The 552181-nt window shown below is 39.9% G+C and overlaps 4 protein-coding genes, 3 long non-coding RNA genes and 1 pseudogene across 17 annotated transcripts; 4 read left to right on the forward strand and 4 right to left on the reverse strand.

The window, feature by feature from the left end:
• The first annotated feature begins 408 nt into the window (after positions 1-408).
• Positions 409-76896, forward strand: SMAD1 (SMAD family member 1). 3 transcript variants are annotated; one of them, XM_024246199.3, is made up of 7 exons: positions 409-503; positions 33150-33725; positions 58171-58428; positions 60345-60461; positions 64462-64683; positions 71506-71762; positions 75508-76896. In XM_024246199.3, exons 2-7 carry the CDS (start codon positions 33326-33328, stop codon positions 75649-75651), a joined length of 1398 nt encoding a protein of 465 aa, XP_024101967.1. In that variant the 5' UTR covers positions 409-503; positions 33150-33325; the 3' UTR covers positions 75652-76896. The 3 variants fall into 3 exon arrangements, with proteins under 3 accessions (XP_024101967.1, XP_024101965.1, XP_054410508.1); XM_024246197.3 differs by lacking the exon at positions 409-503 and adding an exon at positions 521-805; XM_054554533.2 differs by lacking the exon at positions 409-503 and adding an exon at positions 1924-1943.
• On the reverse strand, positions 6140-21678 carry LOC103890515 (uncharacterized). Its single transcript, XR_654839.3, has 4 exons — positions 21589-21678; positions 15935-16781; positions 11694-11761; positions 6140-6414 (listed from the first exon to the last, which is right to left on the reverse strand). It is a non-coding gene; the product is annotated as an uncharacterized LOC103890515 (long non-coding RNA).
• Positions 42753-64505, reverse strand: LOC129059095 (uncharacterized). Its single transcript, XR_008524793.2, has 3 exons — positions 64431-64505; positions 49195-49275; positions 42753-43439 (listed from the first exon to the last, which is right to left on the reverse strand). It is a non-coding gene; the product is annotated as an uncharacterized LOC129059095 (long non-coding RNA).
• Positions 76897-101799: 24903 nt separating the features above from the next.
• On the forward strand, positions 101800-138807 carry LOC129059096 (uncharacterized). The gene is made up of 5 exons (XR_008524794.2): positions 101800-101888; positions 108531-108657; positions 129420-129490; positions 131122-131179; positions 138405-138807. It is a non-coding gene; the product is annotated as an uncharacterized LOC129059096 (long non-coding RNA).
• An 8525-nt stretch (positions 138808-147332) lies between these two features.
• MMAA (metabolism of cobalamin associated A) lies at positions 147333-189111 on the forward strand. Of its 2 annotated transcripts, XM_054554535.2 has the most exons (8): positions 147333-148454; positions 166602-166747; positions 168156-168660; positions 171477-171599; positions 175098-175268; positions 180189-180274; positions 183110-183259; positions 184264-189111. In XM_054554535.2, the coding sequence occupies exons 3-8, from the start codon at positions 168222-168224 to the stop codon at positions 184549-184551; spliced, it is 1257 nt and encodes a 418-aa protein (XP_054410510.1). In that variant the 5' UTR covers positions 147333-148454; positions 166602-166747; positions 168156-168221; the 3' UTR covers positions 184552-189111. The 2 variants fall into 2 exon arrangements, with proteins under 2 accessions (XP_054410510.1, XP_002815228.1); XM_002815182.6 differs by lacking the exon at positions 166602-166747.
• Positions 153165-155067, reverse strand: LOC100432857 (nuclear receptor coactivator 4-like; annotated as a pseudogene).
• A 19665-nt stretch (positions 189112-208776) lies between the features above and the next one.
• On the forward strand, positions 208777-300091 carry C3H4orf51 (chromosome 3 C4orf51 homolog). 3 transcript variants are annotated; one of them, XM_054554542.1, is made up of 9 exons: positions 208800-209149; positions 223509-223582; positions 249517-249575; positions 251664-251724; positions 252395-252468; positions 254940-255106; positions 293606-293664; positions 295486-295556; positions 300040-300091. In XM_054554542.1, exons 1-6 carry the CDS (start codon positions 208917-208919, stop codon positions 255045-255047), a joined length of 609 nt encoding a protein of 202 aa, XP_054410517.1. In that variant the 5' UTR covers positions 208800-208916; the 3' UTR covers positions 255048-255106; positions 293606-293664; positions 295486-295556; positions 300040-300091. The 3 variants fall into 3 exon arrangements, with proteins under 3 accessions (XP_002815229.1, XP_054410517.1, XP_054410516.1); XM_054554541.1 differs by lacking the exons at positions 293606-293664; positions 295486-295556; positions 300040-300091 and adding exons at positions 273895-273956; positions 276700-276850; XM_002815183.5 differs by lacking the exons at positions 293606-293664; positions 295486-295556; positions 300040-300091 and adding an exon at positions 276700-276852 and having other exon boundaries at positions 208777-209149.
• Positions 280130-455182, reverse strand: ZNF827 (zinc finger protein 827). 6 transcript variants are annotated; one of them, XM_054554539.2, is made up of 15 exons: positions 425296-452132; positions 424437-424534; positions 418285-419334; positions 408375-408547; positions 401796-402276; positions 386466-386699; positions 365736-365975; positions 362706-362763; positions 346049-346152; positions 302024-302161; positions 298448-298619; positions 297164-297330; positions 288041-288232; positions 287482-287659; positions 280130-284083 (listed from the first exon to the last, which is right to left on the reverse strand). In XM_054554539.2, exons 2-15 carry the CDS (start codon positions 424441-424443, stop codon positions 283264-283266), a joined length of 4014 nt encoding a protein of 1337 aa, XP_054410514.1. In that variant the 5' UTR covers positions 424444-424534; positions 425296-452132; the 3' UTR covers positions 280130-283263. The 6 variants fall into 6 exon arrangements, with proteins under 6 accessions (XP_054410514.1, XP_024101951.2, XP_054410513.1 ...); XM_024246184.3 differs by lacking the exons at positions 424437-424534; positions 425296-452132 and adding exons at positions 285889-285955; positions 454499-455179 and having other exon boundaries at positions 283956-284083; XM_024246183.3 differs by lacking the exons at positions 424437-424534; positions 425296-452132 and adding an exon at positions 454499-455182.
• Positions 455183-552181: the final 96999 nt, after the last annotated feature.

The following is a 552181-nucleotide window of genomic DNA, read 5'->3' on the forward strand; positions in this document are numbered from 1 at the left end:
ACGCATCTGTTGACTCAGGGTTTGTATAAGCACGTGCAGTATTTTACTAGGCTATCCAATTCTGGGTATGTACAACTTCTGGGGCCTGCAAATTATTGGAGAGTGAGTGAGGGGCAACGAAAACTAGACATAAAAGTGCGCGTCTCGAAAGATAACTGTCAACATGCACTCCACGTTTATAGAACGATTCGGTGGGTGCGGTGGAAGCGTTAATGAACATTTCAGAAAATAAACATATGGAACATCGAAATTCACTTGCAGATAATGGACTAAGTCCACTCCACCGGGACTAAAAAGGCAGGGTTAGGAAAGCCTGAACGCCGCCACACTGTTTTTTCTCCAGGAAGAAACGGGGCGTGGGGCTGCGGGTAGAAGGGGGTGGCTCCGGCCGCTCCCCCGCGCCGTCCTCCGGCCCTGGCCGCGCTGCGCTCACGCCCGCCGGGCCGGGAATTTGGAGAGGATCCCTGGTCGCGCGGCAGCGGCGGCGGCGCGCGGGTGAGCGGGTGAGCGTGTGAGCGGGCGGGCGGGCAGGCGAGTGCGCCGGGTATTGGCAGCCGAGGAGTGGAGGCTGGGCGGCTGCGACTCCCTGACGCCAGCGCGACCAGATCAATCCAGGCTCCAGGAGAAAGCAGGCGGGCGGGCGGAGAAAGGAGAGGCCGAGCGGCTCAACCCGGGCTGAGGCTCGGGGAGGGATCCTGGGAGCGGAGCGTGGCGCAGCGCCCGCCCGGCCGGCCGGACCCGGGCCGCGGGACCCCGCTCGCCCGGCCACTCGTGCGCCCGCGCGGACGGGCGCGCCGCCAACCCGGTAAAACGAAACAGACCCGAACCCAACTTTCCCTTCATGCCGCGTCCCAGCCCTCCCCTCGGCGCCCCGGGCTTTCCAGCGCCGCCGCCGCCGCCTCTGCACGCGTGGGGCCGCCGCGGTCGTGCTGGGCTGGGGGCGCGGGCGGCGGCGGGAAGGGGGCTCTTTCTGCGCGGGGCGGGCCGCGAGCCCCCCACCCCCCATGATGGCGCCTCCCGGCCGCTCGGAGGAGCGAACCTGCCACCGCGTCTTCTCGCGCCCAGCCCGCCGGGCTCCCCTGGTGTCTTTGTTGGGTCTTCTGCTGTGGGAAGCCCAGTTCCCGGGCCCCCGAGCCTCGGCTCCCGGGCCTGACCGCGCTGGGACCTCCCCGGCCGCGCTCCCCTTCCGCGCGCTCCTCACATCTCTCCACTGCTGCCGCCGGGCCGAGGCCCGTTCGCGCGGCCCGCGGACCCATTGTGTCCCGCGCCCCGGCGGGGCGACCCCTGCGGGAGCTGGAGGACGACCGCCGGCGCTGCTCTCCAAGGCGCCTGGTGGAGCGGGTCTCGCGGGCGGGGGACCCCGGCGCCCCGGGCCCCTCCACATCCCTCACGGGTTTTCTTCTCGGCCCCAGCGAGCCTCTTTGGGGTCGAGGTCAAGGAAAGTTCGCACCGAGATCCCTCTAATTTATTCAAAGGTTTGGCGGCGGCGCGTAATTTTTTCCCCCTCTTCCGCCTACACCCGCTGCGTCTCCTGGTGTCTCATTCCTTTCCCTTTACCGGAGTCGATTGCCTCACTGCATGTGTAATCGTGAGTTCGCGGTTGAACAACTGTTCCTTTACTCTGCTCCCTGTCTTTGTTATTGTTTATCGGGGTTGTTTCTGTAGGAAGGTGGGGGTGGTGGGCGTGAGAGACAGACGTGGGCTTGTTTTTCTAGTTGCTGAATCTGTATGAAGGCTTTAAAGGGAGAACGTTTTCTTGATGTGCTTTAGGAGGGAAGGAGGAACAAATGCCTGCCAGATCTCACAACTACAGTAGCTGAGCTTTTGTTTATTTTGAAGCGCATGCAATTTTTAAATACACGGTGCAAGATAACCAGTAAAGGCGCGTTCCTTCTGAAAATTGAGGCCGGTCTCAGAACCATCTCCTGAGAAAGCATCCTTTCGTGAGTGCTGAGACAACTGTCCTTTTTCTCTGCCCTCCCCCCCTCTTTTCTTTCCATTGTATCTGAAGTTTCAAAGTACGTGGAATGATACAGAAGTTGCATGATTTCTGTTACGTCTTCCTGTTGCTGAAACTCTCAGCCGCTAAATCTCAGAATGCCTCTATTTCAGAACATCTCTGGGTCTAATTGCCTGTTGCGGATAACTTGCCCACACCTCAGTAACACAATGAGAAAGCTTCCCTGCCCATGTTGATTTTTCAAATTGTTTGTAATTACTTTAAATTGTATTGAAGGTGGGTGAACTGTATTAAAAAAGAATCGGAGCAGAAGTGTTCACTGCCCCAGCATTTTCAATTGGTATAAATATTGTTGCATCAGTGTTATTCTGATGTAGGTGCCAGATCTAAATATGCTGTACTGATTAAAGTGTTTGTTCTGCCCTCTCCCACTCTCTTTCCCATTTGCAGTTATTTGCTATTTCTGTGCAGGTGGTGTATCATTGGTGTAATACTGCAGTTCTTAGGAAAGTGTAACTAGGGTCGTGAGAGATGATTTTTCTGGAGGTGGGTGATGCCAGAGCCTCTGGAGGATCCAGGCAGGATCGGGTTTCTTCTGAGGGTAGGGATTTGTCCTTGATTTAGTTGTGACCCCTACAACCGTAGGTATGTAACCAAATACATTTTACCTCTTGCGGTATCCTTTGGTTTTGTATCCTTGAAGAGCTGATGACCTTTGTGTTTTAGAGAAATTAAAATTTTTAGGCAATTAAAGACATTGACCTCTTACACTTCTTGGAATTTAATTTTATTTCTACTAAGTTCATTAAGGCATTAAGAGGAAGTTGTCACATTTTCTCAACTACGTTTATTACATTTATTAGTTAAAAACTAAATTTCACTTTAATTTTGATTTCTAGCAATTCTGGGTTAAATATAAAATCTAATAACCTAGTAGATTGGAAAAAGAAGTAACTTGGGTGTAATTAGACTAGCATGTTTAAGCTGCAGTAGCCTACATAATCAAGGCCAAGTGTGTGTGTATAAAAGATCTCATTTGTGTAGTCTTACAAGGCTAATGGAGGCATCACTGAGGCTTTATAAATAATGTAAGTTGGGTATAATGTAGAGTCTCCAGAGACGGCAGAGAAAGCGTCATTACCAGCCTTTTCAACCTGCTTGAGATCTTAAATTGATTTACAGCACTGAACTGGTGCAAAATGATACATCAGGATGACATGGGGTCAGCCTGTAAAAGTCTATGATGTCAGCCTATTAGTTCAGTCATCATAATTAAACCATATTACAGGAGTAGCTAAGCAGGAGTCTGGCGTTATACTTCAGATATGGGTGGTACATGGGTTTTGTTTATAGTGGAAAGGCTGAGATGGCCAGGGACACCAGTGTGCGTGAAAGAGGGAAAAGGCTTACAGAACTATGAATTTCTGTAGAAAAATTTAAGATAAATGCAGAGATATTCAGTCTGAATTGTATAAATAGCTTTTCATTTGGTAGAGGAAAAACAGATGCTTTAGGGATGCTGATAAGGACCTTTGCAGCTCTGATATGTGTACTGAATGCTTCATGTGAGTTTGAATTTAACTTGGCCTTAGGGACCTTCTAAAATATCAGTGGACCACATACTTAACTCTGATCCTTTTATTACCCCTGAATTTTCACTGTATTGATGTATCAACTGACATGTTATTTCTTTAACTAGTCAAACTTACCAGGCCTATACCAGAAACAAAGATATTTGAATTGAACATATAAACAGTTCAGGAAAAGAAGATCCTTGTTTTGCTTAAATTTCTGACAATCCTTATTTAGCTTATGGATTATCTAGGGCTCTGCTATCCTAGCCATAGTCACATGTAGCTTTTTTGAAATTTTATTTTATTCTATTTTTTTGAGACAGGGTCTCACTCTGTTACCCAGGCTGGAGTAGAGTGGCACGATCATGGCTCACTGCAGCCTCGACCTCCCAGGCCCAGGCAATCCTCCCACTTCAGCCTCCCAAGTTGCTGGGACTACAGGCACTGCCACCATGTCTGCCTGACTAATTTGTTTTTGTATTTCTTGTAGAGACAGGGTTTCATCATATTGCCCAGGCTGGTCTCGAACTCCTGGGCTCAAGCTGTTCTCCCGCCTCAGCCTCCCAAAGTGTTGGAGTTACAGGTGTGAGCCACTGCACTCGGTTACGTATAGCTATTTAAGTTTAAATTAAAATTAAATAAAAATTCATTTTCTCAGCACTAGCCACATTTCAAGTGCTTAGTAGCTGCTTGTGGTTAGTGGCTGCCATACTGGAAAGCGTGTATATAGAATAGTTCCATCATCACAGAAGGTTCTGCCAGCCAGTGCTGCCCCAGGACCTTTACCTCTTCTCACTTGTTACTTCTACTAGTGAGTTTGTGGAGTCAAAGATGGAAAGATATATATAAACTAATTTTCTCACTAACTAGCTGTTCTTTTTAAAATAAAACACAGTTTGGAAGGGACAGTTGAAGCTACTGGATAAAAGGAGTTTGACTTTTCTGTAGATCTTATTTATTATTAGTGTCATCGATTCTCATTTGGTTTAGAGCCTTAGGAGAAATAATTGTAGCTAACCTTTTTTTCTGAATTTTTACTGTATGTATGCCAGGCATTGTTTGTAATACCCATATCTCATTTAAGCCTCAAAACTTCCATAAGTACTGTTGTTGTCACATTTTACAGGTAAACTGAGGCCAGAATGATTCAGTATCTTGCTTCAGGCGGTACAGTGAATGATTATGATTTCTAATCTTACCTGGGATATGATCGAGGCAGTCCAACTCTAGAAACTCCATCTTAACTATGTTTTTTGGTCTTTCGTTCAGAAGACCCAAATCGTCATTGTTCTGCTGTGCTTTACTATGCCAGTATAGACATGACTTGGCTTGTGTTTTTTGTAGGTGTTTAAATAAATTTACCTTCTATTGTGGGTAAATTTATTCTGGGCTATCTTCTGTCGTCCTTTTGTAAGTGTTTAAGAAAGGAAAAATAATGCTCATCTAAGCAGCACATAATTTGAAGAATAAATCTGGCATGAAAATAATGCATTTCAAAGCCAAATTAGTTTTATCTCTACTTTTCTGCGTAATTGTCACTTTCCTCTTGCATTTTCTTACATAATCACAAACTGATATTAAGTTAGGAGGAAAGTTGTAGTAATTCAGTTTGTCTGTCTTACCAAAATTAGTCTGTCTTCCCTGAGCTGTTAAACACTGTAAGAATAGTAATTGCAGATTCATTGGGGATTTTTAAAAAAACATTTCATATCTATTTTTATAAACGTTTACAAGGTCAGGGCTGTTGAAGAATCTGATGAAACTATGGATCTTGTATCTTCTTATTCCCACCTTCCTATCCCAAAATGCTTATATGCCATGGTGAATTAATGTGTACACTTAACTATCCAAATCTCATGGTCTTTCGGGTGAAATATGTCCATGGGACTGCCCTGCCAAGTGCTTTCATAAACATTAAGATTTGTAATTTCCTTTACAGAGAATAGAGATATTTAGTATTAAAAATTGCTTTAAAGATTTTCTGATCTGGTTGGTTCATATCAAGGTGAACAATCTGAAGTCCAGAGAAGGTAACTGACATCCAAAGTTACCTGTCTAGTGATTGGAAAAGGGAAAGCCAAGATCTGGACTCCTCTTAGCATTAAGTGCCCTTTTGTTTTTGGGTTTTTTTTTTCCCCCCTACCACACTCACTCTACTTCTGAGGCTTTGGTGTGAGTATATCCAGCGTAATTTAGGGAAGGGAGGAAAGAATTTTTTGGCCTGTTAGCGACTTTTTATACCTAACATTGTTTGAGCTAAGTAGAAATCAAATCTGACAACCAGAGAGAAATGCTTATTTTCTACATATTAAAATTGATTCTTTTTCATTCTGAAGATGGAAAAGAAAAGCCCTATATCTAATTTAATCAATGGGACCTTATTAGAAAATGGGAGATCCAAGATTTTACAAAGTTCAAATTAAAGCAGGCAACTCTGACATCTAGCAAAATATACGAATCTCCTCTTGACTCTCAAAAACAAATCACATTCCTAACCAAAAGCTAAAGTTTGGGGTATTTAGGGAATACTAGGGAGCTAGGGAGTCCTAGGGAGAGAGTTGGACAGGTCTGAGGAGAAAAAGGATAATTTAAATATAAAAAAGTGGAGAAAATCAGTTTTAAGTCATAGCATGTCTTTGAGGTTGATGAAATGTTCTGCTACTTCTATATGTGGTTTTACTCTTTGGTACCAAGATTTTAGGACATACTTTGATAATAAATAGGGGCATCTCCTCTTTGCCCCAATCTGAAACCTCTTGACCCTTTATTTTCCTTTCCTGCTGTTACCTGGTAGTACAAATATTCAGTCTAATCTGTTGATCTGTCATCTGATTTGCAGCAAAAATACCTGAAGTATTTTCATCACTCTGCTGTAGCCACCTTTAAAAAGAAAAGGAAAGAGAAGAAAAAGGCAGAGCCAAATAGTATTAATGTAATTGCTTAAAATCTAAATTAAAATACTCATCTTGCTGTGCGTTATTAAGATGGTGTCAGTTTTAGAGGTGCAGGGCTAGTCCTATATGCAAAACAGTAATGTCTATGGCTATTGTGGGCTGACTTGCAGAAATGAGCGGCTTCTCTAGAACATTCATTTGCATAAAGGAAACTATCTTTCATAAAAGAAAAGCCAAATGTTTCATAAGCAGTTTCACTCCAGTGACTATTTCAGAGTTTTAGTAATGTACTGGGAACTACAGTATTTGAACAGTTCAGCATCTTTATAATTTTTGTTATAAGCTAAAATCTGAACTTTAGAGAAGACTCTCTCTTGAAAATAAAGCATTAAATCCTCTAAGGTGTGAGGAAGTCCTTACCTGGTGATTCTCCCAGATCTCTTCTCTGTTCTTAGTGTTTGAAAAAGGAGCTTTTTTTTTTTTTTTTTATAAGAACCTAGGTTTGCAGTATAGATTGGTTTCTTAACAAAATTTTTTTTTTGAGACAGTAAGCCTGGATCTGAAGAAAGAACATACAGTTGTTAATTATGCATCTATATGCTTTTGAGTTCAGGATGTAAATGAATATTCACTAGGTCCTGTTTGAGAAGAGGAGGAGAGAGGGGTCTCTCTGTTGATTCAGAATATATTTTTATACGTAAGTTTTAATGCTTTATTTGTAGTTTCCCCTTAATTGCAGGGCTGCTGTACTGTGGATATTTTGCTCTACAATCTGAGATTGTTAGGATATAGTTACTCAAACTATTCATTTATTATCCTCTCCCTGTCTTTTTTTTTTTTTGTGGTTTCTTTGTGGTGTGCTTATGCAAAGTCGAAGTATTCCAGACCTTTATAGCTTTTTTTATTTTAGTTTCAAACACTGCAAGAAAAAAGGTGGGGGGGAGACTCTCTCAACTGTTACAATTAGGCATTAATTAAGCCATTATTCAGTTAACTAAATGCAAGATCTTTTGTTTGTTTAGATTGAAAAGAAACGTATCTTTTTAATGAAGGAGGGATATTAAATGGGCCCTTATTTGATCATTTTGCTGCAGTATTGTAATAAGTATATGCTTCATTTATTCCCTGAATATTTATTAGTTCTGAGGCTCGATAATTAGAGGGTACACAAACATGAAAAATTAAATGCAGCAACATTATAAGAGCCATTACAAGGTAGTATAGGAGTAAATTGTACAGACAGCTCACATCAGGACCACTGTGGCCTGGAAGGACATGTGAGTTTGCATAGGCAGAAGGAAGAGGGACATTATAGGCAGAGTAATGACATGAAAAACTAGGAGATAAGCATGAGTGTTGAGTATCTGTAGAGCAGCACTGTCCAATAGAATTTCTGCAGTGATGGAAATGTTCCACATCTGTGCTAATACAGTAGCTGTAGCCACACATGGAACAGCATTTTTTAAAAAATTAATTTATGTTTCAGTAGCCATATGTGGTTATCATATCAAATAGCACGGATCCAGAGGCAGTGAGCAGCCCTGCCTGACCTCAGTGGGTGTTCCTCATGGAGCCTAGTATGGTGGTGTGGAGGAGATGCTCAGAAACTTGAGTTCCAGTGAGAATTTTAGGGCCTTTCAGAGTGCCAGAATAAGGAAACACTGGGAAGTCACTGAAAGTGTTTGAACATGCAGTTTGCACTGGAGGGATAGAGCCCAGTGCCAGGAGATTAATAAGAAAGCTGTTGAGTTATGTATGAGATGATAAATCTCTGGTAAAGGTAGACATGGAAAGAAAAGGATTTAAAAAAAAAAAAAATGAAGGCTTGGTGATTATGTGGCTATAAAGTAATGAGAAAGAGATGTTGGAGCTATATCCTTAAGTTTCTAACCTTGGTGGCTGGAAAACTAATAAAGATGTTACTTAAGAATAGGGAAGAGCTGGTTGTAGAAGGAATAAAAATTGTGCAAATGATAAATTAGACTTGATGTGTTAAATTTAAGGTGCGATATCTAAGTCAAAGTATGCTACAGGCAGGTAGGAGATAAGGTTTGGGAGGACTTGAAAGCTTTACGTTAGACTCTCTGCAGTCATCTACTGGGTATTCTGAGAGAACCACAAAGAGAGAAAGAACTGGTGGATTGAATCTTCCATTGGAGCCCACAGTTAGGAATTAATAGAAGGAAGAGGCTAATTTGAAGTAGACTATCTGAGAGGCTGTTTGACATAGACCAAAGAAGAAACTGGAAGAAAGGCATGGGGTCAGAGGAGTGGGAAAACCAGGAAGCCACTGGAAGAGAGATTCTAGAAGTAGGTTTGGAGGGAAAAATGTACAGTGTACAGTTCAGGGTGAAGGAGAAGAAGTCAGATCATCACGTGAATGCAATTTCAGAGAAGACTGAATACATTAAGAAGTGAGAAATAGAGTCTTATATTGCCTTAAGTGACTTGAATTTTAAGATGGATGAGACCTCTTCATATTTGAAGGTTGAGGGGAAGAAGTCAGTGGACAGAGAGCAATTGGAGGTGATGGAGTTAGCCATCTGGAGCACAAGTGACAAAATGTTGACCATGGTAAGGAGGGAGAGTTGTCTGAGAAAGAAACAGAATGGGGTCCGAGTGAGAGGAAAGCATGTGGCAGAGCTCCTGTGCAGTTTTGCTGATTTTCCTGTATTTAGTTGGAGGTAAGTCCTTTCACTGGGATGATGAGGAGGAAGATCAGCACATGGTAAGGGAAGAAGAACCACCGTAGGTAGTGTGCCAGGCAATCTATAGAGAAGTCAAATTCTAAACAATTGGGGGGAAACCTGGGGTGAAGTGTGGTGAGGCTGCTGTATAGGAGACTAGGTTAATTGTTACTTTTTGTTATCACTTTGTGGCCTGGTAGGCTTAGGGATAGCAAATGGGTTCAGAGATAAGGCTCCAGAGGCAGATTGCCTGGGTGTAAGACCCAGCCCCAACACTTACTTGTTTTATAAGAAACCTGATGAACTAAATGAATTGAGAAGAGGTAGGCAATGAGAATCTTGGTAATGAAGTAGTGAAATATCAAGTTTGGGAATTTGTAGATAGAGCATTTCCCTAACAATTCTAGATAAAGGTGTCTAAGAAAAGTATAGAAATTAAACTAACAGAAGAATCCCTTTAATGATTTTAAAGGTTATTTAAGTTAATTAAAACTTAAAAAAATAAGTATTGTATTCTGAAGTTTTCTATGGCTTTTATTGCAGCATTCATTACGGTTAAAAACATTTCTTTTTTATTAAACCAATACATGCTTAATGCAGAAAGATTCTGCAGTGGATTCTTGTCATAGTGTTAGAAGGAAAGGGGAGATTGATTTATGCCATTGGGGGGAGGGTTATTAATAGCCAGCCACAGAGCCCTTCAAAATGTGGCTCCAAAGGCAGAAACAATAAAGGAAACTTTTTATAGTTTGATAGCATTTATTATGTGACCAAACATACTCAAAAACAAAACCTGAAAGACAGATAAAGAGATTTGCAACAAGATATTGTTCTTTGCAAGAAAGACTTATATCAATAGGAAGCACCACCCCAATAGAAAAATTGGTAATGGATGGGAACAAGCATTTCACAAACAAATGAAATGCCAACTGCTGACGGGAAGGTTCTGCGCCTGTAATCCCAGCTACTCTGGAGGCTGGGGCAAAAGGATCACTTAAACCCAGCAGTTCAAGGCTGCAGTGAGCTATGATTGTGTCACTGCACTCCAGTCTGGGCAACAGAGCGAGACTGTCTCAAGAAAAAGGAAAAAAGAAGTACAAACTACTAATGAACACACAATGTTTTGGTTATGTCCTGGATCAGACTCTTGATTGAAATGGGGATGATGTCTTCCTTTTTCCTGTATTTTGTTATTCTTTGTATACTAGGAAGTATCAGTCTGGGAAGACTGGGCTTTTCTCATTTAAGGAAAGGAAGCCCGAATTTCCCAGCCTCCTAGGAGAATCTGGAGTGTCAAGGAGGTACAAGATATATATAAAGTAGAGTTTTAAGAGGCAGGCACCCTGCTTCCCTCCATAACATGGTTTTTGTCCAGAAGTTTCCTTATTACAGTGTGAGGGGCTATCAGTTATACACAGTTTCTCAGTCACCTCGCGTAGATGGTGAATCTTGAAGACACCAGTGCTTCCTAGAGCATATTGAAATAGGCCCCTTTCTCTCCTACCTTAATTGCAGTATTAGATTTTATAGTGGCATTTACTCATTGATGTGAGATGCAATGATGGTCTTGAAGTATAATTTTGATTATTGAGATGGACGAGTTTATGAGGTATTAAATAAAGTGAGAAAAGTTCCCCTTGTAGTAAAACCTTATAATGTTTAAAAAAAACATAAAAGTTAGGCATCAGTGTTTAATTTTACAAATTTTTTTTAAAGGGTAATAGAGGTCATGGGTTTTCTGTCAGTAGAAAACTCAAACTGTTTTTCCCTCTGCTCTCACACTACAACAGTCAACATAAAATACTTTTGTGACTGAATGTGTGTGGGTTTTTCCCTACACACCAAACACTGGCTGGGCTGAGTGTCTTCCAATTCGATTTTGACACTACCTGGAGATACCTCAGATCCCACAGATTGAGGGTTCAGTCCCACCCACCTCCAGCATAAGTCCAGGCTTCTGGAACTTCTGGCTGACCAGCTTCAAGTTGGGGCTCCTATGACTCCGCTCTTTGGATTCAATTAATTTGCTAGAATGGCTTACAGAGTTCGGGGAAACTTATATTTACTGATTTATTATAAAGGATATTAAAAAGGATACAGATGAAGAGATGCATAGGGCAAGGTGTGGAGGAAGGGGCATGGAGCTTCCATGCCTAACCTGGGTGTGCCATGCTTCAGGAACCTCTGCGTGTTCAGCTGTCCAGAAGCTCTCTGAACCTTGTCCTCTTGGTTTTTTATGGGGCTTCATTTTATAGGCATGATTGATTATACCATTGGCCACTGGTGATCAGCTTAACCTTCAGCCCCTTGCCCCCTCCCTTGAGGTTGGAGGGTGGGGCTGAAAGTCTCAATCCTCTAATCCTGCCACCATCCTAAAGCTAGTTAGGGGCTGCCAGCCAACAGTCAATCATTAGCATACAAAAAGACATCACTTTGGAGTCTCCAAGGATTTTAGGAGCTGTATGCCAGAAACAAGGTTGAAGCCCAAATATATATTTTACAGTACCGCAGGTTTAAAAGGCTATTCATATGCTGCCCGTAAAGGAATGAGTCTGCTGGTTATTGGTAGGATCCTTACCTTGCCACTAGACAGAGTCAGAATTTGTCTGCGTCTTCTGTCTTACCGTCTCCTTTCTTTTAAGTGACCTGCAAACATTTTAAAGTTGGATAAAAAAGGCTTTTAAATCTCACCTTCAGGCTCACAACTTGGCCCACTAGCATCCCCTGCCCATCGTTGAGTCCTTTCTGAGTGAGTTGTGACTGGGAGTACGGGCCCTTAAGTGATATGCATTGGTGAGACTTGTCACTCAAGCTCTTTGAGCTAAGTGGTAGAGGGAGGAGAAATGCCAGGAAAATCGGTCTTAATTTTATCAGAGACAGTAGTTTTTCATGAAAGAGAATAATGATACAGTGGATATTGCTGTAGAAGTTATACAGCTGGTTGTGTATAGCTTGCCATCTCATCTGTTGCAGCTTCCTGTTTTGCTTTTTGCCCATTGCTGGCTTTGCAGTCCAACATATTTAATAACAACCTCTTTATTTTTCATGTGTTTATGTTTGTGTGCTCAGGACTTCTATTTAGTTTATTCAGGCTTGAGGGAATATTTGATTAGTTTTAAGTGTTTTTCTGTTAACTGAACAAAATTAACTTGATTATCATTTAAATGTTGGCACAAAAACTGTATTTATAGCATTTATTCGCATTTATTTATAGCATATATTTGTTGAAGAGTTTTGTCAATTTGTGTGGGCTGAGATGTTCTGTATTCTAGAAAAGGCTCCTTTAAAAGGGGTGTGTCCTCACTGTGGAGTTCTCCTTTTTCGTTAAGCTGATATTAATCAATTCAGCAAGTATTACATGCATTCCTGCTGTGTGCATCCAGCACTGGACTATGTTTTGGGTGGGATAGAGAAAACTGTAAGTCATTTTCTGCCCTGAAGAAGCAATCTAATTGGTAAGAGGAGATTATGCATTTGAAGCTGTTTCACTTCAAAATCAAGGGATTGGGGAAAAAAGTCTGATGCATTTGGTAGAGCTTTTTGCCTCTGGCCCACTTCTACCTTAGTTTATTCTTTATTTAATAATTTTTTTTGAGATGGAGTCTCACCCTCTCGCCCAGGCTGGAGTGCAGTGGCGTGATCTCGGCTCACTACAACCTCCACCTCCCAGGCTCTAGTGATTCTCCTGCCTCAGCCTCCTGAGTAGCTGGGATTACAGGTGCCCGCCACCATGCCCAGCTAGTTTTTGTATTTTCAGTAGAGATGGGGTTTCACCATGTTGGCCAGGCTGGTCTTGAACTCCTGACCTTGTGACCCACCTGCCTCTCCCTCCCAAAGTGCTGGGATTACAGGCGTGAGCCACCACGCCTGGCCCTGGTTCATTCTTTCAGCAAGCTTTTGAGTGTCTGTATTTCTATTTATGCTTATGTTCATAGTATATCTCTTAGACAGCTTGATAAAGTTGGGGATAAGGAATTGTAAGTATAGGACCTGCACTGAGGATCTTCTAACTTTAAGGAACAATACAAACCTGCTTGTCTAGTCTAGCATCTGTTGTAATGCCTTTTATTACAATTACCTTATTAACTCTTTAGACTGAGTTCCTTGAGGGTATGGCCAGTGTCTTTATGATCTTTGTGTTAGCACAGTGCCTAGTGCAGTGGTTCTCCCTTGTCTACTCATCAAAATCATATGAACAGCTACCACCACAAAAATGCCTGGGCCCATCCTATTGAAGGGTTATGGTAAGGAAGCTTTTAAAAATATTGTTAATATCCAGCAATATTAAGAACGGTTGGGCTGGCACACAGTAGGTACTTGATGAATGAATTTTTTCATTTTGTTGTTTTTAGAATTACATCAGGAAATATGGTATGTTGTGAGTTCATTGTAGTTATGAACCATGTCTTTTATACTCTGTAGCACCCAGCACTGTGTGATGCCAGTTGTGGGTGCTCAGACACACCAGTTAAGTTCTGAGGATTGACTGCTTTGCTTCCCCTTTTTTTCATTGAGGAGAACAGAGACAGAAAGGGTATGTGTGTTTGACATCTCTCCCTTTTCCCTCTGTGGAAGAATCAGCAGTTCTGTGAATCCCGGAGTCTGCAAATGAGTTATAGAAAGCTGTTGAGGCCTGAGGTGCTTAGATTGCAAAGAGAAAAGGAGAGGAAAAGTGGCAGAATAGAGCTGTGGCTTATCTGGCTATGTCAGAAAAATTTTTGGTTGTCACAAATTGGAGGGAGAGGCTGGAGGGTTGCAAATAGCTTCTAGTGGGTAGAGGCCAGGGATGCAGCCAAACATCCTGTAATGCTAAAGTTGAGGAACCCTGAAATAGAGGATAAAAAAAGGGGATCAGGAGACAGATGGGATAACTGAAGTGGTAGTGTCATGACCGTTTCTGCCACACCAGCACACGGTTTGTGTGCTTTATCTTCCCACTTTCCTTACCCCCTTACCACAAATCCTTCAGAGTACAGAGTACTATTTTTGCCATTATCTATAAGTAGCATTGTGACTTACAACTGTGTACTAGGTGTTGAAATTAATATCTTAGCATCTTATCTATGTTAAAATATACCTGAAAGATTCCTTTAAATTTTCTTTATCTCTACATCTACTTGATTGGAAAACTATTAACCTCAAGATAAAAAGAGCTAGCAGTTTTTGTTTTGTTTATGTTTTCAATAAAGGATCTTAAAATAATCAGTGGGAATGTAAAGAAAATTAATTTCTTTGTTTTTTTTTTTTTTTTTTTTTTTTTACTAGACAGGGTCTTGCTGTGTTGCCTAGGCTGAAGGCTGGTGATCACAGCTAATTGTAACTTCGAACTCTTGGGCCCAAGTGATCCTCCTGCCTCAGCCTCCCAAGCAGCTGGGACTACAGGCGTGCACCAGAGTGCTTGGCTTTTTTTTTTTTTTTAAATAAAGGCTATGTTGCCCAGGCTGATCTCAAACTCCCAGCCTCAAGCAATCTTTCCACCTTGGCCTTCCAAAGTGCTGGGATTACAGGTGTGAGCCACTGCACCTGGGTCAAGAAGATGAATTTCTTAAAAGGAGTTTAATTTTAGTGTTCTACAGATTCATCATGAGAAAAGGATTATTAAGATTTGAACACATACAAGAGCTAATGGTGCCAATTTTCTGATGTCTTGTTGAATGATAGCTTATAACGTCTTATTCTAAGCTCTTTAGATTAAAGTGAATTTAATTTTGTCACTGCTGCCCTGATAAAACTCTTGTTTTTTTCATGTTCTGGGTAAGTGGGAAGATATCAAGAAGGAAAGCAATAGCAAAAACAAGAATAAATTAGAAAGGGACAGAAGGAGATGGAGGGAATTTTTTAAAACTATAAGCAAATCCTTGCCTGTTACTCTGCCTTATGCATCAAACCAAGGAGGGGACTACTGTGGAGAAGCAGTAGAGAGGTTACCTTGGCAGTTTCCTTAACTTTTTTTGTGCCTCAGTTTTTTCATCTATAAAATAGTACTTATTCTATAGGACTTGTGTAAGGATTAAGAGAGCTATTTAATTAAATTTAAAGTTCATTATGGTTGTGGTTGTGGTGATGAGGTTGATATAAGGATGATTTTTGATTGTTTTTGAATAAAGTTGACCCTTGACCAATAGGGGCTCGAACCGCATGAGTCCGCTTATACTCAGATTTTTTTCTCAACCAAAAGTGGATAGAAAATACAGTATTTGCAGAAGGTGAAAGCTGAATATGCAGAGGGCAAGCTTTTTCTTTATGCACGTGTTCCATAGGGCCCACTGAGACCTGTATGCAAGGATTTTGGTATTGGGTAGTGGGGTCTGGGAACAAGTGCCCCAGGTATACTGAGGGATGACTGTACTTCTGTTGAAATTTGATGGAGACCATGGATGCACTTTTATACAGTGTTTCCCATAAAACCACCTACCACTTTCTCCCTTTGAAGTTGATGGTGATAGTGATAAAAGTTTCTTGAGTTTTCAAACTAGTATGTTTCAGGTGTTCTGTAAAAGTCTGTTTTTTTTTGCCTATACTCTGAATTCCAAGAGAAAGAGTGATTTATGTGACATAAAATGTTTGCCTTTATGTTTTTATAATATACTAAAACACTATAGTTAACCATCATCCATTTACAGATTTTCCACAGCAATTTTTGAATCTTAAATAGGCATTTCTCTAGAATTTACTATGTTCTCAGGGCATATTGTAGCTTTATTAATAGTGTAAGCAAAATATAAATGATTAAAAGCTTTGATGAATCATAATACATTGTAGAAGCAATAGTTAATTACTAGTAAGACTGCTTTGGATTATCCGTTCCACTTTTCATACCCACTGAAACAGCTGGTTGATATTTGGACCATTTGGATTTCCACTGTAGGGTAAGTAACACAGAGCTCAGGATGCGTGGAAGATGTCATTGTAGCACAGACTGTAGGTCACTCTGTCTGCATGTATGTTTCTCCTTAGATGAAAAGCCTCAACAGGCGGCGGTCCTGTGACTCTTATCATAGTCTACCATATAATATGGTTCTCCCATCTCTCCCACACACACTTCATAACGATAAGCTTGATGGTGATGGGAACTGTGTTATACTCATTTTCTTTCTACTGCATCTTTATGTTGGTGATAAGGGCTTAAAAATTTGTTTAGTTAAATACTGGATTAATAGAAATGAAAGCCGTCTTAGTAGCTGAGCATGTAAAGGAGGAGAACTTGGGTTCTGAAGTCTTCTGAGAATATTGTCTTGGGTTTTTCCATTGTAATTGGTAAATAAATTACTTTAGGGAAGTCAGCAGATAAGACTGTACTGAACGAGTGATCAGAGGTAGAAAGGACTAGATTCATGGGCACAGGTCTCACCTAATTCTGTAGGTGATGCTTGCTTATATCTAAAGCATTATTTCTCTAAAACCAGTGAAAAAGTTTGCATTTGCTTCTTTTAGCTCTTAGGTGGACGGAGCTCTCACATTCTGGAAGAGGGGGTTGCTGCTATTTGTTCAGTTTCTCCTCCGAGGTGGCCAAGTGAATGTTTGCAATTCCAGTCCAGTTTTTGGCAGATTGAAAAAGTCTGTCATTGATTGTCATACGAGAGTGAAATCTGGCCGATGTCAATGTTTGTTTCAGTGGTTAGATAAACTTTGATTTTTAGAAGTTATTCTTTCAAATAACAGATTTCTGTAATGGAAAAAGGACAGGACCAAATTGCTTGTGAAGATATTTGAATAATATAGAACATTTTTATTTTAGTAACAAATTCATGCATTGAAAAATTTGATGGATATTTGAATAGTTAATAGAAAGGGGAGTAAGGGTCTAAAATGGGAGGGAAACTTACTTTTTTGCTGTAATATGCCATTTTGTGAAGTGGAATTTTTTGATTATGTGCCTGAATCCTTAATAAAAGAGTACATTTCATTCGTATCCATATCATATTAACCCAGAATAGGGTCATGTATTTTACCAAAATACATTTCTCTGAAAATCCTATGCAGATACACTTTCAATTTTTTTTTTCCTTTATGAGAAGATATATCTTGCCACCTGTTGGTCATAATGCTGTCTTCTAGAGCCATGTAGAAATAACTCTCTTAGCTACTGTCAGTTTTTATTTATTTTTGTTATTGTGGTTTTAACTTTGAAAACAGCAGTTGGTTAAAAGTAAAAGTAGTTGGCTCTCCTGCACTCCCTTGTACCCAGCTCACTCCTAAAGGTAACTACTTGTTCAGTTTCGTTTATTTTTTTCTAGGCCTTTAAAAATGCACATGTATATACATAGACAGTTTTTGTTTCTATTTGTGTTTTTAAAAAGAGACCATCCTATAGATACTTTTTACCACTTCTTACTGAACAGTTGTGGTATGGTTTTCTTTTCATGGTAGTGTTGTACACGAAAGTCCATCTGCTTTTTCTTATTTTGTTAACAGTTACATCATAGTCAAATGTATCATAATTTATTTAATCATTCCATTATTGTTAGGCACCTGGGTTATTTAGAACACGAATATACTTGAACATAGATCTTTGTGTGTGTTTATCTGAGGGAGCTATTTCCCCTGTGGCTCTCAAGCCGTGGCTGGTTTCTCCCATAAACCTTTTACCTCTTATTGCCACCTTCAGACCATTCTTCTACCATCCTCTATAAAAAACACCCAACTTCGACTATCATGTAAAATTATACCACTCATTACCCTTCCTTGTTAGTCATTTTCTGCCCCACTGCCCATATCATTCACTCTAATTCCTACAAGATTTAACTCCTAGTTGTTATTCCCTTTATACTATGGGTTGAGTCACCCTAATCTGAAAATTCAAAATGCTCCAAGATCCAAAACTTTTTGAGGACTGATATGGCACCACAAGTGGAAAATTGTGCACCTGACTTCATCTGACAGGTCACAGTCAAAACTTTTTTGTGCACAAAATTATTAAAATTATTTTATAAAATTGGCCAGGCATGGTGGTTCATGCCAGTAATCCCAACCCTTTGGGAGGCTGAAGCAGTGGATCACTTAGCCCAGAAGTTCGAGACCAGCTTGGGCAATGTGGCAAAACCCTGTCACTAATAAAAATCCAAAAATTAGCCAGGCAAGATGGCACTTGCCGGTAGTCCCAGCTATTCAGGAGGCTGAGGTGGGAGGATCACTTGAACCTGGGAGGTCTAGGCTGCAGTGAGCCATGCCACTGCACTCCAGCCTGGGCAACAGAGCAAGACCATGTCTCAAGAAAAAAAGAAAAATTTCAGCCTGTGTGCATAAGGTGTAGATGAAACATACATAAATTTTATGTTTAGGCTTGGGTCCCATCCCCAAGATATCTCATTGTGTATATTCAGAATATTCCAACATCCAAAAATATCTGGAATCTGAAACACCATCTGGTCCCAAGCATTTCAGATAAGGGATACTCAACCTGTATTCCTGTACAGGAATTATGGACATTTAGTCCATAATTCTTGGACTACTTCTCCTCCAGTGGCCTTGTCGTTGGTCCTACCTCAGATATTCAATCTCTGGGTAGAAAGATTCCATAAAAAAAGAAAAAAAAAATCTCGCTCAGTCTTACAGTCCCCGTAATATGGGATTTCATACTTCTAAAAATTAAACAATTCTCCAACCTTACAGTTAATTATTTTCTTTATATAAGTAGTAAAGTATTATTTGTTCATGTCTGTACTTTGAGAATATATCCAGAATCTGACAACTTCTGCCACGCTGGTTGAAATCCTTATCATCTTGTACCTTAACAATTGCCGTAGCTTCCTAACTGGTCTCCCTACCCACCACTCCCTACTTCCATTCCTGTGTCTTTCAGTATGTTCTCAACCCAGCAAGCCACAGTAATTCTATTAAACTCTAAGTTGGATGATGGCTCTCCTCTGCTCAGATCTCCCAGTGTTTCCATCTCAATTTGGGTCAAAAGCTCTGAAGTCTCTGTGGGTCCTGCACATACCCTCCCCTGTGACCTCTCTGGCCTCATCTCTCATTTCTCTCCCCTCATTTAATCAATTCCAGCCTCAGTGAGGACTCCTTGCCATTCCTTGAACATCTCAGGATCATTCTTGCCAAATGGCTCAAATGGCTTTTGCAATTGCCCTTCTCTCTGCTTGGAATGCCCTTCCCCAGATAATTCCTTTTCAGGGGGCTGTTCAGATATCACATTCACAACAAGGCTTTCCTTGACCACCAGAATGTAGGCCCCACCAAGGCACAGGAACAGACTTTGAAAAACTTTTTGCGTCTCTTTCAGTGCTGCGTTTCTAGTGCTTAGAATAGTGCCTGGCATGTGATAGCTGTTTGTTGAGTGAATTGAATAACTGTAGTGGTTACTAGTTTTTCTCTTTTTGTATGAAGTTAGAACTTCATTAAACAGACAAAACTAGACTGTAAACCTCATTTTTTTGGATATGCAAAGTATTAAAATTAGCCTTATTTGTGAACCTGCTTTGTTAATCACTTTGTTTTTCAGCATGTTATAATTTTGAAGTAAGCCTTTCATATTTATGTTTAATCTGCATAACCCAGTGGATTGGGTGATGGTATCACAATTTTGTGGAAAAGCAAATTGAGGCTCAGAGTTGTTTTTTTCAAAGTACAGCTACTAAGTGGACAGCTGCAGTTCAAACCTATTCAAGTTAAGGACACTTGTTTTCTAATTTAGAAACCATCTTAAAATGACAAAAAAATAGGTAGAGGTTTTATTTGAAAGCATGGAGAATGTGCCCCAATTTCTCATTCTGGGTTTTGTCTGTCTTTTGTTTCCATTTTGAAAATATGTAAAATAAATGGTTAACTTTAAAATTCCTGACAATGACAGATCAACAAGTTTTATTTCTCTCACCTGTGGAGGAAGTGGCCTCCACCCAGTTTTACTGAATTAGGAGGGAAGTGATTTTTTCAAGTGATAAAAAGAAATAAAATTCCATGCTCTTCCCAGAGGAGGAGTTCAACAATTGGGAAAGTGGCGTGAGACCATATGTTGGTTTGTAAAAGGATATAACTTGTAAAGATGTTTCCTTTGATGCCTGTGATGAATATGGATGTGTTTCCCTTATAGAGGGTCCTGATTAAATTATGCAATTAAGAGCTGAGCTGAAGGATCTAAATATAGGAAGAGAGTTCAGGCCGTCCTGCTTTGTGTCTGTCAGTTCACCCCTACAGATGTGCATGTTTGTTGTCATAAACAGCACCTGTGAGATCAGTGGAGAGAGAGAAATATGTTCCAAAACATGAAATACAGCAGGTTTTTTGTTTCTTTTTTTTTTTTTAAAGGGATAGTTTTTTCCTCCTGTAGTTGATTCCATTTTCATCTGTGAATTTGATATTTGGATTACTTTTTTGTTTTTAAACTTGACTGAGGGACTTTAGTATTAGTCAGTACTGGTTTAAAATATAGATCTACTACTTACCAGAATATGGTCTGGAGAAAGTTACTTTAACCTCTGAGTCTCAAGTTTATTAGTAAAATTGAGATAATGATTTCTACCTTGAAGGATTGGTGTGAGGAGTCAATGTAATAATGTTTGTAAAAAACAACCAGTATAATGCTTGTATAAGTTGGTAACTCAATTAAACAATTTCATTTATTAGCTACTGATGAATCATTCATAACTAGCCACTTACGGAAATCTACCACATTTAGCATTTTTTGTAGTCTAAAATTGCTATTTTAGGATAACTGACTCAAAGAGAATAGTTTTTTCTGAGAGACAACTACCGCAGACTTTTTCCTGGGGTAGTCAATAAAATTAAATCTTAAAATGTCTGTGGTCTTCATTCTTTCCTATGTTTGAGGAGTGAGCATTTGTAGGCCAGGAGTCTTTACAGTGTTTGAGTTGACATGAATGTGAATGGACTTTATCAGGGTGAGCTTATGGGGAGCTGGGTATCTTGAAAGGCTACCATGTCCTGAAGGACAGTATGCTATTACAAGCATGAATTTGGGAATGGGGGTTCAATGGGATTAAGGAATGTTGTACAACTTTTAGAGGAAATGGCAAGAAGATATAGAAAAGCCAACTTTGTTGAAGTTGGGGACAATAAGAAAACTTTCAGTTGCCTTAACTATGCAAGTAATCATCTAATCAGACAAAACAGATGTGACAGCTGCTATTTTATAGGGAATCTCTATGATTAAGAAAAATTAACCAGGTACTCTATTAGCAGCCTAGATTTGTCAGGATGGAAGGATTTGTGTATGCAGAACAGAACCAGAAATAACTCTTTTTAAAGAATTTTCTGATATAATGAAGATACGTTAATAGCATACTTGGCACACCTAAAATACATAAACTACAGTTATATCCTTAGAGACTCTTGTCATTGTGACATCCATAAGTTCCTTGCTTTCTTTTCATCAAGGAGATTTTACTTTTGAAATTGTTTGGCTGAAATTTCACAGCTTCAGTGAAATTACAAGTGGTAAGTAGTAAGCTGAAATTCAGTCTACATGGTATTCCTTTTCGATTCCTAAGATTTCTACTCACTTAACACTGTTGAGGGACCACATTGCATCTCTTGCTAGCATGTCACTTAAGTTGTACTGGAGAGACTGGAAGACTTGCTGTCAGTGTCTGCGCTTTAAAGGCAATAGTACCTGCATTATTGCATCACTATAAATAGGTTTTCATGAGCTGAACCTCTCTCCTACCTCCAACCCCCAATTTCTCCAGATTTAGAAAATCAATCTCCAGCAAAAATAAATTTTCAATGGGAAAAATGTCAAACTAGCTATTCTGCATCATCAGTCCCATGTTTGGAAGTAACCAGATCAAGGCTGAATAGTAAGAGGCTCAGTAAGATGGAACTTTACTTGTGGTGTTTGTGACGGTAGGACTCTCCTGCTGCTGTGAACTGAGAGCAGCAGAGTTCTGTGTTCTCTGTGGGTCTCCATATGGCTTTCTTGTGTAGGGATTTTGTTTAAATACATTTTTCCCCTAAGGACTAAAGCGAAATAGAGTTCATTATAGCCTTTTTAGCAATGAAGTTAAGCACTGTACTTTATGAAGTACGTTAGCATCAGTAAAGAGCAAGGCTTTATCCATTTTCATTTTTCTTTCTGTTCTAGGGGTTTTTTTCTCCCTTATTTTGCTTAGTGGTGAGTTTTATTTAGCTAAATTTGACTCATTTGAGATTGAGACAAATGTTGAAAGTTGAGGGCTAACTGCTGTTTTAAAACAGGAAAAAGGAATGCAGGCACTTCACCTGTTTCCTCCTCCAATACAAATACAGCAGGTCCTCAAACAACCTCATTTCATTCAATGCCATTTCCTTACAAAGTTGATGAGAAAAAACATTACCAGCCTAGGCCACTGTCTGTGTGGAGTTTGCACATTCTCCCCATGTCTGCTTGGGTTTTCTCTGGCTACTGTAGTTTCCTGCCATATCCCAAAGGTGTGCACGTTAGTTGAATTAGTATGTCTACATTGTCCCCATTGCAGTGAATGTAGGTGTGTGTGTGAGTGCCCCTGCCATGAAATGGTGTCCTGTCCAGGGATGGTTCCCACCTTGTACCCTAAGCTGCTGGGATCGGCTCGGGCCACTGCGACCCTGAATTGGACTAATTGGGTAAATAATTATCTTGTTTCTGTTCATCTTTCTTAAATGTATATATGGCTCACATTTATTTCAGTGTTAATTTTAGAAGTGTTTTGGGTCTTAGAAGTTTGATGATGTTTTTGTGACCAGAAATGTCCTGAAGGAACTTAACTCTTGTTTATATAAATTAGCCGATGCTAAAATTAATTTTGTTTTACATCATTTCACTTAAAGCCACAGTTTGCAAGAACCAGTAAGGACTTTACTGTATCTGAAAACCTGGTTAGCTCCTAATTGGAGTAACTGGGTTAAAGAAGCATTTGAACATATTATTTGTTGAACTAGATCAAAGAACATTGCTACTTTAGGGTATTTTCTGGAACTGAAATAACTAGATCCATTTCTGTTTTTATATTCATTGTAATGGCATTGGACTTGTATAGCAAATTTTAACTTGTGTTTTGCCTGTCTGCCTTAACCTTAAGGGTAGATATTTATCATTTTCCTTAAGGAGCCGTGCAATAATCTTTCATGCTTTTTGTTAGGAACCATTTGCAGTTCCTACTGTCTACTACTTATCATTGTGTTCTACTTGTTCTAGAGTTCTGTCTCCACCTGTCTTCATTTTTAGGGGTACTATTTCTCTGTTTGGAAGTGTGAGCGGATGGCAGTTTCTGCCTCAGCCCTCTTGCTGGGCCATTGTCTCATGTGGGTTGTCTGCTGTTCCGCATTTAAGTAATAGTTATTTCAGCTTTATCAAAAGTTTGTAAGTTCCCAGTTCTTCTGGACTTCTGATTAATTCGGCCCGATTTTATTTAGGGCAAATGATTATGATCCCCTTTCCATTTTGTGAATTTTTCATCTTTTACCAATAAACCTCATTGCAATTCTTTGCTTACAAGATGGCTTGAAAGATGCAAGCAATGATGGATTGCTCTTTATTGTTTTAAAATATTTATTGGCCTTAAATTGCTGAAATAATATGGTTTTTGCAACCTTTGTGTTTTTATGCATTTTTAACCCTACATCTTTAGTATATAATCTTCTGTGAGTCTGTGGTTTCTCTAAGTGTCAGGAATTTTTCAGGTGTCTTTATTATCCTTTGGAATCATGATCTATTTGAACAATTCCATCTTTGTTCAGACTATACAGTTGACTTGAGTACCTAAGTGAAATGGAGCAGGTTAGAAAAAAGTAGTTTGTTTTAGAGTAATGAGAATTACATTACAGGTCCCCTGGCATGATCCCCTTTGACCTTTTTTGATGTTTTAATTTAAGCATCTCAAACAAGGCAAGAGTTGATCTCACCAGGCCTTGAATCCTATCCAAAATTGGATGTTAGGATAGATGGCACATACATTTCTGTAATACTAATGAATATTGCCAGTTAATATTGATCACTTTCTACAACATGTCTCTGAGATATCTTGCATCTCCATGGCATCTAATGAGGTGTATTGTGAAATAGTTTCATATATTAAAAATACTGGAAAATAATATAAAAAATTAGCCGGGTGTGGTGGTGGGCACCTGTGGTCCTAGCTGCTCTGGAGGCTGAGGCAGGAGAATGGTGTGAACCCAGGAAGCGGAGGTTGCAGTGAGCCGAGATTGTGCCACTGCACTCCAGCCTGGGCGACAGAGCAAGACTCCATCTCAAAAAAACAAAACGCTGAACTACAAAATTCGTGCAGTTTGCTTATGATCACTCTGAAGCCCACCATAGGTCTACTCTGGGAGCTCAAGTCTTACTTTTTCTGTGTATTCACAAGACCAGTCTATCTGTTTAAGGAGATATCTGGCGATGTAAGTCTGGAAATACGCACATAGGTGGTTTTGTTACTTGGAAATACTTGTTTCCAAAAAGAAAAAAAAAGGTCAAACAATTTTTGTTTTTTGATGCGGAGTCTCGATCTGTCACTCAGGCGGGAGTGCAATGGCACAATCTTGGCTTACTGCAACCTCCACCTCCCTGTTCGAGTGATTCTCTTGCCTTAGCCTCCCAAGTAGCTGGTTCTAAAGGTGTACACCACCATGCCCGGCTTATTTTTGTATTTTTAGTAGATACAGGGTTTCACCATGTTGGCCAGGCTGATCTTGAACTCTTGACAGGTGATCCCCCCTCCTCGGTCTCCCAAAGTGCTGGGATTATGGGTGTGAGCCACCACGCCTGGCCAATCAAACAGAATTTTTATAAAGTTGTCTTTAAAAAAGAGAAAAAAAAGTATCCAGCTGTTAAACATTTTCAAAGTGAAGTTAATCAATACCCTGTACTTTTAGTTCCTTAATTCTTTTGTTCTTTGTGCCATGATTTTTTACTGTTAGTTAAGAAAGAGTAATGAACCAAAGAACAAGAAGTAGGGGGAGAAAAGAGTTGCCTGCTTCATTTGACAATAGACCATTTATCTTCTGTTATTTGCCTTTCTAAAAGTACTGAGAGTTTTTGGATTTTTTTCTCCCAGTCACTTTTTGTAGCCTGTATTTTTTGTTTATTTTATTGAATAATACAATTATTCCCTCAGTATTTAATGGGAGCATTTATTTAGTCTGTTGAATTCCATACTGGTGCAAGAATTATAAAACAGCCTCTAGTCTGAAGCTGATACAGAGAGTGGTTGGACATTATTTGTCTCCTCATCTTTTTATTAAAGGTACTTGGGTTGTAACATTTGGTGGTTACTCCATCCTTTAAAAAACAATTATATCTTCATATACAAATTAGAGTAATTAAAAAAACTTTCTGTGGGAATTTGGGATCTGTAACATATTAAATGGAAGAGAGTGTATTTTGTTGATATTCACAGGAGTTGGATAATTTACTTGTTGCTTTACTAGATGAGGCCAAGGTGAAGAAAATGCCCATTTGTTCTGCAATTGGCTGATTAGGCTTCCTTTAAATGTAAAGAAAGTTACATAGCAGTTAAGAGTATTTTAACATTTTTTTCTTTTAATATTAAGGAATAACACATAAGCTGGAAAATTAAATAGCCATGTCGAGTAGTATAAGAGTATTTTTCTAATTTCACTTCTGGCATTTCTGATAGAAATCCTTCCCATGGGTGAGACTCGTTAGGAAAACTTTCTGAATTTAGAACACTGCTTTAAACTACATTATATATTTTTTTTTTACTTCTCAAACCAGATCACACTATAAATCCAACTTGATTTCTAAGTAGAGTATAGATGTGGCTTGAGATAATGAATTGATTTTTGTGGGTTTTTTTTTTTTTTTTTTTTTGTAATTAACAAATATTTGCATCGAAAGCCTTTTTAAAAAAAAATCGAAAGTTACATTTTTTCATTAAAGAATGTTTGAAAAGTTTAGAAAAGGAGGAGAGAGACACATTACTAATCTTCCAAACCCAGTCGTGGTTAATATTTTCATTTATTTACATAGTTGTTCATGGTACATATAACCAATAATTTCATGTTCTGCTTACAGTTTTCCCCAAATTATTACGTAGTCTTTCTGAACATAATTTTTAAGGTCTGTATAATATTCCATTGAGTGGATGTATGCAGTTTACTTAGCTATTTTTCAATTATTAGATGTTTCTCTTTTTTTCCCTATTATAAATAATGCTCTGATGAAAATCTTTGTGCAACAACTATTTTCCCTTTCCGGTTCAGAATATTTCCTTAGAGTAAATTTCTGAAGATAAAGTTGCTGGAATAAAGATCTCAATATTTTTAAGGCTGCTGGGGTTTTTTTTTTTACTAGATGAATACTTTTTTGTCAGTGTGAAATGTTTATATTTGGACAAGAGGGAAGGAAATCTGTTTGCTGACTCATGTTTTTATTTTGCACTTTAAACTGATAAGGCCACTTAGCTTTGGACATAAACTAAGGCAGGAAGTACAAAAAGGGGCAGAAAAAAAAGTAGTTGTCTTGCCAAGGCCATAGTACCATGGACTCATTTGAGTTCCTTATATGAGGTAGGTTACCTGTTTGACTTGTATATTAAAAAATGCTTAACTCAGGTAAAAATTAGTCATCAGCCTGCATTTTGTTTTGTCTGTGCATGTTTATATGCAAAGTGCTGTGATCCTTTCACTTTAATTTTTGTGAGTGGCCTCAAGACATTTACCACGTAACTGGCTTCTATAATGTTTGGATGCCCTTGGTTTAGAATTGTTTTTTTTTTTTTTTTTTTTTTTGCTCCCAGTATGAAGAAATCTTTCTGTATTGAAGATATTACCTTAGTTGTCTTTCTAAAATGTAGATCTAATCATGCTAATTCTCAGATTTAAAACCTTCCACTTGTCCATATAAGATTCTTCAGTCTTGCCCCTTCCTTCTTACCAGCCTTGTATCATCTCCAGCTGGATTAAACCCTAGCATTTCTATCATGTGTCTGTTGGAACAAGCCATTTGGAAAAGTGGTTTAAAAATTCTGGCTCTAGAGCCAGGCAAAACAGGTTCAGATCCAGGTTCTGCCACTTATAGCTGTCTACATAACTTTGGACAAGATACTTAACTATTCTATATTTTATTTTCCTTATATGTAAAATAAAGAAAATGATAGTATTTACTGTGAAGTAAATACTAAGGTATTGTTGCTAAGATTAAACTGGTTAATGGATAAACAGCAATGAACGGTGTTTGTCAAGTAATGAACACACAAAATGTTTGCTCTATTGTTTTGCAAAATTCTACTTATCCTTTAAGTCTGATGTTTTCTCTTGGAAAAAAATGTTCTGAAATCTCTGAAATTGTTCTTTCCTTTTCCGTTTTTATGTATTATTGTCTTAGTTTGTAGGCCGCTATAACAAAATACCATAAGACTGAGTGGCTTATAAACAACAGAAATTTATTTCTCAAAGTTATAGTAACTGGGAAATCCAAGATCAAGGTACCTGGATGGCCTCTTCTCACTGTAACCTCATGTGGTGGAAGGGAGGAGAGATCTCTCTGGGATCTCTTTTATGAGGGCACTAATTCCATTTATGGGAGCTCCGTCCTCATGACCTAATCACCTCCCAAAGGGCTCACCTTCTAATTCTATCACCTTTGGGGTTAGGATTTCAACATGTGAGTTCAGGGAGGGGATACAAATATTCAGACCAGGGTGTTGTTGATACTTGTTTTATAGCCTTTATCACATGATATTAGAGTTAGTTAATAGTAGGTAAATGCACAGCACATGGGCCTCCTCTTCGGTTATTCTTGTGCCCATGGGCAGTGGTATAATCATAGTATTTCTTCTGACTGAGTCCCTGGAAGGTCACCTAATAAAACATCTGAGCAAAGTCCTTTAGAATTAGCGTGCAGGTTAGCAATTTGCTTTATGGGAGTTAGTTGTTTACACACTGGCTTTCCCAATGGATTGTGAGCTCCTCCAGTATGTTAGACATGTTTGGCTCTGTCTCCCCTGTGTCTAGCACTGTGCTAGGCATACTTAGCAGGTGCTTAATACAGCTTTGTTGAATGAATGTCGATTTGAATAGTTAAAACAAAAATCTGAAATGGTGGTTCTTACATACTACATTGCCCAACACCCTTGCCTTAAATAAATACCCCCAAGTGATTTTAGGGGTATTTGTTTAAATGTATTTGTTATTTATTTTAAAATAGCCCCAAGTTATTTTGATACAAACTTAGCCATTCTGTTTAAAAATTATTGCTTAAAATGTTAAAAAGCTGTTTTTGAAGAAGAGATGGACATATAGAATATGAAGAAATACACTCCCTCTATAAATTGTTCCTAGAAGCCTAGAAAAAAGTTATTGTTCTTTTGCAAAACTAACCTTTTAGTAAAAGGAAATTATCATATCAATAGGTACACTCTGACCAAGTGTGACTTTTGATAATAGCATAGTTTTGTTTTCTCTTTCCTTTAATGTTAAATGAAAATAATACCAACTTCAAAAAAACTAGTAAATTTGGGTGAACTCTTTAAAAAGGAAAACAGCGGACGCCCTGTAGCCTCCCAAATAGAGTTGACGCTCCATATTTGGCTTTCTAAGTTCTTCAGGGAGCTAAATTATTCATCAGGCATTTAGTGAGAATCAGCTATGTGCCAGGTACTATGCCAAGTTCCAAAGGTAAGAAAATAATAAGTTGGAGTCCTACATCATTTCCTGTAGTGAAGATGACAGATGTGTAGATTATCACAATGTAGCTATAGACATGCAGTTTGCCGTGACAGCTATTTATAATAATTATATTTTTTAATTTCTGAGGCTCACTAATGATTTCCCCGGTAATTTGTGCCTTCAGTTTTGCTAGGGATTTATCCAATTTTATTAGTATTTTCAAAGAATCAACTTTGATTTTATAGGTTTTCTTTAGTGTGCTTTAAATTTCTGCTTTCATTTTCTTCTACTTTCTTTGGATTTATTTTTCCTTTTAAAAAATATTTGGTGGGTATTAGAGTGTTAGTTTTCAGCTTTTTTCCTTTTCTAATGTATGCATTTAAGACTGTAAATTTCCCTCTGTGCCTTGTGCCACATCCTGCATTTTTGATGTGATATTTTTACAATCATTCAGTTAAAAATATTTTCTATTTCCGCTATAATTTCTTCTTGGACCCTTGTGTTATTTTAAAGTTTGGTTCTTTTCAATAACAATGTTTTTATTGATTTCTTAGTTATACTAAAATCAAAGAATATATTCTATATGATTTTAGTATTTTGATACAGATTCAGATTTGCTTTGTTGTTCATTATATGGTCAATTTCAGTAAGTATTCTTTGCGTATTTGAAAGTGTTATGAATTGTACAGTTGTTGAGTGCTGTGATAATATGTATATGAATTGGATCAAGTTTTTAAACACTTTTTTTTCTGTAACTATTGATTTTTGTTTGCTTGTTTTATTATTTACTATGTTAATCTCCCACTAGGATTGTGGGTTTGCCTGTCATTGTAATTGTTAGTCTTTTGCTTTATGAATTTGAGGCTGTTATTATTTACATGAAATTTGGAATTTAAAAACTACATGGTGGCTCAACTTGTCACTATAAAATGTCCTTTTTTTCTTTTTTGTCTTTAAAAATCTCTGGTGATACCTCTTACTTTTAAAGTCTATTTTATCTGAATGGGTAGCTATGCCAGCTTTTTGGGTAGAATATGCATAGTATATATTTGTCCACTCTTTTGCTTTCAATATTGTGTTCTTATATTTAATCTGTGTCTCTTTTAAGTACAATATAGTTAAATAGTGTTCCCCACAACTCTCTCTTAGTTGTCATATTTTAGTCATTTATATTTAAGTAATTGCTTATACTTTGGGATTATATCTAAATCTTAACTATTTTCTATTTGTCTCATCTGTTGTCTCCTTTTCATATGTTTTGCATTAATCATTTTTAAAATTTTTATTTGATTTTTAGAGACAGCTCTCACTCTGTCACTCAGGTTAGAGTGCAGTGGCACGATCATAACACCTATCATAACTCCTAGGCTCAAGCAGCCCTCCTGCCTCTGCCCCCTGAGTGGCTGAGACTACAGGCACATGCCACCTTGCTGGACTACTTTGTTACTTTTTGTAGAGATAGGGTCTTCCTGTGCTGCCCAGGCTACTCTGGAACTCCTAAAGCTATCCTCCTACCTTGGCTTCCCAGAGTGCTGGGATTACAGGCATGATCCACCACACTGGGCCAATCATATATATTTTTTTAATTCCATAATTTTAACCCATCTATTAGCTTGTTATAATTTTTAACTTATTCTCTCAGTTGTTGCTTTATTATGTATGACATGAATTCATAACTTATTGTACTAATAGTAAATTATACTTTACCATGGCCTGGATAACACAAGGACCTTAGAATGCTAACTTCATATATCTCTTTTTGCTGTTGCCATGCATTTTAATTGTACATATATTTTAAACATCACAAGACATTCCTATTGTTGTTTTGTGAAGTCAGTATTCATTTAAACTTACCCTTATTTCCCCTTCAGGAGCTCTTCCTCATTTCCTGCAGTTCTTTGCTTATTTCCAGTCTTTTTCCTTCTGCCTGAAGAATTCCTGTTAGTATTTCTTTTAGTGACAATCTGCTGTAAACGAGTTCTCTCAGATTTTGATTGTTGGAAAGCATCTTTATTTCACAATCATTTTTTGAATATGTTTTTCCTCTAAATGTAGAATTTTAAGTTACCAGCTATTTACATTTGGCACTAACGACATCATTTCATTGTCTTCTGGTTTCCATTGTTTATGCTGAAATGTCAGCTGTCAACCTGATTGTACTTACTTGAAGGTAATGTGCCTTTTTAAAGAGTTTTGTCTTAGGTTTTCAGGAATTTTACTGTAATATGACACATTGAAATTTGTGGATTTCTCTGTATGTATCCTTGGAAGGTGTAGGGCTTTGTGAATGTATGGTTAGATGTCTTGACAGTTTTGGAAAAATCCTTGGCTAGTATCTAAAAATATTGCTCTGTTACAGTCTTTCTTCTTTTCCTTTAAGACTACTTACGCAGTGCTAGACCTTTCTCTAGAGGCATTATGTCTCCTCAGTTCTTTATTTTTCATTTTTTCCCCTCTCTTTGCATTAGTATGAGCATTTTTTACCAGTTTTCCTACTCACTAATCTTTTATTCTACTGTATCTAAACTGTTGTTAAGTTCATCCTATTTAAAGTCTCATTAGTTATATTTTTCAGTTCTAGAATTTTTATTTCATTCTTCTTTATGGATTCCAGTTCTCTGTTAAAATCTTCAATCTTGTTTTCTCTTTCCTTGACATATTAAGTAGTAATCATTAATACTTTAAAGTCTGTTTCTGGTAACTCCATTACCTGGGTCACCCGTTAGGTCTGTTTCTATTCTGTTTTGTTTTGGTCATTTGGTCCTGTTTCTTGGTATGCTTGATAACTTTTGGTTCATTGCTATACACTGTGAACTTAAAATTGTAGTGGCGAAGGTTGATGTTGTCTTCCTCTATAGAGAATTTGTTTTTCTTCTGGCAAGCTGTTAGAGAGCAATACCCATCGCCTAGACCAAGGCTAGGATTAAGATGATTCTAGGTTGGTTGTAAAGACTGTTCCATTTCATTTTTGCCCTTAGATTGGGGCATATTCCTCCAGGAGCTTCCATTGAAAGCTTAGACTATTTACCAGGGTTTCTCCTCAGCAGGCCCTCAACTCCATTTGTTGTTGTGTTGTTATTTTGGGGTTCCTCAGCACTATGAGGCTACTAGAAGCTCGTTTTTAGCCTCTTAGTTACCTCTTTCTGCCTGGCTCCTAGACCTTTTGCTGCTTATAGCATAGCTATTGGCAAATCCCTGGAAAGAGTGGTGACGAATATTCAGCTCACTTCATTGCATTTCCCCTTTCTCCAGGATCTTGGCCCCCTCAAGTCCTGAGTGCCTTGGTTCCTCTTTGATGCCTTTAAAAAGCTGGGCTTTTGTTTGTTTGTTTTCTGGCTTGTTTGTTTGGAAGGAGGTTGGTCTGATACATGCTACTCCAGTTTAGCCAGGGTTTGTACAAAGTTAACCTCCTTAAGCTTTTTCACATTTTATGTTTTCATGTGCTAAAGAGTAAATAGAAAGTTTAAATGAGGCAACTTGGCTAAAGAATTTGGTACAGTATGTGTCCATGTGCTTTATTCCTTTTATGTCAATAAATAACAAAATTTTTAAAGCAGGAGATGTATTTCCTATCCTATTTGCCCTGTAGCCCATAGACACATAGGCTTGTTCACTGACCCATAGGCTTGTTCACTGAAGAAATACCCTAAAATATTACTACATTTATATAATAGGAATTTTCTTTTAGCCTAAGAAATATTTGTAGAACAAACCAAGAAACAGAGATATTAGACTAATATTATTTTTTTCTCCCTGTTGCTTTCAGTTTTTGTTGATTGAGGTGTTTTGAAATAAATTTTTAGAGGTTATAAATGAATCTAAATCTAAAATATTACAATATCTTTTGAGAGCTTGGACTTTTTGACTTTGTTGCTTTTATCCCAGAGCTTTTGCTAACAGTGGCTTACTTTTTAAACTGCTTCTCAGTTTACTCATCTGTAAGGTGGCAGCAATTGTATTACCTAACTCAAAGGATTGTGAAAAGCATTAAATGCTATATATTAGTCTGCTTTGGTTGCCGTAATAAAATATCATAGACTGGGTGGCTTAAATAACAGAAATATATTTTCTCTTTGTTCTGGAGTCTAGAAAGTCCAAGATCAAGGTTCTTGACAATACAGGCTCTGGTGAGGGCTCTCTTCCTGGCTTGCAGATGATCACCTTCTTGCAGTACCCTCAGTGTGTGTGCATAGAGGCTGGAGGAGGGAGATAGCAATCTTAAGATCACCAGTCCTGTCAGATTAGGGCCCCACCCTGATGACCTTATTTAACTTTAATTACTTTCTTAGAGGCTCCATCTCCAAATACAGTCATACTGAGAGTTAGGGCTTCCGCATGTGAATTTTAGGGGTCACAATGCAGTCCACAGCATACTGTATTACATAAAAGCACTTAAAATAGTACCTAGCACATGATTACTTAATAAATTTGGTTGTATGGTAAAGATGATTCTAACCATTCTTTTTTTCTTTTGTAGGTGCTGACTGGGTTACTTTTTTAAACACTAGGAATGGTAGTTTCTACTTTTCTGTACTTCAAACTAAGAAGTTAAAGAGACTTCTCTGTAAATAAACAAATTTCTTCTGCTGTCCTTTTGCATTTGGAGACGGCTTTATTTCACCATATCCAAGGAGTATAACTAGTGCTGTCATTATGAATGTGACAAGTTTATTTTCCTTTACGAGTCCAGCTGTGAAGAGACTTCTTGGGTGGAAACAGGGCGATGAAGAAGAAAAATGGGCAGAGAAAGCTGTTGATGCTTTGGTGAAAAAACTGAAGAAAAAGAAAGGTGCCATGGAGGAACTGGAAAAGGCCTTGAGCTGTCCAGGGCAACCGAGTAACTGTGTCACCATTCCCCGCTCTCTGGATGGCAGGCTGCAAGTCTCCCACCGGAAGGGACTGCCTCATGTCATTTACTGCCGTGTGTGGCGCTGGCCCGATCTTCAGAGCCACCATGAACTAAAACCACTGGAATGCTGTGAGTTTCCTTTTGGTTCCAAGCAGAAGGAGGTCTGCATCAATCCCTACCACTATAAGCGAGTAGAAAGCCCTGGTAAGTGAGTTATTTTATGTCGATGTGCTTTGTGTGCCCAGTACCGGATTTGTGTTGTTTAGAACATCAAAATAATCCCTTTCCTTGTTTTTAGTTGTAATTTAAAAATATTTGGGGAAACTTTGTGTGTGTGTCTGTGTGAATGCAAGAGAGAAGGCCTTTGAGTGTTTCATACATTTTAACAGCTTAGTCATCTCTAGTTAACATTATGTCTTGGGAGCAGGCTATGACAATTGTCATTGCAGTACTAATACCTCTAATTTTTAATAAGTTGTTTTCTTTCTAAATTTATTTTTTATGTCTCACATGGTTCTCTGCATTTCTCTAGATAAAATTAGCTATGAATTGTAATCTCAGGGAAGAAAATTAGGAAAGAAATGCATTATTGCTGTCTATATGCTTGAGGGAAGTACATCATGAGGGTAGTTGCCAGTGACTTAAACCATTTTGAACTTAAGAACAGCACTTTTTATCATCTCTGGCGGAATTTTGCTGTGGCATATTTCCTGTGGTGAATATGAAGGAATTATATCCTTCTATGGAATCATTTGATACTATTACTTTATAAAATATACCAAGTTTTTACATGTATAGTCTTTTGGGAGGGTACGGTAAAGGATATATTTTAAAATTTGTACGGTTTTGCCCTCAAGTTAGAATCTACGTTCTAGACAGTTGGATCATTGGAAAGTGATTAGATATTCAAGCACTTAAATGTCTCATTGTCGATTGGGACCAATTTTGTTGATGGATTGGCTGTTACTAGTTCCTGGGTTACTAAGGCTGTATATTAGAATCACATGGCTCTCCTCCCAGAAATCCTGATCCTGGGATAGCCTGGTAATCTTTGTTTCTAACAAGTACTTTAGGTGTTACTGATGTAGCTATTGGATTGGTGTTTGGGAATTACTAAACTAGATCATGTAATAACATGGTTTTCAAATAAAAGGCATTCTGTATTTTTGTGGAATATTTAAGACATATTTTTAAAAAAAGATTTTAAAGACCAATAGTATAACAAACATATTTGTATCCACTACTCATTTTAAGAAATAAAAGATTATGTGTAAACTGGAACCCCTGTTTTTGCTCCTCTGATTCTGCTCCCTTTGGTAACCACTGTTCTGAATCTGACGCTTATTATTCTCATGCATGTTTTTATACTGTTATTACATATGTATGAGTCCATGACAAAACGTAATATTTTATATATTTAAAAATGTTACATAATATTGGAGTTTCTTTGTACAACTTGTTTATGTTCATCCAACATTATGTTTTTGTGATTTCTAGGTTATATACTTTAGGATTACCTTGTTAAGTCCTGTGAAAAGCACTTTGGGAATTTATTGGAATTTCGTTGATTTCATTTGGGGAAGATTGGCATAGTATGCTCTTGAGCATAATATTATTTAGTGCACTTTTAAGTTTCTCCATACAGCTCCTGCACATACTAGATGTATTTCTAGATAACTGGTTTTTATTGTATCCTTTTAAAAGTTACATTTTGTTACAGTTGCTCTTGGCTAAGAGAGCATTGCCTTTTTTCTAACAACTGTGCTGAATTCTCCTTACCAGTTCCAATATAGACATTCTTTACTGCTTGTTATATCAGCTGTGATGCAGTGTTCTTTTTTCTAAACTCAGCACAGAGGTACATGTCCCTCTTCTAGCCAGAAATGGAAATGGAGCTAAGAGTTTTGGAGAGTAAAATGTAGTAGATAAGTAATATGTACCAGCAATATTATTTAGGCACATGATTTTTTTGATCCTCATAGTAACCTTAAAAAGTATTAATACATAGGGAAGATTTTAATTCTACTCCATATGCGATGAAACTGAGGCCCCTACAAATTAAGTGCCCTGTGTTAGAACTAGAAAATAGAGGCATTTGACATGAAAGCCAAAATTCACTATTTAAAAAACACTATGAATATGTCTTCTCCATCCATATTCCCCCTCACCCTGCGCTAACCTTCCAGCATTTCATCTTGCAATGCAGCAACTGCCTCCTGACTGGTCACCCCTTTCAGTCTATTGTCTACAGAAAGGTATCTTTTAAGATGCAGACATGATCCTTTTGTTGTCCTGCTTTTCCCTACTCTTGAGAAGTCCTGTAGAGAGGTCTGCACATTCTGGTCCTTGCCTCCCTTTCCAACTTCCTTTGTACTCTTGCATGCTTTGTGTGCTTGAGTTCTCTGGAAACATTCCATGCACGTTTCCTCTATCTGTACCTGTTTCTCCTCCCTCTTTGCCTAGCCCACTCTTATTTATCGTTCGTGTCTAGCACATGGTCATTACTTAATAAACTAAGTAATTGTGTGATGAGGTCAGTTTCATTGGGAAACCTTTCTTGATACCTCCTTCTTCACACATATCTCCCTACTCCGCTTGGGGAGGTTAGGTCTCATTTCCCATAGCAACCTGAATTTCTTTAGAATGTTCTTCACACTTGTAATGATTGTTCTGTTGGTCTTCTCTGCAAGATAGCAAATAAAGCTCCATGAGGGCAGGGACTATGTGTATTATTAACATCTCTATTTTTAGCAACAAGCATAATTTGATAAATTTTTGCTGTTAAATGATAATGCTGACTTTTAATTTAATATCGTCATTTGGCCATTTTTTTAGAGCTGAATTTTCAGTTTGTCTATACCTTTTGACCATCTTCTTCCCTTCTTTGGTCATATTATGGCTATTACACCTCTGATACAAGGTGAAAAGTTAAAACCAATACTGAGATGAATTTGTTACTCTTAACATATGTGCTAATAAAATAATGGGGAAGAGGTGGAAAACTGGCTTACATAGGCATTTTGAGACTCCACAAATGCCATTTCAGCCTCTCCTTTACCCAGGAATCTTGTAAGTCATGGATAGAATAGAACAATTCTGGAAAACATGGAGGCTGAGGCTAAGATCTATTTAATTTGAACATATCAAGATTTTATGTATATTTTTCACATTATGAAGTGACTGATGTGGGAATTGGAACAAAGGACTTTTTCCAGAGACCACTATGAAGCAGTCCCTGTACCTTCTGAAGAGAAACTCTACTAAATCAAAGTGCAAGAGGCAGCCAGATGTGGTGGTACATGCCTGTAGTCTCAGCTACTCAGGAGGCTGAGGTGGGAGGATCACTTGAGCCCCAGAGTTGAAGGCTGCAGCACATTATGATCGTGCCTGTAAATAGCCATTACGTTCTAGCCTGGGCAGTGTAGTGAGACTGTCTCAGAAAAATAAAGTTTAAAAAAAATGCAGCATAGTAAAACCCCATCTCTACTAAAAATACAAAAATAAGCCTGGCAAGGTGGGGGGCACTTGTAATCCCAGCTACTCGGGAGGCTAAGGCAGGAAAATCACTTGAACCTGAGAGGCGCAGGTTGTAGTGAGCCGAGATCATGCCATTGCACTCCAGCCTGGGGGACAAGAGTGAAACTCCATCTCAAAAAAAAAAAAAAAAAGTGCAAGGGGACTTAGCCCCTCACACTGCCAGAATTGAAGCCCTTTATAAAGCCGTATGGAGTACACCTGGGTATTTTTTCTGTGAAATCAGAAAAAGGGGGTCTGGTATTCTAAGGTGCACATATACACAGCTCAACACTGAATTATTTTGAACTTTGTCACTGTTTTACCTCTGATGAAGTATCTCAAAGGACAGTTTAGCAGTTTAACATATTTAAGTCTCCCAAACTTGGTGTTTTCTGCTGAGGTCTCAATGACTCTTGAAAAAAACTCAACAATTGAGAATATTTAGGTTTAGGGTAGTGGTTTTCAAAGTGTCGTCCACAGATTAGTAGCATCAGCACCACCTTGGAACTTGTTAGAAAAGCTAATTATTATTTTTAAATTGACAAATAATTGTATGTATTTGTGGAGTACAGTGTTATGTTTTGGTACATGTATACATTGTGGAATGATCAAATGAGGCTAATTAACATACCTGTCACCTCCCATGCGTATTTGCTTATTTCTTTCTTTTTCTTTTTTTCTCTTTTTTTTACTGCCTATTCTCTGAACCCTTTTTTTTGTTTGGTTGTTGTTTTTTTTTTTTTTTTTTGAGGTAGAGTCTGGCTCTGTTGCCCAGGCTGGAGTGCAGAGGCACGATCTCGGCTCACTGCAACCTCCGCCTCCCAGGATCAAGAGATTCTCCTGCCTCAGCCTCCCAAGTAGCTGGGATTACAGACGTGCATCACCATGCCCAGCTAATTTTTGTATTTTTAGTAAAGATGGGGTTTTACCATGTTGGCCACGCTGGTCTCGAATTCCTGACCTCAGGTGATCCACCTGCCTTGGCCTCCCAAAGTGCTGGGATTACAGGCGTGAGCCACTGAGCCCAGCTGAACCTTTTTTTTTTTTCACCATACTAATTTCTTTTTGGTGAGTACGTTTAAAATCCACCCCTAGCCTAAGCAACATAGCAAGACCCTGTCTTAATTTTTTTTTTTTTTTTTTTTTTTTTTTTAATTAACGAGGCATGGTGGCATGTGCCTATAGTCCTACCTATTCAGAAGCTAAGTCAGGAGGATCACTTGAGCCTAGGAGGTCAAACCTGTAGTGAGCTATCATCATGTCGCTGCACTCCAGCCTGGGTAAGAGAGAGACCCCGTATCAAAAAAAAAAAAAAATAAATAAATAAATAAAGAACACTTTTTTAGCAATTTTGAAATATACAATGTATTATTAACTATAGTCACCATGCTGTGCAATAGATCACCAAAACTTACTACTCCTAGCTTAAGGTTTGTACCCTTTAACCAGCATTTCCTCTTTCCATGTTCACCCCGCCCTGCAGCCCCTGGTAAACACCATTCTAATTCTACACTCTACTTTTATGAGTCTATTTTAGATTCCACATGTAGTAAGATTGTGCAGTATTTGTCTTTCTGTGCCTGGCTTATTTCACTTAACAATAATGTCCGCCAGGTGTCACAGTGACAATTTCCTTTTTAAGGCTGAATAGTATTTAATTTGAAAAAAAGTTCAACATAAGTAATCATCAGGGAAATGCAAAAACTGCAGTAAGATATACCTTTCACCTGTTAGAATGGCTCTTATCAAAAAGATGAAAGATATCAAGTGTTGGCAAGGATGTAGAGAAAGGGGACAGCCATTTTGGAAGACAGTATGGAAGTTCCTCAAAAAATTAAAAATAGAACTACCATATGATCCAGCAGTCTCACAACTGGGTATATGTCCAAAGGAGGTCAAATCAATGTGTCAAAGAGATGTCTGCACTACTAAGTTCACTGTGGCATTATTACAATAGCCAAGGTATGAAATTAACCTAAGTGCTCTTCAGTGGATGAATGTGTAGAAATGCAAATTCTTAAACCCTTCCACAGACCTACAATACTGAATCAGACTCTGGAGATGGGGACAGACATCTGTGTTGTAACAAGTTCTCCAAGTGAAAATGATACTGCAAAAGTTTGAGAACCACTGGTTTAAAGTATCCAGGCAAGTCATCAAGTCTGATTGTCTGGATGAAGTTGTCTTGAATTCAGAAGAGATGCTAATGAGCTAGTCTTTTAAATCTTCCAGCATTTTTAACTTTGCATGTTTGGATACAGATAGCAAATTGCTCTTTCCAGAGTTTTCCTTCTGATATTCATTAAGATTAGCCCTCTGACAAGATGGGATAAGTTGTCTTTAAGTGGGTGGGGAAGTTGGGGAGAAGTCTATGCTTTTGTTATTCGGCTCAGTGCAAGTTTTGGAATTGTTCTTCAGAGTGTACTATCTCTATCTCTTTGACAAAAGTAATATTACAGACTGGAGTAATTTTTGTTTTTCCTTAACCTATGCCATTTATTTTCTTATAAATAAAACAGTGTAAAACAGTGTAAAAAAATGGTAGTGGGGAAAAACAAATTTATGAAAACACTTTGCTACAACTTGTATTTATTATAGTTAACAATGACAAGTGTGCAAGGAGAAAAACCTTCCTTTTGTTGAAATTTGCTACTTTGGCCATTGCTGAAAAATAGATCTTTGGGAAAGTAGAAAATGTTAGGAATTTCTTTTTCTGCAAATGTGTGAATACTTACAGGAAAGAGAAAGTTCGTGGAGCTTCTGAAGACTATGTCCCTGCTGATGATTTAACAGGTGGACTGTTTACTTGGACTTTTACTAGCCTTCAGAATCAGGGCTACTTAAATGTAGGGTTTATTTTTTCTTACCAGAGTAAATGCTGACAGTGGTTAAGCAAGCAATCTAACTGTGGTATTGAGAAGACCATTCAGTTGCTATCTTCTGCTATTAAAAATGTCTTAATGGAGACTACCTGCCATTGGCCTTTTTTTTTTTTTTAATGTTTTTCACATGGTTCTTGAAAATTATCTTCTGCACTTTGAACTTAATCAGCTTGAAAGGGCATATTAAATCTGAGCTTGAAATTCTGAGATTTCAGTTTTGATCTTTAAGGCATTAGCTTCCAGGTGCTTTCATTTTCAGCATGATGGCCGCCAGCTGTTTAAAATTCACGTAAAATCCTCTTCACCTGTTGACTGAATGCATGGTTTCACTCTTTGGCTGCCTCAGTCAGTGTGTAATTTGTGTCTTGGTAAATTTTACCTTGAAGAGAAAGTCTTAAAATTATAGAAATGGAGGACAGATTAGTTCTCACCAGGGACCAAGAAGAGGAAAGAGGGGAAGGGGAGTGGGTGTAGCCATAAAAGGGCAAAGTGAGGGATCCTTGGGGTGACAGAAATTTTCTGTATCTTGACTGTATCAATGTCAATATTTTGATTGTGATAATTTTGTAATATTCTGTGACAGTCTAATATTCTGATTCTGTAAGTAGGATTTCTCTGTTATCCTTAAAACTGCATGTGAATCTACAATTACCTTGATTTAACAAATGGTTTTCTGTAAAAAAAAAAAAAAAAAAAAAAAACAGCTAGTTCAGCTCACAGCTCACACTGGTGCTCTTTGTGCACTTTTCATTTTGTCACACAGAATATTAAAAAGACGAGAGGAAATGTAATAAAATTAATATTTTTAAAAAACAGGCTGGGCGTGGTGGCTCACGCCTGTAATCCCAACACTTTGGGAGGCCGAGGCGGGCGGATCACGAGGTCAGGAGATTGAGACCATCCTGGCTAACACGGTGAAACCCCATCTCTACTAAAAACACACAAAAAAAATTAGCCGGGCGAGGTAGCGGGCGTCTGTAGTCCCAGCTACTCGGGAGGCTGAGGCAGGAGAATGGCGTGAACCCGGGAGGCGGAGCTTGCAGTGAGCCGAGATCGCGCCACTGCACTCCAGCCAGGGTGACAGAGCAAGACTCTGTCTCAAAAAAAAAAATGGTCTGGGTGCAGTGGCTCACGCCTGTAATCCCAGCACTTTGGGAGGCCGAGGTGGGCGGATCACCTTAGTTTGGGAGTTCGAGACTAGCCTGACCAACATGGAGAAACCCCATCTTTACTAAAAATACAAAATTAGCCCATGTGGTGGTACATGGCCTGTAATCCCAGCTCTCAGAGGCTGAGGCAGGAGAATCGCTTGAACCTGGGAGGTGGAGGTTGTGGTGAGCGAAGATCATGTCATTGCACTTCAGCCTGGGCATCAGAAGCGAAACTGTCTCCAAAAAAACAAATAGAAATCTTTAAAAAATGTCTCGCTTCACCACATTGTGAATGTGTTTTGTTTTGTTTTGTTTTGTTTAATTTGAAATGGAGTCTCGCCCTGTCACCCAGGCTGGAGTGCAATGGCATGATCTCAGCTCACTGCAACCTCTGCCTCCCGGGTTCAAACGATTCTCCTGCCTCAGCCTCCTGAGTAGCTGGGATTACAGACGCCCGCCACCAAGCCCAGCTAATTTTTGTATTTTTAGTAGAGACAGGGTTTCTCCATTTGGCCAGGCTGGTCTCGAACTCCTGACCTTGTGATCTGCCCGCCTCAGCCTCCCAAAGTGCTGGGATTACAGGCGTGAGCCACCGTGCCTGGCTGTGAATGTGTTTTTATATGACATGTCTGTGATAACAAAAAACTTCAGTCTAGTTGAAATTTTTTTTAAGTTTTTAAATATTTGGGATTAATTAGCAATAATATTAACTATAAAAATTAAAATAAGGCATTATGCCTTGTATTTCTGCATGTCTAAATTTCTTTTTATTCAGACATTTAAAGCACATGATAAACTAACTCCTCAGGAACTGTGCCTGCCCCAGAAGGTTAGCATGTAATTACAGCACTGTATTCTAAATTGAATAGAGGTGTGGACAGAGACTGCAACTAACTCTTACACACCCAGGAGTCACCACAGAAAAGCTTGCTCACTCTGACACATATAACACATGGTGTTGCAATCTCTGTGTTGATGGGATATATGTGTATGTTTCAGTGCAGAAAGGACTTAAATCAGTTTACAGGTGGACATACAATAAAATAGAAAAGAATTACTAATAAAATAGACCAGGGAAAACACAATGAAAGATCAAGACTGAGAAAAACTAGCATAAAGGTGTTCCATAGGAATTACTATCATACAAATATACTATGTGTATTTGTATAACTATAAACAAAAATATGTATAGTTATTATATGTTTGTAATCCTAGTTTGCATGTTTCTCATAATAGTTTTGGTGTGGGGGAGAGGTGTATGTATTAATAGCTTGGAAGTGAAGGAAGAAAGTTTTAAGAGTTAGGAGATAAAATCAGCTTTTGCGCTTGAAGTTTGGGTTCCGGGCAGAGCCACTGAGGCAGTTGCAGAGGCTTCTGGCAGGAGGGGTGCCTTAGGGTGGGGTGGGTGCCCCCTGGCTTTTGCAGTTGCTCTTCCACAGTCCTCTCAGGGCTTCATTCTTCAGTCTACATGGAAGTTCTTTTTTGGCTTTTTGTTTTGGTTTGGTTTTTTGAGACAAGATCTGGCCCTGTTGCCCAGGCTGGAGTGCAGTGGCGCAGTCATAGCTCACTGCAGCCTCAAACTCCTGACTTCAAGGGATCCTCCCACCTCAGCTTCTCAAAGTTCTGGGATTACAGGCATCAGCTACCATGCTCAGTCTGGAAGTTCTTTTTTGAAAAAGCACAAGGTCACTACTTAGATTTCTATCCACACAGCCTAGTGGACATGGAGATAAGACAGTGAACGCTTTCCAGGATTTTGTCATTGGCATTGGCTTATGGTTGATAATTTTATCATTTTCATCTATAATATTACTAGAAACAGATGAAATCATATAGTCATGAGTAGGATTTTATACCCAGATCTTTTAGTGGATTCCAGTGTTAAATCCTAGGCAAAATGTGAAGCTTGTTATTTTAATTTTTTTTTGTTCTGAGTAACTGTTCTTAAATGCATTGTTTGTGGCATTTGTTTTGGGTTATTAATTGATGAATAGATACTGTTTCAGCCATTACTATATGTTACTTTTACATAAACTGTAAAAGTACATAAGTTGTTATACATCGATGGAAGCAGACGTTTAGACAACTACAATGTGATTTGTTTCTGGGCAGAATTTTTCTATCGCCAAATCTACTTTAATTTGAAATTTTAAGACAGTAGTCTATAGATCATACAAAGTACCTTTCTCATACTTTTGCTTTCCTGACGTTTATCTTCTGCTTTATTATTTTTCTTCTTATTCTATTTCTGCAATATTAGGTGGGCAAGAGAAGATATTTTCAGATCTTTCAGATTCATTTAAAGTGCAGCTGTCTTCCACCCTCCATTGCTAGTTCATAGAGCAGAAAGAACACCAGCCAGCCAGCAGCTGTTAAAGAGAAAACGAAAAAAAAAAGTAGCTGAAGAAAAACAGCAATTTTGAAAACCATAGAAAAATATTTGTCATATTTTAAATTAAAAGAAAAAAACCAGGCTAATATTTCCAAGACTAGCTTTGGGTGAAATAATAATTAAGACCTTCTGAATTGTGCTTTTTGGCTTATTATTCCCACATGTGGATCATCCTGAAACAATGATTTCTTGGAGGTTTGAGTAAGTTTTATATGTGGTTGAGTTTAGGAGGAGTCACAGGTGATTTGCCTCATGTGGGAGTGCTCTGTGGCCTTTCTGGATACTTGGAAAAAGGAGAGAAATAGAAGAGGGTGGTCAGCTTATGTAATGATCTCAGGCTGATTAATTTGGTTTTACTTTCAGCCTCTTTGGTGCTAGATATCAAAAGGCCAGAGAACAGACCAGAGATTGCTTTCTCTCAAATATATGTTCTATCCCCTTGCCATTTTCCCCTTAAAATGAAAATATTCTCCGTAAAGACTAAGCATCATGACTAATAAGCATGAATTAGCCAGATCATCAAACCTCTGCCCTGATATTTGGAAAAATGAGATTTGTTTGGGGAGGAGATGGGGAAACAACAAGGGTTTATTTGTTTTGAAGAAGCAGAGCTGGAGGATTTGGAGCAGCTGTAGGGTGGATACCATGAGCACTGTGGTAAAAATCTAAGAGGGCTTGCAGAATAGTAGAGCTAAAACCCCCACATTTTGTTAATTTGCCAGTTTGGCTGGGGATTGGTGTAGTTGTTTGATACTGGTGCTGAATCTAGTTTGAATGTCTGCATGCAGACTCGTTTCCCCTGGGTTTGGGCTGGGCTGGGTTGGGCTGAGCTGGGCTGAGCTGGGCCAGGCCTCCCCGTGTATGGGAGATGGAGAGATAATCGCTTGCTGCTTACCCACTCCACTTTTCTAATTATCATTGCCCTCAGTCCTCAACAGGATTTCTCTAGCACTGAAGCCTGACCATAATACTCAATTGCAGGTCTGCTCCACATAAAACTATGTAACTAGAGGTAAATGTAATTTCCTTGATAAAAGATCTAGGGTGTTGGAAACACGTTCTGTGGCTTAAATCAAGATTTAGGTCAACAAAGGAGTGTTTGGCAATTTTCCTCCAGTTCTCTAAATTGTAATGTTCATGCTCTGGAATCTTAGCAGGTTTTAAAAATGGAAGATCAGGTTTATATTCTGCTATATCACTACCCTGGTTCTAAAACAGCTCTCCAAGAGATACTGCTCTTCTTAGTTCTTTATTCTTTCGCATGAGAAAAGCCATTTTTTATCTAAATTGTGGCCTGGCGTGGTCTGGCTTATGTGGTCGCACATCACCTTCACTTGACTAATTGCCCAGTGGCCTGTCTGGGATGTTCAGTGAGAATAAAATAAAAGAAGAGTGATTTTATAAGGAGTATTTGGACAGCTTATTGTAAACTAAAAATAAACGTATAAGTAACAGAGTGAAATTGCCTTATATGTTTTTGCCTTTGTTTCCCTGTAGTTTCCCTATTAGTTCTAGCTAGCTAGCTTTGTGGCAGATTTTGCAGTATTTTTTGTGTGTGACAATACCTTTCTTTGAGCACCTGAGAAGTTTACCCAGGGTATGGTGGTGTGCTTGACAGATATTTAAGTAAGATGATCAACGTGGGAGAAAAGTTGTAGATAAATGTCTATTCACATATAACTTACAGCTTTTAAATAGGAAAAATAATAGCTAATCTTAAAATGTTATTTAAGAGAAAAATGATGGGAGCATGTCACAAGGACCCAGAGGCCAGCTTGTGACAGATCTGAGACAATTTGATCAACAGAATAATTAAGGACAGAAGTGAATTACAAACCACTGGGAGAAAAACAGGAATCCATGCTGATGATGAATGGGGGAGAAGGAAAAGGCTCTTGCTCACTGTAGAATGCCATTGCCAACCAGTAAATGTGGAGTTCTTTAGGATATTCTGGACAATAAGGCCATTTAAAGGAGATATTTATTTCTCTTTAGTAGTTAAAATATGGTGGGAAGAATCTAGGGCTAGAAGGCCTGGACTGAATTTTGGCACTTGATAACTTTGACCTTGGGTTAGTCATTTGTCCTCTTTGAGCTTGTGTTTGCTAACCCATAAAATGGGGGAGTGGTTACATCTACTTTTCAGGTTGAGGATAAAGTTAATGCATGTGAAAAGGCTTTATGTACTAATGCATTCTTGAAACAATATGACTGAAATAGTGATACAAGGAACATCACTTCTGTGTATCTTTCTTAGAATAGAAACAAAATTTGTAATGTAAACAACTTTCCATTAAACAGATATTCAGAAAAGGAATGATATTATTAGAATAAAATATTAACAAAGTTAAAATAGTGACTTTTTATGCTTCCTGTGTGCTGGACACTGTGCTTATCACTTACCATCTATTCTCATTTAATCCTAACCACGACTGCCAGAAGATGGTACCAACGTGGCTACTGAAATGTAGAATTTGAGTAAATTTTTCATACAACTTGTATCTGCAAAGCCAGGATTCAAATTAAAGCCTAACTGCAAAATCCATGCTGCTAACCACTGTACTATACTGCTTCCCAAAAGAAGTCTTTTCTTTAATCAGTTTTCTCTCAACAAAAAGGAGGGGCATCCAGAGTTTTTGGTAGTAGAGAATGTGATCATATGTATACCAGCTGCATGAGTTTTGAGTTGCGAGTCTGCATCTGCCCTTGAAGTGTTTATGGAGGCTTCTGTTTATTTCCCGTTGATCAGTAATTTTTTTTTTTTTTCAAGACAGAATCCCACCCTGTCACCCTGGCTGTAGTGCAGTGGCGCAATCTCAGCTCACTGCACCTTCCACCCCTCCCCGCCCCGGCCCCGGCCCTGGGTTCAAGTGATTCTCCTGCCTTAGCCTACCGAGTGTCTGGGACTACAGGCATGCACCACCACTCCCAGCTAATTTTTCTGTGTGTGTACACACACACACACACACACACACGCGTATATATTTTATTTTATTTTTTTTGAAATGGAGTCTCAATCTGTCACCAGGGCTGGAGTGCAGTGGCACGATCTTGGCCCACTGCAACCTCCACCTCCTGGGTTTAAGTGATTCTCCTGCCTCAGCCTCCTGAGTAGCTGGGATTACAGGCGCCCGCCACTATGCCCAGCTAATTTTTTGTATTTTTAGTAGAGTCAGGATTCACTGTGTTGGCCAGGCTGGTCTCGAACTCCTAATCTCGTGATTTGCCCGCCTCAGCCTCCCAAAGTGCTGGGATTACAGGCGTAAGCCACTGCGCCCGGCCTAACTTTTGTATTTTTTAGTAGAGACGGGGGGGTTTCACTGTGTTGCCCAGGCTGGTCTCAAACTCCTGACCTCAAGTGATTCACCCACCTTGGCCTCCCAGAGTGGTAGGATTACAGGCGTGAGCTACCCCGCCTGACCATAATGTTCTTTATTAGATACCAAGTATGTCATTTTTGTGTAATATATTTAATTGTATCAAATATAAACTCAGAATGAGCTGAATATAATTAATTCAGCTGCAGTTACAAATCAAACAAAGATGTCTGGGTGACACCTAGGTTAATCATTTACATATCAGTCGTGCAATAGATGATTAGACACCATAGGCTAACTGCTCTTTGTGTAATGACTGCCTCTCACTGAGTGCTTATGGAACTTTGTTAAAACTAACTTGTGCAACATTGAGAGACACCATAGCACAGTGGCTAAGAACTTGGATTGCAGTGCCAGGCTCCCTAGGTTTGTATCCTGTCTCCCCTGGTTATTGGTGATACATTCTCTATCTCATTCTCTGTATCTCATTTTCCACTTTTATAAAGTAGGGGTAATGTAGTACCTAGGATCAGAGTTATTAAGAGGATTAAATGAGTTAATATCTGGTACAGCTTGGTATGTGTCACTTGGTACACACATATATAAGCACCATATTAAAAGAAAATCTGAGAAGTACTATTATTCCTATTTTACTATTAAAAGTGAGGTTTAAATAGTAAATTGCCCTAGTTAATCGGCTAGTAAATAAGCAGAATTTCCAATTTTGGAACTGAGAAACTAAAACCTGCTTCTGACTGTTACTATACTTCATGTGTGGCTTTTGAAGGTATTTTTTTTTCTCCTGATGTTTTTAGGTTATACCCTGAAGTTTTTTTCTACCTCTAACAACTTTCGAAGTCTCTAATAACATAGCACCTTCCTTCTGTTGGAAGTAAAGCAAATAAATACTTGGCAAAAGAAAGGAAACTACTAGGGTGAAAGTAGGAAGAAAAAAGACAGAGAGGGAACTAGGTTTGACAAACTGCTGTGTGCCACCATTCTTGATTCTCAGAGTGCTGTTAAGGGCTTGCTATCCCTTTGGGGAAACTGAGGTGAGAATTTATGCCACCTAAATTCATACAGCTAAGACCCTGGGCTATCTTGATCCCAAGCCAGTGCTTTTTCATGACAACGTACCTCTTGACCAAAAAAACTGGGCCCTATAAATTTTCTGTAAGCTTACTATAAAGCCATGCCAGCCTTTTCCATGTCATTTGGATTTATATCTGTATACTGTCAAAGAATCAGGACCAACACTGTAGAGTTTTTTGTAAGTGAAAGAGATGATCTCTAGAAATTTGACTTAAGATGAGAAAAATTGAAGTTCAAGTTCCACAGCTACTTAGAGACATAGATAGAGCCAGACACCTAGCTCTCTTGCCAGTGCATGTAGTAACCATTTGTCTTCCTGTACCTAGGCTGTATTCACCCATAATTGCTGAAGGTTTTGACTTCTTATATCTGGGATGAGGTATAAGAATCTGCCTTTTTGAATAAGTATCTAATTCAGGTGCAAAGAGTCTGAGGGCCGAACTTTGAGAAAGACTGGTTTATATAAACCCACTTATACTAGACAGGTCAGGAATAGCAATACAATTTACAAACATACAATAATTGAAAAAACATTCATTCAGGACCTGTTAGGTGCCAGACACTGGCACCTATTTCCTTTCAAAAGAAAGAAAATCAGTTCTACCCACAAAGGCATTACAGTCCAGGTGAAGTAAAGTCAACTTAGCAATAAAATGTTGCAGATGCTACAATGAAAGTCTGTGTAGGGCACACTGAGGCACAGGGAGGAATTCTTTTCTACCAGGGGTGGGTAGAAAGACCAGGAAAGGCACCATGGGAGTGCTGTTAGAACTGAGACTTGGAAATATGGCCAAGTGAGCAAAGGTGCAGAAGTATGAAACTAGCAGATGAAAACTGCAAAAAGCCACAAAGGTAGGTTGGAGCAGGAATCTGAACTAGGTCATGGAGTCATAGCAGATGTTCTGTGGGTGCCCAGAGAAGGTATTTTTCAAGAAAATAATCTGTGGTATACAAAAAGAATTCATTGGCCTGGCATTATCTAGGAAATTGGATTCTCAGAAGTTGAGTTAGATTTAGGTGATTTTTAGGTAAATTTAGTGGCTTTTGTTTAATGCTTGATGATATTGTTGAATGAAATTCATTTCTCTATGTCAAATTATGTTCACATATTTGTCTTTTAATATATTTGTAGTTGAGTAACTATACTCCCAGAAAGTAAATACTACAGTGTTGCTACCTTTAGGCAAAGCTATCATACCTTTTAAAAAGATCTTGCCCCCCAAAAAACAAACAGAAGGATGGAAAAAGAATTTAAAAAACAACTTCCACAATCTCTTTCCAGTTTTATAGTACTGAGTGATTGTCTAGTGGTTATGAGCAGACCTTGATTCACATCCTGGCCCTCAGTTAGCAGCTGTGCGACCTTGCATGGGTTACTTAGCTAGGCTGAGCCTGATCCTTCACCTGTAAAACAGAGATAACTGCTGTGAGGATTTAGTGATAGACACTTTTCCCAATGGGCAAGGACAGTGTCTGTCCTCTTGACTCATACCTGCAGTGCCCTGCATGATGGAGGCATATATGGTACCCGGTGAACCTTATATTATAGACCCTCCATACTATCACCTCATCACCAATAAGCAGACAAAAAAAGTGCCACCACTCAGGGATTTAGGCTGTTATATATTTTCATTAAAATTTAACCTCTATTGAGGTTCCAAGAATCATTTCTTCAGCATAAAATTTCCCTGACATGTGCTGAGGTAAGGAATTTTATTTCATAAATGTGTATACTATTAATTTTAAGTGTTCTTACTCTTACCCTTTCTGGCACTTCCTATTTGAAGTGTCTCTGTTTAGAAGGTCACTGAACACATTCTACTGGGGACATCTGTCTCGTGTAGGCATCATATTGGGCACAGCTGCTCTGGCAGCTTGCCCTCCCTTTCTCACGAGAATTGCTGCAGCTGACTGGCTCTGGGGCCATTTTTCCCCTAGCCCTGGGCCTCCTTTCTGCTTGTAGGTGGCCTCACTGAAATGTCCTGAGATTCAACTTAGATGCCATCTGGAGCTGAGCTTTGGACATTACGAAGGTCCAGGTGTACATGAGCAGCATTCTCATCAATCAGAAGACTTGCAGAATTTAGAGCAGGAAGACCCTGTGGAAAGCAAGTTTCTTGCTCTTTTGTGTGAGGAAACTGAGTCCCTGAGACATAAAGTGATTGGCTCAAAGTCACAAAGGTAGTTACGGGAGTCAGAACTAGAACTAAGGTGTCTTGACTCTAACCTAAATGCCTTTTCCACCTTGTCAGAACTAGAAAGCATTTCTGTACTGCCAGGTAACAGGTAGCTTGTGTCTGTTACTTCTTCTTTTTTTTTTTTTTCCGTTACTTCTGTATGGGCAAACATACATCAGAACTCTCTTGTGTGTTTAAAAAAGAAAAAAGCTGCTTTCTCACGAACATTTGGTGGGTCACAGCCCACGTGGGGATTTGTCAGACTTTGTCTCATTACTAGACTACTTTACCACTGACAACTTGGTGATAGAATTTCAAGCAGTACTTCAAAATCTTAAAAAAGCTCTCACATCTAGAGTTTACAGGAATCCTTTCCAGAGCTCAGCCCCTCTCTACAATTTTAACTGTTCTTTTTCATTCTTTTCCTTGTACCTTAGCAACACCGAAAAGCTGAGTGTGATAGCAGAATCACAAATATCTCTGAAACTTTTGCTTCCTGAAACATTCTTAGTTGGGTTTCCCTGTTGACTGGAAAAGGGATTTTATTTTTAACAGAGATGCACAGTTTGAAAAGCAGAGTTAACGTCACTGAGAAAAGGCAGAAATCTGAAGATTTTTTTCTCCTGAGAGAAAAGGAAAAGAGATCAGGAAAAGAAGATAGCTTCAGCCTTTTAAAGACATAACACAATTAGACATTTTCAAATGAGTGGAGAGGATTGGTGAAATCACGTAGGGGCCTTTTTTCAGAATATATTTGAGAGGTTAGGGTGGGAGAAAAGATTTGGGTTTTTACCAGAGTTAGAGCTCCTAGGATACAAGAAGGGCATACATGGTCTGATTTTTAAATAACTCAGAAGAAATTCATGTGTACAAAGAAAGATGTTTTAACATTGGGCTTCTCTTTGAAAGCAGATTCTTATTCAAATTAACCAATAGGAGCAACCCTTAAAAGAGGGAAGTCCCACACTTTAGCCATATTTTGAAGTTACCAAGCAAGGGTCACCTTAGTGCACTAAGAAAATGGTTCCCCAGAAAAGTCTTATGTTCCCATATTTGTTTTCCATAAAATAGGAACAGCCTGAGACATAGAACGAGTCAGAGGGAAACACTGCTGACCCTCTCTCCCTTCCTATTGGTGACCTGAGTTGGGCCTGCAGTTTGCAAATCCTCATTCTTTAGGCTGGTAAATCTCTCATCCAAGAAATGAGAATTGCACAAAGAAAGTGTGCTTAAACATGAATAATTATCTGAATGTTTCTTTCCTTTTCACCTAATAGAAAACATATTTTAATTATTCTTTACTGAAATCTTGCTGAAATGAAAGGAGCATGAAGTGGGGGTAGAGTGAGAGACATCTGGGAGAGAACCACAGCATTGTCGTTCAGGATTCCACACAGGGAGAGAGGCCTGGGCCTTGTTATTTTACAGCAGCACATGTGTGTAGGCTTAACCCAGCCTGACTAACTTCTATGTGTCTCCTCTCTGCAACATTAATACTTCTTTCTAGGGCTGGCAGCTGTTCCAGACCTGTCTCTTTACTTTCCTGAATTTAATTAGTCATTGCTTATAGTTAATGTGAACATTTACTGTCCAAGCCAGAAGGCTTGAAATTGACAAGAGTCACCTATTACTAATTACATCGGGCAACAGGTACAAATTGGGACTATCCCAGGCAAGCTAGAACTTACAGACACCCTACTTATACAGTCTCCAGGGTGGGTGTGGTGGCTCATGCCTGTAATCCCAGTGCTTTGAGAGGCTGAGGCAGGAGGATAGCTTGAGACTAGGAGTTTGAGACCAGCCTGGGCAACACAGTGAGACCCTGTCTCTACAAAAAATAAAAATTAACTGTGCATGGTGGCAGGCACCTGTAGTCCTAGCTGCTCAGGAGGCTGAGGCAGGAGGATCGCTTAAGCCCAGGAGTTTGAGGCTGAATTGCTCTATGATCATGCCTGTGAATAGCCACAGCACTCCAGCCTGGGCAACATAGCAAGACCCCAGCTCTAAAAATAATAATAAAATTTGTTTTTAAAAAAGCAAATAAGAGAAGGAAATTTTTGTAAGTGCTGCTGTGGACCATGTGGTAGTAATTACCAGTTAGGAGATACATTGGAGAAGAAGCCTCATTTAATCTCATTGAAAATAGCAACAACTTGATAAATTTAACAAGAAATATACAAATCCTATATGTGGTGTTAGGAACTGAGTTGCGTGCCCCAGAATTGATATATTGAAGCCCTAACCCCAAGCACCATAGAATATGACTGTTTTTGGAGATAGGGCCTTTAAAAGAGGTAATTAAATTAAAATGAGACCATGAGCATGGGCCCTAATGCAGTCTGACTGGGGTCTTTATAAGAAGAGGGATGAAACATTCAGAGACCTCAGGAGAAAAGGCCATGTGAGTACACCTGAGGAGGCAGCTGTCTGCAAGCCAAGAAGAGAAGCCTCAGGCAAACCAACCTGCCACCACTTTGACTTTGGATTTCCAGCCTTCACAGCAACAGTGAGAAAATAATTTTCTGTTGTTTAAGCCGCCAGTCTGTGGTATTGTGTTACAGCAGTGTTAGCAACTAATACAGACAATACTTGTAGAACACAAAGTAGGCTTGAATAGACCTTCCTACATCTTCAGAAGGGCATTTCAGCATCATCAAGATATTAATCTTTACTTAATTTATGAATATAATGTGACCTCAATGAAAGTATTAATAACTTTTTTTACTGGAGGTAAACAAGGTGATAACTAAGTCATATGGAAAGCTTAAGCATGCAAACAAAACACTTCTGAAAAGGAAGAACTGTGAGAGGGGCTGGCCCTATCAGATATTAAAATCTCTATAAAGCCTTTATAATTAAAACAGAGTGGTACTAGGGCACAGACTAGAACAGGATGAAGTGTAGTGGAATTAAATGTCTAAAAGTAGACTCGAACATTTATGGAACTTTTTTAAAGTGGCAACTCCAATCACTTGGTCAAAGATGGGCTTTTAATGAATGGTGTTGGGGTTAACTGGCTAACCATTTAGAGAAAGATAAAATTAGATCCATTCCTCATACCACAAATAAAACTAAACTCCAAAGGGATCACAGAGCTAAATAAATTATGAAGCTTTATATGCACTAGAAGTATGCATGGATGAATTCCTCCTTATAATCTGGGTATAGGAGAAGGCTTTCTAGGACTCAAAAATAAATATACGATAAAATAATATGTTGATAAATGTGCCTACCAAAAAATACACATAAACAAAGTGAAAAGACAAATGATAGTCATGGTAAAATATCCACAACATATATCACAGGCTAGTATCTCTAGTATGTTGTTTTTTTTAATGAAGGATGAAAATACCAAAAATGGGCAAAAGGCATAAGCCAACAGTTCAAAGAAGAAGATAGAAAGGCACTCTCTGAAATACATGAAAAGATGAGATCAACTTTCACTATAAGAGAAATGTAAATTAAAATTGCACCAAAATGTCATTTCTCACCCATCAGGTTGTCAGGATTCAAAAGCTTGACAGACTCTATTCTGGAAGGTATGGGAAAAAGGCACTCCTATGTGACAGTGCAAAATGGTGCAACCATTGGAAAGGGGTACTTGGCAATAACAAAGTTATATATACATTTACCCATTCACCCAGCATTTCCACATTTAGGAATTTGCCCTGAAGATACACCTTTGACAATGCTACCATATATATGCACAGTCATTGCAGTATTACATTTTATGGTAAAATATTGTGAAGTACCTAAATGGCCAGATATGGGAGATTGTTAAATCAACTTTGGTGTTATTATCTGTCAAACCACATGAGGAAGACCTCTGTGCACTAATATGAAGTTGTTTCTCATATATAGGTGAAAAAAGCAGAGTGCAAAAGAGCATATATAGTAGGCTACCTTTCTTTTTAGCAGTTAAGACGAAATAAGAAAGCATCCATTTATCTGCTTGCTTTTTTTCAAGAAGAAACACAAGATAAGCCAGAAAAAAATGAAATTGATGACCCTAGGAGGATGTTAAAATTGGAGGACTAAGTTAGAAGGGATGTGGTAGGGAGTATATTGTTTTGACTTTAAAATCATGTTAATATTGTCTGTATTTAAAAAGTAAAATTAAATCAACAAGAATGAGAGAGGGGAACTCCTAAAACTAAGCGCAAACAGCAACAGATGTATTCAAATAAACTAACTGTGAAAGGGAGAAATTGAATAAAATTTCAAAGTAATAAAATAACACTGAAGAGAAGAGAGGGATGAATCCAAGTAGATTTTGAATGAATTTGAATGAATCCAAGTACTTAGTATACCAAAAAAAAAAAAAAATTAAAGAGAATAAACCCAAAACTTGTCTTAGTAGGTTTATTTTATAATTTCTGAAATTTTTTCCGTGTATCGTAGAATTAAGCACATTCATAAATACTTTGATGTTGGTAGCCAAGGTTCTCACTGTTGAAATAAGGAGATACAGATAGGAAACAGAGAAAGGCAAATGAAAACCCTGTGGAGTTGGCTTACACTTGGATGTAACAGCATAACCCAGTTTCCAGTACACACACGCACACACACAGGGCTTAGAATCAATGTGGCTCCAGTAGACATACAGAACACAGCCAAATCCCAGATTTTGGTTTCTAAATACTATTCCTCACTAAAGGGAACCAGAGATTGCTGGAGTGGCGGAAAGGGAAGGTAAGAGATAAGCCTGGAATGTCTTGTTCCAGAAATTAAGAAATACTCAAATAATTGGAACATGTTACAGAGGCACAGGGACTAGCTTGAACAGGCACCCAATGGCCAAATCTAAGACAATATGACCATCAAAATAGATATTTATAGATTATAGCTCATTGATTAAGAATCCATGAAGCCATACTGATAACTGTTATATATAGGCATATAGACACAAGAGATGGAAAAGCATGTCCTCATCTTAGAATTCTGACTAATAATGAAGGAATAATGGAGTTAAAGAAAATTCAGTTCACAACCATTATAGCAAAAATTTATTCAAGCAAAATGGATGCTAAATATAGGGGATAACGCTTGATAAGGAACGGGATATTTACACAGTCTCATGGTATCTCTTACTACTTATTAATTACAAAAGGAAAGATAGAAACTGTCTACGGTGGAAGAAATGCACAATACCTTAACCAAGTGATCAGGATTAAACCTCAAACAGGCAGACACATCGTGTGCTTCTGTGCGTATGAACTGAGAAGGGAATAATACCACTTATCTAGTAGTCCAACCAAAAATCTCAGAGTTTAATCATGGGCAAGCATTAGAGGGACCCAAATTGAGAAACAGTCTGTAAAATAACTGCCTGTATTGAAAAATGTCAGTAGCATGAAAGCAGGAAGGAAAAAAGACGCTGAAGAACTATTCCAGATTACAGGAGACTAAAGAAATATGACAACAAAGTACAATATGTGATTCTACCTTAGGTCCTGTATCAGGAAATTGCTACATAGGACATGGTTGAGACAGTTGACAGAGTTGGAATATGATTTTATATTAGATAAAATCATCAGTGTTAAATTTCCCAAGTTTGATAACAAATGTGTGTATGTAAGTTAATGTTCCTTTTGGGAGTTACTCTGAAATGCTATAGGGTAAAGGGACATGTATGTTACCTGCTCTCAGATAATTCAGAAGAAGTGTATTTGTGTTCTAGGGCTGGAGAATGGAGGAGAGAGAATGAGTAAGTTAATGCGGCAAGATGTTAAAAATTGGTGAATCTGGGTAAAGGGTATTTGAGTGTTCTTCGTACTGTTGCAGTTTTTCTGTAAGTTTGAAATTATTTCAAAATAAGTTAAATTTTTTAAAGTTCATAGAAGTTTTTATAACTGCCTCAAACTGGAAATAACCCAAGCGTTGAGTTGGTTTTTTTTTCCGCCAACCCAAGTATTTATCAGCAGAAGATAAAATTGTATCATCAGATAAATTGTAGTTTATATATATAACAAGATGCTACACACACAACATTGGATGAGTCTCACATTTTGAGGAATACATATGCAGATTATAAACTTGGGAAGCAGAAATACATTGCCCTTTGCTGTGGCTATCGCAAAGGCTAGTTCTTCCTCCCTGACTGCCCCCATCTGCAAGTAGTAGGAACAAGTAAGTCCCCAGTTCTAAAACTGTTAGGAAACAAGAGCTGCTAAAACAGATGCTCCACTAAGTGTTAGGTTGGTGCAAAGTTGCTGCAGTTTTTGCCATTAAATGCAAAAACTGCAATTATTTTTGCACCAACCTTAATGGACTCTGTTCGTGTGTGTTGTGGGAGGGAGGGGTCCTCTGAAGGATAGAGGACATGAAGGATTGCTGTCTGGTGCTGCGTTTGTGGGGAGGGGTTTAGGGGCCAATGTTTCCCCTTTTTAAGCGTAAAAATCATAATTAAGACCATAGCTAGATGCCTGTAAAAGGCAAGTTGGGAAATCGTAACTCAAGTCACAGCAGCTAAAAGAAAAGGGAATGTTTGTCATTGCAAAGGTAATTGAAAGGTATTGGATTGTTTTGGAATATAAATTTTTATTGGCATTGGGGATCCCTTATCAGGAATGTTTTTTCAACAAAACAAAAGCATTTTATAGTTCAGATGACTATTGAAAAGTAGAAGAAGAATTTATGCTTTTAATGGTTTGGTTTGGGAAGATTCCATCACTGTACTAAAAAGAAAATACATTCATTATATACTCAAAAGATTTGTCCCTGAAGGATCAAATAGGGAAATAACAAATCTGATGCTATGGGATTATGTAGGAGTATAAAATATAGCACATGAGAAATTTTAATACTTTTTAAAAAACCTATTTTTATCTAAAAAGCAATTTTCAGCTCATAAAAAAGTGATAATCCAAGTGTTAAGAGCATTTTTACTGTAGAAATGATATAAATTATGCACAGATTCCCTGGAAAGCCCTCAAAAGTCTGCTAAATTCCTATTGCCACCAAATTTTGTTTCTTTGGGGAAATATATTCTGATTCCTAACAACCAACAATAATCATAAGTTTTAAATCTCTCCTCTCTCCTCTCGTGCAGTTTATGAAATGGGTTGCTTTTCTCTTTGTAGCTGAGGCCACAGGAGCTGGAAGGATTGCAAAGGCCTTTATTAGAGCATCCATCTGGTGACCCTGGCAGGGAAACTTAGGATCTAACCCTAGGATCTGGCTAGGGCTCTGTAACTGACTGTTAGCCAGCCCTGCCTTTCTAGGATAATTATATTTATAGTGGCTTTGCCTCAGGAGGTTTCTGGAGGTTGATGACCATGCCAATTATTAACTCCTTAGGTTCCTAATATAGAACATTTAGGAGTGACAGGAGTCGTTTTCTTTGCTTCTCAACAGGTGCCTACCTATTGGGCTGCCTTTGTACCTTGAGTTTTCAGTTAGCAGAATGTGAATTGTATGACCTATTTCTTCCTTGACCTCACAGGTGGTGTTAAGGATTCTTGAAAAGTGGGTAAGATCCTTAGAAAAAAGATGTTCATAAAGTGTGACTCCTAGGACAGGATACAAGATAAATTCTGTCCCACAAAACACCTCATATTTTGTATAATTAACTGTATCTTCATGGCATTTGCGTTTTCTACGGTTCACTCATTTTACCTCTTCAGCTTTATTCACTATGCTGCTTTTTTGTGTTAAAGTGAACTAGTATGTCAGCTTGAAACACTTGTGGTGAATAATTCATATTGTTCAATAAGCATTAACTCTTAAATGTGAAGTCTTATCAGCCAGGGCTATGAAATATAATTGTCAGTGGTGATAAACAATTATGCTTTGGTTTTTAGTGAATGAAAAAATTAAGAATGAGGGAACCTTAACATTTTTAACCTAAAAGATTGTATTTTGCCAACTTTCCTTGGGCAATTTGTGAATGCTGCAAATCTCAGGCATATGTCATCAGTGATTCTAAAGGGATTGTATTTGTTCCTGCATTTGTTCTTGAGGGTAAAATAGCGTTTCATTTGAATGATGCTTTTGAGTTGGCAGCAGGACAGGGATCAGATAATTTGTTGTTGCTTACAGATTATGTTTTACTTTATTGTGATGTAATTATAGATCGTAATTCTCATTTTTGTCCTTCTCTTTTTTCCCTTCCTTTTTCTAGTACTTCCTCCTGTGCTGGTTCCAAGACACAGCGAATATAATCCTCAGCACAGCCTCTTAGCTCAGTTCCGTAACTTAGGACAAAATGAGCCTCACATGCCACTCAACGCCACTTTTCCAGATTCTTTCCAGCAACCCAACAGCCACCCGTTTCCTCACTCTCCCAATAGCAGTTACCCAAACTCTCCTGGGAGCAGCAGCAGCACCTACCCTCACTCTCCCACCAGCTCAGACCCAGGAAGCCCTTTCCAGATGCCAGGTAGGTTGGAATGTTCAGTGATGTTCTGTGGTCATATCAGACAGTGTTATCACAGTGTCACGGAAAAGCTGGGTCAACCTGCAGTGGAGGGAGGTTTTCAGCCCTGGTATATGACATAGTGCTCTCGCACTTTTAGGATACAACTTTTGGAGAAAGGAGACCTCATAATCAAGTAAGCAAATGTCTTATTTTACTTGTCAGGCACAGATGCTTGAATAAGCTATATTTTTCCCTTGTTTTTAAAAGGTTTTGAAACAGCTGCATCCTTCTGAGAGTGGCGTAATTGTTACAGTCTTTACTCTTGATAAAAAGAAAAATAGTGTGTTACACACATTTGCTGTTATGAGAACACAACCTCAATCAGCATCGTTCTCATACATGGAAAAAACTCCTGTTGTAAGTGCAACCTCAGAAAAAATATTTCCTGAGGGATCCCACCCCCTACTTAATTAAATTCATTTAAATGATGATGTAATCCCAAGAAACGTATACTTTAACAACAAAGGAATTACAACAGAAGTACTGGAAACCATCTGCTTGTTCAACTTAGCAAAGACAAAAAACAATTATCCTTTTTTTAGACATAACTAATGGTGTAATGGTTATCAAAATAAATGATTAATAAGGACATTATATATTTTTAAGTTACAGGTTAATGAACAAGCATCTCCAAAAAAAAAAAAAAAAAAAAAAGAGTGCCAAATTTCTTGCCAGTAGACCTTAAGAAAGATACCCTAAACAAAAATATACAAATATACTTAACATCTATTAATGTTTTCGGAAGGGAAAATGACTGGGCAAGTGTGTTTATTGGGCTGCTTGAAATGTTTTTAAGTAAATTTGAATTCAACATCAGTGCTAGGCCTTCAAAAATTGAAAAGTGGTCCACATTTATATTGCTTCCTTTTATTTATGTATTTATTACCTTCTTTTATTTAAATCTTGTTTATTTCACATTGTTTTGTCTGTTTTTCACTCCAAAGCTGTTTGGGATGAGGGTTGGGAGATAGACTAGTTTAAAAATCAAAGTAACTGGTGACTTCCTGTCTACCTCTCTCCCTTCCTCCTCACCACTAACCTGTATGATGGGCAGCTTATGCTAGATGTATGATGACACATATGCTAGATGGACTCATGATAGCTAGTGAGGAGCTTGCTTTTGAATGGAAAAGGATTATTTGTGAAAAACCTATACCCTTTGTTTTATATTAAGAAAATGCAAGACTTGTGTTAGTGTTCTTTGTTTAAAAAATCATGTTTGCCTCTTATTTGCCAGAAGAAACATATATGTAAATTCTGAAATAGAAGATAGCTGTGATAAACTGATTCATTTTCTATTATTCTGTTACTAGAGATTTTAAAGCTAGTGATTATTTAAATGGGTAGGGAGAATGTGGTCCTAACAGATTCCCTAAAGTCATGGAAAATTAACAGTTCTAATCAGTAGGCTATAATGAAACTGGATAAATTTTCTAAAAGCCCATAGATTTAATGCAAAAGACCCTGAAGCTCCTTTTCTTAAGAAGTCCAGTGAAGCTTTCAGAGGTTTTCCATCTACCAGTGAAACTGAAATGCAGAGGTCCTCTCAAAGCAGATTATATTAAAGTGTGCTTAAAATACTCTTCTGATTGCTTTTAAACAGCGTGATCCTGGATAGGCAAACAGCTTCTGGAACTGGCATATAGTATAATACTTTTCCTCCCACTGAATTTTCACAAAAATGTATATGATTGTGGCATGGTTAATACTTTTCAGAAATTGTACGTCAGGACCAGTGCCTGTAGCCTTTAGTCTTTTAATGGGGAGATTGAAATGGCAACTTGATCTCTTGAGAATTTCAGTACAGAAGAGGATATGTGTTTTGAGTGTGTATGTTTACTAAGGGTTAAGAAATAACTTCTTTAAAACCTTTGTAGCTGATACGCCCCCACCTGCTTACCTGCCTCCTGAAGACCCCATGACCCAGGATGGCTCTCAGCCAATGGACACAAACATGATGGCGCCTCCCGTGCCCTCAGAAATCAACAGAGGAGGTAAAACTAATTGCTCCCTGTTCCCTTTCTTAGAGTCTAAAGTTTGTCCAGATGTTACTTTCTCTCACGAATTTTTATTAGTCTTTAAAAAGAGCTATTTGAGAAAAATAGAGCCCAATGTTAAGAGAAGCTCAGTAGAATTCCTGGATAACAAGTCTTTAATTTAAAGAACAAATACACTGACTTAACTAATGAAGACCTGAGAATAATTTTGCAGTTATCTGTTTAGATCTTTAATACTTAATAATTTTTAACTGATGATGAAAATTTTTTTTTGTTTGTTTTTTTTTGAGACGGAGTTTTGCTCTGGTCACCCAGGCTGGAGTGCAATGGTGCGATCTTGGCTCACTGCAACCTCCACCTCCCAGGTTCAAGTGATTCTCCTGCCTCAGCCTCCTAAGTAGCTGGGATTACAGGCGCACACCATCACGCCCGACTAATTTTTGTATTTTTAGTAGAGACAGGGTTTCACCATGTTGGCCAGGCTGGTCACGAATTCCTGACCTCAGGTGATCCGCCCACCTTGGCCTCCCAAAGTGCTAGGATTACAGGCGTGAGCCACCACACCCAGCCAAAAAGAGTATTTTTAAATGAACAAAATGGTATTTAGAAACAATAACAGTACTGAAGTAGAGTTTTCACTGGTGATTTCCAAAGTTGGAAGTTGGTATAACTGGGCTGTCCAAAGGCTTTCTTCTGTAATTAGGATAGATACTCATAAACCCCATCTATTTTTCAGCTCTTATGTATGTGTAACTACAACTGGAACAAACTAATAGAATTTCTTGCTATTTGTTTCTAACTTTGTTTAAAAGAAATTGAGGCACAAGTTTTTCCCCTTCTCAGCCTGAAGAACTTGCAAGCAGAAATGAAAATTTCTTTCCCCCTTTAGTTAAGGATGGGTCTTTGATTCCAGCGCTGTATATATCCTTAGCAGTGACCGAGTGGGGGATGCCATCATTCTTCCAGCTCTACATAGGCAAGTAGAATAGACTTAAGTGAGCAGAGAACTCAGGTAAATAAGTTTGGTAGACTCTCTGAGAATCTGTTAGAATCCACAGCCACCCTGGCAAATAAAACTGTTCCTAAATAACCTCTCATGAAGGAAAGTGCTTCGCTGCTGCAGTCAACACATGGCATGGGTCATGCAATTTATATAATGTTTATGCAAATTGAAGTTAAAGTGCAATTTGGTTACTAGGTATGTCTTGTTTCATTTTAGTGCTTTTTTATTAAAATAGGAGATACTTATTAAAATAGGAGTTGTTTATATTTTTAAGTACTTAAAATTGATTTTGTCTCTATGACACATTATACCGTGGTAACTGCATGTCATTATACATTTATCCAAACCCATAGGATGTACACCATGAGTGAACCCTGATGTAAACTGTAGACTTTGGTTGTAGGCCTGTTCGGTTCATCATTTACAACAAATGTGCCACTCTGGTGGGGGATATTAATAATGGGAGAGGCTAGGAAGGTGTGGGGGTAGGGGGCATATGGAAAATCACTCTATCTTACACTCAGTTTTGCTGTGAACCTAAAACTGCTTTAAACGTCGGTTTAAAAATTGGTGATGAAGGCTGGGCGCAGTGGCTCATGCCTATAATCCCTAGCACTTTGGGAGGCCGAGGCTGGTGGATCACCTGAGGTCAAGAGTTCAAGGCCAGCCTGGCCAACATGGTGAAACCCTGTCTCTACTACAGATAAAAAAATTAGCTGGGTGTGGTCGTGGGCCCCTGTTGTCCGAGCTACTTGGGAGGCTGAGGCAGGAGAATCACTTGAACCCAGGAGGCAGAGGTTGCAGTGAACAGAGATCACACCATTGCACTCCAGCCTGGGCAACAAGAGCAAAACTCAGTCTCAAAAAAAAAAAGAAAAAAAAAATGGGTGATAAACTCAAAGGACCTTTCTTGGATGTGCAGTGTCATAAATTGGAATGTACACCATTTTAATCATTATGATTTTTTACATCTTTTTTATTGCCTCTGTATTTTATGGTTGCTGATTATCTCTTGAACATCTTATCAAACATAATTCTGAGTCAATGAACACTCTGGTTGGGGGAAATAACCCCTATCTCACACATCTGTGGAATTTATATTTGGGGACCAGGATACCAGGAGAGAATAGGCACAGTACCACACTATTAGGAGCATGTGGACCCAGTAACTGTTATTACTAAACCCAAAATGTCTGATTTCAGGAAACAGATCTTTAAATTGCTTTAAGATTTTTTTCATTTAAATAGCTTTAATTTTTTTTCCTTTATAGTTTATAGTCAGTTAATATTTTCATGAGAAAGGAATGTTGGCCATTTTTTTCCTTCCCCCCCCCCTTTTTTTTCAACTTCTTTTTAACCTTTGGTGATTTTACTAGAGCAGGGGTCAACAAACTACAGCCCACAGGCCAATTCAGCCTGCTGTCTGTTTTTGTAAATAAAGCATTATTGGACCACAGCTGTATTCATTCATTACATATTGTCTATGACTGCTTCTGTGTTACAAGGGCAGAATTGGATAGTTGTGATAAAGATTATACAGCCCATAAAATCTTTCTGGCCTTTCACAGAAAAAATTTATCAACCTCTGACCTAGATGAATAGTATTTTGAAGTATCCTGATGGCTGATAAAAACCTTCTGTTAATAATGTTGCAGTCTGCTTTGAGATTTGGCACTTGTAAATCACTAAAGTTTTGCTCTTTGAATTATAGCAAATTGATGTGGTAGAGTTGCTTAGCAAGCAGGGAAGATAGTATATGTTTTTAGCTAACTACTTACATATGTAAAGCAACTAACTTATGTGTGGGTTTTTTCATGAGTATTTTCCTTGTGTGTGTGTGTGTGTGTGTGTGTGTGTGTGTGTGTGTTGTTGTTTCGTTTTGTTTTTTACCAAATTCTAAAGTAAAGTGCATTTAGTATTTGTGGAATTTGATGTTAAGAACACAGAGGTGCTTCTCCCTTAGCGGTTATAGTCTGGGCTTCTGATGTGGACTTTCTTTTTTTTCTTTCTTTTATTATTGTACACCCAAGACGTCATAAACCTCAGATCATTATATATTGGTATGCTGGAAATATATGGTTTGTATTCCTGGAATCTCTAAAGCAGTGGTACAAGAGGTTTTACTACAGAAGGAATTCATCTTTAAAACCTTTTAGTTGCAAATGTTTAGAACCATGTTCTGTTTGGAGATTTGTTAGTCTTAAGAGATTTGACTTAACAAGCTGCATCCTGTCAGTAAAGTTGGGTAATTTCCATTGTTGGCCCATTCTGGGAATGGAGAGACAAAACACACCTGCTCTGCATGACTTAAAGCAAATATAAGGAAGTTAGCATGAAATCTGGATGAGAAAGATATGATTCATTCTGTAAGAATGGCCAGCTGGCAAGATTTCTTCCTGAGTTTGAGAACTGGAGCAACACTGTAGCTGTGATAGTTATTGGCAACTTAATATGAGGTAAAGTAACTTCTTATCAATAATTAGAAACTGATTTTCATTGCTTTGAATAAGCATAGGCATACTTAGTCTTTGCCAAAAGTAATTCATTTTTATGCCAGTACCTTTGGCATATTTCCTATCTTCTATTGTTCTCTTCCCACTTATTTTTTCACTTGTCACTTGTTGTGTTTCTTTAGATGGTGAGCCAAAGTCTGTGGTAGGGGTGATTTCCATTTCTGCATATTACAGAGCAATTAGCATATTGTTAATATTCAGCAAAAGTTTTTGCTGTGCTTCCTTAGCTGGTGTTTTGGTTATTTGATAGTAATTGGAGAAAATTGTTTTCCGATTTTCTCCAATTAGGAGAATAAGGAGAATGTCATATTTAGTAAGAAGTACCTGCTTTAAACATCATAGAAAAACCGTATACATTATAATAGCAATTGCTTTTCCAATGTCTTCATTCCATGATCCTGAGCCAATTCAACAACACGGTTTCAGTTTTTGAGAGCCTGAGGCACTAACCTTGGTTGATATAACATTTTCTTTCCTCTAGATGTTCAAGCAGTTGCTTATGAGGAACCAAAACACTGGTGCTCTATTGTCTACTATGAGCTCAACAATCGTGTGGGTGAAGCGTTCCATGCCTCCTCCACAAGTGTGTTGGTGGATGGTTTCACTGATCCTTCCAACAATAAGAACCGTTTCTGCCTTGGGCTGCTCTCCAATGTTAACCGGAATTCCACTATTGAAAACACCAGGCGGCATATTGGAAAAGGTGAGTTTTTGCTTTAACCTCTTTCAGATGTTTATCTGTTGTATCCGTGTTCCTCCAGAGCTGACTTAAAATCATTCCTGCAACAAACTATTGTAGCAAAAACCAGGTAATGTTCACTTGCTGCAGTTTGTAAATATTTTTCCAGTTTCTGCTATCTGGAAGCTCTTGCAGTCAGTGATTTTTGTGGTCGATCAACTCTCATAGTATTGAAATTAATTAGTTGAAATTATGATTTGCCATTTTAAGACACTATTCTGTATGATATTTTGCTACAGAATAAATTGGCTGTTATAAAATGAATCACAACCTAAAATTAAAAGCAAATTAAAGTTAATTGCTTAATTGTATTTCAAATGAATACCATAACTTAGTAAATAGAAAAGAAAGAACTAGATTCTAGCACAAACATCGTGCAAGGTGGCACGATAGAACCCTGCAGTGATTATACCCCCACAGGGACACCAAATTGAACAACTGTCCATATAAGATAGCACCTTCAAAAGAACAAAAAATCAGACATGGATATATTTATAATAAGAAAAAATAAAGACCAAAAAACAAGCCTAGTAAGTTATGAATATAGTAAGTGACTATATATCCTCAGCCTAGGCTGAGTGGAGTAGATAGAGTAGGGCTAGGATTTCAAATAAATCCCGAACTCTTTTTAGTAAACTTGATTATTTCATAGCAGTATGAGTGAAACCATTCTGAAACTTTCATATGTAAAGATGAAGCAAATGACTAAATGTGTGGATATTGTTGGGAGCCTGGGTTTCCACTGTGGAAAACAGGCATATAAATGCGGAGGGGAGCAAAAAATAAACCCTGTGAAGGAGAATAGAGGTATCAGTGCAAAATTCTGATTTTAGTAATACATATGTGTATGTATGTATACATGTTTATGTTCTCATGTATTACCTATGTGCGTATGCATGGGTATGTATATTTGTTTTTACTTGTGTATAGTTTCTGATCTGCCTGCTGAAAGGGCCCAGAAGCATACATACCCAGTAGCAATAAGCACATCTAGTGTTCAGATCATCATTGCTAATACCATGTCCCACTAAAAGGAACTAGGGCTCCTTGAAGAAATGGCTGACCCCTAGGCTGGGATAGGTAGGCACAGGAGGACCCTGGAGCATCTTGTTGTGGCAGGAAGTAAAGAAATGCTTACGGAAATCATGGGGCATGCCTCAGGAGCCAACTTAGAGGGCCTTCCACTGGCCAACTCTCAGACAATTTGAGCTCCAAAATAATTACAGTGATGAATTTTACTTCATTTTATTTATTTATTTATATATTTATTTATGTTTTATTTTTTTTGAGACGGAGTCTCCCTCTATCACCCAGGCTGGAGTCCAGTGGTGTGATCTTGGCTCACTGCAACCTCCACCTCCCAGATTCAAGTGATTCTTGTGCCTCAGCCTCCTCAGTAGCTGGGAGGTTACAGGTGTGCACCACCACGCTCAGCTAATTTTTGTACGTTTAGTAGAGTCTGAGTTTTACCTTGTTGGCTAGGCTGGTCTCAAACTCCTAACCTCAAATGATCAGCCTGCCTTGGCCTCCTAAAATTCTGGAATTACAGGTGTGTGAGACACTGTGCCTGGCCTCAGTACGGTATTGAATTTTACACCATTGAAAAACAATACAAATTTATAAGTCCATACTCATAATAAATAGATAAATAAGTGAATGGGGAAGGCTGGTTGATAAATGTAGAGTCAGTGGTAAAGTTTGAATATCATTTTGCAACCATCATAGTAAGGATCAGCAAGAATCATCAATGGATGCTAAATATAAAGAAAATGTTTATGAGAATCAGTATATTTGCATGGTCTTAAGAGTGTTTATCCTCAGACTGCCTGTTAGTACAAAGGAGAATAAAAAGCATTAACTAAACAGTGGAGAAACTGTATCATTTGTATTTTAATTGTAATTGTATAATTGATGCCCTGTTTTGACTGGGAGATCAAAATTATCATCACCAGTGAGAGACAGATGGGTATCATATACCTCCAGATGTCATACCCTGAGAAGGCCATAACATCACCTATGCAGGATTCCAGCTGAGAATGCAAATCCAAATCTAATCCTGAGGAAATATCAGACAGACTCAAAGCAAGAAACATTCTATTAAAAAGGGTAAAGAAGGGGGACTAATTTTTTGAAAATATCAGTGTGAAAAGACAAAGGTATGGAAAAGTTCCAGATTAAAAGCAGTTAAAGAGATATGACACCTGCATGCAATATCTGACCCTGGAACATGATCCTGTACCGAACAGGAGAAAAAATGTTAATACTGTAAGGGACATTATTGAGGTCAGCAGGTAAAACTGGAATATGAATGGTAGATTAGACCAATGTTAAATGTATTAGCATTGCCAACTATACTATGGCTATATAAGAGACTATCCCTATTCTTAGGAAATACTTAAGTATTTAAGGAAGTGGTTCAGGAAGAAATTAGTATATAAAGATACCTGTCTACTCGCCATCTGTCTGTCCAAAACCTGTGTTACAATACATACATACATACAGACACACACATGCACGGTGAGTGTGCAGCAGCAGTGGGGAGGGAGGGCCCAAGTAATCAAGCAAATGGAGTAAATTGTCACAATAGATGCATCTGGATAATGGTTATATGGGTGTTCTTCTGTTTTTCTTTGTTCCCTTTCAAACTTTTCTACAAATTTGAAATTATTTCCAGAGTAAAAGTATGAAACAGTGACCTACTATGAAATTTAGAACAGTGGACCAGATTAAAAGGTTATTTATTAGATGCTTTAAAAGCACTCAAGATAAAGTGTAACATTTAATCCTGAGGGGAAGAAAACTCCAACTCTTAAATTAGGAATTGATAGATATTCTTATATAATTAAAGGAAAAAACGCTGACTGTAAATTTAATAATGAAATGCTAGAACCTAGGTTCATAACATACATAGATATCTTTCTGTGGTCTGTAAACCTCTGAAATTGTATGTAAACACAATTTTGCATACATTTGGGAGGGAAAGACATACTTTTCGTTAAACTCTAAAGATGACTCTTATCCCAAAGTAGCAAAGAAAAATTGTACTATGGGACATTTCCTCCTAAAACATTATTAAGAAAATAAAGAATCTTGGAATGCTGTTATTTAAAATTGTTCCAGATGCCCTTAGTAGTGTACTCAAATATACAATTATAGATAATGGAAATAAAGCAAAATTATCATTATGTGTAAATGATATGTTTGATTGACAGTATTCTCGGGATAGATTCTTGAAGTGAAATTAGTAGATCAAAATCTATTGATATATTTCACCAAATTACTTTCCAAAAAGTAATTCCAGTGCTTTGGGGGGCTAAGGCAGGTGGATCAGTTGAGGTCAGGAGTTCGAGACCAGCCTGGGCAACATGGTGGAACCGGGTCTCTACTAAAAATTAGAAATTAGCCAGGTGTGGTGGCACACGCCTGTAATCCCAGCTACTCGGGAGGCAGAGGCAAAGTTATCACTTGAATTTGGGAGGCGGAGGTTGCAATGAGCTGAGATCAAGCCACTGCTCTCCAGCCTGGGTGACAGAGAGAGACTCTGTCTCAAAATAAATAAATTAATTAAAATAAAATAGATAAATAAATAAATACAGACATACATAAAATGAATTTGCACTCCCACCAGAAATATATGAGGGCCTTTCTCCCTTCATCCATGCCAGTATTATGGTTGGGCATTGTGCCTATTCCAATGATACGATTATTTATCTAGAAACCTCCAAAGAATCTATCTTTTAAAAATTATGTAAGTCAGTTTCCTTTAATCTGGTAATAACCAGTTAGAAATATAATGAAAGGAGAAATCCCCTTCCCAATAGCCACAGAAAACATCAATTTCTTGGAAATAATCTGAACCTGTAATATGTGAGAATTACATGAAGAAACCAAATTTTACTGAGAGAAAATTTGAATAAATAGGCAGTCTGTATTCCTTAAAGGGAAGACTTAATATTGTGAGAACATTTTAAGCATATTAATTCCATCTAATTTAATTTATAGTTTAAAACAACTCTTTTCAGACTCACAATGTGATTTTTTTGAAAACTGGAAAATGTTTTCTGAATATTACCTGGAAGGATAAACAAGTGAGGCTAGCTAACTTTGTAAATGGAAAAGTAAAGAAAAAATTATTGGCATTAGGGTTAATAAAACATTGTAAAACTACAAGTAAACCAGTGTGTAGACAAAACAGTAGAATGAGTTCAAAACTCAGACTATACTGTATATAAAAATATAATGTATGTTAAATGAAGCATAGCAAATCAGTAGAGTCTTCTAATGGTTCTACAATAACCAAGTTAGCTTTTGGGTGAGGCTGGGAAAGAGAAACCCTGACCTGATACCATATATGCAAACAGATTAATGAGTTGAATGTTTTTCAAGAGGCAAACAATTAAAAAGCTAGAAGAAAATATGCTTGATCAGAGAGGTAGAAATTTTCTAAGCATAAAAAGCAACAAAAGACCATAAGAGGTTTGACTAAGAGATTGCAAACTTCTGTAGGTTAAAAATATGTCACGAATAAAATTAAAAGACAAAGGACTAACAGGAAAACAAATAAAGTATTTATATCCTTCTTACATGAACAGTTCATTAAAAAATAATAAAAATAGGACCCCAGTGAGATAAATACGTAAGAAATGTGAACAGTGAATTCACAAGAGAAACACAGATGGCTAATAAACTACGAGAGCATAGCCTCACAGGCAAATTAAACAATTATTTGTCAACTATAAATTAGGGACATTTGGTTTTTGCTCTACCCTCAAATTCAGTACCGGCACGGGTTAAATGAGAAAAGCATTCCTACACTGCTGGTGACAGTGTAAATTGATGCATTCTGGAAAGTCATTTGGTAGAGTTAATCAGCAGCCTTCGATCCAATAATTTAACTTCCAGGAATCTCTCCTAAGGATATTATCAAAAATTGTCCAGAGACATTTATCATGGCATTACTATAAAAGCAGAACATTGCTATCAACCCAGTGGTCCACTAATGGGAAAATCATTTTAAAAACATTCATACAATCATGCAGATATTTTAAATGTTTGCAAAGACATTTTATTGATACCCAAAACCGAATACAGTGTATCAAACTATTAATAATTATTGCCTCTGAGTCACTAAAAGAGTGATAATATTTTCTGCTTCTTTATATTTTGATTTACTTTCTGATTTTCCAGGATGAAAATTTGTCATTTTTATCATCAGGAAAAATTAGTAGCACACACACTCTTAAATTGTTTTCTCTACATCAAGCCAAAAAAATGGGCTTCTGCTCTAGCAGCTATTTAATTATTACAGAAATCCTAACCGCTGTGTATACGTATAAACACAACTTGTAATGTTTTCTATGAGACACAATATAGCCTTGACTAAGCCATACCAGAGTTACCTACAAGGTGGATCATTTAAACCCACCTGGGATCTAACGCTGCTGGGTGACCTGTATAAAGTCATCTCCCATAATGGTGTGGGGCTTTGTGAGAATGAGTTTTTTTACCCCTACTTTCCTTTTTTTAAAGGCAGGGTAGGCCCAATTTCCTACACTTTAAGCACTCTGGGTCTCACAGGAAGAAATTCGGAGCAGGTGATAGTTTAGTGAGATCTAATTTTACACACACAGTATGACTTTTCTAGTTTCATTTTCATGTTTTTTTTACTGGATCGTATATCTTACAGCTCTCGGCAATACTTCTTCTACCTGTGGCTTTCCAGTTCCTCTCTTCTCTTTTTCCTCTCTTCTCTTTCTAAAATTTTCCAAACATCTTAGCTGTACAATAAATGCAAGAGCACTTTATAGTGAATACATGGTATCCAGGTTTTATTATGCTATATTTTTAGAGTGAAAATATACTTTCAATGTGTGGCCAAATAGGACATTAATCACTTACCAAAATGAAATTGCTACATGTTGTTGTTATTTGAGATGGTCTCACTCTGTCACCCAGTCTGGAGTGCAGTGGCTCAATCACAGCTCACTGCAGCCTCAACCTCCTTGCCTCAAGCAATCCTGCCACCTCAGCCTCTGTGTAACTGGGACTACAGGCGTGCACCACTATGCCTGGCTAATTTTTCGTATTTTTGTGTGTGTGTGTGGAGATGGGGTTTTGCTGTGCTGCCCAGGCTGGTCTTGAAATGAGCTCAAGCAATCTGTCCACCTTGGCTTCCCAAAGTGCTGAGATTACAGGCGTGAACAACTGTGCCGGGCCTATTACTATTTTAAAAACATTTTGTTATGTTATTTTCTAGAAACCTCCTAGATACTGTATTAACTAATACAGTTAACTAATTGTATCAGTCATACATCAGCCATCCCCAATCTTTTTGGCACCAGGGACCAGTTTCATGGAAGACAATTTTTCCACAGGGGATGGGAAAGGGATAGTTTCAGGATGAAACTGTTCCACTTCAGATCATCAGGCATTAGATTCTCATAAGGAGCACGCAACCTAGATCCCTCACATGCACAGTTCACAATAGGGTTCATGCTTCTATGATAATTTAATGCTGCCGCTGATCTAACAGGAGGTGGAGCTCAGGCTGTAATGCTTGCTCACTCACCTCCTGCTATGTGGCCTGGTTTCCAACAGGCCACGGACCGATACTGGTCCATGGCCCCGGGGCTTGGGGACCCCTGTTGTACAGGACCTAGAGAATAGCTATCTGACTAGCCAAAGTTTAAAGCCAGGTAAATGTAAGTTTCTGTGTTGAAGCTGCACAGGTGCCTTTGAGCTATAAAAATTAATAATAACTAAATGATATGCTTTGTCTCCCTATAGGAGTTCATCTTTATTATGTTGGAGGGGAGGTGTATGCCGAATGCCTTAGTGACAGTAGCATCTTTGTGCAAAGTCGGAACTGCAACTACCATCATGGATTTCATCCTACTACTGTTTGCAAGATCCCTAGTGGGTGTAGTCTGAAAATTTTTAACAACCAAGAATTTGCTCAGTTATTGGCACAGTCTGTGAACCATGGATTTGAGACAGTCTATGAGCTTACAAAAATGTGTACTATACGTATGAGCTTTGTGAAGGTAAGTGAGCTCTGACTCCTCCATTTAGGGCCTAACATACTTTTGCTGTGCTTTTTTTTTTTTTTTTTTTTTTTGGCAATATATGAATCTATATCCTCTTGATAACATATTAGCTGACTTATCTAGGCATTTTTAAACTTTAACAAAAATGTCAATTATTAGGAAAATATCATTGGGACATAGGAGTACTTGTATTAAATATCAATAGCAGTAGGTTTTAATAGCCTTGTCCTTATTCAGATAGCACCGCTTTAGCTATTGTATTACCAATAGAATATGTTATGTTATGTATTTAACATATAATTTAAATACATGGTTGTTTTACGAGATCAGTTGAGTAAGCCTATCTTCCTTCCTTTTCATTCTTTGTTTTTAGTACTTTTATGATGGTAATGCTTGTTTTTGTTTCAACAGTAAGCAAGTGATCTTTCTGTAAAAATTAAAGTTCATCACATTGGAAATTGTGTTTGGTCAGGTTTTTTTAGTGGTTTCAGTAAGCCTCATGATTTTCTTACAATTCAAAAGTTAATAAGGCCCTTGCCCAAGATAAATAGATGCCTTAGCTCAAAGATTGCATTGGAAGGTTTGATGAGGGAAAAGGTTAAAGACATTGCTCATAATAATTGATCTTTTTGCTGTCTCATCTTCTGCCTCTGAGAAATAAAAATTTTTAAGATGCAATTGAAATCTAAAAAACCTTAAATGTCTGATTAGATTTCATGAGTCAGTGACTTATTCTAGTAACTGACCTGTCTCTGAATTCTCAAAAATAAATTTCATCCTCTCGTACTTTGAGAAACAGAAGTAATTATATATTTGAGTGAGGCAATTACCTTTTATGTCTTCTCTTCAGAAGCTCACCAGACTTGTTGTTAAACCTGTTTTGTAATGTATTTATTACTGAGGATAATTTTGGAGCCTTGTTAATCATCCCTTAGATCAAAGATATCTTTTCCTGAATATAATTACTTTTCCTACTTATTTAAAGCATCTTAGATTTTCAGTGTGTTCCCTTAGTGTTTGTTTTTGTGTGTTTTGTTTGTTTGCTTGCTTGCTTTTTGCAGTGTACTTCAACAGTTATTTGTAGCTGAGTCTGGTACCTTGTTAGTATTAAGAAAATTTTTTTACCCTTTAAAGAGGTTGACCCATATGCTATGTACATATGGGACTACAAAGACCTATCTTATTCATTGTTAACATGTGCTGTTTAATTTTTGACTTAGCATTTGGCTCAAATGATTTTTAAAATAAGAACAGTGACCTGCCAGAAGTGTTTTTGTTTATTGTTTTAATTGGTATGGAGGAAAGAACAGCTCTTGAGAGTCAAGATGCAGTTTCCAGTTTTTTCTGCCGTTTTAACTGTGTGATTAAGGCACAGATTTCTTCTCTGGTTCTCATGTTTATCATCTTTGAAATGGGGGTGGATGGAGTTGAGAACTGTGGTAATTATTATTAAGGTCCCTCAGTGAGTCTGTTATTGAAGGACCACTCTAAGAGAATTTATGACTTTAATGTTCCAATTAGCTTTCTGCTCAAACTCATTTCTTATTGTTTACCCAATCAATTTTAATTATTTTACTTTTGTAGAGTTTTAATAATTTACTTTTACACAAGTAAAAACAACCTTTACACTAATAAAAGGTATTTATAATGCAAAGTTATGCATTCAAAATTTATTAGATTTCATTCATTCAGCAGATATTTTAGCACTATTTCAGAGAAGTAATACAAAGATGAAAAAGCACTTAAAGTCTCTATCATCAAGATCCTTATGCCCTAGTATATCTTTAATTATAATCCGATAAGCACTAGAATGGAGAGTTATACAAGATATAATGAACTTAGCCTGGAAGTTGGATTTGGAGAGCTGAAGGTAAATATTATTTAAAAATCCTGCTGAATGTTAAAGAGAAGTTGTTTATCATATATTAGCAACAAAAAATTTGCACACTGTTTTTACAAAACTGTTATTATAAGGACTGCATACTTTATCCTCTCCCATTCAACATTTTAAAGAAATTATAACATAACATTTTACTAACAATAGCCAATCTTATGCTGTTTTTAAAATGATCATTTTTGGATGTTAACATAAAACACATTTTATAAATTATTTGTACTTTAAACTCTATGTCTGAAAATTCTGAGTCAGCTCAGCTGAACACATATTTATAGAGCTTCTGCTTTCTGTCATTATGCTATATATTGGAGGTAAAGATAAATTCCTGCCTTCAAAGATCTTGCTGTCTGATGGAGGAAACCTGCACATAAGCCTGTAAATTAATTTTAGGAGTTTGTTTATATTTACAAATGCATGAGTGTACATACATCTATGTAGATATATATATCTATATAGATGGAATTCATACAAGTTCTGATGTTCAGATATATTTTCTTTTTTTTTCTTTTTTCTTAAGACGGAGTCTTGCTCTGTCACCCAGGCTGGAGTGCAATGGTGCGATCTCGGCTCACTGCAACCTCTGCCTCCCAGGTTCAAGCAATTCTTCTGCCTCAGCCTCCCAAGTATGCTGGGATTACAGGCATGTGGCCACCGCACCCAGCTAATTTCTGTATTTTTAGCAGAGACAGAGTTTCACCATGTTGGCCAGGCTGGTCTCAAACTCCTGACCCCAAGTGATCACCTGCCTGAGACAGTCTCTCTCTGTCACCGACGCTGGAGTGCAGTGGTGTGATCTTGACTCACGGCAACCTCCGCCTCCTGGGTTCAAGTGATTCTCATGTCTAAGCCTCCCAAGTAGCAGGGATTACAGGGATACACCACCACCCCTGGCTAATTTTTATATTTTTAGTAGAGACAGGGTTTCGCCATGTTGGCCAGGCTGGTTTCGAACTCCCGACCTCAGGTGATCTGTCCATCTCGGCCTCCCAAAGTGCTGGGATTACAGGTGTGAGCCACCGTGCCTGGCCCCAGATATATTTCTCAAAACTACTGGAGTAGATAGATAGCAGAAATAAATAGAACCCAATCTTCTCTGATATTCCTCATGAAACAGTGGTTAAAGGATTAATCAGAACTTCACATTCATTGTCCACCCTCACCAATGAGTTTTTGATCTTTGCAGTAGCAGTTACTTTTCTCTTTTTCATAGTGACTTTATTCTATGGAACTGTACTGTCTTAATGCACTAATTCTGCCAGGCTACCTTCTTGTACAAATGAATGTGATAGAATGTATTTATTCATGGCAATGGCTAGGTGTCAATTATTATAGCTTTTTGGATACTTGAGTGTACTCCTGCCCGTTTTGCTTAGAGATTGAAAGATCAAGAGCTGTGTGTTGATAGGAGGACCTTCAGTGGCTGAATAGGGAAGAAATTGAATGTCAGTCTGTCTAGCGTAGCTTTTTTGTTTTATTTTCTTGATGATAAAATGAGAATTTAATAATAGCTATTACATTACTATCAGTAATGGGCAATTAAAAGTTTTAAAGTGTCTTTATTAAGACAACTTTATAATGTATTTTAAAACCTTCATTCCTCAAGACCAGTAATTCTTATTGGAATCCATGGATGGACCCTGGGGAGCTAACATCCATCCCTTGAAATTGCCTGCCAAATTATGTGTGCGTTTGTGCATGTGTGTTTTTTTCTCCCCAGGGGTGGAGGGTCAGGGAGGAAAGATGCATAGCTTTAATCAGAGTCTCTGGTTATGTGAACTCTTCTTACTTAATAAGTTTAACCACTGAGTTAAACAAGTTAAATGACCTCCAATATGTTTTTCCTAGGGCTGGGGAGCAGAATACCACCGCCAGGATGTTACTAGCACCCCCTGCTGGATTGAGATACATCTGCACGGCCCCCTCCAGTGGCTGGATAAAGTTCTTACTCAAATGGGTTCACCTCATAATCCTATTTCATCTGTGTCTTAAATGGCCCCAGGCATCTGCCTCTGGAAAACTATTGAGCCTTGCATGTACTTGAAGGATGGATGAGTCAGACACGATTGAGAACTGACAAAAGAGCCTTGATAATACTTGACCTCTGTGACCAACTGTTGGATTCAGAAATTTAAACAAAACAAAACAAAAAAACACACCTTGGTAACATACTGTTGATATCAAGAACCTGTTTAGTTTACATTGTAACATTCTATTGTAAAATCAACTAAAATGCAGACTTTTAGCAGGACTTTGTGTACAGTTAAAGGAGAGATGGCCAAGCCAGGGACAAATTGCCTATTAGAAAACGGTCCTAAGAGATTCTTTGGTGTTTGGCACTTTAAGGTCATCGTTGGGCAGAAGTTTAGCATTAATAGTTGTTCTGAAACGTGTTTTATCAGGTTTAGAGCCCATGTTGAGTCTTCTTTTCATGGGTTTTCATAATATTTTAAAACTATTTGTTTAGCGATGGTTTTGTTTGTTTGTTTTAAGTAAAGGTTAATCTTGATGAAATACATAATAATCTTTCTAAAATTGTATGCTGACCATACTTGCTGTCAGAATAATGCTAGGCATATGCTCTTTGCTAAATATGTATGTACAGAGTATTTGGAAGTTAAGAATTGATTAGACTAGTGAATTTAGGAGTATTTGAGGTGGGTGGGGGGAAGAGGGAAATGACAACTGCAAATGTAGACTATACTGTAAAAATTCAATTTGTTGCTTTAAAGAAACAAACTGATATATGAATTTTGCTGTGTTTCCATTTTTTAGAGATTTTTATCATTTTTTTCTCTCTTGGCATTCTTTTATCTCATACTCTTCAAAAAGCAGTTCTGCAGCTGGTTAATTCATGTAACTGTGAGAGCAAATGAATAATTCCTGCTATTCTGAAATTGCCTACATGTTTCAATACCAGTTATATGGAGTGCTTGAATTTAATAAACAGTTTTTATGGAGTTTACAGTACAGAAATAGGCTTTAATTTTCAAGTGAATTTTTTGCCAAACTTAGTAAGTCTGTTAAATATTTGGAGGATTTAAAGAACATCCCAGTTTGAATTCATTTCAAACTTTTTAAATTTTTTTGTACTATGTTTGGTTTTATTTTCCTTCTGTTAATCTTTTGTATTCACTTATGCTCTCGTACATTGAGTACTTTTATTCCAAAACTAGTGGGTTTTCTCTACTGGAAATTTTCAATAAACCTGTCATTATTGCTTACTTTGACTAAAAATTTGTCATTTCCTTTATTCACCTATTAGATTTTAGGATCAGTAAAGTTTGCTACTCTTCTGAGAGTTTTTTTCTCAAATATCCTCCACCAAACATGAATGAAATTACTAATACAGAGACTGGAACACAGCAGCATGAAGAGACTGGAGCCAATTTAAATCACAAAACAAAGGACATGTACACCTTGAAAAATTGAGAAAAACTACCAAAATCTAAGTGTATAAACTTTTTAATTTTAGAAATTACAGCAGCAGCACTTTTTGGTTAGTACCATGCAGTCAACCAAAGCAACAATTTCTAAACTTCAGATGAAGATACAAGCGTGACTGTGGGAGGAGGTAATAAAGCAGGAGGGATGAGAACTCACACTGCAGCAGGAGAAGATGACTGCCTTTGCAGTCTACTTAAGGCTGGGATGATCCCAACACTACCCATTCCCCCACAAAAAAGTTTACCAATGAGGGACACAGATTGAAGGACACTTAGATTGTTTCCTGGCCCAATAGATGCTATTGTTTCTCCTTTACATTTTTATGTATCTTTCCTGGAGTGTGTTTATGAGACCTGAAATTTAAGGACCCTCCCTTTTTAAACCTAGTTTTAAAGAAAAGAATGCCTTGCTTTTTCACCCCCAAAATACATTTATTCCCTGAACTATGACCAAGGAAAAATTTCTACTGCTGCTTTTTGTGTCCAAAAAACATCATGATATAAGTAGAAAAAGCCCCAGACAGAAGTCCCACATTACAACACAAATTCACGCACATCTTTGCTGGGTCACTTAACTTCTATGAATCTGTTTCTTCATTTGTCAAGTGGAAATAATATAGTTGTGCCTTGTCACAAAATTGAGGTGAAGATGCCTTAAAAACGCATCTGCCATGCAAGTCTGGGGGTCACTTGAACTCTCCCATACACTCTATTTTCCACTTACCTAAGTCATTTCAAGCTCAGGCGATCTAGATAATAGTGATTGGTGAGATATAATCAAAGTTCATATTAAAACTATTAGGCTTAACAATGAAGTAAAGAGATAAAGAGTGCAGGCTAGGATTCCTCATCCTTTTCCTAGTGAAAAGCCAATTTTGAGTTCCCATGGTTGCCTGGTGCGACAGTTAGGCAAGTTGTTAGTTGGGTGTAGCAATGCTGGTAGCCAGCTTGAAGTTCTATCAGGTAAAACACCAGGATCATCCAGTAAATTGAAATCTCCTGGTTGGGGACCTGTGGCGTTTGCAACATGGGGCATAAGTAGGTCCCTCATGGTTAAGTGCAACTCTGTATTTTTGGTGAAATCTTAGGAAGACCATTGTCATCAGCCATAGGAGGCTATTAAGTCTCTTGGAAAGGTTTAATTAAAGGAATGGAAAAAATCAACTGTTAGAAGTGGAGGGCCCTAGAACTCTTGCTTCATTCTTCATTTAATAGTATTTGACTTCCATCAAGTTTTTTAGTTTTTCTGCACCTGTTTCCTTATCTGTAAAATGGAGACAATAAAGCCTCCTCCTGGGGTTATCATGAAGATTAAGCCGATACATGCAAAGCAGTTAGAACCTCTCAATAAGTGTTAATACAGCCAGCTAAATCTGGCTGGGAAGACACCTGAAAGGAGTTTTGTTCAAGAGACATTTGATGAAAACCTACTTACCTTTGAAGTATTTAATAAACACAGTGGCAGATTTTATCTTTGAGGAACTCAGAGTCTAGAGAGAGAAACCTGGAGAAAGAAAACTAGCAATGCTTGAGTGCCTAGCCTATTGTGTTCCAGGACTCTGCAAACATTGTCTGTCATCCTCCCAAGGACATATGAGATACTACTCTGTCCCCAACTCCTTATGCCATTTTTCTTGCTTTTTTTTTTTGAGACAGAGTTTCGCTCTTGTTGCCCTGGCTGGAGTACAATGGCACGACCTCGGCTCACCACAACCACCACCTCCCAGATTCAAGTGATTCTCCTGTCTCAGCCTCCTGAGTAGCTGGGATTACAGGCGTGCGCCACCATGCCTGCCTAATTTTGTATTTTTAGTAGAGACGGGATTTCTCCATGTTGGTCAGGCTGGTCTTGAACTCCCGACCTCAGGTGATCTGCCCGCCTCGGCCTCCCAAAGTGCTGGGATTTCAGGCATGAGCCAGTGCACCCGGCCATCATTTTTCTTATAAATGAGGAAATTTAACTCAGAAGCTAAATAAGTTGCCCAAAGTCACCTAGCTAGTTAGTGTGGAAATCAGAGTTTCAATTCAGATCCGACTTTAAAATCTAGAGTTAATTCTATTAAATACTATATTCTTCTTTCTCTTGTGAGTTTACAGTCGTGTGTGCTTACTATAAAATAAAGTAGAATGAAGAGCACAGTGGGAAGAAGAAGTAGTTCAGGCTTGGTTGGATGGAGATCAGTGGAGTTTTTACAGAGGAAGTGGCATTTAAGATTGAGCTTGAATGATGGGAAGCATTTTGATAATTGGAGGAACTTGTGGGCAGGAGAAGACTCCTAGACAGATACCTGTTGTTTGCCATGCCCCAGCATCTACCCCCCCCCCCAATTTTTAAAGATGTGCCACCTGGCCTCAGGGTGACTGGGATTTATCATACTGCATAACATATCCCCTCTGGCCACTGTTGGGTGGAATCTGCTCTTTGGGAATTCTGGAGCTAGAAGTAAAGTCTCTGTGTGGCTGAAGATACAGTAAACCTTGGGAATTGTCCCCTGTCATCTCACCTGCTATATGGGCTGGAGACAAGAAAGAAGAGACAGAAATCTCAGGGCATCCAGTGTCCTGGGTCTAGGGTTTACCAAGACCTGCCACATTTCTGTTCTTTGCTGTCCTTGGATACACCAGAATCTGTACAGATGCCCCCCTCCCCTCGCGTTTTGCTTAATGTAGTTTCATTTGGGTTTTTGTTCCTTAGAAGCAAATGAAGATTGAGTAATACAGTTTGACGTTTTTTAAAAAGATAGATCCTTTTTTAAATAGATCATCTTCTTTTAACAAAAATAATACTTGTTCACGAAAGATTTTTAAAGTATGGAATAAACAAGCAGAGTCGCGCAGCAGAAGCGTGCCAGGCCCATAAAGTACGGGATGAACAAAAAGAAGAAACCTAAAATCACCTGTATTAATCCATGATAATTGAATTAGTTTATCCTTGAACTAGGTGATGATAACCTGGCATAGAGATAGCATGCTATAGGAAATGCAAGTCTAGAGGTTAGTTGGATTACCTGCTTAGTAAAGAGATGATGATTGACTCCATTTTTAAAGCGGTTACTGAGTACCAATCCTGTGTCAGCCACTGTGTTAGGTGATAAAAGTGAACAAATCTCAGCCCAACCTTCAAGGGGCCTGAACTCTAATGGGAAAGACAGACAAGTAAATAGACTGATGGCACAGCGCCATGATAGCAAGGGGCACAGAACAGTATATAACCCAGACAGGAGTAAGGGGAGACTTCTCAGAGGAGATAGTGCCTCAGAACTGAGTCTTGCTGTGCTAATAGGTATTACACAGCAAGGGATAGGGAGGGGGAAATGTGTACCAGGCAGAAAATAAGGCAAGACTGTTGGGAACAACCAGTAATTCTGCATAGCTGGAGTGTAGGACAATTATATGCAATGGGAAGTAAGAGAATGGAGAGGTAGGAAGGGGCCAAGCCATTAAGAATCTTGTGTATGTTCTGCTAAGAAATGGGGTGTTTCCCAAGGATTTTAGCTCCTAGGGATCTCAACCAAAGGATCAAACAGAACAGGGGCCAGAAGAAAACCAACAGCCAAGCATACACATAAGGAGGAGAAAGGAGCTAACAAAGAGTGGGAAATAATCATAGAAGCCAAGGGAGGCATTTCAACAAGCAGGGCTTGATTTACAAGATAGAGAAGGATGGAACTTAGAAGAAGTTTACACTTAGTAACTAGGAAGTCTTTGATAACCTTAAAGTTTTGTAGGAGTGCGGCATAAAGCCAAATTACAAGGGACTAAAAAAAGGTGGAGGAAAGAGTTTCTTTCTTTTGTAAAGATGAGGTCTCACTATGTTGCCCAGGCTGGTCTCAAATTCCTAGGCTCAAGTGAGCCTCCCACCTTGGCCTCCCAAAGTGGTGAGATTACAGGCGTGATCCACGGTGCCCAGCTCAAAAGCATTTTGATTCTAGAAAAGTTTATTGGTGAGAAAGACACAAAGAGAATAGAATGAGGTGGCTGGAGAGATGAGTAGCTGTGGAGAGAGGCTCTGTTAGAACAAGGAGCTATGGACATGCCTGTTCAATGATGTCTGCCTCCTTGGTGAGGTCATCCACTCAAAGGGGACTAAGATCGGGCTGAAGAACAGAAAGGTCAGAGCAGCCAACTGTGAAAAGAGGAGTCCACTAGTAATAAAGCAAAGCACTGTCAAGAAGTATCAGTGTGCACGGCAGAGGTTGGGTGATATGAACTTGAGGTGGATTCAGTTCACATAATCATACAAAGTCTCTGGAATTTGGGGACCAAATCAGAGAAAAAGAATGGTGAAGTGCTTAGAGTTGAGGATGGGCAAAGCAGTCCTGGGGAAATTCCGTCTGACTAATGACCATCATTGGAATGATGGCCTATGTGGAGCAGGCTAAGAATCAAACTAGGAACAAGAAGCCAAAGGGAGTTGCTGGGAAGCTGAGATGAGAGCAAAGAGTGCATTCAGTGTGAGTGTCCACAGTACTTCAATCATTACTTCCCCCAGAGAAATTTGAGAAGACCAGCATCTTGAAATTCTCAGAGGTAATAAATCCTGAACGAAGGCCATTTCACGAGGGTTGCTAATATGAAACAGAGTTGCGAAAGTCATTGGAAGAGGGGAAAATCAAGGAACCAAGAAGTAGGCTGAGTGGAGCGAAGTGTTTTTGCTCCTCCTTGCATCACCAGATAGTGCCTAACTCACAGTAGGCTTTCAGTAAAGAATGAATGAATGATATTGTCTAGCCTCATAGACGTTTGAGTTATCTATGGTGATACAGGAGACACTGTGAAGGTTACAGTGGAATTAGGGAAAGGGAGGGGCAGAGCCACTATAGTGAAGAAACAAAAGTTAAACCATCAACAATCCAGAACAAGGGTCTGAAAAGGAAGATAAATGAGAAAGAAAACCAGGGCAAATCAGTAACATCTGTCATCCTGGGATCAGAATGATCTTCTCTATGTTTGGCAGAGGCAGGTATTATACCAGAGCACAGTAGACATTCATCTTCTGTCTTGTGTATCTTTTAAAGATTCCCTATACCTGAGGTTTTAGAAGGATTTCTGAAGAATTTCTAGCTTGAGTTCACAGAGGTTGTGGTACTGTTAAATAAAGTAGGAACTCAAGAAAAAGGAAACAAGTGTGGGGTGAAGAAAATTAGGTTGGTGAAGCACACTGGCTAAGAATTCCCAGGCTCCTGAGAGTCTCCTTCTTTCTCATATTTCAGTTATGAACTAGTTGCTTCCCCATATGTTACTATGTCAGTAATATGCAGAATAAGAGCACACCCAGCAAGTGGAATGAATGGAATGTAGTGAGAAGGTCATAGAGAGAATAGCAGGAAAGGAATATGGTGATGGGGATACAAGATCTTTTCATCTCAGCCAGACCTCTCTTCTTCCCAAAGCACACTGTATTTCTAGCCACAAGTGAAATAATAGTGAATCTCTGAAAACTCATTGTCTATTGCCAACTCTAGGGACCATAAGCATAGGACATTTGGTATTTCTTGGGCTGATATAATCATTTAGAACAGTAGGTATTTCTTAAAAGAATGTTTCATTTTATGCCTGCGTTTTTGTATACTACCAGGACTTATTAAAAAGAAATAATTTTCTGAGTGTCTTAAAAGTGTGCCAAATTTAGCCGGGCATAGTGGCTCATGCCTGTAATCCCAGTACTTGTAACCCAAGGCAGGTGGATCATTTGAGGCCAGGAGTTCAAGACGAGCTTGGCCAACATGGTGAGACCCTGTCCCTACTAAAAAAAATTAGCTGAGTGTGGTGGCGCATGCCTGCAATCCCAGCTACTTAGGAGGCTGAAGCAGGAGAATTGCTTGAACCCAGGAGGCAGAGGTTGCAGTGAGCCAAGATTGCACCACTGCATTCCAGCCTGGATGACAGAGCAAGATGCAGTCCAAAAAAAAGAAAAGAAAAGAGCCAGATTCAGGTTTCACCCAATATAAAAGATGAGCTGTAGGCCACAATATTAATTTTTACATATACATGTGTTTGTTTTTACTTTTTCTGGGATAATTGGGATTGCACAAATTGTAGGCAATTTACTGAAAATCTACTTTTTATTGAGTCTGGTAACTGTGTACCATGTGTAGTTTCATAATTCTTAAGTGGTTTCAAAAGCAACGGCTCCCCAAAGAGAGTGCTGTAGGGAAAACTCAGGCCTGCAGTTTTCAAGCACTGGAACTGTAAAACCACCTCAACAGATCTGGAAGCTCAGTGTTTGCAACTGAAAGGCCATGATCTATTCAGACTAAATGTTGGCTGATAATTAAAAGGCAGAGAATTTCCATATTTAAAGCTTGAGGAGAGATGGCAAGATGGCTGACTAGACACAGCCAGGAGGAATATCTGCCACTGAGAAACCAGGACATTGGGAAGACTGGCATATTTCTAACAGATCTTCAGAAGGAAGGCATTGAGAGTGGATGATGAGAAGACACAGATGCTGGGCTAAAGGGGGAGGAAGCTGGGAACCCTGCATGGGGCCACCACACACTGGGACTTGGTCCTAGCCCCCAGTGACTCCTGGGGAAAGGGTGAGATGAACAAGCAAGGAGCAACCCACTCTCACCATAGACCTCCAGAATCCTGATAGCAGGAGGCTCCATGACCACCATGGACACTTGAATTGACAAGGAGAGCTGCTCAGAGAAGTGTTAGGGGCAGAACTCCAGCTGGTGCGGAGCCCAGAGGGTTTTGTGCAGGAGCACATGTAGTGGAGCATAGCCAGGGATGCCCATGACCATAGGCTCCACTCACTCCCACATGGGACTTTAGCCGCAGTAGAACCATCAGGCCTGAACTCTGCAGGGTGATCCTGCCCATAAAATGGGGCCAGTCTGACCTGAGCACCCCTTGGTCTGGTAGCCTCTCCTGGTACCCCAGCCTGGCCATGCTCACTTGCAGTGCAGCCTCGGGTGCCCAGGGAGGATACCTCCTGGGGGCCCACATCATGGTTCCTGTGCTGGCAGACCATGCCTGACTGGAAGAGAGCTCCAGCAGAGCAGCTCCCACAGACACGCACCAGCCCATTCACACCCTTTCCTCACTGCAGCCTCTCCTGCACTGCTTTGCCCACATGCATTCATATACAGCCACCCCCAACATCACTATGCCAGTGCATGTGTGCATCAGCAGACCTTCCTTCCTTTTCCCCACCAGCAGGCATGTGCATGTGCACCCTGTCATGCCACTGCTGCTGGCATGAGTGCACCCTGCCCCTTTCCCCCACCACACTGCCACTGCTGTCAGAGTGTTGGCAGACATGGAGCCTGCCAGCCATGCCCCCACCAGTGCCTCATCCCTGCACTGTCACTGCCACTGGTGCAAAACTAGGCACAGAAAACAGTGGACGTGCCCCCACCCTAAGTAGCCACCACTGCTGGTGTGAACGTGCACAGAGGGTACATAGTCCTATGCCCAACAGTGCCCTGCCCCATGCTAACACCACCACTGGCAGGAATGTATGCACAGGCACCAGCAGAATCCCTCATGTCCCCCACACCAGCACCTCTCAGCTATGCTGCCACCACTGCTGTTGCAAATGCCCACACAGAGACAGGCACCTTGGTATCCACTAGCAACCTTCTGCAGCCAATGAGTGTGCACCCTGCCACGCTGCTGCTGCTGCTGCTGGCTTGTGCAAACGAGGATAGATCCCACTGCTACTGCCCTACAAAGCACTTTTGCTGGCACTACGCATTGGAGTGTTGTGACTAGCTTATGACTAGCAGCCGGAGAATACATCAGCCCCTCCAGTGCAGCAGGTTTCTAACCTCAAGGAGCCAGAGAACAAAGCCAGGATCCAATATCAGTCCCCCAGAGTTACAGCATGCAGCCTAGGAGTCCTGAGCTGAGGCCTGGCTCCCTAAAATCTTCCAGAAATGAAGCCAGTCAAATGAATCCACCTTATACCACAATCAAACCCCCAAGGTCATTACATAGGATAAATAAAATAAAATAAAAACCACAAAATAAATAATAAAATAACAAATAAATAAAATAAAATAAAGACCATCCAAAGGACAGCAACTTTAAATACTGAAGGAACATCAGCCCACAAAGATGAGAAAGAAACAGCACAGGAACTCTGACAATTCAAAAAGCCAGAGTGCCCTCTTTCCTCAAATGACTGAACTAGTTCTCTAGCAAGGGTTCTTAACTTGGCTGAGATGGCTGAAATGACAGAAATAGATTTCAGACTATGGATAGGAACAAAGATGACTGAGATTCAGGAAAACATTGAAACCCAATTGAAGGAAGCCAAGAATCACAACAAAACGATACAAGAGCTGACAGACAAACTGGCCTATATAGAAAAGAATGTAACCAACCCAAGAGAGCTGGAAAAACACACTATAAGAATTTCATAATGTGATTTCAAGTATTCACAGCAGAATAGATGAAGATGAAAGAATCTCAGAGCCTTAAGACTGGCTTTCTGAAATAAGACAGTCAGACAAGAATAAAGAAAAAAGAATGAAAATAAACAAAACCTCCAAGAAACATGGAATTAAGTAAAGAGACAAAATCTATGATTCATTAGCATCACTGAAAGAGATGCGGAGAATGGAAGCAACTTAGAAAACATATTTCAGGATATTATCGATGAGAATTTCCTCAACCTAGCTAGAGAGGCCAACATTCAAATACAAGAAATGCAGAGAACCCCCTCATGATACTTCACAAGGAGATTATCCCCAAGACACATAATCATCAGATTCCCCAAGGTCAAAATGAAAGAAAAATGTTAAAGGCAGTTTGAGGGAAAGGTCAGGTCACCTACAAAGGGAAGCCCATCAGACTAACAGTGGACCTCTCAGCAGAAACCCTACAAGCCAGAAGAGATTGGGGGTCAATATTCAACGTTATTAAAGACAAGAAATTCCAACCAAGAATTTCATTTCTGGCCAAAATAAGCTTCATAAGTGAAGGAGAAATAAGAGCCTTTTCAGACAAGCAAATGCTGAGGGAATTCATTGCCACCAGACCTGCCTTACAAGAGCTCCTGAAAGAAGCACTAAATAAGGAAAGGAAAGACTATTACCAACCACTACAAAGACATACTGGAAGTACACAGACCAATGACACTATAAAGCAACCAGAGAAACAAGTCTGCATAATCACCAGCTGACAACACAATGACAGGATCAAATCCAGATGTATCAATGCTAACCTTGAATATAAATGGATTAAATATCCCAATTAAAAGGCACAGAGTGACAAGCTGGATAAAGAAACAAGATCCAGTGATATGCTGTCTTCAGGAGAAGATATGCAATGACATCCATAGGTTCAAAATAAAGGGATGGAGAAAAATCCACCAAGTAAACAGAAAAAAGTGGGGGTTGTGATCCTAATTTCAAACAAAACATTTAAAACCAACAATGATTTAAAAAGACAAAGAATGGCATTACATAATGGTAAAGGGTTCAATACAACAAGACCTAACTATGCTGAATGTATATACGTCCAACACAGGAGCACCCAGATTCATAAAGCAAGTTCTTAGAGACCTTCAAAGAAACTTAGACTCCCACACAAAAACAGTGGGAGACTTCAACACCTCACTAACAGTATTAGACAGATAATCAAGACAGAAATTTAACAAAGATATTCAGGACATGAACTCAACACTGGAACAAATGGACCTGATAGACACCTACAGAACTCTTTACCCCAAAACAACAGAGTATACATTCTTCTCATTGCCACATGGTACATACTCTAAAATCAATCACATAATCGGACGTAAAACACTCCTCAGCAAATGCAAAAGCACTGAGATTATACCAACCACTCTTCTGGACCACAGCGCAATAAAAATAGAATCAAGACTAAGAAAATCATTAAAAACTATACTATTACCTAGAAATTAACAACCTGTTCCTGAATGACTTTTGGGTAAACAATGAAATTAAGGCAGAAATCAAGAAGTTCTTTCAAACTAATGAGAAAAAACATACAACATATCAGACTCTGGGACATAGCTAAGGCAGTGTTAAGAGGAAAATCTGTAGCACTAGATGCCCACATAAAAAAGTTAGAAATATATCAAATTAACAACCTAACATTACAATTAAAAGAATTAGAGAAGCAAGAGCAAACCAACCCCAAAGCTAGCAGAAGACAAGAAACAACCAAAATCAGAGCTGAACAGAAGGAGATTGAGACAAGAAAAATCATTCAAAAGATCAATGAATCCAGGAGTTGGTTTTTTGGAAAAAAAAAAAAAAAAAAAAAAGACTGCTAGCTAGACTAATAAAAAAGAAAAAAGAGACAATTCAAATAAACAGAATAAGAAATGGCAAAGGGGATGTTACCACTGACCCCACAAAAATACAAATAACCATGCACACAAACTAGAAAATCTAGAAGAAATTGATAAATTCCTGGACACATACATCCTCCCAAGACTGAAATAGGAAGAAACTGAATCCTTGAACAGACCATAATGGGCTCCAAAATTGAATCGGTAATGAATAGCCTTCCCACCAAAAAAAGCCCAAGACCAGATGGATTCACAGACAAATTCTACCAGCTGTATAAAGAAGAGCTGGTACTATTTCTACTGAAACTACTCCAAAAATTGAGGAGGAGGGACTCTTCCCCAACTCATTCTATGAGTTGGTATCATCTTGATACCAAAACCTGACAGAAACACAAGAAAAGAAAATTTCAGGCCAATATTCTTGAAAATAGATGCAAAATTCCTCAACAAACTACTGGCAAACCGAATCCAATGGCACATCAAAAAAGCTTAACCACCACAATAAAGTAGGCTTTATCCCTAAGATGCAAAGTTGGTTTGACATATGCAAATCAATAAATATGATTGATCACATAAGCAGAACTAAAGACAAAAACCACACAATTATCTCAATAAACTAGGTATTGAAAGAACATACCTCAATATAATAAAAACCATCTATGACAAACCCACAGCCAACATCATACTGAATTGGGCAAAAACTGGGAAAAATTCACCTTGAAAATTGGCACATGACAATGATGCCCATAGCCACTCTCACCACTCCTATTCATCATAGTATTGGAAGTCCTGGCCAGAGCAGTCAAGCAAGAAAAGAAATAAAGTGCATCTAAATAGGAAGAGGGAAAGTCAAACTACCCCTGTTTGCAGGCAACATGATTCTATCTAGAACACCACACAGTCTTGACCCAAAAGCTCCTTAAGCTGATAAACAATTTCAGCAAAGTTTCCATAGACAAAATCAATGTAGCAAAAATCATTAGCATTCCTATACACCAACAATAGCCAAGCTAAGAGCCAAATCAAGAACCCATCCCATTTACAATTACAGCAAAAAGAATAAAATACCTAGGAATATAGCCAGCCAGGGAGGTGAAAGATCTCTACAGTGAGGATTACAAAACACTGCTCAAGGAAATCAGAGAAGACACAAACAAATGGAAAAACATTCTATGCACATGGGTAAGAAGAATCAATATTGTTAAAATGGCCATACTGCCCAAAGCAATTTACAGATTCAATATTCCTATCAAACTACCAATGACATTCTTCACAGAACTAGAAAAACCTATTTTAAAATTCATATGGAACCAAAAAAGAGCCTGAATAACCAAGGCAATCCTAAGCAAAGGACAAAGCTGGAGGCATCACATTACGCAACTTCAAACTATACTACAGGACCACAGTAACCAGAACAGCATGGTAGTGGTCCTAAAGCAGATACATAGACCAATGGAACAGAATGAAGAGCCCAGAAATAAGGCCACACACCTACAACCATCTGATCTTTAACAAAGCTGATGAAAACATGCAATGGGAAAAGGATTTCTTATTCAATAAATGGTGCTGGGATAGCCATATGCAGAAGATTGAGACTGGACCTCTTTCTTATACCATACAAAAATAAACTCAAGATGGATTGAAAACTTAAATGTAAAACCCAAAACTATAAAAACCCTGGAAGACAACCTAGGCAATACCAACCTGGACATAGGAACTGGCAAAGATTTCATGACGAAGATGCCATAAGCAATTGCAGCAACAGCAAAAAATTGACAAATGGGATCTAATTAAACTAAAATGCTTCTGCATAGCAAAAGAAACTATCAACAGAGTAAATAGACACCTACAGAATGGGAGAAAATATCTGCAAACTATGCACCTGACAAAGGTCTAACATCCAGCATCTATGTGGAACTTCACAAGCAAATTTACAAGGGAAAATACCAAACAACCCCATTAAAAAATGGGGCAAAGGACATGAACAGACACTTCTCAAAAAGAAGACATACATGCAGCCAACAAGCATATTTTAAAAAGCTAAATATCACTGATTATTAGAGAAATGCAAATCAAAACCATAATGAGATACCATCTCACACCAGTCACAATGGCTATTATTAGAAACTCAAAAAAATAACAGATATTGGTGAGGTTGCAGAGAAGAGGAAATGCTTATATACTATTGGTGGGAGTATAAATTAGTTTCAACCATTGTGGAAAGTAGTGTGGCAATTCCTCAACGAGCTAAAAACAGAACTCTCATTTAACCCAGCAATTCTATACACCTATATACCTATAAGCAGGGTATATACCCAAAAGAATATAAACTATTCTATCACAAAGACACACGCATGCATATGTTCACTGCAGCAATATTCACAATAGCAAAGACACAGAATCAACCTAAATGTACATCAATGATAGACTGGATGTATTAGTCTGTTTTCATGCTGCTGATAAAGACATACCCAATACTGGGTAATTTAGAAAGAAAAAGAGGTTAATGGACTCATGGTTCCATGTGGCTGGGGAAGCCTCACAATCAGGGCAGAAGACAAAAGGAACGTCTTACATGGTGGCAGGCAGGACAGAATGAAAGCCAAGAAAAAGGGGTTTCCCCTTATAAAACCATCAGATCTTGTGAAACTTATTCACTACCATGAGAACAGTATGGGGGAAACCACCCTCATGATTCAATTATCTCCCACCAGGTCACTCCCACAACATGTGGGAATTATGGGAGCTACAAGTCAAGACAAGATTTGGGTGAGGACACAGCCAAACCATATCACTGGATAAAGAAAATGTGGTACATAACCCATGGAATACTATGCAGCCATAAAAAAGAACAAGATCACATCCTCTTCAGGAACATGGATGAAGCTGGAGGCCATTATTCTTAGCAAAATAACTCAGGAACAGAAAACCAAAGACCACATGTCCTCACTTATAAGGGGAAGCTAAATGATGAGAACACACGGACACAAAGAGGGGAACAACAGACACTGGGGCCTACCTGAGGGTGGAGGCGGGATGACAAAGAGGATCAGAAAAAATAATTATTGGATATTAGGCTTAGTACATGGGTGATGAAATAATCTGTACAACAAACCCCTATGACATGAGTTTACCTATATAACAAACCTGGACATGTACCCTGAACCTAAAATAAAAGTTTTTAAAAAACAGTAAGAGAGGCTGGGCATGGTGGCTCATGCCTGTAATCCCAGCGCTTTGGGAGGCCGAGGCAGGCAGATCACGAGGTGAGGAGATTGAGACCATCCTGGCTAACACGGTGAAACCCTGTCTTTACTAAAAATACAAAAACAAAATTAGGTGGGCGTGATGGCAGGCGCCTGTAGTCCCAGCTACTCGGGAGGCTGAGGTGGCAGAATGGTGTGAACCCAGGAGGTGGAGCTTGCAGTGAGCTGAGATTGTGCCACTGCACTCCAGCCTGGGTGACAGAGCGAGACTCCATCTCAAACAAACAAACAAACGAACAAAAACGGTAAGAGAAAAAAATAAAACTAAAAAAAAAAATTAAAGCTTGGGAGCATGGTCTCTAAGAAATATTTTGTGAAAAGTTGACAATTTGTAAATTTCCCCTTGATCCAAAAAACAAATATATCAAAGTAACAAGACTCTCTTTATCTCTAAACATAGACAATTTTTTAAATGGAGTGGAAAGAAAGAAAAGAAATTGCAACAGTGCTCCTTGTTACTCTAGGATTACAAACCCTGTGAGAATATGAGAGAGAATATTTTCTTTTTAAAAACAAACAAAAAACATCTCTCATTTATTTATTTATTTACTTATTTTTGAGATGGAATCTCATTGTCACCCAGGCTGCAGTGCAGTGGCATGATAGCTCACTATAACCTCCACCTTCTGGGTTAAGATGATTCTCCTGCCTCAGCCTCCCGAGTAGCTGGGATTACAGGCATGCAACACCATGCTCGGCTAATGTTTGTATTATTATTATTATTATTATTTCATTTTATTTTATTTTAGTAGAGATGGGGTTCGCCATGTTGGCCAGGCTGGTCTCAAACTCCTGACCTCAAGTGACCTGCCCACCTTGGCCTCCAAAAGTGCTGGGATTACAGGGGTGAGCTACCACACCTAGCTGGAGAGAGAATATTTTCATCTTTGCTTTGGTCTTGTGTCTGACAGAGACTAGAGAAGAGTCACCTACACATAATTTCCATCCCATGGATTTTTAGTTATACTGCATATGTAATGGCTAAGAGTAGATCCTGAGTTATATAGACTTGCCAGCTCTACCATGTTCTAGCTGGATCATCTCAGGCAACTGAATTAATGACTGAGCTTTAGTTTCATTATCTGTAAAATGGAAAAATAACAGTCACACTCTCACAGGTGAGGTTGTAATGGTGTGATGCACATTAAATACTTGCACAGAGCCACACAGTAAGTGCTTAATAGTAGCTTGGCTGCAATGGTCATGGTGACCTAGAGGGGTTCATTAATACAGGTCTAGTGTATACAAAATAAGTGGAAGTGGTAGGGGTTTCAGTATCCCTGGGATATGAGAGATGACTTGAAACCCAGTAAGAATTTTTTAAATCCCCATAACAATAATAAGCATTATGGTAAAGAAAAGAAGAAAAAAAGAGGTCCATTCTAAGGTGGCCAAATAGGAACTGCTCTGGTCTGCAGCTCCCAACATGGTCGATGCAGAAGATGGGTGAGTTCTGCATTTCCAACTGAGGTCCCTGGTTCAGCTCGTTGGGACTGGTTGGACAGTGGGTGCAGCCCACGGAGGGTGAGCCAAAGCAGGGCAGGGTGTTGCCTCACCCAGGAAGTGCAAGGGGTAGGGGGATTTCCCTTTCCTAGCCAAGGGAAGCCGTGACAGACTGTATGTACCTGGAAAAATGGGACACTTTCACCCAAATAACTGCACATTTCCCAAGGTCTTACAACCGGCAGACAAGGAGAGTCTCTCCCATGCCTGGCTTGGCAAGTCCCATGCCCATGGAGCCTTTCTCACTGCTAGTGCAGCAATCTGAGATTGAACTGCAAGGCAGTAGCCCAGCTGGGGGAGGTGTGTCTGCCATTGCTGAGGCTTGAATAGGTAAACAAAGTGGCCAGGAAACTCTAACTGGGTGGAGCCCACCGCAGCTCAGCCAGGCCTACTGCCACTAAAGACTCCATCTCTGTGGGCAGGGCATAGCTGAACAAAAGGCAGCAGGCAACTTCTGCAGACTTAAACATCCCTGTCTGACAGCTCTGAAGAGAGCAGTGGTTCTCCCAGCATGGTGTTTGAGCTCTGAGAATGGACAGACTGCCTCTTCAAGTGGGTCCCTGACCCTCATGTAGCCTAACTGGGAGATACTTCACAGTACGGGCTGACAGACTCCTCATATAGGTGGGCCCCCTCTGGGACAGAACTTCCAGAGGAAGGATCAGGCAGCAATACTTGCTGTTCTGCAATATTTGCTCTTCTGCAGCCTATGCTGGTGATACCCAAGAAAACAGGGTCCGGAGTGGACCTCCAACAAATTCCAATGGAACTGCAGTTGAGGGACCTGACTGTTAGAAGGAAAACAAACAGAAAGAAATAGCATCAACATCAACAAAAAGGACATCTACACCAAAACCCCATCTGTAGGTCACCAACATCAAAGACCAAATGTGGATAAAACCAAAAGATGGGGAGAAACCAGAGCAGAAAAGCTGAAAATTCTAAAAACCAGAGAGCCTCTTCTCCTCCAAAGGATTGCAGCTCCTTGCCGGCAATGGAACAAAGCTGAATGGAGAATGACTTTGACGAGTTGACAGAAGGAGGCTTCAGAAGGTTGGTAATAACAAACTTCTCCGAGCTAAAGGAGCATGTTCTAATCCATCACAAGGAAGCTAAAAACCTTGAAAAAAGATTAGATGAATGGCTAACTAGAATAAACAGTGTAGAGAAGACCTTAAATGACCTGATGGAGCTGAAAACCAGGCCACGAGAACTTCAAGACGCATGCACAAGCTTCAATAGCTGATTCAATTGGGTGGAAGAAAGGGTATCAGTGATTGAAGATCAAATGAATGAAATAAAGCAAGAAGACAAGTTTAGAGAAAAAAGAGTAAAAAGAAATGAACAAAGCCTCCAGGAAATATGGGACTATGTGAAAAGACCAAATCTACGTCTGACTGGTGTACCTGAAAGTGATGGGGAGAATGGAACCAAGTTGGAAAACACTCTTCAGGATATTATCCAGGAGAACTTCCCCAACATAGCAAGGCAGGCCAACATTCAAATTCAGGAAATACAGAGGAACATCACAAAGATACTCCTTGAGAAGAACAACCCCAAGACACATAATTGTCAGATTCACCAAAGATGAAATGAAGGAAAAAATGTTAAGGGCAGCCAGAGAGAAAGGCCGGGTTACCCACAAAGGGAAGCCCATCAGACTAACAGCTGATCTCTCAGCAGAAACTCTACAAGCCAGAAGAGAGTGGGGGCCAATATTCAACATTCTTAAAGAAAAGAATTTTCAACCCAGAATTTCATATCCAGCCAAACCAAGCTTCATAAGTGAAGGAGAAATAAAATCCTTTACAGACAAGCAAATGCTGAGAGATTTTGTCACCACCAGGCCTGCCTTACAAGAGCTCCTGAAGGAAGCACTAAACATGGAAAGGAACAACCAGTACCAACCACTGCAAAACCATGCCAAATTGTAAAGACCATCGATGCTAGGAAGAAACTGCATCAACTAATGGGCAAAATAATCAGCTAACATCATAATGACAGGATCAAATTCACACATAACAATATTAACCTTAAATGTAAATGGGCTAAACGCTCCAATTAAAAGACACAGACTGGCAAATTGGATCGAGTCAAGAACCATCAGTGTGCTGTATTCAGGAGACACATCTCAAGTGCGGAGACAAAATAGGCTCAAAATAAAGGGTTGGAGGAAGATCTACCAAGCAAATGGAAAGCAAAAAAAAAAAAAAAAAAAAAAAAAAGCAGGGGTTGCAATCCTAGTCTCTGATAAAACAGACTTTAAACCAACAAAGATCCAAAGAGACAAAGAAGGCCATTACATAATGGTAAAGGGATCAATTCAACAAGAAGAGCTAACTATCCTAAATATACATGCACCCAATACAGGAGCACCCAGATTCATAAAACAAGTCCTTAGAGACCTACAAAAAGATTTAGACTCCCACACAATAATAATGGGAGACTTTAACACCTCACTGTCAACATTAGACAGATTAATAAGACAGAAGGTTAACAAGGATATCCAGGACTTGAATTCAGCTCTGCACGAAGCAGACCTAGTAAACATCTACAGAACTCTCCACCCCAAATCAACAGAATATACATTCCTCTCAGCACCACATCGCACTTATTCTAAAATTGACCACATATTTGGAAGTAAAGCACTTCTCAGCAAAAGTAAAAGAACGGAAATCACAACAAACCATCTGTCAGACCACAGTGCAATCAAATTAGAACTCAGGATTAAGAAACTCACTCAAACCTGCTCAACTACATGGAAATTGAACAACTTGCTCCTGAATGACTACTGGGTAAATAATGAAATGAAGGCAGAAATAAAGATGCTCTTTGAAACCGGTGAGAACAAAGACACAACGTACCAGAATCTCTGGGACACATTTAACAGTGTGTAGAGGGAAATTTATAGCACTAAATGCCCACAAGAGAAAGCAGGAAAGATCTAAAATTGACACCCTAACATGGCAATTAAAAGAACTAGAGAAGCAAGAGCAAACAAATTCAGAAGCTAGCAGAAGGCAAAAAATAACTAAGATCAGAGCAGAATTGAAAGAGATAGAGACACAAAAACCCTTCAAAAAATCAATGAATCCAGGAGCTGGTTTTTTGAAAAGATCAACAAAACTGATAGACTGCTAGCAAGACTAACAAAGAAGAAAAGAGAGAAAAATCAAATGGACACAATAAAAAATGATAAAGGAGGTATCACCACCAATCCCACAGAAATACAAACTACCACCAGAGAATACTATAAACACCTCTATGCAAATAAAATAGAAAATCTGGCAGAAATGGATAAACTCTTGGACACACACACCCTCCCAAGACTAGACTAGGAAGAAGTTGAATCCCTGAGTAGACCAATAACAGGTTCTGAAATTCAGGCAATAATTAATAGCCAACCAACCAAAAAAAGTCCAGGACCAGACGGATTCACAGCTCAATTCTACCAGAGGTACAAACAGGAGTTGGTACCATTCCTTCTGAAATTATTCCAATCAATAGAATAAAAGGGAATCCTCCCTAACTCATTTTATGAGGCCAGCATCATCCTGATACCAAAGCCTGGCAGAGGCACAACAAAAAAGAGAATTTTAGACCAATATTCCTGATGATTATTGATGTGAAAATCCTCAATAACATACTGGCAAACCGAATCCAGCAGCACATCAAAAAGCTTATCCATCATGATCAAGTCGGCTTCATCCCTGGGATGCAAGGCTGGTTCAACATATGCAAATCAATAAACATAATCCATCAAATAAACAGAAGCAATGACAAAAACCACATGATTATCTCAATAGATGCAGAAAAGGCCTTTGACAAAATTCAACAGCCCTTCATGCTAAAAATTCTCAATAAACTAGGTATTGATGGAATGTATCTCAAAGTAATAAGAGCTATTTATAACAAACCCATTCAGTATGATATTGGCTGTAGGTTTGTCATAGATAGCTCTTATTATTTTGAGATACATCCCATCAGTACCTAATTTATTGAGAGTTTTTACCATGAAGGGTTGTTGAATTTTGTCAAAGGCCTTTTCTGCATCTATGGAGATAATCATGTGGTTTTTGTCTTTGGTTCTGTTTATATCCTGGATTACATTTATAAATTATGTGCTGGATTTGCATATACTGAACCAGCCTTGCATCCCAGGGATGAAGCCCACTTGATCATGGTGGATAAGATTTTTGATGTGCTGCTGGATTCGGTTTGCCAGTATTTTATTGAAGATTTTTGCATCAATGTTCATCAAGGATATTGGTCTAAAATTCTCTTTTTTGGTTGTGTCTCTGCCCGGTTTTGGTATCAGGATGATGCTGGCCTCATAAAATGAGTTACAGAGGATTCCCTCTTTTTCTATTGATTGGAATAGTTTCAGAAGGAATGGTACCAGTTCCTCCTTGTACCTCTGGTAGAATTCGGCTGTGAATCCATCTGGTCCTGGACTCTTTTTGGTTGGTAAGCTATTGATCATTGCCACAATTTCAGAGCCTGTTATTGGTCTACTCAGAGATTCAACTTCTTCCTGGTTTAGTCTTGGGAGAGTGTATGTGTCGAGGAATTTATCCATTTCTTCTAGATTTTCTAGTTTATTTGTGTAGAGGCATTTGTAGTATTCTCTGATGGTAGTTTGTATTTCTGTGGGGTCAGTGGTGATGTCTCCTTTATCATTTTTTATTGTGTCTATTTGATTCTTCTCTCTTTTCTTCTTTATTAGTCTTGCTAGCGGTCTATCAATTTTGTTGATCCTTTAAAAAACCAGCTCCTGGATTCATTAATTTTTTGAAGAGTTTCTTGTGTCTTTATTTCCTTCAGTTCTGCTCTGATTTTAGTTATTTCTTGCCTTCTGCTAGCTTTTGAATGTGTTTGCTCTTGCTTTTCTAGTTCTTTAATTGTGATGTTAGGGTGTCCATTTTGGATCTTTCCTGCTTTCTCTTGTGGGCATTTAGTGCTATAAATTTCCCTCTACACACTGCTTTGAATGTGTCCCAGAGATAAAACTGGCACAAGACAGGGATGCCCTCTCTCACCACTCCTATTCAACATAGTGTTGGAAGTTCTGGCCAGGGCAATTAGGCAGAAGGAAATAAAGGGTATTCAATTAGGAAAAGAGGAAGTCAAATTGTCCCTGTTTGCAGATGACATGATTGTATATCTAGAAAACCCCATTGTCTCAGCCCAAAATCTCCTTAAGCTGATAGGCAACTTCAGCAAAGTCTCAAGATACAAAATCAATGTACAAAAATCACAAGCATTCTTATACAGCAATAACAGACAAACAGAGAGCCAAATCATGAGTGAACTCCCATTCACAATCGCTTCAAAGAGAACAAAATTCCTAGGAATCCAACTTACAAGGGATGTGAAGGACCTCTTCAAGGAGAACTACAAACCAATGCTCAAGGAAATAAAAGAGGATACAAACAAATGGAAGAACATTCCATGCTCATGGGTAGGAAGAATCAATATCGTGAAAATGGCCATACTGCCTAAGGTGATTTATAGATTCAATGCCATCCCCATCAAGCTACCAATGACTTTCTAAACAGAACTGGAAAAAACTACTTTAAAGTTCATATGGAACCAAAAAAGAGCCCACATTGCCAAGTCAATCCTAAGCCAAAAGAACAAAGCTGGAGGCATCATGCTACCTGACTTCAAACTATACTACAAGTCTACAGTAACCAAAACAGCATGGTACTGGTACCAAAACAGAGATATAGATCAATGGAACAGAACAGAGCCCTCAGAAATAATGCGACATATCGACAACTATCTGATCTTTGACAAACCTGAGAAAAACAAGCAATGGGGAAAGGATTCCCTATTTAATAAATGGTGCTGGACAAACTGGCTAGCCATATGTAGGAAGCTGAAACTGGATCCCTTCCTTACACCGTATACAAAACTTAATTCAAGATGGATTAAAGACTTAAATGTTAGACCTAAAACCATAAAAACCCTAGAAGAAAACCTAGGCATTACCATTCAGGACATAGGCATGGGCAAGGACTTCATGTCTAAAACACCAAAAGCAATGGCAACAAAAGCCAAAATTGACAAACGGGATCTAATTAAACTAAAGAGCTTCTGCACAGCAAAAGAAACTACCATCAGAGTGAACAAGCAACCTACAAAATGGGGAAAATTTTTGCAACCTACTCATCTGACAAAGGGCTAATATCCAGAATCTACAGTGAACTCAAACAAATTTACAAGAAAAAAACAAACAACTCCATCAAAAAGTGGGCAAAGGATGTGAACAGACACTTCTCAAAAGAAGACATTTATGCAGCCAAAAAACACATGAAAAAATGCTCATCATCACTGGCCATCAGAGAAATGCAAATCAATCCACAATGAGATATCATCTCATGCCAGTTAGAAAGGCAATCATTAAAAAGTTGGGAAACAACAGATGCTGGAGAGGATGTGGAGAAATAGGAACACTTTTACACTGTTGGTGGGACTGTAAACTAGTTCAACCCTTGTGGAAGTCAGTGTGACGATTCCTGAGGGACTAGAACTAGAAATACCATTTGACCCAGCCATCCCATAACTGGATGTATACACAAAGGACTTTAAATCATGCTCCTATAAAGACACATGCACAGATATGTTTATTGAGGCACCACTCACAATAGCAAAGACTTGGAACCAACCCAAATGTCCAACAATGATAGACTGGATTAAGAAAATGTGGCACATATACACCATGGAATACTATGCAGCCATAAAAAATGATGAGTTCATGTCCTTTGTAGGGACATGGATGAAATTGGAAATCATTCTCAGTAAACTTTCCCAAGAACAAAAAACCAAACATTGCATGTTCTCACTCATAGGTGGGAATTGAACAATGAGAACACATGGACACAGGAAGGGGAACATCACACTCTGGGGACTGTTGTGGGGTAGGGGGGTGGGGGAGGGATAGCATTAGGAGATACACCTAATGCTAAATGACAAGTTAATGGGTGCAGCACACTAGCATGGCACATGTATACATATGTAACTAACCTGCACATTGTGCACATGTAGCCTAAAACTTAAAGTATAATAATAATAAAAATAACAACAACAACAACAACAACAAAAAACCCACAGCCAATATCATACTGAATGGGCAAAAACTGGAAGCATTCCCTTTGAAAACCGGCACAAGGCAAGGATGCCCTCTCTCACCACTCCTATTCAACACAGCCTTGGAAGGTCTGGCCAGGGCAATCAGATAGGAGAAAGAAATAAAGGATATTCAATTAGGAAAAGAGGAAGTCAAATTGTCCCTGTTTGCAGATGACATGATTGTATATTTAGAAAACTCCATCGTGTCAGCCCAAAATGTCCTTAAGCTGATAAGCAACTTCAGCAAAGTGTCAGGATACAAAATCAATGTGCAAAAATCACAAGCATTCCTATACACCAAAAAAAGACAAACAGAGAGCCAAATCATGAGTGAACACACATTCACAATTGCTACAAACAGAATAAAATACCTAGGAATCTAACTTACAAGGGATGTGAAGGACCTCTTCAAGGAGAACTACAAACCACTGCTCAACGAAATAAAAGAGGACACAAAGAAATAGAAGAACATTCCATGCTCATGGATAGGAAGAATCAATATTGTGAAAATGGCCATACTGCCTAAGGTAATTTATAGATTCACTACCATCCCCATCAAGCTACCAATGACTTTCTAAACAGAATTGGAAAAAACTACTTTAAAGTTCATATGGAACCAAAAAGAGCCTGCATTGCCAAGACAATCCTAAGCCAAAAGAACAAAGCTGGAGGCATCACGCTACCTGACTTCAAACTATGCTACAAGGCTACAGTAACCAAAACAGCATGGTACTCATACCGAAACAGAGATATAGATCAATGGAACAGAACAGAGCCCTCAGAAATAACACCACACATCTACAACCATCTGATCTATGACAAACCTGACAAAAACAAGAAATGGGGAAAGGATTCCCTATTTAATAAATGGTGCTGGACAAACTGGCTAGCCATATGTAGAAAGCTGAAACTGGATCCCTTCTTTATACCTTATAAAAAATTAATTCAAGATGGATTAAAGACTTAAATGTTAGACCTAAAACCATAAAAATGCTGGAAGAAAACCTAGGCAATACCACTCAGGCCATAGGCATGGGCAAGGACTTCTTGACTAAGACACCAAAAGCAATGGCAACAAAAGCCAAAATAGACAAATGGGATCTAATTAAACTAAAGAGCTTCTGCACGGCAAAAGAAACTACCATCAGAGTGAATAGGCAACCTGCAGAATGGGAAAAAATTTTTACAATCTACCCATCTGACAAAAGGCTAATATCCACAATCTACATAGAACTTAAACAAATTTACAAGAAAAAAAACAAACAACCCCATCAAAAAGTGGGCAAAGGATATGAACTGACACTTCTCAAAAGAAGACATTTATGCAGCCAACAGACACATGAAAAAATGCTCATCATCACTGGTCATCAGAGAAATGCAAATCAAAACCACAATGAGATATCATCTCATGCCAGTTAGAATGGCAATCATTAAAAAGTTGGGAATCAACAGATGCTGGAGAGGATGTGGAGAAATAGGAATGCTTTTACATTGTTGGTGGGAGTGTAAATTAGTTCAACCCTTGTGGAAGACAGTGTGGTGATTCCTCAAGGATCTTGAGCTAGAAATACCATTTGACCCAGCCATCCCATTACTGGGTATATACCCAAAGGATTATAAATCATGCTGCTATAAAGACACATGCACACGTATGTTTATTGTGGCACTATTCACAAAAACAAAGACTTGGAACCAACCTAAATGCCCATCAGTGATAGACTGGATTAAGAAAATGTAGCACATGCACACCATGGAATAGTATGCAACCATGAAAAAGGATGAGTTCATGTCCTTTGCAGGGACATGGATGAAGGTGGAAACCATCATTCTCAGCAAACTATCACAAGGACAGAAAATCAAACACCGCATGTTCTCACTCATAGGTGGGAATTGAACAATGAGAACACCTGGACACAGGGCGGGGAACATCACACACCGGGGCCTGTCAGCGGGTGGAGGGCTGGGGGAGAGAGAGCATTAGGAGAAATACCTAATGTATTTCTAATAACCAGTTGATGGGTGCAGCAAACCAACATGGCACATGTAAACTATGTAACAAACCTGCACATTGTGCACATGTACCCTAGAACTTAAAGTATAAAAAAAACTTCAGATTAAATAAAGAAAAAAAAGCAGTGCTCAGTATGTGTATAGCTGATGTTAATAAAATAGACCCTGCGAATCTTCCCCTAATGCTTCCAACAGGAATCTCATCCGTAGATTCCTGACTTGAAGATAATGATGTGACTATTTTGCAAGTTTTATCCTATTTGCTAATAATATTACTCTCAGGGTACTTACAAATGTAAATTTTCATTTACATCATTCCCTACCCCACCTTTAATTTACAGACTAGTCAGCTGCTGTCATTCCCAATATTAAAATAATTTGTTTATTCTTGGTTCCATCCACAGTTATACTACCTTGAATTATTTCTACATCTGATCTCAGACCCGTGACTCCCATCCTCAGCCTCAGAGCACTGCTGACCTCAAAAGATTCTAGCTGGGGAGGAGCCAAGATGGCCGAATAGGAACAGCTCCGGTCTACAGCTCCCAGCGCGAGCGACGCAGAAGACGGGTGATTTCTGCATTTCCATCTGAGGTACCGTGTTCATCTCACTAGGGAGTGCCAGACAGTGGGTGCAGGTCAGTGGGTGAGTGCATCGTGCGCCAGCCGAAGCAGGGGCGAGGCATTGCCTCACTCGGGAAGCGCAAGGGGTCAGGGAGTTCCCTTTCCAGGGGTGACAGATGGCACCTGGAAAATCGGGCCACTCCCACCCGAATACTGTGCTTTTCCGACGGGCTTAGGAAACGGTGCCCAAGGAGAGTATAGCCCGCACCTGGCTCAGAGGGTCCTACGCCCACGGAGTCTCGCTGATTGCTAGCACAGCAGTCTGAGATCAAACAGCAAGTCGGCAGCGAGGCTGGGGGAGGGGCGCCCGCCATTGCCCAGGCTCGCTTAGGTAAACAAAGCAGCCTGGAAGCTTGAACTGGGTGGAGCCCACCACAACTCAAGGAGGCCTGCCTGCCTCTGTAGGCTCCACCTCTGGGGGCAGGGCACAGACAAACAAAAAGACAGCAGTAACCTCTGCAGACTTAAATGTCCCTGTCTGACAGCTTTGAGGAGAGCAGTGGTTCTCCCAGCACGCAGCTGGAGATCTGAGAACGGGCTGACTGCTTCCTCAAGTGGGTCCCTGACCCCGACCCCCGAGCAGCCTAACTGGGAGGCACCCCCCAGCAGGGGCAGACTGACACCTCACACGGCCAGCCAGGTACTCCAACAGACCTGCAGCTGAGGGTCCTGTCTGTTAGAAGGAAAACTAACAGAAAGGACATCCACACCCGAAACCCATCTGTACATCACCATCATCAAAGACCAAAAGTAGATAAAACCACAAAGATGGGGAAAAAACAGAGCAGAAAAACTGGAAACTCTAAAAAGCAGAGTACCTCTCCTCCTCCAAAGGAAGGCAGTTCCTCACCAGCAACGGAACAAAGCTGGACGGAGAATGACTTTGACGAGCTGAGAGAAGAAGGCTTCAGACGATCAAATTACTCCGAGCTACGGGAGGATATTCAAACCAAAGGCAAAGAAGTTGAAAACTTTGAAAAAAATTTAGAAGAATGTATAACTAGAATAACTAATACAGAGAAGTGCTTAAAGGAGCTGATGGAGCTGAAAACCAAGGCTCGAGAATTACGTGAAGAATGCAGAAGCCTCAGGAGCCAATGCGATCAAATGGAAGAAAGGGTATCAGCCCTGGAAGATGAAATGAATGAAATGAAGCGAGAAGGGAAGTTTAGAGAAAAAAGAATAAAAAGAAACGAGCAAAGCCTCCAAGAAATGTGGGACTATGTGAAAAGACCAAATCTACGTCTGATTGGTGTACCTGAAAGTGACGGGGAGAATGGAAACAAGTTGGAAAACACTCTGCAGGATATTATCCAGGAGAACTTCCCCAACCTAGCAAGGCAGGCCAACATTCAGATTCAGGAAATACAGAGAACGCCACAAAGATACTCCTCGAGAAGAGCAACTCCAAGACACATAATTGTCAGATTCACCAAAGTTGAAATGAAGGAAAAAATGTTAAGGGCAGCCAGAGAGAAAGGTCGGGTTACCATCAAAGGGAAGCCCATCAGACTAACAGCAGATCTCTCGGCAGAAACCCTACAAGCCAGAAGAGAGTGGGGGCCAATATTCAACCTTCTTAAAGAAAAGAATTTTCAACCCAGAATTTCATATCCTGCCAAACTAAGCTTCATAAGTGGAGGAGAAATAAAATACTTTACAGACAAGCAAATGCTGAGAGATTTTGTCACCACCAGGCCTGCCCTAAAAGAGCTCCTGAAGGAAGTGCTAAACATGGAAAGGCACAACTGGTACCAGCCACTGCAACATCATACCGAAATGTAAAGACCATCGAGACTAGGAAGAGACTGCATCAACTAACGAGCAAAATAACCAGCTAACATCATAATGACAGGATCAGATTCACACATAACAATATTAACTTTAAATGTAAATGGACTAAATGCTCCAATTAAAAGACACAGACTGGCAAATTGGATAAAGACTCAAGACCCATCAGTGTCCTGTATTCAGGAAACCCATCTCACATGCAGAGACACACATAGGCTCAGAATAAAAGGATGGAGGAAGATCTACCAAGCAAATGGAAAACAAAAAAAGGCAGGGGTTGCAATCCTAGTCTCTGATAAAACAGACTTTAAACCCACAAAGATCAAAAGAGACAAAGAAGGCCATTACATAATGGTAAAGGGATTAATTCAACAAGAAGAGCTAACTATCCTAAATATATATGCACCCAATACAGGAGCACCCAGATTCATAAAGCAAGTCCTGAGTGACCTACAAAGAGACTTAGACTCCCACACATTAATAATGGGAGACTTTAACACCCCACTGTCAACATTAGACAGATCAACGAGACAGAAAGTCAACAAGGATACCCAGGAATTGAACTCAGCTCTGCACCAAGCAGACCTAATAGACATCTACAGAACTCTCCACCCCAAATCAACAGAATATACATTTTTTTCAGCACCACACCACACCTATTCCAAAATTGACCATATACTTGGAAGTAAAGCTCTCCTCAATAAATGTAAAAGAACAGAAATTATAACAAACTATCTCTCAGATCACAGTGCAATCAAGCTAGAACTCAGGATTAAGAATCTCACTCAAAACCGCTCAACTACATGGAAACTGAACAACCTGCTCCTGAATGACTACTGGGTACATAACGAAATGAAGGCAGAAATAAAGATGTTCTTTGAAACCAACGAGAACCAAGACACAACATACCAGAATCTCTGAGATGCATTCAAAGCAGTGTGTAGAGGGAAATTTATGGCACTAAATGCCCACAAGAGAAAGCAGGAAAGATCCAAAATTGACACCCTAACATCACAATTAAAAGAACTAGAAAAGCAAGAGCAAACACATTCAAAAGCTAGCAGAAGGCAAGAAATAACTAAAATCAGAGCAGAACTGAAGGAAACAGAGACACAAAAAACCCTTCAAAAAATAAATGAATCCAGGAGCTGGTTTTTTGAAAGGATCAACAAAATTGATAGACCGCTAGCAAGATTAATGAAGAAAAAAAGAGAGAAGAATCAAATAGATGCAATAAAAAATGATAAAGGGGATATCACCACCAATCCCACAGAAATACAAACTACCATCAGAGAATATTACAAACACCTCTACGCAAATAAACTAGAAAATCTAGAAGAAATGGATAAATTCCTCAACACATACACCCTTCCAAGACTAAACCAGGAAGAAGTTGAATCTCTGAATAGACCAATAACAGGAGCTGAAATTGTGGCAATAATCAATAGCTTACCAACCAAAAAAAGTCCAGGACCAGATGGGTTCACAGCCGAATTCTACCAGAGGTACAAGGAGGAGCTGGTACCATTCCTTCTGAAATTATTCCAATCAATAGAAAAAGAGGGAATCCTCCCTAACTCATTTTATGAGGCCAGCATCATCCTGATACCAAAGCCTGGCAGAGACACAACAAAAACAGAGAATTTTAGACCAATATCCTTGATGAACATTGATGCAAAAATCCTCAATAAAATACTGGCAAACAGAATCCAGCAGCACATCAAAAAGCTTATCCACCATGATCAAGTGGGCTTCATCCCTGGGATGCAAGGCTGGTTCAATATACGCAAATCAATAAATGTAATCCAGCATATAAACAGAACCAAAGACAAAAACCACATGATTATCTCAATAGATGCAGAAAAGGCCTTTGACAAAATTCAACAACCCTTCATGCTAAAAACTCTCAATAAATTAGGTATTGATGGGACGTATCTCAAAATAATAAGAGCTATTTATGACAAACCCACAGCCAATATCATACTGAATGGGCAAAAACTGGAAGCATTCCCTTTGAAAACTGGCACAAGACAGGGATGCCCTCTCTCACCACTTCTATTCAACATAGTGTTGGAAGTTCTGGCCAGGGCAATTAGGCAGGAGAAGGAAATCAAGGGTATTCAATTAGGAAAAGAGGAAGTCAAATTGTCCCTGTTTGCAGATGACATGATAGTATATCTAGAAAACCCCATCATCTCAGCCCAAAATCTCCTTAAGCTGATAAGCAACTTCAGCAAAGTCTCAGGATACAAAATCAATGTACAAAAATCACAAGCATTCTTATACATCAATAACAGACAAACAGAGAGCCAAATCATGAGTGAACTCCCATTCACAATTGCTTCAAAGAGAATAAAATACCTAGGAATCCAACTTACAAGGGATGTGAAGGACTTCTTCAAGGAGAACTACAAACCACTGCTCAAGGAAATAAAAGAGGATACAAACAAATGGAAGAACATTCCATGCTCATGGGTAAGAAGAATCAATATCATGAAAATGGCCATCTTTCCCAAGGTAATTTACAGATTCAATGCCATCCCCATCAAGTTACCAATGACTTTCTTCACAGAATTGGAAAAAACTACTTTAAAGTTCATATGGAACCAAAAAAGAGCCCACATCGCCAAGTCAATCCTAAGCCAAAAGAACAAAGCTGGAGGCATCACACTACCTGACTTCAAACTATACTACAAGGCTACAGTAACCAAAACAGCATGGTACTGGTACCAAAACAGAGATACAGATCAATGGAACAGAACAGAGCCGTCAGAAATAATGCCACATATCTATAACTATCTGATCTTTGACAAACCTGAGAAAAACAAGCAATGGGGAAAGGATTCCCTATTTAATAAATGGTGCTGGGAAAACTGGCTAGCCAAATGTAGAAAGCTGAAACTGGATCCCTTCCTTACACCTTATACAAAAATCAATTCAAGATGGATTAAAGACTTAAATGTTAGACCTAAAACCATAAAAACCCTAGAAGAAAACCTAGGCATTACCATTCAGGACATAGGCATGGGCAAGGACTTCATGTCTAAAACACCAAAAGCAATGGCAACAAAAGCCAACATTGACAAATGGGATCTAATTAACTAAAGAGCTTCTGCACAGCAAAAGAAACTACCATCAGAGTGAACAGGCAACCTACAAAATGGGAGAAAATTTTCACAACCTACTCATCTGACAAAGGGCTAATATCCAGAATCTACAATGAACTCCAACAAATTTACAAGAAAAAAACAAACAACCCCATCAAAAAGTGGGCGAAGGACATGAACAGACACTTCTCAAAAGAAGACATTTATGCAGCCAAAAAACACATGAAAAAATGCTCACCATCACTGGCCATCAGAGAAATGCAAATCAAAACCACAATGAGATACCGTCTCACACCAGTTAGAATGGCAATCATTAAAAAGTCAGGAAACAACAGGTGCTGGAGAGGATGTGGAGAAATAGGAACACTTTTACACTGTTAGTGGGACTGTAAACTAGTTCAACCATTGTGGAAGTCAGTGTGGCGATTCCTCAGGGATCTAGAACTAGAAATTCCATTTGACCCAGCCATCCCATTACTGGGTATATACCCAAAGGACTATAAATAATGCTGCTATAAAGACACATGCACACGTATGTTTATTGCAGCATTATTCACAATAGCAAAGACTTGGAACCAACCCAAATGTTCAACAATGATAGACTGGATTAAGAAAATGTGGCACATATACACCATGGAATACTATGCAGCCATAAAAAATGTTGAGTTCATGTCCTTTGTAGGGACACGGATGAAATTGGAAATCATCATTCTCAGTAAACTATCGCAAGAACAAAAAACCAAACACCGCATATTCGCACTCATAGGTGGGAATTGAACAATGAGAACACATGGACACAGGAAGGGGAACATCACACTTCGGGGACTGTTGTGGGGTGGGGGGAGAGGGGAGGGATAGCATTGGGAGATATACCTAATGCTAGATGACGAGTTAGTGGGTGCAGCGCACCAGCATGGCACATGTATACATATGTAACTTACCTGCACGTTGCGCACATGTACCATAGAGCCTAAAGTATAATAATAATAATAATAATAATAATAATAAAGAAAAAAAAAGATTCTAGCCATTCTTCAGTTCTTACTGTCACCCACATCCCACTGTTGCTGCTGAAATCACATGCTAGTCATCCTTTCACCCCACCAGGAATTTACAGTCAGTATGTGGCTTCACCATGACTTTGGACATTCTCTTTCTGTAGAGTTCCACATCCCATATACTTCTTTAGTCCTTTGTAGGCAAGGATTTATTTTGGTAGTGTAATTTTGTCTCCTTTGGTCAGGACATCAAAGTCTCCTCTTCTACTTCTGGAAGTGTATGATTCATAACTAGGTGAACTGGCAGCCACTTTGCCCTGGGTGTCTGCCTAAGTACACAGCAGATTCTACCCTTACCAGTCAGCATATATTAACTTACTTGTACCTAGTAAAATCCATTAACTCATGTCCCTACTAATTTTCCTACCCACAACTAAATATATTTAGAAGCTTAAACTGGCATAGGTCCTTTTGAGAGGGAGGAGACAAGATAAGCCAACGTAACATTTATAGGATATGTAATTCTACATAAACACAAAGCATTAAACGTAACACCACTAAAACATTTCTTTGAAGCCAGTCCCCAAATGGCAGTAAAATGTTTTAAAGTTCAAACTAGTAAGATTACAGTATCAATGAGTTTTGATCTTGATGTATCCTTAAAATGGGTGGAGGGTTTTCTGTGTGTATTCCAGACTCCAGCTTCTATTTTTCAGGAGACGACGGGGAGGATGAAGTAAGAGAAAGAGAAAAGGATTTGAGTCAGAGAGACCTGCGTCCAAATCCTGGCTCCTGTACTCTCTTCTGGGGTGATCTCTGGCCAGTTCTCCGGATCCTTTTGAGGTGGGATTTTCTCTCTGTAAAATGGAAGATATACTCTTCAGGGATGCTGGGAGGATTGGGATCGATTAAATGCTGCTTATAATACCTGTCACCTAAGTTGATGCCCAATAAACAGTAATTGCTGTTTTATGTTTTGTTAAGCTGGCAGGGTAATTTAGTTTCTAACTTACATATGTCTATTTGAAAATACACTGTAACCACTTCAAATTAAAGATTAAAATTGTATGGTATGAGGGTTATACCTCAATAAGGCTGTTAAATTTTTTTTTAATTTAGAAAATTGAACTATCAAATTCCCTTAGAAAATGTGAAAGTAATTTTTAAACTGAAAAATTTCACGGCCTATTCTGTGGGTGACCAATGAATACTGATTAATGGACTTTATCTGTAATTTTTCATGAGAACATAAGTCCAAGACCTCCCTTATGTAGCCTGCTCTTAATCCAAACATTAATTACTACTTTGGTATCATAAGATTATTATGATATCCATACTCTATGATTGGGAAATAATTTGAAATTCATGAAGAAGTCCATCCCATGCTTTGATAAATGAGTATAATTAGTTCCAAAATTTCTGTTCATAAGCCAAAACTGGTGTCATCAGTCATTGAGTATTCCCATTAAAATTAATGTTAAAAACCTCAGTCTTTCTCTTAATGGAGTAATTAATAGAAGAGAGTGCCTCATTTAATAGTGTTGAAGGTCCCCGAGGCTCTGTCCTGGCCGCCTTTCTCTCCTCCATCCACCCAATCTCCCAAGGTGACCTCACATCTCCAATCCCACGGTTTTGGATGCCTTCTGTGTACCATTGACTCCCAGATGCGTCTCCAGCCAGAGCATCTCACAGGAACTCATATATCTAACTTGACATCTCCATATGGCTGTCTCTCAAACTTGGGAGTGGCATGGGGATCATGAGTTCAGTGTGGGCCGTGTTACATTTAAAAACATTAAGAAGACAAAAGCCATGGATTTCTCATGGGTTCCATAAAGGTATGTATCATTCACTCAGTTGCTAAAGCCAAAAATCTTTTCTCATCTCACATCAATACCATCAGTAAAACCTGTTGCCTCCACCCTGAAAACATCCTTAATCTATGAATTTCTTTCCATCTCTGCTCCTTCCCTGCTGCCTTGCCTGAGGCTAGTTATCTGTTGCCAAAGTCTCCCTGCCACCACTCTTGCCCCGCTACCATCACTTCTTCACATGGCATCCAGAGCACTCTGAAAAATGCAAATCAGTTTATGTTACTTCCCAGAATAAAATCTTCCAGTGGATTCCCATAGTACTTTGAAGAAATCTAAACTCCTTCCAGTGGCTCAGTGGTTCTCATTCCTGAGGAGTGCTTGGACTTTCATGGGAGCAATTTTTATTGTTGAAATGATTGGAAAGAGGGGCTGCAACTGGCATTTAGCAGGCAGGGTCGGGAATGCTAGATATCCCACTATAGTGAGAAGGTCCTTCATTTTGCCTGTCAATCATTATCTGAGCCTGGATCATTACACAATATTATATATTAAATACAAAGTACTTACATGGAATTTTCCAGGAATGCAATGACTGTGTCAATGTAGAAAAGGATGTACTTTGTTTTGTTTCAAAATTTGTCTAGAAAGGTTTACTATTTCAGAAAATCACCTCACCCTTAGAGGAGCTACTGGCTGTATCTGAGCCACTATTGCAACATTCCTGCACGTGCACAGCGATTCCACCTAAACGGGCAATCATTTGATGGCTTCTCATTCTTTCTAGTGGAGACATGCCTGAGCATTGACATGTGGCAATACAAAGCACTTTATTATAAATTTCTTTATGAAATTACTCCTTTAACAATAATTAATGGTTGATTGACAATACCAGTCCAGGCTTATGAGCAAAAATTTTGGACTAGTTATACTAAACCATTGAGGGATGAATGCATTTCTCTATGAAGCCACAGATTATTTCCCAATGCATAGAGTATGGTTGTCATAACAGTCTTAAGGCAAAATAAACAGAAATGAATGCAAGCCACAAGGGAGCAGCCTAAATCTTTGCACCAGCTATTTATTCCCTCTTCCTACAGTGCTCCTCCCAACAGTTTGCATGGATGGCTCTTTCATGAGTATCACCCTGAGGCACTCGCCATTCCATCACCTACTTGAATTCTCTTTGGCACTTGTCACCTGATAAAGGACCTTTTTTGTCTTACATAACAGTGTGTCCACTGTGCCTGGAACATTGCCTGGAATATAGTAGGGGCCCAGTGCATATTTGTGGAATGAAAGAACTAATAAGGTGAGGCAATGTAGTGAGCATCCTCTTGGTAATATATAAATAGCATTCCTAATTCTATAAGATAGAAAACTGTCAAGTTTTGCCCAGTGAAATAAAGTGTTTAAAGTGTTAAAACATTTGAGCCAACCCATAGCATCTGTGGTACCCAGGCCACCATTTCAGAGGTGGCAAATTAAGGCTAACTGAAGCTGACATTCACAATATATTTGCAAGCTCTTTTATACCAATTAGTTAAAACATATTTGTGGGCACAAATGTGAGGTATAAAAGCTTATGTGATATCTTATCAAGACCAGGGATAAAAACCAACCAATCATAGTGGATGGATATGAGGTCAGATGCCTCCTAGCAAACCCTGGTTACCAATTAGCACAAAAAGGCTTGTCAGCATCAAAAATTGAAGTATAAGCATAGTGCTCAGGCAAGTGGATATTTTCCTCAAGGGGATCTACAAAGAAATGTGTGTAAAGTGTGTTAACCTGCTCCAGCCTCCCCATCTCCAGTCCATTCTTCACACCATCTTTCCAAAATACCAGTTATATCACTCTACTCTGGTGAAAATCCTTCAGTAAGTTCTTGTCCCCCTATATGTCATGTGTAATGAGATTTTAAAAATGCCATTTACTTGCAAAATGTGTAGGGACCCTTTATAGTCCTCCCATCCTCCTAGCACGACCTCACACATGGCTAAGCTCTAGCCACACCTCACCCAGGCTGTACTAACAACCGCTTGCTCTTACACAGCCATCTGTCTGAGAGGTTCTTCTCCTGCTGCCTGGAAAATTCTAACTCATCCTTTAAAAAATATTTGAGGCCTCCCTGATGCCTGTCTCAGGCAGTGGTGGGTGCTCTCCATTGCACATGCACGATTCCAAGCAATAAACAGTCCTTGTGTAATTTTCTAATCATATTCTCGCACTCCGCTAGCTGCTGTTTGAATCCAGGACCGTATCTCATTTATCTTAGGATTCCCAGTGCTACTCCAGGGCTCAGAATATGACAAGCACTCAATAAATGCTACTCTGAATGAAAAAGTGGACTCACCTAAAGCTATATAAACTCTTTGTGCAGGAGTAGACAGACCTCTCAGAAATGGCTATTATAAATATGATTTTTGGCTGGGCACAGTGACTCATTCCTGTAATCCCAGCACTTTGGGAGGCTGATGCAGGTGGATCACTTGAGGTCAGGAGTTTGATACCAGCCTGGCCAACATGGTGAAATCCCATCTCTACTAAAAATACAAAAATTAGCCAGGAATGTTGGCATTCACCTGTAATCCCAGCTACTCGGGAGGCTGAGGCACGAGAATTGCTTGAACCCAGGAGGCGGTGGATACAGTGAGCCGAAATCGCACCACTGCACTCCAGCCTGGGAGACAGAGTGAGACTCTGCCTCAAAAAATATATATATGATTTTTATTTTTTTAGGGTTGAACATAACTCAATTTGTCTGCAAGGAAGGCTCACTCAGTCTGAATGTGAGATCTGAACTTTCCTTCCTTGGGATTCTTAGATTCTATCTTTTTAGAATACAGTTCAGCAAAAACAGGAGATACATGAAGGCAGGTGAATATTTATGTGCATTAAATTCAACAAGATTTTTGTTTGATTTTTGGAGACAGGGTCTTGCTCTGTTGCCCAGGCTGGTCTCAAACTTCTGCCTCAAGTGATCCTCCCGCCTTGGCCTTCCAAAAGTGTGAGCCACCACTCCTGGTCCTTAAACTTGATAAGATTTTACCAAGGATATTTTCAACCTTAACACTATCATGGAGTTCTCAAAAGAGTGAAAGATGTGGCCCAGCCTGGGTCACAGTTAAACTGAGGAAGCCCAGTACACAGGCATAGGAGAGAGAATGAGGGACCAGACAGATGATGTAGCTCTACAAGCCCTTGATGGTCCCTGTGGGGCATTAATGGCCAGAAAATGAGACCCTGAAATTGCATGTAAAATATTCTGTGTATGTATCAAGGTGTGTTTTCCCTAAAAGGGTGGGGGTGGATAGGCCCATAGCTTTCATTAAATTCCCAAAGCCATCTGTGACGATAAAACGTTAAGATCTGGCCCAATATCCACTCCTCCCACCTCTATGGAGGAAACTGAGGCCTGAGCAATTAGGTGATTTCTCCCAGGCCTCACAGCACTTTAGTGCCACATCTGTGTCTAGACCCCGATGTACAGGGATCTTTCCACTTCTTGGCCACATCGTTGTCCCATCAAAGAAGCCTGAAAGCTCTGGCAGTTCTGTTGGAAAGGCTTCCGAAATTGATGGTAGTGTTTCCATTTGTCCTAAGTTAAATATAGTATCAAAGGGTAGCACTTTAAAATTAGGGGTAGATACTAGGCTTATTATATTTGATCTCCATTTGACACCAGATTATATAACTATACTATGATACTTACATCTCCCTGGCTCTCTACAATTTGAAGATGCTTTTAAATTCCTTTTACATTTGTACCAGGTCAGAATGCAAATTTTATAATAAAATTACTGAGTTGTGTTTGAGCTTTTAAAATTGTAGTTTCATAGGCTCTTAGTTTCTAAAATAGTGATGATTTGCTTTATTTATACACGAGCTAAGCTATTTAACTCTTTAAAAGGAACTACGCATTTCAATATTTGGTTTTCTCTGTAGGAAATGACAATCAGAAGTTCCCCAGGGAAATTCTTGTTTCAACTCCATTTTTATGCTTTTGGAAAGAAAAACATCATTGCTTTTTGATTTAGAATAGCAAAAAGAGGTTATGTGTTTCTGTTTATCATGGAATATGCCCCCCTTTTAGAGTTACTGCCTTGATGCAATTGCTGATGTATCAATGAAAACAGCCTATCGTCCTGTAACCATTTTCTTTCCTGTAACCATTTTCTTGGCTTTTAAATACAGTGTTTCTCCATATCTGTGGCATATAGCAGAAGGATTGGTTTCAGGACACCCTCAGATATCAAAATCCCTAGATGCTCAAGTCCCTTATAGAAAATGGATAGTATTTGTGTATAACCTATGCACATCCTCCTATGTACTTTAAATCATCTCTAGATTAATTATATACCTACTACAATGTAAATGCTACGTAAATAGTTGTTATGCTGTATTTTTTAATTTATAAAATAAATATGCTACATTGTTTTCTTATTTGTAAGATTTTAAAGAAGAGGTTCAACTATATATAGTTCAGAGGTTCAACTACAATACTAAAGGAGAACAGGAAGTTCTTCCCAGGTTGCACACTGCCTACAGTGATTCTGCTTAAAGCATGGCATTATTGCAGAACTAATCTCACTCAGAGTGCTCAAATGGGGTAAGGGAGGGTGAAAAAGCTTCCAGTGGCAGAAGAGCTTGGTGACATATGCTACTATCACTATGAAACATCTAACCTTGGGGAGTGGTGGGGAGGAGCTAGCAGGGAGAAGGGAGGATGGAACCAGTCCTCCCTCTATGGGAATTCCTAAAAGAAAAGGAGAAAAAAAAAAAAAAAGATAGTCTGGAGGGGAAACGAGCAGAAGGAAAGTCTAGGAGCATTATGCAAATATAGTAAAGCATTAGCATTATGTACACGGGAGGGGCAAATGCATGTAAATTGCAAACACAGAGGAAAACTAGTGAGCAGGAGGGGTGATCTTCAAGGAGGCTTCACAGCCCAGGCCAGGGGCAAAGGAAGACAAGAAAGGAAGGAAAAATGAAGAGGGTTAAGGAATGACAACAAGAACAAAAAAAAAGGAGAAGAAGGAGAAGGGGATAGGGAGAAGGGGAAGTAGGGAAGCAGGAGTAGGGAGTGGAGGAGGAGGAGAAGGAAGGAAAAGACTGGGAGAATGCAGTTGTTATCTGTACCTCCCTATTTCCCCAAGGTACCCACCTCAAGTTCCCAGCCTTCCCCCAACCTCCAATTGCTGACCTGCTTATTCCTAAGCTCCTCTTGAAAGCTGATTTTTCTGGCTTCTGATCATTCATTCAGGTAGCAAGCATTTCTTCAGCAAATGTTTATTGAGAATGGCTCTGGCAAGAGTGAAGATTTCATCTAGCCTTGGAGCAGGGCTGCCAGGAAATTGCAATGAAGTAGTAAAACCTGGGACAGTTCCAGCAACAGCCTCAATCCCCAGCAGTGGGTGGTTACACTCAAACAGAATTGGGGTCACTGGCAAAATGGTCCTTTTTCCTGGGTTCCCTTACACAGCAGTCAAGTTGATGCTCCATTTGCACTGACTGTGGGTGAAGTGGGCAAGAGGTAGGTGCCTGAGATGTCAGGCAGTGGGAGATATGCCCTCTGACATTAATTAGGGATTGGTTGTTATGTTACTATCTCATTATACTGGACCTGTTCGCTAGTATTCTGCCCCAGTCTCCTGGCCAGCCTAAAGAACGAGGGATAGAAAGGCCGATTAGAAGCTCTGAATATGGGCAAAGGGACTTTCTGACCATCAAGTTTCCCTTCACAGCCATTGTTAGGGGATCCCTAAGGCCAAAATAAGCAGGGTTTTGCTCTAGGGTTCTAAGCTCTGTGGTGGCTGCCCTAGTTCTTCCCAGAGAGTTTGTGTGCTCTGTGTGTTTCCATGCTGAACTGCCGCATGGCCCTCAATCAAGAATCTTGGGGGGCTTCACTGTGGCCATAATTAAGCAGTCGAACAGTGGGTGGTGATCCCAGATTCCCTTGTAATTAATATGATTACTATAGTCTTCTTTTGTCTCACTTTCATCCTTTACATGTCCCACATAGCTCTTCGTTTTTGAGATTTATTTTTTACAAATACAATTGTTCAAATTTTTATAAATGTAAAATGCCTGTGGTTAAATTAGTACAGAAAAACTTAGAACTGCAAAGCAACAATCTTGGACTCTACCCTTTCCTATCTTAATTTTGCTGTCTTGAGGCAAGGTTTTTTGTTTTTGTTTTTGTTTTTGTTTCTAGACGGAGTTTTGCTCTTGTCACTCAGGCTGGAGTGCAATGGCGCAATCTCGGCTCACTGAAACCTCTGCCTCCTGGGTTCAAGCGATTCTCCTGCCTCAGCCTCCAGAGTAGCTGGGATTACAGGCGCCCACCACCACGCCCAGCTAATTTTTGCATTTTTAGTAGAGATGGGGTTTCACCATGTTGGCCAGGCTGATCTCGACCTCCTGACCTCAGGTGATCCACCAACCTCGGCCTCCCAAAGTGCTGGGATTAGAGGCATGAACCGCCATGCCCAGCCGAGGCAATGATTCTTAATATGTTACTGTTTTTCTTTCGGTTGGCATCTCCACAGCACTAAATAATAAACTTCTACTTTTATATCTTGATTTACTGATTTTAGGCCTTATTTATTGATTTCCTTGAGTGATAGAGAATTTAGCTAACTTATATGACTCCCACGTCCCTTTCCCGCCTCCTCCCAGTATAGCAATTTCATGATTCTCATTTCCTTCACTGGCCTTCTTCATGTCTTCACACCTTAAATCTCCATTTCTTGTTCCATCAATTGTAGACAGTTTCCCATGTCTGCCCGCTCACTGAGATGAAGACATAAGTGTTCATACCTTGGCTGCAACTTCACCTCCCAACCTCATCACCTGAACCTCTATCTATATGACGTCAAGGTTGATGACATTTATACTGCATTCCTCAAACACAGCCAAGTCTCCTGTGATTTGTTCACAGGTTGATTCTAAATGTTCCAAACCAATAACCATTTACATTATCCTAACTGTGTCTATCTAGAACCAGGTGGTGAGGTCTGATTACCCTTTATTCTCTAAGGTTCCAATGTCACAACAACTGAGCCCCTCAGTAGAAAAACATTTCCAGAGTCAAATTCTCGAGTAGCTGAGGATACAGGTGCATGCCACACCCAGCTAATTTTTTAACTCTTTGTGGAGACAGGGTCTTGTTATGTTGCCCAGCTAGTCTAGAGCTCCTGGCCTCAAGGAATCTTCCCGCCTTGGTCTCCCAAAGTGCTGGGATTAGACGCTCGTGCCACTGAGCCAGGCTAATTTAGCCATCTTTATTATCAACCTTTCAATATTACAGGTATTATGTTTTCAATTTCCAAGAACTATTTTCCTTGACTCTTTTTTATAGCATCCTATTACTATTTTATGGATAGACTAGCTTCTTGAATCATCATTCTGAGTAGTTTTTCAGTAATATGTTTTATTTAAAAATTTTTCTTCCTCCATTATAAATTTTTCTGAGTTTTTGTTGTTGTTGTTTTTGAGACAGGGTCTTGCTCTGTGACCCAGGCTGGTCTCGAACTCCTGGGCTCAAGCAATCTGTCTGCTGCGGCCTCCCAAAGTGCTGCGACTACAGGTGTAAGCCACTGTGCCCAACCTGTTGTTTATTTTTAATTTGAACTTTCTATATCATTGTGTTCGCTTTTCCCAAATATGTGTTGAGTTTTAATTTTTCATTCATCCTGAAGAATGAGGAATAGAAGGGCTGATTAGAAGCTCTGAATATGGGCAAAGGGACTTTTTGACCATCAGGTTTCCCTGCACAGCCATGATGTTAGGGAATCCCTAAGGCCAAAATGAGCAGGGTTTTACTCTAGGGTTCTAAGCTCCGTGGTGGCTGCCCTAGTTCTTCCCACAGAGTTTGTTGGGGAAGAATCTTTGTCTTGGAGTAATTGCTGGGTTGTCACAGTTCTGCAAGCAATTCTGCTGGAATTGGGAGGGAGGTGGGAGAACTGTACTCTATATTAATCCTTCTGTTCTCTGCCTCACTTCTCATTTCTGTACTGTGTTATCTGTCATTTCCAGTCTCCTTCCCACAGCTGCAGCCCTCACTGCCTATGTTCTAGGTGGCTCCTGCCTCCCGTCTGCTTCATGGCCAACACTCGCCATTTTCTTCACACATTTCAAAAATGTGTTGAGCTCTCTTATCAGTGGAAGGGTCCCTTGCCATTTTATTATTATTATTATTATTATTATAGCTGGGAAAATTATTTTTTTTACATTTTAAATTACTATAATATTAATAGACTCTCAAGGGGAGCTGTAGATCAGCGTGTGTGCTTTGGTCTGCCATCTTGAGTATAGTCTTCTGTGGAAATTTGATACACCAGAAATTGGTTCAGGATATGGGCAAAGGAAAATCATTAGAAAAACAACTTGAGGCAAATGGGGCTTGACTGTGCCCTGAAGGACAGGAAACACAGCCACAGACAAAAATAACATAAGATTCCTATTGGCGGATATAGAAAAATTATTAATAATCTTTAGCAGACCAGTTGGAAGCACCCCAGTGCTGCCATGCATCATCACAGCCACAAGCCATAGGACAGTTTGCCCATGTCCTCAACATGGAAAAAAATGTTAACCTAGTATGAATGGTTTTTTCAGTCACCAACACAAATGATCAACATCCATTCAATAAATAGTTCATTAAGCATTTATTTCATGCCAGATACTGTGCCAAGTGCTTGAGATATAACAGTGAACAAAATCACACATATTTCTTGGCTTCATAGAGTTTACAATCTTATGGTTATATAATTAATATGGTTTCACTGTGTCCTCACTCAGATCTCATCTTGAATTCCCACGTGTTGTGGGAGGGACATGGTGGGAGGTAATTGAATCGTGGGGGAGGGTCTTCCTCATGCTGTTCTTGTGATGGTGAGTAAATCTCACAAAATCTGATGGTTTGATTAGCACAAGCTCCCTCTTTGCCTGCTGCCATCCATGTAAGATGTGACTTGCTCCTCCTTGCCTTCTGCTATAATCATGAGGCTTCCCCAGCCATGTGGAACTGTAAGTCCAATAAACCTCTTTCTTTTGTAAATTGCCCAGTCTCAGGTATGTCTTTATCAGCAGCATGAAAACAGACTAATACAATAATTAAATGTAAAATTACATCTGGGGTTACTGCTTTGCTGAAACAATACATACGTCTGTAAGAGTGAATAAGGGGGTGCTGCAGAGTAGGTCTGAAGAGTAGGTGCTGAAGAGTAGTCTGAAGAGTAGGTGAAGGTTTTTGGGAGGATTTGACTTATGAGGAGCACAATTTTCAATAAGGGCCATTGTACATTTTATAAATATGTATGTATACTGTTATTACACAGACAGGTTTAATCATGAAAGATAGTTAAATCCAGCCTAGGCATCAGGAGACCTGGGAGACATTTTAGTTTCAGAATTGCCAACAGATGACTATATAACCCTGGGCAACTCAACTCAGCTTCCTTGGGAAGGATTTTTTCATCTGTAAAATGAAGACATCAGATGAAATAATCTGTTAAGTGATGAGTAAGACACAGAAATATATTTGTGTTTTCACATAAAATGAATTCATATCTTTGTGTACTTCTGTTTGCACTTAAAATGACATCATATTGACAAATATACATTGGTCTTGTTTCTGGGAGATGTGTTGGCTAAAGAACAAGGTTTCAAGCAACAATTATTTTTGAGCATTAATTAAGTATTCTTTTGGGATTTTTGCTCCTGGACTTATTTTAAATTGTGAAAGTTTCTAAAATGTTAATTTGCAATAGTGTTAACTGTTGCTTTTAAAATATCCTTCATGAAATTGGGTGGAAGTTTGTGTGTAGGGGTGTGTGTGTGTGTGTGTGTGTGTGTGTGTTTTGTATTTATTGGCAATAAAAGCCCCCTTGAGGAAACACAAGATGATTTTCTTGTCTATAAAAATGTCCCTAGAAATGATAACGTATCTTAGGTTGCCTGAGTGATTTGGCAGATTGAAAGAGGAACTTATATGTGGTCAGTACCCCAAAACGGTTTTTAGAATTAGGCTAGCTCTGCTTCTTGAAGCATGTTATCTTTAATCCCTTGTTTATCAGTTTGTGCTTATTCTTGTGCTTGATTGAAAATGTTTATAGTTTGGAAACAATATCTCTAAGTGAATTAAATGCTCGTGTATTTTAAAAATAAAATTACACTTCCATCTTTTAATTTATTTTTGAATTATCCTTGATTATGCTCATAGTTTTAATTCCTAATTAAGAGTAAACTCTCTACCTTCAGGAACTTCAAGTCATTGATCCACTAGGTCCTCAAGTCTAGGTGAGTTCATTATTTCATCAGAGGGGCTGTCCCTCTCCCCTGGACAAAATGTTGGTACTCAGGTGTGGTTTAGCTAAATTCACAGAAAACCTGACTCCACTATGATTTCTTTGGGTGGTATTGAGGCAGAAAATAAAGGTAAGATATGACTAACAGTTGAGAGAGAAATCTCATCTGGGTCACTGAAAAAGGCTAAAGAAGAAATGTCTGTCTTTCACCAATATTCTTTCCTCCCTGAGAAACAGTGGTTCCACCAGCAGAGTGTAATTGTCCATCTCTGTTGATCTCCAAGAGCTTTTGAAATATGAACATAATTACAAATAGAGCTTTGGGTGGCACAAGGAAATACTTAGCATCATCTTTGGGAAAGTGGTGGTGCTCTCTACAAATTTCTTTTTTTTTTAATGTTCATTGCAGCTTTATTTCTTTTTATATATATACTTTAAGTTCTAGGGTACATGTGCACAACATGCAGATTTGCTACATATGTATACATGTGCCATGTTGGTGTGCTGCACCCGTTAACTCGTCATTTACATTAGGTATATCCCCTAATGCTATCCCTCCCCCCTTGCCCCACACCACGACAGGCCCCAGTGTGTGATGTTCCCCACCCTGTGTCCAAGTGTTCTCATTGTTCAATTCCCACCTATGAGTGAGAACATGCTGTTTGGCCTTCTGTCCTTGCAATAGTTTGCTCAGAATGATGGTTTCTAGCTTCACCCATGTCCCTGCAAAGGACATGAACTCATCCTTTTTTATGGCTGCATAGTATTCCATGGTGTATATGTGCCACATTTTCTTAATCCAGTCTATCATTGATGGACATTTGGGTTGGTTCCAAGTCTTTGCTATTGTGAATAGCGCCACAATAAACATACGTGTGCATGTGTGTCTTTATAGCAGCATGATTTATAATCCTTTGGGTATATGCCCAGTAACGGGATGGCTGGGTCAAATGGTATTTCTAGTTTCAGATCCTTGAGGAATCACCACACTGTCTTCCACAATGGTTGAACTAGTTTACAGTCCCACCAACAGTGTAAAAGCGTTCCTATTTCTCAACATCCTCTCCAGCATCTGTTGTTTCCTGACTTTTTAATGATTGCCATTCTAACTGGTGTGAGATGGTATCTCATTGAGGTTTTGATTTGCATTTCTCTGATGGCCAGTGATGATGAGCATTTTTTCATGTGTTTTTTGGCTGCATAAATGTCTTCTTTTGAGAAGTGTCTGTTCATGTCCTTAGCCCACTTTTTGATGGGGTTGTTTGATTTTTTCTTGTAAACTTGTTTAAGTTCTTTGTAGATTCTGAATATTAGCCCTTTGTCAGATGGGTAGATTGTAAAAATTTTCTCCCATTCTGTAGGTTGCCTGCCCACTCTGATGGTAGTTTCTTTTGCTGTGCAGAAACTCTTTAGTTTAATTAGATCCCATTTGTCTATTTTGGCTTTTTTGCCATTGCTTTTGGTGTTTTAGTCATGAAGTCCTTGCCCATGCCTATGGCCTGAATGGTATTGTCTAGGTTTTCTTCTAGTGTTTTCATGGTTTTAGGTCTATCATTTAAGTCTTTAATCCATCTTGTATTAATTTTTGTATAAGGTGTAAGGAAGGGATCCAGTTTCAACTTTCTCCATGTGACTAGCCAGTTTTCCCAGCACCATTTATTAAATAGGGAATCCTTTCCCCATTTCTTGTTTTTCTCAGGTTTGTCATAGATCAGATGTTTGTAGATGTGTGGTGTTATTTATGAGGGCTCGATTCTGTTCCACTGGTCTATATCTCTGTTTTGGTACCAGTACCATGCTGTTTTTGTTACTGTCACCTTATAGTATAGTTTGAAGTCAGGTAGCCTAATGCCTCCAGCTTTGTTTTTTTTGCTTAGGATTGTCTTGGCAATGTAGGCTCTTTTTTGGTTCCATATGAACTTTAAAGCAGTCTTTTCCAATTCTGTAAAGAAAGTCATTGGTAACTTGATGGGGATGGCATTGAATCTATAAATTACCTTGGGCAGTATGGCAATTTTCAAAATATTGATTCTTCCTATCCATGAGCATGGAATGTTCTTCCATTTGTTTGTGTCCTCTTTTATTTTGTTGAACAGTGGTTGGTAGTTCTCCTTGAAGAGGTCCTTCACATCCCTTGTAAGTTGGATTCCTAAGTATTTTATTCTGTTTGTAGCAATTGTGAATGGGAGTTCACTCATGACTTGGCTATCTGTTTGTCTGTTATTGGTGTAGAGGAATGTTTGTGATTTTTGCACATTGATTTTGTATCCTGAGACTTTGTTGAAGTTGCTTATCAGCTTAAAGAGATTTAGGGCTGAGACGATGGGGTTTTGTAAATATACAATCATGTCATCTGTAAACAGGAACAATGTGACTTCCTCTTTTCCTAATTGAATACCCTTTATTTCTTTCTCTTGCCTGATTGCCCTGGCCAGAACTTCCAACACTATGTTGAACAGGAGTGGTGAGAGAGGGCATCCTTGTCTTGTGCCAGTTTTCAAAGGGAATGCTTCCAGTTTTTTGCCCATTCAGTATGATATTGGCTGTGGGTTTGTCATAAACAGCTCTTATTATTTTGAGATACATTCCATCAATACCTAGTTTATTGAGAGTTTTTAGCATGAAGGGCTGTTGAATTTTGTCAAAGGCGTTTTCTGCGTCTATTGAGATAATCATGTGGTTTTTGTCTTTGGTTCTGTTTATATGATGGATTACGTTTATTGATTTGTGTATGTTGAACCAGCCTTGCATCCCAGGGATGAAGCCAACTTGATCATGGTGGATAAGCTTTTTGATGTGCTGCCAGATTCGGTTTGCCAGTATTTTATTGAGGATTTTTGCATTGATGTTCATTAGGGATATTGGTCTAAAATTCTCTTTTTTTTGTTGTGTCTCTCTCAGACTTTGGTCAGGATGATATTGTCCTCATAAAATGAGTTAGGGAGGATTCACTCTTTTTCTATTGATTGGAATAGTTTCAGAAGGAATGGTACCAGCTCCTGTTTGTACCTCTGGTAGAACTCAGCTGTGAATCCATCTGGTCCTGGACTTTTTTTGGTTGGTAGGCTATTAATTATTGCCTCAATTTCGGAACCTGTTATTGGTCTGTTCAGGGATTCAACGTCTTCCTGGTTTAGTCTTGGGAGGGTGTATATTTTGAGAATTTTATCTATTTCTTCTAGATTTTCTAGTTTATTTTCATAGAGGTGTTTATAGTATTCTGTGATGGTAGTTTGTATTTCTGTGGGATTGGTGGTGATATTCCCCTTATCATTTTTATTTTGTCTATTTGATTCTTCTCTCTTTTCTTCTTTATTAGTCTTGCTAGTGCTCTATCAATTTTGTAGATCTTTTCAAAAAACCAGCTCCTGGATTCATTGATTTTTTAAAGGGTTTTTGTGTGTCTTTATCTCCTTCAGTTCTGCTCTGATCTTAGTTATTTCTTGCCTTCTGCTAGCTTTTGGATGTATTTGCTCTTGCTTCTCTAGTTCTTTTAATTGTGATGTTAGGGTGTCAATTTTAGATCTTTCCTGCTTTCTCTTGTGGGCATTTAGTGCTATGAGTTTCCCTGTACACACTGCTTTAAATGTGTCCCAGAGATTCTGGTATGTTGTGTCTTTGTTCTCATTGGTTTCAAAGAACATCTTTATTTCTGCCTTCATTTCGTTATGTACCCAGTAGTCATTCAGGAGCAGGTTGTTCAGTTTCCATGTAGTTGAGCGGTTTTAAGTGAGTTTCTTAATCCTGAGTTCTAGTTTGATTGCACTGTGGTCTGAGAGACAGTTTGTTATAATTTCTTTTATATTTGCTGAGGAGTGCTTTACTTCCAACTATGTGGTCAATTTTGGAATAAGTGCAATGTGGTGCTGAGAAGAATGTATAGTCCGTTGATTTGGGGTGGAGAGTTCTGTAGATGTCTATTAGGTCTGCTTGGTGCAGAGCTGAGTTCAATTCCAGGATATCCTTATTAACTTTCTGTCTCGTTGATCTGTCTAATGTTGACAGTGGGGTGTTAAATTCTCCCATTATTATTGTGTGTGATTCTAAGTCTCTTTGTAGGTCTCTAAGGACTTGCTTTATGAATCTGGGTGCTCCTGTAGTGGGTGCATGTATATTTAGGATAGTTAGCTCTTCTTGTTGAATTGATCCCTTTACCATTATGTAATGGCCTTCTTTGTCTCTTTTGATCTTTGTGGGTTTAAAGTCTGTTTTATCAGAGACTAGGATTACAACCCCTGCTTTTTTTTGTTTTCCATTTTCTTGGTAAATCTTCAATCCCTTTATTTTGAGCCTATGTGTGTCTCTGCACGTGAGATGGGTCTCCTGAATATAGCACACTGATGGGTCTTGACTCTTTATTCAGTTTGCCAGTCTGTGTCTTTTAATTGGAGCATTTAGCCCATTTACATTTAAGGTTAATATTGTTATGTGTGAATTTGATCCTGTCATTATGATGTTAGCTGGTTATTTTGCTCGTTAGTTGATGCAGTTTCTTCCTAGCATTGATGGTCTTTACAATTTGGCATGTTTTTGCAGTGGCTGGTACTGGTTGATCCTTTCCATGTTTAGTGCTTGCTTCCTTCAGGAGCTCTTGTAAGGCAGGCTGGTGACAAAATCTCTCAGCATTTGTTTTTCTGTAAAGGATTTTATTTCTCCTTCACTTATGAAGCTTTGTTTGGCTGGATATGAATTTCTAGGTTGAAAATTCTTTTCTTTAAGAATGTTGAATATTGGCCCCCACTCTCTTCTGGCTTGTAGTGTTTCTGCTGAGAGATCTGTTGTTAGTCTGATGGGCTTCCCTTTGTGGGTAACCCGATCTTTCTCTCTGGCTGCCCTTAACATTTTTTCCTTCATTTCAGGTTTGGTGAATCTGACAATTGTGTATCTTGGAGTTGCTCTTCTCGAGGAGTATCTTTTTGGTGTTCTCTGTATTTCCTGAATTTGAATGTTGGCCTGCCTTGCTAGGTTGGGGAAGTTCTCCTGGATAATATCCTGAAGAGTGTTTTCCAACTTGGTTCCATTCTACCCATCACTTTCAGGTACATCAATCAGATGTAGATTTGGTCTTTTCACATAGTCACATATTTCTTGGAGGCTTTGTTCATTTCCTTTTACTCTTTTTTCTCTAAACTTCTCTTCTCACTTCATTTCATTCATTTGATCTTCAATCACTGATACCCTTTCTTCTACTGAAGCTTGTGCATGCATCACATAGTTCTCATGCCATGGTTTTCACTCCATCAGGTCCTGTAAGGACTTCTCTACACTGTTTATTCTAGGTAGCCATTCGTCTATCCTTTTTTCAAGGTTTTTAGCTTCTTTGCAATGGGTTCAAACATCCTCCTTTAGCTCAGAGAAGTTTATTATTACTGATTGTCTGAAGCCTTCTTCTCTCAACTTGTCAAAGTCATTCTCCGTCCAGCTTTGTTCCGTTGCTGGTGAGGAGGTGCATTCCTTTGGAGAAGAAGAGACGCTCTGATTTTTAGAATTTTCAGCTTTTCTGCTCTGGTTTCTCCCTATCTTTGTGGTTTTATCTACCTTTGGTCTTTGATGATGGTGACGTACAGATGGGGTTTTGGTGTGGATGTCCTTTCTGTTTGTTAGTTTTCCTTCTAACAGTCAGGACCCTCAGCTGCAGGTCTGTTGGAGTTTGCTGGAGGTCCACTCCAGACCCTGTTTGCCTGGGTATCACCAGTGGAGGCTGCAGAACAGCAAATATTGCAGAACGGCAGATGTTGCTGCCTGATCCTTCCTCTGGAAGCTTCATCTCAGAGGTGCACCCGGCTGTATGAGGTGTCAGTCGGCCCCTACTGGGTGGTGTCTCCCAGTTAGGCTACTTGGGGGTCAGGGACCCACTTGAGGAGGCAGTCTGTCCATTTTCAGATCTCAAACTGCACGCTGGGAGAACCACTACTCTCTTCAATGCTGTCAGACAGGGACGTTTAAGTCTGCAGAAGTTTCTGCTGCCTTTTGTTCAGCTATGCCCTGCCCCCAGAGGTGGAGTCTACAGAGGCAGGCAGGCCTGGTTGAGCTGCAGTGGGCTCCACCCAGTTGGAGCTTCCTGGCCACTTTGTTTACCTACTCAAGCCTCAGCAATGGTGGACGCCCCTCCCGTAACCTTGCTGCTGCCTTGCACTTCAATATCAGACTGCTGTGCTAGCAGTGAGAAAGGCTCTGTGGGCATGGGACCTACCAAGCCAGGTGCAGGATATAATCTCCTGGTGTGCTGTTTGCTAAGGCCATTGGAAAAGCTCAGTATTAGGGTGGGAGGGTCCCGATTTTCCAGGTACCATCTGTCACGGCTTCCCTTTGCTAGGAAAGGGAATTCCCCAACCCCTTGCACTTCCTGGGTGAGGTGATGTCCCACCTTGCTCAGTGGGCTGCACCCACTGTCTGACAAGCCCCTGTGAGATGAACCCGGTACCTCAGTTGGAAATGCAGAAATCACCCGTCTTCTGCATCACTCACGCTGGGAGCTGCAGACTAGAGCTGTTCCTGTTCGGCCATCTTGGAACCTCTCCTACAAATTTCAATTCAAAGGCCAAATTCCTTTCAAAAGGAGTTTTGTGTCTTTCCCGTTTTCTGTATTGAACTTTGTGTTCTAGTTGCTAACCACCATTTACAGTCCAGAATGTGCAATGAGATGGCAGTCAATGCATAAATAAATACTTGTGAACTGCTAATAAGAGTCTCAGAAAAGGACAGTCATTTTCAAGTATTCATGTCAACATTACCTTATAGGCAAATGTGTTAACAATACACATAGCCTTGATCAGCTGTGGCTATGTTAGTCAAAATGCAGCTGTGAAGGGATTAAGGAAGGGCTGATTAAATCCTTTCTTAAAAATTGCATTAAAATGTAACACAGAAGAAAAAAAATGAATGAAAGCATGTATGAATTTCCTAAACCTACAACATTTGTGCTGATGGTTCAGATCTGCATTTTAACATTCTACATATATAGTTACACATATAAAATATTTTTATCATTGAAAACTGTATTGAAGATGAATATTTACTGACATGGGAAGAACTTTGTAGTAGACTGATAATTTAAAAATCAGGTGAAAAACCAATTTGTAGTGAATGGTGCCACTGTAGTGGATAAGTGTATACATATTTATTAAAAAGAAGAGAGCTAAGTTGATACACAGAAGCTGTTAACAGTGATTACCCCTAGACAGTTGGGTCATGGGCATCTTACGTTACTCTTCTTGCTGACCTTTTTCCTAGTTTTTCTTCAATAAGGTTGCATTGTCTTTTTAATAAGAAAAATAAATATTAAACATACTGTATAACAAAAAGTGTTATGATCACTTGTCAGCAACTGAGCCACTGATATTTGCAGTGATCACAGAAGCATGCATGAGAAGCAAATAAATAACAATAAATTCCTTGGGGCCACCCTTTCTCAAAGTGTGTTTCTGAGAACACACGTTCACAAAATTATCTGTGAAAAGCATAAACAGGGTTGATTTTTAAGACCTATAGCCATGTCGGCAACATTTTAAAAAGGACTCTAAATCTTTCGTAAATTCAAAAGGCACTCTGGAATGTTCTGCAGTAGAGAAACCTCTACAGCAATTTCAGTTGTTGACCCTCCAACAATATGGGTATTCGTTGTGAAGTTTTGGGGGAGTCAAAAGTTGCATGAAGACTTTTGCCTGTATAGAGTTGGTGCCCCTGACTCTTAGGTTGTTCAAGGGTCAACTGTACTTATTTGACCACAGATCCATTTTTTTCATGGAACACCTATTAATATTTCATGGTCCCCACTTTAGGAAATGCCATCTTAGTTCATTTTGTGTTGTTATAACAGATCACCACACACGACCTAATTTATAAAGAAAAATAATTCCTTCTTACAGTCTTGGAGGTTTAAAAGTCCAATATCAAAGTGCTAGCATCTGGGGAGAGCCTTCCTGCTGCATCATTTCATAGTGGAAGGTGGAAGGTCAAGAAAGGATGCTCCAGAGAAAGCAAGATCAAAAGGGGCCTGAACTCACTTTTATAACAAGCCTACTCTAATGGTAACTGAACCACTCCCACAATAGCAACATCAATCCATTCATGAAGGCAGAGTCCTTGTGACCTAACCACCTCTTATTAAAACCCACCTTCCAACACTGTCATATTGCGGATTTAGTTTACAGCACATGAACTTTGGGGGACACACTTAAACCACAGTGCCGTCTTCAGTCTGAGAAGAATTTCTGTCTTTCATAGAAGTTTGAAAGGCTTCTTATTTTGATGACTTTGCCTAAAGAAGGGATTCTACAGCCCAATGCTTTCTTTTTAATATACCTAATGAGTAAAAGTGCAAAATAAGCACAGAACTATCAAACAGCAACAAATGTGCCTCTGCTGCCTACCACAGGATTTTCCTTGGTGAGAAGAAAATCCTACATTACATTTCTCCTTGGCTTCTGTCTCTGCAGATAAGAGGAAAGTGGACACCCCACAACAAACTACAAGGAGTTTCAATTTTCACCTCCTAGCCCTAATTTCTCAGGGTTAGCCCTCTTCCTGGTCTTTTCCAATCCACTCTTACTTCCTCCAGTTGGTAGAAATGATGCTTCAAAAGTCCTAATGAGAATTTCCAGAGCTGGATTCCAGCATTAACAGACCAGTAACTGGGTGTTTGGTACCCACAAGGCTAACAATTTGGGGTACTTTTTTTTAAGAGATAGGGTCTCACTATGTTGCCCAGGCTGGACTTTAACTCCTGGGCTCAAGCGACCTTCTCACCTCAGTCTCTCGAGTAGCTGGGACTACAGGTGCAAACAACCATGCCTGGCTTTAAGTACATTTTAATCACAATTTAAAAATCATAATTAAACAATTACTTTAATGTGGCAAACTGTAACAAAATTTGCCATTCTGACCATTTTAAAGTATACAATTCAGTGGCACTATATACATTCATATTATGCAGCCATCACCACCATCCGTTTCCATAATCTTTTCATTACTCCAAATAGAAATTATGCACCCATTAAACATTAACTCTCCATTCTGATCTCCCCCTAGCCCTTAGTAGCCTTTATATTAGTTTCTATCTGTGTGAATTTGACTATTCTAAGTATCTCATATAAGTTGAATCATACAATATTTGTCACTTTATGTCTGGCTCTTTTCACTTAGCATAATTATCCTCAAGGTTCATCCAAAACATATTATTTTTCACTTAATAATGACTATTTCATATCAGTGAAAGGGATGATGTTTTCTGTAATTTTTTTTCCAAGATAAAGAGCCTACATGCAGTCCATTTCTTTCCTGACTGTATTTCTGCTGAAATAGCCCTCATCATAATTATTGGTCATCGGGATTGGTAGAATTGTTCAGGACCTCTGTCTGATCATTCTAAATATATCATTTAAACATGTACCCAGAAAGCATAGTATTTCTTTCTCTGCAGTAAGTCAGGTACTAGAGGGGAAAACATCACACTTAATAACTGGAATGTCCTCTGTTATAGCCTCAGAGTTGATGATGAATGCAGTCCTGCTCCACTTTGATTCCATCTGGCTCTGGAAGATGTTTCTGAAGGTTTGTGAACAGCATTTGGATTTGTTTGTTTTTATTTATATTGTCTTTTTACTGTGATGTATAAGTATGTCCTGTAATGTCATTGATCTATATCATGAGTGAGACAATCAAGTGTTAAAATGGAACTTGTTGATTAGGATATTTATATCATAGTTTGGTTTTCTTAAGAAACCCTGACAGACATGATATTTAAAATGATTAAGTTTACACTTTGACATGAGGCTACTAAAAGGTAGAATATACCATCGAGATATGCCACTTGAAAAAACCACTTTTAAAAAAATGGCATTACTGGTGTCATGAAGAAAAGAAATGCTTTTGTCTCAACCCTGGTTTCAAAAATTTGTGTAAAAACTTTTCACCTCAATAAATAGTTTACTTCTGTGTAGAAAAGGAGACTTATGCTTGCTGCCAATTTCTTCACAAAGGATGCTTAAAAGGTAAACACTTGGGGCCACAGTTTGAATGTATTAACTACTTCACCAACTATTTTCTGGGGACAAAGCAATGCACAAACGACATTCATTTTTATCCATGTAAATATTTTCTTGTCGAGCACATATTGCTGTTCATGTCTTTCTAGCCTAAATCATAGTTCACAGAATAATTGTTAACCACATGGAAAACCTCCCCTAGCATGGAGTTGGAGCCATAAACTAGCCAATAAGTCATTGAGCACTTTTGTTTCACATATTTCTGTCAAGCGCTGATTGATACTTTGTACACCTGATTCTTTCCAAATGTAAGCCAAGTATCTGCTAGCATGTACTCCTGATAAAACATTGTTCTTCTGTGCTGTATGCCATTAATATTATATGATGTACAGCAGTTCACTTGGATTATGAAACTGCCAGTAGCTAATTAAAGTTTCTTCCTGAGCATGGTAATGATTATTAACCTTAGAGCTGGTTTTAGAAATTTCTTAGTGATAAGGTGACTTCTATATTTCTTTTTTTGATGTGTAAATTTGAATAATGTTTACTTAGTTTTAGTCTCTTTTCCATCTTTAAATGACAAAATTTATCAATTTCATATTAGAAAGCATTATTTTGTGCTTGTTCAGGAAAAATTCAATTGGTTTATCAGAAAGGTCACGGAACTCTGAAAGCAATGCAAAAGCTCCTGTGGCTTCTTGCCATTCTTTAACAAAGTTTTGTAACAGACAATGCAATAGAAACTAGAGGCAAATTGATTGCTGGTCTGATAAAATCCTATTTTCACATATTCATCAAGATTCACTTGTTTTAGCAAATACAGCTTCATATTTTATATTTGCATTGAATTCCTGTTCCCTGTTTACATTTACAGTGTTGTTCTATTTATATTACAATTTTCATCACTACTTTTATACTTTACTTTTAAATAACTGATTTATTTCTGTGAATTGGCTATCATGACACAATAAAAAGTCTTAAGCTGGCAGATGTAAATGACATTTAAATGTGCAAAATTCAATAGTCAAGGCAAAGTGCACCATTAACTATTAGCTAAAATGAACAACTTTTAGGAAGAAGCACAGTGATTATTAAGCATGTGACTAGCTTTCTATAAAATATAGTAAGTTAACCTTAACTCTCAAGTTTACAGAATAAACATGAACTAAATTGTTTCCTTGCTCTTTCCTCCTATAGCTAGCCTGGGAAACACCAATGACCCATAGTCTACCTGGGATCAGCATTTCCCCATACGGTATGATTTTGGGGTATTGGGATGGCTGCCTGTCCTCCAAAATAGCTCATTATTTAAAGCCACCAAGTTATTTTTTTCTTCCTGTGACTGCAAGATAGATCTGGCTCATAAAACTCAAGGCATGTAAGTACTGTGTGAACCAATTGCATAACTTGTCCCAGCTACTCTGGAGATTGAAGCAGGAGGATCACTTGAGCCCAGGAGTTCAAGGCTGCAGTGAGCTGTGATTGTGACTATGAATAGCCACTGCCCTCCAGACTGACTGACACAGCAAAACTCTGTCTTAAAAAAAATACTCAAGGCAATTTTTATGAATATCATGGAGCCTATACCATTAAAGGCAGGCTATAGACATGAGCTACATATAAAATAGACATAGTCCCTGCCTTCCCAGAGCATGATTCAGATCTTAAATAAATAAGCATGAATAAACTGCAAACTACCAATTGTCGTAAGTGCTGAAGGAAAAGAAAGTTAAGAGAGAATAATAAAGTGAAGAAGGGTGTCTAATTTAAATTGTTGGTTCAAAGGCAAGCACTGTGTGAGCTCTTTCCTTTGAGCTCCTCCGCCGGAGGAATAATCCACAAGTACTAAATACAGGTACTTAGTATATGTCATTTTTCTAATAACATTTGTGTAGTATAGGAATCCCTGCAAATAAAAGATGCTTTTTCTAGCATTCATTTACTTTTTTTTAGTGCTTACTATATTAAGACATTGTTCTAGACTTGGGGGCAGGGCAGTGCAGACAAGGCACAGGGTGAGTAAGACAGACAAGTTTTCTGTGCTTATGTAGTTTTTGTTCTAGAAGTGAGATGTTCCTCCTCAGAATATGGAAAGAGAAAAATATAACTAACCTCTGGAGTAAACGACTTAAAAAGTTTATGAAGTTCACCACGGGGATAAGAAATACACTCGTGCCCAACAACCCTTGACTGTAGCCAGATTGAATATTTAATAATCTGTTTTTTAAAAAGGCATATATCAATCAGAAGTAGTGATCAGCAATGTAGAATATAAATGCTCACATGGAGCTGGTGTAGTAGGCATTACAGATTGTTGACACTAGCAATTACTATCACCTTATTCCTCTTCTGATTGAAATTTGGCCTCAAATAGAAATTTGCCTGTGGAGAGAATTATTAATAAGAACTGGATATGCTGCTGGCATTTTGGTCACATATATTAGTGTTTGGGAAAGTATTTACCATGAATCTTTACCTGAGGAGACTATAAATTAAGCTGTGAGCCTGCTAGGCCAGGGACTGGCTCTGGATTGAGCGCGGTGCCATCATCCCCAAGTAGTGCCCCAGGGCCTGCGTTGGGCTGGCCAGGCAGCTTTCCCGTTGAGACTACTGGCTTTAGGGTTAGTTTTTTTTGTTTGTTTGTTTGTTTTGGTTTTTTTTTTTTCCAATCAGCAATTTGAATTAATCAATTTTCAGGAGATATTTTTGAGATATTTCATCAACTATCCCTAGAAAGACAATAATGATTTAGAATGTCAGACAGGAATGGTTATTTCAAGACTTCATAAAAAAACCATCTTTAAAAGATTGGCTGATATTCCCAAGTGCTATCAAAATAGGCTAGAAAATGTCGGAGCAATTGAACCCACAACTTTTTAATCCTTTTATAAATGCAGTTGCTGTTCTCTAAAGAAGAAGATGGGCTAACACAGCCAACAGGGTTTTTTTAAATAAATTAATAAATTAAGTAAACAGACATTTCTTTTATTCTGTCATCTGAAATAGTGCACAAGATCAAAAAGAAACATTCAGCAGTTCAGTCTTGTCTCCCTTTCTTATGAAACTGAAAAGAAACAAAATAAGCACATTTGAATTTGGTGTAAAGAAAACTAAGAATATTTATCATAGACAGTTGAATATTACTCATCTGAGACCAAATCTACTCATTTCCAGTTCAGCAAAAATACACAAAGAATTTGATAAATATTGAATTATGTATGCTTCAGGGCAACTGCTCATGCTTTTAATATAATCTTTTTTTAAAAAAAATTCTTTCCTTCTACTTTGAAATTAAAGTCCATTACCAAATATCATTTTAAAAATACATGTATTTCTTTTTGTCTCATCCTAGGGAAGAGCTGTTGCTTGCTTTTACACCACTACCTTTAGTTATTTTTCTCCTGAATGAGAGGAAAGAAAGCTTGAACATTTGTAGAAAAAATCCAGCAAAAAGAAGAAAAATAGGCTGACTGCAAAATGATGTGGTCACGTTAGCTATATTGCATATACTATTGTTAAAATGGTGTGTTTAGAGACATTAACTTAGATTTGGTAATTATTTTGGAAATTTATAGTATTCAGTTTATGGAGCTTTGTGTAAAATGGAGAATACTTAAGCAAATGAAAACAATGATTAGCTTTTCTAAACTTTGCACATTAAGATCATGGGGCATTTTTAAATGTTAGTTATTTTCATAACAATTAAAAAGTCCTCTTTGCATATTTAACTAAAATATGAAAGTGGGAGACAGACACTGCTAACATGTTGTGCATTTCCTCCAGCATCTAAATAAATAAAGATAGATGTAGATCTAGGAATCACACATTACTAGGAGATTTGATAATGCATGCAGAAAACCCTCAAATTTTCTGTCTTTCCTATTCTCTACCAAGGCACCTGAGAAGAGATGCCTCTGTCACAATCCCAGCTTCATGTCATGCCTTTGCTGTCATTTCCTCACCTCATCAACCAATTTTCCCTAGACTATTTATGAAATAATGCTTCCTTTCTCCATTTATTTAGGACACCATCTTTCTCATAATTTTTTGTGGTTGGTATTCTGAGTCAAGCATTCTTTTTTTTTTTTTTTTTTTGAGATGGAGTTTCACTCTTGTCACTCAGGCTGGAGTACAATGGCGCAATCTTGGCTCACTGCAACCTCCGCCTCCCAGGTTCAAGCGATTCTCCTGCCTCAGTCTCCCAAGTAGCTGGGATTACAGGCATGTGCCACCACGCCTGGCTAAGTTTGTTTTTTTGTGTTTTTTTTTGTTTTTTGTTTTGAGATGGAATCTGGCTCTGTTGCCCAGGCTGGAGTGCAGTGGTGCAATCTCAGCTCACTGCAAGCTCCACCTCCCAGGTTCATGCCATTCTTCTGCCTCAGCCTCCTGAGTAGGTGGGACTACAGGTGCCCACCACCGTGCCTGGCTAATTTTTTGTATTTTTAGTAGAAATGGGGTTTCACTGTGGTCTCGATCTCCTGACCTCGTGATCCGCCCACCTCGGCCTCCCAAAGTGCTGGGATTACAGGTGTGAGCCACCGCACCAGGCCGTAAGTTTCGTATTATTAGTACAGACAAGGTTTCACTATCTTGGCCAGGCTGGTCTTGAACTCCTGACATCAAGTGATCCTGCCTGCCTCAGCCTTTGCCCTTTATTTCCTATTACATATCAGACCCTCCCTTTCAAATCACTTTTCTTCAGTTCAAATTACATCTTTTATCATTTCTTCTTTGAGTTTTGCACTGCTGGTAAACTCTCTCTCTCTCTTTTTTTTTTTTTCGTTTGTTTGTTTTTGGTCTGAAAATGTCTCTACCCTCATTCTTAAAAAACAATTTTATTGAATATAAGATTTTAAATGGCAGTTATTTTCTTTCAACATATTAAAGATATTTCACCAGCTCCTGGCTTCCAGTGTTTATTGTTGGTCTAAGTGAGGTTCCTTTGAAAATAATCAGTCTTCTCTTTTCCTACGGCTTCTTTTTAAGTGTTAAGTCCTTGCTTTTCTGCAATTCAGTATGTGTCAAGATGTATACTTATTTTTGATTTCTTTCATTAGTCCTGGAAAATTCTCAGCTATAATCTCTGTTCCATATCTTTCTTTCTCTTCAACTGGAACTCTTATCAGTTGTATAATAGATCTTCTTAACCTAAGAAACTCTTAAATGAAGAAGCTCTAAGCTCTGTGTTACATAAACTCTGGTTTATACTTCCTACTTCTTTTTGTCTCTGTATTCTGAATAGGTCTTACCAATCTTCAAATTCACTAATTCTCTTTTCAACTTCTTCTTGTGTGTTGTTAATTCTATCCATTGAGTTTTATATTTCAATTGTTATGTTTTTTATTTCTAGAAGTTTGCTTAGTTCTCTTTTAAATATGCTAGGTTTTTAAAAAAATAGTTTCCTACTCCCTGAAAATACTTGGTTTTTCATTTTCAAAGCATAGTCATTTTATTTCCTGTAACTGGAATATTACAATATCTAAATTAATTGTATATTTGTTTCTGCTCTTTGTTGTTTTTTGCTGGGTCTTGTGCATAGTGACTTATTTCCTTGTGGTGCTTGGTTACTTTTGTCTGTGAGTTGCTTTTTGTTTTTCCTTGGAAAATTATTTTTGAGTTGTCTTAGAGGCCTAAAGTCAAGATGCCTTTGCCCCTGACTAGTGCATAGAAACACCATCAGTTTGGAAACAACTTAAAATTACAGTTTAAAGTTTTTTGGACTACCTTGGTGTTGTAAATATTGTGTGAAAAAGCCTGATGCATTCATATGGTCACAACTTTTCAGGGGTGGTTATTTCCCAGCCCTGCTCTGCTTAGAGCCAAGTTAACCTTCCTGGCAGAAGTGGAGCAGGTTCATTTCTGGTTTATCTTTTTTCCTGAGGGAATATCCTTTTGGTATCTTGGCTTTATGGCAGAAGGGCCTCCTTTTAGATCTTCACATTGTTCATCTCAAGTACACACTAGGCTTTGAGTTCTGTTTTCCATGCTCTACAAGGCCACTGAAACCAAATTCGCTTGGTTTAGCAAATGCTTTTAGGGCAAAAGCAGTTTCAATGCTGTGCTCCTACCTTGGGTCTTTCCTCTTTTTAGGTTTTGCCCTGGAAATGTCTTACTACCTTATCATATCTTTATTGCTTAAAAGGATTCATTTTTTATGTGCTATACAGCATTTTAAGTTATTCTTTCCTTCAGCCGGGAATGTTGATCTGAATAACCTAGCCTGCCATACAGCTGGAAGTGGAAGTCTTCTTTAGTAATTATAAAAGCATATCCAAGTGTTTCTATCCCCCTTTTCATTCCTAATGTATTAGGTATTTGTGGTGTGTGTGTGTGTGTGTATTTGTGGTGTGTGTGTGTTTGTGTGTCTGTGTCTCTGTGTGTGTGTGTTTTTTAATTAGAAATCTCCAGGGCAATTATCTTTTTTTGAGACAGGGTCTCACTCTGTCATCCAGGCTGGAGTGCAGTGGCACAATCATGGCTCACTGCAGCCTCATCCTCCCAGGCCCAAGCAATCCTCCCACCTCAGCCTCCCAAGTAGCTGGGGGACCACAGGTGCATGCCATCATACCTGGCTAATTTATTTTTATTCCTTTTGTAGAAACAGGGTCTCACTATTTTGCCTAGGCTGGTCTCTAACTCCTCGGCTCAAGCACCTTCCCACTTCAGCCTCCCAAAGTGCTGGGATTACAGGCATGAGTCACCGCCCTCAGTCTTCAGGGCATTTTTGTATTATTTTTTCCTTCAAAGACACAACTTTTGGTCTACTTATAACTGTAATGGCTTTTATTTAATAATTCTTTAATTTTTGTCTTTATTTTTCTTATTTCCTTTTCCTTAAATAATGTATTTTGTTTGAGTTCGTCTTCACATGCATCCCATTTGTTTTGTAATTTTATCTACTTCTTTTCTAAAGGAGCAATAATTACCGTTTTTATTTCCTTTTTGTCATATAACTTATTTGGGATAATTTCCTCCCAAATTTCTAAATGATTGCTTTTTTCCCCTTGTTTAATCATTTGTTATTCATTTTTATTGTATTTTATTACTTTTAGAGAATGTGATCTAAGTTTTAAATTATTTTCTAAATACTGAGTTTTTAATGGCCTAATGTTATCAATTTTAGCATATATTCTACAGATCTTTGTTAAAAAGAAATAATCATATTTAGGGTCTAACATTCAATATATACATAAACATAAATAGGTAGGTAGATATTAATCTTTTAAATTATAATCTTAGAATTTTTTTGACTACTTGATGTGTCAGGTCATTAATTCAAATGACACAGTTATAAAATGAAAATCTTTCTTAGGGGTAACATGTCTAAGCATGTTGTTATCTACACATAAAGATATTTTCCCTTATATTACTTCAGAATATTTAATATTTTCATTAACTAATAATACTTGGCAAAGCATGTGATTAGTGACTATAACAAGATTGTTTTCTCTCACTGTCAGATTTTAATCCCCTACATCCCTTTCAACATTGAATACATATAAACTACGCCAGAATGGTCTTTCTATGTCTTCTTTCTCCAGTAAGCAACATGATGACCGTGGGTTTTTTGGTGTATGTGGAAGGGGAAAGGCGGGTTATGTTGTGGACTGGCATCTGTGTCATATTTTGTTCTTACCAACCATACATTTAGAACAAAATGGGCAAGAATGTAACCTCAGAATAGGACTTTGGAAAGCACCCCCCCCAACATCCTTAATCATTATAAGACTTATTTATAGGAGTAAAATAGTTTCTCATATAAAATTTGAAAACAGCATCTGCAATATAAACAGGCAGGAGGAAAATGGTGCATTTAATCACATCACTCCAAGGCAACCATTAATAACTAGTTTTGCTTCTTTCCTTCTAATATTTCTTCTACAATTGTTTTACATAATTGAGACTCTTCCGCTATTATATAATAGGCATTTTCCATTATTAAAAATTATTTAACAGAATCATGTTTAAATTCCTTGACAATATACTATTATTTACTTAATATTTCTTTAATATTAAACTGGCATTTCCAATATCTTTGTATTATTAATGATGCTTTGGTGAATTTGTTTTCTTTCTTTCTTTTTTTTTTTTTTTGAGATAGAGTCTTGCTCAGGCTGGAGTGCAGTGGCGCAGTCTCAGCTCACTGCAAACTCCACCTCCCAGGTTAATGTGATTCTTCTGCCTCAGCCTCCCAAGTAGCTGGGATTACAGGTGCCCACCACCATGCCTGGCTAATTTTTGTATTTTTAGTAGAGACAGCACTTCACCATGTTGGCCAGGTTGGTCTCGAACTCCTGACTTCACGTGATCCACCTGCCTCAGCCTCCCAAAGTGCTGGGATTACAGGCGTGGGCCATAAGTAACACAGTGGATCCCTAACTTTTGGGTGCATCCAAAACCCCTGAAAAGCCTATTCCCCAAGTTTCTGATTCAGTAAAAGTCTGAGTGTGGTCAAATAATTTGTATTTCTAACATTTCAGGTGATGTCAATGCTGCTGGTCCAGGGAACAAACTTAAGAGAATCACTGTAATTATGACATGTAAGGATTTGTTTCAATAATTTCTGAAAAGCAATGCTTCTTCCTTCTATTGTTGGCTCCATCTTTGATAACGCAGGGAAAAATAATACTTATTTTAGATTAGAAAAGGAAGTAGTAATGTCTATTAAAGGTTTTTAAAAATCTTTTAGTCGTTGGCTTTTGCTAACTCCTTTGCACTGATTGTGGAATCTTACTGGAACCATTTGACCCTGGAGCCACATCACTATACAGCTGGTCTCATTTTTTTTAAGTCACCTGCTCTCATTTAATTCATTTTCTTTGGTGTTTTCCTTCCTGTGGAAAGTCTCTGACATCTGTCCTACATACTTCCTTATGAATACAAAAGCTCATCTTTTTTATTTTTAACTTTTATGAGTCAATTACTCTTACCCTTTTTGTATTTGTGATGTTTTCATTCCTTATGTTTTCAAAAGACACTCTAGTCTATAATTATTTATGATTGCTCTTTAAAAAAATTTTTAAACATCTTTTACTACATTCTGTTGACATATTTAGGTCTCAGCCTAATGTCAAATACTAGCAGCAGATGACTTCTCACTTCACTGGCACCATCATGTGGTGAAATTGTGCGCTACATCGAAGCATTTGCCAACATGGTGCCATTTCATCACATCTTATATATAGATAACACTGAAATTGGAGCTATCATAATAAGTTAGGGAATCTGAAATAATCCTGTTACTTTAGTAAATGCACAGAAAAGTAAGCACCAATGATTAAGTATGTGGACACTGAAGTCAATTACATGAGCTCAAAGCCAGGCTTTTATACTATCATGTAACATTGGGCACATTGGTTAATCTCCCTGAGTCTCAGTTTCCCCGTATGTAAAATGGGATAACAGTAGCATCTATCTCACAGGGATGTTGACAATGGCCATAAAATAGTTTAATAATATCAGCTGCGATTAGTTGTTACCATGCCATCACATTTGATTTTCCCTTTATGTTCAAACCAAGAAAAGAAAGAGTATCAGAAGACTTCCCCTGCGAGTTTAGAAAATTATACCAAAATGGAATAATTGTTTTCAGAATGATTAGAAGTAACATGAAGTTAAAAACTGTAAAAGATAAAGGTTGAAAAAACATTTAAATAAAAGTTATTTTTTTAAAAAGGCAACTTCTGGAAAGAAAGGTCTGTGAACTCTATTTACCAAGTGAAATTTGAAAATTAATCTCATTATAGTAAGCATAATTGACAGTCAAAATAAATAATTGTGAAGATGAGTAACTTAAAACCTTTTTAAGGGTCAAAAATACTTTTTAAAATTAAAAGTGATTTATAGTCCCCAGTCCTCTCAATGATCTATTGAAAGAGAAATGTTTAATTTTATAAATCCTTGAAATAGATACATGTGGGACAGATCTGTATGTTGGAAATCTTTCTATTAAAAAATAAGTTATTTTATCACGATAATAGTGAGAGTAGAAGAAAGCATGCAGGGTTGCTGTGATTTGAATGTGTTCCCCAAAGTTAATGTGTTGGAGGCTTCATTTCCAATGCAATGGTGTTGAGAAGTGAAACTTTTGAGAGGTGACTGGGTCCTGAGGGCTCTACTCTCATTAAGGGATGAATGGAGCCATTATTGCAGGAGTGCATAATTGTCATGGGAGTGAGTTCCTGATGAAAGGATAAGTTCAGCCCCCTGCCCTACTCTTTTCCCTTGCCTACTCTTTCCCTCTCTTGCCCTCCAAGCCTTCCACCATGGAATGATGAGCAAGAAGGCCTCACCAGGTGTGGGACGCTTGATTTTGGACTTCCCAGCTTCCAGAACTGTAATAATTTCTCTTCTTTATAAATTACCTAGTCTGTGGCATTCTGTTATAGAAGCACAAAACAGACTAAGACATAAAATTGGTGTTGAGGAGTGGGGCTGTTGCTACAACAAATACCTGAAAATGTAGATGTGGCTTTGGAATTGGGTAACAAATAGAGGCTGGAAGAATTTGGAGGAGCAAATAGAAAAGCCTCGACTTCTGTGAATGGAGCATTGGGCAATTCTGGTGAGAAGACAAGAGCTGTGAGGAGAGCCTAATCTTCTTAAGGATTACTTAAGTGGTCATGACCAGAAGGCTGGTAGAAATATGGACAGTAAAGGCCATTCTGATGAAGTCTCAGATGGAAATAAGAAACAATGCATTGGAAACCGGACTAAAAGCTATTCGTGTTTTGCAGAAAATTGTGGTGGAACTGTGTCCATTTCCTAGGACTTTGTGGAAGGCAGAACTTAAAAGAGATGAACTAAAATATCTGGTGGAAGAAGTTTCTAAGCAGCAAATTATTGAAGGAGTTGCATGGATATGTTTAACTGTATACAGCAAAATAAAATGTAAGATATGAAAGCTACACACACACACACACACACACACACACACAGAGAGAGAGAGAGAGAGGGAGAGAGAGAGAGGTGATTTAGAATTTATACTGAAAGGGAAGCAGAGCAGAAAGATTAGGAAAATTTGCAGCCTGGGCATGGAGACTGTGTTGTCCAAAACACCACCAGAATGCCTAAATGGTAGAAAGGAGAGCTTTATTGGCAATATCAGTTTGAAAACTGAGAAGAGTCTATGGCATGTGCTGAAGGTGCTCTTCTTTGAAGATGAAAAGGGAAGGTTGGCCCTTATGCCTCAAAGGGCCTGTACAGTCATACATATTCAGCAGGTTTGGGGAAAAGCTGTACACATTTATGTGGAGAGTTGAGTGCATGTGCAATGGGCAGGCATATACAACATATAACCCATGTTCACTTTGGGTGGGGTTTTAGCATTAAAATGAGGTGAAATTTGGCTCCATGTTAAAAGGTGAACTGTAGGATACGAAGACTGTGCACAGTCTTTATAAACTTGCTGAAACTTGCTTAAGGTCTATACTTACTTATTAGGAAAGTGTGTTTATAAGGTAGGTCTTCTGTCCAATCAGAGTTGAAGTGGTCTGAGTTGTAAATCAGAGTTTATGAGGGCTCTTGATAATTTACCTGATAGCTCCTATTGTTAGGGAGTTTAGTAAGAGTGTGTTTATTCTTATAGCCATAGGAATTTAGAAGTTATCATGTCAGCTGAGCACTGAACCCTCAAAGAAAAGTATCTGTTTCTTTAAACTTGGGGTCTGTCTTAGTTGATGAAGGGGCATCTCTTTTGGCTTCTCAGGTCACAAGTAAAATGGTATCTTTAGGACAGAAAACCGAGGATATGGCCAAGCCACTATTTGCTAAAGAGGTTAGTATGGCTAGAAGGAAACCAGGTGATATTCATCAAGACCATGGAGAACGACCTGAAAGGAATTTCAGACATCTTTGAGGCTCCCCTTCCATCACAGGCCCAGAGCTCTAGAACAGAATGGTTTGGGGGGACAACCCATGGTACCCTCCATGGGCTTGCTGCCCAGGGCCACTTCCAGACTCTGCTCCCTGTATGCCAGTGTAGTAATCCTGTCACCCCAGCAGTGGTTCAAGCAGGCCTGGCTGTGGCTCAGGTTGTCATTCCAGAGGACACAAGCGGTAAGCCTTGGTGGCATCATGTGGTGCTGATTCTGCAGATGTGCAGAATCCAAGAGCTGTGGGGCCATGGTAACTTCCTCCTAGATTTCAAAGAATGTGGACAGCCCAGTAGGTCAATGCCTAGTGGTCTTGAGAGTGGGGCAGCTCCCAAGACCACAAAACTGTAGGGCTGCCAGCATGCAACTCCAACCTGGGAAAGCTGGAGGCATGAAATTTCGATCTGAGCACTGCTGGGTAGACAGTCCACCAAAGCGGTAGGAATGGAGGTGCCCGAGGCCTTAGGGACCCTGCCCCATCCTGGTGTGCCCAGGATGTGGGATATGGAGTCAAAAGAGATTATTCTCCAGCTGTAAAACTCGTTTTTCTTATTGGATTTTAGACTTGCTTGGGTCCTGTTCCTTTTTTCTTGCCTATTTTTCCCTTTTGGAATGGGAATGTCTATCCTATGCTGTCACAACATACATAAATATATATATATATATATATATATATATTTGGAAGTAGATAACTTGTTAAAATTTCACAGGCTCACAACTGGAAAGGAATTTGCCTCAGGGTGAATTGTGCCTTGAATCTCACCCATATATGATTTACATGAGACGTTGGTCTTTGGACTTTTGAACTGATGTAGAACAAGACTTTTAGGACAATTGGGATAGAATGAATGTATTTTGCATGGGGAGGAGTCATAAAGTTTGAAGGCTAGGGGTGGAATGCTATGGTTTGAATGTGTCCTCTGAAATTCACGTTACAGGCTTGATCCCCAATGCAACAGTGTTGAGAGGTGATTAGGTAATGAGGCCTCTGCCCACATAAACTGATTAATGCCACTTCACAGGAATGAGTTGGTTGTCACAGGAGTGAGTTCCGCATAAAAGGATGAAGCCAGTCCCCTCCCCACCCACCCCTCTTCCCCTCTCTTGCCCTTCCGTTTTCTGCCCTGGAACGACACAGCATTAAGTCCCTCACCAGAAGTGAGCCCCTCAACCTTGCACTTCTCAGCCCCCAGAACTCTAAGAAGTAAATGTTTATTTTAATCTTTATAAATTACCCCGTCTCAGGTATTCTGTTACAGCAGCACAAAATGGACTATTTCCCCCATCCCCTTCAACACCATGTATAATCATTAAATAGAATGAGTAATCTTGCCAGAACCACAATCTTACATTCAGTTTCCAAACTGTAGTTTCCCCCAGATAGTTAGCATTGTTCAATGAATTTTTATTATGCCATTATGCAAATGTAGCCTATGTTCATTATCTCTGTACTTATTAAATTCATCAAAAGCTGTCCAGGAACAGATTTTCTGTTTTGTCAACTACACCCATAATCTTGTTCCCAGATTTTCCATCAGTATTTTCAGACTGTGAGGGAAGGAAAGGAAGAAATGGGAACAATTTCATGAATTTTAAATATGCTGTAACTCTGTTTTAGTACAATAAAATATATAACAGCCGTCTGCATTTGCTTCCAGCATACCCCAATCTCAGGGCAGTGCCAGGTTAGTGCAGTTGGTTAGAATGTGGCAATATGTCCATAATTATTTCCCATGTGAATCAATTGGCTTGGCTGTGCAGAGAAGAATGTCTTCAGTTTCAATCTGAACTTTTGAGGCCAGCAGTCTGGAAAATCTGTGCCTTCGATTATTGAGATTTGGAGATTTCCAAAGACCTATTATTGACTTCTAATTCCATTGTTGGAGAACAATACTTTGTATGATTTTCATCCTTATAAATTGAGACTTATAACCCAGAATATGGTCTTCCTTGGCACATGTTCAGTATGCATAAATATGGCACATCTCTCCACTTATTTAGCTCTTTCATTTAAGCAATGCTTTGTCACTTTAGAGTACAGCTCTTGCATGTCTTTCATTAGACGTATTCCTAGGTATTTATAATACAGATGCTCCTCAACTTATGATGAGGTTATGTCTGAATAAACCCATCCTAAATGGAAAATACTGTAAATTGTAGGGGAGTTTTCAACTTAATATTTTCAACTTATGATGGGTTTATCTTAATGTAACCCCATTGTAACCTGAGGAGCATTCTGAATGTCTATCACTTTCACATCATTATAAAGTAAAAAAAAATTGTAAGTCAAACCCTCATAAGTCAGGGATCATCTGTACTATTATAAATGGCATATTTTAACATGTCATTTTCCAATTGCTGCTTACTAGTATATAAAGTATTTTTTTTATATATACTGAGCTTTTACCCCATGACTTCAACATCCAGTAGATGTTGAAGATTTTCCACGTGGACAGTCTACAAAAACAATTTATTTAGTAGCATTGAAAAACAGATTTTCTACATAGACCCCTGTGAATAGACAGTTTTGCACTTTTGTAATGTTTATCTTTTATTCTTTTAACTATTTATTGTACTGTCTATCTGATACAAAGCTGAATAGAAGTGATGAGAGCCAACAGCTTTACCTTGTTCCCAATCTTAGGATTGGATATTTCACCATTAAGCATAATAGCTATTGATCTTTCATAGATGTCCTTTATAAAGTTCTCTTTTATTTCTAGTTTTGTGATTGTTGTCATCATGAGTTAGCAATAAAATATGTCAAATGCTTTTTCCGCCATTATTAAGATTTTCTCCTTTATTAATGTTGTAAATTATTGTTTATTAATGTTGGGCAAATCTTGCATTCTGGATAAACCGCAATTGGTGATTTTATTTTATTTTTTTCTGGGTTCAATTTGCCAGTATTTTCTATAGGAATTTTGCATCTGTATTAGTGAGTAATATTAGTTTGTTTTTTTTCCTCTAATGTCTGTGAGATTTTTCCGAAGGTTCTGCTGTTATTCCTTCCTCCTCTATTCTCTGAGTTTACATAAAATTGACATTGTGTGTTCTTCAAATGCTGGATAGAATTCACTAACGTGGATGGTTTTCTTTGTATTTTTAAATTATGAATTCGAATTCTGTAACAGATGTACAAATACTCAGATTTTCTATTTATTCTTCAGTGTTTTGATAAGTTTTTTTTTTTTTTTTTTTTTTTTTCAAAAAACTTTGTTTCTTGAGACAGAGTCTCGCTGTCATCCAGGCTGGAGTGCAGTGGTGCAATCTCAACTCACTACAACTTCTGCCTCCTAGGTTCAAGTGATTCTCCTGCCTCAGCCTACCAAGTAGCTGGGATTACAGGTGCGTGCCACCATGCCCAGCTAATTTTTGTATTTTTGGAGAGATGGGGTTTCTCCAAGTTGGCATGGCTGGTCTCAAACTCCTGACCTCAAGTGATCCACCCGCCTCGGCTTCCCAAAGTGCTGGGATTACAGGCGTGAGCCACCATGCCCGGCCCCCAAAACTTTTTATTCTAAGTTATCAGATTTTATTGGTATAAATTTGTTTATAATATTATTTTTTTATGGTTTTAATTAGAATTTTTCAATCTCAGCACTATCGACATTGGAGGCCAGCAAATAGCTGTGGGGGACTGTCCTGCACATTGCAGAATATTCAGCTGTTTCCCTGACCTTTGCCTTCTGACAGCAGACTCTCCAACTGTGACAACCAAAAATGTCTCTGGACATTGCCAAATGTTCCCTGGGGGCAAAAAACCCTCTGGTTGAGACCCATGTTTTAATGTCTGTAGAATCTTTAGTGTTCTTTCATTCCAGATACTAGTAATTTGTCTATTTTTAAAACGAGTTTTTCTAGAGTTTTGCAGGCTGTACAAAAGAAGACTATGCACTGGACTTGGCCTGTAGACCACAGTTTGCTGATCCTGACTTAGATCACTGATTTTTTTTCTTCTTGTCTAATAAAGGCATGAAAAAACTACAAATTTCCCTCTGAGAATACTTCGGTTGTATTTCATAAACTTTGAAATGTTGTATTGATAGTTATTAGCCAGTTAATGGTTATGGAGAGTGTTTATGAAGGTAACATGAGCTTGACTGTTATTCCAACAAAAGAGCTTACAAATAGACTTTTGGTTCTGTGAGAGATGAGTAATGAAGAATAAGTACTTTCCCAACTAGTTGATAAATTAACATAAACATCCATAATCTGGCAACAATATTCTTTCGGCTCCTATCCCTAAAAAAAGCCAGTCTGCAACATCCAAAACATTTACCAAGACGAAGAAATTGCAATGATTTTCTTGTACGTTATGGAGTATTAATTTGCTGCCACCTGCTGGGAGGCAGAAATGGGTTTCCAGCATTGCTAGCTACAATTTGTCCTCAACTATTTATTTTGAAAATTTTCAAATCTATAGACGAATTAAAAGAACATTCATATACTATTCACCTGAAACTACAAACTGTTTTTTTTGTTGTTGTTGTTTTGTTGAGACTGGAGTCTCTGTCGCCAGGCTGGAGTGCAGTGGTGCAATCTCAGCTCACTGCAACCTCTGCCTCCCGGGTTCAAGCGATTCTCCTGCCTCAGCCTCCGGAGTAGCTAGGACTTACAGGCACGGGCCACCACACCCAGCTCATTTTTGTATTTTTAGTAGACATAGGGTTTCACCACGTTGGCCAGGATGGTTTCAATCTCTTGACCTCGTGATCCACCCGCCTCGGCGTCCCAAAGTGCTGGGATTACAGGCGTGAACCACTGTGCCCGGCCCAGGTTCACATTTTTTAAATCCTTAAGGCTATCTAGTGACAGCTGTCTTTAATGTAGATCAGTCCTCCTGCCTTTTTTTTCTTGTCTTCCTTATTAACCTTATTGAAAAGTCCAAACAAATCACATTCAGAATTTATCTGAGTGTTTCCTCACAATCAGATTCAGGTTAAACATTTTTGGCAAGAGCGCTACAAAGGTGTACTTCCCATAGCCTCATAATGACAGGTTCATATTTTCGCCAGTATTGGTGATGCTAGCAATTTTTTTCCCATGAAGCATCTATTAACATTTTGCAAGAGACTAATGTTCCATGGAAATGTGTTTCCTAAGCTGTACTGTTTAGAAAACTTCTGAATAAAAAAGTGACATGCATGAAAGTGTTTTAGAGTTTATAGAATGAAATTAACTCAATTTTAAAACTAACAAACTTCTTCACTTCTAAGGTAGCACAAACTGAGCTTTCATGAAACGTAACCCTTACCAAAACAATTGTTCAGATGAGCAACGCCAAGTTTAAAGAAACGAAGTAAACCGTCTCAAGAACTCTCATTCTGTTTGTGTTCAATAGGCTGAGATTTGAAAGGTCTGATTCTACGTTCTTTCCACTAGATCCTGGGCTTCATTTAGACTTGTGCTTAATTTTCTGTCATTGGCTATTGAGTCTACAATCACTCTTTGGAGTAAAAGTGGTAGTCTTTTGGTCCAAATAGTAATAATGAAAATGGTGAGACCAGTAATTCATTTTTTATTATTCTGTATTCAGTAAGAATCAACCTGTATCAAATAGCTGAAAAGGCCTGAAGCCTCCCAAATGCATATCATTACACAAATTCTGTGTGAGGACTGACATTTTGGTTTCATATACTAATTATACTCCATGGCCCCCATTTATAACCATATCTACTCGTCATAATTTGATCCTGGCTACTGCCGATGGATGCTATCTTTATCACATTATAGCAAACATTTGGGTGATTAAGTTTTTCTCAAAAATTCTAGATCAGCATACAACGGCTTTACTACTTACACGTCATCTAAGACGTTTTTAAAAAATTAGTTACCACTCCGCCCACGCAGTGAGGTAGCAAACATTATGCCTGTTTATTTTCATCTCCATTTCAGGCTTGCGCGCCTTTCCCCCCTCGGGACTTCCCAAAGACATCCCTGCAGCAGTGAGCCCGAGTCCTGGCTTTGGGTGCATGTTAAGAAACATTAATCAAAATGAATGGGTGCCTTTTAAGAGAAAAAAATTGTGGGTCCTTCAGCCTTTAAAAACCATGCCATGGTTTAAAAACTTAAAACTATATTTCGGCCGAACGCTGAGCATTTCTTCAAATCACTTTGAGAAGCTTGAGTGTCTTTAATTTCACCGGTCTGTCAAACGTAACGCGTCTCTCCCTCACCCCACATTTTAAGTTTCCAAGGAGCGGAAGAAGGGCCTCCGTGGGTCCCGGCCGCCGCAGGCTGCCGGGGGTGAGGGCAGGACTCGGCCTCCGTCCGACTCGAGGGTGTCGCGAAGGCCAGGAGGAAACGAAAGTTACCCTCGAACTTCGGAGGCGAAAGATTCCATGTGGACCTTAAAAAGGGCAAAACCTAGCCCAAAGGCCGTACACCGCCCTCCGCTCCCCTCCCCCGCCAGAGAACTTCCCGGCGCAGAGCTTCCGCAGCCTGCCGCAGGCCGGGAGACCTTCACGCTCACTCCCTCTCCGCCACACGCCGGAACTGCGCGGCCACGTCCACAGGGACCTTCGCCATGCACTGCGCCGCCACCCGGCCCCAGGCGAGCCCCGGGCACCACACGCCCACAGTCGGCGCTGCGCCTGCGTGGGAGGATCCGGCGGAAGGGGCGGGGTCAGGTGGCACTTCCGTGACTTCGGGCGGGTGAGTATGGGGAGTGCGCGCGGCGTCCGGGAGTCGGGACTGGGCTCCCGCCTAGGGCTGCCCTCCCGCCTGGGGGCCAGCGCGGTCCTCCGGGGCGCCCCCTGGAGGATTTGGGGTAGGGGAAGGAAAAGGAGAGTATTACCGAATATTCTCCTAATATTGATGTTAGAGGTGCGGATATGTGTGGACAGGCAGGAGTTGGCAAGTGGGTTCAAATGGAAGGTTTAACAAAGAAAGGTCCTGTACGTAAACAGTGTTTTAAAATTCTCATCTTGGTTAGGTTTCTCAGGTTATCTTTGAGCCACAGCAAGGCAGCTTTGTTAAGGTGGCTCATCCCTTGTCGGTGCCGAACCCGGTAAATGGTTAACCTGAGGCCGCGTCAGAGAAAGCCACTGTGACTCCTACCAAAGAGTGAAATTGAAACTCTTTTCCGGGAAATAAAATCCAGGATATAAAAGTTGGATTCAAACTAAAAGTTACAAACGGTATCTAGGTTCTGTCACATGCTGTGCCGGGCAGGGGCTAAATCTCTTTCAGCAGAGGGCATGCTGTCTTCATATGTATTTCTCATTAGAAAATGAAAGACGACCTAAACCAAAATACTATAAAATTTTTTTATTATCTGTCTTAAGAGTTGTACCTTAATCCATATGTTTGGAAAACGTGAACTAATAAAACTTTATCAACTTGGTAGAAAGCCAAAAATTTCCAGAAAAACTGTGTGGATTATTCAGCATTTTGCGGTTGTCTACAATGTTCAGAATATTCTTTTAGAATAATTTTGCACTAAATACCGGTTTGTGTTCAGGGTAACAAGAGGTTTTTAAAAAGTCAAAGACAAGGACGGGTATTTTAAGGGCTGTATTCTATTAGGAGAGACAAAACAAGCATGAAAAGTTACGTAACCATAAGAAATGTAAATCACCTTTTGAGAATTTGAAGATGTCAAAAGAAAACCTTTATTTAGAATGAAACGTTTACCATTTAGCTGATTGTTGCCATGTGGGAATGGGGGTCTCTCAAACGCAGATCCGATTTTCTCCAACACAGGCCAAAGATCTGTATTTTTACGTAATTTTTCTTGATTTTTAATGTTACTTGCAACCAATTTAGTTAACACACACCTTCTGTGGGTGGGCCAGGTGCAACTAGTTTGTGACCTCTGCAGATTTTCACCTTAGTACAGTCCTACACTTACACAATGGTTCAGTTAAAGATTTTTTGACTTTACAGTGGGTTTATCCAGACACAGACCCGATTGTGAGATGAAGACTCTTTGTATTCAGAAATAATTGGAATTAGAGGTCAGAAAAAGTCCTAGAGACTGGAATGGTCAGGAAAGATTTTAAACTGGGGTAGTATAGGAGAGATATCATAGAGGGGGAAGGACGTAAAAGATGAGTTAAATCTTGGGGTTGGGAAAGTGGCAGGTTTGGAAGATAGTAAACTCTTCTTAGAGGAATTTTGGAAAGGCAAGCGCAAGAGGTGCTGCTGGCCTGGGGACTACACTTTGAGAACCACTGTCCTAGGGTACAGTGAACTTTTGGAGGAATTTGAATAGGAGGGTAAGGAGATCACATTCACCTTTCAGAATGAGTCTTGCTGTGAAGTCTGAAAGGAGGACTGAGGAGGGAGAGAGAAAAGAGGAACGTTTCTTAGAGGTGATTAACACCTGCTTGATGCCAGCCAGGCTCTCTCATGCATACTCATTCATACTCACCATGACCTTAATACGTAGATCTTAATGTTTTCATTTTGTAAGTGAAGGAACTTTGAGAATATGAGAAATTACCCAGGTTCCATAGTTGGTCTCAGAGCTTCCTAGTTCAAGTCTAGATTTGAAATAGGGTGGTAGCAGTGGGAATCAAAACATTTAATGGTGATGGAATTTAGAAAAATAGAGACTTCTCAAGCACATTTAAGCCTAAAAGTAGAAACTGGGAAATCTGAATCTTACTGGAAAAGTGATAAAAAGTAAAGTGGACAGAGAACTTTAGAGAATCCCTTCATGAATTCGGTATTCATTCTTTATTACTTTTAACTCATGATGACCTATTTAAAACCTATTTAAAAGTTGCTTATTTAAGAAGTCATCCTGCTCTACAAAAATTTCCTGAAATTATTTGAAAAAGAGAAAATAAAGCCTTCTGTGGTGAGGGGGTGGAATATGGTAAACAGATTAATGGCATTTGACAGCTTATCTTCAAATCAAAAGCGATTAGCATTGAGAAATGGAAACACTTGGTACAACACTGCGTTGCCTGTACGAATTGTGCTGTGCTGCAGACGCTGATCTACTGTATTGATTTTGGAAATTCTGTATGCTTTTTCTTGCCAGAGTAGTTATTGAAATTGAGAATATTCATTGGATCAATTTCAAGATAAATATCCCAAGTCAGACTGGCTGCTGCTGAGCAAATTTTTAATGAAGGAAAATATCCATATATGGAAATCAGTTTAAAAAGAAAGTCCTTAAAATATATTACTGTAAAATCTAGAAAAAAAATGTACATTTTAAAAACATCAATTAACTGAGTAATCAGTGTAGTGGAGTTATTGACCCATGCAGAATTATGGCATACATTCATTAATTCTGTGAGCAAATAATTGTGCTATAAATACAAAGATAACTGATATGGTTTGGCTGTGTCTCTACCCAAATCTCATCTTGAATTGTAACTCCCACAATCCCCATGTGTCATGGGAGGAGCCTGATGGGAGGTGATTGAATTATGGGGACAGGTCTTTCCTGTGCTGTTCTCATGATAGTGAATGAGTCTTATGAAATCTGTTGGTTTTAAAAATGGGAGTTTCCCTGCACAAGCTCTCTCTTTGCTTGCTGCCATCCATGTAAGACATGACTTGCTCCTCCTTGCCTTCCGCCATGATTGTGAGGCTTCCTCAGCCACATAGAACTGTAAGTCCATTAAACCCTTTTTCCTGTATAAATTACCCAGTCTCGGGTATGTCTTTATCAGCAGCCTGAAATCAGACTAATACACTAGATATGGCCTACTTTTGAGATATCTTACTGAATCTTGTAAAGCTGGGGAATTTCTCTTGTATTTTGGTAGTGCTTAGCTTACAAATTGTAGGATGAAGCCATATTCTCAGGAATCATGAAAATTAATTGAAACATTTTGATTTGATTATTATTATTTTATGGCTGTTATGCTTTTAATGGAGGCAGGTACAAAATTCATCAATGCAAAATAATGTTTTACATACTCATTAACATAGTGATTAACGTAAATTATATTTTGACAATGTAAAATACAGTGTGTTTGGCCTCAAAAAAGAAGCTACAGAGTTAGCTGCAACTTAAGTTAATGGAAAGGCTTCTTACATTGTTTTTTGCCCACCACCATTATTATAATAGTTCTATATGATGTCTGGGGAGGGAATTAAAAAATAATACAAAGCTCTTTCAGCTGTGGTTCAGAGAACTCTAGTGAAGCTGTATGGCAATGACACTGTGGGACCATGAAGTTTCCCCAGAAGTTTTCAATAAAAGGCAGTTAAGAAGCTTAATAGTTTCAAAGTCTGGAAAGCAGCAAATATATCTTAGAGAATTTAAAAACAGTATAAACCCCACTTCTCTCCTACAGAGACATTTTAAAGCATGGACATAACTTTAAGGAGATTGAGAAAACATCAGTAGTTTTCATAAAGCTTCAATGAACACCCCAAGGCACAAGTGTTGAAAATGGCGTGTTCACTAAAATGTCACTTTTGGAGGTACAGGTATACTATACTTACAGTGAGAGGATGACTTTATCCCTAGTTAAAAGCACCAGGTGTCAAGCTCCGCTTCCATTACCCAGGATGCACCAATAATCCCTATGATAGTGAATGGTTCAAGTACTATACTACATTTCCAACATGTCTTTTGCCTATTTGCTTAGTCGGTACTAGGGTTCTTTTGAACCCCGCAGGTGTGTAGAATATTTTAAAAGGCTAGAACTATCTCAAAAATAGTCTTGAAATAATACTGAGCCCTTCTAAAAGAGCTCACTGGATATTTTAATAACATTTACAGAAAGAAAGAAAGACAAAATTTGCAGTAGCTGAGTTTCTTTCAAGTGAAGAATAATTTAGAAGATGTAGTCTAAAATGTTTGGTAATTAATGTCAAAAGTTGCCAAGATTATTAATATATATTTTGGTAATCACTATTGGCCAGGTTAATTTTTTGTGCAAAATACACTGTATATTAATAGAATAGGAAAATCATTATTTCAGACCACTAACAGAAGAAAACCCACAGCTAGAGAAGCATCTATAGGGCAATTAAATGTTAGGGCAGTTTACTAGCTTTAGAATACATTAATACACTTTGATTACAGAAATATTTCATTTTTAAAACTTGAGTGTTTTAATGTACTTTTAGTAATGACCCGATCTAAGGAGCCTTGGAGGCTTGTGAAAAAGACATATCCATAAAGATGCTGCATTTCTGGTGTGGGGGTGAATTAACACTTCTATAAGAAGGAAGGAACTGAATCAGCTCAGCATCAATAAACAACATTTTTCTTTTAAACAGTAACTCATAATCTGATGACTCACTTCGCTTTACTAGTTCAAAATTAGGCAGGACAAGAACTAAGCAAACTGGTCAGACCCAGAAACACAATGATTTGGCAAGCCACAGTCACTCAGCTCATGATGTGTGATAATCAGCAGAAAGGCTGCTCAACTCTTGTCCATTCCTTCACATCTGTAGAGGAGTTCGATATAACCACTTCTTTTTATCAACTTTAAGCTGCGTACAGGCAAAGAGATCACAAACTGCAGGGAGGCCATAATGGTCTGGGGGGAAGTTATATTCCTCCTGTAGAGGTGAATTAAGTAATACTTCCTAGGCCTTCTTTCGAAGCAGCCACTTGTCTTCTCCAGAGGATAGCTGACTGAGGTTGCCTATCTTCTTTCCGAGCAGGACCCAGTCAGCTGTGTTAAAGGAACACCAGGAAGTGCTCATGGGGCTTTTTAGCTTTTGTTTGCCAGCTTTGTCTTCAGTATTAGGCACTTTCTTAGGACTTACTTCTTGTATGGGGGCCTGATAAGCCACTCTGACAAGGTGCTGTTCTTTATGACTTGGAAGGAATCAACAATTCTAGAAGGAACCAGCAATTCTAGAAGAAACCATTGACTTTGGTGCTTTAGTTCTATTACTTCTTTACTAGAAGGACAGAGCCACATATTCAGGGAATCTTTATGTTTCTCAGGCTCAGGTTTGGGTTCCATGGGCATCCTATTTTTATCCTTTCCTTCTTTGTTCAGAAGCCACTTATACAGAGCCTTCTCCTCACAATTCTCATCATACATGCACTCTGCAAAGCTTGTGCAGGGCTCATTAGCTCTGCACACCTCCTCTACCTTTCATGGGTCCTGATGGTTCTGGACAAGCCAATCCTCTGTAACCATGCTGGGGGTGTACAATGGTTTCTTGGCCCCCAAGTGGTCATGCAGGCACTTCAGATTGCCCACGTTTTCCAACTCCATACCTTTGGACTGGTTTCCCTGACAGTTGGTACAGGAGTCAGTCTTGACAAACCAATCATTCACATTATAGGACTGGAACAAGAGCTTAAACTTCTCACTGGTTTCATGACTACCATTCTCGGGCTTCCTCAGCTTATGGGATTCCTGGGGAGTCACTAGCCAATCTGATAGGTTCATCTCATCTTGATCAGGAAGCTCTAGATCTTCAACCTTTTCCATTTCAATGGAGAAAGAACTAGCAGTGGAATGGCTGTTACACTTTTGATAACTTGGTTTTTCAGGAACTTCCTGTTGCTGACTCTTGAGGAGCAAGTTCTCTAAGCCCTTTAGGTTTCCCCAGACATTACTAAAGAAATTGCAGGCTCTGGAAGAAGTCTGACTATTCTCCAAGGTCTGCTTTTTGGTGAGCCAGTCCTGGGGGTTGGTGCTGGGTATGTAAGGAGCCTAATGACCACTGGCAGGTTTGCTTCCAAGGAGCCATTTGCTGAGAGGGATAGCTGCAATACTGGATGCTGACTCCTGCTCTGGCATTGGGATATAGCCTCTCCTCCAGGAAGGGCCCGATATTTGATGAACTAGCATAAGCCATCAAATGCTCAGGAATTTGAATTGTTTTGAGACACCTAAATGTGGTGATGGTCTGGCACAGAGCAGTTGTGTCAGCTTCAAAGAGTAGGACATTTGAATCTTCATACTTAAGGGTCAAACTGCCCAGTCTCTCCAGGCACACAGATTCTTGATTGGCTAGATCTTTGTTTTGGGTACACTCCAGTTGATGAATAAGGCAATTGAACTGGCCTGATAACCAGTAGGGCTGCTGAGCCTGCTGTTGAAGTGTCTCCTCTTTAAGCTGATAGATGAGGTCCACCTGTTCATTTAGTCACACCTCATGGCTTCTAAGACGTTCCAGGTGATGGGTTATGCAACTGTGAATCTGAGCTTTGACCTCTCGCAAGTTATCTTTAATTTGCTGTTCAGCCTGGAGAACTCCACCAATAGCAAACTCCAAGTCCCTCCATGCATCACTACCCCTCAAAAGGGATTGTCTATTACTGGAGCTGCCACTCTGGTCTTGGAAGGTATTCATTCTGCTCACAGCTCCAGGTCCGAGTGCCTCTCTGGGCAATCCGAGGGGACCTTGGGTGGACTGAGACATGGCCCCACAAAAACCTAGGGCCCAAAGCTGATTCGATTATTGATCTAGTTCTTTGATTTCTTCCTATGAGAAAGCAGGAAAAGATGCTGAGTTACATGAGCAGGTAGGAAATAATCCTTCTCTCTACTTACATAATTTTGCCATTTTAGTGGAATTAGTCTGTTCTGCCTGTGACAGTATATAAAGGTAGAAAGCTGCTCATACAAGGCTGAGTTATATTGGCTCTTAAAAAATTTATGGGCTGCTTTAAAATCTGGTTGATTGGATAAATTCATGGGGTTAAATATATTATGAACTTAGTTATCAGGAGTGAATTATTGTCTGTGGAGCAGAAAACATTTTAAAATGTGGTCTGTTCTGTCACCTAACACATCGAGATCTCCTACTGATAAAAACTTAGCACAGGAAATAGAAACTAATTTTTCATTTTGGCCTAAGCAAAAAATAAATAAATAAAAAGATAAATAGCCAGCCATAATCAGGCGTATTCAGATATACAGGATTATTTTATTTTCTCTAGAGTTGACACCATATAAATCTGGATTTGTGAAATCCATAGTTTTTTCCAGGTTCTGCCACTAGTTCTGAGGCCTTGGTGAATCAGCCTTATGCTGTTGAGCCTCACCTTTAAAATAGGATGTCATCCACTGTAAGATTGTTGTGAGGATTAGCTGAAAAAATGCGTGCACGATGCCTCACACATGATAAACACTCAGTAGAAGGTAGCAGCTGCTGCTTGCCATTCAGATGCTCCAAAGAGTTGGGGGGAAGCAAGAAAATTAGTCCCCTGGGAAGAAGTTTGAGGCTGTCAAATCCAGAATTACATACATCTGGATAGCTTTTTGGTTTTGGCAAAAGAACTGGAGTAAGATGGTATCATCCTTTTTCTCGTTCTTTCTTTTCACTTAAAGTCCTTTTAAGATTTGTATTGGCATCAGAAGGCAGAGTACTGTAATCCTAATTATGATAAAACCTGCAGTATAAATCATAAGCTTATCAGACAGTTGGTGTGGATTTTCTGAGAAAGATTGCAATTAAATTGTTATAAGAAACCACTGTTTTAAATGTTAAAGCAATCTAGAATATTTAGAGAATATTTGCTTACATTATTATAAATGGACATAATTTCATGTAGTAAAGCTTTTGTTACTGAGTTTTGATTCCTTGCAAGCTTATCTTACCGTTTTTCTGTTTGGAAGGTTGGTTGCTTGTCAAAGATGCCTTGATTCAAAACAGGAAACTTAGAAGCCAAAATGTTTTAGTAAAGGTCCTTCAGTCACACAGGTTAAGATTGTTACCCAAACTTTTCTTTATAGTTTAGTAGATTAACATAGAGTAGATGGACTATATACTCATGAACCTAAAAAAAAAATTGGAAGGTTACTGTGTGCCAGGCACTGTGATAGTTTCTGAGGAAATATGCCCTTTTTCTGGGAGAATCAGTTGAGTTGAGCAGTGAGAATTGGTAAGGAGCGGTCTATAAATAGATAAATTAGAAAACAAGAAGACAAATACTATTTTTGAGATGGGAACAAAAGACTGTGGAGCATTGAATAGAACATTTAACTGCCTGGAGACGGTGGGGGAAGATGTATCTCTGAGGAGGTGCTATTTGAACTGAGTAGGCATTTGTCAGCAAAAATGTGAAGGACATGCACTGCAGACACCTAATTTTTATTATAGCATATATATAGTTTAAAAAAATCTACCATGCTCAAAAATGGTTACTATCTCATATATATCATATTATTTCAGACTACTTTTGAACTTCAAATTTAACATGATTCTGATAAAATATCTGTGCATGGAAGAAACGGTAAAATGTGATTATTGCTTATTTCACCTTGCACATAATTCTTTTTACTAAATTTTTTTAGTATATATGCTGGCTTTATGTCTAATTTAGAAACTGACATATAAATGCATTGAATGTAACACTGATAGTCACAATAACTGGTAAAATTAAGGATTCATCAAATTTGACTCTGATGTTAGAAAGAAATCTAAATGCAAAAGGAAGCAAGTTACAGGTTATGGCAAAGGTAATAATTAAATCATGAGTAGTTATTAGGCATTTCTTATTAAATTTTAAAAATTCTGAATTTTATCTTTTAAAAAAGATTTTTTTGGTTACTTTTTCTTACCATAGAACTGTATTAGTTTCCTATGGCTCCAGTAACAGATTACCACAAACTTAGTGTCTTAACACAAATTTATTATCTTACAGTTCTATTGGTCAGAAGTCTGACACTGGTCTCACGAGGGTAAAATCAAGGTGTCAGTAGATCTTTGTTCCATCCTGGAGGATCTAGAAGAGAATCAGTTTCCTTGCCTTTACCATCTTCTATACATTGTCCTCATTCCTTGGTTCATGGCCCTTTTACTTCAACTTCAAAGACCTGAAGAGTGGATTGAATCCTCACATGATGTCACTCTGCTATTCATTTCTACCTCCCACTTTCATATTAGAGGACATTGGTGATTACATTGGGTCCACCTGGATAATCTAAGATAATCTTTTTACCTTGTCAGCTGATTAGCAACTTTAGTTCCATCTGCAACTTTAATTCCCTATTTGCCATATAACATAACATATGCATAGGTTCCAGGGACTCGGACATGGACATGTTTGGGAGGCCATTATTCTGCCTATCATAGTAACATATGCTGTTTTTAAAAAAACAGAAATATATGGTCAGCCAAAAAACAACATAAAAGCACCATAATACCACTCCTCTGTAGATGAAGTTATATACACATCGATATATATAGTTATTCTGTGTGTGTGTGTATGTGTATGGGGAGGGTGTCAATGTGTGTTTAACATTTTTGAAAAAGGTGTCACACTTCCTCTTAATCTTGAATCCTTTTTTAGTAATCTGGTCTCGTGGATTTAAATGACATATAAACATTGAAGGAATGTTGAATTTTATCAGATGCTTTTTCAGCGTCAATTGAAATGCGCATATGGTTTTTGCCTTCCATTCCGTTGATATGATGTATCACATTGATTGATTTGTATATATATATTTTTTGTTTGTTTGTTTGTTTTTTGAGACAGAGTCTCGCTGTCGCCCAGGCTGGAGTGCAGTGGCACGATCTCAGCTCACTGCAAGCTCCCCCTCCTGGGTTCACGCCTTTCTCCTGCCTCAGCCTCCCGAGTAGCTGGGACTACAGGCGCCCACCACCACGCCTGGCTAATTTTTTGTATTTTTAGTAGAGACAGGGTTTCACCGTGTTAGCCAGGATGGGATTTGTATATGTTGAACCACCCTTGTACCCCAGGGTACATGGTCATGATTAATGATCTTTTTAATGTATTGTTGAATTCAGTTTGCTAGTATTTTATTGAGGACTTTTGCCTCAATAGTTATCAAAATTCATTGTATAAGGCCAGTATTATTCTGATACCAAAACTAATGACATACCAAAAAAAAAAAGAATACTAGAGGTATTCTTTTTTATTTAGTATTCAAAAGAATACTAGCCTTGTATTAGTTCGTTTTCATGTTGCTGACAAAGACATACCTGAGACTGAGCAATTTTAAAAAGAAAGAGGTTTAATTGGACTTACAGTTCCACATGGCTGGGGAGGCTTCACAGTCATGGCAGAAGGCAAGAAGGAGCAAGTCCCATCTTACGTGGATGGTGGCAGGCAGAAAGAGAACTTGTGCAGGGAGACTCCTGTTTTTAAAACCATCAGATCTTGTGAGACTCATTCACTATCAGGAGAACGGCACAGGAAAGACCCACCCCCATAATTCAGTCATTTCCCACTGGGTGCCTCCCGTAATATGTGGGAATTATGGGAGCTACAAGGTGAGATTTGGGTGGGGGCACAGAGCCACACCATATCAAGCCTCTAGGTACTTTTTTTTTGGAATGTCTTTGGTTTGGGTATCAGAGTAATACTGGCCTCATATAATGAATTTGGAAATACTCCCTTTTCCTCTGTTTTTCAGAATAGTTTCAGTAAGATTGGTATTAGTTCTTTAAATGTTTGATAGAATTCAGCAGTGAAGCCATCAGGTCCTAGGCTTTTCTCTATTAGACTTTTTATTACAGCTTCAATTTCATTACTTGTTATTGGTATGTTCAGGTTTTTGATTTCTTCATTGTTCAATGTTGGTAGGTTATATATGTCTAGGAATTTATCCATTTCTTCTAGATGTTTTCAATTTATTGGCATATACTTGCTCATAATAAGCACTAAGGAGACTTTGGATTTCTGCAGTGTCAGTTGTAATGTCTCCTTTTTCATCTCTGCTTTTATTTATTTGGATCATCTGTCTTTTTTCCTTAGTTTAGCTTGCTCTTGATTTTCTAGTTCTTTAAGATGCATTGTTTAGGCCGGGTGCGGTGGCTAACACCTGTAATTCCAGCACTTTGGGAGGCTGAGGTGGGTGGATCACGTGAGGTCGGGAGTTTGACACCAGACTGACCAACATGGAGAAATCCTATCTCTACTAAAAAAAACAAAATTAGCCAGGCGTGGCAGCACATGTCTGTAATCCCAGCTACTTGGGAGGCTGAGGCAGCAGAATCGCTTGAACCCGGGAGGCGGAGGTTGTGGTGAGCCGAGATTGCACCATTGCACTCCAGCCTGGGCAACAAGAGCAAAACTCCGTCTCCAAAAAAAAAAAGATGCATTGTTTATTTGAAGTTTTTCTTCTTTTTTAATGTAGGCACGTATAGCTATAAACTTGCCTCTTAGTACTGCTTTTGCTGTATCCCATAGGTTTTGGTATGATGTGTTTCCATTATTATTTGTTTCAAGACAGTTTTCAATGTCCTTAATTTCTTCATTGACCCAGTGTTCATTCAGGAACATATTGTTTAATTTCCATATATTTGTATAGTTTCCACTATTCCTCTTGTTATTGATTTCTAGTTTTATTCCAATGTGGTTAGAGAAGATGTTTGATCTTATTTCAGTTTTTTGAATGTTTCAGGACTTGTTTTGTGAGCTAACATGTAGTCTATTCTTGAGAATGATCCATGTACCAAAGAGAAGAATGTGTTTTCCGCAGCCATTGGATGAAATGTTCTGTAAATACCTATTAGGTCCATTTGGTCTGTAGTGCAGATTAAGTCCAATGTTTTGTTATTAATTTTTTGTCTGCAAGATATGTCCAATACTGAAAGTGGGGTGTTGAAGTCTCTAGCTATTATTGTATTGGGTTCTATCTCTCTATCTCTAATAATATTTGCTTTGTATATCTGGGTGCTCCAAGGTTGGGTGCATGTAGATTTAAAATTGTTGTATACTCTTGCTGAATTGACTGCTTTATCACTATCTGGTGACCCTCCTTGTCTCTTCTTACAGTTTTTGTCTTGAAATCTATTTGTCTGATACAATTTTAACTACTCCTGTTCTTTTTTGGTTTCCATTGGCATGGAATAACTTTTTCCATGCCTTTATTTTCAGTCTGTGTTTGTCTTTATAAGTGAAGTGGGCTTCCTATAGGCAACAGATCATTGGGTCTTTTATTTTTTTTATCCATTCCACCACTCTATGTTTTTTGACTGGGGGGTTTAATCAATTTACATTGAATGTTATTATTAATAAGTAAACACTTATTCTTGCCATTTTGTTATTTGTTTTCTGGTCTTCACTTCTTTCTTTCCTGTCTTCATTTTAGTGAAGGTGATTTTCTCTGCTGATATGATTTAGTTTCTTGCTTTTTATTTTTTGTGTATCTGTTGTATATTTTTTGGTTTGAGATTACTGTAAGACTTGCTATCTTATCTTACTATCTTATCACCCATTATTTTAAGCTGATAACAACACTGTTTACATAAACAAGTGAATAGAAAACTAATAAAGACTCTGCCTTACCTTAATCCCTGGCTTTTTAATTTTTTGTTGTTTCTGTTCATATATTACTGTCTTGAAAAGTTATTGTAGTTATTATTTTTGATTGGTTCATTGTTTAGTCTTTATACTTAACAGTAGTTTATACACCACAGGTACAATATTCTTTTGTTTACTTTCTATTACCAGTGAGTTTGTACCTTCAGATGATTTCTTATTGCTCACTAATGTCCTTTTCTTTCTCGCTGAAGTGTTCTCTTTAGCATTTCTTGTAGGAAAGGTTTGGTGTTGAGAAATTTCTCTGCTTTTGTTTGTCTGGGAAAGTATTTCTCCTTCATGTTTGGAGGATATTTTCACTGGATATACTATTCTAGTGTACATTTGTTTTTTTCCCTTCAGCACTTTAAGTAGGTTATGCCATTCTCTCCTAGCCTATAAAGTTTCCACTGAAAAGCCTGCTTCCAGTCATATTGGAGCTCCATTGTATGTTGTTTGTTTCTTTTTCTTGTGCTGCTTTTAGGATTCATTCTTTATCCTTGACATTTGGGAGTTTGATGATTAAGTGCCTTGAGGTAGTCTTTGGATTAAATCTGCTTGGTGATCTGTAACCTTCTTGTACTTGACTATTGATATCTTTCCCTATGTTTGGGAAGTTCTCTGTTATTTCTTTGAATAAACTTTTTACCCATCTCTTTCTCTACTTCCTCTTTTCCTCTTTAAGGCCAATAGCTCTTAGATTTGCCCTTTTGAGGCTATTTTCTAAATCCTGGAGGCATGCTTCATTGTTTTTTATTCTTTTCTCTTTTGTCTTCCCTCACTGTGTATTTTCAAATAGCCTGTCTTCAGCTCACTATTTTTTTTTTTTTTTTTTTTTTGAGACAGGGGTCTTGCTCTGTCACCCAGGCTGGAGTGTAGTGGTGTGATCAGGACTTGCTGCAGCCCCTACCTCCCAAGCTCAAGCAATCCTGTCACCTCAGCCTCCTGAGTAACTGGGACTACAGCCATCACACCCAGCTAATTTTTTTATTTTTTGTAGAGGTGGGGTTTTGCCATGTTGCCCAGCTGGTCTCGAACTGGGTTCAAGGGATCTGTATGCCTTGGCCTCCCAAAGTGCTGAGATTACAGGTATGGGCCATCATGCCTGGCCCAAGCTCACTAATTCTTTCTTCTGCTTGATCAATTCTGTCTTAGGAGACTCTGATGCATTCTTCAGTATGCCAGTTGCATTTAATCTCCTTGTTAAATTTATTTGATAGAATTCTGAATCCTTTCTTGTGGTATCTTGAATTTCTTTTTCTTTTTCTTTTTTTTTTGTTTTCTGAGATGGAGTTTGTTCTGTCACCCAGGCTGGAGTGCAGTGGTGCGATCTCAGCTCACTGCAACCTCTGCCTCCCAGGTTCAAGTGATTCTCTTGTATCAGCCTCCCAAGTAGCTGGGATTACAGTACCCACCACCACACCTGGCTAATTTTTGTGTTTTTAGTAGAGACGGGGTTTCACCATGTTGGCCAGGCTGGTCTCAAACTCCTGACTTCAAGTGATCTGCCCAGCTCGGCCTCCCAAAGTGCTGGGATTACATATGTGAGCTGCCACACTCAGTCGTGTCTTGAATTTCTTTGAGTTTCCTCAAAACAGCTATTTTGAATTCTCTGTCTGAAAGATCACATATCTCTATTTCTCCAGGATTGGTGCCTGGTGCCTTATTTAGTTTATTTGGTGAGGTCATGTTTTCCTGGGTGGTCTTGATACTTACAGATGTTTGTCTGTATCTGGACATTAAGGAGTTAGGTATTTATTGGAGTCTTTGTAGTCTGGGCTTGTTTGTACCTGTCCTTCTTGGGAGTGCTTTCCAAATATTTGAAAGGGCTTGGGTGTTCTGATCTAAGCCATATCTGCATTTTGGGGCACCCCAAGCCCAGTAACACTATGGTCCTTGCAGATTCATAGAGGTACTACCTTGGTGATCTTGGATAAGATCCTGAAGAATTCTCTGGATTATCAGGCAGAGACTCTTGTTCTCTTCCCATACTTTCTCCCAAACAGAGTCTCTGTCTGTTTTGAGCCACCTGGAGCTGGGGATAGGGTTATACAAGCAACCCTGTGGTCACCACCACTGTAACTGTACTGGGTCAGACCTGAGTCCAACACAGCACTGGGTTTCACCAAAGGGCCACTGTAACTACCTGACTATCACTTACGTTCACTCAGATTCCTAGGGCTGTACAGTCAGCAAGTGGCAAAGCCAGACAGGCTTATGTCCTTCCTTTGAGGATGGTAAGTTCCCCCAGGCTCCAGGTAAGTCCAGAGATGCCATCCAGGAGTAAAAACCTGGAGTCAAAAACTGGAAATCTACGTGATGCTGTGTTCTACTGTGGCTAAGCTGGTGTTCAGACCACAAGGCAGCATCCTTCCCATTCTTTCCTCCCTTTTCCAAAGGCAGAGGAGCCTCACCCCACGACCTCACTGCCACAGGCCCATGAAGAGTGCTACCAGACTACTGCTGATGCTCCCTTAAGGTCCAGGGGCTCTTTGGTCAGCTTGTGGTGATGCTGGCTGATCAGGGACTTACCCTTCAGGGCAGTGGGCTCCCCTCTGGCCCACGGCAGGTCCAGAAATGCCATCCAAGAGCCAAGTCCTGGAACTGGGGACCCAAAGAGCCCATTTGTTTCTCTACCCCACTGTGGCCAGGCTGGTACCTAACATGCCAGACAAATTCCTCTTTACTTTTCCCTTTGCTTTTCTCAAGCAGGAGGAGTCTTGCCCTGTACCTACTGCAGCTGGGAATGTGCTGAGTCCTACCTGAAGCCAGCAAGTTTCAGAGTCTCACCCGAGGCCCTCTATGTAGTACCTTGGTATTGCTGCTGGGCCCAAGGGCTCTTCAGTCAGCAGGTGATGAATCCTGCTAGGACTGGCTCCTTTTCTTCAATGCAGCAAGTTCCCTTCTGGCCCAGGGTGTGTCTAGAAATGTCGTTCAGGAGCTAGGGCCTGGAAGGGGGACCTCATGACTCTAACTGGTGCCCCATCCTGCTGTGACTGAGGATATCCAAGATGCAAGATAAAGTCCTCCCCGCTCTTCCCTTTCCTTTCCTCAAGCAGAAGGAAGGTGTCTCTTTTGTAGCCATGAGCTATGCAGCCTGGGATTAGGAAAGGAGTGATGCCAACACTCCTTTTGCTGCTCCAGCTGGTGTCTCACTGGGTTGTGTTCCCCCTCCCCGAAACCCCCTAGTCCACTGGCTCTGGGCTCAGTTCAACCCTAGGACTTGCCTGGGAGTTGCAGTCCTTGTGGCCTAGACTGCCATTAAAGTTTAATTGAGACACTAGAGCGCTTTAACCCACAGTGGCTAGGCTTCTGTGAGCTCAGGAAACTCAAGTTTCAAGCTCTGGGAACAGCCATCCCTCTCTGGCTGGTTTAATGGTTAATAGTTCCTTCTGTGTGTGGTGCCAGCTGAGTTTTTCAGTTTTGCTTTCTGCTATAACTGGGCGGCACTGAGTTCGGTGCCTCAAAATTCCTATGTTCTCCCTCTCCCCAGCACACAGAAATGCTCTCTGCATCATGCCACTGCTGCCAGGGAATGGGAGAGGGGTGGTGTTGGGGATTCAAAACAGTTTTTCCTACCTCTTCTGTGCCTCTTTGAGTGATACAAAGTTAAAACCAGGTAGAAAATGATTGGTGAAGCCTTGTATTCTGCTATCCTGCTCCGACCCTGACCACCTCTGTCACTCTTTTTTTGAACACAGCTTGTTTGGTAATAGGAGGTAGTCATGGTAAGACTTGTTAATTAAGGAGCATATTTTAAATAGTTCTAATTTGCTCTTAGACTATATATGACAACATCTTCCCTATGGGACAATAGGACTAGATTTGGTAATAAGAATGTTTTCTATCCTGCAGATTTCCTCTGTCTGTTCTTTGGTTCCTCCTCATGCCACCAGCATCACTGCAACTGAAAATACTTCTTACTCACCTCAGAAGTTGGGCAGAGTTACTAGTATCTACTTCCCTTTTAGCCAAAGGACTTCTTTGTTATTTTAATATAATTTATTAAGTAATGCCTGCCATAGAGAGTCAAACAACCTGGGTTTGAATCTTGGCCCTGCCACTGGCTATGACTGTGATCACTTAGCTCTCTCAGTGTTCTTTCCCCCTTCTGTTAAATGAAAATAATAACTGTTGTACTGCCCTCATGGAATTAACTGGAGAATAAAATGAAATAAAATATCTGAAAGTGGCTTGTAGACTCTAATGTGCCAGGCATTTGGGGAATGAAATAAGTTCAGATCAACAGCACCTCTTTTTTTCTTTTTATCTAAGCAATTGCAGTGTGCCAGGCTCCACGTCAAACTCTGAGGATTCTAATAAGATAGGATAGGTCAAGAAGGTCTTAAATTAGGCTTTTCTTTTCCATTCCTTAATACCTTGCCTCAGTCTAGGTCCTCATCATCTCCTTTGGTTCCTTGCTAGGCTTCCTGAACTGGACTGTTTAAAAGTCTCATCACTCTTGACTTCATGTCACTGCTTCTAGAGTTATCTCTTCAAAAGCAAAGTTGATTATGTCACCTCCATAAAGGTCTCTGTCATTTGTCCACTGCCCACAAGACAAAATTTAATTTCTTGACCTCAGTTTACCTCTGGTCCAGCCTCATCTCCTATCAGTAGTTCCATATACCTTAGGCTTCTGCCTTAATGAATTTCTTAATTTTCTCTGAGATGACAGGGAAGAGACCAAGTCCCAACTCTGATTTTGCACATTTAAGTCCTCAGACTGGAAAGCCTGCCTCAACCTTCTTCAACATTTTTGTTATTTCAGACTCGGTCTTGACTTCAACTCCTCTATGACTTGAATTCCCCAAGGAGAGTGAGCTCCTGTAATCTTGTCTGTTCCCATGGCACTTTGTTCTTTCTTTGATGTGACGTATTTTATTCTGTGAGCTCTTGAAGTGCTAGGATTAGGTTATTTAAGATCAGATAATTAATGAGGCATTGTACCTAAGAAAGTGTAGCAGGTTGAATGATGGCCTTCAAAAAGATATGTCCACATCCTAATCCCTGGAACCTGTGAATGTGGCCCTATTTGGAAAAAGAGTCTTTGCAATGTAATTAAGTAACTAATTCTGTTACAGTAATTATGGTAATTTGTTACAGCAGCCGTAGGGAACTAATATATTAATAGAAGGTTATGGTATAATGGCTGGAACATAATCAAATACTATTGTCATCACCATCAGTACCATTGCTATAGTAACCATTACTCTTATCACCTATCATGGGACCTGAAAAGTAGTATGTTCTTAGAAAATAGTGGTTGAATAAAAATACAGTTCTTGCCTGTGGGATTCCAGTCTATTGGTAGTGGTAGTGGTGTTGATGAGAATTGTGCTTAAAGGTGGTATTGAAAGAGAGCTTCCAAAGTAGACTCCCTCTTAAAGTTTTGTTTTAAATGTCTTTTTGTGTGTTTGTGTGAAAGGTGACATTAGATCTTTTAAAATTGTTTTTTAGAAACACTTTTATACATTTTAATTGTCCTTTTAGAATAAGGCTAATTTTGTACAAATAGACATTATAATGCCCCTGCGCCCACCGCCCCACAGAGAAAAAGTTGTTGTTTTTGGAAAACTGATGAGCACTTATAGTTCTACCAGTTTAAAAATCTTAAACTATTCTTTTTTCTCTAATAGAATATTAAGAAGCTAAAATTAATTTCATGTTCGTCGGCCTTGAAGTACCATTTAGAGGTATACCTTGGAGCAATAATTTATTCCATCATGCCACAAGGTGCTTGAAAATCAACCAAAATTTACAAATACTCATAAACCCAAACTGGGTGAGTTATATATAACTGTAAATTTTAGTTTGCTACTGGAAGAATTATTACCAATGTTTCATAACTTGGTGTAATTAAAATAAAAGCTAAGGTTAATTGAGCTCTTACTCCATGGTGGACACTGTTCTAAGCTTTTTACAAGAATTGTCATTTTGCTCTCATAACCACTCTGCTTTCTTACCTATTCTCTTTACTTAAGAGGAAGCTGAGGCACAGAGTGGTCAAGTAACTTGCCTAAGGTTATTTTGGCTTAAGTGGCAGAGATTCATAGTGACAGTGGCTCATAACCTCTGCACTGCCCTGACCAGCATACCATGTCAACTTTCATTTTTTAATACAGTTTGAAGTAGAGAATATCAGTATATCATCATAAAAAAGATCCTTATGGCGGGTCGCGGTGGCTCACGCCTGTAATCCTAGCACTTTGGTAGGCCGAGGTGGGTGGATCACAAGGTCAGGAGATCGAGACCGTCCTGGCTAACACAGTGAAACCCGGTCTCTACTAAAAATACAAAAAATTAGCCAGGTGTGGTTGCAGGCACCTGTAGTCCCAGCTACTCGGGAGGCTGAGGCAGGAGAATGGCGTGAACCCGGGAGGCAGAGCTTGCAGTGAGCCGAGATGACGCCACTGCACTCCAGCATGGGTGACAGAGCGAGACTCTGTCTCAAAAAAAAAAAAAAAAAAAAAAATCCTTATCTAATTTCGTAGTGGTTCAAACTTTAGTGTGAATCTACAGGGAATCTTATTAGTGGGGCTGGGAATGTGCATTTTAAATAAGCACCCAGGTGGCTCTGACTATGCTTTGCGATACGCTGATCTGGTTACTACACAACTCCTACAGTTCACTTATGGCTTGTTTGTGTGCTTTAAGTTAGGCTACTCTTTGCATACATCTGTGTTCAAGGATGAGTCTATTGAATACAAACATGTATCTAACCTTACACCTGAAGTGCCCACCCTAGTAATCACGTTTCTTTTTGTAGAGAGTGAATACAAGGCCAGCATCAGAGAGATTCATTTTTTTTTAACCTTTTGTATGAGCTTCAGAATCTGGTGTATTGACCTGAGGAAACTGTTAAGATGAATGTAAGAGAAAGCATAACATAAAATTTCTACCCTAGTGGTATTTTATATATTGTTTTTATTAGAAGAAAATGTTAATGTAAATTCCACTTCGCAGTACAGTAGTAGTTCCATTATTTGGGTTACTCTGAATATTAACTGTGGCCATGGAGGGAGTCTTCTCTTTTAAGTTTATTTAGTAAGAAAACTTTCACCCATTTGTACTACCAAAGACTCTGATTATGTGTGGTTTAGAATATGGGGGAAACACTAGGCTTTCAAATTTTACCACTTCAGTATTTTAGTTATATATCGAACTGGCTAACTTGTTTTTCTTTCTTCTAGGGAGGTCACAAATCACATTGAGCCAAAACGCATCCAGTGTTTTCTTCAGTTACAAATAAAACGAATATGTCCATGCTGCTACCACATCCTCACCAGCACTTCCTAAAAGGCCTTTTAAGAGCACCTTTCCGATGTTACCACTTCATCTTTCACTCAAGTACACATCTCGGATCAGGAATCCCATGTGCTCAGCCATTTAATTCTCTTGGACTCCATTGTACAAAGTGGATGCTGCTGTCAGATGGTTTAAAGAGAAAATTATGTGTACAAACAACCTTAAAGGACCACACAGAAGGACTTTCTGATAAAGAGCAAAGATTTGTGGATAAACTTTATACTGGTTTAATCCAAGGGCAAAGGGCCTGTTTAGCAGAGGCCATAACTCTTGTAGAATCAACTCACAGCAGGAAAAAGGAGTTAGCCCAGGTGCTTCTTCAGAAAGTATTACTTTACCACAGAGAACAAGAACAATCAAATAAAGGAAAACCACTAGCATTTCGAGTAGGTCAGTCTTTTTTGTGTGTTTTCTCGTAAATATTTTTACAAATTCTCTGTATTCTGTTTTTTTTAAAAAAAAAGTCTAAATAGTTTGCAATTGAATGGGGACTTTTTTCACAATATTTGGATGAATTTTAAATGAGTTTTCATGGCAAATATTAGTTTTGTTAAATTGAAAAAATTGCCATGACATTTGAACCAAGGCTATGTATTTTAAGAAAATAATATAAGATTTTTACTTTGGCAAGAATCTTGCTCTGGATCCCAGGATAGAAATATTCATAGGAAGAACTACTAGTGAGTTTGCTCCTTTTTCTTTTAGTAGTCCTTCTGCTTAAATAGTTTAAAGTGAATTCCCTGTTTTGTTGTCGTATCAACTATAATTATCACGTTTCAAAATTCTGCCTCTTAGGTATTTCATTAGTCTTTGTATAGGCAAGTCTCACTTCCTTCAGATACTTTTTATTGAGTTTCTCGGAGTGACTGTAAACCCAGCCATCTCAATACCAAAATATATTTTATTTATTTTTATTTTTTATTTTTTTAATTTATTTTTTGAGACAGTCTTGCTCAGTCGCCCAGGCTGGAGTGCAGTGGCGCGATCTCGGCTCACTGCAACCTCTGCCTCCTGGGTTCATGTAGTTCTCCTGCCTCAGCCTCCCGAGTAGCTGGGATTACAGGCGTGCACTACCATACCCAGCTAATTTTTGTATTTTTAATAGAGACGGGGTTTCACCATGTCGGCCAGGCTGGTCTTGAACTCCTGACCTCAAGTGATCCACCCATCTTGGCCTCCCAAAGTGCTGGGATTACAGGCATGAACCACTGTGCCCAGCTATTTTATTTTTAGTCTCACTCTTGTCACCCAGGCTGGAATGCAGTGGTGATCATAGCTCCAACATCATGCTTGGCTCCAATATCATGCCTCCAACATCATGCTTGGCTCCAATATCATGCCTCCAACATCATCCTTGGCTAATTTTTTTTAGAAGTTTTTTGTAGAGATGGGGTCTCATTATGTTGCCCAGGCTGGTCTCGAACTCCTGGGCTCAAGCAGTCCTCCCACCTTGGCCTACCAAAGTGCTGGGACTACAGGCATGGGCTACCATGCCCAGCCTATCAAAATGTACTTTAAGAAAGAGATCATATTTATTTGTTGTCTGTATATTAGATGTTCATTTGATTTCTTGAACAATTTGACTTGGTTCTGAAATTGTTTTTGAAATTGTGCATTGTAAAACAATTTAGATATGTTTGACCAGCAGGAATTAAACAAGCCAGTTTAGGTGGAATGAGAATGTCCCACAGTGGTGAACTAGGTAATTTGAACCAACCCTCCTGCTAAAAACAACTTGTCTTGGTGGTTAAAGTGCAACAATTTTGTGGAGAATGAGTAAATACTTTTAAAATTTCATGTTACATTACACCTTTGTCTCACAGTTTATTGGCAATGCAGACACAAAAGCCTCCTAGTTTTTAGGGTAATGGGCATAGATGCTTTAAGATAATTTCAAAATATCTCACCAACCAATATTTATATTGGTCCCCACTTTTCAGACTTCTTAATCTTCTGCCCTTACTGAGGGATTCTCATTTTGAGAGTACTACATTGGATGTTAATAATCTTTATGTATGGTAAACAAAGATAATAGCAAACTCCCACAGAGAAATTCTAGTTATGACAAAGTGCCTACTTACTAAGATTTTAGAGAATCTTTGAAAAAATATCTCAGAAATGTGTGGAATTAACTAGCAGTTCACAGATAACTTTGTAGTGCTATTCTGGTTCTTCCATCTTAATCTTATGAGGCCAGATAAACCTGTCTTTATTGCAGTTATTTTTTTCACCACCATAAGTAAAAGCAACAAATGTTTATTCAGCACCTAAAAGGGTGTTTAAGATAGTATTGGATCTGCCCCAAGAATTGTGGTAAGGAGTCAGGCATCCCATACACTATACATACTTTGAGTGTAGTTAGTTAAATGCCTATGTTTTATATATTTCATTTAACATACACATATGTCTCTTATGCCATGCACTGTTCTAAACATATTGCAGACATTAACGCATCTAATTCTTAAAACGACCTGAAGAGAGAGGTACTATTACTATATCTATTTTATTGCAGTGGACACTGAGGCATAGAAAGAGGTTAAGTAATTTACCCAAGATCACACAGCTCATGGGAGGCAGAGCTAGAATGAGAACTGGCTGCGTGGCTTCAGGGTTTGTGCTCTTACCAGCCGTGCACTGCCAACTCTCCAAGTGGGGGAGTTTTCTGCTTTTCTTAACATAAATTATTTTTTTCAGAATTCAGTTTATATTCTTTGAGTTATGAGTGAGATGAAGAAAAAAGATGATCCCTTATAAATAGAAAATTGCTTTCTCAATCACTGGGAATTTCTAGAATAATGAGTTGTTTTTCCAGTGGGAAAAAGTATACAGAACTGAGGTAGGTAGAATAATTACTGATCATGATGAGAGGTGGGCAGATGTAGAAACTGAGCACATTAACAGTGGAGACAATGAAGTCTGTCCAGAAAGATCTACTTTATAGTACAAAGGCAAAGCATGTTTTGTAGTTTTTAAAAGTGAATTTTGTGAACATGTGGAACCCAGAGTGTTTCCTTCCTATAGCCCCATTACTCAGGAATTAAAGAAACAGATTTTTATTTGCCATTTTAGGACATGTTGAAATATATTAATTGTGGTTTTAATACATTAGGGGAAATAGAAGGTAGTCTAATATTTTACTCAGTAAAACTGATCGTAGTTCTGATTTCATTTGTTTCATTGAATTAGAAGATCTCTTTCCACCATAGGATTGTCTGGGCCCCCTGGTGCTGGAAAATCAACATTTATAGAATATTTTGGAAAAATGCTTACTGAGAGAGGGCACAAATTATCTGTGCTAGCTGTGGACCCTTCTTCTTGTACTAGTGGTGGTAAGTATGGCTGATTCTTTTTAAATTGCAGAGCTCTGGGGGCTTTCTGTTACAATTTAGTAGGAATTGGCACAGTTGGGTGACCTCTAACTGCTAGCTAAGTTTGGTCTCGCTAAAGGAAGGGAGTTCTGCAGAGTTAGGTGGAAGCTGAGGGAAGTAGTTTGGGAGTGTTGTACTCTTCAGAGGAGGCCAGCTTGTGGACAGCTCAGTGGGCACTCAGAAAATGGTGACAACAGGTGCCAGAAGTTGAAGATGATCAATTGCAAATTTCAGTCCTTCAGCTCCCATGCATAAGGCCAGGCCCCTCTTTGCTCCTGTTGTGTTTCCTGGCTGCATTAGCACCTGTGCAATTCAGAAAACAGGTCCTTACTCATGTGCCATTTTCCTCATAATGTTTTAACATCTCTTAAGCTTTAGAAAAACCTTACTGCTGTTTGTAATTGTCAACTGTTTATATAATATGTTCAGTTAAACAGAAAGCTCTTAGAGGGGCACTGTAATATACTGCCATTCCCTTTACGGCATTTAGCATAGTACATTGTACGTTGCACAGAATGTTAAGCAATTACTTTCTGATTTGAGGTCATGAAGTCACTCAAAGTTTAATTTGCAGCTCATCAGAGATAAAATGAATATAAACTTAGTTTCCCAAAGGATCGTTTAAAGAAAGCAGAAAGCATACCATATAAACAGGAAAGGTTTTTTCTTCCCTTACCCCTCTTTAAGATTTAAGCTTTTCATATGACAGTTACTCACTTAGCAAGTATTTGAGTGCCTACTATAGGTGAGGCATTGTACATGGAAGGTTCTTAAACTGTGTTATATGATGGTGAACAAGATACAGTCCTGGCTTTAGCGAGGTTTACATCTTATGCAGGAAACACAAACACAGGCCATTACAATACAATGTGTGTTGTGAAGGGGTAAATACAAGATGCTTTATGGAAGTATTTAGTTTTTGCATACTGTGTTATAATGTGGATTTAATACTAAGTATTCAGAATGATGATGTAATCATATTTTAGGGACTTAGGTTAATATAGACGTGGACAATTCCTATTATCACCCCATTCCTATTGTCACCCCATTGAGACATCTAGCTCAGAACATTCAAAATTTTTGAGTCACTGTAATAAAAAAAGTTAACTGTAAAATAAAATTTTTGCTCACAATGTTCAAAATTAAATCCATGTCAATATGTTGTCTCATTTACAGCTTTAGAACTTTGTTAAAAGTAAGTACTTAATGAAGGATTTTTTAGTAAGTGGCCCTCATTTATATATAGGTGAGAAGGCCATTCCCCTATTTTCACAATATTCTAGAATACTTAACAATAGAAAAAAAATAATAGCTTGAGATAATAATAGACAAAAATAATGTCATAAAATAGCCTGTGATTAAAGTTACATAGCTATGTGGTTCCTAACCTTTCTCAAAAAATAGTGGTACCTTTCTCAGGCAAAAAATTATATAGACTTTGAAAGAAAAAAATACAAGGATAGACAAAACACTATAAATATACATTTCTACCTTATTGCATCAGTGCATACACTTGAAAAACAGCATTACATTAAAGTTGGGAAGCATTAGTTTTTTGGTCTATAGTCAATCTTCTTTGTGCTTTGAATTCACAGACCCCCTGTGATAGCTTTGAGACGTTCGTGAGAGTCTACAATTAACAGTTTTGGAATCGCTGGCTAAGACATGGGACAGTAATTTCCTAATGTTTACTTCAGTGTGATGGGATCTATAGGATAGTAATTTAAAGTATAGCTTTGGCATATTGTTTACTTACACAGAGATTATTTCATGCAGAAAATTACCTTAGAAAAAGGTTGTATGTGAAGTAAATAAGGAAGTTGATATATGGGGTACAAGTGTGGTCTAGAATTAGAACCTATGAGAAGACTGTGAACTGGCATTTAGTGGTAAAAGAGCATATCTTTAAGAAACTTTTCAATCTTTAACATTATGTGGAAAGATATGTGGAAACATTATGTGGAAAGAGGGAAAATGAATATTCAGATTAGAACAGCAGTACACCTACAAATGTTGGTATATGACTAAAGCAAAGTAGTAAAACATAATAGTCCCAGGACTTTCAGTCTTCTAGAATTTGTAAGTATTGATGTTTGTCAAAATATTATACTACAGTGAAAACAAAAACATAACCAGTTTCATTCCACAGTTATTGAGTGCCTACTCTTAACACTTTGTTAAGCATTTAGTGTACAACCTATGTAAGACGTGGTCCTGTAGGCAAAGACTTATTTAAAGCATGGTTTCTTAAGTTTGTCGGTAGTGACATTTTATGTCAAATCATTCTTTGTTGTGAGTGGCTGTCCTGTGCATTGAAGGATGCTTATTTAGCAGCATGTCTGGCCTCTACCCAGTAGATGCCAGTAGCACCCTACCCCTCACTTGTGACAAGTAAATATGTCTCTAGACATTGCCAAATTGCCCCCAGTTGAGAACCACTGTGTGAAAGAGATAAGAATTAAAAATATGAAACCAAAAAATGTGTTGTATGAATAGTTTTCCATCCATTAACTCAGCTTACATTGCATTCAGTGAGAGCTCCAAATTTTCTAAGTAGTAGGCGATTAGAAGCAGCAGACTGGGCAGAAGGGGCAGCTTGAAGATATATTTGTGTAGCATTTACGTAAGGTTGAGAAAATGTCATTTGCAAAAATAAAAGAATGAGGAGTGGAGGGTGCTCAAGGAGATAATAGAAAGAGGAGGGACACTAAAGTTCTCTTATGTCCTCCAGGATGCTGGCATACATTGCAGAGCTGTTGTACCTTAGAAAATCACAGAGATGGGCATGGGCTGAAAAGGTTCCAGGCAGACTATATGAAGGAGCAAGGACTTTTACTGATCTTTATAAGGTGGATAAGTTCTGTGTTTTTGTTATTAACGGTTTTTGAAGCACATTCCTGTATATAATTACATTTGCTTCTCCCAGTAGCATATTACCCTTGTGATGTAGCTGAGGAAAGAGGGTTCAGGAAGGTAAAGTGACCTCTCAAAATTGAATAGTGTGAAATGGTGGAGCCAGAATACAGACCCTGGGCTTGACACATTGTAACTCAGCAGTGAGGAAACAGGAGAGATACTTCTGGCATGAGAGCACAAACAAAAGATGGGACGAAGCAAACACAGTGATGTTAAGATGACAATAAAGTAACCACCCTGGTTGGAACAGAGGATTGGTGTGGGGGCTAGTAGAAGCCAGAGTTGGACAGGTAAGGTGCGGCTGAAGAACGTAGATTGGAACCTTTGGTCAGGAGGAAGCTATAAATTATAGATTTTGAGGGGCTTGAAATGTTAAGATTAATCTGACATCATTGTATACAATGAGTTGGAGAGAAGCTCAGTAATATGAAATGCAGTTTGAGATTTAGGGAGAAATGGCATAAAGCACTTCCCTCTAGGAACTGGCTGATAATTGACCCGTAAAACTGTTCCATGATTATAAAATGTAACTGTATGTTTTAGGATCACTCTTAGGTGATAAAACCCGAATGACTGAGTTATCAAGAGATATGAATGCATACATCAGGCCATCTCCTACTAGAGGAACTTTAGGAGGCGTGACAAGGACCACAAATGAAGCTATTCTGTTGTGTGAAGGAGCGGGATATGACATAATTCTTATTGAAACCGTTGGTGAGTGTGATATTCTATTTCATAACAGTATACTATTTTATGAATGCTATATAAAGATGAGTGACGACAACTTATTTTTGTTCATTCAGCAGATATTTGCTAAATGTATAATTAAATACTAGATATCCCGTACTCCCTAGAAGATATGAATGTATAGGTTATAATCTTTACCCTCCAAGATCTTATTTTAAAAAGTAAAAATAAGCCATCTATCGGGATAACTGTTATACAGGTGGTATATTATACATGCCAGAGGAGAACTGTAAGCATTAGGAAGATCTGTGTAAATGATGCTTTAGCACAACACCTATTTTGTTTAAGTACATTTCATATGTCTACTGTGTTCACCAAGAAAATTAATGTAGTTGGGTGCCTTCTGAAAATGCAGATACGTTTTATTTCATTGTTTTATATCCTTAGCATATAGGTACATGTGATGAAGACACTGAAATGAAAACCCTAATAAATTCTTTCTTGTGGAGAGACAGTCTATTATATTTCTGTGGGATAAATGTTTGTGATACAGCCTAACTCAGATGTGGGGCTCCAGTGAAGACTTCCTAGAGGAGGTGACAGCTGAACTCAGTTTTGAAGGAAGAATTGGAGTTAAACAAAGTATGCGATAAAGAGCATTTGCAAAGATACACAGGAGTGAGAAAACATAGCCCATCCAGAGAAGTACAGTTTGCTCAGGATACTTAGAGCACAGAGTGTGAAGGCAGGGAATGAAGGGAGGTCAGTTGGAGCAGTAGGCCAGGGCCAGATTGTCAGGGACCTTACATGCCATGCCAAGGAGTCTTCTGGAGTTTGCCCTGAAAGGAGCGGGAAGATGCTGCTGGATAAGCAGGAGAGTGAGAAAACCAGATAGGTATTTTGGAGAGATCCCTGGCAGCAGAGTATAGAATGATTAGAAGGAGGGCTAGAATAGAATCAGGAGACTACTGTACTGATCCCAGAAGGAGATGGTAGAGGTCTGAACCAAGCAAAGGAAGTGAGAATGGAGATGAGATAGATCAACAAAACATTGAAGATAAATGGGCAGGATTTTATCCATGATAAGATGTGAGATAAGGAAGGAAGGGGAATTGCAGATAATAGAGAATACTGTGGAAAAAGTAGATTTACAGAGAGGAAAACAGTGAGTTCAGTTGTGAATATATTAAGTGTTAAATGCTTATTAGGTATCCGAGTGACTGTGTGTCTCAAGAGAAAAGGACTGAATGAGAAATACAGATTTAACAGTTACCAGCATGGTTCATAGTTTCATAGTTTAAGTTAAGAATTTGGTTCACATCAACTGGGGAAAATATGGGACAAAAATGGAAGATATTTATATTAATCTGCGAGGGCTGCCATAACAAAATACCACAGACTGGGTGGCTTAAACAACAGAAATGTATTTTCTCACAGTTCTGGAGACTGAAAGTTCAACATCAAGGTGCCCATAGGGTTGGTTTTTCCTAAGACCCCTACCTTTGTCTTGTAGGTAGATGGCTGCCTTCTTGCTGCATCTTCACTCTCCCTTGTCTCTTCCTGTTCACTCTCCTAGTGTCTCTTCCTGTCCTTTTGAGGGCACTAGTCCTATTGGATTAAGGCCCTACCCTTATGACCTCATTTAATTGCTTCTTTCAAGGCCCTATCTCCAGATAAAGTCACCTTGAGGTTTAGAACTTTAACATAGGAATGTGGTTTGTTTGTTTGTTTGTTTTTTGAGACGGAGTCTTGCTGTGTCTCCTAGGCTGGAGTGCAGTTGCGGGGTCTCGGCTCACTGCAACCTCTGCCTCCCGGGTTCACGCCATTCTCCTGCCTCAGCCTCCACAGTAGCTGGGACTACAGGCGCCTGCCACTGCCACCACGCCCAGCTAATTTGTTTTTTTTTTTTAATTTTTAGTAGAGACAGGGTTTCACCGTGTTAGCCAGGATGGTCTCGAATTCCTGACCTCGTGATCCGCCCACCTCAGCCTCCCAAAGTGCTGGGATTACAGGTGTGATCCACCGTGCCCGACCTTTTTTTTTTTTTCTTTTTTTTTTTTTAAAAAGAGTCTCACTCTGTCGTCCAGGCTGGAGTGCAGTGGTGCAATCTTGGCTCACTGCAACCTCCACCTCCTGGGTTCAAATGATTCTCCTGCCTCAGCCCCCCGAGTAGCCGGGAATACAGGTGCACGCCACCACACCCGGCTAATTTTTGTATTTTTAGTAGAGACGGGGTTTCACCATATTGGCCAGGCTGGTCTCCAATGCCTGACCTTGTGATCCGCCCGCCTCGGCCTGCCAAAGTGTTGGGATTACAGGCTTGAGCCACCGCGCCCGGCCTAACATAGGAATGTTTCTAGATGAGGGGAACACAGCTCAGTTTATAACAATAGCCATGACAGGGCTTTAGAAACTCCACCATTAAAAAGTAGATGAATGAAGAGTTAGTTGCCTGAGTGGTAGTAGGAGAATCAAAGGAGAAGAGCACCTTAAAAACCAAATATATTACCTGGTTGTATTTAGCTACCTTTCCCAGAAACTCAAAATAACAGTGACTTAAACAAGAAAGAGGTTATTTTCTATATAAAAGAGAACTAGAGCAGGCGTTGTGGCCCCAGCCTGTAATCTCAGCACTTTGGCAGGCCAAGGCAGGCAGACTACTTGAACCCAGGAGTTCCAAACCTCCCGGGGCAAGATGGTAAAACCCCGTCTCTACAGAAAAATAAAAAAATGAGCTGGGCATGGTGGTGCGCACCTGTAGTCCTAGCTACTTGGCAGGCTGAGGTGGGAGGATCACCTGAGCCTGGGGAGTTTGAGTCTGCAGTGAGCTGTGATGGCACCACTGCACTCCAGCCGAGGTGACAGAGTGAGACTCTGTCTCAAAAAATAAAAGAACCCTGAGGCCAGCCATGGTGGCTTACACCTGTAGTCCCAGCAGTTCAGGAGGCCAAGGTGGGAGTATTGCTTGAGACCAGGAGTTTGAGACCAGCCTGGGCAACATAGCAAGACCTTGGTTCTACCAAAAAATATATATATATATATTAGCCAGGCATTGTGTTACACACCTGTAGTTCCATCTATTCAGGAGGCTGAGGTGAAAGGATGGCTTGAGCCCAGGAGTTCAAGGCTGCAGTGAGCCATGATCGTGCCATTGCACTCTAGCCTGGGCAACAGAGCAAGACCCAGTCTCTCTTTAAAATAAAAAGGAGCCTGAGGCAGGCAGTCCAGAGCAGGTATGGTGCTTTGACAGTGCCCTCAGTGTCACAGGTTTCTTTTGTCTGCCTGCTTACCATTCTTAGCACTCAGTTTCCATCCCCAGTTTGCTCATGGTTAAAAGATGGCTGATGAAGCTCTGACTGACACTTCCATGTTCTACATAGATGGAAGAAGGAAAGGGAAATAAGGAAGCAGAGAGGGGTGGCATAAGAGATATAGCTGGATTAGCCTCTTTAAAAAACTTTTCTGGAAACCCCATCTAATGACTGTTGCTTTGACTCATTCATCATATCTCACTGAAAGGAGAGCTTGTGAATGTGGTCTTTCATCTGATACACTGATACTCCTAATAACATTGGGATAAGAAAATAGGGAAGAATAAATATTAAATAGGCAACTAGAAGTCCATCACACCGAGAAAGGGAGAAGGTTTCCAGAATTTTGGTGGAAGAAGATTTTTTTTTGAGATGGGGTATCACCATGTTGCCCAGGTGGGAGCACAGCAGTACAATCACAACTCACTGCAGCCTCAACCTCCCAGGCTCAGGTTCAAGCTGTCCTTCCACCTCAGCTTCCCAAGTAGCTGGGACTACAGGTACACCACCATGCCCAGCTAATTTTTGTATTTTTTATAGAGACAGGGTCTCACTATATCACCCAGGCTGGAAGACAGTTTTAAGTGGGGTGAGATGAACATGAGGTGAAGTGGAAGGAATCAGCATAAATTACCTTTTTCCAGAAATGAGTATTTTTTAAAAAGTGAGAAACATGGTGATAGTTGGAGGAGTTTGTGAGTTTTTGTCATGTTATTTTGTTGTTGTTTTCATTTTATGTGGTTTTAAGATGAGAAAGATTTGAGCACAGTTTATGTATTGTGCCAGGGGGCAAGAACCTGTAGATAAATGAGAGGTTAAAGATAAAAATCAGCAAGGACCCAGAGGAAGTGGAAAGGAATGAGAGATTCCTTTTCAGTCAAATAGTTCTTATTACACTGAGACTGCAGAGGAGGCAGTAAGGCTGAGTTTGTATTTGTGTCTTGTTACCTGTGGAGTATGGGAGAGGGAGAAGTCTAGGAAGTTCTTGCGTTTATTTCCTCTGTGAAGTAGTTGCTGTGGTCCTCATCAAGCGGGGAGATTATGGGACAGTGAATGTTCATAATAGCTGCTGTGGGAAATGGAACGGAAGCCAACTGAGGGCGTTTAGGGAGATTGCTTCTGCCAGGCCATAAGGAAGATGTAGCAGAGGCTGCCTGTCATGGCTCTTGTCCACAGAGCTGAGTGATTTCTCTCACGTGCCTATGGAGGAGAGAACACACACAGTTGGATTGATCCATACATAAGTGGGCGTTTGCAGGCAAGTATGAGGACAAGAAGACAAAAGATGAAAGTATTTGCAGGCATGATTCAAGATTAGAGTCACAGTGTTCAAGCTGCTCGCTGATGAAAGGGAAGCCAAGAAAGAGCTGTGAGAGTGAGGAGAGGATGGAAGCCTTTAGGTTCTCCATTCAATCCAAGAACGGAGCGGGAGAGCTGGGAAGGATAACGGGTTTGCTTAGAGGGTAAGATATGACATTTAATACATTCTTCAGAAGTGAGATGTTTAAAGGAGTGACCAGGTTGACTGTGTGACCGTGAGTATGAGTGAATGAAGTAGAATGAAAATGGTCAATGTAGTTGAGAAAGTCTAATAATGGTGAGTATTTTAGGATATAGTTGTGATTTAAAATTTCAGGTGTGGGTCAGTCGGAGTTTGCTGTTGCTGACATGGTTGACATGTTTGTTTTACTACTGCCACCAGCAGGAGGAGATGAGTTGCAGGTAATTATTTTTATGTTTTTCCCCAAAAATATAAAATGTATATCTCTGAAAATAAAAATTTCCAATGTTGTGTTTTTGTAAACTAAGTTGATAATGGTTTAGAAAATGAAACATCATTCATGTTGGCTAAAATACCTGAATCAAAGGCAGATTCTCTATATTTTTTCCTAACTTACAGGAATAGAATATATGTCCTTGAGAATGTAAAATTATGCAACATAAATTTTTCCACCTGTAACATGACTGAAATACATGGATCACTCCAGCCAGAAGAGACCATTGTTGCATAGATGTTGTTAGTACATTGATTCAAAAGTTCTGGGGAGAGTGGGATCCCACTATCATAGTTTATATGTTGTACAAGGCGATTCTTACTCTCCTCCTGCACTGCAGTTCTGGCACAACTACCCAAAGTTGGTGCAGCCTTCATAGGGTGAGGGCAGAGTCCTCCACAAGCCTCCTCTCACTTCAGACACTACTAGCTGCAAGCTCCAGGGTTCCCAGGCCACCCATACCTCTGACCAACTGGCTATAAATTTGAGGGTTCCCATTATCCCTTAGGTTTAGTAATTCACTAGAGCAGTGGTCCCCAACCTTTTTGGCACCAGGAACTGGTTTCATGGAAGACAGTTTTCCACAGACTGGGGGTAAGGGGGATGGTTTCAGGATGAAACTGTTCCACCTCAGATCATCAGGCATCAATTAGATTCTCATAAGGAGTGCACAACCTAGATGCCTAGCATGCGTAGTTCATAATAGAGTTTGCGCTCCTATGAGAATCAAATGATGTTGCTGATCTAACGGGGCAGAGCTCAGGCAGTAATACTCGCCCCCCTGCTGCCCACCTGCTGTGAGGCCCAGTTCCTCCATGGCCTGGGGGTTGGGGACCCTTGCACTAGAGTGACTCAGAGAACTCAGGAAACCACTATATTACAATTGCAGCGTGCTTATAAAGGAGACAAATCAGGACCATCCAAATGAAGAGACACATAAGAAGCCTGGGAGGGCCCAAATGCAAAGCTTCTGTGTCCTCAAGACACATTTCTCTCCTTGCATATTGATGTGTATCACCTACCAGAAGGCTCCCCTGAGCTTTAGTGTCCCAAGTTTTTCTTGGGGTTTCATTGTGTAGGCATGATTGATTGAGTAATTGAACTTGATCTCTAGCCCCTGTCCCCTCCCTGGAAGTTGGGTTGATATCACATGGCATAAAACCCCAACCCTCTAATCACATGATAGGTCTTTCTGCCATGGTCAGTCTCCCATCCTGAGTGATCTCATTGCATAAACTCAGGTATAGGCCGGGCGCAGTGGCTCACGCATGTAATCCCAGCACGTTGGGAGGCCGAGGTGGGTGGATCACGGGGTCAGGAGATTGAGACCATCCTGGCTAACACGGTGAAACCCCGTCTCTACTAAAAATACAAAAAAAATTAGCCGGGCGTGGTGGCGGGTGCCTGTAGTCCCAGCTACTTGGGAGGCTGAGGCAGGAGAATGTCTTGAACCCAGGAGGCAGAGTTTGCAGTGAGCCAAGATTGCACCACTACACTCCAGTCTAGGCGACAGAGTGAGACTCTGTCTCAAAAAAAAAAACTCAGGTATAGCCCCAGGCACCTCCCGTGAATAACAGACACTCCTGTTACTCAGGAAATTCTGGGAATTTAGAACTTAAAAGATTACCTCCCAGAAACCGAAAGACCAGAGAAATTTTTTCCTTTTTTTTTTTCTGAGACAGGGTCTCACTCTGTTTCCCAGGCTGGAGTGCAGTGGCATGATCATAGCTCACTGTCACCTTGAACTCCTGGGCTCAAGCTACCCTCCTGCCTCAGCCTCCCAAGTAGCTGGGACTACAGCCATGTGCAACCACTCTCTGCTAATTTTTTAATTTTTTTTTTCTACAGATGAAGTCTTGCTTTGTTGCCCGAGTTGGTCTTGAACTCTTGACCTCAGGTGATCCTTCTGCCTTAGCCTCCTTAAGTGCTGGGATTACTGGTGTGAGCCACCACTCCTAGCCCAGACAAATTATTTGTTATACAATGCTTCTGTTTCAATTTTATAATTCTAAAACATAGTGATTGCAGACTATGGCTGCTTATTTAGAAACGTTAACTATTAGAATTTCATAACTGAATGTTTTGTTTAAAAATATTTGAAAAGAAATTTTAATCTTATGTAGAAAAATATGTATTTACTAAATAAGGTTTGGCTTTTGGATTTCATCCTTTATTTCTAATATTTTTATGTGACATAATTTGAATTAAGAAATTGAGGTTTGTCCACACAAAGCTGAAAGAAGAAAAGTACAAAGTATAAAAATAAATAATAATAAAAAAAGAGATTGACATATTTTTAGACATCAGGTTATTTTTCCTCAAATGCAAATTGAAAATAAAATGCTATATACATTTAAGGAAAATTTCAAAGACTTTTCTGGAAATGCAGATGTTAAGGATAGGTGTGTTTTCTTTTTAAGCACCTTAATGATGGATGGTTTTGCATCCTTCAGTGTTAGCTCAGGAGAAGCAGATTCCATCACGAGACAATGTGAACTGTCCTGCCACTCAATGATGTTGTGACTTGATGTATTTACCCTAATTCTGAATGTATTTCAACACGTTAGTTTCTAAATTTGGAAGAGATATTACAGACGACTTCTATAATTCCAACAGCCAATGCTTTTGAGTAATTTCTGTCAAATAATGGTGATTCTTGGCATCCAGGGCTTAGGAGGATACGGATGAAAAGTTAATGAAATGTATGACTTTCAAAATCTTAGCATTGACTAGTTTTCCCATTTTTATGTTGGTTGTCATTAAATGTTTCTGATCTCTTTAGGGTATCAAAAGGGGTATAATCGAGATGGCAGATCTGGTAGCTGTAACTAAATCTGATGGAGACTTGATTGTGCCAGCTCGAAGGATACAAGCGGAGTATGTGAGTGCACTGAAATTACTCCGCAAACGTTCACAAGTCTGGAAACCAAAGGTAAGCTTGCTTGCATTCTGTATCTTTCACTCTGAATGGATTGTGTACATTAGAAGACAGGATGTAAGTCCCAAACTAGACATATAATCAATCTTGCTTCTATGTGAAGATGATAGTTTTAAAAATCATGACAAAGCCAGAGTGTGTAGTCATGATTTTAAGTATAATCCTTTAACCACTAGATGTCAAAAACTAGATCAGAGATGATAGATGTGATTGTAATACTTGATTTGAGCCATTTGGAAGTGATAGCAAATCCATTCTGAAAGGAACCATCCTTATTAAGATTATGGAGCAGTTAATGATTTGATTATCTATATTGGAATTTGATTCCCATTATGTTTGTTGGGTGCCATTTTCAGTAAGGAAAAAAATTTTAATCCTGTAATAAGTGATGCAGTAATATTGATGTGGGCATCTTTATCTGTAGACAGACACTATGTTATTAAAGAATAAGCTGTAATCATTATAATGAGAACAATGATGACTTATCTTACTGTCATATCCCAGTTTTTCCCAATCATGTTGTCTGTATTGAGTCTGGAGCCACCTTATATATACATGCAGATGTCAGATACCCAGCTCTTCCACTTGCTAAATCAGGCAAATTTGACAGAGGGAATTAGGCTATTTCTCAACCTAGCTTCATTTTCTGGCACTCAGGCCTCAGGGGAACCTACCTGGCATTGCCCTTGTCACAAGTCCTCTATGATGCCCCTGACCATCTGAGCAATTAAAATAAAATAAATTAAATTAAAATAAATCTCTGGGCTTAAAATTTGACCTTGAATCAGTGTTTTATTTCTGTCACTCACTTAGTAATCCTAGGTATATTACCTCAGAATATATATTGGTATATTTACTTTGACACAGCAATAAAATCTCATTCTTGTCAATTGCCTATTTCTGTAGACTGTAAGAATTAACTGGCAGGTATCAGCATCCCTGTAAAAATTTTTTCTATCATTTTAAGTAAAATGGTCTGGTTCTACCCTTTTCAATAGGTAATTCGTATTTCTGCCAGAAGTGGAGAGGGGATCTCTGAAATGTGGGATAAAATGAAAGATTTCCAGGACCTGATGCTTGCCAGTGGGGAGCTGACTGCCAAACGACGGAAGCAACAGAAAGTTTGGATGTGGAATCTCATTCAGGAAAGTGTGTTAGAGCATTTCAGGACCCACCCCACAGTCCGGGAACAGATTCCACTACTGGAACAAAAGGTTCTCACTGGGGCCCTGTCCCCAGGACTAGCAGCAGACTTCTTGTTAAAAGCTTTTAAAAGCAGAGACTAATAAAATTCATCCTGTATAATAATTTTACATATCATTTCATAAAGTATTTTAATAGAAAAATCACTTCTATGCTTATATTTTCAGTAATTATTGTATGGTACTCTTGTCTTCTTTGTTTGTGAGCCATGCTTGAAAACTTGAAGGAAGTTAGACATGAATGGCAAAAGTTAGGCAGTATTTATAAGGTACCTGTTGTATGTTACTGATTTCTGTTTCCTTCTCTTCTTATACCCTGGCATGGTGGCCTGTAGGGTAGTTTCTTCTTATTAGTCAAGGACAGAGAAAGCTGAGGGGAGCAGAAAATATCTTGCACTTTAAAATGCTTACTTTGATTCCATATTATCTGGATTTCCAGAGAGGATGTAAACAAGAGTGACCATATTTTTGGAGTCCTTCTTGAAGCCAGAACAACACACAGTGGGTTGCTGAGAGCCGACAATCATAATTGACATTTAATGTACCAGATTATTCTAAGAATTTCTGAAATTACCATGTACATGAGTAATGAAACAACCGGAATAATGTGATGATGTGACCACAATTTTAAAGTCTGCTTGTCTGGATTTGCAGGTACCCTTCCCCCACCCCCCAACATGATAGGTAAGAGAGCAAAAAGGGAACTGGGAAAATCAGCTACAAATAAAATGGGTGACTAATCCCCAATGCTTGGACCCATTGTATTTGTAGCCGATTGGAGTAAACCCCTAAAAGACAAAGTGAGGTCAGAATGATTCAAGGATTATTCAGTTTGAAGACTACCAAAGGCTTTTGCTTCTCTTCTTCCTTGGCCATTTCACTTCATTTTAGTATTTTAAAAATCTTTTTTCTTGATGGTGAACAAGTTTTGTCCTATGCTATGGAGGAAGCATAGCACATTGATTAAGAGCTTGGGCTCTGTAGTTGGACTATGTGGGTTTAAACTTTAAACCCAGATCAATCATATATTAGCTATATGAGCTAATCTCTTTAAGCTTCCATTTCCTCCCTGGTAAAATGAAATTGGCAAATAACTTTCTAAGGTTAGTGAAGATTAAATGAAATAACATAGAATTATTTAACTGTCATGATGGTGTATAGGAAATACTCAAAGGCTGCTTACTATCTTTATTACGTTAAAGTTATGGGTATCTGAAACTACAAACCTGATGTATAATTTCAGTTTTCTCTCATGGTCTTGTTACTACCATCATACTCTTGATATTTTAGGATATTTTAGGATTATCTTTGAAGAACCCTTTCTAGTTAATTCTTTGAATATATTTTATACTTATTTGATGGCAGCTGTAACTATGTACATTTGAATAAAATTTCTAACCATAAAATTTCTCCATTGCACAAAAAGCCTTTATAGAAGTTTCTAACATATTCTATTCTGAACCCTGTAGAATATTTTATGTAGTATAGCAGCTTGCATTGTTACTTACTGTACTGGTTCCTATGTGGAATCAAACCTCTTGAGCATTATTTTAACAAACATCCCTTTACATTTTTTGGAAAGATTTTTAGTACTCCATTGGCATAGCTATTTCTTACAAGGATTAGGAGAAACTTTGAAAGGTTATCCATTTGACTTTTCTGATTTTAGAAAGGACTACCATTAAACCACCCTCTCAGACAAAAAAACTGGTTTTTAGAAACCTGAGAGAAGGAATTTTATAATTTCCCTGAGTAAGCTGTTACAGGGAATAACAAATCTCCTGCCACATGTGGCACAGTATAAGTAATGCTGGAGCACACATACTGCATTGTAAAGAAGGTAGGAAAGGTGGGGGGACTTTTGTTGGCTTTAATTTTAAGGCTCAAAGCATTTCTTCTTAGTTTGAACTACTTTTAAATGTTATAAATGTCATCATAAAAATCATTGGAAAACTCACTTCTCGTTATGTTGTCATTGTACCATTGGGTATTGTATAGAGACCAATTTCTAAGAGATTTTTCACCTCTGTTTCTGTTATTTGCTATACTGGAGGTAATATAATAATAATGAAATATAGCCTTTTTTTTCAACTCAGAAATCCTATTCCCTCTCCCCATCTGTGATTATATAGTACCAGACTTCTGACTTGGTCAAAAGCATAGGTTTTGACTTAGATACATGTGGGGGCAGATCTCAGCTCTATCACTAACTAGCTATATGATATTTGGCAAGTTTTTTCTCTATGTGCAGTAGTTTCTTTATCTGTAAAATTAAGATAATAGCTACTTTACAGGGTTGGAAGAATTAATTTAGAAGTTGTACAGTGCTTAGCCTCAATAATTGGTAGGTGGTGGTGTAAATATTTTACACAGATATTTGTGACAGTTCTTTGTTCTACAAAACAGACTAATATTAATTTCAGATTGGCCAAGCTACTTAATTTCTCTGTGCCTCAGTTTCCTCACTATTAAATGGGGATGACAATAGTGTCCACCCAGAGCAGGACTATTTTAGTATTACATCTAATCCTTGGATATAAATGCTGATGAAGTTTGGATATTTGTCCCCACCCAAATCTCATGTTGAAATGTAATCCCCAATCTTGGAGGTGGAGCCTGGTGGGAGGTGAATGGATTAGATCAGATCTCTCATGAATGACTTGGGCCATCCTTTGGGTGGTAAGTGAGCTCTTGCTCTGAGTTCACACGAGATCTAGATCTGTTCATTTAAAAGTGTGTGGCACCTCCCCATCCCCCACTCTATCACTTGCTCCTACTTTCATCATATGACATGCCTGCTCCCCTTTCACCTTCTGCCATGATTGTAAGCTTCCTGAGGCCTCCCTAGAAGCTGAGCAGATGCCAGCACCATGCTTCCTGTAGTCTGTAGAACCATAAGCCAATTAAACATCTTTTCTTTATAAATTTATAAATTACCCAGTCACAGGTATTTATAGAAAGAACAGCCTAATACAAGTGCTAAATACATATCTGACAATAAATGGTAGTTATCTCTTAGAACTGTTATGAGGATTAAACGAGTTAGTGCCCATCTTAAAAAGATAATTCTGAAAAAAATCTCATAGGTTCACTTTGCCTTGTCAAGAATATGATTACCATTAACTTCTGTAGATAGGAAAAAAATGTGCTGAGCTCCAAAACTGACAGACATTTTGCTATAACAATATCAAATCTCATTAAAATGATGACAGTTATTTCAATAGTTGACATTAGCTATCCCAATACAACCTAACAAGGCATTTTCTCTTCAGAATCACTTGATCATATGGCCATTTCCCTAAGCTTTTATAGCCATTGCCCACTGTACACTGAAGACAACAGCTAACGAACAACATATGTATGATAATTTATGTAGTTGAACCTCTAATGCAAAAAAAAAACCCAGGAAAAATTAGTGAAAATCATTCAAACATTGTGCTCACCAGGTAGACTGCCATCATAGAAGTCATAATGCTACTGCTAAAAACTAGTAAACTACCAGTAAACTGTGAAGACAGAAGTAACTCCTGTGATCTGTATGTTTGTGCAGATGGTGGAGCTTTGCTGCTCCTAAAGTCTGAGAAATGCAAATGTGGCTTCGTTAATGCAAATGCTTCCTACGCCAGACTTTATGAAACTCCTCCTGAAGTTGAATTCCTATCCAAGTGGACATATGTTAGGGTGCCACTGTAATTCAGGTAGAGTGTCAGAGTGGTGGCTGGCACCAACAGTAGATGTTCTCAACATTAGCATTATTCAGGTAAGACTACAACAATGATGAACATGTCAAAACTTTCCTTTAAAAGGAACAATCAGAAAAACTCTTTAACAAATGTTTTTCTTTCCGTAGTATTTTAATTAAAATTTTCTAAATTTTAAAATTTACTAAATTTATGAATGTTTTTATCCCACTTGAGATGAATACTTAGTGATAGTCCCTGTCCCATGAAGCTTCTGTGGATTTGCTTTGTCATTTGTGGTATGTTTGATAACAAAAATATTAGTGGCACAAAAGCAGTTATATTGAATGCTTTTGTTTTAGAGAAAATTTCACTCTGTACTAGAAAATGTAGATGATGTGAGTCAAAGTTCATTAATATTTACCTGAAAATTTGTGTATAAAGGTAACCTTGGGGCAGTTTATTTTGCTTAGCCCCCCTCAGCTTCTTGATAGAATGAGGTGAGGGCATATGTACGTCAGTAAACTATTCTATTAGTAAGGTCAAAGGCTTACTTGAGATGTGGATAGAATTCTTTTTTTTCTTTTTTCAATTTTTACAATAATTTTTGACACATTGAAGCTGTACATGTTTATGGGGGCACAATTTGATGTTTCAATACATGTATGTGTTATGTAATGATCAAATCGGAGTACTTAGCATATCTATCATCTCATGCATTTATCATTTCTTTGTGGTGAGAACATTTAAAAATCTTATTTTCTAGCTATTTTGTAACATACACTACCTTACTGTTGTGAACCATAGTCACCCTACTGTGCAATAGAACACCAGAACTTATTCCTCCTATCTAGTTGTAACTTTGTACCCATTGACCCCCCTTCCCTTCCTTCTGCTCTTCCCTCCCCAGTCTCTGGTAACCACTGTTCTGCTCCCTATGAGATAAAACTTTTTTTATCTTCCATATGAGTGGGATCATGCAGTATTTGTTTTTCTGTGTCTGGCTTACTTTCCTAAACATAATGTCCTCCAGGTTCATCCATGTTGTTGCATGGTGTTAATCTTAGCATGACAGTATAGCCATTTATAGGGCTCGTACTTAAATGCCAAATCTTGTTATATATGGAACCCAGCTATTTCAAGGATCAATGTTCTCTTATAAAGTCACATTGGCATTTACACCCAGATTTTGCTGACTCAGAATTCCATCGCATGCAAGATCTCAGTCCCCTGAAAAGTCCTCTCCCCAAGTATTTTTGGAAGTCTCAGGGGTTTCCTCACTGATTCACAAACAAGTTCACACTCTTGGGTGCAGCCTACTCGTGCCAGGCTTCTGTTGGGCCTCCACTATTTCTGCTGCTGCTGTTCCTGTAGGAGAATGCTGCCTGGCTTAGATCTTCCCAAACTGTGAAACACTTAAGTTGCCAAAATAGTGCTGTGTTTCCAGGGTACAGCTTCTTTGCCTCTCTTCCCATAGGGGCCAGTGCATTGTTCTGAGATAGGAACCAACTACTACCATCTCTTATTGTCCTCAGGTCTCCTGTCTTTTCCCCCAGCACCTAAGTACACACCTCTGCAGAAGGCTTTCCCCACACAAGCCCACTTTTCAAAATGCAAATCAACTCCTGCAAAGGATGCCTGAGTAGTTGGCTGTCCTTCCTTTTCTGGTAGTATCACCTTTGGCTGAATCGTGACCTCCCAGCTTCACATGTAGATATGATTGCTAATTCTGTCAACCCCTCAAAAAAGGTATTGCCCCTATTTTACAGAAAAAGAAATTGAGCATCAGGGTTACTAGGAAATTAATCAAAGTTCACCATTTCTAAATGTGATGCATTATATACATTAGATTCAAACATTACTATTTTCCAAGTTGCTCAAAGCACTCTGTGAACCTCATTCTTTCTATAAGACAGTTCAGTGACAGATGTTATCTTCAATTAGAGATATCTCTGTGATATAGAGTAATTAAGGAATTTGTACATAACTCAGATGGTAAGATCCTGCTCAGTGTTTTAACTTTAAGGCCTTTCTTCTATAACCTGATATCCTTGATTTTGCTTTTGTGGAGAACACACCTCAAGGTATTTTTTTTTCCAGTAGAATTTTTTGCTTATGTTTAAGGATAATATTTTAGACATTCAAACCAAACCAAACAGAAACCCTTAATATCAGCTTCTGTATTACCCCAACTTTTGGCTAGAAATGACAGAAATTTACTAGCTTAGGAAAGAGAGTAATATACTGGATCATCTAATCATACAAGGAGAAGAGTAGGAGTACAGTGAACTTCACAGACACAAATGATGCTGGGGATTCTCCCTGCCTTTTCTCCTCTGTGTATTGACTTCATTCTCCTGGGTTCCTCCACATAGCTGGAAATATGGCAACAGCAGCACTTAGGTCCACAGGAAGGATTTCCCCTATCTCCATAGACCTAATTCTGAAAGTCTCAGGGGAGCATTCTCACTGGTCTGCCTGACAGGTCATAGGTCCATCTCCATGGCCAGGGATGTGGGTTCTATGATTGATTGGAGTTGAGGAAAGATCATTTCCCCAAAATAAGAGGTTTGATAGTCACCGAATCAAATAGGATGCCAGGCAGACACAACAGAGATCTATTACAGATACTTTAATCTGTTTTGGAATAAAGTGAGACATAAGTATTATTGATTGGAGTCTTACATTAAAAGATTCAATCTTCATGAAAAGGTTGAATTACCTAATTATTAGTAATACAATTGACCCTTGAACAATATGAATTTGAATGGTGTGGGTCTGTTTACATGCTGATTTTCTTCCACATCTGCCACCCCTGGGACAGCAAGACCAGCCACCCCTCTTTTTCCTCCTTCAGCCTACTCAACATGAAGATGACAAGGATGAAGACCTTCATGATGATCCACTACCACTTAATGAGTGATAAATATATTTTCTCTTATGATTTTCTTAACATTTTCTTTCCTCTAACTTTATTGTAACAATACAGTATATAATACACATAACATACAAAATATATGTTAATCAACTGTTGATGTCATCAGTAAGGCCTCTAATCAATAGTAAGCTATTAGTAAACTTTTTGCAGAGTCAAAAGTTACACATGGATTTTTGACTGTGTGGGGTTTCAGCACCCCAACCTCCATGTTGTTCAAGGGTCAACTCTATACCCACTGAAACACACACAAGTGAGGTTCATATTGTCAGCTGTCATATATTTGAACTTTTGTGGCAATAATACCGTTATTTATTAGAAATATCCTTCCCTGATCCAGTTTTACAAGTAAAATATTTTTCTTTTATCCCCCCCGTAGTAAATTACTATTTACCCTTCCTAACAGTGAAGATGCATCTGCAAACAAAGGATCAGTAGCTTCAAGAGGACTGGTTAAAGCATGATATCTTTTTTGTATTATTTATTTTATGTCTAGCTGATTAATAGGGGATTTTAGAGTTATTTTAGCCTAACCAGCCCCTTTGAACAGTTGAAGAAGCTATGATGCATGGCAGGCAATAAGTTTTAGACACAGGTCTTTTGATTGTGTGGTTGACCTACTCAAGCCAACTCTAGGGAAAAAAATGGTTTATTTTAGAGAATCTCATGAAAATCCAAGGACAGGAATCAAAATTTAGCTTTTAAGAATGGAGGCAATAAGGATTCCGTTTTAAACTGACATACAAAGAACTTGAAAATCACCACTTCGTCCTTACCACAAGAAAATGCTGGCAAAACTGAAAATCAAGGACTTTTGGACCCATAGGGAACCACCACACTGAAATCTGGAGACAGGTGCACCCAGACAGTCACAGCTAAGATCTGCTTATCTAGAGTGGAAACCACTGAAGGCATGAACTATTAGATTGTTTTGAAAAATTAAGTGATTATTTTGAAGAATTGCTGGAGGCTGAGTTTGGACTAGTGCAAAAGTGAGAAACTGCTGGACATTGCAGTCTTAGGGAAATCCCCACAGTTTCACGGACTGTACTTCCAAGAACAGTGTTGTCACAATGGAGATTCAACCAAAAAAAAAAAAAAAAAATGCCTCTCATGGCTCTGGCAGGAGGCGGAAAAGAGAAATCAATATGTAATAAGCCCAGAGCCTTCTCATAGGCCTACTCTCCAGGGCAAAAGACTGTCTGAGCTTTTTCCCAGCTGGGATAATGGCATTCCTTACACTCCATTCCCAGCTGATGCTTTTTTTCTCACCTAAAAGAGGGAGGGGAACATAGTCAATAGGAGTCAGGGCTTGGGGCAACTAGATTAAAAACTCAGTAGCCAGTGAATGGAGAAGGGAGTGGGAGTAGGGGAAATCTATATCACTGGAAAAACACTTGTGAAGTCACAGCCCAGAAACACAGGACCAATTAAAAGGCTGATATTTAATTTTAAGATTATAGGACCCTCCCCCATTAAACCTTGCCATCATACCACCAAGGCTTTAATACTGTAACAGTGGATTACAGTTGTAAGAGATGCCAGACACAGACTGTCTCTCTGAGGAGGAGTACTTAAGGAAGCCTCAAGTCAAGAGGAAAGACAAAAACAAGGACATGAGGAATTTGAAGCCTCTAGTACTTCAAATATTAAATATTAAATACAGCTCAACTCCTAGCCAGACTAATATGCATCCTCACACTAACAGCCTGTTTATTTCAGTTTCTGTTACCCAATAACATGTATACATTTCAATAAAGAAATTACAAGTTATGCCAAGAAGCAAGAAAAGACATAATATGAAGAGACAAAGCAATAATCAGAACAAGACTCAGATACGGCATACATGTTGGAATTATCAAACAGGGAATTTAAAATAACTGATTAATATACTAAGAGATCTAATGGAAAAATAGACAACATGCAACAACTGATCGGTAATGTAAACAGAGAGATGGAGACTCTATGAAGAAATCGAAAGGAAATGCTAGGAATTTCTGAAACTAGCAAAAATGAAAAAAGCCTTCAATGAGCTTCTCAGTAGACTCGACATGGCCAAGGAAAAAGATCAGTGAGCTTAAAACAAGCCATTAGAAATTCACAAACTCAAATGCAAGATAAAGAAGAATAAAAGCATGGAACAGAACATTCAAGAACAGTTGGAAAATTCCCAAAGATACACAATTATGGAATACTAAAAGGAGAAAAAAGAAGAAATGTTTGAAGTAATGATGCCTGAAAACTATCCAAAATTAATGACAGACACCAAACCACATATCCAGAAAACTCAGTGAACACTAAACAGGATAAATAAACAACAACAACAAACCCACATATAACCATATATTTGAACTGCAGAAAACCAGTCAAAAAGAATGCAGGCCATTCTCGTGTGAACCAGAAAGTCTCAGTCATGATACTTCTCTCCATCTTGTTCCTGCACCATTCTAGATTTTAACTCTTTCATAACTGTTTTTTATATGGACTATCAAGGCCTTTCTAGCTGAAATTTTATCTCATTACCTTAGAACTTTAGTTTACTTTAGCACTTTACAATTTATTGGTTCCAAATTTTGGATTCCTGACAGAAAACTGGTGGCAACAGGGGTCACTGAGGAATCTATGGGTAGGTTTCCCAGAATCAGGTGCTCACCTCAATCTGTGTTTCAGGAGGTGGGATAATAAAGCATAAATACGGTTCCTGCTTATTCATCAAGAATCTTTTGGAAGGCACTTTTTCTTGGGGTCGATGGGTAAAACAGGCCGTGATGTATACTTAGATGAGTGAGTTCCAGAGGCGTGAACTAACTGATTTAAGCAGCCAGTTTGACTGTAAGTCATACAGTCTCCTAACTAGCATTTACTCAGTGATCTCACTGTGACATGGATTAGAAACAATCTGTTAAGAAAAATATTTGGCCTTTTTGTTTTTTGAGACAGGGTCTTGCTCTGTTGCACAGACTTGAAGTGCAATGGCACCATCACAGCTCATTGAAGCCTCAACCTCCTGGACTCAAGCAATCCTCCCACCTCAGCCTTCTGAGTAGCTGGGATTGCAAGTGCATGCCACCATGCCTGGCTAAATTTTTGTATTTTTAGTAGAGACAGGGTTTTGCCATGTTGGCCATGTTGGTCTTGAACTCCTAGACTCAAGCAATCCACCTGCCTTGGCCTCCCAAAGTCCTAGTATCACAGGCATGAGCCACCGTGCCTGGCCTTTTTTTTCAATTGTGGAAAAAAGATACAACATAGGCAGGGTGCAGTGGCTCACACCTGTAATCTTGGCACTTTGGGAGGCAAAGGTGGGAGAATCACTTGAGGCCACAGTTCAAGACCAGCCTGAGCAACATGGCAAGAGCCCATCTCTACACAAGATAAAGTAAAATTTAGTCCGGGTGTGGTGGCTCATGGCTGTAGTCCAGCTACTTGGGAGGATGAAGTGGGGAGGATGGCTTGAGCCCAAGAGTTCAAGTCTGCAGTGAAATATGATCTCTGGACTACACTACAACCTGGACAACAAAGCAAGACTCTCTCTAGAAAACAAACACACAAACAACATAAAATTCACCCTTTCAATTTCCAAATATACAAGAGCATCAACCACATGCATATTGTTGTGCAAAAGATGCCCAGAACCACCCCCACCCTGCATGACTGAAATGCTATAGCCACTGAACAAACTTCCCACTGTTTCTTCCCCCAGCCCTTGGCAACCACCATTCTATTTTCTATTTCTATGAGTTTGACTATTTTAGCCACCTCATATAAGTGGAATCATGCAGTATTTGTCTTTTGTGACTGGCTTATTTCACTTAGCATAACATCCTCTAGGTTCATCCATGTTGTAACCTATGACAGGATTTCATTTTTTAAGGCTGAATAATATTTCATTGTTTGTCCATACCATATTTTCTTTATCCCTTTATCTGTCAATAAACAGGTTGCTTTCACCTCTTGACTGCCGTGAATGGTGCTACAAATGTGAATAATGCTGGGTGTGCAAATACCTCTATGAAACCTTATCTTTAACTCTTTTGGATATATACCTAGAAGTGGAATTGCTGGATGTATTACTCGTTCTCACGCTGCCATAAAGATCTGCCCAAGACTGGCTAATTTGTAGAGGAAAGAGGTTTAGTTGACTCACAGTTTCACATGGCTGGGGAGGCCTCAGGAAACTTACAATCGTGACAGAAGGGAAACCAAACACATCCCTCTTCACGTGATGGCAGCAAGGAAAAATGCCAGGCAAAGAGGGAAAAGCCCCTTATAAAACGATCAGATCTTGTGAGAACTCACTCACTATCACGAGAACAGCAGCATGGGGGTAACCACTCCCATGATTCAATTACCTCCTACCAGGTCCCTCCTACGACATGGGGATTATGGGAACTACAATTCAAAATGAGATTTGAGAGGGGACACAGCCAAACCATATCACTGGATCAATATGGTAGTTCTATTTTTAATTTTTGAGGAACCTCCATACTGTGTTGCATAATGGCTGCATCATTTTACATTCCCAACAGTGTACCAGGGTTCTGATTTCCTCACATCCTCACCAACAGTTTCTGTAACTCTTTTTTTTTTTTTGGAATGGAGTTTTGCTCTTGTTGCCCAGGCTGGAGTGCAGTGGCACGATCTCGGCTCACTGCAACCTCTGCCTCCTGGGTTCAAGCGGTTCTCCTGCCTCAGCCTCCCGAGTAGCTGGGATTATAGGCATGCGCCACCACACCTGGCTAATTTTGTATTTTTCGTAGAGATGGGGTTTCTCCATGTTGGTCAGGCTGGTCTCGAATTCCTGACCTGAGGTGATCTACTTGCCTCAGCCTCCCAAAGTGCTGGGATTACAAGTGTGAGCCACCGCGCATAGCCCACTTTCTGTAACTCTTACCATTACTTTCTGTTTTGGTAGTGGCTATCCTAAAGGGTGTAAGGTGTTGGCTTTGACTTACATTTCCCTGATGATTAGTAATGTTGTGCATGTTTTTATATGTTTAATGCCCATTTGTATATCTTCTTTGGATAAATGTCTATTTAATTCCTTTGCTCATTTATTAATCAAGTTATTGTTTTTTGTTATAAAGTTGTAGAAGTTCTTTATATATTCTGAATATTAACCCCTTATCAGATATATGGTTTTCACATAGACCTTTAAATTACTATTATTATTCCTGCTCTTCCCTTATAAAGTTATCAGTCTATTTAATTCTAGAAATGTCATTGCTTCCTAGAGATCTGCTACACATACTACATCTTTATTTCAAATCAAGAATCTGAGAAATCACACCACCTCTTTTGCAAAACCAGTGGTGTTACTGGTGCCAGAGACTTTCTTCCCACTAGCTCCAGTCACTTGGGGCTCTTAAAATAATAGAGGACACAAAAACCATTTTTCTCAATGAATCTCAGAACATTTTATTGCCTGTCATATATTATTACTGTTGTTATGGCTTGCTTGTGTCCCTCCTCCCAAAAAATGTGTTGAATTCTAACCTCCAGTACCTCAGAGTATGATCTTATTTGGGAATAAGGTTGTTGCAGATGTAATTAGTTAAGATGCAATCATGCTAGAGTAGGGTTGGGCCTCTAATCCAATAGGACTGGTGTCCTTGTAAGAAGGCAACATGTGACAAAGACACACAGGGAAAATGGCATGTGATGATGAAGGCAGAGATTGGAGTGATGCAGCCAGCTGCCAGCCAAAGAACACCAAAGGTTGCCAGCAAACACCAGAAACTAGGAAGAGACAAAGGAGGATTCCCCTATAGGTTTCAGAGGGGGCATGGCCCGGCCAGCACCTTGGTTTCAGACTTTTAGCCTCCACAACTGAGAGATAATAAATTTCTGTTGTTTTATGCCGTCTAGTTTGTGTTACTTTTTAATGGCAGCCTTTTTGCTTCTGTTTATATTCCACAATTTATACCATGTCTTGGCCTTAAATTCAGTATTGGGCTTTGAATATTCCAAATACTTAAATAGACATTTTTCCAAAGAAGATATACAAATGGCCAGTAAGCATACAAAAAGATGTTCAACATTACTAATCATCAGAAAAATATAAGTCAAAGCCACAGTGAGCTACTGAGATATCACCTCACACCCTTTGGGATAGCCACTACCAAAACAGAAAGTAAGGTAACAGTTACAGAAAGTGTTGGTAAGGATGTGAAGAAATTGGAACCCTGGGGAACTAACACAGCTGTCAAACTATCTGAGCCTCTCTCTGAGAGAGAAACGTCTACAAAGATTTTAGAACTACCCCTGCCAATCCCCACTGCCCAAATAAGGATATATTCTTTCACCTCCCAATTCTGCTTCCCTGAGCACCTTGGAAACCCGTACAATGAAAGTAACACACGAGATTCCTGGTATTTGTCTTATCTGGGTACTTTGCTTCCTTTTATATCCCACGATTTATACCACATCTTGGCCTTAAATTCAGTATTGGGCTTTGAATATTCCAAACACCTAAAGTTTACAAGTCTGAGAGATTGAGTTCCCTTATAAGAGGGACTCAGGAAATTTTAGAGACATTCTAAAAAAATTAGTGATGAGCAACAGAAAAGCCATTATGAAATGTTTGGCCACTCAAGCTATTCTGCCTTGAGGAGATAATGTCTGACACTCACCAGAGAGTGGGGAAAAAGCATAGTATATAAAGTGTTCTGCTATTATAAAACTCATTTCAGTTCTATTCAGCTTTTTATAATGTGCATTCACCTTCTCTAGCATCAAGCTCTATCATATGGCATTTACATTACAAATTAGTTCAAAATAATATCTTCATAATTTGCTCAAAAATTGTACTACGTATTGGTGTCTCAAAACAACAACAGATACTTCACGACACATAATTTACCTACTTTCCAACATCAAGAAAGTATACCCAGTGAAATTTGTATGCTGTTTATGCTGCCTGTTTACACAGTTTTCTACTTAAATGGCTCTTGATTCGTGAATTAATCCTAAGCAGGGTGGCAGGAGGAAACGCCATGGGTATAGTGCATATTATTCAAATGTATTTGTAGAAAGTAGACCAGGCCAGGTGAGGTGGCTCACGCCTGTAATTCCAGCACTTTGAGAGGCTGAGGTGGGCAGATCACCTGAGGTCAGAAGTTCAAGACCAGCCTGGCCAACATGGTGAAACCCTGTCTCTACTAAAAATACAAAAATTAGCCAGGCATGGTGGCAGGCCTCTGTAATCCCAGCTACTCAGGAGGCTGAGGCAGGAGAGTTGCTTGAACCTGGGAGGCAGAGGTTGCAGTGAGTGGAGATTGTGCCACTATACTCTGGCCTGAGCAACAGAGCGAGACTCCATCTCAAAAAAAAAGAAAGTAGATCAGTATGGCAGGAAATAATAAATGGTGCTGTTCGGTGGCCCAAGTAGATGCACAATAAATATTTATTGAATGAATGGATGAATGAACAAATTCTGAGCAAAGTTAATATGTAGACGCAGAGACAAAGAGACAAAGCCATAAACAGTCCCTTCAGAGAGTGACAAATCAAAGGGCAGTAATATATTGAAATAATACAATTTTCCAAATACCCTAAAATGGCATTTGTCAGGATACTCACATTTTTGTAGAACAAAACATTGCGTGTCTTAGCTCAAACATCTCTCAGTGTACCTCTGGAAATTCAGAAACAGGTATGTAAATACCAGTGCACATTATAAATCTGCCACCATGCAGACTAAATGTCCGAAGAACATGGGGTGAAGTATTAACCTTGGTCATTCTAGGATCGTCTGTTCCCAGGTCCTTGCACATTCTTTCTGTGCATCCTTAAACTTTTGGATCCCAAATTAGCACATAGTGAGAAAAGAGATAAGGAGAGTCAAACTTGGATATGTATTTGACTAAGCCACCAACATAGGCAAATAAGCTCCCTTGGTAAATAGGGAGGGAACGAAGGGTCTGTCTGTTAAACTTCAAGAAGATTTATCCTCTGGTCTCTGTTTACCAACATTCACACAATACCTATTTTAGCAACTTTATTTCATGGCTTTCTCCACCCTCTACCATGAGGTTCCGGGTAGAATTCAACTTATTTAAAGCCATGAGGAGTTCATCTATCTATTATTTGTCTTCAAGCATTGAGAAACTGTAATTCACTAGGATTAGTTCCTCTTTAACAGCGAACTTTTTTGGACTCCAGTTAGCAAATATGCCATGGGTGATAGCCTTTTAGAACATTTCCTCTGAGTTTGAATAATTTCTGGGGTTGTGAGGGTTTTGCTTGTTAATATTTAATTGATAATATTTGATGTGTGGTTCTTAAACTTGGTTTCAGAATCTTCAAAGTATTTCAGTGATGCATGTAACAAGAGACTGTACACTTCTTTCCTGTAAACAAGTGGGAACACAAGGCAATTTGCATTAAAAATAAATAAAGAATGTCATTCTTTGGTCTTTCTCTGCAGGACTTACTTATTAGGTCATGATTAGGAGCTTCTTTGAATATGAAATCCAGTCATATATGGGTTGTCAGAGATGCTTTTGGACTGTTCTAAGAAGAAGGGGAATAGTCAGCAAGTGTGGGACCAGAAAAAGCCAGGGCAGAGGTAGGTGGAGGGTGAGAGACAGATGGAGTATTCACTAGGCAAGAGTCCAGACTCCACAGCCATGTTGCCTGAGTTTCAACCCCAGTTCTACTGCTTCCTAGCAATGTGACTTTGCGTAAACTTTTTATGGATCAGTTTCTTCCTCTGCAAAATGAGGGCAATAATGGTGCCTTTCTCATACGGTTGCTGTGAGGATTAAATGAATGTAAAAGTCCAAGAAATGTGCCTGGAAAGTGTAAGTAATTTGCTTCTATATTTATCAATTATTATTATTATTATATACATGAGACTCAGGTTAGTTAAACAAGAATACTTTGAAATATCTTTTAAGATATCCTTCTAAATGACTTTTGCTTTCTCTAATGATGTTTTGCATATAAGAGACTGAGATTGGTGTACAAGCAGAATTGTATAGGACTGGCTTACTTTTATAGTACAAGAAAGATGGGCCAGCTCCACTTGTGAGTCAACTTCCCCCACTCCCTCCAGGGGTGACCTGACAAAATCAGCTATTACTATGTGCTGTTTATCCCAGGGTTACCACTAGGAAATCCATGAAGCCTTGGCCATTATTATGAATCTTTTTTTTTTTGAGACAGGGTCTCGCTCTGTCACCCAGACTGGAGTGCAGTGGCCTGATCTCAGCTCTCCGCAGCCTTGCGCTCCCAGGCTCAGGTGATCCTCTCACCTCAGTTCCTCAAGTAACTGGGACTACAGGCATGTGCCACCATGCCCGGCTAATTTTTGTATTTTTTTTGTAGAGAGGGGGCTTCACCATGTTGCCCAGGCTTGTCTCCAACTCCTGGGCTCAAGCGATCCGCCCACCTCAGCCTCCCAAAGTGCTGGGATTACAGGCATGAGCTACCGTGTTCGGCTTCGATTATTTTTTAGCTTCATTTATTATGAGCCTTTTGGCTTATTCGCCTGAGAGTGTGCGGCACAATTTGTGGACACAATTTGTGGACTATTTCATCATGGGTATTTATGAATAGACAGGGTTTTCTTGAAAAAGAACAACCATTCAAGTTCCTCACATGTATACCTTGGTCTTTTCCTCAGTGGACTCACATTCTTTCCACCCTATTTTCCTATTCTCTATTCCCCACCCATTACACACACACACACACACACACACACACACTCACTCACTGAGGAGCTGTATACCTTATTTTCTCCTACCTCTGATTACTGGACCCAGAACTAAAAGGAAAGAAAATTTAAGAAGCATCATATTTGACTGAATTGGTTCCAATCTCTATGCCTTAGAGGTTTTTTTTTCTTAAGGCCTGGACTCTAGAAGGAAGTGGAAAAGTAAATGCAAACCCAAAAGATTTCTTGCAAGATGTGAGTGATTGATTATGATATGGCTTGAATATTTGTCCCCTCCAAATCTCATGTTGAAATGTGATCCCCAAAGTTGGAGGTCAGGCATCCTGGGAGGTGTTTGGGTCGTGGGGGCAGATCCCTCATGAATGGCTTAGGGCCTGCCCTGCCATAATCGGTTCACGGGCTGTCTGGTTGTTGAAAAGAGTCTGGGACCTACCCCCGCTTCTTTCTCTTGCTCCTTGTCTCGTCATGTGACATGCTTGCTCTCCCTTCCACTTCCATGAGTGAAGCTTCCTGAAGCCTCACCAGAAGCAGATGCCAGCACTATGTTTCTTGTGCAGTCTGCAGAACCATGAGCCAATTAAATCTCTTTTCTTTATAAATTACTCAGCCTCAGATATTCCTTTATAGCAACATAAAATAGCCTAATACAGATTATATGTTGATATATTCAATTTGCTTTAACTTTTGTAAAATAACATTTTGACTCTGATTATGTTACATATATTCATTGTAAATTTATTTAAAAAATAAAAGAATATATGATGTAAAAATCATGTGTATTTTTCCACTCAGCTAAAATAAGTATTAACATTTATATATAACCTTCTAGACCTTTTCTTCTAAAATACACACACACACACACACTTTTTATTAAGCGAAATTGGGATCACAATATATACACTGTTAACAATCAGTTTCAGTTTTTGAATGGTAAACAGAACCAAAAATAAATTTCAGGAAAGCAATGAAAAAAGATCCTTCCTTTTGGTCTTTTCCTCACTAATTTTATCAATTTCCTTTTCCTGTTCCTTTGTAGTTTCCCCTTCTTTTATTTCCATCAAGTCTTATTGTAACTGGTTCCTTGTATCCGTGTCTTTTAGGCCATCTACTACTCAGTTTTTGATAAGTTACTAAAAATTTCCGAATCACACAATTGGTTAGTAAGCATGAAGAAACTATTCCAAGATCAAGGACTAAGAATTAATACTATTGTAATTGACAGACTCAGTTATTAACTGTAATACATTATGTGTACTCATTAAGGTACGTAGCCACACTCATCCAAATATCAGAACTTAGCACCTTATGAGGAGCAGATGGATTCAGGCTGAGATGGAAATTTCAGCATCGTATGGGGTTTTTTTCTCAAGGGCATTCTGCTTTCTCTGGTCTTTATCTGGTATCTTCCTAGGTTTCATCTTGTGATGATATCAATAAGCTTCTGCCTTCACAGGATATAGCCTGACATACATAGTCTGTGGTGATAGAAATTGAATTAGTGGTTACCAGATGTTGTGTTTTGTGTGTGTGCGCGCACATGTGCGTGTGTCTGTGTGTGTGTGTGCTGTTTTGACTGGAAAGAAACACAGAACAACATTTTAGCATGCTGAATATGGGTCATAGTTACACGGGTAAGGACATATGTAAAATATATGTGTGTACTTTACTGTTCGATGTTATCTCTAAATTTTTTTTAACAAAATACGGCTTGATCCACCCTTTTGGCAGGCTATCAGTACTTTAAGCTGGTGATCTAGTCAAGATCTAGTAACTTTCAGAAACTGCAGACCAGCCATTGTGTCAGCTATAGAGATCTCTGGCCTTTCCTGTTCCTGGGTTCTTCTATAGAATAGAAATCCTCAGAGATGCTTGTGACAAAAGGAGTTTTGTGGTCAAATAAGTTTAAGAAATGCTGCACGATCTAGGCCACTTTGAAAGACACACAATGCAAACAGACATTAAATGCTCTGAGAAGTCTTACAACAAAAAACATATTTATCCCAAATTGTTCTAAACTTACTTACCATGAAACCCTTTTAATTAATACCTATTGACATCTCATTAGAATAATCAGCTTATGTTCAGAGAGAAGCCTAGTCAGTGCCAGGTCACCAAAGGCTCTCATGCACCAGGTGAAATGAACACCCCCTGCTAGTTTCATTTGGTATGAAGTCACCCAGTAAGCTCCTATTTTCACGAAATCATGCTCACAACCTAGAGTTTGTTGTCACAGTGCCCTTGATTTTTTTTGTCATACTTAACACACTGATGAATAAACAATACAGCTTGCCATAAATCAGTTACAAAAAGGAAGTTTTTAGTGTGGATTTTCCAACCAGGAAGTCAGACCATACAAGTCAGTGCCCATGAGAAGGAATGTATCTGATAAAATGTCAGAACAAAGAATGAGCATGAGGTCCTCTAGAATTATTATAGATTAAACACTTATGATAATAAATTCAATTAGTCTATTCACTTATTCTCTAATTGGAAATCTAATTTATTATTTTATTTTAATTTAATTTAGTTTTATTTTTTGAGACAGAGTATCGCTCTGTCGCCCAGGCTGGAGTGCAGTGGCACAATACTGCAACCTCCGCCTCCCAGGTTCAAGTGATTCTCCTGCCTCAGCCTCCTGAGTAGCTGGGATTACAGGCGCACACCACCATGCCCGGCTAATTTTTTGTATTTTAGTAGAGACAGGGTTTCACCATGTTGCCCAGGCTGATCACAAACTCCTGAGCTCAGGCAATCTGCCTGCCTCGGCCTCCCAAAGTGGTAGGATTATAGGCATGAGCCACTGCGACCAGCCGGTCCAATTTATTTTTAACAGACTTGTTCAACATCAAGTGGACTGCTGAACTAAGTCATAATTCCATCTAAACCCAAGAGTAGACATTTTCCCTTAAGTTTCACTACTTTTGATTTTTGAGGTTATAATTGTTAAAATGATAACTGATTAGGGGAAAAGTAAAATATTATAGAGGACAGGAAAGTGATAACAAAGCACACTGAAACAATAATGTATTTTTAAAAGACCTTATTTTATTCCATATTCATTTATAGACTAACACATACTTTGAGAAGAAAATTTTAAAATGTTTTTTACAAATAATCTTTCACAATTTTATCTATTTATTTTCCTGTCTCAAAACAATACATATTGCTGGCAGAGTTTTCCTCAAGCAGCCACTACCTGATAATGAATGGGTTAAAAAGACCTGGACAGCCCAGTGTTCCTTCCTCTCTTTCAAAAACTCTTTATCTTCATCATCTTTTTAAAAAAAAATAGAGATAGGGTCTTACTCTGTTGCCCAGGCTGGACTCGAACTCTTAGGCTCAAGTGATCCTCCTGTCTCAGCCTCCTAAGTAACTGGGACTAGAGGTGTGTGCCACCACCCATGGTTTCTGTCATCTTTTTAGCTCATCTGGATTTCTCCAAAAAATCTTCAACTCCATGATAAAAAGCAGCTAAGTCTGCCAATATCTGCCTAATTCTTTTTCTAGGGCAAAGGTGCTTATGTTCCAAATTTCAACATTTTAAGGAAGGAACCATAAGGAAACGTACTAACAAGTATTTGCAAATAATCTCATCCTCAGAGAAACATACCATATAGTGTGTCAGCCTGACTTGAAAAGACTTTAAATTCAATCCCTGGAGCAGCGTCACTTGTATTCAAAGACCAATTGCAGCAGAAGCATGTAACAATATAAAAATGCAGATCCCTGGGCTTTACCTCAGACCTACAGTCTCTGAAGGTAGAGCTGAGAGTTCTGCAGGTTTATTGGGCCCTATTGGTGCTGATCAAATCATCTATCAAAATTCTTTTTTTCAGCACTTAATGATAGCTCCACTTGCAGAGTTGCTAATCGGTACTTCTGATTGGGGTGAAGTGGGGAATGTACATGGCATCTGTGTTTATAAAGAATTCAGAGGGTTACTTGAATGAGCACTGGGAGTTGAGAACTACTGCCCCAACAGTTAATAAAAAAAAGGACAAACGCTGGGCGCGGTGTCTCACGCCTGTAATCCCAGCACTTTGGGAGGCCGAGGCAGGCGGATTACGAGGTCAGGAGATCGAGACCATCCTGGCTAACACGGTGAAACCCTGTCTCCACTGAAAACACAAAAACCTATCTGGGCGCGGTGGCAGGCGCCTGTAGTCCCAGCTACTCAGGAGGCTGAGGCAGGAGAATGGCGTGAACCCGGGAGACGGAGCTTGCAGTGAGCCGAGATTGTGCCACTGAACTCTAGCCTGGGTGACAGAGCAAAATTCTGTCTCAAAACAAAAAAAAAAAAAAGAACAAACGTTGAAAGATTTATTTCATTTTGATTTGCCAATGAATTGCTTTTTAATCTGGAGAAGTGAGGATGGGCAAACATAATAATCAGATTTACAGTAATTATTAGTGAAGGATGGAGGGATTCAAGTGAATAGAAGATCAAATGCTATGACTTCTCAACATAAAAAAGTTCACGGTGGCATTTCCATGACCTTAATTCTCTCTCTCTCTTTCTCTCCCTCTCTCTCTTTAAAGAGGAAATGTGCTTTTTAAACATTTCAATAGTTTTTGGGGGAACAGGTGGGTTTTGGTTACGTGGATAAGTTCTTTACTGGTGATTTCTGAGATTTTGGTGCACCCGTCACCTGAGCAGTATACACTGTACCCAATGTATCATCTTTTATCCCTCACCTGCCTCCCACCATTGCCCCAGAGTCCCCGAAGTCCATTATATAGTTCTTATGTTTTTGCGTCCTCATAGCTTAGTTCCCACTTATGAGTGAGAACATACGATGTTTGGTTTTCCATTCCTTAGTTACGTCACTTAGAATAGTGGCCTCCAACTCCATCCAGGTTGCTGTAAATGCCATTACTTCATTCTTTTTTATGGCTGGGTAGTATTCCATGGTATCTATATACACCACATTTTCTTTATCCACTCATGGGTTGATGGGCATGTAGGCTGGTTCCATATTTTTGCAATTGCAAATTGTGCTTCTATAAACATGCGTGTCCATGTGTCATTTTCATATGATGACTTCTTTTCCTCTGGGTAGATACCCAATAGTGGGATTTCTGGATCAAATGGTAGTTCTACTTTTAGTTAAGGAACCTCCTTACTGTTTTCCATAGTGGTTGTACTAGTTCACATTCCCACCAGCAGTATAAAAGTGTTCCCTTTTCACCACATCCATGCCAACATCTATTTTTTTTTTATTTTTAAGTTATGGCCATTCTTGCAGGAGTAAGGTGATATCTCGTTTTGATTTGCATTTCCCTGATAATTAGTGATGTTGAGCATTTTTTCATGTTTGTTGACCATTTGTATATCCTCTTTTGAGAATTGTATATTCGTATCCTTAGTCTACTTTTTGCTGGGATTATTTGTTTTTTTCTTGCTGATTTGTTTGAGTTCCTTGTCAATTCTGGATATTAGTCCTTTGTCTAGAACAAAGAACTTTGTTGCAAACTTTGCATGGTTTGCAAATATTTTCTCCCACTCTGTGGGTTGTCTGTTTACTCTGCTGATTATATCTTTTGCTGTGCAGCTTTCTAGTTTTATTAGGTCCCATCTGCTTATCTTTGTTTTTGTTGCATTTGCTTTTGAGTTCTTAGTCATGAAGTCTTTGCCTAAGCCAATGTCTAGAAGAGTTTTTCCTATGTTATCTTCTAGAATTGTTATGGTTTCAGGTCTTAGATAAGTCTTTGATCCATCTTGAGTCGATTTTTTATAAGGTGAGAGATGAAGATCCAGTTTCATTCTTCTACATGTGGCTTGCCAATTACCCAGCACCATTTGTTGAATAAGGTGTCCTTTCCTCACTTTATGTTTTTGTTTGCTTTGTTGAAGATCAATTGGCTGTAAGTATTTGGCTTTATTTCTGGGTTCTCTATTCTGTTCCATTGGTCTATGTGGCTATTTTTATACCAGTACCATGCTTTTTTAGTACGTATAGCCTTGTAGTATAGTTTAAAGATGGGCAATTCCAGATTTGTTCTTTTTGCTTAGTCTTGCTTTGGTTACACAGACTTATTTTTTACTCCATGTGAATTTTAGGATTGTTTTTTCTAGTTCTGTGAAGAATGATGATGGTATTTTGATGGAAATTGCATCGAATTTATAGATTGTTTTTGTCAATATGGTCATTTTCACCATATTAATTCCACCCATCCATGAGCAAGGTGATGTTTTTCCATTTGTTTGTGTCACCTATGACTTCTTTCAACAGTGTTTTGTAGTTTTCCTTAGAGATCTTTTTTTTTTTTTTTTTTTTTTGAGATGGAGTCTTGCCCTGTTACCCAGCCTGGAGTGCAGTGGCACAATCTCTGCTCACTGCAAGCTCTGCCTCCCAGGTTCACGCCATTCTCCTGCCTCAGCCTCCCAAGTAACTGGGACTACAGGTGCCCACTACCACACCTGGCTAATTTTTTTATTTTTTAGTAGAGATGGGGTTTCACCATGTTAGCCAGGATGGTCTCGATCTCCTGACCTCGTGATCCACCCGCCTTGGCCTCCCAAAGTGCTGGGATTATAGGCATGAGCCACCGTGCCCGGCCTCCTTGTAGCGATCTTTTTTAATTTAATTTTATTTTATTTTTGTTTAAGACGGAGTCTCGCTCTGTCACCCAGACTGGAGTGCAGTGGCGCAATCTTGGCATCTCTGCAAGCTCCACCTCTGGGTTCACGCCATGCTCCTGCCTCAGCCTCCTGAGTAGCTGAGACCACAGGCGCCCTCCACCACGCCTGGCTAATTTTTTGTATTTTTAGTAGAGATGGGGTTTCACTATGTTAGCCAGGATGGTCGCGATCTCCTGACCTCGTGATCTGCCCGCCTCGGCCTCCCAAAGTGCTGGGACTACAGGCGTGAGCCACCGTGCCCAGCCTCCTTGTAGAGATCTTCCATCTCCTATGTAAGGTGTATTCCTAAGTATTTTATTTATTTATTTATTTATTTTGTCACTGTTACAAAAGGGGTTGAGTTCTTGATTTGATTCTCAGCTTGGTCGCTGTTGGTGTATAACAGTGCTACTGATTTGTGTACATTGATTTTGTATCCTGAAACTTTACTGAATCCATTTATCAGATCTAGAAGCTTTTTGGATGAGTCTTTAGGATTTTCTAGGTATATGATCGTATCATCAGTGAACAGCAACTGTTTGACTTCCTCTTTACTGATTTGCATGTCCTTTATTTCTTTCTCTTGTCTGATTGCTCTGGCTAGGACTTCCAGTACTATGTTGAATAGAAGTAGTGAAAGTGGACATCCTTATCTTTTTCCAGTTCTCAGGAGGAATGCTCTCAACTTTTCCCCATTCAGTATAATGTTGGCTGTGGGTTTTACATATATGGCTTTTAATATTTTGAGGTATGTCCCTTCTATGCCAATTTTGCCTCAAGTTTTAATCCTAAAGGGATGCTGGATTTTGTCAAATGTTTTTTCCAAGTCCATGACCTTAATTCTTAACCCTGGCTGCTCTTTAGAATCCTCCAGGATTAAGCTTTAAACAAATAGTGATGCCTGGGCCCTACTCCACATCAACTGAATCAGAATCTCTGTGGTGGGGGCCTGAACTCCTGCTTATTTTAACAGCTTCCAGGGTGACTCTAGTGTGCAGCCAGCCAGAGCACCACTACTCTGTGACATATGAGAAGCTGTTGAGTCACCTGCTATTGTTGACATTACAAGCAGTTCATGTTCTCTTCCAGACACTTGGAGGTCTTTAGGAGAAGTGAATGCTTGGCACTGTTCTTTCATCTCTTATTTCCACTTCTTGAACCACCATCATTAGGAATTACTGCTTTATTCGTGATAGCAGTAAAATACAAATAATTTTGCCACCTGCTTTCTTGCCATAATTATGAAGCAGCATATTTCATATTTGTTAGAGCAAAATCCAGAAAGTTATATAACTTACAAATTTGTTAGTTAAAATTTACCTCCCTTGGGAGGCAAGGGGGTAGCATTTGTGGAATTTTGTGATCTGTTGCTTGGCAACTATATCTAAGACAGTTAAGCTTCTGCAGTCTGTGAACTGTTGAGTCACAAAGTTTGGTGAGCCCAGTCAATTGCTTCCTGCTACTAGAAGGAAATTAATTCTTCATTATGCAGAGGACTTGACAAGTTTTCGTCCAGAGAGGCCATTCATAGTTATGTCACACTTCTTCTACTTGACTCCACAAATTCTTCTGCCCTTTAGCCCTCTTACTTCTCAAGAGTTTGATCTGATCAGACGCAAGGCTGGAGCATCTTGGCAGGATGAAACACGATGGTCAGATTCTTCCGTGACAACATACACAGGCAGTTACCGGAAAAAACAACTGGACAAGTCCATGTGCAGCCAATTTTCTTTTAGAGCAGGACAGCATGAGCCTGAGTGTAAACAGTAAGATTTCTTTGTAATTTGCACCTGGATATATCACTATAAATAGACAAGAGTGCTCTTAGAAGAAAGCGGTATTGCAGACCCTGAGAGACTTCATAGACTTTAACCCTCTATATTTTCTTTTGTAAATGTCAGCAGGAAGAAGAGCTAAATGTCAGTGACCAGCTGAAATTATGATCCTATTCTCTATTTAGTATTCCTAAAATTACAAATAACTACCTAGTCCTGAAAGGATATGGATATGAATATTTGACTAAATTTTGGGTATTTGGGGTTCTCTTTTCAGCAAAAAGGTGCTCCTGAGGATTTCGCTTTGTTTCTTGTTTGGTTTTCTGGCTTTCAGGAGCTTAAAACTTCCTTCAGAGGAGGAAGAAATTGATGAAATCCTTCCCTACTCCCTACCTGTGGTTATTGCATTTTCTGAGTGTTTTCTGTAAGCCAGGCCCTGTGATAAGCCCATAATCAAAAAAATTAATTTCAGTTTATAAAGTGACTGGAACTATGGAAATAAGTAATCAGCGTAAAGTAAGGAGATTTTGTGGGTGTCTGGTGAGGGAGAGAGTGTTGTGTGTCTGAAGAGAGCTCAGAAAAATAGGTTTCCTCCAAGCTGGTTTGAAAGGCAGGCGAGGTGGGGAATGGAAAAGCACACTGCGTGGAGAAAGAACCATTTAGCCCCAAGCACTGTCAAGGAGCTGCAAGGAGCTAAGTACATTTGAGAAAGTATAAGTGGGGATGTGGAAAAATGTCAGGACTTGTTATGAAATCTATCCATCTGTGTATATTAATTGGTAAATATTTTATCCAAATTCTTGGAACATATTTGATAATCAGTTGAATTATTAACCTCAACTTCAGATAAGAGCAATAACTCAGATAATACCCTGATAAATATTAGTTATATTTCCATCCAGACCTTTCCAAATCATCAAAACAAGTACTTAAAGCTAAAATGTCTCAGAAGTACTTCCCAATTGGGTGCCTTATCTGGTTTAGTCCAACAAACTATAACTTCTGCATTTTTAAAATAGCTCTCAAGTATATTGACACTTAATTAGCTTTGGACATCCCTTTGCTAATTCTGTGATACCTGAGGTTCATCTTGGCCAGGTAGTGGAGTTGTCTTAGTCCATTTTCTGCTTCTATAACACAATACCACAGACTGGGTAAATTATAAATAGTAGAAGTGTATTTGGCTCAGGGTTAATGGAGGATGAGAAGTCCAAGAACATGGTGCCAGCATCTGGTGAGGATCATCTTATCGCAGAGGGTGAAAGATGGAAGAGAGCACTTGCGACAGAGAGAGATACCAGAAACTGAACTTGCTTTATAACAGCCTCCTCTTGAGATAACTAACCTGCTCATATGATTAATCTATTTGTGAAGGCTCCACACTTATGACCTAGTTACCTCTTATTAGTCCTTACCTCCCAAAACTGTTGCATTGGGGATTAAATTTCTAACACATGAACTTTTGAGTGACACACTCAAACCATAACATGAGTCTTTAAGCACTGCTGAGGTCCTGTCTGAAAATAGTGTTTGAAAGAAAGGTGGTATCCAAACAGATACATTTACCAGAGTAGGAAAAAAGGTACTATATTTAATAACTCTGAAAAAAATGCAGGAATAGGACATCTGGTGAAAATGTATAGAACTTGGAATTTTTTCCTATTCAGAGAGTGATCATTATGTGAATCATTCCAACTAAGGCGGCCTGTGACATTGCAAAACACAAAGGAGCATGAGCTTGTGAGGTTCATCTGTTTTTCGAACCTCAGAAATGTAAATATATTCTTTGCACAACTTATTCCTTATTCTATTAGAAGCTAAGAAGAAGCAAGTGTTATAAATGAAGATGAAGCACAAATCGAGCTCATTTTGAAAGTACTGATTATATTCTAAATTTGCTTTGTTTTTAATCTTTTTCATGGCTAATTTTAGCCCCAAGGACAAATGTCTTTTTAAGTTCTGAGCAAAAGCTATTTGATTAAAATTCCATAAGCCTATAGAGAGACATTTTACATTGCTATAAAATCAGAATGGTCCAAGGAGAATTATTGGGACAAAACATAAAATGACTGATCATTTAAAGTGGGTTAAGTCAGGAAAGTATTAAAATACACAAAACATTATACATTACACTTTTTATTCATCATATTTATTTACCACATACATTGAATATTCATATTGTGTGAGATAGAAGAAACATGGTAAAAGTCTTGATCATTTGGTTCTGAACCATTTTTAATCACAGATATGTAAATTTATAAACATAATCAAAAGGATTCTGAATTTGGAGAATGGAGATTAGTGTGATACAGACCTTAAGCTATTATGAAATATTGGTGTCAATCCCAGTTGTCTGCCAAGGCTAAAATAAGGGAAGGGTCATATTTTGGAATTCCTAAGACAGGAATGTGGCTCAAGTATAAATTATTAAGTCTTGATTCTTTCTGCATTCAAGACAAGGAATGAAATGGCATACAAATTGGGAACAAATAAAACTGTCTTTGTTTGCAGATGACATTATCATTTACATAGAAAATCTGAAAGAATCAGCAAAAAAAAAAAAAAAAAATCCTGGAACTAATAAGCTATTATAGCAAGATTGCAGAATACAAGGTTAATACACAAAAATCAATTATTTTCCTATATATGAGCAATAAGCAAGTGGAATTTTAAATAAAAAACATAATACCATATACATTAACATCTCCCAAAGTTACACACTTAGGTATAAATCTAACAAAATATGTACAAGGTCTATATAAGGAAAACTAAAAAATTCCGATGAAAGAAATCAAAAAAGAACTAAATAAATGGAGAGATTTTTCCATGTCCATGGATAGGAAGACTGAATATTATCAAGATGTCAGCTCTTCCTAAATTCGTCTATAGATTAAATGCAGTTCCAATCAAAATCCTAGCAGGTTAGTTTCTGAATATCAACAAACTAATTCTAAAGTTTATATGGAGAGGCAAAAGACCAAGAATAACCAACACAATATTGAAGAAGAACATAGAGTTGGAGGACTGACACTTCCCAACTTTAATGCTCACTATAAAGCCAAAGTAATCAAGATAGTGTAGTATTGGTGAGAGAATAGATCAATGAAGTAGAATAGAGAGCCCAGAAATAGGTACACATAAATATAGTCAACTGGTCTTTGACAAAGACAATACAATGGAGCAAATATTGTTCTTTTCAACAAATGGTGCTGGAACAACTAGACATCCACATGCCAAAAAATTAACTAAGACACAGACCTTATACCATTCACAAAAATTAACTCAAATTGGATCATAGACCTAAATGTAAAATGCAAAACTGTAACACTCCTAGAAGATAACAGGAGAAACCTTAAATGACTTTGGGTATGGCAATGGCAATGATATTTTAGATACAACACCAAAGGTATGATCCATCAAAGAAATAATTGATAAGCTGAATTTCATTAAAATTAAAAATATCTGTTTTGAGTAAGACAATGTCAAGAGAATGAGAAGACAAACCACAGACTGGAAGGAAATATTTGCAAAGGACTGTTATCCAAAATAACAAACATTTGAAAAAGATTTGTTTGAAAAAGAAACAAATTTGAAAAAGAACTGTTATCCAAAATATACAAAGAACTCTTAAAATTAAATTAACAAACAATCCAATTAAAAAATTGGCCAAAGACTTTAAAAAATACCTCACCAAAGGGATATACAGTTGGCAAATAAGCACGTAAAAAGATGTCCCACTGGCCGGGCACGGTGGCTCACGCCTGTAATCCCACCACTTTGGGAGGCCGAGGCAGGCAGATCACGAGGTCAGGAGATCGAGACCAACCTGGCTAACATGGTGAAACCCTGTCTCTACTAAAAATACAAAAAATTAGCCGGGCTTGGTGGCGAGTGCCTGTAGTCCCAGCTACTTGGGAGGCTGAGGCAGGAGAATAGCGTGAACCCAGGAGGCGGAGCTTGCAGTGAGCCAAGATCATGCCACTGCACTCCAGCCTGGGTGACAGAGCGAGACTCTGTCTCAAAAAAAAAAATAAAACAGATGTCCCACTACAACATATGTCATCAGGGAAATACAAATTAAAATAATGAGATAACATTGCACACCTATCAAGAGTGAACCCCTAAGGTAAACTATGGGCTTGGGCTGATAATTGATGTGTCTGTGTAGGTTCATCAGTTGTAACAAATGTACCACTCTGGTGGGGGATGTTGATAGTGGGGAGGCTATGAATTTGTAGGGACAGGAGGTTTATGGGAAATCTCTGTATGTTCATTTTAATTTTGCTGTGACTGAAAAACTGCTCTTAGAAAAAAAGTCTTTAAAAATTGAGGCAGGGGAAGCTGGGGAGTGGAGAGGAGGGCTGGCTTTAAATGGGATGGTCAGAAGGCAGGAAGTACTATTAGGGTTAAGGAGAGACATTTTCTAACAACCAAATAGGAGGATACAGCAATCTCAAATTTGTCTGCATCTAGTAACACAGTCTCTAAGTTTATTAGGTAAAACTGAAAGAGCCAAAAGGAGAAATAAGTAAATACACAATCATAGTTGAACATTTTAACATACCTCTCTCAGTAACTGATGGAAAAAAGCCAGTAATAAAGGCAAACCAAATTTGAACAACTTGATTAAGATGCTTGTCCTAATTGACATAGCTATAGTATTGAACCTATCAACCACAGAATATACATTCTGTGGTTGACCATTGTGTCAAGTTTTACAAAAACACCTATTGGAACTGTATAAAATCTATAAATCAATTTGGTGAGAACTGACACTTTTACAATATCCTTGTATTAGTCCATTTTCACACTGCTATAAAGACCATATTTTAGGCCATTAAAAAGCAACAATTTTCAAATAATTCAAATCATACAGAGCATGTTTTTTGACTGTAGCAGGACAAGCCACAGACAAAACTCCTCAGACACTGAGTTAAAGAAGGAAGGGGTTTATTCGGCCAGGGGCATTGGCAAGACTCCTATCTGAAGAGCTGAGCTCCCCGAGTGAGCAATTCCTATCCCTTTTAAGGGCTCACAGCTCTAAGGGGGTGTGCGTGAGAGGGTCGTGCTCGATTGAGCAAGCAGGGGGTAACGTGACTGGGGGCTGCATGCACTGGTAATTAGATCGGAACAAAACAGGATAGGGATTTTCACAGTGCTTTTCTATACAATGTCTGTAATCTATAGATAACATAACCGATTAGGTCAGGGGTCGATCTTTAACTACCAGGCCCAGGGTGTGGTGGCAGGCCGTCTGCTTGTGGATTTCATTTCTGCCTTTTAGTTTTTACTTTTTCTTTCTTTGGAGGCAGAAAATGGGCATAAGACAATATGAGGGGTGGTCTCCTCCCTTATGACAAGTGTTATTAAGCTGGAAATCAATGACAAAAACAAAACTAGAAAATGTCTAAATATATAGAAATTTAACAATACACTCATATAACCCATGAGTAAAAATTAAATCACAAAGAAAATTAGAAAACAATCTTTGAATTGAATAATACATAAAGCATGATAAATAAAAGACTTGTGAAAGCCATAGCCAAAAGGTGAAAACAACCCAAATATACATCAATAGAGAAATAAACAAAATGTGGTACATACATACCATGGAATATTATTCGGCCTTAAAAAGGAATGCAGTTCTGACACATGCTACAACATGGATGCACCTTGAAAGCTTTATGCTAGGTGAATGAAGTCAGACATAAAAAGACAAATTTTGTATGATGTACCTAGGCTAGGCAAATCATACAGACAAAAAGTAGAATACATGTTACCGAGGCTAGGAAGAGGGGGAAATGGGGAGTTATTGTTTAATGAATATAGAGTTTTTGTTTGGGTTGACTAAAAAGTTCTAGAGATGGATAGTAGTGATCATTGCACAACATTGTGAATGTTCTTACTTTCACTGAATATACACTTAAAAATAACTAAAATGATAAATTTTCTCTTGTGTGCATTTTGCAATAATCATAATAATAATGAAAGCTTGTGAAGGACAGAACTTGTAGAATGCAGAGAGGGGCCCCCTGTATATCCATCCTCTGTATATACAGTTATATATTCTGTATATTACAGAATATATTCTGTAATATTACAGTTACATATTCTGTATATTACAGCTATATATTCTGTATATACAGTGAATATATTCTGTATGTTCACTGCTTGCACAAATTGTCAAAGTCAACTTTTTCAAAACTCTGAAAATTAACCAAAGGTTTACAACAATCTGAGGAGTGTATATTCAAGGAAAACTAAAAAACCCTGGAAACAACAGTGAGGTTTGCACATTGTAACTTGATCGCTCCCACCCCCTTGATAGTCCTTCAGAGCAATGCTGGTTACTACATTTGTTTGATCATGAAAATGATGATAAGTTCTTTTTAAAAATAAAAGTTCTCAAGTCACTCTCCTTAGAAATTATCATAATGAAGCACTGATGAATGTATGTTTAATAAGTGCTCCAGATGGATCTTATATGATCAGAAAACAATGGGAAATGCTGTTTGGAAGAGGGTGAAAAATCTATTCTAGCCGCATGGCAGCCTGACACCAAACTTGATGTCACTTAAGGGGCTTCTGAGGAGTCACTCTTCAGAAGACATTGGATCTTGTGAGGGGGTTTCTTTCTACCCCCTTTGAAAGAAAAATAAATCTTGGAGCCCCCAAATCACTAAGCTAAAGGGAAACGTCAAGCTGGTAGCTGCTTAGGGCCACCCTGCCTCCCATTCTATTCAAAGTCACACCTCTGCTCAATGAGATAGATGCATATCTGATTGCCTCCTTTGGAAAGGGTAATCAGAAACTCAGAAGAATGCAACTCTTCATCTCTTACCTATCTGTGACCTGGAAGCTCCCTCCACTCTTTGAGTCTTCCTGCCTTTGCTTCAAGTTCTCCTGCCCTTCCAGACCGAACCAATGTACTTCTTACATATATTGATTGATGTCTCATGTTTTCCTAAAATGTATAAAACTAAGCTGTGCCCTGACCACCTTGGGCACATGTCCTCAGGACTTCCTGAGGCTGTGTCATAGGCGCACATCCTTAACCTTGGCAAAATAAACTTTCTAAATTAACTGAGACATGTCTCAAACTTTCAGGGTTCACATCTCCTTTTCACTAGAGGACAAAATTTACTTTTCTATGTCAGTCTTGGACTCCTTCAATTGATCTCATTGTTGCTTAGGGGGTACACAAACCCAGAACAGAGAAAAAGTTGTGATAACTGTGACAGCCTTTCAGAATAGCCCAAAATTGTTTGAAAAGCAATGGTTTTCCTTTCTGAATTGGCAGTTATAGAAACAAACTCCAGAGTGAAAAAGCAGCAGCATGTCAGGTTATGCTTTTCAAATGAGGTAGCACTGTGTCAGGGCTCATGGAAAGCCACAGGACAAATAGGGAGTACTAGTTTGTTACAGCAGCAATACAAAAGTAATACAGGTGGGAGGGAGAGCAGAAACATTTTTAAGTAAAGAAAAAGCATATATGATTTTTATAATAAATGAAAACATCGCATGATATAAACTTTTAATAAATATTTAAATTAAAAGAGGAAATTAAAAAGTTAGTGCTTACCAGTAACAGTTAAAAATGATGTAAAAAATGCCACATACCAGCCTGGGCAACATAGTGAGACTTCATCTCTGCAAAAATCAAAAAAATAGCCAGGTGGTGGTACATGCATGTGGTTCCAGCTACTCGGGAGGCTGAGGTGGGAAGATTACTTAATCCTGGGAGATGGAGGCTGAAGTGAGCCATGATTGTACCACCACATTCCAGCCTGGGTGACAGAGTGAGACTCTACCTCAAAAAAAAAAAAAAAGGCACCTACAGCATGGCTAAAATAGGTCACATCTCTACGAAGAAATGTAATCAAAGATGTGCAAGATCTCCACTCAGAAAACTAGAAGACATTAGAGAAAATAGAGGCAATCTAAAAGGAGATACAAACCATGTTCATGAATTGAAAGATGATTGATGTGGTTTGGCTTTGTGTCCCACCCAAATCTCATATCTATTTGTAATTTTCACATGTCAAGGGAAGGTCCTGGTAGGAGGTGATTGGATCATGGGGGCAGTTCCCTCATGCTGCTTTTGTGATAGTGAAAGGGTTCTCCTGATATCTGATAGTTTAAAAGTGGCAGTTTCCCTAGCATGCTCTCTCTCTCCTGCCACCATGTAAGATGTGCCTTGCTTCCCCTTTGTCTTCTGCCATGATTGTAAGTTTCCTGAGGCCTCTCCAGCCATGTGGAACTGTGAGTCAATTAAACCTCTTTTGTTTATAAATTACCCAGTCTCAGGTAGTATCTTTATAGCAGTGTGAAAATGGACTAATACAAGGATATTGTAAAAATGTCAGTTCTTCCCAAATTGATTTATAGATTTTATACAGTTCCAATAGGTGTTTTTGTAGAATTTGACACAATGATTCTAAAATTTATGTGGAACTACAAAGAGCCAGGCAATAGCTGAGATACTCTCAAAACAAATAAACAAACAAACAAAACAAACAAAAACAACAAAAAGGTGAGGGTCTTGTTCTACCAACAACAAACATATTGTAAAGCTTCAGTAATTAAGGCAGAGTGCTTTTATGAAACAAGAATAAACAAAGACCTGTGGAGCAGAATAAAGAGCCAGAAACAGACCCATGCGTATACAAGTACTTGATTCATAAAAAAAAAGACAGCAGAGCAGCAAAGAAAGGCAACGTTTTCAATTCCAAATAAATTAATTCAGATGAATTAAATATCAAAGTCTAAAAGGCAAATCAATGAAACCATTAGATGACAATATGGAGAATATCTTGATGATTTCAAGGTTGGCAAAGATTTCTTAAACAAAACACAGAAAGCACTAACCACAAGGAAAAAGTTAGATAAATTTTGAATTACCTTGAAATTAAGTAGTTCTATTCAACCAAATACAATATTAAGGGCATATAAAAAGGCATGCCACAGAGAAGAATATATTTTCAACTTAGTGACTGACAAAGGGCTTGCATCTATGAGACATATATGTACCTATATACATATATGTGTATATATATGAATTTGTAAAAACTCTTACAAATTAATACCAAAAAAACACAACCCACTAGAAAAATAGGAAAGAGACTTCAAAATTAAATCAATAAACCAAGATATCCAAATAACCAATAAACATACCAAAGGTGCTCAACCACGTTAGGAATCATAAAACGCAAATTAAAACCACAAAGAGCTTATGCTAAACACCCTCCAGAAAAGTTAAAATTTAAAAGACCATTAATATTAAGTGTCAACATAGACCAATGGCACAGAATAAAGAACCCAGAAATTAAGCCACATATCTACAGCCAACGGATCTTTGAAAAAGTCAATAAAAATAAAAAAGGAGAAAGGACACACTATTCATTAAATGGTGCTGGGAAAACTGGCTAACCATATGCAGAAGAAGAAAACTGGATCCCTACCTTTTACCATATAAAAAAAATTAACTCAAGATGGATTAAAGACTTAAATGTAAGACTTCAAACTATAAAAATCCTAGGAGAGGCTGGGCGTGGTGGCTCACGCCTGTAATCCCAGCACTTTGGGAGGCCTAGGTGGGCGGATCACCTGAGGTCAGGAGTTCAAGACCAGCCTTGCTAACGTGCTGAAACCCCGTTTCTACTAAAAACACAAAAAAATTGGCTGGGCGTGGTAACAAGCACCTGTAATCCCAACTACTCGGGAGGCTGAGGCAAGAGAATCACTTGAACCCGGGAGGCGGAGGTTGCAGTGAGCTGAGATCGCACCATTGCACTCCAGCTTGGGCAACAAGAGCAAACCTCCGTAAAAAAATAAAGTAAATAAAGTAGGCCGGGCGCAGTGGCTAACGTCTGTAATCCCAGCACTTTGCAAGGCCAAGGCAGGCGGATCACGAGGTCAGGAGATCAAGACCATCCTGGCTAACATGGTGAAACCTCATCTCTACTAAAAATACAAAAAATTAGCCAGGCGTGGTGGTGGGTGCCTGTAGTCCCAGCTACTAGGGGAGGCTGAAGCAGGAGAATGGCATGAACCCGGGAGTCAGAGCTTGCAGGGAGCGAGATCGCGCCACTGCACTCCAACCTGGGCGACAGAGCGAGACTCCATCTCAAAATAATAATAATAATAATAATAATAATAATAATCCTAGAAGAAAACACCTAGGTAACACTCTTCTGTACATTGCCATGGGCAAAGAATTCATGACTAAGTCCTCAAAAGCAAACACAACAAAAACAAAAACTGACAGTTGGGACCTCATTAAACCACAGAGCTTCTGCACAGCCAAAGAAACTATCAACAGAGTAAAGAGACAACCCATGGAATGAGAGAAAATATTTTTAATCTATGCATCCAACAAAGGACTACTATCCAGAATCCATAAGGAACTTAAATCAACAAGCAAAAACCAACAAACCCATCAAAAAGTGCACAAAGGGCCAGGTGTGGTGGCTCACGCCTGTAATCCCAGTATTTTGAAAGGCTGAGGCAGGAAGAGGATTTGCTTGTCCCAGGAATCTGAGACCAGCCTGGGAACATAGGGAGACCCCATCTCCCCCCTCCCACCCCGCACAAAAAAAGAATTAGCCAGATGTGGTGGCATGTGTCTGTGGTCCCAGCTACTCAGGAGGCTGAGGTGGGAGTATTGGTTGAGCCTGGTAGGTCGAGGCTGTAGCGAGCTATGATCATGCCACTGCACTCCAGCCTGGGTGACAGAGTGAGACCTTGTCTCAAAAAAAAAAATTGCACAAAGGACATGAATAGACACTTCTTAAGAGAAAGCATAACAAGTGGCCAACAAACATGAAGAAAATGCTCAGCATCACTGATCATCAGAGAAATGCAAACCAAAACCACAATGAGATACCATCTCACGCCAATCAGAACGGCTACTAATAAAAAGTCAAAAAATAACAGATGTTGATGAAGTTGCAGAGAAAAGGGAACATTTATACACCGTTGGTGGAAATGTAAATTAGTTCAGCTCCTGTGGAAAGTAGTTTGGAGATTTCTCAAACTAAATATAGAACTGCCATTGACCCAGCAATCCTATTACTGGGTATATATCCCAAGGAAATTAGATCATTTCACCAAAAAGACACTTGTGCATAGTTCATTGCAGCACTATTCACCATAGCAAAGACATGGAATCAACTTAGGTGCTCATCAATGGTGGATTGGATAAAGAAAATGTGGTATGTATACACCATGGAATACTACACAGCCATGAAAAAGAGTGAAATAATGTCCTTTGTAGCAATATGGATGCAGCTGGTAAGTGAATTAATGCAGAAACACGTGGACATAAAAATGGAACAGTAGACACTGAGGGCAGAGAGGGAAAGGAGCAAGGATTGAATAACTGCCTATTGGGTACTAAGTTCACTATTTGGGTAACAGGTTCAATATAAGCCTAAACTTCAGCATCACACAATATATTCATGTAACATACCTGCACAGGTACCCCTTGAGTCTAAAAAAAAAAGCCTACTAAATGTTGGTAAGGATGCCTAACAATAAGATCTCTGATATACAGCTGATGGGAATGTATGTTGATATCGCTCTTTAAAAAAAGTTTGGTTTTACTTTCTACAGTTGATTCTATGGATATTGTAGACTTAGCAATTCTACTCCAACTGAAATGCACTTTCACATGTACGTGGAGAGACACGTACAATAATGTTCTTAGCAGTACTTTTCATAATAGCCAAAAAAACTACAACAAGCAAAATGTAGAATAAGTACTATTCATTGACGGAAGAGTCAACAGTGATGTGGTCATACAATGGAATGCTGTATGGTAATGAATAAGAAAAAACTATGGTTCCACTCAGTAATCTCACAAACATAATGTTGGGCATTTTGAACCAAGTGACATGCTGTATAATTCTGTTTATATAAAATTAAAAAAAAACCAGCCCAAACCAAACTATAGTGTTTAGTGATAAAATATATTAAGAGAAGCAAAGTAGTGGTTCCTGTAGAAGTCAGGAAATTGGCCCAGTGACCACCTGTATCAGACCATCTGCCCCAAATCTACTGAAGAATAATTACTGGGGATTGAGCTAAAAAACCTGCACTTTTAAATTCATACGCCCAGGTGATTCAACTGCTGCTGTCAGTTAGGAGAAGAAAGATGCAGGGTCGGCCACCAGCCTCTGTCTCAGGAATAATTAGGGCTAGTTTGTGTGCTGAATACATGTATAGGAATATTTTAGGGCTCGTTAGGCAGATATCAATTCCACTCTACCCCTGCCTCACAGAGTTACAGGTTCCTGAAGTGTGAGGACCCTCCTCCCTCAATCAGAGGCCCTAAAATAATTACTACCATGTGTTGAACTCTAGAAATTGATGACTTTGTTCATTCCATACAAAATAACCTGTGCTTCCCACCCAGTCCCCTGCTTGCTTAGAGTATCACATTTGGATTCAAGGAAACTGGGATACAGATGTGTTTCAAAGGATACACACTGCATCTGTTAGTCCCCAAGTTACTCCGCTGATATTAAGTTTTTGGTTTTTTCAGAAACGAACATAATTACTGTAATCTTTCTTATCCCATTCATAGCACTTATCTTATTTTGAAAACAGCTCCCTAGAGAAACACTCATAAATCCCTTTGAAATAATTATGAACTTAATGTTTGAGCTTTTCATGCACAGAAGTTGAAAATGTTACCCTTTTATGACAAATTAGAGAACAAACAAATCACTAAAGATGACAAGAAAGTCCAACTGTAGTTTATTTAATGGGATTGTGGGATTACAGTTGGGAATATGGAAAGAGTGGAAGAGAACAAACAAATGTTTAAGAAACCAAATAAAAAGATGAATGATTTATATTCCTCTGAGTAAATACCCAGTAATGGCTTCACTGGGCAGAACGGTAGTTCTGTTTTTAGCTTTTTAAGGAATTGTCATACTGCTTTCCACAGTGGTTGAACTAATATACCCTCCTACCAGCAGTGTAAAAGTGTTCTCTTTTCTCTGCAACCTTGCCAGCATCTGTTGTTTTTGACTTTTTAATAATAGCCATTCTGATTGGTGTGAGATGGTATCTCATTGTGGTTTTAATTTGCATTTCTCTAATGATCAGTGATAATGAGCTTTTTTTCATATGTTTTTTGGCCACATATCTTCTTTTGAAAAGTGTCTGTTTATGTCCCTTGCCCACTTTTTAATGGGATTGTTTGTTTTTTTTTTTTTTTTTGCAAATTTAAGTCCCTTTAGATGCCAGATATTAGACCTTTGTCAGATGCATAGTCTGCAAATATTTATCCTCTTCTGTAGGTTGTCTGTTTACTCTGTTGGTTTATCCTCTTCTGTAGGTTGTCTGTTTCTTTGCTGTGCAGAAGCTCTTAAGTTTAACCAGATCCCCTTTGTCAACTTTGGCTTTTGTTGTGATTGCTTTTGGCATCTATATCATGAAATCTTTCTGGAATATAAATCATTCCACCATAAAGACACATGTATGCGAATGTTCATTGCAGCATTATTCACAATAGCAAAGACCTAGAATCAACCTAAATGCCAATCAATGACAGGTTGTAAAAAGAAAATGGGGTACATATACATCATGAAATACTGTGCAGTCACAAAAACGAACAAGATCATGTCTTTTGCAGAAACATTGATGGAACTGGTGGCCATTATCCTCAGCAAACTAATGCAGGAACAGAAAACTAAATACCGCATGTTCTCATTTATATGTGAGAGTTAAATGATGAGAACACATGGACACAAAGAAGGGAACAACATGGCCAGGCGCAGTGGCTCACGCCTGTAATCCCAACACTTTGGGAGATCGAGGTGGGCAAATCACGAGGTGAAGAGATTGAGATCATTCAGGCCAACATGGTGAAACCCTGTCCGTACTAAAAATAAAAAAATTAGCTGGGCTTGGTGGTGCATGCCTGTAGTCCTAGCTACTCAGGAGGCTGAGGCAGGAGAATTACCTGAAACCGGAAAGCGGATTGCAGTGAGCCAAGATCACACCACTGCACTCCAGCCTGGTGACAGAGTGAGACTCTGTCTCAAAAAAGGAATGGAACACTAGACACTGGGGTCTACTGGATGGTGGAGGGTGGGAGGAGGGAGAGGAGCAGAACAAAATTGCTATAGGGTATTAGACTTAATACCTGGGTGATGAAGTAATCTGTACAACAAACCCCCGTTACATGAGTTTATCTAAATAACTAACCTTCACATGTACCCCCAAACCTAAAATGAAAGTTTTAAAAAAAGATGAATGGAAATCCCTGTAAGTCCATAGGCTTCATGTGATTTATAAATCCATAAATTTGTAACTTGTTTCTTCTACTTGCTTTCCTTAGGATGTCATTGCCAAACAGTTCTGCCTGTCGTCTTCTCTGCTGGGCTGGTACCCAAGAGACTACAGATGTCAAAGGTAAGTGCAACATGATCAGTTTCTGGGCCCAGCCCTTTTACCAGGGTTGCTGTGTTTCTTTCAGGTTCTTTTTTTTCTCTCGCTTTACTGAGATATGATTGACAAATAAAAATTGTAGGCTGGGCACTGTGGCTCACACCTGTAATCTCAGTACTTCGGGAGGCCAAGGTGGGCAGATCACTTGAGGTCATGAGTTCGAGACCAGCCTGGCCAACATGGTGAAACCCATCTCTACTAAAAATACAAAAACAATATTAGCTGGGTGTGGTGGCACATGCCTGTGATCCCAGCTACTCGGGAGGATGAGGCAGGAGAATTGCTTGAACCCGGGAGGCAGAGGTTGCAGTGAGCAGAGATGGTGCCATTGCACTCCAGCCTGGGTGACAGAGCAGGACTCGGTCTGAAAAAACAAAACAAAACCAACCAACCAGCCAATCAACGAAACAAAAACAGACCTACTCTCTTAGCAATTTTTTTTTTTTTTTTTTTTGAGAAAGGGTCTCACTCTGTCACCCAGGCTGTAGTGCAGTGGTGCGATCTCGGCTCACTGCAACCTTTGCCTCCCGGGTCCAAGCGATTCTCATGCCTCAGCCTCCCAAGTAGCTGGGATTGCAGGCGCCTGCCACCATACTCAACTAATTTTTGTGTTTTTAGTAGAGACGGGATTTCACCATGTTGGCCAGGCTGGTCTCAAACTCCTGACCTTGTGATCTGCCCAGCTTGGCCTCCCGGAGTGCTGGGATTACAAGCGTAAGCCACCATGCCCAGCTCTCCTGGCAAATTTTAAGTATACATTTTAATTAACCATAGTCACCATACTGTACATAAGGTCTCCATACGTATTCATCTTATAACTGAAAGTTTGTACTCTTTGACCAAAAATTCCCCATTTATCTTACCTCACACCTCCTGGTAACCACTGTTCTACTATGCTTCTATAACTTTGACTTTTTAGATTACACATATGAGTGAAATTATGCAGTTTTTGTCTTTCTGTGGCTGAGTAATTTCACTTAGCATAAAGTCCTCCAGGTGCATCCATGTTGTCACATAAACCAAGATGTCCTTCTCTTTAAGGCTGAATAATTTTCCATTGTATGTATATACCACATTTTCTTTATCCATTCATTATTGATAGACACATAAGTTGTTTCTAGATCTTGACTCTTGTGAATAATGCTGTAATGAACACGGGAGTGCAGGTAGCTCTTCGAGGTCGTGATTTCATTTCCTTTGGATATGTATCAGTAGGATTGTTGGATCATATAGTAATTCTATTTTTAATTTTTTTCAGGAACCTCCCAATTAACATTGCCATCAACAGTGGACAAGGGTTTCCTTTTCACACATCTTTGACAACATTTATTTTTTAACTTTTTGATAATAGCCATTCTAACAGGTAGAAGTGATACCTGGTTGTGGTTTTGATTTGCATTTCCCTGAAATTAGTGAGGTTGAGAACCTTGTTATATACTTCTTGGCCATGTGTATGTGTTATTTGGAAAAATGTCTCTTCAAGTAATTTTCCCATTTTTAAATCAGTTTTTTTTTCCTGCTATTTAGTTATATATATGGGTTTGTATACCAAAAGTATCTGAGACAGGTCTCAATCAATTTAGAAAGTCTATATTGCCAAGGTGAAGGACACATCTGTGAACAGCCTCTGGAAGTCCTGACAACATATGCCCAAGGTTAGGGTAGAGCTTGGTTTTATACATGTTTGGGAAACATGAGACATCAGTCAATACATGTAAGATGTACATTGGTTCAATCCAGAAAGGTGGGACAACTCAAAGCAGGTGCTACCAGGTCAGAGGCAGATTTAAAGGTTTTCTGATTAGCAATTGGTTGAAAGAGATTTTATCTAAAGACCTGGAATAGAATAGAAAGGAAAGTCTGGGTTTTGATACAGGGATGTGGAGACCAAGGTTTTATGATCTAAATGAAGCCTACAGGTAGGTTTCAGAGAGAATAGGCTGTGTTTCTTATCAGATTTAAAGAGTCTGTTCTATCAGTCTTAAGGTCTCTTTGTTGATGTTTGTGAGGCATGTCTGACCCCCACTTCCCATTATGCCCTGAACTAGTTTTTCAGGATAATTTGAAATTCCCTTGGCCGAGGGGAGGGTCCACCAGTCAGTTGGGGGGGCTTAGAATTTTATTTTTGGTTTACAAGTTCATTATATATTTTGGATATTAACTCCTTATCTGAGATATGGTTTGCAAATATTTCCCCTTATTCTGTCAGTTTTCTTTTCATTTTGTTGATAGTTTCCTTTCCTGTATAGAAAGTTTTTATTTAATATAGTTCCATTTGTTTATTTTTGCTTTGGTAGACTTTGCTATTGATGTTGTATCCAAAATTCACTACCAAGACCAATGTCAGAAAGCTTTCTCCCTATGTTGTCTAGGAGTTTCTTGTTTTCAGGTCTTATATTGAACTCTTTAATCTATTTTGAGTTGATTTTTGCGTATAGTGTAAGATAAGAGTACAATTTCTTTCTTTTATATGTCGATATCCAGTTTTCTCAGCCCAATTATTGACGAGATTACTGTGGGAGCCATAGGCTCTTGGCTCTAAAGCTTTGGTAAAAATCACTGACATGAGGCAGATTGATTAATAAAAGAAAGGCATAAAAATTTATTATTATTATTATTCTTATTATTATACTTTAGGTTTTATCGTACATGTGCACAATGTGCAGGTAAGTTACATATGTATACATGTGCCGTGCTGGTGCGCTGCACCCACTAACTCGTCATCTAGCATTAGGTATATCTCCCAATGCTATCCCTCCCCCTCCCCCCACCCCACAACAGTCCCCAAAGTGTGATGTTCCCCTTCCTGTGTCCATGTGTTCTCATTGTTCAATTCCCACCTATGAGTGAGAATATGCGGTGTTTGGTTTTTTGTTCTTGCGATAGTTTACTGAGAATGATGATTTCCAATTTCATCCATGTCCCTACAAAGGACATGAACTCATCATTTTTTATGGCTGCATAGTATTCCATGGTGTATATGTGCCACATTTTCTTAATCCAGTCTATCATTGTTGGACATTTGGGTTGGTTCCAAGTCTTTGCTATTGTGAATAATGCCGCAATAAACATACGTGTGCATGTGTCTTTATAGCAGCATGATTTATAGTCCTTTGAGTATATACCCAGTAATGGGATGGCTGGGTCGAATGGAATTTCTAGTTCTAGATCCCTGAGGAATCGCCACACTGACTTCCACAATGGTTGAACTAGTTTATGGCAATCATTAAAAATTTATTTAACATGCATACATGGGAGGCTTCAGAATAAAAGCCCAACTTCCCAATGAGTTACGGAAACGTGTATATTATCCTGAGGCCACAGTAAAGAATGCAGACTCAGAGCATATCCAGAAACAGGTAAATCAGGCTTAGTGGCAAGGCTGGTTTAGAGAGAGAGAAATGAGGAGTCTTGGCTGGCAAAGATGGCTTTTTTATGTAGATGAAGCCTCCCTCAGAGAGAATAGATGGTAAATGTTTCTTTTCAGATTTTTAAAGGTGTCAGTTCATCTGCCAGTGTTGGAGGAAAAAGTTTTAAATAAATAAATATTAAAGGTGTCAGACTCTCAACCTATCCTGGATCTGGGGGAAGGCATAGAAAGGGGAGGGGGCATGGCTTCATTAATGGAGATTCTCTACAGATGCAAATTTCCCCCACTTAGAATAGCTTCACAAGGCCATCTCTGTCTGCTGGCCAAGTAGCAGCCATTTAAAAATATGTCAAAGAAATATATTTTTGGATAAAATATTTTAATTTCCTTCACTGTTCTTTCCTTATTGTGTATTCTTGGTGCTTTTGTTGAAGATTAGCTAACTGTATATGCGTGGGTTTATTTCTGGGTTCTCTATTCTTTTTCATTGGTCTGTGTGTCTGTTTTTATGCCAGTGCCATGCTCTTTTGATTGCTACAGTTTTCTAATATAATTTGAAATTAGGACAAGTGTTTTTTCTTGCTGCTTTCAAAATCCTCTTTGTCTTTGATTTTTGAAAGTTTTGTTACTGGTGGCAAATCCATACAGGTCTGCAGCAATCGCAGTTCTTGCCTCCTCAGAAGAAAGAATTTGACTGAAGTGCATAAGCAGAAAGAGAGACCAAGGCAAGTTTCAGAGCAGGAGTGAAAGTTTATTGAAAAGCTTTAGAGCAGGAATGAGAGAAGGTAAAGCACACTTGGAAGAGGGTGAAGCAGGTGACTTGAGAGATTACCTCGGAAGAGGCTAAAGCAGGCAACTTGAGAGATCAAGTGTGCAGTTTGACCTTTGGCTTGGGGTTTCATACGTTAGCATGCTTCCAAGGCCTTGCATCCCTTCTCCCCTGTTTCTTCCCTTGGGTGGGCTGTCTGCACTTGCAGTGGCCTGCTAACATTTGAGAGGAGAGCATGCACAGTGTGTTTACTGGAGTTGTATACATGCTCATTTGAGGCATTCTTCCCTTACCAGTCAAATGTCTCTAGAAGGCCGTATACTAGTTAAACTCCACAATTTTGCCTCTTAATGTGCAAGCTTGAGCCCATTCATCAAACTCCTGAGATCTTATCGGGACGCTGCTGATTACCAGTTTCAGGTGTTTCTATTTATTGGGAGACTGCCTTTCCCTGGCATTGGCTGTGACCAATTATTATTTTAAAGAGACAGTTGGCAATCACCTGACCATAACCTGATGGTTGCCTGACATTCCTGGTCTGTATGTATGGTGAGGTTGGAGGCTAGGCCGTCTCCTGCCCTGCTTGTGCCTGACTAGCTACCTACTGTAACATTTTCCCCCTCAAGAGTCCAGTACCCCAATTCTTTGGGGAAAATGGATGAAGGTCAGTCTTCTGTAACTGATTCCTGCTGACAGAGAGGGATGGTAGTGATTGTTCTGCAGGTCTTGGCCTCTTGCTAGCTGTCATGGCAGAGCTGATTCCATGGGTTGGTGAAAGCAGTATCCAACCATGTCCAAGAGAGACAGGAACAGGATTTTGCCTCTGTCATGTCCCAGTGATGAGCAGTCTAGGGGTCCTTTGTAGATGCGTGGCTCTTGAATATTGAGAGGACAGTATCCCTCACTGATGATCATCTGGAGCTTGATGGCCTGAAGGTGAGAGGCAACAAATAGGATTATTAGAATTAGAAGAATGCCAAGCCAAAATAAGGGGGTGATGATAGCTCCAAAAAATTCTGAGACTGCCAATATGCTCAGGTAGCTGGTGGCTATAGTTATGCCTGCTAAGCCTTGGGTGCATGGGGTTGCTAGCTGATTCCAATATGTGCCCAGAATTAGAATATTGATCCAGATTTTTACATTACCCATCCGTCTTGTTTCTTCTGAGCTGCAGCCAGAGATCACTGGTTGGTTCACAGGAATAAGCAGGGTTAGTCTAAGTTGCAGACAAAAACTCAAAAACTCATGAGACTAGAATCTAATAATAGGTGTACCATAGTTTTTGAAACAGAATTTTTTTCTCTCCGGTCCTCAGTTTTATTAAAGACAAATCATGATAGAACTGACTTGTTCACAACATAAGCTTTAGTCTTATTATACTTGGCGTGCTTATTTGCATAAAGCACAGTGAGAATAATTATGTACCATATAGACTCCTTTTAAAATTGGCTTTAATGAAACTGTGTTCCATAAGGAATTTCAGATAAGACTTTTTTTAAAGCCTTAGGTTGGCACCATCAAATACCTGTATGACATGGGTAAATTTCTCTCCTCTTGTGGTCTCAAGATAACTTGGGGCTTCTAGACCTGTTATAAAGTGATATTCTTTACTCACCACAGGCCAGGAACCCCGTACAGGGACTGTGTAGCCAAGGTATGAGGGCGGTTTTCCGAAGGAGCTTTTATTGGCTTCATAATTCCATTTTGATTCCTTAAAGAAAAGCATGCCATTCCAGTCAAAGCCTTGGTAAAATAACCAGTTTCTCCAATTGTGTCCTGTTACAAAATAAAACGATTCTTTTTTTTTTTTTTTTTGAGACAGAGTCTTGCTCTGTCGCCCAGGCTGGAGTGCAGTGGCACAATTTCAGCTCACTGCAAGTTCCGCCTCCTGGGCTCATGCCATTCTCCTGCCTCAGCCTCCCCAGTAGCTGGGACTACAAGGTGCCTGCCACCATGCCCGGCTAATTTTTTTTTTTTTTTTGAGACAGAGTTTCCCTCTTGTCACCCAGGCTAGAGTGCAGTGGTGGGATCTTGGCTCACTGCAACCTCCACCTCCCGGATTCAAGCGATTCTCCTGCCTCAGCCTCTCGAGTAGCTGGGATTACAGGTGCCCACTACCACGCCCGGCTAATTTATTTTTGGATTTTTAGTAGAGACGGAGTTTCACCATGTTGGGCAGGCTGGTCTTGAACTCCTGACCTCAGGTAATCCGGCCCACCTCGGCCTCCCAAAGTGCTGGGCCACCAGGTGTGAGCCAATTTTTTTTATTTTTTAGTAGAGACGGAGTTTCACTGTGTTAGCCAGGATGGTCTCGATCTCCTGACCTCGTGATCCACCCGCCTTGGCCTCCCAAAGTGTTGGGATTACAGGCGTAAGCCACCACGCCCAGCCCATACAAGATTTTTTTTTATATAAAATCTCTTCTTTATAACCTTCCGTGCCTTTAGAACCTTTGAATTCAACAAAAATCATTTTCCTTCCATTAGAAAGTTAAGATTTGTACTGCATGTTGCTTTGCAAGCTCTGTAAAGGGCGAACAAATGAGAAGGTTATTTACATACTGTACTGGAGAAGTTATCCCACCCCAAGAGATTGCTCAGTTAGATTTTTGCTAGTGCTTGTCTGAATAAGTGTGGGCTATTTCTATACCACTGGGTAGGACTGTCCAGGATGAAGTTATTGGTTAAAGATTTAGGTAGCTTTCCTAGGAGAAATAGAGCTATTAGAAAGATGAATTCAGAGGTCAGGTAAATATTAAGCAAGCACCCATCATGGAAAATATATTTTTGCCCTAAAGAGATGTTGGGTATTTAGACATCACCAGGGACTGGTCCCTTAAGTAATATAAAGGGATGTGAATTTTTTCTTTTGGAGGGAGGGGGTGCCATTTCCCCCATTACCTGACAGGATTTGGAGGCAAGTTGCTCAGAGAAGGAGATTAGCACAGAGTAGGCAGCTCTTGAACCCAAAAGGGAAATTTATAAGTTTACTTGCCACCTCCAGAGTTGCCCTCAACTTTGTCTTGCTGATGACAGTGTCTGATTTGGAAGCCAGTCAGAGCAGACAGCCTCTTCAGCTCAAGGCCATCAGGAGTTGGGAGTCTGTCCCAGGGGTGGTTTGGCCCTCGGAGCAGTCTTATTTCCAGTGGCCGACCTTCTGGCAGAAGGGGCAAACCATGCACATAGCTTTTATCCCATTGGGGCAGTGCTTTCCAGTGCCCTGGCTTCCTGCACCAATGGTGGTTACCTGGAGAAGTGTCCTTAGGGCAACCTGGAGGGGGCTAGTGGGCTCGCAGAGCAGCCAGTAGTTGAGCTCACCTCCTTTCTGTTTTCTTTCTCCTTTTCCTTAGCCCTGTCCTCCTTATTCTGCTCTCAGTTATGAAAGACTGAAGAGGCTAATCTGAGGACCTCCTGCACAGTGGCACTAGGTTCCAAGACTGACTTTTGTAATTTCCTCCCCTTTCATTTTTAAGCCAAATGGTATTACAAAGGAAAACTATTTTCTTGTTTTAAGGTTTGGGGAGATCTTTCCGTTTGGGGAGATACATCCAAGGGGCATGTCCTGTGGTATCGAGACAAGATTACCTGTCTGTGAAGAGAGGACAGGGGAGAAAAAAATAAAAACAAGGTGTCCCCTCTTACTTTCCTGTTATCCTATATGGGGCATCCCCTATTCATCCTTAGGGTTCCAGAATGAACCGGTCTTACCATGTACCCTTTACCTTGGTCCCGTCTCATCACAATTATGCACTTGAGAACAGAGGAGATACTGGAGTGAACAGTGGGCTCCTTGTTTATCCTTGGGGTTCCAGAATGAATCAGTCTTACCATATACCCCTAACCTTGCCTTCATCTCTTTTCTAATGGTAATCTGTTAGTCTGGGACCAAGCTTTATCTCTGTCCTATGGGTCTATTGTGCCTACGGTCTTGGGCTGGCCTATATCCTTGTCTCCATGACCTCATAGTGACTCTCACTTGGAGCATTTTAGCAACAAAATCATTATCTTTTCTCAGATTCCCATTTTCCATGTTTTTTAAGTGGAAAAGAGGCCTGCTTTTCAGCTAACTGCCTCAAGGGGGCTGGACTTCGCTTCCTTTGAATATGACCTTGAAGTTCTTGATGCATGTTGAGAAGGGCATGGAAGTGATTAGCGAAATGGAGGCTACAGGAAGAAGTGGGAGGATGTGAGAGGAATACTCATGGGAAGCCTTCATATGCTCACAAAAACAGCAACCCTTGGATTCTAGAGGGAAACGTTTATTTGCCCTCTTGACATAAAGTAGTAACCTCCAGAGAACTTGGGGCTTGGAGTAAGAACTCACAAATGGCAAAGGAAGAACTTTGCCTCCTTCCTGAGGGGTTCTAACTCAAAAAAAGCAAGTATGTGGGGCTTTTAAAGGGCCACAGAGTGAGGCCCTATGCAGGTGGAAAAACTGCTTCCAAAGCCACTGAAAAACTTACCCCTAGAGCATAATAGGAACAAAAAGCATATGGCAAGTCATAAGTTGCTGGCAGAGCCAGGGATCCACTTAGTGCCTGTCCCCACAATGTGCCAAGAGACAGGGGAAGGGCTGGAAGTCATCCAAGTTGGTAGGGTAAAAACAAGTATAAATCTCAGGGGATACCTGCAAGGAAGCCCATGTCTTTGTTGCCATGCAAATGTAGCAAGAGCTGCAGGAACATGAATTACAGGGAGTATGTGTTTAAGAAGTCACGTGGCATGCAAAAGTGAAAACAAAGAGGTGGACTTGCCCCTGAGGCAGACAGTCTGGCAGGTGTGCAAGGCCATTTCAGAAAACACACAGAGAAAACAGGAGAATAGGCAGCATCGGTTTTTTGGGGAAAGAGGTAATTTTAGTTGGAAAAGCAGAAGAAACCCAAGCATTGCATGGGTTTAGGCTTTAGTCCTACCATTCTCATGAGCTCACTATTTAGGAGGCCCATTAGTGTCTCAGTTCTACTTGATGTGGGCCCGAAGATCTTTCCCACCCCTACAAGCCACCTGCCAGGGTGAGCTGAGAGAGCAGCCAGGAGGAGCAGAGCCACTTGCAGCTGAGAGGAATCATTCTGGGGGTTGGTTAGTAAGCAGGAGAGTAAAAGGGGCGAAAACCATGCACAGAGGTTGAATGCCTCCAGCGGAAGAAGGCAAGATGTAGAAGTCTCTTACCACTAGGGAACATATCTGAGTCATGCAACACCAAAATATGTTAGCAGTGGAACGTAGCTGAGTCACAGCACCAAAGTATGTTAACAGCAGAATGTATTTGAGTCATGGCACCAAAATATGTTACCAGCAGCGAATCCATACAGATCTGCAGCAGTCTCAACTCTTGCCTTCTCAAAAGAAAGAATTTAACTCAGGGGTATAAGGCAGAAGGAGAAACAGAGGCAAGTTTTAGAGCAGTAGTGAAAGTTTGTTAAAAGGCTTTAGAGCAGGAATGAAAAGAGGTAAAGTACACTTGGAAGAGGGCCAAGCAGGTGACTTGAGAGATCAGATGTGCAGCTTGACATTTTGACTTGGGGTTTTATATGTTGGCCTGCTTCTGGGGTATTGTGTTCCTTCTCTCCTGATTCTTCCCTTGGGGTGGGCTGTCTGCATGTGCAGTGGCCTGCTAACGCTTGGGAGGGGAGCATGCACAGCGTGTGTACTGCATTGTACACATGCTCACTTGAGGCATCCTTCCTTTGCCGGTCAAATATCCCTAGAAGGTCATATACCAGTTAAACTCTGCCATTTTGCCTCTTAATGTGCACACTTGAGCCCACTTACCCATCTCCTGAAAGCTTATCAGGAAGCTGCTGATTACCAGTTTCAGGTGTTTTGGTTTATTGAGAGACTGTCTTTACGTGGCATTGGTTGCAGCCAATTATTATTTGAGAGAGAGAGTTAAGCCTTTCTCTCTGATGGTTGCCTGACATTCCCGGTGTGTATGTGTGGTGGGGGGTGCGGGGGTGGGGAGCCCTCTCCTGCTCTGCTCGTGTCTGACTAGCTACCTACTGTGACAGTTTGATTTAATGTGTCGTGGTTGAAGAAAGCAAAGATCACCTGGTGACCATCCAGAGGCAAAACTTATCTGAGGAATTTAGAAGTAATTAGATTTTCCTATTATCTAAAGCTGTCATCTGGTACCAGTCTTCTTTCCCCCAAATTTATAAGTAACTAGAATTTTTATACATCTCCAGAATGCATGCATATCAAAACTCATTGTGCAACCCTTGCTGACATCAAGGCACCAAAATGTCTACAAATGTAACAATTTATTATAACCTACATGGCTAATATGGTCCAAATTACCCTTAAAGCTTCTGCTTTAAGGTCCATAAATACCTCTAAGGAAAAATTCACCACAATGCACTCAGTCCTCTCTTGTTGAGGTGCCCCACTGCACTCTTCTCCAGTGTTCTAATAAAACTACTTTTCAAACCTAAACTGTTGTTGGTAAATTATTCTTACTACCCTGCTACCTGCAAGCTGACCACTTTCCATTGCTGGGGCTCTAACAGCTCGCCCAACAATGGAAAAGTCACCTTTGGGTTGAATCTGTTTGGGAACTTTTTATCTTCATGTACCTGGCTGTATGTATCTCTCTCCACGTTTGGGGAGTTTTTGTTCTTTAAATAAGTTTTCCACTTCTTTCTCTCTTCTGGTACTTTCTTTCTCTTTTCCTTCTGGTACTACCATAGTCTGTATATGTATATTAGTTCTCTTGATAGTGTTCCATAAATCCCATAGCCTTTCCTCATTTCTTTTCATTCATTTTTTTCTTCTTTCTCCTCTGACTGGATAGTTTCAAATGATCTTCTTTGAGTTCATAGATTCTTTCTTTTGTTTGATCAAGTTAGCTGTTGATGCTCTCCATTGAATTTTTTATTTCATTTATTGCATTCTTCAGCTCCAGAATTTTTTAAAATAAATTTTATTGTGCTTGCTTAAGATACAGGAACACCTTGTTTTATTGCATTTTGCTCTATTGTGCTTCACAGATCATTGCCTTTTTCTCACAAATTGAAAGTTTGTGGCTACCTTGCATCAAGCAAATCTATTGCTGCCATTTTTCCAACAGCATGTATTCACTTGTCTCTGTGTCACATTTTGATAATTCTCACAATATTTAAAAATTTTCATCATTATTGTGTCTGTTATGGTAATCTGCAATTAGTGATGTTTGATGTTATTATTGTAATTGTTTTGAGACACCACAAACCACACTCATATAAGACAGCAAACTTAATTGATAAACTTTGACTGCTTTGCCAACCAGCCATTTCCCCATTTCTCTCCTCTCCTTGGGCCTCCCACTTCCCTAAGACACGACAATATTAAAATTAGGCCAATTAATAACCCTACAATGGCTTTTAATTGTTTGAGTGAAAGGAAGAATCACATATTTCTCACTTTAAATTAAAAGCTAAAATGGTTTAGCTTAGTAAGGAGGGCATATTGAAAGCCAAGACAGATCAAAAGCTCAGCCTCTTGCACCAAACATTTAGCCAAGTTGTGAATACAAAGAAAAAGTTCTTGAAGGAAATTAACAGTGCTACTCCAGTGAACTCACAAATGATAAGAAAGCAAAACAGCCTTATTGCTAACATGGAGAAAGTTTTAGTTGTCTGAATAAAAGATCAAAGCAGCCACAACATTTTCTCAAGCCAAAGCCTACAGAGAAAGGTCCTAACTCTTCAACTGTAGGAAGAATGAGAGAGGCAAAGAAGGTGCAGAAGAAAAACTTGAAGCTAGCAGTTATTGTCGGTTAATGTAAAGAAAGAAGCAATCTCCATTACATAAAAGTGCAAGGTGAAGCAGCAAGTGCTGATGTAGAAGCTGCAACAAGTTATCCAGAAGACATAGCTAAGGTAATTAATGAAGGTGGCTGTACTAAACAATATATTTTCCATGTAGACAAAACAGTTTTCTGTTGGAAGAAGATGCCATCTAGAACTTTCATAGCTAGAGAGAAGAAATCAAATTCTGGCTTCAAAACTTCAAAGGACAGGCTGACTCTCTTGTTAGGGGCTAATGCAGCTGGTGACTTTAAGTTGAAGCCAAAGCTATTTACTATTTTGAAAGTCCTAGGGCCCATAAGAATTATGCTAAATCCAGTCTACCTGTGCTGTATCAATGGGACAACAAAGCCTGAATGACAGCAAATCTGTTTATGGCATGACTTCCTGAATATTTAAGCCCACTATTGAGACTTACCACTTGGAAAAAAAGGTTCCTTTCAAAATATTACTGCCCACTGACAATGCACCTGGTCATTCAAGAACTCCAGTGGAGATGTACAAGGAGTTTAATGTTGGTTCCATGCCTGCTAACACAACATCCATTCTGTAGCCTATGGATTGGGGGTAATTTTGACTTTCAAGTTTTATTATTTAAGAAATATGTTTCATAAGGCTATGGCCACCATAGATAATGATTCCTTTAATGAATCTGAGCAAAGTAAGTTGAAAATCTTCTGGAAAGGATTCTCCAATCTAGATGCCATTAAGAATATTTGTCATTAATAGAAGGTCAAAATATGAAAATTAACGGGAGTTTGAAAGAAGTTGATTCCATCTGCTGTGGATGACTCTGAGGGGTTTAAGACTTCAGTGGAGTAAGTATGTGTAAGATGGGATAGAAATAGCAAGAGAACTAGAATTAGAGGTGGAGCCTAAGGATGTAACTGAATTGCTGCAATCTCATAATACAACTTTCATAGATGAGGAATTGCTTCTTATGGATGAGCAAAGAAACTGATTCCTTGAAATGGAATCTACTCCTGGTGAAGATGCCATGAACATTGTTTTAATGACAACAAAGAATTTACAATATGACATAAACTGAACTGATAAAGCAGCAACAGGGTTTAAGATGATTGATTCCAACTTTGAAAGTGTTTTTAAATTAAGGTATGTCCATTTTATTTTTATTTTATTTTATTTTTTTTATTTTTGAGATGGAGTCTCACTTTGTTGCCCAGGCTGGAGTGCAGTGGTGCAATCTCGGCTCACTGCAAGCTCCGCCTCCTGGGTTCAAACAATTCTCCTGGCTCAGCCTTCCAAGTAGCTGGGATTATAGGCACCTGCCACCATGCCTGGCCAATTTTTGTATTTTTAGTAGGGACGGAGTTTCACTATGTTGGCTAGGCTGGTCTTGAACTCCTGACCTCACATAATCTGCCCACCTTGGCCTCCCAAAGTGCTGGGATTACATGCGTGAGCTACCGCACCTGGCTCATTTTATTTTTAGACATAAAGCTACTGCCCACCTAATAGACTACAGCATAGGGTAAACATAACTTCTACATGCACTAGGAAACAAAAAGTTCATGTGACCCACTTTATTGTGATGTTTTCTTTATTGAAATGGACTGGAACTGAACCCACACTGTCTCTAAAGTACACTTGTATACAATATGATGCTATAGAGTACATATATAGTAAACAGGTTACCATAATGAAGCAAATTAAATATCCGTCATCTCACATAATTACCCTTTTTTATGGCAAGAGCAGCTAAAATCTACTCATTGATTAATAGCATGAATCCAGGATCTAGTACAGTTTTATTACCTACAATCCTCACGTGTTCATTAGATCTCTAGACTCGTTCTTCCTACATATCTGCCACTTTGTATCTTCTGACCTACATATTCTGTTTGTTTTTCATTTCTGTTTGTTGAACTTCTCATTTGGTTCATGTGCTGTTTTCCTGATTTCATTAAGTTGTCTGTGTTCTCTTTGTGGTTCACTGTGCTTTTTCATAACAATTATTTTAAATTTGTCAGGAAATTTGTAGAGCTCCATTTTGGGGGGTTGGTAACTGGAAAAATACAGTGTTTCTCGGGTGGTGACATGTTTCCTTGATTTTTCTTATTGCTCAAAGTCTTGAGTTACTGTCTTTGCCTTTGGAGATATAGTCACATACTCCAGTCTTCACTGACTGTCTTCAGGGGAGAAACACATTCACCAGTCAGCTCAGCTGGATATTTGATGGCTCTCTCAGGCCTTTTCTATGGATATGCCCATTCCACCTCTCTTGCTCCCTCTTTGGAGGGAATTCTTAAGATTGTATGGCTTCTGTCAATCCTGCAGAGCCAGACCAGATGCTGAGAGGCTCTTGTTTGTCTTCCCTAGAGCAGTGCCCTAAAATGCTTACATTTGTGTGCTTTCTCCCAGTCTCATGGAGTTGGGTGGGCTGTCTGCACATGCCATCTGCAGAGGTTTGCACTTGCTGTCTCCAGGGACACAGGGAGAACAGGCTACAGGGGAAGGGGTAGTGATGCATGTGGGGCATTGGGTGTACCCATGGGCCAGTTGGGGTGGTCTGCAGGTGAGGCAACCCAAGCAGCTCATGGGTGGGTTTCTGATGGACTCCCTGAAGCACTAATTGGGATCCATGGCCCTTTGTTGAGTTCTGAACCCTGGTGGCTGTGAGTCTTTGCCTCTCTTCCCTGTTTGCAGCCTCCCTCACTACTCAGCTGTGATAATCACCTCAGTATTTTCTGTGGGGTGAGAAAGAAGTGGGCTTCTGGGGCAGTGTCTCTCAGAGCTGGAGGAGCCAGACACTCACTCACTATTCTCTCACTTCTTCCCATGGGAAGAATCGTGAGCTGAGGAGCTCTCTCTTGGCACTGAGTTGTGCTACCTTGCAGGAGAGGTGTCACGGGTAAAGGGAAACTGTTCTTCTTACCCTCTTCAATGCATCTATTCTTGGAGTTTTTACTCCACTAATGTGCTGGAATTTCTCCACTGGCCACCCAGGCTCCCACTATAGTACTGTCATCCATGGGTGGTTGTCAAAATCAATCCGTCCATGGGGAAATGACGGTAGAAAACTCCTATTCTGCCATTTTATTGACATCACTCTCCTCTACTTTTAGATTCTTGATGGTAGCCCCAATGGCTTCCATTTGCCTACTAAAGGGGTGGTGGTCTTTAGCAGGAAAATGACCATGTTCCACACTGGAACAGCTGCTCTTAAAAATGACAGTTCTTCCAAAGCAAACATTTTTCTCTTTCATGTTAGTCCCAGAATGTAACTTCCCAGAATGTAACTTCCACCAGAGCTTGGAGCTCTGGGTGATATAATCTGAGATTTACTGAGTACACCAAGGAACTAAGAAGATACACCAAAACTATCAACTATCAACTAGTAAACTATATTTACTAATCTATAGCCACCTCCACCCTGTTTCAGTTAAATTAGATTAACAGTAGTTGTTATAGATAACCCCCCCAAATTATCTATTATCTATTATCAAAATTGCCTATTGATTAGGGGGTTGATAGATAAACTTCCAAATTCCAGTTGCTTAACACAATAAAATTTTTTTTTCTTTATCCAAAGGCAAAGTTGGCTGTTCTGCAGGTAGACCTTTCTCATGGTGACCTGGGACACAGACTTCCTTCCTCTTGGGCTTCCACCAATACCCGAAGCCCTAGAGCCCTTTGTCTCCATCTGGCAGGTGGGGGTGAAGGGGAGGGGAGACACACGTGCTCTTTCTCCACTTCAGCCTGGAAGTGACTTGCATCACTTATGCTCACATTCCAATGTGATGCCAGAGAGCTCAGAAATGGATTCCTTGGCTGGGCAGCCACTTCCTAGCAACAACTGCACACTATGGAAGGGAACAGCTGGCCATTCTGCCACACACTGATTTTGAGAAGAGAACACAATAGATTATTTTCCATATAATTTCTGTCTCTCAGGGTTGAATCTTTGAAGGTTTAACAAGATGAATGATTGTAATATTAAATTAGGATTTGTAGCAATTTATAAAATATTCAGGTAATGCCCATTTGTGGTGGGATGTATCTATGTGTGTGGTAGGGGCTGCACATGGTGGAAAAAGTTATCCTGCAGCCTTATTGGGTTTTCCTAAATAATGGAGATAAAAGTTTTTGATGGTTGCCTTGGATGATCACTATTCTGTTAGCTTTCCTAGTAAAATTTGACTTTATGAGCATAGTAAATCTGAGGAGGGTTTTATGTGTTCCTCTGTGGTTTGTTGAGGCAAGAGGAGAGGACAGCTGACCATGTGTGCTATTGTTAAAATCAGGAGACTTTCTTTCTTCCCTTTGCAGTAAAGAGCATAAAATTGAAACACACTATGTAGCTTGAAGACAAGTCTGAGCCTGTGTTTGGGAAATTAAACAGCCTGAACACGTCATTCACAGTAAGTTAAGGTGACAGCACATCTGATCTGAGTAGCACAAAGTACAATTCTATTACATTCATATTGTTTTTTTGTGCCCTTCAGAATTCTGATTAACTTTGCTAATCACCTGTGGCTTGCTAGACCTGCTGAGCAGTCCTGAAGTTGGATGGGTGGGGGCATTTTAGGGATGGAAACATGAGTAGCGAAAGCAATAATCTACTACTCTACAGCAGGTATTACTTTGCATTCCTATCACCTCTCCAGTTATTATAGTAAAGCACTGGGAGGACGAAAGGTAGAAATGGCATCAGTGAATATACTCATAATGACTGCTTATCAATTTACCCATATTGCCTTTTTCATTCTTCGCAAGTGGTCATTTTCATATAACTGATGTTGCCTCTCTTCATTAAGAGGTAACAGTACATCAAAGCAGTACTATTTAATTTACCCAAATGATAATTTCTCCTTGTGCTTCTTTTCCATTTCCATGTCAAATTTTGGATTATCAACATTAATTTTGCTTGAAGCCAAGGATCAAATTGTCAGTAGAGGCCAATTATATAAATTTGCTTGTCACTAGTGGACTTTGGTCGACTGGTTGTTCCTTTGTAACATCCATTCATAAATAGAAAAATTGCATTGGCTGTTCTTAAGTGTGATTCATGATCATCATAGGAGAAAAGTTCTCAAATTCCTTTTCACATCTGCCTTTCAAAGAGTTCAGCTGCATTTCTGCCTACATTAAAGTGCTTTTCCTTTTGCATTAATATTAATTTTCTTTCCAGGAGTTTGATTTGGTTGTAGCTTTTCTGACCTGATTTCCTTCTATATCATATGCTCAGCTCTTATATTCAAAGTAGAACAAAGCAATAGCTAATAAAAATCCAGTATTATAAAGCTGCAATACAACAAAATTTTAATTCAACTTTCTCTCCATTGTACTATGCTAATACAGATTCTAATATGTTTTGTTTTATTAAACTTCTGTCCAGCAGAAGCAACTTTATGAAGAGCATGTAGAAAGCAAACCATGATACAGCTGGGCCAACACTCACTGGCTTTCCCTTTCTTTTCTCTGTCCTAAGCTCCATATCTGTGGCCCACATCTGTACTGCTCTAGGGAGAGCCCAGCTGAACCATGGAAGAGTGCACTGGTCTCTTTTATTCTTGCTGTTCCAGGAGATGTAACATGCACTAGGAGGAGGTGTTATGTGGTATGACCACAGTAAAGTCCAGATATGAAAACGTGTAAGATATCCTTGGGATATTTCCTAAACACAGACAGCAAACCTCAAGTCTCTGAATCAGCTACCTGGAAATGCTTTTATGGGATATGACATTTAACAAGGACGGCCGTGCCTAGGAGAATATTGATAAGAACCAAATAATATTCTAAGAGGGCAAAATGCGTATGAGTTGCAATGTAATTTCAAGAGTATTTGTGCCCATTTTTAACATCCTTTCTCATCTACTCTTTCAATCCCACTTTAATTCTTCTGTAAAGCCTTTCCAAGCCTTGAAAGACTTCAAAAAGCAGTAAGAACTCACTGGACTACCCCATAAGTAATGTCTTGCCAACCCAATCTATTCTCCACAGACAGACATCTTAATGCATAAACAAAATAACCTCACTTCTGTTTCCTGTTGCACTTACAACAAAATCCTAATTTTTTACCATGGCCTGGAAGGTATTGCACGAATGTGACCTTGCCTATCTTTCCAGTCTCATTTCACACCTTCTCCCACCTTTGCTCATCCTGTTCCAGTTATATTGTATTCATTTAGCAGCTTGAAACTGCTATTTCCCACCTCAGGACCTTTACACGTGCTGAATCTTTGCTGGAACACAATTATCCCAGTTCTGCTGAGCTGTATCCTTCAGGTCCTTCAATTCTGAACTTAAATGTCACCTCTTCAGAGAGGCCTTTCCTGGCTACCATGTTTAAAATAAGTTTTTCACATTCTCACCCTCTTCATCTTTATCTTGATGCCTGCTTTGCTTTCTGTGTATTATGGTATTTGTTTACTTGCTTATTATCTCTTTCTCCTACTAGAACATAAGCTTTATGAGGGAGGAACTTGTCTGTCTTGTCTTTGTATTCCCAGCACCTGGCACAGGGCATCACACAAAGCAGATTGTTTGTCATTGTTTGTTGAACGATGGTTTTTACGGTCCTTCCGTGGTGGTTGGCTTTTTACTTCCCACAACATACTTCTTTATAGGGGCAGGTCTTTGTTTATAATTTGTCTTCCAAAAGGAAACTTATACATGACTTTTAAAAATTAAAACATAGTGTATAGAAGCAACCTTTGAAAAACTGTGTTTCCAATGACAGCCTTTAGAATCCTATGTAGGAGCCCCTAGAATTGCAATACTTTAAAAATGAAGTGAATGACTAGTGCATGGCACTGTTGCACACAAACATGATTTTAGTTATACTCACTTCTCCATCCCCTACCCAGTTTCCGTGATGCGCTAAAGGAGATATGGCCAGGCAAACCCCAAATCTGAAACTTATGCATGAGGAATATAAATAAGGGATGGCAAATGTGATTTGGGGGGAGAGGAAAAGAGGAGAGAAGGCAGGTGACTGGCTGGTGGCTGTGGGAGGAGTTGGGGCCTGAGGCTGGGGAAGGACCTCCCATTTCTTAGCAATGTGAGTATCTCGTGGCTTCCAAGCTTGGTTGGTTTTGTTTTGCTCATGCCTCAGAGGTGTGCCCCCTTGTTCTGTGGTTGGATCATTTCCAAAGCTTATTGATCCTGGAGGTTGGGGCCCCAGAATGAAGGTGGAAACAGGTGGGTTAGGGCATGCCTGAATAGAGGGAGGCTTTTTCCATGGGTCTTCTGGTCAGTCTAAGAAAGGGACTTTACACTGGCCCTGGGATGCGAACATAAAGGAGCAATGGGCACCTCCCCCAGCTTTCCTGGGAGAGACTCACAGCTCCCCAGCCAAGGCTTCCTCACACCCAAGCCAACTTTTCCCAGCAGAGGAAACTTCCCTCTCCAAGACCTCCTCTGTTCTGAAGTCCAGAAATGGGGTCAACAGGAAGACTCTCACTTCTCACTTCTCCTCAGCTATACAGGGAGATACCCAGGAGTGAAAACCCCCCACCTACACTCCCCCAAAGGAGCCCTAGGTCTTACTGTGATTAAGACTGTCCTTCTGTGAGTGACTCCACACAATATTCCGCCTGTCGGCTGAGCTATTGCTGGCTGAGGTGCTGCACTTTTTACCCCACCACATATTCCCCAGGAGTGTTCTTCTTGCTCTTCCTCCACCCATCTCCCCACACTGATTGCCTAGCTGGACTGATTTAACACTTCCTTCCTGGTACAAGGCCTTACAGGTCATTCTGGTGAGGGGAGAAAAGGACTCCGAAGGGCTTTGGTGTGATTGTCTTCATTGTTTTCCCCTAGGGTCACCCTTATTTGCCTTCCATTTTCAACAAAGGAAAGATGCCCCTGTGGGACAGTGGAAGGGTCAGGCGTCAGACAGGCAGGCTGCTCCCTCACCTAATCACTGCCCTCACCCTCCTTCCCCATTTCTCTATGGACCTTGATAGCCACAGCTGCCCAAGGTTTGCAACAAAGGGAACTAAGTGACCGAAAACAAGCCTCACTCACCACGGTGTGAGCTGTCATGGCAGAGGGACATTTTAACTTCATGACTTAGATTGTTTTTTGGCTAATTTGTATGCCTTGCTGTGAGAAGTGAATACATTTCTTTTAAACTACAGGAAGAAAAAAAGATGGCCAGGTGTGGTGGCTCACGCCTGTAATCCCAGCACTTTGGGAGGCTGAGGTAGGCGGATCACAAGGTCAGGAGTTTGAGACCAGCCTGGCCAATATGGTGAAACCCCGTCTCTACTAAAAATACAAAAATTAGCCAGGTGTGGTGGTGGGCGCCTATAGTTCCAACTACTCAGAAGGCTGAGCCTGGAGAATCGCTTGAACCTGGGAGGTGGAGCTTGCAGTGAGCTGAGGTCGCACCACTGCACTCCAGCCTGGGCGACAGAGAGAGACTCTATCTCAAAAAAAAAGAAAAGATCACACTGGCCACCAATATTTCTAGGTAGAGTGATAAACACTTTGCCTGGAATTGAGGGCCTCACCACACTAAACATGACAGCTATGCTGTGTTACTGCCAGCACACCCCAGAGAATCCCGGGATGGGCCTCTGGACTCAGAAAATATCAATGTCCCTTCTAGGTGGTGGGAATTTTGTTTTGTTTTCCTCTCTCTATTTTAAATTAGAAAACAGGCTAAGAAATGGTTAAATATGTTTGCCGGAAAATATTCAAGTGTAAGGCAACAGTTTCCAAATTCCCTGCAGAGACTGGGCACAAGGGAACATTGGCAGCCAAGCCTGTTATTAAGAAGGTCACAAGATGCCATCTGTTACTGCGTGCACTTTACTGTTCAAGCATAACATCAACTAGGAGGTGGCTGCAATTGATTTTGCCTGTGAACTTAAAAGATAGAGCTATGGTGGACACCATAGTGATTTTAGTAGACTTATACGAACAAACCATGTGTCTGCCTATGAGATGGGCGGGAGTTACGTGGGGAGAAAATAGGGAAAAGGTGAAGCATTATTTTTAGTTCTGTCCTTGGTTATAGCTATAGCTCAAATGTAATTTGGGATGCTCCTCGGTGATTTTCCTTTTTTGTGTGTGCCTAGTTTTAGCCGTTTACAAAATATAATAGAACTGCCTTCTTTATAATTACCAAGTTAAGGCAGATAAATGGGGGAGGGCACGAATAAAAAGACAGATAAATGAACTGCCTTATTCTTTTGTTCCCAAAGAATAAAAGAATGAAAAATTCTTTTAAAGAATTTCTAAAATCCACAAGACAGTTAAAATGGCACAATCAATACCCACCTGCCTTCTCCTAGATTCATCACTTGTTAATATTTTGCCACATTTCCTAGCATTTGCTTTATCTAAATCTCTCTATACTGATACCTATATATACTTATTTGCTGGAATGTTGAGAGTAAAATTAAAATATCATAACAGTATGTCCTAAATACTTCTGCATGAGTCTCCTATGGATAAGAATGTTCTCTTACATAACTACATCATTGTTATCACACTCAAAAAAAGTCTGACATTTTCTTAAAGTCAGCTGATCAGAAAAAAAAAATTTAACATTGCTAGAATAATTTTTATCTAATATATAGACCATTGAATGACTTATTCTTAAAAATCTGTCAAGAAAGAGATTTGCTCTCTAATCTATCCCAATGGTTAACACATCTCTCTTTAAGACAACGATATCTTATATTTTTGAGACACTTTGAAAAATCTGATGAAAGCTCTGGGACCTATCTTCAGAAAAATATTCGTAAAGACTGTACCAGTCCATGGCCTGTTAGGAAGTGGGCCGTACAGCAGGGGGTGTACAGTGGGGAGCAAGCAAATCTTCATCTGCATTTATGGCCACTCCCCATGGTTGGCATTACTGCCTGAGCTCCGCCTCCTGTCAGATCAGTGGTAGCATGAGATTCTCGTAGGAGCGCAAACCCTATTGTGAACTGAGCATGCAAAAGATCTGGGCTGCATGCTCCTTATGAGAAATCTAATGCCTGATGATCTGTCACTGTCTCCCATCACCCCCAGATGAGACCATCTAATTACAGGAAAACAAGCTAGGGCCCCCACTGATTCTACATTATCGTGAGTTGTATGATTATTTTATTATCTATTTCAATGTAAGAATAATAGAAATAAAGTGCACAATAAATATAATGTGCTTGAATCATCCTGAAACCATCACCCCTGCCCCTGCCCACCCACCTTCCATGTTTCCATGTTTCCATTGTCTTCCCTGAAACTGGTTCCTGGTGCCAAAAAGGTTGGGGACTGCTTCATAAAGACACTTATACTGGCCAACAATGCGTACATCTTGGCTGCTTCTAGGTTGTATTGTTCACATTTATTCTAAATTCTCCTCCTTTGTGTACATACAACTTAAGGCCGCAGTACTCAGAAAGGATGGAGAATGGTTTGTCTTCACCTTCCAACATTATGTTTTGTGTTCATGAACCTTCATTTCAAGACAGGCAGGTGGGAGATCAAAGTATCCCCAACATATTAAAGGAAAACAGAATCACAGATAAGGTTGACAGTTGAACTATGACAGACACCCAGTAGGTGGACTAAATGATTAGAAGACCTGGAGGTATACTTCCAAACTTGAGCTTCTCTGATTCTGCAAGCCTACACTTGCTTTCTTGATAATTTGCTTTTAAAAACTAAATACCTGTAACCCGGAATTACAGGAAATACAGGTATTTCCATCAGGGTTGGCACAGCATTTAAGGACCTAATACCTAAAGATAGAATTTGTTGGTAATTACAAAGATATTTAGTTTTATCAACAAATTGCCCAATTCAGTTACAATTCTAAGACTGGGAAGTGAGAGCAGGAAGGTAGATACATACTAGCAAATTAGGGTAACATTAAATGTCCTTAAAAGCCCAGCTGAAGCTGCCAAGGTCAAACTTTATCATGGGCTCTATTTTGTGAACTGTGACCTCGCAAAGAAAAGTCATTAGCTAACCATACTCCAACATATGTGAGCTTAACACTGGTGAAGAGGAACACAGGTTCCTCTCCACATACCGCTAAAGAAAATGAGAGACATTTCTAGTTCAGTGAGAAAAATGCCCAAGTTGGCTGAAAGATAAACACAAATGTATAAATACCTAATGCTATGGTCTAGTGCAAATTCTAATGTCTGGTTTTTTTCCCCATAATGCACCAAATGCCCTCAAAATTACTTTCTATAAAACTTTAATATTATAGAATCATATCACTTACTAATTAATGATTAGTATAATTCTTGAAAGGAAGGGTAGCAAAAAGCTAGTTAAGCCTCTGGGAGGCCTATGGGATTTATAAAAGTCTTACAGAGCTTTGAAAGGCTAAGAATTCACAGAGCATGGAAAAATCAGCACTAATTGTGAAGGATAAACTTCTTATCCGTCTGCTTTTACTGTGGCTATGAAAAAGTGGGTTTTTCTTGAATTTAGCTAAGTAATTGTTAAGCTCTTTGACTCTGGCTTAAGATACCTTCTTTTAAAAAAAAAGTGTATCAGCATAAAATAGCACACAAAGCAATGAACATTTGCCACAGGCTAGTCCTCTCTCTTGACTTATTTCTAACGACTAGGTCCCATCATATTACATCAAGCAAGACACCCTTTCAGCATTTTCCCCTGATTTTTAATAAAATCACACAAGATAACTCAGTATAATCCGTCATTAAAAAATCAATCTGGGCACCATGGCTCATGCCTGTAATCCCAGCACTTTGGGAGGCTGAGGTAGGAGGATTGCTTGAACTCGGGAGTTCGAGACCAGCCTAGGTAATAGAGTGAGAACTCATCTCTATGAAAAATGTTTAAAAATTAACTGAGCGTGGTGGCACGTGTCTGTAGTCCCAGCTACTTGAGAGGCTGAGGCAGAAGGATCCCTTGAGCCTGGAAGTTGGAGGTTGCAGTGAGCCATGATCATGCACTGTACTCCAGCCTGGGTGGCAGAGCAAGACTGTCTCAAAAAAAAAAAAAAAAAAAAAAGAAAGAAAGAAAGAAAAGAAAGAAAAGAAGAAAAGAGCAAGTGAAAAAGCACAATGACATCGTATGTTCTCACTCGTAAGTGGGAGCTAAGCTATGAGGATTGCAAAGGTATAAGAATAATACAATAGACTTTGTGGACTCAGGGGAAAAGGTGGAAGGGGAATGAGGAATAAAAGACTACACTTGGGTACAGTGTACACTGCTTGGATGATAGGTACACCAAAATCTCAGAAATCACCACTAAATAACTTATGTAACCAAACACCGCCTGTTCCCAAAAAACCTATTGAAATAAAAAAATTAGAAATTTTTAAATAAATAAATAAAAAGAAAAAACCATAATGAGTTACTACTTCACATCCATTAGAATGGCTATAATCACAAAGACAACAAATGTTGGAGAAGTTGTGGAGAAATAGGTACCTTCATTCATTGCTGGTGGGAATATAAAAGAATACAGCCACTTTGGAAAACACCTTGGCAGTTTCTTTAAAAGTTAAACAAAAATTAATAGCAGAACCCAGCGATGCTACATATAGGTTTTTACCCACTAGAAATGAAAACACATGTCTACACAGACTTGCAGGTGAATGCTCATCGCAGCATTATCCATAACAGCCAAAATTGGAAACCCTAATGTCTGTTACCTGGTGAATGAGTAACAAAATCTAGTATATTCTTACAATGGAATACTTTTCAGCAATGAAAAAAAAAAAAAGAACAAAATACTAAAACAGCTACAACATGGATGAACCTCAAAACATTGTATTAAGTTAAAGAAGTCAGACATACATGATCACATAGTGTATGATTCCACTTATATGAAATGTCCAGTAAAGGCAAATCTATAGAGAAAGTAGATGAGTGGTTTTCTAGTGCTGGTGATAAGAAAGGGGATTAACTATAAATGAGCAAAAGGAATCTTATTGGGATGATGAAAATACTCTAAAACTAGATTATGGTGATGATTGCATAACCTGATAAGTTTACTTAATTCACTGAACTGTGTATTTAAATTTTGTCAATTTCAAGGTTTATAAGTTATATATCAATAAAATTGTTTTAAAAAATACACCTGAGCTTCTCAAGACCTTAATAAAAATTTACAGCCTTGGAATTTCAGCAGTCTTGCCTCTCTCTAATTCTAAGAGTGTAAGTTGTGTATCATAGGAGAACATTTCAGACACAAAAATGTTTACCTCTCCCAAAAGCTCCAGAAGAATTACTATGAATTTAACTTCTACAGTTTTGTTTTACCTGTTTGATGCTTACTTTTAAAAAGATATTATTCTTAATTGACACATAATAATTGTACATATTTCTGGAGAACAGTGTGGTATTTTAACACGTGTATACAATGTGTAATGAGTGAGTCAGGGTAACTGGCACATCCATCACCTCAAACATTTATGATTTATTTGTATTGGGAACATTCAAAATCCTTTCTTGTAGCTATTCAAAAATATGCAATTTTCCAGAGATATTTCAAATAAAAGAAGAAAATACACAATAAATTATTGGGCTTTTTTTTGAGACAGGGTCTTGCTCTGTTGCTCAGGCTAGAGGGCAGTGTGCAATCATGGCTCACTGCATCCTCCACTTCCCAGGCTCAGGCAATCCTCCTGCCTTAGTCTCCGTGGTAGCTGGAACCCCAGGTGCCACCATCACACCCAGCTAATTTTTAAAAATTATTATTTGTAGAGACGGGGGTCTCCCTATGTTGCCAACGCTGGTCTCGAACTCCTGGCCTTAAGTGATTCTCCTGCCTTGACCTGCCAAAGTGCTGGGATTATAGCCATGAGCCACGGTGTCTGGCCATAAATTACTGTTAACTGTATTGCCTCTACAGTGTTATGGAACAATAAAACTTATTCCTCTTATGTAGCTATAATTTTTGGTCAGATGCTAAAGGGTAACAATTAATGTGTGTACAATTTGTGGTAATAGCCTAATTGGAAGTGTAAGGAATTTTATTCTAACACTGCATTTAATCCTGATTTTCCCTCTTCATGTGCATGCAGGACTATTCCCTGATATAACCAGGCCCTTTAAAAAGTCATTTGATGTCAAGCATGGAGTGGTAAGCCCAACATTTCTCAGCAATCTCTTACCTGTAGAGAGCTTAAATTATTGTACACTGCATATTATTCATTAAAAAAACAAAAGGGGTTAAATTTTTAAAAAACAATATTCACCAAACATTTATTCCTGAGTGCTTATTTTGTGTGTGGCTTTCTATTAGGTGATAGGAACACAACAATAACCAAGGTTACAAATTGTGAACAACTGATGATACTGTATTTTTATTATCATCACCAACTTTTCTTCTTTTCCTTGCAGAGGAAAAATTATATATAATATACTGGCAGTTAAAAATAACTTTTCTCTGACTGTAAACATTCAAATAATACAGAGTAACAAAGTAAAGATTATCTGAAATCCTTTCCCTTCCCCCAGGGACAATCACCATTTTCATTTCAGTGAACATCCTTATAAATGTCTCTCTATACTTATGTATACATAAGGATACATGCATACACACAGTATATTGATGAGATCATACTGGACACTGTCCTCTGTAACCTGCTTTTATCCCTCAATATTTTCATGGACATCTTTCAGTGTTAATCAACATAATTATTTGTTATCATTTTTAATGGATACATAATATTTTATTAACTGACTCCATTACAATTTTAAAATATGCCATGGGCTGGGCACGGTGGCTCATGCCTGTAATCCCAGCACTTTGGGAGGCCAAGACAGGTGGATCACCTGAGGTCAGGAGTTTAAGACCAGCCTGACCAACATAGTGAAACCCCATCTCTACTAAAAAAAAAAAAATACAAAATTAGCCAGGCATGATGGTGCGTGCCTGTAATCCCAGATGCTTGGGAGGCTGAGGCAGGAGAGTTGCTTGAACCCGGGAGGTGGATGTTGCAGTGAGCTGAGATCGTGCCACTGAACTGCAGCCTGGGCAACAAGAGTGAAACTCCACCTACAAAAAAAAAAAAATATATATATATATATATATATACACACACACACACACACACGCACATATGCCATATAAGGAGGCATTTAAGATTTTCTAATTTATAACTACTATAACCAATGTTGTGATCAATTTGAATATATGTTTTTGTAGCTGTAAAATCATCTCTGCAGGGTACGTTCCCATAAGAAGAATTCTTGGGTCAAAAGTACACTTATTTTACAAACGGTCAAACTGCCTTCCCAAAAATTGGCCTTGTGCCCCAGTAGTGCGTGAGAGTGCCTGTTTTCCTATATCCTCTCTAACACTAGCTTTAAAATATAATCTTGATGTTTTCCAACTTGACAGATGAAGATAGTTCAATTTTCTTTTAATTTCATTTCTTTGATTATTAGTGAAGTCAAGCATCTTCTCCTGTTTATTCATCATTCATAGTTCTTTCATAAATTGTAATTGATTCTCACTATTTGTGATTATATTTTGTAAAATCACCATGAATACTGAATTAAGGAATACTGAACCGTTGTTCCTAAAGGAAATATAAGGTTAGATTCCTGGGAGCCTCCAGTCACAACATCTTTGTCGACTGATCAATATATGATTTTGTTTTTATGTATATTTCTATTTAAAGACACTTAATTTAATATATGAACTCATGGCTAACAGCACTATAACTAATGCCAGAATGGAGCTTAATTAACTTACAAATAAATTTTAGCAAGTAGGTGAATTTGCAAATACAGATTCATGAATAATTATATTTGAATGATAATGATAGTATATTTCCTTTGTCTATTTTCCTACTAGGGTGTTTAGCTTTTTCTTATTGATTTGTATATGGTATTTTCGTATTAGGATTGTACTCTTTTGTCTGTATTTTACTGTTATTGTTTGTTATTACAGTGGTGGCTTTCTTCTTTTTTTTTTTTTTTTTGAGACAGGGTCTTGCTATGTTGCCCGGGCTGGCCTTGAACTCCTGGGCTTAAACAATCTCCTGCCTCAGCCTCCCGAGTGGCTGAGACTACACTGCACTCACAGTGGTGGCTTTTGACAGCAGTATCAGTGCTTTCTGAATGCAGGGGTGGGGAGGAACAATGTTGGGAAAATGAATTTTATTAGATTTCTATTATTATGAGAGTGGTTGGTATTTATTTCTATCTCTCCTTTTTATAGGCACATCAAATTTGGGATTTTGGTGATTGTTTTCCGACACCTCCAAATTATGGAAAATACTGTAAGTCCCATCCTAAACTACTACTTTATATCCATTTTCTGGCCTTTATTTTAATCGTGGTCTTCATGTGATATATATATATTTTTTAAATTTTTTTTTGAGATGGAGTCTCACACTCTCGCCCAGGCTGAAGTGCAGTTGTGCAATCTCGGCTCACTGCAAGCTCCACCTCCCAGGTTCACGCCATTCTCCTGCCTCAGCCTCCGGAGTAGCTGGGACTACAGGCACCCACCACCACACCCGGCTAATTTTTTGTATTTTTAGTAGAGACGAGGTTTCACCATGTTAGCCAGGATGGTCTCAATCTTCTGAGCTTGTGATCCTCCCACCTCGGCCTCCCAAAGTGCTGGGATTACAGGCGTAAGCCACCACGCCTGGCCCTTTCATGTGATATTTTCATGCCTTTTGCATTTCTGCTTCCTTCCTCCTGGCACCCACATTGTTACATCATTTACCTCTCCTAAGAATACAAAAGGTAGGATGCAGAAATAACAGGAGGGAGAAATGCAAGAGGCATTTGTCACTCATGCTGGTGGCAGAGGCGGGGGCTGTGTATGTGAAGATTTGGATCTATTGATTTAAAACAAGGTTTGGGAATGTCAGGAAACTTCACTTACGGTAGACTCTGTTTATCGCAAACACTCACACATTGGCTATCTCTTCACCCTAGGTGTGAGACGTAAAAAGCCAGCACAGGAGGCCCTGATAAACTACAGTCGACGAGGGAAAGGTGTCCTAAAGCATGTAAGAATCTTTTTACTTGCCATGCAACAGTGGATCTGTGGGGGAGAGTCAGGAAGCGGGGTTCTGAGTGTCTCTACATGGCGGCAGGGGTGGTGGCCTGTGTATGCTTAGAGTTGGTATAAAACTATTCCCTAAGTTACAATCAGGCAAAAAGCGGAGCTGTTCTGATAAGATAAATTCTTTCTTAAAGCATCATGAATAGTTTCTTGGGTGGATCTCTCCACAGCTGTTTTGGAAACAAGCCCCTAAGAGGTTTACAGCAGTTGGAATTTCTATTGTACTGTCCAAATTTTCATCGGTGAGTTGCTGGGTTCTGCCTGTTGTAAAAAAGGGAGTTCTCAGATAGTCCTGCCCTGCCGCATATCCACCCTGGTTGCCCAGTGGCCGGAGTTTCCCTCCTCATGTGCCCGTCCTGCCACCCAGCATCTATGGTCCTTGCTTCCCCGATATGACCCTCCAGACCAGGGATTCTCTCCTTCCTGATTAGACTTTCTCAAACCCCAGGGCTTTTAAACAGATTGTTAAAATGGCGTTCTTTTTATGTCTGAAAGTTCCGGCAGACACTCTTAGAGAGTAAGTTGAAAGAAAGAATAAAAACTGGTTTTTGCATAGAAGTTACAACTATTTTTGCTATTCTATTACTTTATTAAGATTTCTCTTTAACTTAAAAAAAACTCAGACTCATCCTAAGTAATTATGTTTATTATACCATGGGTTTGATATGCTCGTTATGTGTGTTAAAAAAAAACCCTGACCATTAAAATAAAAAATGTTATACAAGTACTACCTAACAGTATCACAAGAACCACCAGTTATACATATATTTCACTTTCACTTGGAAATGCTGGTCTTTGGACATTAACTAGCAGATATGCTACTTTTCGCTAATGGGAGAGGGTTGGATGACCCACGCCGGTTCCCAGGCGACTAGTCTATTTTAATGATGGTCTTCTAGAAATGGTGCAGTTTTTCTCAATTTTTCTGCTTAGGACCTGATAATGTTCCCAGGGAGCATTTCAAACATGGGAAGCCAGTGCGGTGGCAGACTGTGAAGGGAGTTGTTTGGGGGCATTTGTAGCTGTGTGGTCCCCTGAAAGTTATACTGTGTGGTCAACCAGGGACATCCCTTCACTGTAGAGTTGATGCCTGCTTCTAGGAAGGGTAGATGATTTCCTGAAAGCACATTTACTGAAAGCTGGCCTCTTGGGAGTTGCTTGGGAGAATCATTAACTATTGTTAAATAAATAAATCCCTCTTGCCTACACGGAGTTGTACTGGTGCCAAGCAATTCCATTGCCAATCAGTGTCTGCAGCTGTTCTGGGGAATAGCTTCTTCTCTCTGTAAGGTGCTTCCCCAACCCCTCCCAGAAAGGGAATTCTCTGTACTCAGAGAAGCCGCTTTTAAGTCAACCATTCCCAACAAATAAATGACATTAATCCTGCTCTTGTTTTTGTGGTGCAATAACAGACTGAAAGTACATGCACGTGTACACACACACACCACACAATTAATATGGGGCACATATTTGGAAAATCTTGGACCTAGAGTCCTGACCAAAAAAATAAATCATGACTTTTTATTTATGAGAGAAGGCAAATCTTTTTTTTTTTTTTTTTTGAGACAGAGTTTCACTCTTGTTGCCCATGCTGGAGTGCAATGGCGCGATCTTGGCTCACTGCAACCTCCACCTCCTGGGTTCAAGCAATGCTCCTGCCTCAGCCTCCCGAGTAACTGGGATTACAGGTGTGTGCCACCACACCCAACTAATTTTTGTATTTTTAGTAGAGACAGGGTTTCACTGTGTTGGCCAGGCTGGTCTCGAACTCCTGACCTCAGGTGATCTGCCCACCTTGGCCTCTCAAACTGCTGGGATTACAGGCATGAGCCACCATGCCCGGCTAAGACAAGGCAAATCTTAATATTTTAAAATATATATAGTTTGGAGGAGAACAAGCACTGAGATATATAAATGCCCAATTTCCTGCATCAAAGCAATAAGTAGAAATTGAATGAAATTTTCAACGATCATTAACACTATTCTTAGTTTCGAAAGTATTTGCTTGCTGGGTAGTGCTTTTGGTAATCATTCTCTAAATATTTATATTCCTGTGTCCTATCTTGAAGAAGTTCCTGATGGAAACTGGAAAGTAGAGCATTCACATCCAGGAATGTGGGGACTAAAGGAATTAGGGAAACCTGGAAAGAATCTTACCAGAGAAGCAATGGGGGCCGGTAGGGATTGCAAGAGTTCCTGCCCTTTTTCTCTCCCACTTTATTAATCTGGCCTTCCTAACAGAGACAGAATATATTAAACAGGAAGGTTAAGAGAGATGGAAGAAAATGCAGAATCAATCCCATCTCCTGCTCATGAATGATGTCTGGTTTGGAAGAGACCATTTAATTCCCAATTCTGTGGAAAAGTGACCTTTGCGGATGAGCGAGTGTTGACAACCAGGCCATTTTTCTCCAGCTTCATGGACGGTGCGATTCTGAAAGCAAGGTTGGCTCATCTGAGGATTCAGAAGCTGATCGATACTCCGATTATGGCTGGGGAGGACCCTCATCGCCATTTAACTGAGTTGGAAAATGAAGCCACAATGCTGGAGGCGTGGAGTTTGCTTAATAAACAACTTTGAGGTATGGGGCCCTCCCAACACCCCCCCCCCACCCCGCCCAGGAACGTCTGGACCCTTGCAGGTTGGCTTTCTGGGACAATTCCATGGGCTTCATTTATCAATTTCTCAGTCTTTTCCCTTTTTAATTGGTGGAGAGAGACAGAAGTTTTTATAATCTTTATTAAATTTTCCTTTTTAAATAAATACTTGGGACCACATTTCTCTGCTAGAACCACAGAAATGGTGCTGCGGCCCCGACCGTCGGGGGCTCCGGCGTCACAGGGCCTGTCCCTTGTATCTGGAAGCCCCGGGGAAGGCGCAAGGGCGTGAGAAAGACTCTTTGTATTCAGAACGGTCACCCAGCAGAGCCGGAGCCTTCCACCGCCAGGTTTTCCTCCGCGCAAGGCGCCGCCGGGAAGCGAATTGGCTCCGACCGTCGCGGGGGCGGGGACGGCCTGAGACGCGGCTGGCGCGCGAGCTCAGGGGCGAGGTCGTGGCCCTCCCTTCCCGGCTCCCTCGGTAGGCTGCCCGCGCCCCCAAAGCCGCGCCCACGGCCCGCCCACCCGCCGCCTGCCCCTCCCCTCCCCGGTCCGCCTCCTCCCTCTCTTCCCGGCCCGCCCGAGCGGCCGCCTCCTCCTCCCTCCACGGCCTACCTCCTCTCCCCCACAATCCTCCTCCCCTAGCGTCCACAGGCCGCCTCCGCCGCCTACGACCCTCCTCCTCCCTTCGCGACCCTCCTCCTGCTGATTCCCCCCCACCACCGCCCGCCTCGTCGCCCCCGCGGAGCGCGCGGGAGGGAGGGACCGGGAGCGGCAGGGGCTGCACAGTGACTCGCGGCGCGGGAAGGAGCCCGCTGCCGTCTAGGCCCGCGAAGGGCCCCGGCAGCCGCAGACTTCTGAGGAAAAGCAGAACGGTGTTTGGTTTACTAAAGTAGCCGCCTCCTACCCACTCTTCTTCCCCAGCCCCGCTCTCTGCTCCCCACACCCCCTTCCATTTACTCCTAGTTACCAAGACCGTCCTTCTCTTAGGATTTCTGTTGAATAGAAAATACAATTAAAAGTCGCAGCACCACCCCTGCCTCCCGCCCCACAAACTCCTAGTGATGATTTTTGTCTCTTAGCCCTAGGTTGGGTTAAATACATTCCCCGGGAGCCATCTGGTCTGATTCCCGGCAACCTTCATATGGTTTCCATTAAGCTCTCCAAAAGCATGCATTGAAAAGGCAGCCCTGTAGCCACTTAGGAACCTCGGGAGTTTTGCCCTGGCCAACCCCCGTAGACATCCCAGGCAGAAGGAGAGAAAGGCCTCTGTTTAGGTTCTGAGTCTAGTACCTCATGATCCTGGTTTTAATTTCTAATTTCTTGGCTTTTCCTAGTCCAAGAAAATACAGTTCTCCAAGGTAATGGTTATCATTAATTCATCATTTGTTTTTTACTATACGCAGAGGATAGCTGATTAGAATTCTGTTTTAATTCTAAAAATGAAGGCTAACAGCTTTACAGATGGGTTGCAACAGTAACCTGGCCACAGAAGTTCAATTTGACCAGCAACATTGGTATGGTGGGGTCTACACCTTCTCGCCTGTCTGTCCACCATTCCTTAGCCCCCAGAAGGCAAAGAACAAATGTTTGCTTGTGGAAACATATTCCCTCACAAGTCGGTTAGGGCTTGCGTCCAAGAAAAAGGGAACCGGCAGGTTCATAGACTCAGAGTGTTGTAACTAGAATGTTCCTTAGGATTCATCCGAGATGTATGTCCATTGATTGAGGACACGCAGAAAGTGGAGGGGCTTCGGGAAGGTCACATGGCTGATGAGTACAGTACTGCGGCCTAATTTGGGGATGGGAGGGTGGGAAAGAGACCTGGGCATCAAGAGCTTTATCATATACAGCAAGGAAGATTGTGGTCAAACCAATTCATTAGTGGCGCATCCTGACTCTCCCCAGTCCCTCAGCCGCAGTCCCATCTCTGTCCTGCTCTGTGCCTCCCTGTTTGCGGAGTTAGAGCCCTTTGCTTTTCTTCCTATTTCCCCACTCCCGCCCTGACCGTGTGATTTTTATTTGGGTTTTAAAAATGAAACCAGGTGCTGCATAAAACAAAAGCAAAGTAATAACAAGGAAAGACTATCCAACGCCTGAGGAATGTGCTGAGTTTTATGACTCAGGCTGTCCTGGCAAAGAGCTTGGACTGACAGCGAGAGGTGGGTGGCACGGAGCACAGACCATACATGGCAGCCCTGGCCTCCCCAGATAGGCATGGTCAAGGCAGTCTGTGACTCATTTCACAAAACCAGAGACTCTTGTTCTTTGTGGAGCAGGACTTCCCGGTGGCTAGAGCAGGATGATCGTCAAGTTTTCTCCTTAGAGCCAGTTCAGTCTGATAAAGCTGGGGCCACCCCGGAGTTTGGAGGGGAAGAGAGCCCAGGCACAAGGCCATCCCTGGGAAAGAAATAGGCTTGATGGACTTGGGCGAGGGCTTTGGTGCAGTGAGGAGATGAATAACATGGAAGTTGCAACGTGACATGAAAATTAGCATGTATTGTAGTGGAGACAATGGCTTGAGAGTTCCAGGTCGGGGACTGCCACAGTGCCTTGGAGAAGGGGACTGTTGGAGTGCTCCTAAGCCTGGAGGAGGTGTTTGCTCCTCCTGAGTGCATGGAGCACAGGAAAAGATTGTCAGATGCCAGTAGGGTTTCCGAGATGCCATTCCTCATGCAATCAGGAAGAGTAACTACGGGCAAAAGTAGTAGACTTTGCATAAACACCCAGAGAGCCACCCAGGCACACATCCTCACATTCTGATAATTCTTTTCAAATGAGCATAGTAATGGGATGAGGTGTACATTTTTTCTGTTACTAAGAGACAGACTGGGAGAGTGAGAATGCAAAGGAGAATGTCTCTTCTAGCAGAGGTGGTGGGAGGGGTTGGAATTTGGGTGACAAGGATCTGTTTGTGCCGCCTTCATTACACAGGCCTGAGTGGAATGGGACTGATAGGGCTTCTTCTGGTTTCTGCTTCTGGTTTCTTCTTCCCAGAGAAGGCTGTCACTTTTTGAATGAGAATGAACTTTGACTGGCGTAAATGAGGTCTTCGTGCAGCAGCCCCATGGAACAGGGACTTGTTTTTCCTTATCTTCTTTCTCTTTTTCTTTTCCTTTCCATGGAATACCCATTGAAAAGCTATGGTGACTATTCCATAATTGCAGGCAAAGCTCTGCTTAACTTGTTCCTTAAAGTCTACTTACCTGGGAAAATAAAGTCTTTTAAGGACGATGACTTCATAAATATTTATAGTGTGAACAGGCGTCACTCTGGTTCTGCGAGAGAATGGGCTCATTCAATTTTATTTATGATGTGACACTTGGGTGAGTGACATCCGTCATCTGGGTCAGCCCTACACTCTGTTCCACTGAAGCATGTTTATGGAGTGATTATGCCTGCAAATATTTGCTATATTTAGGCCCTCTCCTCCCCTAACCCCCTCTTAGACTTCTTAAGTCCCCAAACCAGGAAAAAGCCAAGCTATGATCTGGAAGGTTTGAACCCTAATGACAAGGCACAGGGGCTTGAACACGTGCTGAAGAAGGATTTGATGAATTGGGAGGCAATTAGAGTGGGAACACTGTTATTATAGCATTCCTATATTCAGGAGGTTTTGCTGGTCCTGTGTCTAGCAGGTGAGGGCTCTCAGCTAGGCGTGAAGAGTTTTGACAGGTGATGAGCACAGCCCTGAGTGACGAATGCAGAAGGATGCTTTTGAAACTCTTTCCTTCCCAGGGAGCTTTCTCTGGACAGGATTTCACAGGCCCTCAGATCTGTCACCACGCACCCCAGGGCTTTAGGGGCAGGACCTGATAGGGACTCTGTGACCTCAGCTGGGTCAAGGTCTGGGTGTAACCTGAGGCCTCCTCTCAGCCACATCTGGTCCATGGCTGGGCGCAACAGCTGCCCTCCATCAGCTGCGGAGGAGGGAGGGCCTTCTCTGGCTTTCTGGCTTTCGAGTGCACATGCCCTGACCTAGGCATTTCAGGCTGGACTTAGACATACTTCAGGACTCAATATTTGCTCTCCAATCGGCTTGGCCATCTATTGTTTATCCTGGGAAGGGCCAGGTCTTGGCACAGGAGGCTGAAGCGTTGCCAGTGTTTTATTTTTAGAGACAGGAAAATGTCTGCTTTTTGGTAGCTGCTCTTTTTCTGGCACACATCAGGGATAGTGTAAAAAAGTTCAAGTGAGAGATTCCAAGCCCTAAATTCATGGCCTATGACACAGGCAATAGCACCATGAGCCTCTCAATAGGCGCCTTTGGGGAACCTAGGATCTGTCATTAGAAGGCCTCCTGGGCAGAATAGTGGCCTCCCTGCCACACCCTGGCGGCAAGATTCCTCTCTAGTCCATGTACCTTAGAGCCTGAATATCTCTTGAGTCCCTTTTGAATGCATCAGCCGATCTGAACTATTATAGTTCTTACCTCCATTCATCTCCTTATCTACTAGTCCATAATCTGGTTCAACTTGGTAGGCAGAGTTAAAAAAAAAAAAAAGTCTGCAAAATTTCATGTTCATCAACCTTTCTTAGACCCAGTGACGTTGTCCTCATAATGATTGTAGAAGCCAGCCAGTGTACATGGCAAGAAATATCTTACTAGATTCAGGGATCACATTTCCAAGTTTTATTGGAATTAATATTTGTCCTAACATAGACCTCTTAAAACATATTTTTGTAGGTCCTGTGATTCTAGCTACTGACAATTTATAGGAAAGCATTTTGCAAACTATAGTGACATATTACGCAAAGGTAAAATGGAATAGAAATAAAGAATTATTGTTATCTTCTTTTCTCCCCAACCTTTGAAAAACGATTACTTTCTAATTACAAAAATAAAACATGAATACATTCTTCTTTACTGCTTATATATAGCCCATCATTACCTTCTGGATTCATTTTTCTTCCTGCTGGAGCACATCTTTGATAGATTTTCTTTTGCTTTTCCTCCCTTCTCCATCAGAGTGGGTAATACATTTTTCTAAGGGCTTATATGTCTGAGAAGGTATTTTGCTCTCTCTCTCTGCATGTTAGCTTGGCTTGTTATAGAACTCTAAGTTCAAATTGATTTTTTCTGAGCATTTCTAAGCTATTCCATTGTTTTCTTGAGACTGCTTTGGTTGATGAGCAGTATCCTTTTGATCTGACTCTCACTCCTTCGTAGGTAATCCTCTGTATCCTCTTGTACCTTTTAGGATTGCCTTTTTCACCTCAATGCTCTGGAGTTTTGTTTTGATATCACTATGTATGAATTTATTTTTAAAGTTTATCCTGCTTGGTAATGATAGGCTCTTTCAATCTGAGTGTTCAGGTTCTAAAATATGGGGCAGAAACCAGACAGGTTAAATTCATCTATATAGTAAAATGCTGAGGAAGAAAGGAAAGAAACTGTGTGGCTTGAGTGTTGGGAGGAATTTTAAGGGGTTACAGAGAGAGCAAGAGAGTAAGGCTTGGAGAGATTCATTGTTAGTTGGTTCCTGCTGGAGCACATCCTTGATAGAGAAAAATGTGTAAAGAAGATTTTTAAGCTCTTTGGATGCATATTGAAAATATACTCCCAGCAGGGCTCAGTGGCTCACACCTGTAATCCCAGCACTTTGGGAGGCCTAGGCAGGTGGATCACCTGCGGTCAGGAGTTCAAGACCAGCCTGACCAATATGGCGAAACCCCGTCTCTACTAAAAACACAAAAATTACCCAGGCGTGGTGGCAGGCACCTGTAATCCCAGCTATTCGGGAGGCTGAGGCAGGAGGGTTGCTTGAACCTGGGAGGTGGAGGTTGCAGTGAGCAAAGATCGCACCACTGTACTCCAGCCTGGGCGACAGAGCGAGACTCTGTCTCGAAAATATATATATATACACACACTCCCTTCTTTGGTGTTTTATGAAGAAACTAAGACTTAAATTGGTGTTAATTATATTTTTTTTCTGTGGGACTGTTGTATCTGTGATTTGATACTAAACCACAAGACTGAACAATAAGACTACTTTAAATTAATATGAATTACATAATCAATTATTATTATTATTTTGAGATAGGGTCTTGCTCTGTCACTCAGGCTGGAGTGCAGTGGTATGATCTCATCTCACTGCAACCTTTGTCTCCTGGGCTTAAGTGATCCTCCCACCTCAGCCTCCTGAGTAGCTGGAACCACAGGTGCGCACCACAACGCCTGACTAATTTTTTGTATTTTTGGTAGAGATGGGGTTTCACCATGTTGTCCAGGCTGGTCTCAAACTTTTGGGCTCAAGCAATGTGTCCGCCTTGGCCTCCCAAAGTCCTGGGATTACTGGCATGAGCCACTGCACCTGGCCAGCAATTATTATTTTTTTAATGATTAGACAAATATCCTTCTTTCATTCTGTCCTTGTCCCTTCCCTTCCCTCACACTGTCCAGGCTACGTTTCTTTTTACATAATGAAAGATTCTTTTACAGAATGAGATGGAGTTAGATGCTCTAAAGTCTTGCTGTTTCTCTATAACTCTCTTTGTCTTAGTCATTTGTCATCTACCTACCTAAACACTTTCTTTGATGGCTAATAGCTTATAAGAAGCATACACAAATACATTGTCCACTCATTTAGCAATCTAATTTCTCACCAGATGAGTTGTCATGTGTAGATTATAGATTTGGTCAGAAAAGACTGTACAGTGATCAAAGTTATAGCAATTTAAGACTCTTAGCTTAAGATCCAGAATGCGAAGCTCTGCTTACCTCCCCAGAAGTTTACTACTCCAGACTGAGGAATTCATCCCATAGATTGTCTTGGTCCACCCATAGAAGTTAATGTGTGGCACAGAGGGGCAAGATTTGGGAAAGGCTCAAACACAAACTGATATTCAACCAACAATAGCATCTCTGAACAAATGAAGGCAGGAGATACAAACAAAATCATATTATGACTTTTCACTCTCTTCTTGAAACATATCATTGAATTGGCTTTTATTTTATCATGTGCATGTATTACCTTTTAGAAAGCACTAAAAACAATTGTTAAACTTTTAAAAGTATAAGGACAATAGAATAATTATTGAGAGTCCAAATTCTCCCAGGAGATTTGAATTACTTGAGAGCTTTTTCCTCTACTTCTAATATCCACCCTAAAGTGTTTGATATGATGAGACAGTAAACATATGCAGCCTGTATAATCTGAATTACTCTCCTGACTAAAAGGTAGAGATAGAGTCGCTGCGGCCCAATACCCCTGACAACTATTGAGCTCCTACTTGTTAGATGCTGCTACTCTCACTAGATTTTGAGATATGCATAGTCTCTGCCTGAGTAAGTGGGGATGCAGTGTGACCTAGAGGAGGGAGATCTGGGAAAGGCTCAACATGGAACTGATATTCAACCAGCAATAGCATCTGTGAGCAAATGAAGGCAGAAGATGCAAACAAACGTTAAGTTCAGAGTCTGCTGACATTGGAAGTCAGCCAGGTGAAAACCGTTCATGTGGATCTTCAAGGAAGTTGGGCATTTCTTCGAGTAGCCATCAGTATTTCTTCTTTTCTGTAATGTAAAGTTTCCTTCACTTTGTATGTAACTAGGGCTCTATCTGGATCCAGAGAGGGTGAAATGCTTTCCAAATTATAGCTCTCTCTCCCTTTCTGCAAAAAAAAAAAAAAAAAAAGGCAAAAAATAAAAAATAAAAAAAAGTGACAATGTGAGGTTTTCAAAACTTCATTTTACAAAAAAAGAACTATGCATTTACTTTATAATTTCAAATGCTATATTTTCCATTTTTGGTTAATCTGTAATTAATTGTGGCTCCTAACTCATCGGGTTTCCGACAGTCCTCTTCATCTTTTCTCCAACCTTTATGTTAAACAGTTAATACTCTATACATTATATAAATACCCTTCTGAAATTCAGTGCCCAAGGAAAAACCCATTTTGAAAGAGAAGGATTCTGAATAATAACCACCCCTTGTTTTGAAAATACACGTTTTCATAAAACAGCATTTGTAAAAGCAGGTCCACCTCTAGAGAACATGTGACAAGTATCTAGCAGATGTCATTACCGCAAAGTTGTCTCCCCAAAACCCTTAAATTTTCACTTCTTCTGGATTTGCCGCTTTAATGGAAGAGCCCACCATGGCGACACATGCTCTGCCTCTCAAAGTGTGGTCTGCAAGGCTTTGCCAGATGGTCTACTTCAGAGTAAATGCTTTCAATATGATAATGTTTATATTTGTGATTCTGGCATGAACTAATAATTTTCTCATGATAGTTAATAAAAAACAGATTATTTCATTTCTATCTCATAAAACCCAGTACCTTTCCTCCCATTCTATCTGATGAGGGTGATTTTTTTTCCCATTGGTGAGGTGGCAGTGAGTGTGGGGAGGATTATGGACCTGCAGCCGTCTCCACGGCTGAAGTGGTGTCCAGCCTAGAATTTGAGATCCCCTCCTCCTCACAAAGGTCAGGCTTGCAATGCATCAGAAAAGGATAGTTTGTCAGGGTAATAGAGACCAGGGCTCCAACATAAACAATCTCTTTGAAACTTCAAGGTTTACCTTTTAGCTGTAATATTCTGGAATTTGGTGGCTGAGTCTGGGGCTCTCTGGCCATATCCATCATGTTTTCTTAGAGGCTGATCATATTCCCTTCTAATCCTTCATTTTTCCAGACTAGAATACTTATTTTATAACTCTTGCCACAGCAGAGGGGTGAGGGGTAGGGCGACTTTTCATCCTTTGACCTTTTTTTATTTTAAAACTTTTTTGGACTCTTTGTATTTAGGAGAAGAGGTACTAAATTTTATCTGTGTAGCCTTCTTTTCCTGTGGATGTTTGGCTAACAGAAACTGGTCCTGGCGGGCGGCAATAGTAGGGATGGTATGAAGATGGATGGCCTACACTTCAAAGGATGACTTGATAAAAAAAGATATGGAAAATTAGTTTGGAGTGTGGCTGGAGATTGTAATGCCACTAGTTTACTCTTCTTCAAAGGAATGTGAGGTAGGGAGTGGGAAAAGGTTAGATTTCCCTGAGAGAGAAGGAAAGATTTGGGGTCTTTTGGCGAGAGCTAGGATGCATTAACTTTCTTTTTTTCTTTTCTTTTTTCTTTCTTTCTTTTTTTTTTTTTTTAAGACAGAGTCTCACTCTGTCACCCAGGCTGGCATGCAGTGGCTCGATCTCAGCTCACTGCAACCTCTGCCTCCCAGGCTCAAGTGATTCTCCTGCCTAGCCTCCTGAGTAGCTGGGATTATAGGCGCCTGCCACCATGCCCAACTAATTTTTGTTGTTGTTGTTAGTAGAGACTGGGTTTCACCATGTTGGCCAGGGTGGTCTCAAACTCCTGACCTCAAGTGATCTGCCTGCCTCGGCCTCCCAAAGTGCTGAGATTACAGACATGAGCCACCATGCCTGGCTGCATTAACTTTATTTCTTTCAGTACTAAACTCAGTACAAAGGTAGACTTTTCTCTTTGTTGTCAGCATCTCACCATCTACTCATTCTTTAACCTACTGGAATTTAGCTTCCACTCCTAACCTGTCATTGAATCTGCATCCTTAAAGATCACCTATGGCCATCAAATTGATACAGGCTATGAGATTCAGCTTCACTCTACTCATCCTGCTGTACGATTTCACATAAAAATCTCTCTACCGTTGGGTTCTCTAGCAGTGTTGTGCTTGTCTCTGACTTCTCTGTTTCTTCTCATTCTCATGTGTTGACAACTCCTCCTCTTTCTTCTCCTCCATTAAAGTCTCTCTATTAAAGCCATCTCCTAAAGTTCTGTCATTGGTGCCTTTGTCGTTGCTGTTGTTGCTGCTGCTGTTGCTTCCATGGTGTTACCACCCTCTCCACTGTCTTCAAATGTCATCTTTGCTCCAACAAGTCTCATCATGAACTTTCTTCTGAGCTTTGGAATACATTTTCAGTCTTCTACACAAGAGCATTTTCTTTTTCTTTCTTTTTTTCTTTTTTTCTTTTTGGGACAGAGTCTTGCTGTGTCACCCAGGCTGGAGTGCAGTGGCACAATCTCGGCTCACTGCAACCTCCACCTCCCAGGTTCAAGCAATTCTCCTGCCTCAGCCTCCTGAGTAGCTGAGGTTACAGGCACCCGCCACCATGCCCAGCTAATTTTTTTGTATTTTTAGTAGAGATGGGGTTTCACCATGTTGGTTAGGCTGGTCTTGAACCCCTGACCTCGTGATCCACCCGCCTCGGCCTCCCAAAGTGCTGGGATTATAGGTGTGAGCCACCATGCCTGGGCAGAGCATTTTCTTCTAGACAGAAACTATTGTGATCCACCTGGTGAGGATGCTAAGAACCTGCACAACGATGTTAAGAGTAGAAAAGACAGGAGAGAGTCATAAAAATATTTGGCAGATAAAATAAACAGAGCTCTTTGATAGATTAACTATCCAAAGAGCAACAGGAAGAAAAAGAAGTAGGAGAGCTAGAAGGGGACAAAGCTGACCCCAAGTTTTATAGGTTAGGTAAGTTGGAGGATAGGTGTGCCCTTACTTGAGTAAGAAATACATGGTAAGGGTCAGATTTAAGGGAGAAGATGATGACTTCAGTTTAGGACATTTGGAACATACCTCATCTCTGTCTTTTTTGCCTTTTGAGTCTTCCTTTCTGTCTTAGTCTGTTTTGTGCTCCTGTAACAAAATACCCGAGACTATATCATTTATAATAAACAGAAATTTATTTGGCTCATGGTTCTAAAGATGGGAAAGTCTAAGATCAAGGGGCCAGCATCTTGTGAAGGCTTTCTTGCTGCATCATCCCATGGCAGAAGGTGGGAGGGCAAGAGAACACGTGAGAGAGAGAAGGGGAAGCGGGCTAACTCATCTTTTTATGAAGATCCTGCTCCTGAGATAACAAAGCCATGCCTGTGATAATGGCATTAATCCATTTCTGAGGGCAAAGACCACATGAGCTAATCACCTCTTCAAGTTACTGTCTCTCAACACAGCTACATTAGGGATTAAGTTTTCAACACATGAACTTTGGGTGATTCAAACCATAGGACTTTCTTAGTGCTGCTAGAATTATCTTCCTAAAATGCAGATCTAATTCATGCCATTCGCCTCAAATTTTTTTGTTAGCTCTTACTAACTACAGAGTAGTTTAGGCATTCAGTCTCCTTGACAGGGATTTGAAGCCCTACACAAGCTGTCTTTGTTTGGTTTCATTGTAATCTTCTAGCACAACAGAATCCACCAAGCAATTTCTCACCTTCTTGCCTTTGCTCAAGCTGTTCTCTCAATCTGGAATGCCCTCCCCAATTTTTCTGTGTATGGAAATCCCACTCATTCTTTAGATTGCAGCTTGCATGCTACATCCTCCATAAAGCCTCCTCCCACCACAGTTAGAATCTGTCATTCTTTATTCAATATTTTCACAGCAATTTATGTGTATTTTTCCTTGTATTATAATGCATATGCTCAGACATGCATTTCTTCTATTGGTTGGTAAACTCCTTAAAGCTGAGAAATGTATCTTATTTGTTTCCATTCCTTATCAGCTGCCAACACATGATTTTCCATATATTTGTTGCTCATTAAATAATAAATGAAAAGGAGAGGGAGACATTGATCATGGTTAGCCTGGAAGGGGAATCTTGGGGGGAGAAATGGTAAGATAGGCTGGGACTTGCTTTAGAATATGTTCAACTGGGATGGAAACTTTGGGCTCTGAAGAAAAGTGATAGGGAATGATGATGATGGTGGCAATGGATTATGGGTAATGTGAAGGGCTTATATTTAAACACAGGATCCTGTGATAGAAAATCATTCCTGTACACATTTAGCTTCTTATCCACAGGCAGATAAACCAAATTGTAAAGTCCTTCAGCAGGAAATTATTACTCTGCCCATTTAATTGTAACCCCAACTCTTGAATATTTCACTATTGCTGCTACTATGTCTGTTGTCTGATACCATAAAGAGATGGGACCTTGGCTGGGTGCGGTGGCTGACGCCTCTAATCCCAGCACTTTCGGAGGCCAAGGCGGGTGGATCACGAGGTCAGGCAATCGAGACCGTCCTGGCTAACACGGTGAAACACCGTCTCTACAAAAAATTAGCAATTCTACAAAAAAAAAAAAATTAGTAATTCTACAAAAAATTAGCCAGGTGTAGTGGCGGGCGCCTGTATTCCCAACTACTCGGGAGGCTGAGGCAGGAGAATGGCGTGAACCCAGTGGGCGGAGCTTGCAGTGAGCCGAGATCGCGCCACTGTACTCCAGCCTGGGCAACAGAGCGAAACTCTGTCTCAAAAAAAAAAAAAAAAAAAAAAAGAGATGGGACCTTGACTAATAGTATCCGTGATAATCTATGGTGATGATCTATTGCTATGCCCATTTATTTAATTGTAGAAAAGGTGGGCAAGGAGATATTCATTCTGATTAATAAGATATCTTTGACCCTTAGTTTTTCTTTTCATACATTTTCATCAATCTGTTTTTATATTAAATAGAACCAAGAAAAAATGAAAAATTTTGTCTTTAAAAATTATTTTAATAGGTACATAGTAGGTATATATACTTATGGGGTAGATGAGATAATTTGATGCAGCATGCAATGCATAACAATCACATCAGGGTAAATGGGGTATCCATCACCCAAGCATGTATCCTTTGTGTTACAAACAATCCAATTATTCTCTTTTAGTTATTATAAAATGCACAATTAGATTATCATTGACTATAAGACACACTGTTGTGGTATCAAATACTAGGTCTTATTCATTCATTCTTTTTTTTTTTGTACCCATTAGCCATTCCCACTTCCCCCTAACCCCCTACAACCCTTCCCAGACTCTGGTAATCATTCTTCTACTCTCCATCTCCATGAATTCAATTGTTTTAACTTTTAGATCCCACAAATATGTAAGAACATGTCAAATTTGTCTTTCTATGCCCAGCGTATCTCATTTAACATAACAATCTCCAGTTCCATCTATGCTGTTGCAAATGATTGGATCTCATTCTTCTTTATAGCTGAATAGTACTCCATTGTGTATATTTACCACATTTTCTTTATCCTTTCATCTGTTGATGGACACTTAGGTTGCTTCCAAATCTTGGCTATTGTGAACAGTGGTGCAAGAAACATGGAAGTGCTGATACCTCTTCAATATACTGATTTCTTTTCCTTTGGGTATATACCTAGCAGTGAAATTGCTGGATCATATGGTGGCTCTATTTTTAGTTTTTTGAGGAACCTCCAAACTGTTCTCCATAGTGGTTGTACTAATTTACATTCCCACCAACAGTGTACTAGGGTTCCCTTTTCTCTACATCCTCACCAGCATTTGTTATTGCCTGTCTTTTCGATAAAAGCCATTTTAACTTGGGTGAGATGATAGCTCATTGTAGTTTTGGTTTGCATTTCTCTGATGATCAATGATCACCTTTTCATAAACCTGTTTGCCATTTGTATGTCTTCTTTTGAGAAATATGTATTCAAATCTTTTGCCCATTTTAAAATCAGATTATTAGAAATTTTTTTCTATAGAGTTGTTTGAACACCTTATATCTTCTGATTACTAATCCCTTGTCAGATGGGTAGTTTGCAAATGTTTTCTCCCATTCTGTGGGTTATCTCTTCACTTTGTTTGTTTCCTTTAGTGTGGAGAAGCTTTTAACTTGATGTGATCCCATTTGCCCATATTTGTTTTAGTTGCCTGTGCTTGTGGGGTATAACTCAAGAAATCTTTGCCTGCTCCAGTGTCTTGGAGAGTTTTCCCAATGTTTTCTTTTAGTTTCATATTTTGAGGTCTTAGATATTAGTCTTTAATCCATTTTTATTTGATTTTTGTATATAGTGAAAAATAAGGGTCTAGTTTTATTCTTCTGCATATGGATGTCTAGTTTTCCCAGTGCCATTTATTGAAGAGACCATCTTTCCCCACAAGGTATGTTCTTGGCACCTTTGTCAAAATGAGCTCACTGTAGATGCCTGGACTTGTTTCTGGGTTCTCTATTTTGTTCCATTGGTCTATAGGTCTGTTTTTATGCCATTACCATGCTGTTTTGGTTACTACAGCTCTGTAGTGTAATTTGAAGTCACATAATGTAATTCCTCTAGTTTTGTTCTTTTTGTTCAGGATAGCTTTGGCTATTCTGGGTCTTTTGTGGTTCTATATAAATTTTAGGATTTTTTTTCTATTTCTTTGAAGAATGTTGTTGGTATTTTGGTAAGGATTGCATTGAATCTGTACATTGCTGTCGGTAGAATGGACATTTTAAAAATATTGATTCTTGCAATCCACAAACATGGAATAGCTTTCTTTTTTGTGTCCTCTTCAATTTCTTGCATCAAGGTTTTATAATTTTCATTGTGGAGATCTTTCACTTCTTTGATTAATTTCTATGTATCTTATTTTATTTGTAGCTATTGTAAATGGGATCCCTTTTTAAATTTCTTTTTCAGACTGTTTGCTGTTGGCATATAGAAATGCTACTGATTTTTGTACGTTGATTTTGTATTCTGCAGCTTTACTGAATTTATCAGTTCTAATAGTTTTTTGGTGGAGTCTAGGTTTTTTAAAATATAAGTTCCTATCATCCGCAAACAAGGATAATTTAACTTCTTTCTTTCCAATTTGGATGCCCTTTATTTCTCTTGTCTGATTGCTCTAGCTATGGCTTCCAGTACTATGTTGAATAACAGTGGTGAAAGTAGGCATCTTTGTTGTGTTCCATATCTTAGAGGTAAAGCTTTCAGTTTTTCCCCATTCAGTATGATACTAGCTGTGGATCTGTCGTATATGGCTCTAATTATGTTGAGGTATATTCCTTCTGTGCCCAGTTTTTTGAGGTTTTTTTTTTTTTAATCATGAAGTGATGTTGAATTTTAACAATGCTTTTTCCGCATTAATCAAAATGATCGTATGGTTTTTGTCTTCTATTCTGTTGATATGATATATTACATTGATTGATTTGCATATGTTGAGCCATGTTTACATTCCTGAGATAAATCCCACTTGGTAATGATGAATAATCCTTTTAATATGTCATTAAATTCAGTGTGCTAGTATTTTGTCGAAGATTTTTTCATCAATATCAGTGACATTGTTCTTTAGTCTCCCTCCCTCCCCCCTTCCTTCCCTCCCTCCATCCCTTCCTTCCTTCCTTCCTTCCTCTCTCTCTCTTTTTCTTTTCCTTCCTTCCTTCCTCTCTCTTTTTCTTTTCCTTCCTTCCTTCCTCTCTCTTTTTCTGTCCTTCCTTCCTTCCTTGCCGCCCTCCCTCCCTCCTTCTTTCTTGTTTTTCTTTCTTTCATGCCTTTGTCTGGTTTTGGTATCAGGGTAATACTGACCTCTTAGAATGAGTTTGGAAGTATCCCCTTCTCTCTGTTTCAGAATAGTTTGAGTAGGATTGGTATTAGTTCTTAAATGTTTGGTAGAATTCAGCAGTGAAGCCGTCATATCTCAGGCTTTTCTTTGCTGTGGGACTTTTTATTACCACTTTGATCTCGTTACATGTTACTAGTCAAATAGCATTCAAGTTATTGGTTCAAGTAATTGGGTTTCTACGTGGTTCAATCTTGATAGGTTGTATGCGTCTAGAACTTTAGCCATTTCTTCTAGATTTTCCAATGTACGGGTATCTAGTTGCTCATAATAGCAACTAATGATCCTTTGAATTTCTGCAGTATTAGTAGTAATGTTTCCTTTTTCATCTCTGCTTTTATTTATTTGGATCACCTCTCTTTTTTTCTTAGCTAGTCTGGTTAAAGGTTTGTCAAATTTGTTTAGCTTTTCAAAAAACCAACTTTTAATTTCATTGATCTTTTGAATTGTTTTCTTCAATTTCATGTATTTCTGCTCTAATCCTTATTATTTCTTTTCTTCTTCAAATTTTGGGTTTAGTTTGCTCTTGCTTTTGTAGTTCTTTAATATACATCATTTGGTTATTTACTTGAAGTTTTTCTTCTTTTTTGATGCTGGCACTTATAGTTATAAACTTCCCTGTTTTTGCTGTATCCCATAGGTTTTGGTATGATGTGTTCCAATTATCATTTGTTTCAAGACATTTTTCAATGTTCTTCTTAATTTCTTCATTGACCCACCGATCATTCAGAAGCATATTGTTTTACTTCTATCTATTTGTATAGTTTCCAAAATTCCAATGTGGTTAGAGGAGATGCTTGATTTTATTTAAATTTATATGTGTTTGTTTCATGAACTAACATACAGTCTATCCTTTAGAATGATTCATGTACTGAGGAGAAGAATGTGTTTTCTATAGCCATTGGATATAATGTTCTGTAAATATTGATTAGGTCCATTTGGTCAATAGTGCAGATTAAGTTCAATGTTTAGTTGTTAATTTTCTGTCTGGAAGATATGTCCAAAGCTGAAGGTGGAATGTTGAAGTCTCCAGCTATTATTGTATTGGGATCGATGTCTCTCTTTAGCTCTAATAATATTTGCATTATATACCTGGATGCTCCAATGTGTGTGTGTATATATATATATTTCAAATTGTTATATCCTCTTGCTGAATTGACCCCTTTATCATTATATAGTGACCCTCTTTGTCTCTTCTTATAATTTTTTAAAACTATTTTGTCTGATATAACTACTCCTGCTCTTTTTTGGTTTTCATTAGCATGAAATATCTTTTTCCACCCTTTATTTTCAGTCTATGCTTGTCTTTATAGGTGAAGTGTATTTCTTGTAGGAAACAGATCATTGGGTCTTGTTTTTTATTTGTTTGTTTTAAAATCTGTTCAGCCGCTCTATGTCTTTTAATCGGAAAGCTTAGTGCATTTACATTCAGTGTTATTATAGATAAGTGAGGATTTATTCCTGCCATTTTGTTGTTTGTTTTCTGGTTGTTTTGTGGTCTTCCTTCTTTTTTTTTCATTCCTATCTTCGTTTTAGTGAAGGTGATTTTTCACTGGTGATATGATTTAGTTTCTTTCTTTTTATTTTTTGTGTATCTGTATGTTTTTTGGTTTGAAGTTACCATGAGATTTGTAAATACTGTCTTATCACCCATTTTTTTATTTTTTATTTTTTTGAGACAGAGTCTCATTCTGTTGCCCAGGCTGGAGTGCAGTGGCACAATCTCGGCTCACTGCAACCTCCAACTCCTGGGTTCACACCATTCTCCTGCCTCAGCCTCCCAAGTAGCTGGGACTACAGATGTCCACCACCACGCCTAGCTCATTTTTTGTTATTTTTAGTAGAGACGGGGTTTCACTGTGTTAGCCAGGATGGTCTCGATCTCCTGACCTCGTGATCTGCCTTCCTCGGCCTCCCAAAGTCTTCAGATTACAGGCGTGAGCCACCGTGCCCGTCCATCACCCATTATTTTAAACTGGTAACAACTTAATACTGTTAGCCTAAAAAATCAAGCAAGCAAACAGAAAACTAATAAAGACTCTACACCTTAACTTAATCTCCCACTTTCTAACTTTTTGTTGTTTCTATTTATCTTCTATATTATCTATGTCTTGAAAAGTTGTTGTAGTTATCATTTTTAATTGGTTCATCTTTTAGTCTTTCTATTTAATATGAGAATAGTTTACACATCAGTTACAGAGTTATAGTATGCTTTTTTTTTCTGTGTATTTACATTACCAGTGAGTTTTGTACCTTCAGATGATTTTTTTAATTGCTCATTAACATCCTTTTTTTCCTGATTAAAGAACTCCCTTTAGCATTTCTTGTAGGACAGTTCCATTGTTGATGAAGTCCCTCAGATTTTTTCTGGGAAAAATCTTTATTTCTCCTTCATGTTTGAAGGATATTTTTGCCAGATACACTATTTTAGGGTAAAAGTTTTTTTTTTGTTTTTTTTTTCCTTTAGCTCTTTAAATATGTCATGCCACTCTATCTTGGGCTGTAAGGTTTCCACTGAAAAGTCTGCTGCCAAACATATTGGAGCTCCACTGTATGTTACTTGTTTCTTTTCTCTTGCTGCTTTTAGGATCCATTCTTTATCCTTGACCTTTGGGAGTTTGATTATTAAATGCTTTCAGGTAGTCTTCTTTGGATTAAATTCACTTGGTGTTCTATAACCTTCTTGTACTTGAATGTTGGTATCTTTCTCTAGGTTTGGGAAGTTCTGTGTTATTTTCCCTTTGAATAAACTTTCTACCCCTATCTATTTCTCTACTTCTTCTTTAAGGCCAATAACTCTTAGATTTGCCCTTTTGAGGCTTTTTTTCTAGATCTTGTAGGAATGTTTGATTCTTTTTAATTCTTTTTTATTTTGTCTCCTCTGACTATGTATTTTCAAATACCCTGTCTTCAAGGTCAACAATTCCTTCTGCTTGATCAATTCTGCTGTTAAGAGACTCTGTTGCATTCTTTAGTATGTCAATCACATTTTTCAGCTCCAGAATTTCTGCTTGATTCTTTTTATTTCCATCTCTTTGCTAAATTTGTCTGACAGAATTCTGATTTCCTTCTCTGTGTTATCTTGAATTTCTCTGAGTTTCCTCAAAACAACTATTTTGAATTCTTTGCCTTCAAGGTCACTTGTCTCTGTTTCTCCAGGATTGATCTTGGTGCCTTACTTAGTTCATTTGGTGTGGTCATGTTTTCCTGGATGATCTTGATGCTTGTGGATGTTCAACAATGTCTAGGCATTAAAGAGTTAGGTATTTATTTTAGTCTTTGTAGTCTGGGCTTGTTTGTACCTATCCGTCTTGGAAAGGCTTTCCAATTCTTCAAAGGGACTTGAGTGTTGTGGTCTAATTTGTATCTGCATTAGGGGACACCTCAAGCCCAACAATGCTATGGTTCTTGCAGGGGATACCTCAAGCCCAACAATGCTATGGTTCTTGCAGGTGGTGGAGGTACCGCCTTGGTGATCTTGGATAAGATCCAGAAGAATTCTCTGGATTACCAGGTAAACACTCTTGTCTTCTTCCCTTACTTTCTCCCAAACAGAGTCTCTGTGTGTGTTCTGAGCTGCCTGGAACTGGGGATAGAGTGACATAAGCAACCTGTTGCACTACCACTGGGTCTACACTGGGTCAGACCTGAAGCCAGCACAGCACTGGGGTCTTGCCAAAGGCCTACTGTAACTACTGCCTGGCTCTACTTATGTACTTATGTTTGCTCAGGGCCCTAGGGCTGTACAATCATCAACTGAAGCTAGCCAGGCTTATGTCCTTCCTTTCAGGTCAGTGAGTTCCCCCAGGAAACAGGCAGACCCAGAGATACTCTTCAGGAGTCAGTGCCTGGAGCCAAAAACTTTAGAAATCTGCCTCATGCTCTGTTCTACTGTGGCTAAGCTGGTGCCCAAGCCACAAGACAAAGTCCTTCCCACTTTTCCTTTCCCTTTGCACAGGCTGGGGTGCCTCTCCCCATAGCCACCACCACCACCACATGCTCACAATATGGTGGGTACTGCCGGGTGACTGCTGATGTTCCCTTAAGGCCCAGGGGTTCTTCAGTCAGCTTGTGGTGAATGCTGCCTGGCCTGGGACTCACCTGTCAGGGCAGTGGGCTCCCCTTTGGCCCAGGGCAGGTCCAGAAATGCTGTCCATGAGCCAATGTCTGGAATCAGGAACCTCAAGAACCTGCTTGGTGCTCTACCCCACTGTGGTCAAGCTGGTACCTAAGGTTCAAGACAAAGTCCCCTTTATTTTTCCCTCTGCTTATCTCAAGCAGAAGGAATCTCTCACAGTAGGCACCACAGCTCAGAATATTCTGGGTCTTATCTGAAGCCAGCAAATCTCAGTCTCACCCAAAGTTCTTGATGTACTATCTGGGTATCGCTGCTGGTTATGCAGGACCCAAGGGATCTTTAGTCAGCAGGTGATGAATGTTGCCAGGAGTGGCTCCTCTTCAAGGCAGTGATTTCTTCCTGGCCCAGGATGTGTCTAGAAACGTCCATGAGCTAGGGCCTGGAATCAGCGCCTTATGACTCTTCCCAGTGCCCTGTGCTACTGTGGCTGAACTGTTATCCAAGTTACAAGACAAAGCCCTCGTTTCTCTTCCCTTTTCTCTGCTCAAATGGAAGGAAGCGGTCCGTTTTGGAGCTGTAAGCTGTACTGCCTGGGGTTGGTGCAGAGGTGGCATGGGCACTCCCTTAGCTGCCCTGGCTGGTGTCTCAGTAGGTCATATACCCTCTAAGTTCACTGGTTTCAAGTCCAGCACAGCACTAAGACTTGCCATTCTTGTGGCCTAAGCTGCCTTTTGAATTTATTTAGGATTTCAGAGCGCTTTAGCCCACAATGGTGGGTCTTGCCTGAACTCAAGTTCCGACCATTTGGATAGGCAATTCCCCTCTGGCTAGGGCTGTTCTAAATGCTGCCAGCATGAGTGGCCATCTATTGAGTTCAGCCTAGTTTTTTTTCCACTGTAACAAGGCAGCACTTAGGTCAGTGCAGGGTCCCACAATCGCTGTGCTCTCCCTCCCACAAGTACACAGATCCTGCGTGTCCCGTGGCCACTGCTGGGGGCTGGGGGAGGGATGGTCTTGGCAATTTAAGACTGTGTTTTCTACCCTCTTCAGTGCCTTCTTCAGTAATATGAAGTTAAAACCAGGTGCTTGCTCACCTGATTTTTGGTCCTTATGAAGGTTTTGTGTGTGTGTGTGTGTGTGTGTGTGTGTAGATAGTTGTTAAATTTGGTGCTTCTGGTGGGGGAAAAAGAGGACGATTGGTGAATGCTTCTATTCGACCAGCTTGCTCCACCCTTGAAAAATATTGTATTTTAATATGAATCCTAGAATATTAAAATTAATGACCTTCCTTCTGGGTGGTCCCACACATGCATATTTATTATGTTTCTATCTTTATTATGTATGTACCTATGCATTCTTTATATATACATTCTATGTATCCATGTGGCCATCCTATCCATCAGTCCATCTTTATCCCAATCTTCCATTAATAATACAACTGCTAGTTATGTGTCAAAGATGAGAAGAAACAGAGAAAACCCCTATACTGAATATTTTAATTTTCAATTATCTGTTATGAGTGCAGCTACTTCTTGTCCAGCCCCATGTTCCTGGGGGAGTTATATGCACAGAGAAGATGCCAGACAAATGTAATCTTTTTATTCCTAGTTGGAGTATGGCTCACCACCCCTTTCATGGTGAGTTTGGACCTAGGAGAGCCACTGAGATGCCTTTTGCTTGGGCTTGAGGCTGCCTGCAGAGGGCTGGGTGGTAACTTGTCCCTATCAGCCCTGTTTTGGCTCTCATGTGGCTTTCCTAGGTCAAGGAGGCTATGGTGGAAGGCAGTGCACAACCCTCTCCAGTGGCTTCTCCTTAAAAAGTCCTAGAAGAGCTACATCCCATCAGAGAAATAACACACCCCCAATATGGGAGGACTCTAAAGAGAGCCTGCTACATGAATGAGAAGGCTTTGCCTGCCTCTTAATGTGCCAACTCCTCCATTTCTTAGCATCATGACACAACGCTGTCCTTGGCTCTGCCCAAGACCATCAGTCCTTCTCAGGAGTAGGGGCCAGGAGTGGAGGGCAAGTATGTTGAGCTAACCCAGCAGGGTGGGTGGGTAACCAACATTGACCTAGAGGCTAAAGACGTGGCAACATTCACACCAAATATGATCATTGTATTGGATACCACTTGCTCCCCACCTCACAGACTCACCTTATTCTACCTTTTGTTGTAGCAACCAGCTCGGGTCAGACGTCATTGACAGGACCTCCTCTCGGCTTCACCAAGTGGCTCTTGCTGCCTGCCCAGGGCTTCTTTGCCACCTCAATATTTAGTGTATTCTTTCATTATGCTAAAACTAAATAAAATGTTTCATTATACCTGCTATAAGAAACCATTTACTCTTCTACAGAAAACATATGAAAAGTGGTTGTCAGAGCTCAGTGGTCACAGTGGCACTGGTGACTTTGAGGAGGCTGGAAGCAATTGGGATGGGAAATGGAGGGAGCAGAGTTGGAGAGATGAAAGTGGGCAGGGCAAAGCCTCTCCAACCATCTGGCAAACCCCTAACTCATCAAACCAGATCAAACAGTTCAGTAAAATATGTTTAAGCCACCCTCAAGATGATTGCAGGCAATCCAAGCATGGAGAGTTAGCTCTAACCAGACAAGGAAAACTTTAAGCCAGGCACGGTGGCTTGCGCCTGTAATCCCAGCACTTTGGGAGGCCGAGGCAGGAGTATCACTTGAGGTCAGGAGTTCAAGACTGGCCTGGCCAACATGGTGAAACTGTGTCTCTACTAAAAAATATAAAAATTAGCTGGATATGGTGGCATGCATCTGTAATCCCAGCTACTCAGGAGGCTGAGGCAGGAGAATTGCTTGAACCTGGGAGGTGGAGGTTGCAGTGAGCTGAGATCATGCCACTGTACTCCAGCCTGGGTAACAGAATTGAGACTCTGTTTCAAAAAATAAAAAAGAAAAAAAAAAGAAGAGAAAAACTTGAGATCTCCCAACCTGTGAAGTGAGCAGAAAAATCTTTGTAGTCATTCTTTTCCCTTCACTGAGCCTGTTGTGACTTGAAAATATTGAGGTGCCATTTTTGCTGTAACTGCCTTACAAGGATTCTGCCTTGTAACCATCTCTCTTTCAAAAGGCTGACTTTTTCTTGTTTACAACAAGTTGTAGAATCATAGTTGATTATATGTTATATTAGAGTGGGAAGGGGCCTTAGAGATCATTTAGTTAAGCGGCTCTTTTCATAAGATGCTTAATGGTATGTCATAATCACACCCCTAGTTTGTGTCTGAGCCAGGTTTGTAACTCAGGTAGCCTGACTCCAAGTAATCCAAATTTTCTCACTATACAGGGTAAAAAACCACCTATAAGGAATTGTGTAGGGGGAAATGATTTTGAAGTGTGAATTGAAGCAGATTCTCTGCTCCAGGTTTGTAATTCTACTGAAAACCAAGAACTAATGAACTAATACTTAGCTGTACGAGAAAGGAATTCCAGGGGGATATAGCAATTGGTTTTTCTTTTCCCTTTTGCACCTCCTGTCACTGTGAGCAGGATCTGAATTTTCCTGTTTTACAGATTCAGCTACAAGGAAAGAATTATGAACAGAAGCTCTACTACTTCATAAAGAAGAGGCCTTGATTAATAAATAACCCTTCAGATGTTGCACAGGGAAAAACGGGGTGCCCCAATTTCTGGGAGTCACCGCACTTCACTTACCCTGGGGCCTGTTTTACAGGCATTTGCCTGCTTAGTTAATTGTAGTTATTCCCAAAATAAACCCCATTTTGTGTGGGACTCTTCTATTCTGAGGGAATGATGTAAGCAAGAATATTGGCTGGAGTATCTTGAATATCTGTGATAGATGGCTCCTTAGAATGAATCTTAAATCTCCAAGGGACTCCTTTTATCTTGTGATTTTGCTCACAGGTTCTAAGCTGCTGCTGGGAAGGGTTCCAGTTCTATATTCTCTGTCTTCTGGAGGCACCGATGAAATCACTCAGCTGCTACCCGCTTCCATCTCTCACTAAGCACCTCTTGGCTCTCCTTCGTCCCCACAGACTGAAAGCATGGAGGTGACTAATGAGATGTGTCTTCCCTTTCAAATTGTTTACAAGCCCCACATGACCTTTGGCAGGCAGGGGTTCTACTGTGATGTTTCTGACTGTGGATAAGGGGACATATGTGCTCACCACGGTTTGCTATTTCTCCTTGCTCTCCTGTGACCAGTGCGGCAGCTCTGTTAAATGGTCAGGCATAGTTCACTGGTGGCCCCCAAACAATCCATCAGCAGTGGACACATTGTAGAAAACATGGCTTTGAGTCTTAGCTTAAACTATATTTATGTAGCATGACAGTAGGAGAAATATCTAATTGTGTTTGGATTAAAATTCAAACAAAGGCCTCATGACTGGCTTGGAGATGCCGGGGTCCACACACCATGTTTTCCAGAGAAGTAAAGATGGGAGAGGATGTGGTCTGTTCTGTCATGAACAGTTCTGTTTCCAGACCATTTCTCAAAGTCACTGAAGGCCCATTTCTGGGGAAATGATTACTAAACTGATGATTATTTTCTTTGTATTGCTGGCTATTCTCAACTTCAGGGAAAATGTCAGGTAGCTGTGGAGTTTAAGGAAAAAAAAATGTGTACACAAAATGAGAAGACACACCTGCCTGTAGCACTAGCAAAAATCAAAGAAGTCTGGCTTATTTTAATATTTTCAATAAACACTAGCCACCTCAAAACAAAATTAGTATTTGAATCAAATTAACGTATTTGACTCAATCACCTAAAAAATTGCTATTGGATGAAAAAATAAAAGAGAAAATAGTGTCTAATTAGTGACTGGCCATTTTCAAAGTGGCTTCTCCTACATTATCTCATTTTTAAAAAAGTAAATTTGATCTTTTTAAATGTTAGAGTGAAGTGGTTCACAATTGCTTGAAATAAGCAAAGGACATTATATTTATAAGCATGCAAATTACAAACCAGGCAAAACAGTCTCTTCTGCTGCTTTATATATTTTTGTCAACCATCATAGATTCATGGAAAGGTCTCAAATAGAACAAAATGGATTTTAAAAAATTGTTTGAACTTAGTGTGTTTTTCATTTCTTTCTCTCTCTGTCTTTGGTCTCAGTTTCTTTCTCTGGTACCTTCCCTTGAATGGTGAACTATTATTACTTGCATTTGGATAGATTATCATTTAGTTTGCAAAACATACCATTTTTCCACTCATTAAAATCTCATAGTTGCCCAACTTCATTAAGATAGATGGAATTATTCATCTGTTTTCCCCCCTTTGGCTATGGGGTCAATGAAATGATGTTAAGCAGGAGAGGATAGGGCTGGCAAACACTTTTAAATGTCACTAAGTAATTTCAGGAAGGAGCTGGCCTGCCACTGTCCTGAATGATGGATATGCTCTCAACCTTAATGGCCATTAATGATGTACATAATAACAGTTTGCATTATAACCATCGCTGTTCAACACTTGAATTTTGTGACAGTTATAACCAGGAGTGGACACTTCTGAAATCTGATTAAAATACACTGAGAAGTAAAAAACAGAACAAAGCAAGACAAACAAAACCCTGAGACTAACAAGCAGTCAAGGATGGCAAACCAAAAAAGAAAAAGAAACAAGAGTATAGCCAACCTTTTTTTTTTTTAATTAGAGTATATTATACTTTCAAACTGGATACACTAGAAATTGGCAATGCAACATAAGATGCAAAGGAATATACCAGTTACTGTCAAAATGACCCTGTACAGCCTTGTAATGCAAAAAGCTTTATACAATACAAATTTTCAGTAATGTACACAAACCTTGACAGTATGATCATCTGAACATAATATGAAGAGTTAAAAAAAGGATAGAAGAAAGAAAGTGCTGAGAACCCTAACTGCATTACTATATGGAAAAATAAGCTAGTTTTCATTGAAGAATGCATAGTGACAACAATTGAAGTTAGTTGGTAGGTGAATTTCTCAAAGATGTTAGTGTTTTACACGGAAAGGATATCTATGGAATACATCCTTCCCTGAGTATCAAACTGCAAACCAAATTCAGGGGTACATATTTTCTAGGGTGGAGTATGAAAAATGCTGTAGATTTTTTTATTAACAATAATAATAATATAAAAAGTCAAACAAACTCCAAACACACCTTTTCTCACTCAGAAAACTTTTATAATTTACCAGAAAGATTGATGACTCTTTCCAAAGTGCTAAAAAAGTTGCCCAATTATATTAAGCATTACTAAGTCATTCAAATACAAGTTCAGTGGCAAGCAGTGAAATGCATGGCATTTGAGCAGTAAACGTCTCCTTCCTTCACCTCCTCTCGTTCTTGAAAATTTCAACCCTAGACCTCCTATTGCACAAGTGGCATGCTGTAAAACCTATAGTCCGAATTGTCAGGGCCACCCTTTCAGGTTTTTAACCCGCTGGTGCTTAAGTGTGATTCGCCTTTTCTACCAGCCTCTGTGGGATTACTTTAGCCCTCTTTCCTGTCATCACTGAACTTGTAATTTTGAAAACACATTATTAGCCAAGTGGCACATTCTCCATTATATGGGGATAAAGACATGATTTGAAAACAAAACAAAAAACCAACCCACCCATAAGCCCAGTATTCTTGGAGTGTATTGTCCATAACTATCTATAGTGTCTTTTACTGAGACATTGACGTGGCGAGGTTGAACATTGTTTCAAACCTGGCCAAGAGCAAAGGTCTCTGCTGGAGAATGACTGAGGGTTTGGGAGCTTCCCGCTCCCTGTGGGCATCTCCTTAGTGTAAACAGGTTTGCCAGGGCACCAAGTAGGCTCCCCATCCATGGCGGGATGACTGGCAAAGGGAGGTGTAGCACACCTGCTGGGTGTGGGGAAGAGGGGCTGGCATGGAGGGGACTGAGGAGACCATGGTGTGGACAGACAGTACAGTCTTCTGGCTTCATGTAGAACTGTACTAATTTCCAGGGAGCTTTCAGCAAAGCAAACTGACTAGAGGAAGAACATTAGGGACGCTTTTATTTTCCCCCGGTGAAACAGATTTTAAAAAACCCCAACTCTTAGGATAACACATGATGGAAAACAGCAACACAGTAAGAAAGTGTTCCTCCTGTACACCAGTTCTCCAATAGATAAATAATATATAAACTTTTATATTCCAAACTTCCCATTATTATACAAAGAACATTTCTTCCTGCTCTTTCAGCCTGTTTCATACTGGAAATTCTGTTGTTTTAAAAATACAAGCAATGAACATATTCAGCCAAAGATTTTTTCCTTTTTTCTTTTTAAATCACCCATTACTTTTTAAGATTAGCAAAGGGCTTTACAACCAACCCACACCTGCTTCCTGCTGCAATAAAGTGCTGCACATAAATTGCCATTTTAATGACCACAAAATAAGAGCTTTTAAATAAGTATAAAGTTAGCCTCCTAGCAGGTTACATCTACCAGGCGTTAACAAAATGGAATACAGAATTACTAATAACATGGAGGATACCGCGATTAGCCAGGAGATCGGCAAAACACAATGGAAACTTGTCAGGGGCATAAACTGAACCATAGGACTAAACAGCACCTTTTTGTTGCATCATTATATGTCAAAGAGGTTGTGGCTAAATCTTCAAACATACAGTCTACTCGTTCCATAAAAAAGGTACATTTTCTTCCTTTTATTTTACTTTTTTTTTTCAGATGAGAAACAAAAACTAGTGCAAGACCATAGCACTGTGCAAAACTGCCATTTCTTTTTTTTAGTCTGAGCATTTATACCCAGAATTTCTCCAAACCCCTTTTAATCTCCTTGGCTGGATTTATCAACCATAAATTTTTTCACTCATACATTTCTTTTTCCTGCAAACAAATGGTAACCACTGAATTAATACATCATATATATATATAATCTGCCCTTAAAAAATGATGCACTGTGTGTGTGCACCGTACACATTTATCTACGTGTGGGCACACACACAAAACACACTTAAGTTCTGTGATGTTAGCTGCAGTGCTGCGAGATATTTCTTCCAGATCAGTCACTTGATTCCTTGCCGCTTCATCACCACAGAAGATCTGAGCGTAAGGTCTCCAGCGCTCTGGCGGAAATCTCCAGCAGCACTGTAGATGTCTACCATTCCTTCATCGACTAAGCACCAGGCCCTACCACTCTGTAGCCATCAAAGAGAGAGGGAAAGGTGATGAAGGAGCACAGGGAAAGACTGTTGTGGATGAACAACCCAGGAGGGAAAAGAACGTTCATCGCTGTTAAAGAAGCCAGTACAAAGAATGTGCAATAGAAATGTCATGGCACACGACACACGGCTTTCTCTTTCAGAATCCACAAACGCCCACACACCGCATTCACCCAACAGAAAACCAAATGCACCAGTATATAAGCTTACAAGTGCTGATTGCTATTAAGGACACTCTCTTTAGGGTTTAACAAGACAAGATTCCTTTCAGAGAAAAGTACGGAGAAGGGCTGAGAGTGGGAGTGGGTGGCTGGGGAGGCATGCCTCTGAAGGTAGAAGTATGCAGTAGGTCACCTCTCTGAAGATTGGATAAAGCAGCTTTCAGGTCAATGCAATAGGTATACACACAGAGCCAATTCTCTATTCCTTACTAAAGATATACAGTACACATGTTCCAGACCCATGGGGGTCTGTAGGTTTTGCAGCAACATACACCTGCTGGGGTTGTGTTTAAGTTTTGTGGGTTTGTTTTTTTTTTTTTGTCTTTTGTCTCTTTGTTTTTGGTACAGAACATGGCTGCCCTCAGACAGTCTCTGCTCTTTCTCTCAGTCCAAGATAGGCAAGGAAGGAGTGTTTGGGTGAGGGGATGCTGGGAGGCGCAGTCTGAGGTCGGGGAGGGTGGAATGTGAGATCCAAGTGGTTCTTGGGGTATAACATTGTCAAGGGAATGAGATGGGCAAAATCTGAGTTCCGGTACTTGTCAAAGCGCAAAGGGGAGCCGTTGAAGGCCAAAGCCTTGAGTGCCAGGTTGGGCTCTGAGCTGCTGCCGTGGGCTGCCGACAGGGCCACGGTCTGCAGAGCCTGGGAGGCGGACATAACTGACAGAGGAGACAGGAGATTCCAGGAGCTCCCGACCACCAGGAGCGGGGCCCCCGGGCCGGCCGGTTCCTTGGGGGCTGGACACAGGCCCTTCTTGTCCTCCTCAGGGCAGTCCCCACTCTGGTGCTTCTTGACGTGGCGGCTGAAGACGAAAGGGTGTGTGGTCTTGAACAGGCACTCTTCGCAGCTGAAGGTCTGGCGTGGGGCGTGCTTCAGCTTCTTGTGCAGGTTGAGATTGTCCTTGCGCTTGCAGCTGTAGCTGCACTGGTCACAGTGGAAGGGCCGCTCCCCGGTGTGGACGCGCACGTGCTCGATGAGCTTGTTGGCGGTCTTGGACAGGTAGCCGCACTGGTCGCACTTGTAGTGGTTGCCCAGGCGGTGCTCCCGGGTGTGCGTCTCCAGCTCCAGCTGGTTGGCCTTCACCGTCTGGCAGATCCGGCACTTGTACTCCATCTTGTAGTGGGTCTTGAGGTGGCACTCCATGGCAGCGGGGCGGTTGGTGGAATAAATGCAGAATGGGCACCTGCCGGGGAAAGCAACGCAAGGGAGGTTCAGCCGGGAAGGTTCAGAGGCAGCCGCACTTCTCCCCGCCTCACCAGCCTTCCCTCACACCACCCCCCAGTGTCTGAGGCCTGGCCTGCCCAGCCCAGCCCAGCCCCGCCCTGCCGCCTCTCAGGGGTGGAGCGGCCCTTTTTGGCTCTCCCTGCTGACAGAGCAGCCCCCACTGACAAGCAGCTCTGGCGAGGTCCGCTCAGCCTATTCTGGGTCTCCTGGCCGATACAGGCAAGGCCAGCCCTCACTAAGGGGAGCAGAGAAAGTGCCAGGAATCAATTTGCTGGTGCTCCCCTCCAGCCCCCGCCCGGCCCCTCGGAGCCCTCCCCACTCCCGACCAGACAGCACAGAGGTCTAAACCTCCTGACCTCCCCTCTAGATGGGAGCAACACAAAGAATCGACTTTTCATGCACCACACCAAGCACACGCAGAAAGGCTAAGAGGTTTTAAAGAACAGCTTATAGGGGGAGCGCTACCTCCAGCAAACAGAAAGTCACAGGGGTCAGAATCGTGCTTATTAAGGGGTTGTTAGGATGAGAAGGCCTGTGTGTCTCTCTGTGTGAGTGTGTGCATGTGTACATATCTATGTACTCGTAAAACATATCTCCCTACAGGACTGGCTCTTTGTCAGGAAAGGAAGCTGAGGACTATGGCAGGGGCATGGGAGGAGAAGGAAGCCCACCCAATGGCCCATCTGCTAATGAGGAAGGGAGGAGGGAGGGAGACAACTGCTGTCTGGAGCTCGAAGACATTATTAATACATGATTATGCCGGAGATAGGATAATAATCCAACTGGATTGGAAATTCTCAGAGGGCAGGACCGTATCTTACATTTCCTCTGCATTCTCTGCAGTACTTGGTAGAGTACTCAGCACATGGTAAGCACTCAGGACATACTGGTTCATTATTTGAGTGGTCTCTACAGGCAATTTAGGTAGATTCTGGAAAGGCGGATGCTGGTCCCAGCTCCATCACCTTGTCAGGCTGGAGCTGGACACCCTAGCCTGGGCCTCTCTGTGGCTCGGTTTCTCCATCCTTTGCAGTGAGCTACGCTACCACCAACCCTCCTGGCTGTCCAGAGGGGCCACGAGGAGTGGTGACGCCATGTTAACAAACTCTGCTGAGCCTCTCTTTTAGAAGCTGCCAGGCTGGAGTCAGTGGCTTATATGAGAACTGTAGCGTGTTTGCTCTCTTTCCACAAAGAATGCAGATGCAAAAGTGGCTGCCTCAGCTCTTGCTTGGCTCCTGCAGGGCAGGGCCCAGGAGTGGACTGTCCTCGGAGGGTCTGGAGAGGTGTTCAGCAGAGCCCAACACAACCAAGTGCACCGTGCACGGCCTCCTCAGCGCCAAGCTCGCCGTTAGCCTTTGAACCTCAGCTCACAGAAGAGTGCACACGAGAGAAATATAAAGCCCATTCCCAGGTCAGGTGCACACACAACCCCTACGCCAAGCTGGGCCTTACCTAGAGGAGTCTGAAACTCACCACTGTCCTGAGCTACGGCAAAAGAAAAATAATAGTATAATCTTATTTGATCTGCATTATGAACAGGATATAGAGTACAAGCAGTTCCATCACAGAAAAGCAATTTAGACATCAGCAGTCTGTTTCATTTTAAGGACATTTCTGTGACCCACAGCTCAATCTTTCTTTCACTGCTCAGGCAAAGTGCTAAGGGTTTTCCGTGCTCCCGTTATTTTCTTAAAGACACTCTCTCAGGCAAATTAATTCTCTGATATGGCAAAGGAAACAAAACAAAACAAAACAAAGACTCACTGTATAGCCAGAAGGCATTATCAATTTTTTCAAAGTATTCTTCTACTTGGTCATCCTAGAACATAAACTATTACACAGGGGACGGTTAGCACCGCACGGGAAGTGTCTGTACCAGCAAAAGCATCAGAGTTCACTGTGCATTCTCCCCAATGGCTTCAGAGGCTCGGGACTTTGGAGGTCCCTGAGGAAAGGCGAACTGGCAAAGCCACAACTGGCAGGGGCTGCAATGTTCATGGGTGTGACTGGGCTACTGGGAAGGGCAGTGAGCACTGGTCCAACCACAGAAAAACATGGTTCTGGTGTTTCTCTTTTTAAAATGAGAGCACACAAATATTTATAAAGGGACAGTGGGAACAAACCAAATCAAATCCCCAAATAAGCTCTCGCTAAGCATTTTCCATCTACTGGTTTCCTTGAATTATAATCACCCCCTCCCCAATCCCTTCTGCCCTCCCCTCCCCCTCCCCCAAGAGTGAAACGAAATGGAGTTCAACGGTAGATCCTGTTGTTCCCTGACTCTTCTATGTGGGGGAGTTTTTGAGCAGGCAGAGGCCTGGGGGGACCCAGCCTGCACTGCCCCCAACACTCCACTCCCAGGGTCTTTTCCATCTCTCCCTTCCTCACCCATCTGGGGGAGTCATGCCACCTCTCTGGCAGGTTGTGCATTTCAATGATGAACATGTTTTAAAACAAAAGGTTTTTTCCCCCTTGTGTTAAGTAAAATGTAATTTTTCACTCAACATGATCGTTTAGCTGAAAATTAGTAATTATGCCTTGAAAACTGTGACTGTGTCTTTCTGTGTCCTCCTACCTGTGCTGCTTTCTCTTTACCAGACCCTAAGTGCCTTGTGAACAGGGACTCTGATTTCACTGCGCAGATGAGGTAGTACTAGGACATACATTTCTTGAGGGTGGAAATGGTGTTTTATTCCTGTGTGCCTGTTAGCACCTATTATCAAGCCAGACACACAGTATGTTTGATATTAGTTGATTGGTCTCACTTGAGACCAAAGGGCCTCTTGAAAATACTGGTTAAAGATGATGCTCGTTGTCTAGATCTTGGGAAGAAGACATCAGTATGTTTGCAGGAGGATCATGAAGCACATGATCGTTGCATGAAAAATTTTGCTTCCTGCCTGTTCAAACTGTCCAATTTTGGAGGGTGGGGTGGTTGTAATGTTTACTTAAAGGATATGTAGCAAGCCATCGGAAAAACAGAGAAGGTGAATCTCAGTCACAGTATGATGTATGCTTGGGGACACTAAGCCCTGAGTCCATTAAAATCTAGTCTCAACAAAACTCAAGCAGTGTAGTCTATTCTTGCATGCTGGGTTGTTCCAACCTGTCTTTTTTCTTGCCCTGAATCCCGGGATATTTGCAAAATGGATTCTCCTACTGACATCTGTTGACACCCTAGGGGGACAGGTCTAATTCAATCCAGCTAAAGGCAGCAGGGGTTCCTGACTAACTCCCCTCATACCAAGCTCCCCTTCTCCATGACTCCCAAAACCTTCACGGGAAGGGACGGGGTAGGGAAGGGGAAAGGGTATTTAATAACAACGCAGTAAAAGGTTCTGTACTTGCTTTCCTTACTTGAGCCCACCGGTGGGGACAGTGTGGCATTTCTTATGCTCCAGCAGCTGTTCAGGGGTCTTCATGAACTTATGGCACACATCACACTCAAACATCCGGGTGATGAGGTGTATCTGCAGATGACGCTCAAACATGTTCTTCGTCTTGCAGACAAAGTTGCAAAAAACACATTCGAACCCTGCAAGGACCGAAGCTGGGTATAGAGGTGCACGGGGCAGCAGGGAGAGGACGGCAGGAGTGGAGCCAAGCTCCCCCCCACTTCCTCCCGCCTCCTCTGACGCCTGACAGCTACAGCCTTCCAGGCACTGTTCCCCATATCTCTGTGCTAAAAGGAGTTAAATGTACAAACATCGGAATCAATGTCGCCCTCCCCATCCTTCCAACCCATACTTGGATTTGAATTAAGCCAAAAGAAATGCAAACTTTAGGTGAGGCCCAGCATACTGCATCCTGGGCCTGTTATTAGTTTTTGACATCGCTCCTGTCCAGGGCTTATTCTCAAGAATGGGTCATCCTGGGTGCGGAGAGTTGAGCAGGCTCACACCCACCTCCTCCTTACCTTTCTCTGGCTTTTCCTCACTGTTCAGTGAGGGCTGGCTCCCAGGCATGACAGAGATGACCAGCAGGTTGTTCCCGCCCTTGTTTTTCTGGGAGCCATCTGAATCATCTTTGCTGTTGGCTGAATCACTCAGAGCTGAGAGGGAGGATGAAGAGGGGCTATTTGATTCGCTGGGGGTCTTCCTGTCTTCCCCTGAAAAATAAGCAAATAACCCATTCTGTTACTGAGATGAAAATCCTCAGAATTATAGCAACTGAGGGTGACGAGTTGAGTCTCATGGATGCATCATCATTCTGGGGGCACAGGCTCATGTCCCCAGCTCCCCCACTGCTGGGGGATCCCAGGTCCTAAGGCACCTACCTCCTCTGTGGTACTGGGGGCCAAGAGCAGGCATTCATTAATTTGACAAGTGTTTACTAAGGTCTTACATGAATTAAAATAAAATGACAGTAATAGCTAAGATGTACTAAACATGTTACCACGTTCCAGGAACTGTATTATACTTTAAATTATCTCATTTTGTTTTTTCAAAAATCCTGTGTGGCACAACTGTTATCAGTCCCATTTTATGATGAGGCAATGGAGTCACAGAAAGGTTAATCTGGCCTAGATCATATGGCTGGGAAGTGGTGGAGAAGAGGTTTGAATTGGTCTGACTCCAGGGTCCATGCTCTTCATCAGTACTCGGGACCCTCTCCCTCAAAGCCAGATACACACAAGTCAGCAGGCCATTAAAATCTAGTGTCAGAAGACTTCTGCTTCTACTCAAGAGAGAGTGTCAGGGACTGGGTTTACCATTACTACTAACAACTGAAAAAAATCAGACAAACTATACCAAATGCTAGTTTTCATATCACTGGATGTTAGGCAATGAAGAAAAGTGGCCCCTGAGAGACAGGAAACAAAAAAGGTGAGCCATGTGACTGATCAGTTTCCTACCTTGAGACTCTCCAGGCTTCATTGCAGAGAGGAGGAACCAGGTGGAACCTGACAGACTCCCTGAGTGGAGGATACAGAGCTGAGGGTCTGACCAGACTTTGCAGGACAGAGTATCAGAGAGGAAGGGGCAGCACAGAAGAACAACCCCAGAGACACAGAGAGGGTCCCCCTTGAGTATTCAGCAAAGTATGGATCAGAGCATGGGGGTGAAGAAACTACCCATAGTTGGAGGGGGAAAAGCCACCTGAAAAACTTAGAGAACAGACTCCGGCACTCAGAGAGGGCTAGAAATAATGCCTGTTTCCACCAGTCAGATTGGAAAAACATAATTTACAGGGCATTAGGTAGAAAACTAAGAAAGGTCTCTTAGTAGTGGGTTAAACCTAGATAAATCACTGCCTAGTGATCTAGACCCGCCAAAGAATCATGAAAGCAAGACCTCAGAGGAACGAGGTTTCCAGGTAGCTATCTGCATCCTAAAACAAAGGTCAAGAGTATGTATAGGAATATAAAATATTAAGCACCCAACATGGTAAAAATCACAATGTCTGCATCCAAAGGTGATCAGATGTGCAAAAAGATAAACACAATTCGAATTGAGAATAATCAACCAATCAAAGGTGACCCAGAACAGACACAGTTGTTAGACTTCGCAGACAAGGACATTAAAACAGTGGTGACTGTATTTCATATGTTCAAGAAGTTAAGTAGAGACATGGACGATATTAAAAAGATCTAAATAAAATTTCTACCGATGAAAACTGCAGTGTCTGTTACCAGCAGTAATCCCATTAGACATGGCAGAGGAAAAGATGAGTCAACCCGAAGATAATAGCTATAGAAACTATCTGAAATGAAACAGAAAGGAGTCTCCCCAAATGAAAAGAGCATCAGTGAACTGTGGGATGCCTTTGGGAAGCTTAAAATAAGTTTAATTGGAATCTCTGGTTGGGTGGGGAGGGCGGAAATTTGAAATGGCCAAAAATTTTCCAAATTTGAGGAAAATCATAAACCCATAGATCCAAGAAGCTCAATGAACCTCTCAAGCATAAGAAACACGAAGAAACCTATACAAAAAAACATCATGAATTGCTCAAAATCAGTGCTAAAGAACAAAATCCTAAAAGTAGCCAGAGGAAGAAAGATATGTTATGTGCACAGGAACAAAAGCAAGGATGACAGTGGATTTCTCACTGGAAACTATGCAAGTAAGAAGACTGTAAAGCAACATCTTTAAAGTACTGAAAGATACATTGTCAACCTAAAATCTTATACCCAGTGAAAATATATTTCAAAAATGAAGGCAACAAACAAAAGCTCACGTTAAAACAAATGAAAGAATTCATCACCAGCAGACCTGAATTAGAAGAAATGTTCAAAGCCCAGGCAGAAGAAAATGAAACCAGATATAAAACTGATCTACACAAAAGAATGAAGAGGCTGGAAATAATAAATACATGGATAAATTCATAATTTTTAAATTATTGAGATATCTTTAAAAGATAAAAGTAATATTGTTTAAACAAAAATAACAGTGTTTTGTAGGGTTTATAAAACATAAGTAAACATATGACAATAGCATAAAGGCTAGGAGGAGAGAAATGGAAGTCTACTTGCGTGAGGTTCTTATACAACATATGAAGTGGTTTAATCAATCACTTGAAGTTTTACTGTGATAAACTAAAGATGTACTTTTTTTTTGGAGACAAGGTCTCACTCTGTTGCCCAAGCTGGAGTACAGTAACGTGATCCCAGCTCACTGCAACCTCCACCTCCCGGGTTCAAGCAATTTTCCTGCCTCAGCCTCCCAAGTAGCTGGGATTACAGGTGTGTGCCATCATGCCTGGCTCATTTTTGTATTTTCAGAAGAGACAGGGTTTCACCATGTTGGCTAGGCTGGTCTTGAACTCCTGACCTCAAGTGATCTGCCCACTTTGGCCTCCCAAAGTACTGGGATTAAAAGCATGAGCCACTGTACCTGGCCTAAAGATGTACATTATAAACCCCAAGTAACTGGAGAGCTAGACTTTGTTCCTGGTTCAAGAGACTTAAGAATGTTAAGATGTCAATAATCCAAAAAATGATTTACAGATTCAACGTGACCCCATAGTTTTAGGTTGGGGAGAAAATATAGGGAGACTGTTCTTCAGTTCCCTTCAAATCAGTTAATTAAGCAATCTAGTGACTGTAAATGTTAGAACCTAACTTCCTTTATTAGGAGATTAAATTAGCCAGGTGTGGTGGCATATGCCTATAATCCCAGCTACTTGGGAGGCTGAGGCAGGAGAATCGCTTGAAACTGTGGAGGCGGAGGTTGTGGTGAACGGAGATGGTGCCATTTTACTCCAGCCTGGGCAACAGAGCAAGACTCCGTCTCAAAAAAAAATATATATATCTAGATAGATCTATCTAGATCTATCTAGATATCCAGATAGATCTATCTAGATCTATCTAGATATCCAGATAGATCTATCTAGATCTATCTAGATATCCAGATAGATCTATCTAGATCTATATCTAGATATAGATCTATATATATGTATACAAAGTTTGGAAATAAACAGAGCTGTAATGGTGGGTTACACTAGAGTGTAAAATTATTGGTGTCGTGTTTGTTTACTTTTATTCCATTTTCAAAATTTTCTAGAGTGACCACATTTTAAAAAGTTTTTAAAAAGAGAAAGGAAGAAATATGTACCCACTTACAATGTTTTCAAATCCTGTTCCTGTCAGAACTGCACTTAGGGTCCAGGGCAGACAACTCTTACTTCAGTTCACAATTTTAAAAATCTTGCTCCTATTAGAACTGCAAGTATGTGACCTCAGTCACTGACCATGAGGAGCAATGGCGTATGACTTTAGACTACAGACTTCTCTCTTGGTACAAGAAAGCTATGTGACAACTAGTACCATTATTGCCAGTTGCTTATCAGTATATATTTAAACCAGCTTAGCTACATTTTCTAGGTAGAACATTTTTAGCGGAGATCCTGAATCTCTGATATTGCAACTCCATCTTCTAATATTCGCCTGCTGCAAGTGATTCTCTTAAATTCGTTTTTAGAATGAAAACATATTAATTTCAACTACCATTTCTAAACATAGATTCAAGTACCAGGCAGAAATACCTAAATTAATTAGAAATACCTAAATTAAGGCACCAGGCAGAAATACCTAAATTAATAAATGTATAAAGATACAATGTGCTGTGCCAGCCACTCTGTGATGCAGCCCAGCTTGCTCAATGTGTAATCCCTAGTCCAAACAGCCTCCCCTGTTTCTGTCCTCATCTTGTTTTGTGATGTCTGTGGAAAGAGCCAGGGTGCCCTTGCCAGCCAAGTCCAAGGCTAACTGTGACCCAAGTGGTCATTTACCTTCTTCAGCATCACAAAGATCTTGGTGAAGGACACCTGTGCACAGGTGATGCAACTTCACACATTAGGACAACCAGCTGAAGAGAACTTAGAAAACAAAACAAAACCCCTAAATATTGCACAATTTTAAACAGCACAAATTAGGAAACTGAAACCATAAAAAAAATTACCAATCATCTTGCTTCCTCAATACAGACACTGTTACATTTTAGAGTACTTTTCATTCTTAACAAAGTAAGCACTTCTTCTACTTTTAAATTGTTTCCATTAAGGTTAAGAATAAAGACTCTAGATCCAGGCTGGGTGCTGTGGCTCACGCCTGTAATCCCAGCACTTTGGGAGGCTGAAGTGGGTGAATTGCCTGAGGCCAGGAGTTTGAGACCAGCCTGGCCAAATGGCAAAACCCCATCTCTACTAAAAATACCAAAAAATAAGCTGGGCGTGGTGGCCCATGCCTGTGATCCCAGCTACTCAGGGGGCTGAGACACGAAAATTGCTTGGACTTGAGAGGTGGAGGTTGCAGTGAGCCAAGATCGCGCCACTTCACTCCAGCCTCAGCAACAGAGTGAGACCCTGTCTCAAAATAAATAAATAAATAAATAATAATAATAAAAAATAGATCAGAACATGTGAGTTTGAATCTCACCTCTACCACTTAGTAGCTGTATTATTTTGAACAAGATACTTAACTTTGTGCCTCAGTTATCTCATCTATAAAATGGGGATAATATCAGCACTTACCTCATAAGGTGGTTGTGATAATTAAATAGGTTTTTATATGTAAATCACTAAGAACAATGTCTGGATAATGGTAAGCATTATAGAAAATATTATTATCCTATTATAAAACATATATAATAAAATATAATAATAATGATAACTAGTACTTTGTATTTTCCCACGCTATTTTAGATATTTGTACAGAGTTGGCTCTCAAAAAATTCATGAAAATATTTGCATTGTTTTAAATGATTGTATTATATCCATGGAGGGGATTATTCTACTTAAATAGTTCCTTAAAATTAAATTTAAAGTTAAAATTAATATTTCACTGATTGAATATTTTCCCATGAATAAATTCCCAGAGATGGGATTACTGGGTCACAGGGCATTACATTTTAAGCCTCTTGGTATATATAGCTTAATTAGTTTCCAAGGAGTTTTACCACTCTTTAGGGCAACAGCAATGTGAGTACCAGCATCATCCCAGCAACAGTGAGTATTAATATCAAATGTTCTCCTAACTTAACAGGTGGAATAAGCCTTGAGTTTTAGCTGGACTGTCAGTGAGGCTGTATGTGTTTCCTTATGGTAAGTGGTTAGCTTTTATTTCCTTCATTGTGAATTGACTGCTCATGTCCTCATATCCTTTGCTAATTCTTCAATTAGAGGCCTAAAATTTTTCTTAATAGTTTATAGGAATATTCTATGTAGTAAATATATTAAGCTTTTGTCATTTTTGTAAACACATTTTTACAGATACAGGTTTTGGTTTTGCTTCTCTTTTTCTGTTATTTTGCAAACTGAAGAAATTTTTATGTGTCAAATCTCTCGATTGTTTTCTTTTGTGCTTTATTTTATCACTTAAGCTTTTACAAATCCTTCTCGCTCTGTAAGCTTGATAAATATTCTATTTTCTTCAGGCTTTTCTAGGGCTGATTTGTTAATAGGGATTCTGTAAGTTATCTGGAATTTATTTTGGTGTCAATATGAGGTGAGGTATTGATAGCTGTATTTTCCAAATAGCCATTTCAGATTCCTCAATGCCATTTATTGCAACATTTAGAAATTGCAGCACAATTTGCATTGAAGAAGTCACAAGCACCAGAGGGGATATTTTCCCCTTGTTGATATTCTCTGCAGGGATAAGACGCCAGACAGTGGGAGAAAGAAGGTGAGGAGGGGTCACTATGTGGAAATGCCTAATGAGAGGACAGTCCCTCAGGTATCCCTTTAACATCCCACTCGCAGGCATGCCTGGAGTAACAGCAACCCATAAGAAAATGTGACAAAGCATGGGTTCTGTAGGAGACTAAACAAAATGCATGCTGTTGATTAGAGCTTATGCTGCAGATCACAACTTCACTTAGGTAACAAGATAGCGTGGCAGATTTCCTAAGGTACTGAAATAATAGGTGCCTTTTCCTAAGACAGGAAAATCAAATTAGAGAACAAGGCTCATAGAATTAGAGAATCTTAGGCCTAAGGGCATCTCCTGCGCATGTGAAAATATAGGGAACAGATGGATGCCCAGAGAAGTTAACTGAGGTCCTACATTCACAATACTACTTATGGTACCATAGGGTCTAGAACCCGGATCGAGAATTCAGTGTGTGTTTTCCTCCATGCCAAGTAACTTCCACATAGATTACAGAAATAAGTCACTAGGACTCTAAGGTTCAAGCAAGGGCCACGTCTGAGTAGTTTTCTTACTTAGCATGCACAAATGTGCACAGATGAGCTTGCACACAAATATATTCATTCACCGAAGGAACATTGATTCCCCACTTGTACTGTGTAGGGCCTGCTCCAGGTGCTGAGATACAGCAGTGACTTAGATAAGCTCCCTGTTCTTGGGAATATATACTGCTATATATGTCATACAACATATATATTGCTTTATATGTCATATAGCATATATATTGCTTTATATCATAACTTTGCAATAATCCAACTTACTAATTTACAGATTTAGACTGATCTATTTTGGGTCAAACTGAAACATCTCAAAACTATACTAAATATAGGAAACCCTTGCTGTGAGACCATTAGCTTATAACAGGGGTCAGCAAACTACAGTCCTTGGGCTCAAATGAGCCTCCTGTTTTTATAAATAAAGTTTTATTGGAACACGGCCATGCCCACTCATTTGCATATTGTCTACGACTACTTTCAAGTTTCAACAGCCGAGTTGAGTAGTAGTGACAGAAACTGTATGACCTGAAAGCCTAAAATATTTACTATTTGCCCCTTTGAAAAAAGCTTGCAGGGCCCTGGCTTATAAAATAGATTTTAACCTTATTCTTAGAGCGGCAGCATTAAAGGCTCCTACTGAATTAAAAAAGAAACTTCTTTAATGCATTTCACTCTTGGGTGACTGTACTAACAAACAAGAATATTCTTTCCTGCTAGACAATGAGCCCTGAACCCTGCTACATCAGAGAGAACAAGATCTTTGCTTCATTCCCTGTGGTAATTACGAGGTATGTGTTTGCACTGGTTAGTTGTGAAGTTTCCACTCATGAAAATTAAATGATGACAAGTCCAGCTTCTTCCTAGCCATATGGTTTCTATGGTTTCTATGGTGGTATGGGTGTGGAGGGGGCTTTGGAGGAGGATGGGAGGGAGGAAGGTTTTCTTCTGGGTTCAGGTATACTTCGGAGTAAAGAGGGTTAGAATGAAGGTTAACAGAAAGGAGAAAAAAAAGACTATCTGAAAAGCCAGTGGTAATGGAAAAGAGTTTGGCCTTTTCCTCCATTAGCCACTCCAGAAATGCTGAATTTAATTTGTCTTCAACATGGGTTTCCCAGCTCACCTGCTGCCCACAGGCTAATGTGGTTACAGTCAGACAACTGACTGTAAAAATGGCACCTTCTCACTCGGCATAACGGCTCTCTGCAGACCTCCAAGTCATAGCTGCTCAATTTACAGACAAAAACAAGCTTTTATTACTGTTGGCACCACTGAGCCAAAGTGGCCAGAGAAACACAGAGATCCTCCTCTGCCGTGTACATCGTCAGCACAACTGTCAGGGAAATTCCCCTTCCCGAATCCTTCAAGTGCTGATGATGTGAGGGGCTGACCCAACACCCAGGGCTGGCAATCAGCAACATCAGCTCCTAATTTGTAAGCCCTGCAAATGCAGACGGAGCTCCTCCTCATTCTCACTTAATGACTCCTTGCTGGTATCATTTGTAACCATCACTTGTGAGACTATAATTGCATGGTGAAGTCAGAATGTTAACATCAATAAATGGAAGAAGTTAACCAGAATGGCAAGAAGCTTAAATAGCAGGCGAGCACTGGTGAAGCCTTGGCCATGGCCTAGACAGTGATGGGTTTGTTTCAGGAGAATCTGGTTTTCTTTGGCCGCGAACACACATGCCATGCGTCATTAAGGAGAGCGTCAGGGCTGCAGTTTCACTGGAGAGGAACAGAGCCTATAGAAGTAGGTGTGCAGTGCCCTGGCACGGGAAAACAGAAAGGTTCAAAGCTCTGCCAAGTGTTTCTCCGGGCTGTCAAAACAGCAATGATACAGACAGCAAGCTCTGGAATGAAAACTGTTCTGGGCTGAGTTTCAGTAGTCACTGAAACTAGTGACTACTGAACTAGTGACTGAAACTAGTGACTACAGCAACCCCTAGTTGCTGACCTTGGATGGAATACCCCACCTCTGTTAAGCCTGTTTCTTCACCTGTACTGTACAGTGTGATAACAATAGTATTCACTTAGAGGGTTGCTATGGGGCTTAAATGAGAGCCAGTGTGCAAAGGCGTAAGACTGGGGCATTGAAAGACTGTCACATATGGTGATGAGGAAGAGGATCAGGATGAGCAATAAGCAAAGAGCTCGGCACCTCTCAACCACATCTGAACTTGGGAGTCTTTCAGAGCAGTGAGGCACAAGGCATGCCAGGAAACAGTATTATGACTACAGGGAAATGTGGCTCTCATGCCTTGGGAAAGTCCTTCCTTCCATGGAAGGAAAGGGCAATGTCTCAGGGTGGTGGGGATGCTTCAGCCAGGTGGCAGGTGCTCTGGGGTGCAGGGCATGGAGAAGGAGTGTGAGAAGGACAGACAGGAATGGTCACCTGTGTGCTTGGTGCCAATGTGAGTCTTTATCTCTGCTTCCTCCATGGTGACGAAGTCGCAGGCAGTGCAGCAGATCGAAAACATCCACTGCTCCTTGTCCACGTGGAGTGACATGTGGCTGACAAACTGGACATTGAGCTCGGTCTCAAATCCACACACGTGACAACTACATGAAAGGGTAAAAGAAAAGAGGGGGAGAGAAAAGGGTGACACATACTTCTAAATGTGGGCTGTCCATTTATACACAGTACACTCAAGAAAACTGGAATTTGAAACACATTTGTCTCTTCACCAAAAGGTTTTGCATTAGAAAATTCTTCTGCTTTCTGGGATGCTTCTAAAGTAGTCACTGTGCCAAAGAGACTAAGGGCCAGCATCATGTAACAATCACATATGTGTTATAATGATGCTAAATAATCATAAAGTTAATTTAAAACTATGGACTCCAGATGCTGCACATCACCTAATTGATTTCCTTTGGGCAAAGAGACATGGGGTAGCGTTGCCAAGGTATTTAGTGGTGCTGGTCCACTGATAAACTCGGAGAGCACCTCATAGCCCAGGAGCCTCTCTCTGGCTCTGGAAACCTTCCCTAGCAGCAATGAAAGCACATACAGTTTGTTGTATGGCACTCCAAGCAAGAGGCTACTCTATCTGGGACAACTTCTGATAGAAGCCACCCATCGCTAGAGACATTTCCTGCAAAAGCAAGTTTCCACCAATCAGTATGGCATCTTTCTAGGACAAGATTTGACAGACAGCCAGAAACTTGGGGGTTTTATGGCAATCAAACCAATATTGATTCATGATTGAATACAGAAATGAAACATAAAATCCACTTACTAAAGTGTGATACAACCATGGGGAAATACATAACGCCTTCTGGGCTAGTTCTCTGGGGTTCTCAGATTTATATTTCCTCAGCTTTTTTTTTTAAACAATTCTTAGGGAGCAGCAACACACTCAGTTACAAAGGTTGGAGCTTCTGAGCTGAACAGACCTAAAAATTCATCATCCCCAGAGCCCGTCACTGTCTGGAGCTCCACCCCAGAGAGCCACCTCTAAGACCATTTCTCTTTCAATTAATGCTACCGGGGCACCCAAGCCAAGGGAGGAGTCTGTGCAACTGCAGGGCTCAATCTAAGCAAAGAAATTACTCAAATAAAGGCCAGGCTATGACTGAGAAAAGGGGCCTCATGATGTATGCCCACAGCAGACAGGTAGGAAGTGTTGAAGCCAAGAGTCTGAGAAAGGCGGACTAGCATGTTCCATCTGCAACTCACCTGTAATAATAAGGATGTTTCTTCCCGTCACTGCCTTCAGAGGTGACGGCGCTGACAATGTCCTCGGTGTCTGTACTCACCAGCTTCACGGAATGGACGGTCAAGTGCTGGTTCAGATTTGCACGGCACTTAGCAGCATAGGGGCACAAATGGCATTTGTATTTTCTTTCCTCTGGGGGAGAAGGAACAGGAAAAAGTCCAAATCGCTTTCAAAAAAGGAAGTCCCAACACCTTGCAAGAATCAGTTAAAGGTATCAAGGAAAGAATGGTTCAAGTCACATTTCAGATGGAGACAATGGTAATGCCTTGGAATTGTAAGTATCTAAAAGTCTTTACCCAGCGGGTCACTCCTGTATTGGCACTTCTAAACATAAAAGAAAATCTCCGGCTGGGCACTGTGACTCACACCTGTAATTCTAGCAGTTTGGGAGGCTAAGGCAGAAAGATCACTTAAGGACAGGAGCTCGAGACCAGCCTGGGCATCACAGCGAGACTCTGTCTCTACAAAAATTTTTTAAAAAATTAGTCAGGCATGGTGGCACGTGCCTGTAGTCCCAGCTACTTGGGAGGAGGAGGTGGGAGGATTGCTTGAGCCCAGGAGGTCAGGGTTACAGTGAACCACGATCACATCACTGCACTCCAACCTGGGTGACGGAGGTAAACCTTGTTTCTAAAAAAAAAGAAAAAAAAAAAGTCCCAGGGCAACCAGAATAGATAACCTGCTTTTGTTTTCTGGACACCCACAGCCCATTTTCCTGATAAGGTAAGCCCCATACAGGACAAAAGAATATTCTGTGAGTGAGCAAGTGTGTGTGTGTGTGTGTGTATACCCCAAGTGTCAGTCGTGGGTGAGTGCTGAGCAGGGGAGGGGGAATGAAACACAGCATTTGCAGGACTGCAGCGTAAAAGAGGCCTCATCATTTTCCCTAAGCTCCTGGCCTGGGTCGGCCAAGAAATAAAAAAACTAATGAAATTAAGGGGAAAAAATGCTGTGTGAAATAATTTAATTGGAAATTTCATTTTACATAAATAAAATAAAGACTTTCAATTAATTTCTTAATGGAAACCCTCTCATAAAACTGACAAATGTTTCAGGATCGTTTCCAGAGTGGCATTCTGAATTCGTTTGATTAATCAAGCAAATTAAAGTAAAAGGAGCAGGCTTTGCTTTCATCACACAGATAAAGGTAATAGCAGAAGATGAAGGAAAGAACAACTCCGGTGTTCTATCCTTAATGCTTACTTGGTATTACTGTGCCTGGCTTAAAGGAAATACCTGTCTTCTTTAGTTCACAGAGAAGAACATGGGAAAAAGTTCTTCTCTACAAAATATGAGACCATTATTATTATAGGTGGTCCCCAACATCTTGAAGGGCTTGCATCTGGGCTCAGAAGGGTCAGGGGAGGAGCCCCACCATCCAGATAAAATGTGTCCTTTCTTTAGAAGTTTTGCGTTTGTATGAATAAGTGAGGTTGTTAAGTTTTGTTATTAAGGTTATGCATCCTCCATAAAGTGAAACTGTGGAGCTTTTTAAATCTTTTTCTATCATTTGGAAAGGTTTAATAACGTTGGAATTTCCTCTTCTCAAAAGGTTAGAAAGAACTCACCAGGGAAAATTTCTGGACCTGATGCCTTTATTAACGGTATGTCCTTCATAATTTTTCCAAATTTCCCTTTGGGAACTGACTGATTCAAGTTCCCTCCCCACTTTGGGTCAATTTTAGTCATTCTGTTTAAATGATCTATGTCATCTAAGTGTTCAGCTTTTTTTCTTAGAGCTTCATTATTCTCCAATAATTCTTTAACACCTTCCACACTGATGATTAGGCTTCCTTTTCCATTCCTAACTTTGAGTATTTTTGCTTCATTTTCTTAATCAGGCTTAACAGGATTTATCTATTTTATGGCCATCTTCTTTCTAGACTTTGTTGTTTTATCAATTCCTTAAGATGACCGTTAAGTTCCTTTATTTTTGTCTTTCTCTAATTAAAATGTTTACCTCTATAAATTTTCCTCTAACTACAGCTCTTGCTGTTTGCTCCAGGTTTATGTATGAAGTGTTCTCTGTTTCATTCCTTTTAGATGTCTGTTATTTGAATTTTTATTTTCTCCCTTTTTCTTTGGTCCAATTAGGCAGGACATTTTATTGACCCTTACTTATTTAAAATTTCATTTAAGTATGCTCAGAGAATGTGACCTTATAAAACTCCACTTTTTTGAACATGTTAAAGTTTTCCTAAATTTTGTCTTTAGTTGAATTTAAAATTAAAAATATTTAAAATATAAAAAGAAAAGACACCAGTCTGGGCAGCATGGTGAAACCCCATTTCTACAAAAAACTTTTTGTTTTTTTTGAGACTGAATTTTGCTCTTGTCACTCAGGCTGGAGTGCAGTGGCGCAATCTTGGCTCACTGCAAGTTCCACCTCCTGGGTTCAAACAATTCTCCTGCCTCAGCCTCCTGAGTAGCTGGGATTACAAGCATGTGCCACCACGCCCGGCTAATTTTTGTATTTTTAGTAGAGGTGGGGTTTCACCACTTTGGCCAGGCTGGTCTCGAACTCCTGACCTCAGGTGATCCACCTGCCTTGGCCTCCCAAGGTGCTGGGATTATAGGCGTGAGCTACCGTGCCCGGCAACAAAAACCTTTTTTTAAAAAAAATTAGCTGGGCATAGTGGCAGCGTGCACCTGTAGTCCCAGCTACTCAGAAAGCTGAGATGGAAGGATCACTTGAACCCGGGAGGCAGAGGTTGCAGTGAGCCGGGATGCAGCCACTGCACTCCAGTCTGGGTGACAGAGTGAGACCCTGTCTTGCGGGGAAAAAAAAGACAAAATTAGTCTTGTCCTATTAATACTTCCTGTCTTGCTTTTTAAATTTTGTGTGTTGTACGAAACCTTTATTTTGAACTTTTCTTTATCATTTTGTTTTTGTGTTCCCTGTAAATAAGATATATCTGGATTATTTAAAAACCTGATTTCAATGTAAAAATGGAAATGTTTGATTTTATTATTTCCATCTTGCTTTATGTTTACTACTGATTTTACCATATGTCTTTTTATCTTCAATTATTTTTGCTGTGTGGACTAAGTTACTATTTATTGCTCCTTGTTAACTTGGTTTCCTTCCCTTTCCCAACTCTCAGAACCAACCATATTTCTCCACAATTATACGTAAATAAAGGCAGAAGCTGTTTCTCCACCAAGGTGCCTTTTCCCCGGCTGCTCCCACCCACCACAATAAGATAAAACCAGTAAGATGGAGTGTGTCCCCCTGTCCTGCACTTTCAAGATGAGCTCAATACATTTTTTTAACAGAGTTTAGGAATTTTACCTGAATAAACCTAAATTGTGTATATTTTCTCATCGGTCCTACTTGGAACTCAATGAACCCTTTCAATACAAATAACAAAGCCTTTCCAAGGTCTTCTTTAAATATGCCAGAGAAAATGGCTTGAAAAGGTCAGCCATTCCCAGCACTTCCTGTAATGCCTCTCTTAGAGAAACTCAGCTTCTGGAGAGTAAAGAAGTTGGTGATGGAGCATAGTGGGCTGACAGCCCAGGCCCTACTCACTCACCTGTGTGCAGCGAGAGGTGTCGGGACAATGTCTGCTGTCGGCCAAACACTTTCCCACACACGTCACAAGGAAAAAGCTGGTCATTGAATTTCCAGGATGGTAATCCATTTCCTGCCTCTAGGACTATCTTTTCTGTTTCTGGGTCAAAAGAACAAAGCATCATGAGAAATAAGGCAACAAGAATACATTTTCTGTTAGTCAACATTCAGGATTTCAGCAGAGCCTTCTCTCTGAAGAATGTGGCTAGTAATTGCAAATGAGTCTCCATAACTGGTTATCCTGCTCATTTCCTGTCTCTAAGAAGGCCGTTCTTGAAAGCTGCGGTGGCAAGTGGATTCCGACCCCTGTCAATTCTTCAGTATTTTCTCTCTTTCATCACTAAAGACCAGCCAACTAACCCTCTAGTCAGTTGATAGCACTGTGCCCAGTATACAGCAGATACTCAATACTTGTTGAATGAGTTGCCTGAGTTGCACATTAAAATTCCAGAAATGTAGGCTCTTGCCACAAGGCAGTAAATAAAAAATTGTAGGCTGGGCTTGGTCACTCACACCTGTAATCCCAGCACTTTGGGAGGCCGAGGCGAGTAGATCACTTGAGCTCAGAAGTTCAAGACCAGCCTGGCCAACATGGTGAAACCTTGTATCTACTAAAAATACAAAGATTAGCTGGGCATGGTGGCGGGTATCTGTAATCCCAGCTACTTCAGAGGCTGAGGCACGAGAATCGCTTGAAGCTGGGAGGCGGAGGTTGCAGTGAGCTGAGATCACGCCACTGCACTCCAGCCTGGGTGACAGAGTGAGACGCTGTCTCAAAAACAAAACAAAACAAAACAAAAAAGAATTGTAAATCTCAGACTCTGATGTGAAAATAAATGGTTCTATCCCTTGAAAGGAAATATGCTTTCATTCTCTTTAAGAAGAAAGCTTTGCTCTTCATTCCAGTTTGTGCAAAATCCTTAATGAGGAATTTGTGCTAAGTAGAATCAGTGACAACTACCGCACACTGTGCCACAGAAAATTCCCTAATGCAAGAATGAACCAGAATTTCCCCCAAAGGTCTCATATTTGGGAAAACAGTGAGTGCCACAAGTTATCTACCCATAACTCATAACCATGAATGAAATAAAGGGACTTTAATACATTCTCTAATCGTCTTAAAGAGTTTTTATTTTCTCATTCTTATCCCTAGGATTACCTTTAATTTTCTAATCCATGTTTCTTCTTATGGAACTGTACCAGATTATACAAACATTCCTTCTATGATAATGTCATAAAATAGGTGACAGAGAACACCAGAAAGAGAGAAGGAGAAACTTCTAAAAGGACATTTGAATGGGCCACTGATAGGCCTTTCACCTCACTTTGAAGACCAAGACAAAAGATACACTAAGTTAACATCTTGTCTTTTACCTCAGTAAATCATTGCAAATCTCCTTAAAGCCCAGTACTGCATTATAGAACTGGACACCATGTGGTGATAACTGAATGGTGGTAAGAACTTCTCCTAATCCACACAGATGAAAATGCTCATGCTGGGCGCGGTGGCTCAAGCCTGTAATCCCAGCACTTTGAGAGGCCGAGGTGGGCGGATCACAAGGTCAGGAGATCAAGACCATCCTGGCTAACACAGTGAAACCCCGTCTCTACTAAAAATACAAAAATTTAGCCGGGCGTGGTGGCGGGCGCCTGAAATCCCAGCTACTCAGGAGGCTGAGGCAGGAGAATGGCATGAACCCGGGAGGCGGAGGTTGCAGTGAGCCGTGATTGTGCCACTGCACTCCAGCCTGGGCAACAGAGCAAGACACTGTCTCAAAAAAAAAAAAAGAAAATGCTCACAACACGGGTCAGAGATAACATCAGAAGAAAAAACTTTATTTCACACAATTTGTTTAAAACTGCTTCCCAAATACAGGCTTCCACCTGTATGTGGATAAATCAATGGGATCAATTTTCATTGGAATGATTTGCCAGATAGGGTAATCTAAGGGAAGAAGAAACAAATATGAATGTATGTCTGGAAAGGGGAGGAGGGGAAATGATGGTGAAATTGCAATAATGTTCGCGGTGAGGCACCTGCCAGCAATCCCAACACTGATAAAGCACATGAACTGATTTATCTGTGTTTGTTAAAACATAGCACTTGGGACCTCAGGGAGAAGGGTTGCTCTTATTAAAGTAGAAATGTGTGACTAAAAACCTCTAAAGGGGAAGAGGGCAGAAATGTGGGTGAAGGGAAGTAAAAAAAAAGGGAGTTGAACTTCTGAGGACAAGAACTACTCTTAGACGGCTGTCCTTGAGTCCACGCAGTGGGCATTTCAGCTGTGCAGTGAATTTCAGTATATCAGTAGCTCCTTTTAAGTGTATAATCAAAACAGTGCTTCAAAGAACAATAACGGTAATAATTATGAGGAGAGGTCAAGAGGGTACAGGGTCTCTTAATACATTCACAACAAGAATGAATGAATTGGGTCAAATACCAAACAAGTAGATGCAATTAAAAATAGATAAGCATCTTAATAATTCCTTCAAGCATCAGTCACGTACTCGAGAAGCTGAAGCATCATGAACTGTCTGATCCCGTCCACTGGTCTTAGAAAATGATGAAAGCTACAGAGGCTGTGCTGCAGCTGAGTGGGAAGAATCCCTGGAGCCGCAGTGAGGCAGGCAGTTGTCACGGGGCACCCATGACTGCTCAGCCACAGCCCCGTGCCCAACTCCAAGCCTCGTCTAGGGATCGCTGCTCTCCCCACCTCATGTTTGCATTTGCTACAGCAATCCATTTTCATTTTGCACACAGGAACAAGGCAACCACAGGCCATTTGGAACCTTATCCCAGAACATGACCTCGAAATCACAGCTGGGTGGGGCCTGGCGGGAGAGGCAGTTGGGGGAGGAGTATTACTGTGGCAACAGAAGACCTGAAGCAAAGGCCTGTTCCTTTTTCCAGGAGCTGAGATGAAGCTGAAATGGGGCTCGGCAAATGCCACACTCTCCCGCATCTCCTGTGAATGATGCCACCCAAGTGCCATGTGAGAAACTTTGGAATCTTTTTTGATTCCTCCCCCGACTCTCTTTCAACACATCTGATCAGTCATCAGAAGCTGTTGATCTTATGCAGATCTTTCTAGACCTCACTGCCTTAATTGTGTCATCATCTTTCACCAACATTGTGGCGAAAGCCTCCAAAACAGGTTCTCTGCTACCAGACACCTTCCAACAGCCCTCCCTCACCTCACAGATTCCAGAATGATCTTTCCGAGGCACAAATCTCATCATGTCTTGTTCTGTATGCCAACGGCTCCTCAAGGCCAAACTTCTGGCTTCTGAGTCCTTCATGGCCTGGCTCTGGCCACCTCCCACCACCCGAATGCTTGGCAAAGTAGACTGCTTGACTTTTCAGGAACAAACAATTCCCTTTTAAGTGTCATTGCTTTTGAATCAACTGTTCCTCCACCAAAAGCTACTCCCCCCAACTACTTCTGTACAATAAACTCAGACTCAATTTGAAGCCCTATCTCAGATTTCATCTCCTCGGTGAAGCCCTGCCCAATTCCCAAGGTAGAGTTAGTCATTTCCCCTGCTCTGTCTGAGGGCACTTTTATGAATATTTCCGTTGTACCACTTTTCCTATGTTTACATATCTTCTATAAGCCATCTATATATATATTCTGCATATAAAGCACCCAGCATAGTCCAACGTGAAGCAGTGCTCAGTCAACACGTCCCCTGGCCTCCCTCCCCTGGGGTAAGGGTTCTGCATTATTTATTTGTGTATCCTCAGCATTAGCACAATCTTTGCTACATAAGAGGTGCTTAGTATATATTTGTTGAATAAATGAATGACTGAATAAAAGGGTCCAAGTGAGGTGGAGAATAGACATTATTCTTATTTTATAGTAGGAAAGACTAATAATTTAGTAGCATTCATTACGGCCTATGTCCAATTCAGAATGAAAAATCAGGCTACCTCCTTTTGAATTGCTGTTTAACTCAATTCACTAACTGCTTTCATGATTCTATTAGTGGACATGTTTGCAGTCCTGAGCCATACTCCCAAAGGCTCTAAATTCTTACCTCTTCCCAATAGCATCAAGCCACAAGACGATTCTCTTTATGATGAACTCTGGCAGTTGCTATTTTCAATTAACCCAACAGTCATTCTCAACTTTCCTTATCCCCTTCCTTCTCCAGCCATGGAAGCAGCTGGGGTAGCCATGTGCCAAAGTTCTGAGAAGGCTTTTGCTTTTCTGTTAAAATGAAGGATATGGCTGGTATTGACCCCTTCTCTTTTCCAGCCTTGATCACAGAAGAAATGGCTGGGACTCTGGCAGCCATTTTGTGAATATAAGGCATGAAGACAAAAGCCAACTGCCAAGGATGGAGAAACAGAAAGATGGGAAAAGTATAGGTCCTTGATATGGTTTGGTTCTGTGTCCCTGCCCAAATCTCATGTCAAATTGTAATTCCCAGTATTGGAGGTGGGGCCTGGTGGGAGGTGATTGGATCATGGGGGTGGAGTTCTCATGAATGATTTAGCACAGTCTCTCTGGTGCTGTTCTCATGATAGTGAGTTCTCACGAGATGTGGTTGTTTAAAAGTGTGCAGCACCTTCCCCTTCTCTATTCCTACTGCTCTGGCCATGTAACATGTGCCTGCTTCCCCTTCACCTTCCACTGTGATGGAAAGTTTCCTGAGGCCTCCCCAGAAGCCAAGCAGATGCCAGCATCATGCTTCCTGTACAGCCTATGGAACTGTGAGCCAATTAAACCCCTTTCATTGTAAATTACCCAGTCTCTCGTATTTCTTGATAGCACTGCAGGAACTGAGTAATACAGTCCTCTGTGGCATTTCTCAGTAGTTGAATGAATGCCAGCAACCACCCACTTTTGGACTTCTTGTTTTGTGAGGTAAATAAGTCTCAGTTTGTTTTAGCCACCGTTGGTTGGGTTTTCTATTACTTATAACATTCTTAACTGAAGGCTCCTCCTATGGTTCCTCTTGGTCTTAGGACTTTGAACATTAGGTTCCACCTTTTGACAGGCTTTAATTCACAAAAATCCCCCATCCGGTGAAGAACTCTCCATATTCATTATCAACAGCAACAAGTGTACAGCCAGCTGAACACATTTCCATCTTAATTATCTTCTTCTGTTAGGAAAGAAAAACCTTAAAAGCTTCTTTTAGATTACTCAGGAATTTCCTTTAAAAAAACTTTTTATGCAGCATAATATATGTAACAGAAAAGTGCACATATCAATAATTGCTTTTAAGTTAGTTCCAAAGTCACAAAACAGCTTGGAATATGGGTACTATTTTTAAATTTTTGCTGTTCTTCATCTTGATTCCCATATCCCTTAGCATTTGTTTCATTATTTTACGTAGCTTGAATGTATACTTAAGATTCTCTTCATTTCTTTTAGAAATACTTGTCTAATGGCAACCTCTTTTTTTGTACAGAGTCTCATAGGATTTTGTCTCTTATAAAGCATTTTATTTCGTTTCACACTTTTATATTCTGATCCCTGGGATAACCATAAATTGCTTCCAGAAATTCCTGGCTACTCGGTATTATGTGATCAGATGTTTTTTCTCTACTTTTTCACCTATGATGTTTGCCTTGAATGTCATTTGGGCTTTTCCTCTTCCTTATGTAGGTTTTTGTTTTAAATGAAGCAAATAGGTGTGTAGGATTAAGCACTTTTGTCCTTATAGTACGGCTAGAAAAATAGGAACACAGTGTAAGGAGAACGATCTCATCTTAGCAATCCCAAAACTTCCTGTTAATGGTGAACTGAGGCCTATCATCCATAATGATGAGGACTAGTTGGCCAAAATACAATAGAGCAAACTATGCTTCTTATAACCTAGTTATTCAAGGGGACATGTCTCATTTCATGCGTAGGTCCTGGGAAGATGAAACCCATCCAGCATGTCTCTAAAAACTTTCCTTAATTAAACCCATTCGGTAGAATTCAGGAGGGAGTTCTATCAAAATCTGCTTGACAATACATTATTATCAAGTAGAGCACTCAGTTATCTTCAGATCCAATTTGTTCATTTTCAGGAGGATAAAAATGAAGCATTATATTCCAGGACCTCTCCTACCCCAGAGTAACCCACAACTTGCACAAGGTTGGGCAACAGTTTCCACAGTAACTAAGTCTCTATCCTGCCCCAAATCTTAGTTCAAGGAGGAACCTGAACGATCATCTTGTTCAATGTTTTCTGTTTTATATATAAGGGAACTGAGGCCAAGAGAACCTAAGTAATTACCCCAGGTAACCTGGCTAGTGACTCTGGGAGAGCAGAGACAGACCCACGGTGTCATTCAAGCTCTTCCAAGCCACATGAAATCAATGCCAAAGTCTACAAGCAAACAAAGGAGGGATTTTTCTTCTCTTCCTGTTCTTTGGCTCTGAGTTTAATACTCTTGGTTACACATGGACATGTGCAGATTTAGCAACAATCCACAGACACTAGCACTTTTCTCCATTTCTGATATTAAAAGTATAAGCCTAGAATATTTCCAGGCACAGAGATGTTAGAAACTGTAATATGTCAAAACTCAGAATAAAGAAGGAACAAGAGGAAGATCAACTAGGAAGTCCTAACAGCCAATCCTCTCTGAGGTAAACATGGTATTACTGAAGAAAGTTCCCTTGAACCTTTCATTGCCATTTGGGGAGCATTTTTGGTAAAATTAAACAAACAAACAAATAAGCAAAACCTCAAAAAACAACAGGGACAAAGGAAAAGACTTTAATTTGTTTCCTTTCAATTTTAACATAATTTGACCCTATATTTGGTGTATTGTTTGGCTTTGTGGGCACATTTTACTGTATGAAAAGATCCCTGTATTCCCTGACAAAACAGTCCTCTCAAAGAACCATCTCTCAACCTGATTTTGGTAAAAGAAATGCTAAGACAGAAGGCTTTATTTGGCGACAGCTGTAAGCAAAAGACTGGCCAAAATATGACCTCAATGCATAAATAACTGTTCAGATCAACTAAATCTCATTACTGAAGAAGAGGCTCTGGGGCCGCTTGGGTTTTCCATTGTGACATGTGGTATTTTGATCACTTCTTTCTTTCATGATCAAGGCTGGAATGTTTTGAGGCATACCTCAAACTGAAATTCTGAAATCCTCTGTAGTCTTGGATAGGTTAAAACCCACCAGGTCATTTTCCAGGCAGAAAGCAGAGGGCATGGAACTTTCTGGTCAGACTCCAGCCCTACTGGCTCTGTCCTTTGGTTTCATGGGTTCTGCATGGCCTCTGCTTAAAACAAGCTACCACCTTCTGAGGGCTGCTTGTGAAGCTAAGAGTCAGCTGTGGTTATGACTCTTTGGGGGTTAATATCTTTGTTCCAGTGCTTGCAGCTCGTCTGTATCCCTTTTTAATTTTTTCAGAGTCATTTCAATTTAGGGTTACTTGCCAACATCTACCGTTTTAGAATTTCCAGCTCAGAGGATCTATCTTGCAGTGTCACCGCTGTACTGGAACAGCAGCCACAATGCAGATGGCTGGCACTGGTGACCTGTCCCATCATTTCATTTACTACTAGTGACCCTGCACAAGATGCCAGAAGTGTTGCTCATGCCAGTCCTAACAGACTTACTAGGCTCCCTATGACCACCTCTCTGCAGGTTTTGGTGGAACCAACTTCCCCTTTAAGGACCATTACACTCACCCAAAATATAAGATTTCTGCTGGCCAAGGTGTTACCTCAATGAACTGCTAAGATAAAAGAATTGAGAAATAGTTTTTGTCGGCCAGGCGCAGTGGCTCAGGCCTGTAATCCCGGCACTTTGGGAGGCTGAGGCGTGTGGATCACAAGTTCAGGAGTTCGAGAACAGCCTGGCCAACATAGTGACACCCCATCTCTACTAAAAATACACAAATTAGCTGAGTGTGGTGGCGTGCACCTGTAGTCCCAGCTACTCGGGAGGCTGAGGCAGGAGAATTGCTTGAACCCAGAGGTAGAGATTGCAGAGAGCTGAGACCGCGCCATTGCACTCCAGCCCGGGTGACAGAGTGAGACTCCGTCTCAAAAAAAAAAAAAAAAAAGAAATAGTTTTTGTCGATCTGTGCTCAGTTAGAAACACTGGGTGGAGATTCTTCTTAGATGTAAGAGTTAACAGCCTTGATCTTCTTTAGGCTCATTTCAATCTTCAACGCTTAACAAACTTAGTAAAGTAGAATTTTGCGTTACTACTTTCAGAGAGTCCATGCACAGGCCCTGGGAAGATGAAACCCGTCAAGCATGTCTCCAAAAATTTTTATTAATTAAACCCATCTGATAGAATTCAAGTGACAGTTCTATCAAACTCTGTTTGACAGAGCATTAGATCAAGTAGAGGACTCTGATACTTCCAATCCAACTCCTTCAAAAGGAGGACAAAAATGAAGCCTGACACTCCAGGACTTCTCAGACCCCAGGGCACCCCACATCTTGCACGGGGTCAAGTAACCGTTTCCACAGTAATTAAATCTCCATCCTGCCCCAAACCCAAGATCAAGGAGGAATCTTAACAATCATTTTTTTCAAAGTTGCTGTTTTACATATAAGAAAACTGAGGCCTAGAGAAACTGAGTAATGACCCCAGGTAACCTGCCTAGTGACTCTGGGAGAGCAGAGACAGACCCACAGTCTGCCTGCTCCTTTAAGCCATATGAAATCAATGCTAACTGCTTAGTAAACAGCTGCTTCTGAAAAATCATCCCAGGAAAACTGGGTAACCATTTTTTTTTGCTTAGTGCTAGGTAACAGCTTAAAAAATACTTACTGATTGATTTTTATCGTAAAGAACTGTGTTTTCTATATCTGGTTCTTTATGCAGGTCATATTAAATCAATAGTAGAAAACTGGACCTTGATTCCTTGGGTAACAGAAATGGCTAGTACTAGGTGCCCCTAATTCCAGTGAGGCTGATCACATAGAACTTGAGCACCATAGGGACCTTCTCTAAGCCTCCAAATGTAGATAGTCACTGCCAGAATCTAGGCCAATTGATGGCTGCCATTATAACAATATTTATTTTTTAAAAAACTATATAACTTAATCCTTTACAAAATCCATGTATGAAAAGTTGGATGTTGCTTCTATGTTTTCCCTGTACTTGTACTTCCAAGATTAGTGGGATCCTCTATAAAACCTTATTGAATAAATGATATAATCACATCACCAAGATCAGGACTGTTGTACTGAACAGCAACCTAATTTTATATTACAACATGGAAGCAAACTGACAATATTGATTCAGGAATCATGTCTACAGGACCTGGTTATTATCTTGCCCATTACACAGACCAGTGACCACTTCTCTTCTTAATGATGATGGTAAGATTTAAGGTCTTAGCAATGGGCCCTCAGAATGTCCCAATGTTGAGGCCATTTATAAATCTTTGTTAGAAAAGTAGTCAGGCCTGAAAATTATGTCTTTTTTGCTTGTTTGGCTTTGTGGCAGAAACTGATGTTTATTTACTCAATGTCTAACAGAACTATGTGGGTTTTTGTTTTGTTTCCGGGTGGCAATGTGCCCAGTTAAAAACATACGTTCCTTACTAGCTTCCACTGCTATTAGAGGCTGGTCATGAAACATAGTTCTAGACAATGAGATATAGGTGGTAGTTCCTATAAAGACTTTTGCCCTTCAGTCTGCCTCCTCCTTCTTGGCTTTCTGGAGGTACCGCAGCTCTCTTTCAATCACAAAGATGAAAGCCATCGATAAGGGTGGAGGAGCAGAAAATTAAATGGTGGGTCCTCGATATTTTCCTCAAACAGCTATACCAGCCTTATATTGCCTATTTCTGAATTCTTTATTATGGGGGAAAAACAGATCCGTAATTGGTTAAGTCTCTGTGGTTAAGCTGAACATGATTCCAACAGATAAAGACTTAAAGTGTATAAACAGTTTCATCCAATTTTTGCAGTTTATCTCCATTATGCAAAACAATATCAGAGTTTGTTAAAAGTATATTAAGAAGACAGTACATAATTGTACATAATTAAAACAATAGCTTATATTTATGGAGGACTGACCACTGCGTTAGTCACTATATGATGCATTTTATACACATATTTAATATTTAACCTTATAGCAGCACTATGTATTAGACACTATTATTATCATTCTTATTTTACAACACAACAAAACAAAAGCAAAAACAGTATCAGGCTCAGGGTGGCTGAACTCAAGGTCACCTAGCTGGTAAGTGATAGCCTTTCCCAAACCCAAATCTGTCTGACTACAAAGCCCATACTCTCAACCATTTATTACATTATACTAGAAGACCAAAGAGGAAAATCTAATGGTTCTAATTTATTTCACCAGAGACAGATCTTCTGTCTGTTACAATCTCGATTTGTTCTGCTGTAAATTCACCAACCATAAAGAAGAAGCATCCGTGATCACATAAATCTAAAGAGAACTTTATTGAGGCAACCTAAGTGCTTCCCTCAGGGCCTGCCTGGAGAGAGAATGGTGGAATTTGGAGGCTCTGCCTCTTTTCTGTTACCCAACTCCTCTTTGGCCTCTTCTTTACATCTTTACATCTGGTGAGTTGCTGCATATGAAAAATCTGAACACCAATTATGTACATTTTAATCATAAAACTTATTGCAGGTCAGCTTTCACTTGTTCCAGAATGAGACCCTTATAGTCTGTTCTTTCAACTTTTCCCAGTGAAGAAAAATAACAGGCATTCAAGTGCAGAGCTACCTAAAGACTGTATTAGGTGATAGCAAATCTTTAAATCCAAAAGTTATCTTCTATAATTTACTATAAAGTATGGGCACATATGAGAACACCTTGAGGAAAAACATTATCATTGTTTGGGCAAATATAAGAATTTCCTCTTTTCTCTTGTTTGTTGTTGAACTAGGTTTTCAATATATATTAATACTTACTGAATAAGTGAGGAAAGGAATAAACTAAATGAAAAGAATAGATCGCTATAATTAAAAATTTAACGATTCTAAAATACTCTAATATTCTAGAAATACTCTGAGTTTAGAAAGTAAATCCAGACTTTCTAAAATACTAAAATTTTAATGTTAATTTACTCCTGAAATGTTGCAATGTGCTATGCATCACACCTATAGAGTTTTTAGAATACTGAGTGTATTTCGTTTTAAAATTCAAGTCACAGTCATTTCCAGATATTATTCAAGTAAGCCTCTAGGGATTCTGCAGTTCTCTTCACTAAGATTGGAATCCACTGGTATTCTCAATTATTCTAGTCTTCTTTTCTTATGGACAAGTCTTGAGCATATCAACCATTCCTTTAAAGATTTCTAAATTTCCTTAAAGCCCTTATCAGCTCCCAGACACTGCAATATTCTTGTGTGACTACCTCCAGTTTCAAATTTTCAGTCTTCCTCTTTCTCTGCTCCTAACCTATTGCATTCTGTATTAACAGAAAATATAACTATTCTACTTTGCCTGTCTCCTGACCTTGGGTTTTAGCACACTGCAACATTTTTGTTAGTTGATGGCAGATTTAACATTTTAGGGCAACAGTGGTCACAAATATTTTTTCTCCTTCATCCAGAAATCCTACCTATTTGATTAGGCAGTTACATGTTTTTATATGATGGGAGTTTCGGTTTGTTGGTTTATGTAATCATTTTTCCTCAGGCGGGGAATCATAGACACAGGACTGGGAAATACCGTGTGTCTTAGTTCATTCAGGCTGCTATAACAAAACACTGGATGGCTTATAAACCACAGAAATATTTTTCTCACAATTCTGGAGGCCGAGAAGTCCAAGATCAAGGCACTGGCAGATTCAGTGTCTGGGGAGGCCCTGCTTCCTCACAGACAGCCATCTTTCTCACTCCACCCTCACATGGCAGAAGAGGCAAGAGGTCTTTTATAAGGGCCTCTTTTACAGGGGCACTAATCCTAGTCATGAGGGCTCCACTCCCAAGACCTAAGTACTTCCCAAAGGCTCCATCTTCTACATAGCATCACTTTAGGGGTGAGGATTTTAATGTATGAATTGAAATGGGGGGACACAAACATTTAGACCATAGCACTTTGTTAGCTAGGAGAGGAGGAAAGGGATTATTAGTATTTTCCTATGAACTTATGTCATAATGATTGGCAGCACTGATAATTAGTTACCAGTAATAATAAGTAGCATAGTTGGCAAATATTTTATTTTTATATAAATGAAGTAGGCCATCTCTATTATATCATTCTCAGTAATTTGAATACACACATACTTTCTTTAATGGTTAAGAAAACTTTGGATTTAGGTATAGCTGGAAGAGGAATTACACATACGAATAGCTAAGATTTATTTAGCACTGATTTTACTCTGGGCACTGTGCTAAGGCTACAGGTTTTACTTACATAATTTCATTTAATTATCTTAACAAAAGATTAAGGTTGGTCTCATTATTATCCTCATTTTATAGATGAGACAAATCAAGGCACAGAATTAATTAAGAAATCAGTTTGTTCTTACATAGCTGGTAAGAGGGACAGCCAGGATTAAACCTAGGATGCCCAACTAGGAAGCGTATGTACTCTACAGCTTTCCTTATACTGCACACAACTCTAGCTGTGTCCATGGGATGTGTCATTCCTCTTTGCAAAAACCTCTGCTTTCTGTGACAAAGTAGATAAAGGCTGATAGCCTTGAGGCTGAGCTTCTGGCCTCAAGATTTCTATGAGATGGTGACCTCGTTTTGGACCTGGTGCTAAGGAGGCCAATACCATGTGTTAAATGTTTCTCTTTCCTAGGTGGCAAGTGCTGCTGCATTTCATGGCCTCAGATCAAAATACAACCTCATTAGCTGCTGTGAACACAATGTTCCTGTTGAAGAATGGAATGGAATGGAGTTAAGAGCGTAGAAGGTCTGATGCAAATTTACTCCTACTCCTATTGACAAAGAGTTTGAACTACTGAATTTGTATATGAAAGTCAGGGCATCCTATTGTTTTCAGTTGTCATAAGAAAAAAAAAGAAAAAAAAGAAATGGCATTACTACTGTCAATATAAATAAATGAAAAATCTAAGCTACTTCTATTTGTCATTTCAGGATTGAGAAATGGACTTTTGGCTCACAAACCAGAAATATATATATCCAACAGCCTAAGAATAGATATATAAATTTTTTTTTTTTTTTTTAAGAGACAGGGTCTCACTTTGTCACCCAGGCTAGAGTGCAGTGGCATGGTCATAGCTCACTGCCGCCTCGAATTCCTGGGCTCAAGCAATCTGTCCGTCTTCGCCTCCCAAAGTGCTGGGATTACAGGTCTGAGCCACTGCTCCTGGCTTGGGATATTTTTAAGTAACAGATAATATTCAATAATTCAACTCCAAAGTAGTTGAGTAAAAGAAGTAGCCTATATTTAAAAAAGATGTCTTCCTTCCATTTCAATTTTCAAATTGAAAAGGAATTCAAATAAATTAAATAAAAAAATCAATGTAAAATTTTGGCTACAAATAAAACTAGAGAAAGATCAAATAATAAACTGCAAAATATGGCAGGACTACTTTACTCCTGCGTGGAAATGCAATACATTCTAGTTATGTGCCCTGTATTACTGTAGGTTGTTTGTGTGTTGATTTTTCTCATACATTATGACTTGGCCACCTTTGAAAGTGTCTCTCCTACCCTCTTTCATTACATAGATCTTAAATATAATAGACAATAAATATTTGTGGATTTGTTTAAAATTCCACTAGCTATAGGCAAGAGAAAACATGCGTGGATGCATGACATATGTAATTTAATGTCAATAACTTCCACATAGACAAGGTTGAGAAGTCCCAGCCTGTGCACACTGCACCCTTTCTCTATTAGGGTTCCCTAGAGTGACAGAACTAATAGGAGATATATACATATATACATATACACATATATATGTATATACATGTATACGTGTATACGTATATATACGTATATATGTATATACGCGTATACGTATATATACACATACATATATGTATATGTATATGTGTGTATATATATACACATATATATATAAAGAGGAGTTTATTAAGTTTTAACTTACACTATCACAAGGTCCACAATAGGCTGTCTGCAAGCTTGAGGACCAAGGAGAGCCAGTCTGAGTCTCAAAACTGAAGAACCTGGAGTCTGATGTTCAAGGGCAGGAAGCATCCAGCATGGGAGAAAGATGTAGGCTGGGAGGCTAGGCTGGTCTTGCCTTTTCATGTTTTTCTGCCTGCTTTATATTTGCTGGCAGCTGATTAGACTGTACCCACCAGATTAAGGGTGGGTCTGCCTTCCCCAGCCCACTGACTCAAATGTTAATCTCCTTGGCAACACACACACAGGCACACCCAGGATCAATACTTTGCATCCTTCAATCCAATCAAGTTGACACTCAGTATTAACCATCACACTTTCCTACCCCATAACAGAAAGCTGTTACCTCTAACTTTGATGTTAAAAGTTCAACCTCAAAAGGTCTTTGGAGACCTTCCCTCAGCAGAATCTTTGCCTCATCTTTGGTGAATTAGGGAGAACTGGAAGAAGGCATAGTATTACTTCTAGTTCATAGAGAACTTGAGATGTGGATAAGCTAATTGCTTGCCTAAGGTCCTCCAGCGAAATTCTGACTAGGGGGGAAGTCAGTCTCAGCTCAGCTCCCTCTTCACCTCATCCCCCTGCTTCCCCAAATGCTGAGGTTCAGGTTCTTAATCACACTACATACCAAAGGCTTTGCAGACTAATCGGTCTTCAACCATACACTGTTTTACGGAACGTGTACTAGAGTGGAGAACAGATGTCACCATGAGAATCTTATTTTCTGCTATTTCCCGATTTTGGCCTGTGAACATTTGTAACCTTAATGTTGCATGAACAAAGATTTTTGCATTTAATACTAATATGGGAACTCACAAATCCTCCTTCTCCAGTTGGAAGTCTGCCACATTCTGATTTCAACAGTGTATGGCTGCTTTTTCAGCGTGTGAATTTGCCTCAACGTCCTGTTGGTGTCTTCTGAGCTGAAAATGTGGTCACATTCTAGTCTTACAGGAGATAATGTCAGGTAGAACATCTAGAGATATTTACATTTGTCACTTTCAAAGCACACATAGCCTGCAATCCCAGCACTCTGGGAGGCCAAGGTGGGAAGACTGGTTGAGCCTAGGAGTTGGAGACCAGCCTGGGCAACATGGCGAAACCCTGTCTCTACAAAAAGTACAAAAATTAGCCAGGTGTGGTGTTGTGTGCCTGTAGTCCCAGCTACTCAGAAGGCTGAGGCCGGGTGGGGTGGGGATGGGATAGGATGGGATGGGAATTGCTTGAGCCCAGGAGGTTAAGGCCACTGCACTTCAGCCTGGGCGACAGGGTGAGACTCTGTCTCAAAAGAAAAAAAAATAGCACATACATACCCAACACCAGTAAAGGCCAGTGGAAAAGGTTTTTACTTGTCAAGACCTAATTCACAGAGCTATTTCTACTGTTAAGTAAACCAGTAACATCCACAGCAGAACAAAACACTGCATAACACCATATCCCAAATATTGGTTTGGCAAGAAACCATGGGTTAAAAAGTGAGTTTTCAAAGACAGGGCTTTCAAGTGGACTGCCACCTTTATTTCTTCTTCCAAAGTGAAGATTTTGAAAAATGGCAAACTCTGCTGTCTAGCCAAGGCTGCTGAGCCACATGTACCTGCCAGACCACCCAAAAATCAGTCAGTGGCTGGTAGACAGCAGGTGAATCTGCTTCTTCCCTCGAGATCCATGTACTGGGGGCATCCTCATAGGGTCACGCCAAGTCAGGGGCAAGATGTTATGTTTTTTTGTTTTGTTTTGTTTTGTTTTTTGTTTTTGAGACTAAGTCTCACTCTATCGCCCAGGGTGGAGTGTAGTGGCGTGATCTTGGCTCACTGCAATCTCTGCCCACCGGGTTCAAGCGATTCTCATGCCTCAGCCTTCCAAGCAGCTGGGATTACAAAGCACCCACCACCCGCCTGGCTAATTTTTGTACTTTCAGTAGAGATGGGGTTTCACCATGTTGACCAGGCTGGTCTTGAACTCCTGCCCTCAAGTGATCCGCCCGCCTTGGCCTCCCAACGTGCTGGGATTATAGGCATGAGACACTGTGCCCGGCTGGTGTTATGTTTTACAACGAATTTTTATCTCTTAGAGACCATGGCTCTGAGTTACACAATTCTGGGACTACATCTGCAATAATTAAGAATCAATGGCATTCTAACATAATCTAACATCCCAAAACAAAAATTAGAGGTCAGATCCCATCAGGCTCAAATCAGAACCTCAGTTCCTCTGTGTTGGATCTCACTGCATGAATTAGGCAACACGATAATGAGAAGTATTTCCTTTTGAGCCAATCGTTTTGCCCTAAACGAGAGAACGTGTAAGAGCTAAATCCCTACCTTAGATTCACATGTGTGAGGTAACATTTAAAAGGGAAGTGGAAGCAGTTGTACTATTTCTGAAAATCTTTGCTGTATCTGCCTAGCCAGAGTAGGGTATCTTATCAGTGGCTCCTCAGCTAAGGCTTCTAATTCCTTTTGAATTTAATTTGGAGCCAGTCAGTGGATAAATCATATAAAATATATATCAAAAGAGAACTAGCTGTTGATTCTGGGCACGCATATATTTGGCCCACATAGTTAAACGATCGTGTCTCTACAGTGAGATAGAATGGCCTATCAGAAGCAGTAATAAATCCCAGGTGACTCCACTGAACCATTCTTTCAGGTTTCAGTGTCTACCCTACGGAAACGATGCTAATATCCTTCATATTCTGTTAACTTGGGAAGCATGTAACCACTTGATTCCACAGGGTGAAAAACTTGCCATTTGGAACCACAGAGGGAAGAAACTTTTACTTTATTTCCCCATTTCGATTATCAGCTTGAAAGGACATTCTTCACTCTTTCAAGTACAGAGCTGCTGAAGAATAATTGTTCCTAAAACAAACACATGCTGACATGTTTCCACTTGTTTGTGCATAAAATATCTCTGGAAGGATGTACATGAAACTGGGAACACTAGGAAGAGTGAGAGTTTGGGGTAGAGAGAGGTTAGGTTAGCGGAGCAAGGAGCAGTGAATTGTTGGTGGGGAAGGGTGGAAGGGAGACCTTATTTGGTCATTTGCAAATCAAATTTCTAACCAATTTTGAAAATTTGGTGTCACTCCTCTCTTATCTACCTTAACCCCTGTGCAGGAAACACGGTGACAGCAATAATACAATTTACTGATAGCTAATGATGAGTCAAGCACTTTGCTAAGAACTTTACATAAATTATATCATTTGTTCCTCTTTTTTTTTTTTGAGACAGGGCTTTTGCTCTTGTTGCCCAGGCTGGAGTGCAGTGGCACGATCTCAGCTCACTGCAACCTCTGCCTCCCAGGTTCAAGCAATTCTCCTGCCTCAGCCTCCCGAGTAGCTGGGATTACAGACGCCCGCCACCACGCCCGGCTAATTTTTCGTATTTTTAGTAGAGACGGGCTTTCAGCATGTTGGCCAGGCTGGTCTTGAACTCCTGACCTCAGGTGATCCACCAGCCTCGGCCTCCCAAAATGCTGGGATTACCGGCATGAGCCAGCATGCCCGGCCTCATTTGTTCCTCCTAACAACCCATGCGGTAGGTACTACCTTCATTTCATAGATACCAAAGGGAACCACATACACTATGTATGTACTGGATGCATGTACTGTGGGCGGTGGGGGGTGGGGGTGGCTCCCGGGGTCACGCCAAACCAGAGGCAAGGTGTTAAGGCTTTACAAAGAATTTTGGTCTCTTAGAGCCAGTGGCTCTGACTTACACAATTCTGGAACTACATCTGCCATAATTATGATCAATGGTGTTCTAGCATAATTTAATATCCCAAAAGAAAAATTAGAGGTCAGATCCTATCAGGCTCGAATCCGAACTTGAGTTCCTCTGTGTAGGATAGAAGAGACTAGAGAGCAAAGTAAGCTCAGATCTTGCTCTTAAAGGTAAACTCTTTGCCTTTAGGAAAAATTATTTTAGGAAGCTTCACATTGACCTTTACAGACACTCCCTCTACTGCTCTTCTATAATAACAGCCAGAGGATTATCTTTCTATCAAGTTACAACTGTTCACCTGGTCACTCACATGAGTCTTATGCCAAGGACAGGTTTGTGAAATCTCCCCTACTCACAAAAGCTGCCTGACAGGAAAAGGACTTGACCTTCTCTGGAGCTTGTTCACCAATGTAAGGCTATCAGTTCTCATTCCCATCTGCTCCTTCTCTGCCTTTCTAGTTCCTGCATTCATTTATTTTAAAAAGAAAATGATGATATGAGTAGAATCCTTGTTTTTCTTGTTGGAGGAACTAACACTCTAAGGCTTGTTTCGTCAAGTCGTTGAATAATTTTTAAGCATTGTACTATAATATGTTGAGTTTTAAAAGACTAAAGCTTCTGTGGTATAAATGGAAATGATTTATTCTGGAAATTCTCATTGTATTGTTGCTAAACCCTCACTCCCTCTGAGTGCTTACATTTTTAGCCAGCCAAGAAAATATTTTGACCCAAGTCAGTCTGAATAATGTTCATTTCCATATGATTATATGGAATTGTTTTATCATTTTCTGTTGATAAAAATAATATGAATTGCCAAATGAATCACCATCATTCTCCCTCACCAAATTTAAGATTAAATGGATACAGAATCATCCTACTAAGTTTCATGTTGTGAGGACCAAAGGAACTTCGAGAAACTTTTTGAGAAGAAAAGCAAGACAGAGGTTTGCATACTGGAGTGTGGCTTCCTCCACGGACTTCATGTTCACATGAGAGTGGGTTATAACCTATAGAAAAGACAGCCTGCTCCTTTCAAGCAATATATATGGTTTGCATTTCTGTCACTTTACAAGCAAGTAAGATATTGCCCTGCTTTCAAAATTTACACTAGTAAAAAGTACGAAATGACCTAAGAATGAATATGTGTGGTTTAGGGGCCAAGCTACCCTGACGTCAATAGAGGATTTTCTCTACATGTATATGTATGCTTGGAAATTTAAAGATGTTCTGGCTGGGCACAGTGGCTCACGCCTATAATCCCAGCACTTTGGAAGGCTGAGGCGGGCAGATCACCTGAGGTCAGGAGTTCAAGACCAGCCTGGCCAATGTGGTGAAACCTCGTCTCTACTAAAAATACAAAAATTAGCTAGGTGTGGTGGCATGCACCTGTATTCCTGGCTACTCGGGAGGCTGAGACAGGAGAATCACTTGAAACCCGGGAGATGGAGGTTGCAGTGAGCTGAGATCATGCCATTACACTCCAGCTGGGGTGACAAGAGCAAGATTTGTCTCAATAATAATAATAATAACAATAATAATAATTTTTAAAAAGATGTTCTAACCTTATCTTTAGCCATGTTAAATATTAGAACTGATGAGGCAGAATTTCAGGGAAGGTTATCTGCTACATGATGTTGAAATCTGAAATAATGTAAAAGGTGAGAGAGCTACTGCCATTTGTAAATCTGAGTTGCACTTTTTCCACTGTGAGTTTGTAAATGTCTTTACTGAGAAGTAAAGAAAGAATGTTCACAAATTTAATGATCTCTATGGGGCCAAACCAGAAATCTCTGACATTGTTGAGAAACAGATGAATGCGAGGCAATGTCATCTAAAGTTGACAACTACACTGAATTTCTAGCTTGGCCACCAATGTTCTGATGTAAGAAGCTGGCAGTCTACTGGTTCATGCCCACATCAATTCCAATTTAGCATTATCTTCATATTCAAAGCAGATCTCCCGTTTTGATACTTTATTGGGGTTGTGGGGTTGTGGGGTTGTAGCTACAACTCCAAATTAGATCAGAGCAACAAATATTGAGATTTACCAACCAAATGAAATTAACAGACATTTATGTGCTGAATAAGTTAAGGCTCAAATCAGCTAGTCGGGCACAGCAATCACCCATAACAATTATATTTATAGCTCTTAGTGGAGCTCACTATGTGCTAGGGACTGTTCTGAGTGTGTAACATATATATGACATCATTAATCCTCACCATAAGCCTATGAGTTAGGTATTACTAGCAATTTACAAATAAGGAAGTCTGGCACAGAAGGCTGACTATTCAGGATTAATGTAACAGAGTAAAATAACAGGCCATCAGACACTGTCACAGTCTGTGAACTCTATCCTGACCAAAGGCCATTTGGAATTATTAATGAGTCTTTGGGTTAACCTGAAAGAATTAACCTAAAACCAGACATCTGAGCAGAGACTGCTAGCTGCCCTCCAACATCCATACTTTTCTCCTTCCTTTAATAAAGGAACCCCCCGAGTTTTAGCTGGGCACGTGGCTGCCCAACAAAACACTGTCAATCTCCTTACCAGCTAAGTACGGCCATGTGATCAAGTTCTAGACAACAGTGTGACCAGAAGTGATGTGTTACATGCCCTTAAAAGGAGGGTCATGCCCTCGACTTCCTTCCTGCTCTTTAGGATGTGGATGTGATGGTGGGAGCAGGAGCAGCCATAGTAGACCACAAGATGGAAGATGTAAGCCAAGAATGGCAGGATAACAAGAGAGAAGGAGCCTTAGTGCCTGGAGCCGCCACATCAGCTCTGGACTGCTTATACTCTCTCTGGCTGTTACATAAAAAGAGAAATCGCCTCCTACCTTATTTAAGCCATTGCTATTTTGGCCTTTTTTTACAGCCATCAAAATTTTATCACAACTAATACATACAATAATTTTTTCATGTAAAGTATGCTTAGTTAGTTTATAGAGAGTAGGACCCCTGCTCTATAATGCATATGTTCTGTTTCTTGAGATTTCAATAATTCATGAGCAAGATTCCATCATGTTTGATGCTTATTTTCCAGGCCACTGTTACAATGAAATTGCATGTCACAGTTGTCCAGTTGTCTTTTATAAAACAAGCACCAGTATTAATAGAGCTATTAAGTAACCAAACTGTAAGTTAGAAACTTGAAAAGTTTCCAGAAATACATGTATAAACACAGTGAAGCAGTATCATTTCATCTGGATAGCCGGTCCTTTTTTTTTTTTTGGAAACAGAATCTCGCTCTGTCGCCAAGGCTGGAATGCAGTGGCATGATCTCAGCTCACTGCAACCTCTACCTCCCGGGCTCAAGCAAGCCTCCCACCTTAGCCTCCCGAGTAGTTAAGACTACAGACTCCTGAGCTCAAGTGATCCGCCTGCCTCGGTCTCCCAAAGTGCTGGGATTACAGGTGTGAGCCACTGTACCCAACCTGTACAGCTGGTCACTGAGTCTTAGTTTTAACATGCCCTTTATGTACACATCTGCCAACACAATTTGGTGTTTCTCCACCTCAGCACTACTGACATTTTTGACTGATAATTCCCTACTGTGGGGCCTGTGCTGTGCATTGTAGATTGTAGGATGTTTAATAGCCCCAGCTTCCACCTACAAGATGCCAGCAGTACTTCCCCCAGTTAAGACAATGAAAAGTAACACCAGACACTGCCAAATGTCCCCTTGGGGGCAAAATACCTCCCAGTTGAGAGCCATACATCTAATGTATCCTGGGTTGCAGATTTTGAGAAAGCAGAGTCTGTGACTATTTAAATTCTAGTAGGGATACAGGCAGGTAGGTCCTTAATGTACTTTGGATGATAGTGGTGCCCTGGTGATTACCGAGGGCAAGGAGCATGAGCTAATTCTTATTTTTTAAATTAAAAAGTTCACTGAGCTTTCAATAAGAAAATTCACAAGGTAGTAAAAAAGTCATAGGCATAATTCCAAGCACATTTAACCATTAGTCCAACTTCCTCTATCCAAGGTTAAGATGGAAATAATTGCCTATGTAAAGTAAAAAAAAAAAAAACAATTCCTCTATGTATGAATAGGATTCTTTTATAGAATCTCTAATGGTAGTAGGGAATTTGACCCTTTCAGAATCGAGACCATTGACCTGTTAAACTTCCAGTTCCGTTAGCAATTGTATGTTGCTAGCACTGTACTTGCAGATGTTCAGATATTTTATATGTATAATAAGAGAAAATCATTTGCAGACATTTTCAAATATGTAAGCTTTTAAAGCCCCATTATCATGTTCTTCTACCTTGATATCCCCATCAGGCAGCACTGAATCTGTTTTGACGGAAACCTTTCTACATTCCATGGCATCAGCTAATTCAAAGCAAATAAAATCCTCAAAATCTCTTTCCTGTTAGAGAGAGTGGGGAAGAAGTGTACTCTAAAAAGATACATCAGGCCCGTCACCTGTCCTGAGATGGGACTCTAGAGTCAGGAAGAAGCTGTCAACTTGTGTTTCTTTCAAATCACTACACTCATCCCCAGCACCTTTGGCATAATTAATGATTGTCAGGGCGTGGGAAGCCAATCAATTTGATGTTCATTTTCATCAACATTAGCAGAAGTAATGCCCCAAGGGTGGGATGGAAATTACATTATGTTTTAATTGAGAGAATTTTCTCTTTGCTGACTTCTGGAGTGGGTGGAATCCAAGACACAGCTTCTTTTCCCTTTCAATACGTATGCTTTTAAAAGCTTAGCTGATTGCTGCCAGCAACCAAAAGCTCCATTATTTCAACACGAGCATTCTACCACTCATGGCAGGGAGGGTGGGGAGGGCAGGAAGGTGGATCTGCTATTCATAGGAAAAGATCATTTTAGAAAATGGAAATCAAAGGCAACATACTGGGGAGAGAGGGTCATTTGTCCCTTATCTAATACACCGAATAAGAATGAAGGCTGGGCATTGTCATAGTTACCTATATCTGTGAAAGTGCATAACCAAAGACTTGTTTCAGATACTAAGAACTCTAAGAGTTCAATTAAATGGCTAAATGCAGAATTTAAAAAATCTCTTCTCTTTCCTCCCACTTAAGTTCACTTTATCATTACTTTAAGACTCTGAAAAGCATTTCAGAGACACTGTTCTTCAGCGAGATTCACTCAAATGTAAAACACCATTACTTTCTCTTTCCACTCAGATACAAAGCAGAGTATCACCAGACTACACTGGGAAAAGGCTTGATTCTTTTTGTTTTGTTTGTTTTCACTCCTGTTGGGCACAGCTTCAAAGGTCTGGTTCAGGAACAATCCAATCATCTCAATAAGGATGGGAGTTTGGATCCACAAGGTGTTTGGCACGAACCAGCTTGTTCAGTCAAAACCAAAGCAGCTGGCACAAAGGTGGGAGGAGGGGTGCGTGAGGGAGTTCTCAGGTCTTCCTGAGGGACTCCAGGCTTTCTTACTGGCTAGCCCAGTGATGTTCAAATTTCTGGTTGTGACCCGCCAGCAGATCATAAAATTGATTTAGTGGATCTCAACCAACATTTTTTAAAAGGGTGACTTTTAAATAAGTTGGGCGCAGTAGCTCACGCCTGTAATCCCCGCACCCTGGGACGCGAAGGCGGGAGAATAGCTTGAGCCCAGGAGTTCATGGAGAAACCTTATCTCTACCAAAAAAAATTAAAAAGTTAGCTAGACAAGGTGGTATGCATCTGTAGCCCCAGCTACTCTGGAGGCTGAGGCAGGAGGATCACTTGAGCCTTGGAGATTGAGGCTGCAGTGAGTCGAGATCACACCACTGCCCTCCAGCCCAGGTGACAGGGTGAGACCCTGTCTCACAAAAATAAAAGAGTGAAATAAAATAGGATAGATTAAAAAATTGCAGACATGGTACATGTGTGAGGATTGTTTCAGTTACCTGTAACTATCCTCTCTTCTTCCTTCCTTCCTCTCTCCCTCTCTCCTTCTTTCCCTCCTATCTATCATCACCTATCTACTTTACCTAAACACCTATCTCTATATATTTTGCATTGTTATTTAACACACACATATGCATACACACATATAAACAGGTAAAACTGTATCTGGGTTTTCTTCAAAAAAATTTAAAAGCCACCAACTCAGTACATCATTTCGCCTACTTTGTTATGACAAAGGATCTTAAGAGTCCAAGTCTATTAAAACCAAAACTAAACAATGACAAATATCCTTTTCCTAGTGCAGATTTAAAATTCCTTCTTTAGAGATCTCTTTAATCCCATTAAACTCAGCAATTTGAAAAAGAAAATGAGCTCAAGCTGGTTACCACCAAGAGGCTAAGGAAATCACATCTTTGCTAGCAAACAGTGTATCAGGATCATTCTTAGTTCTTCATTTGCACAAATAAAGGCAGTCATGTTGGAATCTAGCTGTTTGCAAAAGGATTTAGAAACTGTCATGGATATAGTCTGAGAGGCACAGAGCTAATATCATCATCTTGAGAACATCAACCACACAATCTGACCAGGGAGACATCTTTTCTTCCTCCATTTTAGGCGGAGAGGAGTTTTTCCAATTGATCAAAGGATTCCTTATAAATTGGTGTATATGACTCCCCAAGACTGTAGAACTTTAATAGAGCTGGCAATATCATTTAGCTTGAGCCAGTAATGATTTCCCAAAGGCCAAACTCCAACTTTATCCCAGTTCTCCAATCAAATGAAAATGACTTAAACGCATTCAGAGTGTGCTAAGCACACCAGATCCTCCTGGTTGGGTTATTTATGCATACAAAAAGAATTCAGTTCCTCAAAATGAATGTAGTTTACCCTAACTTCATATTTTTTTTTGTTATAACTTATTCTGGTATATGCTTGTGCAACCCAGAAGAGGGGCCACCATTGCCAGATAGCAATCTGTTCATTTCAGTCAACCAAGAATTTTTTAACTCTAAAGTCTCTTCGGTGGAAATTTCTATTAAAAACAGCAAAGCCCTTTTAGAAATCTTGACTAGTTTACTCTTACATGCCAAAAGGAAATGAACGCATATATATATGCGTGTGTACACACAGAAGTGAAAATTGATGTAATCCAATCACTTGTAAAGGTTTCTCCTCTCTCCACCCTCTACTCCCCACTCCAGTGAATTTTGAAGCTTGCATCATTCCAGAGGAAACTGTAATTTGGACTCACTCTCTGGCTCAGGCATTAAGTAATCAACCTCATAGCCTGCCAGCAAGGAGTGGACTGCCTATTTTTTCACTGAAACATATTATCTCACTCCCTATCTCAGCAAACTGCCTCTGAACAGCTTGGCTGAAGAATGGTACAAGAACAAGTCTAGACTAGATAATCACTTACTTTTTTCTGGTGGCTAAAAAACATTGAAAACAAACATCTAGCTGAACAATGGGTTTATATAATCCAAGTCTTGAAAAGTCTATGAAGAATCTACATTTCCTCAGATATTATGAGTAACAAAGAAAATCTTTTTAAAAAGTGATTTTGACATCTGAAGATTATTGAAGGTAGGTGGGAACTGGTACATTTAGCTGAAAACTCATCTTGAACCTGAACCCTTCAGTGGCTGTGGTCATTTTACTTAGTAACCAGGTTTTTGATGGTTTAATATTTAGTAGTGTTTCTAAGTAAGGGAGGCAAATAAATTTCTCATTAGGTACTATTTCCATGAGTGGGGACAGGGCAAATCCCTCCTTCCAAAAGATGCCTATTATGTACTAGCAAACATGAGCTTTTTTGATTGTCAGTATTACATTTATAAAACAAATATTTAAGAATTCCATTCTAAGTGACAGATGTTACTGTCTTACACAATATAATTTGATATAACATTTAGAAAATGCCATCATTGGTGGCTTTAGGATTGTAAATCACCTCTTCAATGGCAGTACTGGCAAAATACAAATACACAACAGCCTCTAGGCATGTTTTATATGCATCTGTTGGAGTAATTTGCAGTTTTATTGGAGAAGTCATAGTTCCCTGACACATCTCTTTATAAATAATGCTGGAGCAATTCTTGTGTGAAGTAAAATTCACCTTTCTGATGAAGGCATTCCCTCTTCCAGAAGAAATTCTAAATAATGGATTTGTCTCTAAAAAAAAAATCCTGGTTTCATGTTCTTTAACTTTCTGAGCCCTTCTTTTTGTTATTAGAACAAGTTTTGTAGACTTTTTCCCGTAAGTATTCAGTTAAATATCTAGATAGTCATTTTTAACTGATTAGGAAAAAAAATCCCCAAATTTCAACCAAATGTAACAAAATATAATCCCTCTGTGATAACTTAATGAGAAAAATATTGGGCAACACTCACCATCAATAATTAACTAATTATTAAAGGAACATGCACAGATTCCATCCACTATAAAAATTCTGCTCAGCAAATTACCTTCCTTTGCCTCTTTTATCTCTATGCAGGGCCTCTCTGTTCCCATTAAGCCTTTCAGAGGACATTATTTGGGCTTTAAAGATTAAACAGGAAAGAGTTAAATGGAAGTAAGATCATGTCACTTTTCTGCTCAAAGCATTCCAATGGCTCCTGGCATACTTGCAATAAAAGCCCAAGTCCATGCTATTTCGGATGACCTGGGAGCCGGCTCCCTCCCTCCCCTCCGGCCTCACCTCCCTTCCTGCTGTCACTTCCCCGGTCAAGCTCACCCTTATGTCAGGACCTTGTTGCTCCCTTTACGTGAACTCTCTTCCCCACGAGGCAATACAGGACTCCCTCCCACCCTTGCTTCAGGTAGCTGCTTGAATTTCACCTTCTGGGGAGTCTTTTCCTGACCATTCTACCTTATGTGACCCCTTCCCAAACCCCCTCTTTCCCTTGCTTATTTTTTTTCATGATGTTACATATAATAATACTAGTTTATTGTCTGCCTCCCCCTCTAGGGTGTATACTTCATGAGGACAGGGGCTTTGTTTTATTCACTGCTGTTCCCCAGGACCTAAGAAGTACCTGGCATACAAAAGCTGCTCAATAAGTATGCTGAATAAATAAACTTTTTTTTTTTTTTTTGAGATAGGGTCTGGGTCTGTTACCCAGGCTGGAGTGCAATGGCGCTATCTGGGCTCACTGCAACCTCTGCCTCCTGGGCTCAAACCATCCTCCCATCTCAGCCTCCCAAGTAACTGGGACCACAGGCACACGCCACCAGGCCCAGCTACTTTTTTTTGTATTTTTGGTAAAGATGGGGTTTGGCCATGTTGCCCAGGCTGGTCTCGAACTCCTGAGCTCAAGCAATACACCTGCCTTGGCCTCCCAAAGTGCTGGGATTACAGGCGTGAGCCATTGTGCTGGGCCATGAATGAATGAACTTTCTTTTCACCCCAGTGATATGCACACCTCACAATCTTCTCATACTGCTCATCAAATATTTAATGATACTCAGATCCCTTTTTAAATTTAATCCTCATTCTGCAACATCTCTGTGTTCTTTGACACTGGCAGAGAAGAATGAAAATAATCTAAGGGGAAAGTTAAGGACAGGTTTGTCAGGAGCCACTGATATCCTTTTTCTAACTGAATTCCTTTGTTAGGAAATTAAACAGATATAACAGAAATTAGAATGCTTATTATACATTTTGATATAATGACTGAAAATACCCTCCCACGGCAGCTATTATTTTATTAATTATACCTAAGTCACTGATACTTATGAGACCAATGATGCAATGAGACAGTACAACAGACTGTCCCATTGAACATTCTATTTTCAACAACCAACATAGAGAAAATGGCGTGCAGTTCTTCTATCATACCTCGTGCCCTAAGATTAATTTAATTCATGAATCTCCCTTGCAAGGTTAAAAATAAATAACCACCCTCAAACTTCAATCATTCCTTGAGTAAGCTTCGTGAACCTCCAAATGGAAATGACTGTGATCATAGTCGTATTTCATACAAGGATTTCACAGCTCTTTATTAATAACTTACAGGATGTGTAACTTTAACGTTTCTGAAATGACTCTGCCAAAATTTGTTGGAATTTCACCTTCTGGGGAGTCTTTTCCTGACCATTGTTGTTTACACAAGATTGTTGTATAAGATGTTTAGCAGTCTCTGACAAAGACCTATCCTGTGTATAACCATAATTATTAAGCTTACAGCCTATTAACTCAGAGCACCATGAATCTTACCTTTGTTCCTTGACATCTTACTCCCTCTAATCATTTAATTTTTCTTTATAGAAGTGTTTCATGTTCATTATAGAAAACTAGAAGACTAGAGACAAGGTGGTGGTAGGGGGAAACAAAACTAAAACCCTCAATCAGAGTTCCCATCATCACCCAAATATAACTTTCATTTTTCTTTTTCATGTCCCAGTGCTTTTTTTTTTTGAGACGGAGTCTCACTCTGTCACCCAGGCTGGAGTGCAGTGGCGCCATCTCGGCTCACTGCAACCTCCGCCTCCTGGGTTCAAGCAATTCTCTGCCTCAGCCTCCCAAATAGCTGGGATTACAGGCGCCCACCAGCACGCCCGGCTAATTTTTGAATTTTTAGTAGAGACGGGGTTTCACCATCTTGGCCAGGCTGGTCTTGAACTCCTGGCCTCGTGATCCACCCACCTCGGCCTCCCAAAGTGCTGGGATTACAGGCGTGAGCCACTGTGCCAGGCTGCTTTAAAAAAAAAAAAAAAAAAAACCAAAAAACAAAAAACATTAATTACTATGAAAGGCATGGCAAGTCTTAGTATGACACCAGTGATGATATTTTTAAAATACCACATTTTCGAGTGATAAAAGTAACAGTTGGGAGATAGACCAGAGTGCTTTAAAAATTAACATTTTCATAAAAATGAAAAACAATTTGACCAAAAATAGTGTCAGAAATAACTTTCACATACCGAAAGCATGCCTACATGTTAAAAGCATTTGCAAGAGTACACAATTTTTTTTTTTCCTGCGTAAACTTTCCCCTTGTTTTTCTGTGGGTGCAAGTGCCTATATAGTACATAGAAAATTAGTGAGCAAAAAAAAAATAATTAGGATGAGTCATCTTACCTTTTAAGTCATCTTGCCACAAAATGGTTACCTACAATCCACATAACCAATTAATTCCTGCCTCCATACTCCAACAAAGACAGCCAGAATTTGGATCTAATCTTTTTTTTATAAATCATTCTACCTCCAGGCTATCCCACTCCCTCATTATCCCGTTTCCTGGCTTCTTTCCCATTCTTATAATACAGCTGATTTCCTTGATAACCTCAGCACAGGCCCCTTTCCCAGGACCCTCCCCCATCATGAATCTTTCAAGCCTAATTCCATTGAAGTTAAAAAAGAAGCAACTCATTTGAGTGACTCATTCCTAGATCCTTAGGGCGGAGAAACTAGATTCTGCAGCTGGATGAGTCATTTTGACTGGAAAGCCCCGATAGGAAAGAGGTTCTGTAGAGTGCATACAACAGAGGATGGGGAAATTATGAAGGTAGTAGGTACCGATAAACGCAGAACATTCAAACAGTGTTCCTTAGTCTGAAGCACTTTGATACCTTAAAGAGGAGTTCTACTTTGCAAATACCCCTTTACGAGATTTTTTCCCAACATTTTCATCTGAAAATGTCTCCATTTACTTTAGCTGCTTTTAGGTCTACCATTTTTCTGGAGTCACAGTTATGTATTTATTTGTTTTTTAATTTTATTTTTTAGAGGCAGTGTCTCTCTGACACCAAGCCTGGAGTGCAGTGGCTTGATCTTATTAATCGCTCACTGCAGCCTTGAACTCCTGGCTTCAAGCAATCCTGCTTCAGCCTCCCAAGTAGCTGGGACTACAGGCATACACGACCATACATGGCTAATTTTTAAATTTTTTGCAGAGACGGGGTCTTGCTACATTGCCCAGGCTGGTCTTGAACTCCTGGCCTCAAACAATCCTCCTGCCTTGGCTTCCCAAAGCACTGGGATTACAGGTGTGAGCGACTGTGCCCAGCCAAGCGTCATATTTAAATGTGGTTCTGCCAAAGTGGATTTTGTCCAGAGCTCCAGGAATATCCTCATGATAGAAACTTCCAGAGAGAGTTGGTGTTGAGCATTCAGTATGAGAATATACAAGATATTTTCTCCTTTGTTCAAAATGAAACTAACTTATTGGTGTTTTCTGATTGAAACCACCTTTGCAAAGATGATGACAGTGAGGGAAGTCTAGCATGGCTGACTCCATTCTTGCTTCTGGCCTCACAGACTGGCTGCCTTTGCTTATTCCTGGGCCTAGGGCAGGCTAACCATGGGAAGAATTTAGTTTACAATTTAACTTTGAAACAAAGATGATAATAGTCCCTCCCTAAAACTAATGCCCTCCTGGCTCAGGGACTGAAAACTAATAAAAGTCCACAAGACTAGGATTATGAGAAGGGTCTGAATTCTAAAATGTAGGTGGTTTCTATAATTCCTTACTGCTCAGGAGTCACGTGGCCAGAGGTCACAAGATTTGTGTCTTCCCCAGTTGCTTCTATAGATAACATCACTATTGTAGCACCTAAGATTGGTCTTTTGAGATGTTTTTCAGACAGCATTCTGGCAACTGACTGACCCCACCCAGACCCATGACTCAACTCAAGCAGTCCTGTGGCCCCCATCCAGAGGTGGACTCCGCACATGAGGACCATTTTCTATACCCCTATGATTTCATCTCCAACCAATCAGCAGCACCCATTCCCTAGCCCCCTACCCACCAAATTATCCATAAAATCCCTGGGCTCTGAGTTTCTGGGGAGACTGATCTGAATGATAACTCCAGTCCTCCTGCTAGGCTGCCCTGCGTTAATTAAACTCTTTACTGCAATAACAGGGTCTCAGTGAATTGGTTTTGTCTGTGCAGCAGGCAGGAAGGACCCATCAGGCAATTACATGATTATGAAAATAACATACACTTCTTATAAAAATGGAAATTCATAAAATATAAGTATAAATTACCTGACATGCCAACTAAACTGAGGAAAAGCTAACATTTCTAGATTTATTCTTTCTGCTCTTTTTTTCCTGTATGCCCACTGTTTTACAAATCATGGTATCATACCATTCATGTGGATTTGTAACCTGCTTTACAGTTTCACAAACTGTATGAAAAACTCATTTAACTCTGGCTTCTGGTTAGGGGAGCTTACTGAAGGAAGACGGCTAGGAATTATTGCTTTATATTTTTAGCAGTTTACTTGATCTAGAGATTATTCATTATGGCTCCAAATTATTATGTAAGTAAAGGCCAATTCTAAAAAAAAAAGTGACTTGAGCACAATGGTTTCCCACTTTTTTAACTTCTAGAAATTATAAATGTAATGTAAATTGATGAAAAAATAGAACAAAGGATATAAACTCAAAAATAAAAGAATACCTCTCACTACTGTCCCCTTCTCCCAATCCCTGTCCTTTCCACTTGTCAGTGGTAATCATCAGTCACAGTTTAAGAAATTATCTATGCATATACAAGCTATTATGTACACATAAATGTACTGCCTCTTTTTTAAAACATAAATGGGATCATGTCATGCATGTTGTCAGCAGCCAGTGTTTCCTTTTTTATCTAACAATATGTCTTGGGCATTTTTTCAAAGAGATTCCTACAGATCTCCTTCATTCTTTTTTAATGGCTGTGGAGTTTCCCACTGAATATTCATGGTTTATTGAAAACGGTTTCCTACCTATGTGCATTTAGTTTGTTTTCAGGTCTTTATGCTGCAAAGTGTATTTTTGTCCATATCCCTTAAAGGTACTTGCTCAAGTCTATTTGTAGATTAAATTCCTAGAACGAGACATTGACGTTCAGCTCACAAACTAACATGGAGTGTTATACTTCTCTGCAACCAAGAGAACTCATTTCCCTTTATTTATTTATTTATTTTTGCGTCAGGGTTTCACTCTGTTGCCCAGGCTGGAGTGCAGTGGCTCAATCCTGGCTCACTGCAACCTCTGCCTCCTGGGTTCAAGTGATTCTCGTACCTCAGCCTCCTGAGTAGCTGGGATTACAGGCATGCACCACCATGCCTGGCTAATTTTTGTTTGTTTGTTTGTTTTGTAGAGATGGGGTCTCACCATGTTGGTCAGGCTAGTCTCAAACTCCTGGCCTCAAATGTTTGGCCTACCTCACCTCCCAAAGTGCTAGGATTATAGGCGAGCCACTGCGCCTGGCCCCTCATTTCTGGTTTATATTTTTAATAGAGTATTTCATGTAAGTATTACATTATGTAAGCCTCACCATGGCTCACAGTAGACACAGAGAAGGAGATTGGGAGGAGATGGAATGCAAAAGCACTTGAGAGTGTAGGAAGCTAAGGACAGAAATGGCTGTGTACATGTGGTGATTTCCAAATGTAAGGTCCGTCTCTGTTGTTTCTTGTAGGGGTAAGGAGGTCTACCACTAGGGAGGTGTGCAGCTTGACAGCTGTAGAACGTTGTTTCTCTCTTCATGTGCAAGACCTTGGAAGTGCCAGGAGATTTGTGGGATATGTTTCCCAAGCAAGAGGGAAAAACCACGCACAATTTTTTAATCATTTAAAAGAAATACAGATATAACCTTTTCATGGGCTGCCCAAATTCCTTAGTGATTTAGGCCTGAATTTAAATCTGTCTCATACACAGTTTACCATAAGTATTGATGAGAGACTCCAATGTGAACTTTTGCCTTATTGGGATCAAAATATAAAACTGGCCATCACTAAAATAATTTATATTTGAAAAGAAGCTCATTTGATAAGAAAGGTTCTTTAAAACATCTGTTAGCTCAGAGATGGGAAAAAAATTCTACTTGAAGTAACTCCAAGGTTTTTTTTTTTTTGAGACGGACTCTCACTCTGTCACCCAGGCTGGAGTGCAGTGGCACAGTCTGAGCTCACTGCAGCCTCCACCTCCTGGGTTCAAGCGATTCTCTTGCCTCAGCCTCCCAGGTAGCTGGGAATACAGGTGTGCGCCACTGCACATGGCTACTTTTTGCATTTTTTTTTTTTTTTTTTCAGTAGAGACAGGATCCCACCATGTTGGTCAGGCTGGTCTTCAAACCCTGACCTCAGGTGATCTGCCTGCCTTGGCCTCCCAAAATGCTGGGATTACAGGTGTGAGCCACTGCACCCGGCAACTCCAAGCTTTTTAATATGAGACTAATGACAGAGGGAATTTTTATGACTGGGAGATTTATTATCACATGAGAAAATCAGTCTTCAGTTTTCATATTAAGTATTGGACTCTCACATCAAACCATCTAAAGTCTTCTTGTGCCTCCATCTCCCACTCTCTGCTTCCAGAAATGCCTTAAAATTTCTTTAGTGGTTGGCAATCAGCTCTAGCATCTAAGGTGAAAAAAACGAATACAGCCCTGCAATCTTTCTACTGTCAAGGTAAACCATTTTATTTTTATTTATTTATTTATTTATTTTTTGAGATGGTGTCTCGCTCTGTCGCCCAGGCTGGAGTGCAGTGGCGTGATCTAGGCTCACTGTACCCTCTGCCGCCTGGGTTCAAGAGATTTTTCTGTCTCAGCCTCCCAGGTAGTTGGGACTACAGGCGCACGCCAACACGCCCAGCTAACTTTTGTATTTTTAGTAGAGACGGGGTTTCACTGTATTGGTCAGGCTGGTCTCAAACTCCTGACCTCAGGTGATCCATCCTCCTCGGCCTCCCAAAGTGCTGGGATTATAGGCATGAGCCACCACGCCTGACCTAAACCATTTTATTCTAAAAGGAGAGTTACTTCATGGGACAGTCGTCTCCTCCTCTGTGGTTTTGCTTTCTAAGATTTCCATTACCCACTGTCAACTGTGGTGTGAAAATATTAAATGGAAAATTCCACAAATAAACATTTCATAAGTTAAAAAAAATTGCGTGTTGTTCCAAGTTGATGAAATCACTTGCCATCCCACTCTGTCCTACCTGGGACGTGAGTCACCCCTTTGTCCGGCATTCCATTAAACTCCCTTTAGTCACTGACATCCTCTGCTCCTGACATCTATCAACATTATCATGGTTCCATGATCCAGGATCACCAAAAGCAGATGATCCTCCTTCTAACACAGTGTCAGAAGGTCAGTAGCAGCCTCACACTACGTCACAGCAGCTGTCCGTCACCTCACTTCATCTCATCATGTAGACATTTCATCATCTCACATCAGCACAGGAAGAGTGAGTATAGTGCAAGAAGATCTTTTGAGAGAAGGACCACATTCGCATAACTTTTATTATAGTATGTTGTTATTAAATTGTTCTATCTCATTATTATTGTTAATCTCTTGCTGTGCCTAATTTATAAATTAAACTTCATCATAGGTATGTGTGTATAAGAAAAAACATAGTATTTCTAGGGTTTGCTACCATCTGTGTTTTCAGGCCTCCACTAGGGGTCTAGGAATGTATCCCCTGAGGATGAGTGGGGACTAATGCAGTGTGAGCACCGCATTAGGCAGAGACCAATTCTATTTATAAAAGTCTTTATTGTACATTTTATTTTTGCAAATGGATCCATTTTAACCTATGGCAAAAACAGACCCGTATTATAATCAGTCTTACGAGTGCATGTGCATCAGTCAAAGTTTAGATTTTATCCTGATGACAACGGGAAGCCCCCCTGGCCGGCAGTGGCCTGATGAGATCTGCAGTCTAGAAAGATAGTCGGACTGCAGGATGGAGAGCAGGGATTTGAGGGGGTGACACTGGAGACAGGAAGACCAGCCAGAGGCCACTGTAATCCAGAGAACTAGTGATGAAGACTAGAATAAAAGTTACTGCAGTTAGGGTTAGGAGATATCTAGGAGGAGGGATCGATGTAGAAGGACATGGTAACTGAATGGAAGTGGAGGGTGAAGAAGAGGTAATAATGAAAGATGGTGCAGCAGATAGTGTTGTTCCTCATGTCCCTCCCCAGTTACAGGTTGAGCTTCCCAAATCCGGAAACCCCAAATCTGAAACGCTCAGAAATCGAAGGTTTTTGAGCACCAGCATCATGCTCAAAGGAAATGCTCTCAGATTTTTGCATTTGGGATGGTCATCCGGTAAGTATCATGAAAATTATCTATCTATCTAGATATAAAAAATCTAAAATCTGAAATACTTTTCTGATCCCAAACACTTTGGATAAGGGATACTCAACCTGTATCACTTTTCCTTCACAGCTTCAATGCCTTACTTCCCACCACCAGTGCCTGCATGTATTTCCTATGGGCTTTCTCTGGCCACTGAAACCTGGTTGGCCCACCTGTATGGTAGACCAGAGATTGGGGGAACTATTTCTCCTGGGAGCAGCTTTAACTGATGCCTGGCTGCATACATATCCCAGCTGTCTCACTCTTGAGGTAGGAAACTCTGAAGTGTGTATCCTACATTGTGTCCCAGAGGTCCCCAGGGAAATTAATCTCCGGTTGGCCACATTGGTAACCTGTGTGGCTGCTTTCCTTTGCTTGGCTCATTTTTCCATCTTGCTACCAGTGTTTCCTGGTCTCACCTCCTAAAAAACACACAAACAAACAAAAACCAGGCCGGGTGCAGTGGCTCGCGCCTGTAATCCCAGCAACTTTGGGAGGCCGAGGCGGGCGGATCACCTGAAGTCAGGAGTTCAAGACCAGCCTGGCCAACATGGTGAAACCCTGTCTCTACTAAAAATACAAAAAAAAAAAAAAAAAAAAAAATTGCCAGGCGTTGTGGCATCTGCCTGTAATCCCAGCTACTCAGGAGGCTGAGGCAGAATTCCTTGAACCCGGGAGGTGGAGGATGCAGTCAGCTGAGATCGTGCCACTGCACTCCAGCCTGGGCGACAGAGCAAGACTCTGTCTTGGAAAACAAAACAAAACAAAACAAAACAAAACAAAAAAAACCCTAAAATTGCACCCAAATTTGTCTCACAATCTGCTTCTGGGGGAATCCAAACAAATGGTGTCCAAACTTATGGTGTGTGCCATGGTGGGTGATGATTATGATGCTATCTATTAAGACAGAAAAATAGGAGAGGAGGGTTTTAATTCATTGATTGATGTTTTTGGAGGAGTGGTATGAAGAAAGTGGGAGGCGGGGAAATGACATCTTCAGTTTGAAGCCCTTTGGACTGAAAGAGCTCCAGGGACCTTGATGTGGGATGTCTGAATGGAACTTCTGGGGATGGCGTGGTGAACCTTATATCATGCGAATGCAAAGACTGGCCACACTTTTGCATTTCTAGTGAACATCTTTTGTTTCTGAACGATAAAGTGAGAACAGAAAAGCTAAGTATCTTGCTAAGAGACACAATGAATGAGGGAGAATAGCAGAAAATGAAAAATGAAGTCCTGGACCATCATTCCTATCACTTCATCAGGAGACAGCCATGCTGTGATGTGGGAGTGTCTTCCTTACCACAGAGAGGCACTCATTTGGCCTAGGTAAGGGAATACAGAATAGATTTGTTTGAATGAAAATAGATGGTCTAGTTTATGAGTGGAATTACTTTTCTTTTTTTCTATCCTGGTTACCAGAGGGCAGTTGCTGCCCTGAAAAGAAATAAACACAAAGAAGAAATTGCATGAAATGAGAATATGTATTTTTGATAGCAAAGGAATGGAAGAACATATTGTATATACAGAAAAGGCCTTGTAGATTGAATTAGCCAGTCCCAAACTGAAGCCAGGGTCACTGCATTGCTATTTTCAAACAAATACTCTCCATCATCCATTACACATACTCAAGAATTTGGCCTTTTATAGCACTATTCATTCTCGAGGCATCTAAATAGTCTTCGCAAGAGTAAGAAAGCAACCACAGGCACTGCTGAGGCCTTATAAAGGGTGTTTGGAATATTATGTGAGCACATATAAATTTGATAAATTTGCTCTGTTCAGAGGAAGAAACCAGGCCAAGGCCAAAGTGGCCACAGCCCTGGGGATAACCTATGCCTGAGAAACAAAGTCCTCAAATGGAATTTGGATTTTGTTGAGATGGGGTCTTGCTATGCTGTCCAGGCTGGTCTCAAACTCCTGGGCTCAAGTGATCCTCCCACCCCAGCCAACTGAATAGCTGGGATTATAGGTGTGTGCCACCACACTTGACTTGGATCTGGGTTTTATAAGGGCTTTCGGATGCTACCATTTCCCAAAAAGCACAAACATGAAAGTGTTGATAATTATTTTTAATACCAAGTGACTCAACCCATCTGGGCAGACTCAAACCATATGGGCAGAGATAAAGGGGCGTGGCCACACAATCACAGTTTTTTTTCTTTATCTTTGTGGCTTTCTACAGATTCTTCAGGTAAGGCATCTAAACAGGATACACATTTCTCCTTTAGAAAGGTTACCACCCTTTAAAAAAGTATGCCTGTACTTTAGTGTGTGAACCTATAAATGCTGGTCTATAGGGGCTAACAACTTAATTTAATTAGTTAATTACTGAGAAGAGCTAACTCAGACACATAGGTGACAGTGCCTAATGAAAGATCTTTCTCTACAACTAGTTTCTAATAGAGTCAACAGCTCCCCTTTGAAATACACCTATACTCTAAGACCAAACTAGGCTGGTGAGGGACAGATGGGGCTAACAAGGAGCACACAATCCTTAGCCTCAAATAACATTGTCTGGATCAAGAAAATCCATAACTACGAAACTTTCTCCCTCTAGTAAACAGCTGCACAGACTATAGCTTATCTCCTGCAAGTACATCAAAGAAATGCCATAAGCAGTGTGGAATAGTTTTTGGATTTGAAACGCAACAGGAGAAGATATATCAACCTACATGTCATTAGTTTAGGGCAACCAGTTTGTGTTACAAATAGAAATGTTCCTGCAAACTAGAAGTGGCATAATTGAAAAACTGTTGTCATCATTATCACTGCCATAGTCTGAAGCAAAAGTGCACTCCTATTAACAGCCTGAAGGTGTCCACTTGGCATCTAGCCCTACCTATTTGTAAATAAGCCAATTAGCCTTGACAAATGCAGAAATACTATCATAAGTATGCAGCTTGATGAATTTTCACAAAATTACCTATGTACATAATGAGTAATCAGATAAAGAAATAGAACACCCCAGCTTCCTAAAAGCCCTTCTCATCCCCATCCCAGTCACTACCTCTCCCCAGTACTGTGTCTTTCAAGAACTACTTATGGTGACTTTTCCCTTTCCCAACTTTCACTGTAGGTGGGAGAATTTTAGTAGTAAATTTACGCCCCTAGACTAGACTGATTTTCTCCTGTGCTAGCATATAGTTTTGGCCCTAGAAAGAAAATGAAGGAGTCTAGGCTAAAGTTACAGTGCCATAACAGATGTGTATTAGTCTATTTTCACACTGCTATAGAAATACTACCAGACTGGGTAATTTACAAAGAAAAGAGGTTTAATTGACTCACATCTCTGCATGGCTGGGGAGGCCTCAAGAAGCAGAATCATGGTGGAAAAGGAAGCAGGCACGTCTTATATGGAGGCAGACAAGAGTGAGTGAATGAAGGAGGAACTGCTGAACACTTAAAACCATCAGCTCTCGTGAGAACTCACTATCACGAGAACAGCATGGGAGAAACCATCACCATGATCCAAACACATGGGGATTACAATTCAAGACGAGATTTGGATGGGGACACAGAGCTAAATTATATCAAGATGACAGAACTTTTAATACAGGGGATGTGCAAGGAGCTTGTAGACCTTCTCATCTCTTTCTATAGGAAACTGGGCTAGGACCAAACCCAAGTTCTCCTGATCCCCAGTCTAGAAATGTTTCTTCTATGCTGCTGACCAGATCATCACTAAACTCAGCATTACCTATTTTATCTAACTGAGAGTTTTAACACAGCTTCATAAAACCATTTCTATGAACCAGATGATCCATTAAAAACTACTGACATCCTAACTGAAAGAAATGTTCCAAGTGACTATGATATTACTAGATATCAAAGCATTAAAGGAAGAGAGGAAAGATAGAAATAGAAGAGAATACAATTAGAATTCTGTTAATCAACAGTAAGTACTTCTTATAAATTATTTCAAGTATCTTACTTAAAGGACTAATTTTTATTTCTGGCTAAAAGAAGACGGTGCATCAGTAATACTTAAAATGCCAACAGCTGCGGTAAATGTGGGCAACACTGGAAGGTGTGCTCCTTTTGGTCAGTGTCTGGTGACACATTATCTGACTTAGCAGGCAGCAAGATAGGGCAGAAAGAGAGAAAATGTGCTGTGCAGTTCTGGGTCTGAATTCCTGTGCTGCCCCTCCTCAACTGTATGACTTTGAACAAGTTATTAAATCTCTCTACACCTCCAGGTAGTAATTTGTAAATTGTGGATAATTCCTATGTCTCAATGAGTTGTTTCCAGAATTAAAAATGAGATGACATATGTCCTGTGCCTGACAATTTAATAGATCCTTGAAAACTGCTAGCTTCTTTCTCTGTACAAAATGAATTCGTCTCATCACAAAAGAGCTCAAGTTACAAAACGATACACACCAACATCCAATGTTCTATTGTTTATCTATGACTTTGTCTAAATTGAAAAAGAATCTGCTGTGTTTGAGAATGGATTAAAGAAAATAGTTTGCTATAATATAATCCAAGATAGCTTTATATGTGTCTCTCTCTCTCTCGAGGCGTGAGTTGGGAAGTCTTAACACAAAGGAAGGTGACATACACACATTGAGACATATCTTTTTAAGCCAACTGTCTTAAAGAGGTCATTCACTTCTGACCAGGAGTGTGTCAGGCTGAGAGCTAGTTGCAGGTGGCACTCTAATGCAAGGCATCATTTATTCAGATTTCAGGAAAGTATATGACACAGTATATTAGATTCATAGGCAGACCAGAGAGGCGAAAATGGATCAAGAACAAGACTGGGGACAAGACAGACAATTCCAAACCAGCCTTTTGATTGAACATCAAATTCTGACTGGCAGAGCAGGTCCTGAAAGAAACTAAAACTTCCCCCTGCCTACCAAAAAAAGCTTGTTTTTGTGAGGGGTGCCGATGTTCATCTTTTCTCGTCTGTACATTATAAATAAAACCAACAACATGAGTTCTTTTTTTTAAATGCAAGTTAGGAAATAATGAGGGAAGGGATTGATGAATATAATTGCAGATGTGCTTTACATCATCTCACTCCAGGCTGCATCTGAAATAACACACGGAAGCATCGGGGACTCCAAACACTCAGAGATAATTCCATGGAGACCCACATTTTCCTTCACACCCGCCCTGGTTGTGTTTTTGTTTTTTGGCTTAATACTGAGCAAACATACTGTGACTTCAAAATCATAATAACACAGAATGGAAGCTCCACATTGTTTAAAAGCAGTACTGGGATATAAATTCTTCTCTTAACAGCCTTTGCTTACAGTAAGATGATGGGAAACAGGGACAGCTGCAGGTACAATGGCAATGGGTCTGCTTTTAATACAGAATCACCCACGTGCCCTGAAAATCACCTGACCTCGGAATCTTTCTTCTATTGATGTAAATCTTGCACAAAGTGAGACAACTATAAATTAAATAAAGTACATTAAATTACACGTAGTCTGTAATTTCTATCTCCCCCATGATAGGAAAGCTCTTTTATTTCTTTTGTAAAGTCACCAGCAGCAACATCACCACCCAGGGTACATTCAGTAATCTATTTATGGCTCTAAGGATATTTTGTCCCCACATCCCTCCCGCAGAAGGTGACAGCAGTTTTTAACTCATCATTTTATTAAAGATTCCTGATGCTACCTCTGCCTAAGACATTCGCAGCAAGTGAAAATGTTAGGTCTTGGCTAACATGAGCATTCTTTAGTTCTCAGGAAAGTCAGTCTAGAAATACTGGCAACAACCGCAGCCAGGACACCGTGAAGCTCTGTGTTTATTCTGTTTCTCTGGGACGGTGGCAGCTGTGAGTTTCAGATGCCATCTGCCGAAGGCAAATGCCTAGTTAACTGTGCTATTCTCGATCTCTTCACAGTCCACAGTTCTACCAACCTCTCCCTACTTTGCAATCCCCCTCACTGCTGGCTTCCTTCTCCAACAGGCCTGAAACCCAAGCACAACACGCTGAAGCTACCATGGATCCCCTTGGCCCAGCAGCTGTTATACCCTAAATGATATTCTCTTCTGGCACCTCCTTACCCTGTGGTCTTAATCTGAAGGCATCTGGACTCTTCTTCCTATTGGTAGAAGGTACATAACTATATACCAATGTTGTATATATTGTTGAAATAATGCTATGTATTTTCAGCATTTGCAAGGGAAATGGAACTAGGCACACTATATCTCATTAATTATGGTCTCTACTAATTGGGAATCTGAGAGAATTCTCTGGGCTGACATTTATTTTTGCATTATCTGCTGAAAGAAGAGGTTTGCTAAGTAAATAAAGGGTAGAAAGTTTTTTAATAGTAGTGTTTAAACTACCAAAGAGAAGATTTCTAAAGATTCTGAGGCTTTCATTTGTACGCTAACAACAAATTATTGTCTACCTAGTCACTAAAGCCAGCTGTCTCCTTTCTGGCTTCCCTATTTCTGCACAGCCACTAACATTTCCTAATTCAACGTGCTTATTAGCAAAGCTAACCAGTCTCCAACCAGCCAACTCATCCTCTGTCTGCTTTTCCCACCCCACTCCTCTCTTTCTCTCTAACTCAGGCCCTCATTAATAAAGCTGCCCTGGAACTAGAGGATCCCGGCTAGGCTCCTGTCATTTGCCCCCAATCCTCTCCAATGATTCAGTAATCTGCTGCCGGATTGGTCTTTCAGAAATTTCTTTTCATTTTTTCCTTTCACACTCCAATCTTATTATCCCAGATGAAATGTTCTATAAGAACCCATGACTCTTATACTCCAGAACTTTAAGATCCTCAAATGTAGCTTCAGAGTCCTTGCTCCCAGCACTGCATTTAGCAGATTACTAAAATAAATGTAGATTCACAATATTTATCTGAACCCCCTGGAGCCAGATGTAATTTGGGATTCATACTTCTTTCTCATTTTAGGACCACAATATGGTGCATAAAACGTATTTTATGTAACATCCCAGTGGGCCTGAAGCAACACTTCATAGTCAAGTACACTGATAGTTCTGCAACAAAATGCATAAATTTCACCCCTTGTTGTAATAAATAAAGACAATAAATAAATAGCCTCCCATTAGGTTTTGCCACAAAATATTTATACAAAAAAAATTTTGGTTGGTGGGGTGTTTTGGATTTCAGAATTGTGATTAAGAGGTTGAGAATGTATAGTAGGTATATTTATCCATGGCCATTTATCACTGTCCAGACTTGAAAGAAGTTAAGTTTTCTTTAAAACTCTCCACACCGCTAACTTTGATTAATTCAGACTGTTCTTCTCCACAATTAGTCCAAATTATTGAGGCCTTCCTTACAAAACTGTCTTCAGATTATGAGAACTTCATGACCACAAAGTTGTCCCTATCATTTTAAATTTTTTTCTAATTTTAACTCCATTCCCAAAGCATTTTCACCTTGCTCATTAAAACAAAAAAAGTCTTTTTTTTTTAGCTGCTTATTTTAACAAAATGTAAATGTAGTCATTTTGCTTTTCTCTACCTAAAGAAAGGCTTTGGTGAAGCAGGGTAGATTGATTATCTTTCAGCAGGGTGGATTTACGTTTTAAAAATCTCAGTTATGCTGACCTTCTCCCCTAAATAAGAGTTAAGCTTTTAAAGTGTGAGTTCATCTAATGTCTAACATAAGTTTATCAAGCAAATCACAGAAAACCCCCCTATGCACAGTTAAGCATACACTGAAATCACTCTTTAGGTCAAGTTTTAACTTGACCAGTAAACCCTGCTTTAAATACTGCCAAGCCAAACATAAAGCCAGCAGTGCAAGGTTTGTATATATATCATGGGATGCTGGCCGTATGGGTCACAGCATTCTGACAGGCAATTCCTAGGCAGTTATTTTGACATTAGAAAGTCACAATCCATCAACTTAACAGCAGGGCAATAATTTTGGGACCAGGGAGATGGCTATTCAAAATGACACTGTGGGAAGTAAACAGTAGTTCCAAGAACCCCTGTTTGAGTATGAAGACATAAACTAGGCAAAATTTCTTTCCACCTCTAGAACCAGCCATTATGTAATGTGTTTTTGTGTAAGCACGTTATTTCTGGTGTTTGAATAGAAAAGCCCTGCCTGCAAAGCTAAAAATCATGCAGGTATCTGGATTCTTTGGCTGAATGTGGGGAGATGAGAAGAAATGGAACTACCTTTATGAGACTCAAGAATGACAAAGAGTTGCCTTCCCCACCCCCACCCTCCACCCCAGTTTGTCACAAACCATTTCCAATGACCTGTGATACCCGAGGCCAATATTTCAGATGTTACTGAATTCTTTCTACATTGCAAATTAATTAGTTCTCCAGTGCCCTGTAAAACAGGGCTCCTTGAGTATGTGGAGAAGACTTGGACTTTATTCTTGAAGAGGCTGCGGGGCCAACAACCCTGCTGTGAGTCCTGCCCTGCACACAGGTGGCCACGGTCTCCTGGACAAATGAATGCAGATGGAGGCTACCGAGTGCTGCTGAGATCCTCTCCACAGCTGGGAGGGAAGGTAGCAACTGGCAGAAGTTTCCTGGCTGCTAGATTGGTGGTGGGCGGGGTGGATATGGGTAGGGAGTATGAACTAGAGTGCAGCGGTTCTCAGATGTTCTCATTTCCCAATAACTCTGAGAACACACACATAAGCCCTCCAGGATGGTCATGCTGCAGATAAGGAACAGCAAGCACATCCTTCCTTCTACCCTGGAAAGGAGAAATGAAAAAAGGAAGAACGGATAAAAAATGATGTACTGATGGCTGAGATGGCAAAACGGAGCACTGGATGGATATATGTAGATACTATGGCAAAGAAGAGAGACAAAATCTGGGTGGCAAGGTTTCCTCAATGAGCTGTCTTGTTTCCATGCAAACTGAGGTGGTCTTTGTGATGGCCCACACCCCCTGGGGTCATGACCTGCCCTACTGGGGACTAGCGCTCTCGCCACTGCCCACCCCTATATTCCTGGCTGCTGGCCTGAAATACAACGTGTAAAGCAAATTATTTTCAGGTTATACTTCATTATTTTAAAGAAAAAGAAATTCATTATGTGGGTGAAATATCAGCAGGTAAAGAACGATAAGCTCTTAAAGCAAAGACGAAGAGGCTTATTACTGTAAACATTTTATTTTAATAAACTTTTGTAGCTTAAATTGAGTTTCTCCTTCTTTTCTAAAACCTAACCTTATATGAATAACTACATCCGTAAGCTGAAAGTATCTGAAAATTCACACATTTCAGAAAAGTAATTCTTAAGCAATCAACAGCAGAAGCAAAGCCAACAATGTTTCCATACCTGGAGCTGATATTCTTCCGTGCAGCACAGACTCACTGGGCAGCAGTTCTTTTGAATTGGAGGTGAATGGTGATTGTCTAAATGTGTCTTCTGAAAAGAAAGGGCTGGGGTGGGGGAGGGGGAGTGAGGTTTAGTAAATTAAAGTTATTTAAGACACCCAGAGCACCTGGCCCCAAATACATACATACGCAATATTGGATAAGGTGTTGTTGTTTGCAACGGTGTTTAGTGAATATAAGAAGATTGTGCTTAAAATGGAGAAAAAGAAAAGTCATTACATCAGACAAGTGCCAGCTGTACCTTCTGCCTATGAGTTTTATATTTGGGGGGAATATATGAAACATCATCTTTTAAACACTGTTAAACCCGTAGAGGAAGACAGCTGAGCAGTAAATTTTCCTCTTGCTCTATTCTTTCTGTGTGTGTGTTGCGCCCTGCCTGGGTCATAATCAGAAAGCGCCTACCTGTGGTTTTCCTGGTAGAGATGCAATTGCCCTGGCTCACCCATATTCTGTCACCTGATCCCTCAGGGACCCACTGCGCACATCTAGACAGATGGCTGAGGCCAGGGACCAATACACTGAAGGAAACATGTCACTGGTCCCCACAGAAACGAAAACTGCAACTCGAAATTGGGTTGGTTCTGAAGGAGTTAAAGTCAGAAAACGGGGCTGCCAGAAGGGACCCCAGGGAGCTCCCTCATTTAACATGAAAGAGAGGCCCTGAACTGAGTGATCCTAAGCTCCCCTAAGTGACTCAGCTAGAACTAGAACTAGGGTCCCCAGACATCCTGCCAGGGTTCCCCCTAAAAGCATGACCACAGTGAACACAAAGGATTGAATGTTTTTAATTAGAGAATTCTAAGTCGGTCACAGGGTCCATCTTCCAGGCCTCTAAAATAAAATGTGAATAAGTACTGCGATCACATATGAGAATACTGGAGTATCCATCAGTGTCCAACCTAGAAAATGGAAAGCCCTACTTATTTACAACAGAGGAAATTCAACCATAGAAACTGGGTACCCAGATAGTGGAAGTTCCAGGGGGTAGTAACACAGCCCAGAGATAGGAAGGGCAGGAAGCCATTGCCACCCTGAGGCTGGAGGGAAAAAAGCAGGAGACAAATGGAGCCCAGGTCATGGGAGCCGGAGCACTAGAGGAGATGCAGCTGCCGTGGGAGACAGAGACGGAGTGGGTGAATACCCAGGCTCTACCTTAAGCCCCACCCCTACCTCTCACCAGTGTCTCTGATTGGCTGAACCTTCCCGGAAGGCAGGGAAACACAGCCAGGAGGGATCACTACTCCCCACCACTCCCCTGGGCAAAACGGCAGATCTGGAGCAGAACAACAGACCAAGCCTAGGACTCCCAGGACTACTGCTGCTTTGCTAAACATGCCACAAGGCTATGGTTGCTATTATTCAATATTAAAAAGGGAATGTTAAGATGAAAATGGAAGACACTTTCTTTAAAGTAAAACATACATTAATAGATAATATAGTTTTACATGACTGTGTTAGGCTAGATTTAACACAACTTTGTATGCCATGGTTTTTCTTTGTATCTTAAACACAAAACAATTTAAATAGGCTTAAAAAGTGAACACTGGCTATAGGCTAGTAGGAGGCAGGAACTGGGGAGAAGCGAAGGGGCAGATATGTTGCTTTCTACCAAACATCTCATAACCTGCAAGGGTGGCTAAGGCCGTGGAGGAGGGGACACAGTGTGACCACGGGGCCCGGGCTGGCCAGGGAGCCCAGGAAGGGCCTTCCTGCAAAAGCCACCATGGGCGGGATGGACAGTAAGGTCATTAAGGTTTCAAGGAGCTGGGGAAGGCGGCCCCAGCACTGTGAGAAAGCACAGCCAGCCTGCAGAGCTGGAGGAAGGCCCATGGTGGAGGCAAATGAGTCTGGACCGTGTGTGCAGTGATCATGGCTTTGTCCCAACAGTAGTGAGGGCACTGCAGTGTCTTAAGTAAGGGGGTCAGGGAACCGGACTTCAGTTTCAGAAAGCTCCATGTGGCTGCAGCAGGCAGTGCGGCCTGGGGGACTTGCAGAAGACAAGGCGTGTGGCCAGTGCAGCAGTCCAGATGGGACGTGGTGATGCTGGTGGCCAATGTCGCCAGCCAGCAGTGACACTTGCAGGTCGAAAAAGAGTTTAAAAGAGAGGGCTGGTCAACACCACAGGTACATTTGAGAATAACCTTCACCTAGCTTTCTAGGTGAAGTGAGCAGAGGCTGCTGTGCTATGTGCTGACGGTAGTCTTCTGGGTCTTGCTAAGTAGTGGCAATGGGCTAGCACTGTGTCTTCACATGCTCTCTTCAAAAGTGCGGATTCCTGCTGATGTGAGGAGTGGAGCCCTGTTATCACTGACCTGCTCAGAAGAAATTGAATTGAAAGGGAGACAATCACCGAGGGAAACAACATTCAAAATAATTTTCTACCCTGGATGCCAGCTTTATCCTGCATAGAAAAGAAAAGATTTCTTCTGAGGGAGCAGAGAATTAGAAGGGAGTCCTGCTGGATACTAAAAATGCACAAAAGGGCTGCCAATGTTTCTATGGGGCAAAGAATCAATGGAGAAACTTTCAGAAGGCAAGGCGGCTTAAGGCTGGTGTAAGTCTTAGCTACAGAGAGAAGATATTAGGTTAACAGTGAATTGGTCTCAGACCAAACACACAGCTGCCATGCTCTGCATTCGGATCCGTTCATGCTAGGAGGTAGCGAGTGTGCTAGTTTTGCAGAGAGTTTGGAATCAGAAAAATTGGAGTCTGAATTTCATATTGGTTACTTCATAGTTAAGGGACCTTTGGACAGTCAATAACCCCTCTAGCCTCAGTTTCATCACTGAAAAAGAGGTTTAACAATGCCATCTTTTAGAGGGGTGCTGTAAGGGTTCAAATGAGATGTTTCATGTTAAAGTTCTCAGTACATAGTACATGCTCAGTAAAAAACAGCATCAAACGCTAAGTATCTGGCACTGATTTAAGGTGCTTTGTGTGTATTAATTTCACTTGGTCCTCATAAGAACCCTATGAGAGTAGCCACCATTATTATAGTAGTCCCCCCTTACCCATAGTTTGGCTTTCTGTGATTTCAGTTATCCACAGTACAGTACAATAAGGTATTTTGAGAGTGAGACCACATTCACATAACTCTTAATCCAGAATAAGAATACTGTTATACAGAATATTGTTATAATTGTCCTATTTTATTATTATTGTTGTTAATCTCTTACCATGCCTAATTTATAAATTAAAATTTACCATATGTATGCATAGGAAAAAGCATTGTGTATATAGGGTTCAGTACTATCTGAGGTTTCCAGCAACCACTGTGGGTCTTTTTTTCTTTTTTGAGACAGAGTTTTGCTCTTGTCGCCCAGGCTGGAGTGCAATGGCGCAATCTTGGCTCACTGCAACCTCCGCCTCCTGGGTTCAAGCAATTCTCCAGCCTCAGCCTCCCAAGTAGCTGGAATTACAGGCGTGTGCCACCACGCCCGACTAATTTTTGTATTCTTAGTAGAGATGGGATTTTGCCTTGTTGGCCAGGCTGGTCTCGATCTCCTGACCTCATGTGACCCGCCTGCCTCAGCCTCCCAAAGTGCTGGGATTACAGGCATGAGCCACCACGCCCTGCCAACCCTTGTGGGTCTTGAAACATATTCCCTGTGGATAAGTAGGGACTACTGCATTATCCCTGTTTTACAGGGAGACTTAGGCACAAAGAAGTTAGGTAGTTGCCCATGCCCATGAATTGAGCATGTTGGCTTCCCCATCTGCACTCTTTCCCACTCAGCTACACTGCCTTTCGTTGGTCCGTTAACACCTAAGGAATTTATGGACAAGAGACCCATGAATCCTTGCAACAGATGGAGAAAAGGAAGAGATAGAGAAGGGGGTGATGGAGGGGAGTAGGGACCAGTCATTTCAGTATAAGGGTACTGAAGGAAGCTGAAAGACTTTTCTATTGAGAAATAGAGCAAGTAAAAATAATTTTTGTCTTTATTTCCCTATAGAAGTTAAGATGTGCTCCAATTTCCTAAAACTTCTACCACTCATGGGCCTGGTCAATTTGCAACTCTAAACATTCGCCACTGCTGTACCTACAGCTTCCTAGAGCAAGCCTGTCTCTGCTATTAACTCTAAATGAAGAAGGAAGGGTAAAGAGGTCATTAGCTGTTTGTAAGCTTCTATTTCGCCAAAGCTATAAAGCACATGGTGGCAGTATGGCTACATACACATCGGTGTATTAATCCTTCTGGTGCCCAGATTAGCTTCACGCTTCAGGAAGGAGAAAAAACTAAAGTTGGAGCATGCCCTATAGAGCAGAGCTTGCTTCATGGGATTAGATCTCCAATAACACTGGTTATCCTTAACTCTCTGCACAAAGAACTAAGAAAACAGAAGACACTCCATGTGTAACTTTGTCCCATGAAAGTTCATTTTTAGAATGCTGAGATCATATTCCGTAAGTTCTTTTTCTTCTCCTGTGCCAGTGACCGTAAAGTACAGAAGCACATCCGTTCTCAGGTGACACCCAGCTTTGCAGTGGAAAAAGCACTTCAGTAAGGGGTGGTGAGGCTGACACCTCGTTCATGCTGCTCAGTGACTGTCACTGTTGGCAGTGGGCAGCAGAGAGGCAAGTTCCAGGAGGTACCGGACACAGGATGAAGCAGGCTGCATCTCCCCAGGGAGTAAAACAATCCATGAAATGCACTGGACTTTACGACGTGCCCCGAAGCATGTTTGTACTGTCCTCCAACTGGTTACTTCAGCCAGTTACCAACTATTCCAGAAAAGGAGCCAGTTTGTGAACACCATATAGCCCTTGCTTCTGAATCTTCAGCTGCCTAGACTTTAGTCATTTTATTATGAAAAAGCCCCTCCATCCAGAAAGTAAGCCAAGGAAGTGGAAAAAAGCAAAAAAAGAGGTTTATTTCTGGTTAATATTTTTGGTAAAAAGTTGATAGAGGAGGAGGTAGAAATTAACAGCTAATGGGGAGGGAATCATCACTTATTTTCACTCAACAAAATCATCGTCTATCACAACATATTCCCTTTGGCCCGGGTCAAAGACAGGCTAGCTGGAAGACTTACATAATTCATAAATATTCAGTAACTCTTCAGTAGCAGCATCTGGAAGTTGATGGTATGGACATCAAAGAGCCCAAGCCCCCAGTTAATTTCCCTGGGTTTTGAAAATACAATCTTATAAAACTTTTATCTACTTGAGTTTCTTTTCTGGATAGAAGTGAAATGGCTGTGGAAAGTATATTTTGATTTTTCTCCTGTAGAAAATCTAAGGGCTAAGATATGAAGGGGCAGGGGTGTCATAGTGAGTGGACAATTCCAGGCCAGGCATGCGATGTGGGGTCAGCAGCACAGGGCTGAGAAAGGAAAAGATTTACAATAAATAATAAAACAGTCCATAAAGGATTATGGCTCTAAATAGTGATACATTTTGCTAAGTGCCTATTGTGACACCAGTATTTCCACCTTTAACACCTGAGGGCCAACAGGGAATTTTGCCTCATGCAGAAGAGAAGGCTCATCTACTTAAAACCAACCCTCCCCAAGTGCCACCACTGAAACCAAACGTTACAGGGATTCTCATTTTGACAGCAATAACAAAATCAAAAGAAAACAGAAAAGAAGGTGAGTAGAGACTGTGAGAGAAAGTTCAGAAAAGACCTTCTTTGGTAATGACACGACAGTTTTAAAGAAGCAATAGAGAAGAAACAGATTTTTTTTCTAAGAGACAGTAACTTTCAAGACTAAACTTGGGAATGACAAATAGAAAAGAAAAAGATTAAAGAAAGAAAGAAAGACTGCACTGTAATGAGTTTTTACTTGGAACTCAGAAGGGACTAGATACATCAGGGTGGCATGAAATTCTATTAAATGTAAGAATTTCTAGCAAATCATCCTAAAGTGATAGTCTGACTTCTATCTGCACAGAGACAAATTACCTTAGTAAATTTTTTTAAAATAGTGAATCTTAAAAAAAAAAATTCTTTGGTGAATTAATCAAGTAAAAGTACTCGATTATCATATATTCAGCCATATATTATGTGACCTAACAGGGTTTACAGATTTCGAGAGCTGGGTAAAACATGTCTGAAAGAATCTGGGGTAATTTTTAATTTTCTTTTGTGTTACTTTAAGGAAATTTTAAAAACAAGCTATCTGACTTAGATATATGTCTGAGAAACAATATATTGCAAAAAGAGAGTTGGAAGTCCCAGCGTGGGGTAGAACAGTTCTGTGGGAGCCAACGTGTTCTCTCTCTAACCGCTACCTGCTCCCCAGCAGACCTCAGCCCCTGGGCCCCTCACCAGGTGGTTTTCTATCCCTCGGGGTAACAGCATCTTCCTCCTCTCTACTCAGACCCAGTTGTTAAGCCACTGCAATACTGGTTTTCCATGTTGATACATCATGTTATTTTTTAAGAACTGAAATGCCACAGATTTGTCCAAAATCACTGAGCCAGTATTTTAAAAACTCTGACCTTTGAATCACTTGGACCTTGAGAAACCCTCCAGGAGTTACACACGGCATTAACATTTTGAAGTGTACAGGAAGCAGTAGTTGAGAAAATAGTTTTCCATGTTTCCAAAAGCCACAAGAAAAGGCAGGCAACAGATCAAAGTTATCTCAATAATTAATCTGACTTCAGTTCAAAAATCTTTTGAATATGTGGAATATGCATGTTACAGAATTAAAATGGATACAGGTAACTTGCATATGGGATCTCCATGTCTATGTTTCTTTCATATAATGAAACTAAAGGAAATGAGAACAAACCGGAAATGTTTTCTTTGAACAAAAACTAGAGCTTGCTAATCATAACAGATTACAGGCCTTGCCAAAGGACAAAAAAGGTGTTTTTTTTTTTTTTTAATGCTTCTTAAACATACCAAATAAGAAACGTGGGTTTATTCAAAGATAAGGAATAAAGGAAATCTTTGTATTAGTTATAACTATCTCCTCAACATTTCCTCAAGTACTTTAAGGTGACAAGACATTCTTCGAGAAGCTGGAATAGCTTACATGAAAATAAGGTCACAACTCAAAAACAAAAACACTTTTACATATTTCATTTTTTGAAAAGATCAAATAACAATATTTCATTTTCAACTTAATTTTCATGATTAATGCCATTTTCTTCACTTTTAGTGATTTTGTTTTTCTCAAATATTACTTCCTTTTATTAATTTATTTGCTAATAACAGATGCTTAATATTTCTTTTTATATATTTATATATGTACATGTTGTGTAACATTTATAAGTAATTGTATTTGAAATATATTAAGTGCTTAGTTCTACATATTTTTGTAAAAAAATTTCGAACACTTTAAAAAATAAAATGCAAACACTCTATACAGTTGCATCAGTATCATGTGAAATATAGAAGAAAACCCTGACACAGTCCTTTTGTTCTGCGGTAGCAATCACTCTATGTGGCCTAGGACCATGTGTGGTCTTCCTAACTTCCTCATTTTCATTTTGAATGAGCAGTTGTAGAGCTGTTGCTTCTGAAATGTGCCCAGATATTAACATGTTACATATAACAATCAGGGCCAGTTGTCTTACTAACATTCTTGCAGTCAATTGAAAAGGTAATCTATAATGAAAGAAAACACTTTTAATGGTACGCATGAACATTGCTCTTCCCTTTTCAATACCACAGAAATGAGGACCCCTCTTCCTAAAGGATTTTATTTATTGTAACGAAAAGGACCCCAGATGGCAGGTTAGGGAATGTGGGGGTGGACAAGAGTGCCCAAGATTAAAAATGACTGTGAGTCTCTGCCCTGAAGGCAACCCTGACCGTCTGAAAGAGAAAATTCTGTATTTGACCATACAAGGGACATAACAGGGACCTCCTGTGACCCCAGTGGGTTAGGCCTGAAAACTTGGTCATTGATCATGTTGGGCTCACACATTTTCAAAGAAAGAGGGGCTGTTGTGAATAAAACTTGGATTATTCCTATACATTGGCAAGCTTCAGCTGGGGCATTTATCTAAAAATCGAGGCTGGCATTGCAGATTCAGTGTGTTTCTAAATGGGCCTGTGGGCAGAGGGGACTCAAGGGTACTCCCTCACTCTACTAGCATATAGGCAGCAGATTTTCTTCTTTAATTTTTGGAGGTGACAAGGAAGCTAAGATGGGTTTCCTCTCCTCCAATTCAGTTGATGTGGCTGCACAACTTGGCTGGTGCCAATGAAACAGAAACTTTGTAGCAATTAAAAACTAAAGGTGTTGTTAATTTTGTAAGATGTGAAATAGTATCATGGAAAATCTCCTTACTTTTTAGAGATATATACCAAAGAATATGGGAATGAATGTTTGGTATCTGGGATGTGACTTAAAATATAGGAGGAAAAAGGACTGGTAAACCAAGTGTGGCAAAATGTTGATACTTGTTCAATATGGGTGATGGGAATATAGTGATTCATTATTTTATTTTTTCTATTTTGGTTAAAAAATTTCATAATAATAAAAAATCAATAGCAACGACCAAACAAAAAATCCAACCCAGACAAGCCACCAAACAGAATAAGAAATGGCAGTAAAAGAAAATCCAAGACCGTGTGTGATGGCTCACTCCTGTAATCCCAGCACTCTGGGAGACCAAGGCAGGAGGATCACTTGAGCCCAGGAATTTGAGAACAGCCTGGACAACATGGCAGAAACCCTGTCTCTACAAAAAAATACAAAAATTAGCCAAGCGTGGTGGTGCATGCCTGTAGTCCCAGCTTCATGAGAGGCTGAGGTGGGAGGATCACTTGAGCCCAGGAGGTAGAGGCTGCAGTGAGTGGAGATTGTGCCACTGCACTCCAGCCTGGGTGACAGGGCAAGACCTTGTCTCAAAAAAAAAAAAGAAAAAGGAAAAAAAAAAAAAACCACACACACACACACACACGAACAAATACAAATGTCTCCCCATGAACAAAATGCTTAAGAGCACTAGGAATCAATAATCAAAGACTTTAAATGGAAGATATAATTTTTCACCCTCCAATCATTAAAAAAATTTTAATGATAAGCACTGAGTTGATCGGGCCTTTGAAACATTCTCTGTCTCCCTCTGTCTCTGTCTCTCATGAAAACTGTTAGAATTGTAGATTCAATCTTTTTAAAAGTCATTTTGACAATTCGTACCAATAGCCCGAAAAATGTGAATACTGTTTTGAGTCATTTTATCCCACCATTGTTTATATTAACAATTTTTTTGGGGGGACCCTTGATATTCAGTAACAAGGGACTGATAAATTATAACACAGGCAAACCTGAATACTATGCAAACATTAAAAGAATAACATTGAGAATGTCCATGGAAAAATGGACAATCTTATATATTGTTAGGTGAAAACAGAAGATTATAAAACTGTATATGTAGTAGGACTCAGTTATACATATATAAATATATACTTATAAATATGAATTTATACATATATAAATGAAAAAAAGTCCAGCAAGGATACACACCACCAACTTAGCAGTGGCTGTCTCTAGGTAGTAGGACTAAAAATACATTTTCTTTATGTGCTCCTATATTATCTGGAAATAAGTTACTTTTAAAAGTTAAAAACAACTATTAAATTTTACTGTTTAGGATCCTTTACTTTTGAAAAGACTCGGTCTTTTAAAGAGAAAGCTCTGAGGGACAGTTGTAAAAGACACAGGCAGAAACAACTACATTTCAGTTATGACCCTCAGTATCAGTCTGCTTCAGTTTCAGAAGTCTGAAAGCTATGGAAGGAAGAGGTTGTATGCAATATTGTAGAAGAAAAATACAGCATCTTAGGAACATATACATATTTTTCATGTTTAGTATTTTCTTCTTTGAAAAGTATAAATGCCTCCTATTTCAGATTGTCTTACAGGTGGGCCAGCATGTACAACCTAACACTGAGTTTTCAAGGAACAAGTTTCTGTTGCTGCTGCTCTAGCACTCATGCACTGTGGAGCCAGGAAACTTCTCCAGACAAGGAGCACAATGCCAGGCCTTGTCGAGGGCCGCTGCAGTGGAGAGGCCAGACCGGGGGTGCCAGAGCCAACCGCAGACCAAGGAAGTGAACCCTGCACATCCGGATACTCGAAATGTCAGCTTGTGGAGGATCTCCCGCAGGAATCTGACTTTATACACAAAGACATTGAGCTTTCTGCTGAGGTGAGCTGAGAATGGATGAACTTAGTCTTCTCTGCAGTGATGCAAGCCTCTGTCATGTGGAAGTTACAGATGATGCTAGTGAAATGTGGATGGTCTCCTGGCCCACCGCATCATGCAAGAGGGCTGCTTTACAGAGGTCAACCCTTGAAAGACTTGATAGATTTCTAGTAACAATCATGAAGACACTCTTCAGAGAAAATTCCAGATAAGAACAGCACCTAAGCCTCACATACTTTTTGGTTATATCATTCTTGCATAACCTGCCAAAGGCAGCTAGAGGGGAACACAGTCTCTGGATGTCCACTGACAGAGACTTACCAATTTACACTTCATTCCTGACTATTAGGAGTTATAAAAACAAGAGAGAACACTATTGCAAGCCAGTAGAAATAAAGAAGGGAGTGTCCATGGGAAATGAAAAGAAAGGCACAGCCCTCTTCAGATCCTGAAAAGGAGATTTAAATTTGCCTCTTAAGAGTAACACAACACAGAACCATTCTGGAAGCATATTGTTCCAATATAACATTTCAGTATAGATGTCACGAAGGGAGGAAAAATGGTAGAGGGCAAATATCTATAGGACAATGGAGTAGAGGAATAGAACAAAGTACTGAGAAAGGGCTTGGTGAAATGGGAAGGAAAAACAAATCCAAACGGCAACAATGCACAAAGTAATTTCAGGCTGTGTGTGTGTGTGTGTGTGTATCTCCATTGTTTTCAAGGATCAGTTTTAATTTCTCTGAAAAACAGAAACTCAAAGATAAGTAGCAAAGAATGTATTGCCAATGAAAAGACTCTCAAGTCAGCATGTGTGTCAGGGCAGCTGCAGATAGTGATGTAGACTGTGCACTGCACAAAAGCACCACATCTAGAGGGGCATGATTAACGTCACAGACATCAGATTTATTGTGACAATATTCCAGTAGATGGCAGTGTACTAAGGGAGGGAGTCTTTTTAAAATGTACAATGGCACCACGAGGACCCAAAACAGCCTTGACTTCACCAAAAAGAAATGAATGTCCTAACTGAAGGGACTCCATGAAATTAGTAGCAATTTCCATTCTTTTGAAATAGAATGCTCATTGCATTTAATTTTAAAGTCACAACACGTAAAGGGTAAAGAGAATATATGGAGACCTCCTTAGATATCAATTTCATTTGCTCTGTTTCTGGTTTCTTTTCTTAATTGCTTCTGTCTAATTCAGTGTTCTCTAAAAGTAATATTTTACTTTTTAAGGTAACATAGCATTATTCTTTTATTCCATCCAAAGAACTGAAAAGGGAAAATTGTGCGAATTGAGGCAACACATCATGCTTTTACAAATTTGTGCAATTTCTATTACTGAATCATAAATATTTAAGGACACGCATCCGAACCATCACAAAGGAAAATTTTACATTAGATGATTCCAAGTGAATATGTCTTTTAGTAAACACTATGTGCCATTATCTAAATCACAGAAAAATAGCCTGCATTTCAAATTCTGAAAATTGGGCAAATTAAATATTGGTCTGCACAGCATGATATGAGTCTATCTTTCTCTGATTTTCCCACTTCTGCTTTTTGTCTAGTAATGGAGAAAAGAACAATTTAGGCAAAATCTTCCTTGCTTTTGGAACAAAGCAAGCCAGGTGTGAGAGAGTATTTGTTATAGGCCTGCAATCTTATACTCCCATGGACACTGAATTATTAATGGGGAAAAGAGAGAATAACCAAGAGAGGGTTCTTGGCAGCCACTGTTTGAAGTTCGTGGTGTTACACAACACTGAGCATGTCCAATTCACCTGCCAGGAGCTATCTGATTCTTACTCTAGGGTTCCATTTTCCTATTTCGATCTTATCCAGCATCTGGCTGGGTGATGGTCCATGTCAAAGGATGTAGATCTTCTTTTTATTCCATTAAACTTTGAGATCTGATTATGATATCATGCCTCATGTATTTTCATCTACCAAATGATCATAATAGTTAGTTATCTGCTCCCTGCAGAACCTAGGCTTGTGCTGGGAAAGGAAATAGAAAAATCAGGATTTTATTAGTCTGAAATGTTCGGTCCTTCTGTTCTCATGGATCTGGCTGGGACTCTCTCCTCATCTCATTTGTCAGATAGAGTGGCATTAAGAACACTCAGTCCACACACTATCTCAAAGGAGACCCACAGCCTTCTTTACACTTGGATTGAATTTTCTAGACTCTGAGGTTAAACAAGGAAAAAGACTGCTGTTTTAGCATTTACGGTGAAGTTGCATCTAAAGGACTGATTCAATGGGAAGTGCCCTGATGAGGACACAAACAAGGATGGAGGGACAAGGTTAAGGCACTGGTGAGCAGGACCACATGATTCAATCATTCAAGCTGCTAAGTAGATTGATTTTTCTGCCTGGCTACATGGTGTGCCTTGGTGGATTGTTTTTCTCCTTTACTTTTGGGAAGATTATCCTAATTTAAGCAGCTGAGTCTAAGTTCTTAGGATAAAAAAAAAAACAAAAACAAAAAACGGCATTTTCAAACCAGTTCTTAAAATGATGTCTGGGATTTGCTTCAAAATAATCTACAGGGAGGGGGAAGTAGAGGAGGGAGATAGATAAAACATCATAAATCATTAATTGATGATTGTTGGATTGGATGACAGATATTTCTGTATATGTTTGAAATTTTCCATTATAAGAGTTTTTAAAAATGAGGTAGAGATCCAGTGATCCAGAAACTTGGTAGTTATTAGTTTCAACCTTTAGCTTCACTTAAACCCCTTTTAAAAAATTGCTAGCAAAGAATGCTGTCTCCCATCATTTTCTCTCTCCTTATCTACCCATCGTATAACAGAGGTATCAACAAGGGGCAGAGCTGCCACTGGACAGGTGTGAGGAGGGAGGATTTGATGGTGAGGAAAGTGCAGTCACCAACCCTTACGGGATGGAGAGTTAACAGCACACATCCGTGGACTTCGTGTTCTCTTGGTGCAGGACACAGGCATCAGCACTCCCATGACTCACTGGCAAGCATGTATTGGAACACCAAGATACAGAGTGTTTCCTCTTGGGCTGCTACACTTTTCCTTAGTCTTGTGGTTGAAATAAGCATCAAGATAAATAATGATAAACAATTGTGAGGGAAGCTGTGGGTTTATAAAAGGCAGGGATAGAGTCAGCTCCTTTCTTCAGTTTTGTGTCTCTTCTCCCCACCTCATGTCCTTGGATATCCAGATCCTAGGATCAGGAGATGGCAAGGAGTGGAGGAGCGTAGGCATTCATCAGCATGAGAAAGGCAAGGGAAGGCTTGATCTCAGTGCTGTGCTCAGGCCTGCCCTTTACAAATGAAACTACCTTAAATATACCTAGCTATTCTCAAAGGGCAAAAAATTCTGAACTTGATTCCAATCATGAACCGTCCTTCTGAATGATCAGTTTCTTCTAGGAAATCAAACACAGAAGATATGATTACTAAATAAACACTCCATTAGTACTTAAAAATCTGAAGATACAGAAATTCAGAGGTTTGATGTAAATCTTTTTGAAATGTATCACAAATCACACCTTAAAGCATAATCCACACACTGATCTTGTACCTGCAAAGTAAGAGTTCCTTCTAAAACAGGAGTCAGGAAAGAAGAAAGAAAATTGGCATTTTTTTTCTGTTCCTGATATCAGTTAACTCAGGTTAAAGAGGATTTCTTGGCATAAAAATTTTATTCTATTCCACCTGAAGTAATAAGGCGAGAGGTAAAAAACAGATCTATTTATGGATCGGCTAATCAAGTAAGCTGCCTCTACTCAAAGGAAAAAAAAAAAACCACACCGAGGACTTTGTAGAACTATAAGCCAAGAATTCCTTAACACTGATTTCTAAACACCATATCATGCCGGGAGCTCACAGGAAGAACCTCTTCCTTTGCTTTGGGCAAAAGATCTAATTCGGATTTCCTCTTACTCATAATCTCTCAGCAAGAGGAGAATTTAAGGATTGCATCATTTTTGCCAAATGGTTAAAAAAATTTTTTTCTCTTCTATCCTATAATCATGCTTCAGCTCCAGCCAAGGCAGTTTAGGCTTGAGGCACATTAAAATTCTTGTATGGGGCCAACTTGGGGCCTCCTCTTACCTCTTCCCAGAGAACACCTGAAAAGCATAAAATAATATGGTCTTGCAGCACATCTTTTTGTTGTATACATATTATGTAATCTTAAAGAGCCCTTAGAAACCTCCATAGATCATGCTAGTGGGGTCCTGCCCAGATCCTCCCTCTGGTATGAATGCACCAACCCCAGAGTTTGCTGTAAGTGTTGTCTGATAACTATAAGTGAGAACCGCTGTCTCCATTGGAACCCCCTAACATGGGAGGTTATACATCCCCTGCAGGGGATTACTTGAAGCTAGTGAACCTTCCTGGGGGATGGAGCTGAAGTTAGAAACCAGCTAAAACCACATCCTTGCTCTCAGCTCCTTCTCCTTCTCCTTCCTCCATCTTCTGCCCCCATCACCTCCTTGCAGGTTCCTTTGAGAGCATTCCCTCAATAAAGCACTTCCACGAGAATCTCCATCTCTAGGGGACTTAACCTATAACACTTCAAGAATCCTATGGCAGCAAATTAAAATGAACATTTTTTTGTGTTTAGTCTGCTGTCTTTCAAGGTCTACTAATCTGACCAATTTCATCAATGTTTAGACCCACAGACACAAGCAGATACACTAAATAGCTTTAAGGTTAGATGTAGGAGGGGGCAGGATGGACTCCATGGGAGTTCACATCTCCTATTTGGGCATCAAACTTAATATACAAAATAGCCTTTCCATCCCCCAAAAGCCATTTCCCAATACAATCTGCAATTTTCCTACTCTCATTTTCTATCTGTATACTTATATACAGACATAAGACTAATACATACCACTCTTCTGTTCTATTAGAACGAGGTTCCTTTCCCTAATACTATATAAACCCAGTGTGAGCCGATCATGGTGGCTCACCCCTGTAATCCCAGCACTTTGGGAGGCCGAGGCAGGCAGATCGCTTGAGCTCAGGAGTTTGAGACCAGCCTGGGCAACATGGCGAAACCCCGTCTTTACAAAAAATACAAAAATTAGCAGAGGATGGTGGCATATATGCCTGTAGTTCCAGCTACTCGGGAGGCTGAGGTGGGAGGATGGCTTGAGCTTGCGAAGTGGAGGCTGCAGTGAGCCAAAACTGGGCCACTGCACTCCAGCCTGGGAAACAGAGTGAGACTATCTCAAATAAATAAATAAATAAATAAATAAATAAATAAATAAATAAAATAAACCCAGTGTGAGGCAAGCTGTCTCTGTTTTAATTGCTCTTTGAAATTTGACATTCCTAAACTCCAATTAATGGAATATTTTTTTAAAACCTCAGGTTAAAGTTTAAATGAGTACTGTCCACAGGCCTGATGATGCTCTGAGGTTGATTAATAAGACATCAAAAAAAATCATGTACCTTTTGTTGCAAGAATTAGAAACACAAAACCCAGCAAGTGTTCCCATCAGGAAGAATCTTTCTCTGCTTGCTCAGGAAAGCAAAGTTCCTTGATTTAAAGACTGCTTGGTAGCTCCCAGCTAGTTTCCACTGTTCCTAGTTATTCATCCTAAAAATGTGTATTGCTTTTGATCATCCTGTAAAGCTCATATCTTGGGCTAACTCAGAAATTGGAGGGAGGTTTGAAAGTGGAGAATGGTCCTTCAAAGGTGGAGAATGTATTTCCCCTGAGCTCCTTTTCTGCAGTGGTGGGGTTTTCATCTGCTGGCTCTCACCTACAACATTTCAGGTTTGGGTGGACTTCAAGGCTCCATGGGAGCAGCAGCACTGGCTGGTCCTCCTCTTCTCACAACAGCAGATGGACGGTGGGCAGCCCACACTGGCTAACCTCCTCAGACTGCCTTTGGCAAGTGGAAAACTCCCTTGTCCACAGTGGTGGATGATATAAATTTCCTTGCAATTTTTTAAAAGCATTATCTTTTTTCTGCCTTTAAAATCTTTGCCTTCCAAATAATGCTGGGAGGTTAAAAAAAATTGAGATATCCTTGGTGACAAATTATCAGCCTACAGTGACAGAGGCAGTCAGGAGCAGGGTTGCAATAAGACAGAAAGAGGCCTTCGTGAGATACAGACCCAGTCCCCAGTCCCAGCTGAGCCACCCAGCTCAACTCTCAGGCCAGGAGACTTCTGCAGAGAGGATGATAATAACATCTACTTCACAAAATTATTGTCAGGAATACAAAACAATAACATATGGAAAATTTCCCAGCAAAGTGACACCTATTAGATGTTTAGTACATATTAATGGTCTTCCTCCTTTACTTCTGTATTGTTTCTACCAACTGAGAAATTCTGGTAGAACATGGTGGTAAAGGGTGTGACTCCTCTGAACCCAGTGGGAGAAAGAGATTTGGGGAGCAACGTTCAACATGTAGTATGGGCTGATGGCCCACACGGGGTGTTCTGGAGGAACTCACACAAAGTCGCCTACCTGGTGGTGGTCCGGATGGTGTTTTCTTTTGTATGATTGTGCTCTTTGCTCACTTTTTCTGTAAGGAGAAAGAATGAAACATACACCTCTTAGGTTGTTCTAACTCAACTTGCATCTTTTAGCCTTAAGCAGAAAAACCCTCAAAATCTCTCTTTGTCCTTTGTGGTTTTCTTTTGATTTCTTTTTTAAACATCCAGATCCTCCCCATCTTACTGGAAAAGACAGTCATCCAAAGCACGTCGATAGTATGCAGTGGCTCACGCCTGTAATCCCAGCACTTTGGGAGGCCAAGGTGGGCAGATTAGGAGGTCAGGAGATCAACACTATCCTGGCTAACACAGTGAAACCCCATCTCTACTAAAAATACAAAAAATTAGCCAGGCATGGTGGTGGGCACCTGTAGTCCCAGCACTAGGGTGGCTGAGTCAGGAGAATCGCGTGAACCCGGGAGGCGGAACTTGCAGCAAGCTGAGATTGCACCACTGCACTCCAGCCTGGGCAACAGAGCAAGACTCTGTCTCAAAACAACAACAACAACAACAACAAACAACCATCACTCAGGCCAGGTGCTGTGGCTCACGCCTGTAATCCCAGCACTTTGGGAGGCCGAGGCAGATGGATCACTTGAGGTCAGGAGTTCAAGACCAGCCTGGCCAACATGGTGAAAGCCCGTCTCTACTAAAAATACAAAAATTAGCAGGGCGTGATGGCACATGCCTGTAGTCCCAGCTACTTGGGAGGCTGAGGCTGAGGCAGGAGAATTGCTTGAACCTAGGACGTGGAGGTTGTAGTGAGCCAAGACTGCGCCACTGCACTCCAGCCTGGGTGACAGAGTGTGACTCTGTCTCAAAAAAAAAAAAAAAAAAAAAGAAAAAAAAGAAAAACCAATCAAAGGGAAATGGTTAGTAACAAATATCAAATATCAAGTATGTGATCTGATTTGAATGAGGCCTTGGTAAATATATACGGACACATACACATGCGTACACACATAGAGTTATGGGCAGAGACAGTTATTCCCACTGTATCTTTCCCCAGCTGAAAATTTCTGCTTTCCTCTGATTCAGCATGAAAACTGCAGTTGTTGCAACTGTTTCGCCTCTGACTTTGATGACAACCTTTAAGCATTCTGTATTGTGAGGCCCCTTTGTGAGAGGGGATATAAAAACAGCCTAAGACCTCTTCGTGCTGCAGTCATTCCGTACTTATTCTGATAAATGTCACAAGGGACAAAAAAATATCATTTAGACAAGAAGAGATAGACCCTCCCTTACTATGGCTTGAGGTCTACATCTATCAGCTGTCAGAAATTATTTAATGAGCTTTCAAGAACACAAAAGTTGAACTCTGGCCTTCCCAATGCAGTTCAAATGTGAGGACCCTACACTGATGGTCACAGCTGTCAATGGCTTCTTTGAATATCTAGAAAAGACCTGGCCAACTCTATAAAAGTTTCAGATTTAAACAGCAGGGCAAATAAAAATCTCTTAATCTTGTGGATTTTTGGAAAAATTTAAACAAAGATTTGCAACACCTGTCTCACACTTTGTACTGCTAGTCTGAAGCCACTGCCTGCATGTGTGCATGGACAATTCCTTTCTGTCCACTCAACAATGACAACGAGCGTGAATTTGGATTCACAGCCAGTATTCTTTCAGAGAGCAGGAAATCGGGGCTAAATGACTTGTCTGAGGTCACCCAGGCAGTGACAGTGCCAGGGTGAGAACTCTCAGACCCAAAGTTTTTAGCTGATAGGAGACTGCGACAGCATACGGTTTAGAGACAGACTTTCCAAAAAGAACCACGCAGGTCACGCTTTTGCAAATTTTAACTCCTCAATCATTATTAAAGTTATATTGTTTTTAGATAAGCTTCATCCTTCAAAAAATAGATAAATAAAAGTAGCCTGTTTTGGAGCTTGCAAAGATCTGTGTGTCCTATTAAGTCTACAGAATTAGTGATTTCGGCTACTGCAGAGATCTGCACAAATAACATCCCTGTTTGAGGACCTGGAGGCCACCATTTTCAGCACCATCTGATAATTACACAGCTATGGGCTGTGTTGCCAGGTCAATGAGAAGGTGAACTATTATGGTGACAGACGGATTTTAGCTTTTTTCTCTTTCCTGGTATCTTCCTTAAGAGAGAATTAAATGGATGCTCTAAATGTGTTATCCATAACAAAACAGAGTTTGTTGAACATTAGTAACAGACTTTATTGATCCATAAACTTTAATATTGTAGGCCAGTGCTTGACTTTGGACAAGGTATTTGTATGTATTTCTATCCGAATCTTATATATGTATATACCATCAACCTCAATCATGTGCAAAATAATAGAAGCATATTAAATTTGTTAGGGACAAATGGTATGCGGCTTGAAAGAGATGACAAAAGGAACAACTTAGGTACTGGGATCCTTAACTATTTCATCCAGACACCTCACTGAGCTGGTAATTACTGCACTTTTCAGTTCTAAGTATGTGCAGTACAAAAAGTTGGTTTACAGAAACTGTTCTGCTAAGGCTATAGCTGGAAATAGTCCTCATACCTTCATCTTTTGCTTTTCCCTTCTTTGTTTTGTTGTTGTTTTGGCAAGATACAATAAAACCTCATTAATTCAGACCACATTAATTTGGAAGTCATAGTAATTCAGTCACTGTTGGAATAAATTGAAATTTATCTTTTGCACATTAAAAAAAAAAGGCTGTTAATCAGATCAACTGCCTAAGCAAAATTAGAGGTGAGGTGTTTAGCCCAGTCAACAGGAATCATTTGCGCAGAATTGAATAGAGTTTTAATTTCAAGTGATTCTTAACTATTTATTAAGGAAAGTTTGGCAGGAATTCTACTTGGCAACACTTTATTAACTGTTAGTTTGGGTGGCAGTATGCATGTTAAAGCAATGAAATTGATTTCTGTCTAAAAAAATCCTATCATTCAGGTTGTTTTTTTTTTAAAAAAACTGTGTTAGAAAGGTTTTCCTTCAATGATTTCCAATTATTGACATTTTCCCGTGCATAAACATACCTGACAGTTGAAAGAGGAGCTCGGAAGCCATCTTCACAGAGATATCCTGACTGAAGAGGTTTCTCTCTGGGGGTACTCTGCCCTCTGGCATCTTCTGTAAGGGTTCAGTTTTCTCTCGCCCGATTAAAGTGCTGTAGCCAACATTCCGGCTGGGTGATATTGAGACATGGGAGTCCTGGATGTCAACCTCCATGGGTTCCTCTTTAATCTTCACCATCTGTGTTTCCTTGTAGCTTTCCGCTACAAGTAGTTGAATGAAGAGAAACAAAAACACCACCATTTCTTAATTCCAAGCTAGACCCAGTTTCTAATCACAGAGAAAAACATGAAGATTGTGGCAGGGAAGAGAAAAGTAAGTGTGCGCGGCACACTAGATCATAGCTTGAAAACCATTGGCTCAATCATCTGATACCTGAAAAGGTAGGCAACTTCATTTTTTTTAGCCCAGAGAGACTCAGGGGCTTGTTTGAGATCCCACAGATGGTAGCAGGGCCAGGCTTTGGCCTGCAAGCTGGAGCCTATGTTTCTTGACCAAGGTCTCTCACCACCCACATGTGCCCCTTCCTCTCTACCACACTGTTTCCAGAACTGAGAGAGGACACGGTAAATGTCTGTTCTTGAGTTATAACTTATTCAATTCAGTGAATCTAATAAGAGCAAGCATCTTAACATTATGTTTTTTCCCCGCTTTTTTTTTTTTTTTTTTAATCTGAGAATTAGTTTCACTCTTGTTGCCCAGGCTGGAGTGCAGTGGTGCGATGTGGGCTCACTGCAATCTCCACCTCCCAGGTTTAAGAGATTCTCCTGCCTCAGCCTCCCGAGTAGCTGGGACTACAGGCACCTGCTAATATATCCGGCTAATTTTTGTATTTTTAGTAGAGACGGGGTTCTGCCATGTTGACCAGGCTGGCCTTAAACTCCTGACCTCAGGTGATGTGCCCACCTTGGCCTCCCAAAATGCTGGGATTACAGGCGGGAGCCACTGCGCCCGGCCTCTCCCTCTATTTTTAAAGCTCTGACCAATTGCTTTTCTCTCTTCTAGGGCACATACATTAATCAAGGATAAATAGGGTCAATTCAACGGAGACATTTGCACCTTGCTGGAGGTGTATGGAAGACCACGCAGGAAGTTAACTGCAGCCCAAGGAGCAAAACCCAGAAAAACAGCAATCTTACAAGTTATAATAATGGTAAAATTTACTGTGTGTCATTTAGGTGTGGCTATTAGATGTTGGGTCTTTAGTCTGAAACACATATTTGTTTTGTAAGGGTGGAGTGTCTATGTCCATGTATTGCTTAGAGTTAATGATAAAACATCTTTGAAACAAGGTGGGACAATTAGCCCAGAAAATAACTTGGGTCGCTATAAAATAAGGCCACATTTTCAAATTAATAATAACAATTAGGAACTAGTGTGTACTCAGCACACTGGGAAACAAAAAACAGAGAGGATTTTGATAGTTGAACAGATAGATGATAGACAGACAGATAGAGTAGTGGGTTGAATTGTGGTCCCCTAAAGAAACATCTACATCCTAACCATGGGAACTTGTGAATGCGAATGTGACTTTATTTGGGAAAAAAAGATCCTTGCAGATGTGATTAAGTCAAGAATCTCAAGATGAAATCATCCTGGATTATCTAGGTGGGTCCCAAATCCAATGACAAGTGTCCTAATAAGGCACAGAAGAGGACAAGACATAGAAACAGTGGAAAAGGCCATGTGAAAACAGACAGAGACTGGAGTGATGCAGCCACAAACCAAGGAGTCCCTGCAGCCACTGGAAGCTGCAAGAGGCAAGCCAGGATTTTCCCCTAGCGCCTCTGGAAGGAGTGCAGCCAGACCAACATTTTGATTTCAGACTTCTAGCCTCCAGAACCATGAGAGAATAAATATCTGTTGTTTCAAGCTTCCAACTTTGTGGTAACTTGTTACAGCAGACCTAGGAAACTTCAGATAGATAGATAGATAGATAGGTAGATAGACAGATAATACACAGGTACACAGATAAAACAAACAGTAAGAAGCAGTGTAAAGGAAGTGCTGATCTGTGGGACAGTCAGGAGATGTCATCAGGGAAACCTCATTGTTAGAAGCTGGGAGGGCCAAAAAGCTATGCATTCCTTGGAAAGCATGACATGGGTGAACATCAAATACATGTATATAGTTTATTGACCAGTAGTTAAAAAAAAGAAGAGCATTTTAACCTAAATGATTAAAATTAATACAGTGCTATCAATAAGATCTTACATAAGAAGAGTGTTAATTGCTCTTTTTTCTTCCTGACATATTACACATGCTTCTCAGGGAAAACTGTTTTTTGTCAACAACTAAACTGCAGGCAAGTGTGGTATTTACTTTAGATCCCTCCCCCCTTTCCCTACTCCTGCCAAGCTGTTTTTTCTCTGCGTGTCTGCAAAGCAGCTCATAAAAATCAAGTTCACTGATTCAGTCAGTCATGATAAAAAAATTTTTTAAATAAAAAAAGAGAAGAAGAAGAAAGCTGTCCAAGATACACGCTTAGCTTGTCTGCCTTTACTTCCAGTCCATCTGATTCTTCCCGGAGAACTGATCTTCCTCCCTCAAGCCCCTTAGGGATCTGGTGATCTCACAGCCATCCTGACCTCCAGCCAGATCAGCCACCCTCATGGGCAGTCACAACACAGCTTCCCTCATCATGCTTCCCCAAAGTACCTAATATTTGGAAAATAAACAGTGGGGTCAGTGTCATAGGTACATAATGATGCCTCTGAATCTTGCACTGGGAAGTCATTCTAAGGCCTGGGGACAAACACAAAAGAATACTAGGACAAATACAAAGGGATTCACTTCATTTAAAAAAATCTTGACACTATAAAAAGCAAAGCCAGAAAGAAGCTCTGTTATTTATCTTCTCCTCACACCTCATATCACCCTGCCTCATTTCCCTAGCTTTGACCATGGAATAAAAAATCACCTGGCTATTTGCATCACTAAATTTAATGAAATTAGTTTTTAAAAGCTTCCTGGGATCACATCAAGTATGATTTACATGAAGTGCTTTCTGTTCTTTCTTATGACAACCCTTGCCCTTTCAAGAATGCACAAAACACTGATCACTGATAAAAAGCCTTTGACCTTCTTAATTTACTTGACAGATTCCAGACTCAGGGAGAGGAGTTTTCAAACTAACATCTCAATGGGCAAGTGAAACAATGGACAAATAATACAGTAAATATCATAGTCCCTTCTCTTCCATGCAACAGCATTATTGCCAAGTGTTTTCTTGGCTTTTCTTTTCAAGCAGGATTTCTCAACCTTGGTACTACTGACATTTGGGGCTGGATAATCTTTGTTGTGGGGGACTATATTGCACATTGTAGGATATTTAGCAACATCCTTGGTCTCTCTACCCACTAGATACCAGTAGCATTATCCTCTAGCTTTTTTTTTTTTTTTTTTTTTTAAGAGATGGAGGTCTCACTATGTTGCCTAGGCTGGAGTGCAGCAGCTATTCACAGGTGTGGTCATAGCACACTGCAGTCTCAAATTCCTGGCCTCAAGCAACCCTCCTGCTTCAGCCTCCGGAGAAGCTGGGGCTACCTGCGCAAGCCACCATACTGGGGTCCATCCTCTAGTTTTAACAACCAAACATGACTGCAGATGTTACCAAATTTTCTTGGGGAAAGGAAGGGCAAAACCACCCTGGTTGAAAACCACGGCTCTAAAGTTTTTGCCGCATTCTAGTTTTTGCTCCAAAAAAAGTTCAATCACCACACAAGACAAAGAAGAAAGAAAAAGCTCCTTTCATTTCTAGCCTAGGCCTAGTATCAATCGCCATCTCAGCCAGGTTCCTGGACAGGCTGACCTGGCAACACTGGTTTCTGTTACATACCTCACTTGGTCCCCAGGCCAGCTCTCTTCTTTTTGCCTGAAGTGTTCTAACATAACAATGGTTGAATTAATCATTTCTACTATCTCTTAGCTTTGTCTCCCATACCCAGGGACATGTCTACACATCCAGGATTTTACTCTTTCCTGTACACACACAATGTGAATCCTTTTAGAATCTCTTCCCAAAATAATAGGACAAATAGTCATTTTATCCCAGGTGGTCTATATATTGTTGCTGCTGGTGTGGTGGTGTGCCCATAGTCTCAGCCACTCAGGAGGCTGAGGTGGGAGGATCTATTGACCCAGGGACTTCAAGGCTGCAAGGAGCTATGATTGTGCTACTTCACTCCAGCCTGGGCAATAGAAGGAGACTCTGTCTCAAAACAAAAAACAAACAAACAACCCACAAAAAAACAAAAAAAAACTACAAGATATTTCAGAGGTTGAACGAGAAGGACTTGGTGGCTGACTGTAGTCTGAATTAAGAATGAAAAGACAGGCTGGGTCTGTAATCCCAGTACTTCAGGAGGCTGAGGTGTATGGATTGCATGAACCCAGGAGTTTGGAGACCAGCCTGGGCAACATAGCAAAACCCTGTATCATAAAAAAGTACAAAATTAGCTGAGTGTGGTGGCACATGCCTGTAGTCCCAGCTATTTGGGAAGATGAGGTGGGAGGATCATCTGATCCTGGGAGGTCGAGGCTGCAGTGAGCCCTGATTGCACCATTACACTCCAGCCTGGGCAATAGAGCAATTAAAAAAAAAGTCTCAATTAAAAAAAAGTGAAGAAACAAATGTGAGAGAAATTATGGATGAAACTTATACAGGAACTGGGTGAGAGGCAGGTGAGATGAAAACAAAAGCCTATGAATTGTAAGTCTCTAAGGTTTGGAAGACAATATTTTTTATCTTCCAAACTAGGAGTTTGGAAGTCTTCCTTACTAGAAGTAAGGAAACTACCAAAGTTGGGCCGAGGAGAAATTCAGGAGAAGAAGTTCTGTGTTGCCTAAGTATTCAAGTTTCCCACAGGAAGTGGAGGTTGTGATGGCTTACAGGTGGGAAGGGAAGGACATTTGTGACACGGAGATGGGAAGTCATCTGAATTCATGGGACAGAGTGAGGTCTGCAAAAGAGAGTGAGCAGAGGGCAGTGGACGGGGTGGAACTGTTATTACCTACCCTTAAGAGGAGGAGGAAGAAAAGAGCAAGGAAAAGAGATAGAGAGGGAATAGTCCCACCTGGTGTGGTGGCATGGAAGCCAGGAGAGAAGCAGGAGGCTATGCAGGTGCCACATGAGCTTCCTGCGCTCTACCTTCTTGCCCTTGGGTTCCTCCACCTGTCCAACGATTCCTTCTCTGTCCCACAGAAAGCCTCAGCCCTACCCTCCCTACCTCATCTCTGAGCACTCCTCCATGTGACTTTGTGCTCCTGCAATACTGAAATATTCCAGTTGCTTGAACAGAGCATGCTGCTCCTTGCGTTGTCTTTTGTTATGTGCTCTTTCCTTCCCAAATATCCTAATAAAACCCTATTTAAACTTCAAAACCCTATTCGGATGTCCCCTCTGTGAGCAGCCTTCCTGTAATCTTCCTCGAGTGGCACTCTGTCCCTCATCTTTTCTATATCTAGAGTGTTTGTACCTTATAAATATTGTGATGTCTTAGACAGCAATTATTTTGTACAGATTCATTTCCCCTCTGCACTGAGCTCTCAGGGGAGTGCTTAGTTCTTGTTCATCTTTCGGATATCCCTAAGACAGCACAGGGCATGGTGCATTGAGCAAGTTTAATGCTATGTTTGCTCCATGCATCACCTGAGGTGTGGCACACGGTGGTGTGTAATGTTATCCTCCCTTCCTGGGCCCTCAATCTGCTGCAAACACTCATACATGCTACAGATTACAACAAAATATGAAAGGGTGGAACACTGGAAATGGCACTGATATAAACAATATCAATTGGTCATTCCCTCTCGACTGCATGCTATCATGATTTGGAACTAGTATTGTAGAACAAGAAGCTTAAAAGAGCCTCTAAAAGCACGGCCAACTATGCCATGCTGACACCATTCACTTTCTAGAGTGATAGGCTTTTCAATGGGATAAATCAAAAATCTTTCATCTCCAACTTATGAGCCTCAAAGATACAAAGGTCTTGGATGGGCAAACACCTTCTACACATGAAATTTGATTCCTGCAGGTCTTAGGATTGATCATTACTTAAAACTTTGTGAACAAGAGTGCAGACCAAAAGGACCAATGAAGTGAAACAAATGATCAGGACCCAGAAATGAGATCCCATGGTAACATCTTTATCTTGGGCCTGGCACCCGCTGGCATCTGATAAAGGCAAGATGCCTGCTCCCTTTGCCTTCTCTTTTTGCCCTTTCAAAAAGGGCAAATGAAGAATGGAATGAAGAATTGGGCTGGGTTTTCTTGGTTGCTCAGAGAATGGTTAAGCCCCAGATCTACTGGAGTGGAGGCCAAGGATGGAGCAGAAAGGAAATGTTTATTCCACAGAAGTCTGAAATTACGTGTTTGGCTTCTCCTTCTTAGAGAGAAGCAATGTGTAAGTGAGGCAGCCTCAGGCCCTGAAGCCATCCCCTCACCCTGTGACTGCAGGTAGGTACCCAGTGCAATGGAGATACCTTGTATCTCCATCCTCGTTATGAGAATTAAGAACCCAATGCTTAGATGCTGAATGTTATTCTCTCTTTTGGCTTTTTTACCCTACACTGTGTCTCCCTCTGTATCACAAAACAGAATCACAAGTCGATTGAGACAAGTTTTTTTTTTTTTTTTTTTTTTTGAGACAGAATTTCTCTCTTGTTGCCCAGGCTGGAGTGCAATGGCGCAACCTTGGCTCACTACAACCTCCACTTCCTGGGTTCAAGCAATTCTCCTGCCTCAGGCTCCCGAGTAGCTGGGATTACAGGCATGCACCACCACGCACAGCTAATTTTTTGTATTTTTAGTAGAGACAGGGTTTCTCCATGTTGGTCAGGCTGGTCTCAAACTCCCGACCTCAGGTGATCTGCCCTCTTGGTCCCCCAAAGTGCTGGGATTACAGGCGTGAGCTGCCATGCCCCCGGCCAAGACAAGTTTTATGTTCTATAAAGGATCGGCTTATTATATGCTTCTTCTCCATGGGAAGTTATATATTAAAATTCATTTTTCTCTACAGTGTGGCCCTTGGTGGGGAAAAGCTCCCCATTCCTGCTCTGAGGAGTGAACTCCAATACTGGGGCTTGCCCATGGGTGCTGCCACACCCCAGAGAGAGGCGATGCAAGCCTGCTCCCAGGCCTGCTCTCCCTCTTCGACAAACTGGCCATCTGTTCCTGGGGAAAAAGAGGGGACTCTTTCTCCATAAAAGAAAACAGTAGTGGGCACATTTTCCTTTAGTTATCCTCAATATATAAGAAACTTCAAGAATGGTAGCTTTCAACAGAAAACCATACAATGACCTCCTCCAGTACACACACACACCCCCCACATTTCACTCAGAATAGTGCAGGGAAAACTGAGCAAACCATGAGACCAAGCCAATGTCTATGATGAAGATGATAAAAAATCTGCGTCAAATTAATTCTTTAATTAATTCATTAATTAATTGAATTAAATACTCTTTTCTGGTGGTGACACCAATCTTTACAGTAGCCTAAACATTAGAAGAATTTTGTTTAAAATGATAGAACTAGGATTTTCTGTATGACTCCTCCTTTCTCTCTCATGCACACACACACACACACACACACACACACACACACTTATTACTAAAACAATTTGAAAGGTATTTTATCAGAATTGATTTCTTAAATTTTATCATCAAAATCATAAAGTAACCAACATTTTCCCTCTATATCAGTATAATACCTGGAAATTTAGGAAGGAAAATTAACAAATGTCTTTAGAATTAGCTATGCAAATTAGAATTCATAATTAAGTAGACAGAGGTGAGCAGGGGATCAACTTAGAGTCAATTTTAGAAAAACACCTGAGAAGCACCAGGTATTCTATTTTGCTAACTGTTTTGAATTTGCAAAGAACAAACATGTCTTAAAAATGCTGAGCTCAAACTCTACAGGTAAAAAAGAGTTAGTGAGACTTGGAATTTCTTTCTGGGGTACATGAAACATATCATTTTCTACAAGATCAAAGCACTTGTTGCTTTACTCTTACGTAGATTTTTAAATTAGTCTTGTGTCCTCTACACCAGTTATCAATGCAACAGGTCCTCGACTGAGCTAACTCAGTTGGATATCTGCAAATGTTTTCAGACTGGCCACAACAGTATGCCCACACCTGCAGTATGAGTTTTTAACTTGATTCTGGTGACCAGATATCAGAATATGTCCCTCAAACATAATAAATTCTGCACTCAATTTCACTTTTGTCCAAATCAAAATCAAAATTAAAGTCCTTCAGTCGCTGGGAGCTCAGAGAGATTAGCTTTGGCAGCCCAGCAGATGATGTGGGGTGGCTCAGTCATTATCTGTTGAACTTTGAGTGTCCTAGTGTTACATGTAAAACCTCTCCCAATCATCTTGTTTTCTTTTCATTTAATAATTTCACTAGAAATTAGCTAAAGAGGTACATTTGAACTGTATATATGCCATTTGGTAACATTCCAAATGATCTCATTTTAAAAAAATTAACCTATTTTTCATCTAATGTCCAGAATATACTTTTCTTGTCTCATATCAAAAAGGCAGAAAAAAGAAAAAAATGGAAAGGGTCAATTAAAGTATCTGATCTAACCTTAAAGCTATTTAACATTATTATCCTTTGCCATTTAATAAATCTAAGCCCTGTCCATCCTTATCTGTTGTGAATAATAGGCCTTTATATATCCTTCCATGAACCAGAGTGCTGGTGTGTGTGCATGTGTGAGAGTGTGTGTGTGTGTGTGTGTGTGCATGTGGGTTCTAAACAGGATTCCTGGCAATGGTACATGCCTATAATCCCAGCCCTTTGGGAGGCTGAGGCAGGAGGATCACTTTTAATAAAGATATTTTTCAAAATGAGACGGTACATTAAAATCAGTCTAGAAATCCCCTCTAAAACATAAAAATCTAAATATACAAATTCTGGCCAGGCACAGTAGCTCACACCTGTAATCCCAGTGCTTTGGGAGGGCAAAGTGGGAGGACTGCTTGAGGTTAGGAGTTCAAGAATAGCCTGGGTTACATAGTGAGATCCAGTCTCTACAAAAGATAAAAATAAAAAAATTAGCTGGGCTTGGTGGCACATGCCTGTAGTCCCAGCTACTTGGGAGGCTGAGGTGGGAGGATAGCTTGAGGCCAGGAGTTTGTGGTTGTAGTGAGTTGTAATCGTGCCACTACACTCCAGCCTGGGTGACAGAGAGAGACCCTGTCTCAAAAAAAGAAAAAAGAAAAAGAAAAATGATGAAAAAATAAACAACTTCTGAAAGATTCAGTAGAATCCCTGCCACCATGAAAAATTACCAAAAACCAAAGGCCATCTCTGTCAACTGATGGGTTGGCCATTGCTTTATGCACAGAGGGATTCCTTAATGCCCAAGGAGGGAAAGGAGCAAAAGAAGTTTTATTTTAATACCTGAGAGTTTGTCAATTTTTCAAGTATTTTCCACGTCCAGAGGGTCAAAGGGGTTCAGTATATGCAGACAAATTTAACATGCTTTTCTTATGTGGTGCTACATGTTATTAATATGCACTAGTATATAACACTAGTAGATACTAGTAATATTAATCTACAAATATTGCTAATATAAATAATAATGAATCTGTTGCAAGGATATCACTGCTGAGAAGCCGTGACCACTTCACTCCTGTTGGTCAATGTTCCCAGCAGGCAGGGAAGGGCTGATAAACATGCAGAGAGTGGATAATCAGATAATAACAGAGACCAGAACCCAGGCAATACCAGGAGTAAGATATGGTAGCAATAGATGGGGTGGGAAGGGAATGTAGGCTCCATGCAGGTGAGGTCCTTATTCACTTTTGTATCCTTAGTGCCCAAACAGGGCTTGGAAAATGGTAGCAGCTCAATAAATATCTGCTGAATGAAAGAATAAGTGAAATAAAACAAAAAGGAAGGAGGTCACAAAGAAATGGAAAGGTAGGATGAGAAATATAGGGTTCATTTAAACCCCCAAGAAATCTTCACAACAGCCAATAATAAGTGAGTCCCTGTTTTTGATAGGGCACCGTCCCTAGCTCCATGCCTGTGGGAGTCATTGGACTGTGGGATGGGACCTCCCGCTAGTAGATAATGTTCCCTCCGGGCTCTCACTTCCCCATAGTTTCTGGAGATACAGAGTGCATGGATATTCCCCTGATGTATTCTGGCTGTGTTTCAACATTCTTTTCCAAATGCTTTTTAAATCAAAGCTACTTTCAAATAGTGTAAGCGACTCATTTTAATTTCCCTTCCTCTCTCTGGTTCTCGCGTCCTCTCTAGAGCAGGTGCTGAAGAGCCAGGAACAGCCAACCAGATGGCAGGGGGAAGAGGACACAACCCTTACACTGGATAGTGAGGCCCTCCCTAGTCACTGAACACTCACAGTTACACACAGGACTGATATCCCAGCCCTGGGTGTCTCTGGGAGAGCTGAACGTCAGGCAGGAAGAGCTTTCTAGTCTGAACAATGTTTTGGAAGAAAATATTTTAAACAGTATGATAGGATAAACGGGGTGCAAAATGTAGTGGGGTCTAGCAGAAGTAATTGAAAAGATTTGTCCTGATTAAACGTGTAATTCTGTCCTGATGAAACTATCTTCCTAGTCCCCAGCTTTCTTCTTTCTTCTTCACAGCTCTTCGGAAAAAAAGTTCTAAAAAAAGTATTACTTACATATTACCCAATATGATGGCTAAATAAACATGGCTGATTTCCAAGTGAAGGTTCTTACCAATATTTGAATGTGCAGAGGCAAGAGATCCCACTCATATAATCAGGTCCACAAATCAGTGCAATTTCACCTCTTGTTCTCAGTAATCCTTGGTTCTATTGAGGGCCTCTATCTCTCTCGAGGGGAGGGGCTCTTAATGCACCTTTGGAAACACGCATGTGGACCACAGGGAGCTCTGTAAGGCTGTCCCCATAAACGCCCTCTACCTCAAAATAGCAGGAAGAATTTCTGGTAGCAAAAACAGGGGAAGTGTGTACATATGTTTAGGGCAAGGGTGGGTTTATGGGGAAAAGGATGGTAGTAGTAGGAAGTAAAGAAACAAGTTCATAATTTATTCTTTAAACAGTGACCCTCGCCATCTGATTTGGTACCTAAGATAAAATGTGATGGGTCGCGCATAAATTCTATAACCTTCCCTCCTCTCTCCAGCTGTGGAGATAAGTGATACAAGCATATGGCAAGCCACAGGAAACCAGGAAATGTGCTTGAATCCAGCTGCTATCCCGTAGTTAGAAAAAAGGAAGTAAATCAACTCACAGCACAAACTCAGGATGGCTTAAAATGGGAAAAACACATACATGGGTGGAGTAAAGAGAAGAATTATTAGAAGGGAAGACAAAGATCCCTTCAGAAAGAATACCACAGGCCCTTACAGCTTGATAGCGGGGAAACACTTTTAAATAATTTGTCTTTCTGTAAGAATCCTAAAAGCCATAAGAGAAAAATAATTCTCTTTGTGAAAGTTTCCATTCTTGGGCTAATATGGACACTCCCCTGCCCAATGGAAAGGGTCCATCACTCCCAGACTATATGCATCTTCCAGTGCGGTGCACAGATGCGCTGAGTAGCCCCTGCCCCACCACGCAGTAGAGCCCTTGCCCAGTGGGTGACCCGGCCACTTGGCAGCAGATAAGCTACTTAGCAATGAGGATTCCCTTCTCAAGGGGTAGGTCTATGAGACCAGCATGTACCCAGATGGGCACCATATCCATGCGATTTAATTATGCATGCAAATATTCCCCTTCTTTGACATGAATATGTTAAAGGTGAAAGGTTAATATGGTGATGAGAAGAAAAACCACTGTGGAATGAGAATGCTTTTGATATCTCTTTAAGGAAAATAACGATTAAGCGCTCCCTCACAAGACTATAACTGTATTAACATATAGCCAAAAGGGCTGCTGGGAGGAACCTCAAAAACCTAGAATGGTGCGAGGTACATACCTTCTATCCATCAGGAAAACTTGTCCTATGAGTGAAAAATTGAGCAGATTCACTGGTTACTGAAATATTTGCAACCACACTGCAACTGGATCCCTTGGAAAATAAAGCTTCTTCTCAGAGTCGTCATCATCAAATCGTATTTATCAGAGGCTTCTCCGTTTGTGCCCCAAGTATGTGTTACCGATTAGGTAACATCTGTAGTCATTTATACCAGAAACAGAAAGTGATGCAGGAATCCAAGAGAAAGGCCTAGGCGTCATTCTTAATTCTTTTGCTCCATATTTGTAAAGGAAGATCTAGAGCCACTCCAGGATGCCCCCACCCAAGATCCACCACCCTGCAGCCCTACCCACTCCCTGCTGCGTCCAGACCCCTCCCTGCCCTAGTCCTGAAGCAGTCCAACAGAAAAGGAATCTACGATGAAGGTGGAGCACATTAAATTCCTGTCAGAGTTCTTGCCTGGTTTCTGGGAACACAAGCCAATACAAATTTTCATGGCTATATTAACATATGCAGCTATGCGACAGGGAGATGATAATAAAACAAGAGGCCTTTTGAGTCTGGTCTTTTGAATCCCAGGCCTGGGAGAAAGCTGGGTCAAAAAAGCAAAAAGGGTAGCCTGAAGCTTGAGGGCTAAAAAGGGAGGTGCAGAGGCCCTGGCCTTGAGGGTGTGAGCTGGAACAGCTCCCATATGGGGCGGGGGAAAGCAGCAGAAGCCATTCAGGTGTATGGGTTTGAGGATTTGTAAAGGCCATGTGGAATTACAAAATAAACAGAAGGGTGCTTACTGGCCAGAGTGGGTGTAACACCAGGTATGGCCAGAGAGCCTGTTGGAATAAGTTCCTCCTTGTAGCTGAGAAAGAACCAAGTTCCAGGGCTGGCTGCATCCAGCTACTTCTGAGTCTGTCCTGTTTAAATGGTCAGGTTAACAATACTGCCGTCTAGCCTCTGAGCTTAACAAGATCTAGACCTTCAAGAGAAGCTTTCTCTGGGTATAGAAATATGTTGTTTTTACCTTATTAAAGTGATCTATTCCCTGTTTGCATAACATATAGATTTGGTACTCCCAATATCTCCAGTTCTCACTGAGTTTTCAAGGGCTAAAAAAAGTCTAATTCTTATTTATATTTCATTGTCCCCCAGCCATGGGATATATATATATATATAAAAAAGTGCTCACGGTGTGTATGGCAATGAGGAAAGTGATCCAGCCATTAGTTGTAGGCCCATTGCTGGTCACATTCACTATAAGTCATTTAAAAAGTTGACATATAAATATTCTTTGCCATCAGACATATAAAGAACGCTACAGCAAATAAGGGAGTCAGAAGGTCCCACTCCACTGAGTTATTATTCAATAAATTTGGTTTCACAGGCTTTATATCTCTGAAAATTAAATAGCACTATGTGAATACGAGACAGACTTTCCTTTTAATATTAAACAAGTCTGCATTTTTTACTTAATTTTTGGATTTATGGAAAATGTGATAGGGCTCACAAGCAACAAAAGAAAAACAGAGATAAAATAGACCTCATCAAAATTAAAAACGTTCATGCTGCAAATAATATCATTAAGAAAATGAAGGACAACTGGCAGAACTGGGAGGAAATATTTGCAAATCATATATCTGAGAAGACACTTATGTCCAGAATACTTAAGGAACTTTCAACACTCAAGAATAAAAACAAATAACCCAATTTAAAAAGTAAGAAACTAACTTGAATAGACACTTCTCCAAAGAGGATATACAGATGGTCAATAAGCACATGAAAATATGCTCAACATCATTAGTCATCAGGGAAATGCAAATCAAAACTATAATGAAACACTAGTTTACACTCTTAAGACGGTTATAATAAAAAAAGACAGACAAAACCAAGTTTTTGCAAGGATGTGGAGAAATTGAGACCCTCATCCACTGCTGGTGGGGATGTGAAATGGTGCAGCTACTTTGGAAAACCACTTGTCAGTTCCTAAAAATGTTAAACACAGACTTAGCATTTGACTCAGCAATTCCATTCCTAGGTATATACCCAAGAGAATTAAAAACTTAAGTCCACACAAAAACTTGCACATGAATGTTCATAGTAGCAGAAGATGGCAAACAATCCAAATGTCTTCATAAACGAATAGATCAAGAAAATGTGGTATATCCATACAATGGAATATCATAAAAATTGAAAATGAATAAAGCCATAAAAATGAAGTACTGATTTATGTTACGACATAGATAAACCTTGAAAACATTATGCTAAGTGAGAGAAGCCAGACACAAAATACTGCATGCTGTATGATTTCATTTATATGAAACGTCCAGAATGGGCAAACCTATGGAAACAGTAGATTTGTGGTTGCCTGGGTGGGGGGTGGGGGTAGTGGGGATAGAGAATGACTGCTGCTCATGGACTCGACCTTTTTGGAGGCAATGAAAATTTTCTGGAATTTGATGTAGTGATGGTTGCACAACTCTGTGGATATACTAAATATCATTGAATTGTGTACTTTGAATGGGTAAATTTTATGGTATGTGAATTATATTTTAATAAAGATGGGCCAGGCACAGTGGCTCACCCCTGTAATCCTAGCACTTTGGGAGGCTGAGGCAGGCAGATTGTCTGAGCTCAGATGTTTGAGACCAGCCTAGTCAACATGGTGAAACCCCATCTCTACTAAAATACAAAAAATCAGCCGGACGCAGTGGCAGGCACCTGTAATCCCAGCTGCTCAGGAGGCTGAGACATAGAATTGCTTGAACCCAGGAACCCACTGCATTCCAACCTGAGCAACAGGGTGAAACTCTGTCTCTCTCATACACACACACACACACACACACACACACACACACACACACACACACAGTTTTTAAAATGAGATGGTACATTAAAATCAGTCTAGAAAGACCAGCCTGGGCAACATAGCAAGACCTTGTCTCTACAAAAAAAAAAAAAAAACAAAAAATTAGCTGAGTGTGATGATACACATCTGTAGTTCTAGCTACTCTGGAGCCTGAGGTGGGAGGATCGCTTGAGCCTAGGAGTTCAAGGTTACAGTGAGCTATGACCACACCATTGCACTCCAGCCTGGGTGACTGAGCAAGACCCTGTCTCTAAAAAAAAATAAAATAAAATATATAAATTCTAGAAAAGCAGGATACTGGATTCAATAAATTTCTTCAGGGACTCAAAAAAAGTTGAAATGAATATATGAATTTTTTGACTTTTAGACTTACTAGACTGATTAGATCTACCTGTTCACTTTATAAGCGAACTCTACATTTAGCCTTTTATGCAAGCAGGTAGAATCATAAGGAACTAATCTCTACCACCTAACTAGATAACTTCCAAGATTGAAGGAGGCAAATGTGAGAAGGCAGTAACACAAAAATACAACATGTATTTTCCATCCTTATAGATTACTGAAGTCACACTGCTTAGAAAGCTTGCTAGACCATAATTTTCCAAGGGAAAACACCAAATAAGCAAATAAGTTTTTGCTCTGAGAAATTATTAAGCTAAATCTCTAATTAATCTCAAATAATAGTTTAGAAGAGTCTCCAACATGGTCTTAGATTATGTAGAGGGGAGGTAGAGAAAGGTTTTTCTCCTAAATGAAAGCCAACATTGCTCAGGAATAATCATGAAATTTAACAGCAAAGAACATTGAAAAAAGTAGTATTATCTGAGGCTCACAGCCAACACTATCTTGATTTATTAGGTACATGTGCCCTTCTAAAAAAAGGTTCCCAGATACCATTATTTCATAATAAATTAAAAAGAATCTTCACTGAAGAGAGATGGTTCTTTTGAAAAAGTAAAATGTACATTTAATAGAGCTTTGTTCTCTGTCAGCTTCAACCTAAAGCATTCTCAGATGGATGAAACTTATTTTTCTAATTAACCATTTCCTCAGCACGGTGCTTCTCAAACCTTAGCTGTCAGAATCGCTAGGAGGGCTTGTGAAAACACAGACAGCGGGACTCCCACCCCCAGAGTTTCAACTAGGTCCAGGGTAGGGCTCAAGAATTTGCATATCTAACGCTTCCTTATCCCCACAAATTTCATGATGATTCTGCTGGTCTAGGGACCACACTTTGAGAAGCACTGCCTTAGCAAATTAGAGAGGTTTTTCTCTCAGACCGTTTCAAGAAGGAAAGATAAACAGCACCCAACACATTTCCACTCAATACTGAAATGACAGCAACCACCATAATTATTCCTGGACCTTTTGTGGTTCGCATGTATTGTTCTATCTTCCTGTTTCGCACCTCACCCTCCTGCTTTCCCTCCCAGCAATCCCACATGGCTAACGGCAGCAGCCACATCTGCCCAACATGCCCTCATTTCTAAATAGAGAAGTTTCCACTCTTGGGTCCCAGTTAAAGCCAAGACACTCAGTTGGGATTTAGGACTGGGATAAAGACATTTCTGTCTGGCTATTCTTTTGAGCAAAACATAAACTCAGAAGCTGCTGGCAATTCCCCCTTTCCATCATGTGCACTGGGTAACAGAAGAAGTCCATCTGTCGGTCCAGAGAGAAGCAGAAATGAGGTGAGAAAGGGGGTGGCTCCTGGGTTCCATATGGGCCTCCAGCCTCTGGCTGCAGTGGAAAACCGAGACCCCACTGCATCCCTGCCCTTGGGATCCATAAGCCAATCCCAAACCCGCATCTTCTACTAAATTCTTCTATCCTGCCAAAACTATCTGAAAAGGGTTTCTGTTATTTATAACCAAAGGGGCCCTAATTACAGCTGCTAATAAAGTGAGTTCTTTTCTTCTCCACTTCAGTTCACCGCAGAGATTAAATTCACCTTAAAATGTCTTCCTACTCAAGTTTACCTGTTTCTAAATATCTCCTAGCTGAAGCTCCATCTCATTTAGGTGATACCCTAAATCACATATCACTATGTTATTTCAAATCTAGGGCCTGCTTGGATTCCTATACAAGAGGCAATTGTAATTTATATGGTTCTCCAGGACAAGGCAGGAATAAATGAATATAAACCAGAAATGAATATAAATCCACTGGGTGAGCACAGAAATTTTTAAAACCAATAAACTTGTTTAAAATTAAGGCCTAATATGAAGTTTTATTTACCATGTTAGAGAAATGTAAACGTTTAATTTTTCATTAATGTTTCTGCATAACTCCAGCTTTCTAGCTATGTACTTTTTGTGTGTGGAATTTGTATTTTTAAATGGCATTCTTATCCACTACTTCTAGGCTCACCCAACATGCATGATACATTTTATATATGCATTCCCATGGAAACATGTAACTCCCCAAAGAAAGAAGAGGGCATTTATCTTCATCACTTTGCATCTAGCTACTTCTCTTAAAGCAAAACAGAGACAAAACAGACAAAATTTTGTGTCACTTTCAGCATTACATCATATCCGTGATAACACAGCTATCCCATAAGTTTGCAAGGTGACCAGACGTTGCAAAACCAGAGTTTAAAGGTACTTTGAATCTCTTACACTATCTAATGTTATATATCCTCTATGTTGAACACTGAGATTTCGGCCTCCTTGAATGAAGACTTCTGGGAATTATCTTTGGCAACCATATGCTTAGCAAAAAAGTCTGATTATTTTGGCTGCCTTGTGTCACATAACAACAAGTAGTCGCAGACTTCCAGTGCTTTCCTCAGAGTGTGTTGCTTTCTTTATGGCAATCAATTTACTTGGCCCAGCTGTCAGGCATTCAACTTCCCAATTAACAACTGGAAATAGAACTCGAACCACAGGAAGGAAGAAAGCTCAGATTTTCCCCAATGCACACTTAATGAAAAATCGAGCCTACTCTAGCTCATCTGCGTTTTTCCCGTAAAACACAAATGTCAATTTGGAAAACAATATACCTACAGAGGTTTCTCCACATAGAAAAGTTCCACATGATATGTGACTGGGCCAGGTGCCAAGTCTCCATCCTTAAGGAGTTAACATAAATTAATTTAAAACTGAAAATGAAGCAGCCAAAATTGTGGACTAGTTTCTTCTTATTCATTCAGTGAGAAGACTGAAAGGGTCTAAACTATAGGTCACCACTTCTAACCTCAAGGAAATAAGTAACAGGGAAGAAAATTCCTTTTATCCCACATCTTAGCTACTCCTTGGGTCAAAACTAAAACAAGGAAAAGTATGCCTCATCCTTGCATAACTAAGTATCCTCACCCAACTCTTCCTGACCAAAAAGATTTTCCCAAGCATATGGGAAGACTACAAATGAAAACAAGCAAGGCAGGAAGTAATAGGAACTCCTGTTCACAAGGACAGCTACAACAAAGCTTTGGGGGTATCAGCCAAGGCAAACTGGTGGTGTAGCCCTGACCAACCACACAGACGTTTTGGGAAATGAATTATTACTCTTGTCTATAGAGCAACAGAAGTGATCACGGCAAAGGGTATCTGAAGACACAAGTCCTTTACTTGGATGTCTTTCTGGGCATGAACTGTGAAATTGTTAAAATTACAATTTGAGGAAAGAACATACAAAGTTTTTTCCTAACATCCTCATTCTTGCAAGAGCACTGCTCTATCAGTGATTAGAAACTCTAATATCCACTTTAAACCTAATTAAGGGTGAGTCTTCTTTACCTTGTGGCTTAGGAATGAAACGATATTTGCTTTTAAGTCACATGCCTATTGTCATGACTAAAAAACTTTTTCCCAGTTTACCTGACCATGGCCACTAGAGTATGGCAGTATTAAGTTCCAAGTGCAAATCACATGAATGGATTCCACTGCCCTGGATTACTTCTGACTAGACCACAGCATCTAAGGGTCAGGACTGTGATGCATATCTCTTTGACCTAAGTGTTTTGCACACAGAATGTTGAGGATTTGAGGATTTTATTTCAGGGCAAAAAAAAATTGTTGTCAGTTTTCAAACAAGTTTTCATTTCCACATCACGAAGCAGGGGCAGATGCCCTTTGGAAACAGGACCACGTCATCCATTCAACTATTGCTGAACCCCATAGCACATGTGCTCAACCAAAGGCAACATACACATTTAGAAGGACCACTGCTGTCCACGAATATCTTTCACTGTTCATGGCTGATAGACATATTCTGTTTGGGGGATATCATTATTATCTACAAAATGATTCCACACTTGTGTCTCAAATCTCATCATGCAAAAGGATTATGATAAAATATTTTTCCTTAAAGAACATCACTCTTGAAATCTCATTTTTTGCATATTATCTTTTGGTGCTACCCAAGTCTCTTCTGCTTACAACACATGCTGCACAGCAAACTCTGAACTAGAAATATTATATACTAGAATCTGACCATAAGGACGGAGACAGGGGTCACTGTTGGATAAGACTTCAAGTCACTGGAATGTGAAAATGTATGCTATGGGGGAAGAATCAGAGCTATGTGACCTCTTTGAATTTATCAGAAAACAATAAATGGATTACTCTGCATCATTTAACATAGGAAGGAGCGTTCAAATATACAAAAAATGTGTTCACTTGAACATCCTTTATAAAAATATTCAGCTTTTATAATAGCAAATAGTACAATCTTACTAGACCTCTCATCTGCATAGGAGGTACTGCACTATCTCTGCAAAGTTTAGGAAGACAGAGCTATGATAAGAATGTAATGATTGCATTATGCTTTATTTATAACAAATCATGTTACCTTGAACTTCCAATGTGCTTTGAATTAACATCAAAGAAAAGAATTTTTAACCCCACCAACTGGTAAGTACAGGAATTTCAACTGTTCTGATATAATGACTAAGTAAATCACTGTTAATTTCTTACTTTCCAACCCACTAGTCAACCAGAAACACAGTCAGAACTGCTGATGAAATTACGGGTCTTAAAGGAGTCTCTCTAATGCATTTCTTGCTTTCATTCTCCAAGCACAGCAAGTTCCAAACTAAAAACAGCTTTTGATTCATATTAGCATTTTAAATATAGTTTCTAAAAATTACGCTTAAGAGGTAATGAACTAAGGATGGGATATGACTTGACAAGTATTATTATTGATATAACCTTTTTTTTCCATGTTCTGAAAGTCCTATCTTTCAATTGAAAAGACATTATGTTTTTACCTGTTTCAGAGAGGACAGGGCAGATAGGAGATGACGTGGAAAAAAATCCAAACTATATGAATTTCAAATTATAAGCTATTTTCCCTGCATTTAATATGCTGAGATTACATTTAGATGCTAGTAAAGAATGACTCATTAATCTTAAGAACAGATTAATTATTATAATATTCCATTATAAAATTCTCTATCCATAAAATCTCTTATTGCCACTCTATTGGTAATTACTTCAAGTGCCATCTCAAATGCTTATGAAGTTAAGAAAAATATTTTTGTAATGGTGCTTAAAGAGTATAGTATAAATACACACAAAATGCCAGGTCCTCTATTAGGAAAGAATAGATATTTTTATCAATTAGCAGAAGACCTTTGAACATCATTAGAACCCATTTAAAATTATGGCCTATATCACGTTCGAAAGCAGCAGTGGTTTCCAACAGTTTGCAGTGATAGTCAGGAAAAGGTTGCATTTAATAAGATAGGTACACAGCTAATATACACAAACAAACTCACACACAACACAGGAATTTAAGCCAAGTAATCTGATCGTTCCTTGAATTCACAGCAATAATGCGATATTTCTGCCATTAGGTTAATTATAACCCATGCAGGAAGCAGTCCAGTTGGCCTGCAAGTGAAACTATCAGAATGTGAATATTTTAGAATAAATCAAGTACCTGAGAGTTTCATGAGAAGTTCAGAGGCTGCTTTGACTGACACATCGCGCCTTAGCACACTTCCCTTCCCTTCCTGGGGCTTTAGTGCCTCCTCAGAGACGCCTGGGGCTGACGCTTCAGATTCCGGGCTGAACACATAGCTGGACCGAGGCAAAGTCGTGCTTAGGGACTCCCCTTCCTTAGGCTCCTCTTTCACTTTAAAATTAAGATTCATGGGCTCCTTCTGATTTGCAGCTGTCAAAAGAAAAAAAGGGATTATATATACATAAAAGGCCACTCCCCTCCTTAGCTGCCCTGGTACTTCATGAAGTATGGAATGCACAATCACACTGTGCTAACAACCAGAGGGATAACAACCTCATTAGAACAGGCTGGGCCCTGGGCAAAACCACACAATACACTCCATGGGCCTACAACTCTGAGGAGTGTGGGCTTCTGAATCTTTTGAACCTATAATATTTTAAGAAGTGCTACCTCTACAAAGTTTCTGGGCATTTTCTCTTTAGTTTCCCTAGATGTCTTGTTTCCTGTGTATGCCACTGCCTCCCTGACTTATTAGCACTCTCCCCACCTAATCCTATTATGAAATAATGCTTTCAGGCAATTATTCTGCCATAAGATATTGAATACAAACATGAGTCAGAGGCAGTATCCAAAGCAAAAACCTGGGGTGCAATGGTAAGGTGAGGATGGAGAATTTGCCAAACAGAAAAGCTCAGACTAGAGATAGACCACTCTTGCCTTATTATAAGATGACACTACTGATCCATAAACCGTAGGGCATTTACTTAGCACTGTTCTTCTGATTATGGTGATAAATCCATGTCTGTAGCCCAAGTCGTCACTGAGTCCAAAATGGCCTTTTGTTTTTTTAAAGAACAGTTTTTATTTTGGAATAATTTTAGATTTACAGAGAAGTTGCAAAGATGGTTCCAAGAGTTCCCATATATTCTTCACCCAGAATTCCCTAATGTTAGCATCTTAGATAACCATGGCACATTTGTCAGAACTAAGAAATTCACATTACTATGAGCTAAACTCTAGATTTTATTCAGATTTCACCAGTTTTTCCACTAATGTCCTTTTTCCATTTTTAGCATGGTTGGTTGCTGTGGAGTGTCTGGTCAGGATAGAGCTAACTGGCCTATTATGGGATGGATTCTGTGGCTCAGCTACACTGTACCAGGCCTTCCCTACTGGGCTACATACTACCCAGGAGAAGACCAAAAAGGAAGAGACAAGCACCCTCTTCCTACTACTTTTCACTTTCACAGGCATCTCACTCCCTTTAAGAGTCCATGAGGTAGGAACTTGGATTGATTACATTGAGTGTGTCCATCTTTTGAGAAAGAGGATCTCATCCTAATACAGGATTCTTAGAAACACTTATTAGAATAAGCCTTAAGTCCATTCCATCTTAACAGACAAAAAGATAAAAATAAATCCCCAAAGCAAACATCTATTACCCCTTGCCTACCACCTACTCCAAGCCAATACTCAAGCACAAAGTCTGTTTTCCATCTCATACCCCTGTAAGAATACGCATTCTGGAATCACAAGTTCACACAGACCAGCATATTCGGAAACTGAACCCCAGAAGCCCAAAGAACTATCTGGAAGTTTCACTACCAGAAAGATGCAGAGCTGGGACCAGAACCTAGGTCCATGGGCTTCCCCTGCTGTGTCCCTTACCTGCCTCCACCATACCACCTCCACTTCTGGTCTCTGTATTGTAACAAAACTTGAAAATACTTGACCTTCCAATCGGCTCAAATACCACCTGCTCAGTGAGGCCTACTCTGATCATCCTGTTCAAAACTGCAATCACCACCTTCACAGTCCTCCCAACCTCTCTTACCCTGATCTAACTTTCATTTTTCCCTCCAAATACTTATTACCTAATAACCTACTGTTATGGACTCAACTGTGTCCCTTCATATGTCGAAGCCCTAACCTGCCAGTGTGGAATACACCTGGAGTTAGGACCTCGAAGGAGGTAATTAAGGTTAAATGAGGTCATAAGAGTGGAGCCCTAATGCATTGTGACTGGTTCCATTAAAGAACTAGAACAATAAGAAGAGAGAGAGAGAGACACCAGGGATGCACGCACACAGAGGAAAGTCTGCACGAGGACACAGTGAGAAGGCGGCCATCTGCAAGACAAGGAGAGAGGCCTCAGGAGAAACCAAACCTGCTGACACCTTGATCTTAGGCTTCCAGCCTCAGAACAGAGAAATAAATCTGTTATTTAAGTCATCAGTCTGTGGTATTTTGTTATGCGGTATTTAGTTTAACAGACTAATCACATGCTATATGGTTTTTAAAATTTATTATGTTAACAATTTATGGCTGGGTGCGGTGGCTCACACTTGTAATCCCAGCACTTTGGGAGGCCGAAGCAGGCAGATCACTTGAGGTCAGGAGTTTGAGACCAGCCTGGTCAACATGGTGAAACCCCATCTCTACTAAAAATACAAAAATAAGCCAGACGTGGTGGCATGCACCTGTAATCCCAGCTACTCGGGAGAGTGAGGTAGGAGAATCGCTTGAACCCAGGAGGCAGAGGTTGTGGTGAGCCAAGATCATGCCACTGCACACCAGCCTGGGCGACAGAGTGAGATTCTGTCTCAAAAAACAAAAAACAAAAACAAAAACAAAAAAAACAACAAAAAAAACAAGGTAGGCTTCATGAAGGCAACAATTTTTTTTTTTCTTTTTTTTTTTTTTTTGAGATGCTCTGTCACCCAGGCTGGAGTGCAGTGGCACAATCTCGGCTCACCACAACCTCTGCCTCCTGGGTTCAAGCAATTCTCCTGCCTCAGCCTCCCAAGTAGCTAGGACTACAGGCGCCCACCACCACGCCCAGCTAATTTTTTGTATTTTTAGTAGAGATGAGGTTTCACCATGTTAGCCAGGATGGTCTAGACCTCCTGACCTCGTGATCCACCTGCTTCGCCCTCCCAAAGTGCTGGGATTATAGGCGTGAGCCAACACACCCGGTCCAACAATTTTTGTTTTAACACTGATATGTCTCAAGTGCCCTGAATAGTGCCTGGTACATAGTGATTAATATATATTTGTTGAACGAGTAAAATGTGTTGCTCCAAATTAGTGGCATCCAGTGGCGTTCCAATATTATCTGAAGTTAACAAAAACTAAGACCTCCAAAATATCCCACCAAAAGCAATCAGAAGTGCTTTCCCTGGATTTAATAATTAGATGGGAGATAAGACCTTTGAAGTAAAGTTAAAGGCCTTTCTACCTAGACCACAGCATTACCGAAATATCTAATCATCACTTGAACTCTAGCATTACTAAAGGAGGAGTCCAGAAAAATCTCAAGGAAAGTGCTTAAAATCTAGCCCTTTGGGGACAATGCCATATGACTCTGAATCAAAGGGAGCAATGATGGTCTACAGAGCAATCCTCAAATATGTACTTCCAATGTCCACCAGGAAGGTTGCTCCTAAGAGGACTTGGTTTATTTAGCACATTTCTCCCCTTTGCACCTTTCCCCCACTTCTTGGGGGATTTTGCTGGTCACCCTTCTAAAGCTTGCTCTCTCCCAACACCATTCTCCCAGAACTCTTTATAAAGTCTTTTCCAAGGGCACCCTAGTTCATCACGACAGAGTAATTAAATAGGGTGTTTATTAAGTGTGTGTCTTTGATTCTTTGAGGAAGAACAATTTAAAGTGAATGGTTAAGTGTTTTTAAAATGCTTCATTGCTGCATCTTTTATTTAAAAACATTTTAAAATTCTAAGATGAAGCTAAGAAAGAGATTAAAAAAAAAAAACTATTGAGGCCCCAGAAGCAAATCCCAACTTCTAGAGATCGTTAAGCAGATGCTTCCTGCACATGTAAGTGGTTTCTAGAAGCATTAGTCAGAGTATATGCTACAAGAGACTTAGGGGGAAAAAAGTAAAGATATTTAGCATTGCTAGCACAACCTGGATTTAACAGAACTTCAAAAAGACACTTTAAAAGGCAATAGGCAAGCTGTATATTGCTGGATTATACATTTGCAAGGCACTACATACCTGGTTTTCATTCTGACAATACAGAGAATGACAGAAAATTGTAATGTGCTGAGGAAATGTAAATATAGCTAACGACATATCAGAAGAGCATGTGGAAATCACTCATTTGCCGAAGTTTTAATTTCCCAAACATTTGGGTCTCAATAGAAGATGTAAAAATAGAAATATGAAGGCTAACCTGCTTTTTTCAATGACCAAAAATATTTACATTGAGAACAGTACATAAAGCCTATATTTTAAAATTAATATGACTTAATAATTACCATCTTTTAAATTATCCCACTTTACAAAAAAACCCACATGTGCAGTGAGAGATGGAATTCAAGATGTTTTCTTTTTCTTTGGGGAAACTGCTAAGAGAAAAGCAACCATTTATGACTCATGATATAGTCTTCACTTTATTCCTACTACTAACACAGAAAGATTTGTGCAGGTGTGGAACTCAACTTGTCAAGGACTTTCACAACACCTGCCTTAACTTCTGTTTATGTATTTGAAAGTTTCTGGATAACTGCACTTTTGATGTGATGAGAAAGTCCTTGCTAATTAAGAGGCCCCTTCTCTCGCTGTTTGTTCCCAGCATCGTAGGACCTGGGCCACGCTGCTGATCAATTACACATACCTCTCAGTTTATGTACTTGATGGAGGTGGACCACCATTTAAAGGAAACAAATCAGCTTTTTTGAGGATTTATGAAGAATTCAAGACACAGGCAAATGTGGGAAAGGAATGGGAAAGCTGCTGGGATAAGATGATTCCAATCTTCCAATTCTAGGAAATTACTGTATAACTAGAAAATACTATATATTTTACAATATTTTCTAGTTATATAGTAATTGGGAAAATACTAAATAACTTCCCTATTACTAGGGAAAATACTATATAACTTCCTTCTAAAAACCATCATTTGTTTTAACAATGTATACAACTAGCTCTTGAGTAATTACATAGGGATCAAGCCTTCCATCAATCACAGGAGACAGATGTTATTACTATCTTCATTTTACAGGTGAGGAAACTAAGGTCCCAAAAGGTTAAGAAACTGATGCCCCAAATCACAGATCTAATTCACAGAGACACTTGGCTCAGAGTTTCTCACTGGAAATGCATCCAAACCCCTTCCTTTCTCTCCAAGAAACCCAGGTACCTTTAAAAGGGACACTATCCTCAGCATGTGAACCATGGCTTCGGAAAATAAGTGATGTGGGTGAATTAAGCATTGTTCATGAGAAAGGGAAGGGTGGGTTTTGCCTGAAGAAAACGGACATTTTCTGGTAGGAAGAAATCTTGTGAAGATTTGACTAGGACGATGAAGGGAAGGAATCAACTGCAAAATAAATACTTCTATTGGTTCCCTCTGGTGAAGGAAAATGACACCTTTTCTTGAGCTTAATAAGACAGAACTCTCTTTCAGTTCAGCGTATGGCAATTTTATAAATGCTGAACTGCTCTGTGAAAAAGCAACCCACTGAGAATTTTATTTACGATCTCACCCTAAACCAAGCCCAAAGACTCTTGAGCCTGGAAGGGACTACAGAACAATGGTTTTCAAACAGTGTTCCAAGGAACCCTAGGATATGCTTCAGGGGTTCCAACAAATGTTTGTTTTGAATTTAAGTTTTTAAAAAATTATTGTAAAATTAATTAATTTAAAATTTAAGTTCAAAGCGTGCATCATCCACTGCATTATATATAAAACATCAACATACTGGAGACCACTAATATGTTGACAAGTTGATTCAGTTTTGTGTAGTAGCCCTTGTAATGCAGTTTCTCCCTCACTCATAGGAGTGCTGCAGTTGTAGTAATATGTCATCAATAATGAAGTGGCTGCCTTTGCACTGATTTTCAAAGAATTCAGGCTTATGCATGTGTGTTCATATATAATTATAGTACTATTAGAGCCTACATACATACTTCAAATTAGTGTTTCTTAACCTCCACTCCATTGATATTCTGCACTGGATAATCTGCTGGGAGGAGTTGGGGGTGGGGGAACTGTCTTGCACATTGTAGGATGTTTAACAGCATCCTTGGCATCTCTATGCACTAGTAGCCAGGAGTACTTCCCAGTTGTGAAAAAAAAAATTTCTCTAGACACTGCCAGCTGTCCCCTGGGCATACCTGCCTTAAATTAAATGCAAGGGTAGATTCAAGTGTATCAAGTGTATCTGCTTGGTGCAGCTTCTGACCATAGCTAATAGACAGACAAATAGACATATGTAGATATATACGGATAGAGCTAGATCTATCATTTATTGAGCACATGACATGAGCTGGGTAATACACCAAGTATTTACCTGTATTAATTTATCTAATTCTCACAGCCACCCGTTGAGGTAGGCACTAGTATTATCCCCATTTTGCAGATGAGAGATCTCAGACCTAGAGAGATTAAATACATTTCCCAAATAACAGTTAACTGAGTAATAACCAAGTAGTTGACACAGAATTACAGATGGCTTTAGGGCATATTGTGAGTTTTGGATACTGCTTATCTTCCATTTATTATAAGGAATGAGGGCAGTTGCCAAATGTTGTCAACTTTGAAGCAAAAATTTATACTCTTCTTTAATTGAGGCGATCCTGAAATTACAAGACAAGTTGTTAAAAATCTGTTCCCATTTGCCGCTATGTGAAACCGTACTTGTATTTTTTCAAACTGAGATCAGCAAAATAAATTTAGAAATATACTAGATGATCACATTGCTATAGACTGTACTCCCTCATAGCATTGGAGTGTCACATTTTGTGCTCACCAAATAGCAACTTTTTTGCCCCCTAATTGCTTGGCTTTTAAAATATGTAAATGTAATAAATGTGAACTGTTGAAACAAAATGAAAGCCATTACTGTTTTCCACTCCCTTATTTTACAATAAGAACACATAGGCTCAGAGGATTATACGATCTTTTGAAAATCACACAGCTCATTAATGATAGAACCAGAATCAGAGCTTAACTCTCCAGATCACAAGCCAGTGTGGTTCTATCCAACCAAGTTCCCTTGTTAGCAGTGTGTATGTATGTATGTATGAACAGGTTGGGGATCTGAGATTTTTCAGCACTACGATGTGCTTTGGGTGAGAAACTGCCTTCTGAAATCATAAGAAAAGCCAAGATTTAATTAAGTAATAATTAATAGCAGTTAAATATGACTTTTAAATGTTAAGCGTATTATATTCAAATGGAATGTTTAGAACATTTGCTAAATTTTTTTAAATCTTGCTCTTTAATTTCCCTTAAATCATTTTATAATTAGTGTTTAGTGAAATTTTAGCCATCTCATATTTCTCATTAATCCCCACCTGAGCTAATCCTTGGCCACCCTTCAGTGTCTATGTACCCAAACCAAGACTGTAAAGATCCCTGTGATAGCTATGGCCAAAGGGGAAAAACAGCCTCTGGAGAAGGGTCAAAGGTAACAAAAAGTGAGCAGTGCCTCAAGAACTTTAAAATATATGAAGTTTTCCTGCAAAAACTAAACTACTAAAACCAACCCACAAAGGGCAAAAGTTGCCATCTGCAGTAATCTACTTAACAGACAGGATACCTCCCTCGTCAAAAGCAGGAAGGACAGGTCCTGGAAAACCAATCAAGCCCCAAGTAAATGTGAAAGAAGGCTGTATTTTAAATTCCCACTATTGACATGGCCAAAGAATTAAATGTATGAACAGCAATGGAGTGGTTTGCCTGCAGATTAGAAGAAAGAAAACCTGAAGACTGGATAATATATTTCCAACCTTTTTCAGGAAAGTCAGGATCCACCTGCCCCAAATGACATCTCCTCTTGACTGCTATACTTGTCATTTTAAATTAATATGCTGACATTCTTGTTTACAGATCAGTTTGTAAATGATTTTTGTCATTGTGGATCACCCAGAGAGTCTGAAGAACTCTGGACTGTGGCAGACCATGAAATGGCTACGATTCCCCCCTTCAAAGGCCCACCTCTTTACAGTGTGACTTTGTAGCTCCTCCCAAGAGGAGGAAGATATACATGCAATTCCATGGTTCCAATTATCAGACCCCGGGAACAACATGAGTAAAGGTAGAAAAATGGAAATGAGAGGGGTATGTTCATGAGCTGGTGAAGACTGTTAACAGTTTTCTTAAGAGGAGTGGGGAGATGGTCACTCAGCAGAAAGGAGCTAAGGCTGAGCATGGTGGCCTGTGCCTGTAACCCCAGCTAATTGGGAGGCTGAGGTGGGAGGATCACCTGAGGTCAGGAATTCGAGACCAGCCTGGGTGACAGAGTAAGACCTCATCTCGAAAGAAAAAAAAGACAAGACAGGACAGCACAGGACAGGAAAGGAAAGGGAGAGAGAGAAAGGAAGGAAGGGAGAGAGAGGAAGGGAGGAAGGGCAGAAGGAAGGAAGGAAGGAAAGGAGGAAGGAAGGAAAAGAGCTAGACAGGAGCATGATCTGATGCAAGAGGTACTGGAAGAAAAGTCCATCAGAAATGCTGGGTGGATGGGTGGGGGCAGTGCTGGGGAGGAAAAGGCATCAGGGAGGGAGCTGGAGGGGCAACTTCTAGGCATGAGGAGCAGGCTGCACATGAAGGGATGGAGTGTAGATGAAAATTTCAGTACAATTTTGAAGACATAAAAAATTTAACTAGATTAGTGACTGAAAGTGCATGCATTCGAAATGATGCCATGGTTTGAAGCCAAGGAAAATAAACAGTGAAGCAGACGGAGGTCAAAAGACAGTTTGCTCAACTGAGAAAAAAAAATAGGTAATAGCTAATTAAGTAGTCAAGAGCCAACCTTTTGCGGTTACCCAGAGCTGAATCCTTGCTCTGTCCCTTGCAGCCGAAACCTTTAAGTCTCAGCCTCCTTATCTATAACATAGGTTTACCATTACAGACCCTATAGGGCTGTGGTGAAGGTTAAATTAGAAATTACCTTATGTGGCTGGCACAGTGCCCAGCTCACTGTAAGCACGTTTGATTAATTATAGCTCTTAAAATAATAATAGTAGAAGCAACAACAATAATAACAACAGTAGTAAAAAGAACGGACTTCAAGGAGAATGACACTTCTCTTTGTTTTTACAGATACAATAGGCTTTGGTAAAATTTCCCAGGGGTCTATCAAGATAAAAAATCACTCTGATGGCAATTCTGGAACTAGGTACACTCTATCTAGCAGAGTCAGGAAAGAAAGGTCTGGATTCCAGTCATGACTCTTTTATAGTTATTTGCCTCAAGTCTTGGTTTTCTCATCTACATGCTTGTTATGAAATGATGTATTTAGAAATACACGGTACGCTGTGAAGCTCTACAGAAATATCAGTTGGCCCTACTCTTACTGCTCTATTTGTACTAAATAATTCTTGAGATGCCTAAAACTATTAACACAAATTCTAAAGTTGTCTGACATAACAACATCCAGAACATGCTGAAATTCTGGCTAATTCCACAACGCACAAGAAGGGCAGAGAACAGAGCCAAGTTCCTGTTTTGCTGCTTCTTTCTGTAATATGGGGGTAGAGACACCCTGGGGAAGAGAATCCTGGAACCACACTGCCTGGATTAGAATCCCAGTTCCTCATGCCTGTGATCCCAGTTCCTCACACCTGTAATCCCAGCACTTTGGGAGGCCGAGGCAGCCAGATCACGAGGTCAGGAGTTCGAGACCAGCCTGGCCAATATGGTGAAACCCCATCTCTACTAAAAATATAAAAATTAGCTGGTCGTGGTGGCAGGCGCCTTTAGTCCCAGCTACTTGGGAGGCTGAGGCAGGAGAACAGCTTGAACCCGGGAGGCGGATGTTTCAGTGAGCCGAGATCACACCACTGACTTCAGCCTGGGCGACAGAGCTAGACTCCGTCTAAAAAAAAGAATCTCAGTTCCACCACCTATTCATTGTGCTAACCTGGGCAACACTCCTAACCTCTCCATTTCTCAGTTTCCTCATGTGTAAAATGGGAATACTTATACCACCTACTATGGCATTGCCACAAGGCTCAAAGGAGTTAGTAAGTATTAAATAAAGTAAAAATAATAAGCAATGAGTAACTAGCGTAAGAACTCTGTCCATGCAAGTTTCAGCAACTGTGTGTGTAAGCAATCCAGGCCCCACTTACGTATAATCCTCCAGGCCCTACTTACTTATAATCCTCCAGGTCCCACTTACTTATAGTCCTACCTGCTCCTTTCTTAACTCAGGTCAGTGCTTGTCTCATGAGTGGCAAGTCACTGAAAAATAAGCAAGAGTCACACTCTTCCTCTCATATGAATCACCAAGTTCAATAAAGTCGAGAATTTCAAAAGGGCGTTCAAGCTGCTTACACATATAAGGCCCCTAAATGCAGCTGCTCACATGAGGAATTTTAGTCACATGATCAGTGAGTGCCCATCACCAGAAAAGCAAGGCAGGGTTAAAAGGAAGGGCCGAACTAAAAATGCAAAGGGAGGCTGTCAAAAATCACCTGACTGGAGAAGGCATGCCCAGGCGTGGAGAGTGGGAGAGCCCCCTGGCTGTTGGCACTGCCGTCGTAGGGTGTGACTAACACAAGGATGGCATTTATTTGGAAGAAGGCTCATTTGTTGAGATGATTGCCTTTACAGAAAGGCAATCAGAGCCACTGGGCAATGAGGATGACTTAGTTCAATGGGCATCTCCCATCCCTCCTTCTCCAGCAGCACAAAGGTAAAGCAAGATTGGGAGCTGCCATTTATACAAAAACTGTATTGTAACTGCAGAGGCTTAAAATCATGTGAAATAGATGGAAGTTGCAGAACAAAGGCCGATGGAAAACTACAGTATATGACACAAACACATTAACCTACACCCTACGTTTATAAGTGAATACCTTTGCTATTTAATGGATGAGCTACTAATAAGTCAGAAACAGTTTAGCTTATATCCATTTGTTCATAAACTGTCTCTGTGAGGCTAAAAGTAAGTTAGTGCTTTAAAGAAGTCCATCTCTCCTAGTTAAAATTATTTTGGTCTCAATTTTACGAAATTAATATGATGTGGGAGACAGCACAACAATTTTTGCTGGCTTCCAAATTAAAAATAGTTGAAATGACATATCTTTTATTTTGGAAAACGAGGGACAAAAAGATATTCCCAGCCAACAAGTGAAGTGCCAAGTTTCTGTCAACTGCTTGGTTATAATTTGGAGAGTTAGAATTAAATTTTATATCTTGAAAAGGGTAGTTTTCGGAAAAAGAAATGATGTAAAGCTGTTGTTGCAGGCAAGTTTTAATCAGGCGTCTAATAATGATGACCCTCCCAGTTCCTTTATGCTCTGCACTGAATCTTGAGACTTTTTAACTGGAGAAACTCCCCTGTCAGGAAGCCCCACAAGGAAACACCTGGGGCTCCATGAACACGACTCACCCAGGCCTCTCCTTCATGTCAACCTTGACCTATGGTGAAAGCCACAGGCCTATCTCATACCACCATGCCCCGTTTCATGGTCTCGGCTGGAGACCACAGGAACAAAACTGCACTGATGAAAACCATAGCTGTACCAAAAAATACTGTACCATGTACCAAGTTTATATTCCACATCAGTGGTCCTCAGCCCTGGCTGCACACTAAAATCATTCTGCACATTAAAATCATTTGAGGATATTAAAGAAAATACCAATGTCTAGGGCCTATCCCAGTGAATCATAATTTCTGGGCCCTGGCATTTTGTGAAAAACTCCCCAGGCAAGGCTAATGTGCAGCCGAGGTTAAGAACTGCTGCTGGCTATGGGCGACAAGGCACAGAATCAGCAGGAACTTAGCTCTCCACAGTCGGGTGAACACCTATTCCCTGAACACCCTAGCCACGTGACCACTGGCTCACCTGCCCTGACATGCAATGATTTGCATATGCTTTCTGGCTTCCAGGAAAGAGCTGCTGGAACATACAGGCCTGGAGTCCTCTCAGGTCTGCCTCAGTCTAAACCGTGGGTGAAATCTACAAAATTCATTTTTCTGTCAGCCCTGAAAACTGCCCATACTATTCCCTGAATCAACTGCGATGCCGGGCCTGGAAGCCTCCGTTTTGCAAGCAGCATTATTCTTGAAGGACCAAGCAGTGTTAAGTGTGGGCTCAGTCAGAAGAATAGCTGATAGTTTGGAGAAGGGATTTTATTTCACAATCATGCACGTTAAGAAACCTCTAACAGGAATGGGGGTGGGGGGTATTGAGAGTCTATTTAAAACAGTATTCTATCCACTGACTTTTAATCCCACTCGGTTCCATTCAATCATCTTTATGCTTAGTTTTAGTTGAAGGAGCAAGAAAGACTCCCCTTAATAACCAGGCAAGAAAGCATCAAGTGTTTTCTCTCTTTTGGAAACAAGTAGGTGTCTACACGCTTGAATTTGTCACTGTGCTCCAGTTTTGCAGACAGTGATCTGGCTGGCACAAAGATTCACAGACTCAGTGCCCACAAACAGCTGCACCCTACAGTACCAGCAGGTGCACGGACAGAACCCAGCGAAAAAATTCAGTGCAAGAACAATGGCGCCGTTATAATGCCAAGGGACAAGGCCCGAGACTAGCCACTACTTCACTACATTTGATGATGGGAAGAGCTAGAAACTCAGCCGCAGCTCCCTGGGATTTGGCCTTTTTGTCCCTAAATCATATCCACAGACACAGCCAGGTAGGGCATCACAGTGAGGGCAGCTATCAAATGTATGGCCAGACCAACCAGAGGGTAAGTAAAATTAAAAAAAAAAAAAAAACAATCGCTCCAGAAAATGTATTCCTTTCCTTTTAACATCTCTTCTCCTCTCCTGAGCTGCATTGCCACAGTCACCAAGTTTACATTTACATCCAAATATGCACACACAAAAAAATTAAGGATGCATCTCACTCCCTGGTGACTTTATAACAGGTTGCTAGGTAACAGTGCATACAAGTCAGGTTTCAGGACCTCCAGTAAGCCACCATAAAATAGCCACATGGGCCTTTTGCATAAATAGTGTGTGCATTTGTTATCTGTTTTCTTATGCCAATTATCAGTCAGTAAATATTCTGACTGCCAAACCATAAACAACTCCCCATCAATAGCTAACTGAAAACACAGATCACAGTATAAGGCTTTGATGCGCAATTCTTCCCCCCAACCTATCAACTGGCTTCTCCCCTCATGTCTGCTGCTTGCAGTGCTGGCGCTAAGCAGCCTTATCTTATACTCCCTGAGATTGGGTCTAGAACTAATTACAGCATAATGTGAGCACTCAGAGCTGAGCCCAGCAGCAGCCATGCATCATACACAAGTGTTTTATCCAAAGACCAAACCTTCCCTGTTCCCGCTCAACTTCCTCTAGATTTTAAAACATCCCTGGAGTCATGGAGTAAAAGGAGTAACACCTTATTCAGAGTCATTCACCCCCACTAGGATTGCCCCTGTCTGTTAGGTAAGGAAATGTCCCCCTTCCTAAGCTATGTGATGTGAATATGTCATTTGCATTCCTTCCCTGGGGATTGCACTATAAGGGCCCATAAAAAGAGCCCCCTTTGCTATCACGGTGGCAGGGAAGACAATCAAGGAAAAACTAGAGTTCCCCTGGAGGTGAAATCCTAAAGGATCAGAACAGCAAACATGAAATACATGAAAACATGTATTTTCCCCACATGTTCAAAAATTTTTAAATATAAAACTCAAGTCTCTAAAAATCACATTTTCCCCTAGATTGGAATAGAAGAGGGAGAAGTCAGGGGAGAGGGGTGATGAGGAGCAGAGAAGCCAGTGTTCTTTAGAGCCAGAGTCAGAAACTTGGCCAATTCCAGCATAGGGCCCCCTTACTCACATTGCCAGTTGGTGTGCTTCACTGTTACATTCCCTGCTCTTTGCCTACTTGGTTCATTTCTGGGACATCTCATTTTCCATCCCCTACCTTTCCTCATTTCTTCCAACGAGTGTCTCCCACTCCTGAGGAGCAAAGATCTGTGGTAAGGGGGACATTCCAAAAGATCTGACTGAAGTGTCCCTGAGCAAAGGGACTTCAGAGTGGAGCTGAACCTCTAATTCACCTGGCAATGACATTTAGTGAAATGCGACTCACAGTCCATTTAAAGGAAGGTGGTGACCAATTATTCTCCATTTAAAAGGGTATTGTCAATCTCCAAAGAGATGACATGGCATTTGGAAATCATCGTGGGGACTGCCATCTTCACTGAAATACAGAACCAATTCTCCACCGACCTTTCCCCACCCCCTACATCTCCTTTAAAATTTAAAATCATACTTTTAAAAGCGTAATGAGTAGCTGCACAATCCTGCAACACACCTTATCATTCCAAAAGAGAATGACAGGAAAAACAAAGTGCCCTAAGACCTTGATGCCCCTTTTCAACACCACAACTTAAATCAAATATGCTGGGAAAAAATGATAAAAAAAGAAACATCATGTACAATTTGATGGTGATAGAAAGAATGTCAACTAATAAGAATACATCTTTATAATTTATACTCCATCTTTTTTTCCCAAATGGATCAGGGCAGTTTTTTTAAAAAAAGAATTTTTTTTTTTAAATGTGTTTTTAAATTCCACTTTATATGAGGTCCCTAGAGTAGTCAGATTCAAAGACATAAAGTAGTGGCCTCCAGGGCCTGTGGGGGAAGAGGTGAACTGAGAGTTGTTTAATGAGTTTCAGTTTGAGAGAATGAAAAAGTTCTTGAGATGGATGGGGGTAATGGTTTGCACAACAATGTGAACATACTTAATGTCACTGAACTGTGCACCTAAAATGGTTAAAATGGTAAATTTTATGTTAAATAGTTTGCCATAATAAAAAAATTTCCCGTTAAAAAAACCTGAAAAACTTCTTTAAAGATAGTTATCATTTGTTCAAATTTTAGAAGTCTATAATTCCTAATAGAAGTCTTTGTATATACGTCCTTTAAAAATCTTATAAATTAAGACAGTAAAGAACTTGAATAATGCCAAAATGAGGTATTCCATACAAGTCCAGTGGAGAAGAGACATGTTAAATAGGGCCCAATGTCACACAAGCAACTGACACAAGCCTGGCTTACCATGTGACCATTCCCCCCTACAGTAAGAACTCACCAAGGGGAAAAAAACAGAAGGAAATCAACAATCCCTACTGTTTTGAGACCCAAGCCAAAGCAATACTACTTCCAAAGGATTACACACACACAAAGTCAAGGAGAAAATGTATGGAAGTGCAGACTATCCAAATTTAAAGGGACCCTGAAATCATCTAGTTCTACCAGCTTATTTTACAAATGAGAATACTGGTAGACAGAGAGAGAGAGAAAGAGAGAGAGAGAGAGAGAGAGAGAATACAACCCTATTCAAGTACCTGACAGCTTCATGAGAAAATCAGACGCCATCTTAACAGAGATGTCCTGGCTGAACAATGCTGACGCACTGTTGGCCACATACTCGGAGGGGTCTTTCAGCTTTGTGTGGTTGGCGGGCCTGTCGGCAGCATTCAAAGTAAAGGAGGTGGGCAGGCCGTTATCTTCCTTGGGTTCCTCCTTCACCAGCAAAGGCGAGACGCCAGCCCCTCCCTGGCTAGTCCTCTCTGGAGTGTTAGACGTCATCATGGTCCCCACTAGCTCTGTCCCTCCTCCTTCCCTTTGCTGCCCCAGGCAGGCACTGTCACTGAGGTGGGGAGATCCCTTGACATCTGGGTCTGGGATCTCCTCCTTCACCTTGGCTTCTGTCCTCAGGAAGTGCTGATGGCAACGCATGTGGAGTTTCAGGCTGAAGTGGCGTGAGGAAGTAAAAGGGCACAGCTGGCACTGAAAGGTCTCTCCCCGATCCTGGTGCTGATGAACCTGACGGAGAAGCAAGAAGAATGAGCTAGCCACCGTGCATTTATGGAAAATGCCTTGCTGTAGATCCAGACTATTCATCAATCATTTCCTCACCGTGCAAAGGGCTGGCCTTTGTACCGCAGAGCATTTCATTATGGGGCTCCAGGTAATGAAGCCAATCCCTAAACATAAAGTGGGTCCATATAGGTTAAGAGTCCATTATTAGGGCCATGCTCACAACTGAGGATGCAGCCGGCCAATGGATGCTATTTTGGGTAGCGTCCCACTATTCTAGTCATCTGATCTCAGTTGATGTCTTCAGAGAAAATATTATAAACCCAGCACAATCCAAACTTACATAATTACTAGTTGGGGGTCAAAAGAGGTAACCTGTCAAGTAATTCTTCTCACAATAATAATACTTTGCATGTATCCAATTTTTTGTTAGCTATGTTTTGCAAACATAATTTCAGTTTTCAAAATGCTGCCCTTAGGTAATTAAGAATGTAGAAAATAATGTCTCCAGGGTATTCCCGTTTCAAAGACAGAGAAATTGAGGCCCCAGAATAAATGGATTGAGCGAAATTACATACAAAAAAAAACAAAGTAGGAGAAAAACCAAGGTCTGACCCTCACCAAGGTTTCTGAGCAAGAGGAAACCAATTTTTCCAAACGTGGCTATAATATCATGCTCCAGATTCTGACGTCTGCAATGAAAGAATGCAGACTTTTAAATCCAGTTCCAGTCTTGCATGCACACGATACCTGTAAAAATTGGGAGAAACTTTTTCTTCCTGTCACTACCAAATTTAGTGCTTAAAAAAGTGAGGAAATCATTGCATTGGCCTGAGCCAGGCTTTGAGCTGGCAGGTGCTCATAAGCTTGTAACTTCCCCATTCATCTCTGCCAATGCACTTTAGTGCTGACCTGCTACACTCTGCTATTTCAGGACTGGCCCTCCCTTAAGTAGAAACTGCCAATTGTGTAGATGTGGGCCAAATGATTTGGGGAGCTGTGTGATCTGAACAAACAAGTGAGTGATTGGAACCCAAAAGCAAAACAAAACTGACACCTCTTCTTTTAGGGGTGACTTAAGCAGGACTCGAACCCAGGTCTCACCAAGGTTAAAGGCTCATGCGTTAATCCGCTACACCACCTGACCCCTCTGGGTAGGTTTCCTTTCCAAGAGAGCAAGTTTTACAACAGCTGTTTATGCATTCTGAATGCAATCCAAAAGCATTATTCACCAGCCAAAACATACTTTTAAATAATGTTAAGTGACCAACAAAAGCAAAGAAATTAAAAGTTAATGGTGAGATCCTGTCGCTACAGCACCCCACTGTGGCTTTTCGAAAAAAACAACAGAAGAGATTCTGGGTCCCCCAAAGCAGGAGTTTCTCAACAGAAATAGCCATATACACTTAAACCCAGTTAGGCAAAGTCCTGATCATGAAAAGGCTTTCCCTCTGCTGGGGTGGAGTGCTGGGGGTGGGGAAACACACCGATTGTCACCAGCTGTTAACATCACCCCTTTCTGTTCTTTCACAACAAAAGGATTTCACTAGGAGCTGACCATTTCATTTGCTTTCTCACAGAATCCCCACCATCTCCTCCGAAAAATTCACGCAGAAGCAGGCACCTTGGGGACCTCAGGTCACAGTCCCATGGGACTCTGACCGGTGCTGCCAAAAGCATGCCCCGGAACCAGGTGGTAAAGGTCACGAGGCAGAGAGCTTCCATTGTCCCTGAGAGCAGTGCAGTGGGGCAGATCCATTTCAGAAGTGTCCTTACATCTACTGACCCAGGAGAGGAGGGGAGCTAATCCAAGAACAGAAGCTCCGGAAGCAGCTTCTGGAAGAAGGAAAAGGACAGAGCGCGAGCCCAAGTTCTAAAATCAAAAGGGAGTCCTGGATTAAAAACAATCTGTGTGCATGTATTTTATGTGACTTCTTTTCCACCAGATCCTGGCCTTGTTATATTTAGTTATGGACAAATTAGTGAAGCTTTAAAGGAAAAACAGTAGGTATTTTGTTGACTTTTGCACTTAACAATTTTTTTTGAGCTACAACTTCCCAAAGGGACTATATATCACATTTGGCCTTTGAGAGAAGTATTAGCTCTATCCTCTGACTGCAGTTTTTCCCCCTTCTCTCCTGACATTCGAGCACTTTTCTGTCATAATTTTTATTCTCTTTAGCTTGACATTTGCTTTAAAGACCCTCTTAGTCTACTAAAATGAAGAAATGCTTCTCTAAAGCACGTCATTCTCTCCAGGCCATGTTTAGGGGCTCACCTATCCTCTGGTCATTTCACACAAACAACCCATATCAGGTGCTGTTACATCATTAGGGCCATCTCTTCACCATTGGGGCCATTTCTTGGTAGCAGTTGGATGCTTGGGTTGTGGTATTTCAGAGCTTGGGGAAATTTTGGGAAACCTCTACTCCATCCCCCACTAGGGGGACAGCTGAGGGCCTTCATGAAAAGTTAGAGCTCCTTAAATGGCAGACCTGAGGCTACTAGAATTCAGTACCCTGACTCTTGGTCAGTTTCCTGCTAATACTTCACCAGTGTTCTTTATCTTAGCAGTCCTCCTCACCTTTTCTGTTCAATTTTAGCTTCTGAATTCATGTTGAATTCCTGTATGTTCGCTTATCCAGGAAAATTTTAAAGGACTTAATGGAAATCTGAGATAACCCGGAGGAAGCTGGAGGCCTTTATAAGCTCCTTCCACAGCGGGTCATAAAAACATTTGCACAATATATTATGAAGGAAAGGTGAGCTAAAAGAATGTACAGTGCCTAGGACATAATAGGATAGAGTAAGTACTATAATACAAATGCAGTAAGTACTATATTTGTTGAACAAAGAAAGTAGAATCCCATTTTTCTTTAAAACATCGATATACCAATATAGAAGAATATACATCAAAGTGATAATGGTTATGTATCATTCTTGGTGATGGGATTAAGGATCAACTTTATGTTCCTTTGTTTATCAGTTTTTCTAAGTTCTCAGCACTAAAGACAGATCACACAAAGGGAAAAGGAATGAAATTTATTTTAGAGTAATTTTTTATACCGTTTCATTGATTATTTCTAAATGTAAATAAACATTAATGTATATTAATGTATATCGGAAAGATGGCTTTCTGATAATGATCACTGTATTAGCTACATTTACTGAATGTTGTTTCTCCAGGCTGGGCACTGTATTAAGTGCTTTATGTGCATTATCTCATTTAACTCTCATAACAACCCCATGAGACAGACGGTATGATTATTGTCTCCATTAGTGGAAACAGAGGTTTGGAGAGGTTAAATGATTCTTTCAAAGTCTCACAGTTCCTAAAGTGGAACTGAGATTCTAACTAAGGTTTTTCTGACCATACAGTTTGAGATCTTAATCTCTGGCTATACTGACCCCCCCTCCCTTTTTTCTTTTTTTTTTTTTTGAGACGGAGTCTAGCTCTGTCGCCCAGGCTGGAGTGCAGTGGCGCGATCTTGGCTCACTGCAAGCTCCGCCTCCCGTACTGACCCCACTTCTTAGGCAGAATTCATTTAGAAAATCTGTCCACAGCCGGGCGCAGTGGCTCACGCCCATAATACCAGTACTTTGGGAGGCCGAGGCGGGTGAACTGCCTGAGGTCAAGAGTTCAAGACCAGCGTGGCTAACACGGTGAAACCTCGTCTCTACTAAAAATACAAAAATTAGCCAGGCGTGGTAGCGGACGCCTGTAGTCCCAGCTACTCGGGAGGCTGAGGCAGGAGAATCGCTTAGAGCCCGGAGGTGGAGGTTGCAGTGAGCCAAGATGGCGCCACTGCACTCCAACCTGGGTGAGAGAGCTAGACTCCGTCTCAAAAATTATAAGAAAAAAAGAGTCTGTCCGTCCATATTTGTAGTCTCTGGTGGATGTAGCAGAGGATATCTACCCATAAGACTACAACCATTATATTTCCAGGTAGACTAGATTTGCAAAATGTAGCAAAATTGAAGTATTTTAACCAAATAAAATCACGAATGCTTTGATTAAAAAAAGAACAGCCAATAAGTGAGGTGGAAAGCAGGGACAAGAAAGAATATACCATTTGATAAAATTAAACTTGCATGAGCTCTTCTCACACTTCCCGTATCAAAAGCTCAAGTCATAGCTCAACAGGTTAGGACACCATGAGTTTGAATAAAGTAGTAATTTCACACAACTGCTTTATCATACTGGTTATTGATTTGTTCTGAAAGCATTCTAAGACCCCACGACCCGCAAAGCCCTTGCAGCTCTCATCTGTGACACTGCCATGGCCGGCCGTCTGTGTCATCAAGGCACCCAACTCATCTCCCTGTAGTTTCAGGGTCAGTAGTTCCTGCTATTGAAAACCCTGCTTTTTTTCCATGGGTTTATAAATAGGTTGTTTTAAGTGACCCTGAGCTGAAACCAAGCTTACAAGGTGTCAGGCTAGATGCAAGTTTTCTGTTCGCTGAAGCTTTAAATTTGCCAGACCCGATTTCTAAACACAGCTTAGGAAATAGTAACTAAAACAAATTTTCATTTTAAAGGTATTTCTTTTGAAGTCTCATCCTGCTAATGAAATTCAACTTTGCAGGTTTACAATACAAGTTTTTACTTTGGGAAGACGTGACAGAGGATGAGGAGGGTTAAAGTAAAAACTAAGTCGGCTGAGTAAAATTCAGCCAACCAGAACTCCTGGTTAAATGGATTCTGAAGATGAAGGGCATGCTACTCCCAGGAGACAAAGGCAAATGATAGAAAACAAATTACATCATGGATTTAAATTTTCTTAATCTTCCAAGCTATTTCCTAAAGTCAGTAGAGGTTCTATCTGGTCACACTTTTTTAGAGCTACAATTCTGAAGAGTGATTACTGATCTATTTAGAAGGATTAGACTGCAAGATTTCCAAATAAGCAAATACCTTAATTATGTCCATACATTATACTTCTTATGGTAGGAAAGTAAACACTTTATAAATAATGTCAACAGCCAAATCATATCGAAAATATCAGTGAAGATATGATTGCTATTAAGATGCTCAATGATAGTTATTAGAATAAAATAACTTCCATTGAAAATTCCTGTGTCAGATATTTGGTTAATATTCTCTCCTTAAATACTAATGACAACTCTTCCAGATAAACATTATGATTCCCATTTAACAGATGAGAAAATTCAGAGTCTAAAGGTTAACTTGCTCAAGGCCACTTAGCTAGTAAGTTGCATAATAAGATTTCAATTCAGGTCTATCAAATTCAAAAGCCCACGCTCTTTTGATCCCATGAGTTTCCTCCTGGATTTTGAGACAAAACCCTTCGCATTAATGGAGTCAGCTAGAAAGATTTCCATCTAAGTAAGTTTTCCCCCATCTCACATAAGAGGGACTCATGGATTCTAGTCAATTCTTCTGTACATGTTTAGTGTAGGTTTGAGCTCCCCAGTTGTTTTTAATAGGACATTGAAAATTATGTCCTTGGATGTTTGGTAAATGTAATCCTGGGAATTATGATAGCTCAAACAATGACAGCCTCAATGAGGACTACAGTCTTGTTAGAAAGGGCCCCCAAGCCTCCCACAGGGCTGAATAAAGTTAAAGGCCTGGTGCCTTCACTGTCTTCATGCCTCCTACATGGTGTCTCTGTGTGTTCCTCTTAGTTTGCAAGCTGGAGGGTAAGGCAGTAACAGCCAAGGGCAGTCTCTCCAGGAAGGGGAGCAGGTTCAACAGTCCTCTCTTTGGTGCTCAGTCCAGCAGCTCTTCCTGAACTTGGCTTTCCCTGCTTCTTGCTATTCCCCAACCCTGCCTCTGAGTGCCCCAAGAAATGCGTCAGCACACAGGCCAGGCAGGCTGTTGCTCCCCTATAGGAGAGGACCACCCTCCAGTAAATACATTATTTGGATATCGAAGGTTCTCTCTGCTTTTAAGTTCTTGGCTGCAAAGTGGACATTAACACCTTTCTGTTGAATTCTACCTTGCTACGTGGAGTACTGTCACCCACATGTTCCATCAGTGAGACGCCCTCCCTCGGCCAAGAAGCCTCCTGCACCAGACCATGTACACAAGCCCTGGCTGTGCCTGCCTCTCCAGGAGGTGCAGTCGGTAGGTGGCTTACCTTCATGTGGGATTTGAGATTGTCCTTGCGAGCACACCGGAATGGACAGAGCGGACACTGATGACTTTTTAAACCTGTGTGAATCACCATGTGCCGCTTCCAGTAACTCTTCCTTTTAATAACCAAACCACATATTGGACACTGGAAAGGCTTTCCACTTTCCTCTTCTGAGGCTTGGAAGAAGGAGAAAGAAAGGAACATTAAGGAAAACAAAAAGGTACACTGCATCTGGCATTAATTCACATACACTGCCATATAAAAAGCACTAAAAATGATTTGGGTTTTTTTCTGAGAATTCCGAGATTTTATCCATAAGAAAGTTTTAGTACTGCTTTTCTTCAGGTAGAAACCCATATTCATCTAGTTACTTCCATCTGGGCTCCATTTTCCAAAATCTGATCATCCTGCCTTGTGAAAGTCTGACTTTCAAAGGCCATCCCACACTAAGGAAGACATCTGCAAAGGGGCTTCGCCCAGCCTGTCCTAACTCAGGGCCCAAGGGCACCATGCACAGTCAGAGAAGCCTGAAGGCAGGGCCTTTGTTCCCTGAAGGAAACTGTCAGACTCAAGTCCATGTCTGAATTCCTGAACTTGGAAAACAGTGAGAAATAAAAACAAATCACATGGGACAGAGAATAATGCACTGCTCCACACTGAAAACCAAACAGCTATCATAAACCTCACTCTCTGAACTCCAATGGAGACAAATTTTCGGATCCCTACTGCTGACTTGTTTAGTTGTGGCTTGAGCAGATGCTGCTGCCAATTTAGCCACCAGGGGGTCTTAAGGTCAGGGTTTTTGACCCTTTTATTTCTGTCCCTTTGGTAGCCACTAACAATATGTGCTGCCTTCCTCTGCACGGTGACTGGGCCTCGCTGCCCACTTTGGGAAGAGCTGCAATGAGGCCACCACAAATGCTCCAATCTTTCAAGAAATTAAACAAACCAACTACCTCCTCCAAATAAAGCTAAGGTCGCTCTCAAAGTGAAGGGTCTCTGTTGTGACACTATTGCTAAACTTCTGGTCTACCAATTTATATTGCTCAGTGCCACACTAGCCTCTGCAATTTGGGGATACAGGGAATAAAAAGAAGCAGAATCAAGAACTTAGACATTTCTTTCTTAATCATAAGGAATCAGAAATATTTCAAAACTGGTTAAATGACTTGGCATATGTGCCCACAATAAAATATAAAAAGCGCTTTTTAAAATGAGCTAGATCTACAGACGATGACATAAAAACACGTCCAAGATATTAGCATTGGTGGATAAAGCAAGATACAAAACCATACATCCAGGGTAATTCTATTTTTGTTTTCTAAAAAAATGAGAATCAGTCACAGCTAAAACCATTAGGTGAAATATTAGCAGGGAACTTTACAAAGGATGGGTCAGTTGACAACACCTAAAACCACTAATTAATCTTAACATTACTAAAAATGGGGCAGATACCATGCGCCTTCTGATATGTCATCTGTGAAATGTCCTTATAAAAAATTAAACAATCCTCTATATAACTAGCCCTTTATTGGAAATACAATTGATTTTTTTAAAAAGTGTTAAACACACCAACGGGATGAAATCAGCCAAATCTATAACGTGTGAATTCCTCAAGACAAACGACCCAGTTTCTTCAACATGTAAATGGCATTTTTAAAAGAGAAGGAGTTATGGAAAAATAAAGGCTTAAGAGATATACACAAAAAAACCCGCAAGGTGTGAAGCTTATTTGGATTCTGTTTAAATAAAACCATTGTAAAAGAACATTTCTCAGATAATTGAGGAAATACTGATTATAGCTTGGGTGTTCCAAAATATCATTTAGCAATTGTTGTTTCTGTTAGATGTGATAGTGGAATTGTGGTTATTTTTTTAAGTCCTTATCTGTTGAAGATATATACATGGAAGTATTTACAAACAAGCGGATATGACGTCTGGGATTTGCTTTAAAATACTTGAGAAAAAATAAAGGGAGGGAGTGGGAAGAATTGCATGAATAAATAGAACAAACAAAAAATGGTATCTTTTTATTTGCATGAAAACTTCCTGGAAGCATACCCAGGAAACCACTAAGCAGTTACCACTGAAGCATTGTGGATTAAAAGGAAGGAATCAGGAGGGAAACTTGTGTTTTCATTTCATATCCTTCTGTACTATTTGAATTTTTTAATGTACACGTTACTCTTCTAATTTTAAAAGAAAAAATTCCCAAAAGTATACTTTAAAATAATCTCATCATGTATTTATTGGGTCAACTGAGTCTCTACATACAAAGGATCACTTCAAATGGATGGAACCAGAGGGTTCTGGAATAAAGTTAGAGCATTCCAAAAATGCAGTTTTACTAATACAGGTCTATTGGTTAGCTCAACCATGCAATTTGAAAAACAATCAAGTCTGGAAATTCTACTTGTGATGTGTTCCACCACATGTATTTCCTTAATTGGGGGAGTAACAGGAAATGAGGGTTTCCTTTTACTCTAGGAAGAGCACACCTTGTAGACACATATAAACAAGCATTTTTATTAACCCCCTGTAGCTTTTCTGCTGTCTGTTTTTGTGAATTGCCTCTGCCGATCTGGAGTCTTATCTGTAATTATGTCTCTCGTCTTCTATCCTTCCTTGTCATTTCCTCCACCCTGATATTTTGATCATGAAGACTACATGATGAACAACAGACTGGAGAGAAAGGACTGAATCAGGCCTCTAGGTGACATTATCGTCATACACTACAGGGAAAAATCATAACAATGTCTATTTGGGGTTGTAAGAACATCAAAATAACAGGAAAGAGATAAACAGGCTGTCACTGATCCCCATCTTCAAGAAGTATGTCCCACTATCAAATTCCTAAACTACCTAATTTTACAGAACTGTCTGGAAGAGGAGAGAAAAACTGAGATGTTTTCCACTGATCTGAGATTTCACGGCACACCATAGGAAGGCAATAAAAGGGCATTAGCTGAAAAAATGAACACTGCCGGCTTCCCCTCGCATCTTGCCTTGCCTAATGTGACCAATGTGTTTCCTATTCTTTGAGACCCCTCAGTCTTCACCCTAACCAACAATTCTTTATTTCAAATGTTTTACAGAGTACATTATATTTAACCCTGCATATTATTATTTCATATAAATCCATTTAGCTATGCTTCCTTAGTTATAATTAGTACCAAAATACACGAGTTGGGTACAAATTAGGGTGCACTTGGACTGACTAGGAAAAAAATTAGAACACACAATGAAGAGAAACTAACTGCAAGAAATACGGTCAAATAGCTAAACTACTATAACTTTTGAAATTTTTAACTGATCACAGCAGGAAAGGAAGATGACAGAAACCAAATGATAAAAGTAACTGAAGTACCATGACTGATTTTCACCTTTGGCCAGCAATCTCCCTGATAACATCTACATTTTTATTTATTCAAGAAAGAAATTTCATATTTTAGTAGGACGTTCTCCATGTGTTTATGATGTTGTTAACTACTTGAAAGAAGGGAGGAAGTAAGGTTGTATTCTATTTCATATGCCAAACTATCTTCAGGAAACTGACAGCTGTAAATTTCACTCAGTTAGAACCTAAGGAAAGAGGACCACTTCCTCAGAATGAACCATACACTCTTGAGGCAATAGGATTGAAATGTTCATAATTTTACCTAGTTTACAACTGCCTAATAAATAACTTTTCCCAAGTATATCACTAGGTAGTTATTATCACTGCAAACACAACTAAATTCCATCAAATGCTAAGAGAATAAGTGGGATGAATAGCTGCTAATTTGCTCCTCTGGAGAAAACATATTCTCTTCATAGGCAATAATATTATTGGAAGAAACGAAATAATGAATGTGCATAAGACACCTGTCACATAGTAAATAGAAGCTACCTGTAGTAGCAGTTGTTGTAGTAAGAGTAGTGACAATAAGCAAACTCTAAACATGCCCTGCAAAGCTGAAAACTCACCATTAGAGCAGATGTAAATCTAAACAACTAACATCACATAATAAATACACGGTTCAGAGCTTGGCCCAACATGGTAGTTTGTCACTGGAGCCAATATGACACAAATAAGCAGAAGCCCATAGTGTGGCTCAGGTAGGGTCTGGCTCAGCCTAGACAAAATACTGATGGATAATCCAGCTCAGCAGGGAAAAAAAGAGACACAGAAAAGACAGAAAAAAGTGGAGGGAGGAACTGGCTGCAATAGGGCCTGGAAGTCCTTACCTTTGTGTCTCCAGCCCCCAAACAAGGCCAGGTACAACATATAATTCAGTAAGTGTGTGTTAGACCGTAAGGAGATTAAATGAAAAAGGTTGGGTTAAGGGAATAGAGAGAAGTGAAATGACGGCTAGAAATGAAATGAAAGGAAAAGATGCAGGAGGCTGCCAGTAAGTCCCAATGGAACTTGTGTTAGGCCAAGAGTGTATGTATGCCTTTCACATAGTGCCCCAATACACATTCTAAATGAGTGGATGGATAAACAGATAAATGTTCATGTACTTAGACCTCAGCTATTTCCAAAAATGAACCTGGAGCAGCTTATATTAAAAATGCATATGGAATGACTACATCATTAATAAAGTACAGAGATATATGTTGAACTATTTATAATGAACAAGATCTGCCCAAAGCAGAGATGCTCTTGTGGGAGGTTTGATAGTGAATTTTAAGAAGCAACACATTAAACTCAAAAACTGGAAAAAAAAAAGAGTTTGTTTTGAGTTAATAAACAGAGTTTTAAAACACTGAGCTACAGTAGTAAATATAAGCAAGGAATTCTAAAACAGGAAAGGACCTTGGAGATCATCCAGCTCTGTTTACAGATGAGGATACTAAACTGAGGTAGTATGCTGCGAGTCTCTCTACCAGTTAGTGACAGAACTGAGATTACAGCTCATCTCTTCACTTCTGGTTTGCTGCTCTACCTATTGTCTATGCATAAATCCACAAAACAACAACAAAACTTCATTGGGCTAAAAAAAATTTTTTTTTTAATCACGGAGGGTTGTAGTTGCTTAACTGCTTTAACACAAAGGTATTTTTAAAACAAATGTAACTGTTTTGTAGGCTTTGAAATCAAACTTCCTGTTGTTCAGTCCTACGTGGTGATTTGCAGCAAGTCAGTATAACTTGCAACTGGGTAGTTTCTGCATATAGACCTTACCATAAACTGAGGAGTTCAAGATGCCTGGTGACCCTGGGTCTGCATAATCTGTGCATTATTATGGTCTCCATTCTGGACCTACTAACATTACCGGTACACATCTGTGTAGGATGACGACCCATCTTCCTTCCTAACAATACACATGGACTTTAAATCTTTTAACAGAATTTCTTTGTTATGTGTCTCAAATGCTATTTCACGGCAACAAAAACAATCTAGGTTAGCAATGGATGTCCCTGGGTTTATCTGTTATTATGGATGCTGACTTTATTAATGCCCATTTTAACTAGTAAATATTCAGAGAAGTCTGATATCTATAGCCACACTAAGTTTAAATCACTGCGAAAATATAATTGAGATTAATGACGGACAGTTCTAAAAATCTTGGTTAAAAAGTGAATTTTCTAAACAAGTTCATATATGGGATCATTCTCAGATTAAGGCTTATTGAGATTTATGGCTGGGTCCTGTGCTTCATGCCTTTAATCCCAGCACTTTGGGGGCCTGAGTAGGGTGGATCACTTGAGGCCAGAAGTTCGAGACCAGCCTTACCAACATGGCGAAACCCCATCTCTACTAAAAATACAAAAATTAGGCGGGTGTGGTGCTGCGTGCCTGTAGTCCCAGCTTCTCAGGAGGCTCAGGCACAAGAATTGCTTGAACCCGGGAGGCGGAGGCTGCAGTGAGCTGAGATCGCACCACCGCACTCTAGCCTGGGCTATAGAGCCAGACGCTGTCACAAACAAAAGATTTATTATAATAACCACAGGCCTAATGGCAGTATCAGGAGAGGTGATCTCCCTCTCTGGACTTTGTATGCTTTTGCAATAATTTTAATAACATCACATAAATATTAAAGAAAACAGCAGCCAGAAACCCCCTATGTATTGACCCACAGGAAATATTCTTAGTTCTCAGCTGTATGAGACCAGGTTTGCTTCTAAGAATATTTACATTTTATTCAGTACAATAAGATGTTTTGGAGACCCTCTCTCTGAAACTCTCCCTGTTGTTTCTTTTAACCAGGAGTCTGGCATCCTGGGAATCTTGTTGGCCTTCTACAAGAAACTTTGTCTTTAAAATAAAAACCATTTATTTTATTCTTAGCTGCAACAGAACAGTAGCTTCAAAGAGAATTCAGTCAATGTGTGACATTTATCTTTATAGCAAACGGACATAATCTTCCCTCTATCGTGTCCCCTTTCAGAGGAGCCGTGTAGCATGTGCTGGGGGCGCAGGGTCACATGAAAGAAACCTCCCCCTCAAGTGTCACGTCTCTCATGCAGGGCGGAAAGGCTATCGACTGGTGGACTCTTTAAGGAATTAAATACACCATGACCTGGCAACCACTGAATCCTGTTCAAAAAAGAAGAATAAGGCCAAACCTAAAAGACAATTTTTTTTTCATGGTTTGGACTTCCCTTGACCTAAAGAAGGTCAAAGAAATGCTGGTGTCTAAATTACTCAAGGCGGGATCAGCTTTTCTAGCACATATCTCTTTGTAACTTAAGAATCAACTTTATATGCTTTTTTTTTTTTGCACATTTTGAGAAATCGCTTTTTAAAAACGAAAGCCCTGCCTGAAATCAGGATAGTGTGTAGTTTATTTTTGTGGCTTTTTGTTGTTGTTCTTGGGGGTGGTTTTTATTTGTTTACTTAAGTCATTAGGCAACAGAAACTCTTTTCCCTGCTGTGAGAGGCCAGTGCACCTACGTATTTTGAATTAAACTAAGATTTCCTTCTAAGGGAGAGGAAAGAATAATAATGACAAATGTTCCCATACAGGAGTGATGGCTCTCACCACATTTCCATAATGCTTCTTAGATAAATCGAAGGTACATCCCAATCCAGCCCCAAACCAACAGTATAATGTGTGGAAGGTGGGGGAAGGAGGGGGAGGGAAGAAAAGGGAGTTGGGGAGGGTGGAGGGGACAGATAGAGATGATCCACCTTTCCTTGCACTCCTCAGATGCCAAAATCAGTGATCCCCAGTAACACCAAATCATGTACCCATGATACAAAGACAAATAACAAAAGTAGATACTCTGTGAACTCCTTATTAACCCATAATCTAGCTAGGCTGCTGGGAAGTGATGACATTCACTTTAACTGAAAAGAGTGAGGGCATCCCCTCTTCTGTTTCCAAGCCATGCAATAACAAACAGAACTTGAACATAGGATGTACCCACGTGGACGTATGGAACATTTTTCGGGTAACAATTTCAAGGACCCTCATTTTCTTGGCAGTGATGTTTCCTCATGCATGAGTTTTACAAAATGAAAGAATTTTTAAATAAAATTACTCTGCTGATGAAGCTGCTTCTTCAAGTCTTAGACTGAACAGAGGCATGTTGAAATGGGGGAGTTGGGGTGGGGAGGCCTTAGGTACAAGTCAATCAGCACAGGGTTCTATAATCCAAAGCTGAGAAGTTCCTTTCCCTCCTCTTTCAGTTTGAACATTCTGAACATCCATTGATTAAAATATTAAGTGTTTCAGCAATATAACAAATTTAATAAAAAGCAAAGTAAGAAACGATTTCTTATAGATCTCCTATATTCAATTATTCTGAGAACCCCACTGAGTTGCTGGCATAGATTAAGTGCATTTAAACAAAAAAGGAACATAGCTTTTCCCTCGGGTGTATTTCCCACAACAAAACAAACAAAAAGTCTACATTCACTGGAAGCTCATGACCTCTTTCTCATCTTTACATGTATCTGGTCGTTTGAGTGAAAAAAATTATATTCACAACCATTGCTGGTTATACCAGAGACTACTTTAATATGACAAAGCTGCTACAGTCTGGGCTTCAGGAAACATGGTTTTATCAGTCACTTCTTTCCATGTCTTCAATCAACTAAAGTTTATTATTAACTTTGTATAAGCTTTTCCAAGTAACAGATGTCCAGATGAATTGTATATTAGAAACACCATTCACACATTTATTCAATAACTAGATATGCAGAATATATATATATATATATAATTATTTTCTTTTTTTTCTTTTTATTTTTTTGAGACAGAGTCTCATCCAGGCTGGACTGCAGTGACACCATTTCAGCTCACTGCAACCTCTGCCTCCCGGGTTCAAGCAATTCTCCTGCCTCAGCCTCCTGAGTAGCTGGGATTACAGGCGCACACCACCACGCCTGGCTAATTTTTGTATTTTTAGTAGAGACAGGGTTTCACCATATTGGTCAGGATGGTCTCGACCCCCTGACCTCAGGTGACCCACCCGCCTTGGCCCCTCAAAGTGCTAGGATTACAGGTGTGAGCCACTGCGCCCAGCCTAAAATTTTATTTTATATATAGCCATACCTCTCTTTCTACTGCTATCCCTAAATGAAATTTCTATAAGTCAGAAGTGATTTTTTCCATTGTAAAATTACCCCAGCCTCCTTTGCTCTTCTCCTTGTTTCCTAATTTTACCCATTTCTCTCCTTATTTCACCAGATGGCAGGTGAGAAGAGAGGAGAAGTGGAACTTAGAATTGACAAACATCCTAGGATTTTACTGATATTTCAGAAACTCTAGAGAGAACAGTTTGGATCACCAAGAGTCATAAAAGTCCCAGATACCCATTTTCCTTGTTGTCTTCTGCTGTTGACTCAAGTTTTGAAGTAACTATAATTAGCGTATATAGCTCATTCAGCCATTTAAATGGAAATTTGTCATAAATGCATCAAATTGACATTAACTGTGATCATTCAGTCAATTATTTGCCATTCCAAATCCTCTTCATCATTGTTGCTGAAAATACTCAAAAGTTGGCTAGACACACACGATGGCAATGTTTGTACTGATGAGGACGCACATAGCCTACTTCCTGCTCCAGTCTGGCAGGATATCCTTAAGAGACATCTGAAACCCCAACACGCATCCCCAGGAACATGTATTTATCATGCACACAATTTTAAAGCAAACCAGAACAAGAAATGGTGTTACCACTGTGAGAATTCAAGTGACTAAGTTTCTCCCTCAGATGAATAATTGTGAATGCTAAGGTCCTATATGACAGCGATTTCTCCTTTGGAAAGACCGCCTCCACCAGAAAAACCTTAGGATTCAAATTTTCCACATGCATATTCCTTCAAAATTGGATTGGATTTGAATTAAATAAAGCATTCACAGGAAACGTGCTGATTATGTTTGATTGACAATCTTTTTGAGTACTTATAGGACAAGAAATTGCAGAAGAATAGGATACGTGAAAAGGGCTTAAATTCCACAAAAAGTAATAAAAATGCTAACATAAAAGTATATGGTGTGATAAATTAGGGCAGAGTAGTTCCTGATTGTACAAAAGTCCATTTGTGATGGAGGCAGCAGGAGTGTGGGCTCTCCCTTGTCCACTATTTCAAAAGCAGTGGGTTTTTTTCCCCCTATGTTCAGTGATGCCATGCACTCCATGACAAAGATGCTTTGATCTTCTCCCATTAAATATATCTTGTATGGACCTAGCCTGAACTTAGTAAGAAAAAAAAAAACCATTTGTATGAAAGGGAGGGAATGCTGTATGTCTCTAAGATTATTCATTACCTTTCAAAAGTGAAGCTATTTGTGAAGTCTTTGTGTAATACGTACATGAAAGACTACTATGCTGCTTACTTATTTTTGTTGTGCTCTTGCTTTTTTATTCCTGCCTCAGATCAGATGGGGAACCCAACTGAAAAAAGCAATGAATAAGACATCGCGGTTTATAGTCTAAAGGACTTACACGATGATTGAAAGAAAAGATGCCATACCTGAATTGGAGGGTTTAGAAACTCTTCCCTTAGGAACTGGGAGTAATAATAATTCCAGGGATTGTGGTGGTGGTGGTGGAGGTGGTGGAGGTGGCGGTGGAGGTGGTGGAGTGACTTTTTCTGGTTTCTTCTCTGAAGGTGGGGGCGGTAGAGGGTCCTCAGGCAGCAGCGATGATTTCTCAGCCAGAAGACTGCCCGCAGCCCTTGCGGCCACCTCCTTCAGAAGGGCCGCTGAGGAGGTCATAGAAGCCAGGGAAAGGAAGGAGCTGGCCGGTGGAGGGTGCTCCTGACCAGGAGTCAAACTTCTTTCACTGACCTTCTTGGACAAAGCAGCCAAGGTAGAACTGGCAGACTGGGAGCTAAAAGGGGAGGAAAAGGACTCAAATCGCATGGTCTCCTCAGTCCTGGTGAGAGATTTGTCCTGCAGAACGGCATTGGCTGCAGCTTTCAGTTTTAGGATGGCTGAATCCGGAGACAAGCTGCAGGTGGTGGTTGAGTTTGGCAACCACTTACCTTGATTCCATATAAAACAGTTACTTGGAGTGTATTGGTCATTCTGTTCCTGCTTCTCGGCCAACTTCCTGGCCAGAACACTGAGCTGCTGGGCGTGGTGGGAAGGCGGGGAAAAGGAGAGGTTCGAGCCAACGTTTACGGGGGACTCCACTCTGCCATTGGCCGTGGCTGCAGCGTCGAGTTTGAGGGAACCAGCCTCCAGCAGCCGCCTCAAATTGCTGCTCAGGGGCTTGTTGGAGCCTGGGTCATCGTCACACAAAGAAGACACTCCCGGGGAAAGGTGATCTTGACACTGCAGTGAGTCTCGCAGGACCTCACTGTCCAGTGCCACCAGCTCCAACGTGTGGCTGCTGGGAGTCGTGCTTCCCAAGGAGGTGTCCGGGGACGTGGACTGCTCCTGGATCCGGTCCTCCAGAGACAACTTATAGTTCTCCTGGACTTCCCCATAGGATGCTTCTGACGGAGTCTCTGAAGAGTTTCCATACCAGTGTTCTCCTTCACTGAGCTCTCCCTCTGCCTCTTCCTGCCTACTAACATCTGGGGAGAATTAAGAAGATCAGGTTTACTCCCAAAGTGAACAATAAGTAAGTCTCAAGACATTCAAATGGAGGTGATGACATGCCTTTCTCTTCCCTTCCACCCAAGAACCAAATGAAAGGTGGCAACAGCCTTAACAGAATGTCAGACAGACTTGGCAGAAGCCTGAAAAAAGTAAAAAATGCTAAACAGGGAAAGGTAAAAACATACCCAAGTAGTCCAGATAAGTTGAAAGGGAAAAGAAGGAAAAAGAAAAATGGATCTGGTAAAGAGGTAATTGGATGAAGAAACTGCTATTTTCAGTGAATGGGGGGAAATGGAAAGAAGCCTATATCCTTGTGAAAAACCAGCACAGTATGTTTAGCACTGTGACAGAATGAGAGAGGCAGCCTGGCATAGTGGGACACAGACCGTGAGACACAGACAGTGGGAAGCGCTTCCCCACTTTCTAACTCCATGACTCTAGGCAAGACACTGAGCTGGTCTGAGAATCCACTTCCTCCAATATAAGATGCAATTCATTTTTTAAAAAGCTTATCAAAAATGTAAATAATACCTGCTTAACTCACTTCATCAGTTGTTATGAAGCTTAAATCATAATAAGCATGTGATCATGTTTTGAAAACAGTCAAGTACTGTATAAAATCAGATTTCATTAGCAAACACTACTCACATTTCTGACTTCTGACTGTGACAGTACCTCCCATGTTACGCATGCTACCTATTTGAGGGTCCTCAACTCCAGTCATCAACATGCTTGCCATGTTATCACAGGCAGTGATTAGGAATGTGTTCCCTCCCTCCACTAAGAGTCTCTTTTCATTATTTTCTATTTATCGATCCACCACGACCACTCCCATGCACCAGTTAGGCAGGCTCCTCGCCATTCTAGGGGCATTCATGAGCCCTGCCACTTTTCTACCTTTTCTCATGATATTCCTTCTATCTGAAATGTCTTTCCCCAGAAAAGCTGACTATCCAATTCTACTTACCCTTCAACACCTGGCTCAAAGGTTTTTTCCTTACAATTCTCCCTGCAACTCTCAGTCAGAATGAACAAAACTAAGATCCTGCCTTCTTGGAGCTTACATTCCGGGGGGGAAGACAAGTGTCAAACAAAATTAACAAATGGGCAAATAACATAGCATGCCAGAGGGTGATAAGACCATGGAAAACCACATAGGGCAGGACATGGAGGATGGGGAGTAATGGGTGGGAAGGGAGCTGCAATTTTAAACAGGTGGTCAAGGTGGAGCTTCACAGAAGTGGTGACATTTGAGCAAAGACTTGGAGGAAGTGAGAAACTGACCATGCAGAGGGAGAGTCACTGTGGAGGCCCTGCTGTGGGAACATGCCTGGCACGTCCATGGAACAGCACTGAAGCCAGTGTGCGTGGAGTGCAGTGAGTAAGGTCAGAGCAGTGCCATAGGAGGTCAGAGAATACCATGAGTGAGTGTGTGTTGGCATGTGTATGAGAGTGTGTATGCACGTGTGTGTGTGTGTGCGTGTGCGCGCATGCACTGTGGTACAGGAGTGGGGTCATGCAGATCTACAGGACGTTGTGAAATGCAGAAAGGTCTTCGGAATTTGGCAAAACTGGGGACCACTGGAGGGTTTGTGGCAAGCGAGTGTTATGACATGACTTATGTTGTCAAAGCATTGTTCTGGCTGCTGTGTGGAAAACAGACTCCAGGTACAAGGATGAGCACAAAGAGGCCAGCTAGGAGGCTAGGATCCAGGTGGGGATTATGAAGGCTCAGCTCAGGACTGCAAGGGGTGAGAAGTGACTCAATTAGGTGCATATTTTTATTGCAGAGTCAACATTCTCATATTTTGTTTATATTGATTTTATATTACTCTAAATTATCTGTCTGCCGTTGTCTTCCTTCTAAAGTGGTGCTCCTAGAGGGCAGGAATTGTATTTTACTATCTACTTATTCCACACTGCATAGCACAATGTCTGGTCCCTAGCAGAGTTCAATGTATGTGTAGGGATTGAGCCAAAATCCCCCCTTGTGCCAAGTTTTGCCATATAGCATGCTGTTTCGTTCTGAAATAGAAATAACTAGAACTAGTAATGCATGAACTATACACTAATACATTGATCTTCCCATGCTATTTAGAGAAGAAATGTCACAAATGACAAATTCTTTCACGAAGCTAAAATTCTGCAACTCCTTCCTGAGATTCTTTATTAAGTTATCAAGAAAATGTAAAATATCAAATGGAATTTGCTGGGAAAAAAGCAGATTAAATTGAATTTTCTCTGTTAAAAACAGTCTGGTTCTTTGTGATCTGCCACATTTCCTCCTTCCCACTTGATTTCAACATTTTTCATCTTTCCTGAAATTGGCGGCGACCCTAAACTCATCATTTCCCCAGTAGCTTCTTGGAGAGATGCTTTTTACCAAACACCAAGCAGTCAACATCAATTTCAACAATAGGGCTAATTTTATGTTTCTTTGGCAAACCACCTTTCTTGATTTCAGATTAAACATCTCATCCTTCAGTAGAATCACATAGGAAGTATCCTATAAATAGTAAGTCAAAAGTTTAAAAATCCCTACAGTAAGAATTTGTTGAATATCTGCTCGAAGAATCTTTTCTTTAATCTTTATTATTAAATGAAGTACACTCATTAAGTAACGGGAAAATATATTATTCAAATTTAAATACTTTTAGGTCATATGTGTGTCATACCAGAGTAGCTCAAGATAGTCAAGAATGGTTCCAAACTAATGCAGTAGGGTCACCTAACAACATACATAAAATCTAGGTTTTGAGAACCACAAGAAGTTACAACCACATATCCAATCCTGTCATTTTACTCAGACTATTAAATACGTTAAGTAAAGGTTACTGGCTGAATCAAAGACACACGACCATGTAGAGCTAATGCAGAAACCAAGAACCCCAAATCTCTCAGCTGGCCCAGTGCTTCTCTGCAAGGTTCCACTGCACAATCTGCAGACAGAACCTCTGAATGACGACTTCTAGAGAGCTCTGAGCAGCTGCTCACCCCCTTTCCATTCTCCCATCCTTCCTGCCAACCTCTTGAATCAGAAATCAGCAAGGGATTCTCTTAGATAAGGACAGTATTCACTCTTTATCTTGAGACAAATCATTAAGAGGTGAGCACTCATTATTCCTGTACTCTAATCTCTTCATTCCCATTCTGCCTCTTCTTTGTTGCAGTCGGTCAAAAGGAGATTCAAATGCCTAAAGAATTTAGCACTTCTACTGGCAAAGTCCCAAAAGCAAAGCTTAATTTCCTAACCCCCTCCACACCCTCAGTGAGCAAGAATATTCCCCCTCCAAATGTGCTGAAACAGGTAAGTGTGCAAACAGGTAAGTGTGCCAAAGGCTAAAGAAACTGTTAGTTCAGGTTCTAATCCTACCAAGCAGTGATAAACATGTCTGAACATTCTTGAAAGATACAACAGCTAATATCTACATTTAAAGCAAGTTTCCTAACTTGTCAAAACACAAACTCAAAACAAACAAGTGAGTAAACAAAGTATTTCTTAAATAGAACTGTTTGTGGCTCCTAAAATGCCTAGATAATTTCTCAACCATCCATCCCTCTATTGTTTGCAGACTTGATCACTGAGATACACACACCTCTGGACTGCAAGAAAACTTGGATGCATGAAGAGTATCTCTTAAATTCATAATACTCTATTAATCACTTTTCTGAAGATGCTGCTACTGAAATTGAGATTATTCAAGAAATAAGTTACCATATAATTTTAATGCATGGCATAGAAAGAGAAAGAGCAGAAACTTGAGGAGAAACATACCTGAAATTATTCTGGCAATACCTGAGGTCAAATAAACGCTGAGAGGAGCTTTGGGAGAAATGAATGCAAGAAAATGAGGATGTGCAGAGGGTGGGGAAAAATTATAAGAAGCTCAAACAAATATGTCTGTGTTCACAAAACAGCAAGGATTTTTTCCCACTTTTTTTTTTCTTTTTTTGCCTGCTGGGCTCCTCTATTTTCATGTCCAATCTCATAATGGAGGAGTTCTTGAATGTTGCAGTGGTCTAGCTATGGTGAGCTCTCCTTCTGCAGAGCCTGTAGGACAACCTGCACCTTTCCTAGCCTGGAATTTCCTTTCACACTACATCGTGAGAAAAAGTTCTCTCATTGTGGAGCTCAAAACAAAGCATTTTTGAAATCTAGAAGATGAATTTGCTGGACACAACAAACTTTAGAACATGCAAGCCTTGACTTTTGTGTCTCTCTTTCACAATCTGAGAAGTCTCAGGCAGCAAGACACCTCCATTTTCCGGTCTGCCAACCAGCGCAGACTCTTCATATGGAATCACAGAGCAGCACTACACAAGCCAGGGTCCTGGAAGTGCTTCCTGCGGTACAGTGACCGTGGATTTCACAGCTTTCTTAACCAAGGCTTCCCGGGGAAGCCTCTAAATGGCCAATGTAAATAACTTCCTTGTAAATACATTATTTTTAACCTCCAGAGAAGAAAGCTATTTCCATTGCTAATTTTACAACAACCTCTGTCTCTGACTGTCAGGTTCACACTCATTCTTGTCAATTTTACACAACAGTCTGTTTTTGTGTGTGTTTTCCCTTTAAATCAGAAACACAAAGAATTAAGAATAGCAATGGTGCAATTACAGAATGAAAATATGCTGAATAAATTTTGTTTCCATGTGGCGAATATTTCTCCTTTGGGGAAAACAAAACAAAATTCCACTACCTAACACATTTATTTATAATTCAGTTCTCAAGCAGCAACTCGGTAACTTGATATCTACAACTCTTGCTGCATTCTCGGTAGAGAATGTCTTTTCAACTCACTTCCTTTTTGGTTTGACAGTTTTAATCAGATGCATTTAATTGGACCAATATACATCTCAGAACATCCTCGTTCAGAAAGATTGTGAGTGCACAGTGAAAAAAATATATAACAAAAAGACACGTATTAATTTTCATGCTTTTTGGTTTAAGCAAGTGGGGAAGGAAGCCTAAAAGTCCCATTTCTAAATCTACTCGCAAACTATTCCCACCAGTCAGTCCATATGAATCTAGCCAGCAGGTTTTAATGAGAACAGGACTTAAATTCTTAGGACTCACCTGGCATAGGATTGGAGAGATGCTTTCTCACGGTCAACTCTAACAATCAGTGTCTCCAACACTCTCTTCTTGTGACCACAGGTATGTTCACCTGGTACCTACCAACCAACCTTCTGGTTTATTTTCATGTAAAAATCTTGTAAGTTTTCCCTTTCCTACTAATACACTTCTGTAGCTAAATATCTATGCCTTTTAAGATCATACATTTCCATTAGCATTATCAGTTATACTCATAAGTGCTGCAAATCATACAACCAACTTTTACATGCAGTTTTACATAAAAGTAGTTTGTAAGTTTAATACAAAAGTTATTAGCAAAACCAGTGCTACTAATTGACTTAATTCAACAAGCATTTACTGATCACCTACTATGTTCAGGGAACTGTTCTCCACGAAGGGAAACTCAGAGACACAACAGTCTCTGGCATAAAAGTTTCTAATCAATGGAAGAGTGAGGGTTTCACAAGCATTCAAAGCATAATGACTGGTGCCACCATACAGAAACAGCAAGGGTTGTGTAAGCACAAAAGAGGGAATAATGAACTCCAGAGGTGCAGGTGGCTTTGGAAATGGACCTCAAAGGATGAGGGCGATTTTAATAGTAGACAAAAATTCATTTACAAGCAGCCTTGCTCCTCAGCAAATTATCAAAAAGGAAATATGCCAGTCATGGAGAAAGCTAATATTCAAGTGATATATGTTGGATAAGTTAACCCAATGAAAAAATTTTATATTTTTATAAAATACACTATCTTCACATTTTAAAAATATACTATCTATTGATTTGTCAAAGGTAGACCTTACCAACTATTTTACCATACTCACTAGTTTTGAAATCAAACTATTACATTATAAATACCTGGAGGCAGGGCTATGAGTTAGTCATTTTTGTGTTCCTTCTTGATGCCCTGCTCATAGTAGGGGTATCTGGGTTCCTGTGGTTGTAAATGACAGAAAACCAGCAGGACCGCATGAAGCAATAAGGGAATTTTCTCAGTTCCTGTACCAAACAATAAAAGGGGCACAATGGAGCCAGCATCAGATAGGATGTCGAAAGCACCATCAGGGCTCTCTCTCTTTCGCCTGTAGTCTCTTCCTCTCAGGCCACTTTTCCCAGGAGGCTGAAAACCTGGCTGCAACCGGTTCTGGGTTTTCACTCTCAATGACTTCCCACTAGAGAAAGGTCTTTACACCTCTGATTGGCCTGTTGGAGGTCATGTTCCCCTCCATGGGCCTATCACTGAAGCCAGGGGGCGGGTTCTACAATGGGCTCAATGTGGGTCACAGAAGAAAGGAGAGGGAAGAGGTATCAGGAAGACAAAAGCAATGACCTCTATAATGTTTAATAAAGGTTTCTTCTGCCGCATATCAGGCTGTTCTGAACCAATTTTATGATGCTAAGCATAAAACACATCCGCATTTAGGCCGGTTTTACTTGCCAAGTTTTAAATTGTCCCTTTGTAGCCTGAAAGCCTTAGCACATCCCCCACACCAGGTCTGCCTGAAACTAAGAGACCTCTCGCGTCTTCAAGGCTCCAAGTCCACAGTCTGAGGTAAATGCACGGCCGGCAATCGGCTTCACAGGACAGAGACTCGGAGATTACAGTTATCGAAACACGGATATCCAGGACACCCAACCGCTGTCAGCGTGCCCAGGAAGAAAATGTAAGAACTGCTAGTTATTTAAAACTGCCAGGGTGGAGAAGACAACCAGATTCCTGTCACCAGTCCAGCTAGGGAAAAGGTGCTGCAAAGGCATGAGGAAGTGAGAGGAAGTCTGGAGAGGAGAGGAGTCCACACACGGTGGAGGTGGGGGGGGGTGCTCCTGGGTCAAGAAGAGCATTTGGCACACAGCAACATTTTCAAATCATTATTCTAAATGACCGTGAGTAAAATAAAGGTAACACAAATGAACACATCACTCCTCTGCAGAGTGAGTTCCAAACAGTAGCTAAGTCAGTTTCAGTATTCTTCATATAAAGTGCTTAGCCAGACCTTCCATGGCCAAGGAACTGCCCGTGTTCCTCCCTCTACCTGCCCGTCTCAGCAGGAATGGCAACTCCTCCATCCTTTCAATTGCTTAGACCCAAAACCATGCCACCTCCCTTGACTCTTCTCTTTCTCTCGGATCCCACATCAAATTCATTCTCGGATTCTGTTGGTTCTACCTTCAACAGAGGTACCAAATCTGGCCAGTTTGCACCATTTTCACCGCTACTACTACCCTGGTACCCAGTGCTGCCATCCCCCACCTGTACTATGGCAGTAGCCTTCCAACTGGTCTCCTCACTTCCCAACCTTGCTCCATTATTCTCAACCAGCAGCCAAAGTAAGTTCTCAAAAATAGTATGTCAAATTCCATTACTCCCATCCCCAAAACCTCCACAATGGTTTCCCATGTTTCTCAGAATAAAATACAAAACTCTTACCTGAACCTCAAGGTATCCCTAATCATCTCCTTGTGACCTCCTCTTCTAACACTCTCCCTTACTAGGAAAATAAGCTCCTGCCTCAGGACCTTTGCAATTGCTCTTCCTTTGCCTGAAACAGCCACATGCTTAATTCCGCTAATTCCTCAGGTCTGCCCTCAAACCTCACTGTTTTTTAGAATACAAGATCCGAGGGAGGACTTTATTTTGGTTGCTGCTGCATCCTTGGCATTTAGGATGGTACTGAACACAGAGCAGGCACTCAATTATTATTTGTCCAATGCATAAATGAAATGGAAGAATAGGCTGAACAATCATAAAGGTAACATCTGTCAGTGATGGAAATAAGAACTATTTTCAAAATTGTAAATTAGAACGCTATTTTTCTCATGTGAGTCAAACATGGAACAGGGAAAAAGCCTGTTTTGCAAACTTTTCCACCAGTTTCCCCAAAGGCCAAGAAAGAACAGCACTGCAGGGGAACTTGGTATTAAAGTCACCGCCCCCTCTAAGAAGCCCCAGCTTTCTTTGAGTTTTAGCTTAACATGTCAATTGACTTCTGCATTCCACTCTATAAACAGCTGTGCCACCAAGGAAACTTTATTCTCTAGAAAGATGCAACCTGTTTCTCCAGGTACCGACATGCTTTGGAGAAACATGTACCGTGTTTGTAGAAGCAAGAATGTATAAAAATATCTAGCACAATGCCAAGAGCTCAATAATGGGTGACTATCATTATTACTGCTGAAAACAGTACTAGACCTATTAACCCCACTTTCAAAGACACAAGCAAAGGCACAGAGGATAAAGTAACTTGCCAGTATAATACAATTAATCTGTAAGATATCAAAAACTATTCATTATACTTGAATTTTGTTATATGAATTATTTTACAGATGGAAAAGCCTTGGAAATCTATTCTATATGGCTAGTGTCTAGTTAGAGGCCTAGAGAGGGCCAGAGATTTGCCCAAGGTCCCCTAGATGATTTCCAAACATAGGCAGTGCTTGAGCTCAGATGTCCCAATACTACTAAATCATGGTACTTTTCAATCAGCATTAAGTGAATGAATGAATTCTAGAACAAGCCACTGCATACAGTAGGCTCCCAATTGTTGAATGAATGAACAATCATGAAAACACATCTGGAGCTATGATAGATGTTTTCATATTCATCAGCAAATTTCATCCTCATAATAATTTTATATGGGAAACCAAACTCTTCATTTTACAGACCAGAAAACCCAAGTTCCAAAAAGTTAATGGCTTACACAACATGCATGCTTACTGAGTGACAAAGCCAAGTTGAAACCCAAATATTCAGAACATCTGACAATACTTGAGGAGCTTGACAAAAAAATAATTTTTCAGGTAACCAAAAATTACCAAAGTGCCATCAAGTACGCAATATTTTCAAAATTTTATTTTGATGGAATTTAAAAGTGCATACACACTCAAACATAATATGTTGATGCCGTTATTATGTTTGTTATACATAAATGTGTTTCAGGAGCTACTGGAAATTTTCAGCAGTTTGTCCCTCCATTGAATGGCCCAAAGCAACTATGTATTTTAAGTTCTTATTCCTACTTTAATAGTCTTTTTGAATACTTTTGTTCTCCATTATATCGTCAGCAGAGACTCTTTCTCCTATACTTACAACTCTTCGTATGCATAAACTGAGATAAAAATCATCAGGCTTATTAAAACTGTGTACAAACTTGGAATGAATACTACCTAGTATCATGGGTTGAATTGTGTTCTCTCAAAAGATATTGACGTTCTAACCCCCAGTACATGTGACTGTGACCTTATTTGGAAATAGGCTTCTGCAGATAATCAAGTGAAGATGAGGTCATTGGGGTGGACTCAAATCCAGTATGACTGGTGTCCTTATAAAAGGGGGAAATTTGGATGCAGAGACACACATGCACACAGGAAGAACACCATGAGATGAGTTATGCTATCATAAGCCTAGAAACTACCAGAAGCTGGGCAAGAGGCCTGGAACAGACCCTTCCCTACCGCCTTCAGAGGGAGAGTGGCCTTGTGGACACCTTGAGCTCAGACTTTTAGCCTCCAGAATTGTGAGACAATAAATTTCTGTTGTTTAAGCACTGGTTTGTGATACTTTGTTACAGCAACCCAAGAAAACTAATATAACTATATTTGGATGAAGGCCTGAGGCATTTTTCCTGAATTTGTTCACCTCTGGATTCTCAACTATAGCCTCAGTTTGTAATGCAGTTTTTGTAATAAGCTGGATATTAGTACATAAAACCAACCACATTGCTGATCAGTGTTAAGTCCTGTGAGGCTGGAAGGACTATGAGTGGACTAATAAATTATTTTTGCTTATCTCTCAATTTTAGTCAAATTTCTTTCAAATGAAAGGTTTAAAAAAAATAGGCCAAGCATGGTGGCTCACACCTATAATCCCAGCACTTTTGAAGGTCAAGGCTGGCGGATCACTTGAGCTCAGGAGTTCAAGACCAGCCTGGGTAATATGGTGAAACTGCATCTCTACCAAAAATACAAAAATTAGCCTGGTGTGGTGGCACATGCCTGTGGTCCCAGCTACTCAGGAGGCTGAAGCAGAAGGATAACTTGAGCCCGGGAAGCAGAGGCTGCAGTGAGTCATGACTGCACCACTGCATTCCAGCCTGGGCAACAGAGTGAGACCCTGTCTCAAAAAAAAAAAAAAGACATTACTAAAAAAGGCCTTCCCTTACTAGGGCTACTTAGAGATATCCAAACAAAAAAATACACTCATCCTTACATCCTTACTCACGTTTCAGCAAATTAATAAAATCTTTTCTTTTGTTGAAAAGATAGGTTGAATTTACTTGCCAAAAGGCCAATCTCAAGACCAAAATGGGACTGGTTAGTCCACGGATTGATTACTTGCTCCCTTACCCTTTCATGCACCTCTGTATTACAAAAGGCACATAGAATCTGTCCCCTCAAGCAATCAGAAGTAAATTTACCATGGCTACCACATCATTATCAGAAAAATTGTCTGCTAAGGCTGATAAATCGGTTGATTATCTGCTTCCCTGACTTTTATTTCTTTTTGTATAAATGTTTTCATTTTAACATTACCAATACTTGTTAGAAGATCAGTAATAAATTACCAAACTACTGAAATCGCCGGGAAGTCTTTACTAGGTCAAAGAACCTAACAAAAATGAACACCCCCAACAGCCCTAACCATATAACAATGCATTCTACAGTCTAAGAAATAGCATTCTATGGATAGATAAATGGCTACTTATCAAAATCTTAGCTTATACATAAAATGATACATTTCTTTGTAGACACACACACACACACACACACACACACACACACACCCCAAGAGCATTGGCATCATGTACCTTGTAATGAAACATATTATAGTCATCATCATTCTGTCTGCCAAAGAAAAACTTCATACAGTAAGTCCTTTATTTACTAAAAATATACATATATCCAGAAAGAAAAGGGCCGTGGGAGACAAGAGACTTAGCAAGGGAAAAGAGACAAAATAGCTTTTTATTTAGTGCTTAAATACATATAAAACAAAAGCTGCAAGGAGGCAGCTTCCCCTAACACGCCCCCTGCAACCCACCAACACATTCACAAAATGATATTGGTGCAATTTATTGTATGAGAATATTTTTTATCAGTTATGCACAAGAAGCCATGAGAGCAAAGGACAATCCATTTCAAGGACAGCCCTAACTCAAAGTTAACTTTAAACACTGATTTAGGCCAACAGTTTTAACCTTTACTCCTACTAGGCTTTGTGCCAGGGCTGCTATCAAGTGGTCAAATGTATTCTTATTCCTTGTCTCCTTTTATTTTCCCTGCCCACCTTCTGGTACGCACAGAAGTCAACAACAGAGAGCAAAAAACAACAACAATTAACAAAACTGCAGTCAACCAACAAGCTAAGCTAATTCCAAGGGCCAGGATACCCCACAGCTAAATTAACATTCCCTTAACAACTAAAGTCCAATGGTTTTATCCATTTAATTCTCTTTGAAGAATCCTGAAGGTACCTTCCTTTCTTCTCAGGCATTCCTCAGGCATGCCCTTGGGGTTTTCACTAAGAGGGCTTTTCTAGATTTTTCACCTAAAAGAAATCCAGCACTGTTTTCTAGGGCTTTGTCACCAGCAGGGATGCTCCAGAGGAGCCATTCATTCCATCCCCAACAAAACTCGGATGCTTCTTGTCTTAGCTGATTCCATGTTGCTAAAACAGAATACTTAAGACTGGGTAATTTATAAGGAACAGAAATTTACTACCTCATGGTTCTGCAGCCCTTGGGGCCACACGTAGTGCAGGTCTTCTTGCTGCATCATGACAACAGAAGGCATCCTGTGCTGAGGGAGAACAAGAGCAAGAGATGGCCAAATTCACTTTTATAAAAACTCATTCTCTTGGCCGGGTGCGGTGGCTCACACCTATAATCTCAGCCCTTTGGGAGGCTGAGGCAGGCGAATCATCTGAGGTTGGGAGTTCAAGACCAGCCTGATCAACATGGAGAAATTCCGTCTCTACTAAAAATGCAAAATTAGTCGGGCATGATGGCACATACCTGTAATTCCAGCTACTCAGGAGGCTGAGGCAGGAGAATCGCTTGAACCTGGGAGGCAGAGGTTGCCATGAGCTGAGATTGAGCCATTGCACTCCAGCCCAGGCAACAAGAGCGAAACTCCGTATCAAAAAAAAAAAAAAAAAAAAATCACTCTCCCAATAACCAGCACACTCCTGAGATAAGGATACTAATCCATTCATAGGGCAGAGCTCTCCTGACCTAATCACCCCTTAAAGGTTCCACCTCTCAATACTGTTGCATTGAGGATTGAGTTTCTAACATATGAATTCTGGGGGACACATTCAAACCACAGCATTCCACCCTTGGCTCCAAAAATTCATGTCCTTCTCACATGCGAAATATATTCATTCCATCACAATAGCCCCAAAAGTCTTAACTTCTTTCATCATCAACTCAAAAATCCAAAAGTCCACAGTCTAATCTAAATTAGATATGGGTGAGACTCAAGGTACAATCCATCCCGAGACAAATTTCCCTCCAGCTGTAAGCCTGTAAAATTAAACAAGTTATCCACTTCCAAAATACAATGGTGGGACAGGCATAGAATAGGCATTCTCATTCCAAAGGGAGAAATAGGCAAGAGAATGGGGTAACTGGTCCTGAGTAAGTCCAAAACCCAACAGGCAAAACAATATTAAATCTTAAGATGCCAGAATAATCTCCTTTGACTCCATGTCCCCAATCCCCTGTACACTGGGGTGGGGGTTGGGCCGCCAAGGCCTCAGGTAGCCCCACCCCAAAGGCTTTGCTGGGTTCAGTTCATCCAAGGGTTGGTCTTGTGCCTGCAGCTTTCCCAGCCTGAAACTACATGCTCCCCTACTTCTACAGCTCCACTAGGCATTGCCCTAGTTGGGGGCTCCCTGCATCAGCTCTGCTTCTGCAGAAAGTCTCTGCCTGGGCCCCCAGGCGGTTATGAAATCTAGATGAAGGAAGCCATATGCCCACAGCTCTTGAATTTTGAGCACCTGCACACTTCTACCACATGAACATAGCCAAGATTTGCTGCTTACACCTTCCAAAGCTGTGACACCTGGGGTGAACTGGGGGCATGATCTGTACTGGAATGTGGGGAGCAAAGACTTACAGCAGCAAGCCCGGTGTCTCAAGGGCACCCGAGGCCTCTCTTTTGACATTTCCTTTCCCCAGGCCTTGGCACTCTGGGCCTGTGATGGAAGGGGAGCACTGGTGATTTCCAAAGTACCTTTGGGGTCATTCTCTCATCGTCCTTTGGTTTCCTTCTATCCATGTTAATCTCCTTATCAATCAATCAGTTGCTTGGTCACATCTATGGTTTCCTCTCCTGAAAATGTTCTTTCATTCTCTGCTACATGGCCAGGCTGAGAATCCTTCAGATTCCTCATTTCTGTTTCCCTTTTAATTATAAATTCCATCTTTAAATCATTTCTCTCTTCTCTCATTTTACTGTATGAAGTTAATAGAAGCCATGTAGCTCCTTCAACATTTTGCTTAGAAATTTCTCTCAAGAGATACCCTAGTTGATGGCTTTTAAATTCTGCCTTCCTAAAAGCCCGAGGGTATGGACACAATTCGGCCAAGTTCTTTGCCACATCATAACAAGGATGGCCTTTACTCCAGTTTCCAATAATCCCTCTTTTCTAACTGAGATCTCATCAGAATGGCCTTTACTGTCCATATTTCTACCAACATTCTGATCACAGCCCCTTAATTAATCTCTAAGAAGTTTCTTAGTTTACCACTAGCTCTCTTCTTCTGAGCCTTCACCAGAATTGCCCTTAATGCTCTGTTTATAACAATCTAGGCTTTTTCTAACCTGCTCCTCCAAATTCTTCTAGCATCTATCCATTACCCAGTTCCAGAACCACTTCCACATTTTCAAATATTTGTTATAGCAAGAGCCCCACTTCTTAGTACCAATTTTCTGTCTCAGTCCATTTATGTTGCTATAACAAAACACGCAAGACTGGGTAATTTGTAAAGAACTGAAATGTATTGGGCTCACAGTTCTGAAGGCTGGGAAGTCCAAGATCAAGGGGCTGCATCTTGTGAGGGCCTTCTTGCTGCATCATAACATAGTAGAAGGTATCACTTGGAGAGACAGAGAGCAAGAGAGGGCCAAACTAGTTTTTGTAACAAACCCACTCCCATGATAATAATATTAATCCAGCTATGAAGCCAGAGTTTCTTAAGGTCCCTCTTGATTACCTCTTAAAGGCCCCATCTCTCAACACTGTTGCACTGGCAATCGTTTCAAACCCATGAACTTTGGGGAACACACTCAAATCATAGAACTTTGGAAAATGCATCAAGTGGTAAGATTGAAGTTTGGGAACATGCTCTACTGCTACTTTGGATAAGGGTCAACTCCAAGGTAGCTGGTCCAAAAAAAAAAAAAAGAAAAAGAAAAAACAACATTCATATGCCATTTCCTGGGAGTGACCACTTATATTATTCCTACATCAGTTCCTCTGGTTCTTGACCTTTTTGGGTGACTGTTAAGTGCCCTAATTTTGTGTTTGAATAAAAACACCACTTCTTTTTCACCTAGGAACTGTCTGCAGTTCTGTAGCTGCAACATTCCCACATATTATAAGAATTTCATTAACCAGCTTATCCTCCACCCAAAACTGGTATTTTAAAAGGAGAGTGAAAATATATTGGGCAATTTAAAGAAGTTATTTGAAAAACACAAGTTTGAAAAGCTTTTGATATATTAGGTTGGGGCAGAACGTAATTACGGTTTTGCCATTACTCTTAATAGTAAAAACATCAGTTGCTTTTGCACCAATCTAATAAATTTGCTCAACTAATCAGGCTTTGTTTTAAATCTTTGTTTTGAAGTTACTTACAGAAAACCTAACTTTTAAGAAAAATTTCCACATTAATATCAGCAGTAGTAAATCTGACTTTATGTTTTGCGGGGCACATATGGTCTCTGTTCTTATATTTTGTTGATGTTGTTGTTTTAAACAACCTTTAAAAACATAAAAACTATTCTTAGCTCAAGGCAAAAAAAAAAAACAAACAACAGGCTGCAGTTTGCAGACTTCTGCTCTGCAGAACAGGTACTTTTCCTTTATAAAAAAAAAGCGGAATGGTGCTCTAAAACAGCGATGAACTAAGATTGCACCACTGCACTCCAGCCTGGGCAAAAAAAGTAAGACCCAGTCTCAAAAAAAAAAAAAAAAAAAAAAAAAATTCCAATATATGGCAACAAGTTTCATCATCATCTTTTTAATCCAGCCACTGGTGTAAGTCATTGAGCACCTTTGTGCCTCAGTTTCTTCATCTATAAAATAAGGGGTTAGGATGGATCAGTGGTTTCCAAACCACACATAGAGGAAGCCTGGGGCTCTCGGGCAAGGTTGGGCTCTATGGATCCACCCCCAGCTCTCTCACCCCAGCACACACCCAGCCTGCACAGCCCTGCTTTGTCTTTGATCTTTTCTACATAGTGGAGCTCTCCATAAAGACAAGGAAGGGTTCCACCTATTTTGTTTTGTTTTGAAAGCCACTGTTTTAGATGACCTCAGGGATCTTCCTGGTGCAAATCCTCTATGAGTCCACTTTGGGTCATCAATCATTATCTAATCATCTTATTGGGGACTAAGTGTCAGGTAAATAGAAATGATTTAAAATCCTATATTGAGCCAGGCGCAGTGTCTCACACCTATAATCCCAGCACTTTGGGAGGCTGAGGTGGGGTGTCACTTGAGGCCAGGAGTTTGAGACCTGCCTGGGCAACATAGCAAGACTCCTATCTCTACAAAAAGTTTAAAAATTACCCAGGGCTGGTGGCATGTGCCTCTAGTACCAGCTACTTGGGAGGCTAAGGTGGGAGGATCACTTGAGACCAGTAAGTGGAGGCTGCAGTTAGCTGTGATCACACCACTGCACTCCAGCCTGGATGACAAGAGTAAGATCCTGTCTCAAAAATTAAAAACAAATCCTATATTGAGTATTTAAAAGAGGAGAGGCAAAAACAAGAAAGATCTTATTCTAAGGGACCATCTGTACTTGTTCAGATTTGTGGAAATTCACTGGATAGCCAAATCAAGAGAGTTCCCAAGTCCCACACATACTCATGAAAGGGAGAGCTCATTCCTGCATCTCTCTGCTTAGAGCACTGGGAAAAACAGAATGCTTTAGCAAAGGAAGGACCACTGAGCTGAGACTCCGAGACCTGGTTCCACTTTGAATTTGGAATTTACCAGCTATATAACTTCCGATGTTTATTTAACAACAATTGAAGACCCTACTATAAACGAACTCTTAGACATGGTATGAGGAATACAGTGATGAACCAGAAATATGAAGAATGCTCTGTCCCCCATTACTCAAATCCGTCATCCATAAAGTAGGGTAATAATACTGTTCTCTCTCCCATACATGGTGGTCCTGCCGAGATGGCCAAGTACATGTAAACTGCAAAGCATGGATAACATTAAACCAGAAACCTGTAGATTCTCCTCCTTTTAAGTAAATAAAATATAATCAACTCCAACAATTCACTAATATTGGTGAAACAGGGCCACAATAAGTTTTGTATAGCAAAAAATCTATTTATACAGCATGAAACAGCATGGCAAAATACAAAGGGCACAAGCTTTGGAACCAGACACTCCCACTTGAATCTTATCCTGCTATACACTAGGCCCATCTGAAGTCTACAAGCACCTTCTCCTGTTTAGAGTATAAGACACTAATATCTGCAATTGTGCATAGTTATGTAAAAGTAAATTCGCATTATGTAAGTAAAGCACCTGGCACAAAGTTGACACTTAGTGAATAATAGCTTTCCCTTTTTCCCAGGCACCTAGAAATCTCAGATGAGAAAACATTATGTTTTAAAGAGGATGGCTTACCTCAGAACTGTTGATATGGTTACCCAGCTCTATATCATAATCACCCCAACCAAAGAAGACAGGAAACTTCTGGTTGTTATGACCATGGAATCCAGATGCAGAATATGCCCAGTCATCAGGAAAATCTGACAGTCTTGGCACAGTTTGAGGACAGAAAGAGAGCAACAGCCAATAGCTGAGGGGAGACTCCACAGCCTGGAATGTGCCACAGACTTCCAACCACAAAAGTTCTCTCTTGCACTTAGACGGTGGTATCCCCTGCAGCATAGGCCATGGCCTCTGCTCTTCTGGGCAAGTCTCCTCGGGAAGGGAGGAGAAGCATGTGACTCCCTCCAGTCGTCTCCAGGATACATTCACGCGAATGTCCAGGGTACTGTTCATCGCCTCCTATACCCAGCCCGGGACAATTTAGGCAAATCATTTTCTCATTTTTGAAAGAGGAAGACAGCAGGAGATGGTCTCTAAAGTCCTTTCCACCTCTAAAACCCTTTGATTCTGTGACCCAGTCTTAACTTCTTTGTTTATTCATTCAGCAGTGTTTATGAAACACCTCCTATGGGATTCCCCCCTTCTTAACTTCATTCATTTGCTCATTCAACAATATTAACAGAACATCTCCTATTTCTTGGATTCTGTGACCAGCTCTTTACTTCTCCCTTCAATCATTTATTCAGCACTATTTATTGACCACCTACTATAATCAATTACTGTTATGTGCAAGAATGTACAAAAATGAATAAGAAAGTCCGTGCCCTTTAAAAGCTCACAGTTAATAAGAACATCGATTAGTAAGCAAGTATACTATGCACACGAAGTTATTATGATAGGGCTATGGGAACCAGGGGAGGAGATGCCTAATTCTACCCAGCAGGTGGGACAATGGAGGAGGGGAAGCAGGAAAGGCTTCTCAGAGAACTGAGTGTTGCAGGCTAAGTAGGAGGTTATCAGGCACATAAATGAGTTGAAGATATTTCAGAAACAGAGAAAAGAACATGCCAAGAAAAGGAGGTATAAGTATGATTTGCAGAACAGATAGATCAGTAAGAATGAAACAAGGAGTCTACAACATGGCAGAGGAAAGGGGCTCAGATGACAAAGCATCTTCTAGATTTTGCTTCTTGGCAAAGTCTAGAAGTCCAGACTTTATCCTTTTAGAAAAATGCCTAAAAGATCTTAAATAGGATTATCTGGATTACATGAGTGTTTTAGAAAGTCTGCCATGGTGGCAGTGTGGAGACTGGATTATAGAGGCAGGGGTTGGGGAGGGGAGAGGTGAGACTCAGGCAAAAAAAAAAAAAAAAAAAAGAGGTCAGCTGGCAACCATTTCAATTCTCTTTGAGAAAAAATATGAGTGTAAACCAAAGCAGTGGCAGGGGGTGGGCATGATTTATTCTAGAGATATTTGGGAAGCAGAACCAACAAAACTAGGTGGGGAAGAAATTCAATGAGGGGAGGAAAAGGAAGGGGGTGGCATTTGGATTACAGTCAGGTTTCTGTCTCAGATGAGTGGGTTCATGGACGATGAGGACAGCAACCCAGAAAAAGAAGACACGAAGACCAGAAATACTCCTAGTTCCCCAAGACTGGAAATCTTAGTCATCTCTTCTTTGCTACCATGCAGTCTCCAAGATAAATCATGCTGGACCGAGGCACTCACTGGACTTCTCCTACAACAGGGGTTCCAGGAAATCATAACGGGTACCAGGATAAATATAGAGCATCTTCACAGACCAAAACTGATATATACATATTTACAAGAAACAAAGGTAATTTGACTGATGAGTTATTGAAAACATTACTTTTAGTCTAAACCAACAGATATACAGTATAATGCACATTATAAGATAATTCAAAGATACATCAAGGAAATCTCACAGAAGCTGTGAGAACCGTCGTGAGTTTAGGGTTCTCCATCTTCAGGATTCTTTGCCTTTTGGGGTCTTTGCTGAAAATATTCAAAGTGCTACATTATAGCATTACCTAGTAAAGCTGAAGATGCACATGCACCAAGATGTGGCATTTCCATTACTATGTAGACACCTTAGAGTAGTGGTTCTCAAAGTGTGGTGTGTGGACCCCTATGTGTCTGTGAGACCCTTTCAGGGATCCTCAAGATCAAAACTGTTTTTATAATAATACTAAGCTATCATTTGCCTTTATTACTCCGTTGACATCTGTAATGATGATACAAAAGCAATGATGGGTAAAACTATTGGGACCTTAGCTTGAATCACAGCAACAGCAATAAACCATACTGGTAATGATTTCATTCTTCACTGCTGCACATATTTAGAAAACTAACACACAAACACAAAAACAAAACAAGGAGAAAAGCCCTGCCAGTTTCACTTAAGAATGTCTTTGATGAAGCAGTAAAAATTATTTTCATTGAAGACTGACCCTTGAGTAAACATCTTTTTAATAACACATGTAATGAAATACATGCATAAAGCACTTCTGCTATCACCAAAGTACGGTGGCTGTCTCAAGGAAAAGGACATGTGTGACTGAGTTAAGAGCCGAACTAGCCAATTTTTCCTTGAACATCACTTTTAATTGAAAGGATAACTGACTATGGTCATTCAAGTATGGGTATTTGGCAGACTCTTCATTGGAAATGAAAAGTAAGACTGATACTTCAAGGAAAAACTGACAGTGTTTGTTGCCAACAATAAAACTCAAGCTTTCAAGCAAGAATTAAAATTTTGGAAAACATGTGTCTTACACTGTGAATTTGACAGCTTCCCAATACAGTCCTTAAAGACCTCTCAGATAACATCAGTGTTGATATTAATAATTTTTTTTTATATTTTATAACAAAATGTGTCAACATTTGGTAGATCTACATAACTCAGTGAACCAATATTTTCCAAATGTCCAACACAAGATGTTCTATGCACATTGATCCATTCAAAGCACAAGAGAGACCAGTAGATTTTAATGCTACAAAATATGAAAAGGTTATTGAGATGTTTTGATTAATCATTGCAACTAATCTTTAAGAAGCTACCTCGTTTTGAGTCTTGGTGTAATATCAATGAATATTCACAATTATCTGAAAAGACTATTACATATTGGTGTGAAGTCAGATTTTCTTCAGATATGCCATCCAAAACATGTCACAGATTGAATGCAGGCCAGGTGCGGCGGTTCATGCCTATAATACCAGCACTTTGGGAGGCCGAGGCAGGCGGATCACCTGAGGCCAGGAGTTCAAGACCAGCCTGGCCAACATGGTGAGAACCCATCTCTATTAAAAATGTAAAAAAAAAAAGATTAGCCAGGCCCAGTGGCAGGCACCTGTAATCCCAGCTACTTGGGAGGCTGAGGCAGGAGAATTGCTTGAACCCAGGAGGCAGAGGCTGCGCCACTGCACTCCAGCCTGGGCAACAGAGGGAGACTCCATCTCAAAAAAAAAGACTGAATGCCGTAGCAAATAGGAGACTCTCGTTGTCTTCTGTTAATTCAGGCATTAGAGATTTGCAAAAATATAAAATAATGCTACTCTTCTCACTAAATCTCTTTTGGAAAATACATTTTTATTAAAATATGCTATTTATAGTTAACATGTAATGGGTTAGAATCAGTATTTTTAATAACATATTTAATTTCTCAGTTTTAATCTCTACCATGATATAGATAAATAGATACAATGCATATGTACAAAAGGTTTTTGGAGTTTAGGGGTCCTGGTAAAAAGGTCCTAAAACCAAAATGTTTGAGAACCAGTGTCTTAGAGAAATTCACACTCGGGCTAAACTGATATGTACATGCATGTTCACAGCAGCGCTGTTCAAAACAGCAAAAAAAAAAAAAAGTGGAAACAAAAGCAAACATCCATTGTGGTATGTTTCTACAGTGAAATACTGGAGAGCAGTGAAAATGAATGTGCCAGAGCTACATGCATCAACATGGATAAATCCCAGAAAGGTAACCATTGAATGAAACACCAAGGTGCAGAACACACACTGTACACTAACACTGTTACACATCTCAAAGACAAGCAAAACTAAGCAATATGGTAAAGTCCAGAGAAAAACCAAGGAAACAATAAACAGAGAATTTAGGGTAACTCTTAGGAGACAGGGGCAGGAGAAGAATACACGAACAAGTTCAATAGCATTAAAACTAGTTAAACTGGGCGGTAGGTTTACAGATGTTTGTTGTCACTATGCTTTTCATTATATATGTATAGATGTTAGATATACTATTTTTTGTTAAGAGCACATACTATACCGCCTTCAAAGGGAGACACAGCATTAGAATACTCCTTGCTGATTATTGAGGAACCAAAGAGGTAAGGGACGGGTAAGAGGGGAGGGCAAGCCCTGGCTGAGTGTCTGCAGCACTGGCCCTGAGAAGCTGGTTTGAGGCAGGGCTCTCCCAACAGCCCCTTCAGGGATCACATCCACTGCCATCCACCTGAGTTTGGCTTTTCAACAGCTTTCCCTACTTGAAAAGGCCACTTCTTCATTTAGGCCATCACCTTCCACCTCCATTTTTATCACTGTGAAAGAAACTACCACACTTCACAGTTGATTTTTGAGATGTAATCAAACCACTCAATTTAGCAATCATAATCTCTTATCTGGGCCAACCCCTTCCATATTTTTCCTACTTCTTATCTTTACATCACTAATATGGCCCCTCTGGTTCAATGAAGTCCCTTATCTTAGTGTCTCTCACATAAATGAACTTTTGGTTTATTTTGCCCTGTTTTGGTTAATGTATTAGTCTGTTATCACACACTGCTAATAAAGACATACCCGAGACTGGGTAATTTATAAAGGAAAGAGGTTTAATTGACTCACAGTTCCAGATGGCTGGGGAGGCCTCACGATCACAGTAGAAGGCAAAGGAGGAGCAAAGTCACATCTTACATGGCAGCAGGTAAGAGAGTGTGTGCAGAGGAACTCCCGTTTATAAAACCATCAGATCTCATGAGACTATTCACTATCACGAGAACACCACAGGAAAGACCCATCCCCATGATTCAATTACCTCCCACTAGATCCCTGCCATGACATGTGGGAATTATGTGAGCTACAATTCAAGATGAGATTTGGGTGGGGACACAGCAAAACCATATCAGCTAATGACATTTCTTCTTCTTGGAATGTTCTCTCCTCTCTGCTCAGGATCTAAGTCCATCGCTTCCTTGAGGATGCTTTATATGTCATTCCTCTTTGAGAATCTTTTACCCATCACACTTGCTCTGTGTTTCCTCAAACATTTACACATCTAACTGATAGTATATGGTCTTGCACTTGTTACCATATTGATTTGACTTATCCTCTGTGATTATTTCGTGTCAACATTTGAAAGAACTATCAGCAGAGGTTGTATCCTACAGAACTTCTGTGAGCCAGGTAAATGCTCAAAAGTTTTCCTTAATGAATGAGCACTAAGTGGGGGTTACAACTCTTAGCCAATCAAATGGTCACTGCTCTAACATGACACCATGTCGCCACACACCTCTACTCCCAAAAGGCTCTCAATTCAGTATAGTGAAAGACGTGTTCCCCTGCTATGGGAACAGATTTCCAACTTTAAATAGAAACCAAGCAAAGCAGCACTTTAGAGAATTGTTTCCTGAAATATTAAACAATTTTAGAGTTCAACGCTTCTCATCTCACCCCACATTACTTGAAGTCCTTAGAAAATCACCCCCAACGGGTGGTTGAACCAGCTTCTTCATAAACACAACATCTGCTGTTTTATTTTTGGATAGTTTTATTTATTCAACAAGTCTTATCAAATCAAATGTATATTCCTTCTAACTTCTATCCTATTGGTCCTACTCTCTGTTTTCTGATTAGCACTTCATAAGTTTATGAAAATACTTTTCAAGCTGAATTTTAATTATTTGTTTCCATCTCTTTCTCTGCTCACTTGTCTCTGAGCTCCTTGAGAGCAGGGACCATGCTCTATTCAGTTCCACAAATTCCCAATCCTTGACACACTTTGCTCAGTTAGTGCTGGTGAAATGAATGAATGAATGAATGAACAAATGAAGTATCGGTTATCACACACAAGCTGGGAATTTAGGATGAATAACAATTTACTCCCTTTTTCACTTGAAAGAACTTCATATATTTGAATGTAGCGATCATGCACAATTTTTATCCACCCCCACTCTTAAGTATTCCCAATTGCCTCAATAACTAATTTCTCATATGATGATTTCAAGAGCCTACAACATTCTAGTTGCCTCCCTTCTTGAGAGCAGTTTATCAATTTCTCCCTTTAAATCAGTGTAACCAATCTGGGATTCAATACTATAGATGGGTTGAATCAGTTTGTAAGAGTGATGTTGCCACCCTTGTTCTGAATTCCATACTTAAATTCTTTTAGCCAACTATGCTGAAATGTACCAATTTTTCAAATAAAGGCCAAGTTTTAAATATTAATTGTTGATTAACAGTGGTTATCTCTGGGGGTGGAAGTTGGGATGAGGGGACTTTCATACTTAAACATTATTGCATGGGTTTAATTATTTATACTAAGCATGTACTACTACTCTTGTCATTAAAAGCCAATATCAATTTTTAAAAATAAATTAATAGTTAATATTTGTGTTTTCTATGGTTTCAGCCTTATGGAGTATGTCCAAGTCACGTTTAAGCTTCTCATACTTTTTCTCTTCTTCTGCACATATTTTTTCACCTATCAACAAGTATTTGAGTAGCCATTTGTGCACAGCACTTCTCTCTAACTACGATCTAGTAGCCAACCCAAACCCTACTTCTAGATTGTGAAATTTCTCTCTTTCTATAAATGTCACAAAGCAGCTCACTGTAATTTGATTTCTCACTTTCTTAAGGTCAGATTAAAACCCAGTAAGTTATTATTTGAAGTTTGCCTTCCCCTAGAAGGGAGAAATCATATAGCACATTTCAGTAACGTTTCCTGGAGCGTAGGGTCTCCCACACTTTGTTTCCTCCCAAATACAGCTGTGTTTCATGCTCTAGAGAGGACTGTTGGGTTAACAAGTAGGGCCAAACAAGTGCAGATTAGAAAACGCCGCCTAATTCTAGGCCATTACGCAAAGGCAGTGCTCTCCATATGGAGCACATAATTCAGGCCTCAGACAGTGTCACTGCATGTGACTCCATTCTACTTCTCTCTGCTTAGTCCCTGCTCTCAAGGAGCTCAGAGACAAGTGAGCAGAGAAAGAGATGGAAACAAATAATTAAAATTCAGCTTGAAAAGTATTTTCATAAACTTATGAAGTGCTGATTAGAAAACAGAGAGTAGGACCAATAAGGTAGAAGTTAGAAGATACATTTGATTTGATAAGACTGAGATGAACTCACATCTTAAGTCTTTGAGGAGGGAAATATTATTGGCAGCAGAGGTTTTCATGAATCATGGGGCCATCACGTTCCATCAACACCTAAGGGGTTCTCCTCCTGTAGTGGAGGGGCTCTAAGCAATTTATAGTGGCCAAAACCATCTCCTTCAGGCTGTGAAATCCCATGTAGATTTCACAGACCTACAGCTGCACTGTGTCTCAAGAGACCATCAAATGGTCCAGCCCTTGGTAGTGCTGACACTGGTGACTACAAGCTAGTTTCTTCCTTTCTCTGGGTCTGTGTCCACTTCTGTCCAATCAGTGGGAGAAGCAGCCCTTCCCTGCCCACCTCACAGGCAGATGATAAAGTGCTTCATGAAGAATGAAGCATAATACAAACAGAAGGTTTGGGTAATGTACTGTTTTCCGTTTTACATGATGGAGCTACTTAAGCACAGAGATGGTTAAGTGACTTGCCCAAGGTCACACAGCCAGTGAAAAACCTTGGTGATGGGAGAGTTTAAGGGAGAAGACTGCAGTCTGTGTCTCCTGTCTACTGTAGGTTCCTTCCATGAGTCTCTCTGGTTTCCAACCTCGAGGAGTTGCAGTCCATTACCCAGCTGATTTTAGGGTTTTAGGAGCCTGAAAAATTACCGTCAATAAGCTGACCAGGCTCACCATCTCCTGTCTTTATTTTTGGCTGAAATGATAACATCCCAGAGTGGGAGTTCTGGTTAGTTCAGGGGTCCTCAATTCGGGATTAAGCAAATGAATCACATCACCCAGGGAGCTTTTAAAAGACGTTCATGCTCAAGCTCCACTCTGGGTCAATTCAACTTAAATCTCTGGGGGTGTTTGTATTTTTTAAAAATCTCCCAGGTGATTCTAATACATCTGGTTGAGAACCACTGGGTTGGCTGATGGTGATCAGAAACTGACGGACAGCAATAGTTGTCCTTGACTAATTACATAATACAGTTCAAGCAATCCTCAGTTGACATGAATTCACACCTCAAGTGTGTTAATATGGCCAGCATTTACTGTGCACATACCCTATGCCAGACACAAATCTAAAATATCTACATGTATAAGCTGACTTAGTCTCAGAGAACCTACAATGGTCTCCCACTTCACAGATGAGAAAAACAGGCAGATAACTGCAGTAACTCGCTAGTGTCATGGCTACAATGTGGTGTTGCCAGGATCTTAATCCCTATACGGCTTCTTGATACTGCCATCAAATGTGCTAGACAACACCTGAGACTCAGTGATGAATGGAAAGATCAAAGAATGCTGGGGAATGCAGAACACTTTCTAATCCAAACGCCTACAGGGATCAGGAGGTAAGATACCTGAGGGAGGCGGGCAGGTGTATATGCATATGGGGACATGGTGGCCGAGTGGCAGGAACTGTGGCAGACTGACGAGCACATGCCTGGGGAATGGAGACAGCCGCCACCGACTACAGCAGATTGCTGCCATGTGGGGAGGTGGGCCCAGTGCGAGTGACTCTTCCAAGTTTTCAAAGGAAGCTGGAAATTTGGATTTTTATATGAAACCTCCGATTTCCAAAATGTTGTCTCAAGTTTTTAAACAGTATCTGTGTGGGGCAAAACACATTACTATGGCACCAGCTTGTAACCTACGATATGATCTCTCTTTCCCACTGTACTCACATATACGCAACCCCATCCTTCATTTAAGATTCATTGCATGTATTCTCTTCATTTGGTTCTCTGTGATTAGAAACAGCAGACCCTGCCTTTCCTCCTTTCTGTGTAAATAAACTATTACCTATATAACATATGGAACACCTAATATAAATTTCCTCTGTGTTACTCTAACCAGTGGGCTGCCTGTTGAACAGAAGAATAAATAAATATTTATGGAATACCTATTCTCTAATTTGAGTCTCACTCTAAGTGTCTAAAGGAGGATTTAGTATCCTCACTTTATAGTAAAATCTGGTTATAATGCATACGATTATTACACAACTTAGATATAATTCAGGTCAAATCATATAAACAGAGAAACTCATTCCTATAGTAAAAGCCTAATATAATATTGTTGGCCTATGAAACAAGTATTAGTCAAGCCCTACAATAATAGCCTTGTAAAAGAATTTTACCATATCATATTATTATTACTGACCACCCCAGTGAGATATATTGAGGAAAAAAAACCATAGAAACCACCAAAAAGTTCCAGGTCAGAAATATCTGTAATCTATTCACAATCTAAACAAACTGAAACACCTTTCACATACTTAATAATAAGTAATATTTATTAAGTCCTTTCTATGCAGCAGGCACTAATTAGGCATGATTTTGTGTATATGTATAATATTTACATTTGTATATGTATTCAATTAATCCTTCTAATAGCTCTGTGACACAGAAACTATTATCACTATTTAAAGATGAGTAAAGTGGAGGACAGGGAAGATAAGCAATTTGCCCAAGGTCACACAGCTAGTCAGTGTCAAAGCTGGGCTCTGAACAGCCTGGCCCCAGAGTTTGTACGTTTGACTGCTGCCCTACGAACTTCGAAAGCACATGAATCCTGTTTCTACTTTAGTTGTGCCATACACAGTAGACAAAGTTAAAGAGGGCACAGTCACAAATGATACTTTCTCCCTCTCATTACAAAACAACAACAAAAGCTTTTTAAAATACAGCACCAGACCACCTAAGATACTAGCACTATGTAACCTTAGAAACATCTATCACCCTCCACAAGCACAGTAGCTTGTTTCAAAAGCTCAGATAAGCAGAGTGCTACTGATCAATCATGGAAAAGATCATTTTTTCCTGGCCTTCTTCAGTCTCCTTTGAAGGCCAGCTTCTTCAGCACACTCAAAACAATTCACCCTGAGATCCACATCTCTCTCTCACCCCTTTTCTTTTTCCCTTCACATCACAATTCTAATGGGGGCTAACCACTTTTCCGACCCATGTAGAAATGACCAAAGAAAAAGAGACAGAGAGAGAGGTTATTTTAGGGTTTGCTTTTTCAGGCCCTAGCCTCCAAGAAGGTCCATGCATTTCTTCCTTGCTGGTAGAGAAACTTGGTTGAATTAGGATTTTCTTAAAAACAGAAGCAAAGTGTATCTAAACCCTGATCACTTAAGAACTCCAAAGACAGAACTTCAGGGGTAAAAGCTGTTTTTTATAAGAAGGGAATGGACAGTCGGAAACAATACCCTTTTTAGGCACACTGAATCTGCTGCATTTAGTATAACCCTAGGTCAGACTGTGAAAGCAGAGTTGCTAAAGGCCACATTCTGACCTCAGATCGTGGGCGCGTATCACTGTGCATTTTATAAAATTAGCTACAGTGCAGCCTCTCTCTGTGTGTGTGCTCGCGTGTGTGTACATGCAGTGAAGCTTTTATAAAATAAACAGCAACATGTACCCATGCCATTTAAGACTAGTATCAAGCCAAAGTCTGATTTTAATTTATGAAACTACTTTGTAACTACAACAATTCTATCCCAAGGTGGGTCCCTGGGGAATGACAGGAGTCATCAGAGAGGCCCCTGCCTCAGCACTTAGTCACACACTATTCTCCAATATCATAAAAAATAACTTACAGAGAGAGGACAGAAATACAAAAAACTTGCTCCCAAACAGAAGGGAGAAAGCAGCCAGAAACGTCAGCCCATCAAGTACTCTTAGCTATTTCTAAGGTTTGTGCTTCACACATTATTCTCTTATAAAATATGATAGAAGACATTTTGGCTACCATGAACTATTAAGTGTTTTGTACACTTAGCCCTAGATGGAATGAATTACTGAGCTACACCTAGCAAAGCAGGAGACAGAAAAGTGTACCTCAGAAACAGGCACCATCATTTACAATCTATACCTTTAAAATGTGGTTCTAAGAGTACATTAACTAAGCCAATATAGTAATGAAATCTGATGAAAAAAAGCTCACATCCTACCATAACTGGCCTGGTCTGGATGTTTTTCCAATAAGAGAAAATCTAAAATCTATGCCTTCACCACAAAGCTCATGGTCTTTTAAAACCTTAGGCTGGAAATCCTTAACGCCCCCTAAAGCCCTATTCTGTAGGTCATACTCTGATTATCTTGTTCTGTGATCAGTCTGATTAAATTATACAAAATTACCAATACATCACTCAGAATGGAGAGATTAGCTCCAGCCTACTCTGTTTATTTTTCTTTGTCCTGTCCTAATACTCCAGTGGATATTTAAAAATGAAGAATGGAGGAAGACATGGCAACTTCAAACGGGGACAAAGGATATATTAACCTCATCTCAGAAATACACTGCCTTCAGCTTTCACAGATGGCACTGTTGACCAGTCATAGAAACAGGTGTAGCAATGTGGGCTCCACCATCATTTCCCTCTCTCACCTTGTGCTGCAGTCTGAATGTTGGTGTCCCTCCAAAATTCATGTTGAAACTTAATCCCCAATGTGATAGTATTAGAGATGGGGCCTTTGGGAGGTGACTAGATCGTGAGGGTAGAGCCCTCAAGAAAGGGATTAGTGCGTTTATAAAAGCGGCCCTAGGGAGCTTGTGTGCCCCTTCCACTATACAAAGACACAGCAAAAAGGTACCATCATTGAAGCAGAGATTGAGCCCTCAGCAAACACTGAATCTGCTGGCACCTTGATCTCAGACTTCCCAACTTCCAGAACTGTAGGCAATACACTTCTACTGTTTATAAAATACTCAGTTTAAGATATTTAGTTACAGCAGCCAATGGTCTGAGACACCTTGTCATCTTTAAGTCCAAAGATACCAATTTGCTTATAAGTGACCAGGGTTAATGACAGTGGATGAGAGTTTTTCTCTTTTGTGAAACTAACTTGTCCAGACAGGATCCGAATGCAAACTACTGGCATTACTTAAGTAAACTAGTTTACCAACCCAGCCAGGCACCATACATTTCCAATCCAGCCTTTTCTACAAGAACATGTTGACATTAATAGAACTCCTTGTATTTTTTTTTTTGTGAGACGGAGTCTTGCTCTGTTGAGCAGGCTGGAGTGTAGTGGCACAATCTCGGCTCACTGCAAACTCCGTCTCCCGGGTTCGCGCCATTCTCCTGCCTCAGCCTGCCGAGTAGCTGGGACCTCAGGCGCCCGCCAGCACGCCCGGCTAATTTTTTGTGTTTTTAGTAGAGACGGGGTTTCACCATGTTAGCCAGGATGGTCTCGATCTCCTGACCTTGTGATCCACCCGCCTCGGCCTCCCAAACTGCTGGGATTACAGGCATGAGCCACCGCGCCCAGCTGAACTCCTTGTATTTTAAACCTACTTCTGACCTCAGGAGAAGCCCACGTCGTCACTCCACCAACACACTCTCCCTTAGGTGTGCCTATAGTCTTTGTCCATCTGATTTTACAAGCCTCACAAGACAGAGATTTTCTACATTTCCCTTGGAAGTCTACTAATAGAGGCCATTCAGACTCTAAAATCTCAAATGCACAGCAAGCTCTAACACTGGCCGAAAGCTGTCCAATTTATACTTCTCCAGCATGACTTATTAACACTTTGTGCAGCGAGACTTGTCAACTCACATCAGCTGTGTCATCCCCAGAGTGAGATGGCAGCATGCAGGTAAATTAAAAATCAATTTTTTTATTAGAAACTATTTTGAAGCATGAGAAGGAATGTGATTTTGAGTTATCTTTCCTATTTTAACAGGAAAGCTCAGTGATACCCTACTTACTATATAGGAATACAGGGATGTTCTTTTAGAGAACAGATAGGCGTTATTATCCAACATCAACCTAGACTACTTCTGGGTACCTTGGAATCATTAGCTCTGGATGACAGCATCAGCGAAATATTTTGCTACTTCAGACTCAAATTTTTTCTCACGTGATCCCTGCCACAGTTAGTCAGGAGGTACTGCCCGGTCACTGCAAAAATTAATAAAAATAAATAAAGGAAAAGAGTTCAATCTTTCTTTCTCTTTCATTAGACATAAAAAGACTGGTAAAATGATAAAAATAAGACATCCTGTTGCTTTTCAGTCATTTTGCTTCCTAATTTTACTAGAAAGCAAGAGAGAATTTTAAAAAGTTTTGTTAATGAAGAACACAATAACCTGATCTGGTCTTGACCCACAACTGAGTAAACAATGAAAATACTGGAATAACAAAACAACTGCTTGATTAACTTTTCCTTTGTGTTCCCCCTCGGGAAGAGGCATCAGGCAAATTTCCAATGGTAAATATAATAGGATCTAAACTTGTACACATTTATGTGTAAGTTGAAACTAATGAAGAAATAAGTGATCACCAATGGTAAAAAAAAAAAAAAGAAAAAAAAGATTTACAGACGTAACCAACACAAGAGAACACCCTTCCTCATCCTTTCCCTCTTCAGTTTGTGATTCCAAATGTAAAAACGTTCATAAAGTGCCTAGTCCCATGCGTGGTAACAGTCACAGCGTCAGTTAGCCACACAGTTACCCACTCTTCCATTTTCTTAGGCTGACAAACTTTTTAAAGTTATCCAGTTCAGGATTCTGCTAAAGACAAGCAGGTGCTATAGCTCAAAGGGCCTCTTGGACATTTTTTGAAATATAGTATTGGACCTTGTTAATGGAAAGAACTTTTGTAAAAGAGCCATCAACAACAGCAGAATCATATTTAAATCCCAAAATGATAATTACTGTTCTAGGCCAAGAAATAAAGGCTGTATCTTGTGTAATAATTTTTAAAACCACCCCTCAAAAATAGTGTAGGTTTAATACTCTTTGCTTAGGGTCACCTGCAGAAGTTAATACAGGACTTCTTTTGATTTGTAGACAGTAAGATCGCCATTCAACCCTACAGTATAGGCCATCTTTTTCTGTATATGTATAAGGCCCATATAACACAACAAACACAGATACAAACACACACACTTACTTCAGAGGCCCAAGAGGAAATGGCTGTGTAGAATTTTAAATCAGAAACCTAAGGCTTAGGTTAGTAGTGTCAGGTTAAAGGCTAACCCATCTCCAAAGCTAATTCGGTTCTGAACAGTCCCCTGGGTGTCTAGCTGAACAGAAGGAGCTAGGAAACCTTAGCAGGCCGGAGCCCAGACTGGGGAATTGCTGGGACTCTGTGCCAGGGGCTGAGGCTCACCCCAGACTTGGTATCAGATAATACCAAGTGCTAGTCTGGATTTCCAGGACTAATCCACTCCAGGGTGGAACTTCCAGGTTCCCTGGTGTCTGTGCTGTGTAGTGGGAGGACTTTGGGCTTTGTAGATCCAGACTGTGTCTGGCTAGTATTGTACTTAATATCAGAAAAATAGATCCAACACAGAAAGAGTCTATAAGTAGCAATGCTTTATGCTGTAGAATCCTTAGGGGGGTGCAGACACAGGGAGAGAACTAAGAGGAAGTGGAAAGACCTCCGAATTTTCTATAGATTCAGTTTTCATAAGTTCCTTTTTTTGTATTCTAATTTGCACTTCTTAAATGTGTTCACAGGTTCTACAGATTCTTAAAACAATATATTAACAGTGGCTATTAACCGCTTTTGTATTTACTCAAAAGGGCTCTTTGGCTTCAAAAACAGTTTTCCCCCTCTCATTCCTTCAAGATCTTCCTTCTCCTCCTCCGTTACACACTCCTTTCTTTTAGAGTCAACTTTTAAATCTGCCCCTATTAAACTTCTTAAAACCCTGAGATGACTTCTAGGAGGAATATTTAATCCCTAGACTTACTATATTTTAAGTTTGATACAAAACATTACTCCAGCGAAAGAGAAATCTTCCTCTCACATATAAACAAACAAACAAACAAAGTGTCTAGCATTAAAACTGGGACTTAGAGCTACAATTATATTCGACATTAAATACAAATTAACACTAATTTTTCCCAAAGTCAATAATTACTACTTCACACTACTTGCAAGTTTCAAGCCTCACTCAGCACTTAGCAAGCCTTGGGTGACTGTGACTGAACTGCAAAATACACCATTTGCCCAGAAATTGCAAAGTCCAAACGCAAACTGCTTTAAAAACATGTGTAAAACATACTTAGCACAGGCAACACACATCCACAAAATAGCATTCAATGCAAAGGTAAGTGGAACAGCTTAGAAAATTAAGGCCTCCCTTTCAAAACTGCAGGGACTTTTACGGTGTTTCCAAAGGTAATTGCTTCTTACTTCAGTAAAAGTGACTTTATGTGACTGAAAGAGGGAGGTGATTTTTTTTAAGTGAGTGGGTAACAGGATTCAATCAGACAGCAAAGTAGGAGAGCCCACTCTCAAAATATAACTTCATCACCAGGCACCGACGCGCAGGAAAGGCCCACCAAGCACACGAGCTAAAATGGAGCCTGAATTTCCTCTCAGACGGAGAGGGTAGTCGCAGGAGGTCAGGGTCAAGGTCATCAGCAGGGCAGGCTGCAGCTGCCCGACTGCACTACACACAAGAGGAGGGAAGGCGTTCCATCTCTGTCACAGACGAAACAGATAAATCCCTTCTCCTCTCCCACCCTCCCTCTAACCCCGCCAACATTTTTTTTTTTTTTTTTAAAGCAGGGGGAGAAGAGAAGAAAGGGAAAATGACCAAATAACCTCACCGCCCTGTTTTCGCACACAAGCTCATCAGCTCCCAAAGTTGCCATCTAAGGGCAAGTTCGCAGAGAACACTGAAGCCCGTTTTGTCCGAGCACGGCAGACCTCCCCTGACCCCCTCAGGATTCTGGCCTCCTCTCCCTCCCTCCACACGCCCCCGACAAGAGCCGGGCAGCGCGGCAGTCCGGCCATGTGCACGCACACTCTTCCACCAACTGCTGCGAGTTTTCTGTGAATCGCAGCGCGGAGCCTCCCAACTCGCCCTCCCCGACTCCACCGCCTTCTCCTTCCTCGCACAAAATTTCCCTACACACGCAGCCGCCTGCGAGTGATTTTATGTGCATATATATTACATATGTGATATTATCCTCAGAACCTCTAGCGGGCAGGCGAAGAAAGGACTGCACAGGGGCATTTTTTTTTTTTAAAGGAAGGGGAAAAAAGCACAACCCAAGCCCTTTGCGTCGACTCCTGCGTACCGGGAAGGGGAAAGAAAGAGGAATGTTTGCGGAGCGGACTGCTTGCAAGTGCCCTTGCTCGCCACTTCGGCTGCGGCCCGGGTGACACGGAGGCGCGGGGGCGCCTGGCCCGAGCAGCCCGCGCCCCCCTCCCGGTCCCCTGGGCAGGCACCGCCGCGGTTATTTCGCGAGGGGGAGATCGATCGCCCTGCCTGTCTGCAGCGGAAACGCACACGCTCACACACAGCCCGAGCCCGAGACACCATAACCTTAACCCTTCCCCCACCCTCCGTGAACTTCAGGTGACCGACCACGTCGGCCTGACACCCGGGCGGGCGGGCGCTCCGGCTCCACTCCCGCCCCCAGCCCGGGTTTTGCAGGATCGGGCTCCGAGCAGCGCCAAACCGCCGGGAGAGGGGAGTAGTGTGGGGGGAGAGAAGAGAAATTGACCCTCCGTCTCCCCCGACCCCTCCCTCCGGCGCCTCCCGCGTCCCCTCCTCCCCGTCACCCCGCCCCACGCCTTCTCCCCTGCCCCCTCTTCCCTGCATTCAAGGAGCCGGGCGGCCCCGGGGGATATTTTTAGTTGCTTCTTTCTCCTTCACTTTTAGCTTTAGCAGCATCTCGAAACACTCAAAGCGGAGAAAGACTGGGGGGTTGGGGGGAGCTGGAGAGGCAGTGGGGGAAAAGTTAAGAGTCGCGCAAAGAAAAGCCGGAGGGAGGGCGGAGAGGGACCGGGGGCGCGGGTGGAGGAGGGGAAGGGGACCGGGCCGTGCCGGCGGGTGTGTGTCTCCAGTTGGCGTGTGTGGCTGCCGCCGGGGAGGGCTGTGATGCACTTTAGTCCTGGACTCTGCTCAGGCTCGCCAAGGAGGGGGTCTGAGAGCCCGAGTCTCGCCCGGCTCCGTCTGCTCCGACTGACCCCGCATTTTATTGCGGCCAGGAGCCCTGCTCCTCCCTCCCCTCGGCTCTGCAGGGACCTCGCTCGCCGCGAGCCGCCCTGCCTCCTGCCTCCGCCTCGGCGCAGCTCCCGCACCCCACATCCGCCCGCCGCTGGCCGGCCTCACCCCCCGCCCGGCCGCCCCGCGCCCCGGCGCGCCCCCTCGCCTCGGCGCCGCGGGAGCAGCCGCCCGGCGGCGCGTGTGTACCCGTGTGTTTGTGTGCGGTGCCCCTACACCCTCCCCAGCCGCTCCCGCCTCGCCCGCCCCCGACTCCCCTCCTCCGCCGCCGCCTCCTCCACCTCCGCCTCCTCCTGCTCCAGCCGCCGCCGCCGCTGCCGCCGGCGGCTCGGGGGCCGACCAACCCCGGCGCAACCTTTAGCCAGGGACGGACCTCTCCCTGGATCCTGTACCCGGCGGCTGCTGCGCGCCCTCTCCCCGACACCCCCAAACGCCATGTCACGGCCCCCAGCCCTCCGCGCGCTCCGACCCCCGCACCCTCAGGCGCCGGAATCCACAAGGAATTTTTTTTTTAAGATTCCAACCTCTCCCACCTCCCCCCACCAAACCCCCGATAAAACCCCCGGCATCCACACTACTCCCCTCCTCCCTTCTCTTGCCCCCTCCCCCCAGCAACCCAGAGTGAGGAGGGGGAAGGGGAGGGAAAGGGAAAAAAAAGCCCGATCTCAAGGAAAAAAAGAGGGGGGGTGAGAGAAAGAAAGAAAAAGAGAGAGAGAATAGAAAGGGCACGGGGCTGATCATCACCAACATGGCTGCCTCAGCATAGACCTAAACGAGGAGTAACCCGGGCTGTGTCTTTGTCAGTTTCACCTCTGTAACCCTAAACTAATGCAGAAAACAACGGAGGAGGCTGCGGAGGGGAAAGAGGAGAGGGAGGGCGAGAAAATGGCACGAGAGGAGGTGGAGAAGGGATGACTTACGTGAGGGAAGGCGCTTGGGCTGCTCCTGCTTCCTCCTGGGCATTTTCCCCCTTTTCTCACATTCTCCTCCTTGGTTAATGTGAGATCAAATAAACCCCCGTGGGGGCAGAGAGGCAGACACTGGCAGGAGCGGGGAGGTAGTTGGGGGGCGGGCGGGCGGGCAGGGGGAAACCCCTTCTCCGGTGTGTGCAATGGGTTGAAGCTTGTTTCCTGGAGCCAGAAGAGGGGTTTTCTTCTTTTCTTTCCTTTCTTTTTTCCTTTTTTTTTTTTTTTTAAATTTTTGGTCGTGCACCTGGCTTGTCCCCGAGCGTAATATTCTTCAATGGAAACGGATCTAATAGGTGTGAGTGTGTGTGTGTCCTATGCTCGCGTGTGTGATGGGAGGTATAAATAAATGAGTGCCGGTGCGGCGGTGTCTATGGCCGCGCTCTGTGTCTCCGAGCCCCTAACACTAATGTCGGGATCAAAGGGCAGCGGCGGCGGCAGCACAGCTCACAGCTCGCTCTCTTGCTCTCTCTCTCTCTTTCTCGCTCTCTCTCCTCTCGCGCTCTCTCTCTCGCTCTCTCTCTGTCACACACACACACTCACACACACACAGAGGCACAGACTGAGGGAAAGAGCGAGAGCTACACACACACACACTCACGCACACACACACACAGAGCAAAGAGAAGGTGCCCCAAGGCTCCCAGGGCGGACTCAGCCTCGGATTTACAACCGCTCTGTCTGGAAAGAATGGGGGGCGCGCGTGCGGGGGTGGGATGGAGTTCTTCAAATTTATCCCGCTAGTCACCAAATCTAGGGGGAAAAAAGTTTTTCCCACTCTTTAAACAACGATTAGTTCATTATTTTACTGATTTTTAAAAAGGAAATAAATTTCCCTCTTAACTTTCTTTTGTTTATTAAGCTACATTTTGTTCTGTATGAAATTCTGCAGGCTTTTGTCCCTACCCCATCACCTTAAATCTGGAGGTTATCGTCTCCCACACACTCTTCAAAAACATTCCAAAAAAACTAATTTAAAAAAATGAAAAGACAACATATGGTGAAATCAATAACTTGGTTGACAGTTGACAGAGTAAGTGCCCAGTTTTGGAGTGTCCAGTGGAGTTAAAACTGAAAAATGCTCCTAAATGAACATTACAGCTACTTGACAAAGAGAGGAAAATAAGATTAGGTCACCCCTGATGGTTGCTTTAACTGCTACGTGATACTCCTAGAGTGCACACAGCAATCTTAACTTCGGAAATTTACATTTTCCCCTGCTATATACTGCAGGTATATGAAGTTTACCCTGAAGCAATTCCAGTGTGCATTATGAGCCCAATATAGCAGTTTTCATTAACTGATACATACTTTCATTACCTTACAAATCACACATCTTTCTTCAAAGAGAGACATAAAGGAGAAAAATAGAAAAGGACGGGTCTCACTCGAGCACAAAAGGTACTTGGTGAAAGAGGACTGTTCTCTTTGTGACTTGCAGTCATTTGGATAAAAGTTCACTCAGAGGTTGTTAATGATTTAAACTCCAAAACCTGCTACTATAATTGAAATAAAAATGGTCTGAAGAAGAGTTGTTTCATAAAACTCTCTTTGTAAGAGGAAACTTTGAACTTAGCAGAATACATTATATGTCATGAGTCAGATGTAGCTAAAAAATAAAAAGGTGCATTATTTAACTACATCTTCCCTTTTTAGCTTTTTTAAAACTCTGACTCATCATCTTATTATGTTAAATATTTTCCTACCAATTTTTAAATAGACCTTTTCATCAAAGAAAGTGGAGGCACAGTAAAGACATAGAACATTAAAATGACACTCTATAAGCCTACATGGATAACTCATGCCTCTTTGAGATTGAGTTAATTCTTACAACTTCAGTGGTGTTAAAGAGAGCCATGGGGGTTAAATTCTGACCTGCCTTATTAAAAATAATAATAAGGCTTTATATTGCACACTTTTATAAGTGAAGCTTAAAGAGTGCTGTATCTCCCAAAAGATGTCTTTCACTGATAGAGAAATCTCACGATCAACCCCTCCCTGCCAACTCCCCCCAAAAGATCTAGCTTCCCAGTAATAAGTAATGCTATTGAAAGCAAGGTTTGAAACACCTGCATGAATCCAATCTAAAACCAAAACAGAGAGCAGTCAAGTTTAAAATGGAGCATCCTGTAATCCCAGCACTTTGGGAGGCGGAAATGGGCAGATCATGAGGTCAAGAGATCGAGACCATCCTGGCCAACATGGTGAAACCCCGTCTCTACTAAAAATACAAAAATTAGCTGGGCGTAGTGGCACACTCCTGTAGTCCCAGCTACTCGGGAGACTGAGGCAGGAGAATCGCTTGAACCTGGGAGGCGGAGGTTGCAGCGAGCTGAGATTGGGCCACTGCACTCCAGCCTGGCGACAGAATTGAGACTCCATCTCAAAAAAAAAAAAAAAAAGAAAGAAAAGGAGCATCATCCTTAAATCGGTTCTTGCTCGAACGTTGGTTTTAAAAAACTGGTAGTTAGATTGCCCTGCATTATAATTTGAAATATAACTATCTTTCCACTCAGGTCAAATTCAATTTGCCATAATTTTGACTATTGTCGGTGACATTGGACTTGAAATTAATATATTAGTGATAAATTAGAGCCCATCCTTTCCAAGTAGACCAATGCCCTGAGTGTGTAGGATCTTTACAGCTGAACAAAATGGTCACCACACTTCACCACTGCTCTCTCAGAACCTTTGGCTAGGGTGTTCAGGATTATTACTCTGCATAGACACACCACTACCTTTTCTGAATTGCTAGGACTCTTCGTAATGTTTAGTATGCTATAATCGAAAACACACTTTAGGCCTTTCCTCAAAGCAGAGTACATTTCCTGCGACCTTTTAAAGGCATGCAGGAAAATGCTGTCAACTTTTAATTATGTAGGTGTTCTATCAACAGCCAAAAGAATTTTAAATTGAATTTATTCATACCTCCACCTCTTTCCAAAAATTATTTGAAATAGTACACAACAATAGAAAATGGAAATAAGGACAGAAAAATTTCCGTTTTAATCTCAGGGTGGTATCTTTATGCTACAAAACACTCTTCAAGGTCATTTGCATCTCACCCTCAATTGCTGTATGCTCAGGGAACACAAACTAATTTTAATGTTAGACTAACAAAAACATTAGGAAAATAAATACTTGGGGGTTACAATAATGGATTTCAAAATCAAATGCATAAATAATTTTGGAAATGTATGCTTTTGGGATATATATACCCATGAACCATGAGCTTGGATTATGGTTGGCCATACTCATCAGATTGGAATATTCTATTTGATTCACCCCACCCAGAGACAAAGCTTTTAAAAGCATATTTTATCTTAATAATTATAGTACTCTCTCCACCCCCATCTCCATTACCTCTCAAATGTGAAATTAAAATAGATTTTCTCAAAACTGTGCACTCTAAGAAGAAGTTTCATAAACACTCTCACAGAATTGAAATCTTTTCAAGCTCAAATATTGCTAACGGTGGGTAGACAAAGGGAGCACTTACCCTAGAATAGTGTGTGGTCTGCAGGTCCAAAACTACTTTCATACTATCCAGAGTCCATGAGGTCAGAACTACTTGCATACTAACAGTAAGATGTTATTTGTCTTTTTATCTGTGTTGACATTTGCACTGATGATGCAAAAGCAATGGTGGGTAAAAATGCCACACCTTAGCACTAATCAAGGCAGAGCACCAAAATATATAATAGTGATCCTATTCTTCACCATCATGCACTTAGAGGAAGGAAAAAGGGAGGTTCATTTAAGAATGTCCTTGGTAGAGCAGTAAAAATTATTAATTGTATTACATCTCAATCCTTGAGTACAAGACTTTTAAATATTCTTTGTTGACAAAAAGGTAGATGCATATAAAGCACTTCTGCTGCATACTGAAATACATAGGTTGTCTGAAGGAAAATCAGTTGTGAGATTGTTTGAAATAGCCACTTTTTAATGGAATGTTATTTTTACTTGAAAGGATGACTGACAAACTGAGAGGGGTATTTCTCAAAAAAAAAAAAAATGAGGTTAGCCTGCAATTTCAAAGAAAACAATGCATACTATTTTTTGGCAGTGACAATATTTGTGTTTACAAGTACAAATTAGAATTTTAGATAACTTGTATCCATCACCATGAATTTAACAGCTTCCTGATACTTATAGGCCTTTTTGATGAAATGGGTGGTGATGTTAATAAATGTAACTTTTTGATATTGTCTCAAGATTTTGGAAGAGCTGCAAAGCTCAGTGAACCAATATTTTCCAAATGACCAATGCTTGCTGTTACCAAATCATGCTGTAGTACAAGATCCATTCAAAGCACAAGATAGATCAGTGGGTTTTAATGTGAAAAAATATGAAAAATTCATTGATATGGTTTCAGATTCTACACTGTAAGTAATCTTTAAGAAAGTACCACTCATCAAATTTTGGTGTAGTATCAAAGAAGAATATCTACAATTATCTAAAAAGGGTATTAATGTACTTCACCCTCTTCCTGCTACGTATCTTTATCAAACTGGATTTCTTTCATGTACATCTTTAACCAAAGCAACATATCACAATTGATTGAATGCAGAAGCAGATATGAGAACCCAGCTGTGTCCTATTAAGCCAGATATTACAAAGATTTTCAGAAATGTAAAACCATGCCCATCTCCTTATGAAATGTTTTGTTTTGAAAAAAATAGTTACTTTTTATGAAAATGTATTAACTTGTATTGTTTCTGATTGTTATGTATAAATTAATAAATAAAAATTTTTTAAAATTCTACAGTTTTAATGAGTAAAAATCAATAGACATAACCAATGTAAACAAAAGCTCTTTGGGATCCTCAAAAACTTGTAAGAGTATAAAGGAATTCTGATTCCAAAAAGTTTGAGAACCACTGCCATAGAAATTAAGTTGCAGTTAAAGAGAAAAATGACAGGTATGGAGGTTTTACCAGAGGTCTTGGAATCCAATTGTCAACATGCTTACCCTCTTCATAAAATGAAGCCCACTAAGCCCCTGGAGCTGAGAGTTAGTCTGTGTACCCCAAGATTAGCTCCACTGATGAGATCCCTTATGGGATACAAGAAGTAGAAGAGGGTGCTCATCCACTCCTGTTGAAACAGGTTGTCCAGCCACATGGAGAGGCCAGTTACTCTGAAAAGAGGGCCCAAGTTTCTCCTAGCCTCAGACCCTCTAGGAAAGTAAAACCAGGGAGGGTCCCTCTCTCTTTCCCAGGGTATGAACCATCTGCCTCAAGAGTTAAGAAGAGACACTCTTTACCCTAAATGTGCTCCAAGTCTGACATTTTAAATAATGAATGCCTGTCCCAAAGCAGAGACATGGGTCTGGCGTCTCACCTGGCCTGGACTTGACATGTTATAAATCACTATCTGGTGACGATGACCTGCCATCCTTTACAGAGGGTAGGCTTTTACTGTAATATATACTTTCATGGGAATGGATGGAATCAGCAAAGGAAACATTTCTGGGCATTTGGGATATCTTTCACCTAACCCATGGGCTTGGGCCCCTTCCCTAAATATCTTCCCAATAGTTCTTCACCTCCAACACCTGATATGAATGTGTCAGAGTACAAAGTCATATTTAGATTGGTCAAATTCCAGATTTCTCTGGTGTGTTTCCCTTACCTGTTTCGTCCTGTCAGCACTGATGCTCAAAACCACTCAGTTCTTCCTTGCTTACTCCTAACTTAAACCACAATATGAAATAAAACTCTTGTCTCCAAACCCTTACTTGCCATGATTCTTAGCATCTCTGTCCATTTTGCTTCTTTGGGCCTTTTTCTTAAATCTGCATGGATGGGAACTCCCCTAAGCAGCTACTCCCAACTTTCATGTATTTTTGAACTGATTTGTCTGACCGTGCAATGTACTTCTTTGCTGCTTGGCCCAGTCATCCTCTGACCTGCCTCAAATCATGCTGCTGCCTCCTTGTGAGTCCTCTCTTGCATGTGGCATCCTTGACGGCCCCTGTCCCTGGCAGCTTGGATTCAGCTTCTCTGCAACATCTTTCTGTCCCTTTGTACATTCTTCCCCCAGCCTCTTCCCCCGCTATGGTTCACATACCCACGGCATCTTGACAAAGTTGTTTACCCAAGGTACATGTCAAGCAACATCCTCCTTAGACTACAATATTGTTATAAGAATAACAAAATACAAAATTATTACATGCCTAGACTCATGATTTTGGGTGATCAGCAAGCACAATGGGAGCAGAAACCAATAAAAAAACTTCCTGTGCGTTTCCCTTATACCTTCTCCTCCATGATTACTGTCTCTGCCATTTGTGATCACCTCTGTCTACCTCCATTTTTGGAATTCCACTTCTACCACTGCCCATTTTCATGCCAATTTTTATGTAGTTGGTTATCTCATGGAAGGTAGGACCAAGTTACCTTGAGCTCCATCTGTGTCCTTTTGGTGCTAGAGTTTGGCTATGTCTTTTTATTGGACTTAAAGTCCTTTCGTATAAAGCAACAAATGGCAATGCCATGGGAGTTAACTATTATACACTCCCTCTTTGATATCATTTCATTTCCTACTTTAATATTTTTAGTAAAGAGGCAAAATTAGAGCTTCAAATTAGAGCCACAGAACTTTATGGCCAGAAAATGCAGATCACTTGGTTTTGCCCTGGTATTCCACAGATGAGGAGTCAGAGTAACTAAAACATTGGGCAACACTGCTTGCTGAGCTCTGACTAGTGAGCTCTTGGCTATTCCAGAAAATTAGAGCTTAAATGTAGGATAATGTAAAGGCATATTTATGCATCCTAAAGTATTTAAGCAAACCAATTTTGTAAGCCAGAATGTAGAAGCATTTGAAATCGCAATATACAAACTTAAGGAATTGAGTGCTTTCAAATATTGTGCGTGGACAATTTAGTGTAGGTTTGATATCGTTTGCTAGCTCCTGGAAGTTTCATTTTAAATGTGAATGAAGGATAGCTATTGGGATTAGAAAGAAACTTTAAAATTTACCAAAAAGAAACCCCAAACCATATAGATGAACTCTATCTTGAGAACATAGATACTGTGATAAAAAACTGGAAGCCCTTAAAAAAGGTGTTACATTCTCTGAGAAGAAAACTTGTGGACATTTCAAAATAAAGTGTTCATACCTTCATGAAAAAAGGTAGCCTAAGTTCAGATCCCATTTCAGTGTTGGGCAATGGTACACTTAGTCTTGGCCAATTGTCTTAGGAAGTCTTTCAGTGGAGTTCGTAGGTACCCAGGGTCAATGTATCATTGCAACTCTCTTACTCTTAAAGCAAAAACCATGAGTCACTCAACTCAGCCCAGCTCCCTGATGGAAGGTCCATGGGCCATTTTCACACTGGAAGGATGGGTGCTTTTACAGAGGCAGCTTCTGAAACCTCATCCTCTTTTACACTGCACTCAGGAGTCCATATCTGGGGAACAATGAGATAAATGGAATTTTGTGAAGTGTTTGGGACAAAAAACTGATTCCTACAAATTTCCCAAAGTAACAGGAAGGAACAGAATGGATAAACTAAAGTTCACATCCTTGTCCTGGAGTCTGAAGCACAACTGGTCCAGCAAGTATCCTTTCAGTAAACAGAGTCTGGGGAACGGATTAACAAGTTAATGTGCAGTTAGGCTAGCATACAGAAGCTGCACCATGCAAGTATAAGTATGATTGTGTAAAAGCCTCATACACCTAGGCTCCTTTGGCACACATCTTGGGCCCACAGAATACAGAAAACTGGCTCCATATTGTTCCTGTTAATGATGTCCCGAAAAACAGACAACAGGCTTTGCAGGAATTACTTAATTTCCAAAGGTCATGCCTCTGGAAATTTGCACCCCAGGGGACTCAAACTTCGTTTGTGCCAGATTGCTTGTTGTTTTAGAGGAAGGTTAGGTTGCTGACTGATTTTTTACATATTCCAGCTTTTTGGAGAGTTCGGTTCTTAGTGCAGTGCCCATGAGAAGCTTTGTTGTGACTTTTGCGTAATATAAATGTTCAGCAGTGTTTGTGTTTGAGTGTCAACACAGTTCCATCTAGAAAAAAAAAGGAACATACTATATCAGCAAGGACTATCTAATTCATCTTCACATCAGCTCTGTGAACCATATTTTCTTCACTTTAAGGCTGGGGAAACTGAGGCATGACCCAGGCAAGAAATTGCTCAAGGTCACATAATTAGACCACTTGCACTTGAGGGCTATAGACATCCTAATTACAGCCACAGTTCTCTCCCTACATCAATCAGGCAGAAGCCTGAGAAACAGATGGGCCATGCATCATGTCCTAAATGCCAAGAGACTGTTTTTTTGTCTAATAGGGAAGGAGTAGACCCAGATGCCCCAGTGCTCTCCCCAGGAAATGTTGGTTCCAGTTTCCTGAAAACCAAGTATAAGCTCCCATGTATATATCAATTGTTACATTATTAAAGAGAGCAAAGTAATCTCTAAGAGTAACCAGAGCCTAAACATGCAGAAATGGACATTGAATTTCCGGTGTGCTAGTGAAGTAGCATTGTGCTGGTTTCGCCACATTTGCCTCCTCTGCTTGTTGTCCCTTCTCTACCCTGTTCTCTTTGCCCCAGGAACTGACCGCTAGTGACTGCAGCACCCAAGCTCCCTGGCTGGCTTGATATACAGCTGGATTCAGGCAACGGGAGGTAATTGTAAGAAAGAAGAGTGGATGGCAGAAGGGTGGGAATATTTCTTCTTTTCTCCCTCTCTGCTTCGATGCTTTGTCTCTAGCTGTAATTCTGTCCTTCCATGATTACAGACTCTAGCACAGTGCAGACTTCACTGGACTTGGAATACACTGTTTCCCCTCCTCATCCGTTCAGCCCTAGTGCTGGTAACTGCCTTCCGCAGATGGTAGTTCCTAGATGCCTCTCAGCCCTCATTAGTTCCCTTACCCCACCACTATGTAAGGAGTTCTTCATTAAAGCTTCTTCATTTGAATCATGTGGGGTGAGTTCTGTTCTCTGCCTGAACCCAGACTGATACAATGTACTTTCATTCATTCACTAAATATCTAATGAACACCTACTATGGGCCAAGCACTGGGCAAAACCACTGGGAATACCACAGTGAGCAAATAGAGATATTACCCCTGACTGTGGAGTTTACTGAACTCCGTGACTTAGTTTACTTAACTCTTCTTTGTTATTTCCCATAAAATTGGGATGATTTTTTTTTTTAAAGTACAGAAATTCTCCGGGCTAATCAGGAATTCTGAGAACAGAGAATGAGGCTATGTGAGAGGTAATTTACGCTTCAGATAAATTCGAAGTACATCATTAGTAGATGATTATGGCAGGGGGCAGGGCAGGGAAGGGGTGCAGAGAAGGAGTAATGATCAGGTAGAGTCAGTCTCCCAAAGGAAAGCCTTGGTGCCACATGATCTAGGACCATCTCAGGTCCATGCTCTGAACAAATTTAAGGTGACGTAAGCAAAACTGATGAGTGGGCAACACTGATCTCCAAGACCCCTTCCTTGATGTTTCCTCAGTCCTTTCTCCTGTCTCCACTTCTGGAATGTTTGATGCCATTTGCTCTCTCAGCAGTACCGGTCCTTTTAGCAACCAGAAATACCACTGTGGTGTCCCACTTAAACCTCTCCTGATAGATGGTCCCATAATCTTTCTTTATTCAAAATATAACTGTTCTTTTTTTTCCTTTCCATTTCCCGAGGCTTCCTCATGCTTTTTTTCTCCCAAAATGATAGCTAACAGGATAATGAGAGTTCATTATTTTATTTTATTTTCCAAGTTTTTAACAGTGAAACATATATTATTACTATAATTTAAAACTTTTTTTGAACCGCAACAAAAGTAAATTAGCTACTCAATGCCAATGTCTTCAGTGATACAAATAGGATATCCTCTTTTACCAACAGGGATACCTTTGAAATACCCAGAAAGTAAAAGATGTCTTAGAATGAATATGGCCATCTTTCTGGAATGCTCCTTTTGCTGATACATTTGTTGAAAGTTAAGCAATTTAACTTTGAAATAATTTAAAACGTAATTTTATTAAGATATGTATGGAGATACCATGTACTCTGGTTTTTCTCATTAAAGATGAGGACAATGACAATATTGTACTTCCCTTATATGAGGTTGCTGTGGGGTTTAACTGAATCCTTAAGCACAGTAGCTGGTATATGCTGCTGCTCCTGATGGCATGGGATATGCCATGAGGTCCAAACTCTGCATGAACTTTAAGTCAAAATGCAAGGTTTCAAAGAAGTTTTGCCCAGAACCTTCTTCAGGCTCTGTCCCCAGATTCCCAGGGGAAACATTTTCATTTGCTTTGGCTGCTAGAGGAAAAATCTGAATATATTACCTCTGCTTTCTGGATTCCCCATGCTGTATCCCACAGCAGTAACTTTCACAGTGGGAATTTTAGGCATTGTGGCATTCATTCAGTTATAAATTTCAGTTATAAAACATTTATTGAGGTTTTCATGATTTGATTTTTTTAAACCAACCTGTTCTCCTTCTCCTTCCCCTATTGTTGTGCCTGAAACAAAATAAATGACCCAGAATTATTTGGCATTCATCTGACATAAATCATAACCCACATTGGATTACTTTCAACTCTACATTATAGTCCTGTGGAAAACTATAGTTCTGAATGAGGACTACTTCTTCCCTTTGAACACTTCTTTATCACTGTCCAAAAAAACCAGATAGGCAAGGAAAACTAAAAATTGAAAGAAAGAAGGAAAGAGAAAGAAGAAAAAAGCAAGCCGGGATAATAGTATCAAAAACTAAATTTACTTTATAAACTAGGAGTTTCTCTGAATTCAGAAAATGATTTTTATACCAAACGAAACAAAACAAGCCCACATACACAAATTTTGATAATGTTTAACTCAATCTTGGGTTCAAATCTTACCCTCGAAAGAACTAAAGTCACAAAACAAGTCTTGTTGTCTTGATGTGCTTTGAATGAATGGTTTTAGTCACACACTATTTTATGTACCTGTGTCATCCTGTTACTGAGTTGGATGACTGCTTTCAGTTCACCACAAAATATACTTAAAACTTATTAAAAACAACAAACAATAATATTATTGTACTCATAGTAATGGCTAATGTTATCATACAACCTAGGCTTTGAGTATACTGTGAGAGAAAATATCCACGGCCCTTGCTCTTATGGAACAAATATCATAATGGCAAGTGATGACCATTTTTGTAAAAGGCTCTAAGGGTAACAACTTAGACTTTACTAGTTACTTTTGTTTAAAAATTAACAAAACAAAGTAATAAAATATACGAATATTGGAAAAAATGATCAATGTAATATTCTCCTGTTTCAGATGCTTTGGTCAAAGGGATTGTATCTTATGGAAAGCTCTTAAGGTACATAAGTCACTGACATCTACCACTTGTTTATAATTGGATAACTTGTCTAAATGGACAACCGGGCTGGGGGCAGCAGGTCACACACTGTTGAGCAGGAGAGTGAGGAGGGAACCTCCTGTTTCTCATTCCAGGTATTGTAAGCCCATTTTTGCTGTGTTTTCCCATCTTATAGGAGAAGCAGGATATCTAAATTTTATTGAGAAATCTCCAAGTATTGGGACATATATACTCAACAAAATACATCTGCAGGTCAGATCTGTTGATCATCGGTTTGTGATGATCATGTGTTATATACATGTAACTCCCAACAAACCATTGCAATTCATTTGTTATTCTTATATGCATCAGACCAGAAAGTAGACAAAATAATAAGGTCCTCAAATACCACTGTGTCACACATTCACAGACTCTCAATTTTGGAACTAGACTTGCATTTATCTAGACTAACTTATGATATGATCATACTTAGTAATGAGGCAGACCCTAATTGGACAGATCGTATTGTGAGATCATTGTTTCTTAGAGTCAGTCAAAATCTAGCATTTCCCTTTATACCCATTAGATGGCCATTATCTAAAAAATTAAGAGCATGAAATAACAAGTGTTGCTGAAGATGTGGAAAAGTCGGAATCCTTGTGCATTGCTGTTGTGAATATAAAATGGTACAGCTACTGTGGCTTCTTAAAAAATTACATATAGAAGGGCCATGTAATCCAGCAATTCTACTTCAGAATATATATCCAAAAGAGTTGAAAGCAGGGATTCAAGCATATTTGTATATCTATGTTCATAGCAGCATTATTCACACTATCTAAAAGGTGGAAACAAACCAAATGCCCACTGACTGACAGATACATGAGCAAACAGAATGTGGTGTATACATACAGTGCAATATTATTCAGCCTTAAAAGGAGGGAAATCTTGTCCCATGCTGTGACATGGGTGAGCTTTGAAGACGTTATGCTAAGTGAAAGAAGCCAGACATGAAAGGACAAATACCGTATGATTCTACTCATATGAGATACTTAGAGCAGTCAAATTCATAAAGATGCAAAGTAGAATGGTGGTTTGCAGGGGCTGGGAAAGGGGGAAAATTGAGAGTTATTGTTTAATGGGTATGGAGATTCCATTTGGGGAGATGAAAAAGTTCTGGAGATAGATGGTGTACCTCAGTGTGAATGTACTTAATGCCATTGAGCTGTACACTTAAAATGTTTTAAATAGCAAATTATTATGTTTATTTTACCATAGTTAAAAAAATGAGAAAAGATAATCTAGCATTTTCACTCTCTACTCTCTGTGCTTTATTTTGCCTTCTGAAGCCACAGAGCATAGGTTTGTTCTTTTACATGACTATCCTCCAAATACTGGCAGAGAGCAGCCCTCGCACTCCTCAGTCTCCTTTTCTGCATCCTTGCTGTTCTCCTCTGAGGCTGCCCTTTCACCGTGTCCTGCACTCGGACCAGATGCAGTGGACAGGTGAAGGAGTGCAGGATGATCACCTTCTTCACTCTAAGTACCAGGCTGCTGGGGGGCTTTCTCCAATTGCACAACTCAAGTATTTTAGGCTGCATCTCATTTTCTCAGGGACCCTCAGGGATTGGGGTTCTAGCATCATTTGTATGGCTCACTTATTTGCAAATGACAGATAATGTCTAAGAAAATAATCAAACAAAAAGAGATGCCCAGTACTGTTATTCATGATAAGACATCTTCAAAGCAGAACTATCAGCAACACTTTCATTTCTTTCTGAATTCTGGAACTGCAACATGGGTGAATTTGAATTTCCACTGAAAATTAACCTGTAGTTGAAAAGGGTCCTAAAGGGGGCTTCTTGGTTTATCCACGGGCTTTTCCATCTGGAAGCTGTATCTGTCAGAAATTAGATGAGGCTCAAAAAGTAGAGATGCTAAAACAATTTTTTTTTCTCTACATCTTTCAATCACTTCCTCTCATAATGTTTACAAAAGTAAATGTAGTTTTACAAGTTTATATTTTGGGACAGTAGGCATTTAATAGAACTCTTCTTATCCCTAGGTATCATTAAAACTGATTGTCCTCCTTCCTGTAAAGCCCTCCCTAACCCTAAAATTCAGAAGCCCTTTTATATTATTTTAAATTTGGTATTTGACCATACAGGAGGATGCAATAAAAAGTGACTTCCTAAAGAAGCTCTGACAAAATATGTGAGCCCTTTTGACCTCATAGACTTTAAGGCATCCCAACTTATTTCCTTCTAAGAAGAGAGGCGGAAAAAAGGCTTCCTTGCTCAAACAACCAGCTTTGCAAAGGACCTTGAGAGGTCTGGGGGATGCTGGGAGTTCCTAGCTTGCTGGCACAAGCTCCAGTTCCACTAGGTCATGTTAAAAATGAGTATGCACAATAGAAAATGAGAGATGACCTCAGTTGTCTCAACAGGATGTAGGAAAGCCAAGGGATGATGCAGCAAGTGGCTCAGGCCTTTACTATTAAGAGCTTTAAATATCGCTGGTATTAGTAAATGAGAAGCTACAAGCAGTGTCATAAACGTTATGAGTTCACAACACAGCTTGACAAATCCTGAAATATTGGTTGTAGCTGAGAGATTTCTGATTATGCTGGGTATGGACACAAGGTTAGGCGAGCCAGCAAAAAAGGTTATTTGTCTGTAAGCCAAAGTCCATCCATGGGCAGAAGCATTATTACTTATTATTATTAACCATCCTGACAACAACCCACATTTTTATGGCATTTGAATATCGCAAAATGCCTCAACATCATTCTAAGTTGTTACTCTATTCCACAATGGAGCAGGGTAGAAGGTCAGAAGGAAAAAATCAAGCTTGGATCCAACAGAAGCTGATCTCAAGATTCAGGTGGAGTTGGTAACCTACAAGAAGTTATTCATTTAAATTGGTGAAAAATTAAAAAGTCATTAGAAGCCCCTTGCTTAAAGTGGTCAGGAATATTCAATGTTCCAATTGAGGACTCTAGCAACATCAAAAATTCTGCGTACTCAGGTTTTTTCTTTGCCCCTCTTCTCCCCCTTTAGCTGCCTACTTCCCAAATCCAGCTTTCCAGACCTGATGTTCCACCTGCCTGTATCCACACCTGCACATCTGAGCTCACTTCCTTCCACCATTCCTCCACGCTGACTCCTCTGGTCACATAGCCTTGCTCTTCTCCTAACAAGCCCAGAGCTGCATTGTGACTTTCTTGGGCCCATTCCTCTAGTATAAAAGAAAAAAACAGTCAAAATTATATTCTACCACTGCATGGGTATAAAGATGAACATACAAATATTATGTATTAAAACATTTTTTGGACCTGAAAGTTCATTTTTTTCTTCTGATTTGGAAAGAATTAAAGCATTTCTGTGTGCCCCTAAAAGTATTATAGGCCCTGTGTCTACAGCGCCTGATGGAGAAGTTGGATCTTTCAGGACTTTTGCAGTTGCGCTTCTCTCTGCCTGAAATGTTCCTTCCCCAGCTATCCATATGACATACAGCCTCAGTTAATTTGTGTTTCTGCAAAAATGACATTCTTTTCAGAGAGGCTTTCCATATGACATACAGCCTCAGTTAATTTGTGTTTCTGCAAAAATGACATTCTTTTCAGAGAGGCTTTCTCTCATCACCTTACCTGAGACAGGCCCACACCTCAACTCTAGCCAAGCGTCTCCATCCCTCTACCATGCTCTAGTTTTCTTTTAAGCATCTGATATCAATTAGATATTTATGTTTTACTTGTTCGTGGCCTGTCTCACCCACTAGAGCATAAGTTCTGTGACACTAAGGTACTCTTTCCTCAGGGCCCAGAAAATGCCAGGCATATGGTAGATATACTCATAAATGTATGTTCCAAGTGGAATGAATTTCTGCCTGGGATACTTCTTCTGTATTCCAAAATAGTTATCTCTCAATATATAAGGAGAATGAAAAGTGAGCATGAGGGAAGATGGAAAATGCTCTCTTGCTCAAATGTCCAATCTTACGGAAGATCTTTGGAGGGCTGGAGACATGCTAGGAGCCCAAGTCCTTCCAACCAGGACCGCTGCTCTGTGCTCTGCATCACTTTTTGCATTCTCCTGTCCTGGTGAACACCACCTGTTCTGCAATTATGCATATTTGCTGAGGCTGAGGCTGAGGCTGCCCATCCCTCATGCCTTCTAAGAGCATGTACTGAGCACTCTGTAAATCATTGCTGGATTGAAAATGGATGAATGGGAAGAAGAGAAAGATACAGAAGATGCTGTCAACATGTGAAGAACTTATGCTTCACCACTGGATTGAACAGAATGAACGAGGATGGCTTCAACCAGGGGACATTTGTTAGAGACTCCAAGAGGAGGATCATTTTAACATGCAAAGGAGAGAGCATGTAAACATAGCCAGCATCTAGAAAACAGAGTTCTGGTATGATACTTGGAGTGCCAGGTACGACCCTTCTGGTTGCAAAATCCTGCCTTAAGATAAAAAGAGGATTAATGACTCTTTGAAAAGCCCAGGAATTGGCTTGCTTCAGTCCTTCCTGTATTCAGAGCTCTAACAGCATATTCAGGACCTGGTTACTCTCTCTTTCTCAGAAACTCCTCCTGCTGGGGTGGCTTTCATCACAGACTCTATATTGTAGCAAATGAAGGCACAGCTCTAACCTCTTTGCCCTCTCAAATTCAGTGCAGGAAGAAAGAAAGTCTCTTTCCTAGAAGTATCTGCTCGAACTCACTGCTCCTTATGGGCTCTGACCTGGCCATTTACCTACCTTGGATCCAGTTGCAGTACCCAGGAAAGTGTGATCATGCACTGACCATTCTAGGCCTGGATGGAGTGATGCCTTTGAGCCACAGGGACCAAGAATGAATGACAGGTGCGCCCCTGACTGCAGTTACAGGAAGTAGTGTGTATGTACACTGAGTGACCAAAAAAACAAATGTCCACTCCTCTTGGCTCTAGAAAGAAAGTGTAATGGATTGGTTTGGCATAAAAGGCCTGGACATGAACTAAGAGGTTGCAGAGAAGTATGCTAAGTATTAGATTGTCTAGGGACAACGCAAAAAGATTGTTAGCAATGTGGAGGAAAATTAGAGACTCTTTTCCTCACAATTCTCATGTTCCGTTAAGCAAGCAAGAGGGAGAAGTTCATTTTATCGAAACTTTTTTTTTAAGAAAAGATGCTGGATATTAATTTTGTTTTTAACCCAACTTTGGCCTGAGCAATGGGTGTGAGTATGGAGTGAATCACCTTTGTTCGTGAAAGGAGGGAATCTGTGCCCAGGGGACGTTGCTATATAGGAGGAGTAAGTGGTTTTACTGCAGCTGCTTCTGACCAGGTTATCTCAAGCAAGTCATTTCAGTGACTCAGAGAAGTTGGGTAGATGCCAGATGACTTTCTGTCTGGGCTTAAGGTGTTATTTAGGCAAAAGAGCTTGTCAGATTTCTTGTTTTATTTAGAGATAAAGAGGAGACCGAATGCTCTCAAGCCTCCCTGGTGACCACGGCCCACTCAGAAGAGCAAAACTGCCTTCCTCCAGGCCTATGGTGTTGGGATCAGAGGACAGAGAAAGTTCCTGTCAATGACGTGTTCTGAAAGTCCGTCGAATCTTGCTCACCTCTCTGCCTGCTCTAAGGAAGAAAGCCATTTAGACCAGATCAAACTGACGAAGGTACCTATGTTGTTTTCTTCACCACTGTGAATGGATTGTTCCCATTGAGTAACAACTTCCATTAAGCCATAATTGGAGTATTTTGCCTCTTCAGAGAAAAAAGAAAACAAGAAAATGTTTAATTCAGATAACAACCACCCTATTTCATCACCATCCCCTTTTTCCCTAGTGAAAGAAGCTGTGTACTTTCCATTTCAAACTTAAAATATTGTAAAGGCAGCAAAAATTAAAATTTAGTAAGTGTGCCCCTCTTAGAACATGGGGGGTGCCGTGTTGGTAGCTGTCCTTTCTGCTACCTAGCTTGCAGAGTATGAGAGCAGTGTGTACGTAAAATACTTTGCAATCCTTTTGGCTTGAGGTGTGAAACAGCAAAAAAAATTACCTTTTGACATGACGCTACATTAGTTCAGTTTTCTTTTGGTCAATCAAAATGTCGCATAATGTCTTACTTCTTATGACTTCTTTCTGAGAGCGAGAAAGAGAGAGAGAGAGAGCATGCAGTTTTACATAAATTGGCCGGATTTATATACTAAATACTGATTTCCTCCTTCTTGGGGGCAAGGAGATGGTGTTTCGAATTTTAGATATGGATTTATAGTCTGATATCATTACTTGAACTTTTTTTTATTAAGCTCTGTGAGTCTTCTCTGATATAAACTTTCCTTGTCTTTCATTTTCCTCCCTGTTCCCCAAACTTTAGTGCCCGCTCTCAAGATCAACCTAAAGGAAGCTAAGGAAATGAAGTGATGATTCCACACTCAGAAACAATGAACTAGATGAAAACCTTGACACCAACCTGGATAATTAAACAAACATCTACCTTTTCCTCCCCTCATGAATGAATAAATGCAAGAATGAGAGACATTCAATCCTACTTGCTAATATTCATCTTCCTCCCTTCTATGTTCCCCTCACATGGCCCTAAATTTGCTCTCCTAGCACATCTCTGTTCCCATGTTTGTCTGGAAGATTTCAGTACCATCTTTTACCCAGCTGCATCTTTCTATCACCTGCCCTTTCCCATGGTGAATCTTTCTGTCTTTTTTACATTTTCAATTTGGTCTCTTATTTTATCAATTTGACTAAAACCTGGATTTCTGTCATGAGAGTCCCTTACCAATCTTGTCCAGCAGAGGTCACTCTTCTTGCTCATGGGCTGAGGTGAGGGGGTTGCCTCCCTGAACTCTGCTAATTCCAGGCTATGCTTCCACTGCTTCTCTTCTGAAGTCCAGCATCCACTCATGGCAGCCTCTCTCCATCTCTTTCACCCTCACTCCGCATCTTGCCGAGAACACGTCCATCTTCCTCAGTGACTTCAGTATCTGCATCTCATACACTAACATCCATTGGTATTCAGGTATTCTCATCAATTACACTACAACCCTTCAGTTTCTTGATGTTTTAGGCCCACTCTATTTTACTGGGCCACTGGTGTGGCCTCAACCTTTTTTTTTTTGACAGGGTCTCAGTCTGTCACCCAGGCTGGAGTGCAGTGGTGCAATCGTGGCTCACTGTAGCCTCGACCTCCCAGGCTCAAGCGATCCTCCCACCTCAGCCACCTGAGAAACTAGAATTACAGGCATTCGCCACCACACCCAGCTAATTTTTGTATTTTTTTTTTTTTATAGATAGAGTTTTGCCATGTTGCTCAGTCTGGTCTTCAACTCCTGGGCTCAAGCAATCCACCTGCCTTGGCCTCCCAAAGTGCTGGGATTACAGGCATGAGCCACCCTGCCAGGTATTTGTTGTCATTTTGTAATGCTTCTTTCTAAGCCTTCATGGTAACTAGCACCAAACATGGCTCCTAAAAATGTTCCATTCTCGGAACACTCATGCTGGCTGCCTCACACATCAAGAATTGTAATTTATTTCCCTTCCTCTGAAATCTAGGCTGGCCTTGTGACTGAGTGTGGTGGAAGTGACTTCTGAGCCCAGGCCTTAACAGAATTGGCAGTTTCTGCTTCCTTCTTTTGGGAATTCAGATGCCATTTGTGTTACCTGATTACCCTAGGCCTCCATGCTGTGAGGAAGCTCAAGCTAGCCATGTAAGAGGCTACGTAGAGACACAGAGGCCTGGCCAGCCCCCAGCTGTTCCAGCCATATCAGCTGAGGATTCAGACATGTGAATGAAGAAACATCTTGGACATTTCCCAACCCAAATGCAGAAGTGACAGAAATAATAAATTTTTACAGTTTTAAGCCACTTAGTGTGAGGTGATTTGTTATAGGGAAATAGTGAACTCAATCTTAAATTGTGAAATTTCTTTCTAATTAACATTATGACTTTCTAGCTCTCCTCTTCCTTCCTTCCTTCCTTCCCCTCTCTTTCTTTCTTTCTTTCTTTCTTTCTTTCTTTCTTTCTTTCTTTCTTTCTTTCTTTCTTTCTTTCTTTCTCTCTTTCTCTCTCTCTCTCTCTTTCTCTCCCTCTGGTTCTCTTTCTCTCCCTGTCTTCCTCCCTTCCTCCCTTCCTTCCTTCCTCCCTTCCTTCCTTCCTTCTTTCCTTCTTCTTTCTTTCTTTTCTTCTCTTTTTTTTTGGTAGAGACAGGGTCTCATTATCTTGTCCAGACTGGTCTCAAATTCCTGGCCTGAAGCAATCCTCCCATCTCACCTTTCCAACGTGTTGGGATAACAAGGATGAGCCACTGTGCCCAACTGCTCTTCTGTAATTTCATCCCTACAGACCATCCAAGCCTCCAGTCTTTAGAGGGATCTTTATTTTTTAATTTTTTTTTTGACTAGTCAAGCACAGCAGTAAGAAAGGGGAAAAGAGTAAAACAAGGAGTTTCATCCATAACTGACTGTGAACAATCAATTGAGATAACTCTCAACTTTTGGACCAGCCCAGAGAGATCTTTAGAGGCTACAGCCCATCAACCTGCTACCCTATGAAACCTGGACCCCTCAAACATGTTCATGCTTCATATACCCCCTCTCTACACAAAATGCCCTTCCTTAAACTCTATGATATTACTGTGGTTCTGACTTATCTCTCCTTTCCCTTCACCTATACATTTCTTTCTTTTTTTGAGATGGAGTCTTGCTCTGTCGCCCAGGCTAGAGTACAGCGGTATGATCTCAGCTCACTGCAACCCCCGCCTCCAGGTTCAAGTGATCCTCCTGCCTCAGCCTCCCAAGTAGCTGGATTACAGGTCCTCACTACAACGCCTGGCTAATTTTTGTATTTTTTTTTTTTTTTTTTTTTAGTAGTGACGGGGTTTCACCATGTTAGCCAGCCTGGTCTTGAACTCCTGACCTCACCTGTACATTTCTTGAGAATGCCTGTTTCCTGCCTTTATTTCCTCATTACCCTCTCCCTTTTGGTTTCAATCACTCAAAAGCATGTATTGAGCATTGATTACATACACCATTTAAAGAAACAGCAACGAATAACATAAAGAGTACCTCTGCCCAGCCCTCATGAAGATTACATCTTGAGGAGGGAGTCAAACAGAGACAGAAAATAACAACAAATAAAATGTATAGTGTCAGGTGGGAATTCATGTTTTGAAGAAAAAGCAGAGTAAAGACAGTGAGGTAAGCAGGCTGCCTCCCTCATCTCTGATCTTTGTCTCTTCTGCTCAGTGTGATCACTATGCTTTGCTGGTGTTTCTTTCCCCAATCCAAGGTTCGGTAAATGCCTCTAGGCAGAACACTGGGTCTATCACTGGGCTAACCTTTCTTGTTTAAATTCTTTCAGTGCTGACAGTTGCCGGTTGTGCAATGTCTAATGATGATTCACATACTTTGTCCAGTTTTCTAGTTGTTTATGGTGGGAGGGCTAGTCTGGTACCAGTTTTTCATTTGTGATCAAAAGTGGAATCCTCTGGCTTAAGGGTTTGAGGGTAGCTCTGGCTGTCGTTTCACTCCCTGCTAATTTCTGCCCTTGATATTCTAGTTGAATTGCTCTCTCCTCACTTCTAGGCTTCAAACCCATTGGACTCATCTTAGTCCTTGCCCTTCCAGATTTTCCTTAGCCTCTCCTTTCTGAAACTCTCTCTTCTTTTGACTGTTATAATACACAGGGTTTTTGTTGTTGTTGTTGTTGTTGTTGGCGGGTGGATGGGAGGTATTTTGTTTGTTTAAAATCACACTTCACTTTGTGTTGTGCACATTCGGACATATGCACCATCTTCCCCACTGGACTTCAAGCACCTTGACAGCAGGGACATGGATTGTTCATTTTGCATCCCCATGCCCAGCATAGCGCCCTTGACTTTAGCTGGGACTGTACAAATGTTTATTGAGTGAATTTGAATCCCAGTAATAAAAGGCAGTGTATGGGATGCACCTTGGAGAGGTATAGACGGCTGCAGCTCTGCACTTTCCCAAGGTGACCAACCATTCCTGTATGTTCAGGACTGAGGATGCTGAACTTTAGAACTTTTAGTGCTAAAACCCGGAAACTGCTGGGAAAACTGAGATGATTGATCACCCTGGCACTTCCCAGCCTCATTCAAATCATGGCACTTGTGGAAAATGGTTGTATTTGTAAAGTATCTTGGTGTCAATGGGTAAGACTGCTGTGGCAAGAGAGATGCTGGGCCTCCCAACATCTCAACTTTGCAAGACTCCTAGGATGTCTGCAGGGATTTAGTAACTCAGTACTCCAACCCAGCAGGGATCTCTATGTGCACTCAGCAGTTGGGAAGTTCTCCTACAGTGATCTCAAGGAGATGGTCCAGCTGTTGGCCTAGGCCTGGAACTGGAAGACTCGAGTTTGAGTCCTCACTCTGCCACTGCTTACTTGTGTGAGCATTGGTGAGTCACCTTACCTCTCAAAGATTAAAAGTGGGAAAGCATTAATACCATACAAATGTTTTACCTCATTATTGTGTCTTAGTTTGTGCAGGTAGCGACAACAAAATACCTTAAGATTGAGTAATTGATAAACAACAGTTATTTTTTGGTCACTGTTCTGGAGGCTGGGCATTCCAAGATCAAGTTGCCAACAGATTTAGTATCTGGCGAGGGCTTGCTTTATTCCATAGATGGCAACTTCTTGCTGTGTCCTCACAAGGTGAAAGGGAAAGGGGACAAAGTGTTCCCTCCCATCTCTTTTGTAAGTGCACTAATCTGCTCTCATGACATAATCACTTCTCAAAGACCCCAGTTCTTAATACTATCACGTTGGGTATTAGGTTCCAACATATACATTTTGAGGAGATACCAACATTCAGACCATAGCATACTGCTTCTGTTATGTAATTTGACTGCTTACAGAGAAAGGAGTTGGTTGAAGGGATAGAGCCATAGAGAAACTCTCCATGACAAAGGTACAGGGGTTAGGCTTAAACATGTGAGAGGATGCCATCTCTCCTGAGATAAAAGGGAGGAAAGAAATGTTCAGTGGAGAGATGAAAATGCAGTGGGTTGAGGAGTGTAAATGGGGGTCTGTTTAAGTTTACCCATTTTGGACTGCTCAGGGACGTGAAAGTGGTTAAACTTAGATGGTGAGAGTGACACTGGGAGCTGAAGATCTCTGAAGAAGGTTTGGAATAACTTACTTTTTTTTTTTTTTTGAGATGGAGTCTCACTCTGTCACCCAGGCTGGAGTGCAGTGGCACGATCTCAGCTCACTGCAATCTCTACCTCCTGGGTTCATGTGATTCTCCTGCCTCAGCCTCCTCAGTAGCTGGGACTACAGGCGAGTACCACCACAACAGGCTAATTTTTTATTTTTAGTAGAGACGAGATTTCACCATCTTGGCCAGGCTGGTCTTGAACTCCTGAGGAATAACTTTTTTTTACTAACATGAGTGTGGTTGTGGGTGGCAGAAGAAGAGTTTGAGGTTGTTTGTGGGATGAGTGAGTTGGGCTACTCGCCTCATAGATACTCCTGTGGGGCTGAGCAGGGTTGAAGAGTCTGGAAGAAGAAGTCATGACAGAAGATGCTTATCTTATTTTCTTCTGTCTTTCCCTTCCCTGTCTTTCTCTTCTCCTTTTTCCCTCATAACTAGCCATAATGCAGCCAGTTTTAAAATATTGCTCTTATTACTTGTATTTACTGAATTGAGTATTACCTTAAAAGCTTGAGAGTTGAATGCTTTGTCTTCCTTTTTCTTCCAAAAAAGAAATTAATAGTAAAAGTGTTTTCATTTCCATGTGGCCAATAATGAATTTTTTTTAAGTGGCTCCTTTTTTCTTATAGTGGGAAAAAACCTCCACCCTAAGATTCTTCCTATAATGCTTAAAATATGTGGCACTAATAGCTCTTCTTCAATATTCATTTACTACAATGTATCTTTTTCAGCTTTGTTTCGTGTGCAAATTTCTTTCTGGAGAGGCAAAATCTTCCTTTTGGCCATCTTTCCCTGAATGTCAAGGACGTATAATAGACCCTCCTGAAGGTCACCTGCCTTGTAGCCTGTTTCGTAGCTAGTGCTTTACTATGAAGAGGAGGATTTAGGTTTAACAGCTGTTTAGCCCACATGCCCCAAATCTTAGTATGCTTTGAGTGGTTGTGATTATTCTCATAAATAATAGATTTCTTTAAATTATTGCTTTGATCTTCATGCTGTAATTTAATTTGTCCCCATCCTCATGAACATGCCCTCACTACTTATTTATTATGAATACCTTCACACAAGCATGCTTTTTTGTATGCTTCTGGGAACAATCAGGGCCACATCTCTATCTTTGGCCCACTACAAGTGAAGGATTAACCCATTGCCATTTCTCTGTTTATTGAAGTCTGAGCCAAGAGATCATTTTTAAAGTTGAGTTTGGCTTTTTGGCTTTGCTGTTTGGAGTTAATTTATGGCATGCTCAACTAAGTTGTTACCTCCTTACTAGCCTACAGTAATTTGACTTTGCATAGAGACAAGAGTATATTGTATAAGTATAGAATGGTTTTAGACTTTCAAAGGCTATTTTTATCTTCTTTTATCTTCTTTCCTATGGCTTTCAATATCAACCATCAAGTCAATAAGCCACTATCTGACATTATTTAATATGCAAATATATTTCATTCAACTAGGTATTTCTTTTTTTATTATTATACTTTAAGTTCTGGGATACACATGCAGAATGTGCAGGTTTGTTACATAGGTATACACGTGTCATGGTGGTTTGCTACACCCATCAACCCCTCATCTACATTAGGTATTTCTCCCAATGCTATCCCTCCCCTTGCTCCCCAAGCCCCAACAGGTCCCAGTGTGTGGTGTTCCCCTCCTTGTGCCTGTATGTTCTCATTGTTCACCTCCCACTTATAAGTGAGAACATGTGGTGTTTGGTTTTCTGTTCCTGTGTTAGTTTGTTGAGAATGATGGTTTCTAGCTTCATCCATGTCCCTGCAAAGGACACAAACTCATTCTTTTTTATGGCTGCATAGTATTCCATGGTGTATATGTGCCACATTTTCTTTATCTAGTCTAACATTGGTAGGCATTTGGGTTGGTTCCAAGTCTTTGCTATTGTGAATAGTGCTGCAATAAACATATGTGTGCATGAGTCTTTATAGTAGAATGATTTATATCCTTTGAGTATATATCCAGTAATGGGATTGCTGGGTCAGATGGTATTTCTGGCTCTAGATCCTTGAGAAATTGCCACACTGTCTTCCACAATGGTTGAATTAATTTACACTCCCACCAACAGTGTAAAAACATCCCTATTTTTCCACATCCTCTCCAGCACCTGTTGTTTCCTGACTTTTTAATGATCACCATTCTAACTGGCATGAGATGGTATCTCATTGTGGCTTTGATTTGCATTTCTCTAATGACCAGTGATGATGAGCTTTTTTCATATGTTTGTTGGCTGCATAAATATCTTCTTTTGGAAAGTGTCTGTTCATATCCTTTGTCCTCTTTTTGATGGGGTTGTTTATTTCTTGTAAATTTGTTTGAGTTCTTTGTAGATTCTGGATATTAGCCCTTTGTCAGATGGATACATTGCAAAAATTTTCTCCCATTCTGTAGGTTGCCTGTTCATTCTGATGATAGTTTCTTTTGCTGTGCAGAAGCTCTTTAGTTTAATTAGATCCCATTTGTCAATTTTGGCTTTTGTTGACATTGCTTTTGGTGTTTTAGTCATGAAGTCTTTGCTCATGCTTATGTCCTGAATGGTATTGCCTAGGTTTTCTTCTAGGATTTTTTATGGTTTTAGGTCTTAAGTTTCTATTTTTAACCCATCTTCAGTTAATTTTCATATAAGTGGTAGCAAAGGGGACCAGTTTCAGTTTTCCACCTATGGCTAGCTAGTTTTCCCAATACCATTTATTAAGTAGGGAATCCTTTCCCCATTGCTTGTTTTTGTCAGGTTTGTCAAAGATCAGATGGTTGTAGATGTGTGGCGTTATTTCTGAGGTCTGTGTTCTGTTCTATTGGTCTATAAATCAGTTTTGGTACCAGTGTCATACTGTTTTGGTTACTGTAGCCTTGTAATATAGTTTGAAGTCAGGAAGTGTGATGCCTCCAGCTTTTTTCTTTTTGCTTAGGATTGTCTTGGCTATATGGGCTCTTTTTTGGTTCCATATGAAATTTAAAGTAGTTTTTTTTTCCAATTCTGTGAAGAAAGTCAACGGTAGCTTGATGGGAATAGCATTGAATCTATAAATTACTTTGGGCAGTATGGCCATTTTCACGATACTGATTTTTCCCTTCCATGAGCATGGAATGTTTTTCCATTTGTTTGTGTCCTCTCTTATTTCCTTGAGCAGTGGTTTGTAGTTCTCCTTGAAGAGGTCCTTCACATCCCTTGTAAGTTGGATTCCTAGGTATTTTATTCTCTTTGTAGCAATTGTGAATGGGAGTTTGCTCATGATTTGGCTCTCTGTCTATTATTGTTGTATAGGAATGTTTGTGATTTTTGCACATTGATTTTGTATCCTGAGACTTTGCTGAAGTTGCTTATCAGCTTAAGGAGTTTTGGGGCTGAGACGATGGAGTTTTCTAAATATACAATCATGTCACCTGCAAACAGAGATAATTTGACTTCCTCTATTCCTATTCGAATACCCTTTATTTCTTTCTCTTGCCTGATTGCCCTGGCCAGAACTTCCAATACTATGTTGAATAGGAGTTGTGAGAGACGGCATTGTCTTGTGCCAGTTTTCAAAGGGAATGCTTCCAGCTTTTGCCCATTCAGTATGATATTGACTGTGGGTTTGTCATAAATAGCTTTTATTATTTTGACGTATGTTCCATCAATACCTAGTTTATTGACTGTTTTTAGCATGAAGGGCTGTTGAATTTTATCAAAGGCCTTTTCTGCATCTGTTGAAATAATCATGTGTTTTTTGTCATTGGTTCTGTTTATGTGATGCATTACATTTGTTGATTTGCATATGTTGAACCAGCCTTACATTCCAGGGATGAAGCTGACTTGATCGTGGTGGATAAGCTTTTTGATGTTCTGGTGGATTCGGTCTGTCAGTATTTTATTGAGGATTTTCACATTGATGTTCATCACGGATATTGGCCTGAAATTTTCTTTTTTTATTGTGTCTCTGCCAGGTTTTGGTATCAGGATCATGTTGGCCTCATAACATGAGTTAGGGAGAAGTCCCTCTTTTTCTGTTGTCTGGCAGAGTTTCAAAAGGAATGCTACCAGTTCCTCTTTGTATCTCTGCTAGAGTTCGGCTGTGAATCCATCTGGTCCTGGGCTTTTTTTGGTAGTAGGCTATCAATTACTGCCTCAGTTTCAGAACTTATTGGTCTATTCAGGGATTTGACTTCTTCCTGGCTTAGTCTTGGGAGGGTGTATGTATTCAGGAATGTATCAATTTCTTCTAGATTTCCTAGTTTATTTGCATAGAGGTGTTTATAGCATTCTCTGATGGTAGTTTGTGTTTCTATGGGATCAGTGGTGATCTCCCCTTTATCGTTTTTTATTGTGGCTATTTGATTCTCCTTTCTTTTCTTCTTTGTTAGTCTGGCTAGTGGTCTACCTATTTTCAAAAAGACAGCTACTGGATTCATTGATTTTTTGAAGGGTTTTTCATGTTTCTATCTCCTTCAGTTCTGCTCTGATCTTAGTAATTTCTTGTCTTCTTCTAGCTTTTGAATTTGTTTGCTCTTGCTTCTCTAGTTCTCTTTATTGTGATGTTAGGGTATCAACTTTAGATCTTTCCTGCTTTCTCCTGTGGGAATTTAGTGCTATAAATTTCTCTCTGAACACTGCTTTAGCTGTGTCCCAGAGATTCTGGTACATTGTGTCTTTGTTCTCATTGGTCTCAAATAACTTATTTATTTCTGTCTTAGTTTTGTTATTTACCCAGTAGTCATTCAGGAACAGGTTGTTCAGTTTCCATGTAGTTGTGCAGTTTTGAGTGAGTTTCTTAATCCTGAGTTCTAATTTGTTTGCACTGTGGTCTGAGAGATGGTTTGTTATGATTTCCATTCTTTTGCATTTGCTGAGGAGTGTTTCACTTCCAATTATGTGGTCGATTTTAGAATAAGTGCAATGTGGTGCTGAGAAGAATGTATATTCTGTTGATTTTGGGTGGAGAGTTGTGTAAATGCCTATTATATCTGCTTCGTCCAGAGCTGAATTCAAGTCCTGAATATCCTTGTTAATTTGCTGTCTTGTTGATCTGTCTAATATTGATAGTGGGGTGTCAAAGTCTCCCATTATTATTGTGTGGGAATCTAAGTCTCTTTGAAGGTCTTTAAGAACTTGCTTTATTAATCTGGGTGGTCCTGTATTGGGTGCACATATATTTGGGATAGTTAGCTCTATTTGTTGCATTGATCCCTTTACCATTATGTAACACCCTTCTTTGTCTTTTTTGATCTTTGTTGGTTTAAAATCTGTTTTATCAGAGACTAGGACTACAACCCCTGCTTTTTCTTTTTGCTTTCCATTTGCTTGGCAAATATTCCTCCATCCCTTTATTTTAAGCCTATGTATGGCTTTGCATATGAGATGGGTCTCCTGAATACAGCACTCTGATGGGTCTTGACTCTTTATCGAATTTGCCAGTCTGTGCCTTTTAATTGGGACATTTAGCCCATTCACATTTAAGATTAATATTGTTATGTGTGAATTTCATCGTGTCATTATGATGCTAGCTGGTTATTTTGCCCATTAGTTGATGCAGTTTCTTCATAGTGTCAATGGTCTTTACATTTTGGTTTGTTTTTGCAGTGGCTGGTACCAGTTTTTCCTTTCCGTATTGAGTGCTTCCTTCAGGAGCTCTTGTAAGGCAGGCCTGGTAGTGACAAAATCCCTCACCATTTGCTTGTCTGTAAAGGATTTTATTTCTCCTTCACTTAAGAAGCTTAGTTTGGCTGGATATGAAATTCTGGATTGAAAATCATTTTCATTAATAATGTTGAATATTGGCCCCCACTCTCTTCTGGCTTGTAGGGTTTCTGCAGACAGATCTTCTGTTAGTCTAATGGGCTTTCCTTTGTGAGTAACCTGACCTTTCTCTCTGGCTGCCCTTAGGAACATTTTTTCCTTCATCTCATCCTTGGTGAATCTGATGATTATGTGTCTTGGGGTTGCTGTTCTCAAGGAGTATCGTTGTGGTGTTCTCTGCGTTTCCTGAATTTGAATGCTGGCCTGTCTTGCTTGGTTGGGGAAGTTCTCCTGGATAATATCCTGAAGTGTGTTTTCCAACTTGGTTCCATTCTTCCCATCACTTTCAGGTACACCAATTTGGTCTTTTCTCACAGTCCCATATTTCTTGGAGGCTTTGTTGGTTTCTTTGCATTCTTTTTTCTCTACTCTTGTCTTCATGCTTTATTTCATTTAGTTGATCTTCAATCTCTGATATCCTTTCTTCCACTTGATGGATTCAGCTATTGATACTTGTGTATGCTTCATGAAGTTCTCTAGCTGTGTTTTCCAGCTCCATTAGGTCCTTTATGCTCTTCTCTAGACTGGTTATTATAGTTAGCAATTCCTTTAACCTTTTATCAAGGTTCTTAGCTTCCTTGCATTGGTTTAGAACATCCTCCTTTAGCTTGGAGGAGTTTATTATCCACCTTCTGAAGCCTACTTCTATCAATTTGTCAAACTCATTCTCCATCCAGTTTTGTTCCCTTGCTGATGAGGAGTTGTGATCCTTTGGAGGAGAAGAGGCATTCTGGTTTTTGGAATTTTCAGCCTTTTTGCGCCTGTTTTTCCTCATCTTTGTGGATTTATCTACCTTTGGTCTTTGCTGTTAGTGACCTTCAGATGGAGTTTTTGCATGGTCATCCTTTCTGTTGATGTTGATGCAATTGCTTTCTGTTTGTTAGTTTTCCTTCTAACAGGCCCCTCTGCTGCAGGTCTGCTGGAGTTTGCTGGAGGTCCACTCCAGACCCTGTTTGCCTATGTATCACCAGCAGAGACTGCAGAACAGCAAAGGTTGCTGCCTGCTCCTTCCTCTGAAAGCTTCGTCCCAGAGGTACACCTGCCAGATGCCAGCTGGAGCTCTCCTATATGAGGTGTTTGTTGACCTCTGCTGGGAGGTGTCTCCCTGTCAGGAGGCATGGGTGTCAAGGACCCAGTCGAGGAGGCAGTCAGTCCCTTAGCAGAGCTCTATGCCGGGAGATCTGCTGGTCTCTTCAGAGCCAGCAGGCAAGAATGTTTAAGTCGGCTGAAGCTGCACCCACAGCCATCCCTTCCCCCAGATGCTCTGTCCCAGGGAGATGGGAGTTTTATCTATAAGCCCCTGACTATGGCTGCTGCCTTTCTTTCAGAGATGTCCTGCCCAGAGAGGCAGAATCTAAAGAGGCAGTCTGGCTACAGCAGCTTTGTGGCACTCAACTAGGTATTTCTAATAGCAATAGCTTTTGTTGAGCTGCCAGGATATTTGTTAAATTCCATTTTTACACAGGAAATAGTTCAAGACATTAATTATATGGAGTTTTGAAACATCCAAACCCAGATATTTGGATAAGTCTATTCAGTTTAACTCATGATTCTCTATCAAGATTGCATTGTGAGGGAAACTCATCTGGTTTCAAAATGAATGACTATCAGAAAGTTAGACTAAGCTTTTTTTTATTGTAGTGCATTTAGTCTACTGTATTTTACGTGCTTTCATAAGGATTTTAAGATTCATAAATTTATAACAATGTTATATTGCCTCCTCTTTCCATTATTATTTGCTGCAATCTTCCAATCTTCAAGTAACTCTCCTGCTTTTGTAAAGAAATTGGAATTCCTCTTTGCTATGTTCCTCTCCATCCCAATTCCTCCCATCAGCCTGGGTTACTTCAATTTCTATGTGCACCTTATTTTGCAGTTTCTTAAATTTATTGTAGGTCAGTGTTTTTGTCTCTATCTCCCCAAACTTCTACACCCTGGACTTTGTTATCATCCACAATCACCCCACCTCTGAAACTCTATTGTTTTCTTCTCGGACTAAAACATCCTATCCATTCAGCTCTTGTCCTCTTATTCTGTACCTTGCAAGGCTCTTTTCTCAGTCTTCTTCACTAATGCAATCTCTTCTATTTCTTAATATGCCGGTGGTTTTGAACATGATTCACTTCTCTTCTTACTCTACATTCTCTCCTTGAGTGATCTCATCTATTCCATTGGCTTCTACTACCATGTATGAGTTGATGACTCCCAAGTTGTTTTTCTTGTCTGTATCCCTTACCTCTTTTCTAAGATTCAGAAAAAATTTCTAGTTCCTTAATAACAAAAGTAACTAACATTTAAAGAAAAGTTACTATACAGTGTATTAAATGCTTTAAGTGTTAACTCACAACCCTATGAGACAGGTTATTCTTTAGTACTGAATTTCACTCTGTCTATGATAATATAATCTAGCAATTTCACTTTTGAGTATAAACTCAGAAGAACTGAAAGCAGGAACTCAAACAGATATCTGTACACCCAGGTTCACAGCAGCACAATTCACAATAGCCAGGAGGTGGATGCAACACAAGTGTCCATCAACAGATGAATGGATAAAGCCATACAAAGAAGCCATACACATACCACATTTTAATAATTATGTATTAATATTTAATAATGAATATTATTCAGCCTTAAAAACAAAGGAAATTCTGACATACTACACATCATGGATGAACCTTAAAGACATTATGCTAAGTGAAATATCAGACAAAATGACAAATATTGTATGATTCCAATTATATGAAGTACTTAGAGTAGTCAAATTCATATAGATAGAAAGTAGAATGGTCATTCTGGGGGACATGAAGAGAGGGTAAAAAGGAATGATTGTTTAATGAGTATAGAGTTTTAGTTTGGGAAGATGAAAAAGTTCTGGAGATCAAAGTGGGAAGAGTTGCACAACAATATGAATGCACATAAAGCCAATTAACGACACTTAAAAATGAATGATTAAGATGCCAAATTTTATGTTATGTATATTTTACCAGAATTAAATATTATAAAAATACCAAGAGTACAGATGACAAAGAAAAAAATGGTTAAAATGGTAAAAAAAAGAGATGATATTGATTACAAAATATATCATTACTTTATGTACTGCTAAGGAAAACAGTGATGCCAATTAAACAATAGTACAATACTTTCTTACCACTTAGAATTTTTAAATATCTATTGGGAGAGTTCTTTGATATGTAGCCAGACATTTAATTCATTAATTAATTTATTTATTTTGTGACAGGGTCCTGATCTATTGCTCATGCTGGAGTGCAGTAACATACTCCAAGGCCCTCAAGACTAGCTAATGCCCGGTACATCTGGCTCCAGCCAAATTGCATGAGTCCTATAGATATTTCTTCACAGAGACTTACATAAAATAATGTATGTTTTTCTGAGGAATTTGGTTCCCATTTTATTTTATTTTATTTTATTTTATTTATTTTATTTTTTGAGACAGGGTCTCATTCTGTTGCCCAGGCTAGAGGGCAGTGGTGCAATCATGGCTCGCTGCAGTCTTGACCTCATGGGCTCAAGCAATCCTCCCACCTCAGCCTCCAAAGTAGCTGGGACTACAGGCACAGACTACTACATCCAGGTAGTTTTTGTATTTTTTTGTAAAGGTGGGGTCTTGCCATGTTGCCCAGGCTAGTCTCAAACTCTTAGGCCCAAGGGATCCACCTGTCTTGGCCTCCCAAAATGCTGGTATTACAGGCATGAGCCACTGTGCCTGGCCTAGACATAATTTTTATCATGGATTACTCTTGTGCATATATATAAAGAAACTTTACCATAATCAGTATCTGAATTTTCGGAATCACTTTTCAAAGCAGAGTTGTTAATACCCATGATTTTCTACACAAAGTTGTCCTCTGTGCTATCCACAGAATTGTTAAAGTGGCATTTTTAAAGCGAGAGCTCCACTATGGTTTCTAAATTTTCTTCCAGGGCACTGACACCTATTCTGTAAGTTTTGATGCTGACACTATTGATCTTATCAGAAAGTATCAATGGAAGGTTTTTGACAACTACAATGGCTCATATTTCTTCCTCAAATGATCTTTAAATGATTTGTTGATCGCAATGTGAAAGGAGATGCTGTTGTCCAGTTATGACACCAAAAATAACAATCATATTAGGACTCTTTCTAGCAATCTTATCTTTAGCTGTTAATATACAAGTCCATGAAATTTATCAAGAACTAATATACTGCGTGGATTATGTGGGGATCATGGAGAACTATTACAGATAATATTTAATCATTTCCATTTCTTTCTTGCCTTTCCTGTGCTCTGGGAGAATCTCTTTTTGGCCCAGGAGAAATCCTCCTTCCTATGAGAGTTTCTGTGAGTGAAACTCCTATGTCTGTGATTTTTTTTTTTCTCCTAAAGGCTAAGACTTTTCTCCAGCAATGTACCCAACTTAATTAATATGATAAAATATAAATAGCTATGATTAAAAGTGCACATATAGAGACAAAAACAACTACGTTGTGATTGCCAATAGCAATTGAAAGACAACTCCTAACTTTACAGAAGTTAAAATTTATATCTTTAGACTTCTACTTCCAGGGACATGGAAGAGAAATAATTTTCCCTTTCATCCTTCTAGGTACAACTAAGACCTCTGGATATTATAAAACAAACAGAGCTAACCCACCTCAGAAGAATGTCTAACAGAATTTCTCTAATCAGAAAGGCAACGATAAAAGAAGACACCTTGGACCATCAGGAAGAAAGAGCATGGTAGGCAAAAATATGGGTAAATACAATAGGCTTTCCTTCTATTCTTGAGTTTCTGAATTATGTTTCATGGTTAAAACAACGATAACACTGTCTAATGTGATTCTAACAGTATGTAGGGAAATACTCAAGATAATTATAAACAGGAGAGAGTAAAGGGATCTAAATGGAAATAAAGTTTTTACATTTCACTCTGAACTGGTAAAATGATGATATCAGTAAACTGTGATGTTACGTAGATATAAAGAAGTGCCTAGAATACCCACACACACACACACAAAAGTACATTTGAAAGGCCAGGCATGGTGGATCATGCCTGAAATCCCAGCACTTTGGGAGAACAAGGCAAGAAGATAGTTTGAAGCCAGGAATTTGAGACCAGCCTGAGAAACATAGACAGACCATATTTTACAAAAATGAAATAAAATAAATTAGCCAGGTGTAGTGGTATGCACTTGTTGTCCTAGCTACTCGGAAGCCTGAGGCAGGAGATTACCTGAACCTAGGAGTTTGAGGCAGCAGTAAGCTATGATCATGCCATTATACTACAATTTGGGCAACAGAGCAAGACCCTGTCTCTTAAATTTTTTTTTTTTTTTAAATACATTCTAGGCTGGGCATGATGGTTCATGCCTGTAATCCCAGCACTTTGGGAGGCTGAGGCAGGGGGATCACTTGAGGCCAGGAGCTCAAGACCAGCTTGACCATCATGGCAACAACCTGTCTCTGCTAAAAATATAAAAATTAGCTGGGCATCTTGGCACACACCTGTGATCCCAGCTACTCGGGAGGCTGAGGTACAAGAATCACTTGAACCTGGGAGGCGGAGGTTGCAGTGAGCCAAGATCACACCACTACACTCCAACCTGGGTGACAGAGCAAGACCCTGTCTTTAAAAAAAATTCCAAAACACTTTAGAATAATCAAAGTGGAATCTAAAAACATGTTCAAGTAATCCACAGGAAGGCAAGAAAAAGAAAACAGAAAGAACAAACAGAAACAAAATATAAAATGAGAGACTTAAGTGCTAGCCTATCAATAGCCATATTAAATACACATGGTCTAAATATGCCAATTAAAAGACAGAGGTTAGCAGAATGAATTAAAAACATGATCCAACCATATGCTGACTGCAAGAAACTGACAATATAATAACATAGGTGGAAAGGGAAATGATCTAAAAATATGTATCACCCAAATGTTAATCAAAGGAAAGCATGAATGGTTATGTTAAGATTAGATAAAGTAGGCTTTAGCACAGAGAACATTACCAAAGATAGAAAGGGACATTACATAATGTTAAAGGAGTCAGTCCACTAAATAGATACAGCACTCCTAAGCAAACATGTACCAAACAACAGAACTGCAAAGTGCATAGAACAAAAGCTCGTAGAACTAAAAGGAAAAATAGACAAATCTTCAAATATAACTAGAAACCTCTCTCAGAAATTACTGAAACAATTAGACAGGAAATCAGCAAGGATGTAGAAGAATTCAACAATACCATCAACCAACAAGATCTAATAAAAATTTATATAAAATTTTATAAATATTTCACCACAGAATAGCAGAATACACTTTATTTTCAAGTGCCAGTGGAAGATATACCAAGATGGACCATGTTCTGGCCCTGAAACAAACCTCCACCAATTAACAAAAAAAATTGAAACCAAACAAAGTTTGTTTTTTCAACCACAATAGAGTTCAACTAGAAATCAATAACAGAACAATAACAAGAAGATCTTCAAACATTTTTAAATGAAGCAACACATTGCTAAATAATCCACGGGGCAAATAGTAGGTCTCAATGGAAATTTAAAAATACATTTAACTGAAAGAAAATTAAAATACAACATGGCTAAATTTGTGGCACCCAGCTAAAGTAGTACTGAGAGAAAAATTTATAGCACTAAATGCATACTTTAGAAAAAAAGAAAATGTCACAAGTCAGTCATTTAAGCTTCTACCTCAAGAACCTAGAAAAAGAAGAGAAAAACCGAAAGCAATCAGAAGGGAGGAAATAATAGAAGCAGAAATCAATGGAATTGAAAACAGAAAAAGGATAAAAATAATAAACAGAGCTGATTCTTTAAAAAGATCCATAAGGTTAATAAGCTTCTAGTAAGACTGCCAGAGAAAAAAATGAGAAGACAAAAATTATAAATATAACAATTAAAATGAGATATTACTACAGAGCCCGCAGATATCAAAAGGAGAATAAGGGAATACTGTGAACAACTCCACACATATAAAACTGTAAACTTAGATGAAATAGATCACTTCTGCAGGAAATACACAGCTACCACAATACAAACTACCATGACTCATCCTGTAACTATTAAAAATTTTAATTAATAATTTTAAAACTCCCAAGAAAGAAATCTCTAGGCACAGATAGTTTCACTGTAGAATTCTATCAAACATTAGATGAAACACTAATGTCAATTCCACAAGTCTTTTCCAGAAAATAGAAGACAAGGAACCACTATCCAATTCTTTTTATGAAGTTAAAATTACCCTGATACCAAAACCAGATGAAAGTAGTGCAAACAGGAAACTGTAAATAAACATTTCACATGAATATAAATGCAAAAATCCTTAGAAAAATGCTAGTGAGTAGAATTTAGTAATATCTGAGAAGAATTATATGCTATGACCAAATATAGATTATTCTAGAGATTTGAGGCTGGTTTAATATTTGAAAATCAATCAATGTAATCCATCATACGATCATATCAATTATAGAAAAGATGTTTCATAAAATTTAATACTTTTTATGATAAAAACTCTCAAGAAGTAAAATAGAGGTGAATTTCTTCAACTTGATAAAAATCATACAAAAAAATTCTATAGCTAACATCCTGTTTAATGGTGAAAGACTAAATGCTTTCCCCTTAAGCTGGGAATAAGCCAAGAATGTCTCCTTTTATCACTCTTATTCAACATAGTGCTGGAATTTTTAATCAATGCAATGTGGCAAAGAAATAAAAAGCATAAAGATCAGAAAGGAAGAAATACAACTGCCTCTGCTTTCACATGACATGATTATCTACATAGAAAATCTTAAGAGTAAGAATAATAAAACCTTCCTAGAACTAATAAATGAATCTAGCAAGGCTGAAAGATATAAGATAAACATATGAAAATCGATTAGATTTCTATATACTATCAATAAACACATAAACAATGAAATTAAAAATTCAATACCATTTACAATTGCTAAAAAAATACTTTGATATAAATCTAACAAACATGAACAGGACATTGGTGATAACTACACAATTCTAATTAAAAAAACCTAAATAAATGGAGAGACTTACTGTGTTTATAGATTGAAAGATTCAAACACAGTAAAAATGTCAATTTAGCCAAAACTGATGCACAGCTTTAATTTAATTCCTATCAAAATCCTAGCAATATTTTTTGTAGGTTATAGGCAAGATTATTTAAAAATTTATATGGAAAGGCAAAAGAACCAGGATAGTTAGAACAATTTTGAAAAAAGAAAAAGAAAAAATGGGATGAACAGGTCTACCCAATTTCCAATTTCAAGGCTTTCTACATAGTAATAAAGATTGTGACATTGCTGGAGAGATAGACACATAGATGAGTGGAACAGAATAGGGATCCAGAAGTAGACCCATAAAAGTATGCCCAACTGATATTTAACAAAGATGCAAAAGCAGCTCAGTGAAGGAATGATAGCCTTTCTAATAAAAGGAGGTGGAACTATTGGGCATTTATTTGCAAAAAAAACTTAACTTCAAACTCCACGTTACACCTTGTATAAAAATTAACACAAAAAGGATAACAGTCTTAAATGTAAAACTGTAAGACTTTTAGAAAAAAATCCATAAGGGCTGGGTGCGGTGGCTCATGCCTGTAATCTCAGCACTTTGGGAGGCCAAGGCCGGTGGATCACCTGAGGTCAGGAGATTGAGACCAGCCTGGCCAACATGGCAAAACCCCGTGTCTACTAAAAATACAAAAATTAGCAAGGTGTGGTGGTGGACACCTGTAATCCCAACTTCTCAGGAGGCTGAGGCAGGAGAATTGCTTGAACCTGGAAGGCGGAGGTTGCAATGAGTTGAGATTGCGCCACTGCATTCCAGCCTGGGCGACAGAGCAAGACTTCATCTCAAACAAAAAAAAAAAAAAAAAAAAGAAAAAAGAAAGAAAAAAGAAAAAACCATAAGGTAAAATCTTCTAGATTTAGGGTTATCCAAAGGGTTCTTAGATTTGATGTCATAAGCATGATCCATAAGAGTAAAAAAAATCAATAAATGCTAAACTGGGTTTGATCAAAATGAAAGCTTTTCAATTGCAAATAACCCTGTTATAAGGATCTAAAGAAAACTTATAGGATGTGAGAAAATATTTGCAAACCATATATCCAACAAAGGATTAGTGTCTAGAATATATAAAGAACTCTCAAAATTCAACAGGAAAAACAAAACAAAACAAAAGACAATTCAACCGGACATGGGCAAAATACATGAAGAGATATTTCATTGAAGAAAATATACAGGTGGCAAATAAGCACATGAAAAGATGTTCGACTTCATTAGCCATTAGGGAAATAAAACTTTTAAGCACATTGCAATACCACTCCAAACCTATCAGAATGGCTAATATGAAAAAAAAAAAAACCATCAAATGCTGGTGAGGATGCAGTGAAATAATCTCTCACATATTGCTGGTGGGAATTTAAAATAGTGTAGCTACTATGGAAAACAGTTTGGCAGTCTCTTAAAATAAACCTAAAATGCACTGTAACATGATCCAGAAATTGCACTCCTGGACATTAATCGTAGGAAAATGAACACTTATGTTCACATGAAACCCTGTATGCAAATATTTGTAACAGCTTTAACTGTAATAGACCCAAACTAGAATCAACCCAGATGTCCTTCAATGGGTGCATAGTTAAACAGTGGTATATTCATATCACAGAACGTATCCTTACCATGGACAAAAAAGGAATTAATTATTGATACATACAACAACCAGGATGAATCTTAGATGAATTATGCTCAGTGAAAAAGGCCAATCCCAAAGTTACATACTGTATGATTCCACTTATATAACATTATAAGCAGATAAAATTATGGAAATGGAGAAGAGATTACAGCGTCTCTTCTGTACAGAGATTACAACCTCCATGGAGGTTGCCAGGTATTAAGGAAGGGGTCAGAACAAAAGGGAACCATATGTGGCTATAAAAGGGCAACACAAGGGACCTTTGTGGTGATGGAAATGCTCTGTATTGTGATTGTCTCAATGTGAACATCCTGGTTGTGATATTGTTTTCTCATTTGCAAGATGTTATCATTGGGTAAAATGTACTCTGGTAAGGGTGTACAGGATTACTCTATTATTTGTTAAAACTATATGTGAATCTACAATTAACTTTTTAAAAGTTTAATTTCAAAAGTGTAGTGTATATCTTAGACCTGATCAAATACAGTATCTTACTCAAGGTCACACAACAAATAAGTGATAGAGCCTGTTGGCACTCAGCTCTGTCTCAACCCCAAGGACGGGGTGCTTCTCAACATGTCTAGTGGACATTCCTCGGTTTCCTTCTTTCTCTTCCCTTCTCCACCATTTCTTTCTTTTGCATTCTCTTCTTTTTTCTTCTTTGCCTTCCTAAACAACTCAACCCTGCAGCTGTTAGGCAAGACAGTACAAGATGAGTGTCTGAACCCAAGGTGGGGGTGGCGCATGGGGCACGACCTGCTGTGCCCAGATGCCAGATAGGATGCCAGAGCCTGAGCAGGGTGAGGAGGGCACCCGTATGGGAGCAGTCCCATGGGAAGTGCCAGGAGGTGAGTAGGATGAGAAGACCTCTCTGTGCAGGAAAGGGAGAAACAGTAGAGCGGGGGTATTGGTTACATCTAATGGGTTGACCAACAAGTAACCAGAAAGCCAGGTTTTTCACCACTCAGTGTCACTGTTCAGTGTCCCTGGCCTGGAGCAGTGACACTGTAATTATATGAGCACATCTAGCTCCCAGAATGTGGCTTCTAAATATTATATTCTTCACTGAAAGAAACCAAGTCTCCTTAGAGAAATGATTGATTTCAGGGCTGGTAGGCTAAGTACAAGATAAGTCCAAAATGTCTTTTTTATGCCAGAAATCAAGGAAGTGCTCAAAGAATGAGAAGAGCATGTCAAAAGGACTTGGGAACCAACTGGAAGGGGCTGTTGGCTAAATCTGGGAAAGTTTAAGCACTTAAATAAATAATGATAGTAATGGATTATAAACAATTGAATAGATAAATCGTAAGCCCATTCTGATATAAACTAATGAATAAATTGAAAGTGTGATGAAAAGTAGCAAATTTACTTATTAATTACATAGGGGAAAAGAATAACTTTAAAGTGAGGAAAACTGGCAGACACAACTTTAATCAAATGATCAAAGGGAACGTCATCAGTAATGGGATAAATTGAAATCGTGTGCCACCCGATAAGGCGCAATAAGAAGAACGCAGCATCACTTCTTTGATTTTCCTGCCAAAGAAGCATAACCCAAATCTATTAATGGGGAAACATCAGACAAACCCAAAATGAGGGACATATAACAGAATAACTGCCCAGTAATTTTCAAAAGAGTGAAGGAAAGACTAAGGAACTATTCCAGCCTGAAGGAGGCTAAGGAGACCTAACACCTGAACTCAGCCCATGATTCTGAACAGGAATATTTTTGCTACAAAAGATCAGTAGACATTTGGCAAAACTTGACTGAGGTTTGGGAATTTGTTGGTAGTAATGTATCTAGTTAATTTCCTGATGTTATGGTTATGCTCTGATTATGTGGGAGAATATTACCATTTGTAGGAAATAAATACTAAAGAATTAGGGTCTGGGTGGGGTGGCTTACACCTATAATTCCAGCACTTTGGGAGGCCAAGGTGGGTGGATCATGAGGTCAGGAGATCAAGACCATCCTGTCTAACATGGTGAAACACAGTCTCTACTAAAAATACAAAAAATTAGCTGGGTGTGGTGGTACTTGGCTGTAGTCCCAGCTACTCGGAAGGCTGAGGCAGGAGAATTGCTTGAATCCGGGAGGCGGAGGTTGCAGTGAGCTGAGATGGCGCCACTGCACTCCAGCCTGGGTGACAGAGCAAGACTCTGTCTTAAAAAAAGAAAAAAAAAAAAAAAAGAATTAGGGAGTGGTGACTGGGCATCAGATCAGTAACTTATTTAGACATAGTAAGTAGGGGTCAGGGGGCAATTCTTTCCCACCTTGTATTTCCCTTACAGCCTTTCTAAATGTTTGAGGATGTTTCAAAGTTTTTTCTTTAAAGGAAAAGAAACGAAAAATGTTGCCAGCTGGTTAAACCCCAGGTATCTAAAATTCACTATATCTCAAAGAGAAATGGCCACCCTTCCAGTTTGCTCCTTTTCTGACTCTGAATTTTGATAAATGTTACTTATATCTAACCACTTACCAAAGATAACCAGGAAAATCAAGAAAACCAAGGGATCATTCTTAATGTCTCTTTCTCTATTACTCCCACATCTAAGCTTTACCTACTCTGCCTCAGAAATATCTCTCAACGTTAACGCGTCTTCATCAGTCCCACTAACACTGCAGTGGCCTCTGTCTTTGTCCCTGATGTTGCTAACCGGCCTTTCTCCATCCAGCCTGTGTGCTAGCAATGAACTCACTAAAAGTGAATCTTTAAGCAAGATTATTATGTTGCTTAGAGATATCGTTTGGCTCTCCATGGCATTCAGGATAAAGTCTGGCATTAGTAGCTTCAAAGCCTTCCTTAATCCCAATCAACCTGCAGTCATCTTATCTTCTGTCTCTCCTGTAAAACAATCACCTATGCAAACTTTTCAACCTTCCTCAGACATACCTGCCCTCCCTTAACTTTGTGTTTTCCCTGTGTTGTCCCTTCTGTGTAAAACGCCTATGTCACCTTAAAAGCAGGAGATGCAAATTGGAAGGCCAACAAACTGAATCTGGCCTCCAGAATATTTTGTATGACCAACACAGAGGTTTCAGAAATGTGCAAAGGGCATCTTTTAGGTGTGGTCTTCCCTCTGCTGCTCATCAGGGAGCCCCCAACATTTGGCAACTTCACACATTCCCCTTTCCTGGAAGGATTTGAGTTGGACTTTTCAATACTCATCTTCCCCGAAGCCTTTCATGACTTCCCCCTTGTGAAGGCTCCATTCATAATCCCAAAATAGCACGTATCACAGTGTCCCGAGATCTCTGCTTGCATGCGGCTCAACTCTGACTCTCAGCAGGAACTGTGGCACCAACCTAAATTCTACCAAGAAAAGTACAGACACACACTGGAAAGCACTAGTTAGGAATCCAGAAGTGATTCACTCTTTCCTTGGAATATTTTTGATCTCCAAAGATATCTGGAACAACCATTTTCATATGATCCCAGGTCATACATATTTTAGAGGAAAGTTCCAGTGGGGGAAAGTGCTTTTAAAGTTTCTTTTATCTTCTTTGGAAAGGTGGTGATCCTAGATGATTGGCCTGAGCTATGTATTAATATTTTGCCTGATTAAGCTTTTAGGTGGGTTGTGAAGCAGAATGTGAGCTTCTCCTTCGCTTTGGTATGGGTGATTCCATTTCTGTTCTAGGTCTGCAGGCCTTTGTACAGTGAGCAAGCAAATGAAGAAGCATTATCAACAGACAGATACATAAATAGATAGTATTGATACATATAATGTATATCATAGATAGAGAGAGAGATAGATGATAGATAGATAGACCAATATGTTTGCTGCCCTAATGGATTGACGTAATCATATACATATTATATATATAATAAACATATATTTTTTAATTTAAGCTATTAAATCGTGTGTGTGTGTGTGTGCGTGTGATTATCTCAATCCAGTAGAGCAGCAAACATATGTCTAGTACAATTTAATAAGACTTTTTGTTATAGAAGTAAACATCAGACTTTGGCTCAAATAGAAATGAGCAAAAGGACTTGCACAATTCTAACAATACTGCATAAATGTTTATTTTGATGAGTTCTGGGCTACTTTTTAAAGTTTTTTTTTGTTATTTTGATGAGGTTTTGGCTCTTTGGGGGCATATTAATTATATTATCTCATTACACATTTTTAGAGGATTTTGGAAATTAGGAAGCACAACAAGCAGATGAACACAGGTGGAGACACAACGAAAATACTTACCAGGTGACTTCCCTGAGTGCAGTCACAGGCCCATTTGCTCCCATTAGAAATTAGAACTTAGAAAATCCTGTACAGCAGAGATGGCAAACAGATGCCGGACACATGTGGTTCTCCTTAAGAATGATCTTCTGTGGGGTGTTCTCCGTGCTTCTGACAGTCCTCTCTGTGTGTTCCCTTCTGGGATCCGTTAGATTAAAGCATGCTCCTCGAATTCTCAGTGCAATGAGGGAGGGGAAGGTGGGGGGATAGAGAAAGGGGCATGAGAGGGTGTGGCTTTTGGAATAAGGGATGGGCACTAAATTTCTAACTCAGATCCTGTGTCCACCTATGGAGAAAGCCACAAACATTTAGGTCAAATTCTGGTGACAGTCAAAGTTAGTAAACTTTAATTCTTCATTTTACTGCTTTCTGTGGTTGGAGGGCACAAAAAAATTGTGTTTCTCAAAATTCTCAAAAAAAGTTTTAAAAATTAATTATATTATTAGGGAAGGTGATGGTAATGCCTAACTCTGTTTAAAATGGGACATCTGTACAGATGTTTTGCTGACAAGTGGGTTTATCAGGTTGACAATGTTGAGCTCAAGCAAATATAAGAAGCTTTGTTTCACCGGGCGCGGTGGCTCATGCCTGCAATCCCAGAACTATGGGAGGCCGAGGCGGGTGGATCACGAGGTCAGGACATCGAGACCATCCTGGCTAACACGGTGAAACCCCATCTCTACTAAAAATACAAAAAAATTAGCCAGGCGTGGTGGCGGGTGCCTATAGTCCCAGCTACTCAGGAGGCTGAGGCAGGAGAATGGCGTGAACCCAGGAGGCGGAGGTTGCAGTGAGCCGAGATCGCGCCGCTGCGCTCCAGCCTGGGCGACAGAGCAAGACTCCATCTCAAAAAAAAAAAAAGAAGCTTTGTCTCTCCATGGTTCCTTAAATTTACCCTGGCAATTTGTGATGTATAAAAAATCTAGATACCTCTGCCTAGAAGCACATGGGGCTCCTTTAACCTGAGCACATGGGAGTAAATAGCATGTAGCTGACCCTATTGGTTTCTCTCATTTGTGTCATATAGTCTCTGCTTCTGAGATACCCTCACCCACATTCCATCAATCTAATAACTTTTCAAAGGAAAAAAAACTCCATTACATTTAATATGCATATTGATTGTATGGCAAATCCTGATTTTAGAAATGCTGTAAAGTGGTAGGAAAGAGGAGGGAGAAGTGCATCTTAAAATTGGGGTAGGAAGATGCATCCTTGAAGAGAGTATCTTCTAATTGGTTCAATAAAAAAATGGCATGTGGGTTAAGGACGTAGATCTCCTAGAACCTGATTGCAGGAGGTATAGAAAAGATTTCTCAAGAACTAGGCAGTCAGTAGGCAGCCAACATTTTGAGTTCTGGTGATGTCTTCTCTGCATATCTGTTTGGTTCATCTTTCTACAGCTCTTCCTATCCATGACCCTTAACTTCTCCTCCCTCAGAATTTCAGCACGAACTTTTCATGCTACCAACTTTGGACTCAAAATTTGACTGTTTCCCACTGCTAATAGGATTATTCTTAAAGTACTCCAACTACAAAATTCTGCAGGAGGAATCTAATGGGTTCAGCTTGGGTATTTTCTCTTTGTCCTATCAGGTTTGGCCACAGAGTTTGGTTGCCTAATAAAAACATGGGCACATGGGCTTACTTCACAGGGTATAGGTGGAGCTAGAGTCTCAATATGGGAGGGGAGATAATTATTATCATTGCATAAGAATCATGGATGTGTGGGGAATTTTTCAAATCAATAGATATTGGAGGTAAGTGAGAGATACTCATAGGCAACTTGGCTTATATGTGAAAATGACCAAAATGTTCATGTTTATCTAACTTGTGACTGTTGTTTTAAGTTGTGAGGCTCTATCCTCAAGTGACCTACAAGCTAGATCTGCCAACTAAAATGTCAGAGATTTAAAATGACAAGATACTGGATTCATGTAATATACAATTTATGTGACATACTCTTTTAACTAAGGTTTTTATTTAATGCAAGATATATAGTGAAGTGATCTTCTCATGTTGCTTGTCAAGCGTCAGTTGTCAGAATCCTCTTAGAAGGTAATTTGGAAAAGTGTAATCAAGAGCTTTAATGTGTCCATAACTTCATTTTGAATTTGGTTTAAGACTTATTTGAGCTAGTTATATACTTGGTGCTCAATGAAAGCTTGTTGAGAGATTAGTTTACACTTTATTTGCTTTTGACATCATGTTCATGTTTTCCTGTTTAAACTGCCTTATGGTCTATGGCATATCAGGCTTGTGTTTGAACAAATAGAACAACATTTGTGAAAGCAGGTTAAAAAGTGTGCATGCAATTTGTACAACTGAACATAAATTTCTTTAAAATGGAGTTTTGTGTCCAAGTTGGCCAGGTTTATAATGTGAACTTTAGGACATGATGACTGAAGGCAAACTCCGAGAAAGGGCACTGATGAGAGGTTGAGGTTTTATTTTCTACACTCGAGTAAAATTTGATCGTCCCAGAATTTTCTTGGTCTGGCTCAACTCAAGGTCATCTGCAGCCAGAACTCATCACCTCACCCAGTGCATAAGAGGCCCCTCTCTTTCCTTCAACACTGGCTCTTTGTCAGTAGTTGGAGAGAAGGCTGTGTAGCATGACATATCTTTAATGCCATAGGCTTAAGAACTCCTCCCCTTTCCCCAAACACACTCCCACATGTTTTATGACATTCTACTTCAAACTCAGCCATTGCTACAGAATTTTAACTTACAAAGTCTTCCAAGAGTGAGACCACATGTTGGTCCTTCAGGGGCTAGTACAGCAGGATTCTGGATGTTACTTTATTGACTTGCACAAAAGTGGTCCTGATCTCGAAGAGAATTTGTCATCATATATTCTTGTTGCAAGAATCAAGATGTAGATCATTCTTTGTTTACTTCAGGACTGTTGTTCCAAAGGCACCGTGGGGAATGGTGAATGCCAAGATTCTGCTTCCTCATTGTAGGCAAGCTTGGGTAGACTGCCACCTTTACCTGTAGTTTATCACGAACTAGAGAAATCTATGTAGAAATCTCCATACTTTGAGGGTGTGCAGATGTGTACGCATAGTAATCATATTTTTTTCTTTGACATGTTGAATTTAGATGTTTTTAACACAATGTGGAAATTCATCACTGAGTAGAATTCAGTGTTGACTGTGAAATCACTTAAAATAACTTTTAAAATTCAGTATTAATTGAATTGAGGGGTTTTGTTAGGTTTCTGAGATCCGAGCCCATCTTTAACAACATCTGTCAATGCCAGCTGCATTTGACGGGTTTGCATGAACTAGCTAAAGAACGTTTTACAAGAGGTTGCTGAAGATCTCATACATATATACCTTCTTTTCTCGTCAAGACTCCGCTGACTTTTCAAGTTCTTGGTGGCACAACAGGGTGGCTACAGTTAACATTAATTTATTGTATATTTTAAAATAACTAAAAGAGGCCAGGCGTAGTGCCTCACGCCTGTAACTACCGCACTTTGGGAGGCCGAGGCAGGTGGATTGCTTGAGGCTAGGAGTTCAAGACCAGCTTGGGCAACACAGCGAGACTCCATCTCTATAACATCTCTATAAAAAATTAAAAACTTAGCCAGGCATGGTGGTATGTGCCTGTAGTCCTAGCTACTTGGGAGGCTGAGGCAGGACAGTCGCTTGAGTCTGGGAGTTCAACGCTGCAGTGAGGCACCACACTCCAGCCTGGGTGACGGTGTCTCTAAAAGAACAAACAAATAAAATAATAACAATAATAAAAACAACTAAAACAGTGGAATTAGAATCCTCCTAACACAAAAAATGATAAATGCTAGAGGTGATGGATACTCCAATTACCCTGATTTGATCATTAGAGACAGTATGCCTATATTGAAACATCACATATAATATAAATGTATGCCACTATTATGTACCAATAATAATTAAAAATTAAAATTAAAAAAAGGATTCCCATAACTGATTGCTACAAGTTAGAGTTTTGGGGGCTGGGGAGAACTGAGAGGAGGAATAGGGAAAAAAAGACAAAGATTTTGTCTGTCTGGATTTTGAAACAAAGTTTCTAAGTAGGCCCATTCAACAAAGTCAACTTAAAGTTTAATTGAGGTACTTTAATTTGTACTCAATGTTCACATTATAATTCTAACTCATTTCCCAGGATTTCCTACTAAAATTTGTATTATCTAGGAATTGATGGTCCAGTGATAAGATGATCCTTCTAGTCTCTAGTCCATTTGAGGCCGTACAATATAAAATCATTTCCTCCCAAGGCTAAGGGGTATTTGTGGTGTATTTCCTTATTCCAGGCTCTTCAGGGTTCCAGGAAGTCTTGCCTTGTGTCTCTTTGTCCTAGAGCTCTCATAGAACTCCAGACAGATCTGGCTGCTGGGTCACGATGCAGAATGCTAACCTGCAGGGAGGGAGAGGGGACTTCCTATTGCCCGCCTGCTTTTATTGTCAATTCCTAAGTTCAACAACAAAGAGGAACTTCCGCCCTGTCGCTGGACCTCACATTTTCCTGGAAAAGAAAGCTGCTGGCACTAGTGCACACATCAGGCCAAGAGGAGCCTGCTTTCCTTGACTTTTCTGATAACCAAAGGTACAAAAAGGGACCGCAAATCTTTCCCAGGGAATCACTGAGGCAGAGACAAATCCGAATTGCTCCATTCATTTCCTATTGTTCAAGGTCAAGGTAATAAGATATACCATACCCTAATGCCACCTGCACATGCAAAGTACCCTCAGCCCTACATTCTGCATTGAGAGTTGCGTGGAAGCAACAGGAAAACAGTGGAAAGTTAGGAGAAAAAAAAATTTCTCAAAATCAATATGCCATATCTTTCAATCTTGCTCAAGTAAATAGTTTTGAAAAAGGTAAATGTCTTCATTTTTTCCTGCCAAGGGCAAGGCGTTTCAGTTTTTCCTTTGTGGTGGATGCAGGAAGAGACAGAGGAAGTGCCAGTGTTTAGCCTGGAAAATTGTTAAAAATCTATACTTAATGTTATTATTCTGTTACCATGCAAAATTGTATGTAACAGAGAAGGTTATACTTTGTCTTAATTGCTTGGTAAGCCACATAAATGACTAAAATTCAAAGAAGGATTTATTAATGTATAAAGCTATAAGGTTTTTCCTTTTATGTTTATTTTGCTTAACTTATTTGACTTTAACTATTGTTCTTACATAACATTTTACATATAAATATAAAAACACCTTTTGTATATGAAAAGGCTATTCTCTGGAAATTTTCAAATTAATGCTTTCCTGAGTTTTCTATTTAGCAGAGAAGAGCCCAACAAAAATTCTGCAAAGCATTTCTTTAACTTGTGTTGGCTGTGATTATATTTATAATGTTTACTTACTCTTCAGTTAAATGCATTAAACACTATTGTTTCAATGGCCCTTGCTGTGTCAAACTGTTATTTCTGGCATTTCATATAAGCATGAGATCAAGAAGAATAGAAAACACCAAATAAATTTCTCAGCAGGAATTCTAGCTTCCTTTCTTCTATATGATCACACTTCTGATCTCCATGAAGAAAGAAAAATCTTAGAGGCAGATAAAATCATCTGAATTTTGCTCTCATTTTTGCTCATGGCTTTTAGAATACTAAATATGTAGTATTCTATACCATAGTGGATAGTTTTGTATAGTAGATGCTGACTATAAATGTTCTTGGCTTATACAGAGGAAGTGATCCTAAAATAAAATATATTTTAATTCCTGAACTTATGCTCTCTCTAAATCCTTCCTTATATAATTCTTCTACAGAAAAATAAACCACCATATCTTATTTCTGGAACTCTCATTGTCTGGTACTTTCTAAATTTTGATGTCTGAATGTCTTTAAAAATGTTTAATCATCATAATGGATAAAACTATTGGAGCAGTCTGACATTGTTTATCTTCATGTGGCTGAAAAAATGCAAAAATAAATTGTTTGTATAGTGCTGAAAATGGAGGTTGGGATTAAATTGACCTAAGGTTAATGATAGGATGAAGATCAACTGTCAAGCAGCAAGAAAATGCTATAGCCTTGGCAATAATTAATGTTGAACAATGGCTGGAGTTCAGATTATTGTAATGAGAGATGATATGCTATTCTGACTGTCCAGAGGTCAATGTTACTTGGTTTCCTATGGTTAGGGGTAAATAAGGAGGACTTTCTAGTAAAAACAATGTAACTGGATACGATGATCCTGCAGCGACCCAAGGTTCATGGGAGACATTGTTTGTATGTATAAAGGGTTTATAAAATATGTAGTAACCAATGTTTTATGGAATTCAGTGCCTGAATGAGGAGTGATGGGGGTGGGGAGGTGGAGCCAGGGAGGTGTTTATCTAGCTGCAAAAAATAGACTAAGATTATATTTTCCAGAGTCCCATATGTTGGCTATTATACTGTAATTCTAATGAATCTTTTCTGAATCCTTCATTTTTTGAATGGCACCATTCTTCCCATAATATATCGTCAGTTGTCCTTGCTCTGATAATGTATTACATTAATATATCATTAAAGCAACAGATATATTAGAATAATACATTATTAGAACAAAGCACTCTGGTGGTGATATATTTTGCAAAAGATGGCTCCATCTTGGCAGCCCAGGTCCAGAAGCAGTCAGTTCAACAAGACAGAAAGTGTATCCATGTCACATGCTCTTTAGCACCTGACATTTGGCTGCAGCTGTAAGATGCAACCCAAGTGTAATGCACATTCCAGTTTCTATTGGACCACTGGGCCTTCATCAAAATCCTTGAATATGGTAAGTCTCATTTCTGAAAAAGAAATAGAGTGGAACATGAGTCTTATCTGAGAGAAAATTGTTTGTATGCAATGAATTGTCCAAGACTTTGTTGTTTCTGGGAAGGCAGGTTCATCTGCGAGGGCCTACCTAAGTCCCTGGCTGGGGTGGCATCTGCACCATTTGCCTTGCCAGAATGACAGCTGTATTTGCTTTCTCCACTATCTCACTACAGGCATTACCCACTGTTGAGTCCTTTAACTTGGAATAAGTTTTCTTTCTGCATATGGACATTCAGTTTTCCCACATCATTATTGAAGAAACTGTCCCTTTCCCAATTAATGTTCTTGGTACATTTGTCAAAAATTGGAAGATAGATTTGTTTAATGGTTTATCTATCATCATCTTCTTCTCTTGATAATTGGCTTAGGATTTCAGAATAGGGAGAAAGTTGAACCTCCAGGGCCTCTGGGTTACCTCGGGGATGTTGACCTGTTTACATACAGATAGGGCCATAGCCAATGCCATGGCCAGTGTTGGGATTTGTATCATGTTATAGCTATCTATAGCTGTAACAAAACTTCAATCATGTTATAGCTATCTCTGTGCAGAAAATCAGATTTCTTTTTCACTGCCACCTATTGCAGCTACAAGGCTTAACCTGTGAAACGTCCAAGGAAAGGAATATAATATTTATAATAACTCAAAGGCAGGCTAGCTAGAAGCTGCAATTGATGGGAAGAGCTTCATTAATCATGATGCAGGTGAGGAGGGGAATAGTACTCTTCTAGGTAGTGATCTCTTACATTTGAATGAGCCTGAGAGAAAGGGTCATTCATTTAATTCTTTCCCTTTCAGAGTCCGCTTACAGCTGTGAAGTTATTATGCTCCTTCCTCCCTCCCCAGAAAAGTAATAATCACCTCCTAATAAGAGCCTGCCTCAGCAGCCAACACCTAGAGAAAGTAGCCCCAGTATAGAGAATGGCATCCCAGAGGGATTTCCCTCTGGCACTTGAAGGAAGGATTTGGAAGTGTTCAAAGGAGGAGCATAATACTTGCTAATGTGTTTTTACAGTAATTGTGACTATTTTTCGTGTCTTTTTCCTGGACTTTTGGTATATGTTTGTTAACTAACTGGCCATTTTCTAAGTGGATGACTGAGATAAATAGATGGATCTATTCTTTAATAGGTGGGCTATTCCTTAATAGATTGCCAGATAGACCAGGAGAGGGAGGTAGAGGAGAACTGCTGATACACCTGGAAGTCTGTTACAAAGCAAAATAGACATGAGTTATACACCTGAAAGGGAAAGAACTTTGAGTGAGGCTCATTTTTAAATGGCAACAATCTCAAATAAAAGACACAGCAACAGGTTTGTAGGAAGAGACAATTATCTCACTATGGTCCCATTGTGTGTTTATTTACCAGTGACCTTGCCACTGTCACTCAGTACTGGATAATTTGAGAAATAACCAGGTGCCATTTTTAACCTTTCACCAGAATAGACCCAATCCCCACAAGGGCACTAATATATCCAGTCCCTGAAGTACCACAGATTAATACATTTATTTTAAATATTTTATAAAATGCACTCATCAAAAGGCTAGAAGCATATATCCATCAATTAAAAATTAAACAATCAAGGCAAAACAATACATATACACACATACACACACAAAAGAACTCAAGCACACCATCCATTACTAAGAACAAGTCCATCAACAGGAGACCAAGGAAAGACAAACAACTTACATCAGGTCTGCAAGTAAAAGACATTTATCAGCCCACTTAATAATGCTTTTTGACATTTAAGAGCCTGTTTCTATGTGGTCCTGTACCAAGAGGGATTTACACATACATACTCTTGTGCATTCTCAGAGTTTATATTCTAAAAAAGGCAGAGTAAAGTCCACTTAAGGCTTCCTGCACTAATAGGAAATTAATATGGGTGTCTTTGGGGGGTTTTATTATATCAATCTGAATTTAGAAGAAAGATGAATTAGAAGGTCCCATTATATGAGTACGCAATGACTTGCAGATATTACAGAGCAGAGAACAAATGATTTCCCACTTCCTAGGGCAATTTGACAACGCATATTTAAAGCCTTGAGATTTTTCATTCCCTCTGTCCCAGAAATTCCACTTACGGGAATTTATTTTAAAGACATCGTCATAGAGACTGCAAAGATTTAACAAGAATATTAATTTCAAGTTGGACATGCTGGCTCATACCTGTAATCCCAGCACTTTGGGAGGACAAGGCAGGAGGACTGCTTGAGGCCAGAAATTTGAGATCACTCCAGGCAACATAGTGAGACCCTGTCTCTACAAAAAATTGAAAAAATTAGCCAGGCATGGTGGCACACACCTGTAGTCCCAGCTACTCGGGAGGTTGAGGTGGGGGGAATCACCTGAGCACGGGAGGTCAAGGCTGCAGTGAGCTGTGATTGTGCCCCACCGCACTCTAACCTAGGTGAAAGAGCAAGACCCTATCTCAAAAGGAAAAAAAAAAGAATATTAATTTCAACATTATTTATAATAGCCCAAACTTTTAAATAGTGTAAATGTTTGAAAATACAGGATGATTTCAATTTGTTATAAAACTCCAATATAGTGGAAGCCTAGACAAGGCTCTAAAAGTGACAATGAAGAATAATTAAAGACATCATTGTAAGATGGAAAAAGAATGCTGCAGCACAGTATTTTTTTTTAAGTCTTTGGTTAAAAAAATATGCACACAAATATCCTTAAATGCACGCTCTAATTTATTTGTACATGTAGATAGGGAATGTCTGCAAGGAAATACATCCAAATATTAACAATAATTACCTCTGTGTGATCCAATTATGGATGATTTCATTTTATTTATGCTTATTTGTAGTAGCTTCATGTTATAAATGCAACCATTTAAAACTGGTAAAATACACAACAGTGGGTAAAAACAAGTATCAATCTGGTTGAGGAGGGGCATGGCAAGGAGATAAAGTTGGAGATGTAGGTAGAAAGCAGAAGTGCCTTGAATGCCAAGATAAGAAAGAAGACATCTTTCTCCACATATGACATTTTTTATTGGAGTTATGTATATTTGAACTGCTGCTATATAAAATATTATCAGTCTCACTTTATGTTCAAAACTGGAGATAATTTGAATCCTCCACTCTCAATTCAAAAGCCTTCATCAAAAACCACACATTATCAGAGCTGGCAGGCTGAGTGGTCAGAAGCTTTGTGGGCCCTGTGGCCACTCAGCAGCGCCCCTTAGCCACCTTCACCCTCTGTCAATGCCTGGTGAACCACAGCTGTTTACAGGCACGAGAATGTCTGTGAGCGATCTGATGGCTTCACTTCAGTTATTGTAACATTTGCTGCTGTTATAATTTAAGATCCTCTTTATATCCTACCTATAATGCTGTAACAAGGTCATCCAAGAGTTCTCTAAGTGTTAGAACTGTAAAACACTCAGAACGCTCAAGAAACTCGGGGACTTTAGAACAGAACTTAGATGTGCTAAATCTCTATTGAGAAGGCCAAATAACCACCACAGCGTTCTGTACTGTTAATTTAAGAGAAAGCACTTCAAAATATTAGAGAAAATACAGGGAAAATAAAAAGCAACCTTAAAGCAAATATATGTTACAAGGTTTGCAGATTTATGCACTCCAAGATTGCATTCTCCCTCCTGCACACACTTTATATTCAGTCCTGTGGGAAAAGTAAGCTTGAATTATGTAAGTTTTGAATTATGTGAGGTATCCAGAAATGCATTCTTTGCATGAAATGCAACCATCTTGTATAATGGGGGTGGAATGGGTTGAGGGTGGAGGTGGCAGATGGAAGACAGAGGGGATGTTGAAAAGAGGGTGACTTGAATGTAGGACTTAGAAGCCTAAGTAGGCTTCTACTCAACTTGGGGGATGAACTGGAGGGAAGAGAAGATGGGGCCTCAAGAAAAGGGTGAGAAGGAATTAAAACTGGCTGAAGGAATGAACACAAGGCACTAGGGGAATCAATTTGTATGGATCATGTGGCTTAACTTTCACAAGCTGTGAGGCACTATTTCTTCTTGGCAGTAAGAAAAACCAATCAGAAGTCCCAGAGAGGCATGCCTGGAAAGACTGCTTTATTTATTCATCCATTTGTTTTTCATTCTTTTGATTATTCCAAATGAAATTTTTAATGATGACTGTAATGTATGCCTAATAAAACAGAAGCTCAAATAATGATGAAGTGTTGAAAATAGAAAGCGAAGGCCAGGCGCGGTGGCTCACGCCTGTAATCCCAGCACTTTGGGAGGCTGAGGCGGGTGGATCACAAGGTCAGGAGATCGAGAACATCCTGGCTAACACGGTGAAACCCCATCTCTACTAAAAATACAAAAAATTAGCCGGGTGCGGTAGCACGTGCCTGTAATCCCAGCTACTCGGGAGGCTGAGGCAAGAGAATGGTGTGAACCCAGGAGGCGGAGCTTGCAGTGAGCCGAGATCTCGCCACTGCACTCCAGCCTGGTGACAGAGGGAGGCTCCATCGCAAAAAAAAAAAAAAAAAAGAAAGAAAGAAAATAGAAAGCAGAAGCTCATCATCCAACAAATCTCACCTCCCACCATTAAATCCTGCTCTTCAGAGATAACCAGTTAAGCATTTGGTTACTAACTTCTAGACATCCTTACACATATAAATGGCTCATTCTATAGCTACTGTTTGGTAACATGCTTTTCCCTCCATGCAATCATATGTTGTGGATACTGAGCCATGAACCACCAAATCCTTTTTTAAAAAATTAAAACACTTTATTTTTAAAAGAAATTTTAGGTTCACAGCAAAATTGAGTGAAAATTATGAGAGTTCCCATAATAGCCCCTATCCCTTCCCCACTCCACTCCCAATTTTTCTCAAAACTGACATACCACACCACCGTGGTACATTTGTTACAATCGTTGAACCTACATCGACACATCATTATCATCACCTAAAGTCCATAGTATTCATTAGCATTCACCCTTGATGTTGTGCATTCTACGTATTTGGACAAATGTATAATGACATGAGTCTATCACTGGTGTATCATACAGGTAGTTTAACTGCCATAAGAAGTCTATGTGCTCTGCCTATTTATCCCACCCTCCTCACTAATCTTTTTACTGTCTCTTTAGTTTTTTTGCCGTTTCTAGAATGTTATATACTTGGTATCATACTGTATGTATGCCTTTTCAGATTGGCTTCTCTTATTTAGTAATATGCATTTAGGGGTTATCCATGTCTTCTTCCGGCTTAATAGTTAGTTTCTTTTCACTGCTGAATAATACTCCACGTCTGTAGGTACCATGGTTTATTTATTCACTCATTTACTGAAGGACATCTTGGTTGTTTCCAAGTTTTGGCGATTAGAAACAAAACTGCTATAAATATCAGTTTGCAGGTTTTTGTGTATAAATGTCTTAATTCATGTGGGTAAATACCAACAAGTATGATTGCTTATAGTAAGAGTATATTTAGTTTTTTGTGGTTGTTGTTTTGTTTTTGTTTTTGTTTTGAGACAGAGTCTTGCTCTGTCACCCAGGCTGGAGCGCAGTGGCATGATCTCAGCTCACTGCAACCTCCGGCTCTCAGGTTCAAGTGGTTCTCCTGCCTCAGCCTCCTGAGTAGCTGAGACTACAGGCACCTGCCACCACGCCTGGCTAAGTTTTGTATTTTTAGTAGAGATAGGCTTTCACCATGTTGGCCAGGCTCGTCTCAAACTCCTGAGCTCAAGCGATCTGCCCTCCTCGGCCTCCCAAAGTGCTGGGATTACAGGTGTGAGCCTGTAATCCCAGTATATTTAGTTTATTTAGTTTTGTAAGAAACTGTCAAACCGTCTTCCTAAGTGGCTTTTCCATTTTGTATTTCCATTTATTCCAATGAATAAATATGCTTGTTGTGCCACATCTTCACCAGCATTTGTTGTTGTCAGTGTTTTGAATTTTGGCTACTCTAACAGGTTTGTAGAGGTTGACAGGTAACCTATGTCATTGTTTGAATTTGCCATTCTCTAGAAATACCTTGCAACTTTGCTATAATCACTTATTTGAGGATTTTTGGTCAATTATTTTGAATTTTCTACATAGATGATCATATCATTTGTGAAGAAAGACAATTTATTTCTTCCTTACCAGTCTGTATACTCCTTTATTCCTTTTTATGTCTTATTGTATTAGATAGGACTTCTAGAGCAATGTTGAAAAGCAGTGGTGAGAGGAGACATCTTTGCACTTTTCCTGATTTTGGCAGGAAAGCTTCAAGTCTCTCACCATTAAGTATAATATTAGCTTTAGAGTTTTTGTAGATGGTCTTTATCAAGTTGTGAAAGTTTCTCTTTATTCTTAGTTTGCAGAGAGGTGTTTTTTTTTTTTTTTAATAAGTGGGTGTTGGATTTTGTCTATTTCTTTTACTGCATCTATTGATATGATTATGTACCTTTTTTTCTTTAGTCTATTGATGTGGTGGATTACATTAAGTGATTTTCAAATGTTGAGCCAGTCTTGTATAACTTGGACAAATCCCATTAGGTCTTAGTTTATCATTTTAAAAAATTCATTTTTAGATTCCATTTGCAAATATTTTGTTGAGTATTTTTGATTTTATGTTTAAGAGAGATATTGGTCTTTTCCTGTAATGTCTTTGTTGAGTTTTGATATTAAGGTAATGTTGGCTTCATAGAATAAATTAGGAAATATTGCCTCAGCTTCTATCATTTGGAAGAGATTGTAGAGAATTGGCACAATTTCTTTCTTAAATGTTTGGTAGAATTCGCCAGTGAATCCATATGGTCCTGGTGCTTTCTGTATTGCAAAAATTATTAATGATTGTTTCAATTTCTTTAATGAATATAGACCTTTTCAGATCATCTATTTTTTTGTGTGAGTTTTGACAAGTTGCATCTTTCAATGATTTGGTTCATTTCATGTAGGATATGAAATTTGTAGGCATAGAATTGTTCATAATATTACCTTATTATTCTTTTAATATCAATGGGATCTGTAGTGATATCTTCTTTTTTATCTCTGACATTAGTAGTTTGTGCCTTTTTTTTCCTAGCCTGGTGAGTGGCTTGTTAATTTTATTGATCTTTTCAAATAACTAGCTTTTGGTTTGTTGCTTTTCTTTATTAATTTTCTATCTTTAGTTTCATTTAGTTTTGCTTTATTTTTTATTATTTCTGTTCATTTGCTTACTTCAGTTTTAATTTTTAATTTGCTCTTCTTTTTCTAGTTTCCTATGGTTAAAGCTTATGTTGATGATTTTAGATTTTCTTCTGTTCTAATATATGCATTCCATGCTATAAATTTCCCTCTAAGCACTGCTTTCACTCATTCCCACAAATTTTTTATAAGTTATATTTTCATTGTAATTTACTTCAAAAATTTATATTTTTCTCTTGAGATTCCTTCTTTGGCCCATGCATTATTTAGAATTATGTTGTTTAATCTTCAACTGTTTGGGGATTTTCAAGTATGTTTCTGTTGTGAATTTTTAGTTTAATTCCACTATTGTCTGAGAGCAGACACTGTATGATTTCTATTCTTTTAAGTTTGTTAAGGTGTATTTTATGGCTCAGAATGTGTCTATCTTGGTAAATGTTGCATGTGAGCTTGAAAAGAATGTGTAATATGTTGTTGTTGGAGGAACTTCTAGAGACGTTAATTATATCCAGTTGATTGATGGTGCTGTTGAGTTTAACTATGTCCTTGCTGATTTTCTGCCTGCTGGATCTGTTCACTTCTAATACAGGGGTACTGAAGTCTCCAACTACAACTGTGGATTCATCTATTTCTCCTTGCAGTTCTATCAGTTTTTGCCTCATATATTTTGACACTGTTAGGCTCATACACATTAAGGATTGTTATATCTTCTTCATGTATTGATCCCTTTATTATTATTTAATGCCTCTCTTTCTTCCTGCTAAGTTTCCTTGCTCTGAAGTCTGCTCTGTCTGAAATTAATATAGCTATTCCTAATTTCTTTTGATTAGTGTTAACATGGTTTATCTTTCTCCATCCCTTTACTTTTAATCTATATACGTCTTTATATTTAAAGTAGGTTTCTTGTAGACAGCATATACTTGGGTCTTGTTTTTTTTTTTTTAATCCACTCTGACTATCTTTGTCTTTGTTATTGTTTGTTTGTTTGAGACCGGTCCACTGTGTCACCCTAGGCTGGAATACAGTGGTACAACCATAGCCCACTGCCACCTAGAACTCCTGGGCTCAAGCAATCCTCCTTCCTCAGTGTCCCAATTAGCTGGGACTACAAGCACGTGCCACCATACCTGGCTAAGCTCTGTCTTCTAATTTGTGTATGTAGAATATTACTGATACTAAAAAGAGTTGCTGTTTTTTCAATTTGTTCAGCTTTTTACTTGTTGTTAGGACTGAGTGGCAACTTCTAAACTCCTTATATGCTGAATCAGAAACTGGAAATCTCCACCTTACCCTTTTAAAAATACTTTCATAATGTCTCACTTTATGGCTGTGCTATTCTTTAACTAGTCCTCCATTATCATGGGCACTTGTCACTTTTTTGGCCACCCAGTTTCCATTCCTTGCTCTTAACTGGTTAAACATAAAGCTAATATTTTATTCAATTTATTAAACATATCAATGTAAATCCAGAATATTGTGCTATTCATAATTGAAACACAGCAAGTCCTTCATTAAACTCTCCTAAAACACTGCTCACAATGATGCAAAACTTCCCATTTTAAAAAATTAAGATTTTTAATTGACACATAATAACTGTATAAATTTAGGGGGTACAGTGTAATATTAATATTTTGACATATGTATATAATGTATAATGATCAAATCAGGGTAATTAGCATATCCCTCAACGTAAACATTTATCATTTCTTTGTGTTGGGAACATTCAAAATACTTTCTTGTAGGTATTTGAAACTATATAACAAATTATTGTTAATTATAGTCACTCTGCAGTGCTATAGGACACTAAAACTTATTCCTCCTATCTAGCTGTAGTTTTATATCAATTAATCAACCTATCCGAGTGCCCCACCAAGCCTTCCGCCTTCCCAGCCTCAGTAACCACTATTCTACTCTCTAATTCTATGAGACCTACTCTTTTAGCTTCTACACATGAATAAGAATAAACGGTATTTATCTTTCTATGCCTGGCTTATTTCACTTAACATGATGTTCTCTAGGCTCATTCATGTTACCATGAATAACAGGATTTCATTCTTTTTATGGCTGAATAGTATTCTATTGTGCAGATATACCATTTCCTTTCTCCATTCATCTGTTGATGGACATTTAGGAATATTCCATATCCTGGCTATTGTGAATAGTGCTGCAATAAATGTGGCAGTGTAGGTTTTTCTTTAACATACTAATTTCCTTTCCTTTCCTTTGGATTATATACCCAGTAGTGAGATTGCTGGATCATACGGTAATTCTATGTTTAGTTTTTTGAGGAACCTCTGTACTGTTATCCATAATGGCTGTACCAATTTACATTTTCACCAATGGTGTATTAGGGCTCTCCTTCCTCTGCATCTTCACCAGCATTTGCTATTTTTTGTTGTTTTGATAATAGCCATTCTAACTGGGGTGAGATGATATCTTGTTGTGGTTTTGATTTGCATTTCCTTGATGACTAGTGATGTTGAGCAGTTTTTCACATATTTTTTGGCCATTTGGATGTCTTCTTTTTAGAAATGTTTATTCAGATCCTTTACCCATTTTTAGTCAGATTATTATTATTATTATTATTATTTATTATTGATACTGAGTTGTCTTAGTTCTGTGTGTATTATGGATATTAATCCCTTGTCAGATGAATAGCTTGCAAATATTTTTCCCATTCTGCAGGTGTCTCTTTACTCAATAGATTGTTTCCTTTCCTGTGCAGAAGTTTTCTAGTTTGACATAATCCCATTTGTTTATTTTTGCCTATTTGTTGCCTTATCTAGAAAATCTTTGCCCAGCCCAATGTCCTAAAAGCATTTCCCCCATATCTTCTTCTAGTAGTTTTATAGTTTTAAGTCTTACATTTAAGTCTTTAATCCATTTTGAGTTAATTTTTGTATATAGTGAGAGATAAGGGTCTAGTTTCATTCTTCTGCGTATGGATATCCACTTTTCCAAGAATCATTTATTGAAGAGACTGTTCTTTCCCTAGTGTATGTTCTTGGTGTCTTTGTCAAAAACTCAGCAGGCTATAAATATGTGAATTTATTTCTAGGGTCTCTATTCTGCTCCATTGGTCTATGTGTCTATTTTTATGCAAGTACCATGTTGTTTTTGTTACCATACATTTGTAGTATATATTGGAGTTCAATAGTGTGATGCCTCCAGCTTTGTTCTTTTTGTTCAGGATTCCTTTGGTTATTCAGGTTTATTTTTGGTTCCATACAGATTTTAGGATTGTTCTTCCTATTTATATGAAAAATGGTATTGTTACTTTGATAGGTATTGTGTTAAATCTGTAGATTGCTTTGGGTAGAATCATCATTTTAACAATATTAATTCTTCCAATCCATGAACATGAGATGGCTTTTCATTTTTTTGTGCCCTCCTCAATTTCTTTCATCAGTGTTTTACAGTTTTCTTTTTTTTTTAAATTTTATTATTATTATACTTTAAGTTTTAGGCTACATGTGCACAATGGGCAGGTTTGTTACATATGTATACATGTGCCATGTTGGTGTGCTGCACCCATTAACTCGTCATTTAGCATTAAGTATATCTCCTAATGCTATCCCTCCCCCTCCCCCCACCCCACAACAGTCCCCGGTGTGTGATGTTCCCCTTCCTGTGTCCATGTGTTCTCATTGTTCAATTCCCACCTATGAGTGAGAACATGCGGTGTTTGGTTTTTTGTCCTTGTGATAGTTTGCTGAGAATGATGGTTTCCAGCTTCATCCATGTCCTTACAAAGGACATGAACTCATCATTTTTTATGGCTGCATGGTATTCCATGGTGTATATGTGCCACATTTTCTTAATCCAGTCTATCGTTGTTGGACATTTGGGTTAGTTCCAAGTCTTTGCTGTTGTGAATAGTGCCGCAATAAACATAAGTGTGCATGTGTCTTTATAGCAGCATGATTTATAATCCTTTGGGTATATACCCAGTAATGGGATGGCTGGGTCAAATGGTATTTCTAGTTCTAGATCCCTGAGGAATCGCCACACTGTCTTCCACAATGGTTGAACTAGTTTACAGTCCCACTAACAGTGTAAAAGTGTTCCTATTTCTCCAAAACCTCTCCAGCACCTGTTGTTTCCTGACTTTTTAATGATTGCCATTCTAACTGGTGTGAGATGGTATCTCACTGTGGTTTTGATTTGCATTTCTCTGATGGCCAGTGATGATGAGCATTTTTTCATGTGTTTTTTGACTGCATAAATGTCTTCTTTTGAGAAGTGTCTGTTCATATCCTTTGTCCACTTTTTGATGGGGTTGTTTGTTTTTTTCTTGTAAATTTGTTTGAGTTCTTTGTAGATTCTGGATATTAGCCCTTTGTCAGATGAGTAGGTTGCAAAACTTTTCTCCCATTCTGTAGGTTGCCTGTTCACTCTGGTGGTAGTTTCTTTTGCTGTGCAGAAGTTCTTGAGTTTAATTAGATCCCATTTGTCAATTTTGGCTTTTGTTGCTATTGCTTTTGGTGTTTTAGACATGAAGTCCTTGCCCATGCCTATGTCCTGAATGGTATTGCCTAGGTTTTTTTCTAGGGTTTTTATGGTTTTAGGTCTAACATGTAAGTCTTTAATCCATCTTGAGTTAATTTTTGTATAAGGCGTAAGGAAGGGATCCAGTTTTAGCTTTCTACATATGGCTAGCCAGTTTTCCCAGCACCATTTATTAAATAGGGAATCCCTTCCCCATTTCTTGTTTTTGTCAGGTTTGTCAAAGATCAGATAGTTGTAGATATGCGGCATTATTTCTGAGGGCTCTGTTCCATTCCATTGGTCTATATCTCTGTTTTGGTACCAGTACCATGCTGTTTTGGTTACTGTAGCCTCGTAGTATAGTTTGAAGTCAGGTAGCATGATGCCTCCAGCTTTGTTCTTTTGGCTTAGGATTGACTTGGCAATGTGGGCTCTTTTTTGGTTCCATATGAACTTTAAAATAGTCTTTTCCAATTCTGTGAAGAAAGTCATTGGTAGCTTGATGGGGATGGCATTGAATCTATAAATTACCTTGGGCAGTATGGCCATTTTCACGATATGGATTCTTCCTACCCATGAGCATGGAATGTTCTTCCATTTGTTTGTATCCTCTTTTGTTTCATTGAGCAGTGGTTTGTGGTTCTCCTTGAAGAGGTCCTTCACATCCCTTGTAAGTTGAATTCCTAGGTATTCTATTCTCTTTGAAGCAGTTGTGAATGGGAGTTCACTCATGATTTGGCTCTCTGTTTGTCTGCTATTGGTGTATAAGAATGCTTGTGATTTTTGTACATTGATTTTGTATCCTGAGACTTTGCTGAAGTTGCTTATCAGCTTAAGGAGATTTTGGGCTGAGACAATGGGGTTTTCTAGATATACAATCATGTCATCTGCAAACAGGGACAATTTGACTTCCTCTTTTCCTAATTGAATACCCTTGATTTCCTTCTCCTGCCGGATTGCCCTGGCCAGAACTTCCAACACTATGTTGAATAGGAGTGGTGAGAAAGGGCATCCCTGTCTTGTGCCAGTTTTCAAAGGGAATGCTTCCAGTTTTTGCCCATTCAGTATGATATTGGCTGTGGGTTTGTCATAAATAGCTCTTATTATTTTGAGATGCATCCCATCAATACCTAATTTATTGAAAGTTTTTAGCATGAAGCGTTGTTGAATTTTGTCCAAGGCCTTTTCTGCATCTATTGAGATAATCACGTGGTGTTTGTCTTTGGTTCTGTTTATATGCTGGATTACATTTATTGATTTGCGTATGTTGAACCAGCCTTGCATCCCAGGGATGAAGCCCACTTGATCATGGTGGATAAGCTTTTTGATGTGCTGCTGGATTCTGTTTGCCAGTATTTTATTGAGGATTTTTGCATCAATGTTCATCAAGGATATTGGTCTAAAATTCTATTTTTTCGTTGTGTCTCTGCCAGGCTTTGGTATCAGGATGATGCTGGCCTCATCAGATGAGTTATGGAGGATTCCTTCTTTTTCTATTGATTGGAATAGTTTCAGAAGGAATGGTACTAGCTCCTCCTTGTACTTCTGGTAGAATTCGGCTGGGAATCCATCTGGTCCTGGACATTTTTTGGTTGGCAAGCTATTAATTATTGCCTCAATTTCAGAGCCTGTTATTGGTCTATTCAGAGATTCAACTTCTTCCTGGTTTAGTCTTGGGAGGATGTATGTGTTGAGGAATTTATCCATTTCTTCTAGATTTTCTAGTTTATTTGCATAGAGGTATTTATAGTATTCTCTGCTGGTAGTTTGTATTTCTGTGGGATCAGTGGTGATATCCCCTTTATCATTTTTTATTGTGTCTATTTGATTCTTTTCTCTTTTCTTCTTCATTAGTCTTGCTAGTGGTCTATCAATTTTGTTGATCTTTTCAAAAAACCAGCTTCTGGATTCATTAATTTTTTGAATGGTTTTTTGTGTCTCTATTTCCTTCAGTTCTGCTCTGATCTTAGTTATTTCTTGTCTTCTGCTAGCTTTTGAATGTGTTTGCTCTTGCTTTTCTAGTTCTTTTAATTGTGATGTTAGGGTGTCAATTTTAGATCTTTCCTGCTTTCTCTTGTGGGCATTTAGTGCTATAAATTTCCCTCTACACACTGCTTTGAATGTGTCCCAGAGATTCTAGTATGTTGTGTCTTTGTTCTCATTGGTTTCAAAGAACATCTTTATTTCTGCCTTCATTTCGTATGTACCCAGTAGTCATTCAGGAGCAGGTTGTTCAGTTTCCATGCAGTTGAGTGGTTTTGAGTGAGTTTCTTAATCCTGAGTTCTAGTTTGATTGCACTGTGGTCTGAGAGACAGCTTGTTATAATTTCTGTTCTTTTACATTTGCTGAGGAGTGCTTTACTTCCAAGTATGTGGTCAATTTTGGAATAGGTGTGGTGTGGTGCTGAAAAGAATGTATATTCTGTTGATTTGGGGTGGAGAGTTCTGTAGATGTCTATTAGGTCTGCTTGGTGCAGAGCTGAGTTCAATTCCTGGGTATCCTTGTTAACTTTCTGTCTCGTTGATCTGTAGAATGTTGACAGTGGGGTGTTAAAGTCTCCCATTATTATTGTGTGGGATTCTAAGTCTCTTTGTAGGTCACTAAGGACTTGCTTTATGAATCTGGGTGCTCCTGTATTGGGTGCATATGTATTTAGTATAGTTAGCTCTTCTTGTTGAATTGATCTCTTCACCGTTATGTAATGGCCTTCTTTGTCTCTTTTGATCTTTATTGGTTTAAAGTCTGTTTTTTTCTGAGACTAGGGTTGCAACCCCTGCCTTTTTCTGTTTTCCATTTGCTTGGTAGATCTTCCTCCATCCCTTTATTTTGAGCCTCTGTGTGTCTCTGCACATGAGATGAGTTTCCTGAATACAGCACACTGATGGGTCTTGACTCTTGATCGAATTTGCCAGTCTATGTCTTTTAACTGGAGGATTTAGCCCATTTACATTCAAAGTTAATATCATTATGTGTGAATTTGATCCTGTCATTATGATGTCAGCTGGCTATTTTGCTCGTTAGTTGATGCAGTTTCTTCCTAGCCTTTATGGTCTTTACAATTTGGCATGTTTTTGCAGTGGCTGGTACTGGTTTTTCCTTTCCATGTTTAGTGCTTCCTTCAGGAGCTCTTGTAGGGCAGGCCTGGTGGTGACAAAATCTCTCAGCATTTGCTTGTCTGTAAAGTATTTTATTCCTCCTTCACTTATGAAGCTTAGTTTGGCTGGATATGAAATTCTGGTTGAAAATTCTTTTCTTTAAGAACATTGAATATTGGCCCCCACTCTCTTCTGGCTTGTAGAGTTTCTGCTGAGAGATCAGCTGTCAGTCTGATGGGCTTCCCTTTGTGGGTAACCTGACCTTTCTTTCTGGCTGCCCTTAACATTTTTTCCTTCATTTCAACTTTGGTGAATCTGACAATTATGTGTCTTGGAGTTGCTCTTCTCGAGGAGTATCTTTGTGGCATTCTCTGTATTTCCTGAATTTGAATGTTGGCCTGCCTTGCTAGATTGGGGAAGTTCTCCTGGATAATATCCTGCAGAGTATTTTCCAACTTGGTTCCATTCTCCTCATCACTTTCAGGTACACCAATAAGAGGTAGATTTTGTCTTTTCACATAGTCCCAAATTTCTTGGAGGCTTTGTTCATTTCTTTTTATTCTTTTTTCTCTAAACTTCTCTTCATGCTTCATTTCATTCATTTCATCTTCCATCACTGCTACCCTTTCCTCCAGTTGATCGCATCAGCTACTGAGGCTTGTGAATTTGTCACATAGTTCTCTTGCCTTGGCTTTCAGCTCCATCAGGTCCTTTAAGGACTTCTCTGCATTGGTTATTCTAGTTATCCATTCATCTAATTTTTTTTCAAAGTTTTTAACTCCTTTGCCATTGGTTTGAACTTCCTCCTGTAGCTCAGAGTAGTTTGATCATCTGAATCCTTCTTCTCTCAACTCATCAAAGTCATTCTCCATCCAGCTTTGTTCCGTTGCTGGTAAGGAGCTGCATTCCTTTGGAGGAGGAGAGGCGCTCTGATTTTTAGAGTTTCTAGTTTTTCTGCTCTATTTTTGCCCCATCTTTGTGGTTTTATCTACCTTTGGTCTTTGATGATGGTGAAGTACGGTTGGGTTTTTGGTGTGGATGTCCTTCCTGTTTGTTAGTTTTCCTTCTAACAGACAGGGCCCTCAGCTGCAGGTCTGTTGGAGTTTGCTAGAGGTCCACTCCAGACCCTGTTTGCCTGGGTATCAGCAGTGGTGGTTGCAGAACAGCAAATATCGGTGAACCGCAAATGCTGCTGCCTGATGGTTCCTCTGGAAGTTTTGTCTCAGAGGAGTACCCGGCCGTGTGAGGTGTCAGTCTGCTCCTACTGGGGGGCGCCTCCCAGTTAGGCTAGTCGGGGGTCAGGGAGGAACTTGAGGAGGCAGTCTGCCTGTTCTCAGATCTCAAACTGCGTGCTGGGAGAACTACTACTTTCTTCAAAGCTGTCAGACAGGGACATTTAAGTCCGCAGAGGTTACTGCTGTCTTTTTGTTTTTCTGTGCCCTGCCCCCAGAGATGGAGCCTACAGAGGCAGGCAGGCCTCCTTGAGCTGTGGTAGGCTCCACCCAGTTTGAGCTTCCCTGCCGCTTTGTTTACCTAATCAAGTCTCGGCAATGGCGGGTGCCCCTCCCCCAGCCTCGCTGCCGCCTTGCAGTTTGATCTCAGACTGCTGTGCTAGCAATGAGGGAGACTCTGTGGGCATAGGACCTTCTGAGCCAGGTGCGGGATATAATCTCCTGGTGTGCCGTTTTTTAAGCCCATTGGGAAAGTGCAGTATTAGGGTGGGAGTGACCTGATTTTCTAGGTGATGTCTGTCACCCCTTTCTTTGACTAGGAAAGGGAATTCCCTGACACCATGCACTTCCCGGGTGAGGAGATGCCTCGCCCTGCTTCGGCTCGTGCACGGTGCGCTGCACCCAATGTCTGGCACGCCCCAGTGAGATGAACCTGGTACCTCAGTTGGAAACCCATCTTCTGCGTCGCTCACGCTGGGAGGTGTAGACTGGAGCTGTTCCTATTTGGCCATCTTCTACAGTTTTCTTGTAGATATCATTCACCTTTTTGGTTAAATTTACTTGTAGTATTTTATTTTGTTTTGTAGCTGTTGTAAATAAGATTGCTTTATTGATTTTTTTTCAGTTGGTTTGTCATTGGTGTATAAATACTAGTGATCTTTTTTTTTTTTTGGAGACAGAGTCTTACTTTGTCACCCAGGCTGGAGTGCAGTGGTGCAATCTCAGCTCACTGCATCCTCTGCCTCCTGAGTTCAAGCAGTTCTCTTGTCTCAGCCTCCCAAGTAGCTGGGACTACAGGTGCCTGCCACCACATCTGGCTAATTTTTGTATTTTTAGTAGAGATGGTATTTCACTTTGTTGGTCGGGTTGGTCTTGCACTCCTGACCTCAGGTGATCCACCCGCCTTGGCCTCCCAAAGTGCTGGGATTACAGGCATGAGCCACTGCACCCGGCCTAGAAATGCTACTGATTTGTATATGTTGATTTTGTATCCTATAAATTTACTGAATTTGTTGATCAGTTCTAAGAGTTCTTTGGTAAAGTCTTTAAGTTTTCTGATATACAAGATTATATCATCTGCAAAAAAAGACAATTTGACTTCCTCTTTTCTAAATGGATGGCCTTTATTTTTTTTCTCTTGCTTCATTGCTCTGACTTCTATTCTAGTACTATGTTGAATATGAGTGGTGAAAGTGGCTATCTTTGTCTTGCTCCACTTCTCAGAGGAAAAGCTTTCAACTTCAGTCTGATGTCAGGTGTGAGATTGTCATTTGTGGTCTTCACTGTGGTTGAGGTACATTTCTCTTATATCTAAGTTGTTCTGAACTTTCATCAAATGATATAGTTTTGATATTTGTCACCTTCAAATCTCATGTTGAAATTTGATCCCCAGTGTTGGAGATGGGGCCCAGTGGAAGGTCTTTGGGTCATGAGAGCAGATCTCTCATGAATGGGTTAATGTCCTCCCTCTAGTAATAAGTGAGTTCTTGCTGTTAAATCACAGGAGAGCTGGTAATGTTTAAAAGAAGGTGGCATGCCTCCCTTCATTCTTTCTTTTTCTTTCCTCACATCATGTGATGCCAGCCCCACTTCCCCTTCTGCTGTGAGTGAAAGCTTTCTAAGACCCTCACTGGAAGAAGATGCTGGTGCCATGCTTCTTGTAGAGCCTGTGAAACCATGCACAAAATAAGCCTCTTTTCTTTATAAATTACCGAGCCTTGGGTATTCCTTTATAGCAATGTAAATGTACTAAGACAGAAGGGATACTGAATTTTATCAAATGGGTTTTCTGTATCTATTGAGATCATAATATGGTTTTTGCCTTTCATTCTGTTGATGGAATATATCATGTTTTGCATATGTTACATCACTTTTGCATCCCTGGTGTAAATCCCACTTAATCATGGTGTATAATCTTTTTGATGTTCTATTGGATTTGGTTTTCTAGTGTTTTGTTGAGTATTTTTTAAAACATGTTCATCACGAATATTGGCCTGTAGTTCTCTCTCTCTCTCTCTTTTTTTTTTTTTGTATCCTTAACTGGTTTTGGTATCAGGGTAGTGCTGTCCTTGTAAAATGGAGTTTGGAAAAATTCCCTTTACTTTGCTTTTTCTAAAACAGTTTAAGAATAGGTATTAGTTATTCTTTAAAAGTCTGGCTAGAATTTGGCAGTAAAGCCATCTGATCTTGGGCTTTTCTTTGTTGAGAGACTTTTTATTACTGATTAAATCTAATTACTGGTATTAGTCTGTTCAAATTTTTTATTTCTTCTTGGTTCAACCTTGGTAGGTTGTATGTGTCTAGGAATTTATTCATTTCCTCTAGGTTTTCTGATTTGTTTGCATATAGTTGTTCATAAGAGTCTCTGATGTTCCTTTATATTTCTGTGGCATCAATTATAATGTTTCCTTTTTCATTTTTTATTTCATTTATTTGAATCATCAATTTTTCTTAGTCTAGCTAATTGTTCATTTTGTTTATCTTTTCAAAAAGCAACTATTTTTTTGTCTCAGTTTTGCTTATTTCTCCTCTAATCATTATTTTTCTTCTGCTAATTTTGCAAAGGTTTGGTTTGTTTTTGCTCTTCTAGTTCTTTTAGGTGTATTGCTAGGTTGTTTATTTGAAATCCTTTTACCTCTTTGATGTGGGTGTTCATTTTTATAAACATCCTTCTTAGTACTGCTTTTGTTGTATTCCACAGGTTTTGTTATGTTGTGTTTCTATTTTCATTTATTTCAATACATTTTCCATTTCCTTCTTACTTTCTTCATTAACCCGTTGATCACTCAAGAGCATATTGTTTAATTTCCATTTATTTGTCTAGTTTCCAAAATTGCTATTTTTACTGATTTCTAGTTTTATTCTTTTGTGGTCAGAAGAGATACTGATATGATTTTGATTTTTAAAAGTTTGCTGAGACTTGTTTTGTGGCCTAAGATATGGTCTATCCTGAAGAATGTTCCAGGTGTTCATGAGAAGAATATGTATTCTGCATCTGTTGGATGAAATGTTCTGTAAATGTCTGATACATCCATTTGGTCTACAGCCCAGTTAAAATCTGATATTTCCTTGTTGATTTTTGTTTAGATGATCTGTACAGTACTGAAAGTGGAGTATTGAAGTCTCCAACTCTTACTGTATTGAAGTAGTCTCTCCTTTTAAATCTAATATTTGCCTTATATACCTAAGTGTTCTGGTGTTGGATGCACATATATTTACAATTATTATATCCTTTTGCTGAATTGATCCATTTATCATTATATAATAATCATCTTTGTCTCTTTCTATAATTTTTTACTTGAAGCCTATTGTATTTGACATAAAGATAGCTACTCCTGTTTGCCTTTGGTTTCTGTTTGCATGGAATATCTTTTGCCATACTTTCATTTTTGTTCTATGTATGTCTTTACAGGTGTAGTGAGTTTCCTGTAGGCAGCGTGTAGTTAGGTCATGTTTCTTTAACCATGCAGCGAGTTTATATATTTTAATTGGGGAATTTAATCTGTTTATATTCAAGGTTATTATTGATAGGTAAAGAGTTACTCTTGTCATTTTGTTAGTTATTTTTTGATTGTGTTGTATATTCTGTGTTTCTTCCTCTTTTATTTATTTATTTATTTATTTATTTTGAGATGGAGTTTTACTCTTGTTGCCCAGGCTGGAGTGCAATGGCATGATCTCAGCTCACAGCATCCTCCGCCTCCCGTGTTCAAGCCATTCTCCTGCTTCAGCCTCCAGAGTAGCTGGGATTACAGGTATGAGCCACCAAGCCCGGCTAATTTTTTTTTTTTTTTTTTTTAGTAGAGACGAGGTTTGTCCATGTTGGTCAGGCTGGTGTTGAACTCTGAACCTCCCGTGATCCACCCGTCTCGGCCTCCCGAAGTGCTGGGATTACAGGCGTCAGCCACTGTGCCCGGCCTCTTCCTCTTTTATTGCTTATCTTCATGATTTGGTGGTTTTCCACAGTAATGAGGCTTGCTTTCTTTCTCATTCTCATTTGTATCTCTTCTCTACTAGTGAGTTTTATACTTTCATGTGTTTTATCTTAATGGTATATATTCTTTTGCTCCCAAATGTAGGACTTTTTAAGGCATTTTTTGTAGAGCTGGTCTGGTGGTATGAATTTTATCGTTTTTGCTTATCTGGGAAAGACTTTTATTTTTCCCTCTTTTCTCAGGGATAACTTTGCTGTGTATAGCATTTTTTTTTTTTTTTTTTGAGATGGAGTCTCGCTCTGTCACCCAGGCTGGAGTGCAGTGGTGTGATCTCAGCTCACTGCAAGCTCCGCCTCCCAGGTTCACGCCATTCTCCTGCCTCAGCCTCCTGAGTAGCTGGGACTACAGGCACCTGCCACCACTCCTGGCTAATTTTTTGTATTTTTTAGTAAAGACGGGGTTTCACCATGTTAGCCAGGATGGTCTTGATCTCCTGACCTTGTGATACGCCCGCCTTGGCCTCCCAAAGTGCTGGGATTACAGACGTGAGCCACTGTGCCCGGCCTGTGTATAGCATTCTTTGTAGACATTTTTTTTCTTTCAGTGATTTGAATATATTATCCCATTTTCTCCTGGATTGTAACATTTCTGCTGGGAAATCTTCTTTTGGTATAGTTGGGATTCCTTTACATGGGACTCAATGCTTTTCTCTTGTTGTTAAAATTGTCTTTCTGTCTGGCCTTCTAAAAGTTTGACTATAATGTGCCTCAAAGAGGACACTTTTGGGCTGAATCTATTTTGGAGTTTTGAGCTTCTTGAATGTAGAAGTCCATATTTCTCCCATGACTTAGGAAGTTTTTTCCTTCCTTCCTTCCTTCCTTCCTTCCTTCCCTCCCTCCCTCTCTCTTCCTTCCTTCCTTTCTTCCCTCCCTCCTTCCCTCTCTCTCTTTCTTTCTTCCTTCCTTCCTTTCTTCCCTCCCTCCCTCTCTGTTTCTTCTTTTCTTTTCTTTTTTCTTTCTTTCTTTCTTTTCTTTCTCTTCTTGCTTCCTTCTTTCCTTCCTCCCTCTCTGTTTCTTTTCTTTTCTTTTTTCTTTCTTTCTTTCTTTCTTTTCTTTCTCTTCTTCCTTCCTTCCTTCTTTCCTTCCTCCCTTCCTTTCCCTTCCCTTTCCCCTTCCTTCCTTCCTTCCATCCCTCCCTCCCTCCCTTTCTCTTTCTTTCTTCCTTCCTTTCTTCCCTCCCTCCCTCTCTCTCTTTTTCTTTCTTTCTTCTTTCTTTCTCTTTATTCCTTCCTTCCTTCTTCCCTTCCCTTCCCTTTTGCCTTCCTTCCTTCCTTCTTTCCTTCCTTCCTTCTTCTTTTGATGGAGTCTCACTCCATTGCCCAGGCTGAAGTGCATTGGTAGAATCTCAGCTCACTGCAACCTCCACCTCTTGGGTTCAAGTGATTCTCCTGCCTCAGCCACCCAAGTAGTTGGGATTGCAGGCATGCACCACCCCACCTGGATAATTTTTGTATTTTTAGTAAAGACGGGTTTCACCTTGTTGGCCAGGCTGGTCTTGAACTCCTGACCTCAGGTAATTCACCTGTCTCAGCCTCCCAAAGTGCTGGGATTACAGGCATGAGCCACCACCCCTGGCCAGCTATAATTTTCTTGAATAGGCTTTTCTATACTTTTTCCTATCTCTTCTTCTGGAACTTTCATAATGCAAAAATTTATTTGCTTAATGATGTCCCATAAATCCTGTAGGCCTTCTTCACTCTTTGTTATTCTTTTTTCTTTTTGTATGACTGGGTTATTTCAAAAGACCTGTCTTCAGATGAAATTCAGAAATTCTTCTGCTTGATCTAGTCTGTGGTTGAAGCTGTCAATTATTTTTTTATTTCATTCATTGAATTCTTCATTTCCAAGATTTTTGTTTGGTTTCTTTTATGATATATACCTCCTTATTGAGTTTATCATTCAGATTATGATTTTTTTTATTTTGTTCAATGGTCTATGTATTATTTTGTATCTTGTTGAGTGTCTTTAAGATCATTATTTTGAATTCCTTTTTAGGCATTTTACAGATTTTCTTTTCTTTATGGTTTGTTACTGGGGAATTATTGTTTTCCTTTGGAGGGGTCATGTTTCCTTGCTCTTTAATGCTTCTTGTGTCCCTACATTGATATCTGCACATGCAGTGGAACAATTCCCTCTTCCAACTTTATGGATTAGCTTAAGTAGCCACATTTACATGAAAGTCTTTCTCATATGGGTTCTGTAGTATTGGTTGGGTAGGGTGCTCTAGCTTTGGTCCTGGGTGGGCAAATTAGTGTAGTCTCCATGTGATTTATTTGGCTGCAATCAATGTCAGCAGTGTCTGTGAGTGCCTCAGTGGCCTAGACTGTGGGTGTTTGTGGAGGCAGTTTTGTGGCTTTTCTGGGTCTATGGGCTGCCTGGCAGGCCAGCTCTCAGGTCCTGAGGCTGTGCAGGCCAGGTGTAATGGCTCCACCAATTGCAGGGGTGGTTTTGCTGGTAACAGCAGGCACCAGGCAGGCCAGTCCTTAGGCCCTTGGGAGAGTCTGCAGAGCATGGTGGCTCTGCTGGAATTTCTTGGTTTTGATCAGCACCTCAGTTTTCTTGCATTTACTCTTGGTGGGACATTAAATTCAATGTCTGCCTCTCACTCAGGTAATCAAAGGGGACAATCCTTCTTCTCCCTGCCCTAGACACCATCAGAGAGTTCAATCAGATGTTCTTGGCTGGGACTTTGAAATTAAATGAGTGACCCAAAGAAAAACACTGGAAAGTATCAGAAAGTCTCTCATCCCAGGCAGGCATGTCCTGATTAAACCAGTCTTACTACCGGTTATTGGCTGTGGTTTCTGCTTCCCTGGCTCTCAGAACTAGCTCAATTTTCAAACTGGTGCTTCAGATCTCTGTTGATCTTACCTGTTGATCTGTAAATCTTTGAGAACCTCTAATAAGTTGTCCAGATTTGATTTTTGTTGTTTCTACCCAGGAATCCTGACTTGTGCTCCCACCCTTTCAGGTCATGCCACACACACAAATTTGTATGAAAATTGTGTATTTATAGCACAGTGGGATAAACCAAGGACACATTCTTACTAAATAAGACCTCTGGTAGTTGTTCTGAGAAGTGAAATGACCAGTCTTAGCACACCTGCACCCCATTCTCAGCCCACCAATGGACAAAGCACATCAGGTGGATGTGCTTTGTCACATCAGACAAAGCTCTGCCCTCATTTATAAAGCTATTGATGTACATTTAGATTGTTTCCAATTTTGCACCATAAGAAACTATGCTGTAATAGGTATCCTGCAATGTTTCTTTTCATCCTAAATTAACTTACTGAATTCAAAATTTCTCCAAAATTTGGTCCACAATAAATTTTTAGAAAGCATTTATTACAAATCATAATGGTGTCTGTACTTTCCCTCTGTCTCACAAGGAATATTTCTACTAGCTCTAGGCAAAAGACCGCTTTAGATACCCTACTGAATGATGCCACTTGCTTTGTTCTTCTCTGTGAAATGGGGTAGACTTCATCACACAGAAGACTGAAGTTGCAAGGCTGCTTTTGGGTTAAAAACAAAAATTCTGCATTTTATCTACAAGTTATGTATATCTTTCAGATTGTGACAGACTTCTATGTTCTGTCACAGTTGTGAAGACTTTATAGAACTGTAACAGAGAAGTAATGCAACAACCAACGTGTTTCAAGGACTTACTATGTGTGACACAATTGTAGGCGCTGCACCTGTAAAGATTCATTTGATCCTCACATCTGCCCTATAAGGAAGATCCTATTATCAGTCCCAATTGACAGATCAATAAACTGAGACAAGAGAAATTAAACCTTTCTCAATGTTACTTGGATAGTAAGTGGTGGAGTTAGAAATTAAACCCAGAACCATATTGTTCCACAGGCCTCAGGAACAAGTATATTAAACCAGATACCTTTACTTTAGCATTTTAGGAAATACTGACTTTATATCTCTCAGACACCCAGATTGATATCTGTTTGTTTTGATTTTTTTAAAAATAAAATGTAATGGTTGTCATAAAAATAGAACAATTTTACTATTTTAAAAATTGAGGAAAACCAAAGGCAACTATTAACAGGAAAAGAAATACGTCATAGTAATTCCATTGTTTCCCAGTGTTCCAAACCATCCTTAACATTTTGATGAAATTCTCTTTTGTATGTGTAGTAGACATATTAAGATTTGTTTTATAGAGTGAAGACATACTGTACTAATAGGTTTTGTTTGTTTGTTTTAGAGACAGGGACTTGCTCTTTTGCCCAGAGTAGAGTGCAGATTGATCATGGCTCGCTGAAACCTCAGGCTTCCTGGGCACAAGAGATCCTCCTGCCTCTCAGCCTCCGAAATAGCTGGGACTATAGGTGTAAGCCATCATGCCTGGCTAAGTTTTTTTTGTTTGTTTTTTTCTTTTTGTTTTTTTTTAAGAGAGGGGGTCTTTTTATGTTACCCAGGCTGGTCTTGGACTCCTGACCTCAAATGATTCTTCCACCTTGGCCTCCCAAAATGCTGGAATTGCAGGCGTGAACCACTGTGCCTGGCCCTGTACTTATAGTTTTATAATGTAAAATTTTATTATGAACATTTTACACATTGTTAAATAATATTCCAAGCTTGATTTTTAATGGTTACATAATATCCCATGAACTTGAATGTACTATCATTTAGTTAATTACTTTCCTTTTGTTGGCATTTAGGTCAATATGGATTTTTTGCAGAAATGGCTATTACTGTGATGAATAGTCTTGTGGTTTCAATCCTGATTTTCTGGGACTTTTATCAACTCTAAGAAAATCCTGAGTACCTTGCGATCATGCCAGTTCATGTAATGTTGATGCCAAACTCTGCAGTTGGGTAGGCATAGTCTGTCAGGCCCATTCCCCTCACTCTCAGATGCAATTAGAAGCCATGAGAAAATGAATTGAAAGACAGATCAAATAGATGTTCACACTTAAACCCTAGACCTGGTCTCTGATACATTTTTATTATTACCCTTCTTCAACAGAATTCGCTAGGTTAAAGGCAGGTCCAGGGGCCAAGCAGATCATATGTGAATTCAAAGAAATACACCAAGTTTAAATTGTATTTTGGAATAATTTGTGATCAATAATTTGAAGTTTCCAAGAAATGTGTCAGAGAGTTTTTAAGAAGTCATTATTATTACTTTCCAGTCTTCAGAACTCAAAGGCCCCCAATTTTTTTTTCAATTGCTGCTGAACAAATTAACCAAAATCTTTTTTTGTGATTAAAAACTGTATAAATTTCCAGCTAATCATCATACCCTTCTCTATGTGGTTCACAGTTGATCAGAACATTCACTGCAGCTCAGTTCACTGATACTGGGTCAGAAATTATCTTCTTCCCTCATAGCAGTTTTCTACAAAGGAACATGGAGAACAGTCCTCTCCATTTTCATACACTGTTTCTTTTTACTGATACATTTACAATCCAAGTTTCTTAAACCAGTATTTCCTAAAGCATGCTCATGAGATAATTTTTTTTTTGAGACCTCAAGTGATCCAACCACCTCGACCTCAAAAAGTGTGTGAGCCACCGCTCCCAGCCGGGATAACTTTTTTTTTAATGAAGTTCCAAAGAACTGATGGTGGTGTAGTGGTAAGCACATGCATGGGCACTGGAGCCAGCCTTCCCTGACCTGCACAGAGGCTTTACCTCTCACAGCTTCTATGTCCACATCTTTAAAGTGACGATAAGTGTACTTACCTTATAGCATTGCTATGAGGACTAAAGGAGGTAGTAAACATATGAACAGTGCTTAACACAGTGACTGGCATGTTGTATGTGCCAAGTATTATCTATTATTATAACATAATAATTACTATTGTAAATAAGTTTGGGAAATTCTGGGTTGAAGCCTACTTGCTTGTTTGTACACTGCAAGACTTCTCAGAACCTGCAATGGGTAATATGTTTTTTTGAATCTCTAGAAGGGTTTCCCAAGCTTATTTGATAAGGAAACTATCTTTTAAAGAGGACTTTCCAGGAGGAATGTCCCAGAAAAGCTTTCTGGAAACACAGCCCCAAACTAAAAAACTGATGTCGGTCAACACTCTTTTTACTTCTGTATCCACGTTGCTAAGTTTCAACTCAATAATTTAAGATTACCATTAAAGTGCTCTTACTAAACTCAACCTGTTCTATGCTGCTTTTGCTGCAGCTCACATCTTTGTGTAAACACATGATGATGAAGAGAAAATAATTACCCTCAAGTGAGCCCACACAGACGGCTGTATGCCCACACATGCACATACACAAACACAATGTTATGGGTAGGCCCATCTGAATGGGGCTAGTGTCAGTAAGAGGAGACAAAATTTGTTGTTATTTTTGAGACAGGGTCTCGCTTTGTTGCTCAGACTGGAGTGCAGTGGCATAATCATAGCTCACTGCAGCTTCTACCTCTCAGGCTCAAGAAATCCTCCTGCCTTAGCCTCCTGGTAGCTGGGAGTACAAGCACACACCACCACACCCTGCTAATTTTTAAAAACATTTTTGTAGGGGTGGGGTCCCAGTGTGCTGCCTAGGGTGGTCTCAAATTCTGGGCTCAAGCAATGCTCCCATGCCAGCCTACCAAAGCGTTGGAATTACAGGCATGAGCTACTGCACCCAGCCAAAGTTTTTTATTTCACTTTAATTTATATCACATCTGGAAAAATATCTGTGTTTACTAACAAATATAAGCCCCTAATAAATATTTTATTGAGAGGGATCAGAATCTCCCAACTATTAGGCATATGTTGCCTCTGTGGTTTTGGTAAATATACAGGATCCCCAAAACCACTAACTTCTATTTTTAAAACTTTAAGTACAATTTTCATATTGTAAAGTTCTTCTATTTGAAGTACACCATTCAAAGATGTTTAGTAAATTTACTGAGTTTTACAGCCCTCAGCATAATCCAACTTTAGAACATTTCCGTCACCCCAGGAAGGATCTCTCATACCCATTTACATACCTGTTTAATCTATATTATTACCCCCACACTGTCATCCTGGGCAACCATTAATAGACTTCTTGTCTCTATAGATTTGCCTTTTCTGGACATTTCTTTTTTTAATCTTACTATTATTTGTTAGAGACAAGGGTCTTACCACATTGCTCAGGTTGCTCTGAAACTCCTGGCTTCAAGTGATCCTCTCACCTCAGCCTCCCAAAGTGCTGGGATCATTTCATATAGATGGAATCCTACAATAGGTAATGTTTTGTTTCTGACTTTTTTCAATGAAAATATTTTTGAGGTTCATCCATGTTGTGGTATGTATCAATATCTTGCTCATTTTTGCTCCTATTAAGTAGTACTCTATTGTGTGGATAAAACATATTTTGTTTATCCACCCATCAGTTAATGGACTGTTTTTACTTAGGTTATTATGAATAATGCTGCTTTGAATATTTGCAAGCACGTCTTTGTGTATATATATCATTCTTTCATGAATAAAGGTATCTTCCTTGCTTTCACTATCATTTCTTTATATTTGGTAAGATTGAAATGGATCTATTTTGACCAGATTTCTTTGTTCATCATATACTTACCAAGTCAAATTAGTCATTGAGACCCCTATCCTAAGAGCGAAATTGCTGGGTCTCAATGACTTCTTATTTGACTTGGTAAGTATATGATGAACAAAGAAATCTGGTCAAAATAGATCCATTTCCATCTTACCAAATATAAAGAAATGATAATGAAGGTAAGGAAGATACCTTTATTCATGAAAGAATGATGATTTCTTATGAAATTTATTTTGCTGCATGTTATTTGTTATTTGTTGTAAATCCCTTATTCATAAAGTGATTATTCAAAGCTGCTCTTTGAAGGAAGCTATAAGTAGATATGGTGGCTGTAACTCGGCATTCATTTCAAATTCCTTTTCTTGTATCTTTATGCACCACACAGGTTGGAAAACAGAAACTCTGTTCCTGAGAGGGAACCTTGGGATGTTACAAACCTTGAGAACTGGGTTTCTGGTTGTGAATTAGGTGCTTCTGGTTAGGTCCTGAGACTTGGAAAGTGGAAGGTGGTAGAGCTTTATTCTGGTTGCTGGGCTATTGCTCCTGACAGGTGCGGGACACATTGTGTTTTTCTGTAGTATTTCAGTACGCAGGGTGTAGTTTTATGAATATTAAAGAGCATTAGTGGTTTCCTGAGCCACAGATCACAGTTACAGTGGTATGATCTTGTGGTCAGCAGTTCTATCCAGTTCCATTTTCAGGAATGTGGGAGGTGGTCTCTCATTGTGGGCTAGTTTGGAGGTGTCCTTCAGGGAGTCATTCCTGGAGATCTGTGTAGAACCAGACTGCCTAACAATCTTTAAGGGCCTAATTCCCATATTAAATTGCTTCTGCTTAACACACCTAGCATAGCTTCTGTGTCCAGCAACTGAACCCTGCTAATTTCAAAGTCTAAAAAGTATTACCGGATAATAATACAAAATAGCCAGGGGATCTGGGGTTCAATTACCCAGTAACAATTCTTCACTGAGACAAGAATTCAGAACAAGTGATTTATTAAGGAAGCTCTACCAGGAAACACTGGCAATGGAATAGGAGAGTCAGAAAGGGTAGGGGAAGATGCCAGGCAAGGATGGGATCTTAGTTAAGCCTTACAGAGAGCAGCTTTTGCTCAATCCCACATGGGAAGTGATGTTAAGTGTTGGTAAGTGATGCCTTGGAGCTGTTCTAATCCAGAGCAAGAGAGCTGGGTCTCATACTGTTATATCTGTTAGTCATTGGTTAAGAGCTGACCTAGGGGTGGGAGTTTTCAGGGACTTCAGCTCACTGGGTTTACAGGCAATATGGCTCCAGTTGCAAATGTTAGTCCTCCAAAGAAAAACTGTAGGCACTGGATGTTTGAAGTGACCATACTCAAAGACAAGAAGGGTGCAAAAAAAATGGTAAGAAGGGAACTGAGGGGATTTGGGCAATGCTCAGAGCTACACTGGACTTGTTCTATACTGGGCCTAAGATACTGGAACACTGGCAATCCTCTGACATAGTGAGATCTCTTTTCTCTTGATGCAAATTGAGGGTTAATCATAAAAACAAAATGGAGGCCACAGTATCAGCCATAAACAAGAGGTTTGACTCAAACTTCACTTTTTAATCAATTAATGTTAAACAGACAATGAAGGTTTGTCTGTTTTCTATTGTGGTCTCAACCATCATTAATACTTATTGGGCATCTGTTTTAATCAAGGCACTGTTAGGTGCTAGGGATATGAAGAGATATAGAACCCAAACTCATTGGCAGGGCCCAAAAGATTGCCAGGCATCAGCCCTGCTTATTCTCCCACCGTTTCCCATTTCCCTGCTTGCATTTAATGTTCCTTACAGAACTTTTTGCAAGCAATTCGAATATGCTGTTCTGTTTCCCAACTCAATGTCTTCTCACATGTCATTTCTTCAGTTTGAATGCCCTTCTTGTCTATTTGGCAGTTCCCTTCCCATTCATCATAATCCAAGTTATGGAAGATACTGTGGATGGATAACTCAACAATAGTTCCCGGCTCCTCCTCTGTTCATTTCCACTGAGAGACAGAGACAGAGCGAGAGAGAGAGAGAGAGAGAAACCAAGACCCTTTTGCAGCCTTTTTTGCTGTCATGGTTGACCAGGTACTTAGTTCTAGCCAATATAACAAAGGGGAATATCTACTTGGGGCTCTGGGGAAAGTTTCTGCTTTCTTTTTTCTTTCTTTTCTTTTTTTTTTTTTTTTTTTGAGATGGAGTTTTGCTCTTTTCGCCCAGGCTGGAGTGCAACGGTGCGATCTCGGCTCACCACAACCTCCACCTCCCAGGTTCAAGTGATTCTCCTGCTTTAGCCTCCCAAGTAGCTGAGATTACAGGCATGTGCCACTACGCCTGGCTAATTTTGTATTTTTAGCAGAGACGGGGTTTCTCCATGTTGGTCAGGCTGGTCTCGAACTCCCGACCTCATGTGACCTGCCCACCTTGGCCTCTCAAAGTGCTGGGATTACAGGCGTGAGCCACTGTGCCTGGCCAAGTTTCTGCTTTCTAATAACAGAGACAGGTACAAGAGGAGAGCTGTTGGCATTGCCCTTTCCTCCTTCTTCCTGAATTGAACATGAATGGAGCCAATGCAGGAACTATTCAAGTGAGCTTGATGATAAAGCAAGCATGAAGGAAGGCAACACAGCCAGATGGAAAGAGCCAGAGATCATGATGTGATCAGGAACTCCTGAGCCAGAACCAGTAACTAACCATCTCTGAGTTTCTTGTTATAAGAAAAAAATTAGACTCTGTTTGTTTAACCTAGGGATTGGAAAATTCTGGCCATGAATCTGGCTGCTTGTTTTTTCTGTTATTGTAGTCAAAGCATTCTTTGTTTTTCATTTTTAACTTTTGTGGGTATATAGTAGGTGTAGATATTTATTGGTTACAAGTGATACAGGCATGCAACTCATAATAATCACATCAGTGTAAATGGGATATCCATCACCTCAAGCATTTATCCTTTGTTACAAACAATCCAATTATACTCTTTTAGTTATCTTTAAATGTACAATTAAATTATTTTTTTACTATAGTCACCTCGTTGTGCTAGAAAATACTAAGTTGTATTTATTCTTTCTATTTTTTGTACCCATTAACCATCCTCTCTTTCTCCCCCTCCCCCAATTCCTGCCTCACTGTCCTTCCCAGCATCTGGCAACCGTCCTTCTATTCTGGAACTCCAGGAGCTCAATTATTTTAATTTTCAGCTCTCACAAATAATTGAGAACATGTGAAGTTTGTCTTTTTGTGCCCGGCTTATTTCACTTAACATAATGACCTCCACTTCCATCCATGTCATTGCAAATGACAGGATCTCATTCTTCTTTATGGCTGAATAGTATTCCATTGTGTATATGTATGACATTTCCTTTATCCATTCATCTGCTGATGGACATTTCGGTTGCTCTCAAATCTTGGCTATTGTGAACAGTGCTGCAATAAACATGGGAGTGCAGATATCTCTTCAATATACTGATTTCTTTTCTTTTGGGTATGTACCCAGGACTGGAATTACCAGATAATATGGTAGCTCTATTTTTAGTTTTTGAGGAACCTCCAAGCTGTTCTCCACAGCGGTTGTACTAATTTACATTACCACTGGCAGTTTATGAGGGTTCCGTTTTCTTCACATCCTCGCCAACATTTGTTATTGCCTACTTTTGGATGAAAGCCATTCTAACTGGGGTGAGATGGTATCTCACTGTAATTTTGATTTGCATTTCTCTGATGATCATTGATGTTGAGATATCATTGACAATCTATTTGCCACTTGTATATCTTCTTTTGAGAAATGTCTATTTAGATTTTTTGACTATTTTAAAATCAGATTATTAGAATTTTTCCTATAGAGTTGTTTGAGCTTCTTATCTATTCTGGTTATTAATCCCTTGTCAAATGGGATTTGACAGTCTACATGTGTCTTACAGGTAAAGTCTGTTTTTTGTAGATAACAGATCATTGGACCTTGTTTTTAAAATCTATTCAACCACTCTATGTCTTTTGATTGGAGAGTTTAATCCATTTATAGTCAATGTTATTATCAATAAGTAAGGGCTTACTCTTGCCATTTTGTTGTTTATTTTCTGGTTGTTTTGTGGTCTTCTCCTTCTTTCCTTCCTTTCTGTCTTCCTTTTAGGGAAGGTGATTTTCTATGATGGTATAATTTAATTTTTTGCTTTTCATTTTTTTGTGTATTTATTGTATTATTTTATTTGAGCTTACTACAAGGCTTGTAAATACTGTCTTATAACCCATTATTTTAAGCTGACAAAAACTTAACACTGTTCACATAAACAAACAAGCAAAAAGAAAGCTAATAAAAACTCTATGCTTTAACTTTGTCTCCCTGCTTTTTAACTTGTTATTGTTTCTATTTATATCTTATTGTATTGTCTACATCTTGAAAAGTTGTGGTTATTATATTTGATTGATTCATTGTTTAGTCTTTCTACTTAGATAAGAGTAATTTACACACCACAATTATAAACACACAGTGTTATAATTGTCTGTGTGTTTTCAGTGTACTTACTATTACCAGTGAGTTTTGCACTCATTATTCATAATGTACTTTTCTTTCTCAGTGAAGTATTTCCTTTAGCATTTCTTATAGGACAGGTCCTATAATGATGAAATCCCTCAGCCTTTGTTTGTCTAGGGAAGTCTTTATTTCCTTCATGTTTGAAGGTTTTTTTTTTTTTTTTTTTTTTGCCAGATATACCATTCTAGGGTAAAATGTTTTTCCTTCAGAACTATAAATATGCCATGCCACTCTCTCCTGGCCTGTAAGGTCTTCATTGAAAAGTCTGCTGCCAGATATATTGGAGCTCTATTGTATGTTATTTGTTTCTTTTCTCTTGCTGCTTTTAGGATCCTTTCTTTATGCTTGACCATTGGAAGTTTCATTATTAAATGCTTTGAGGTCATCTTCTTTGGGTTAAATCTGCTGAGTGTTCTATAACCTTCTTGTACTTGGACATTGATGTCTTTCTCTAGGTTTGGGACGTTCTCTGTTCTTATCCCTTTGAATAAAATGTATACCCCTGTCTCTTTCTCTACCTCTTCTTTAAGGCAAATAACTCTTAGATTTTCCTTTTTGATGCTATTTTCTAAATGCTGTAGGTTTGCCTTATTATTTTTTGTTCTTTTTTCTTTTGTCTCCTCTGACTGTGTATTTTCAAATAGCCCGTCTTTAAGCTCAGTAATTCTTTCTTCTGCTTGCTTGTTTCTGTTATTAAAAGACTCATGCATTCTTCAGTGTGTCAATTGCATTTTTCAACTCCAGAATTTCTGCTCTATTCTTTCTAATTATCTTAATCTCTTTGTTAAATTTATCTGATAGAATTCTGAATTCCTTCTCTGTATTATCTTTAACTTCTTTTGAGTTTCCTCAACACAGCAAATTTGGATTCTCTGTCTGAAAGGTCACATATCTCTATTTCTCCAGGATTGGTCCCTGGTGTGGTGTTTTATTTAGTTTATTTGGTGAGATCATGACCTCACCATGGATGGTCCATGGATGGTCTTGATGCTTGTGGATGTTCATCTATGTTTGTGCATAGAAAAGTTGGATATTAATTGTAGTCTTTGCACTCTGAGCTTATTTGTTCCTGTCTTTCTTGGGAAGGTTTTCCAGCTATTTGAAAGAATGTAGGTGTTCTGATCTAACCCATATCTGCATTACAGGGCATCCCACACCCAGTGACACTGTGTTTCTTTCAGACTTGTAGAGGTACTGCCTTGATGGTCTTAAATAAGATCTGGAAGAACACTCTGGATTACCAGGCAGAGAACCTTGTTTTCTTCCTTTCATTCAAACAAATAGAGTCTCTTTCTCTCTGTTCTGAGACACCCGGAGCTGGGGCTGGGGTGACACAAACACCGCTGTGACAACCACCACTGGGACTGTACTAGGTCAGACCTGAAACCAGCACAGCACTTGATCTTGCCCAAGGCTCACTGTAACTATTACCTAGCTGCCACCTATGTTCACTCAAGGCCCTGATGATGTACAGTCAGTAGGTGGCAAAGGAGATAGGCTTGTGTCTTTCCCTTCAGGATGCTGAGTTTCCTTAGGCCCCAGGAAGGTCCAGAGGTGCCATCCAGGAACCAGGGCCTGACATCAAAAACCTTAGAAGTCTATCTGGTGCTCTATTGCACAGTAGCTGAGCTGCCACTCAACTCACAAGATGCAATCCTTCCCACTCTTCCCTCCCTTTTCATAGGCAGAGGAGCCTCACCTCATGGCTACCACCACAGGCCCAAAGGGAGTACCCCCAGGCTACTGCCAATATTCCCTTAAGGCCTAAGGGTTCTTCAGTCACTTTGTGGTGAATGCTGCCTGGCCTGTGACTCTTCAGCGCAGTGGGCTCCCTCTGGTCCAGGGAAGGTCCAGATATGTTATCCAAAAGCCAAGGCCTGGAATCAGGGACCCCAAGAACCCACTTGGTGCTCTACTCTACTGTGGCCAAGCTGGTACTTCAGGTGCAAGACAAAGTCCCCTTTACTTTTCCCTCACTTTTCTCAAGCAGGAGGAGTTTCTGCCCATAGCCACCACAGCTGGAAATGTACTGAGTCTTACCTGAAGCCAGCAAGTCTCAGTCTCACCCAAGGCCTACGGCATACTACCTGGGTATTACTGCTAATTGTTCAGGGCCCAAGGGTTCTTTAGTCAGCAGGTGATGAATCCTTCCAGGACTGGGTCCTTGCCTTCAAGGCAGCAGGTTCTCTTCTGGCCCAGGGTGTGTCTAGAAATGTCCTGAAACTAAGGCCTGGCTGGGGGCCTCATAACTCTGACTTGTGCTCTATCCTAATGTGGCTGAGCTGGTATCCAAGATACAAGACAAAGTCCTCTTTATTCTTCATTCTCCTCCCCTCAAGCAGAAGGGAGGGGTCTCTTTTGGAGCTGTGAGCTGTGCAGACACCTGAAAGATGTCTCCCTAGGTCACATGCCCCTCAGTTCACTGGCTCAGAGCCCAGTTCAGCCCTAGGACTTGCCTACAAGTTGCAGTCTTTGTGGCCCAGACTGCCTTTTGAGTTTATTTAGGACTCCAGAGCACTTTAGCTCACGGTGGAAAGCCTTGCTGGAACTCAAGTTCTGACCACTGGGATGGGCGATGCTCCTCTGCTTAGGACTGGTTTAAATACTTCCTCTGTGGGCAGGTGTCAGAGGAGTTCAGCTCAGTTTTGCTTTCTGTTGTGACAGAGCACTACTGTGTTCAATGCAATGTCTCACAATTGCTGTGCTCTCCCTCTCCTAAGCACACAGATTTTCTCTCCACACCACATGGCCACTGCTGGGGCTGGAGGACGAGAAGTGTCAGCAATTCAAGACTGTCTCCTATTCGCCTCACTACCTTGTTCAGTGATATATAGTTAAAACCAGGTACTGTGAATGCTCACCTGATTGTTGGTTCTTATGAAGGTGCTTTCTTGTGTATAGATAGTTGTTAAATTGTTGTCGTTGGGGGCCGGGGAGATATTGGTGGAGGCTTCTATTTTGTCATCTTGCTCTGCACCTTCTCCTCAAAGCATCCTTAATTGAATGAAATATGACCAAATGATCACCTCATCTGGGATCTTCCCTCCACGCCTCCAGTTTATTAATGTATCATGTGTATTTACAAATTCTTTTATTGTACGTATCCCCCAGAGCTAGATTGACTGCTTTCTCATTTATGTGCTAGGTATTGAGCTTGGAAGTGCAGGGCCAATGTCTTGTTTCTCCTGAATATTTAGCATCATTCCAGGTCCATACTCAATACTCAAAAAATGATTGTTGAGTGAAGGGAAGACATAGTCTCCCCTCTGTGACAGACACTGATTGTTGTCTTTCCCCTGCCACCTGTCCCCATAGCCATACTATCCCTTGGCTGCAGCACTCTTCCTATCCTGCTCTATCCCTAGTGTGCCCACTCTCCTTACCCCCTCATTCCCCAGAGCACCACTACCATAGGGTATTGGGTATAGTCACTTAAGCATAAGCCTGTCACACTCAGTAACAGTTTGAGAGTGTTGCATGAAGATTTTAGCATAGCTGAGAACAGATTACAACTTAAAATGAAGTTCCATATTAGATATCACTGTCTGAAGTTCTTCAGTGATTTGTACCATGGAGTATCTCATATTGGTTGTCTTTCTCTGCAGGGCCTGTCCTGCTGCCATTTTGTCTCTCACTTTCTCTCTCTTTCTCATTCTTTCTCTCTCCCCCCAGAGACCTCCTTTTCTTCTCCTTCATTTTAGAACATACTATATGTATTTCCTCACTTCATTACATAAATATATTGACAAATTTAATTCTCAAGGTCTTTCCAAATCAGGTCTGGACTTACTTTTGAATCTCAATGGTATCTTATTAAACAAAAGTGTCATCTAACTCTGATGACACTTGGCACAAGGTTTTTGTTTATTTGTTTGTTTGTTTTGAGACAGTCTTGCTCTGTTGCCCAGGCCGGAGTGTAGTGGCACAATTATAGCTCAATGTAACCTTGACCTCCTGGGCTTAAGTGATCATCCAACCTCAGCCTCCCAAGTAGCTAGGACTATAGGCACATGCCACTGCATCCAGTTAATTTTTAACATTTTTTGTCTATATGGAGTATCACTACATTGCTAAGACTGGTCTCAAACTTTTGGACTCAAGCAATCCTCCTGCCTCAGCCTCCCAAAATGCTGGGATTATATGCATGAGCCACTATGCCCAGCTCTTGGCAGAAGTTTTGAAATTCATTTTTCATCTACTAATGCAGGTTCTTAAGCAGGGTTTATTGCAACCTGTAATCTGTGGGCTAGGGGTGGAATGGAGATGGAGTGGTTCTTATTCTTGCTATAGATTAAAAAAAACCATGATGATTTATCTTAGAAAAGAAAAAGCTAAGGAACAGTTTAATGGTCTTCAAATAAAAATTTTATTAGTATCTTGAGAGAAGAGAGTGGTGGCTCTGATAATCCTAAATTTATGAACAACTTTGAAATGCATATGTTTGCACACTTGACTTAGCTAATTTTATAATGAGTTTGTATTCACCTGGTTTTTGAGAATATGCTATCTAGGTCAGAAAAGGAGATGGTGCTGTGGTAATGTACAGGGTAACAGAGGAACTTAATTTAGGATTACAAAAAGTGCCATAATGTGGATAATTAAGAGCTAGCTGTCCAAGAAGAGATATTATGTAATCATTCTTCAACCCCGGGAGCAACAGAAGTGGGATGAGAGAAGAGGAGAAGAGTGAAGAAGCAGAGGTGTTCTTTTTTTCACTCTTGTGGTGATAAAATGTTCTGCAATCTCTGCTGAGGGGTTTCCTGTCCCTTTAAGCAAAAAGATCACATTACAAAGTGTTTCCATGCCAGCTTTTGACTATCTTAGTTCACTCAGCTGAAATGATGGCTGTAGAAGCTGGTAGTACAGTGTAGACATACAGAGCCTACTTCAGCCAAGGACAGTGTTCCTTGGAATAGCTTCTGCTGAGCTTCTGAGAACTAAACCAAGATACCATGTGCTGAATTCTTCCCCTCACCACCTCCCATATGTTGTTTTCCTGAGGTTGGCATAGAATGAACACACAGCCAGAGAAAAAAGAAAAGTAAGACCATCCGGCTGCCCTACAAGAAGAAAAGGCATGATTTTAAAAAACTCAGGTTGTAAGGGCATTTAGGGTACCCTATTCCCCACAACATACTTGCTACTTCCACCCATGTGTCTGCCAAGGAAAAAAGAACCAGGCTAAATAGTTAATGAAGTGACCTAGGATGTAGCCAAAGTTTAGCTCAGTGTGGGTCTGAACTGAACTCCATCCAAGGCAGCAGGTTTTATAGAGTCTGCAAGAATTAAAGAGAAGACATGAAGGCTACTTTGGGAGTAGAGAGGCAATAAGGTAGGTGGGTAGAGAGAAAAGAGTGTGGGGATCACATGACTCATCATGATAATGGCTATCATCAAGGTCTTACCTTTGGTTAGAAGTGGTGGGTACCTAGGTGTTTATGATATTATTAAAAACAGTTAAACAAATAGGCAAAAGCAGGTTATAAATGAACCAATGATGGGGATGTGCCATGAGTCAAGGACTATGATAAATCGAATGCCAAGCTCCTGAGATCAAAAGGGGAATATGATAGAGACTCATTCTCTTTCATAGTGTCATTGAGTTTCTGACCCATATGTTAAAACTTCAAAATATTGAAAGGAATTTAGGAGAGAATGCACTGCATTTTCTGTGGTGGTGATTCTCACAATGAGTCTATAAGTGTCCAGATGGTGCAATCTCACTCAATCCTCTCAAACAGTCCATGGATTTGGTATTATGCCCATTTCACAGATGAGGGGACCAAAGCTCAGAGAGATTAGATACTGTGCTTGAGGTTGCAGGGATAGGAAATGGTGTCATCAGGTTTATAACCTGGGTCTGCCTCCCAAAGCCTGAGGTAACTCTCCGTTCTGCCATGTGACAAGTCAGTGGATCTGTGGAGAGTGAATGTTGGGTGGGCAACAGTGTCATCCCTCCTCTCCCATGGGTCTGAAACTGGTGCCAGGTGTGTGGGCAGTATCTGCACTTTTACAATGATTCTTTCATACACTAAAAGCACAATCATCACCATCATCAGCATCATCATCATCATCACTCCTCCTCCTCCCTCCATATTGTAGACAGGCTCAAAATACACAGTTTCTTAGAAGTCTTTGTTGTGGGTAATAAAAATACTTTTCCTAAAAACCAACTTTTATAAGTTTCTAATGTGAAACAATAGTTAAACCATGTCTCATAGTCATCTGTCAGCCACAACATCAAAAACAACAATAATAACAGCAAAATATCACAATAGATATACAGCACTCTCAGGACTTACAAGATGAAAATATGGTCACAAACTAGACTCAGTCCACAACACAAGGTCTGGTGATCTCTTTGTAGAGTCCTCATTACAGTGTCCTTTAAAATAGCCAGGCTTCAGCCCTTAATAGGTTTTGAAATCAATTCAGTGGGTCTTAGTATTTAAAAAATAGACTTTTGAATTAATCTACATTTTAAGGGTAAGTATTGTTTTGTAAGGTTTTTGTTTCAGTTCTATAGATGTCTATGTGTGTGTATGTGCATGCATATGCACGTGTGTGTGCACTGCATGTACACTTCTTACTGTGGTTATTTATCAGAAAGGCTTAAAGGCCCTGCTGCTGGGAGCATTAATGAATGCCTCTGAGGAGTTAATGAAAAGGTAGCTGGGAGGGTTCCCTGATCTTGTGCACCCGTACAGACCATGAACACCTTCACATGCAGGATTTAAAACCATACTTCACAGGGCTAGAATTAGATATTGAGGCAAATCATGAATGCATGGCACTTTAAAGCAGATGACACCTGGGTATAATTTGGAAGATGAACGGTCAGCTAGGGAGTTGAGCTGGACAGAGCCATTCAGACCAAGTAATTGCAAGAGTTATAAGAGGGTAGGGAATGTCAGGCCTTTAGAAATATTGTGGCCTAACTGCTACCTCACTGTCTTTAGATACATTGGGAAAGAATTTCTTCTACTTCTTATAGACAGTAATTATTTATTATTCCTTTTAACAGTAATTTGAGACACACACACACAGACACACATACACACACACACACACACACACACACATATATATGTTTATCTCCAAAGTACCAATAAATAACACCAGCAGCAGGAATTTTCATGGTTATTGTCTACTGGGTGTCAGGCACCCTATTAGGTGCTCTCCTGCATTATCTTTAATCCTCTCAAAGACCTTACAAGGTTGTTCTTGTGGAAGTTTTACATATCAAAGAACAGCAGCTATTGGTTTTCAGGAATTAAAGGGAAAGACTAGCTAGTTGTTCATGCACAAGACTCATAGGATTCCATTAACTTTGTGACTTTAACCCTGTCTTTAGCTCTGCAAGTTCAGACACCCACGTTTGTCAACAAGCTGAGAGTTGGTATCTCAGATATGGGTCATGTTATCCAGTGGAGGTGTGGACAACCAAAATGCCTCCTGATTAACCTATGATGACAATAACTGTGACACAGCCTGGACCACTGGAGCCAGCCTGACCAGCCCATGGGAACTCATAACCCAATAAAAAGTTTGCTTGGTGAATGTTGATTTTAAGAAGGGGATGGTAGGTGACTATACAGGTTTAATGTTATCAGGTAAGAATGGCTTGAAGTGAGGTTACCAACCTTTACCTTTTACCTCAGTAGTTTCTCAGTGAGAAGAACAGACCCAGGGAACTTTTTGGACATAAGAGTGGTAAGCTCTGCCAGCAAAGCTCCAGTGCTCAGAGCTAGAGACTTCCACTTGGGCTTGAGCTAAAATGCTGGCCTTTGATACCTCATCTAGACTGAAGATAGGGCAGAGCCAACGTGACTTGCTTGCCTGCGTGCACTATGAGAAACTGGAGCAGAAGGAAAGCGAAAGGAAGCCTGCTGAGGAGCTGAGGTACGAGGGCCCCAAGACTGGGCAGGCCAATCAAAGAAGGTGAAAGAGTGTGTACAAGCAATGCCCCAACTCCATCACCCCACCTTCTGATATGTAAAGCCAAGTGGTTGATACACTGTCTTGAGTCAGATTAGCTACTCTTAACCTGGGGAGAGAAGAATGAAAGGAGGGACAGATTGAGAGCATGTATCAGTTCACATATTCCCTAAAATGGTCTGCAAGTTGGATGGGGGGAAGTTCTCTCATCTGGAGACTGAGGTGGAAATATGGGAAGAAGAATAACAATGTCTACAAAAGGGCAATCACTGCTCTTGGCCAGGATATGCGTATCTTTGACCAAGATGCATTTTTTTTTTCCCTGAGCTGTTCTTAGATGGACTCATCAGCCTGCTCTGGAACCCCATAAAGGCAGGAGTAGAATTTGTTCATGCTCTTAGCACAGTGCTTAGCAAACTCGCAATGTATGTATGGAATACGTGCTTTTACTTCTCCTTTTTCTTCTTTCATGGTATCGAACCTTACCTTAAATTGACTATTATTCCTTTAGTTGTTTTATTTTCCTCATTCAGATTACTAGGTTCAACATGATGACTTTGAACATCTCTGCTCCATGCAATATGTATTGATTTTGTTGTTCAGCTCTTGGAGGACAACCTCATTTTCCTTCCTGATACCAAGTTCTTTAGGGACACATTTCTCTATAGCTGTCAAGAGCCTACTGTCTCATTCCCATCCTACAGTCATTTAAGAGCAAAGCCAAAGTTAAGATCCGAGGTCACAAGAAAAAAAAAAGATATTATAGGATGTACTACTGTTTGAACAGCTCCTGTTAGATGTTAGTGTTTCACAGAACTCATCAGAGAAACCCAAGTTTTCACAAAACACTACATTTATTTCCACCTCCCACAGCAGTTATCTTGCCCAAGAGAGGAAATTGTTTCCAATTTACACATGGTAAAGGACACCTCCTGAAAATTTCCCTTTGGGGCTAGGAATTTAATCTTACTACTGGGTTAATGCGTTTATTTGGGTGGCTTTTTAACCTAAATAAGTGAGCAGTACTTCCTCCCACCATCACTTTCATAATTGCTGTGAAAAGAAGCCCTCGTGGGGGTTGCTGCAGAGACAGCCTGGGGAAACCCCGTGAAGTTAAATGCGCTGCTTGAAAACAGAGACACCCGGTTCTAGCTGCTCCAGCCCTGAGCCATTAGATTTGGTCGTCATGGAGCCCAGCAGGGCAAAGGTCAATTTCTCTTTGCTTTTTTCTTCCACTTCCTGTTCTTCCACTTTTTCCATTGTCTTCTCACAGCTATCCCAGGCTCTCTCCTCCTTTTTCTCTTCTCTTTTCATGTTCTCAAAAAACAGGATAACTTTCAAAGCCTTTCGTTTCTTTTCTCACTCTACCCACATCCCCTTGGCTGTTCAAATGCATAGAGTTCACCCTTAAGCTAAGGAGACAGTGCAACTTTTATAGTAAGAATGTAGGCTAAGAAGCCAGACTTCCTAGGGCTGAATCCCAGTTGCTTGGGAGAGTTATTGAATCTCTCAGGACCTCAGTTTCTACATCTGTAAAATGGGAATGATACTGGTAGTTCTTATCCTATAAGGTTATTATGAGAGTCAAATCAGTTAATATATGTAACGTGCTTAGGAATGTTATGTAACGTATATAAGAGTGTTTGCTGGGAAAAACCAACAACAACATGTCACAAGTGGGTAAGAATGAAAATGGGCTTTGAACAGAGATCATATTCCACCCTCTGTCCCTTTGATTAAAGATAGGGGTTTGGCTGCATCTGCTTTTCTTCCCCTAGAATATCCATATATTTTAGAACTCTGAGTATGTTTTTTATGTAAACTGAACATAGTTCAGAACTTTTTTCTCAGCTACCGTTTTCTTTTTGGAGAGTGAAAAACTTGATCTCTTTTGTGAAGAGCTATTTCTGGCTAGCTTTAACATAATGTTTAAATTGATGACCATTTGTTTATGCCCATGATGTATAAGCTAAACAACTGCCCCTGCATTCTATAATTCCAGTCCCAAGGAAGGGGGAAAAAAATGCCAGGATAGCATGGGGAAGAAAAAAGCCATCATCACCAACCCACCAGAAAATCTCCCTCCTCTCATATTCACTCTTTAATTACAGAACTGCATTTATGTACACATTTGGAGAATTACATGTTTATACGTCTTGTCTCCTCTTGATCATAAGGTAGTGTCTGTTCCATATTATGTACTCTTGGTGCTCAGAACAGTGCTACACTTACCTGTGGGTGTAAAGTACAATTTGCTGACAAACTATAAAGCAATATAAATAGATCATATATTAGACTAGTATTAAAGGTTTTAAAAATAGTCTATTTTAAAAATATAGTTTGTGAAATTTATGAGTTTTAAATGGCAAAATTTAAAGAAAAGAATTAAATAAAACGAGAGTGGTATGTAAGGTATATATATATAAGGTATATGTATGTGTGTGAGGTGTGTGTGTGTATGTGTGTGTTACGTGTGTGAATTAAGCTGTCAAGTCAGCACACACAAGGAGAAAATCATGTACAGAAGTGCCTTAGAAAATTGCATATATCCCAGAAGCTCAAACACGAAGATTTAGCTTCTTTTGTTTCTATTTACATTTCTCTGTAGTCTCATTCTCTGTGGAGCACTGAAGGATAGAGTCTAGTTTGAAAGGGAGAGTACATGCAACAGCGTAAGAAAGATTTTTTTTTTTTTACTTTTTTGTGCACTAAGATTTATGAAAATAAAATTCTTTTAAAATGCAACTTCACAGTGTGTGTGTGCATATGTGTAAATGTCTATTATATATACACATATACATACATACACTATACATACACACACACACACACACACACACACATATATATATGTATGTATATTTTTGAGATGGAATCTCTGTTGCCCAGGCTGGAGTGCAATGGCACAATCTTGGCTGACTGCCACCTCTGCCTCTCAGGTTCAAGCGATTCTTTGCCTCAGCCTCCTCAGTAGCTGGGACTACAGGTGCCTGTCACTATGCCTGGCTAATTTTTGTATTTTTAGTAGAGATGGGTTTCACCGTATTGGCCAGGCTGGTCTCGAGCTCCTGAGCTCAAGTGATCCACCCGCCTCAGCCTCTCAAAGTGCTGGGATTACAGGTATGCACCACTGTGCCTGGCCTGCCTGTGGTATGTTATAATCTATACACTTTTATTTTTATTATTTCACATAATTTTTACAACAAATCTGAAAACAAGGTTTGCATTTACAGATCAGGAAACTAAGAGCATTGAAATGATTTTCTCTGTGGTCAGTGATGGTTCTAGCTTAGAACTGGGCAAACAAGCTTACACTTTGATGTTTACCCACTAGCACTACCTCCCTCAAAGCTGATCACAAATCATAATCGTGAAAGAAGCTTTGAAACTACAGATCTACAACTTCCTTTTGTAGGACTGGAAGGGACCTTAATTAAGACCCTTCTCTTTACAGAGGAGGGAACTGAAGCCCAGGGATACTGAAAGAGTTGGCCCGGGTCACATCGTGGTGATTGGAAGGACTAAGAGAGCAAGCCTGGCTCTTGACTCCCAGGCCTTTCTACACCCCACCTCCTGCTGCCCCAGCCAGGAGGCTAGATCTCAGAATGCAGTCAGAAAAATCCTTCACTGAGAGGACTAGATTGCAGCTCTGAACAGAGCAGCATGTGGAGGCTTGCATTGTGAATTTTAGCTCCAGATCCACTGCAAGAACAAACCAGCAATCCCAAGAGGACCCACAGATCCTCTGAAGGAAGCAGACTGCTCCCGCAGGACCCAAGAGACACCCCGAATACTGTGAGTGCCCCAACTGTGGAAGTGGGAAAGGAAGACCCTCTTCTCCTGAACACACACCCCCACTGGAGAAGCTGAAGGTCTGTTTGTGGGAGAAGTTTCCAACTTAACTGGAGCTGAGTCAAGTTAGAGAGCCCAGCAAAATGCAGGGGTAGAAGAAGCAGCAGCAAGGCCCTGGGAGCTCTCTGGCTCTCCAAGCAGCCCATTCCTGTCTGGTACCACAGGGATCCACTGGGAGGGTGGCTAGAGGAGCAGAGGATAAAACTCTATGGGCAGAAGGAATTCTGTAGCTGAACTTTGTAAGTTTGAACGAGGCAAGAAGCCTCCTGGCCAGAACTCAAGGGAGGGCGTGAATCCGATGTGCAGACTTCACAGGTGGGAGAGAACTAAGCCCTTTTCTCTCACAGCTGGGAAGCGGATAGCCTTGGGCAAATTTCCAAGTCCCTCTCTGCCCTCCACCTGGAAACAGACTCCCGACTGTTGTTGGGGGCACAGTGGGAGTGAGATCGGCCTTTCAATTTGCATGGGATCTGGGTGAGGCCAGTGACTGCTGGGTTTTCCCCACTTCCCTGACAACCTGCATGACTCAGCAGAGGCAGCCATAATCCTCCTTGGTACACAACTCCAGTGACCTGGGAATCATGATCAAGTGGGTTTCATACCAGGGATGCAGGGATGGTTTAACATACACAAGTCAATAAATGTGATACACCGTGTAAACAGAATTTAAAAAAAATCACGTGAACATCTCAATAGATGCAGAAAAAGCATTTGACAAGATCCAGCAACATTTATGATTAAAACTCTCAGCAAAATTGGCATACAAGGGACATACCTTAATGTAATAAAAGCCATCTATGACAAACCCATAGTCAACATGATATTGAATGGGGAAAAGTTTAAAGCATTTCCTCTGAGAACTGGAACAACACAAGGATGGCTACTCTCATGCTCCTCTTCAACGTAGGTACTGGAAGTCCTAACAAGAGCAATGAGACAAGACAAGAAATAAAGGGCATCCAAATATGTAAAGAGAAAGTCAAACTGTCACTGTTTGCTGATGATATGATTGTTTACCTTGAAGCTCCTAAGAATTCCTTCAGGAAAGCTCCTAGAGCTGGTAAAAGAATTCAGCCAAGTTTCTGGATACAAGATTAATGTACACAAATCAGTAGCTCTTCTATACACCAACAGCAACCAAGCAGAGAATCAAATCAAGAACTCAACTCCCTTTACAATAGCAAGAAAAAAAAAAACAACAACTTAGGAATGTACCTGACAAAGGAGTCGAAAGACCTCTACAAGGAAAACTATAAAACATTGCTGAAAGAAATCATAGAAGACACAAACAAATGAAAACACTTCCCATGCTCATGGGTGGATAGAATCAATATTGTGAAAATGACCATACTGCCAAAAGCAATCTACAAATTCAATAAAATCCCCATCAGAATACCACCATCATTCTTCACAGAATTAGAAAAAACAATTATAAAATTCATCTGGAACCAAAAAAGAGCCCGCTTAGCCAAAGCAAGACTAAGCAAAAAGAACAAATTTGGAGGCATCACACTACCTGATTTCAAACTATACTGTAAGGCCATAGTCACCAAAACAATATGGTACTGGTATAAAAACAGGCACATAGACCAATGGAACAGAATAGAGAACCCAGAAATAAACCCAAATACTTCCAGTCAACTGATCTTTGACAAAGCAAACAAAAACATAAAGTGGGGAAAGGACACCCTTTTCAAAAAATGGTGCTGGGATAATTGGCTAGCCACATGTAGGAGAATGATACTGGATCGTTATCTCTCATCTTATACAAAAAATCAACTCAAGACGGATTAAGGGTTTAAACCTAAAACCTGAAACTGTAAAAATTCTAAAAGAAACACTGGAAAAACCCTTCTAGACAATGGCTTAGGCAAGGATTTCATGACCAAGAACCTGAAAGCAAATGTAATAAAAACAAAGGTAAGTAGCTGGGACCTAATTAAACTAAAGAGCTTTTCCATGGCAAAAGGAACAGTCAGCAGAGTAAACAGACAACCCACAGAATGGGAGAAAATCTTCACAATCTATACATCTGACAAAGGACTAATATCCAGAATCTACAACAAACTCAAACAAATCAGTAAGAAAAAAACAAACAATCTCATCAAAAAGTGAGCTAAGGACATGAATAGACAATTCTCAAAAGAAGATATACAAATAGCCAACAAACATATGAAAAAATGTTCAACATCACTAATGATCAGGGAAATGCAAATCGAAACCACAATGTGATACCACCTTACTCCTACAAGAATGGCCATAATCAAAGAATCAAGAAACAGTAGATGTTGGCATGGATATGGTGAACGGGGAACACTTCTGCACTGCTGGTGGGAATGTAAACTAGTACAGCCACTATGGAAAACAGTGTGGAGATTCCTTAAAGAACTAAAAGTAGAACTACCATTTGATCCAGCAATCCCAGTACTGGGTATCTACCCAGAGGAAAAGAAGTCATTATTCGAAAAAGATACACGCACATGCATGTTTATAATAGCACAATTCACAAGTGCAAAATCGTGGAACCAACCCAAAAGCCCACCAATCAATGAGTGGATAAAGGAACTGTGGTGTATATATATATATACACAGTATATATAATATATATATACACAGTATATATAGTATATATATACACAGTATATATAGTATATATATACACAGTATATATAGTATATATATACACAGTATATATAGTATATATATACACAGTATATATAGTATATATATACACAGTATATATAGTATATATATACACAGTATATATAGTATATATATACACAGTATATATAGTATATATATACACAGTATATATAGTATATATATACACAGTATATATAGTATATATATACAGTATATATAGTATATATATATATACAGTATATATAGTATATATATATATACAGTATATATAGTATATATATATACAGTATATATAGTATATATATACACAGTATATAAGAAACTGTGGTATATATATATATATACCACATATGTATAGTATATATATATATACACCACATATATATAGTATATATGTATATACTATGTGTATATATATACTGTGTATATATATAGTATATAAGAAACTGTGGTATATATATATATATCACATATATAGTATATATATACTATGTATACATATATACACAGTGGTATATATACAGTATATATATACACATAGTATATATATATACTATATATATGTGGTGTATATATATATACCACAGTTTCTTATATACTGTATATATATACTATATATACATACTATATATACAGTATATATAGTATATAGACAGTATATATAGTATATACTGTATATATATTTACTGTATATATAGAAACTGTATATATATAAAAAGAAACTGTGATATATATATGTACATATATATGATGGAATACTATGCAGCCATAAAAAGGAATGAATTAACAGCATTTGCAGTGATCTGGATGAGACTGGAGACTATTATTCTAAGTGATGTAACTCAGTAATGGAAAACCAAACATCATATATTCTCACTGATATGTGGGAGCTAAGCTATGAGGACGCAAAAGCATAAGAATGATACAATGGTCTCTGGGAACTTGGAGGGGGAAGAGTGGGAGTGGGGAGAGGGATAAAAGACTACAAATTTGGTGCAGTGTATACATAGGTGATGGGTGCACCAAAATCTCACAAATCACCACTAAAGAACTTAACTCATGTAACCAAATAACACCTTTACCCCAATAACTTAGGGAAAAATAAAAAATAAAAAAAGGAAAATTCTTTGCTGAGAAATATTAAGACTAGAATGCTAAGAAAAAATATTAACAGTTCCATAGGAAAATGACAAAGAGCATGCATAGATAATTTATGAAGAAAGAGCAAAAGTTTTTTAAAAGTTTCACCTACGTTGTCAAGTAAACAATGCAAATTAAAAGAAAAACCATTTAGACTCAGTTGACAATGACTTTTTTAAGCTAATACTCATTGTTTTAAAGGATGGGCCTTGCTGTATGACTGAAAGACACTCTTGTAGCTGGTAGAAGTAACACCATTACACTCTCTCAAGAAAGCAATTGAGATGTAGAACAATTGTGTATGTAGAACCTTGAAAATATTTAAGACTTTTGATCTAAACAATCAGAATTCCAGGGAAGTTTTCCAAAGATAATCAGGTATGCGGCCAAAGAATATTAGATGTAACATTATTTATAATATTAAAAAATTGATCATCTCTTATGTCCCAAGTAGAATGGTTTAATAAATTAGTGCAAATTCATGTGATGTGATGTTATGCAACTGTTAAAATTATAGCTTGGAATATTATTTGATAACCTAGGAAAAGGTTTGTGATATATTAAGTGAAAAGGAAAATCCAAAACTAAATAATCTGATTTTTAAATCATTATTAGTATTTCATTGAGAAAAGGATTGGAAAGGAATCAGTCAGAGGCTTTCATTTCTGGATAGTGAGTCTTGGAACATGCTCATAGTAAGGCGTGCACTTTTGTTTATTTGTTGCTCAAATAAGCAAATGAATAAATTGTGAGATTATGGATAATTTAAATTTTCGTCTGCATAGGTTTTGGAATT

Source organism: Pongo abelii, chromosome 3 (genome assembly GCF_028885655.2).
Source record: "Pongo abelii isolate AG06213 chromosome 3, NHGRI_mPonAbe1-v2.0_pri, whole genome shotgun sequence".
In the NCBI taxonomy this organism is placed as follows: Eukaryota; Metazoa; Chordata; class Mammalia; order Primates; family Hominidae; genus Pongo; species Pongo abelii.

What these genes read in the sequence shown, in the direction of transcription:
- MMAA (XM_054554535.2), top strand. Translation starts at nt 168,222, where the DNA reads ATGTCCATGCTGCTACCACATCCTCACCAGCACTTCCTAAAAGGCCTT. An exon ending in ACCACTAGCATTTCGAGTAG is followed by an intron (nt 168,661 to 171,476) that starts GTCAGTCTTTTT and finishes TTTCCACCATAG; the next exon opens with GATTGTCTGGGCCCCCTGGT. An exon ending in CAGGAGGAGATGAGTTGCAG is followed by an intron (nt 180,275 to 183,109) that starts GTAATTATTTTT and finishes TGATCTCTTTAG; the next exon opens with GGTATCAAAAGGGGTATAAT.
- SMAD1 (XM_024246199.3), top strand. Translation starts at nt 33,326, where the DNA reads ATGAATGTGACAAGTTTATTTTCCTTTACGAGTCCAGCTGTGAAGAGA. An exon ending in CTCAGAAATCAACAGAGGAG is followed by an intron (nt 60,462 to 64,461) that starts GTAAAACTAATT and finishes TCTTTCCTCTAG; the next exon opens with ATGTTCAAGCAGTTGCTTAT. An exon ending in TACGTATGAGCTTTGTGAAG is followed by an intron (nt 71,763 to 75,507) that starts GTAAGTGAGCTC and finishes TGTTTTTCCTAG; the next exon opens with GGCTGGGGAGCAGAATACCA.
- C3H4orf51 (XM_002815183.5), top strand. Translation starts at nt 208,917, where the DNA reads ATGTCACACTTCTTCTACTTGACTCCACAAATTCTTCTGCCCTTTAGC. An exon ending in CATGAGCCTGAGTGTAAACA is followed by an intron (nt 209,150 to 223,508) that starts GTAAGATTTCTT and finishes TGCTTTCCTTAG; the next exon opens with GATGTCATTGCCAAACAGTT. An exon ending in TTGATGTCAAGCATGGAGTG is followed by an intron (nt 249,576 to 251,663) that starts GTAAGCCCAACA and finishes TCCTTTTTATAG; the next exon opens with GCACATCAAATTTGGGATTT.
- ZNF827 (XM_024246183.3), bottom strand. Translation starts at nt 454,541, where the DNA reads ATGCCCAGGAGGAAGCAGGAGCAGCCCAAGCGCCTTCCCTCAC. An exon ending in ACTTCTCATGAAACTCTCAG is followed by an intron (nt 365,976 to 386,465) that starts GTACTTGATTTA and finishes AACTACTTGTAG; the next exon opens with CGGAAAGCTACAAGGAAACA. An exon ending in AAACATCCTTATTATTACAG is followed by an intron (nt 297,331 to 298,447) that starts GTGAGTTGCAGA and finishes CCTTTCATGTAG; the next exon opens with TTGTCACGTGTGTGGATTTG.